Genomic DNA, 576,716 nt, shown 5'->3' on the forward strand with positions numbered 1-576,716 from the left:
TTGACTGTAGTGTCGACGTGGATTGACGGAGACAGATTGCTGGTGATCATCAGTCCTTGAAGCTTGAAGGAGTCAACCATCTTCACCTCAACATTATTGATACAGACAGAGGTGTGTCCTCCCCTTCGTTTCTTGAGGTTGATGACCAGTTCCTTTGTTTAACTGACATTGAGGGAGAGATTGTTGTCTTCAGACCATGCCACTAAACTATTGCTTTCATGTGCACTCTCTCGTCACTGCTTGAGTTCCAACCCACTATGGTGGTGTCACCAGCAAATTTGTAAATGGAGTTAGAACTGAATTTGACCACACAGTCTTGAGTGTATAAGGCATACAGTAAGGGGCTGAGTATGTAGCCATAACAGGGACCATGTATTCACATTCACAATGCTCATAATCTTCTAAATATCAATATTAATACAGAAGCTCACTTATTATCCTGTGCAACATGCCACACTTTTGAGGTAACTGAACGTTTCACTGGCCAACAAGTAATGACCAATAAGCTCTCCATGTTAACAAAGATCAACTCTAAATCAAAACCCCCATCATTGAAGATGATATAAAGTAAAGGCAAGAGACGTACAATTATAATTACACTAGACCAACAGCCATTTACAAATTATTACTTGAACATTCTCTAAGCAAGTACACTTGCCTTAACAGGGTAGCAAAGATGAACATTACAATCCACATATCTAGTTACTAAAGAAATTAGCAAATAATTTCCTACTTGCACACTCTTGGGAAAACTGAACTAAAACACTGAAAAATAATGGACAAATATTTTTCAATAATAACTTGCAATTCATTAGACAAACATGTTTGTGGCTTAACTAACTTTTGCAGTTTAGCTTATAGTTGGTTGAATGGAAAGTTATTGTATACAATAGCAATGTCAGACGTTTTGTTGCAATCAAAGAAAAATATATCTGGATGATTATGATTCACTCTTGGGGACCAATGTGAAGCATATGGCTCTGTTTAAAATTGCTGAAATGTTAATAAAGTAAATATTCTACAGCAGTATTACATCAACTGGGAAGTTGTAGCAATGTTCATAATGCCTTTAGAAAATAAAGTAGAAGTAACTAAAAATACCAAATTATGCTAAAAGTAACAGGTTTCAAGCAAACAAAAATACGAAGAGAGTTAGTAGGTATGTGCTGCAATTGCAAAAATATGATTAGTGCCAGGGAACTGCATAGGGGCCTCAGATTTTCAACATTTGTACCTACGACTCAAATGAAGGAGAAGAGATCTGTGTATTGAAGTTGCTGATAGCACTCATTTAGATCTTAGTAGGGTAGATGAGATCACAAATTTGCAAAGGGACATGGATTTATATAAATGAATGGACAAAGCTTTGGCAGATGGCATTCAATGGCAGAATTTAGTAGAACCCAATGGAAAATGAAACAGGGTGTGGTCGAGGGTGGGAAGAACATAGGTCATTCTGGAGGCATTTTCTCAGACTCCCGAATCCAGAAACTCTGGATTGTATGATATCTGTGGTGGGAAAGTAAATGAGGAATGTTAAAAAGCTCATTTGAATGCATTTTCATGGCTTTGAATGGATTTACAGTAAATGTTAGCTTACATATTAAGCACATGACAGACTGGGATCTCGGATGTGAGGTCCCTGACAATCCAAATGTAATGGCTTTCAGGAAAAGGCTCAGACTCTGAAGGGAAGATTAGCCAATGTAGAACTGTCTTCTATTGGAGTGGAAACCTTTACCGAAAGAGGAAAGGGGGCTAACAATTTTGCAAAGTTGCATGGAAAGTCAGGAACAGAACTGCAGAGCAAAAGGGCAACTCAAGGCACAGAGCAAAGGACCAGCTCAGATTGTCAGTGCACCAGGTGCATCAGCAAGACCTAGGATTCGCTATAAAACCATTTTATGATGGCAGGAAGTCATTCTTTCACTCCTCCTGGATCTCCAAACAGAGGAGGGACGGTGCAGAGGAATTACGGATCAAAAAACCAACTGGTACTGTAACCCGCCACGTGGACCCTGCACTTTGGCCATATGTGACATCTTCCTCGAGGACAAGTCATCAGCTGCCTTGATTTCCCCACCTCTGTCATCCATGCTAACCTGAGTCCCTGCGAATTTACCATGCTCCACGCCTTCAGGTCCAACCCTGACCTTGCTATCAAGCATGCTGGTAAGTGTGATGTTGTTGTTTGGCATGCCAACATCTACTTAGCAGAGACTGAGTGGCAAGCTCCAGGCAATTACTCCTATCTTTGCCATATCATGACCTCACCTGAACATCAAGCTGTAGTTTCCAGGATTTTTACTCCCCTCCACAGCTCCCTACCTGTTAGTGACCCAGAACCACAGGCTGCTTTCCAAAATCCACAAACACAACAGACAGATCCATCATTTTAGCCTTAGGAAAAACCACTGAATTTAATTCTTCCGATTTTCACTCTATTTTATAAGACCATAAGACCGTAAGACATAGGAATGGAAGTAAGGCCATTCGGCCCATCAAGTCCACTCCGCCATTTAAATCACGGCTGATGGGCATTTCAACTCCACTTCCCTGCACTCTCCCCGTAGCCCTTGATTCCTTGTGAGATCAAGAATTTGTCGATCTCTGCCTTGAAGGCATCCAACGTCCCAGACTCCACTGCACTCTGTGGCAATGAATTCCACAAGCCCACCACTCTCTGGCTGAAGAAATGTCATCTCATTTCCATTTTAAATTTATCCCCTCTAATTTTAGGGCTGTGCCCACGGGTCCCAGTCTCCCCGCCTAACGGAAACAACTTCCTAGCATCCACCCCTTCTAAACCATACATTATCTTGTCTGTTTCTATTAGATCTCCCCTCAACCTTCTAAACTCTAATGAGTACAATCCCAGGATCCTTAGCTGTTCATCATACGTTAAAGCTACCATTCCAGGGATCAACCGTGTGAATCTCTGCTGGACATGCTCCAGGGCTAGTATGTCCTTCCTGAGGTGTGGGGCCCAAAATTGGACACAGTATTCTAAATGGGTCCTAACTAGAACCTTATAAACCCTCAGAAGCACATCGCTGCTTTTATATTCCAACCCTCTTGAGATAAACGAAAGCATTACTTGCGCTTTCTTAATCACGGACTCTACCTGTAAGTTAACGTTTAGAGAATCCTGGACCAACACTCCCAGATCCCATTATACTTCTGCTTTACGAATTTTCTCACCATTTAGAAAATAGCCCATGCCTGTATTCTTTTTTCCAAAGTGCAAAACCTCACATTTACTCACATTGAATTTCATCAGCCATTTCCTGGACAACTTTCCTAAACTGTCTAAATCTTTCTGCAGCTTCCCCTCCTCCTCAGTACTACCTGCCTGTCCACCTATCTTTGTATCATCGGCAAACTTCGCTAGAATGCCCCCAGTCCCTTCATCCAGATCATTAATATACAAGGTGAGCAGCTGCAGTCCCAACACTGAACCCTGTGGGGACACCACTTGTCACCAGTTGCCATTCCAAAAAAGAACCTTTTATCCCAACTCTCTGCCTTCTGTCAGGCAGCCAATCCTCAATCCAAGCCACTGTCCTCCACTTCCAGACACTGTCCTCCCACTTGTATTTGTTATTCTTCTGATACTTTACGTTCATTCCATAATGTTCACTTTTCTGGTGCTAGCCACCTTGCCTTCACCATGGATGGCTAATCACTCTACACATCCATTTTCCAATCTGGATAGTCTAACAGATGTCACTTCAGCAGAAGCCTGAACAGTCTTCATCCACCATAACCCTCCTTGCCTGGCAAAGCTCATTCTGACTTTGAACAGCTTCTCCTTTAAATCATCACACTTTATCCAAGTCAAAGATGTGGCTATGGGTACCTGCAGGGGTATTTTGTGGGTTATGTGGGGCATTCCATTCCCATTTGGACCCCTTCACTCAAACATTTCTCTAGTATGGCAATAACATCATCAGCACTATTCAGTGTTTTTTTTCATCTAGAATTTCCTTCTCTCACCTTACATGGTCCACCTTTGACTCTACCTTTTGTGACTGTACTACAGTTTTAAGAGGTGCATTTTGTCCTTTTTTATTTGAGGTGAGGGTTTGAGCTATAGATGTGAGCTGTCTCATCCAAGACAATAAAGTAAACATCTTGTGAGGCCTTGAGTTTTTTTTAAAGTTGGAACAATAGAAGCAGCATGAATGGGTGGCATTAGGTTCCTACAGAACCAGGGTTTTAGTTTAGCTGTGAGTAGTTATTGGGTTGTTGGCAGTTGAAGCTGTTACATCTGTCTGAGCCATAGCTAAAAGCTGGATTCTCGCTCTCAACAAGAGATTTTCTCGGTGTTCTTTCCACCTGGACTGGAGGAACATCGCATGTGAGACAATCTATTTTACTGATTTTGCCTTTGCCAAGCATGTGTTTATTGGCTGTTACTTTTTGGAAGAGATGCTGTTTAGTTGTTTCCAATAGTTTTCCAATAGATTTAAAGTTATACCAATCCTTCTTTCTTTTGTTTGTATTTTAACTGTAGGGTAAGAATAAAGTGAGTTTTGCTTAAAGCCAAGTGGTATTACCAATTGAATTACATCTAGAATATTTTCCAAATATTGACTGGGAACACTAGAGTTAGAGTACTATAGATGGGTCAGTTTTTGTCCAGTGTGTGCTTCCTGACACAGTATGTAGATAGGCTAACGAGGGGCGAAGCCAAGTTAGATTTGGTACTGGGCAATGAGCCCGGCCAGGTGATAGATTTGGAAGTAGGTGAGCAGTTTGGTGATAGCGATCACAGATCTGTTACGTTTGCTTTAGTGATGGAAAGGGATAGGTGTATACCACTGGGCAAGAGTTATGGCTGGGGGAAAGGCAATTACGATGAGATTAGGCAAGATTTAGGGAGCATAGGATGGGGAAGGAAACTGCAGGGAATGGGCACATTAGAAATGTGGAGCTTATTCAAGGAAAAGCTCCTGTGAGTCCTAGATGAGTATGTACCTGTCAGGCAGGGAGGAAGCTGTAGAGCGCGGGAGCCGTGGCTTACGAAGGAGGTGGAATCTCTGGTCAAGAAGAAGAAGAAGGCTTACGTTAGGACAAGATGTGAAGGCTCAGTTAGTGCTTGAGGGCTACGAGGTAGCCCAGAAAGACCTAAAGAGAGAGATCAGAAGAGCCAGGAGGAGACATGAGAAGTTGTTGGCGGGATAGGATCAGGGTAAACCCTAAGGCTTTCTATAGGTATTTAAGGAATAAAAGAATGACGAAAGTAAGATTAGGGCCAATCAAGGATAGTAGTGGGAAGTTGTGTGTGGAGTCAGAGGAGACAGGGGAAGCGCTAAATGAATATTTTTCGACAGTATTCACTCGAGAAAACGACAATGTTGTTGAGGAGAATACTGAGATACAGGCTACTAGACTAGGTGGGATTGAGATTCACAAGGAAGAGGTATTAGAAATCCTACAGAATGTGAAGATAGATAGGTCCCCTGGGCTGGATGGGATTTATCCTAGGATCCTCAGGGAAGCCAGGGAGGAGATTGCCGAGCCTTTGGCATTGATCTTTAACTTGTCATTGTCTACAGAAATAGTGCCAGACGACTGGAGGATAGCAAATGTGGTTCCCCTGTTCAAGAATGGGAGTAGAGACAACGCTGGTAATTATAGACCAGTAAGCCTTACCTCAGTTGTTGGTAAAGTGTTGGAAAAGGTTATAAGGAATAGGATTTATAATCATCTAGAAAAGAATAAATTGATTAGGGATAGTCAGCACGGGTTTTGTGAAGGGTAGTTCGTGCCTCACAAACCTTATTGAGTTCTTTGAGAAGGTGACCAAACAGGTAGATGAGAGTAAACCGGTTGATGTGGTGTATATGGATTTCAGCAAGGCATTCGATAAGGTTCCCCACAGTAGGCTATTGTACAAAATGCAGAGGAATGGGATTGTGGGAGATATAGCAGTTTGGATCAGAAATTGGCTTGCTGAAAGAAGACAGAGGGTGGTAGTTGATGGGACATGTTCATCCTGGAGACCAGTTACTAGTGGTGTACCGCAAGGGTCGGTGTTGGGTCCACTGCTGTTTGTCATTTTTATAAATTACCTGGATGAGGGCGTAGAAGGATGGGTTAGTAAACTTGCAGACGACACTAAGGTCGGTGGAGTTGTGGATAGTGACGAAGGATGCTGTAGGTTACAGAGAGACGTAGATAAGCTGCAGAGCTGGGCTGAGAGGTGGCAAATGGAGTTTAATGCGGACAAGTGTGAGGTGATGCACTTTGGCAGGAGTAACCGGAAGGCAAAGTACTGAACTAATGGTGAGATCCTTGGTAGTGTAGATGAGCAGAGAGATCTCGGTGTCCATGTACACTGATCCTTGAAAGTTGCCACCCAGGTTGACAGGGCCGTTAAGAAGGCATACAGTGTTTTAGCTTTTATTAATAGAGGGATCGAGTTCCGGAACCAAGAGGTTATGCTGCAGCTGTAGAAAACTCTGGTGCAGCTGCACCTGGAGTATTGCGTACAGTTCTGGTCACCGCATTATAAGAAGGATGTGGAAGCTTTGGAAAGGGTGCAGAGGAGATTTACTAGGATGTTGCTTGGTATGGAGGGAAGGTCTTATGAGGAAAGGCTGAGGGACTTGAGGCTGTTTTCGTTAGAGAGAAGAAGGTTGAGAGGTGACTTGATTGAAACATATAAAATAATTAGAGGGTTAGATAGGGTGGATAGGGAGAGCCTTTTTCCTAGGATGGTGACGGCGAGCATGAGGGGGCATAGCTTTAAATTAAGGGGTGAAAGATATAGGACAGATGTTAGAGGTGGTTTCTTTACTCAGAGAGTAGTAAGGGAATGGAACGCTTTGCCTGCAACGGTAGTAGATTTGCCAACTTTAGGTACATTTAAGTCGTCATTGGATAAGCATATGGATGTACATGGAATAGTGTAGGTTAGATGGGCTTCAGATCGGTATGACAGGTCGGCACAACATCGAGGGCCGAAGGGCCTGTACTGTGCTGTAATGTTCTATGTTCTATGTAGAACACAGCACCTTACAATTGTCTTTAAATAAGATAAACATTAGGGTCAAGGCTGTCACCCTGGTATATTTGAAGTGGGGTTTGGTCTGGTCCATACACTTATTTGACTTCTTTGTTTCTGTTTCTAGGGATAGGGCGCCCATCAATATCCATTATGAACTGATTGACTCCCACAGTTTCTTTGACTACACTTATTCATATCCTGCTTCTTGCAAGGGTTCCATTCCATTTCCTCAGTTTCCCATCCCATAGATTCTGATGATGCCATAGGGATGCCTCTGAAATTTTTTAGCTTTTCCTCAACCAAGAATGACTGACCGCCAACCCACCACGGTTGGCAGGGCCCTCAAACATGTCCCATCTCTTGGACCTCTGCCCTCACTCCTTCCCCTCCTTCCCGGAACAACGATTCAGTTCCCCTTGTCATCGCTTTCCATTTCAGGAGTCCCTGTGTTCTAAGGACATTTTCCCACCATTTATGCAGCTTCCAGTACAAACCACACCATTCACATTTTTCCCTCACCTCTACAGGATCATTCCACAGAGGTCATTCCCTCTGCAATACTCAAGCCCATTCCTCTAACCTCTATCACTCTCAATGCCTGCCCATGCCCCCATGGCACCTTGCCTTGCAATCATTGAAGGTGTAACACTTGCCCACTTTCCTCTTCACTCTTCAATGTCCAAGGTCCCAAACACTCGTTCCAGATGAAGCAGCAGTTTATTTGTACTGTTTTCAATCTTATCTACTATATTTGCTGCTCATAATACAGACCCCTCTACACTGACAAAATCAAACACAGACTGGATGACTACATTGATAACTCCTCTGCTCTGTCTATTAAAATGACACTACCTTCCAGTCCCATTCCTTTCTATAAAGCATCTTGCTCCCATTCCAACAGTTCCATTCCAAGCCTGCTATTAACATTCCAACAAACCTTAAAACAAGCTAGAGGAACAGCACCTCATATTTTGGTTAGATGTTTTACAAATTTACAGAACTCAATATTGACTTCAGCAACTTCACAACATGAACACTATCTCCCATTCTGATTGCAGCCCCTTCCCTGCCCTACACCCATCTTCTTCCCCACCCCACCATTTGTTTCCATGGGTTTGCTGTCAGTCAATTTGGATTATCATTTACTATTCAAACCTACAATTAACACTGTTTTGCATTTCTCCTTTGCTAGCAACAGCATGCATCCTATATTTTGCTCACCAAACCAATTTGTTCCACTTGTTTCTCCTCCCAAGTTATCAACGGCATAAAAATCATTTCCCAGCTTCCTTCAGTTCTGAAGAAGAGTCATTGGACTCAAAACATGAACATTGTTTTTCTTTCTTCAGACACTGCCAGACCTCCTGTGTTTCTGCAGGACATTTTGATTTATTTCAGACATCCAGCACTTGCAGTATTTCATTTTATATCAGTCAGCTGACGATGCTATTCCATTGTCTGCTGTGTTCCAGAGGAGCACTGCAGTATGACTCAGCAAAGTTTCTCGGGTGATAATCATCTGCTGCATTCTCTTCAAATGAGCACAGCAGAGAGGGGGAGGCCTGGCAGGCAGAGGAAATGGAGAAGCCTCACTCTTATTCTGATAACTCCATCAAACCCCTCCACATCCAGTAATAGATGGCAATGGAAGGATTCATATTCCAAGAGAGGGGACAAAAACGAGTGAATAAAAGATGCAGAAATAAATGCAAACTATTTAGAAAGACACAAATGCTAATCAATAACATGTAAAGTATAACTGCCCATGTCATCATTGTGGGTCTTGGTGGTGTTTCTAATATGATTCTGAGTACTCTGGTGAGGTGTGGCCCTGACATCCAGGGCTGACCATAAGATGTGTGACAGGAATTAGGCTATTCAGCCCATCCAGTTTTCTCCAACATTCATTTCTGATCTGATTACCTTCAACTCCAGTTTCCTGCCTTTACCCCATAATCTTTGATACCCTTATTGATCAATAATCTGTTTAAGCCTTTACTGACCCAGTCTTGACAGCCCTCTGGAGTAAAGAATTCTATAGACACACTACCCTCTGGGAGAAGAAACTCCTTCTTGTCTCTGTCCTAATTGAGCAACCCCTTACTCTGAGATAATGCTTATTGGTCCTAGACTCTCCCACAAGGGGATGCAATCTTTTGGCATCTACTCTGTCACATTGACTAAGAATCTTGCATGTTTCAATAAGGTTGCTTCTAATTCATATAAACTCCAATGAGTTCAAGGGGAACTGACACAACCTGTCGTCATAAAACAGTCCCTCCATGCCCAAGACCTTCTCTTGACTGTCTCTAATATCAGTACATCTTCCCTGAGAGAAAGATTCCAAGACTGTTCCAAGTATGGTATAACTCGTGCTTTGTAAGACTTCTTTGTAAGCCTTCCCTAATTGAGAATCCAACATTCCATTTACTTTTTCCATTACCTGGGTAGGGTAGACAAACAGGAGGCTGGAAGAGCACAGCAGTCCAGGCAGCATCTGGAGGTAAGAAACAATGAATGTTTCAGGTATTACCCTCCTTCAGCCCTGAAGGAGGGTAATGCCCAGAATGTTGACTGCTCTACCTTGGATCTGCAAGCTTTTTTTGTTCCCTATTGCCTGCTGGTCCTGTATAATAGCTTTTTGTAATTCATGCATGAAGATTTCCAAATCCCTCTGTGCTGTAGCTTTCTACAGTCTTCCTTCATTTAACTAATATCTACCTCCTATAATCTTTCTGCCAAAGTGCATAACCTTTTATGTTTCCACAAAATACTTCATTTGCCCACACACTTAAGTTGTCTATATGCTTCTGCAGAGTCTTGCCTTCCCACCTGTCATCTACAAGTTTGACATAGTACATTCGCTTTCCTCATCCAAGTTAATATATATCGCAAATGAATGTGGCCCACCACTGATCCCTGTGGGATTCCACTAGTTACAGGATGCCATCCTAAAAATGACTCGAATATCCTTACTCCCTATCTTCTATTAGTTAGCCATTCATCTACCCATGGAGCTCCAACACATGGATTTTTATTAACTGGCCTAATGTATGGTACCTTAATAAATTCCTTCTAGAAATCTAAATCTAAATACATTCACAGCTTCCCCTTTGTCTGCCGTGTTTACTACATCATCAAAGAATTATTGAAAAAACCTGTCAAACATGATTTCCCCTTCATAAAGCCATGCTAACTCTGTTTGATTATATTGCACATTTCTACTGCTTTGTCACTACATTCCTTATAATAAACCCTAATATTTTCCCAATTACAGATATTTGTGTAACAGGCCTATAGTTACTTGTTTGTTGCCTCTTTTACCTTTTGAATAAGGGTATGATTCTTATCGGGCAATGAGGCAGTGTAAATGGCAGTTTTCCTCTGAGACTTCTCCAGTATCTAAGAATTCTTGGGAGATTACTACCAGAGCACTCACTATTCCTGTGGCTAGATAAATTTGACGTGCTGCTTTTTGGAAAGCCAAATCAGTTCAGGGCTTATTCACTTAGTAGTAAGGTCCTGGGGAGTATTGTTAAGCAAGGAGACATTGGGGTGCAGGCTCATAGTTCGTTGAAAGTGGAGTCGCAGATAGACAGTATTGTGAAAAAAAACACTTGGTACGCTTGCTTTTGTTGGTCAGTGCATTCAGTATAGGAGTTGGGAGGTTATATTGTGGCTGTGCAGGACATTGGTTTGGCCATTTTTGGAGTATTGTGCACAATTCTGGTCTCCCTCCAAAAGGAAGGATGTTGTGAAACTTGGAAGTTTCATAAGAGATTTACAAGAATGTTGCCAAGGTTGGGCGGTTTGAGCTATAGGGAGAGGCTGAATAAGCTGGGGCTATTTTCCTTGGAGCTTCAAAGGCTGAGGGGTAAGATTGTTGAGGTTTATGAAATTATGAGGGGCATAGATAGGGTAAATAGGCAATGTCTTTTCGCTGGAGTGGGGAGTCCAAAACTAGAAGGCGTAGGTTTAAGGTGAGAGGGGATAGACATAAAAGTGACCTAAGGCACAACTTTTTCATGTAGAGAGTGGAGCATGTATGGAATAAGCTGCCGGAGGAAGTGGTCAAGGCTGGTACAATTACAATGTTTAAAAGGCATCTCGATTGGTAAAAGAATAGGGAGGTTTTGGAAGGATATGGGCCAAATGCTGGCAAACGGGAGTAGATTTATACAGGATATCAGTCAGTCATTGACAAGTTAGACCAAAGTGTCTGTTGCTGTGCTGTATATCTCTGAATCTATGACTCTATAAATCTTTTAGAATCCTAATATGCATTCTATCAAGTCCAGGGGCAAAGTCAGAATTCACACAACACCAGATTATTGTCCAACAGGTTAACATGAAATCACAAGCTTTCTGAGCACTGCTCCTTGGTCAGGTGCAGACGCCAATAAATCCCCAGGGCCTGATAACCTACATTGCAGCGTACCTGAGGAAGTGGCCCTTGACATGGTGGCTGCATCGGTAGTGTTGTTTCAAGATTCTGTAGGCTCTGAAATAACTCCTATCATTGGAGTGTAGCTAACATAAACCCACTATTTAAAAAGGAGTTGGAGAGAATTCAGAGTATAATGTTCCAGTCAGGCTGACATTGGTGAAAATACTCAGACGTTGCTGAAAGACTTAATTTTCAACAGTCTGACAGAATTGGGCAGAGTCAGCATGAATTTGCAAAAGAGAAGTCATACGTGATAAGTCAAGATTTTGAGGATGTAATTGGTAGAGTTGATAAGAATGAGCCAGTAGACCTAGACTTTCAGAAGTTTTCAATAAGGTCCCAGATGAGAGTTTATAAGATGCTTCATTGTGATTTGAACAAGTTGAGCAATTGGGTAAATACATGACAAATATACAGTTAAATGTGAGGTTAACCACTCAGGTAGCAAAATCAGGAAAGAAATTAAATGAATAGCAATAGATTGAGAAAGAGAAAGGTGCAACTAGACTTGAGTGTCTTTGTACACTCATCATTGAAAGTATGAAGGCACAAGTTCTCGTCTCAGTCCTTTAAATGTGCAGTGGAGACATGAGAGGCAATTAGTCCTAGTCTGAAGTGAATGGCTCCTGCTATGGAAGTTGATTGCCCCTGCCCTGGTAAATGCTGGACCTGGTCTGAGAGTTGGTGGCTCCTGAGCTGGGACATGAATACTCCTGGTCCAGGGCAAAATAACTTTTACTGGAGGAGTCACAGAAACTTGAGTAAGGAAATAAAGGCACTTGGTTTGTTCAAGAACTGGATCCTCATAATGGCTGATGACTCATTGTGGAAAACTTTGAAACTTTGCAGTAAGATCTGGCTGACATTTAGAAATAGTGGTAGCACCTACATTCTCATTACTTGACACTGAGATAGATGTCTTCCTGCCTGCCCCAATATGATTTGCTGAACCTCACAACGAGAGCTTGTTTATTGGCCAGCAGCCTCATGGTTGCATTTGGCCAGCCACTTCTGTCCCAAAAGGCAATGTTGCATGCTTCCTAGTCTAACAGCTCCACCAAGCCTCTGACAATAAACTCCACCCAATATGGGGAATACAGTTTAGACCCAGGAACAAGGCATCAATGTATTTCTAAAATCCAGGACTGTGGAACAGTGCAGAGATTCAAGCATTGATAAGAATCAATGAAATCTTGTAAACAGTGTTGCAACGTTGGCAGGAGTACTGTAGATTGGGAGGCAGAAATTTCGCATTTGGTGCTAGTAAAATGCTAGGGTGGAAAGCATAGTTCATTTAAAAGATGATGTGCTTTTTCCATGCTTAGAGATATAAAATAGATGTCTGTGAACAGCAGCATGAGGGTTTGCAAGTACAAAGAACACCCAAATTGAAACATTTGTATCAAAAGACAGTTAGCAGGCCAAGTAGCAGTTTTATTTTGTTACTAGTTTTTGAATTTAGCCAATCAATTTGACCCAAGCACTTCAATAGCAAAAACCAACAAACTTCAAAAGTGATTGTTTTGACAACATAGGACCAACCCTATTGTAAGAACTTGATATGCCATACAGGGTATAAAAGGAGAGGGCAGTTGGACAAATACAGGAGAGCTAACTGCTATCTGCCAGGGTTGACAGCTCTCAGCTCTCAAAAAAGAATAATTGGCACTCACAATCTTCTCTAAGTCTTGAAGAAACACCACTTAAAGAACAAAGGTGCCTATGGCACACTAGTTAATATTCCTGACAGAAGAATTGACAGAGAAGGTTCTCATTTGGCAGAGAAAGCACAGCAAATTCCGGGAGACATGTAACCTGGTTATAATTTTGAGAAGCTAATTTTTAATATATATTTTATGTAAGTGGTACTTATATTTATTGGAACAGTATTCCATTAGAATCTTGTTTTATTTGAGAATAGTCACTAGTTAGAAGGGGTTTATTAGGTTTCCTCATTGTCTAGTTAATTTGTGCAATATAAGAGTCAGATAAATAGATTGTTACTAGATGATTGTAAAGTGAGTGTCAGGGATTTATTTTATTCAACCACTAGAAGTTACAGAAAAGCTGTTTGTACCACCTTTCTTACTCCTTTTACAGATTATAGGGCAAGGTGCTTCTCTCTGAGTGTTTTGGTTTTAGTTCTCAGAGGAGCACCAACGTTCGCTTTATAACACACAGGTACAAAAAAGGTTGGAAGGCCAATGAATATTAACCTTCAGGTTCTGATAAATTTGCAGTGGTCCCCGGCAATGCTAATATATTGCAGCTACAATGTGTGGCATTCAGAACTCTGAATCATGCCTCACGAAGAATATTTTTGCCTCCAAGGGTGAGCAGTGCCGATTCATTGCAATAATATTGGGGCTAAATGAGTTACATTATGAGGACAGGTTGGTAGCCCAATGTATTTCCTTGAGTGTAAAATCAATGACCTAATTGAAGCATTTCAGATGATTAATCAATTTGACAGGCTGGATAGGAACTACTTCCAAAACTTGGGATAAGTTTAAACTCTAAAGGCAGTTTAATTGGGAGTGATGTTGTCAGGGTGCACCTCTTCACGCAAAGGAACGAAGCAAAAGGAGTAAGCCTCTTCAACCTGTTCTGCCATTCGATGACATTATGGCTAATCTATAACCTAACTCCATATACTCACATTTGCCCTGTGTCCCTTAATACTTTTAGTTAACATAAATCATAATCATACTTTTAAAATTAACAATGAGCCATTTGTCAACTACTATTTGTGGAAAGAGCATCGAAATTCTACCACCATTTGTGTTAAGAAGTGTTCCCTCACTTTGCCTCCGAAATAGCTGTCTCTAATCTTTAGGCTTTGTCCCTTGTCCTAAATTCCCCAATTTGCAGCAACACTTTTTTTAGAGCCATGGAGCCATAGAGTCATATAGCATGGAAACAAACTCTTCAGCCCAACTCATCCGTGCCGACCAGATATCCCAAACTGAACAAGCCCCATTTGCTAGCGCTTGATCATATCACTCCAAACCTTTCCTCATCATGTATCTGTCCAAATGCCTTTTAAATGTTGTAGTTGTGCCCAACTCTACCTCTCCCTCTGGTAGCTCATTCTATATGTTCACCACCCTCTGTGTGAAAAAGATGCCCTTTGGGTCTCTTTTAAATCTTTCTCCTCTCACCTTAAACCTGTGCACTCTAATTTTGAACTCTCATAGCCTTGGAAAAAGACCTTGCATATTCACTCTGTCTATGCCCCTCATGATTTTATAAACCTTTATAAGGTCACCACTCAGTCTCCAATACTCCATTGAAAAAGTGCCAGCATATTCAGCCTCTCCTTATAACTCAAACTGTCCAGACTTGGCAACATGCTTGTAAATTCTTTCTGCACAATCAAATAACCCCTTAATCTTCTAAATTCCAGGGAATACATCCTTGGTTTATGTAATCTGGCATCATACTTGAACCCCTGAATTCCAGGCATCACTGTAGTAAGTCTGCGCTGCATATCCTCAAAGGCCAGCACAGTGGTGGATGGAAATGCAAGCAATTAATGCACAGGAGCGTTCCTCAATTATTGATTTAGTAAACAATATTGGCTAAGGTTTCCTGTTGCCTGAGACATTGGGAAATGTTCCCTTTCTTCTGTGAATAAGTCCATTTGACATCTCTTCAGCAAGATTGGATCTTTGAAAATACAACACTGATTCAATATTACACTCATCATTACACACTGTTACAAACGCTAAATAAGATTATTTACTTAAGTTTCTTGGATGGGACCTGATACAGGAGCAAGAATGCCATTTCTGAGCCAAGGTTTTTTTTCTAAAGTATATGCTTTACTCATACAAGTTGTAAACACAAACAAGATGCAAACATTTCATTGAATACTACAGAACTTGGAAAACAAATTAACTTGTGCAACTGTAACAGTTTTATACTCACCTGATATGTTCTACATCAGGTAATCAGCCCGAGGGGAAAACATGTGAAATGACAAAGTTACAGAAAGTCAAATCAAAATCAAGTTCTCCACACATGTTTCACTCTGATATGCCCCAATATATTTTTGACACTGTTTATTTACGCCATGCATTCTTTGTAAGGCACATAATGCAAGTGGTATTACAGTTGCCAGTGCTCTCTAGCTGAATGGCCTTAGTAAGTGACCATTCATCATTGTGCCTTCGCAGTGGCTGTTCCAATATGTAGTGCATCTCTGTGCAGGTAGTGCGAACTTTGATATGTGCCAGTCGGCTGCGTTTGGTGAGGGTCAACGGCACTCATTGGAAGACCAGCAAATTTCAGGCAGCTCAAGAGCACCTTTCACCAAGTTGATGGACCTCTAGCTCAGTTGATGGTTTATTTGTCTCAGAAACAGCCTTTAGAACACAGTGGCCTGTGTCACAGGGTGAACTTTGACAAAAACCACTGCATCGCTTTCCAACCTTCATCACAATGGTGCATTCCATCAGGTGTTGAACAACAGAACCATAGTCACTTCAATGGCAATGTACAGAGCAGGTAAACATCAAGAGGGTGAAGGAAAGTTCTGATGAAAAATGTCTTTCTCACCACAAGAACCCATCGCCAGCCCCAAAGTGCTTGTTGATAACTTCTGGCATTCTGTCTACCCCAGTCCGGCACCTCCACATCAAATTACTTTGACAGTCTGCTCAGAATCAACATACCTTGATACACAAACATCCTTCAACCGCATTTGCAGGAGAATATCAGCATTTTCATTTATTTACACTACAAAATCCTTTAGTACTTAGTACTCACAAAAAAATGCAATATCATGCGCAGTTGTGTCACTTCCAAGGACATTGACGTGTGTCACAGCTTGAGTTGGAATCAAATTGGTGTTTCAAAATCATGCTTCAAAATCAAAATAAGCCTTAACTCTATTCTCAAAGACCACGCTATATTACATTTCCAAGTTCACAGCAACTGTATCTGTTTTTGAACGAAAACTGAGACATTATCTTTAATACTTGCGTGGCTTCAGTATTGTGGGTTCATCTCAACAAACCGGTTTGGTTTCAGTGTCGCCCAACCCCAGGCATAAGCTGGTACATCAAAAGTTCAACTTAGATTACCAAAATATTTCTGATAAAATTCCTCATGAAAGATTGAATGTAACGGACAGGTAGGTAAAAGCAAGATGTAGACAAACTGCTGGCGTAAACAAAGAAAGCAACAGTTACCTGTTAGGGAGCTAGCAAGGAGAAGAATGAATGCAGTGCCCATGTTAATTTTGGTGACTCCCAAACTACACTGAATCTGAAGTAAAATCTTAGAATGTAATTAGATTTAGTTACATTTACAGTCAATACCAAGATAAGAGCCCAATTTGGTACAGAGAAAGCAACCAAAGGCCGACAAAAGTTGTCAATAAGAAACTTAATAGGAATGCAAGATCTATACTATGGTGAATGGTGTAAAACAGCTGAAGGGGAAAAGGATCTATGAGTGACAGCAAAACAAATGTTTAATGAGCAAATCACTGGACAACAGCAGGAAATAAAGCCAACTGCTTACTTATATTGATAGGCTATTTGAATGTGAAATCAAAACTGTTGTGCTAATATTCTGGAGGGCCTTGGTTAGATTAATCCTCCAATATAATATTCGCCAATGATGTGGAGGTGCTGGCGTTGGTCTGGGATGGATAAGGTCAGAAGTCAGACAACACCAAGTCATAGTCCAACAGATTTATTTGAAATCGCAAACTTTCGGGATGTTGCCCCTTCGTGAGGTGAAGTGATGAATGGGCAATGCTCTGAAGAGCTTGTGATTTTCAAATAAACCTGTTGGACGATAACCTGGTGGCATCTGATTTCTGTATTCACCATATTCACTAAGAATACAGTGAAAACTTGAATATAGGAAACTTGAGAGATGTGGAGGTGGGTGATTTGAGGAGCATGAGCCCGAATCTCTCACCCAAAGGCTTGCTACATGAAAAGGCACAAGAACCTGCCACTCCGTAGTGTTGAAAGGGAAAAACAGAGAAAGCCCAATAGTTTGTACAAAATATTTTTTCACACAGGTAACTTCAAAGTAGAGATAACACAGTGTGGAGCTGGAGGAACACAGCAGTCCAGGCAGCATCAGAGGAGCAAGAAAGATGATGTTTTGGGTCAGGACCCTTCTTCAGAAAAACTAAAATTCAAAGTATATAAGGATATTACAGTTGTGGGAAACAAAACTGGTAGAAGGACAATTTAAGTCAAATATCTGGGGTAATTTCTTTGTAGAGGGCCAAGATGTCAAATGGTCTTCTCAGGGGTGTATAGATGTAAAAATATTTAGCCCATTTAGACAGCTGGATAATGTGGTAGCTGGAATATAAGCTTTATTTTCAATGTGTGTTTTAAAATTATTTTTAAAGAATTTCCCTCACCTGCAACCCTTGTGATCTTGCATTTCACAGTTTCCCATTAAGGACCTAGCCATTTGATCGTGTATCACTTGTGTGAGACAATGAGTTTCCTTAAGATGTTGTTACTTTCCAATTCAAACCTACTGATATTTCAACAGAAAGTCATGTTTAAGTCTGCAGTTTAAAGAGTCTTGTGTCACCAAATAAGGACATCTTTGACACTATCATCATGGAAATGTGGCAAATGCAACGTAATGCTCTAAATTGTAACCTTCAAACAGTCTCAGCATTTTATTTAAAGGCACTATGATTTCAGTCTGTTCCCATTTAAAAATAAACTTTACTTCGGTTTCATTTCATCTCCCTTTCAATACAAATTCCTAAATGCTAAACAACCTTCAATTCGAGTCACACTTATTAAACTCTCTCATTTTGCATTTATTTTTTAACACTAACTACAGACTCTTGAGATAGTTATAGTGGGAATGTTCAGGAAAACTGACCAATTTGCCTTTTGTGGGTTGTTACAGGTAGAAAACTGTGGTGTAGCATGATGAACGTTAAGAACTGGTTCCTGCTCTCTAGCAATGAAGTGCTCCTTAAAGCTCTGGACTTCGTTAATGAGTTGAAAGTTGTCACAACAAATCTTACTGTTTAACATCAGAAAGTTGACAATGACAGTGATACACATTGTAAATGTAGTCACAATCATAGTTCATCAGACTTGTTGCTGTTCTGTCAGATTTTAACAAATGAACGACCAAATGTAACATTTTATTACTTTTAATTAAGTTTTTTTGACACATTTGATGCTGCCATCTAGTGTTTTGTTTATGTCTCTCCATGAAGATTTAATACTGCTGGCTGTTGCCACCCAGTGGTCATTTTGATAATACAGAATTGCCGACTTGGTATATGCTCATAACGCACTGAGATAGCTAGTTACAGATATATTACACAGTCACTAATTTCTCTTCTTTTCACATTTAAGATCATGTGCTCTCTGTGTTTCTTCCTGAGAGTTTGACTCTTGCTTTTTCCAGAGTGATCCGACTAATCTCTAAATTGCAAGTGTGTTCTGATTCTGCCCACATTGTTGTATTAATGCTCAGTGTTGTGTCTAACTTCATCACATCATCACAAAGTTTCCCCAGGGTGCTAATCCTCTTCCTAAACAAAGATTGTCTCATTCATCACAAAGAAGCACAATGAAAACAAAATTGAATGAAGTAACATCAAGATTCCAGGGAAGGGAATGAAATACGCTTTAGAAAAACAAGCAGGAGCATGGAACCATTCTGAAAAAGGGTCACTGGACTCAAAATGTTAAGCCTGTTTTCTCTCCCCAGGTATTAGACCTGCTGAGTTTCGTCAGCAATTTTTGTTTCCGTTTGTTTTCAAATGTCCAGTATTCACAGTTCTTTATTTTTAATTTTTGGACATGGAGCAGTTAGTGAAGGTATGAAGTTATTAAGATCAGGGGCTTAGGCTTTCTCCATCAACAGAAATGTCATGTGCCTTCCTCAGTAATGTCCTGGTGATCTGGCCATGGGGTAAACAACGTCCCAGAATTGAAGTGCCCTGAGAATTGCCAGGGAACAGCACTAACCGGAGGTCTATCAAAAGAGTCTCTATGAAGAGACAAACAGTGCAGCGCCTGGGCAAACTTTAAATGCAATATTTTGCTGCACACTCTAGAGTCTGAAAATGTTTGCATCGATGACTTTTCCACTTCTGATACTGATGTTTGAGTGTCAGGGTGTAACAGGTCTCTCTCTCCATTTTCCAGCTGTATTGATGACAGGAAGTACAGTGATAAAAGACTATGGAGTGCAACCAGCAAAGTGCATTGAATGCACAATGAGATAAAAGATTATCTTATTGAATAGAGAAGCCAACACAAAGGGCCAAGTGGCCTAATACTATTACTAAGTACTATGTTTATAGACTCATAAATGGTAACAGCACCAAAAGAGGCCATTTGACCCCTTGCGTCCACACTAGTCAAGATCTGACTATATTAATCCATTTTTCCAGTGTTTGGACCATAGCCCTGAAGGTTATGGCAACATTAGGGAATATCGAAATATGCTTAAATGTTACAAGTTTTTCTGATGCATCCACTCTTTTAATTCATGAGTTCCAAAACCATAAAACCGTAAGACATAGGAGCAGAATTGAGTCTCCTCCGCCATTCAATCATGGCTGATAAGTTCCTCAACCCCATTCTCCTGCTTTTCCCCATAACATTCCCTGTAAAACCCTATCACATTCTAAGTGAAAAAAATTCTCTTTAACTCTCCGCTTACCTTTTGACCTCTTACCTTAATTCAATCCTCCCTGGTTATTAACCCCTCTATAAATGTAAAAAGTGCCTTCCGATCCAGCCTAATTATGCTTCTCATAACCTTACACTCGATAAAATTGGCCTCTTGTTTATCGGGTCCATTCTTTCCTCCCTGTTTTTAATAAGGGGACAAGATTTGCAGCTCTCCAGTCCCCTAACACTTCACATGATATCAGACAGGATTTGTAAATTACTGCCAGGACCTCTGATATCTCGTATCCTACCTTCCTCAACAGCCTGTGTTATATCTTTTATATATAGGCCTGCTTAAGACTGCCAAATCTTTCAGGACATATTTTCTTTCTGTCTCTCTTTCTCTCTCTCTCTCTCTCTCTCCATATTAAGCTCTTCTAATACTTCACAATCCTCCATTCTGATGTCTATGTCTCTATTATCCTTTTTCATTGTGAAGACCAATACAAAGCATTCAATAACGACTGTGCTCACATCTTTCTGGGTCCACATAGAGATCACAGGTATAGTGGTTCTATCTTTTACTCTAATTATTTTGATGCTCTCTGCACATTTAAAACCACTTCAGAGTTTCCATTATCCTACTAACAGATGCTTTCTCATGCATTCCATTTTGTTTTCTAATTTCTTAAGATCCTACTGCAATTTTATACTTCTCTAGGGACTCAGCATACTGAACCCTCAGTATCTACTATAAGCCTCTCTTTTCCCCTTAATCCTAAACTTCTTGACCTTTGACTTCTGTAGTTCTCTGGCCTTGGTCCAATTCTTAGTCCTTCTGTTCTGATAGTTTTATGGGCAAGTAGCTGTTCCGAGTCCATTTGGGTCAAATCACACGATAACTTATTAAAATTAGCCTTTCCTAATTTGGAACTTTTATTCCTGGCCCATCATTATCCTTTTCCAATAAACATCCTAACTCATGAGTTATGGCCATGATCTCCAAAATTATCCCCTGCTGATAGACCTCCCACCTACCTAGGCTCATTTACAAACATTTGATCCAGGATCTTTAAATGTTTTCAAGGGGTTAGATATAGTTCTAAAGTTTAAAGGGATCAATGGGCATGGGGAGGAGGAGAGAACAGAGTATTGAGCTCAAAGATCAGCCATTATCATATTGAATCATGGAGCAGGTTTGAAGGGCTGAATAGCCTTCTTCTGCCCTTATTTTCGATGTTACTTTTCACCACTTTTTAGGCTTTCTAAGTACTGTCTAAAAAGGGTTTTGTTGAAGGCAATTTAAAAATCTGGTTTCCTCTCTACCTTCCAGACAAATGATATCACAGCTAATATTTGAGTAATTAAAATCCCCTACTATCAGTGCCTTATTATACTTACACTTTCCTGAAATTTGATTGCTTATTTGATTGTCTCTCTGACTGTTTGAGGTCGACAGCACAAACCCAACAATGTGTTGGCCCTTTTGTGTCTTTTACTTTTACTTATGTGGCTTCATTTGATGATCCTTCCAAGCTATCATCCATCTTAATTGCTTCAATTGATTTTTTTGATCAATATTGCAAAAGTCCTCCCCAATCATCTACTCCCCTCTCTGTTTCCTTGGAATATCCTATATTCAGGAATGTGAGCTGCCAGTCCTGCCTATCTTTCAGCCAAGTCTTGCTCATAGCTATGTGCCCCTCCTGCCCCCACCAACGCCCCCCCCCCATCCCCATTTCTGATGAAGGGTCTAGGCCCAAAACATCAGCTTTCCTGCTCTTAAGATGCTGCTTGGCCTGTTGTGTTCATCCAACTCTACAACTTGTTATCTCGGATTTTCCAGCATCTGCAGTTCCTATTATCTCTGGGTGAAATAATACCTTGTTTAGAGTTGAACGTCTGATCAAATTTAATACATTGTAGAACAGCAGCAAATTTAGCAGCCACTTAACCTATTTTCTAGAGACTAGTTCGTTTTTGCTGATTACTCTTCTGTATCAAATAAATTTTTCACAATTCTGTGCTAAATTTATTGCAATCCACCCCCCACCCCGCTCTTTCTCATCAACTAAAGAATTTGGCTGCTTAACTAATAACATTCAGAGGTTTGAGATAGATACTCAAAGGCTCCAGATGGAAATCACTGATGGGAATGGTGAAGCCCAACAAATATTTTTTAAACAGTTAACTGCGTCTTTTTTGAATTTAAAGTATTGCATGTCAAGTTCAAAAGACACTGTCATGGAGAGCCATGTCTAAACAAATCACAGATAGATCTGTGTTGAATTATGAGCTTGGTTGTTTCCTTAAGCATGCTGCCTGGAGACAACTGGCTAGTTGTCAAAATATATTGAGTTAAGCTGGGACATGATGTCTGTGCTTGAAACTGGTTTATAACTCTAATGTACTATGATTAAATTAAAGAAGCCAGTACCATACTAAATGTGGAAAAATGTTTCATTTTTTATCCTATTTATATTACCTTTTTATCTGTGCCGCCAGCTTGATTTTCATCCCCGGTTTTTTATTCCTTCTTGATGAAATCAAAACTTCAAAACCGTATCCCACTTTACGATAACTCAGTACGACTGCAAAACTCTGGAACAATCTCTTCTATTTCTCTACCAGCCAGAACGGCTTAAGAGCCCGACTTTGTTGCGGTAGTGACAGGTGCTCAATTGATAGCACTGTTGCCACCATTACAGCCTTTCTTCACACAAAATGAACAAAATACACATATTAAAAATAAATTTTGATTACATAGACTCAGGTAAACGAACAGTTCACTTACATGTTTAACCATTTAGATAAACAAACATTTTCCTTCAGGTTAGGATCTCCCTGTCTCTGGGTCAAAAGGTGTGTGTTCGAATCCCACCTCAGATGCCATAGTCACAGAGATGTGCCATAATACATCAAAATTAAAGGTAAATGGACAAAACATTCCTTTAGACTAGGAGCAATTGGAGCAGTCCAACAATAGGCACCCTATTGTGAAAACAATAGCTTGAGAAATCAATTTTTATCATGTTCTATTACAGTTTTACCTGAACGGGTGTTCTGAAATAGCTTTTTCTCAACTTCATATTTGTTTGGATAATTTCTTTATCCGAGAAATGTAAAGATAACGTCCTTAATTGCAATGAGCTAATGTCTTTTTAATTGCAAGCATGCCTCTTCACAAAACCAAATTATACCTTAACTATTGGAAAAGTGCCCCAGGAACAGATCCAAAGGTATACCTTACTTCTCATGAAGGTGAGAAATATAAAACATTCCTCCAGCCCACATAAATCACTCCTGTGAACTCTTGCAAATTAATGTCCTCTATCCAGCACCCCCATATCCCTTCATATCCACTCTGCCAATTCGGTGCCTACTCCTACCCACCAACCATCCCTCGTTACCTATTATGCCAACTTAGTGTACTCATCCAAAAAGAAGAAAAAATATTAAGACTTCATTTACTTTCCCATGTTGTAAATGACAAAAAATTGAGATTTGTACTCTCATTCATACACTTACATTTTGGTATTCCTTGACAGGCTGACACTTGTTGCTACTTTATTCACAGGGCATGGCTCTGGTTGACACTTGCAGACACTTGTTTTCAGGCCTTGGCAAGTTGAACAGATCGGAGGGCTGTATACCTCCACTGTTAACAGTTTCAAAGAGCACCCGACCCGACATCCCAACATCATAGGATTTATGATCCCCATCCCAAAGGATCCCAGATGCGTCTCACCCTGCCCAAAGGATAACTGATCAACACTCCATATTTATAAGGACATCTCAGCTTCCCAAAGTACTGTCTAAATGAAATGCACTAAGAGCAAACCTGCTCTTAGCTGGTCTAACCTCCACTCTCCAAGTCTCAAACTCCAGATACTTTAAAATCTGATTAGAATGGAGCCAGCAGGTCATTTAAATAGTCAGCTGAGTCTGGGAACCGTACATGGGCAAATTGTGGTCCTCCCCAATCCCAGCTCTGTGAAAATGGGAGGTAATGGGTGAAGGGGCCAGGACTTGCAATTCCCAAGACATATTGTCACTTTTGCCACGGCAGAGAGGCTCTTTATCAGGGTGAGAATTATGGCCTAAGCCTCCATTCAATGGATGTAAAAGGTTCCATTACGTTATTTTGCATCAAATCAAGAGCGTTCTTGCTGATGCCCTGTACAATACTTTGCCTTGAGTTAACATCACTCAAACAGATGAGCTGGACATTATTAAATTGTACTTTGTGGACCCTTACAATGAATAATTTGGCTACTCTATTGTGATAGTGATTATGCTTTGAAATATTTTGTTGGCTGCAAAATGGGAGGTCTGAGGCTCTGAGAATTTCTTCAGCTGCATTTATTATTTGGATGAATGCATTGTGGGCCATTTCTACTTAGTACGTAATTCTTGATGTTTCACTTTGTGTTTTGGTGCCACTTTAGGCTCAACGCCATTTTAAACAATAAACATCACCAAGGTTTAGAGCTTCAATTTAGATTTACACTTAGAATTAGTGAAGCATTTAAAATAGCAGCATACCATGGTCTGCCTAGAATGAGTAGCAGTATGGTTTTATGTTTCTCCATCAGTTTCTGGATTCCAGTCTCCATGGTTTGGTGCTGCACCATGACAGCTCTCATTTATGAGAATTCTGTTTCTTTGATTTTTTTTCCCATTGATTATGTTTAATTGATATAAGGGTTTCAAGAGAAAATTATTAGGTAGGGAATAGTACAGATGCATACAGATAGTTTTATTGCCTGAGTGACTGATAGCAAATACTGACAAGTTACTTTGTCTTCTTCTGACAAGCACATTTATGCAGTTTGTCATGTAGACACATTATCCAGCTACTACCAGGAGCAACAATGATAGCTGCCTTTCCTCCACCCTGTTTGTTGAAATTATTTCACAGGATGAGAATGTCACTGGCCAGGCCAGCAATTACTGCCTATCTCTAATTGCCCAGATGGCAGTTAAGAGTCAACTACAATGTTGTGGATCTGGAGTCACATGTAGACCAGACCAGGTAAGAATGGTGATTTCTTTCCCTAAAGGACATTAATGAACCAGATGGGTTTTTTCAACAATTGGTAATGGATTCACTGTCATCATCAGATTCTTAATTCCAGATTTTTATTGATTTCAAATTGTACTATCTGCTATGGTGGGATTCAAACCTGGGTCCCCAGAACATTACCTGGGTCTCTGGATCAATAGTCCAGTGATAGTACCGCGGGCCATCACCTCCCCTGGTCTGGTGGTCCTATTGTAGGATGTCTATTGCTACTCTAGCCCAACTTGGAGTCAGGCAACGTAGGTGTAGGTCATCTACCTAGCTTATCGACTGGAAAACCAAGAGAAATTTGTTCATTATTGCAGACAATTCCAATATTCATGAGACATTTGTAAGGTTTTTATTTACAGAATTCCATAAAAGTATCCTAACTGCTATTGAAAGGGTGATGGTGAGCCACCTTCTTGAACCAATGCAATTTGTAGTGAACTCATTGCCAGTAAAAATCTGAAATTAAAAAGAAAAGCCTAATGACAATTACATGTCCATTCTTTGTTGTTATGAAAACCACTCTGTGTCACTAATGTCCTTTAGGGAAGGAATTCTGCCATCTACACTTGATCTAGCCTACATGTGACTCCACAGCAAAGAGGTTGACTGACCATTGGGTAATAAACGCTACCCTAGCTAGCAACATCAACATTTTATGAATGAATGAATAAAAAATGGCATTGTTAGATCGGGAGTTCCAGGATTTTGATCTCCAATGTTGAACCAGTTTTAGGCTACTATCCTTTTTCATACACTGGGTTTTCTAATCTAATTACTCACTCAAAAATTGACTCACCAAATCATTAAATACATACAAACTGGATATATAACCAAGAGTTGGTTCCTTGATTGAATGAGTGAGGGATGATCCTTTGTGAATCAGCCAATTAAAAAAAAACACAAATCTGATTTTGATTTCTCATTTGCTAATTTCAGGGGATTTGGTTCATAAATTTACAAACCTTACCCTCAGCAAATACTGCACTAGTGGATTGGTCAGCCAGCTAATCAGCTCCCAAACATTCATGCCTACAACTTCTGAGATTAACTTTTAAGTTGTTCACTAATTTATTTTACATTCTAATAGTTCATTCAGAATGGGGCCGATTAGGTCAGTGGCTAATGGTTAGCCTGTGGTTCAAAGTAAAGGCAACAGTGTGGTTTCTATTCCTGTTTCAGCCCTGACCTATGGCTGGAAGCCAATGGAAAGCCACCAGTGGCCAAAATCTGCTGTGAAAACAGCTCAGGAGGTAGAATCAGCATATAATGAGCTAAGGAATTGCATTTGGATAGAGCATGAATGAAACACATCTGGAATAATCATTAAGTGATTCCTGGCAGCGATTGCGTTAATCAAAAAAAGCAAGAGGTGGTGGTTTGAACCTATCATTTGCTATTGTCATACATTCAATGTCAAACAAATCTTTTGCAATGTATCATTGTGAGCTAAACTAAGTTGTTTTCTTTCATTTTCAAGCCTTTGTCAGCAATGGGATAGCTGCAACTGTAATGGTAAAAGGACATTGCTTTTTCAGGACTGCTCTGTATCATGCATTCAGGTAAATGGCCCAGCAGTTTGCAACCATCTGGGGTTGGTTGGCTTAATACAGATGAGTTTTGTAACTCAATAGTGTGCAAGACTGGGAACCCCACTGGGTGCATTCATGAAGGTTTCATCACATGATCTCCTATCAAGGACAACTAAAGACAGATGGCAAGTGCTGGCCCAACCAACGAAGCCCATAGTCTTCGAATGAATAAAAATGAAACATTTCTAATACCTCACTCCTGTCGTTGGTTCATTTTTGAAGCACAATGCCTTGCCATGCCAAAGAAACTAAACACTTTACCTCCAATTTTAGTCTGTGAGGTGGACCTCCAAAGGCTGTTTCAAAACCAGAGTGCGGGGAGTTGGAATTGCAAATTTGAAACTCGAGAGCCAAGTTTGAAGATTGGAATTTGCCAACTCAACTGAATTGAAACCACAAATGGTAACCTTCTGATTCTGTGACACCAAGTTGTGCAACAGTTGTAATTCATGTCCACAGCATACAATTTCAGCTCTATCTAGTGAAACAATGTACAAATAGAAATTGGAAGGTTCAGGCAGTTTTATTTTAATGATGGATGTACACTGAACAAAATTTAAAGGGTCTTACTGGAGTTACTGCAGGGTGCAGTCAGATGTAGAAGGAATATACCTTCCACCAGAAAATGGGGTAGTAGTAATAAAGCAGTAGCCAAAGAGGCAAGGCTGATGCAGCTGAAGTGATAAGTAGCAGAAGCATTGTACCCTAGTTGGAGTTGGAAACAGTTAGGGATGCAGGTCAAAGCTCTAACCAGTGAGGGTACTCTTTGTACATTTATGACTACGTGCATCCTGTTGTTTAAACCTCTTTTCCAACATCCTTTCACTCTATTATATATGAGGAGCAGTTGAGGACTCTGGGTCTGTACTTGGTGGAGTTTAGAAGGATGAGGGGGGTGGAATCTCTTTAAAATTTACGGAATACTGAGGCGCCTGGATGTGGAGAAGAGGTTAGTAAGGGGATCAAATGTTTTCGGGAGAAGGCAGGAGAATAAAATTGAGAAGGTATCAGCTGTGATTGAATGGCAGAGCAGAATCAAAGGACTCGATATTCCGTTCCTATACTTTAGGGTCTTAAGCAGTTGTCAGTGACTGGAGGCAATGGTGGCAACAGAATTTTCAAGATGGCAGCGCTGGCAAGGTGACGTCTTGGAGCAGGGTGGCCAGAGCAGGACTTTTGGCAAGGCAGTGGCAGTGGACTGGTCTGGCAGCACAGCCAGGGAATCCTGGTTGCGATAGACCTGGCATGGGGTCTCCTAGTGTTGGTGACGCAGAGGCTGCAGCAGTGTCAGCGTGGTATGTCCAGAGTTGGGGCTCCTGACATCATCAAAGTGGCTGCAGAGTCAGGGACATGTGATCACTGAGTGAGTGTGGGCTCAGCACCAGACTCTAGCATTGGCATTGGCATCAGCAAGGTGGGCCTAGCACAAAAGAGCTGGTACCTGAAGGGTGTTGACACCTACGTTGGTGGGTCCACTGCAGGCAACAGACGGGTGGCAGGGCACGTCTCATTGGTGAGCCAGCTCGGGCCTCAGAACTCTCTTTCAGTTATACCTTTTAACCTTTTTATGCTTAAACTATTCCAAATGACATCAGAAAGTGGTGACTGTTGAAGATTTTTACTGTATTTTACTGTATTATTTACAGTAAATAAATAATTCATCAGTCAGACATCACTCAACCCACAAATTAAAGCTGTGGTGTGCCTTCCCTCTCTATGTATTTTATGTGACAAACACTGAAGAGTGCCACAGGCCTATCTGGGCTCCTGAAGCATAACTTGAGTTTTGCAATAGTTTGCTGAACATCAAACCTGGTGATCATATGTCTCTCAGTGTTGTGCTCATGGGCCTCACGGTGGGTTGCCAACAGCTGTCATGAAGCATTTGTCTCTCATTTCCATCAAGTATGCCCTTAGGTCTGCATCCAGAAATGAACTGCCTTACTGCAAACGTCTCCTGATAGCAGCCAAGGAATCTGGCAGAAACTTCCTGTGATTGGTCTCCATCTGTGTATAGATGGGGGAATTTTCCTTGTGGCTTAAAATCTCTGGGTGGCCGTGCTGGTACGTTGGTTTGTCAAGTGCGTGCCTTCAATGACACCCTATATTTGTGTGAATCAGGCGGAGAAGCTCATCCAGCATCATCGCAGGGAATTCGACGTATCCCATCCCTGGCAAAGAAGCCATCAGTTACCTGTCTTGTATGCTTGCCTGTCTCAGATTACAAAACCCATTACTCTTCCCATGCGGCATTTTGGTCATGGAGGGAAAAAACATTGAGAATGCGAGTCATGTTTACAGGCACAGGTGGCTATCAGATCCAGCATGTGGAGAGTCTTGCATGAGGCTGCAGATGTATGCTACAAGCTGATATGACAACCTTAGGCTAACAAAGCATTCCTTTACTCATTCATGGGATGAGGACGTCACTGGCTGGACCAGCATTTATTGCCCACCCCTAATTGCCCAGAGGACAGTTGTAACTCAATGACATTGCAGTGGGTCTGGAGTCACAAGTAGACCAGACCAGGTAATGAAGGCATCTTCCTTCCCTAAAGGACATTATTGAGCCAGGTGGGTTTTCCCTAACAATCGGCAATGGATTCATGATCATCATTAGAATCTTAATTCCAGAGATTTATTGAATTCAACTTCCACAATCTGCTGTGGTGGAATTTGAACCTAGGACCCGAGAACATTACCTGGGTCTCTGGATTGACAGTCCAACAATAAAACCAGGAACAAAAACAAAGTTGTTGGAAAAGCTCAGCAGGTCTGGCAGCATCTGTAGAAGAGAAAAGAAAGTTAACATTTCGGGTCTGGTGACCCTTCCTCAGAACCGATGGAGGCATGGAAAACATCAATTTATATGGAAGTAGGCCACTGCCTCCCCATTGATCTTACACTTGATCATGGAAGTTCAGCCTCAGTCTATAAACCTTTCAGTGTAGATCATGCCCTTGTGGACCGTAGTTCTCTCCTAGCGAGTTTTGAGAAGATTTGTAGCTCAGGTTGAGGTTCTGGATATAAGTTTGCTCGCTGAGCTGGAAGGTTCGTTTTCAAATGTTTCATCACCAGTCGAGGTAACATCATCAGTGAGCCTCCAGTGAAGCGCTGGTGTTATGTTCCGCTTTCTATTTATGTGTTTTGGTTTCCTTGGGTTGGTGATGTCATTTCCTGTGTTGATGTCATTTCCTGTGTTGGTGATGTCATTTCCTGTTCTTTGTATCAGAGGGTGGTAGATGGGCTCCAAATCAATGTGTTTGTTGATGGAGTTCTGGTTGGAATGCTATGCTTCTAAGAATTCTCTGTTTGGCTTGTCCTAGGATGGATGTGTTGTCCCAATCAAAGTGGCGTCCTTCCTCATCTGTATGTAAGGATACGAGTGATAGTGTTAGTTCTCTCCTTTGCACCATCTTACATCACTCTTTACTCCTCTTCACTACCCTCCCCAAAACATCTCTCTCTCTTGTCGTGTCTCTATGTGTAACTCCCTCTTGTGTGTCAGCTGATTCCACCAGAGTGTGTTGTTGGATTGTAATGAGGTAGGTGATAATGTAGTTGTATTATTGCTATACTATTGATCCAAAAACCCAGCTAATGTTCTATTGATCCAGGTTTGAATCAAACCATCTGCCGTGGTGGAATTTGAATTTAATTAAGAATATAAAGGAAGTAGTCAGGTATTAAAAATCTACTGATCACCATGAAATCATTACTGAATGTCAGGAAAAGCCCATCTGGTTCACTACTGTTCTTCAGGGAAGGAAATCTGCCACCCTCATCTGTCTAGCCTACTTGTGACTCCAGACCCAAAGTAATATGGTTGACTCTCAATTGCCCTCTGAAATGGCCTAGCATGCCATTCAGTTGTAAAAGTTACTACAAAGTCTCAAAGGAATGAAGCCTGACATCAGCTGGCATCAACTTAGGCACTGGAAAAGACAATGGCAGAAACAGAACTGTCAACCCTGCAATGTCCTCCTCAATAACATCTGGGGGCTAGTGCCAAAATTGGGAGAGCTGTCTCATAGACTGGTCGAGCAACAGCCTGACATAGTCATACACACAGCATTATACCTTACAGACAATGTCCCAGACACCACCATCACCATCCCTAGATACGACCTGTCCCACCACTAGGACAGACTCAGCAGAGGTGGCAGCACAGTGGTATACAGTTGGGAGGGACTTGCTCTGGGCATCCTCAAGGCTGATTCCAGACCCCATGAAGTCTCATGGCATCAGGTTAAACGGGGCAAGGAAACCTCCTGCTGATTACCACATACCGTCCTCTCTCAGCTGATGAATCGGTACTCCTCCATGTTGAGAAACACTTAGAGGAAGCACTGAGGATGGCAAGGACACAAAATGTACTCTGGGTGGGGGGTTTCAAAGTCCACCACCAAGAGTGGCTCAGCAGCAGTACTATTGATCAAGATGTTCGGGTCCGAAAAGAGATAGCTGCTAGATTGTGTCTGCAGCAGGTGGTGGGGGAACTAACAAGAGGGAAAATCATACTTGACCTCATCCTTACTAATCTGCCAGTTGCATTTGTATCTGCCCATGACAGTATCGGTAAGAGTGACCATCGCGCAGTCCTTGTGGAGACAAAGTCCTGCCTTCACACTGAGAATAACTTCCATCATGTTGTGTGGCACTAACACCGTGCTAAATGGGACAGACTTCACACAGATCTAGCAACTTAACACTGGCGCTGTGGGCCATCAACAGCAGCAGAATTGTACTCCAGCAGTATCTGTAACCTCATGGCCCAGCGTATCCCCCATTCAACCATTACCATCAAGGCGAGGGATCAACGTTGGTTCAATGGAGAGTGCAGGAGGGCATGCCAGGAACAGAACCAGGCATACATGAAGATTAGGTATCAATCTTATGAAGCCACCAAAATGGACTACTTGCTCACCAAACAGCAAAAGCAGCAAATGGTAGACAGAGCTAAGCAATCGCACAACCAACGGATCAGATTTAAGCTCTGCAGTCCTGCCACATCCAATCATGAATGGTGCTGGATAACTCACTGGAGGAGGGAGCTCCACAAATATCCCCATCCACGATAATGGAAGAGCCCAGAACACCAGTGCAAAAGATAAGGCTGAAACAGTTGCAGCAATCTTCAGCCAGAAGTGCTGAGTGAATGATCCATCTCGTTCTTCTCCAATGGTCCCCAGCATTACAGATACCAGTTTTCAGCCAAATCAATTCAACCCCACGCGACATCAAGAAATGATTAGAAACAATGAATACTACAAAGGCTCTTGGCCCTGATAACGTTACAGTCACAGTACTGAAGACTTGTGCTCCAGAACTTGCTGCTCCCCTAGTCAAGCTGTTCCAGTACTGTTACAACACTGATATCTACCTGAAATGTGGAAAATTGCCCAAGTATGTCCTGTGCACAAAAAATAGGACAAATCCAACCCGGCCAATTACTGTCCTATCAATCTACTCTCTATCATCAGTAAAGTGATGGAAGATGTCAGTAACAGTGCTATCAAGTCGCACTTGCTCAGCAATAACCTGCTCAGTGACACCCAGTTTGGGTTCTACCAGGGCCGCTCAGCTCCTGACCTCATTACAGCCTTGGTCCAAACATGGACAAAAGAGCCGAATTTGAGAGGAGTAGTGAAAGTGACAGCCCTTGACATCAAGGCTGTATTCGACTGAGTGTGGCATCAAGGATCTGTAACAAAACTGGACTCAATGGGTATCAGGGGGAAAACTCTCCGATGGTTGGAGTCATATCTGACATATAGGAAGATGGTTGTGGTTGTTGGAGGTCAATCATTTCACCCCCAGGACATCTCTGCAGAAGTTCCTCAGGGTAGTGTCCTCAGCCCAACCATCTTCAGCTGTTTCCTCAATGACCTACCCTCCATCATAAGGTAAGAAGTGGGGATATTTGCTGATGATTGTACAATATTAAACACCATTTGCGAATCCTCAGATACTGAAGCAGTCTGCATTCAACTGCAACAAGATCTGGACAATATCACGGCTTGGGCTGACAAGTGGAGTGACATTCTTGCCACACAAATGCCAGGCTATGACCATCACCAATAAGAGACAATCTAACCACCGCCCCATGACATTCAATGGTGTCACCATCACTGAATCACCTGCTATCAGCGCCCTGGGGGTTATTATTGAACAGAAACTCAACTGGACTCACCACATTAACAAAGTGGCTACAAGGGAAGGCCAAAAGCTAGGAATACAGTGCTGAGTAACTCATCTCCTGACTCCTCCAAGCCTGTCCACCATCTACAAGGCACAAGTCAGGAGTGTGATGGGAAATTCCCCACTTGCCTGGATGAATGCAGCCCCCAAAACTCCCAAGAAGCTTGATACCATCCAGGACAAAGCAGCCTGCTTGATTGGCACTACATCCACAAGTATCCATTCCCTCCACCACCGATGCTAAGTAGCAACAGTGTGTACTATCTATAAGACGCACTGCAGAAATTCACCAAAGATCAGGTTGTTGACTTGCTCACTGAGCTGGCTTGTTTCTGTTCAGACATTTCATCACCATGCGAGGTGACATCCATCAGTGGATCCTACGATGAAGCGATGCTATTCTACCCCGCTTGGAATTTATACTGTTTGGTCCGTTATGGCGAGTGCTGTCATTTCCAGTTTTGATCTGTATGGATTTGTGCATTAGGTCCAATTCTATGTGTTTGTTGATTGCATCACGGGTGGAGAACCATATACAAAAACAGTCAGAGCAGGTCATTCTATACTATAAGACCAGGTTAAATCTGATGTTCCCATTCTGCCCAATGTCCCATCTGCGCATTTCGATGCTCAAGTTTCACTCGTTCAGGTTTCTGGAAATGTTGGCATTTTAATATATATTTAATCTCTACAGTTATCACTTAAGTTTGTTTTTAAAGAAAAACACTTTGTGTTAATGTTTTGTCTCCTTCTCTAAGGCTTTCTTATTCTATTGCCTGCCTCTAAAAGTTTAAACTTCACGAGGCTCTTACCTACTTCTGTGAATCGTCTTCACACCGAAACCAGAGGTTCGACAAAGTGCAATCCCTGGAAAGGAGATGCAATTTCCAAATTTTTTTTTAATGTGAATCACTAATGCTATTTGTCAAAATGCTAATTCCCTTATAAAAGCTGCACCAGGCCCGACATTGCCTGCCCATTCAGTTTATCTCTCCTCAGTCCTGGCAGTTACTCCACTCACCTACATACGTATGATTGTGCCTCATGTGATCAGCATCACCAGTTCTCTGCACAATTTAAACCTAGACTTTTCTAAATTCCATACTGCTGTAATGATAGTCCAAGGCATAGTTGTTTACATAAAAAAAGCTATGAAAGTTAATACTATCAAATATTTTTGAAACTTCACCATCATAAGTAACTCTGTAGTTTCATCAACATTAAATTTCATCATTCAGTGATACAGGACTTGATGATTGCTGAAAAAGAGACCCAGTTTATCAAAGCTCGTCATCGTCTTGCACTCATCAAGCTATTTGAAGGAATGCCAATTCTGTTCCCTGTTATATTAAGCTAAAAGTCAAATGACGCCAGGTTATAGTTGAACAGGTTTCTTTGAAATCACAAGCCTTTGGAGCACTGCTGTACCCACACCTTCTCTTTGATCTTTCCCAAATCCCTTCTATTGCGTTTTTCCCTCCCCACGGGGTTCGGTGATTAAATGGTGCATGGATAGTCTGGATGGGGCAGATATGCCAGAATTAATGGTCTTTACTTTCATGTGTATTTTTGCACATTTTAAAATATCTGGTACATGAATCCCCCAACATTGGTGTGTTTGTGCATGACTAACACTTGAACACAGTACCGATATTATAGTTTACTTAATGAAAACAAATGAAATCTTCAAATACATAGCAAAGAAACAATTCAAAACAGTGACACCGCACTGATGATCCACATCCACTAAGCATCTGGTTTAATTATCAGAGTGACAGTCTAGAAATTGCCCATCCTACATTCTTCAGCAGTTGATGTATTAAATCCAATTTTTTTTTGCTACTAACTGAATAATTAAGTACATTAATTTACATTACAGTATTTACTTGACAAGCTGCTGCAATGTGCAAAGTATTAAACATTTGTTTTCATCATTGTGGGTTTGCCCCCCGCCCCCCCTTTCAGTAAAAGGAAAGATTTATGGTGAAATAACTCTCACAGCCAGACTCTGACACAAGGCCATCAGAGACATCCAGGGCATTGTAACCACCTGCAGTGCCAGCAGGAAAGCAATTCTTATTTGGAGGTTTATTTTAATTTAATTTGACTTTGCACTGAGAAGGCTACCCTCAGGTCAAGTCAGGTTTTCCATTATCCTGTTTGCATTACAATTGGGAATAAAAAGCAATGGCCTTTAACTAAATTCTTTGTCCTCTTGTCTAACTCCTGGTGCTTTTTTGGAGGTAATGTCAAGGGCGTAACTCCCCAGAAGGCCAGTAAGCCCCAAGACTACACGATTGCATGCATAAGCGAGGTCCATGCCTGATAAGGCCTGGCATGCAAAAGTATGACAATAAGAGGGCAGAGTTCATGAAATACTTATTATATTAGCTGAATATTTATTTGCCACAGCTGCCGTACATACATTAAAGTTAAAATGTTAACACTGATCAGAGAACCACTGTGCTACAAATGTGGCAACACAATTTTATTTATAGTAAGATGTGTCAACATCCAGCATGACAAAATTGTACAAAGTTCACAATTTAAAAATGAATCATCACAGCAACTTGTGATTTCACACGTTTATAGCAAAATTAAAATGTCAACAAATCCATGCTGTGTTGTACAAAAATAAATCAAACTTCAGTTCCACAGAGAGCACAATAAATAGTTTATACAAAATCCTGTCTTAATAAATGAATATCACTTAAATTAACTTAGAAATGAATATGAACAATAAGTTATTATAAATAAACTCTGACGAATCTGCAATAATCCTTATGAAATGTTAGCATTCTAATATGTGACACGTCTGTGTTCACTATGTCGGAGTCACAGGTACGTTTTGATTCGATATTATGTACCAACATTAGATGAGCAGCAGATTTGTGCTTAAAATCCCTTTTCCATTTACATAGGTGAGAACAGTAATAATCCAAAAGTCAAACTAGCTCTTACTCTATTAAAAGCACTACTATATTGGCATAGAAGCTGCAGACACAATGCAGTGGAAAAAAAGGCGTATGCAGTCAATGAAGAACAAAGCCCTAAAAGAGGCTAGGGCAAGTATATATGTATATATATGGCATAAGGTGAAAGACAAGCACCTTGCTTTAGCTCTCAAAAAGGCAATTCTGAACATGGCAGCTACAACTAATAGCACAACAGAAAGTGGGCACCGTGCAGGCTCAATGCCGCACAGACCCATAATAATTACAGAATCTTTTCCCAGCTAGTTAAGAATTTGTCCATTGGGAAAACTTTGCAAGTTTTGCACAACGACTATGAATAAAGTGCTGCTGGGACTACGTATTCACATTGAACATTATCATATTCCTGTTATGACAGCATTGTACCCAGTAGTTTCCATTATGGCTATTGCCGCAACGGTGGCCACGCAGGCTTCTGTGTTTCATTTGTTCAGACTCATGCGATTTGTGTCATGTGACTGATGACAATCAGTAATTGCACACCTTATTACACTGTGGATATAGGACAAGGTAAGTGCAAAGTAGAACTGGCAGGTTTCGAGGGACAGTGACCCTGTAAGTTCCAGTCAGATGAAATTATTAATAAGGTATAAAACCCATACTTCCTTCTACAGACACCCATAGTACAGATTAACTTGCACTGTAAACTTCAAGACAAATTAACTTCACAGAAAGTGTGCTGTGGCATTCAGTGGCCGTCCTATGTTCATTGAAGTGCATTGCTGTAAGCATCTTATGGCCTAGAAGGCTGCTGAAGCCACAGCACCAATCAGTGCAGTATGTAAGTAATCCTCCTGTTAAGTTATCTTGTCTTGGAGCTTAGCCCTGGGCCCTCACTGGGCTACTTTTTTTTAACATGAACCCCACTGTTTATCTTTTAACTAGAAGTAATGCAGGACAGTGAGGACATAGGGCTAATTCACCAAACCTTAAACTAAAACAATCTTAAAGCTACTCATTATTTCAATCATTGTTCTAAAATCCCCAAAACAATAATTTCATTTGAGTGTCCCTACCTAACTGTATTCCTTTTAAAACTAAAGCGCATAGTATTTTTAAAGCGTTGTTCAAAACTAGAGCATTTTCGCTACCAATCCTTGTCTATTAAACAATATGCACATAAATTCTTTTTTTTAAATTCTGTAAAACACAATCTTCCATATGAGACACAAAATCAGAGTATCCAAGTGATAGCGATACATAGTCAGATCACAGCTCACATGCTCCCAACCTTTCTGTTATCTGTCAAAGTCAATTTGTTACATTAAATTCTTCCCATTTTTGTAAAGCATTTGGAAGAATTTATATCCTATTCATTTTTTTGTTCCGTCAACCATTCAAGAGTATACACTCAAAAAAAAGTGCATACATTGGCAGCTATAAACATTACATGGCATATTACACTATGTCATCTCATATGAAAACGTACAAAATGTGAATGTTTTAAAAACTATATATTAAATGCAATTACTATTTTCAAAGCAGGACATAAAATCATTATGAAGTCTCCTACGCATAACACCTTTTGTAACAGAAATAAAGTTTTGATATTCAACACTGTCTGGTAAATTAGAGCAGCAAAAACGTGAGGCATCCTAGCAAGATCTCTTTTTAAACCAGAAAGCGGTCCTTAGACCTGAATTCCTTTCACAGCTTGCTTTATGTTTTCCAGAAGGGCCTTGTTTTCTGGGCTCTGGTAACGATCTTGATTTGTATACATGTCCGTTAAAGTCGTCACATAAGCATCAAAATTCTGTTCATTTATTGGATCCTACACAATGGAAGAAATAATGTCAGTTGTCTTATGAAAATAAAACCTTCATGCATCAAGTAAGAATAGTTTATATTGATGTATCCCACACCATTTCATGAATATAACATAAGTTGAGAAAAGGGATATCACCTTGTGTAGCCCATACATGCAAGGATGCATTGAGCCGTAAGGACAAATCCTACCATATACATTGCTCATCAGGTTAGCTCCTCTTTGCAAATCCAACAAATATCTCTGCAGCTTGCCTCCAAGTGTGGCAATGTGCTTATAAAGAGTGGTGCATCCTTTACGATACGTTTGATTTAATAACATGTACACAAACCAATCTCCGACAAACAGTGCAAAGCAATCTTTTGCATGTAAGAATTGTTTAATCCTTTGGCAATGAATTAATTTTTTGATGAATCTAATTAATTTCTCAACAGTAAAATATCATTCAAAGTTGCTTCATCCCTGTACATGCAATTTTAAGTCACCAGTTTATTTGTATATGTAATGCATTTGTGTATCATTTATGTTTGCTAATTCAAGCACATTACCAAATTGCAGCATACCTATTCAGGAAATACCAAGCAAGGATTTCATGGTCATAGATAATGAAGCTCTCTAATTTGTAAGAGATGAGGGAACAAGTTGCTTGCAACACTGATTACTTGGATCTATATTTTTGTAATGAACAAGATAAATATTGGGAGTGTTACCTCTCAAATTCCCTCGTTATGTTATTATTACATAAAATGGTCTTCAACCTGGTCTGGAATTGGGCCTTGACTCTTGACCCCAGGAAACAAATTATATGATTCCCACATGATGTTTTAATATTCCACATCCAAATTCTTCAGTGATTGCGCATATTTTTATAATAAGGTCAAACAGTCAACTTTTTTAGGGTGTTCGCCCAGTAGGAACAAGATATTTGCTGTTCAAACTATTTTCGTTGAGGACTGCCATCGCAAAGTGACTTTTATATTATTAGCAGGTACAAAGGTAATAAATCAACACAGGCCCTTGATGAGTATAGAAAGTGCTGGGGAAAGCCTCAGAAAGCAATTAGGAGAGCAAGTAAGGGGCCTGAAAAATACACTCGTGGATAAAACTAGGGAGAATCTAAAGATATTTTAACAGTATATCAGGGGAAGAGGATAACCAGGGAAAGCATAGGGCCAATTAGGGATCAAGAGTACAATTTGCACCTGATGCTGGAGAACATTGCTAGGGTGTTAAATGAAACTAAACATCTATTTTCAGCCATGGGGAGGTGAATTTGGTGTAGAATTCAGGAAAAGGGACTGTGAGGTTCCTGAGCCATTTAGCATAGAGTTTGAGGAGGTGTTGGAGTTTTGGCGGGCTTAAGACTGGACAAATCCTCATGTGAGGATGTGTGGTATCTTTGACTGCTGTTAGAGATGAATCTTGAAGTTATGTGAAGTTATAGGGCCTCTGATCATTTTTCTTTGAATCTTCACTGGCCACAGGAGAAGTAACAGAAGACTGGATGACAGATAATGTTGTTTTACTCTTCATATAAACCTGGGAATTACAGGCCATGAGTCTCACATCAGTGGTAGGGAAACTATTGGAGAAAGTTCTGAAAGAGAGAATTTATCTTCACTTGGAAAGGCATGGTTTGATGTCTGTCAAACAGACAGACAGGGATAGTCAACATGGCTTTGTAAGCAGAAGCTCATAGCTAAAAAAATTGGATTGAATTTATCAACAAGGTGACCAGGTGTGTAGGTATTGATACTGCAGTTGAAGTAGCTTCCATGGATATCAGCAAATCCTTTGATAAAGTCCACATGGGAGATGGATAAAGAAGGTTAAAGCACATGGTATGTATCCAGGGTAACTTGACAAGTTTGATCCAGATTGTAGGAGACAGAGGGTGGCGGCAGAAGGTTGTTGTGTGACTTGAGAATGCAGTCCAGTGGTGTACTACAGGAATCATTGCTGGATACCATATTGTTTGTGACATATATATAAATGAGATAAATGAGAATGTGGGTCGAATGATAAGTTAGTTGGCGGATGACTAACAGATTGTCTAAATAATTGACAGTGAGGAAGTCTTAAGTTCCTGAAGGACATTGGCTGATCGGTTAGTTGGACAGATGGAACTTAACCCTAGTAACTGTGAGGTGATGCACTTCAGCAGAAGTAACAGGACAAGGGAATACTCAGTGAATGGCAGGACACTGCGTAGATCAGAGAAACAAAGTGATCTTGGGATATTGTCTACAGATTCTTGGTGGTGGCAAAACAGGTTAACAGGGTGGTTAAGAAGGCATGTGGCACACTTCACTTCATCAGCTGTGGCATAGATTATAAGAGCTGTGACGTTCTGTTGGGGCTGTACAAAACATTGGTTTGGCCACAGCTGGAGTACAATGTGCAGTTCTGGTCACTGCAGTATAGGAAGAATGTGATTGCACTGGAGGGTGTGGAGAGGACATTCACCGGGATGTTGCCTGGGGTGCAACAGTTTAGCTATAACATAGCTTTAAGCCAGAAAGAAAACTTGGATTGTCATCTTTACAGCAGATAAGGTTGACAGGGGACCCGATTGAGGTGGATAAGAATATAAGGGGTATGGCCAGGGTGGATTGAAAGCAGTTAATCCCCTTAGTTGAAGGGTCAATAACAAGGCGGTTTAATTCAAAGTGAAAGTTTAGAGTGAATTTTAGAAAAAATTATTTCATCCAGAAGGTAGTGGTAATCTGCAATGCATTGCCTAGGAGGAGAGTTGAGGTGAGAAAACTCATAACCTTCAAAAAGTACTTCGATGAGCACTTGAAATGTCATAACATTCAAGGCTATGGGCCAGGCACTGGAAAATGGGACTGGTGCACATTTGGAGTAGATTTTTGTCAATGCAGTCTTGGTGGGCTGAAGTACCTCTTTTGTGGCAATCATTTCAAATATTCTATGATTCTAACTGGAGTTAGATTGAAACTTGTGTTCCAGAGACAAAAGGACAATGCACTGATCAAGAGTGCCCACCCCATGTGTAAAAATGTACACCTTTAACTAGGAATGCCCTCTGAGTTCACTCTTCTCAACGATTTAAGGGGGAGAATCAATACAATTGAGCTTCAAGAGTTGAGCACAGTGAAATCTATGCAAGATTGACTTTAAAGAGGGTTGCATCTCCTTGACGATCAAAAAAATTTGATAAACACAGCTGCTTTAATTTGGGCACTAATGTAGTAATCCTTATATATTCTATTTGGTTTTTGGTTTGGTTCATTAGAAAGTGCATAATATATCCATTCAGTTTGTGGACTTGGAATAATGAAACATGTTCAGGTACAAGTACTGCACAGCATAACTTATTGGCTTAATCCTATAACATCAATGTTTTCTATTTTAGAATATCGTCTATTTTAAGGCAATCAGGCTCTTAATGTGCAGCCATCCGAACAGTACTCAAGTGGTGATTTTAGTATTCAAAGAAAATGGGGAAAAAGCCATGGCAGATGTGAATCATCCCATCTGGATTCAGAAAGACGGCTCAGAATACTTTGCAGATAAGCACCTCAAGATCCCTCTATTCCTTTGAGCTTCCTTGTGTCCTGCCATTTATTGAGTGTTCCCCTATTTTGTCATTCAAGGTGAGAGGAGTTGTGGAGGACCACAAACACTTAGGTTTCTGTGTATGCAAATCACAGAAAATATATGTACAAAAAGTCACCAAAAAGTCTAAAATGTTGGAAAGTGAAGAAGTGATGTTCAGTTGGACAGAACTTTGGTCAAATACAATCTGCAGTATAGCATTCAGGTTTGAACCCCAAACCGCAGGATGGACATATTGACAAAGGAGGTAGAACACAGATTTACTGTATTAATGTATGGATTGAATGGTTAAATTATGAAGATTTCTAAATAAATTCGTGTTGTGTGAATGTGAGTTTATAAGATTGAGGGACTGATGTAACTGAGATGTCTAAAAATCAAATAGGGAGTCAATAACGTAGATTTGGCAGAGAAATTCAGAACATTCTGAAGAGGCCAAAATTTAGGTGTATATTTATGACTGAAAGCTGTAACAATTCACCACAGTAGTTGTCTCACAAAGCTGTGAACATTGTATTTTTAAGACATTGAGATTGATAGGCTTTTGTTCCAAAAGAGTTGCAATGTCTATACAACAAAGGTGGTTAAATGGAGTTGAGCTATAAAGTCAGCACAGTCCTACCAGGCTATAGAGTGGTCTCTCTTTAGAGGCAGACAACTGGTAGTGTTTTAATTTGAGGCCTCAGGTTGAGAAGGGCAGTCCTTCATGGTAATGTAAGCTAGTGCAGGAATCAAACACATGCTGTTGGCATTACTTTGCATTGCGGATTAGTCATTCTGCCTTTCTTTTATAGAATCCCCACAATGTGGAAACAGGCCATTTGGCCCAACAAGTCCAGACCAATAATGAAGAGCATCCCACTCCCCCTACCCTATCCCTTCAACCCTGCATTTCCCATGGCTAATGTATCTAACATGCATATCCCTGAACACAATGGGTAATTCAGCACAGCCAATCCACCGAACTTGCTCATCTTTGGTCTGTGGGAGGAAATTGGATTACTTGTCAGAAACCCACACAGATATGGGGAGAAAGATAGTCACCCAAGGCTGGAATTGAACCTGGGTTTCTAGCACTGTGAGGCAGCAGTGCTAACCCCTGAGCCACAGTGCTGCTTCCCTTCCAGTTGAAGTATAGGTCAAATGTGATGGCATGGCACTACAGGACTAGTTAAAGTGACTAATTTCCCTACTGATATTCTTATGCTCATAATTGTTATTAGGCCTTTGTAATCTTTGTAAAGTAAGGATATGATTTCATAGCTATTCACTGGTACCTTTGTAGCTATGAAGGGAGAGGATTTTGTGAAATACAGGATGTGCTCTACCCACTGCCTATTCCACTGGCTTATCACTATCTCCAAATTTATAGAGGAAAGACAGATGGGGGAGTCTTGGGGCAGGTGACTTGCCTGCCCTTGGGCATATTGAGACCCTTAAGTGGCAAATTAACAGCCATTTATATGTTTCAACTCACTGCTAGCTTACCTGTGATAGGAGGAACATGACACCATTCAGATTGTCAAATTGCTTTTATAGAGTGGGCTGGTGTTAGGAAAAGAGTGGAACTCCCATTGGGAGTCACATGTAGCCATCAGAGTTATCCACCATCCGAAACCCTCCACCCCATGTCATACACCCCTTTAACCGACCCCACTGCCAAGCTTTTAAACCTGAAACCCCCTCCAAGATTATTCCCACTGTGGGCTGCCAATCTTCCGCCTACTCCAATACCTCCTCTTCTTCAGTGACTGGCTGTAATTCCAACATTGTCCATCTCTCATACCCAGCTCTGCTCAGAATATAATCCTGTTGCCAAGTTGACTAGCTGTCAGCTCTCTAAGGCAGGACTTCCTCCAATGTGGGGGGCAGAAATCTGAGCGAATTAACTCCCTGCTCGTCATCAAAAAGGCTGGTGTTTTAACAAATGGGCTTCTGACTGACTATGAAGTTCTGGGAAGAAGGATGGTTGAGGCTGTGTGGAACATGAAGTCCTGTAAAATCCAGACCTCTATCTCTGATGTTACCTGGATCTTATTTTTATTGTAGTTATGAGTACACGAGGTTCACAATGAACTTCAGAATTGAACAGGAAACAGAATAGATGATTTTGAGTGTGGAAGTCACATTTGACCATTTTTCCAAGTCGGCACGTATTTCGTACTCTTATTATCTGTTAAGTAGGAAATATACCATAGACTTTGTATGTTAGGTCAACTTCAAAATGTAAAATTCTGTGATATTTTAAAAATATAGAATAAAGTATGTTCCTAACAGAAGTTTGTAGTGGACTATACCATTTTAATCTACAAGACAGTAAAATATAAAGAGCAGAAGAAGTCTAGTCAGCCTATTGAGTCTGCTCCCCCATTCAATGAAATCGAGGCTGATCTGATAATTCTCAATTACACTTTCCTGACGAATCCCTATAATCTTTGAATCCCTTACTGATCTGAAAATCTCTCACAGGGGAAATAATCTCTCAACATCTGTGAAGATAATATCTCATATTTTCCTAATCTCCACCCAATTACAGGCCCAACTGACTCAACCTCTCCTCATTAGAAAATTCGTCTACGCCCAGGGACAACACACTGAACTTTCTCTGGGCTGTCTCCAATGTCATTACACTATTCCTTAATTAAAGGAACCAAAACTTTTCACATTATTTCAGGTGTGATCAGCCTAGTTCCTTGCAGAGATTTAGCAAGATGTCAATAATTTCATACGCCAATCTCTTTGAAATAAAGACAAACATTTCATTTGCTTTTCCTGTTTCCCACTGAACTTGGGCGGTAAATTTTAGTGATTAATGCAATTCCCGTATTCCCCTGTTTTGTAGCTCTCTGCAGCTTCTCTCTATTTGACTAATGTCCAACTCTTCTTTCTGTGCCATTGCCCTCATCAAGTCTATTTGTTTCGTCTTAAACAGCAAGTAAACTGGATCTACCTAATCCATTTAACGTACTGAGAAAAAGGAGTTCTTCTGTGTTTTTTTTTCATTCTCTAAAGGCAAATGAGCTTGATTGTTGAAGAGTGTTTCTGTGACTAGAGGCCTGTATTCAGTGGTGTACTATAGCATTTGCTGCTGGATCGCTAGCTGTTTGTTGTGTATGTGAATTTAGGAAATATAGCATCAGAGTCATACAGCATGGGAACAGATTCTAAAGTCCAACCGGTCCATGCCAACCATAATACGAAACTAAAGCAGTTCAACTTGCCCGTGCTTGGCGCACATCCCTCCAGACATTTTATTATTCATGTAATTATCTAAATGTCTTTTAATTGTTATTATTGCACCCACATCCACCACTTCCTCTGGAAGTTCATTCCACACGAGAACCAAACAAAAATTGCTCCTCACGTCCATTTTAAATCTTTCTCCTCTCCCCTTAATAATATGGCCCCAGTCTTGAAATTCCTCACCCTCGGGAAAAGACACCTGCCATTTACCTTATCTATACCCTCATAAACCTTGGTAAAGTGACCCCTCAATCTCCTACGTTCCAGTGGAAAAAGGTCCTACCCATCCAATCTCTTCTGAAAACTCAAACCCTCCGTTCCTGGCAACATCTTGTTAAATCTCATCTGAACCCTCTCCAGCATAATGAAATCCTTCCAATAACAGAGTGACCAGAACGGGACACAGTACTCCAGGGAGGGCTCACCAACATCAAGTACAATCTCAACATAATTCCCAACTCCTATACTCAAAGGCCTGAGCAATGAAGGTGAGCTTGCTAAATGCCTTATATGATCAATAAGTCTGGAGATGCCACAAAAACTGGTGGTGTGGTAAACAATGAAGAGGATAGCCTGAGATTACAGATGGACTGGAAAAAAGCGAATGGAATTTAATCCTGAAACATGTGAGGTGATACATTCTGGGAGAACAAATAAGGCAGGGGATTAGACATTGAATGGCAAGGTCCTAGGAAGTGCAGAGGATCACAGAAATTTGATATGCATTTCCACATGTCCTTGAAAATAGTAGGACAGACAGCTTAGGTGGGTATGAAGGCATAAGGAATTAAATACAAGAACTAAAAGGTTTAGACTGGGGCTGAATAAGATACTAGTGAGGCAATAATGTGTGTAGTGCTGGTCACGACACTATAGGAAGAATTGGATTGCACTACAGAGGACTCACCAGGATGTTCCCTAGTCTGAACAGAGTCAGCTTTGGAGGGAGACTAAGTCGCTGGTGTTGTTTCTCTTGGAGAAGAGAAAATCAAGTCGGTGGGGGATGCATCTGATTGAGATTTACAGAGTTATGAGGAGCATAGAGAGGGAGAAACTTTTACTTTTGGTAGAGGGGTTGACAACCAGAGGGAACTGTTTTTAAGGTAAGCAGCAGGAGGCTTTGAGGGAATTTGAGGATATCATTTTTCACCTAGAGGATTGTGGGTATCTGGCATTCACTACTTCAAAGGGTGGAAGAAGTCGGAAAGGCACTTGAAGTGCCTTCCCAGACAAGGCGGCAGGCCAAGCTTTAGAGAATGGGATTAGAACTATTAGATGCTTGATGACCGCCGTGGGCATGATGGGTTCAGGGTGTTTTTCTGTCCTGTAGAAAAACCCTGTCTCCATATATGTTTGGAAGGTACAGTTCAAGGGGCAAGCGAGTTCCTGGAATTCTCTTATAGCTGGTACACAATGCTGTTGTTGTACTTCAGGACTAAAGGGAGTGCGTGTTGAAGGCATTAGATGGGATGCCAACCAATAAGGCTGCTTAGTTCTGAATGGTATTGACCTTCTTGAGGGTTTGAAGCTGCACCCTTTCAGCAGCTTCGGAATATTCTATCACACTCCTGACTTGTGCCTTGTAGATGGTGGACAGGCTTTGAGGAGTCATGAGGTGAGTTTTTTTTTAATCACAGAAATCCCAACCTCTGATCTAATCTTACAGTATTTAAAAGGCTGGTTCCTTTCAGTTTCTGATGAATGATAATTCCCAGGTTATTGATAGTGGGCAATTCAGCTACAGTAATGTCACTGAATGTCAAGGGTCGATGGTTGGGTTGAGTCTTGTTGGAAATGGTCACTTCCCGGAACTAGTGTGTGCAAATGTTATTAAATAAGTTGTTCCCCAAGGAAAGCAAGCTAGCAGTTGGAGCTGAGACCTCATTTGAGGTGGTCACAAGGTAATTCTGGGCTGACTGCAGGGCAATGAATTTCGTTCTGAGCTCAGGTAAAGTATTCCAGGATAGCAGCAACCAGAGTGCTACTGTAAGTGGGGCTGCAAGTGAGCTCAAACCACATCAGACCTTTACAACTTTGTTTATGCCTTGTCAGACAACACCCAGAATGAGCACTTTTCTTTGAAAATGATCAAATGACAAATTCTGTCAATCTATTAGTCTTTAATTAATACTTGATGGTTATTTTGGGAACCTGTGCTTCGTTAAGGAACAAGCACTCGATGCATATTCACTAACCAATGACACACTTCACATGAGTTGCTAAGGTTCTGATATTTGCTACTTGTTGAGACGGCACCTCCTCCCTGGACCACCATATGGTCATTATGGTTGGTAAAAATGTTGTGGTAGGCAACTGAAATTGCAACATGTACTCCAGGTGACCAAGGCTCACTACCGCTACTGACTCAATATATAAGAATTGAACACAGAATAAACAGGCCTACCAGGATTAACTGACTGATACCAGATTCTGTATCAACCTTTTCCTTATTTTGCCTATCTAACATATTTTGCAACAATATTTGGATGGACTTACAAATAGGAAAGTTGAAAATGGAATTGGAGAGTTTAGAAATATTTCTACATGAATAAACATTCCTATATGAATATTGTCAGCAGTAGCAACCAATCGGGGACCAGATCCTGCTACAACTATGAGTTCCAGGTGAATCTGATTGGTTGGCAGCTCTCTAATACTTCACCTTTACTCAAATGGGATCTAAAAGAATTAAAATTGTTCCCAACCTAATATAATTGAGGGTATTCAGGTTTTGTGTGGATGGATTGGCTTTCTGGCAGACTTTATTGATGGGCAGTGGAAGAGGAGCGAAAAGCCTCTGCATCAGAAAAAACCACAGCAATAACTGAAACGTTATCTCTAGCCATTGCAAGAAGTCAACACACAGGTGTGAATGGTACATTGCAAGGATTACAGTTCATTGCTTGTCTCCTTCCAGAAACATTTGGGTCGATCAGTTGAGAAACCAGATGTGCAGGCAGTTCCAAATATGCAGAGTACTTGCCTATGGGAAATTGATTCTTCTGTGCTATTTTCAATTTTAACCTGGAAAGGTTTGTGGGCAGGTGAATTACCCATCAAAACAGGAGAGGCAGTGTGGAGGATAACGAAGAATTAGGGATTGTGTTCCTAACACATTAACGTACTTCTCTGCTGCATTTCAACTGCAACCCAAGTATGGAAACCTGTTGGTTTTCCCTTCAGCTGAACAGATCTGCAGATAGCAAAAACAAAGTTGCTGGAAAAGCTCAGCAGGCCTGGCAGTATCTGTGAAGGAGAAAATAGAGTTAACGTTTCGAGTCTGGTGACCCTTCCTCAGAGTTAAATGTTCTGAGGAAGGGTCACTGGACCCGAAACGTTAACTGTTTCCTCCTTCACAGATACTGCCAGACCTGCTGAGCTTTTCCGGCAACTTTGCTTTTGTTCCCGACTTACAGCATCCACAGTTCTTTTGGTTTTTAGATCTGCAGATAGAATCCCTCCACGGCAGCATTGAAATTTCCCATTATAGCACAAGAACATAGAACATAGAACAATACAGCGCAGAACAGGCCCTTCAGCCCTCGATGTTGCACCGACCTGTGAACTAATCTAAGCCCCTCCCTCTACACTATCCCACCATTATCCATATGCTTATCCAAGGATTGTTTAAATGCCCTAATGTGACTGAGTTAACTACATTGGCAGGCAGGACGTTCCGCGCCCTTACCACTCTCTGAGTAAAGAACCTGCCTCTGACATCTGTCTTAAATCTATGATTCCTCAATTTGTAGCTATGCCCCCATGCACAAGCTGAAGTCATCATCCTCGGAAAAAGACTCTCACTGTCCACCCTATCTAATCTTCTGATCATCTTGTATGTCTCTATTAAGTCCCCTCTTAGCCTCCTTCTCTCCAATGAGAACAGAAGGCCTTCCTGTGAAACCGTTATGGAAAGTTGTTGCCTCCTCCACTTGGATAACCATCTCCAAACTTGGGAAACTTCCCCAAAATCCTGCTGCTCTCCATCTTGAGTAACAAATCTTTTCATGCCAGCAGCCAAATGTTGACCCTTATTGCTCAAAGGTATTTAATTGATTTGTATGAGTGAAAATACACCAGCCCAGCATTTTGGACTTGTTCTACCCAAATTGTCGTTGAGGCTTAAGTTGACCCGATTTTCTTGAAAAATGATCTTTCCTGTGGCAAGTGTGAACTCTTATGGTGATATTGCTTTGTAGAGTTTAAACAGATTGAACAAACTGTCATTGAAAGATACTTTTGAGTAATTTACAGGGCAGATGATTACAGTTCTGTTGTGTCAGTTTTGACAAAGGTATCATATAAATACTTTTATTTTTGTCCTTACCATGTGTGGTAATTGAATGTTGGCCAAGCTATGGATCAAAGACTGACTGAGATTGGCCAACTCATGTAGAAGGGACTCGTTCTGTTGTTCAATTGCTTTGTTTTCCTCTTCTATCGTTTTTAAGTTATTTTCCATTGTTGTGATCTGCAAAGCAAAACATGCAACACTAGTTCTTAACCTTGAAGTTAAATTGTACAACACCTATTCCTAATCGTAAAGGACACACACACACACACACACACACACACACACACACACACACACACACACACACACACACACACACACACACACACACAAAAATCAGGAATCTTTAAAGGTAAAGCATACAAAACCAGATACAAATAAAAAGAATACAACACCAATTACTAATTACTAATCCCTAGAAATACAATTAATAATCCAAAGTAAAATGTCCAATGCCAATTAGTAATCTGAAAAGTAACGTACAATACCAATTAAAATACATCAAGGTTAATTCTGAAGGACTGAAACTTGGGGAAAATTTCTGTACCAAATTCAGAACCAGAGGCCTTGAAATTCTGCTGTGTGAAGATTAATGTATTAAAGCCTTGCACCCTCCTGAACAATTCCTTTACTGTGAATGATTTATCACTTTTACGTGAATTATGAATAAAGGAATTGCATGTAATGTTTGTGACAAAAGCCAAAAATATTAAACATTCATATTTTAACCTTTATATAGTAGAATCCCAAGGCCAAGGCAAATTGAATTGGGTAATCTTGGGTTAATTCATAAATTGTTGACTAGATTTTTTGTGTTTGGGAGGCCTGTCATTTAAAACCTACTCCTCCATAGCCTGGAAATAAGTGTTGGCAATATTAACCCCTCTCTAGGACATTCCTCAGTCCACTATTCCATCAGCGGCATTAAACTACTTTGAATAAACAGATTAATGCCCCAGTAAGATCATAGACAAAGGAATATCATACATCCACATTAACATTGATCTGCTAATATCACCAACAGTAATTTCAAAGCTTGTGTCTATGCCAGCTTTGTGAAAATCAGGCCATCAGCTTCCCAACATAACAGTACTTAAAATGAAAAGTGCACGTCTGTACCTGGAACCTAATAATTGATTCATTGTCCAATGTAAGGGGTCCAATTTCAGACAGTTTAGCACTGGAATCTAATCAATGCAATTTGGCATTTGGAGTATCCCATTCATAGTTATATAATGTCATGATGTATCCACTTTGTCTGGCAATGCTGATGGGCTGATGTTGCTGCATCCAGTCCCAGGTTGTACAAAAATAATGATACATTTTTTTTCTAGAAAATATAATAAGGGATGGGGTAGTTGGAGAATTTTAAAAGTACATTCTTGTTTGTTGGTGGCCTAGGAAGCTGCATACACTGAAGATTATCCTAACCACTTATTAGAAGTTCTTTACTCCTTGCAAGTTCAAAAAACCCACCTTTCCTTCGTTTTAGCAGATTTTCTAAATATTGATAAGGATATGTATTTGGTGCTGGTTTAGTAATTCACTAAACTGCTGAGTGGTAGTAAGTGGGTTCACATCTGGTGATCTCAGCCAGGTAACTGTGAGAATTGCAGAGCAAAGGCCAGCAGATGCTTCCCCACCGGCTCAGACTTAAAACGCCATCATGCAAGTCAACCTGGGACACTCCGGAAGAGCTCTGAGTAGCCTGTTACAAAGTGGCAAAGACAGCAGATCACCTACCCCCCTCTCAGCCAGGGATTGATGCATGGTGTGGGGGACCTAAAGAAGGGAAAATATAAATGAATAAATGCTTTCTATTATAGAGAATTCAAGAAATTTACTAAAGAGAACTTCATCTGAAGAGCATGTTGAGATTCTTGTTTTGGCTACAACACTTCATACATTTGTTCGACATTAACATGATGGAACCATACATTGTGATTGTGAGTGAGTTCACAGTGGGTTGGAAACCAAATATGCTCAGAGACTATTTCTTGAGCTGATTTTCGTATTCATTTGTGTTTATCCACCCGGGCTTGTGTGGTTATGTTGTCACTTTTATGTCGCTGTGAAGCAGCTCCCCCTTTGCAGCGACACTAAAGCAACAATAATACTTATCAGGCCAGGTTCTGATCTGGATCAGATGTGATCATTTCAGCAATGTATAAACTTAATACTTGGGCTCTTAGCATGTTAGTTTTGCTCCAGCGTGGAGTCATTTTGGGTCGAAAAGAGCTCTGTGGCACTTTTTGAGCAGTTTAAAAAGGAAACATATGCAATATTTTAGGAAAACTAATGGCCCTAATCATGTGGGCCAATTCTAAGCAGTGAAAATTTACTAACCAGGAGCAGAACACCATTTTGAAGCTACGAGATGCATACATTGTAACTCAGGAGCTGCAAGTTGCAAATTACACTCTGCAGTGACCATTTCAGTCTACTAAATATTAACACAGGATAGTTCAGTGCCAGCTTTGACAGCTGGTCCATTTGTGATCGTTGAAGCACAGTACATTCTGTTTCATGTATAGGTTATTAAGAATAATGGGTTGCAGAAGATAGGAGCTGAGGCTGCATTTTTTTAACCAGATTCCTGGTTCTGCCTCCGGACTGTGCCTTTTTTTTTAAATGCCATATATTCTCTTTGACCAAGTGGCAGGGCATGGCTATCACTAGTTGGGTGCAATGATGGGCAATGGTTAGGAGTAAATCCAAGAATTTGCCTTCTTTTGGGCTGTGGCAGCAATGAATGTGTTAATGATGGAGTGACCCAAAAAGCTGGGTCCAATTTGATTCTTTTATCATGATAATAATACACACCACCTTTACCAGAAGGATTGTATGACTTTCTGTGCATGCACATACACTCAGACTTTAAAGACATTCTACCTGAGTTCTAAGTTTGATCATGTCTGCTTCCACTTGAGAATTAGATTCGCTTAATTCCTTAATTTCTTCATCCAGCTGCTTGATTTCTTCATCGTTCTCTATCCCTAGGGAATAAAAATAAAAGCTAAAAAAAATCACAGATAATTGTTGAATTATTTGAGCACAGTTCAGAATTTACATTATTATTCATTGAGGTATTAAGTACAAATATATGCCATCAAATCAAATGAAAACATCAAACTTCAGTTTTCTCGTTTAATCTTAACAGGGCACCGTTGGTCATCTGCGTTTGTGAGAATGCAAATATTGACTGAAACTTTTGAAACCCTAAGTTAATAGGTGGAAATCACTGATGAATCCTCTTAAAAACGATCATTTGGTTTGTGAATTTTTAGTCAGTACCAGTGTTAGGAACATAGGAATAAGGGCCCTGGGAGCAGTGGTAGGTCATTCAGTCCTTTGACGTTGCCATAATGTTCAATGAAATCTTGCTGACCTACCTGCAGTCTCAAATCAACTTTGTTGTTTTCTCCTACAACCCTTGACTTCCTTGTCTGTCAAAAATCTACCTAAAAGTGTCTTGAATTAATTCAATGACCAACCTCCAACACATTCTGGGAAAAATAATTCCACATATGAATGACCCTTTGAGGCAAAATCATTCTCATCATTCCCATATTAAGAGTGAGACTTCATTCTAAATCATGTCCCCTGATTCCAGTGACCTCCACAAAAGGATGCATCCTCTGTGTCCATCCTCTCAAGTTCCTTCATATTTGTATTTTTTGTGGATCATTCAATAAGGTCATCTCTCATTCTTCTACTCTGCAAAAATATTCTTGATTTTATATTCCATTCCCCTTGTATTAAACCCAGACACTCCATTTGGCTTCCTAATCATGTTCTGTACCAGCTATGAACTTTGCCCATCTGTGTCTATCTCTTTCGATTTGTATATTACACGACCTCTCTGTTCTTCCTGTCAAGGGGACATGTTCACATTTCCCCATGTTTTAACCAATCTGCCAAATCTTGGAAACTTACTTTACTAAATATCATGGTGTAATTGCAAATTTAGTAATTTGCTTGCCATACCTAAGTCATTGATACAGATTATAAATACTTCAGACCCCAACATTGAACCCTGTGGCACTCCACTACTTAGGGATTGTCAGCTTGAAAAGGATGAATTTATCCCTAGTCTCAGATTCTTGAAGACTAAACGATCCTTTATGCACACAATTATGTTCCCCTACACAGGGTACAAAATTTTCTTTTGTTTTTGAGAGCTGTCCTTGAGACTTTCTCAGAGACTGCTTTTTTGATTATCAGGGTTCCTTTTTTTCACCCTAACTTATGATAAACTCATGTGAAAATACCTTCTATATTTGTGTTATCATTTAAGGATTTAAGGGATTAGAAGAATTCATCAATATCCTCAATAATTATCAATAATCCATTAAAATTAAACCATGACACACAAGGAAAGCATGAATTTCTAAGATACCAGAGTATTTAAATTGGCACTAGACAACAAGTATGATTTAGTAACATAGCCTCTCTTCCTTCCACCATTGCTGCTTTAAAAGCGCATATAACAGGCTGTGCTTGCAAACCTAATTTTCCCAATAGTTTTGTTTTTTGTTCATGGTATGTAAATGTTGCTGTTTAGGCCAGCATTTACTGCCCAAGTTCACTTCCCTGGAGAAAGCGGTGATGAGTTGCATTCTTGAACAGCTGGGAAATGGGGTCACTTCTAGTGCTGTTGGGATGAGGGTTACAAGATTTTGACCTGGTCACTGTGAAGAAACAGTGAAGTTCCAATGTAGGATGCTGTGTGCCTTGGAGGGGAACTTTCAGCTGGTAATGTTGTTGTGCATCTGCTGCCCTTCTCCTTTTAGGTAGTAGAAGTTACAAGTTTGGAAGGTACTATCTAAAGAGCCTGGATGGGTTATTGAAGTGCATCTTGTAAATGATACACACTGCTGCCACAGTGTGGCGATAGTGAAGGCATTGAATGTGGAAGGTGGTGGATGGGAGTGCTGCTCAAGCCGGCAGTTTTGACTTGCACCGTATTAAGCTTTTTGAATCTTACAAGCTGCAGTTATTCAATCAAGTGGAGAGAATTCCGTCACACCCTTGGGCCCTATAGACAGTGGGCAGACAATGGGAAAACAGGAAGCATGTTATTTGCTACACAACACCTACTCTCTGACCTGCTCCTGGAGCTACGGTGTGTTGTGTGTATTTGGCTCAGTGCAGTTACTGGTCAATAGAATCACCAGGGTATAGATAGTGGATATTCAATAATAGTGATTCCATTGAACATCAAGGGGCAATGTTTAGATTCTGTGTTCATGGAGATTGTCATTGCCTGGCAGTTCTGTTTTGTGAACATTACCTATCACCTATCAGCCCAGACGGTTTCAATATCTGAGACATTGTAATGGTGCTGAATATTGTGCAATCATCACCAAACACCCCCACTTATGACTTTATGATGAAGACAAGGTCATTGATGAAGCAGCTGAAGATGGTTGGGCCAACAACACTACCCTGAGGGTGTCCTTCAGAGATGTCCTGGAGCTGGGATGCTTGACCTCCAACAGCCACAACTATCTTCCTTTGTGCCACAAACAACTCCAATCGTTGGAGAAGTCTTCCTCTGATTACCACCAAGTCCAGTTTTACTTGGGCTCCTTAATGTTACATTCAGTCAAATGTGGCTTCGATATTAAGAGCATTCATTCTCACCTCATCTCTGCAGTTCAGCCCTTTTTTTGTCCACATTTGGATCAAGACTGTAATGAGGTCAGAAGCTGAGTAGCCCTTGCGGAATCCAAACTGAGTGAGAGCGAGTAGGTTAATCCTTTGCAAGTGCCACTTTACAGAACTGCCATTAACTCAATCAATCAATATTGTTGATGATGTAGCATGGACAGATTGGCCAGGAATTGGCTGGTTCAGATTTGTCCTGCCTTTTCAACACAGGGCATACCTGGGCAATTTTCCACATTGGCAGGCAAATGCCACTGATGCAGTGGAGCAGCTTGGGGAGATGTGCAGCTAGTACTGGAGCACAAGTGTTCAGTACTATTGCCAGAATGTTGTCAGAACCCATAGGCTCTGCAGTATCCAGCGTCTTTGGCCACATCTTGGGTGTTCAAACATGGGTGGATCAAATCTACAATGTAGATTGAAGTAACCCTCGATTATTGTGCTACCTTTCTAACGTGCCCATTTATTATTTTCTGTCTGCTCTGACCCACAGTGTAGCTGCTATCAGGGGACTATAATTGTGCTCCCATGTGATCTCTTGCGTTTCCTATTACTAATTTATATTTTGCTTTTTTGAGACAATCTCATCATTCACCACTGCACTAATGACATCTTTAATTAACAAAGTTACCTCATAACATTTTCCTAGCTTCTTATCTTTACCAGGTGAATTCAAGTATAATCAAAACAAATAAAAAAACATAAGGATTGTAAATTAAAACATTTTTAACTGTGGATTTTACTTTATCTTTTGTTTTCGATCTTATTATCTCTAGCAGCAGCATCTACCTCAATCAAGTATATGCTTCAGCCCAAGTATTGTTAATGCCACTTATCTTTTCTTTAATTAAACTGCGAGCAAGATTTGAAAATACTTTTCAGTTCTCTTCTTCCTTCCCATGTCTCCCACAGCAGTAACAAGTGAACTTTTCAGAGCAGAACATTTTCCAATGCTCCTTCTATTCGGGCTATTAAAGTATGAAGGAATGGGGATTGTGGAGATATCAACAAATAATCAGCATATACTTTGAAGCAGACCAGATGGCTGCAACAGTAAGCACTCTTCTACTAACCAAATACACAGGCCTGGATTTTTGCCTGGGAAGTAATAACGAGGCAAACAACACTCACTGTTATCAGAGTAAATTGGCCAGAGATTTTGGGCATCTACACATGCACAGTTACCCAGAAATATGGAAGTTGCTGCCAAGGATGGCCAGCTACTCGATAATGCATAAAACTCAGCACTGAAATCAATACAATGGCATGATATTGGGTACTTGCCCACTGATGTCCCATTAAACTTGGCAGAGGTAAAATAGGGCTGATGCATTCTGTAGTAAGTGAACTTTTAACACTGTGATAAGGGATAATTACTGACCTTGAAAATTCAGTTTTAAAATTGGGAGTATCATTCCTTCAGCAGTTAAAGAGTGTTTGGGACTTCAAAAGTATTTTTAAAACATATCTTCTGATGTTCTTTTACTTCCATCTACTTTTCCAAACATCATTTGCTTTATGTGCATCACTTAAATTGAATTTATGCCTCCCTTATTCTAATTCCAGGTTTGGATTCTGTGGGTGAGATGGTGACTCCTGCAGAATGTGCTCTCTTGCACAGAATTCAGAATGGGCCCTTGGCATCCCATTGAGGATTCTTAAATCTGTCCAAGTGAGCAGCCCAGTTGTGTCTTGTCTGCTCAAAGATGCCCCATTGAAGCATACTGTGTTGAATCAGATACTGGATTTGAGGAAGTTCTGCTGTAAGCACAATTCTTTTACAAATGTTGGTAAACAGACAAGTAAGTGCCTTTCTTTTGCCCTGAATTAATTCAAAAACATCACGATCATTTAATAAACTTGGAAATTGCAAATGTTCCATTACAATGATAATGAATGGCGAGTCACCGAGATAATTCCTCCGGACTTGGACTTACTCAAATGGACTAGAAACTACCACATGTGCTTAATGCTTTCACCAAGAATTTATTCGCTAGCTTAATTTATTTCCATGAACCACGGGTAATTTGCACATCATTTGCATGCCACAAGGATAACTGTCAGCCTGGTCAGGTGCAAGCTGATGTAGTAAGCAGTGCTGAGGGTGGAAACAAGAAGGATTGAGTGATTTGGTTTCTCTGCGCTCCTCAATGACAGATATAAAATAAATACTTTGAGGAGGCAAAGTCCAGTGATACCTTCACGACCCCTGGCTTGGCCACTAATCGCCTGACAATTCTGAAGGCATCATGCATTGTTCATGCTGCAGCTTGTTGGTAATGAACTTTGGAGAGAGTATAACAAACAGGAGATAAACTTCAGAGATAATGGGAACTGCAGATGCTGAAGATTCCAAGATAATAAAATGTGAGGCTGGATGAACACAGCAGGCCAAGCAGCATCTCAGGAGCACTTTTGGATATGTAAATTGCCAAATGCTTCAGCCTCTACATATGAGCGTTTACCAATACGGTGTGTCCTGCGCCACTGTTCCAATGATTGCATCATATTATAGTACAAAATTTTCAGCAGATAGCACAGGTAGCAGTGCAGGAGCATGAGAGGAAGACAATGTAAGTCACACTCTGCCTACAGAGAGAGGAGAATAGAGGAGGTGCGTTGCACTGAACCTGATGACAATGGAGAGGAACTGGTGGAGGATCATGTGCCCAAGATCTTGAGAGATCAAGAACAAACTCAGTACTAAGACTGTTAAAATGCTTGACACATTAGCAGATGGAGTGGTGGAGGTAAATAATATTTAGAGGGAGGCTAATTAAACATGTGATGGAGAAAGGAATAAGAAGTTATGTATGAACATATGAATTAAGAACAGAATTAGGTCATTCAGGTCCTTGAATTCTCAACTATTCAATAAGATGGTAGCCAAACTAATTAATTCACATTCCTGGCAACCCAATGGAAACTTTTCAATTCCTTGCTTACCAAAAATCTAAATACCTCTGACTGAAAAACATTCAAAGTCTCTGCTTCCATTGCCTTTTTTAAGGAAGAGGCTCAGGACCTTTTGAGGAAAAAAAAATCTTTATCTCAGTCTTAAATGGATGACAACATATTTCTAAACTGTGTCCTCCAGTAATAGGTTGTCCTGCGAGAGAAAACACCTTTATCTGATTCACCATATCAAGAATCCACAGAATGCTATATGTTTTAAATCAAGTTCCCTCCTAGTCTTCCAAACTTCAGTGAAACAAGCCTATATCATCCAAACTCGACAACCAGCCCATTCCAGATAATTTTATTCTGAGCTGCTTTCAACATATTTACATCCCGCCTCAAATAAGGAGACTGTTACTATACACAGTGCTCACAAATGCCCCATATAGCTGCAGCATAACCTTCCTACCTGTGGTTTCAGTTGCAACAAATAATGACATATTAGTAGCTTTCCAAATTACTTGCTGTACATGGCATGCTAATCTTTTTCGGTTCATGTACTAGGACAGTCAGATCTAGTCTATCTAGCCTTTCCCCATTAGGCAATTCACTCACTCCAGGTATTAGTCTGGTAAATCTTCTCTGAACACATTAACATCCTTTGCTAAGTATGGTGACCAGTGCTTTAACACAGTACTCCACGTGTAATCTCACCAATGCCCTGTATAACTAAAGTATAGCCTCCCTATTCTTGCATTCAATTCTCCTTGCAATTAACATTTCCTTATCTTTCCTGAATATTTGCTGTACCTGCATACTAACCATCTGTGATTCATGCACAAGGACACCCAGGTCTCACTCCACTTCAGATCTGTGTAATTTCTCTCCATTTAGATAATATATTTCATTTTTTTTGCCAAAATAGACAATTCTGCATTTTCCCACATTATAGTCAATTTGTTAGATTTTACCCACTCACTTCACCTACCATAGCCCTTTGCAACCTCCTTACATCCTCTTCACAATTTACTCTCCTACCGATCTTTGTGTATTCAGCAAATTTAGCAATCATACTTGTGGTCCCTTCAGCCAAGCCTTTGCTATAAATTATAAATAGTTAAGGACACACACTGATCCCTGTGGTACACCATTCATTACATCTTGTTAACCAGAATTGATGATTGAGAATGAAATATGGTGACTGTTCTTGTAATGTGTGTTGTGCATAAACACCTAGATAGGCCTGTTGGTCTGAGTAGCTTATTTCTGCGTTGGAAATTTTGAGAGTTAATTTGTAGTTTCTTGCTATGCATTTACAGGTGAGGAAGTCCATTCGGTTACTATGGTGGCCTACTTGAATCATGGTGGGAAATTCACAATCTGTGGTATGAGGGCTGGGATCTGTGAGCTTATTCTCATCAGGTTCACTTGATAATAATCGGGAGAGAAACCTTGCTGATTTTCTCTTCCCTAACCAACTGTAGTGACCTTAACGCATTAAAATATCAATTTAGCTTGGATGATGTAAAAGTGTTCACTCAACAGCAGAAAATGCGATATTGATGTTGCAATGAAACAACCTTTTAGAACAAGATTGACAAGAGATGTTTGCAAGCTAAAATAAACTGCCGAATATGAAGTTCTTTAAAACTATCATAAATCAAATTGTTTGTCCATAATCAATCAACGTCAGATTATCAGATTATTTCCAGATCTGAATAAAAGCTAACACATAACGGATTTTCTTTACACTTGTCTATACTAGGATCATCACCACATTAGTCATTTGGTAAACCAATTTGAGGTCACAGCTTGGATTTTCATTCCTGAATTGGGAAACACGGATCAGAAAATTTCTCTGCTCTCAGTGCTTGCCTTAAAACAAATCCTCAAATGTCAAAAGCTGTGTCTCGGAATTGGAGTGGGAGTGTTGTATTTTGCAGTATTAAACACTAGTGTTTTGTGATTGAGGTAGTATATTGTCACCAATCCTCCTTTATGTGCTGCCCCTTTTTAATTAGCAGTGGCAGAGGTTAAAGCACTGTGGAGTCTTAACCAGAAGGCAAGAATATATAGTTTATTGCACGACCGCAATAGGTACAAGTTACTTTGACCAGTTAGACATAATTGCAAAGAATATCAGGAGCCAGAGATGCTGTCTGTCTCCATTGAGATCATATACTGATTCTTCTCCAGCCAAAGACTATATGACATCATAAAGTCGTAGAGTCATACAGCACGGAAACAGACCTCTTAGTCCAACTGGTCCATGCCGACCATAATCGCAAACTAAACTGGTCCCACCTGCTTGCGCTTGGCCTATATCCCTCCAAACATTTCTTATTCATGCATTTTAAATGTTGTAACTATACCTGCATCCACCCCCTTCTCACCCCTTCCTCATTCCACAAACGAAACACTCTCTGTATTAAAAATGTTGCCCCTCATGTCTTCTTTAAACCTTTCTCTTCTCACCTTAAAAACATGCTTCCTAGTCCTGAAATCCCCCACCATAGGGAGAAGACTCTTGCCATTTACCTTATCATAATTTTAAAAAACTCCACAAACTCCTTTGCTGCATCGTAGAAAGTCCCAGCCTATCCAGCCTCTCCCTGTAACCCAAACCTTCCATTCCCAGCAACATCCTGGTAAATCTGTTCTGAATCCTCTTTAGCTAAACAATATCCAACCTAAAATAGGGCAACCAGAACTGGACACAACATTCCAGGCGAGGCCTCATTAACATCCCATACAGCCTCAACATCATGTCATAACTCCGAAATCTCAAAGGTCTGAGCAATGACTGTGCTAAATGCCTTGTTAATCAACTGCATACATGTTATGCAGATTTCAAAGAAATATATACCTGAATCCTTAGATGTCTCTGTTCGACTACACTCTCCAAGGTCCTACTTTTAAATGTATAAGTCCTGCCTTTGTTTGTTTTACCAAAATGCAATACCTTGCACTTGTACAAATTAAATGCCATCTGCCAATCCTCAGTATATTGACCCAATTGATCATGACCTGTTTATAATCTTAGATAACATTCTTACCTGTCCATTATACCACCAATTTTGGTGTCATCCACAAACTTACTAACCATGCCTTCTATATTCTCATCTAAGTCTTTTACATAAATGACAAACAAAAGTGGACCCAGCACCAATCCATGATTACTGAATGGAGCTTAATGCAGCTTCAACATTAACTCTTTCAGAATGATTACCCTACATTACAGAGGGGGAGGGTGTGTAGGTGAGGAATGGACCCCACCCCGTATACAGATTGAAGAAGCCACATTGACCATTGACACTGAAGTTGACTGATTTAAAGGTTCACTTTGGTTCGATTTGTTTTTATCCTAATTGTAGTTGTTAAATTGTATGCCCTCTAGCACTCCCCCTTATACACCCTGACCAACTCCCTAACACGCTAACTTAGACTGTCACCAGCTCCAAAGAAACCTCACTTTCCATGCAAAATAATGCACCCACCCATCTTAAAATAAAATAAAGTTCTAAGTTCTAGTTATTATAGGCTACACTATATTTTTTAAAAACCTTTTATTAATGAAAGGTCCATTCAAAATGATAGCAAACACTCTCAAGTATTTAATTCCTCATAAAAAAGGTTTCTATTCATAAGCATACAAAGACAGAAAATCCTCTAAGAACAACTAAGCTGTCAATCAAACTCCGAGTTTCGATCCAGACATAATGAAGCTCATAGAAAATTGCTAAGCATTAATAATGCCACTATGATAGTCCTTAGGACAATGCCAACAAACAGCTCCACCAGACTTTTTCCAACTTTCACTAACAGAGGTAACTTCTTTAAATTGAAAAGGTCTGAGGATGTAAATAATTTCACAGATTGAGTCTCTTTTTTAAAAAAAAATCAATGATGCAAGCAGTTTATTTTAATTTTTCAGGGATATGTGATTTAAATAACTTCCTAGCCTGACATTTCCACAAACTATCCTTGCCCCTCTTGAACAATATATCTACTCTAAAATGTGCAGCTCCCTCATTGCAGTTTCAGGTCCTTATTGAAAATGGGATCAATAGCACTGAAGTCAAATGAGTTCAAGGTTTTCTTTACGTGCGAGTCATACTCTGCCCACTTTACCCTACTGGAAAAAAATGCAATCTCCTGTAAATGAGGTCAGGACTTTTGGATCCAGAAGTTGCCTGCCACTTTTAAAGAGAAGATATTGTAACTCTGCAAAAATATGGCCTCATAGTTAGTTGAACCTCGTAAGCTTTGCTTCCTGCTGCTCAAGATAAGCATCATGTTAAATTTAAGCAAACATACTTTGCCTATTTAGTTCCTTTCTGAAAAAAAACTTCCAATAAAAATGTAAATTTAACACTGTTTTATATGTCCTGGGATATTGTTCAGAGTGTGTGTGTGTGTGTGTGTGTGTGTGTGTGTGTGTGTGTGTGTGTGTGTGTGTGTGTGTGTGTGTATGTGTGTGTGTGTGTGTATGTGTGCGCGCGCGCTGCAATATTGTTCATATACATGTGCATGTGTACATGTACGCATGTGTGCGCGCACATCCAATGCCCCTAATTTCCAGGATTACCAGAACAACAGTGTGAATAGGAAGGCGATCTCAGGGTACCTCCATTATGAGACATGGGGACCTTCTGGCCTCCTGCAAGTATTGTGGTTTTGGGGTGTGAAGTTCATTTATGCCTCTCTGTGCCCCAGAGACGTAACAAACTAAAGCCTGGTTTCAAGAACCATAGTCTTACCCATGTGCCCCAGATGCCTACTCATGGCCCCAACAATTTCTAATGGACCTTGTACTCTCCATGTTAACTCCTGTCCTCCCAAATGTCACCAACGATAGCTCATATCCTCAATGTTAACTCATGACTTACCCCACTCGCAAATGTGTCTCATCTCCTCCATGCTAAATCATGACACTTTTGTGTCTATTCAACCAGTATACACTACACAGAATCATTGAACCCTACAGAATAATGGAATGTGTGGAGTGGCTTTAAAAATATTCATTCATTATTTACACAAGATAAAGAGATGTCATATGCTTCTACTTTTGTTACTGATATTTTAAAGGTCAGGGTGATTAACACTTCATTAAAAGAAAATCTGATTTTGTAAGCAGTTCTACAAATCACAGAAATGATGAAACTACAGATGAGTGATTCGTATATCTGTGGAAAGGAAAATTTTGGAAAAGATTCAGAGGGGCAGAATTAATTAAAAACAATCGACACAGCACTGAAAGGGGAACAACATGGCAAACAAATTTGATTGAATTCTGAGGAGAGTTGGTGAAGGTAGGTGCAGTACCTTGTGTAGACTGCAGTAAGACTTTTACAAGGTTTCACATGGCTGGTTAAGAAGCTGAAGCCCCAAGGGATCCAGGGCAATTTCATAAATTGGATTTGTGGTAAGAAGCAGAGGGTGATGTTTGAAGGGTGGTTTGTGACTCTTTATGTGTATGTGTGTTCAGCGGTGTATCACAGAATTTGATGCTGGATCATTTACTGTTTCTTAATGATCCAGACATGAATGTAGCAGATTGAATGAGTAATTTTGCAGATAACACAAAATCGTGGTGTGGAAGTCTTAGATTATTGTCTTATGGATATAGATGGCTTGTCAGATGGGCTGAACAGTGGCAAATGGAATTTAATCCTGAAACGTGCGAGGTGATGCATTTTTGGAGAACTAACAAGCCAAGGGAGTACACATTGAATGGTAGGATCCTAGGAAATACAGTGGATCAGGAGACCTTGATGTGTCTGTCCATAGACACTTGCAGGACAAGTAGAAAAGATAGCTAATAGGCATATGGGATAAGTCCCTTTATTAGTCAAAACTTTGAATATAAATGCAAGGAGGTTATGATGGAGCAGTATATAATGTTAGTTATATACCTGGGGATTATATATCAGGGAGGTGATGGCCTAGTGGTCTTATTGCTGGACTGTTAATCCAGAGACCCAGGTAACATTCTGGGTTCCACTCCTGCAATGGCAGATGGTGGATTTTGAATTCAATAAAACATATCTGGAATTAAGAACCTGGCGATGGCCATGAATCCACTGGTGATTGTTCGAAAAACCCATCTGGTTCACTAATGTCCTTTAGGGAAGGAAACTTCCATCCTTACCTGGTCTGGTCTACATGTGGCTCCAGACCCACAGCAATGTGGTTGACTCTGAACTGCTCTCTGGGCAATTAGGGATGGGCAATAAATGCTGCCTAGCCAGCAACGCCCTCTTCCCATTGAATAAAGAAAATAACAGCTAGGCCACAGCTGGAGTGCTGTGCACAATTCTATACAATAGGAAGGATGGGATTGTATGAGAGAAGGTGGCAAGGAGATTCACCATAATGTTAGCTGGGCTGGAGAATTCAGCTATGAAGGTGGCCAAGATAGGCTAGGATTGTTTCCCTGAGAGCAGAGATGGCTGAGGTGGATCTTTTGAGGGGCATAGAAAGAGTCGAGAGAGAGAAATGCTTCTCCTTAGTGGAGAGGTCAGTAAACACAGGCAAAATCTGAAGATAAGCAGCTGGAGATTTAAGGGGGATTTGAGGAAAAGCGATTTCAACCAGACAGTTCTGTGTATCTGGAGCTCTCTGCATAAAACAGAATCCTTAATACATTTAACAACTATTTAGGTGAACACTTGATATAAGGCTGTGAGCCAAATGTTGGAAAATGTTGAAAAATGGACGGATGTTTGATGACCAGCATGGAAACAAAGGACCAAAGTGCTGCCTTTCATGCTGTAAATATTCGATAACTCACTATGCTTTTTATGTTTTTTGCTGAAATATACAGCATCTTTCAACCAAATGATTTCAACAACGTATTGGGATCCTATGTACATCACAAAACTGTAATATTTTGCAAGTCAGCATCCATCTTAAACAATGGGGCACTATGGTTTCTTTTCACAAGGCACTAATAAATTGTTTGCAGGCAACTGGGAAAGTGAACATGATGACAGGTCCAGCACTACAGATTTAGGAGTTTGGTTGCTTAATTTTCCTCCAGTTGGAGTGGTGTAAGTTGATCTTCGGATATTGTGCATTGAATTATTTAGGTTACCGTATCCCAGGTAATGGTAAGTTTGGAGAAGTTTATAGTTTCCACCATCCTATTTAAAATAAATTTACATGAATTTGATTTTTATTCCATTGCAAAAGTTACTTAATACACAACAGTATACAGCACTTTGGGACTTAAACCAAGTGGCTTCAAGTTCTTGGTGATAATTTCTCCGCACAGAGAGTTCTTGATCTAAAGTCACATCAGCAGAAGCACGGGTCCAGGGAAGGTCACGAAGTCCTAAGAGTCAGAGATAATGGGAACTGCAGATGCTGGAGAATCCAAGATAACAAAGTGTGGAGCTGGATGAACACAGCAGGTCAAGCAGCATCTCAGGAGCACAAAAGCTGACGTTTCAGGCCTAGACCCTTCATCAGAGAGGGGGATGGGGTGAGGGTTCTGGAATAAATAGGGAGAGAGGGGGAGGCGGACTGAAGATGGAGAGAAAAGAAGATAGGTGGAGAGGAGAATATAGGTGGGGAGGGAGGGAGGGGGTAGATCAGTCCAGGGAAGACAGACAGGTCAAGGAGGTGGGATGAGGTTAGTAGGTCGGAAATGGAGGTGCGGCTTGGGGTGGGAGGAAGGGATGGGTGAGAGGAAGAACAGGTTAGGGAGGCAGAGACAGGCAAGGCTGGTTTTGGGATGCAGTGGGGGTAGGGGATGAGCTGGGCTGGTTGTGTGATGCAGTGGGGGGAGGGGAAGAACTGGACTGGTTTTGAGATGCAGTGGGGGAAGGGGAGATTTGGAAGCTGGTGAAGTCCACATTGATACCATTGGGCTGCAGGGTTCCCAAGCGGAATATGAGTTGCTGTTCCTGCAACCTTCGGGTGGCATCATTGTGGCACTGCAGGAGGCCCATGATGGACATGTCATGTAAAGAATGGGAGGGGGAGTTGAAATGGTTCGCGACTGGGAGGTGCAGTTGTTTATTGCGAACCGAGCGGAGGTGTTCTGCAAAGCGGTCCCCAAGCCTCCGCTTGGTTTCCCCAATGTAGAGGAAGCCACACTGGGTACAATGGATACAGTATACCACATTGGCAGATGTGCAAGCAAACCTCTGTGTAATATGGAAAGTCATCTTGGGGCCTGGGATGGGGGTGAGGGAGGAGGTGTGGGGGCAAGTGTAGCACTTCCTGCGATTGCAGGGGAAGGTGCCGGGTGTGGTGGCGTTGGAGGGCAGTGTGAAGCGAACAAGGGAGTCGTGGAGAGAGTGGTCTCTCCGGAAAGCAGACAAGGGTGGGGATGGAAAAATGTCTTGGGTGGTGGGGTCGGATTGTAGATGGCGGAAGTGTCGGAGGATGATGCATTGTATCCGGAGGTTGGTGGGGTGGTGTGTGAGGACGAGGAGGATCCTCTTTGGGCGGGGGCAGGGTGTGAGGGATGTGTTGTGGGAAATGCGGGAGACGCAGTCAAGGGCGTTCTCGACCACTGTGGGGGGAAAGTTGCGGTCCTTGAAGAGCTTGGACATCTGGGATGTGCGGGAGTGGAATGCCTCATCCTGGGAGCAGATGCGGCGGAGGCGCAGGAATTGGGAATAGGGGATGGAATTTTTGCAGAAGGGTGGGTCGGAGGAGGTGTCCTAAGAGTCACCTCTCTTTTGGTCTTCCTGGTCGCTGGGTTTTGGGCAGCACTCAAGAGACTAAGTCACACTTTCCTAAAGCACCATTCAAATGTGCTGTAACAATAGGAAGTGAAGATAACTTTAAGGTTCACCTGCTTAATTGTAATAGGATGTCATTAAAAAGAAGCAGAAATGGTTACCTAAAAATATGTGAAAATTGGGATTGGCTGCTCACATTATCAAAGCTAACTGAGGCCAATGGATTATGCATGCAGGGCTGCAGATGACTGAAACTGTCTTTGGTTTCCATTTGGATTACTCACTGACATTTTCTGAGAGTTAACACACCTTCCCACTACACTGCTGGGCCCTTAATGGAAATCAGCTCAAAATGCAGGCTTCTTCATGATTACAGCTGAAGAAAAGATTGACAGCAAGTAGCCAAATCTACCAAAATGCAAGGGCCACAGGTTTACCCAACTGACTTTACTTAAACTGAACAAACAGAAGCCGGCAGAACGTGAGCCAGATTGGAACTTCTGAAATCGTTCTTTTCCTCTCCTGGGTTTTCTCTCTTGCCTTCACTAAAAGTCATTGACTCAAATCCATCCCACGGGCTCTGATGAGAATGATTTGGCTCAGAGCACTTTATGAAGATGAGCAGTTGAAAACTGTTGAAAAAATTTAGTATGCTTTAAATCTCAAGATTTATACACCTAGTCTAATTACTGCAAGTGCAAAGAAAGCCAGGGTAATTAAGAAATTAAGCTCTCGTACAAATTACACAAATCTGACAATTTTAAACTTAGAGGTTGGTCAAATACATGAAGTCCAACAGTGACAAGGATATGTGAGCCAGCCTTTCAAAGTCAATGAAACAACATATCCAAGCTTTTAGCCCATTTAATTTACAGCAATTTCTCTCTCTCCGTAACACCATTACATCCTGGGCCATCACTTGACTAGTTAGGAGTAAAGCCACTGGACAGCAGAAAATTAACACAATTGTAGCTAAGCCATAGTTAAGGAAGGCCTGTGCCGGATGATTGCTAAAATCTTAGAGACTGAATTAAGACTGAAGTTATTAGCTTTCTATCAATTGCAGTTAGAATGGATAAATCACAGCTGGACAAAATTGGCTTTACATAGGATTGAGAGGGTGGTGGTGGAGGGTTGTTTGTCAGACTGAAGGCCTGTGACCAGTAGTGCTCCTCAGGGCTTGGGACAGGGTCCACTTTTGTTTGTCATGTATACAAATAATTTGGATGGGAATACAGGAGGAACGGTTAGTATGTTTGCAGATGACATCAAAATTGGTGGTATAGGGCACAGACAAGAAGGTTATCTACAATGACAAAGAGATCTTGATCAATTGGGCAAATGAACTGAGGTGAGGCATTTGGATATTTGGATAAATTGCATTTTGGTAATACAAACAAGGACAGGACGTACACAATTCATGGAAGGGCCCTGGGTAATGTTGTAGAACCGAGAGACCTAAGGATTCAGGTACATAATTATTTGAAGTTTGTGCCACAGGTAGACAGAGTGATTAATAAGGTGTTTAGCATGCTTGCCTTCAAAGCTCAGACCTTTGATTATAGGAGTTAGGACATCATGTTGAAGTTAAACAAGACATTGGTGAGACCTCTTTTGAAGTACTGTGTGCAGTTCTGGTTGCCCTGTTACAGGAAGGATATCATTAAATTGGAGAGGGTTCAGAAAAGGTTTACCAGGATTTCGCTGGGAATGGAGGGTTTGAATGAGAAAGATAAACTGGAATGACTGAGACTTTTTTTACTCCAGCATAGGAGGTTGAGGGGTGACCTTATTGAGATCTATAAAATCATGAGGGGCATAGATAAGATGAATACCAAGGGTCCTTTCCTTCGGGTTCAAAACTGGTGGGCACATTTCTAAGGTGAGAGGAGAAAGATTTAAAAAGGACATGGGGGCAACTTTTTATACACAGAGATTAACCGGTGTGTGAAATAAACTGCCAGAGAAAGTTATGGATGCAGGTGCAGTTACAATGTTTAAAAGACATTTCTATACGCTCATGAATAGGAAAGGATTGGAGGGATATGGGCTAAGCACAGGCAGGTGGTACCAGTTTAGCTTAGGGATGTGGTTGGCATGCACTGCTTGGGCTAAAGGGCCTGTTTCCATGTTGTCTGACTCTATGACTCTGTGGTCATCACCAGTGGTGCAAAGTGCGCTTATAGCATATTGAAGACCTCTTTAACACCAGTGCCCAGTTTCTCCTCTATGCCATAATAGTCACTCATCATCAAAAATAGATATTGGTGTGAACTTCATTGAGATACCTCAGTGTCATCAGGGACTTTAGATATAATGCATGGGTCGCAATGAGATTCAAACCAGAAATCAGTCATGGGTTACTCTCATAACCCATAGAGACAAATCATTACAAATTGATCTGATGGTCTTATAGTTTTTAAAGTGATCCTTATATTTTAAAAGATTCACAGGGTAATTTTGTTCAGGATTGTAATTATTTTCATGTGTACATTAACTATATGCTGCACATCACTGATACACAGTAGGTCCACAGAATTGAAAAATCACAGTGTGTGGGGAGCAGAGCAGGGAAACTTTGAGAAAATTAAGGTATTTACAGAACATACGAGTAACCATAACAATTGCACCATAATTTAAGAGAAGTAGGACAGCACTGGTGCATTTTTGTAATGTTATTACTATTAATAATAACACAACATAAGTACTAATTTCCTAAGTTCATGCCATGTTTCTATTAAAATGCTCTGTTCCACCCTTTCCTCTTTTCGATGCTCTAAACACAATTTTGATTTTCTCAGGCAAGCTTACAAGCCTGTGACAACCCATTCAGATGTGTATGAGAGAAGCCTGCAGCAAGTTATTTGACCTTTGATTCCCTGCCTCCATCATCTATTATAGGGAAAAATCAAATTGTCCTTCTAACCAGTACGGATGCTTATGCCAAGCTCAGAGCTTAACATAGACAGGGGAGAAGGTCTGGGAGAAAGAAGTGAAAATCTATACCTTTCTCATAGATCAAAGCTCATTAAAGTGGCAATGGTTTTACCAATGTTATTAGTGCTTGATTAACCAATTAGTTGTGCAGAGTTTCCAGACTTCAAAACTGCATGAGCCAGACATGAGGTTTAAAAAGGGGCAAGATCTGCTTTGCCTCTTTTGGCAAGCTATAGTCAGGTCTGGATTTTCATGTCCAAGCCAGAGGCACAGGCAGAGTTGGGACAATTGGTGGCTCTGCAACTCTGACCTGAGTAAAAGGGCCTTGGACACTTCAATCTTTGTTTTCGGGGTGATGGGGACAAGTTTGGGAGCAGCGTTCCATGTGATTTTGTATTGCACTGCACGGAACTCCAAATTTTGTGCACAGCAGAGGCTTCCATAAGTGTAAGCTAATGTGCCAGTACAGATCTTCTCAGTGGCACTGTGTTAAGAGCAAATGTTCATTGGCAGGGAGAGTGTTAGGGATTATGACCAGCTAATCCTGTAAAGATAAAACAAAGAACTGTGGATGCTGGAAATCTGAGACAAAACTAGAAATAGCTGAAGAAACTCAGCAGCACCTGAAGAAGTCTGAAGAAGGGTCACTGAACCCTAAACATTAACTCCACTTTCTCTCCACAGATGCTACGGGAGCTACAGAGTTTTTCCAGGAATTTCTGATCTTGTAACCTTATAAAAAGTTTGGAGGTAGCACACAGAGTTTGTCGGTTATTTGAAGAATTATGAGAAAGGGGTGCCTCAATGAGCCAAAACTTTGTCCTGGCTGTAAAATAAAGACATTAAAAACAAAACACAGCCTTTGGGCTCTCACACCACCCCTCACACACTCCCCATGCACCATCCTTGTCAACCTACGTCAGTTTCTGCCCCCACCCAGCCCCCATAGACCCTCATATCCTACATGTCAACCAATGCACCACTTACACACACCCAATGACCCTTCAGAGTCTCTATATCAAGTTAGTGTCAACTCATTTTCCCTTAATGTTCCATGCTAACTCATTGAGTACCCACCATGTGTACACTATAAGTCCCACACTGAGACAAAATACAATAAATGTATGTGTGTATTGCTTAAATCGCTGTGTTATAAACACTTCCATTGATTAAAACCATTCACCATATTTATTTTCTTTCAACTATTTAATCTATTTAGTAAAAATAATTTTCTTTATTATTTCCACTTCAAAAACTCAGACTTGAAGCTGTCAATCAAATTGTAAACTGACAGTTACAACACTGAGATAACGATAGGTTATGAAATGATTTGTAGAGCATCAGATCTGCAAGGTACAATCCACCCCCAACTCAAACTCTCATACCCTGCAAAAATGGTAGGGTAAGTCAGGGGCTGGCCCTTAGCATCATTCTGAGTTAGAGAACTTTTTTTGTCTTCACAAAATATTCAGGCTTTAGTAATTTCATATTTTGCAATTGGTTATTGATTTGTTTATCTTGTTGCATTTTTGAAAAAAACATTGTTCATGGGATGTGGAAGTCGTTGACAGCATTTATTGTCTATCCCTAACTCCCAGAGAGCAGTTAAAGTTGACCACATTACTGTGAATCTGGAGTCATGAATGGTCTTGGCAAATTTTCTTTCCTAAAGGATGCAGTGCACCAGATTGTATAACAATCAACAGTGATTATGGTCAACATTACATTGGAAATTTTCATTCTAGATCTTTACTGGATTCAAATTTCACTGTCTATCAAAGTGGGATTTGAACACACACCCCAGAAGAATAGCCTAGGATTCCGTATTTCTGGTCAAGTGACATTACCAATGCACTACCACGTCCCCGTGTTATAATTCAATTCACATTTAACTCAGCACAGCCAAAGATAAAGTTGTTAGAGTCTTACCAGATCACAGGGCTGCTCTCTCATTAGACAGTGATGACTGGTTTTAGTTTAACCTCAGGGACAGCATGCCTCGGGTGAGGGGGAGAGGTTGAGAAGGAGAGTCCTTCATGGTAACCTCAGCCAGGGTGGGAATTAAACCCATGCTGATGGCATGACTCTGCATTGCAAACAGCTGTCAGCCAACTGAGCTAATCGACCCCCACCACACGTAATAGGTAGCATTGTAAATCCTTTAACTTCCAATATTGCTTGATCTATGTACCTAGCTGCCCAAGTGATCTGACTGATGTTATACACCACCATGTCATTCATTTACCAAACGTGTTACATCTGTACAAAATATCAGCAAGGTCTTCCTGCAACTTTTCTCTTAACAAAATCTTTGGCACACACATGGCACAACATACTTTTTTCCAACCTATATTTATGGAAATTAATCCCTAGAGCATTCTGAGTCCAACACAATCCCTTTCTACAATATGAATTGTATTACTTTCCCATGACCCACTTTACAGCTTCTCACAGAAATATTTTTAGGCAAATTGTCACACTAATCGTAGCAGTTACACTTTCATGTCCAATGTATTTTTAAAGGACAGTCTATGTATTTTACCTAATAATTCTTGCATAGCATAAAACCATTGTCCAAGTGTTATTTTGAGTTTTGATAACCTTTACGTCTAATTCTACAAAGTAAACACTTTTTTCATGCATGTCCTACCTCCAACTATTTTCTTTTCAAAAACAAAACATGAATGACAGTTCAGCTAGTTAATTGAGGTATTTTAAGTGAGAAACCATTTAATTGAAGCATATTTCAAGTGGCCAGCTGTCAAGGGAGCGCAAGACTATCCTTTGTGCTTCTTTTGTAGTAAGTTCACTGATGAAAGTCCGCTTGACATCGTACATTGTATTTATATCATACATTACACTGTTCTGCAAGATAGGTGAAGTCTCTTTACCATTACTGGCTCGTTGCTTTATCGTCAACATGTCCTCTCCTGACAACCTTGCTTTCTTCATTGCAGAAGTAGCCCTTGGACATCCTGATAGGCTGCATCCAAGAAAATGTAGGAAAGTGAAACAAACTAAATTAACAAAATGACAGCAATGGATTCAGAACACTTAATACAAGTGACCATTTTCATTCAGACTTTTAAATTAGGTTGAGATATTCATGATTTATCAAGTCAGTGATATACAAAGCTCATCACAAGAGCAACATCAAAACATTTGATTACTGTATGCAGTATGATAAAAATAATTACGACAGATTGGCATCTGAATTGGAAATTCTGATCAGACAGGTGCCCCGCTGATGGAAATCAGCTTCTCAATAGCAGGACCAACCTTTGGTTACTGTGCCACATCCCTAGAGCCATAGTGCAGAGGGCCATAACAGGGACCTCGGGCTATGTTGTGGAGGGGTCTGCTCTCTATACTAATGGCCTGGCAGCCGTGCCCACAGTTAATTTTAAACTTTGTTTTCATTGTTTTCTCCATTTAAGGCACCCTCACAGCCTCCCTCTTACATTAACAGCAGCTGCCTCGCCCTATGGGACTGCCAAAGGCACCTATTGGCCTTTCCACCTGCAAGGCCTTCTGGCCATCTTAAATTCGACAGGGTTGTCTAAGCTGGCCTTTTGAATGGCGAATGCCAGCTGAATCATGCCAGCGTGCAGACCTCAAAGACCATCAGATTTGAGACATGAAAATGGTCCTGACTACTGATGAAACCTTAAGGTGATGTTTTTCCTTCCTTTGTGTTCAAATATCCAAAAGTACCTGTTAATTATTTTTGGGAAATGCAAATACTATATTTATAGGGCTGAAGTTCCAAATGGTGAAATCGTTTTACAGACTGAACGTTAACAAGCGAAGTTAGTCCTAAAAAATACAGCCTTTTAAAACTCTAATCATATATAATTGACGGCTATTTTACACAGGTAGAAATAACAACAATTGTGCATTTGTTTATTGATCTTTGCCACTTTGTAATCCCATCATTCAGATGTAGATTTGAACAAAATGCGGTCTCTAGGAGTGACAATGTGAAAGTACACTAACGGAATAAACATCAAACACTCATATACGTTAGCAATACGCATGGACTGATGTACAAATTGCACACTTCAAAAGTTTTCAGGCTAGCAAATAGCTGATCACCTTCGCTCATGATTATCCTGGCAATATCTTGTCATATTGTGCATTGTCAGCTCCCCAATTATACCTCATTCAAAATCATATTTCAAAATTGGTCAAACTGGTCACCTTAAAGAAATCCTTCCGATCAGGAATTTTGTGAAGAAACAGTGCTGTACGGGCCACATGACTTGTGGTGAGGAAGAGGTCTTGCCAACTTTACCAATTAATCTCTCTCGATTAAAATGTGAAAACTTAAAAGTATGCACTCTTATTCCTTCAGATAGTGAATTATTGCTGTAAACCTTTAAAAAGCCAAACTTTAAAGTATTATCTTTATCTTACTTTTCTGTCTCATTGAACAGTGCAGGACAGAAAGAGACCATTTGGCCAAGCGAATCTATTAGGGTTTTACAAAAAGCAATACAGTGTGACCGACTTGCCTGCTATTCCCCATAAAATTTAGCCGGACAGTCACATGTGTAAAGCATAAACTATTTCATCCCTATTATTTCTGGCTTACATTAGACTTCTGGCATCACACTTCAATTCTTCTCTTGGGCTCACCGGCAGTATGATTGTGTGCGGTCAAGAACTGAGCCCGATGTGATGTTGGCTATGCCCACAAGTAGAAGCCAGGGGGGAAAAGCTGTTTTCTTTTTTCAAATTGCACAAAAGAATTGCTGAAATATAGAGGCTAATTGCTTATGTAGTCATGTTATTATATGTAATTACTTCCAGTTCTTAAAAAAAAACATACTGTGCCAAAAAATTTGTTTTGTCAATACTTTATTCTGCTTATAATTATACTTTTGTACAATAAACCGCCAACAGTTGGAGGAGAAACACTCATAAAGACTTGTTGGAATCAGAGAGCTGTTTCCATGGTATAATTTTGATTAGATTCGAAGGAGAGTGTTGCACTTTCTATTTTTGTTGTCGTTTTCAAAAATCCATGCATGTGTTTGCTCAGCTTTTCCCTCTACCCATTAACCCAAACTTTATTCTCCTTCTTTTTATTTCTTTTCCTGCTCTTGATTCTCTAGGGCTTTAGACCTCCATTTAATATTTCTTTCAAAATACCACCTTAACTTATCACAAAAGCTTTTTAAAAGAAAACAAAAACAAAGCTGTGAGAAATTTCCATTTACAAATCTTAGTTCTGATTGTCAAGCATTCTGTTCTTGATTCCTATATGCAAATTTACAATAGAGGCTATACTTGCAGTCATATTCTCCTGCTAATAGTGGTGTTTTATGACCCTGGTTTCATGACTTCTAGATCCTTAGCTTATACTGCACAGAACCTCTTATGCTCCAACCCAAGTCTACTTCAGTCCTTTGCGGATTACCATCAGTTTTGTTGCTTCACTGAGAAAAGTGAAGTAAAACCATTACATTAAAATAAGGACGTTTGAAGCACGTTTAAAATGAGGACTGAATTAATGTTTTCCACCCTCTGATTAAACCAGAATTTCTAATGTTGCTTCACCCGAAGACAATTCACTGGTATAACAGATACTCTGAAAAATATTGTGCCCAGCGATATTACTGATGAGTGACAGTAAACATTGTTCAGATAGTGTGCATGATTATGACAATCAGCAGGGAAAACATTTTAAAGTGGGAGAGAAGTTGCATTTATTTCCATTCCAATTATATATGCCAACTCCAATCAAATGTATTTGTGAGAGTTTCATCCTGTAATTGGGGTGGCACAGTGATTCAGTGGTTAGTCCAGCTGCCTCACATTACCAGAGACACAGGTTTGACTCCAGCCTCAGGTGACTGTTTGCATGGAGATTGTACGTTTTCCCTGTGTTTGCCCAGCACCCAGAGAACCCAGAGAAAACCCACACAGACACAGGAAGAATGTGCAAACTCCACGCAGACAGTCACCCGAGGGTGGAATCAAACCCGGGTTTCCTGGCGCTGTGAGGCAGCTTTGCTAACCACTGAGCCACCGTGCCTTTCCTTCTAATCTAGTCAAAAAGACTTTTTTGACAGTTACCGGTGTTTTTAATACTAATAGACAAGGGAATTTTAAAAAAATTAATATTAAAAGACATAGGTTTTTAAGATGGCTTTTTGTCTTCTGCATTACCTGCTGCAGGGCTGAGAAAGTTGAGCTTTTAATTCCTGAAATCTCCCAGCACAATCCCAGGTACATGGAAACCAAAACGCCTTACATACCAAACATGAGAACAGATGGCTAGATACATGTGTTTGAGTTATAAAATGATTTTTTAAAATCCCAATTAATTCCAGAAATGCAAAATAGCTAGTGCAGCCTTAATCTTCCGACAATTGTTTTGACACACTGTTGAGTGACAAAACATAATTCAGGTTTCAGGCTGTCAAGCTTGCACAAGTAAGTTGCCGGGTCTGAAAAAAATAACTCTGCCTTTCTCTCTCCACGGATGCTGCCAGACCTGCTGAGTTTCTTTTAGCATTTTCTACTAGTTTCAGTTTCAGATGTCCAGCATCTGCAAAAGACGGCTTTTGGGTTCGAGAGACTGTTACCTGATTTCTCACCTGCGATGCGTTAGAAAGCTGCCGCTTACGTGTCCCGAACCATCACATCCTGGAGTTGGGCAGGACATGCCTTCCGTCTTGCCAGATTTCCATGAAAACTGCGAGCCATTCAGGTAGCCGTCCTTCTGTCGCTTAGCAGCGAGCGGGCACCCTGATGCACTCCGATGAGATGCATACTTCCCAGTCACATGGCCCTGACCATCACACCCAGGTACAGGACATCTGCAGTCAAAGTATAACAATCAGCATTCTTGTCTCATTTTGCATATCTAAAATGTGAACAAGGGAACAAACAACTCCCAATATAAGCACGCAAAAGATAATGTCTGAGTAACTGTTACTGTACATATTGCTGGCCAGCTATTTGTTACCTTTCATTGTGGTTCCCAGTTGGAAGGGACCTGTGTGAACTACCTTAATTCAGTTCCCAGTGGTTTGCCACTGCATAAATCAAAACTGCCCAAAGCTACAGGCACATTCAGCTGACTTAGTGTCATAGAGTCATACAGTACAGAAGTAAACTCTTCGGTCCAACCAGTCTGTTCCCAACATAATCCCAAACTAAAACAGTTCCACCTGCCTGCTCCTAGCCCATGGCCCTCCAAGATAACAAAGTGTGGAGCTGGATGAGCACTGCAGGCCAAGCAGCATCTTAGAAGCACAAAAACTGATGTTTCAGACCTAGATCCTTCTCTCGAACCCAAACCTTTCCTATTCATGTATTTATCCAAGTGTATTTTAAACGTTGTAAATGTGCTCTCATTCACCACTTCCTCAGAAGTTCATTCCACACATGAACCACCCACTGTGTAAAAAATTTGCTCCTCATGCCTTCTTTAAGCCTCTCTTCTATCATCGTAAAAATGCCCACTCATCTTGAAATCCCCCACCCTAGGGAAAAGACACCAACCATTACCCTGTCTACACCTCTCATTATTTTATAGATCTCTATTAGGTTGCCTCTCAACCTCCTACTTGTATGTGAAATGAGAGAGATCGTACTAAAGGGGAATAAGGTCATCAAGTGTGCTGAAGCACATCATTCAAAGTTATCTTTTAAACTTTTCTGGCATATCCTAACAGGCAGATTTACATTGCTGGTGTCAACTGGTCTGAAACTTTGCTGGTGTGTGAAAAATGAGGGGTGTCCTCAGAATACTTTAAAATTCTTTGCATCAAATGTAATTCCCAATGGTGTGGAGTCATAGTGATGTGAGATTTCCTGCTCCAGGTGCTCTTCCATTCCAGGTTTAGCTATGACTAGAGGAGAATTTGCTATCTGGGATCACAGATGCATAGAGACTCAGAGCAGGAGTGGGCCATTCAGTCCTTTGAGCCTGTTCTGTCACTCAATATGATCATGGCTGATCCTCTGTCTTAATGTCATACTCCCACTTTCTCCCTGTAGCCTTTGATGCATTTAAAATCTAAATAAATCACCTATCTCTTTCCTGAATATATCCAGTGACTTGGTCAGATTCCTTGGTACAGCCACACTTCCCAATATATCACCATTTATGTGATTGCCTTCCTTTCTACTTTTCACCGAAACATATAACCTCACATTTAGCCAGGTTGTACTGCGCCTAGCATATGTTTGTCCCACTCAGTTACCTTGACTAAACTGCCTTAAAACATCCTTGCATCCCCTCACGATTCATAATCCCATCCAGTCCTCAGCAAACTTGGAAATGTTGCAGTTCGTTCCCTCATCCAGGTTGTTAATATATTTTGTAAATAGCTGGGGCCCAGGCACTGATCCTTGCAATATTGCAAATGTCACTATTTGCTACTTGGAGAAAGGCCAATTTATTCCCTCTGTTTCCTATCTGTCAACCAATTCCTGATCCATGCCAATATTACCTCTTGTCCCATATGGTTTAGCTTTGCCCGTTAACTTCTTATGAGGGACCTCATCGAATTCCTTCTGAAAATCCAAATGCATCACATTCCTGGTTCGCCCTTATCTATTTCATTAGTTACATCTTCAAAAAAAACTTCAGCAGATTTTTAAAGTATGGTTTGCTTTTCATATTCCCATGCTGGCTTTGTCCAATTCTGACAAGGCTTTCCACTTTTTCCATCTTTTATAATAGGCTCTAGCATTTTCCCCATCACTGGCATTAGGCTAACTGGCCTGTAATTCACCGTGGTTTTCCTCTCCCTCCTTTTTTAAATTGTGGGGTTACATCTGCAACCATCCAAGATGTTGGAACTACTCCAGGGTCTGCAGAAGTTTAGAAAATGAAATTGAACAGTCATTGGTGCATTTGAGGGTTTGATGCTCATGATGATGTGTGGCAAGCCACTATCACAGAGGAAAGCTATACTCACTTGATGGGTTCCTGATCTTCTTTGTCATCTTTGCTTTGTGCAATTTTGATTCCACTTTTCTTTGCTCGGGGGCAGCCTGAAAGACTACAGAAGTATATGGATCATTAGCTACCTAATTCAAAATGCAATTTCTCTGTCAGCATTTTTCAATAATATTAACGCTTGTGTTACAAATATTGGTGGAAGCATGGCACCAATCGCGAGCTTTCTTTTACAATTTTGCATTTCTCTGGTCCTCTCCTGGACTTGATTTGTCACTGGAGCATAAAGCTGCCTTTACCCTCTCAACCACCGCCCAGATGTCCATTACTCATGTGTGAGTTTTTGTGAGTTTTGACAGTGTTTTCCAGCAGATTATCTGAGTGATACAGATACCACTAGATCCTGCTCTCACCTGCAATTCATAGTTGCACTTCTAGAATCAATTTGTCTCTCACCCAGATTACTGTCATGAGGTGTAGCATGCCAACCAGCAGAAAACTGTAAACCTTTTGGAGACTGGGAGTTCAACATGGGACATCTTGCAGAATGAAGTCTTAAAGTACACATAGAGGTTTCTCTCATTGACTCAGTTGCCGTGAGTTGCATTTTGCAAAGTGAGGGGATTTGCACAAATGAATTTATCGTTATTTATCATTTTTTTGAAATATAAAAAAATGTAATTATTATGCTTTGATTATCATGTCAACCAATTAATTTTGCCTGAGACAGCCCCGTCTCACAAACCTGAGGACTCCTTTCGGGCAAATCCATTGATTTTCTTTCAACAAATGTAACCATTTTCACTGCAACTCCAGTGAAAATTGTCTGTTGGGTGTTGATGGTGCAGGACAGTGAGATGACAAGACCAGCAGGTGGTGCTGTAGTAAAGCAAAACTGGAAAATGTGCTGCTAAATACAATTTACTTGGAAGCAAAGCAATGGGCTCTGTGAAATGAAACATTCTGAATTCGATTGTTGTTCCCAGATGTTTATCTGACCAAATGTGTACTGTTGCTTTGAGCAAACTTCAATTGTTTCAGAGCTTAAAAATAGCGTACTTAATTGTTTTGTACGATTGGCAAATCTAAAACCCAAAGTTACATCCTTCTTTCTCTGATCATTAAATATTTATCTCCTTTTCTCTCATCCGGACCGTTTCCTATCTTAAATGGTACTGGGCTGAGAACAAACTCTCAAATGTCTGCAGTGTCATTTATGATATGTCTGGGAACTGGTGCAGAAGAGCAGATCAGCTAATTTCCCTTTCTGATCTCTCCCTGGTGTGAGCAAATGACTGATTTCTGTTCAACGCCTATCCAGCATCACAAATGTGGTACTAGCACAACAATAGGTGCACATTGCTTCCTGCTACTTTACAACCGAGCATTTCACTGCATCGACAAGCTGCATAATCAGAGCTGTCGAGCTGGTCACAGTCATCAGTTCAGCATCAACGATTCACTGATTTTTTGTTTCATCTGCTTGGATGGATGTACAGGACGAGAAACCAGGTGCAATTTGACGAGTTTTCTCACGGGGCCTGAAACTTATAGGATATGGTCAGCAGTCTGCCAATGCGGGTGAGAAACTGGCACAACCCTCTCTCAGCTTCAGGCTAATGTGAGGGAGCACATTCTATGAAATGCCTTTCGAGGTCAAACTCCAATTTACCATGCAAATACTGTTGGGCTTGAGGTTTGAGGTGAAAGCCAAGGCTAGGGACTCCCTCTGTGTTGGGCTCCTATTCAGCTTGCTCGGTTTGGACCTGGTACAGCTTATTTCTGAGGAATGGGGCTGAGAGGAGTTAGCATTTATTTTGGACAGCATTGCACCTCTCCACTATCGGTGTGTGTGGAGTTGCAACAAGGGGATTTGGATTGAAAAAAAGTCAACACTGCAGATACACTCAGATAGCACTTTCACCCACCCACCTTTTCCAATGAAATGCTTTCATTGAAATGGTACAAACTTTGATTCAGTCACCAACAAATTCAAAAACAGCCATTTCAATTCGCATGTGAGTGAGGTGCAATTGAGATGAATCTATTGGCTTGTAAGACTATTATATTTTCCAAAACAAAAATAGAGATTGCTGGTAAAGCTCAGCAGGTCTGACAGCATATGTGGAGGGAAATCAGCATTAATGTTTCGGATTGTGTGACCCTTCCTTAGAACCATTTAATCACCAAATGTTGATGATTCTGAACTGTGCACAGGAACCTTCAATTAGAAATTTTCAAATGCGTCAGATAACTAAAATATTTAGAGGGGAGATGCCTCACAATTAGAGCAGCTTTTGTACTGTTTATCAAATATTGTCAATGTACGTAAGCAAGTTTTCAACAAGGAAAAGAAAACTAAAGTTAAATACATGATTGGATAATGAAATTATAGAAATTGGAAATTATTTCTGGTCCAACATCAAGAATAAAAATCAGCAATTTGGTATAGAGTGCAACTGAAAAGAAAATGACAGGATGAAACTGAAGACATTTGATTATGAGTCAAATTAAAATACTCTAAATTGGTATTACTCAGATTTAGGATGTGCATGGAGTTATATTTCATGAAGGCTTCTGTGCTGAGGGGCAGACTGACAGAGCGAAACTTACCTTCACGAAAATAGGACTGAAAGTGGACAGTGCAGTACTCTAAATGCTGCTTGACATAAATAATGTAAATATAAATAAGTTACTTGAATTGGATGGAAAATCTAAAATTAACAAGCTTTGAATGAGAAGTGAGATATGCTAAAAATATGTGGCCCTTTCAGAACACATTCTGATTATCTATGTCTCAGAGATGTACGTTGAGGAATACTTTTAAGTTCTTTGCAATGTTTGTGCAATAAGTAATTGCTTTTAAAAATATTTTCAAGGTTTTGTTTAGAGTTTTCATCAATTACAAAACTTTATTTGCATAACAATAAACACTGGTCCACATGTGTCCTTACTGACGTTTAACCTGGAAGCAGTACTAACAGGAAGGAAGTTTAAAAAGAAGCTGTGTGGTTGGCAGGCATACAGGAGAGTTTTGAATAACTGATATGGAGGGTGAAGGCTGTCAGTGCATTGAAGCAAGCAAGCAAGCATCAAACAGAAAGAAGAACACAGAATTTCCTTTCCCAGAGAGCAGTTCAGGCGGAATTACTGAAGATTTTTAAGTCAGAGTTAAGTATATTCTTGACTAACAAGGGAGTCAAAGTTTGGTTGATAGTGAAAAACACAGAATCATTCCAGTAGGGAAGGAGCCCATTCATTCCTCCCATTCTCAATCCATTGACAAATAGGAACAGTTTCTCTCCATCTCCTTTGTCCAGACTGCTCATGAGTTTGAAAACTTCGGTTACGTCTCCTCTTAGCCTTCTCTTCTCCAAGGTAAACAGTCCTAATTTTACTAACCTATCTTTATAAATGAGATTTTTCATCTTTGACACCTTCTCAATGTCCTCTTCCACACTCTCATAAATTATTGAATTACTGGAGAGCCTGGTCATATTTGTAATTTTACATGCATGTTTGTGAGGAGAGTTCTTGAGAGGAGAGTAAGCAAATTTTTATCAGGAAGAGGTCAGATTTGTAGTTTGACAGAGGAGCACACAGAGTTCCTGGAGGTTTTGTTGAAGATGGGTAAAGAAAGGGGCTTAAACCTGGAAAGATGTTTGTTCAGATTTGGAAGAGTTGGATATTTTCCAAGAAGTGGTAAAGCTGGGAGCCATGGTGTAATTGGCTAAAGGAACACTGGAAAGCCATACCATCAGGGATGTTGTGATTGCTTCTGGTTGCTGAACGCCTAACTTTATTGTATTAACATCTTAAAAGTGAAATTTAACTTTTTACTTGATGTATAATTTCTGTTAATTCATGTATGATTTGAGATAGTTCTGGTTCACGTTGAAATAAAACCTCCAGAAAGTGCAAAATAATTGGGAATTTCATTAACCTGGGCATCATTCAATAAATCTGGTATTTTGGATCACAGTTGCTCCACAGAGATCACAGCAATGCTTAGAGTATAAACATGGGGCTTATTTTTTAGTTCTCTCATGGGACCTGATGACCAGCATTTATTGCCCAGACCTGGTGGTGAACTTCCTCCTAAACCATTACAGTCCATGTGTCAAGACTAAATTGTCATCTTTGACATACTATACTATTGAAGAATCTGTGTTGGGCCTAAGCTTCAGATGGGGAGTTGTGACACTCGATCCTACAGCTACTGGATGAGTCGTGGGTCGTGGCTGGAAAAATGGGCATTGCTATGTGGGGTTGGGAGATTTATTTGTAACAAATCAACAAAAACATCTTACTAAATAATTTCAAGTTATATTTGCAAATGCAGTCTCTGATAATTGTGCCATTATATCTACCTAAAGGAGTAAACACTAAAACAAACTTTAACACAAATGCAGTGGTCTTTGCCTAACACCATCACCAGCTCCCAGGCAACTACTCTACAGCCAATAAACAGCCAACTGGTCATTATTTAAGTGGAGGTGAAATTTAGTTTTAGAAATTACGGTATCCACCGGATCAGGGTGTCGCAGGCAAGGCCACCATCTTTCATCACCTTGCGGAGTGGGGGAATGGGGAGTAATGACATAGTGGTATTATCACTGGACTGTTAATCCAGAGACCAAGATAATGTTATGGGCTCAACTCCTGCCATGGCAGATAGTGGAATTTGAATTCAATAAAACATACATAGAATTAATAATCTAGTGGTGACCATGTATCCATTGTCAGGCCAAGCAGCATCTCAGGAGCACAAAAGCTGACGTTTCGGGCCTAGACCCTTCATCAGAGAGGGGGATGGGGAGAGGGTTCTAGAATAAATAGGGAGAGAGGGGGAGGCGAACTGAAGATGGAGTGGTCACGGTTGGGGCCAAATTGGGAAGACTTGAATGTAGACTGTAGTCCAATTTTAACCTCACTGCGAAGACTCTTCCAAGGATGCCTAACCTGAAGAAGTTACCCTCCTCCCTCCGGACCAACCTCAGGGAATCTCTCTCCCACTGCAACTCTCTTGTAATCTCTTCGGCCTTGAAACTGCTCGACCATGTCCTGAAGCAAACCAGGTACCACAGTCACATCACCTTCCTCAGCACCTGCCTACGGAACTGGATCATCCCCAATGGATTACAGTCTACATTCAAGCCTTCCCAATTTGGCCCCAACCGTGACCACTCCATCTTCGGCCCGCCTCCCCCTCTCTCCCTATTTATTCCAGAACCCTCTCCCCGAACCCTTTTTGATGAAGGGTCTAGGCCCGAAACATCAGCTTTTGTGCTCCTGAGATGCTGCTTGGCCTGCTGTGTTCATCCAGCTCCACACTTTGTCATCTTGTATCCATTGTCGATTGTCGGAAAAACGCATCTGGTTCATTAATATACTGTCAGAAAGGAAGCTGTCATCCTCAACTGGTCTGACCTACATGTGACTCCAGGCCCACAACAATGTGGTTGATTCTCAACTGTCCTCTGGGTAACTGGGATGGGCAATAAATGTTGGCCTAGCCAGCAACACCCTCACGAATGAATAAAGAGAAAGAAGGTAGTGGTGAACTGCCTACTTTACACACTGACGTCCATGTGTGTGAGTGCACTTACTGCACTGCTACACAGGGAGGTCCAGAACTGTGAGGTCCAGAACAATAACAACTGCTCAACAAGAATAGAACATTGGGATGAATGGATAGATACTAAGATCCTAGGATCCTTCTTTCAAAATTTATCCACCTAAATATCTGTTTTTCCATATCCTCAGTGCATGGTGGGATCTAGCGGTGGTACCATTGTAAGACCAATTGTTTCAACTCACTGAGAAGCTTGCTGGCCGGCTTTTAGGTGGCTAATTGGAGCCTGGTCTATGAAGCTTTCTCCATGAAAGGGACATTTCATTATTAATGATGTCTTTCCCCACACCGTACATGGAGCAACAAGTCTCAGCTAGAAAAGGAATGGAAGTTAAAGGAATGGACTAAATGGCATACAGGACTGTTTCTAGTTGGTTCGGTCTCTCTTCCAGGATCTAGCTAGGTTCTGTTTAACGGCTTACTTAATTAAAGCTAACAGGTGGAACTTTGAAGGACACGTAAAACAAACAGTACTGATTCAGTTGCACACACACAGATTTTCTTTTGAATAAATTCATAGTTCCTCTGGTGAGTCAATGTGATTTTTCTCTCCTGAAGCAAGACAGTCCCAATTTTGATTTGGCAGCTGAGATTGAGTTTGTCGAAAAAGCCAGAGAAACAATAAAAGCAGTGCAACTAGCCATAGCCCCCAGAGTTATTGGAGAAAATGACGAGAGTGGGACATGGTTCTGCAGGAGTATCTGCAAAAAAATTGCCCACCTGTTGATATTGTTAGGAGAATGGATTGTGCTCAGCTGTGATACCTTCACGGCAAAATACTTTGAGACAACAGGCATTTGTTGGTCATACTCTGAGGGAAACAGGTGAAATGAATCAATATGCTCAGCAAGAGAAGAGAAAATTGACAATAAAGTTGAAGAAAGCTTTCTGTTTTGTAGAGTAAAGTCAGAGCAGAAAGTCCAATGAATATGTCCTCTTCTTAATGGGATACTTCTCTGTTCTCCTCATTACAGCATCACCTTTGTAAACAATGGCTCCTTGATTGCTAATCACCTCTTAGGCTGACTGTATCAATACAGGAAGATGGAGCACAGTGCTATTTTTACGTTCTGCCAATTTATTTGCAAATATATAGCAGCTAAGTATTATTGCTGAGTTTGAGAGAATACAGTAAATACAAGGCTGTATTTATTTGCAGAAGCTACAGCAACTGCTGATGGCCCGAGAAATGGGGAAGTGAACTCTCGGCCACGTTACTAGATAGAAGTGCTACATTTCACTTTCCATAATAGCTGCAGGGAGATCAATGCTTAACAGACTGCAAATCACGTTTCAAATAATTCAGCAATTCCTCCATTTCACCCCCTTACATCCATGACTTGTGTTATGGCTATTAATTAGCTTTTAAAGATTTGTCTTTTTTTTTGTTTTAAGAGACTGATATGTAATTAGGAGACACAAAGCCTGATAGAAGTGCTGATGGATGATTGGTGACAGTGGAAGAGACCTGATCAGCATTTAGAATATCCTTTTGAGAAAACATGCTGCACTCTGTGCTACTTGTGCTCTAAAGATCCTTGATAGGGTATAGTGACCTGCTCCAGATTCGTGACTGTAGGCATGAATATGCAACTGATGTGACCAAATGATTAGAATGGTAACCACCATTATTACCCAAGTAAATATTATAGGTATCTCCAAGGTTCACCAGAAAGAATAGATATTACTACCCAAACTGACAGCCAACTGTTAGCATTTTAAAGCTGTGCAACTCATTGGAAAAGCCGCAGTTATGCCATATGTACCTGCCTGCATTTGTGCCAACATTTTTACTCCCTACTTTCCTTGACTCTTGCAAGAGATTCGAAAGGCCCTAATGTGCATTTGCCTCCTCTGTCAAAACCTGCCGTTCCATCGAAATCTTGCCCTTTACTGTGGCTCCTGATAACCCTGTATTTTCACTTCAAGGAAGCAGACCTCCCTAGGTTTATGCAGAGGAGATGGACCTGGACAAATGCCCTGCACAATTGATAGAAGCTGTGAACAAGAACCAAGGAACCATCATGATATTTGTCGCTAGATTCAAGTGATACATAAAATTGAGGCAGCTTGTCCAAAGTAATAAATGAATTTCAAGGAATCAACTTCAGGTTCTGGCTAAAGGGCTAAAGACTGAACAGAAACCAAAAAAATGCTGGAAATCACAGCTGATGAAGTTGCGTCTGTTGAGAGAGAGCAAGCTACCATTCTGAGTTCAGAAGAGCCATCTAGACTCAATGTTGGCTTGCTCTGTCTCCACAGATGCTGTCTGACCTACTGTGCTTTCCTGCATTGTTTGTTTTCAGTATAGTTTTCAGCATCTGCAGTAATTTGCTCCTACATTGAGCTAAAGACTGAAAATGGACATCTTTTGAATTAATGCTCCTGTATTTGTTGAAATGAAAATGCCTACATTTTATACACTATAACAAAATATCCATAGACAAATTACACCTGTAGCCATTGAATGCATTCCTGAATGGCTGCTAATTGGCTTTTGATTTAAATCATTTGTGTAAAAACTGAGAAAAGTGTACTATAAACATGCTTAATAAAACTGATGTTTTCCCAGCCACGAGTAGTTCTGAGGAAGGATCACCAGACCCAAAACATTAACTCTGTTTTCTCCTTCGCAGATGCTGCCAGACCTGCTGAGCTTTTGTTTTTGTCCATGTTTAATATTGGGTTCACTCTACCCAATGAGAATATTAGATTGTAAAGATGAACTGTTAATAGTCAAAGGCCGATTTACTTAGTTAAACAGCATTCGCTGAGTTTTTCTGCCTGCCAGGCCAATTACAATTTCTGGTTAAACAAGGTGTGAGGATGCCTTGTGCAACAGAAATAATCCTTTCCACCTTATATCTGGTGCACCACTGAATTTTTTAGAGCATTAATTCTGGTCATTCTGTTCTCTTCTCATTGATTCAAAAGTTTATGTTCTACTTTTATGTCATTATTTGACCAGACCGTTTGAGCTTCTTATGACTTCGGATGGAATTATTTTCTGCGCCAAACTCCTCCTTTAAAAAGAAATTCTGCCCTTGTGATTAATCACAGTTGTGACAATCGAAAGGCTTCCTTTTTGATGTTTTGTACATATATTACAATGGAAATCTCATTTACTGACTGGAAATGAGGCAACTTAGAACGTTAATAAAATGTGAGGCTGGATGAACACAGCAGGCCAAGCAGCATCTCAGGAGCACAAAAGCTGACGTTTCGGGCCTAGACCCTTCATCAGAGAGGGGGATGGGGGGAGGGAACTGGAATAAATAGGGAGAGAGGGGGAGGCGGACCGAAGATGGAGAGTAAAGAAGATAGGTGGAGAGGGTGTAGGTGGGGAGGTAGGGAGGGGATAGGTCAGTCCAGGGAAGACGGACAGGTCAAGGAGGTGGGATGAGGTTAGTAGGTAGCTGGGGGTGCGGCTTGGGGTGGGAGGAAGGGATGGGTGAGAGGAAGAACCGGTTAGGGAGGCAGAGACAGGTTGGACTGGTTTTGGGATGCAGTGGGTAGAGGGGAAGAGCTGGGCTGGTTGTGTGGTGCAGTGGGGGGAGGGGATGAACTGGGCTGGTTGAGGGATGCAGTGGGGGAAGGGGAGATTTTGAAACGTTACTCTGATTTCGCAGATGTAAGAGATACTGCATTTGTAACAATGACCTGACAGCAGATAAAAAAAAACACAATTTGTCACAACCTATTCTTTAGACACCAGGACATAAAATAGAGACCAATGTTTACTGGAAGCATATTGCTCCGTAAGAAGTTTATACATATTCGTGCAGTTGTATCTCACTGACTTTTTTTGTGTAGGGAAAATTTCTCACATTTATGAAGGTTTGGATTGATATGTGAGTGGCTTTTGAATATTTCCAGATGTCAACACACTTACTGTGTGTGTAACAGCTTCCACTTGAGATAAGAACCATTTTAAAAGGCTGTAGGAATAATATAACATTTAGTGTCGAATTTCAAATGGACCAGCTTCAACTCGGCATTTAAAAGTGTATTTATCACTCTCTAGTATTAATATTCTCAGAATCTTAAATGTTTCCATCCAGACAATTCCATGCTTAACTTAAAATAACTAATGCTGCGTTCGCATTTTACTCCAAGGGCAGGTGGCTCTTGGAACGTTCTGGATCCAACCAAAATAAATCTGCAGACTATCAATTATTCTGGGGTTGGCAGAAGTAGGCAGTCTGTCGTTTACACTATTAATTGTAAAAATAAAGTGCTTAGAAATTGGAAGTAGTCTTGATCTGTCATTACAAACAATATGTATTTTTGGTATCAGTAGTCAAGTCAGACAGTACTGTTTGAACCGACAAGGAGCAGGAAATTGCATAGCATTTACATCAGACAATCAGTTGCTTAGCAACAAATAGGCTTCCGCTATGTTAATATTAATCAATCTATATGACTAAAATAGGCAGCAGGTGTTGCAAGGGTTTCGTTGGCAATTCAACATTCATCTCTGACTTAGGAAGTACCAGTATGAAGGTATGAAAGTCTTCGGAGATTTTTATTCACAACACATTTGCAGGGAAAAGAAAGTTCTACCTCGCAGATGTGGAAGTTTATTCATTGTCCTGAATCAACACCTCTGAAGTATAATCACATTACCATTCCAATAGTTAATCATAAAATCACACAGGAGTAAAGGAGCCATTCATCTCACTCCTGTCTATGTCGTCTTTGGGAAAGAGACAACCCAACTAGCCATACATTCTAAATTTTTTTTCTCCTCAGAGCTCCAAACATTGCTTTGCAAGTAGCGATCTAATTGCCTTTGCAAAGTGACCATTCAAATCTTTTTCTATCACTCTTTCAGGCAATGTATTTAAAGCTATAATTGTAGTGACTGTAATGAGGTCAGCCGGGTGGACCTCACAGACTGAGTTTCCTGATTGGATCAGATTATGAGCCCCAATCAGGGAGTCAGATATAAATAGGTTGTCAGAGGTTCTGTTCTCTTTGAGAGCTGGCTCTGAGGGAGCTGCATCAGTGTCAAGGACTCTCCATGTGTAAATAAAAGGTAATTTGATAATGGGATGCCAGCCTCTGTGGAGTTATTTCAATAACAACTCATTAATACTGCCAAAAACACATGAATTCTCAAGAACTTGAAGAGGTATTATGAAAAGCAGCTAACTGAAATAATGCATTTTTTACTGGAGATATTAATAAGAAAACTCAATGTTGACACGTGAAAGTGACTGTTACCCTCATTCCTGTCTGCTTAATCTATTTAGAAAAGTGTTCACTGATGGGAACATTATCAAAAAAACTACAAAACACCAGGTGTACAACATGAGAGGTGTGCTGTTGAGGTCTGCAGCACAGAGGACTGTGGGAGGAAACCTGAGCACCCAGAGGAAACCCATGCTGATGGGGGAGAATGTGTACACCCAGAGGAAACCCATGCAGAAGGGGGAGAATGTGTAGTCTCCACACAAGTGGATTGGCTATATTAAGTTACCCATTATGCCCAGGGATGTGCAGGCTAAGTGAATTAACTAAGGGAAATGTAGGGATAGGATAGAGGGATGGGTGGGATGCTTTTTGGACGGTCAGTAGTTCGAATGGTCTGCTTCCATACTGTAGGGGCTCAGTGATTCTGTGATTAGTGAACTGTACGTATTTATCACAATGTTGCAGCAACATTACTCCTACATCATTATCACAATGCTCCCACTACCTGCTATCAATCTGGCCTGGCCTGTATATGATTACACAGAAAAGTGTTTGACCTTAACTGTTCTCTGAAACAGACTAACAAGCAACCTAATTGTACAAAACTGCTGCAGAAAGTTGAGCAGACTGATTACTTAGCTGTGAGCTAGGCACTGGAAACAACATAGGTATATCCTGCCAAATCATTTCTGAAATGCCTTCCTTAGTAATACATGCAAGATTGTAATAAAACTGGGAGAACTCTCCCGCAGACTAATCAAGCAAAAGCTTGATATACTCACCAAATCAGAGCTTACAGATAATGTCACAGAATCCGCAATCACCATCACCACTAAGGGGGTGATAATGTAATGATAATGTATTCAGGACGAAGATTTAAATATTGACATGTGATCCCTTGAAGCCTCACATTATTGGGTCTAATGGACAACGGCATCCCTCCATTGATCACTTACTACTATCCTCCCTGAACTAATCAGTAACATCATTTTAAGAAAGCACTGAGGGTGGTCAGGGTGTAGAAAGTGTTCTGTTGGGATGTGAAACACCAATACTCAAAATCGACTCTAGCACTATTCCTGACCTATCTGGCCAAGTCCTGAATGACATATTTGTCTGGCTGGGCATGTGGCAGATGTTGAGGGAACCAACAAGTGGGAATAAACACACTTGACCTAATCCTCACCAATCTACCTGCCAAGAAACCATGCTTCCACAACAGTGCTGGTAGGAATGTCTATGTACAATTCCAGCAAAGACAAATAGAATAGATCTTAGTTAAATCTAGCAAATTAATACTTGGCATCAATGAGGCCCAGTGGGTTGTCTCCAGTAGCAGAACTGTGGTTTAACATTCTCAATTCACCTGATGGTTTAGCTGCTTAAAGTCTTAGTTAGATGATTCAGAAAGACTATTAAGATCCTGGTTTTGATTCTTGTCATAGCTCATTTATTTATTTGATCTTCATCCAGTGTAGTTGCAGTGTCTTTGTAGCTATCACAACACACATGGGCTAAGGAAGGAAAATCAGTCAGATCTTCTTCCCAATTGACACCTTGTTGGAAATGCAACTGTGAGGATGCTGTATCCAGACAGAAACTGGATTGGTTACATTGCCCTTGATGTAATTAGCCTGCCAACACTGAGTTCTCAAATTCACGCATGAAGAATGGAAAGTTAGGAATGTTATCTGCAGAGCTAACTTCAGCATGAAATTAACATCTTCAAACGAAGAAGAAGAAAGGAGGCTTGTAGGGATGAAAAGAGGATTTTAAAAATATTGTCACATAATTGGAAGGTATATCACTTACCTCCTATGAGAAGCATAGTTTCCAGTGATATGCCCAGATCCATCACATCCAGGGGTCGGACACCTAACAGTGAAAATGTAAAGACAACGTATTGATCAGATGGATATACCTAACATCAATCATAACATTCAGAGAATAAACACAGGACAAGAACTACAAGTTTGATGTCTGAATGATTTTTATAACCTCTAAAAGTTACATATATAAATTGATAAAAGCAATGAAATGCCTTTTTAAAAAAGAGTCAAATATAAAATAATAATAAATTGTACAAAAATTGTTAAAACTTGATGCATTACCTAAATGCATGACAAAATAAGTATTTTATCCTCCTTTGCATTTGTGGATGTTGAAAAATTTTGAAAAGAGTAATTGAAAATGCACGAATGCCTTTTATGAAAATTGCAAATAAAATGAAAAATCATAACAAGCATTTCTGAGCTTCCTGTGTACTTAATGTTCTTAATCATTAACAGTGTCACACTTAAATTGAGCGCATGGCTATAAAAATTAGAATGAAATAGGATTTCTAGTGTTCTCCATCCCCAGATGCCTCCCCACAACTCCACCTTGACCAGGATTTCCCTTCCTCACTTTGCCTGTCATTCCTAATATATATGTTGTATCTTCCAGAGTTGGTTGTGGAAATAAGTCAATTCTATTCACATTTACAACACAAACTTTGCAGGTGACTAAAATGGAAGCTTTGTTTGGAATTGTCAAATTTTGAGCCATAACATCACAAGAGAAAGACATGTTGTGGTTGAAATAATTATGTTGTTAGAGTATTATAAACCAGGATGAAGAAAATAAATCCAACAAATTGACACCCTTGTGAGAAATCCAATGAATTTACCAATGTTGAATTGTAGAATTCGTAAAGAGACAAAAAATAAACTGCAGTACATAAACATTTTTCCATACCTACTTAAAAGAAAACCAAAGTTACATAGGTCTAATATACAAAAGTCACTTTAAGACAAGCAATCAGACCAACACAAAATCAGCATAATCAGTATATTTGATGTGTTTATGAGTCCGTGCACACAAGAATTTGAAAATAGTTTATTTAATTGCAGAATTTACATGTGCTAGGCCAATTATTTTTTGCAGTTTATCAAAATAATAATGGGTAATGATTAAATGAGGACTTCATCCATGCATTAATGCAACTTAAGTCTTACTTGAGTTCTTGTGAGCTGGTGGCCATCATACTTCGAATACTTTTGTCAGCCAAAGGACAGCCGGATAGACTGTAAGATACGCAAGGTAGCAAAGTCAACTCATGTCAATTCCATCCAAAATTTTCATACACATATATGACACAACCTGACAAATGCAGAGAAGCAATGGTTTCACTGCTGAATTGCTGATTGATTCATGCCAATAGTTAACCCTCTGAATATTTAAATAATATTTTCTTTATCATGACCCATATACTTATGATATTTAATTGGTAAAGCACTGCACTTACACTTTTGTTTGGATACATTTCACAATAAATAACTTCTAAAAATATTTACATTCAATATCAAATCTCTATGACACAATGGCAGTAAATTGAAGTCAACTAATCAGCGTAGCTTACTATTTTGTGTTATATCTCAAAATATGAAGGGATATGTTTACAATTTATGTATGAAATACTGGCAATAAGAAATATAATTTCTGCATATAAAGAATATTTTTCCACCCAAAGAGCTTACTGATTAATGTACAGATTTGTGTGACAAACATGCTGCAAACTGTCAAGGAAATTCAACTGTCAAAGGGTTAACGTACAAGGTTTTTGTTTGCAATTCACTTGACAGCATTGTTCAGGTAAGCTGAAAACAATAAATTGAAAAGACAGTATCCACCATGAAAAAGGAAGTCACACCTTCTATGTGAGGCGTAATTACCCGTGACATGACCACTCCCATCACACCCTGGTGTTGGACATCTGTCACCAAACAAGAAAACAGCCAAAAATAGTAATTATGTTTTTAGAAAACTTTTGTTTTGATATTTCATTGTTTCCAGTTTAGCTTCACTGTCTGCAATGACTCGCTAAGCATCCTAAGGAAAAACTTGGAAAAATGAAGCAATTACATTAATGAAATTTTACTCGCTTTAATTAAATTGCGTTAAGATTAAGAAACATTATCTAGCAAGAGCATTTTGGGAAATGAACATTAAAAATAACATGTTGCAGATAGGATTGCATGCTACCAAAATACAGAGGTAAAGTGTTTATTCAGTTGAGAATTTTAGCAAACAAATTTGAAAAGAGCTGATGCTATTCTGCCTGCTTACGTTATGAGATCTTTTTTGCTGATGTCCTTGCATTGGCCGTATTTAGGTTTGGGACTTGGTATTGTAACCTCACCAGGATACCTTCGTTCTTCCAGGCTTTCCTGAAATGGATCCATGTCTTCTGGCTAGAGGAAAATGAATCATTATTATTTAACTTTTATGTTCGCTTTGTGGTTTATGAACACCTGAAAATGATGACCAGTTTGGCTCTATCAGGCTTGCCTTGCATTTTTGATAGCTGGAATATTATGAGTAGACTCTTTAATCTACTCTGCCCCTTCCCTGTCCTAAGACTGAAATATCCTGCAAGTCAGGTTTCTATTTAAATTATTAGACTGATCTTGCAGAAAATTAGTGGCATGTGATGATGCAAAGTATTGTTAATGTAAGAATCACACAGTGAATTTGGCAATTGAGAGCTGTGGCAGGATTTGCAAATTTTCAGAACTCATAAGCTGATTCATTTCATTTTGCTGTTGGCTTTGGACACTGTCAGCTCCTGAGATGCTGCTTGGCCTGCTGTGTTCATCCAGCTTCACACTTTATTATCACTGCCTCCCCCTTAGTCTGCCCATTATTTTTAAGCGCTTTTCTGGGTTTGTGCATGAATTAACCATTAATCTTGCCACAAACAGGAGTCTGTCTCCTCTCCACCTACCTTTACCTACATCCATCTTCAATCTGCCTTCCCCTCTCTCACTATTTATTTCAGAACTCTCTTCCCCATCCCCATTTCTGATGAAGGGTCTAGGCCGAAAACCTCAGCTTTTGTGCTCCTAAGGTGCTGCTTGGCCTGCTGTGTTCGTCCAGCTCTACGTCTTGTTATCTTGGATTCTCCAGCATCTGCAGTTCCTATTATCTCTGATACATCTTACAATTAAGTCCTGAGTACATTTTTTTTTAATGACATGATAATCACAAACATAGCGCCAATCTGTTTTTCTTGTCCAGAAAGGGAATAGTTTAAAGTATTCATTCCCAACCCTGCTGGTCCTCAATTGCTGCATCAACATTTTTACTCCCACCAGTGACATCAATAGCAGGCCTGTTAGATCTAATAGGAGAACACACTTACTCAATTGAGTCTGAACAAGTCTAACACGTCCACATTGATATGGAGACTGGCTGCGGAATGCCACATTATTGCAGCATGTAAATAAAATGACGAATGAACTCTAATGCACCGTCAGCAGAAAACACACCATCACCTACTGATAATTGATTACCAAGACACACATAAGATGATTAATCTCTTGGCTTCATTAAAAATAAAAGGCACAGTATTTCCTCAGAGTTTGTGCAGTCAATCTCAAAATGCTCTGCACGTATTTAACATATACAAATAGCATAGTTGTGGTGCCATTTTCTGCCAGGTTGACATAGGTGCAAAAACAAAATAGCAATACTGAAAGCTGTGTGCCCAGGTTAAATACCATACACTCAAGTGAGACGATTTCTACGCAAATCAGAACCCAATGCAGGACAATATCAAATAACCATTCTTAAATCCATTCATATGCCGTTTCTTAAAAATATTACACCTTTGTATGGATGTATTTGTCAATATAAGTGTTGGTATGTCAGATGTTCATATATTGGGGACCCTCTGTATCGCTGACATTTTGTATTACATAATAACAGTTATCCTTCAGAAATTGTGTCCCAGCATATTCTTTCTTACAACCCCTACGAATGCCAGCTGAAACTAAATGCCAAGAAATCACGACAACGTTTTTTTGACATGGTCATGAATATGCAAATCTCACTGAAACTCTGTGGTGATACGTTCATGCAGGGTCTCCACATCTAACTCTGTCAAAGTCCAGGCAGCTGGGAGAAGACCTTTAAATGCCAATGATGGACATTTCTTCCACTCAGAACATTTCTGAGGTCTCTATCATTGGTCGAGTGAGATAAGCAATGAGCAACATCCCACTGATCTGCCAAATCTCCATCCTATGCAGCTATTTCTCCTTCTCTGTAGAGTGTTAGCACATAGGAAAGAACAATATCTGGTACTGTAATGCTCTGACTGTGTGAAGAGCCTAGGAACAGTGTCTGACACTTGTCTTTTGGACTGGTCCTAGTGAAATTTGGTAAGTCTGAAGTTTCAGGTTTATTGTGGAGAAAAAAAACGAAAGGGAGAAAAAGCTACAGAAAGCACTTCCCAGATTCTTCAAGCTCAGAAATGCCTCTTGCATCCACCTGGATCGCTTAAAATTAGCTGCTGTGGCCCCTTGTCAATCTCAGTCTCCGGAAGCACAACTGTGCTGCGATCCCGGGAAACTCTGTGTCTATGCCAGTGGGCTTTCTCTCTGATATTTTCAAAAAAAGAGTCAATGGAAACAAGGTGAATGGAGTCTGGCGAGCCCCAAAAAGAGGAAGCAAACTCAGTAAAAATATTTCTGTAGTGCACAAACAGCAGAAATGAGTTACAACTTACCATCTTCGCTTAAAAACGTTGCCTGCAGCATTCAAATAGTGCGAAACTACAGAAAATATCATATAATACGTTTCATTTAATAGTACAACATGCTTGGAGGTAATGGACGATTGCACCATGAGCTTGATTTCCTTCGAACCCTTATCCATGCTTTTATTGCACGCAGACTAAAATAAACTAAATGCTTTGACAAGCCTCTTATGTTAACATTAAAGCGACATTTTGCAGATGCTGGAAATCTTGAAATAAATACACAAAGTGCTGGAGAATCTCAGCAGGTCAGGCAGCATCTGTGGAGAGGGAAATAAAGTTAACATTTCATGTCTGATAAGACTCCTCTTCAGAACCAGCAGGGCTTGAAAAAAGATGTTAGTTTTGTGCTCTGGAGAAAGACGGCAGAGGAGCAAATGAAACAGATGGGAAAAGTGTCCGGAACAAAAGGCAAAGGGAGTGCTCATGGTATCAGACCAAGGAGGTAGATGAAGAGTGTTCATGTTAGTGTTCCAGTGAAGCACAACAGAAACTAAGGAAACAGTAGTTTGTTTTTCATGTCAGCATTCTGCAGCTTTTGAACTCACCAACCAATTCAATGATTCACAGAGAGTTGTGAACGCAGCCCAGTCTTTCACAAAAGTCAGCCTTCCTTCCATTGACTCCATTTATATTTATATTTATATCCAGACCAGTGAGGAGTATTTAATCACATTCCTGACTTGTGCCTTGTAGCTGGTGGACAGGCTTTGAGGAGTCAGGAGGTGAGCTAAATACTGCAGAATTTTTAGCCTCTGATCTGCTGTTGTAGCAACAACATTTATATGTATTTGGTTCTGGGCTGTGGTAACAACCAGGATTTTGACAATGGGGGATTCAGTGATGATAATGGTTTTGAACATCGAGGGCCAGTAGTCTGCTACTCTTTTTTTTGGACCTGGTCATTGCCTGGCATTTCAATAACACATATATATGAGCCACATTGTCAGCGCATGCCAGCAGGTTGTTCATGTCTTGTTGTCATTGGACATGGACTGCTTCAATCTCATTTTGAGTGCCATGATCCTTCTTTAGAACAAAAGAACTGAGGAAGTGTCACTGGACTTGAAATGTTGACTCTGTTTTCTCTCTGCCAGACCTGCTGAGTTTCTCCAACACTTTCAGACTTTGTGTGTTTCAGGAAGTTATTATCCAGTTTGACATTTACAAAATTAGATTGCAGATTTAATCCCAAAACACATAATCTGCAGAAGAAGCAAAGGCTGCAATAAAATAAAAATATACTTGATACATTACAATATTTACTCCTGATATTTGCATAGCTTTATTACTGAAATATCAACATATTAAATGTTTAGTTTAAGGCCACATTTCAACCAGAATGTTCAAGTAGAAACCACAAAATTTAGGCTTTCTTTAAACAGAGAGTTTATTATCTAGGCCAGACTAGCAGTCCTCACCCACCTAGTCCTAGCTGGTTCCCCAATACATGCCTAGACATTAATCAATCAATGGTCATCACCTATTTCCATTCTAGCCTCAATGATTTGTTACATCAGCGGCATTATTGAAGCTGAAAACTCTGTAGTTGCATCTCCATCCAGAATTCCTTGGAGACAGAATACATGATGCCTGCTGGCACATGTTAAGGCTTTCACAAACGGTGGGCTTAATGGGGCTGAAATGGTGTCATCCTTCATCACCCCTCAAATTGTGTTGGGGTGCATTGTTATGGTAATGTAAAATTTTGTAAGCTTTTTCTCTGATTTGATTTTCTTACAGAGCTCTTTAAGGGGCTGTCAATTCTAATTTTGTTTGATGTAGCCAAGTTTTATTTATTTAATTTTAGAAACTGAGAACAAATACCAACCATACAAAAAGGATTTATGACAAAGATATAGTGTCCCTACCTCTTCAGCTCCCATGGAGGTATGGCACAACACATTTGACCTGGCTGACTGAAACATAAATACTGGCAAGTGCAGGGGGACACATATTCCTGGGACCAGCTCCATGGTTAAAATTAGTCAGTATCTATGGACTAATTTAGAATAGCTTTAGACAAATCAACTTAGTGTTGATCATCCATATTTAAAATGATTTGATTGCATTTTACTTCCTCATCGAAAATGCACCTTTGCAATTTCTGCATGAATTTCATGAGTTTAGTTTCCACAATATTTACTGCATATTCTGTTCTGTGTCCTTTATGCTCCACACAAGTTTTCTCCCACCCCTTTCCAGCTCATCCCATTAGCGTAACTTTTATTTATCCTTTATTACTTCTGCACTTAAAAACAACACCTTTCCTTGCATCGAGCACAAATACAGTTAGGTAAATGGAGGGACGAGAGAAGACCACAATTCCCATCTACTTTGCACTTATCATGCTCGGTATCTATTTTAAGATTTGACCATATATGTTCTCATAAAATTCAGAATTCTAACCTTTTAGAAAACATCTTGTTAGAAACGTAAACTTTGAATTCAGGTTTTGCAAACACTGAGCTCGGCAACAATTTTTATTATGGTCACATTTGAAAATACAGCATGCTAATATAACTGAGTTTAAAAACATACTTGGCCTCATGGATTATGAGGTACTTCCCACACAGACCCACAACCCCTTCCCCTTCATCCATGCACTTCTCAAGGCCAAAATACCTAATCTAAACATCTTTGGACTGTGGGAGGAAACCCATGCAGATACACAGAGAATATGCAAAATCCATACAGACAGTCGCCCAAGGGTGGAAATGAACCCAGGATCCTGGTCATGTGAGGTAACAGTGTTAACCACTGAATCATTGTGCTCCTTTGCAGTGTCATTGCTAGTAATTGTTAAACCAGGTAATTGAGTTAATAGAGATGATCCAAATTATGTACTTTCAGAGCACCTCTGATTCTATTACAGCTCAATTTTATTTTTGAAAACCTTATACAGCCTCGTACAAATTAATATATTTACTGACTTGTCATTGACAGAGCTCACAGAATATTAGTTCCTTCTTGCAGCAATTTCCTGGACCAGGAGTGAATAGTTGTAATGTTCAGACTAAGAAGGAAATTCTCCAGAGATAACAAGGTGTGGAGCTGGATGAACACAGCAGGCCAAGCAGCATCAGAGGAGCAGGAAGGCTGACGTTTTGGGCCTAGACCTTTCTGAAGAAGGGTCTAGGCCTGAGACGTCAGCCTTCCTGCTCCTCTGATGCTGCTTGGCCTGCTGTGTTCATCCAGCTCGACACCACGTTATCTCAGATTCTCCAGCAACTGCAGTTCCTATTATCTCTGAGGGAATTTTCCAGTAGCCTTGACATAGTAGTCACATTTAGACAATTCTTTATCTCTAGTTTTAAGCAAGCAAGACAACCAGGTAAATTTTCTTGCTGGAAACAAGCCACCTTCTCTCATCTACTAATCCTGACAAGACTCAAGAGACAAGGCAGAGCTGTAGGTTGCTCTTGTCTACTACAGGAGTTAGGATCCACAATGAGACCCCTTTTCAGGAGGGTGAAGAAGGGTCCCAACCTGAAACATCAACTTTCCTGCTCCTCTGTCACAGCCTGGCCTGCTCTGCTGTGTCCCTCTAGCTCCACACTGTGTCATCTCTGACTCCAGCATCGGCAGTTCTTACTATCTCTAAGGATCCATATGTTTCTCAGATGTTAAGTGTCCATATCTGTACCAAATCAGCTCAGATCACTGCTCAAAATTGATGAACAGCAAAGCTGCTTCCCTGTTTTACTGAACATTGAACAAAAGTTTATCTTTATTGGTTTGAAAGTAGATGCCCAAATTCATTACAATGTGGTCAGGGAGTTGAGGGGTGGTTGGCAGCTGGGCTGTGGTGGGTTCTGTGGCTGGGGAAAGGAGGTTATGGAAGGCCTGGCAGTACACGGAATGACAGATCATTCAACAAAACAAGTAAAATTAGTTAGATTGTTCTTTCCAAAAGCCAGCACAGATTAAATAGTATCAGAGATAATGGGAACTGCAGATGCTGGAGAATTCCAAGATAATAAAATGTGAGGCTGGATGAACACAGCAGGCCAAGCAGCATCTCTCTGATGAAGGGTCTAGGCCCGAAACGTCAGCTTTTGTGCTCCTGAGATGCTGCTTGGCCTGCTGTGTTCATCCAGCCTCACATTTTATTATCACAGATTAAATAGTGTTTGAATGGATTGAGTAGCACCTGTCTGCCTGTTCTACAGGCAAAGTTTTCCCTTTTCTCATAGTGGGCACAAAAAAATGTTGAGAGGATTGCAGGATGCACATTTTCTCACACAATGACTTTCTTTAAAGTTGAGTTCAAAGGCATGCATCAGTAAAATGCCAAACTATATTCATGAGTGGGCAGGAAGTTCTGGCCTGCCTCCCAAAGCTGGGATCCTTCAGACCCATCGTCTGAATCTCATCTTTGAAAGGTACAGAGGTGCCCTTTCTTGATCTGAACCACAGGACCATCAGTAGATCTCACATCCTAGTCCTTGATCGATTCAGCAGATAGTACAGCAAAGACAGATGACAGCCCCAAAATCTAGTAATCATTCCAAAAAGGTGTGGGGTTATCCTATTTCCAGGGGATTGAAGCAAGGAACCATCACACCTGTTGCGGGCAGCACGGGTGGAAGTATCTGAGGCAGTCAGTGCACAATCATTCTAGATTGCGTTGTCACAAGGGGCTGAATGCAGTCTGTTGCCAGAGTGAGTGCCCTGTATACTACGCTCATTTCTCTGTGACCATGTCCTACTGTACAAGACCATCATACACAGACATGATACGGATGACAGACATCTCCATCATATGCCACTTATCTAATCTGTCTCTCACTTCATTGCATCTACACAAATTGGGCCATGTACAATACAGTGGTACTGTATCTCACACATCTGACATGACTCACACGTTAAATAAGTAGAGATGTAAAACACTCAGCAGCTCACACAGCACCAACTCCTTCATCTTTCATCACAGATAGAGCAACCTATACATCATATACCTCCTCATTAAATGCTCGAGTGGACAAGGACATTGTCACCAAAGGTCACTTCAGGATCAAAAGCTTGGATAAATGTTATGCACACACATCATCTGAAGCCTCATTGAAATCCACTGATTCCATCTCTTCCACCACACACCGGCACATTTCATTCAGGACTCTCTCAACCGTAACATCCTTCAAACCACCTTCTCCTTACTTGGAGACCATGCAGACAAGCATCGCTCTGGGTGTTCACATCTGTATCTGTGCCTGTGCATATTGAGGCTGGCAAACTGTTTGTGGTAATGTCACTAAATGCCCTTAGCCTCCTGCAGAGCATGAAGTCACACAACCAGAAACAATCCGTCATGTTGGGGGTGGCATCCCTGAACTCTGGGTCATCACCACCTTTGTGGATCAGGCTGAGCAGAAGGAGACTTTGGTTATGTCCAGCCATATCATGAGAAGTCCTCCAAGCGGCTTCTCACACCTGTACACTAAGCATCAAAGGTTCAATACAACCTTTGGGCAGGGTGCACCTTGTGACGTTAACATATTTTTATACTTTTCTAGGCACCACCAGATCTCAATCAGAGTGCTATGGAGGATGGGGAAGATTTGCGATCCATGGGCCCCCTCTCGCAGGCCCGTCCAGCACACACCTGAGCAGGCACAGCCAGGACCCTCAGAGGAAACGCTATCTCAAGGCATTCCTCTCCATCCTTACATTCTAGTCAGCACACCCTGACATGGGCCTGCAGCTTGAGCTGGAAGAAATGGCCAAGGTCTTCCACATTTGAGGGGTCTGCTGGAGAACAGGCTTTTGGCCTTGAATGAGCTGGCACAGGTATGTGGACGAGCCATGAAATATCTGGCAGATATGCATAGACTGGAGCACAGGGAAGAGGGCTCTATCTGACTTTATGGCCCTGCATTCCAGAACATTGGAAAGGCGGTGATCACAAGTGCACCACCAGGCCAACCGTATCAGCCCATATCTGCTATCCATTCCTGAGGTTTGGTTTCACTTCAGGTGCTCCATTCCCTTAATGGGAGTTGACACAGCATTCAGGAGGTGTACCAGGCTGGCAGCCAAGAACTGTATCTCATGACATTCCAGAAAAAGCTGTCTAAGGCTCACGGCATCAGAAAACACCCACAAACGTCATCCATGGCAAAAACAATCAGCTGGCTTTCATCAGCTCAGCTGCAGCTACCAAGATAGCACCTAGATGTGGCAGCGAAAATAGAAAGAGTAAAGAATATTCTAGTCTCTTTGGGAGCAGGGGTATCAACTTTTTGTACAGCACTGAATGCACACAAATGCATCGTAATTTTCTCTACTTCTGTGGTACCTTGCAAGCTGTTGATAATTCTACCAATTCTGAATCCACTTCCTGAAGGCATAGCAATCACCCCAGATGATCACACGCATTTCAGGTGTCACATTGAGACATGAATTGATGATCTCAGGCATAGGTTTCAGCTGGAAGGGGGAAACCATTTGGGAAATGGGCATGTCAGCAACACGCTTGTTGTGAGTAAGTAGATCAGCGCGGTACGGCCCTCCTCATCCCTGTGATGAATGAATACCCCTTGCAAAGAAAGTCTTATACCATCCAGTCATAACTCCCATATCAACCCACACTCACTGGAATGGCTCTTGTGTAAATTTTCTGGACCTGTCCTGGAATTGTACTGATGGGATTGAAAATAATTTGAGGAAATCCCCACTGAATTTGTGCAGATTATTTTAGGCATGACTGTAAAATGAACAATGGGAGGCCTCCCATATGAACGACATTGCATGCTAGGGTGCTTATCTGATGAGAAAAGGGTGATTAGACCAGAGATTTTCCTTGGAAGAGAATGTATCCTGTTCTTCATTTTATTACGAATTTTATTTGATCCTCCTGTTTAGACTGAACCTGTAAGTTACACGTAGTCTTATCGACTAATATTCAGAGATAGAAATATCAATTGGATTTTACAGTGAGTTAGTAACTACCCTTTCACCTTTGAAACCTGAAGTTTAATGCAAAGTCATTTCTCTATCTCAGTCATTATGTCCAATATGAAATAAGTCAATTCAGTTTGTATGAGGTTCTGACCCAAAGAAGGGAAGGGGTCATTCAGCTGCCAATCTTACTCAAAGAGGCCACAGGGTTAATTTGTTGTATGAAAATATTCCTGTGCGGGAAATAATGGCTGCAGTAAAACTGCGACTTCAGCTTTTTATGCCTGTTGAAGATTTATTGGTATCTATGTTTATGCAAATTTGCGATAACTATAATTAAGTTAATGTCCCTCAACCTAATTAAACTAGACAATAAAATTGAAGTAAGTACTTACCTCACTGTGTTCTCAGAAAGTCCAATATCACTTACACAGATCACCTCAGATTAATTAAAATGAGTCAGATATCTACTGTGCAAAGATAGTAATATATACACTGCAAAACGTTTCACCTTCTCACTTTTTGGATGTGGGTCTCTAGATGTACATTTTAGTAAAGAACTAGTTGCAAGAGAATAAATATCTCAGAATGGGGAGGTCATTCTTCTTCCTACAAAGACATTTTAGGCTTTTGATGTTGCCTGGACATCTCAGAAGGATATTGCTTTATTTTGATCCTTCCCTCAATTCACCCATTTTTTCCCCGTCTACTTGCTCCTCAGATCAGACAGTAATGTTTGTGAGATTACAAATGGCTGAGAAATGAAACCAACTTTGTCAGGCATCCAGGACCTTGCACTTCATTAGATTTGCTCTTCACTCGAAGTTACATTTATTCCCTTGCTCAAAATATAACTCTACTTGGTAATGTAGAAACCCACAGAATGAGATGCTAAGTCCATACTCTTTTGTGTCTATTTTAACTCAAAATCAAATAATTCCACTCTCTGGGCCCTGAAGGCTCATTACTTTCCTCACAGGAGACTCAAATGCTTTAGCATATATGAAAAATTTCTTTCTCCAACTGGTCACTGGAGCATAAAGTGTTTCACCACATGACATAGCTGAGGCAGACAACATTGCAACTTCTTTAAAACCAAAAACAAAATAAATATTTCCAGGGAAATACATTAAAGAAAATGGCTCATCTATATTTTTTACTTACTCATGGAATGTGGGCGTTGCTGGCTGACCAACATTTATTGCCTTGGTGCCCTAGAGAAGGTGGTAGTGAGCCGCCTTCCTGAACTGCTGCAGTCAATTTAGTTAATGCTATGGGAAAAGACTAATCAATAACTTCTCTGTACAGAAGTCTTCAGGAAATAATGACCACAAAATGACAGTATTTCACACTAAGTTTGAGAATGATGCAGTTCATTTTGAACTGAGATTCTTAAATCTGAGCAGCGGGAACCATGAATTTCGGGGTAACAAGTTGGTTATGATTAATTGAGAAAATACATGGAAACATTAGATGGTCAACCAGCAATGACTCGTACTTAAATAAGTGCTTTTTACAGTACAACAGGCACAAGCATCCAATGGGAAAGGTAAATCAATAGGGACTAACAAAAGAAGTTAAAGATTGCATTCGATCAATGGAAGCCATTTATAAAAATTCCAGACAGAGTGGTAAACCTGGGGACTGGGAACAATTTAGAACCTAACAAAGTATGACCAATAAACAGAAAAAGGAAAGGAAATCATAATATGAACATAGCTAGTGAGAAAAATCAAGGCAGACTGTACACCATTCTTTAGGTATGAGAAAAGGGAAAGGTTAGTTAGGACAACTGTGGCCCATTATGGGTGGACACAGAAGGATTTAAGTGGAGGACAGGGAATTGATAGAATAACTAAACAATGACCTTTTGTCTGTCTTTATGAGGTAATTACGATCTCATTAGTAATGAGATAATATTTGAAACATTAACTGGCTTGAAGATTGATAATTCTTTAACCCAGATGAGCTACATCCTAGAGTTTTGAAGAAATTGGCTAGAGAGACAATGGATGAATCAATGGTTATCTTTCAAAAATCTACAGATTCTGCAGATTGCAAAGAAACAAATATAACTCCATTTAAGAAGATAAAGAGAGAAGGAGAATGGAGAACTACTGACCTGTTAGCTTGATGTTCACAGTCATAAAAATATTAGGATCAATTATAAAGACTGTAATCACTAGGTTCTTAGAAATAATGGTAATATCAGGCAGAGCTAACAAGGATTTATGACAGAAACGTTATGTTCAGATTAGTAACAAAATTAGAGCACATGGATTGGGAGTATTATATTAGTTTTCATTGAGAATTGGCTAATAGAAAGAAAACTAACAGTAGGAATAAGATTATTATCATGATTGCCAGCTATCACTACTGCAAGGGTTAATAATGGGTCTGTAGCTGTTCACAATCTATACAAGTGACTGATGTAGGGATCAATTGCAATATATTGAAAATTGCTGATGACAAAAAAAAACGAGATGGGAATGTATGTCGTGAACAAGATGCAAAGGGCTTCAAGTGGTCTTTGATGGGATAACTGAATGGATAAGGACATGGCCAATGCAATACAATATGAATTACTACAAAGTTATCTACTTCAGTAAAAAACAAAACAGAAGAAATATTTCTTAAAAGGTGAGGGTTTAGGGAAGAGTTGGTATTCAAAAGGTTTTGGATGGATTTGTCCATGAAGCACTGAAAGTTAGCGTGCAGATGTAACCTGTAAGGCAATAAAATGTGAGGCTGGATGAACACAGCAGGCCAAGCAGCATCTCAGGAGCACAAAAGCTGACATTTTGGGCCTAGACCCTTCATCAGAGCCAGCATCTGCAGTTTCCATTATCACTAACATGTAAGGCAGATAATCTGTTGGCCTTCATCAAAAGGAGATTCATGTGTAATTACCTTGCTGCAATTCCAGAGAGTTTTGGTAAGATCTCACTTTCAGCATTGTGTACAGTCATGACTCCTTGGTTAAGGGAGAATACAGCAGCCACATACAGAGTGCAACAGAGCTTCGCCAGATTAATCTTTGGGGTTGCAGAATTGTTTACAAGCAGGAGGCCTCTATTCTGTAAGGTACTGAAGAATGAGAGATGATCTAAGTGAAACCTAACATAATTCTTATAGGGCATGACAGGGTGGACACAGATGAGATGTCTCCATGGCTGGTGAGTCTAGAACCAGAGGGAATAGTCTCTGAATAAGGGGTTTAAGACTGGGACGAGGAGGGAGCAGGTGAATCCTTGGAATTCTCTGCCTAGAGGACCGTGGAAACTAATCATTGAGCAAGTTCATGACAGAAATGTATAAACTTCTGGAGACTAATGACAGGGAACCCTGCAGCCCAACGGTATCAATGTGGATTTCACAAGCTTCAAAATCTACCCCCGCCACTGCATCCCAAAACCAGCCCAGCTCTTCCCCGCCTCCCTAACTTATTCTTCCTCTCACCTATCCCCTCCTCCCACCTCAAGCTGCACCTCCATTTCCTACCTACTAACCTCATCCTGCTCCCTTGACCTGTCCGCCCTCCCTGGACTGACCTATCGCCTCCCTACCTCCCCACCTATACTCACCCACAGGCTCCGTCCCCGCCCCTTTAACTTGTCTGTCTTCTCTCCACCTATCTTCTCCTCTATCGATCTTCAATCCGCCTCCCCCTCTCTCCCTATGTATTTCAGAACCCTCTCCCCATCCCCTTCTTCTGATGAAGGGTCTAGGCTCGAAACATCAGCTTTTGTGCTCCTAAGATACTGCTTGGCCCTGCCGTGTTCATCCAGCTCCACACTGTGTTAGCATGGATTGAGGTAAGTGATAAAACATGATCTATTTGAAGGGGAAACAGGCTTGATGGACTGAACGACCTTCTCTTGTTCCAAATGATTATATGGTATGCAAAATAATTTTAATTCGTATTAGTGCAACCCAATACAAGTGTATTAATTATGCAGAACATTTAAAGTATCACTTTCAGAAAATGCAAGCATTTGGATCCTTTTAATTAAGCAATGTTTTATCTGGGAATCAGGTACTTCAACACTCTAACAGATGCCTGGACTCTAAGTCAAGGCATTTTCAGCTGGTAATCCTATATAGTATAAAATGGATAAGCGGGCATGGAACAACCAGTGATAATGGGAACTGCAGATGCTGGAGATTCCAAGATAATAAAATGTGAGGCTGGATGAACACAGCAGGCCAAGCAGCATCTCAGGAGCACAAAAGCTGACGTTTCGGGCCTAGACCCTTCATCAGAGAGGGGGATGGGGGGAGGGAACTGGAATAAATAGGGAGAGAGGGGGAGGCGGACCGAAGATGGAGAGTAAAGAAGATAGGTGGAGAGGGTGTAGGTGGGGAGGTAGGGAGGGGATAGGTCAGTCCAGGGAAGACGGACAGGTCAAAATCTCCCCTTCCCCCACTGCATCCCTCAACCAGCCCAGTTCATCCCCTCCCCCCACTGCACCACACAACCAGCCCAGCTCTTCCCCCCCACCCACTGCATCCCAAAACCAGTCCAACCTGGCTCTGCCTCCCTAACCGGTTCTTCCTCTCACCCATCCCTTCCTCCCACCCCAAGCCGCACCCCCAGCTACCTACTAACCTCATCCCACCTCCTTGACCTGTCCGTCTTCCCTGGACTGACCTATCCCCTCCCTACCTCCCCACCTACACCCTCTCCACCTATCTTCTTTACTCTCCATCTTCGGTCCGCCTCCCCCTCTCTCCCTATTTATTCCAGTTCCCTCCCCCCATCCCCCTCTCTGATGAAGGGTCTAGGCCCGAAACGTCAGCTTTTGTGCTCCTGAGATGCTGCTTGGCCTGCTGTGTTCATCCAGCCTCACATTTTATTATCATGGAACAACCAGTGTTTTGCTGTGGAGGTGTAAATATCTATGGGTAATAGTTGAAGCACCACATTTTTGTATAGGTGCATGAGTACCTCAGAAAGTGGGTAAAGTGTCATAGTTTGTTTGGGGATTGCATAAGGGATTTTGGAGACAGGGTGATGTGCTACCACTGTGCATGGGCCATGTGGATGGTTGGGGAGCATAAAGTAGTAAGAATGAGGAATTGGGAATGCATGTAGGCTGAGGAGATGTGGGGGTGTGTAACAGTGAGGGCTAGAGGGTCTTCCCTTCCTCATTAAAGGTGGGAGGAAATCCCACAGCACAATGCTGGGTCTTTTAACAACTTTGTTCAGTACCCTCTAGCCCCAGGGTTGCTTCAAGATCTTTCCTGGGTTAGCTGCAGCTCACATGCTGCTCTCCATTTTTACGAGCACCTTCTCTCATGGCAGGTAGGCAAAACCAAGAATTTTCCCAACTTATGCAACCCAATTGAGGATGAAAGTCCAGGCCATCAACGATTCAGAATGGATATGCTAAAAAGGTGTTTAACTAGATATATCAGAGACAATTAACTTGAATTTAGTTCATTGACTGAGAATGATGAGATCACACGAAGAAGCACGTGAATAAGAACTTCCATTGGATAAATCAAAACTAACATTAGAGGAAAGTGTAGGCCATCAAGTTAGTTCAAGAAGAAAAGCAATTTGGTTTATAAACAGAATGGTGTGTATTCAGACACAAGCTCTTTTTGCTGAAGACTTCAATTAGTAAATATATATTCAGAAAGCCAAAGTAGTTTACACTGACTGTTACAAAATATAACAAGTGACTAATTCATGACTCACAGGATATGGAAGACAGTATTCGTTCTGGCCTAGTATTTGTAAATGGCCCAGAAATTATGTAGGAAAGCCAAATTATACCACTCAGAAAACAGCAATCACAAAGTGACCTGGGACTCCTATTGTGCCAAGTATTGAATTGGATGAGATTTCTTGTCAATATTTCGATAGTTGGTGAAAAGAACCCTTGTGAAAGAAAACTGATGTGCATGCAGAACAAAAAGTTGGTTATTAACAGCAAACTAAACAAATGTGACCCTTCTAGACTGAAAAACATGTTCTATGGGATACAGTGGAACTTTTTTTTATGCTAACAATACTACAAAAATGCAATTTGCTGCTTTCAAGGTGAAATAAACACGGGGAGTTAATTAGCTGAGAGAAAGGAGATTTATATTTTGCCTAGATTGCTATCTGAATGGGTATATATGTGCTAAAACATTGATCAGAGGGCAGTGGGTAAAGGCAAAACATGATTGTATAAAAATATTTCAATACTACAATATCAAGAAGTCACTTGCATACATTTATAATATTAAAACATACAAATATATTAAAACATCAGATCAGCAAGAAATAGTAAATATTTTTTCTAAAATTACTTCTTCAAATAAAGGGTTGTACGGTGGCTCAGTAGTTAGCCGTGCTGCCCCACAGCACCAGGGACACTGGTTCGATTCGACACTCAGGCAATTGTCCGTGTAGAGCTTACATGTGCCCCCAACTGTGTTTGCCTTGTTTTCCTATGGGTGCTGTGGTTTCGTTGCACAGTCCGCATGGGAAATGCAGGGGCACGGGGATGGGATGGGATTGGTCTAGGTGGAATGCACTTCATAGGGTTGATGTGGACTCAAATTACCTGCTTTCACATTGTAGGGTATTCTATGAATGAATGGTACCCTTTCTCAACAAGCAAAGGCATGGTTCAGGAAAGTGCCAAAAGAGCAATCAAAGTCCTAGATAAGCTGAAAGGAGTTAAAATAAATAAATAAATACTCAGAGTTAGATGATATTTAACACAGAATGAGGAGCGGAACAAAGCAGCATAGTTATGAGGGACTGACAGTCATTATAAAGGGGAAACTGAATAGTGGGGAAAGTTAGTGGATTGGAAGATTAAAATATAGAACACATAATCAATCAGAGTGTTAAAACCAAAACAGATGACAACAGACCCATGACTTTTACTTACATTCAATGCAAAAGAAAGAAATTGATTTTCTGGAATAAACTTAAGGATTATCCATAAAACAATACCTTAAGAAACAACAGCGATGTAGATTTTGACAGAAACACTTCAACCTGACTAATATTCACGGTGACTTGAGGAATTTACAAGTCAGTTGACTGCAGAAGGCATTAAAATATTATGTACTTTGACATCCCAAAAGTCATTAGTGAAAGTATGTCTATTACTTTATTCAAAACTTTCACCTCAATGACCCAGAACATCAAAGCAGAACTTGGATATGGATAAGAAATTAGTGGAGGGATGGGAACAATGGGTATTATTTCAGCAATAACATCTGGGATGGGAGAAAAATTGAGTAGGATGATTCAAAGACCAGGATTGATGCCAGTACCATTTCTAATTTACATCAACGACTTGGATTCAGAAGCTCAATGCAAATTGGTTAAATTAGCAAATAATACTGAAAAGGAAAAGGGAAATTTAATTGGTAAATACGTTATGGTGGGATGTAAAAGCAGCTGCCATAACAAGATTGGTAGTTTGACATTATGACTTAATTAATTTCACTTCCACAGTCTTCCGTTTGAGTGCCTCACATGGAAGTATTTCTGCTAGATAAAGTCCAAAACTCCAGAATAATATCTAGGTGAAGAAAATGAGTGACAATGATCAACTGGATGAACTGGATAACTAGGGATGGACAATAAATAATCACAAGCCGATGAGAGAATAGATTTTAAAGAAATTCATGGCAACTAAAATCCCTGGGGCTGAAGGGGATAAGAGATAATCTTACCAAGGTTTTCAAAAAGTAAGGCAATTTACTGAATCGGCAATGAATATATTTTTCTCTATTAGGAATGACAAGAACTAGTGAAAAGAACGTTAATGAAAAGCTGATCGAGGAAAATCTTCTACACAAAATGTTGTGAGAACATGGAAAATGTGACTGTTGATGGCAATAAATGCCAAACTAGTTGAAGTGTTTAAAAGTGATTAATGGAAAAACCGATGTCATGTGACTGGCACCAATTGATGGACTAGTTCTTGGTGGAGAACTAGGCTTCTTACTGGGTACCTTTACACCTGTTGCAGTGAAATATCTTCCAGTTCATGTAAACTAATGAATACTGCACCAGGAAGGGATAGACCTCATTGCCTAAGTGTCATCAGGGAGGACCAGTTTCAGAGATGCATCATCATCATCGTCATCTGTGCTTGGCACAGCATGGCTGAGATCTCGCTTAACTGGTGCTGCCCACTGCTCATTGACAATATGTCGCCCAGCTTCAGAACAGCACATCACTGATTAATGGAATCTGCAATGCAACAGTCAGCAAGGAGTCAAGTGAATGTTGAACCCAATCCACTCAGGAAGTACTTTCCATTTAAAAGCTGCTCATGAGATTGGTTTTATGTCGGTGCTATAGGTGCACTTAGCAATAACTGACCCTCAGCTAGCACCTCTCTACCCTTTCACAAGTAGGACAAATGACTTACCCAATGTTTTCCCTTCTAAATCACTAAAAACACTGAAATACATGGTGTTTTCTCCTGTGGTGTTTAGTGGTAGTTGCATTCAGTACTCTGGTGAGGTTGGCTGCTGCAAGGGTCTGACTTGTTATCCAGATTGTGGCTTTACTACAACAAGGAAATGCAAATATTTAAATACATTGCTGTTGTTATCTAGAGGGCGCTTGATACATTTCACATGCATGACACCATTACAGCTTTACAACTGCATTTCTGTAGATAAGATGATTATAATAATAAAAGCCTGGAGCAGGCGTGTGGAAGTCAACCATGCAGTTTACAATTTTCCAGCCAATAATAACACCTTCAAAGGACTGGACTGTTTGACCGGATGAGTTCTTTAACCTGTTCTGGATACTGTCTATTGCATTAAGATGAACATTTTTTGAAGAAGGTAAATTTCACTGAATGAGTGAATACGTGGAGCTGTTTCTGTCAGACAACAGCAATACTTCATGAGCCATACACCTGAATATAAAATACCTTGCCTACAAGATATGTAAAAGAATGTCTGAGAGTGAGAGTGCATTTTAATTGATAGCTATTTGTGTCAATAATTATAATCAGCCATCAAGCTTTCTGCGGTTCATCACAGGAGGCTTAACTTGCCTGATCCTGCTGTGCCAGTTCTTAACTATGTTCATTACTTTCCTTTGTGTTGCATTTTCAGCAGAGTTCTGGATCAATTTTCTTTAAGTATACTATGGTATTAAAGGAAGCTTGTCTGACACTGGTAATTTACTTTGATTGGCATCAGTTGTTAACAACATGAATCACTGCCTTCATAAATGACAAGCTACCTTTGTTCACACTCCTTCTTCACCCCATGTGGAACAAACCTTTTCTGGACTACCTTCTAGATATCTGTGTTCATGACCTTGTGTTGATTCCTCTGCCTGCTCCATGCCCTGGGCTTCACTGACGTGCCGCTTTACTTTCAGAAAGTGCCACATTTCAGGACTTCTGCCTCACAGGCATTTTGGAATTTAATTTACTGCACAGCAATCCTTGCATTTGTCATTAGGTCTTCTTAGATCTAACTTCACAAACTGACCCCATCATATCAGTTCTCCATTTTTTACATTATCTTCCTCATATCGCATTGCACTTTCTCCCGCCCAAACTCCACAGCCCCACAAAGCTTTGTTTTGTTTGTGTCTTGTTTACTTTGCACATAGCAGAGAGGACCAATTCTCTCCCTTTCTTAATTTTCACCCATTCTACATCTCTCTTTTTGTCCCTCCACCATCAATAACCCTTCTGTCTTTTACATTAGACCTCTCCTCTGTCAAGTGCATAAAAATAAGCTAATTTTCCAACTCCTTTCAGTTCTTAAGACTGATATGGTCTCAAAACATTAATTCCGTTTCTCCACAGATGCTGCCAGGCCTGCTGAGTTTCTCCAGCATTCTCTGTGTTTGTTTCGTTTGATCTGGGTGTACTTTTAAATGCAGCCTAAACACTTGAGTATCCAAAATGTGCACTAAGTTAGGTGTTCCTGTGACATTAAAAAAAGGCAGCAGTCTTAATTCTCATTTCAGGTACCGACAATTCAATTACAATATTTATGCTATATTTGTCTACAGATTCAGTGTTGGGTTCAACTAATAGACTAACTAAATTGCAGAAGGCTACACTTTGCTACATTTAATTGAACAGTCAGATTGTAGAAACAGATTTCATCCTTGGTTTAAGTTGCAGGAATAACCAGACCATAGAACATCAAGGGGTAAAATAAAGTAAACTGCAATTATATCACATCTTCTATTCAGGGCACCCTAAAGTGTTTTCCGGTCACTTGAATATTGCTTTATTGTAATGCAGGGAAGGTGGCAGCAAATTTACAAAGCAAGTTCTGACGAACAGAAATGCAATTATGATGTTGATTCAGGGATCGCTATTGGTCAGTTGATCTTTCTTATTCTTCTTCATACCACACCATGGGATTTCTTACATTCCTCTGGGAGGTTATATGGGAACTTGGCTTTAACAGCTTATCCAAAAAATGGCACACTGGTCTCTGAGTAATGCAGTGAAGTGTCAGGTCAGATTATGTGCTCAGTTACTTCAAGTGATTTGTGAATGCACGTGCTTCAGATGCAGAGATGAGAGAGCTATGACTGAATAAAGGCTGATAAGATTTAATGGCTCTGAAAAATCTGGGGTCAAGAGCAGCAGCGAGATGACAGATCACCTGCTGGAGAGAAAAAAATATTGGAATGCGCACACAAGCTTGGGGCAGAACCTGGCACTGTCAGATTTCTGTTCTGTGCAAACATTGTGCCAATTAGCAGAGTGAAGTGAATTCATAAGCTACCCTGGCAGTTCTACTCATGGTGCCTTTGCTGACACTCAATAAAGCTCACGTTAGCTAAAAACTACACTTGCATTATGATGTGACTCCAGGAAACGGCTCAAAGATTTCCAGGAAGGTAACTGGCTCCAGAGCGCATCGGCAAAATTTTAACAAATGATTGTTTGTGCTCTTTAAATGCTTATTTTTCATAGATTTGTAGTTGCTTCTTCAGAAATGTCAATTGTAGCCACAAAAACTTTAAACAAATTTGTTCAATATGCTAGCTGTTATAATAAATTGCCTTTCAAATGTTAGCAAATGGCTAGATATCTCTCACATGTCAGTATTCTCTACTGACACATTACTTCAATGTATTTGCTGATAATAGTGGGCCAGATTTTCTATTGAAGGCAATCTGATGACTTGCCATTTTATGTAGCTTTTCTTTTCATTTTTAGACTCAAGATTTTTTGCCCACAAAGTTGCAAGGGGCACCTTTGAAAGTTTGAGTACCAAGCATAGAAAGAACTGAGATAAGTCCTTCTCTATCATCAACCCAAGAATCTCTTCCCCTTCCCCAGCCCCACCGTGGTTGATAGGGCCCAGATCAGTGTCTGACCCATCTCCCGCACTTCTGCCTCCATCCCTTCCGGAAAAACAACTGGGTTCCACTTGTTCTCACTTCTCAACCCACCAGTGTCTGCATTCAAAGGATCATCCTCTGCCATTTCTGCCACGACCAAACACATCTTCCCCTCCACTGAAAGCATTCCACAGGAATACCGTGATACCATGGTTTGCTCCTCCATCACTCCTAACAATTTCCCACTCCCCCTATATGCCTTCCTACACAGTTGTGTGGACCCTTTGGTTGGGTGCAAGGCCCCAGATGCCACTTCCAGGTGATGTAGCATTTTAATTGTACTTCATTCCAGCTATTTTACTGTATTTGGACGAGCTGCTCACAAAATGGTCTCCTTTATGTTGGCCAGAGTAAATGCTAGACTGGGTAACTTCTTAGCAGAATGTCTCTGTTGTTGTCCATAAGAATAATCCTGATCTTCTAATTGCTTATCTTTTAAATAAATCATTTCATTTCCATGCAACAATTTCCATCCATGGCCTGCTGAAGTATTCCATGAAATACAGTACAAGCTGCAGGAATAACACCTCACTTTACGCTTAGGCATTTTTCCTTCCTCTTGGACTTAATATTGAGTTCCACAACTTCAGAGTATGACAATTGTCATCCATTTTTCCTTACATCCTCTCGCACTTCCCTCGTCGCTGTGTCTTGTTGACATTAACCTCAGCCAAGCGGACTATTTTTCCCCCTTTCACGCTTTCATTTACATCCATTTTACATCTTTATCTCTCCTTCACCAAAAATAGCACTCCCTTTGCTCTGAGCACCCTCACAACCTGTTCCACTTGCTGATCCACCTCTCCCTCCATCAACAGCAGTAAACCCACCATTTTCCAAACCTTTTCCAGTTCTGAAGGAGAGTCATTACCAGAAATAACAAGGTCACATGGCCAGCATGGAAATTGTTCACTTTCTGGGCAAGAGATAATTATTTTAATGATAATCATTAATACTTCACATTATATTTTGAAAACTTGTTTCTATTAATTACTTGAATTTTTTAATGGACAACTAATGCACAAATGCAGTATCTAATTGAAACATACCGAGGTTAGAAAACGTAAAATGTCACTTTCATAAGACTATTGATGAATTTGTGTAAATTAGTCAGCAACATATAACAATTCACAATTCACTGCTTATCAGCTCCTGATTACAAATGCCTGGCCAGCTTGTGTACTATTGTCAGTGTGAATCGCTCAATCAATTTCTCAATAAAATCTGGCCGTCTATTTTCTGTCACCTTTTATTTGAGAAGTTCTTGATGTACGTACTGAGCAGCCTGATTGTGCAGGGATCAGCTGTTCAAAATGTTTGAGCAACTATTGGCCTGTGCTCTACGATATGTGCAGCTCGCACTAGTGTACAAATAGCAGATTAAAGAGAAAACACAGATGTGGGAAAACCAAAATAAATAAAAGAAACAGACAGCCAAGTAAATGCAATGCAGATTACAGTGGCAGCTGTGAGGTATGCAATTCTTTATCAGCAATGGTGTGTTAGGAATGGGAAAATGGGAAAAGCCAATCTGGAATTCTGGAAAGACAGGTGATGTGGATTTGGGCTTCAGATTTAGATTGAGGTCCATATTGAGCCAACAGGGATGGAGGGCTGGTCTTGGAGCTTGAAGGAAGTGAAGGAAGAAGGCCTAAGGGAGTAAGGTACAGGCAATGAGGACCAGGCTTCAATGGGGCAATGCGATTCTTACCCAGCTGAATTAACTTTCTGCTGCTGTTAGGATCATGACTAATATATCCAAGGCACTAAGATGAAGCTGTTTGAGCTGATGCCAAAGGGAGCAGCAGACACAGAAACTTTAAGCTAGGAAGGGGTAAGGAAGGCTGGTTGCAGATGTTGTATTTGAGGAAGCCAGTTTGCAGTTTCAAAGTCAAGACTGACAACAACATGATTCAATATTTCTGTACAGTTTTTAATTTCCTGCTGTGATTGATTAGTTTGTAGAATTCTCAAATAGTTGACCATTTTTAAGTTGTCATTGCCCTTTCTCTGGAGTTTCTGTGGCTCTCTTACCATACAACCCACACTGAGTTTTCAGTTACACATAATTCTACTACCACTCTGCTGAAAGTAGGTAGAAACAGTAAAGCTCAAGAATAAACAGGAGTGGAAAGGCCAAGCCTGGCAGAAAATAAACTAGCTTCAAAGTTACTGGCATGCAGATTGGTCCACATCATTGCTTGAAAATCAATGGTCCTCTGGTTATTACAGAACAACTGAACATCTACAAATGAACAGGTGTGTGCTATTTTCTTGTATCAGCAGATGGATAGATGGAAGCAAACAATATAGACACCCTGTCATAATGGGTAGAATTCATAGGCTATGGCTTTTCGCAGCAAAAAGAGCATAATTCCACTTTTCTGAAGATGTTAGGATGTTTTTCTGTCACGGAAGGAGCCAAAAGCAATTGAACTAGCATAAGCAATACCAATGCCAATAATAGCTGCAGTGCAAAGCTACATATTTTGAGTTAACATAATCTGTGCTGAACACTTTCATTTGAAGACATAATTCACAATTTATATGCTCCAACTGAACCTGGCACTGCCAGCACTTTTGTCCATGTGAAAGTAGCAGGACTCAATGCACAACTTACTGGCAGCTACATTACCATTCTCCGATTCAACCCCACCATTCTTTATGAAGCTGATGCAAGTCACATGAGTGGGAAAGATTTAGATGAATATGAGCCAAATGCAGGCAAATGGGACCAATTTAGTTTGCGGAAACAAGGTCACTGTGGACGAGTTGGACCAATGTGCCTGTTCCTGTGCTATATGACTCTATGACTCAAATTCCCAGATTATTCTATGCTTGAAAATGTCCAGCCGAAGGCTAATCAGTAAACAAATTACTTGTAGAAAAGGATCTTTAAGGCATCACAGCATGAAACAACTGGACTTTCCTTTTTGTATGTTTGTTCAGCTGTAATATGTCGTTGCATGTTGGAAAGCGTGAAATTTGCACTATGACAAAAGCTCTTAAAAACTTGGTTAAATGAGATAGATACCTAATGAGTTTTGAGAAGATTTGTAGCTCAGGTTGAGGTAGATACCTCCACACCTCCCCCCAGATCATTTAAGGACTCAATCAAGGATAATATGGAATGCAGCTGACATTACAACATTTGTCATATACATTTGTCTTTATTTGCTTTCCTGTGACTCACACTCACCCGTACCAATGAAGGTGGTGAAGAGCAACTGAATGAATTAAAGCTTTTACTATCAAACACAGTAGTTCATTTTTTGCTGCCTGCTCATCAGTGTTGCAATCTTAGGTACATAAAGGTGTACTCCATCAGAAGTAACAAACACATTAGTGTGCACATGAGCAATTGTATGTGCAGGTGAATTTTCTACAGTCACCTTGGCAACTTGCTTACTGAGAACAATGGAGGCTAAATTGCATAGTCCCTGAAAACAGGCTCAAGGCTCATAATGTGTGAAAAACCAGCATGCTCTGTTTGAATTGCAGGTATCTTACTGAAGAATACTCATTTCAATGATGTCTACATTAAGGCGGTGCTAACTGCACTAGTTGTTGGCTGGGCATAACTTGAGAGAACATAGAACACAGAACAGAACAGCACAAGAACGGGCCCTTCTGCCCACAATGTTGTGCCGAACGTAACTCTAAACTAAACTAATCCGTTCTGTCTGCCCTTAGCCCAGATCCTTCCATTATTTGCATATCCATGTGTTTATCTAAAATTCCCTTAAACACCCCATTGTATCTGCCTCCCCCACTACCCATGGCGGAGCTTTCCAGACTCCGACCACTCTGTGTAAAAAACTTGCACCTCACATCTCTTTAGCCTGTCCTCTTTTCATCTTAAAAGCATTCCCCCTGTTGTTAGACATTTCATCTATGGGAAGAAAATTCTGACTGTCAACCCTATCCATGCATCTTATAATTTTACAGACTTCTATCAAGTCTCCCCTCAGCTTCCGCTACTCCAGAGAAAACAACCCAAGTTTTCCTAGCTTCTCCTTATAGCTCATTCCGTCTAATCAAGGCAACATTTGCAGAGGCTAGCATTTTTTCAAGTGAATCTTCATTGCAGTGTGGCTGCAAGTTGCCAAGGCAACTGTAGAAAATTCACCTGCACATATAATTGCTCATATGCACAACAATGTGTTTGTTACTTCTGATGGAGTACACCTTTATGTAAGTAAGATCCCAACACTGATGAGCAGGCAGCAAAAAATTGAAATACTTTGTTTGGTAACATAAGCTTTAATTCATTCCAGTGCTGGAAGTTATGGTTGAAGAGAAAGTAACCTGACAATGAGTGAAGGACGTGGCCACTGAGAGAGAAGACTGGAAGGTGCTCAGATGTAGCCCTGGGAACTTTGGTGAAGTAAGTCAAAATATGTCCTGTATTGGTGTACGAGATTTCCTCCATGTCCACACTTGAAACATAATAGCAGCATGTAGCTCTGGAGATCGATGCCAGGAATTACAGCCATAGGGCCTGACTGCAGTGCTGCAACATGTACAATTACCTCACACAGTTGGTCAAGGTCAATTCATGCATATTCAAATACTACATCCTAGTAACCACTAACTCGCATATTTAGCAGTGATGCAAGTCTCACGCCCAGATCTATCAGTTTGCACATACTGCCACCTACACGACTCACAAGTCAGATTAAAGGGTCCATTTCTATGCTGTATGACTCTATGACACTAGTTTAGCCAAACAGATTGCATGACGGAGATAATGGGAACTGCAGATGCTGGAGAATCCAAGATATTAAAGTGTGAAGCTGGATGAACACAGCAGGCCAAGCAGCATCTCAGGAGCGCAAAAGCTGACGTTTCGGGCCTAGACCTTTCATCAGAGAGGGGGATGGGGTGAGGGTTCTGGAATAAATAGGGAGAGAGGGGGAGGTGGTCCGAAGATGGAGAGAAAAGAAGATAGGTGGAGAGGAACATGTAGATGGGGAGGTAGGGAGGGGATAGGTCAGTCCAGGGAAAATGGACAGGTCAGGGAGGCGGGATGAGGTTAGTAGGTAGGAAATGGAGGTGTGGCTTGGGGCGGGAGGAAGAGATAGGTGAGAGGAAGAACAGGTTAGGGAGGCAGAGACAGGCTGGGCTGGTTTTGGGATGCAGTGGGGGGGGGGGAACGAACTGTGCTGGATTTAGGATGCGGTGCGGGAAGGAGAGATTTTGAAGCTGGTGAAGTCCACATTGATACCATTGGGCTGCAGGGTTCCCAAGCGGAATATGAGTTGCTGTTACTGCAACCTTTGGGTGGCATCATTGTGGCGCTGCAGGAGGCCCAGGATGGGCACGTCATCTAAAGATTTCACCATTTCAACTCCCCCTCCCATTCTTTAGACGACAAGTCCATCCTGGGCCTCCTGCAGGGCCCAATGGTATCAATGTGAACTTCACCAGCTTCAAAATCTCCCCTTCCCCCACTGCATCCCAAAACCAGCCCAGCCTGTCTCTGCCTCCCTAACCTGTTCTTCCTCTCACCCATCCCTTCCTCCCACCTCCATCTCCTACCTACTAACCTCATCCCACCTCCTTGACCTGTCCGTCTTCCCTGGACTGACCTATCCCCTCCCTACCTCCCCACCTATACTCTCCTCTCCACCTATCTTCTTTTCTCTCCATCTTCGGTCCACCTCCCCCTCTCTCCCTATTTATTCCAGAGCCCTCACCCCATCCCCCTCTCTGATGAAGGGTCCAGGCCCAAAACGTCAGCTTTTGTGCTCCTGAGATGCTGCTTGGCCTGCTGTGTTCATCCAGCTTCACATTTTGTTAGATTGCATGATGGACCTCCCTCTCTCTCTCTTAGATTCTGATCATAGAATCATAGAATCCCCAGAGTGTGTAAACAGGCTACTCAGCTCAACAAGACCAGACAGACCTTTTGAAGACCATCTCACTCAGACCCTTAACTCTGTCCCTGTATTTCCCATAGCTAGCACACCTAAACTACACATCTTTGAACATTATGGACAATTTCCCATGGCCATTTCCACCTAATTTCCACATCACTGGACTGTGGGAGGAAACTGGAACACACACAGACATGTGGGCGGACACATGCAAACTCCACACATACAGATGCCTGAGAGTGGAATTGAACTGGGGTCCCTGGTGCTGTGAAGGAAACAGTACTCTCAAACTTAATCTTCCTTCTCACACCCCACTGACTGATAGTTCACAACCTTTTGCTCCCCAAATTGATCCCTGTGCCATTACCACAGTCTCATGTCATTGCTTTTTTAGAAAGTGAAGAATCATCTCAAGCAATAGATGGAAAACAAATAGAGAGTGATTAATGCTACACCTTAATGGGGTACCATACTGGAAATCAAGCCGTACTATTCCCAGAGTCATCACAAAAAATTAATGACATTATAAAAGAATGCAAAATTCCCCAATTTAACTGTCTTTTAGACCTGATAAGCATGAACCAGGTTTTTGTACTTAACAAGAATTACTATTTATGATGAATAGATTTTGGTTATGGGTAAACAATTGTGAACAGTCAATATACAACTCTACAAGTTAAAACCCTAATATCTTACAAAAATCCCATACAAACACATGCAACAAATGCATACAAACATAAAAAAAGGGGTGTTATGCGTAGAGGGAAAGATTGGGAACATAGTCAATTGTCCCTGTTCACAATATTTGCTGTAGTGATATTTTTGGCTTGCTAGGACTTGCTGTTTATTGGTCAGTCGTCTCCTGGTATTTTCACTTCTTGCCAATGCACAAAGCAACTGTTTTACAAGTTATAAAGTCTGTCATATTGATTAAAAGCAACAGCTTACAGCAACAGATGACAGGCAATTTTTTTAGACTTTACTGCAGAAACAAAGACAACTTTTCCCTTTCTGGAGGTCTCATAGTTCTGACTATTCATTCACACCTCCAAGCTATTCAGCTACCTGACAGCCAATCATATTGTTGTTGGCAGGCAGAAGGCCTTTGTCATTGACAACTAGTCACCATTCCACAGACCAATTAGCTACTCGTTACTGACTGAATCGTCTTTTATATACACTCTCTGGCTCCAGCTCATCAGCAGCAACCTTCTCCCATTGCTTGTACAAATAGCAGGGCAAACAGCATTTACTTGCAGCAATCTCTTCCATAATTCTCGTTATTTTTGAAACAAGTTTCTTTTCCAATTTCAGTGCATATTGCAAAGTAAAAACAAGTATGGTCTTTGCAGAATGAACAAAACAACACCACCACTGCACACTCATAGCATCCAGCTCCAACACTGACACCAAGCTCATTTTAGAAGCTAGCTTAGAGGTGGGATCAGCACATGGTGGGATACCAAGCAAAAGTGGGCTGCAGAGAGGTGGGAGTCCTACTGCTCAGTATTCAGATGAGCTCTTCACTGGCACAGTATACTGAGCAACACTGATGGTTAAGCACAATAAAACACTCAGTGTTTTGGGAAACCTGCCAAAGTTCTCGTGTTTAATTTCAAAAAGTATGGAGGATTCCAGAACTAAATTGATATAAGGACCTTTGAAGAACTTGCAGCCCATCTTTTCTAGTGTGATATCACTTTAAGGGAATATACAAATGATAAAGGAACCACAATGCAAAGCAACATATGATGAGCAGCCAGTTGGTAATGTAGGAGTTGCAGATGTTAATTTGGATATGTGTAATCAGATCCCTGGAGTAGATCTGTCTGTTCAGCCATCCTGTAACATGCATATATCAGTTGGAGACTTCAATAAAACAAACCTACTTATGGTTTATTAGAAGCAAAATACTGTGAGTGATGGAAATCTAAAACAAACACATCTGTTGAGGTAGAAATATAGTTAACATTTCAAATCTGATATAACTCTTCTTTAGAGCTACTTTTGGTTTAGCAGTCTTGGATGTGAGACTGGTGAATTTGGGTCATGGAATCAGAAATGCAAATATGGCCATTTCTGATGAAGGGTCTAGGCCCGAAACATCAGCTTTTCTGCTCCTAAGATGCTGCTCAGCCTGCTGTGTTCATCCAGCTCTACACCTTGTTATCTCGGATTCTCCAGCATCTGCAGTTCCTAATATCTCTGCAAATATAGCCAACTTGGTTCATGACTCGTGGGCACAACAGTGATACAATTTCACAGCTACAATAATCGAAGTTGCCCAAAAGGTCAGTGCTCATGGTGGAAATTCAGATTACTGCCATCATGGCTGTGGCTTTCAGTATGCAAATCGCTAGCTGAGTGTCACAACAATACAGCAAATTGTCTTTCAACAGATTGTTACAGTTACTGAGACACTGATCCAGGGAGCAGGGGCTCAGTGCAGACTCCTGCTGCTCACATGAAGATGGTGCATTTTGAAGCTGGGCATTCTGGGCCTAAAACTGAGGAGATACAATCTGAGAACTTCTGTAGCCTTGTCCACAGAAATTCAGGGACCTTCCATCATCTACAGAGTAGCATTATGTTGGAACACTAAGTCAGGCAAAGGTATAGGACAGGCACTAAACAAATGCAAAAGGATAATTTGAAATAAAAGCAACAAGATTTTTAAAAAATCATTCACAGGATGAGGGCTTAGCTGGCTAGGCAGCATTTATTGTCCTTCCCTTATTGCCCTGAGGGCAGTTAAGAGTCAGCCACATTGCTTTCGGTCTGGAGTCTGACACGGCCAGACCAGGTAGGGACAGAAGTTTCCTTTCCTAATTGGCATTAATGAACCAGATGGGTTTTCTCCTGACAATTAACAATGTTCATGGTTATCATTAGACCCTTAATTCCAGATACTCATTGAATTCAAACTCTACCATCTGCCATCGTAGGATTCAAACATAGGTCTCCAGAATATTTCCTGGATCTCTGGATTAACTGCCCAGCAACAATACCACTAGGCCCTTGCTTCCCCTGTGAGAGGTAGATTCAACAGATTTGGCAACATTCATGGAGAGAGAAACAAAGTTAACGTTTGAGTCTGACATGGCTCTTCATCATAACAGGTTCTGAAGAATTTCAAAGAAAATTTTGAAGAACAGTCATGTTAGATTCAAATTGTTAGCGCTGTTTTACTTTCCCTACAGATGCTGCCAGACCTGCTGAGTTTCTCTGGCACTTACTGTTTTTCTTTAACATCTTGAGTATCCACATTATTTTTGTTTTTACAAGAGGGCAATCCATTGATTGTTGTTTCAGCAAGGCACTATGTCGCTTAAAAATGAGGTCTGAAATGTATGTAGTCTGATGGCATCTACTTTTTCCTTGTGCAAAAATTGACACTGTGATGGCCAACAACAACAGGAACATAAGTGTGGTACTGTTGTGGCATGAGAGATGAAGTAACACAGTCAGAGGAATTTTTCAAGGGCAGGAGGTGGCTATCAAGGACACCAGCTCCCTTTCTGTCCTCTCCTCTTTTTGCTTTTCATTCCTTCTCACCTTCTATTTCCTCACCCACTTCCTTTTGCCTCCTCCAACCTGCTCTCACTGTCTCAGCCTACAGCTGGGTCTCATGGCAAAAATGATCCCTCAGGATGCTGAGATTGTGCAGCAAATACAGGACAATCTTGAGTCCCATTCTCCTGCGACTGCCCTTTTGCAATAGTGGACAGCAAATGGTGAGGTGTTGCAAAAATCTCTACTCCAACAAAGAAGGGGTCAAATGCATAAACGTTCAGCAGCCATGTGACAGTCACTGGTAATGCTGTCCTCAACCTGCACTGAGATTGCAGTTCTAGCTGTAGCAGGTGGGAGATATTAATGAGCAAATCCTCACTAACATCTTGCACACCTGAGGTGCAAGTGGAAGAATTGCTCCCTAAACAGATTAGACAGATATTTTCAACTTGCAAGGATTTCTTTATCTGTCCCTCCTTCTGCCAGCAACTGTTCATTTTCCAAAACTTGCAGTATAACACTTCTGGTGTACTCTTACCTGGAGCAACTAGTCTGTATAAAAGCCATGAATTTAGCAAAATTCCTTCAGCAAATGTCAAACAACTCCTTGTAGAGCTTCGCAACTTACAACAATTATAGAAAGCCAGAAACATTTGCAAAATATTTGCAGCTGTAAGAAATAAACCAGTTATTAACCTATAAGTAATAGATGATTCCTTTCAATGATGCTGGCTGGGGGTACCTTCCTGTTGCTGAAAGTTTGTTCAGTTTTATGAGATCAGGAAACAGTGCTGGCTGGAGCAATGAAGTCCAAAATGGCACTCTTAGTGTCATATCGCATTCGAATCATGATCAGCTCAACAATCATACTTTTGCTACACATTTACTCCTTCTGAACTAACACCTATATATACATACTATGCTGTACAATTCACCCACAAGTATGCTTGCATGGCCTTGCACACCACTTTGGAGCTCTAAAGGTACTAATAACATCCAAAAATCAATGGCACCAAGCATAACTTTTCACTCAACCCTTGATTGGAAATAAATTGAAAATCCACAAATGCTGGATACCTGAAATGTGTCGAGAACTTTTCGAAAATACATAAGTCACCAACAACTGAGACATAAAAAAGTTGGTTAATGACTTGCATTTCCAATTTTTTCCAGTTGAAGAGTTATACTCAAAATGTTGATGGTATTTTTATTCTCAGGTGCTGTTTGTTCCTCCTTTCTACTCTTTGGGGTGAAGTAGGGGTGCAGATGTTCATGGGCAATGTAAAAATGATTGGGCAGCATGAGAAATGACAGTTGCTCAACCACTGAAGGCAAATATAAATACACAGGCTTAAGCACAAATCCTTCTCAATTTTACATCTTTAGCTAAACAAAAAGAAATTAACATTCAAGGAAGGACATTCTGTCAAAATGTTCGTCAAGCTTCAAGAGGGAAACTAGCTTTTAGTGTGATTTTTTTGAGGGGAACACTATCACAAATGGTTGTTAAACATCCGTTACATTTCTTCTCTTATTTTTTTGACTATTTTTGTTCAAAACCCATCCCAATTACACCGTCAGAGCACTAACTTCTAACTATAAAGTTGGTAAATTATCATTGGTTGATATCACGATTAACATAGACAGTTTCACCATCACCTATGTGGACATGCTAATTTGTTCAGAAGGGTTCCTCAGAGGTGTTTCCCCAATGATGCTCCCTGGTGAATGTTTGAAAATGAAAATAAGGGGAAACACAACAGGATGTCAAAATGCATCCTAATTCTTTGAAAGTGATGGCAAAAACTCTTAATTCTATATATTATGACTGCGCACAATCAGTAAAACTTAGCTTTTACTTTCTTCTGTTGCTTAATTTTACACCCGCCTTTCACAAATACCTCTTTGGGATCCTCCTCGTCCATCGTCCTAGGTTTCATTTTGGTGTAGTCTACCGGAAAGTCCCAGCAATCAGCCTCGTTCATTGTATAGCACTTGTTGACCATCATGTTCTGTCGCTGTGGGGACATTGGCTCTAATGGAGTCAGCAGTCCAGTGCTGCTGCCAGAGCTGCCATCCCTGTGCCTCTGTTTGTTCATGCTCAGATCTAGGGTTCCATTCTCATCCACCTCGATATCAGGATTCTGTATAATAAAGATCATCCCTTTTAACTGACTTTGCACTGCATACCAGATACACTGCAATCGCTCTCATTTTAGTCTGTTCTGAATCTCTTCTGAGAATATTGATGAGTTTGTGTACTATTTAAAATCCTTTTAGCAATTTTAGAGTGATGTGAACAATGGACTGTACTCTCCCAAGTTGGTGAAAATGACTCTCAAGAAGAACGAGAGATGTGAAACTCTGAAATGCAATTACAGATTACTAAGAATCATGAAAGTTATCCGCATTCTGTTTGAAGATCATTTCTTTATTAGTTCTTTTTGGTATCAATATTTCTTCAGCTGATAAAGAATAAGATAAAATGTAAGAAAATTACACCTTGCAGAACATTCCCTTGCATTCTTTGAACTTAAAAACACTAAGCATACTTCCCATATTGAAAGAAGAAAATAATCAGGTTGTGAATTTTGGCATTTTGCCTTTTGTTTAGGGTATAATTCATTCATGAAAAAGAAAACTCCTGATGAAAACATTAGAGAAAAATTATTGCTGAAAAATTCATTTAATTTGGCTGTTTAAAATCTAGTCTTTGTAGGCAGCCACAAAAACTATAACACAACATTTCAAATGGTTAGTACCTACAGAATAGGCAATGTGTAACAGTCGGAAATGCAATTTTCAATGAACCATGAACCTGTTCCATCTGTACAGTACTTTCCCTCCAGAATCTGAATGATGTAACTCATAATGTCATGTTCATGCTGCATCAAAGACAAAATGACAAACAGGGATCAACAAATTAACCAAAGCCTACAAATCAGCCTTACTAACCTCAAGCAATTTAAGCCCATCAATGTCACACAGAATTGGACAACACAATCTTAATTCCATCCTCCTGGTCATACTGACTTCTGAGTTAACACAGGTCCCAGTTGGTGCAAATCCCTCTCGTGACAGATACTTTATGATTGGCCTCCAATTATTCTTCCTCCAACAAGTTTTCTAGAACTTTGAATATGACTGGCATATTCCTGAAGAGATGCTGCAGGCCCAGATACTGACTGCTCACCTCATGTAAAAGTTTGTCAATATGAATTGCATCTGACAATAAAAGTTAGGTATTCTCACTCCTTCCCTGATAGGTACTTTGTTGTTCACTCAGTGCTGGCTGCTCTGCCCAACATAAATACTAGAGGACCCACACTGAAGGAGTAAATTGACAGTCAGCTGCTAAAGAATGCCCCTTCCTTTACCCTTCTTGTTTATTATTTCTCAAAGGGGCCCTAATGGATGTTCCAGATATTATCGTTGGAAGGGCAACCTAACTTTGCATGCTTGGCATAACCCAGAGCTTCTATCATTAAAAACTTAATTATGTTTCTTTGAAAAATTGTGAAACCTGGAAAGCACTTCATTAATTCTCATAATATGATAAGAAACAACTATTCCTGTGATAATAAAGTTCATTCAGCACTTGGCAAGGAACATTTCAAATACAAAAACAGAAAACAACTTGTGCGATGAAGGGATTAAGTTGGGCAGAGGTTACAATTTCAGTTTTTGCACAGTATTATGATTGAGTTAAGGGATAATTAAGATTAAAAAAAGGGAACAATAAGGTCAAAGCTCAGAAGGTGAGGAAGATTATGGCAGACAAATGAGAAGGGGTTAGATTCCACTGTTGAAGCTGAATTGAAATGAGGTGAAGGCATGCAAATAAAATGAAAGATTTTTAATAGGAATAGCAAAATAAATGAGCCAATTTAGAGAGGGCTGACCAGAAAGAGACATTAGAAATGGAAAATATGTGTTTACTAAGAAGCTTTCATAAACTGAGCTAGCCATGCACATATTTAATTGAATGTAACTTATTTGATTGCTCTTCTTGATGACACTGATTAGACGAAATCAAAATAATCAAAACAAACTCCACTGTGATTCTCCCCCTTCCCCTTCCCCTTCCCATTCCTTCCTGCTAGTGATAAACCTTATTGCAGCAACTTCATGAGAACCAGTTGCTCTCCAACAATTTCACTTAATTATCTTCACACATTAAGATAGTCTGTGTTGGGAAGCAATTTGGTGAATCAGCCGTTACAGCCAAATCAAGTTAGCCACACATGTGTAAGTTCCAAAATTAGCAATGCAAACTGGAATGCTGGACTAATGTCTCTGTATTGGAATTAGTGAATACTCCTGTATGGATGCGACAGGGTGAATTTTTCAGCTTTCTGTCTGGGCATAATAACGGCATTGAGCAATTGGGTGCCTATTAAAAAAAATGCCTGATTAGTATTTCCATTAATTTATATAATGCCCAGTTTACGTAAAATTGCAGTTTTCTACATGCAAGGAAATTTTCTTTAAAATCCCATCGAAAGTACTTGTAACTTTGCGTCAAGCATATTGGTCAGACAGAATTGTTTTTGTGCGGAAGTATCATGGATAACACATTCCTCATAATTTTTGGTAGTACTGTAATGTTAGATGTGACCATAATTAAAAGCATGCTGAATTGAAGTTATCTGATGCTTACTTAAGGAGCGGGTCACCCGCTAAACATCTTTGTTATCCACAGTATTGTTAAAGAAAGCTGTTTGTTGGGCAGATCTCTGCTAGCATTGCCAGAAACATCAATCTAGAAACAATGCCCTGCATCGTGCACTTGGTTCATCACACACTTGATGCAGCATCACATTGGGCACTGAAGTATTCTATCAGCAGCATTCATTGAAGTAGCCTTAATTCACCGTTACTAACCAAAAATACAGCCACAGTATAAACTTAAGCAAAAGGAAATTTCTATGTTCAACTTCTGTAAGAGGAATTTCTGTACATTTTGAGTCGTGCTCTCTTATTCTCATTTCCTTTTCAAAAAAAATTATGTTCACTTTCATGCATGGCTCTCTAAAACTATTTCAAGTCTATCTCTTTCCCTGCATTCGTTCCCTTCCTGGACATGTCTTCCACCTTTCCATCCTTCTTTTTTGCTTTCAATTACATTTCTCTCCATCTTTGTGATCTCAACCTATTTATCCTTAACATATCATTGATCCTTTGACCTATACAGTTTTTAATCCTGTGCCTTACTGGATCCAGCTCACTCATACACAAGCTGCCATCAGGAAAGTAAAACCTATCAATTTATGATAATCATGGTCTTTATATTGTGACCCATTTCAAATGTCAACGGATGTAAAGAATTATAAACATCCTACTGTTTTGCTTTGATAATTTGTGAAATGTTTACATTTAAATATAGAACTGAGGTCATTATCGGGGCAGTGACTTGAAAAAAATTACTGAGCCTAGCAATGCAAATGACTTAAATTAATATCTACAATTTATGCTGATGTATACTGAGTATATAATACAAATTGTAATTGTATTATGATAGCAAACAAACATTTAACTGATTCATAGGACACTACTGAATTGGCCATTAAACAAAGTGTGTTGACTGTTTAAAAATTATAGCAGGCTGCAAATATTCCTGCAGAAACACTGGTTGAATGCCCTGTAGTATGTTAACTCCACATATATTTCCAAGATGAGCTTGCATAATCTCAATGATCTTCCAGCAGGGGACACATATCTGTGACTGGGAGATCACTCTAAACAAATTTGCAAATCACATGCTGCAGCAAGATTAAAAGTGTTGCAGCAGTTTTGGTGTGGGTGTGAGCTTGAGGGAGAGAATGGAGGGGGAGGCCTTATCCTTCTGTTTGTGAGACTGCCTGTAAACAGTCTGACATGACATGACTGGATTTCTGATGGAAGCATCGCAGTAGGTCTCTCTTTAAGACAGCGCTCACAGCACCTCAGTTAACTGTTCAAAAGGAAAGGCAGGAGGTGGCAGCATGTTGCAAGAAATTTCCTCAAGTTGTAGCCCTTTTCCACATGTCTTGCATGCATATTTCAACACAGGGAGCTAATGTGTTGTAGAATTACCCCTTTGATGACCTTGCTAGGTCATCCAATGCACCACATCGTTCTCTTTGGTCAGGATGTAGTAAAGACTACTATTTCAGTTCAAGTAGCCTCCTCCCATGCAGCCATCATTTATTGTCAAAGCTTGCAGTGAGTACCCATAAAAAGTGAGTTGAAACAGCTATCAGTGGTAGAGGAGGAGTTGGAACCCCTTGTATTGAGAGTCAGCTTGAGGTGATTATTCATTAGCTGTGAAATTCAGGGATGAGACACTTCAACAGAAAGAAGGTTTTGGCAAGGAAGTGTGGCAGTGACAGGGAAGGGAGGACTGCTTGCGACAAGCAATTAGTTGCAGATGATACTTGTGCAGGCAAATCCAGAAGCTATTTATAAGAACATGAGAATTAGGAGCAGGAGTAGGTAATACAGCCTCTTGGGCCTGCTCTGTCATTTGATACGATCATGTCTGATCTCATTTTGGCCTCAACTCCACTTCCTGCCCACTCTACATAACCCTTCAACATATTAATATTTAAAAATCTATCCCCTCCTTATATCTACTCAATGTCCCAGCATCAACCGCACTGTGAGGTAGTGAATTCCACGAATTCACCGCACTTGAGAGAAGAAACCTTTCCTCATGTTTGTTTTAAACCTGTTACCCCTTATATTAAAACACATCTTAGTTTGGATTATCTCACATGTGGAAATATCCTTTCTGCAATTAATTTGCCAATCCCCTATAGTATTTTATATATGTGAATTAGATCTCCTCTCATTCTTCTAAATTCCAGAGAGTATAGGCCTAAGCTTCTTGATGTCTCTTCATAAGACAAAACCTTTCAATACAACTACATCTCTCCTCAAATAAAGCAACCAAAATTGTATGCAATATCTCAGATGCAGTCTCACTAATGTCTTAGCTGCTGCAGCAACACTTCCCTACTTTTATACTATATTCCCTCAGCAGGAAGTGCCAACATTCCATTTGCCTTCTTTTTTTCAGCTGTACCTGAATACTAGTTTCTGCAATTCTTGCATGTGGACCCCTAGGTCCTTCTGCATCGAAGCATCCTGAAGTTCCTCAGATCATTCATTCAGATGGTAACATGTTTAATGGTCTGTGTTAGATTTACAAAGAATTTTGTTGCGCCAAAACTGACCAGTCAGTCCAAAGATTACTTTCAACATGATCCTTTTCCTCCCTCTTTTTACCTCACCCTTATAACATCTTCCGCTAGTCTGTTCTTCATCATGCACTTATCTAGCCTCCCATTAAATAGTGTTTGCCTCAACCACTCCATTTATCAGCATATTCCACATGTATTGTCTGCAAGATACACTTCAGCTACTCATTTAGGCTCATTTGACAACACCTTCAAAACCTACACCCTCTACCAGCTGGAAGGACATGGTCAACTATTGCATGCAAACACCACCACCTGAAAGTTTCCCTCCAAACTGTGCACCATCTTGACTCAAAAATATATCACTGTTTCTTCAGTGTTGCTCGTTCAGAATCCTGGAGCTCATTACCTAACAGGCATTGTGGGTGTCGCTACATCCCAAGGACTTACAGCAGTTCAAGAAGGCAGCTTGCTACCACCTTCTCCAGAGGAATTACAGATGGGAAATTATTGATAACCTAGCCAACAATGCCCACATTACATGAACAAATAAAAAATAATGCTCAGCATCATCTGGGTAAAGAAGTTTCTCCTGAACTCCTTATTCAAGTTACTTGTGAATTTTTAGATCTAAAAGCTCTGATGGAAGATCACTGACATGAAATATTAACCTTGTTTCTCTTCACAGATCTTTCTTGACTTGCTGAGTATTTCCAGCACTTTATGTATTTAATTTGGATTTGCAGCATCCACAGTGTTTTCTTTGCATATTTATGTTTCCCAGTGGAAATAAGTGGACATATCTCAACTCCTTTGACCTTGACAAATGTTTGTGGCACTTCAATTCACCAAGAGTGTTTAGATTTTTATTCTTAAGATTTCAACACCTAAAGTGGAATCAGTATCCATTTTGTTTACAGACGCTTGAAGATGAGCTAGGCAAGATGATTCGCTGACCCCACTGGTGCCATTAGTTCTGTAAGTATGGATAATAATGCTGACCCTCGGAACTTCAATACGTGTAACTATATCTCCACTCCAACAATTCTCTGCAACAACTGTTAATGCCACAGGACCTGAGCGCACATCACTGGTTTATCTCAGCATCACCTCAACTCCAAAGGTCCTTTTGCACACTTAAGGCAGCCATGTCACATACTCCAGTGACTAAGGTAGCAACTGAATAATGTGCAAGAGTAGATATAAAAGCACTCACGTCATGCACTGTCATTAAGGGGATGCGTGATGAAAGCAAACACTAGATACTCATCTGCAGATATTATGATATAATTAGTTGAATACTGATAAAGGGAATTCTTGATCAACATTTCAACTTTGTTTCATCAAGTGGCAGGAATGCAAAATTGGGGAAATGTTTGGAAGGAGTAAGGCATTGTTTCCAAATATTGGTAGACGACATAGGCAGCTGTAGTTAGGACAGTTAATGCAGTAGAAACATTTCAAAATGCCCATTGCATTGGTAGTTAGGATTGAGAACACATGAGTGTCTCTTTCAATAAGCACTGGGTTTCACAGCCTTTCAATTTGTCTGTACTTTTTTTTCTGCACTCGAGGTCTTCTTCTTCTTCTGAGACCTTCATGATGATATCTCTAGCAGGGTACATTATACAGAATACCGCAATTTACAGCTGTACAAAATACAGCTGGAAGCTTCAGGCTTTAACACTCAATTGAATAGATGCATCTCATTATGCTTAAACTCAACAACAGTCTTACTATACTTATGCAAAAATATCCCTGTTCCAGGGGATATATTCTCTGATCAAACTGTTCAGAGGTGCTGTGACACACCTCTAGAGCAAATGGGATATGAACTTTGGCTTCCTCGCTCAGGTCAGGGACACTACCACTATACCTCAGAACCCTCTGTTCCAGGGATAGTTTGATTATTCAGCAACTGCCTCAAGATCTGAGGAGGTGTAATTAAGAGTAGGACAACAGCTGTATCACAATGAAGGCATTAAGGCTGCTGTCTAAAAAATATTTATTAGCATTTGCTGATGCTTACAAATAAGCTAAAAAACATTTTTCCTTGTCAGAAGCTGAAGTGGAGTAATGTGTCATTCACGATAGTGCAATGAAACATTTAGGATATTATTGGTTCAATCTATAATTCTGTGTAAGCTCTGTAAAACTATTGCAAGTTGTTCTTGAGAGAAGAACCTGAATTCTAGGTGAAGCAAAAACAGCAATACATTAAAGATATCATGGATTATGCATTTACTAATGTAGGGGATGTATCCATGGCACATTGAATGACATGTCACAAAACAGGTCTATTTTGGTCTTCACAGTCAGTACAAAACTGTGCCTGTGGACAAGGTTAGTTGAAGATAATTTTGGGGAGCTTCAATCTAAGCCTGTGCTGTTGTGGTTATGTGCACTGGGTTCTGAAAATGAAGGTTAAGTTGATGACTTGGATGCAGTCTTGTATCTCTCAAGTGATTCTTGTCATCTTACTCAAAGAAGCCAAAGTAATGTGGGATTTCTATCATGACAATATTATTGAAATTTGGAGAAAATTGTCAGCTGCCAAGCAACTGGCAGAAAGGTACATAAATTTAAGCAAAAGTAGCAGAAACAAAACTAAAAGTAAATGATGGCATGTAAACCTTCCTGGCAGTCTTCAGGAAAGACTCTTGCACAATAATCTTTCTGCAGCCTCTAGATAATGTGGATAACCATTTGACATGAATGTGTTGATTAAATGTTATTTGAGTGGGAATGCAAAGTAATTGTATGAATGGTGTGACAAAATAATCACTGAAATCCTCATAACATGTGTAAAGTGGTAAACAGACAGACATTCCCACTCAAAAAGGAAACCAATGCGATAAAAGAAAGGAGTAGAGAAGCAGTAGGACAATATTCTGATTTGATTTGAATGCAGTGTACCAAGATTAACACCTTTTAGTTTGAGCAATCAGAAAATTGAGGATAATAATCATGCCAAAAATAGATACATCCAGCATTATTGAATTGTATTAAGATCAATTAAGTTTGGATTAAATTTATTTCTTAAAATTGTGGCACTGTGCACACTGGTTTAGTTTTATGAGAAACTATGTGGACTTGTTCAGTATCTTGCATAAATTTGCTTCATCATAATATTGTATCATAGACAAGATGGGTTAACAGGGAGTTCCCTGAAGATTCCGTGGTTAGGATTTGCCTCTCTCACTTCTGCAGTCTGGATTTAATTCAGAGGCTCATAAACATATACAGCACGGAAACAAACCCTTTGGTACAACTCGACCATGCTGACTAGATATTCTAAATTCATCTAGTCCCGTGTGCCAGCATTTGGTCCATATCCCTCTAAACGCTTCTTATTCATACACACATCCAGACGCCTCTTAAATGTTGCAATTGTACCAGGTTCCACCACTTCCTCTGACAGCTCATTCCACACACGGACCACTCTCTGTGTGAAAATGTTGCCCCTTAGATCCCTTTAAATCTTTCCCCTCTCACATTAAAACTTATGCCCTCTAGTTTTGGGCTCCCCCACCCCAGGGAAAACACCTTGACTATTCACCCTATCCGTGCCCATCATGATTTCATGAACCTCTATTACCCCTCAGCTTCCAATGCTCCAGGGAAAATAGCCCCAGCCTATCCAGACTCTCCCATAGCTCAAACCTTCCAACCCTGGGCAGCATCTTTGTAAATCTTTTCTGAACCCTTCCAAGTTTAATAGTATCCTTCCTATAGAGGGGAGGCCAGAGTTGCGCATAGTATTCCAAAAGTGGCCTAACCAATGTCCTGTATAGTCACAATATTACCTCCCAACTACCATGGTCAATGCGCATACCAATAAAGGCAAGCATACCAACTGTGGCTCTACTTTCAAGGAACAATGAACCTGCACTCCAAGGTGTCTTTGTTCAGCAACAATCCCCAGGGCCTTGCCGTTACATGTACTGCCCCAATTTGCCTTTCCAAAATGCAGCATCTCACATTTATCTAAATTAATGTCCATCTGTCACTCCTTAGCCCATTGGCCCATTTGATCAAGATCCCATTGTACTCTGAGGTAACCTTCTTTGCTGTCCACTACACATTCACAATTTTGGTGTCATATGTACCTCCTGTGTTCACATCTAAATCATTTATATAAATGAAGAAAGGCAATGGATCCAGCACTGATCCTCGAGGCACACCGCTGGTCACAGGCCTCCAGTCTGAAAAGCAACCCTCCACCACCATCCTCTGTCTTCTGACTTCCAGCCAATTTGGTACAAAAAGGTCAGTTCTCCCTGTATCCCTGTGTTCCCGTTTGCTTGCAAGCATTATTCCCACAGCACTATTCCCCAGTGCAGAAACTCGCTTTACTCAATGCTAAGAATGCCCTTTATTGATTAAACTAACTACACTTTGAGCTCGTGGGTTTCCTCTGGGTGCTCCAGTTTCCTCCCACAGTCCAAAGATGAAGGGTCTAGGCCTGAAACATCAGCTTTTGTACTCCTAAGATGCTGTTTGGCCTGCTGTGTTCATTCAGCTCCACACTCTATTATGAAGGCTCAGTGGGTTGGCCTTGCTATATTGCCCATAGTGTCCAGGGATGTTTAGGTTGGGTGGATTAGATACAGGAAATTAGTGAAATGGGTTGGGGTGGGATGCTCTGAGGGTCAGTGTGGGCTTGTTGGGCCGAAGGGCCTGTTTCCACACTGTAGGGGTTCTATGATTTCTGCTCAGCTGCATTGAACCTTTGGCCAGAATCTATATGGATTACTGTATTTAGTTTTGAGCAGCACACCTCAGAAAAGATGTCTGGGCCTTGGAGGTACAGATTCACCAGAAGGACTACATTAATTTAGAGGGCTAAATTATGAGATCAGGTTTCAGGAATTTCACCTTTATTCGCTTTCATATATGGGAGTGAGAAATGATTGCATTAACTGCAAAGAAAATAGATCCTCTAGCGGGAAAAACAATCATGATAAAATATAATCATAATTAAACCCAGGCCATTCCAGAGGGAAATCAGGAGGCAAACAGTCATAGAAATCTGGGATTATCTGACCCAAAAGGCTGTGGGTGCTGGAACAATTGGAGCTTTTCATGGCTGAGATTGCTAGATTATTGCTACATAATGCTATCAAGGGATATAGAGCTAAGGTGGATAACTGGTTCAGCTATTCTAATTGATCGGCAGAGCAGGCTCAAGGGGATAAGTGGCTGACTTCAGTTCATAGATGAGCTGTACTTTTTATTACAGCTTATTTTTTTCCTACCATCAACTCTGCCTCAATGTTCATTTGCCATGCTAGCAAAACAGTAGCACAAAACATATTTCTTTGGTAATGGGACTTGAAGAAACGAAAGGAAAAAAAACTTGTTTAAAGTAATTAGATACAGGAATGCTATTGAAGGATTATTTCAGCAGAAGGCTTCAGACAGCCTAGTTAGTGCTGTGCAGACTGTTCAATCTTTCCTGGAACCGGTAAAATAGAATGAAAGTCTTGCCTTGCTTTAATAAGGGCCGAGTGAAAATTATTTTGTTCAGTCTCAACACAAGACCTAATAGGTACGGGTCCATTGCACAAATTAGCTGTCAGGGAAGTCTTTAAAATGGTTTAGGAAAGAAAAAGAAAGAAAATTACACTGGTGTAATTGGAGACCTTCTTGAGGTTGGAGGTTACGGCATCTCAGGAAGATTAACACTGGCTCTCATAATAACAATGGAAAAATGTCAGGCTGTATTTGTAGCTACCAATCACAGAGCAGCAGCTACAATAATGAATTTTAGCTAGCTTTACACAGTTATATTGCATGTGAATCAGACTGTCGAGCTGGGAAAAGTCTCTGCTTATTGGCACACGGAGAGCTTCAATTCTGCTCACGTAAATTTTAATTTTAAACACAATTGGCCTTTAAATTAGCGAAGTAGCCAGAATTTCTGAACCATTTAGAAAGTAAACTTGCTAACACACAAGTTTTACTCCATGTGGCAGAGACAGCATGGAATAGTCTACAATGCAAAAATGATTGTGTAGTTGCACACTTAGATTCCCAAAAATGGCATCCTCTTCCTGATGAGGAAAAGAAAATGAATGTCCTCAATTGGAATCATCCAAAAATGGACAAATGAAAATGGTTGCTAATCAATTTTTATCCATAAAAATGCTTTGCTGAATCCCTGTTAGAGCTCTTGATTCACAGGATCAGACGCAATATTCAAACCGTTTGCCAGTCCTCTTTTAATGATGCCACATGCCAATCAGTATTATTTGGGTTTGCTTTGTGCTTAGGCCTGTATACACGCAAACGCATACTTGCATGGATGGTGGAGCCAGAGACTGTGGCGTACGCCGGGAAAGGTCTTGTCAAGTGGAATTCACTTACCCTCGCACACAGATCCTGAGGCTTGGTCGAGAGGTTCTGCGGCATTTCTCGGCACCTGGTGGACAAATTCAGAATGGCCGTGGCTGCCATGTGCGCTGCTTCCATGTCGTGTGTGTAGTCGAAGCTGCTCTTGCTTGAAGTGCTGCTGGCACTGCTGCCTCCACCACAGCTGACACTGCTACTGCTACTGCTGGGAGCATAGCTACTCGTCGTGCTGCTGGCTGAACTGGAGTTCTTACAAAATCGCTTTGCTGTAACAACAAGCAATAAAAGGAAACACAAGACGACTAATTACTCCATTAACCAAATATCAAATGCAAGAGTTTGTCCTATTTTCTCACATAAAGGAGCCAAAATTAAATTCTGCAATGCTGATATATGAACACTTGAAATGTTCATCTTGTAAAAAAAAATTTTCTCTCGGGCACCTCACTGAGGATTTTAACTCATTTATAAGTGAACGATTTCCTGTGAATCAGGAAACACAGACAAACACATTCGCATTCCATATTAGTATTCGGAGGCATTTCGGCACAGAGCATTGGGTGGATTACGCACAATGTTACAATGTGATGGCAAATTCCCCGAATGTTGTTAAAAATGTATAGATACGTGTATTTTTTTTCTCTCTGCATCTTAGTTTTAGCAATTTCATCAACATGCTTGAAAAGTATATGCTTGCTGATGAAATAAAAATAATGAATGGAAATATAAAGACTGCAAAACAGATTCACCTTCTGTAACTTACTGACAGAAACTTATGGATTAAGAAACGGGCAGGAGTGAATGGACTTGGTTATGGTCATAGATTGGGCATAAAATGGAGGTCAACAGATCAATCGTCTTTTGCCATCTTCCCGTCCCTTGGGCTTCTGAAAAATGTTTGTGCCACACAAAGATCAGTGATATTCCAGCAGCCCTACTGGCCACCAAACACAGACATATGTAAATAAGTGACTGCCTCACTTTAGGGCTTCTCTCAAGCATCTGACAGCATTGAGCATGTGCCAGCTACACTGCCCTCAGGGTTTTGTATTGTCCAATAACTTAAATCAGTTGCTATTAATGTGACATCAGAAGGCCATAATCAAAACAGTGTTTTCTTTTGAACTTACCACGATGTGGGGCACAGGGGAAGAAGATGAGCTCCTCAACGCACACGACTGCCAGCACATACCAGCCCTCTATTCACTCCCAACCACCTGAACATATCCAATGCTGCTACCAGCCTAATAAGCTGCCCCCAGGCTGGCATATGCAGTTCACCATAATTACCTGACGTGCTCCAAGGCCCAACTTTTGATACTGTTGTGCTCACACAGCAATCAACCATTTTCCATCCAAAAACATAGTCCATGCCAAATTCCTCACCTAAAGTAAACATTAGTGGCTCTACATAATACCAAACTGTGGGTAACTCAGTACATGCTGTATATCTTGTTGCCATGAAAAGGCAATGTTATTTTCTGAGTGTTCTCCAGCCTGCATTGTCATTTACTGATGCACTGCTCTCCTAGACAGTGGTCTGAGGCTGTGTCAGTCTGGTTGCAAGCTTAGCGGCACATCAACCTCAAAATGAATTTCTGTCATCATTAGGGATGCTTTTTATTCCAGCTTGAGAATCATTCAACTTTGCCCTTGCCTCAGCTCTTCTGCAGCCAAAAGCCTCATTCACGTTTTCATTACCTCTGCACTCCACTGCTCCTGGATAGTCTCCCACATCTCACTGCCCATTATCGTGCTGTCATCAAATGCTGCAGCCTGAATCTCCCACAGCAAGCACTGCCTCCTGGTCAAGCAACATCTTGATTTTAAAATTTTCTTTCTTGATTTGAAACCCCCTCATGACCTTACCTCTCCCTGTCCATGTAATCTCTTCTAGCCCCATGGCCCTCTGAGATATATGCACTCTCCTATTTCTGTGTCTGTGTGGAGCCTTCATTCTAATCACGCCACCACTGATGGCCACACTTTCAGGTGCCTTGGCCTCATGTTTTGGAATACCATCCCTTTCCACCTTTTTACCTAGCTTTCATGCTTTAAGAATTTCCTTAAAACCGACCACATTGATTGAACTTTCCATGGAGATGTTGGGTTTGGAAGATGTTTTCAAAGGAGCTGCAGTGAGTTGCTGTACCGTATCTCGTAAACGGTGCATACGCTTACTGGAAAGATTGAATGTTTAAGTTTCTAATCCAACAGACTGTGTACTGGATTGAAACAAGAATCTTGAGTGCTGTTGGAGCTGCACACAGCCAGGCAACTGCAGAATATTTTACCATACTCATGACATGTGCCTTGCAAATGATGGACAGGCTTTAGGGAGCCAGGGGGTGAATTACATGCCACACAATTCCCAGCATCGGATCTGCTCCTGTAGCTGCAGAATACACATGATAATTCAAGTTTAGCTTCTGATCAATGGTAACCGTCAGGGTGTTGACAGTGGGGAATTCAGCAATGGTAATACCACTAAACGTCAAAGGGCAATGATTAGATTCTCTCATGTCGAAGCTGGTTGTTGCCTGGCAAATGTGTAACATGAATGTTTCACTGTTATTTATCAGACAAAAACCTGATCCAGGTCTTTCCACATGCGGAGGTGACTGTTTCATTATCTGAAGAGTAGTGAATGGGGTCAATATTTGGCAGTTATCAGCAATATCACTGTAAACTCCAGCAAACTCCTACAAAGATCAATGCGATTAAGGACAGATAATCTATTTTTTGAGATGTTGCATCAAAGATACATTTGGCCAGGATGCCAGGGTTAATTCAAAGCTCTTGCACAAAGTAGGACCAAGGTACATTACATATCCACATATGCAGGCTGACGAGGCATTTGTTTACAATTTAGTTGGAAGATGGTACTTCAGCACTTCCTCATGTTGCATGCGAGTGTCAGCATTGGGTTTTGTGCTTGAGCCCCGGAGGGGGACTTGAACCTGGAAATTTGCTAAAGTTGAAAGGTGCAGGCTTCATTATGATCGGGATTTAGGGTGGCATAATGGCTAGCACTGCTGCCTCACAGTCCCAGGGGCCGGGTTCGATCCCACCCTCGGGTGACTGTCTGTGTGGAGCTTGCACATTCTCCCCACATCTGCATGGATATCTTCTGGGTGCTCCAGTTTCCTCCAACAGTCCAAGGATGTATAGGTGAGATGGGTTAGCCATAGGGAGTGCAGGGTTACAGGAATAGGGTGGATCCGGGTAGGATGCAATTTGGAGGGTCAGTGTGGACTCAGTGGGCCAATGGCCTGCTTCCACACTCTAGGGATTCTGTGATTCTAGCAGTAATATGCTTGCAGTAGTGCTGACTGGCCGCAAGATTCCTTTCTGACTGCAAGACTTTGGGAGAATTGCTACATTTTCACTCCTGTTTCAAAGATGAAATTCTGTTTGAAATGTAAGCTTCCTGAAGTACAAATAATGTAGGGAGCATGCAGAATAGTACATGGTTTGTGTAAACTGCGTTTACACAGTGCAATTAATAACTGATGTCACCATTACTATTTTTCTTTTGTCACTTAAATGATGGACGTTCCACTGTATGACTCATAACGTGACTGCATGATCCTACATTGCTTGGACTTTTCTCTGCAAATCATTTAAGGATCTTTGTTTGATCAACTGAGATCTTTGCACCTTAAGGAAAATATAAAACAAATGGTTTTAGTGATGGATTGAAGTTCGCCCAGATTTGACAAACTGTGCTGATGACTTTCTGATAATCGGGCATATTTAATACTAACAGATGGCACCATGCATTATTATGACCACTCTACTTCATACCTCTCATCTATTCAGTCTACAATAGTTTCCTATTTTATCTAGAGTCAAGGATGGAGCTATTCATCCAACAGAACTGTAAACCATTTAAGATGTCTGTGGTTATGCAGGATGTTTTAATCTCACTGCATAGGACAATGCAGTTAGAAAAAAATTAATCAAAAGAGTCTCCATTACAAGAGAACTGACTCTACACCAGCCATTGTTATATATATTAGATTTGCAATGCACTGAATGTCAGACTTGCATCTCTTGCTAATGCTCAGTAGAATAATTCACACTAATACTTTATGTACACTCAAACTGAGCCTTGAAGGTCAGTCAGTTAGCAGTTAAATTCAATCTTCCCCTCTGCATTTAATTTATGGACCTTTCAAACAAAAACTTGGGTTCATCTAATCACTCCTTGATTTATCTAGTTTTCTCTCCTACTCTTTCAATCCTGATGATGCCCTGTACAATGTCTCTCGCCTCTTCATTACTGCTTCTCAACAAAATGAAGGCATATATTATGTTAACAGTGTTGGACTGAGATTACATAAGACTTTTGTATGAGCAGGTGAGAAAGCTGTCAGGGCTGAAATAAATAAATCTTTTGCTCTTTCTTATCAGTGAAAATGCTTTTAAATATCTTGATAAATAGCCTGAATAAGTGAGCATAAAAGGCAGAAATTGAAATTAATAGCATATCTGCTTGCATATATTTAATTCATCTCCATGCATTCTCCAATAGACAAGGGCTGGCAGTCAAGAGCTATTATTTCTCGATTAGAATTCATACTTTTGGCAGCAACAGGATGGCTAGCAAGAAAATTGTCTTGGGCTCTAGAGGCTGTTAGATGGTTAATTTTCATGTCTGTTTTTTTTTGTTTTAGTATTGGCTTGAAGGGAACTCCTCCTAAAACTGTCAGAATGCTTTGCCCTAAGCTCAGTGACCAATGACATAGCTGCCAGTTCAGTTTAATCTCAGGCTCCCACTATTATTTCAAGCCACACCACTGTCATTAAGAGCATTGTTTTTGACAAGGTAAGACAGAAATGCTTCAGGTATGTTTGATCCCAAATTAGCTTCCTGCCTTTGTCTATTAATAGTAATTTCAAAATGATGGCTGGTTGCTTACAGTTCATTGTCAGGTTGAATTCATTTTGTTTTTTATTCAGTCCTAAGTGAGTAATAAAAGCATAACATGATTCACATTAAAGCATTTACATCAATAAGAAAATGTGCACTATGATATCAGTGACATACACTAAGTGGAGCTGTTAGCATTAAGTGAGAAAAAGGCACTGTCCTTCTGCAACATATTGTACAGTCCTTTCCAAATGAGAAGAAGCTAGTGCAGGAATCTGGAGCTGGAAAAGCAAAGGAGGTCACACAGCATCCGAGGAACAGGTAAGTCAATGTTTTGGGCTGAAACTCTTCGTCAGGAGACCGGTTGACCTGCCCGCTCCTCGGATGCTGTCTGACCTGCTGTGCTTTTCCAGCTCCATGTTTATTGGCTCTAGCTTCCAGCATCTGCAGCCCTCATGGTTTCCTGGTGCAGTTGTTGGGGAGTTGTTGGGGCTGCTTCCACTCTGTAGTTTGAGCATCACTTAACAGTCTCCAACCCAAGTTACTGTGAAAGCTGAACAGGTCAAATTCCCATTTATCCAATATGGAGTGTAAAGCTTGGTGACACACTTCATTTCCCTTCCCTTGAAATGTCCAGAAAGAAAATGGAGGCCATCCTTATACTGTGATGCAGCTACAAAATCAAGTAACAACAGGTAACTTACTAGCATGAAGGATATGCTTCCAATAGTCTGATAACTCATGGCAAACTAACTGAAGAGTGTAAATTACTTTATTGTCCTGTGTCCACTCATTCTATCAGCCTGGTATGTCCTCTTGAAGTCTACCACTGCTTTTCTTCAAATTCTGCATCATCTGGAAATCTTTTGATGTTGTGCCCTTTGCATTCAAACCTAAGTCTTTAGCGTGCAGACTGTAACCTCTCCAGTCCAAAACACTTGGGATCGAGGTACCTCTGGATTTTGGAATAACGTTAGAAAACCTAACCCATGTGTGTGAATGAGAAATAAATATGTGCTAGAGACATAAAATAGTGAGAAAACATGATAAGGCATTAATAAAAATGGTTTTATTTACCGATATATTGTAACTTGCAATTTTCCTGCCTAAAATAATGCCAAAGAAACAGGAAAATCCAGTTAGTAAAGAAATAGCATTAATAACTGGCCCCAGGGTCAGGAAACTCAGATAAAGATTATTTATTATGATTATAAAAAACTGAGAACAACTTATTTTCACAGAGGAATAGGCAGTGTACTGCAAGTATGAAAGGCTTTGATTTTTAGTTTTAATTTTCATATAATTAGCTAAATTTTCTTCCTGTCATCCATCTTCTCTCTTGCTCTTTCAATCCATCTTATTGCACTGAATTAGTCAAAAGTTATTCTCATCTTTTATTGAAGCAGGACCATTAGAATAGTCACGGAGGACATTGCATTCACCATTTCTGCATCAATATGTATGGTAAGTCTGAAAGTTCCGTGGATCTGCTCAAAACATTTTCAAGCAACTGGTGTTTCCAGATTTCAGATTGGAGCAGTTAGTGTATCATTGAAAATCACAGTTCAAGTATAGTCCATTGTTCTGGGAACCCCAATGTAAACCTTCCTCCAGGCTGAAAAATGACCATATGCCACTGTTCTCTGTACCCTCCCACACAGCCTACTTCAAATCCATGCTACCACAATCTATTCCATTGGCTTCAACTTTGCTTGTAAGATTGTTATGTCACACTTTATCAAATGCCTTTGGAAACCCATGTATGCATACTGACTGCACTGTTGTCATCAACCTTCTCTGTTATCCGAGCAAAAAAATCCAGATGAGTTAGTTAAACATGTTTGGCCTTGAATAAATCCATGCTGATTTTCCTTAGTTAATCTACACTGTTCAATTGACTATTATTTCTGTCCTGGATGCTCAGGTCTAAAAGTGCTCTCACTACCAGGATTAAACTGACTGCTTGTGGTTGATGGGTTTCTCCTGGATGCCCTTTTTGAACATGGATGACAATTCGCCAATCCTCTGTTATCACTGTTGCAACTCAGGAAAATTAATAAAATGTGCCCAGTAACTGCACAATTTCAATTACTACTTTTTTCAGTAGACACAGATAGATCCCATCTGATCCTGGTGACTTATTAGCTTTAAGTGGAGCCTGCATTTCAAATATCAATGATGAGTATAACCAGTATCTCAACTCACTCTTCTTTACAATGACAATTCAGCATCTTCTTCCATACTAAGACAGATGCAAAATATTAATTTAGCATATCAGTAACTGCCTCTGTTTTTAGTCCTTCGTCAGCCTCACCTCTTCTCTATCATATTTTTAAAATTATATGCATATCAATCTCTGCATTACAACATCTGATCCAGTCAGGCAGGTTCCAAAGTTCACAATGCTAACACTGCTGCTTTTAAGAGAGTAAAAAAGACTCACACGCCCAGCTGAGGAGAAGGATCACACCATTGAGCTCAGAGGGGCACAAAGCTCATATTTCCAACTTCACTGAATGAGCAACGTTCAGCCAAAATTCAACACTCTCGCTCCCAAGTTCGAAAAATGTTCATGGCTCATATAAAAGCCCATTTAGTTCATGAATGCCCCTTAGCGAAGGAAATCTGTTATTCCTACATTGTCTGGCCTACGTGTGACTCCAGTTAACCTGTACATGCCCTCCAAAATGGCTTAGAGAGTTACTTAGTTCAAGCACAATTAGGATGGGCAATAAATGCTGACTTTGCCAATGACAACAACATCTCATACAAGGATTAAAAAGCAACCCCTGACCTTAAACAATATTCAGCTTTCACGCTCCTGAGCTCAAAGAACATGTCGCACTGTTGATTCCAAGGACTGCAAGGTTAACATTCCTGGGTTTGGAGCACTCACATGTGCAAGTTTTGCTAACGTACAGGAATCAACTCCTGATCTCAGAGATCACACAGCATTTATATTACAGATTATTGAGAACATAGTATGTTCACAGTTTAGCATTTAGTGAGGCATACTTCATTCACGGAGAGAGGGGTGAGTGGAGTCACTCTACATGACATATCTAACATGCTCTGAGAATGGCATCACCAGTTGCCCAGCTCATGGGCAGGGCCACATGATGTGTTCATTGAGAAACAGACATTTCCTCATTTAAAGTAATCATGCTGTCAAACTCAGTGCTCTGGATGAACCAGTGGTGACCAATGGAGCACTCCGTCTGGGTCACGTATTGTTAACAAAGTTTATTGTTTAGTAAGTACATGGATGGCCTGTCATCTTTTGCAATAATAATTGAGTCAGGAAATAACTTGATATCTGGATTTTACAACCGTACTACCATACAAGCTAGAAACTAGAATAGAGGATTCTCCAGTCTACTTTGCCATTTGTTAAGATCATGCCTTTCCATCGCTAATACACTTTGGCTCTCTTCTCAGTCAGGATCTAACTAATGCAGCCTTTGAAAATATTCACTGAGCCAGCCATCACTGATCTCTGAAGAATAGTATTCTTTAAACTAAAAGCTCCATTGAAATTGTACACTGATTTTCTATTCTTCCTGCCAAAGAAAACAGGTTTGCATTTAGCCATGTTATAGTCTGTCTGCCAAGTTATTGTCCATTCACTTAAAATATTCAAATCCCTTTGCAGACTTCTTAGGCCCCCTTCCCAGTTTACTTTTCTACCTTTAATTGTATCATCAGCAGATTTAGCAATCATACATCTGGTCCCTTCAATCAAGTCAGATTATAAATTAATTGAGATGCCAGCATTGTTCCCTATGAGGCTCCACTGGTTATCAGAAGTACATTTGAGCTTTATTTGCTTGTTTTAAAATTAGGACTCCCTGCAAAAACAGAAAGTGGTGACTTGAATCGATACAGTGTGGAGCTGGAGGAACACAGCAGATCAGGCAGCATCAGAGAAGCAGGAAAGTCACATTTTGAGTCGGGTCCTTTCATCAGTCCTCCCAACCTGAAACGTCCACTTTCCTACTTCTCTGATGCTGCCTGACCTGCTGTGTTCCTCCAGGACCACACTGCATCCAGAATCTGCAGCTCTTGCTATTACCTAGTGGTGACCTGAACTTGGCTTTGTATGCGGTTTTCACTGCAGCTCCAGCAGTCACCATTTTCAAAGATGACTCACTACTCGACCTTGTTCCTAGATAGGAACCTAATTGCAACTAAAGGACTGAACTTTGCCTTTTCCGTCCAATTGCTCCGAGTCATCTCACCAAGATTACATCATTTACTTACTTTTGCAGCATTTGCTGTGTTCGCGTACTCTTTAAGGATGCATAAAAAAAATCACTTGTTTCTGCTGATTTTTTTCATCAGGACCTCACTGTCATCGGTTTTTTTTCTCAGCCAGACTGGCCTCTGGATTGCCAACTGTTGCACCATTAGGTTTCCAAAACAAACATTTTCTTATCCATTGTTTGGTGTAGATACAGTCTTGAGGAGCAATCCTTAAAATGGCTGGATTTACATTATCAGCTAGCTAGATGGCACACTAAACTCAGCGGTCAAGATCTAGTGTGTAGCTGCTCTTGTAAAAAGCTGAAATGCAACTACCAATTTGTGGTGAGTAAGATTCCCTCAGGAGTGTGATATCAGATAATTGGATTTTGATTTTGGGAAACTGGAAGAACTCCACTGCCTGTCCTTAACAAGTGCCGTGGGGTCATTTATAACTACTTATGAGAGCAGAGGAGTCTTGATTTAGTGACTCATATGGGAGACAGTAGCTCAGACAATGTAGCACAGCCACAGTACTGCAGTGAAGTGCCCACACAGATTACATACTCAAATTTTTAAACTGGCTTTCAGTTCAAGAACATAATCCTTGGGCATTTTCACTTTTATGTAGACCATCATACTTACAATAGGCATATGAATGGTATCAGAGTTACAGTGAAACAGACATATACCAAGGGAACATGAAAACATGTGTGACTTTCTCTGTTGTTAATGGCTTGGTCTGAAAGTAGCAGGTGGATCTGTTGCTGTATCAGATATGGCTCAGTTTGTAGCTCTCTCCCTGAGTCAGATGGTTATGACTTCCATCCCATAGCCTTGAGCCTCTTGCTCTTGCATATGACCCAACTGCATGATTCTATTAGGGCCATATGGTTATTTGGGGGCAAATAGCCTGCTGAGATCTCTACATTAAAATGACCACACTTCAATAAGTGTGAATGTAAAGCATTTTATGGCATCCTGAAATGTGCTATATGAATACAGGATTATTTTCCTTGGTAATGTAAAGTTCAAACTGGACTGGATAGGATTGGGAATCTTGTGAGAAATAGGTTCCTGAAACATACTTGGCATGTAAAAAGTAAACCGCGATCATCTTTTCCCCCAGAGCACTCTTATCATCCTGTCAGTCCAGGTGGCATTGGGCAATGATAGTGTGGTAAGTCTCAGATACTCTGCAATGACCTCATTCACGAGTGCTCGGCTGAACTAGTTTGCAGAGCTAAGATTTCTGTCTCTGGCCATTTGGTTCACGGTAAAACCCAACAACTGCAGTTGGCTGACAGTCACATAAAAATCACAAGATACTTCTAAACTATGTATTAAACTTCGGCAGGTGTTTCATGTCTGTTTTCCAGAGTCCAAAAGCTTACGTAAATTAGAGCAAAATTCAGAAGCTTTGGATGAAACCTGCACTGTTAACCTTCTTTCATATACATTTTGCAAAAGCAGCAAGTTCATTCATGAAATTGATTGATAAGACATGACCCTTGTAGTTCCTTTCTGCTCTTGAATCTTCTACCCTCCATTAGTGAGAGGGGAAGCACTTAAATATGTTGGACAGTGGTGAGTGGGAACTCTACCATCTCTTACCTCCATCCCAATTAAGCCCATTGTGGAGAGTCCCCTGAACAGCAATGCCCATTAAAGGCCCTTGTCCTACAATATGAGGGGGTGCTGATTGGTGGTGGTGTGTGGGGTAGGAGGGTGCGTTGCAAGCTCACAAGAATGGTCCCTCAATCAGAAGGCATTTAGTAACTGATGAAGTGGCTAACCTCTGAGGAATGAGGTCATACAGCATTCTTACTGACTGTCGAGCTAGCAGCTAAGGTCTCATTGCCCTTATAAGATTCCAGCTTACTTATCCTCTTACTCTGTTCCAAAATGTGCCTACGCTTAGTTCCCTGTCTGAGTGCACTAAAGGTTTCCCGGATATTTCTTATTGTACAATTAGTTTTCTCTTTTTTCGCCTTTTATTTGTATCTCCATTTTTTATGTTCTTTGATCTCTGTGAGATCCTCCGTATCTCTCTGTGCCTGCATTTTTTGATTTTCTCCCCGGCCCGTGAGTGTCTGTGAACTTCTCACTCCAGTTAACTATCTTTGTTTATGTGATAGTTCCCATGGTCTGTACTAGGATTGAAAGGAAAATCAAAAACAAAGGGGAATCCAAACAGGCTGAGGCCATTTTCTTTTGAAAAAGAAACTGCTGAGAGACAGCCTGTTGGGATGCTTCAATGAAAGGGAGATTTGATAGGGGTATTGCCAGAAAAGTTATTTTCACTCGTAGGGAATTCAGATCTCAGGACCATATATATATATACAATAATTTCTCTCTCTCTTTCTCGTCTCTCTCACTCTTCAGGTACAACGTTTTAAAATGACAATAGTGACCGTGGGCTGCTGGAGGATTGGCCCATGATTATGCTTGGCAATGTACTGCAGTGATGTTCTAGCTGTCTAGGAAATATTTAACCTTCCACCATCAAGCATGTGATGGTCAGCCAGCTGGCCACATTATGTGTGCACCTTTTACGGTTAAATCCTGAAGTGGGACTTGAACACAGAGCTTCTGGTCTGGAGATACCCATTGTCCTGCAAGAAATCTGCCCATAATAGACACAACAAAATCCAAATGGTAATTCAGGAGAATTATTAGCCACGGATTGGCAAGAATGTGGACTTGCTACCACAAGGAGTAGTTGAGGCAAATAACACGGATATATTTAAAGGGAGTTAAATAAACACAAGAAGGAGAAAGGAATAGGAGGATACACTTCTAGATTATCTGAAATTGGTGTAAGGAGGTTCCTGATATACATAAACACTGGCATAGACCAAATGACTTGTTTCCATTCCCCAGGTGCAATGAAACTCAATATGCCAGTCTATTATTAACTGCACCCAGGTTCATGCGATTTTCTTGACCATGTCCTTGTACGTAATTTTAGTTCCTCGAAAAAGGAAGAAGTAAAATGGTTCTTTTATTTTCCCTTTACCATACAATTACCACCAAATCATACACATTGTCCAAAACGTGCTAAGTACATTTAGGGACATCGTAGAGATGCATCACGTGATCCGCAACAATTACTATAATCATCACGTTGTATTGTTCTACCATGTCAAATGGCACACTGACAACTCGGCAATCTTTTGCTTACAAAATTATTTTCTGATAATTCAAAATGGTCTGTTCAATTCCAGTGAAAATCTTCAGCTAACAATTAGCCAGGACTCTGGGGAGAACCCTCTACTTCTTCAGCATCGTGTTGTGTGGTCCTCGAAGGTTGCTATGTAATTTGTACAGAACTTCAGTTTATCATTCTCATGAAAATGGCACCTACAAGCTTTTATATGCTAGACATTCCTTAGCAGCAATCTACGTTTGCTCATCTTGTTGTGATCTATATAGCCCCATAACAGTTTTGTTAAAAATTGAACTGGAAGGATGACCTGAGAAGATTTTACCTTTTAAAGACTTTACTCCAACAAACAGACTGAACTCTATATTTTTTGGAGGGCAACTAATGCTTTAGACTGCAGAGCAGAACATTCTCTTATTTTTAACACAACCAAACTCCCACTTAGGGAAGTCAAGGTGGGGTGGCATGATGGCTCAGTAGTTAACACTACTACCTCACAGCATCAGGAACCTGGGTTCAATCCCACCCTTGGGTGGCTATCAATGTGCAGCTTGTACATTCTATTCATGTCAGTGTGGGTTTCCTCCAACAGTCCAAAGATGTGCACGTCAGGGGGATTGGCCAAGATAAATTGCCCAGAGTGTCGAGAGGCATGTAAATTAGGTGGTTTTGCCATGGGAAATTTAGGTTTACAGGGACGATGGTGGGTTTGGGTGGGATGTGTTTTCAAGGCTCAGTGTGGACTCAGTGGGCCGTATGGCCTGTTCCATACTGTAGTAACTCTGAGTTCTCAGGTATATTTCACACTGTCTCTTAAATAGACATCCATTTTGCCTTGAAGCAGTCTGAAGTAATTCTTAGCTCCTCAGCAGTTACTTCCATTTATTAACTTTAATTTTTAACCTGTGAACTGACATTCATTGTGGGAGTTTTCCTGACAATTCGCCCTGCAGCATAAACTCGATAAATCTTGCAGCCTAGTTTCACAATCCTCTCGAAATTGGTCTTTCCAATTTGAGATCAAACTTCCACTCACGTTCCTGTAAGGTCAACCAATGAGACTTGCAGACTTTAGCTGCTCTCTCTTTCCTAAATCCTGACAGGCTGCCAGTGTCTGGCAGTTTCAGGGTTATCTTTGAAACCCAAACTCTTTTAAAACTCATCTCAAGGGCAATGTGAATCACCTGGGTTCTGTGTCCGGGTGGAGATGCTGATTACTTACCCTTTGGACCCTAACTCTCTATCATCTTGTAGGTAAATTAACGAATTAAAGCATGTGTTTACGGACCAACATTCTTAATATCTTCTTGGGAACTTGGAGACTCATAGTTTAATGACAGTAAACATGGATACTGTCTCCAAGTGTGAACACTTTCCACTTTATTTCCAGAAAACAATGATGGAAAAACATCATTCAAAGTTTGAACACACACACACACACACACACACACACACACACACACAAAATACATACACATATATATACATAAATTATATATTTTCAAAAATATATGATAATTTATAAACATATATGATTATCATATATATTTGCAACCAAATCATGCAAAGTTCCAGCAAAGAAAGTGGCTACTTGGTCCATTGCATCTCTGCTGGTTAATAAATAGCAATCGCCCACGGATCAGATAAGTAGTGATCATTCAGGGTCAAGATGAATGGAGATCACTTGTGTTCGAGATAAGGAATACTCACTTGGGGTGGAGACAATTACTGACCAATCAAGAGTCAAGGTAATTGGTTATAATTTAGCACCTAAGGATGCAACACAACAGTGTGTTCCCTGGCCTGCATCTCTGTCTAAGGCTTACTGCAGTGTTCCATCAAAGCTCAGCACAAACTGGAAGGACAGCACTTCATTTTCTGCTTAAGGACTCTGCAGCTTTCTGGACTTAATATCGAGTGCAACAAATCTCAGGCTTGAGCATCTCTCCCCATGTCTTTCCTCCACCCCCAAGCACCAGGCCTTGTCTTCACTTGGGCTGCTGCCACACACAGCTCATCGTCAGCGAGTGATCTCAGTATCCATAACGCATAAAATGAACATCAGGCAGGGAGTAATGATAAGACACCCTGTACCACTCTTGCACAACCCCTAGCTACTGTCATTGACAGAAAGCTGGAAATTGTCCATGTATTCATCCATGAATGGTACACGGGCCAGGAAAACCAATGAGGCCATGGAGGAGTTTTTCTTGCCGAGGCATAAAGGTTCGCCTTGGCAGACTGCAGAGAGGAAACATGGACGAACAGGATTGGGATTAGAAACCCACTCAATATTTTCTTGAATTAATTTGAACACAAGGAAAACTGAACAGGTTCTTTTTCAACTGCAAAATACCATTCTGCTCCATTTTCTTCCATGTGTACAACATCTTTTAAAACAGGCTGCAAATAAACAAACCCGTATTTCAATTTCTTCTTTCTCATTGGGTAAGAGTTTCAATACCTTTTCCATCTTTTAAGTCGTGAATCACTCCCCCAGAAGCCTTTTGCCTCATTGTCAAATGTTCCCCAATCAAGGTTATAGACATGATCGCCGAGCCGGTGTTTTTGATGGCAAACGTTTCATCACCCTGCTAGGTAACCCTGTCAGTGCACCTCCGGTGAAGCGTCAGTGTTCTGTCCTGCCTGTTATTTATAAGCCTCAGTTTGCTGGGGTGGTTTGGTATCACTTGCAGTCCTGTTTTTCAGTGGTTTGTATATTGGGCCCAGTCCAATGTGCATGCTGATGGAGTTCCGGTTGCAATGCAAGGCCCCCAGGAATTCCCTGGCATGTCTCTGTTTGGCTTATTCTATTATGGATGTGTTCATGTCCTTCTTTGCCTGTGTGTATTGGGACCAGTGAGAGTCGGTCGTGTCTCTTGGTGGCCAGTTGGTGTTCATATATCCTTACTGTCAGTTTTCTTCCAGTTGGGCCTATGTAATGTTTCTCACAGTCCTTGCATGGTATTTTGTGTATTATATTGGTTTTATTGGTTGGGGGTATGGGATCCGTTACGTTCGTAAGTAGCTGTCGTAGGGTGGTTGTTGGCTTGTGGGCCATACTGATACCTAGGGGTCTGAGTAGTCTTGTCGTCAACTCTGATATATCTCTGATGTAACGTGGGGTGACTAGTATGTCTGGCCATATTGTGTCTTCCTGTTATGGCCTGTTGCAGAGGTAACAGCGGATTGTGCTTCTTAGGTATCCATTCCTTTAAAAAACTCTGTTCTGATTTGCAAAATTCTGGATTGCTGCAGTATGTTGTGGCTTGTTTGAATGATGTCCTGATGCAGCTCTGTTTATGGGTGTTGGGGTAATTGCTGGTGTGATTAAGTATCTGGTCCAGATGTGTGGTCTTTTTGTATACTCTAGTCTGGAGTTCCCCGTTTGTCTTATGTTCCACCATTACATCCAGAAAGAGTAGTTGGTTATTGTTCTCTTCTTCTTTTGTGAATTTTATTCCAGTGAGGATGTTGTTTATGCTTTGATGGGTTTCTTCTAGTCTTGTGTGTTTGACAATCACGAAGGTGTCATCTACTGGTGGAGCCAGAGTTTGGCTTGGATATTTGGGAGTTCTGTCTGTTCTAATCTTTGCATTACCACTTCTGCTTTCGGTCCTGATATCAGGGATCCCCTTGGCGTTCCGTTGATTTGTTTGAATATATGGTAGTTGAAGGTGAAGTGGGTTATAAGGCACAAATCCAGCAGTTTCAGGGTGCTGTCCTTGTTGTTGCTGTTCGTGCTGTGGGGTGTCTGATCACCTGATTCATCCAGCAGCGTGGCAATTGTCTCTTTAACTTGAATGATGTAAACAGTGCTGTTACGTCAAAGGATATCATTATCTCATTCACTTCTATGATGCCAACCACCTCAGCAAACCGAGGCATATAAATAACAAGTGGGACAGAACACCAACGCTTCAATGAAGACTCACTGACAATGTTACCTAGCAGGGTAACAAAACGTCTGCGATCAAACACACCAGCTTGGCAAGCAAGTCTACAGCATCATCCTCAACCCAAGGTACAGATCTTCTCAAAAACTTTGTCTCTCAATCAAGTCTGTTGTGATATCAGTTTAAGAGGACATATGTGAGTAAACAAGTAACAATGAAGGAGGGCCTGTAACCAGCAGCCTTTGCACAGTTGTGTTTGCTGCACATGGAGGAAGAAGTTGTGATCCTGTAACGATAAAGTAGCTGAATCTTTATGTAAATCTCTTTTTCTATCTATCCACAGATTTCTGCCAGACATGCTGAGTTAATCCAGTATTCTCTGCATTTGATTCAGATTTCAAACACCTGTGTTTTGTTTTTATTTATATAAACCCATCTGCTGAGTAATCCTGTGATATATCTTTAAATGAACAAAGCATACATTAATTGGATCATTCCTGGTGTGAGATTAGCAGATATTGAACCAGAACAAAATCAGTGCAAAAGAATAGAATTTTCCGAGTGATCTACCAAAGCCAGGATGCAGGAAACTTTGGAAAGTTCTGTTCATCTAAAAGTTAATGTTGGCATTAGACAATTATTAAATTATTTCTAAATCACATTTTGATTGCAGTTTTTAAAATAAATTTGTGCACAAGATGTAGGTGTCACTGGTTAAATCAGCATTTATTGCTCATATATAATTGCCCGGGGACAGTTTACAGCTGACCACATTGGTCTGGAGTCATATGTAGGCCAGACCAGTTAAAGATGGCAGATTTCATTCTGCAAAGTGAAACAGGTGAGTTTTTACAGAAAATTATTACATTTTACATGGATACCATTTGAACTGCTTTTTGCTGATTTTGAATTTCAACATCAGCAAGAGTATTACAAAACAAAGAACTGCAAATGTTGGAGATCTGAAACCAAAACAGAATCATAGAATCTCTACAATGCGGAAACAGGTCAATTGGCCCAAGAAGTTCATGCCACCCCTCCAAAGAGCATCCCACCAACGTCCATCTCCCTACTCCTGCATTTCCCATGGCTAATCCACCTAACTTACACAACCCTGGACATTACAGACAATTTAGCATGGCCAAACTACCTAACCTGCACATTTTCGGACTGTGGGAGGAAATCCACACAGACGCAGGGAGAATATGGAAGCTCCACATAGACAGACACGGAGGGCGAAATCGAACCCAGGTCCCTGGAGCTGTGAGGTAGCAGTGCCTACCACTGAGCCACCATGCTGCCTCAGAAATTACTGCAGAAACTCAGCAAATCAGGCAGCATGTCGCAGATGTTGAAATTTGAATTCAGTAAAAAGCTGGTAACCGTGTCAAATGTTGTAATTTTCTATAAAAACTTACTTTACAGAATGAAATCTGCTATCTTTAACTGGTCTGGCAGGTCAGGCAGCATCTGTGGGAAGGCAGCAGAGTGAACAGTTCAAATCTGGTAACTTTTCAGAATATTAGTCTGGGATGCTCTAGATCTAATGCTCTGTAATTTACATTTCTCTAATCTGAAACTGACATTCAGACATCAGCAGCTCCAAAAAAAAGCATATTTAAGATTTAGACCACTAAAAACAAATGAAGCCTTTGTAGAATATAAAAAAAATTAGGAAGGGAGCTAAGAGGGCTAAAAGGGGATATGAAATGTCCTTGGCCAGCAGGGTTAAGGAGAATCCCATTTAGAACAACAGGGTAGATGGGAAAGAGTAGGACCACTCAAGGATAAAGGAGGAAGATTATCTGAAGATTATGAAGCCAGAGGAAATGGCTGAGAACTTTCATGAGAATTTTACATCGGTATGCACCAAAGAAAGGGATGCGAGAGATGTTGAGGTTAGAGAAAGGTGTGTGGATACTCTCAAGCAGGTCAACATACAGAAGCAGGAAGCAATGGGTATCTTGAAATACCTGAATGCAGACAAGTCTATAGGCCAGATGGGATCTATCCTTGGATACTGTGGCTCACACTTTCAGAGCCACGCTTATAAATGGAGGTCGGTAAAAATAGGTCCGATATTGGGCCTCAGAGAAGCAATGTTAACATTTCATGTCTATAAAGTTAACTTTTTACTCCTCTCCAATGAGTACTGTCAATGCGTTCTCTATTCAATTAAAAATTTGCAGCAATATTTAATGAACAATAGCACCACAGTGGCTCGGTGGTTCGATTCCACCCTCAAGCAACAATTTGTGTGGAGTTTTCTCATTCTCTCCGTGTCTGTGTGGGTTTCCTCTGGGTGCTACGGTTTCCTCCCACAGTACAAAGATGTACAGGCTAGGTGGATTAGCCACAGGAAATACGGGATTCCAGGAATAGGGTGGGTTAGAGTGGGATGCTCTTTGGAAGGTCAGTATGGACTCAATGGGTCAAATGGCCTGCTTTCACACTTAAGGGATTCTATGGCTCTACCAATTTAACTATCGCTGTATCACAGGATGAAATGGAGGGCCAATATTTCGAAGTGATTGTTGCCATGTTTATTTCCAATTCCTTCAGCTGAATCTTTCCCTCCTAAATCCACTCCAAATGTCAACAATTGGCTGATGTGCCTAGCAGACAAAAACATATTAAATGCTCCATCACAACTCCGGTTTGAAGGAAACTAACAATTAACTTTGCAGCCTTATTATACACCTCCATGCAACTGCAAACATCTACGCTAAAATTAATGGGAAGGAGAGATGTAAAATGCATTTAACAAAAAGTCAGCTTCACTACCTCAGCAAAACTAACATTCAAAGCACAGTCCCAGTTCTTTCTACTGTAGCATTCTTCTCAAGAATCATGTTGATCAATTCAAGCATACCTGATGACGTGCAAGGTGTATGCATACGGAGCAGTAGTAGGCCATTCAGCCCCTCGAGTTTGCTCTGCCATTCACTAAGACTATGGCTAATCTGATTGTAAACTCAGATCTGCATTTCCACATACGCCAATGCTTCTATGCTTAATGAGAATCTACCTACTTCCGTTGTAAAAATATTCAAGAATTGCTCTTCCGTCACTTTTTCACAAAGGCTTCCAAGGGCTTAACTTGATAGAATAAAAATTGCATCATCTTTATTTTAATTGGGAAACCCCTGATTTTTGACCAATGACCTCTAGTTCTAGATTCCACTATAGGAGATTCTTCCATTCCCTCTCTCTACATCTACCTGGTTAGGAATGCCCAGGAGTTTATATTTGTCAATCAAGTTGCTTCTTACTCTTCTGAAATTTAATAGATATCTGCATACTGTTTCCTCATAACACAACCCACTGCCTCCCATTCCACTCTCAGAACATAATCGACATTGAAGACACATGTTAGATAATGGGGTTATGCCAGAGGTATACAGATACTGTGTTGTTATGTACTAAAATCACGTTTCCATTCTCACTTGGTATCTACAATTACTTGGCCCTCTTGTCCCTTAACTTACCCTGAAATAGTCAACAGAGGGGCTAATTCCCCTTCACTGGGATTGGCTGATTTGACATGGTTTGAATATGTGCCAGTTCATACTTTACCAAATTTGTCTGATATTGATGTTGTACCTCACTGCCTGGTTGCTCAAATTAACTTGGGCAATCTCTCCAGGACAATCAAGTTAATACAGAAAAGCGCTGGTCCAGGATGCTGGCAAACCCAAAAAAAGCTCACATTTGTTAATCATAGATTTCCACTGTTGCATCAACAAACATAAGATAAAACACTTGTTTGGCATTTTCCTTAAAAATACAGAACAATACAAGAATTGCTGACTTTTGACTCAAAACGTAAATTAACCTATTACTTTAATCTGAATGAAAAAAATGCTGAAGTTTTGCTAATGAGGATATTTCTATCTGATCAGTTTGCTTACTTTGTAATTATCCAATTGCTCACTAACCAAAGAAGAAAATTCAATATTTCCACACACCCAATTTGTATTTGCATATTTCAATTTCCCTTGCATACAAATATATATCGCTTTCTCTCAGGGCTAAATACCACCTGCATTGGCTTCTACATTCTACACCCTTCATGCAACTGTTGTAACTTAATTTCTGATTTAAACTCCCCCACAAATTTAACAGTAAGGCTTAATTACATTATTGATGATCACTAAAGTTATGCTGTTTTTCCTTGTGCACAGAGTTTCTGTGTAGTCTTACAAAACGCCTCTTAAATTGGCTGCTCTGTGCCTTATAACTTCCCACTTTGTTGTGAACAGGTTCTTGATGATCTTGTTCAACGCCATGGACAGTTCATCTAACAGCTGTCGAACTAGTCCTGGGGTATTCAAACCATGTCATTCAGGAAATGTTTCAACTCTTCCACTAAAACAGTAACAGGAATTTATTGGTAAAGAAAGTCTAAGATCCACAATTCTAGACTTTTTTCCATAAGGCTTATTCTGGCACAGAATGGGTTGCTAATATAGGATTGTGAAAGTATTGCTCCAACTTATAAATTTTAGCTGTGTACAAATGCAGAGGAATAAAATCGAAACTAATGACTGCTTACTAATTTTTGTCTATCGTCACTAAACATTGCTGATAAATAAGCTGCAATCTTGAGGAATTTGCAGATATAATTTCTGGAATTTTGCAGATATCATTCCCACATCAGTAAGCACTTTTCCAAAAAAGAAATTTCTTCTCTTAATGCTCACGCAACAGTATTGAAAAATATCGGCAAGATCCCCTCTCAGCCTCCTTTCAGATCTGTTGGTGTTTAGTCTCATGATATTCTAGGATTGGAGAGACGCCCAAGTCATCAGGAGGTATAGTTTTACTAAGCATGTCATGCAGGGAAACTCAGTCAGTTAGCCATCCATGTCACACTGCATGTCTTAGGTGACAGATGCTCTCAGGCGAGCGCATCTCAGTATCTGGATTCCTGGGTCACAGCAGGAGTAACAGCAAGCCAACTATGATTTCAATTAAATGGCAGGCTTTACAACTGTCTAGAGTCCCATTGATTGTACATATGTGACTCTCAGATCACCATCTATAATGAGGACATGTGTCAGAAAATGGTGTTATGCCAGACATATACAGATGCTGTGTGTTGTTGTGCATTAAAATCACTCTTCTTGTCTCGCTTCGTAGCTGAGAGTACATGACCCTCTTGTCCCTCAACTTGTCATGAATAAAAGTGCCAAGCAGATGATTCTTTTCCACTGGGCTTGGCTGATTTGACATGGTTTGTATTTGTGCCAATTCAGGTCTCCTCAACTCTGCTAGATATCTATATTGGGTCTCATTTCCTAGCTGCTCATACTGATTGGACGATCTGTCTTGGACAATCAAAAAGATACTGCCAAAGCATTGATTAAAGATGATGGCAAACTCAAAACCATATTTGATAACTGTAAGCTTCCACTGTTAAATTGCTAAACATAACACAGATAAAACATTGGGTAGGTGTCTACTTTTAAAATGCAGAACAGCGTGAGATTTGCTAATTTTTGACTAAAAATACAACGATGTTAACATGTTACCTTACATTGAATGGAAAAGAAGTGCACTAATGTTTTGTTCCTAAGGAATTTGGTTATTTTGTAAACTGCATCCCCGAACGAATTTAACTCAGCCTTTTGATTTTAGTATTGTTACCCTATCCCCTTTCACAGAAGGATCAATTCCAAAATGAGGGTTAAACCTGACAAAAACCTGGAAACGTCAATGTTGGCATACTGCGGTATTGGTGTGTGACACAGGCAGCAGCTTTCTCCATTTGGCACAGGGTATGCTTCATCTTCTCTCCATACAGGCAGGCAGCATCAATGCAGAGAGCACCTTCAGTCGCCTAGATCACACAGAGATGGCTGAATGAAGATTCGTCAGGGAGGAGGCACTGAGATTGGAGCTAGTGATGTATGACAACTGCTTTTGGCGTGGAACTGTTTACAGACAGTCATGTTTACTATTACAAATATTTAATTTTTTCAGCTTCCACTTTGCTGATTTGACTCCAAGTTTTTAACTTTGGAAATTTACTCCAATTCTACACTGAAACAAGCAGATTGCTTTCAGCAACTGTTTCAGCCAGATACAGAATACCTGACAAAGAAATATTCCTAAATGTTACTCTTAAAGAAATGAGAATCCACTGTTTCTTATTTGAGGTACCCAGTTAGTTCTCACTAGAAGCTGTCCTGTGAATTAATCAGGATAAATTGAGGAGAACGAGGCAATATTCACAGATATGTGGCATTGTCGAGCCAACCAACAAACAATGTAGCAAAAAAATGCGCTGTCCACTTTTAACAAGTCCCTACTGAGAAATGTCTACAATGGACCTGGATGCACTGCTGCCCCCGACAATGATCTTCTAAGTTTATGCTCCCTATTTCTAATGTAGTCTTGCAAATGCCCTTCTCAGAACTTTCCTTACCGTAACAGCTCCTGTCCTTGGCTCCCTTTGCAAGCATCCTTTGTTTCATTACAGAAGTGACTATTTATTCAAGAATCAGAGTCATTCCTATGCAATTCTCTTATCAGAATGAATCGAATATAATCCACACATGCAGCCAGCAGCCACAATGACCACTACCTGACTGCTATGCCAATTTTATCTCAGCCACATGGCAGAAAAGATTCTACACTATGTCTGACTCAAGCTTCAGTGATAAGAAATTCATATTTTGGCACTATGTATGATGAAGAAGTGTTGTTCCTCCGGGGCTAAACTAAAGCTGCCAAGAAATCCATTTTGCTGTTCACCTTCTTGCAATTTTTTTTTGCTGTCAAATTTCAGTAGGATTCCTTGGAATAATACAATTCTTCAGAAAGAAAACCATTAAATGTCACACTTTGATGCTGCCATCTCAATGTTTATAATAATGGGATACATACGAATACAAACATAAAGAAGACACATTCTCTAAATATGCAATACAAATAATATTTCACATTTTAAATTTTTTTTTACTTTTCTACATGATGTTTTTGCTTTCTTTCAATATTCTAACTTAGAAAGTATGAAGTCTGATTTTACTCAATCAGGGTACAATAAGTGAGCAATGATCAAAGCAGCTGCTGGCAGGACTAGAACAAAGTGTTCCTAGTTCTTACTTGGGTATTCCTTATTTGTTACTTCTTAATAGTGATGTAGGTCACATACCCAGAAGTAGCTCAAAGGCCACAAGGGCAGGTCTGGGAGGAAGAAAGCAATGGCTGGCAACAGCTCATCATTTTTAACGTGGAAATTTCCTACTGGGTTGAGATTCAGCTGAGCACTTTGCTAGAAGTCCTAAATTTCTGGTGGCAGGATCCTAAGAATCACTTTTTGTTCTACCCGTAGATCTGGTGATCCTAAACACATCGCACTCAGTGTCACCAGTTTGTGTTGAGGTCCTAAAACATGGGGGTTAGGCCCCCTTTGTTAGCAAGGTCAAGTTGACTGCACCTGATCCCATATGGCAGCAGGTGTATTTCTGTAGTGACTGTCTGCAAGACCTTTAAACCTTTGACCTTCCTCCTCGGTCCTGTTTCTCATCCAGATACAGGGCGTGTTGAAGTTCAATGTAGTTCTGTTTAATTTTGAAAGGTATACGCAATTTTGATTGTTATTGTGCAACTAAGCTTTTAAAGCTGTTGGTACATTCACAAGTACTTTGTGCCAGACATATCCATCAATGCAGAGGATGAAGAGGCCATCTCCACTGTCTGAAGAGTCAGGGGTAACCTCTTCCCCAGTAACCATGGAAACCATGGCTGGTTTTTGAGTAGGCAGTTAATTGTCTGCCACCCTGTTGGGGGAAAATCTAGCCCCCTAAAGGCTGGTGGCTAAACAGAAGGCCAGCAATACAACAGCAAATAGTAACCACAACTGGGACTGCTGCAGACTTCATGGTAAGTGGCCAAAATTAAGGGTAAAGACTTGGGGATTGCTTGAGGCCAAACTGGGAAGCTCCAATGAGGTGTAGGAGTGGTCTATTGTGAAGGCAAGTGGAGGGTCCTCTGTGAGAGATCTGTAATGTTTTGCCAAGCAATTTCTTCACTTAACTCATTGCTAACAGATTATGCCAGTGGTGGGAGGAGGTCAGCCATTAACTGACCAATTAAGGGCCTCAACTAGCCTCAGCAAATGCACCCCAATGCCATTAGTAGAGAAAAGAAGAGACAGGCTCACCATCCCAGCCAATTTCATACTCCCAGCCAGGTCTCTTGTCCTACTCCCTGACGTCTCATCTGAAAGCACTGTCAGCAATAGTTACACACAGAGTACAACATAAATTGAAAAAGCAAGGATTGCTTTGCTTTAGTTCCTGAGAACAATTTTCCTTTTAGCACATATTATTGCTCTTCCAATAATAATAAAAAAAATTACTTTTCTTACCGTCATACCCTTTGGGTGATGCATCCCTAGCCTGAACTTTGGGAGCAATAGCTCGTTTTCCAAAAGCTTGGTTGTCATAATTGTTATATTCAAAAGTAGTCTTAGAATATTTCTCCAGTTCTTTTGCCAGGTTGGACCGAGGTGTGGTGGTGGAAACATTGTGTCTGTAGCCGTACTGTGGTATCTCGAGCTGCTTAACAAAACACATAGGCCTAAAATGAAAGAGATATGTAAATTATGCTTCTTATATAGTTGCTAAAGTGTTTACACTTTGTTCACAAGACATTTGTAGAGTAAAGCCTAAGGGAACATTTTCCACTTCGGGGCTGCCCGCGTGGATCTGACCCCAGTGGGAGCATATATTGCAAAATGAAACATTTGCAGCCTGAGCCTCTCAGCAAGAAGATGTTCTTCTTGCTGGTCAGGCTTCTGCAATGGGAACCCTGGTGCAGAAAATTCACTCTATAGTCTTCACACTTCCTTGGTATCTAAACAATTTATAATTAGCAAAAGAACTGAGCCTGTAATTCTGATTATGCATGTTCTTTGATGGCACAACATTATTCCAACAGAAATGATTTTAATAATGGAAGCGAATTCAAACTTGCAATACGACTTCGAGTCATTAATAATTTTCTTTTAACGGTGAAAAATCTCATCAGTAATCTATCCATTAATGGCTCAGCAGAAATCAGTGCTGCTCAGCCAAGCTTTAAATTATGTAAGCCAGGAAAGAGCCATGCTTCAGATTCTGATCTTTTAGACATTAACAGAGCTCACTGCGGTGGCTTTTAGGCACAAGATTTAAACATACTACTCTAGAATTAGGGACGCTTAAAGCCTTCCACGTTGTCACCTGACCCTCCCATATTCCCCACCAAATATGCTGCTCACACTTCTGGAAGTTTCTTATGTGTTGAGCTCAGCTGAGATCATCACCAGCTAACAGTGTGTCAATGTTTGCTAACATAGACCACATGTGAGGATTTCAACACACACAGAAACATGCTCCAACAGTGTCCAATGAGTTGAGAAGTAACAGGGAAGAAGTTATTTTGCTTTTAAAGAAGGTTCAAATTCCTATCACAAATGCTTGAAAAACCAAACTTCAGGGGTATTACTCTCTAGATTAATGGTTGTGCCATATTGCAATTGAAAGTTAAAAAATTAGGATACTGATACGAATATGTGAATCAAAATCTGATGTGGGAGAAAGTGGGCTTAGCTTTGAGAGGCACTCACAAAGGCAATGGAGCAAGTTGGGATGGTCTGTATTTGAACTGTGCTAGGTTCACTATTCTAATGAAGCATCTGACTATAGAGAGTTTCAAACTGAACAATGGTGGTGAATGATCAAGTGCAGGTAGATATAGAAAATCAAGGGGTAGAGTCAAGGTGGGAGAGAAAGTAGTAATATAGGGAATGAAGGTCAGACAGTGGCAAGAAGGGACAGAATGGTTACACCAATAGCCAAGATGAGATGTTACAAAGATAACAAAATGGCAAAACTAAAGACTTTGTATCTGAATGCATGCAGGATTCGTAACAAAATAAAGAAATTGATAGTATACAGTGAAGTTTAAATATTTGATCTGATAGCCATTATGGAGATCACTGCATGATAACAAGGATTGTAGAGGTTTATGACAGTCAAGAAAATTAGGAAGCTAGGTAAAGATGTAGGGATAGCACTGTTAATCAAGAATGATTTCGAAGATCAGACTGTAGAATTGGTATGGCTGGAGATATGGAATGGCAAGTGAAATAAGTCACTTGGAGAGATGGTCTACAGTTTGTCTTGAAGTAACCACAGTGTAGAACAAAGTGCACAGAAAGAAATATTGGGTACTTGTTGACAATTTGCGAATGAGCTGGAGAATTTAGATTGGCAATTGCAATCTGGATCCTGAGTTCACAGAATGGTTTTGAGATATTTTTAAAAGCAGCACTTTTTGGGGCCACCAGGAGATCAGATAACACATGGCTTTGTGTATTGTGACAGGATTAATTAGTGACCTCAAATAAAGGCACCATAGGTAACAGCCACAGCGTATGATTATATTTTATCTTCAATTTGAAAGAGAAAAGAGTAGGTCTAATATAGTATTTCCAAATTAATTAAGGATAACTATGAAAGTTGAGCTCACTGAAGTGAACTGGGATATTAGGCTACAGGATAGATCGATACAAAAGCAGTGAGAGACATTTGAGAGGTTATTTCATAATACCCAGAATATGTATATTCATACACAAAGAAACATTCTAACCAGAGGATCCGCCATCTGCTGTTAACTGAAAAGTTAAGAAAATCATCAAACCTAAGGAAAAAGCATACAACTGCACAAAAGTTTGCAGCCATTCAGATGACCAGATAGAATATAAAGAACAGAACAAAATGCCTAAAACATTAATCAGAAGAAAGAACTTAGAGTATGAGAGGAAGCTAGGGTGAAATGCAAAAGTGGATAGGAAGAGTTTCTACATGAAGTGCTGATCTGCCACAGAGTGAATATACGGAATTAATAGAAGATAATAAAAAGAATGGCAGTTGAAACGTAGAAATAACTTGCATTTATCTTCATTACAGAGGATCTGAAAACATTCCAGCTGTAAACCAGGAGATGGAAAGGAGAGAAGGACTAGGTGAAATTAATATCAGTAATGTTTTGGAAAATAGCAAACTGATATAGTTACAACCTGACATAGAATCTCTATAGTGTGGAAACAGGCCTTTGGCCCGACACTGGCCATCCCCCTATAACCCACCTAATCTATACATCCATGAACACAATGGACAATTTAGCATGGCCAATCCACATAGCCCGCACATCCTTGGATTGTGGGTGGAAACCAGAGCACCCGGAGGAAAGAGAGTCCTGAAGGAAACCCATGCAGACACGGGGAGAATGTGCAAACTCCACACAGACAGTCACCCGAGGGTGGAATTGAACCCTGGGCCCTTGGTGCTGTGAGGCAGCAGTGCTAACCACTGAGCCACCGTGCCACCCCCTGGCGTATTGATAGAATTTATTCTAAGGTCTTAAAAGAGGTGGCTAAGTTGGCAGTATAAGCATTGGTGCTAATTTTCTCAACTTTGCTGAATGCTGCAAAGATTTCATCAGATTGGAATGTCGCAATTATAACATATCTGTTCAAGGAGGGAGGAAGGCAGAATACAGAAAACTAGAGGTTAGTCAGTTTTATATCTATCACAGAGGACGTGTCAGATTTGATCATTAAGTGGGTTATTGCTAGAAAATGCAGTTTGAAAGATGCAAGGTAAACAGAAGCAATCAGGATGTGTTTAACCAAGTTATTAGAGTATTTGGAAGAGTAGCATACACCATGCATAAAGGGAGCCTGTAGATGTAATGTATTTGGATTTCCATCTGACAGGGTGCTACGTCAAAGGTTATGACATCTCCATTAGCAGCTTATGGTTCAGGGAATAATATATTAGAATAGATCAAAGATGTAGGCAGACTGGCGAAAATCAGAGAGTAAGAAAATATAGATCGTTTTCTGATTGATTGGATATGATATGTAGAGTTCATCAGGGATCTGTGCTGGGGCCTCAGCTTTCAACAATTCTCATCAATAACTGCAAGGAGGGGAATGAAGGCATGGTGGATAAATGTGCAGATACCACAAAGATAGAGAGAAAATAATGCTATGTAGAAGATATAAGAAGGATGCTGACAGATAGAGTTAAATTGAGGAAGTGAGCAAAAATGTGGCGGATGGGGTTTAATGTGGGCGGCTCCAAAACTGTGAGCTCCATAAAAATGAGTATTCATCATTTTGGGACGGAGGTGAGAACTTCGTTTTTCTCATATGTTTAAGTAACTTTGGAAACTCTCTGCCTCAGATAGCAGTAGAAATGGGGTAACTGAATATGCTTAAGGCAGAGGTGGATTGGGTCTTGATAAGCAAGGAATAAGAGGTTACTAGAAGTAGACAGGAATGCAGAACTCAAATACAAACAGATCAGCCACGATCATGTTAAATAGTAGATGGGCTGAGTAGCTAGTTTCTGCCCCTGATTTGACTATAGGTAGGCTCAGTTAAAAAGTATCCATTTTCAAACATACATAATAAGTAAAAACAGAAAACCGAGATTAACAAAGTGTGGAGCTGGATGAACACAGCAGGCCAAGCAGCGTATTAGGAGCACAAAAGCTGACTTTTCGGGCCTAGACCCTTCTTTTTCAGGTCACCAAAGTAATGCAATTTTAAGAGAATATATCAACCTGGGTGCCCAAAATCAGCATCAGCACCAGGATCAGGCAATGGGCATGGTATGGTTGCTGGTGCTTTCCCTCTGTTGCACTTCAGCCCTAATTTTAGATGAGCAACCCTTCCTGCAACATTGTAACATTTTCTGATGTTACAAATCCTTAGTCAGTTCCAATTTAATACCAACTAATGCCATTCTTTTGCAATGGCCTCATATCCATTAGGCACTAGAGATTGATTTAACATTGGGTAGTGAAATGCTAGTGCATAGAGAAAGTCTCATTACTGTTGTTCTGAACTTGATCACTAGTCCCAAAAGCCAAAGACCAATGTGTAGGTCACTGAATTACCCAGCACCCCCTGCTCTTGCAATATAGCTATTATATTTTGGGCACCAGAACAAAGGTCTTACAACTGAATTTTGAAGTTACCTCGCAGGCCAAAAGGAACCAAGCTTGAAAAGATGCTGATAAAATTAACATTGATATCCTTGAGTTATCAGTTTCGTCAAGGGGAGTTACACCTGTCAGATTTGTTAGAATTCTTTTGAGAAGGTAACAAGCAGCTTAGTCAAAGGAGAGCCAGTCAATGTGATCTATTTGGATTCCCAGACGGCCTTTCAAACAGTGCCACATAGGCAGCTACAAAATAATAAAACAGCCCAAGGTGTTAGGGGCAAGTTGCTGATGTGGGTAGAAGATTGGCAGATTGGCTGATTGGCAAAAGGTGGAGAGTGGAGATAAAGAGATTTTTTTCAGATGGCAGCCTGTGACTAGTAGAGTTCTGCAGGGATAAGTTTTGGGGCCACAACTATTTACGCCATACATTAATGATCTGGATGAAGGAACTAAGGGCATTTTCGCTAAGATGGCAGATGGCACAAAGGTAGGTTGAGGAACAGGAGGCAGAGAGGCTGCAGAAGGACTTGGGCAGAGAAGTGACAGATGCAATACAACATGGGAAAATGTCAGGTTTTGCAATTTGATAGGAAAAATAGAAGCATGGATGACATTCTAAATGGGGAAAGGCTTCAGAAATCTAAAGGACAGAAGTGCTTAGGAGTCCTGCTTCAGGATTCTCTCAACATACAGGTTTAGTTGCAGTTAGGAAGGCAAATTCAATGTTAGCAATTATTTCAAGAGGGCTAGGATACAACAGCAGGAATGTACTGCTGAGGTTGTAAAAAAGTTCTGGTCAGACTACATTTGGAAGATTGTGAGCATTTCTGGGATCCATGTCGAAGAAAGGGTGTGCTGATCTTGGAGGGGTGCAGTGAAGGTTGGCAAGAATGATCCCAGTGATGAAGGACTTGTCATATGTGGAGCAGTCGAGCATTCTGTGCTCGTACAGGATGGACTTCGGAAGTTTGAGGCAGGATCTAACTGAAACTTGTAGAATATGGAGAGACCTGGATCGAGTGGACGTGGACAAGATGTTTCCACAACTAGGAGACACTAGGGTCCAAGGGTTAAGGAACAATTCTTTACAACTGAGATGAAGAGGAATTTCTTCAGCCAGAAGGTGCTGAATCTGTGGAATTCATTGCCACAGAAGGTTGTGGAGGCCTAGTCACCAAATGTAATTAAGACAGAAATAAATAGCTTCTTGATCTTTCAGTGAATCAAAGATTGCAGGGAGAAGGCAGGAGAATGGAGTTGAGAAACATATCAGCCATGATTGATTGGTGGAACAGGCTTGATGAGCTGAATGGCCTAATTCTGCTCCCATGTCTTGTGGCCCTACGGTCTTATAGGAAATGCATGTTATTAATGATGAGACAACATGTAATTACAAAATCCATGGATTATAAACCTGCAACAGTGCCACACTTTACACTATTAAAATATGTTTTGGTCATTAACTTGAAAGATGAAATTTCTAATCATATTACAAGTTCAAGCATGGAATTTAGAGGGATATTAAAACTAGGGGCCATTATTTAAGAGGGGGTTTCTCTTTCAGGACTGAGGAGGAACATTATTATCCCCACAAAGGGTGGCAATTCTATGGATTCCTCTTTCCCATCAGGTAATGGAGGATAGCCATTTCAATTTATTGATTTAAGATTTTTGATTGACAGGGGAGTAAAATTTTATACAATGCAGACAGGAAAATGGGATGACATTCACATAATCATAACTATGATCATACTGAAGGGTGGGGCAGAGTCAAAGGGTCAACCAGCCTACTCCTATCTCAAGTCCTACGTTCATGTGGTCCAGATCCACATTGACCCTCCAAAGAGCATCCCACCCAGGCCCACCCTTAGCCTTGTAACCCTGCATTTCTCATGGCTCATCCAACTAGGCTGCATATCCTTGGACACTATGGGCAATTCAGCATTGCTAATTCACCTAAGCTGCATATCGCTGGATTGTGGGATTAAACCATAGTACTCAGAGGAAACCTACGCAGAGTTGGGAAGAATGTGCAAACTCCACACAGTCATCCAAGGTAGAATTGAAGCTGGGTTCCTGATGCTGTGGCACAGCAATGCTAGCCATGGAACCACCTTGCCACACCAAACTTTTCTATAACCTCTGAAATGCTGAAATCAACTTCAGTTCAGAGGCGACCAGTCCTCCCAAATATTGCTTCCTCTCCATTGAAAAGGATAGAAAGATACAGAGAAATAACTTGTATCAGATCCTCATTCACAGAGACCTTCAAGATCCCCCAACTCGTCGTATGGTTCTTTGTATGCAGAGGAATTTTATATAAGGCATCTCCAACTTCAGAACACTGATGAAATCTGGAGCATCGTCCCAGCTAAATATGCCTTCCAAAATAAACATATTGACACTGACTTAACATTTCAGCATGCAGGCTTCAATCTTCCCGACACATGTGGCCAACCCTCAATAGAATACAGAACAGATATGATTGGCAGAGCCATCAGGTATACAAGATAGACTTTAAAACCTCTCCCAGTCACAACTGCAGGAATCCTGAATAAACTACGCAGCATATAATATGACTCAAGTTTGAGGGTCAGATCCTGAAATTATATTTTCTCTCCAGTACTTTATGTTGCTGGTTCGTAGCTTGATATTAAAATCGCAATGAGAGCTTTTGCTCTTAAAGCCATATAAAAGGAAAAATAATGATTGTAACAGCTTTACATAATAAAATTCAGTTGGATCAACACCAAAGATGTTTCTGCTATTTGATGGCCTCATCTTCACATGACAAGCCATGAACTTGTAATGCAGCTAGTTGGTGTTTAAACTCAGGGGTGCAGGCATTTGCAGATGGATAAAGCAGGTAGAAAGAAATGAGGCTCTCTGATGAAGGGTCTAGGCCTGAAACGACAGCTTTTGTGCCCCTGAGATGCTGCTGGGCCTGCTGTGTTCATCTAGCCTCACATTTTATTATCTTGGATTCTCCAGCATCTGCAGTTCCCATTATCACAGAAAGAAATGAGGTTTTATTTTGGAGCCATGAACACTCCTCTGATTCCACAAAAGACAATTTATCCAATTAATTCTTTCTGTGCATTTTTTGGTTGGAACACCAGCACACAGAGGTAAAGCACAGTTGGCACACGGATGTGTCCCATTAAAATGGCTGTCAAGAAAAGAGGCTTACCATGTCTGTATATTACTAAAAGTTCTCTGGTAGAGACTCCTTCAAAATAGGTCACTCCTGGCATTGGTGTCACCTGAGACCAAGTTAACTCTAGCTCTCCAAGTAAATTTCAGCATCTTTACATTTCTGTCAATGCTGAAGTTGGGAAAATTAAACCAAGAAATAGAGAGTCCTAAAACTTTACTGTTGCTGTTAACTTTATTAAATGATATAGTGGATGCAATCAAACTTTCAGTGTTAAAATCTGAACAGTTACTTGTCTAATTATAGAGAAAACTGTGAGTTGCCAAACATATTCAGTTATTTAGATGATGTTATGCTTTTTTCCCCTTCATTGGCTATGTGCATGGCTGAGCAATCTTTATTCTCCATCTATCATTGCCCTTGAATTGAATGGCCCAGTCGGCCATTTCAGAGCATGGTTCAGAGCCAACCACATTGCCTTGGGCCTGGAGTCACATGTAGAATAGACCAGCTTTTCTTCTCTACATAACATCAGTGAACCAGAAAGGTCTTTGTGATAGTCAATGACAGATTCATTGTCACTAGTACTGAGACTAGCTTAATATTCCAGATTTAATAATTGAGTTCAAATTCTCCCAGTTGCCATGGAGAGATTTGAACTCACATCCCGAGGGCACTTGCCTGGGCATCGAGATTACCAGTCCAGTGGCATTACCACGTTAACACTGTCTCAGTAAAGATTCATTCACCCTTTGATCCAGAACAAATCTTCAGATTAGAAAAACATGGCAGACTGTGATAAACATTCATGCTCGCGTAATACATTTTTTTCCTCAATACTGCACAGTTGTCAGAAAAGTCACAGAGTAGAACCTCTGATAAGCAAAGTTCAATACTTAAATAATCCACAGTACTAATTTACTTTATCCCTTTAAAGTCAGCAATCTTTATTTTAAGTGTATTAACATTCAGTAGAATCCAAGACTGTTCAGGGTTTGCATTCAAACTTTGGCAATTTCGAGTTCTCTCACGTTAAATCCTTAATATGTTAATATATATTTGTCAAACCTATAGATGCAGACATTTGGAATTTTTGTCAGTCATGAACTATCTCTGCTAGCAGGCAAGGTGCAAAGAACATTTGGCGGGGGGGGCGCGGTTTACATTATGCAATTAACATAAATTAATCCAACTTTCATTATTGTCTTTAAATTCAAAATTTCTCTGGGATTTAGTTATAATCATGTAGAAATAAATTTTTAATAAATAGATTCAAACTTCCAGATTATCGCAGAAAGGATGACATATCATCAAACATTTAATACAACAAATTATTAAAAGCACCATTATTTTCTTTTTGCAGGCAACTCTATTTTATAATTCAGAGAGCAACAGTCCCCTTTTATTGTTAGCCCACATCACACTCTCCATGGATTTACACACTTCCGAGCAAACAGCCCAAGGTGCTTCCAACGTCCAAGAGATTCTTGCATTTCTGATTTGCCAAGTTGTAGCTTGAATTAATCACCCACATGCAATTTGTTCATTTTCAGGAAAATTACTTAAATGCAGTAACAGCAGTACAATCTGTTCCAACAATTCTTACCCCACTGCCACACTAGGAAGAATCTTCCAGAATCCTGAGATGTCAACAGCATGTGGCTCTTCAACTAGAATCCAGCTCACTCTCAGTCTGGCTGTGGTAGGTTACAAAGCCAAGCAGCCTTTCTAATGAATGATGAAACAGAACTCTCATGTATTCGTCTGTCATATTCCTTGCTTTGTAGGGAAGACCGTAACCTGATCTTGCAAGTGACTTCCTCTGCCTCCCTCTCCATGGAAAAATGAAATATATTTGACATCACATCTGGCTGAAAGTGCTAATGGACTACCCCTGATCCCAACTCTCCCTCATACTACAAATAAATTAACAGTTTTAGGCACAATTTTTTACAACCCAGTGCCTTCAGCACCTTTCTGAGGCTTTGGTTGATATCTCTGAATTTATAATAAGTAAACTCTGAGTGTAAAAACCTGGCCCAGCAAAACCATTTAAGTTTTTCTTTGATCTCTAACAGTCAAATCAGCAGGGTATTGTCAAACTGACACCAGAACATTTCACACAATCCCTTTCAGTCACCTTATATTTGATGTTATAATCCAGTATATAATAATATGCATTTTTCAATTGTGAAAATATAACTAATTATTATGCACAACTGAACCACTAAATCTGACACCATGTACTTTTACTTGTTAAGAAGAAACAAATGTGGTTTGGGTAAATGAAAAATCGCAAGACCGGCCTGCAGTTTGTTTGTTGAACCAACTAAATGGTCCCATTCAAGGTTGCCAGCAGAGACTAAACACTGTAAAATGACAAGTTCAACAATTCCCCACTGCAAGGCTTGAGCCTTACTGCAGTTTGGAGATAGGGGCCTCAAAATCCCAGGAGCTGATAGGAATAAATGTACCTGTTATGGGAGGAATTTGGCGCAGACTCTGGTACAACAAATCTTCACGTCTTTTACTGACATGCTGAATAGTCTAACTAATGTGGGGACCACGTACCCACAGCATTTTCTGATGCGCTGCTGTCTCACAGGTACCCTACCAGTTTGGCATTTGTACCCCAAAACCTCCACCCTCATACAGCACTACTTGCGCCTACAGTAAGTACATCAGGACCTAAATCTGTAGGATATGCACCCTGTGTGGCTTTTGGTGACAACTTTGAATTATAAACTTGATAAAGAGCTCTAACAGCACAGTGGGTGTGTGCCTACACAACACGGGCTGCAGTGGTTGAAAAAGATGGCTTATTACCACTTTCGCAAGGGCAATGAAAATAAATGCTGTCCTAGCCAGTGGAACACACATCCTGAAAATGAATTTTTAAAAATCAAGTGCGCGAATGTCTACTGTCAATGATTTGCACTAAAGTTAGATGAAGAACTTCGAAAACAAAACAGAAACTGTTGGGAAATCTCAGCAAAGAGTGGCTGAACCATAACTTTAACTCTACTTTCTCTCCATAGTTCCTGCCAGCCCTGCTGAGGTTTTCCAGCAATTTCTGTTTTAGTTTCCGATTGACAGCATCCGCAGTTCTTTCATTTTATTTTTGGAGAATGTCTAAATCAGGGTTAGTCTGACTTTCTGACTCACATTTTCTTGGATTATAGTTCTCAACCTGGGGCATGGTATCTATTTTATAACATAAAGGTCATAACACATTTCAGTACATGGCAGCGGTAAGATTTATTTTGTAGTAGTTACAAAAGGCCAAAGAGAAAGGAGGAGTCCTGGGTCGATCAACAGCCATAACACAAGGACCATCAATCAGATTGCCTCTTGAAAATATATGAATTCTGTCAAATTGCATGAAGAAGCTACACTTCACGAGGGATGAAGTTTATGAATTATATAAATTCCTGGAATTTGACAGTAACCATTACAGAGTATCAATATTGCTCAGCTGCATTGGGTAAAAGTAAAGCCAGCACAGTCTGAGTGGACTATGGGCTGCTGTCTCATGAGAGAGATAACTAGTGGTGGTCATTATGCCTCAGGTGAGGGGGAAGGTTGAAAAGGAGGGACCTTCATGGTAACCTCAGCCAGCACAGGAATTGAACCCATGTTGTTGGCATCAACATGCACAAACCAGCTATCCAGCACTTAATTGGCTAGTGTTAGGTTCTCCTATGATTTAGGACCCTTCAGGGTCAAATCTTCCCATTAGAGATCAGAGGCTCTGCTTCGCCACGAGAGTGGTGGTTATTTCTAGTAAAGCATCCATGGAGAGACTTTGGATTACCTACATGCCCAGGCCACTGCGTGAGGGCTGCTGTGAGTTGCCTGGGGATGGTTTTCAGCACAAAATCCCCCCCCATTCCCATTTCTAGGACCTTCAACTGGACATGGACTTTGAATGAAGAACACCCCTACCTGGGGAGAGCGATGGGGGTGTGGGCGGGGTCATCAGTCTCCTTGCATTGGTGAGTCCCATATCAAATGCTGGTTGAAAAGCAGTGATGAGACAATATGGCCATTAAATGGGTACCACCTGCCCTCTTAAGGGCCTCAATCAGCATTGAGGGAGAAGGCTATACACATATCATTCTGCCACCAACTTGATAAGGTGGAGAGGCAAGAAGATAACAGTCAGACATTCTCCCATCTGTTCAAATGCCCCAGCTATGCCTTTAAACCTACCTCTGAAGTGAGCATTAAATTCTTGCTGAAAGGTTTTCATCTATCACTCTTCTCCCTCCACCTATAAATCAAGAATCTTTTACAAGAAGGGAAAGGTCTCAAATCCTGTGAAGAAGACAAGTGATCAACTTTGCAAGAACATGGAGGGCACAAGGAAAGATGAAGCCACAAGCATACACATAGCGATATAAATAGCACAGTGAAATGGTGATGTTGTTGGTTGTTACGTTCCTGTTGTCTTTAAGGGCTGTGGTTTCAGGTCTACAACATTGACAGGCCAAGAGAAGGCAAGATGGCACAGTCTCCTGAAGCACCAACACATCCTTGTCTGGAAGAAGATTGTAAACTTGGATAGAAGAAAGTTGAACAAAGCCAAAGGGAAAGGTGAGGAGGAGCAAATGAGTGTAGCATAGAAGGAACAAGAACCAACTGGTCATTAATTGGGAATACCCATGTACTTTGAGAAGCACAACAGTTCAGTGACATTGAGCAATGACTGCTGACCAGAAGGAAAGGAGATTAGAAGCTGATTATGCTGACCTATGCATTGCATTGTAGTTTCACAGATCTAAGAGCAAAACATTGGTGAACTTATTAGATGTAATGTCAAAAAAGGGAAGTACATGGGTAATATATAATATTGTTGCAGACAGTACTCATCCCATGCTGCAGGTTGGATGCTGGCATCCTTATAACAGATGGCATAGCTCACCAACTGGCTTCCTGGTATCCTAAAGCCTGTTTGGCCTCTTCCCATGGTCATTGCCATTGTAGGTGGGCTGGAGTCTGTAAGAATGTCTAATAATATCACGGCAGACGCAACTGATCCAGGAGTTGTGTCTTCTCTCTTTCATATTTCTTTTATACCCTCAAAGCATAAAACAATGAATTCAAAATGATTTCAAACTAGCCTTCAGTAAGTAGTAAGCTAATAGTGAATTAACAAAGGGCATGGCCTTGGCGTAGCTTCCAGTTGAATATAGTTATGCATGCATTAGGGATACAAACACAGGTATTAATCAGGGACATCTTAGAAGATGCTTTGATTCCGCAGTCAAAATTTCTGCAGTTTTCTTAATATATTGGGAGCAATGCTTCAGCTACTTCTTCTATGAAAGAAATTCCTCTGCGTTTCGACTCAGAAAATATGGTACTATTATTTATGACAGTTTTAATTAAAAGATTGAGTGTAAATTCTTAATGAATGAACGGAGCACCCGGAGGATATTCCTGTGTTTGTGTGAGTTTTCTCCAGGTGCTCTGGTTTCTTCCCACAGTCCTAAAATGTGCAGATTATGTGGATTGGCCATGCTAAATTGCCCTGTAGAGTTCAGGGACGTGTAGATTAGGTGACTGATAGGAGGATTGGTCTGGGTGGGATGCTCTGAGGGTTGGTGTGGACATGTTGGGCTGAAGGGCCTGTTTCTACACTGTAGGGATTCTATGACTCAATGAAAATTCCAAAAGCGACATTGAAAAGATTTGCTTCCTTGTCTTTGATTGGGATTTTGTGTAACTTTATTGTTACACAACAGTCAGAAGATCTGATTGATGGGAATTCCACCCAGTCACTGGTGAAAGAAGCATTCTAAAGGCCTTCATTAACAAGCGTATATGCATTTAATAAGGCTCCTGATCAAAAGCCGTGGTAGTGATTAACACTTCCAGTTGGTGTACTTATGCATGCACTACGAGTACAAGCACAGATCCTGATCAGAGACATTTCAAAGGGCATTCTGATTGTGCAGCCAAAATTTCTGCAGTTTTCTTAATATATTGATAGTAATGCTTCAGCTATTTGTCTATGAATAAAATTCCTCTGAACTCCTACTGAGATAATTGTTGGGGTAGAACAATCAAGTCAGCTTGGTCACTTTCTAATATTTTGAGGCTGTTATGCTGGCAGAATGTATCAGATTAGAGTCTTGGCAAAACATGTGAATTTTACACAGTTTTTTCAATATGCTGAATAGATTTTTTTGTATCTGCTAGTGTACAGCTCCACTAGGTGTAGATATTTTAACTGCATTTTCAGCAGGATTTGGACTGATCACCATGCAATTTCCTGGTCACCAAGCATCCGAATCCTGCCAGCAGTAGCAATAACACCTATTGGAAAGCACACCTACATAATTGCATCAGAGATATCCTAAAGCCTTGGCTCATTTACAGATTGATTTTTCACTCTGAAAAGAATATGTGTGCAGGACCTCAAACCATCTGCAGATGGATGTTTTTGCAGAAAGCTTGGTGCCAGTTATATTGATTCATTGCATTGTTCCAAGGTCAATCAAAGTAATGACATTTCATACACTGGATTGTCTCACTCAGCATGAGTTATATCAGTTAAGTAACTATTTTGTTAATTGTGGAGTGACTTAGTATCATCATTTCACATGAGCTGTGCTTGACTACTGGGATGTATGCCAGCTGTAACATACTTTTATCATATAAATCAATGCAAAATTGTGCTTTCCAGATTGGACTCGAAAGAAGAACAAAAATTTCTGTTCCCTCAAATATTTACAATGTATTATGAATAATTATTCCTCCTTGTTGATAAGTGCTTTTGATGAAGGTTTACTGATGGTTCAAACTGAATAGCAACTGAGCCAACAATTGGGGTAGAATGATCAAGTTAGCTCGGTCACTTTCTCATATTTTGAAGCTATTATGTTGGCAGGATGTATCAGATTGGAGTAATAGTAAAACATGAGAATTTTACACATTTCTCAACATCATGAATAGATTTTTGTATGTGTTTTTTAAAATGCACAGATGGCTTATGTTATATCATTAGTTTTAATAACATTGATGAGCATTGCTGAAATATATTACTGCTGTTAAGTTATTTGCATGACTTTCCATTACATTCAGTGAATACTGTGATTAACAGCAGAACAACATTGTTGCCTATTCAAATTTTACAAATGCTTATATTCAGATTATTTTCTCTGTCAACAAACTGACATGTGGATAAAAGATTTTAGAAATTGGTATGGAATAAGGTTTTTAAAAATTAAGAATGAGGTGAATGAAAATACACTATGATAGAAGTTTTCAAATCCCATATGAAATGGGAAACTATTATTTCTCTTTTCCTTATTTCTAAGGCTTAGACCACAGACATCCATCGAATTGGTTCCTGCTTACAGACAAAGTACTGCAGTGGTTTGCCATTACTGTCCACAGGCTAGCTGACCCAGAAACTCTACACTTACTGCCTGTCATCAGGTGTATTGAAAACATTTGCAGGTTGACAATCAACTAGCTTGGCTGAGCTCTGGATGCAGTACCTGTGACCAACAAATCATGGCATGGGTTTCGAACCCAGAGCTTTGGCCCAGTGCTCAGATCACTACCACTGCAGCATCAGATTTCTCAAATGAGAAACTACATTATTGTAATTAATTAGACCTTAAGTACAGATGACATATTCATCACTGGTGACTTTTTATTCATTTGTGGCAGATAAGCAACATTGGCAAGACCAACATTTATTGCCCATCCCTAATTATCCTTGAAAAGGTAATGGTGAGCAAACATCTTGAACAGCTGCAGCCCATTTTTAAAATTAATTCATGAGGTGTGGGCACCGCTGGCTATGTCAACATTTATTGCCCATCTCTAGTGGCTCTTGAGAAAGTGGTGGTGAGCTGTCATCTTAAACTAATGCAGTACATTTGCTACAAGTAAACCTACAATGTTTACGTGATATGTTGGTGGAGTTGCAATCACCCAAGCAAATGAGGAATATTCCTTTACACTCCTGGCTTGCACCTTGTAGATAGCTGATAGGCTTTGGGGAATTGATGGTGAGCTACTCACTGCAGAATTCCCAGTTTATGAGTGGCTTTTACAGCCATGGTATTTATATGACCAGCTCCATTTCTGGTCAATGGTAACCACAGAATGTTGATTGTGGGCGATCTACCCATTGATTGACGTCAACAGGCAATGGTTAGATTCTCACTTGTCGGACAGTCATTGCCTGACATGAATATTACTTTCCATTTGTAAGCGGAAGTCTGAATATTGTCTAAGCCCTGCTACATTCAGGACTGTATCAGACTGCTTCAGTGTCTGAGGAGTCATGAAGGGTGCTGAACATTATGCAATTATTAAACATCCCACTTCTGACCATATGATGAAGGGAAGATCATTGATAAAGCAGCTGAAGACAGTTGGGCATAGGACACTCCCTTGAGGAACTCCTGCAGAGATGTGCTGGAGCTGAGATGACTGACCTCCGACACCACAACCATTTTCCTATGTGTCAGGTATGACTCCAGTCAGTGGGGTGTCCCCTGCTGATTCCCACTGACTCCAGTTTTGTAAATTCTCTTTGATACTACAGTCATTCAAATGCAGCTTTGATGTCATGGATTGTCACTCTCACCTCACCTTTTGAATTTAGGTCTTTTGACCATGTAATGGGCCCGCGCGGCTGACCATGAATGATTCCCTATACTTTAGAGGTACAGACCACCTGACCGTAGCTGTCTTGACCGGATGGCTGCCAATGTGTGTCCAAGGCCTTGGGCTGATAACATGGAATTCCAATAACTTACTGGATCATGAACCCCCTAGCTGAAGGGCATCACCTGGACTTGAGGGGGAACTATTGCCCTTATGCTTGGAAACACAGTAGTATGCTTGCAGCACACTCAGGGTGTTTATTGTTTAAGCTTCTGGCACTTGCTATAGGGGTGAGATTGACATTGCAATGTGCCATACAACAACATGTCCACTCTGTTGATTGATGACAGCTGGCCAGCATGACAAGCTGCTGGCTTTGTCTTAGTGCTAAACTGCAGCACAATGCAGTAGTACTGGGAGCGCTGAAGCTCTGCTCGAGAGGACAAGGTGCAAACAGGATACTGTGAGCATCCAATTAGGCACTAACAATTAAGAGAGAAACTGAGTAAACAGAAGATGCTGCATCCCATGAGATAGGTGCTAGTCCCTGCCTGCAAATCATCCTTGTAGCTGCATTCTAATGAGAAGTGCTAGTGCACACTAAAGTGTAGCAGTGCAATGCAGAAGTGTACTGTAATTGGATCAGAAACCTTGTGGATTGAATGCCAGCATCCATGGGTGTGAGGTGTGTGCGGTACTGGCTCTGGAATGTGCACTGAGACACTGGTGACTGGTAATAAAATGTGAGGCTGGATGAACACAGCAGGCCCAGCAGCATCTCAGGAGCACAAAAGCTGACGTTTCGGACCTAGACCCTTCATCAGAGAGGGGGATGGGGTGAGGGTTCTGGAATAAATAGGGAGAGAGGGGGAGGCGGACCAAAGATGGAGATAAAAGATAGGTGGAGAGAGTATAGGTAGGGAGGGGATAGGTCAGTCCAGGGAAGACTGACAGGTCAAGGAGGTGGGATGAGGTTATAGGTAGGAGATGGAGGTGTGGCTTGGGGTGGGAGGAAGGGATGGATGAGAGGAAGAACAGGTTAGGGAGGCAGAGACAGGCTGGACTGTTTTTGGGATGCAGTGGGTGGAGGGGAAGAGCTGGGCTGGTTGTGTGGTGCAGTGGGGGAAGGGGACGAACTGAGCTGGTTTTGGGATGCGGTGGGGGAAGGGGAGATTTTGAAGCTGGTGAAGTCCATGTTGATACCGTTGGGCTGCAGGGTTCCCAAGCGGAATATGAGTTGCTGTTCCTGCAACCTTCGGGTGGCATCATTGTGGCACTGCAGGAGGCCCATGATGGACATGTCATGTAAAGAATGGGAGGGGGAGTGGAAATGGTTTGCGACTGGGAGGTGCAGTTGTTTATTGCGAACTGAGCGGAGGTGTTCTGCAAAGCGGTCCCCAAGCCTCCGCTTGGTTTCCCCAATGTAGAGGAAGCTACACTGGGTACAATGGATACAGTATACCACATTGGCAGATGTGCAGGTGAACCTCTGCTTAATATGGAAAGTCATCTTGGGTCCTGGGATAGGGGTGAGGAAGGAGGTGTGGGGGCAAGTGTAGCATTTCCTGCGGTTGCAGGGGAAGGTGCCAGGTGTGGTGGGGTTGGAGGGCAGTGTGGAGCGAACAAGGGAGTCACGGAGAGAGTGGTCTCTCCGGAAAGCAGACAAGGGTGGGGATGGAAAAATGTCTTGGGTGGTGAGGTCGGATTGTAGATGGCAGAAGTGTCGGAGGATGATGCGTTGTATCTTGAGGTTGGTGGGGTGGTGTGTGAGAACGAGGGGGATCCTCTTTGGGCGGTTGTGGCGGGGGGGCGGGGTGTGAGGGATGTGTTGCGGGAAATGCGGGAGACGCGGTCAAGGGCGTTCTCGACCACTGTGGGGGGCAAGTTGCGGTCCTTGAAGAACTTGGACATCTGGGATGTGCGGGAGTGGAATGCCTCATCGTCGGAGCAGATGCGGCGGAGGTGGGAATTGGGAATAGGGGATGGCATTTTTGCAGGAGGGTGGGTGGGAGGAGGTGTATTCCAGGTAGCTGTGGGAGTCGGTGGGCTTGAAATGGACATCAGTTACAAGCTGGTTGCCTGAGATGGAGACTGAGAGGTCCAGGAAGGTGAGAGATGTGCTGTAGATGGCCCAGTTGAACTGAAGGTTGGGGTGAAAGGTGTTGGTGAAGTGGATGAACTGTTCGAGCTCTTCTGGGGAGCAAGAGGCGGCGGCGATACAGTCATCAATGTAACGGAGGAAGAGGTGGGGTTTGGGGCCTGTGTAGGTGCGGAAGAGGGACTGTTCTACGTAACCTACAAAGAGGTAGGCATTGCTGGGTCCATGCGGGTGCCCATGGCCACTCCCTTTGTCTGTAGGAAGTGGGAGGAATTGAAAGAGGAATTGAGGGTGAGGACGAGTTCGGCTAGGCAGATGAGGGTGTCGGTGGAGGAGGATTGGTCGGGCCTGCGGAACAGGAAGAAGTGGAGGGCCTTGAGGCCCCATCTGCATGCGGAATACGGGTTTATAGGGACTGGACGTCCATGGTGAAAATGAGGTGTTGGGGGCCAGGGAATTGGAAGTTTCCACTCCCCCTCCCATTCTTTAGATGACATGTCCATCATGGGCCTCCTGCAGTGCAACAATGATGCCACCCGAAGGTTGCAGGAACAGCAACTCATATTCCGCCTGGGAACCCTGCAGCCCAATGGTTTCAATGTGGACTTCACCTGCTTCAAAATCTCCTCTTCCCCCACCGCAGCCCAAAACCAGCCCAGTTCGTTCCCTCCCCCCACTGCACCACACAACCAGCCCAGCTCTTCCCCTCCACCCACTGCATCCCAAAAACAGTCCAGCCTGTCTCTGCCTCCCTAACCTGTTCTTCCTCTCACCCATCCCTTCCTCCCACCCAAGCCACACCTCCATCTCCTACCTACTAACCTCATCCCACCTCCTTGACCTGTCCGTCTTCCCTGGACTGACCTATCCCCTCCCTACCTCCCCACCTATACTCTCCTCTCCACCTATCTTCTTTTCTCTCCATCTTTGGTCCGCCTCCCCCTCTCTCCCTATTTATTCCAGAGCCCTCACCCCATCCCCCTCTCTGATTAAAGGTCTAGGCCCGAAACGTCAGCTTTTGTGCTCCTGAGATGCTGCTGGGCCTGCTGTGTTCATCCAGCCTCACATTTTATTATCTTGGATTCTCCAGCATCTGCAGTTCGCATTATCACCGGTGACTGGTGTCTGACATGACAATGAGAGCAGCAGTCAGTGAGCCTGACACCCACTCTGACTTTCAAGTAGGTAATTCTCAGAGACTAGCTTCTATCCAGTGGCTGATAGAATAGGGGCCTGCATACTAATGAGGTGCAATTACAGTTGTAATGAGAACGATAGCAAGGTCCCGTTTGACCAATAGCCCACATCATTCAGGGCATGGAAAGATTTCACCCAAGATCTATCCCAGCCTCAGACTTATCAGCACACAATCAGATTCACAACATGATAACAGCTATCTTGCTGTGCTCAACAACTGACAACAGCATATTCTTATTTTGTCAAACCACGCTTCCCACACACACACCTACCCAATCCCTGGAGTATTTCAATGACCCAAATCCAAACTCCAGCAAGAGCAGAACCTTAAGGCTTAGGAGTGATGTAGGAAATGGCCATGTTAGAGTTATTTATTATGCTTCACAGCCAGAGTCCAATATACCTCAGAGACATGCTCAGGATATCATCACCATATCATAGCGTGTGATTAACTATATAAAAGTCTCAGTCTGTGAGGCCATTGCAGCACAACACACCGAGGGAAGCTCGCTACAATTTATAACTGAATTGCTTAGCATGATCTCAGACACAAAAATGCCTGCGATTGTAATTTATATTGATACCAGAAGCTGTAATAAAAGTCGATTGAATCTTTCAGTGCTACCTTGCCAAGTCTAGTTTTTGTTACAGGAACTAAGATAAGTCTTGCCTCATCAGGTGGAAATACCCAATTGAAGGTAAAAAGCACTGAACTGTATCTACAGCAGATCACGAGGGCAGAACAGATCAAGGGTAATTTGACCTGTTCAGAAAATCTCAAGAGTTAACGAGTTTAGAGATTGGAGTTTGTGTTGTAGTGAAAGAAAATAGGCACAGCATGTGTCTAAAACATTTTTTCGCAGATGAGCGAAGTAAGACAGCTGGTGTGAAAGTAATGAACTGTATTCCTATAGACAATAGACTCCTACATGATTTTACAGAATACGGGTTTAGAATAGTTAAGCAGTGTTACCACAGATGCAGAAGTAGAGTGGCATAGTGAGAGGAGATGGGTTCTACTGTCTGGCAGAGTTATGCTACACTGGCTAATTTTCCACCAGTTTTCGCACAAAGAGAACACCGCATATTTCTAAGGTTTCATCTTACTCTGTGACCACAAGTATGTGGGATAGCAAAAGTTTAAAGGATATTGAATGCCAGCAGCACATAGCCACTGGAACTAAAAACACAAGCTGAAGGCATCTTAGTTTCCATCCAATGGCTTGTCTTTGTTTGAATAATGCGGAAAAATTATCACTGACCTCTTTCCTACAGTTTATTGATACAAGTCAAGACAGAGACTCAATCGAAAAAAAGCATGAGCTGCTGCAACTAGATGTTCAGACCTACTCCATAATAAAAGGCAGAATCTAAAATCACTGAGAGTCAGTCAAAAGGAAATTGGAGGGATACTGAGATACAGATAAAGGAAAGATTTATGGAGGTGTTGAGAGACATATAAGGAGGAACTTCTGGAATCATGGGTGAATAATAAAATTTATCAGGAACAGTGACAGATACCACAATAAAAATCCGACAGCTAGATATAAAGTTCTTAATAGCAGGACCTCAGAAACATTTTGTACATTCTTCTCCTGCTCATTTGTTAGCCAAATGGACAGTCTCGCCCTTAGGTAATATGGTGCGCCAAGGGTAGAAAGCTGCAGTTCTTGGCCTGCAACATACAGAACATGATGTCCATGATTAATAAATCAGGAGAAGATGGCAAATAGCATGAGGAAGGAGTCTGGGAGAACACCCCTGGTCCACAGGGACTGCTACAAGGGGAATTCACCTTGTGGAGCCAGCAGTTCCTCTTCTGCCAAGGAAATTTCACATGGGTTCCCAAGAGTGTGATTTAAATATGTTAATTAAATGCCCAGTCTATCCATGGCAGGACATGCAGATGTCCTGATAACCACAATGGTGGGAATTGGCATTTTGGGTCTGGACACATATACAACTTATTGGTACTTTCTAAGCTCCTCTAGATCAAATTTGATAAGCTTTTACACACGTAATTCCTACACCAGACAAGTGTCACTTACTAACTTGGTAAAGACTACAGATGCCCAGTGTCCTCATTTAAAATAGACATCAGTCCCATTTCAAGTACAAATGACAAGTCTCGCACCTTGAAGCCTTCTTGTAGAAATTGGTTGGCCCGAATATAGTTTGCACAGGTCCAGCCGAGTTCAGTTTAATCATGTCTATGTGGAACCCGAACAATTGTCTATAATGGAATTTTGAAAGCCACCACAAAGAACATATCTTTTAATATATGTGAGTGCTGACTTGACGGGGAAGCTGGGAAATTGCTTCCAGAGTCTACATGGCTGAATCCCAATTGTACACATGTTGCATTTCACTTCCCTGAATTTTAGTCTTGTACTTGGATAGCGCCATACTTCCAAAATTCTAATCCAGATCCACTAAAACAACCACTTCATTTGTATTTGAAGTAAGTTAACATTGCTTCCTTAAACTGGTTCTTTGTGTCGACCAAGATGGCATTTTCTGATAATTCTGGTATAGCAGGGAATAAGGTGGGTCTCAAAGCACTTACTTTACATGAAATAAACAAAGATGACAGTAGTGAACTAGACCTTTCAAATTTGCAGTAACCCACTGGCATCCACATTCCTTTAATTTTTATGCTAAAAATGCATTGCCTAGATTTTAAAAATAAAGTCAGGCAACTGAAAGGAAGCATTTATTCATGAAAATAATGAAGTAATAATCGGGTAACTATGGACGAATTAGGCAGAGGTCAGTTGAGGGCAAATGTTTAGTAGCCACAATCCACGATCAAATTAATGAGCATGTAGAAATAAATGGGTTAATCAAGGTCAGCTAGCAAGGATTTGTTATAGTCAAATCACATTTGACATGTTGAATACAGCCTCCTTTTTCCAACAAGAAGTAAGTAATTCAAATGATAAACACAGTGTTAGCTTTGTGATTTTTCAGAAAGCAATTTATAAACTGTGTGTGAGAGGTTTATACAGAAATTCATTCTTGTATTCTGCAAAACTCTCAAAAAGTAACGGTATAGAGAGGAGATACCAGGATGGGAGCAGGAACGAAAATCTTATGCTAACAGCAGCGACTTGAGTCATTAGGAATTGAGATGATTAATGAAGGTTTCTATTTGTGAAGGATTCTAACAGAAATGCCAAGAAAACATGTTTGCCCTGGTTGAGAAGTTAGTCATGAGGATTCATAAATCTAAAACCATCACAAAGATACTAAGGGAAGCATGGCTAAGGCCAATGTATCCTTGAAGTGAAGAATAGACAAACATTTGAAATGGAGCTAGAGGGAAGAAAACAGGGCAAAGTGTTTAGTTTTAGATCGCTGTAGTAAAGAGATACTTTTTTACATTGCAGAAACATATATGGCTGTCTGCATTCTGAATCTGGTTTGATAAAATCACAGAAACCAATATCACCATTGGATTAGATGCTAAGTGAGGTAGGCCATTAGTACGAGATGAGGAAACATTTCTTCACTCGGACGGTATTCACTACCACAGAAGGCTGTGGAAGGTGGATAATTGAATGTACTCAAGAAAAAGATTGTTTTTTTTTAGATATAGGGGTTTGAGATAAAGCAAGAATATGGCATTCATTAAGAGGATCAATAATGACCAAGCACATTCAAACAGTTAAATAGCCTACTCCTGCTCCTAGACTCTATGTTCCTTCAATACTGATATTTTTTTGAATGCTAAGGAGTAAAGCAAGAGGATCCGACTGAAGATAATGTATGCCAGAACAGTTCCTTAATTGAACATCTCAGACCTGAATTTTTGTCAGAATACAAAGGCATTTAGACAGCATGAATATTCCCAGATATATTATTTTAATATTGGAAGAAAATTAATTCTTCAAATGCATTTTATCAAAAAAAAAGAATTCTATTGTGACTAAGTGGGGGCAGTACTGCATTGTAGTAGGATATAAGCTGCGATCACACTGGCCGTCAACTTGAATTATGGAACATTAACAATCATGACCAAACATCATGTTAAATGACCTCAGAGATAATGGGAACTGCAGATGCTGGAGAATTCCAAGATAATAAAATGTGAGGCTGGATGAACACAGCAGGTCAAGCAGCATCTCAGGAGCACAAAAGCTGACGTTTCGGACCTAGACACTTCATCAGAGAGGGGGATGGGGTGAGGGAACTGGAATAAATAGGGAGAGAGGGGGAGGCAGACCGAAGATGGAGAGTAAAGAACATAGGTGGAGAGAGTATAGGTGGGGAGGTAGGGAGGGGATAGGTCAGTCCAGGGAAGACGGACAGGTCAAGGAGATGGGATGAGGTTAGTAGGTAGATGGGGGTGCGGCTTGGGGTGGGAGGAAGGGATGGGTGAGAGGAAAAACAGGTTAGGGAGGCAGAGACAGGTTGGACTGGGTTTGGGATGCAGTGGGTGGGGGGGAAGAGCTGGGCTGGTTGTGTGGTGCAGTGGGGGGAGGGGACGAACTGGGCTGGTTTAGGGATGCAGTTGGGGAAGGGGAGATTTTGAAACTGGTGAAGTCCACATTGATACCATTGGGCTTCAGGGTTCCCAGGCGGAATATGAGTTGCTGTTCCTGCAACCTTCGGGTGGCATCATTGTGGCACTGCAGGAGGCCCATGATGGACATGTCATCTAAAGATGGGAGGGGGAGTAGAAATGGTTTGCAACTGGGAGGTGCAGTTGTTTGTTGCGAACTGAGCGGAGGTGCTCTGCAAAGCGGTCTCCAAGCCTCCGCTTGGTTTCCCCAATGTAGAGGAAGCCACACCGGGTACAGTGGATGCAGTATACCACATTGGCAGATGTGCAGGTGAACCTCTGCTTAATGTGGAATGTCATCTTGGGGCCTGCTCTCCGTGACTCCCTTGTTCGCTCCACACTGCCCTCCAACCCCACCACACCCGGCACCTTCCCCTGCAACCGCAGGAAATGCTAAACTTGCCTCCACACCTCCTCCCTCAACCCTATCCCAGGCCCCAAGATGACATTCCACATTCAGCAGAGGTTCACCTGCACATCTGCCAATGTGGTATACTGCATCCACTGTACTCGGTGTGGCTTCCTCTACATTGGGGAAACCAAGCGGAGGCTTGGAGACCGCTTTGCAGAACACCTCCGCTCAATTCGCAACAAACAACTGCACCTCCCAGTCGCAAACCATTTCCACTCCCCCTCCCATTCTTTAGATGACATGTCCATCATGGGCCTCCTGCAATGCCACAATGATGCCACCCGAAGGTTGCAGGAACAGCAACTCATATTCCGCCTGGGAACCCTGAAGCCTAATGGTATCAATGTGGACTTCACCAGTTTCAAAATCTCCTCTTCCCCCACCGCATCCCAAAACCAGCCCAGTTCGTCCCCTCCCCCCACTGCACCACACAACCAGCCCAGCTCTTCCCCCCCACCCACTGCATCCCAAAACCAGTCCAACCTGTCTCTGCCTCCCTAACCTGTTCTTCCTCTCACCCATCCCTTCCTCCCACCCCAAGCCGCACCCCCATCTACCTACTAACCTCATCCCACCTCCTTGACCTGTCCTTCTTCCCTGGACTGACCTATCCCCTCCCTACCTCCCCACCTATACTCTCTCCACCTATGTTCTTTACTCTCCATCTTCGGTCCGCCTCCCCCTCTCTCCCTATTTATTCCAGAACCCTCTCCCCATCCCCCTCTCTGATGAAGTGTCTAGGCCCGAAACGTCAGCTTTTGTGCTCCTGAGATGCTGCTTGGCCTGCTGTGTTCATCCAGCCTCACATTTTATTATGTTAAATGACTGGTTACTTTGTGGGTTCATATTTGTACAAGTGTGGTTTAATAATCCAATGGAGATTTTTCTAACTCAATTTTGAGGTGGGCTGCAGTGCTGACTGGGTGAAGAGCCTTTCAAGTGAGAGTTGCAAGTTTCTTGACAAAAATTTAAAGAATACACAATGACTCCATTAGAGTCTGGAGGGAATTGTTGGAGATTTTCAGAAACAGAATACAATTTTCAATACTTTTAAACATGTTTAATATACTTAATGATACACTTTTAAAATAGGTGATCCTTTTTCATTGAAGAATGCATAGACTTGATTCTATGATAAAGCACTGAGACTTTACGTGACAACCGTGCTGCACAGCAAATTAGTTAAACTGTCCTTCCTTTTGGCTACATATTCATCTGTTATGGATTACCATCGTTTCTATGACTGAAATCCATATAGGCTCCTGAGTTGCTCCCTTAATCTTTTTCAGACTGGAGTTCAATTTGAGGTTGGATGAAGTTGAAGACAGATATTTTGCTTGTTAAAGTCCTTTAATGGCTTTAAAGGGATGGTTTTAAATCACTCAAAAACTAATCACTGACACAGAATTAAAATCAGGCCCACTAACTCTCTTTTTTCTCTCGGTAATTCTGCCGAACCTGCTGAGTGTTTCCCATATTTTCTGTTTTAGTTTTAATGTGTACCATTTCACTGAAATCATTTGAGGCTCAATTTTCACTTGTTCTACTTTGTGGGTGGACAGTTTTCGTGTTCCGCATGATTCCCTGGCGATTTCCTTTCTTGGGCATTGCTTAAATGTGCTCCCATTATCTCTGAGCTGACACTGGGAAAAGATATGACAACTAACACAAGGAAACAAAGACAATGGCTCCTGGGATGAGATTAGAAATATTACAAAACAGTGATGATGAACTCACAGCAGTCACTTGATTTGACATAGCATCAGTTTGTGTCACACAAGATGGATTAGGTCAAAAATCACAGAACACAAGGTAACTTTGCCTTACTCTGAAAGCTTGTGTTTTCAAATAAACCTATTGGACTATAACCTGGTGTCATGTAATTTCTGACCTTGTCCACCCCAGTCGGACACTGGCACCTTCACCTCAAAGATAGATTAGAATGAATTACGCCCATGATAAGAAATGAGTGGCTCAGAACTAAAGAAAAGAGCAAAGAGATCACAGATGATAGCTCATCTAAAGGGGCAAGAGAAGGCCACACACTGGTTGCACTGTCTAAGCCCCAAAGGAACACTTCAATGATTTGACTGAAGCATGCTGAAGGATGTGCACATTGACTTGCTGAGTGCCAGAAATCCTGCAGTCAATGTCAAGGAGTTTGAAGGAGTCAAGCACCAATTTGGTACAGGACTGTGGGCAGGGTTCATCCTTTCTAGCATGAAAAAGTCGTTAACTTTACATAATTTTGGACCCAGCCATGTCTTGTTTGGTGATCTACATTGAATCTGTTATTGTATTGCAAGTTGTAATTGTTTAACATCTGACTGTTGTAAAGTAAATGTAAGACAGCTGTGACACTGCTGTCACCATGGCTCGGGATTATGGATCACTGAGACTTGCTTGGTGTCAAGATAATCTGTCGTCTTCCAACAAATTACTAGGATTGTTGGAGAACAATCTCAAGGGAACACTAGTGGGACATGGAGTGCAAGCAACTGCCACTCTACTAATACCACGCTGCATCCCACTTGTCAGACAGTCCAGTGTTGCTGCTACTCACATAGACGGTGCAGTCCACTGTCAAGGCACTGATGTGCTGGAAGGACATTCTCCAGGATTTTCCACAGCCTCTGCCATTGAAAATCCACAGCCTTCCACCAACCATGCTGTTGTCACTGGGATAGCGCTGTGTAGAAACGACAGGAAAGGAAAAGGTACATGGAATTGGGGCAACAAGAATGATACATTTATCTTTGTCATCATATGGCATGATTTAGTTGATGAATTCAGTCTGCAAAGTTTATTTTGGAGTTGTTTCTAATTTCTGCAGACATGTGTTAGCTTTTCTCCTCTCCCTTTTCTCTAGCAGCTTGTCCTGCCCTTTTTAATGTCTGTTCACTTTCCCCAGTCATGGTCATTTCAAAGACAAATGCCTCCCTGTGAACACTTGGGCTGGATTTTACAAGCTGCCCTAAAACTCCACGACGTGTCTTTCTCATGTATCCATGGTTCCCTCATTCTTCTTCTGCAGCCCTGACAGTGCCCACTATGGCTATCTGGCATTGACAGGGCCATTGGAGATGGTGGCCAATCAGATTGGCCAGTAGCTCCCAAATTTCAGAGTTCTCCCACTGAGGGGTGCAAGTCCTACTGTTGATCAATTCAGCCCATCCACAGTGTGTCACTGCCGCGGGGCAAGATGTATCCTCGGAGTGAGTCAGCTCTTTTGGTTGACTTTCCCTCTGAAAGGGTGGGGAGAGTGGGTTTTGCAGGGAAGCAGTCTACACTCCCTACCACTCCCCACCCAAATACCAAATTTTGAAGTCAGCTAAATAGCCTTCAGCTCCCTGCAGAGTCTTGTAACGTGAAAACAAATGCCGTAAGCACAAAACATTTGTGGAAATGCAGCCAGAAGAAATCGTCTTGCAACTAATTTGTATTAAAAAAACCTCTACAAACAATGCAGGTAATGGAGGGGATTTTCTCAAAGAGTCATAGAGTGGTACAGTATGGAAACAGACCCTTTGGTCCAACTCATCCTTGCCGACCAGATGTCCTAAATTAATCTAATCCCATTTGCCAGCATTTAGTCCATATCCCTCTAAACCTTCCCTATTCATACACCCATCCAAATGCCTTTTAAATATTCTTATTGCACCAGCCTCTGTCAGCTCATTCCATACCCGCTCCTCACTCTGCATGAAAAAGTAGTCTCTTCAGTCCCTTTTAAATCTTTCCACTCTTACCTTAAACCAATGCCCTCTAGTTTTGGACTCCCCCAACCCAGGATAAAGAACTTGGCTATTCATCCTATCCTTGCCTCTCATGATTTTCTAAACTTCTACAAGATAACCCCTCAGCCTCCAACGCTCCAGAGAAAATAGCTCAAGCCCTCCAATCCTGCCAGCATCCTTGTAACTCTTTTCTGAACCCTTTCAAGTTTCACAGCATCCTTCCCATAGCAGGGAGACTAGAATTGCACGCAATATTCCAAAGTGGCCTAATCAATGCTGAAACATGACATCCCAGCTCCTACACTCAATGCACTGACCAATAAAGGCAAGCATACCAAATGCCTTCTTCACTATCCTGTCTACCTGCAACTTCATTTTCAGGGAACTATGAACTGTATTCCAAGGTCGCTTTGTTTAGAAACACTCCCCAGGACCTTACCGTTAAGTATATAAATCCTGCCCTGATTTGCACCTGACATTTATTTAAATTAAACTCCATCTGCCACTCCTCGGCCCATTGGCCCATCTGACCAAGGTCCCATTGTACTCTGAGGTAACCTTCGCTGTCCACTGCACCACCAATTTTGGCATCATCTATAAGCTTACTAACCATACCTCCTATACTCACATCTAAGTCACTTATATAGATGACAAAAAGCAGTGGACCCAGCATCGAGCCTTGTGGCACACCGCTGGTCACAGGCCTCCAGTCTGAAAAGCAACCCTGCACCACCACCCTCTGTCTTCTACGTTCAAGCTAGTTCTGTATCCAAATAGCTAATTCTTGCAGTATTCCAAATGATCTAACCTTGCTAACCAGTCTTTCGTGGGGAACCTTGTCACACATCTTACTGAAGTCCATGAAGATCACATCCACCACTCAGCCCTCATCCATCCCCTTTGCTAATTCTTCAAAAAACTCAGTCAAGTTAGTGAGACATGATTTCCCACACACCAAGCCATGCTGACTATGGCTAATCAGTCCTTGCCTTTCCAAATTTTATGTAAATCTTTTCCCTCAGGATTCTCTCCAAGAACTTGCCCACCAGTAATATCAGGCTCACTGGTCTATAGTTCCCTGGCTTTTCCTTACCACCTTTCTGAAATAGTGGCACCATGTTTCAGTGTGTGGACGTACCTCGGACAGAATGTGCAAAACGTGACCTAATCTTGGGAAATAAGGCAGGGCAGGTGACTGTAGCACCATGTTAACCAACCTCCAGTCGTCTGGCACCTCACCTGATAAAAAATATCTCAGCAAGGGGCCCAGCAATCACTTCCCGAGCTTCCCACAGAGTTCTAGGGTACACCTGATCAGATCCTGGGGACTTATCCACCGTTACACATTTTAAGATGCTCAGCACCTCCTCCTCCACAATAGGGACGTTTTACAAGACGTTGCTATTTTTCCCCCATATTCTCTATCTTCCGTATACTTCTCCACAGTAAAGCACTGATGCAAAATACTCATTTGGTACCTCCCCTACCTCCTGGAGTTCCACACATAGTCAGCCTTGTTGATCATTAAGGGGCCCTATTCTCTCCCTTGTTACTCTTTTGCCCTTAAAGTACTTGTCGAATCCCTTTGGATTCTGCTTAGCCTTATTTGCCAAAGCTATTTCGTGTCCCCGTTTTGCCTTCCTGATTTCCGTCTTAAGCTGTGTTTATACTCTCCTAGGGATTCACTCGATCCTGCTGTCTATACTTGACATACACTTCCTTCTTATTCTTGACCAAAACCTTGATTTCTTTAGTCATCTAGCATTCCCTACATCTACCAGACTTACCCTTCACCCTAACAGGAAAATACTGTCTCTGGACTTTCATTATCTCATTGTTGAAGGCTTCCCATTTTCCAGCTGTCCTTTACCTGCGAACATCCATCCCCCAATCAACTTTTGAAGGTTCTTGCCTAATACTGTCAAAATTGGTCTTCCTCCAATTTAGAACTTTAACTTTTAGATCCAGTCTATCCTTTTCCAAGACTACTTTAACACTAGTATATTATTGTCACTGGCCTCAAAGTACTCCCCCCACCAAACACTTCAGTCACCTGCCCTGCCTTATTTCCCAAGATTAGGTCAAGTTTTGCACATTCTGTCCCAGGTACATTCATACACTGAAACAGAAAATTCCCTGGTACACACTTAGCAAATTTCTCTGCTTAAGAAATCACTGTCTAAACAGCAAATACAGGAGTCTGTAGCAATCTCAGAGGATTAGAGGGTGTTGAATCTTATCCTAGTCTTTAAATGAGTTAAGAAGTTATCCCTGGAAATTGTCAAGTTATTAGCCTGATTCCCTAAGCGTGATAAACTTAAATATCTATTATTGAAATAATTTCTGCTTTCAACCAATCCTTCCAAAGCAAACCATAGAATGATACCATGCAGAAAACGAACCTATATGTATCGATACAGGAATAATTTATTGACAAGGGAGCCTGTGTGTTTCTGCTTCTCCAATAAATTAGACATTAGATTGTTTGAACTTAGCTTTTCTTCCGTTTTATATATGCTGATTGCAAAGTTAATGAAAGGCGACACATGCAGCAAGATTATATGAATTGATCTCAACCTAATGAAGAGGAATTTGAAGAAACATGAGCTATTTGAAAAAAGATAAGCAGGTTGCACACAGCGGTAGTGAGAATCATCACAAGAGCCACCAGAAAGCTACAGCAGCTTTAAAATCGAATGAGCTACAAAGAAGTTTTTGTTAGAAAAACTGAATTTTCGTGCTTGAAAGAAGGCTGTGATTAATGTACGGCATTGTGCAGTAAATGTGAACTCAGTTCACACAGGAATAGACGAAATTGTGTTGGTATCATAAACAGGACAGAAATTAAAGGAGACTGTGAAGTTCTTGAATAATAACCTGGGAATATAAAGGTGTTTGGCATGGCGAGAAAATGTAGGCGAATCAAAGGTGATTATCTAACTTAGTGAGCTTCATCGACTTTGTCTTGTAGTTACCATAAAGCAGTATTATTATAAATGCAGCTTCAATTTAAGGTTGTTGTCAAGCAAATGATAGTTTAATTCTTGAAAAGGGACAAAGTGAAACCATGCCACAAGCTCTTGTGAAGTTGGATGGCCCTAGTGAGAACTCTTCAAAATTCTACACAAGGTTTTATGGCACTTCCTTCCCATCTTGATCATTCAGTTATTTTCAGAAGCAATGTTACCTAGCTTATTGCTCCCCAGAGCGAAAAGCTCCAGTGCTCTTTATCTGCTGCAATAATACATTTCCTTGATCTGGAATTATTAAAGTGAGGCACGCAATGCATTGCCCCGTTGATAATTTGATTCAAACCTAAACAAGGTATATTGGAGAATTATTTTCTTTATTAAATACATTGGCAAGGAGCAGCAACCAGAGTACAATTTGATCACGTTCCCATGATAGTAAGTGTACTTTCCAAATAAGCCCTACTGGCACAGGTATTAATGATAGAAGAATTGCTTTCTCAGTCAGCTGTCTATACTCTTCTTGTGTGTGTGCAGAAGAGAGATGTAAAAGTAATATCAGAGAGAATAAGAGAGAAAGCAAGAGAGAAAAATTCTGAAGAGGTTGAAGTGCTGTCAGAATGTTGTTTAGGCTAATTAGTTGATTTAGAAGGTAACTCATTATCTCTATCTGCTTTTTTGCTGATAGTGAGTAAAGTTCAGTGCTAAGAGGTTCTATCTGAGAAACAGCGGTTCCAATTTCTAGCTCATTTAAGACAAACACATAATGAGAGATAGACAGGTACAAATGGAAAGCAGGCAGAAAGCTTGTGTGTGTAATTGGACACTGTCTACGTGCATACTGGAAATGGTGTTAAATTAACTTGGTTTAATGTATTTTGAGTTCTGGGCACCACCTCCTCAGGTTGGTTTTGGGGGCAATGGTGGAAAGAGGCAATCAGTAGAAAGGGTAGGCAATCACGAGAGGGGTACGATCAGCATGGTCACAAAGTGCTTCCTAATAGTATTTGTGATTGTTATGGAGCCTGGAGAGCATTCTTTCCCCTCCTGGCTCCACGTGCATCCATTATCCCTGAGAAGGTAGTGGGGCAGAGTATTGGAATATCTTTAAGGCAGAAGTAGATGGATTCTTGGAAAGCATAGGGGTGAAAGGTAATTGCAGAGCAGGTAGGTGGCAATGTAGAATTGAGGTTACAATCTGATCAGCATGATCTTATGAAATGGCAGAGCTTCTTAAGGGACCAAATGGCTTACTCCTGTTCATAAACCATCGGTGCATAAGGGTTAGGCCTTTTCAATTTCCTTTCACATTTTTACTGGCAGACTCTAAGTTCCCTCACTGGATTGCTTTCTGAAATACGTGCAGATCTGGTTGTAGCAGGCCTGTGACTGACATATTTGTACAAAGTAGTTTAATTTCTGGAAGGGGAAAAGGAGGGCCTTTATTTGTATATGCCAAGAATCTGATATATGGTGTAGGCATAGGCCCTATACTTTAAGCTTTATCATCATGGCTTAGGCTACATTTCCCAATGGCTGGAATGGGTGAGTTGTCTTATGTGGGATAGAATCGGAAAACATCCATTGGAGTTTAGCTGAGTAAAGGTAACTTGATTGAATGATATAAGATCCTGAAGCATCTTCACAGGATGTATGTGGAAAGGCTATTCTCTCTGATATCAGAGAATCTAGAACTAAGGCATCACTATTTAAAAATTAAAGGCTTGACAATTCTTCAGGGCCTGATAATCTACATCCCAGGATACTTGGGGAAGTGATCTTAAAAATAATGGATGCATTGGCCGTTATCTTCCAAGATTCTATAGCCTTGGGAACAGTTCTTATGGATTGGCGAGTAGCTTATGTTTAAAAAAGATGGGAAGAGAAAACAGGAATTTATAGAGTGATTAGCCTGACATCAGTAGTAGAGAAAAAGCTGGGATCCACTATAAAAGATTTAATAGCAAAGCACTGGGGAAACAGTGACAGGATTGGACAGAGTCAGCATGGAGTAATGGAACTAAATGTAAGATCTCCAAGTTTGCAGATGATACAGAGCTGGGTAGGAAGGTGAACTTTGAACATAGTGCTTCAGTGTGATTTGGACAAGTTCAGTGAGAGGGCAAATGCGTGGCAGATAAAGTATAATGGGGATTAAATATCAGATTAACCACTTTGGTAGCAAAAACAGGAGGGCAGATGATTATGTGAACGGCAATGGATTGGAAAAAAGGTGATGTGCAATGAGATTTGGGTATACCACTCACTGAAAGCATGCATGTAGGCATATCAGGAGGTGAAGAAAGAAAATGGTACTTTGGTCTTCTTAGTGAGAGGATTTGAGAACAGCAGCATCGATTGCTGCAATTGTGCTGTGCCTTGGTGAGACAATACTTGGAGTATTATGAAGAACTTTGGTCTCCTTATCTGAAGAACAATGTTCTAGCTATGGAGGGAGTGCCACAAAGTTTTACCAGGCTTACTCCTGGGATGACAGCATTCATGTATGAAGAGATCGGTTAGGACTATAATCACTGGAGTTTACAAAAGGGGGGAATTTAATAGTAACCGTCAAGCCTAAACAAGTGCTAATTTATTTCAAATATATAACCAAAGTGGTTAATCTGATATTTAATCCCCATTATACTTTATCTGCCAAGCATTTGCCTTCTCACTGAACTTGTCCAAATCACACTGAAGCACTATCTTCAAAGTTCACCTTCCTACCTAGCTCTGTGTCATCTGCAAACTTGGAGATCTTACATTTAGTTCCATTACTCCAAGCTGACTGTCCAATCCTGTCACCATTTCACTAGTACTTTATTAAATCTTTTATAGTGGATCCCAGCATTTTCCCTACTACTGATGTCAGGCTAATCAGTCTATAAATTCCTGTTTTTTCTCTCCCTTCTCATAGACAGGGTAAATGCAACAAGCATATTCCCAATGACTGGGGAGTCCAAAAAGAGATTCCCCATGTCTGTGTGGGTTTCTGTCAGGGGCTCTGGTTTCCTCCTACAACCCAAAGATTTGCAGTTTAGGTGGTTTAGCCATGCTAAATTGCCCTACGGTGTCCAGGCTTGAGCAGGCTAGGTGCGTTAGCCATAGTAAATTGGGAGGGAGGCTGGGTCTGGTTGGGATGCTCTTTGGAGAGTCAGTGCAGTCTCAATGGGCTGAATGGCCCTTTCCTGTAGGGATTCTATGATACAAGGATTGGGCATTAAGAACCAGGAGACAGAGAAATATCTTCACCTAGAGGATGATGAGTCTTTGGAATTCTCTTCCACTGAAAACAGTTGAGGCCAAGACGTTGAATATTTTCAAGGAGTTGGATATAATTCATAGGGTTGTTGGGAATCAAAAGGTTTGGGGAGAAAATGGAAAAGATTTATTTAGTTAGATGATTAGCCATGATCATATTGAATGGCACAGGAGGCTGAATGGCCTGCTCCTGCTCCTACTTGCTCCGCTTTTAATTAAGGTTTTCTCTTTCGGGCAGGTATGAGGTAAATTTCTTTCTCTCGTAGAGAGTTGTTAGTCTCTGAAATGGTGATGTGTCTAACTTTTACTCCGAAGTGGCTGTCGGAACGAGAACTACACCACTTTTTCACCAAAAAAAACTTGGAATATTAGGCATTTTGTTATAAGAGGTCACTGACAAGCCTAGAGAAGTACAACAAAAACAAAGTCACCGGGCCCAAAACATTAACTCTGTTTTTTCCTTCACCGATGCTGCCAGACCTGCTGAGCTTTTCCAGCAACTTTGTTTTTGTTGCTGATTTACAGTGACCGCAGTTCTTTCTGTTTTTTCTAAACAAGCGCTAATTTATTTCAAGATGTAGACACTCTCATTTTACCTTATGCCAATTGCCTGTTACACTAAGACCAGATTTTGCAAAATGGAGATATTTATGGGGTGTTTTAGGCTTTATTCATTGTTAGTAAATTAATAGTAAAAGTATATTCAAGATTAGTCCACTGATGCCTCAGTCTCCTTTGTCTAACATCATGAATCAAAAATGCTCTTCCTTTTTGAAAGCTTCACTCCTTAAAAAATAAAAGCTTAGAACAGGAAATCCCTGATCACTTGAAGGATCTCTCTTTCTGATGTAGGAAATGTTAAGAGCCACTTGAAAACTCCACAATTGAAACAATCCAGCATTGAGTCTCTTCAGTCAAGTATGGTCTTAGGCCTAAATGCTTTATACAGTAATAGAATAAAGACAATCTCCAAAATATGCTCCATTTTTTCAGGAAAATTTTCTTTGCCCATTGTTGTTATTAAACAGGTACGCTTTGCAATGTTAGGCCTTCAATGTTAACCCTTTTTTTGCCCACTGTACTATAAATGTCATTTCCACTGAGATTTGTAAAGTATGCAGATATGTTCTCTTCACTGAATTATACATGAGATCGTTAGTGGACTCTAAGTTATTGAAATACTTCCAAGTTCCACAAGGAGCTGTTTCCTGCCAGGAATATGCTGTTTGCTCATCTCATTAATATAAAATGGACAATGTCAGAAAGCCTCATTTTGATCTTCAATTGGCTGAGATCTTAAAAATATGCTGCGTTGTTTTTTTGTTTGCTTCCTTTTTCTGAGAGATGAACTTTTGGCATTTGCTACCAAAAATTAGGACTTGCGCATTTCACTCTCTCTGATTGTTTGATGGAGACACAGAAGAATGTTAGTAGGACAGCAGCTAGATCTGATGAGACTAGAGAGGGACGTATCAGTACAGTGCAGGAATGCGCCCTTCGGCCCACAAAGTTGTGCTGAACATGATGCCGAAAGAAACTAACTCCTTCTGCCTGGCCTTGATCCATTACCCTCCATTCTTTGCATATTAATGAGCTTACCTAAATCCCCTTAAATGTCCTTACCATATCTGCCTCCACCACCACTCTGGGCAGTGCGTTCCAGACTCCTACCACTCTCTGCATATCAAACTTGGCCCTCCTGCCTCCTTTGAACTCCCCTCCAACCCTCACCTTAAATGCATGCCCCCTATTATTAGACACCTCAACTCTGGGAAAACGATTCTGACCACCAACCCTTTCTATGGACCTCATTATGTAATAGACTTCTATCTAGTCTCGCCTCAGCTTCTGTCACTCAAGAGAAAGCAACCCGAGTTTTTCTAGCCTCTCCTTAGAGCAAATATGCTCCAGTCCAGGCAGCATCTTGGTAAACCTCTTCTGCACCCTCTCTAAAGCCTCCACATCCTTTCTGTAATGTTGCAACCAGAATTGAACGCAATACTCTAAGTGTGATCTAACCTAAGTCTTACAAAGCTCCAAAATGACATCCCGATTCTTGTACTCAATTCCCTGACCAATAAATGCAAGCATGCTAATGGGTCTTTGTATCACTCTACCTACTTGCATGACCAGTTTCAGAGAACAATGGACTTGAACCCCAAGGTCATTCTGTATGTCAAGTCAGGGTCCTGCCATTAGCTGTATACTTTTCCTTAACACTTGATCTCCCAAACTGCAGCATGTCACACTTACCTGGATTAAACTCCATGCCATTTCTCCATCCATATCTACAACTGATCTATATCACACTGTATACATTGACAGCCTTCTGTACTATCCACACCTCACCAATCTTTGCCTCATTTGCAAACCTACTAAACCATCCATCTACATTTTCTTCCAAGTCATCTTTTTATATTTTTATATATCACAAACAGCAGAGGTCCCGGTATGTATCCTTGTGGAACACCACTAGGCACTGACCTCCAGCCTGAAAAAACACCCTTCCACCCTAGCCTTTGTCCTTTATAGGCAACCCAATTCGGAATCCAAACTGCCAAGTCACCACAGATCCCATTCTTTTGGATGAGCCTACATGAGGGACCTTGTTGAAAGCCCTTCTAAAATCTGGGTAAACAACATCCACAGCTCTACCCTCATCGATCACCTTCATCAACACATCAAAAAATTCAATCAAGTTAGTAAGAAATGACCTGCCTTGCACAAATACCCAACCATGTTCATGCCCATAGACCCTTTCAAGCCGAATCCAAGGATGTAAGTCAAGTCAGTTAAAAAATGGTGTACCCATGCAGACGAGCAGCATGTTGGTCATTCATTTTTTCTTCCCCCTTCTGTACATCGCAATCAACATAAGATGACAAAGTACTTTTCAACAAGTCAATTTTCCCAAAGTGTAGCATAAAACTGAGTTTTTCTGCTAGTGGAGCCCAGCACTTCAGCACAAGAGTCAAAGCTAGAGTGTTTTTAACCATCTATAGAAAAAGTAATTTCTCAAGCTGTTATTAATAGCAGGATGCTGCAATATGAGGTTTTTTTTTAAGCCAGCATTTCAGCGCTGAGCAACCTTGCTGTGGCATGTTTTCTTTTCTGAGGGCTAAAATATCTTTCCCACTTAATTTGTGGTCATCTGTACAGACTGAATATGCAATCGAGACTCTGCCATACTATGTTGCTAAATCACCTCTTTAGCTTCAAAAAGAACAAGTTTCTTTTCTTCTATTTACTGTTGGGTCATCTTCAGTGTTTAATTCATTCATTAAGGTTAGTGTTCAGCAGTGGTATTCCCTAACACATCAAAGCTTCTGTCCCTATAATTTACTGCTGGATCAACAAAAATATTGGGTTAAGTAGCAACTGAATGACTTTAAGAGCTGCTACTGCCTAGTCAGTTCTACATTAACAAATTCCCACCACCAGGTTTCGTTTAGCATAAGATTTCTCAATGAATGATTAATAAATCTAAGCAATAGTTAGGTTAGCCTTTTCCAAAAAAAATGCTTCTTCAGAGCTTTCAATGGTCTGGTATAAAATGAGTAATCCAAGATTGAAAAATAAGGCCCACCAATCTTGCTGGAAAATCACTCTGTGGCGATGTGCTGCACCATTTTCTGATTTACATCTTCTGTAAATCCAACCTTTGAAAGTAGCCACTAAAAATATCAACAGTGTTATTGGGAGCAGACAGCAAAACTCTTAAAAAGGCCTAACCTTCCCTTTAATTTTAGATTTGATTTCAAAGTTCCTTCAGTACAGGTTTTCATGCTAGAAGTCAAAGATCAAACATGGGATGTTAGAGAGATTAACTGACACCAGAGCAAGACTGACCATACACTGACTTCCCGTCAATGGCATCTACTCTGAGGTTGAGACGTTTGATCTGTTGTTACCCACTTCCTACCTTTACTCAACGCCTTTGCTTGTATGCTGCCATTTTCAGTAAGAAGGAAAAGTTACGAGCAGATATTTTGAATGAGAAACCTTGCTCTGCAACACAGCTTTTGTAAGTTATGCACAGGACAACTAGTTACAAAGGACTGGATCTTTTTGAAGTTAGAGTGATTCCTGGCTGTATTGTTGATGCTCCCAAATTTTGTTAGCCTCACATATAGATGGTGGCTATTGTAGGTCATAAGACCACACCCTGCACTTCTAACTTGGCCAATTCCATTATAGAGATAGGCACCCCCCAGCTCTTGAAATGATTCGGGAACTGGCCAGGTTCTCAAAGGCTCAGAGTACATTTCCTCTCCAAGGAGCCGTAAACCGGAGTTTAAATGAGGGAACGTTTTTGAAAAGTAAGTTCAAAGGTCTTAGCCATGCTCTGTTGTACCAATATTTATGCTTCCACACACACTCCCATGACCCTTCATACATTCTCCATACCAGTCTATGACCTTCACCCCATCTCCAATGCCTTCGACACTACTTCCAATAGCCTCTCAAAAGTGAATGATGAGATTTTACTGAAACCCCACATGTCCATTAATCTGTTAAAACAACCATGCCCAGAGGAAAACCATGCTTTATTGACTCTATTTCTCTTGTTTCATCAATTACACACGATAAATTAGCGTCAAATACTTGTAATTTCTGCTATTGATAACTTAAAGAACTGGATAATTAACATTTTCACAGAGTTAAGGGAGAAGCAGTTTCTTAAAAGTTTGAATGCATTGCCTTCTTGTTTAAAACTTTTCTGCGTTCACCATTATTACTCCAGGGTTCATTGTTACTGTACAGAGCGCTCATTGGGTAAGGAGGCAGGGAAGTGTCATAGACTGGCGCGGAGGGTGTAAGATGGCTTGGGTTAAGTCCGTGGGCAGAGATGCATGATTGGCAAGGTGGAGAGTAGTTGTGAAGGTAGACAGTGCGAGGAGAGAGTTCTAGAGTGCTTAATATTGACTAAAACTGAGAGCACCGAGGGTGGCCTTTTAACCAGATCCCTCAGTGCTTCACAGCTTCATGGCTGTCTCTGAATGCTAGCCAGTGGGCTGCTGGCCTGACTTCAGTTCTCTAACCAATACGTAACTCCCTCCCACCCTGGAATGAAAATCTTGCCTTTGCAGGCAGCTTGTTCTGTGTTGGGTACATCGAACCTAGAAATTTCCTGACTCCTGCTCCCTACTTCAAGAATGAAGATCCAATCAAAGTCTCTAAATTTTTCACAGAATGTTTGCATTGACTGAGTTTGTCAGATTTATTAATGGTAGGTCATTAATAATGGGATGCTGGCAGTTGACTTCATTCACAGATTTATTCGATATTTCAACCTTTGTATTGAAATTATAACAAGTTACTGGATCAATTGGACTTAAGTACCCAAAAGTACTATATATCTTAGTTGAAACTGAATTTTGATTATTAGAAAATGTCTTTATATATATATTTAGTACTACATATGAGTAATTGTGGCGAGACTCATTTCTCATCTTGAATCTCTTCTTCAAATCCGAGGAATTCTTGGGGGTATTTCTTCCAGTTTTACTAAGTAGAGGAAGCTTACCTCAAACTTCCATCTCTTGCTTGAGCCCCACACAGTGAAGTGGCCTATATTGTCATGTCATCTATTATCATGTAGACATTGTTAATCCTGAACTAAAACAGGAGTTGCTGGTAAAGCTCAGAAGGTCTTCAGTTCTAAGGAAGGGTCACCGTATCTGAAACGTTAACTCTGATTTTTCCTTCACAGATGCTGCCAAACCTGCTGAGCTTTTCCAGCAATTTCTGTTTTAGTTCAGGATTAACAATGTCTAGGTGATAATAAATGACATGAAGACATGGAGCACTTCACTGTGCCGTTTGCAAGCTAGAGACGGAAGCCCATCAATTTGAGAAAAAGCTCAGCAAGTCTTCAGTTCTGAGGAAGAGTCACTGGATCTGAAATGTTAAATCTGATTTTTTCTTCACAGATGCTGCCAGACCTGCTGAACTTTTCCAGCAATTTCTGTTTCTGTCCCTGATTTACAGCACCTGCAGTTCTTTTGGTTTTTATTGTTATTCCTGATCCTAATTTTCACCTACTGCATTCTTAAACATAGAACATAAAACATAGAACAGTACAGCACAGTACAGGCCCTTCAGCCCATGATGTTGTGCCAACCTATTATCCTGCTAAGATCAATCTACCCTGCATACCCTACATTTTACTATCCTCCATTTGCCTACCCAACAGTCGCTTAACAGTCCCTAAAGTATCTGACTCCGCTACCACTGCCGGCAGCACATTCCAGGCATCCACCACTCTCTGTGTGAAAAACCTATCTCTGACATCTCTCCTTTCCTTTCTCCAATCACCTTAAAATTATGGACCTCATAATAGTCATTTTCACCCTGGGAAAAAGTCTCTGACTATCCACTTTATCTATGCCTCTCATCATCTTGTACACCTCTATCAAGTCACCTCTTATCCTTCTTTGCTCCAATGAAAAAAGCCCTAGCTCCCTCAACCTTTCCTCAGAAGACCTGTCCTCCAGTCCAGGCAGCATCCTGGTAAATCTCCTCTGCACTCTCTCTAAAGCTTCCACATCTTTCCTATAATGAGGTGACCAGAACTGAACACAATATTCCAGGTGTGAACTAACTAGAGTTTTATAGAGTCGCGGCATAACCTCACTTACACTCAATTCGCCTGCCAATGAAAGCTAATACACCACACGCCTTCTTTACAACCCTATCAACTTGGGTAGCAACTTTGAGGGATCTATGGGCATGGACCCTAAGATCCCTCTGTGTCTCCGTGCTGCCGAGAATCCTGTCATTAACCCTGTATTCTGCATTCAAATTCAACCTTTCAAAATGAATCACTTCACACTTTTCTGAGTTGAATTACATCTGCCACTTCTTTGCCCAGCTCTGCATCCTGTCAATGTCTCGTTGGAACCTACAACAGCCCTCCTTGCTATCCACAACTCTACCAACTTTTGTGTCATCGACAACTTACTAAGCCAACCGTCCAATTTCTCATCCAAGTCATTTACAAAGATCAAAAAGAGCAGCGGTCTCAGAACAGATCCTTGCAGAACACCACTGGTCACCGAGCTCCAGGCTGAATACTTTCCATCTACTACCACCTTCTGTCTTCTATTAGACAGCCAGTCTTGTATCCAGACAGCCAAATTTCGCTCAATCCCATGCCTCCTTACTTTCTGAATGAGCCTACCATGTAGAACCTTATCAAATGCCTTGCTAAAATCCAGATAAACCATATCCACTGCTCTACCTTCATGGATGTGTTTTATCACATCCTCAAAGAGCTCAACAAGGCTTGTGAGGCATGACCTGCCCCACACAAAGCCATGCTGACTATGTCTAATCAAACTGTGCTTTTCCAAATAATCATGTATACTATCTCTCAGAATCCTCGCTAATAATTTACTCACCACAGAAGTAAGACTGACCGGTCTGTAATTTCTAGGATTATTCCTATTCCCTTTCTTGAACAAGGGAATGACATTTGCCACCCTCCAACCTCCTGGCACTGCTCCAGTGGACAGTGGGGGCACAAAGATCATTGACAAAGGGGCAGCAATCTCTTCCCTTGCATCCTGTAGCAAACTTGGGCATTTCCAATCTGGCCCAGGGGACTTATCTATCCTCATGTTTTCCAAAATTTCTAGCACATTCTCCTTCCTAACATCAATCTGCTTGAGCATATCTGTTCCATGCTGTCCTCACAAACATCAATGTCCCTCTCGCTGATGAATACTGAAGCAAAGTATTCATTAAGGACCTCCCCTACCTCGTCGTGTTCCGCGCACAAGTTCCCTCCACTATCCTTGATTAGCCCTACTCTCACTCTGGCCATCCTCCTGTTCCTCACATAAGCACAAAATCCCTTGGGGTTTTCCTCGATCCTACCTGCCAAAGCTTTCTCACACCCCCTTCTAGCTCTCCTAAGTCCATTCTTCTGTTCCTTCATGACTACCTTGTATACCTCAAGAGCCCTGTCTGATCCTTGCTTCCTCAATCTTACGTAAGCTTCCTACTTCCTCCTGACTAGGTGTTCCACATGTCTTGTCATCCAAGGTTCCTTCACCTTACCATCCTTTCCTTGCCTCAGTGGGACAAACTAATCCAGTACTTGTAGCAACTGCTCCGTAACAACCTCCACATTCTATCGTGTATTTCCCCAAGAACATCTGATCCCAATTGGTGCTCTGTAGTTCTTGCCTAACAGTACTGTGTTTCCCCCTACCCCAATTAAATACTTTCCCATATTGTCTTCTCTTATCCCGCTCCATGATTATAATAAATAAAGGTCAGGGAGTTGTGATCACTCTCACTGAAATGCTCTCCCACCAAGAGATCTGACATCTGGCCTTGTTTGTTGCCAAGCACCAAGTTCAATATGGCCTCCCCTAAGTTGGCTTATCTACATATCTACAGAAATCCTTCCAGAACAGACCTGACAAAATTTGCTCCATCCATTTGCACTTCGGAGGTTCCAGTCTATATTTGGGAAGTTGAAGTCACCCATGACAACAACCCTATTACTTCTGCACCTTTCCAAAATCTGTCTTCCAATCTGTTCCTCAGTGTCTCTGTTGCTATTGGGGGGGTCTATAGAAAACTCACAAAAATGTGACTGCTCCTTTCCTGTTTCTGACTTCCACCCATACTGACTCAGTAGACAAACCCTCCTTGACAACCTCCCTTTCTACAGCTTCTTTGTTGCTCATAGATTGTGTGCTCCACATCTGGATTACTGTGCAGTCAGCCACTTTTATGGTTCAATGCTTGGTCAGTTAACAGAGCAGCATGACCGCATGTATATTTAGATTTGCCACTCAGTTGTGCATCAGTTTGAAAGCATTCAAGCTTGAAGAATACATAAAATAAAACTTCATGTTCCTAACAGAGCAGTAAAAAGGGAAAAATATTAAATCTTTTAATTCCTATTTCTGCTATGTTTTACTTTTAACAATGAACAGGGATTATTAAAGCATATAAACAAAAGCTTTGCAGGTGCAAGCATATATTTAATACAAGCCTCAAAGACATTGCACCTCACATTTTTACACATCATCCTAGCAAAACTCTGAGTGTCACATCTCACGTCAAAGCACAGTACACAACAGTAATTAATGAAATTGGAACCTATGCGTCGACAACCAAATGTCCAACCAACTAAATGTCGATGAATTAAACTGAAACTTTTTCTTGTATTTCACTGCCCCTTACCAGGTGAATCAGACTTCACCTTACTCGGGCACACGTCCTACTTCCAAGAGATAATACAGCCGTTTTTAAACATGCAGGGAAACCCATCCGCCAGTCACACAATAGAAATTTTCATACGCTTTTTCCATAATCTTCCTACCATTAAAACAAAATACGCACAATTTCCTGTTACTCCAAGGTAACCTTTTTGTGGGGTGTATAAAATTACCCCTGTAACGTAGGTTAGTAATGAAATTTGTGTGTAAACCGTGTTGAAGATATATGGGAGAGAGGACCCTGAGCGGGACAGTGTCACAGAATGAATGAGAATAAGTGTGCACATAGTAATAAACACTGCAATGAGAAATTGCATAACATCCAGCCAAAGAATATCGGACACTGAACCAGGAAATAGACTGTAGGCACAAAAGAAAACATTTCATTTTGGAAAGAGATTATATGAAGAATATTTCAGGAATCTGTGCAAGAATTTTTATTTTCTTTTATCATCAGAAAGGTTTAACAGATCAGAGAAATAGAAAGATCTGCTAACAGAATGCCATCCTTTATTCTTGGAAGAGTTAACATAAAAGTAATAATGCTTTAGTTAAACCGAGCATTGGTGAGTCCACATTTCAAATATTGCACATACTTTTGGTCTCCTTATTTAAGGGAAGATGTAAATGTACTGTAAAGAGTTCAGCAGAGGCTTACCTGATTGATACCTGGAATTAATGGGTAATCTTATGAAGATGCCTTGGACAGGCTGAACTAGTTTCCACTTAGAAGAACTATCAGGGAATCTTCTTTTTTCAGAGGATTGGAACTCTCTGCCTCAGAGAGCAGTGAAAGTTGTCACTGAATATCTTTTAGCCAGAGTGGGATAGATTCTTGTTAAGTAGAACAATCAAGGGTTATTGGAGATGGGTAGGAATGTAGAATTCAAAACACAAACAGATCAACCACAAACCTCTTGAATTGTGAAGAAGGTTCAAGAGGCCGGCTCAAGGACACCAAATGGTGTGCTTCTGCTCCTATTTTGTCCCTGCGTACCATTGGTGAATCTCCATCCTGTCGATTACCATTAGCCAGAAACTAAACTGCAGCAGCCGCAATAACGCTATCATTAAAAAAAAACAGAAACTGCTGGAGAAACTCAGCTCATCTGGCAGCATCTGTGGAGAAAGATACAAAGGTAACATTTGAGTCCATGTCTCTTCTTTTGAACTGTTTTGAACTGAGTGACTCAGAGTATTACGTCCTTCTCTCTCTCTACAGACGCTGCCAGACCCACTGATTTTCTCTAGTACTTGCTGGTTTTTTTTGGCAGATCTCCAGCATCATGCTTTTATTTGAGATACTAATACTGTGGCTACAAGAGCAAGTAAGTCCAGCCTTACCTCTCCATCATCTACAAGATACAAATCAGGAGTGTGATGGTAGACGTCACGTGCCTGGATAATTGCAGCTCCAGCAACACTCAAAAAGTTCCACACCATTCAGGACAGAACAGGCACCCCATCTACTAACTTCAGCAATCCACACCCTTCACCACCAATGCACAATGCAGAGCCATGAGCCATCTACAAGATGTAGTGCAGCAATTCAGCCAAGCTTTTTAACACACAACCTCTCACCCCTGGATGAACAAGGGCAGCAATCAGTGCCACCATCTGCAAGTTGTTCTCCAAGCCATGCAACAACCTAACTTGTAATTACATCTCCGCTCCTTCACTGTCACTGGGTCAAAATCCTGGAATTCTCTTCCTAACGGCCCTGGTGGGTGTACCAACATCCTAACGGCTACAATAATTCAACAAGTCAACTCATGCCCACCTTGTCCAGGGCAAATAGGGTTGCAGAATAAATGATGACCCAGCCAGTGGCATTGTATCGCATGAGCAAAACAAAGGCATTTTATCACTCCTTTTCGAAAACATGAGGTGGTTGTCTATTACCTGATTTCTGATCGATCTAATCAGTCATATTGATCGCTTTAGCATTACAGACATGTAATTCCAATCAAACGAACAAACCACATCAAGCAGAAACACGTTAAGCAGGGGTTTCTGAATGACAGGGTTTCCACAAAAGTTGGCAGAACGATCACCACAGTACCACAGATATTTGATGTTCCCAGGAGCGTTAGTTGGTTGAAGAAAAGACTTCTGCCACTTACTCAAGAGGAAGTCTCCCTCAGAGAGCTGTCAGCCTATTCATTTGGCTGGCAGCTCTGTAGTCTCAGAGATAATGGGAACTGCAGATGCTGGAGAATCCAAGACAACAAAATGTGAGGCTGGATGAACACAGCAGGCCAAGCAGCATCTCAGGAGCACAAAAGCTGACGTTTCGGGCCTAGACCCTTCATCAGAGAGGGGGATGGGGTGAGGGAACTGGAATAAATAGGGAGAGAGGGGGAGGCAGACCGAAGATGGAGAGAAAAGAAGATAGGTGGAGAGAGTATAGGTGGGGAGGTAGGGAGGGGATAGGTCAGTCCAGGGAAGACGGACAGGTCAAGGAGGTGGGATGAGGTTAGTAGGTAGATGGGGGAGCGGCTTGGGGTGGGAGGAAGGGATGGGTGAGAGGAAGAACCGGTTAGGGAGGCAGAAAACAAGCGGAGACTTGGAGACCGCTTTGCAGAACACCTCCGCTCAATTCGCAACAAACAACTGCACCTCCCAGTCGCAAACCATTTCCATTCCCCCTCCCATTCTCTAGATGACATGTCCATCATGGGCCTCCTGCACTGCCACAATGATGCCACCCGAAGGTTGCAGGAACAGCAACTCATATTCCGCCTGGGAACCCTGCAGCCTAATGGTATCAATGTGGACTTCACCAGTTTCAAAATCTCCCCTTCCCCAAATGCATCCCTAAACCAGCCCAGTTCGTCCCCTCCCCCCACTGCACCACACAACCAGCCCAGCTCTTCCCCCCCACCCACTGCATCCCAAAACCAGTCCAACCTGTCTCTGCCTCCCTAACCGGTTCTTCCTCTCACCCATCCCTTCCTCTCACCCCAAGCCGCACCCCCATCTACCTACTAACCTCATCCCACCTCCTTGACCTGTCCGCCTTCCCTGGACTGACCTATCCCCTCCCTACCTCCCCACCTATACTCTCTCCACCTATCTTCTTTACTCTCCATCTTCGGTCCGCCTCCCCCTCTCTCCCTATTTATTCCAGTTCCCTCTCCCCATCCCCCTCTCTGATGAAGGGTCTAGGCCCGAAACGTCAGCTTTTGTGCTCCTGAGATGCTGCTTGGCCTGCGGTGTTCATCCAGCCTCACATTTTATTATCTTGGAATTCTCCAGCATCTGCAGTTCCCATTATCTCAGAGACATGTTGGACTGGTTTTGGGATGCAGTGGGTGGAGGGGAAGAGTGGGCTGGTTGTGTGGTGCAGTGGGGGGAGGGGACGAACTGGGCTGGTTTAGGGATGCAGTTGGGGAAGGGGAGATTTTGAAACTGGTGAAGTCCACATTGATACCATTAGGCTGCAGGGTTCCCAGGCGGAATATGAGGTGCTGTTCCTGCAACCTTCTGTAGTCTCAGTAGGGGCCAGGAGTTGGACTACAAGCAGTCCCCAGGATCTCGGCCAAACAAGTGTGGATGGGGTAGCTGATGGAGATCATTGACCAGGAGGGAGGAGAGGAAGCATGGGTGCTGACCAGAGGAGGATGGAGGACTGAAAGGAGAGACTGGGTGTGGAGGAGTGTGCACACTTTAGGGTAGTGATTACCCGTGGTTACCTGGTGTGGAAAGAGGAACCTTAAGAACTGAGCAGGGTTAGCTGGCCGGCTTCCTTCTTTGAAGTGCTCCTGCCAGCCTTAGGACTTAAGCTTTTAAGGACAAATTAAAGGTATAGTGGGCTTTCTCCAAATAAAACTACAAACAAGTGGATATAGACAGGCAATGGGACGGCCAGACAGGAAATGTTATGGCTCCCTCCCTAGGTTACTTGCACAGCAGCATAAAATTTTGTCAGTTGTAAAGAAAGGTAATTGATTAAAACAATTTATCCAATAAAAGTTACCTGTTATTAAGACAGCACTGATCTAGGCCTGTGTTTTTACTGGGAATCACGAGGAATATCCACGCTGACTTGGAATAAGCACTTAATGCAGTCAGCTGCCTGGGGCATTACTGTTAGTAACACCACTGGCTCTGACACAAAGTCTGCATGTGAGCAAGAAATAAATGCAGAGAATTAAGTGAGTAACAATTCTTTTTGAAGAATCTTTTGTTGCTTTCTCTCGATCAGAGAAAGATGCAATAACATTCATGGGAGAAGCTAAAGAGAGTAGGCAAGAACTGGATCAACCATTGAGCTAGAATTATTTGAACAACGGAGCTGCAAATCATACGCAGTGCTTACATTCAGCATGAAGATTGCTACAATTGTTGCAAGCACTAATAAGGACTAAAGGTTACACTGGGAATTTAGGACCCACCTCAGCATGGATCATCAAGAGCTTACACAGCTTACCACACTGTGTTTGCTGTCAGTGTGTGCAACTATCCCACATGTAGCTTAAGCACATTACAAACAGATGAGCAATAAATTGTTGAAAAGCGCAGACGCATTGCTCAGCTGTATTTTGCATGACTTATTCTCAGGAGATCAACAGCATCAACATTTGAATATATAAGTAAATCATTACAGATGCAAACCAAGCCAGAATTAACAAAAAAAAGCAACACAATCAGACAATGCATTTAATTTTTGAAGTTGAACTGTGATTTATTCTGAATTTGTGATTTCAAATATCAGAAATTGATTACAGACATTATGGGCAATTATTTTTAAACCCTGGCCATCACAATGTTTGTGAACACAAAGTGCATGTTGTACTTAATTCTGAAATCAATGTTCTAGTCTCCAAAGTGGACTGTGCATTTGGACACTATTTGACTTGCTCACTGGTCGTTAAGCCACAAGAGGAATCAAACAGGCAGTGTTGGCAGTGGGCCCTGACTTGGCCAGCCTTTTGCAGGTGAATATCATGAAATCCATTACAACAAACTTATCTGCATGAAAATTTATATAACTAACAATTTGACTCACTTTGCTAAAATTTAAGAAAAACACAGCAAAATTGGCAGCCTGGTTTTTAAAAGTAGAAAATATGCATGATTGAGTACTTCGTTTCAGGTGTTCACTGTGGGGAGATTACAGTCAAAAGCAATTATTGCTGCTTTGATTAAGTATTCTTCAAAAAGTACCTAGATGAGTGTCTGGTTGGGTATAGGAATTGCATGCACTTTTCATGCATTGACATAGATTGAAAGGTCAAATGCTCCAAAAAATATCTTTCCACTGCTGAGGTTGTCTGCTTATTAAGAACGTTTGGTCAAGTTTTATGGAAAAAATATTTTCTCATTCTTTTTCTGAAATGAAGTAAAATTCCCTTCCCCACACCTGCCCAACCCCAAACACCCAAGTTATGAAATTAATGCTCTTCACAGGTTGAGGGATACAATTTGCTATCAGATTTTGAACTGCATGAATTGGAATAAAATAGCTTTTCAAATGACCTGGATACAAGGCCTATCACGCCTACAGAGAACCCTTTGAATCTATGATCTTCTGATCTTTTGATATCACACTGATCCAATGTGAAATAGCAGTTCTAAGCACCTTTCTTCTTTGCATATTAAAATATAAAGCATACAACCAACAAAGAACTTAAATCATCTTAAATTCTGTGGCATGATCAGCAGTCAGTAATGTGAAATAACCACAGACTCTTTACTTCCAGTTAAGCTATTAGTTTGCAGAAAGCTCACTGAGATAGTTTGCTGTCACTATCTCAGGTCTTTTGTGGCTAACAATAAACATAGTGCTTTATCAGCTCTTCTTTTCCTGATAGATTGTGACCATACACTACAGCAAAACATTCAATAGCAATACCATCCAATCCACCTTAATGGTTGGTTGGTAAGATTCGAATTCGTTAATGTCTTTAGAAAATTTAAAATAGTAAAGAACACTGCAAGCAATGGTCGAAAAGCAGTTCTACACTGCAATGATTGAAATAACTGATAATTTTGAAATTGAATCACATGGTGGGAAGAAATGCTGTATACTCGAAATGTAGCAACATCACAAATGTGGCTGTTAAGATTTTGTTTGGTTCTCATCCATAGAGAAATCAGAAACACCTTTATCAACATATTTCTAGTTGCTCTCGAAATGATAATCAGAAGAAATCTTCAAGGCTATATTAACAATAGCAATACTCATAATGACTCACGCGATTCCTTCCTGATGCAGATATTACAGAACCAAATTTGAATCAGTTCAACACAAAACATTTGGGATGAACTGGCTAGTTAATAACATGAATTAAGGTAATATCTATCAGTGTCAAGATGATTTTCTGTAAAAGTCAGAAAGTCCCAAAACAGGAAGGTAAATTTACTTTGTTACGTTACACTATATAGCTTGAATGAAAACATGACACAAAAAACACTGTCAGAATTCAGCACATAAATCTCTCTTACCTCAGTACTCGATCTGAACCCTGGTTGGATTTTGTTGCTTCGTTGTTATGATGCTTTTCTTGAGCTTTAGCCAGCTTTTCTGCAGCAGCAATGGGACATCCAGAGAGACTGATGGAACAGAGTAACATTTAAAAACTCTCCCATCAACTGGAATGATAGAACAAGACTAAGCAGTAGGAAAGTGGAAACATATGGTTAATTGCTTAACTCTAACAAATATCAGGAAACATGCAAGACAGGTGATTAGACATGCAACACAATGGTAAGTTTACACTTTAGTTTGTATAAATACAAAAACTGCAAGTGAAAGGAACCTTGCAGATTTACTTCTAACCTTTTCTCTATAACTCACCAATTTGCTTCTTGCCAAAATGCTTCATATTTTAATACAGCGCAGTCTTTTCCACTGCGCTATAAAGAGCTTCTTGTGGTCTGTGGTGAAGTTCTTAACTTTATGTTGTGAAATGTCAGCCTGATATTACTTTGCATGTAAATATAGTTTTCCATCACTCAAAATTTTAAAATAATGTTTATAGAAGACCACGGTCAAGATAGAAACTAATCAATTTAGAAAGAGAGGTGAAAATGAAATGGTAAGATTTGATAAAGTATGCTTGCACGACTGAGCTAGTGGTGATTTTAGTTATTTGCTAAATAAATTGCTGCAGATACTATTCAGAAAAGTAGTGCTCATTATGTTAATGGAAAATATAACTTGCTACTTTTCATTCCATGTCCATGCATTAAATGCTGTGCTTGTTGAAATAGTTTTCAGCTGTAGGTTGGCCTGATGGATGGGCCGAAGGACGAAGGAAAAGAATATGTTGGACCTGATAGACTAGGCTTCAGTGTTAGAAAGGTGAGAATGAATCAACATTGTGGAATTTTTATTAGATTCCATGACAGCATGAACTGTAAAACATGGAATGCAGCGATCCAAGAAGGCAGATCATAACCACCTTCTTCAGGGCATCTAGAGATGGACAATAAAAGCTGACTCAGCCAGTGACACCTGCATCCCATGAATGAATGAAAAAAGTGAACTTCTTCAGGGAAACTAATCCATTCTCATTCTATTTTTAAAACAATCGTGGTGATTAGTTGCAAACCTTGGCAAAAATTCTGGGCTTGTTTGAAATTTCTCAATTAATCTCCCTCTGGTGAAGGATGGAATATTTATTTCCACTCAGAATAAGCAATGTAGTCTGTATTGCTGTTCAGATAATGTATAGAAACAGCTGATTTAAGTACTAATTTCAAGGGGGTGAAAATATAGCTCGGTTAGAAAATATTAAAAGTGACAAGGTACTACCCTGAGATTCCTGGAAATGTCCATTGTCTAACTAAAACAAACTAAACATGGCGAGACTCATCGGAGATAATGGGAACTGCAGATGCTGGACAATCCAAGATAAGAAAGTGTGGAGCTGGATGAACACAGCAGGCCGAGCAGCATCTCAGGAGCACAAAAGCTGACGTTTCGGGCCTAGACCCTTCATCAGAAAATCTCGGCCCGAAACGTCAGCTTTTGTGCTCCTGAGATGCTGCTTGGCCTGCTGTGTTCATCCAGCTCCACACTTTGTTATCATGGCTAAGCACATGTTTGTACTATTTAGATAAATGATTATTGGTGCTCCACGTATTGAGAGGGGCAAAAAATGTCAAGAAGCTAATTTTTGAATCTAAGAATATCGCCCACCCAGGATATTCCAACTGATAATGACAGTACAGTGGAATCTTGACTTACCTTCGATGAGAATTCCTGTTGCTATTTACATGGCCTCGCCCAGTGCAGCCTGGTGTAGGACACTTAAGCACATTTTCATGCATGGCAAGAACTTGACGGAAAAAAGAGTGGAAGCTATTAGTAGAGAATGAATAGAGAAGGACAAACAGGCAAGAAAGGGAATAAGTTCAGATCACCAACTCAATTTGATTATATATGATCACAATAGAGGAAAGACCATATTTACATTTCCAATAAATATTTCATTTAAAATAACAGCATCAAGCTGAGACATTCAGGATGACAGTTATCTGAAATTATTTATCATCAAAGATAGTTTTCCAGATTAAGTTAGTTTGAACTGAAGCAATTTTCTTGATGTCACACTGCAGATAATTCATAATGGAGCGATAATGCACATATAAGAAACAAAATGTAAAGTTCAAATTGTTACTTAAGAAAAGGTGAAGTAAAGTAATTACATCAAAATAAAATAAAACTACATTAAAATAAAAGTGGGGTCAAATTAGAAGGAATTGTGGTCAATATCATCATTAATGTGGCTACAAATAAGCATCTTATAGACAGGCAATGCCTTAAAGCTATGTATGATTACCTTTTTTATTCTTTAAATTCATACACAAGTTTTGGATAAACCCAGCTTATCAACAGGGAATATAAAAAGAAGCAATGCACTTAAAGATATTCCAAACGTTTCTGATGTCACTGTCATAGCAGAGTGACACTCCCTCATCATGTTAATTGAATGCCTCTATTGGGAACCATTAGCTCTATTGCAGGGCAAACAAGTATTTGCACTACACAGCAAAAATAAAATGACTCCAAAAATTTTTGAATGATGGTAAGAGATTGCTGAACATTCAGTTGGCTAGACACATGGAGGGTGCCTTTTTATTTGAATGATAAAGAAGATCAGATAAAATAAAGTCTCTGGTATTTATGAATGAATTTTCCTAAAACTTTCACCATTGCCTCAGCAGAAATCCCTGGAGAAACGATATAACAGGTTCATCAAAGTTCCAGGAGATGATTAGGCAACTGAAGAGCAAATTCTATCTATTCTTTTGCATGCTCTTTTCCTCATCTCTTCTGACTTTGCTATTGATGCCAGATACAGTTCAATGAGGATGGATGCCTTGCAGCAGCACACATAAGTTTCATTTTCTCATTACTGATTGCAGACACTGAATGTCATGCCAACTGTTAGTGAACACTGTAGTATTCCAACTGTAATCCGTCAATTCTTATGCAGATCACAAACCAATCCTAGGACCTCTTGGGTCAACTTTCAAGCTTAGGACAACATTCATAACTAAATCGCCACAAAAGCATGATCTCTCTACATTATTCATGCCTGGCGCCATGGTTCAGGACATCTGCTCTAGGCGAGAGAAGAACTTGCAGTGGCTGGAGGAGAAGCCAACAGATGTGATCCAAGATAATAAAGTGTGAAGCTGGATGAACACAGCAGGCCAAGCAGCGTCTCAGGAGCACAAAAGCTGATGTTTCCGTCAGTGATCTAGTTAGATTTTGATGTGGAGGATGTTCTTCTCTCAAAGGGTAGTCAATCTGTGGAATTCTTCACTACAATGAACTTTCAAAGTTGGGTGAATAAGTACATTCAAGGCTGAATTACATTTGTAATCATTAAGGAAATCAAGGACTGTGTTGAAAAGGCTGAAAAGTGGAATGGAGGATCAGCCATGTTTTCATTGAATGGGTGAGCTTACTCGATGGTCTGAATAGCCTACTTCTGCTCCTATGTTTTATGGTTTTCTGATCTTATAGCTATAGATATAACTAGGAAAGAGTTTCTGTAGGGAGACAATGTGTTGCAAATGTTATAAACAATAGCCTCTTTAAGAATGAACCAGCACATAATCCAATGATAACACGTAGTAGCTGATGCTCATTAGAGCATCATTTGAGGGCTCATCTTTATCCCATTATTCCTTTTCCATTTTGATTGAGCCCCCAGCCCCTCTTCTTATCTTTCCCTCACCTTTGATGGTTTACGTTACATTCAATGGACTTTGCGTGGAAGTTATTTAATTGGAACATGGGTGCTTAACTGGAGGTGGTTAATAGATGGAGAAAAGATATTATGGGTGATTTGTTAAATCGGAGAAAGAAATGCTCAGTTGCATGTAACTGCACTTCTGGATATGAACAAAGGGCTCTTATTTATCCTCTTCCAAATCTATTTTGAGTTAACCCCCTCCCTTTCTCCCTACCTCTCCTGTCCTTTGAGAGTTTCAGTTGCCATTGCAGGAGCTTTGCATTTGAATTACTCAATTGAAAACTACACGTGATTTATATTCAGTTTTGTGTAAGAGTACTTCTGGATTTTAAAAAAATTAAGGTTTCTATTTACCCAATTTAAATTTATTTCCCTCCCTCATTCCCCCCTCCCGTATTTTTGTTATTGTTGCCGAGCTCCTGATGCATAATGCTTGTTAATTGTTCTTTTAATTTGAAACATAGGTGATTTGATTGTTGTAAGAGGTCCAGAGTCATGTAATCGCGCCTGAGAACTGAAAAAGAAATGTATTTAGTGGTCACTGGATAGCGATATGGACACAATAGCCTTCCTCTCTACTGTAATAATTCAGATTTCTGGCTGGTTTTCCCCAAAAGTGGGTTGGTTTAGAATGGGAGAGAACAGACTGGAGCTTATATTTAACTATCAAATGCAAATTGGGGAACATAGACTGCTGCTTCCTGCTTCAGTAAATAGGTGACTAGTAATGTTACATGAATAGATATGACTAAATTTTAAAAAAGCAGAACTTCAAGAGTCATAATCTCCGCATTATTACCTAAGCCACAAGTAAAATAAAAATAAGATTGGAGAGATGAATGCATGGCACAAAGATTGGTGAGCATCATCAAGTCATTGAAAAGTACAGCAGTGGAAGACCCTTCAGTCCAATTTATCCATGCCAACCAATTAATCTAGTCCTAGTTGCCAGCATTTGGCCCATATCCCTGTAAACCTTTCCCATTCATATACCCATCCAGATACCTTTTAAATATTGTAACTGTACCAGCCTCCACCCCGACTCTGTTAGTTCATTCCATACCACCACCCTCTGTGTGAAAACGTTGCCCTCCAAGCCCCTTTTAAATTGTTCCCCTCTCACCTTAAACCTATGCCCACTGGCTCTGGACTCACCTACCCTGGGGAAAAGATCTTAGCAATTCACCCGATCTATGCCCCTCATGATGTTATAAAGCTTTATAAGGTCACCCCTCAGCTCCATGGAAAATTACCCACCTATTTAAACCTCCAACCTTGGCAACATCCTTGTAAATCTTTTCTGTACTTTATCAAGTTTCACAACTTCTTTCCAATAGCAGGGAGACCAGAACTGCACACAGTATTCCAATAGTGGCCTCGCCAATGTCTTGTACAGCCACAATATGACCTCCCTATTCCTACACTCAATGACCAGTAAAGGCAAGCATACCAAGCACCTTTTGTGAGTGAAATAGGGCACTGGGTCAAGCATTGAGGAAGACCTATCATTTGGAGGTTATCATCTAAATCATGTGAGATTAGTATTCTGGTTAGTCATAGAACTGGGGTGGTAGAGATGATGCCAAACTAAATAGTGGGGGCAAGGAATTGCATTGGTAAAGTGTGGTAAATCAAAGAATTGAGAAAAGGCAAGAGAGAAAGCTATTAGCATGGAAAATGATCACCAGACCATGACAAGAAGGATTAGAGAGTACAAATCTGAGACTAAATCAACAAATAAAGCTAAAGGTTATATAAATAATCAAAGGCTCTGTATCTGAACTCATACAGCATTTGAAATAAAACAAATGAACATAGAACATAGAAAAGTACAGCACAGTACAGGCCCTTCGACCCACGATGTTGTGCTGTGGAATAATCCTAATCCAAACATAAAATAACCTAACCTACATTCCCCACAATTCATTGCTGTCCAAGTGCATGTCCAACTGATAGCAAAAATTGAAATACATCAGGATGATCTGATAGCCACTATCATTTCTTAGACTTGATTCCAAGGTAACAGATGAAGCGCATTGAAGAACACATGATACTTCAGAAGTACAGGATGTACTGGAAGTACAGGAAAAGGTGTAGGTGCACCTTGAGTAATAATAACTGTGTTAGCTCAATAAAACGGAATACCCTGAGTTCAGTGAACCAGGTTGCAGAAACATTTTGGATCGAAGTGAAAAATGATGAAAACAAAAAGTTGATGTGGGAGGGGAAGACAGAACAGGAAGGTCATGGTAGGATGTAAGGGAAAGGAAGAAATAAAAGTAACTTGTCAGAAATGGACGGCAATAATTATGGGAGAGTTTAACCTCAGTACGGACCAGAAAAATCAGATGAACATAGATAGCTTACATGAGGGAAAACTTATTAGTTTAGAAAATAGTGAATGTAACTCCTTTATTCAAAATGTTGTGTAACTGAAAGCTGGAAATTAGACCCTGGTTAACTTAACATCTCACATGGAAGATTTTAGGAGCTATTATTAAAGACTTTAAAACAAGACGTAAGTTACAACTAGATATAACACAGTGTAGAGCTGGTGGAACACAGCAGGCCAGGCAATATGAGAGGAGCAGGAAAGTTGACGTTCAACTTTTTTGCTCTTCTGATTCTGCTTGGCCTGCTATGTTCCCCCAACTCCAAATTGTGTTATCTCTGACTCCAGCATCTGCAGTTCTTGCTATCTCTGCATAAGTTACAAGTGCTGACGATAAAGGGGAACTGATAGAATAACTGAACTTAGATTTCCAGAGGCATATAGAAGATGTCATATGATAGAAACATGGAAAGTAGGCCATTTTGCTCTTTCAACCTACTGTGTCATTGTGAATGATCATCCAACACAATGTCCTGTTTCTATTTTCTTTCCATTCTCTATGATCCCTTTAGTCCTAAGAACTATGTCTAACTCTATCTTGAAACACTCAAAAGTTTTTACCTCAACAGCTGTCTGTGGCAGAAGTAATCAAAGGTAATTTCAGAAAATAGAACTTCACAGCAGAGGAGTAACATACTGACATAGCTAGAAAATTGACTGGCTAACTGGAAACATAGAGTAAGTATGACAAATTGTGGCGTGCAGTGTACCATAGGGAGTAGCATTTCACAATTTGTAACATGGATGAGGGAACCAAAAGTATGTTTGCTAAATTTGCAGATGATGTAGAGGTGGTAAGAAAAATAAGTTTTGAAGAGGAAATAAGAAAACGAAGAGGAACAATTTTTATTCATTTGTGGGACATGGGCGTCACTCCCTGGGCCAGAACTTATTGCTCATCCCTAGTTGCTCTTGAGAAGATGGTAGTACACTACATACTTGAAATATTAGAGCACATTAAATTAACCAAATAAAAAACTTACAGAATTCAGTAAATGACTGATAATTTTATCCAAAAGGTTTTATTTTATTTTGTTGCCAATGTATTAGCCATTCTTTTCAATGTTAATTTAAAGATTGCCCAAATGCAATTCAAGACATAGACCCTTCTTATGATTTACAAGAGATGGTGGCTAACTGAAATATTATCATCAATCAATGAAAATACTAAATTACTTTAAAAGAATAAGAATAATTTATCTATAACTAGAATTGGAACATTGTTTTGAGAGCAGTTAAGGCCATAGGTTTCCTCTAATGGCACATAATATGATGCATGGTTAATCAGCCAGAAGGCAGGGTTTGCAAGTCCTTTTTTGGGATATCAAGTTGACAATTTTACACAGACTTGACTAGCAATGGAAGTTTACTGTGTGCGTAAATCCAAACAAAACACACAATCAAATATAGGCGCATTGCAAATCATAAAGGTCTGCAGTTATCAAAGTTACAATGCTCAGCTATTGGGTAATGCCATCTATAATATATTTGAATTGTATTAAAAATTGATGAGCAAAATAATCCAAAGCGTGAATTTCTTTCCTGAGATGGTTTTTGAGCCGGCCAGTTCTAATTGGCTACATTGTGACTCATCTCAAATACTTATCAAACCGATCAGTCAAAATCATTTGAATGTTGGTATTCACTGATGCTGATCTGTGACAGAAAGCAGCACCAAAACATGTCTTGTGATTTAGGTGCAAAGAAGACGTCTTTAAAGTGGTGTCATCTTCAGGATTGAAATGTCCCCTGCTAACATAGAAAAATAACTTCACTTTCTCCTCACATTGGTTATCACTGAAATTATCACTGAAAGGAATTTTTTTGCCTGGCTTAGTTTAAAACCTATGGTCCAACCTAATCTGATGTCACCTCTTTGGGTCTCCATTATATTTAGAAAATAAATGAATGGACAACCACATCTATCCATCTAAAGCAGAATAAATTCAATCAGCCATATTAGCCTACTCTTGACTTCGGCAAAACAATGGAAAGTGTCAATGAAAGCATTATCTGGTATTTAACCAGTAGTAACCACCTTACGGATACACAGTTTAGGCTTTGCTATGGGCACTCAGCACCTCACTGCAACCTTCGTCCCAACGTGAAAACAAGGAGAGAATGACCATCCTTTACATCCAGGCACCATATGATCAAGCCTGATATAATGGAACACACGATCAAATGGAGACAATGGGAAATAGGAAGATACCTCTGCAGTGGTTGGAGTCCTAGCACATTGGAAGATGGTTATGGTGTTGTTGGCCAATCATCTCAGCCCAAAGCCACTTACCAAAGCACCCAGAGGAAACCCACGCAGACACGGGGAAAATGTGCAAACTCCACACAGTCGCCGAGGAGTGGAATTGAACCCAGGTCCCTGGCGCTGTGCAGCGACAGTGCTAACCACTGAGCCACCATGCCGAGCCACTTCGATAGGAATTTCTCAGGGGACAATCATGAGACCATCGTCTTGACCTCCATCAACATGAGTTCAGAAACAGAGTTACTTGTTCATGATTGGACAATGTTTAGTAGCCTTTGCGTCTCCTCAGAGACTGAAGTAGACTGTGTCTGTATGTATGCAGCAAAATCTGAATGAGATTCAGGCTTGGATTGATAGTGGCAAGTAACAGTCTTGCCACAGAAATATCAGGCAATGATTAGCTCAGTTCCTGACATCCCAAAGCTACTCACCAACTCTAAGGCACTAGCCAGGGACAATGGCATACCTTCTGCTTGCTTGGAGGAATGCAGCATCAAAAGACTTGACAGATTCGAGAACAAAGCAGCCTATTTGAATGGTATCTCACTTGGTACCTTAAACATTCACTGTGTCCACCAGAAATGCACACTACGTACCATCTGCCAGATGCACTGTAATATCTTGCAAAGGCTCCTACAAAAGCATTTTCCACGTTCACAACCACTACCACAGAGAAGAACAAGGACAGCAGATGGGTGGTAACACCACCATCTCCAAGTTCCATATACCATCCTGACTTGGAACTGTATTGCCATTCCTTCAATATAACTTAGTCAAAGTCCGAGGACTTCCTTCCTCACAGCTCAGTGGTTGTACCTACACCATATGCACTGCAGGGGTTCAAGGAGGTGGCTCACTGCTACCTTCTTAAAGGCAATTATTGATGGGCAATAATTGTTGATCTTGTCAGTGATGCTCACATCTGTGAATGAGTACATAAACAAGGTAGAAAACAAAATTGCTGCTTACTACAAGTCTCAAAGTACGGCATATGAAAAATGTTCCTGATCTCCTCCTTATAGAGTTCCATTCCCATTGCATGAGCTTCAGAAGTGGAGAAAGTGGCTCGCAGTTGAGATCAAAGGAGTATTTGAAGTTTTGAGGAGGGTCACTGGACCCAAAATGTTAACTCTGATTTCTCTCCACAGATGCTGCTAGACCTGCTAAGCTTTTCCAGCAATTTCTGTTTTTTTTTTGTTTCTGATTTACAATTCTTTTGCTTTTTATTTTTACTACCTGAAGTTTTCTTGTATTTGACATATGCATTACCATCAGAAGATCTCCTGCATCACCAGGTGTCATTTAACTTTGATAGATTCAGGAAAAAAACAGACACCGTCACAGTACCATCATAGTTCAATAGTAACCAGAGCAGACATTGGAAACATTATTTAAAAGCAGAGAATGCTTGTTGCTTCCTAGTGCAATTTCCAAAACTGGAAGAAGCAAAGGATGAAGATGAATGCTCAGAGAAGCTGAATGAACGTGTCCGGAATTTTAGCATTAGGACAAAAAATAGACAGATGACTGGTTTTCATCAGGAAATTAAGAGGATATAGGCGACAAATGGACAAATGAAGTTGAAGTCGAAGATTAATCACAATCATAGTACACAATATTGAATGTGTGGGCAGACTTAAGGGACCATTTGGTTTACTCCTGCACCTGTTTCTTCTGTGTTTGTGCCATGGTTTCCACTCAGTCTACCATAAAGAAGGTATCACTTCTGTAATTCTCTTTAGTGGGATGTGGCTGACCAAACAGGATAGGTGAATAGTAGTGATCAGCCAAAGAGAAATGTCATTTCAGTCACCATCGCTCTGGAAGGTGTGAATTGTCGATGCGCTCTCTAGTTCGGCTACAATAGGTAGCAGGTTCTTTGAAGCTGAGTGTATTGCTGCAGTGGAGGTCTGATGAACATTGTAGTGTCCTATATATCTTTATGCTTAATTGAATTTCCAGTTTCTTGTGATTTGAATTGTCTCCAACACTACATGTTACTGAATCTCAGAGAAGTGTTTATTTGGTTGACTGGCCAAGGTTAAAGTAATTATTGACCCTGGAATCTTCCATTAACGTTTTAAGCTTAAGTCATTTGTACCTATAGATGGGTAACAAAGCTCGACATGACTTACATTATTAGTGCTGTATTCAATGTAATATCCAATGAATAATGATTACAGAAAAATATCTAACGTAATATCCAATGAATAATGATTACAGATGCAAACAAATCAGTAAAATATTTTGCTAAAAATGTAAGTAATAGTACAAGTTTTAATAAGTACTAGTCACGTTGTCAAAATGCTTCTAGAGGAGTCAGAGATTTAAGCTAAGCAAGGCAATTGTTATCTCAGGGATTTGATATTTGTTAAGGCAAAAACACGCTGCACTTAGGTTGTGGTGATCCATGCAGGGGAAAAAATATTCTTTGTGTGAGGTCCAGTCAGACTTTACAAAGCCTGTTTATCACATAGATGCAAATCAGGCGCAAAGGAACTCTTCACCACAGAGAAGAATATTTCATGAACTTTATTCAGCGCATTTTCTGCATATATCCTTCTATCATAAGGTCAAAAGTGGGGGTGTTCATTGATGATTTCTTAGTGGTCAGAATGTTTATAAGCTTTCAAATGTTGAAGCTAGTTCTATCAAGTTACAGCAAGACCTGATCATGGTTCAGACATGAGGTGGTCAATGACAATGATAAGGTCAGATGCGCAGAATTCTGCAGTGAATAACTCACTACCCGATCCCCACCTACAAAGGTATTCACTACCTACAAGGTACAAGTTGGGAGTCTGATTTTTTACTATTCATTCACGCATTGCTGGTAACACTGCCTAGGCCAGCATTTAGTGCCCAGCCATAATTGCCCAGAAGGGAGTTAAGAGTCAACCATATTGCTATGGGTCTGGAGTCACATGGATGCCAGACCAGGTAAAAGTAGCAGTACCTGAGGGACACAATTAAATATTTTCCACTTGCCTAGATGAATACTGCAACATCCACGCTCCACCTTAAATATTCACTCCATTCATCCCAATGCACAATGGTGGCATTGTCCACCATACACAAGGTGTACTGCATCAATGAACCAAATCATTTTTGAGAACACCTTCAAAACCTGTGAGCTCTAACACCTAGAAGAACACACAAGAGCATAAGAATTTCAGAATTAGGAGAAGGAGCAGGCAATTCAGCCCCCCAAGACTGCTCTGCCATTTAATATGATCCTGGCTGATGCAATCTCAGTTTCAACTCCTCTTTCCTGCCCACTCTCCATAATCCTTTAACGTTTTACTAATTCAAGATCTGTCTGTCTCCTCCTTATATGTACTCAATGGTCCAGCATCCACCATTATATGGGGCATTGAATTCCACAGATTCACAACTCTTTCAGAAAAGTATTTTCTCCTCATCTCTGTCATCCCTTGTCCTAAAGCTCTGATATTTTGTTCCAGGTTTCCTCACATGAGGAAACATCCTTTCTATGTCTATTTTGTCAATCCTATTTAAGAATCATATATGCCTCAATTAGACCTCCTCTCATTCATTTAAATTCAGTCAGTATGTGCCTAAACTGCTCAAGTTCCACATAAGAAAAGCCCCTCATCTCTGGAGTAAATCTATAGAACCTGCTTTAAACTATCACGAATACCACATCCTTCCTTAAGCAAGGTATTGCACCAAAATTGTACGCAATACTCCAGATAGTCTCACTGACACCTTGTAAAGTTGCAGCAACACTTTATTCTCTATTCCTTTAGCAAAATTCCGTTTGAGTTCCTTGTTAGCTGCTGTACCTGAATACTAATTTTCCATGTTCCATATGCAAAGACACCCAGATTTCTCCGCACCTATGCTCTCTGAAATTTCTTTCCATTGAGGTAAAAAGTTGCCTTTCCATTCCTTTGACTAAAATGGATAACTCACACTTATCCACATTAAACCTCATCTGCCAAATTTGGCTCATTCGCCTAACCTATTCATACCACGGGTAAATTTCTTATTTCTTCGTTGCAACTTAATTTCCCATCCATCGTAGTGTTTTTTTGTAAATTTGGACAACATCATTAATAGTGTTTGTAAATAGTTGGGACCCAAGGACTGAACACTGCGGCACCCCAAGAGTTACATCTTGCCAATCAGAAAAAGAGAGCAAATGCATGGGAATTCTGTCACTTGGCAATTTTCAAGCCATAAGCCATACTGACTTAGAACTACATCACCTTTATTTCACTGTGGCTGGGTCAAATTCCCTCCCCAACAGCATTGCAGATGTATGTGTGTTCCAAGGACTGCTGTGGCTCAAGAAAGCAGCTCACTACCTCCCTCTCAAGAGCAATTAAGAATGAAAACAAATGCTGGCTTTTGCAACAATGCTCAGGACCCAAGAAAATATTTAAAAATTATTTTATTAAAATAACATAGTTACAAAGAACGACAATCAGCTTAAACATCTAGATTTATTTCTGTTGATATGTAAAATGCCTTGGTCCTGACATTAAGAAGACAAGAATGAGTGGCATGGGATGAGGGAAGAGTGTCTGCAATTTCGCAAACAATCGAGACAAATGTGTTTCCTTCAGCTCCTGCTGAGTTTAAAGGGACCGTCCACTTACCATTTTTGATTTCAGTTTCCCTTGGCAGCCAGTCAGATCAGCAGGCTGGCTATTTGACAGGCAAGCCTTCACCGTAGGTCTCAAGAAGAGAGGGGAAGCAAGAGAGAGATTGGGAGATAGGGAAAGACTTTGATTGACAGGGTAGTGGAGGGGCAGCGTAATCACTCTGAGATCTGGGGATGCATCAATTGACATGCAATGGGAAGTTCCGATGCCAGGGGCAAGTGTAAAATTGGAAAAGATTTGGTGGGGACAGGAAGGGAAAGGAATAGCGAAAAGTAAAGATCCTGAGAGTCAGAGAGATTAGGGAGGAGTTTGCATAGGCACAGTTGAGGATGGGAGTGGGTAGGATAAGACCACAGACATCGGAGTTGGGCAAATATAATTGGAATGCAATTTAATAACTGGAAAGTGAAGAGATTTCCTGGGTAAAAGCTCAATTTACTCTGTCTAGCTCACAAGTAGGGGATGCAAAGCAGCTGTCTCTTCCATATAGCAGTCCTCACCTCACTTTAGCTGCCAGATTAACACTGAAACAAAGAGAAAATCCTTGAGCACAAAGCCTCATTAAAATACTTTAACAAGCAAACCATCTCCTGGGTGCCGGCTGGATATCAAGCTTCACTTCCAGTAAAACCAGAGGTGTAGGACAAGGTTTTGAAACATTTTACATTTTTATTTCCCAGCCAGCACAAACCTATCATTTTCTGGGGTTTTAAAGACCTCCTGTGGATTGAGCAGATCTCAACACTGAAGACACCATGAGATAAAATACCTCAAAGGAAAGACTGGAGTTAATTCCATCTGTTGACTTAAATACTGAAGAACCGATGCAAGTCTCAACAAAGTGTGAGGTAATGTGCGAGTAGCTGTTCGCCAGGGTCAGCTGTTGGCATAATTATTAGCCACTTTAGATAGAGATTAGTGCCAGTGCATTAACAGACACTAATGGCAGGAGTTAAAAAAACATGTTGATGAATTTCATAAGAATCAAAGACGTATGGACAATAAAAGAAAGTGGCAGAAAATTGGAGCAAAAATTGATATAGCCATTGGGAAAGCACTGGAAAGCATTTTGTTCCTTTGCTAAGGCTGAATGAAGAGAGAAAGAGAAAAAATATGACAGGCTAGCCTCGAGGAAAGGGAAGCACCAAGTGATAGGCACAATTCTGCAGGTAAGAGATTGTGGGGAGTTCATGGCATAGTGGCAATATCACTGAACTATTAATCCACAGCCCAAAGCTATTGTTCTCCTGCTCTGCTGAACAGAATCGTATGAAGACAAATACTATAAGTGAATGTGTATGGAATGTGAGCATAGCTGGCTGGCTGAAAATTATTGCCCATCCCTAAATGCCGTTCAGTCCATTGCTATGAACTGCCTTCCTGGCGTGTAGGGACAGCCACATTGTTGTTAGGAAGGAAATTCCAGGATTTTAACACAGCAAAGGAATGGTGATATATTCCTCAGTTTGGATGATGTGTGGCTTGGAGTGGAACTTGTATCTGCTACCCTTATCCTTCTACATAACAGAGATTGATGGTTTGGAAGGAATCTCGGTGAATTTCTGCAGTGTAACTTGTTGATGACACACACTACTGCTACTGCACATTGGTAGTGGAGAGAGAAAATGTTAAAAGTGGTGGCGGCGTGCTAATCAAACAAGCTGCTTTTTCCTGGATAGTGTCAAGTGTTGGATCTACATTCAACCAGGCACCTAGTAAGTATACCAGTATTGTCCTGACTTGTGCCCTGTAAATGGTGGACAAGCTTTGAGGACTTAGGAAGTGAGTTATTCATTACAGAATTCCCAGCCTCTGGCATGCTCCTGCTAGCTAGTCTTAACATGATTGAGTTCTGAAGAAGCATCACTGGATTCATTTTTCTAACTCTGCTTTCTCTCCACTGATGATGCCAGGCCTGCTGAGTTTCTCCAAAAATTTCTGTTTTTGTTCCTAATAGGGCTGGTTCAGTTCAGTTTCTGATCAATGGTAACCCATTGATAATGGGAGATTCAGTTATGGCAATGCCATTGAGAGTCAAAGATAGATTCTGTATAGTTGGAGATGGACATTGCCTGGCAATTGTATGATGCAAATGTCATTTACCACTTATCAACCTAAGCCAGGATATTGTCCATGTCTTGATGTAAAAAGCACACAATTTGCTTTAATATTTGAAGAGTCACGAATGGTGTTAAACATCATGCAACCATCAGTGTACATACATCAGGGTGGCACAGTGGCTCAGTGGTTAGCATTGTTACTTCAGAGCACCAGTGACCTGGGTTCAATTCCACCCTTGGGTGATTGTCTGTGTGGAGTTTGCACATTCTCACCATGTCTTTGTGGGTTTCTGCTACATGCTCTGCTTTCCTCCCCCAGTCCAATGATGTGCAGGCTAAGTGGATTGGCCATTCTAAATTGCCTATGGTATTCAGGGATGTGTAGATTAGGTCAGTTATAGGCAGATGGGATGCTCTGACAGTTGGTGTGGTCTTGTTGGGCTGAAGGGCCTGCTTGCACACTGTAGGGATTCTATGACCATACTCACTTTTGACTTTATTATGGAGGGAAGGTATCGACAAATCAGCTGAAGGTTAAGCCTTTAAAACTCTACCCCGGGGAACTCATGCAGAGATTGGCATCCAATCCATTTTCTTTTATGTTAAGTGTGACTAACGAAAGGTGAGGTTCCCCCTTCTTCTCATCAACTGTGATGTTATTAAGGTTCCTTCATTGCACACCAAGTCACCTCTGATGTCAAAAGCAGCCACTCTCATTTCATCTCTGGAGTTCAGCTCTTTTGTCCATATATGATTCTATGATTGTAAACCAACATTGTAAACAAGTCAGGAGCTGAGCGGCTGCGGTAAAGTAAATACTACTTGGTAGCAAAGTTGATGACCTCTTCCATCGGTTTACTGATGGTCAAGAATAGACTGATATGGCAGTAACTGGCCAGATTAAATTTGTCTGCCTTGTGAAATACCTGGACAATTTTCCATATTACTGGGTGGGTGCTACTGGGGCAGCCGACATGGAATAGCTTGGTTAAAGTGCACGGCTAATTTTGGGACACAGTCTTCATCACTATTCTTAGAATGTTGTCAGGACCTGTAGCCAGTGCATCACACAATACTTTTAGCCATTTCATTACATCATGTTAAGTGAATTAAATTTGTTGAAGACTTGTATCTGGAGGGTCTCAGGAAGGGGCCAAAATGAATCTTCTGCTCAGTACTTTACTGAGGGTGGAGATCCATGTGGAACTTCTTCCTGTGGGTTGTTTAGTTGTCTACCACCATTTATGTTAGGACTGAAAAGCTTATATTTAATCCATTGGTTGTGAGATTGCTTCAGACTGTCTATTGAATGTTACTTATTCTGCTTGTCTTACAAAAAGTCCTGTGTTATAGCTTGACCAATTTGATCTCTCTTTTTTATTAGCTATGCGTAATGCTGTTCCTGGCATGCCCTCCTACATTACAAATTAAATGATCGTTGCTCCTTTGGGTTAATGGTAACATGGAGATGGGGTGGAATATAATGGCTCATGGTGTTACAGATTGCTGATTTGCACTGTGCCTCATGGATTCTCAGTCTGAGCTACTAGACTGTTTCAAAGTCTATCCCAGTGGGTACTGTGGTGGTGCCACATAATTCAATGGAGGGTATTTTCAATGTGAAGATGGGACTTCATCTCCATAAAGAATGTGTGGTGGTCAGTCCTGCCAATACCGTCACGGACAGATGCATCTGCGACAGGTAAATTAGTAAGGTCAAGATCAAGTATGTTTTTCCCTTCTGTTGGTTCCCTAAGTACCAGCCAGCGACCCAAATATTCCATCCTTCAGGACTTGGCCAGCTCAGCCACTGATGGTGCTGCAGAGCAACTTTAGGTCACTGATTTAGAAGTTTCCCACACAAAATATATTATATGCTGCTGGCATCCTGTTTACATTTTCCAATTATTGGTCAGCAAAGAGGAGAACTGATTCATCAGCTGAGGGTGCAGGCAAGGGCAGGTAGTAATCAGCAGGAAGGTCCCTTGTTCATGTTTGACTTGATCTCATGTGAGTTCACAGGGTCCAGATTCGTTAGTGATGTCTCCCAGAGCAATTTTCTCTTGACTGTAATTGTCCTGCCAATGGGGCAGAGATAGTGATGGTGATGGTAGTTTCTGAGGTGTCATGTGCAAGCTATGATTATATGAATTTAATGTTTGACAATTCTACAGCACAGCTCTCCCAACTTTGATTTCATGGCCACTACATTAATCCCAGATTTATGACTTGATTTTAAATTCCACCAGGAGTCATGGTGTATTTAATCCTGTTCCCCAGAATTTTATTAATCCTGTGGCATTACCACTATGCCACTGCCTCCCCCAGGCAGGTATGGTTTGACAGATACATTCCCCTCCAGCCATGATATACATGCATATTGTGAAGAAATTCTTATCTCGGTCAAGTGGCTTCTAATCATTTCACCATTCTGCGCAAGTCAATTAATAAAGGCTCCACTTATAACACGTTAATCATGCAGACTATTTTGGACAATTCAATAGACTTTTTCCCACCTCATCATCAGACTGTACTTATATTTAACTCCCTCTGTTGAACATGCAATGTCTGTTTCTCAGGTCTCAGCCAATTTTATTAAAGGTAGATTTTGTCATTGTTATGGTTGTTGAGCTCATCGATTAATGGCAATGTAGAAAACTGTGCATCACAGAAGAAGGCCAATCAGTCCATTATGTCTGTACCTGCAAAATAATACACTCACTGGCCTAATCCCATTTTTCAGCTCTTAGTCCAGAACTCCTCAGGTCACAGAATTACAGAATGGTTGCAGCACAGAAAGAAACCATTCAGCCAATCATGTCCTAACTGTCTTTCTCACTGAGCAGTTCAGGTAGTACCATTTTCTTGCCTTTTTCCCAATGGCCCTGGCAATTTTTCCTTTTTGTAGTGTAGTGGGGGTGGGGTCAATTAATACTTCCAAAAAGATCTCTCAAACACTCTCTTCTGCAAGAAGTACCGTTCGAACTTCTGAGTTTTCTAGATCACCAAATTCCTCATCACTGCAACTGTTCTCATGAACCTTTTCTGATCCTTTCTAATACCTTCACATTCTTCCAAAAGTATAGCATCCAAGATATGGATCCAGTGCTCCAGTTGAGGCTGAATCAATATTTATGTGATTTTAATATAGCCTCGCACATCAGAATTTGGCTCCAAACAAAATCGGATCTGAAGTGCTATGGACAGGCCACTGGGAGAGAATGTATTTAAAATTATGATGAGCAAATGTTGTACCCCTACAGGCACATTTCTGATGGCTGAAAGAACTTCAAATTGACTCCTTAATGTTCTGATTTAGAATGGACCCAGCAAAGATCCAAAATTTCTTTGGGCATCTCTTTTCAAAGTGCACAGAATTGCAAGACAAATGATAAAACAGAACCTATAAGTGCAAACAGGACTGTCTAAACTTCACGAGACCACTAACCAGAGCCTTGCATCTCCTACTGATCGAAGTAGGTAACTCTGATCTTAAAAAGAGCAGTAATTAATATCACTTCAATACCTCAATTAAAGGACGTTTTCATTGATGATGCAGCAAAATTCCATTATTGTACAAAAATATCAGTCCAGATTATGATTTCAAGTACTGGTACTGGATTTGAACTTGTTGTCTCCTTATCCAGAGAAGGAAATACAATCCACTAAGGTTCTTCCGAACAGTCAACGTTAAATAATTCATCCAAGTGAGTTCCTCCACTATGTTGATTGGTAGTTGTGTTTTTCTTTGAATTCAATACTGAACAAGGCTAAGAAAAATTATTTTGTTTTGTCATGATATCTAAATGGGTCCGAAGAGCAAGCAATCCACTATCATAAATGTCAGTTGGACAATGTGTACAAAATCACACATGTCACAAGGCGATCAAACTCAAACAAGTGTTTCAACTTGATTTTACATTCATTAGGCTCCATTTTTCTGAAATTATGTTGAGCATGAGAATGCATTTCCACTACTAATCACAATGACAGCACTATGTAAACGACAAAGATAAACTTGCCCGAACTTTACAGCATTCTGGCAGACATTTCTTTTGTTAGCAGACATTGTGTTCCACATGTACTACTGAATATTGTACAATAATGAATTCCATTTGTTGAATGAGAAGTCTGACCGTCTTGGATAAATGGCTGAGCTGCATTTGCAGATATTTAGTAAGTAGCATGCTGTTTTGGTGCCACTTCGGTGGAATGGATGCTATAGCGATAGTCTCACACCTTATGTTATGAACCAAGACAACTGACTTGTGATCTCATCAAACTGAGGCTATATAATTCTGAAAACTTTTATCATTGAGTAAGTTGAGATCCATCTCTTACAGATATCTTCCTGCTTACAGCTCATTATTTTTTCTTCTCTAATTATATCTACATTTTTCTTGCCTAACACATTGTCACTTGAGCTTGTCTACTGTCATAACTAATTTTTTTAACAACATTTTGCAGTTCCTCACTCCACTTCCTGAAATCAATGCTTTTTATATTTTTCAATTCTATTAGATTTTCTAGTTTATAAAGTAAGTTCTTGTTTCAAAATTCGACCATTAACATCTTTTCTTGTTAAATTTTAACCCATTTTTCTCACTCTCCGGTAGGTTTTTAACAGTGCTGCGATTTTGTTATTTTCTTGCTTTGCGGCTGGTAAGCTTCCTTTTTGTCCTGAAATCACACTTTTCCATAGATGAATTATAGAATCATAGAGACCCTACTATGTGGAAGCAGGTCATTTGGTCCATTGTGTCCACATTAACCCTGCGAACAACATCCCACCTAAAATTACCTCCCTACCTTACCCTGTAATTCTGCATTTCCCCTGGCTAATCCACCTAGCCTGCACATCACTGGACACGATGAGCAATTTAGCACTACCAATCCACCTAACCTGCACATCTTTGGATTGTGGGAGAAAACCCACACAGACAGGGGGAGAATCTGCAAACTCCACACAGTCACCCAAGCATGGAATCGAGCCCGAGCCCCTGGCACTGTGAGGCAGCACTGCTAACTACTGAGCCACTGTGCCACAAATTAACCAATGTTAGCAGATAGAGTGCAATGTGGGAAAATGTGAAACAGTTCCCTCTCACAGGAAGAATTTCCAGTGTAGCAGTGTAGTACTTAAACAGAGAACGACGGCGGAAGGGGCACAGACAGATCCACATGTTCTACTGCTAGGGTCCTAACAGGTGGGTACAACAAAATATAAAAAGGCTAATGAAATGATCTCCTTCATAACAAAAGGAACTGAACATAAAAATAAGGATGTCATGCTCAATTTTACACAGTGCTAGTGAGGCCACATCTCAAACACCGTGTACAATTTTGATCTCCTTAAAAAAGGATGTAAATGCATTGGAGGCAGTTCAGACTTGAGTCACCTTGACAAGGTGGAAAAGGGAAGGACTCTTCTTGTTTGGGTGAGCGTGCAGTACTTGAGGGCACTGTTTTCAAATTAGGTGCTGCCTTTTCAGGACACAGAGGAGGAGATTTTTTTTCTTTCAGAAGGTTGAGTGCCTGTGGAAAACACTCTCAGAAGGTGGTGGAGGTGGGGTTATTGAAGGCGGAGGATTCAAAAAGTTCAACAAAGCATTCAAAAAGTTACTGGGAGTTGATGGGAATGTGGAGTTCAAAGCACAAATAGTTCAGACGATCTTATTGAATGGTGGATTCGGCTCAAAAGGTTGAATGGCCTACTTCTGTCTCCAATTCTATGTTTGCATGTAATGAAATATACATACTCAAAGAGGTCTAGAGGTACAGTCCCTCACTTTCTGTGTATCCATCGTATAAACGGAGCACTTTATATATAGCTCAATTTGTTTCATTCTGTATTCCAGAGAACGGTCGGGCATAATTCCATGCAGTTGTTCAATATGAATAAATGCTTGTTTAAAATGTAGCAGCAGTTAATTGAGAATAGCAAAATAAAACTTTCTAAAACATAAGACGAACTGAGGTCACTGTCAGAAGGGCAATTTTCTGAATTCAAACGCCTTTTAATGAGGCCCTTGCCAACATCTTGTCTCTTCCCATTATTCTCTGACAGGTGAAACCACTGTTAAGTAGCTATAACTACTTTAAGAGTGGAAACCTGACCGATTATTGCTATGCTATCACAAAGGCACTTGGCCAACAGCTTCCACTTGCTGCAATTACTGTGACCATGGCACCATAGTTACTGAGGGAACTTTCAGATCTGGAGCCAGCATTTGACGTAATGATTATTATCTCTCTTTTTAGCCTCAAGTCCTCATCACTGTTCCTCCAATAATAACCATTCATTCTTGGCTTGTATAGACTGTTATCTAAAAATAAGATTCGAGTTGTTTTCCTCCTCCTATATTCTTGCACCTCCAATTGTTTCTGCCTTTTCTCAAAAATTAATGCACACTTCTCCTGTAGGAATAAATAATATTGCCCAACAGCTTCAAAAACATACTGTTGCTACAAGAGAAACTAGACAAAGCAAGAAAATATCTTCAGTGTTGCAAATTCTTGTTTATATGCGGAAATCACACCAAGCTAATATGGAAAACTTCCCCCAAAATTCAAAAGGTAGACTTCAGTGACCTTGTTGCTATTCGCAGCTGTTTCTTGAGAGCTGTTTCCATCCCACCAGCAAAATTCCCCGGAAAACACAGCAGGATCCCTGCTTTTACTCACAACTATGGTCTCAGATGCAATGAAAACAATAGAACAGGGGCAGCTCTGAGGAAATTTTCAGCCAATGTTAAAAACATTTTTCAATCAAAAGCTCTATTAAACAGCTAAAGCTATTGTGAGTTATAATGCTACTTGGCGATAACATCACTGACTCCATAATCACAGGGTGTTGGATTTTATCACCTTATCCTCTGCTTTCCACTTTTAGTCTTTGTTCCATTTTATTTGTAGCTCTTATTAATTTTATAAAGCTCTGTTATTTTCTTTTTTATTCATTCATAAATGTGGGTGTCACTAGCTACAATATGATTTATTGCCCATCCCTAATGACTTAGAGGGTAGTTAAGAGTCAACCACATTGCTGTGGGTCTGGCCAGACCAAATAAGGATGGAAGATTTCCTTCCCTAAAGAATTTTACTGACTCAAATGGGTTTTTCCTGACAATCGGCAATGGTTTCATGGTCATCAACAGACCTTTATTTCCAGATTATTATTGATTTCAAATTCCATCATCTTCCAAAGTGTGATTCAAACCTAGGCCCCCAGAACATTAGCTGGGTCTCTGGATTAAAAGTGTAGTGATGATACCACTAGACCATTGTTAATTTTTAGTATTTTGTTCATTTGTCAACTTTGAGCAGTAACACCGCTACATTAGTGTTCATGTTAATGCTTCTGCTATCTTTATCCCCTTGCAAAGACAACCTATCCAGCCAACTTAGAGACAGATTAAAACTTCAATATTTCAGATAATTAAAGGGGCTTATCCAGAATTACTAGCTATAACAGATCCTACAGTGAAATGTCCCCTTTTCTAAGATTTTCCAGACAGTAACATTATCTCAGGATGGGATATATAATCTACAGATATATTATAGCAGAAATAACTTAGAGTCATAGAATCCCTAGTGTGGAAGCAGGCCTTTCAGCCCATGGAGTCCACACTGACCCTCATCCAGACCAACCCCCTTATCCTGTCCCTGTAACCGTGCATTTCCCATGACTAACTCGCCTAACCTGCATATCCATGAAAACAATGGGCAATTTAGCATGGCCAATCCACCTGACCTGAACATCTTTGGACTGTGGGAGGAAAATGGACCACTGAGCAGAAACTGACGTAAATATAGGGAGAATATGCAAACTCCACACAGACAGTAAACCAAGGGCAGATTCGAACCCAGGGTTCCACTCTTAAGAAAGCTCACCAATGAGCCATTGTGCCACAAGTTAGCCAATATCAGCAGACAGAATCCTAACTTAAGAATTCAAGGACGTTAATATCTGTGTGTTATTGAGGAATTAAGTGTGAGACTACAATCTTTTAATGATTACTTCATCATGTTTATTATAAGAATCAATTCTAGATTACATCATAGTAATGATTACAATATCATACAGCAATGGTTATTCATGATTGTCAATGTACTTACATACAATAACTAATCTGATAGAAGTTAATATTCAATACTATATCCCTGAATGAAATTTGCTTTTTCTTCAATCAAAGGTAGTTAAACATGGCAATTCCACTTTAAATTTACACACAATCTTCAAACCCACCTCATGAAAAATTGGATATTCAACCAATATTTCAAGAAAGTCATACTCACAGTCCAGTACAATTTCTTAGCAGGACGAAGGGCATTTGTCTCAATACTTCTTCAAGATAGGTAAGCCTTTGCAGATTTCAACTTGTGTGCAATTACAGAAAATAATTGGCCTGTACTGGCCTATGAAGCCATTGTTTTAAAGAAGTTTCGTTGTTCAGAAAAGAAAAGGTGCTTTTGAGCATTGTTCAATCTTAGAAAAGGCAAAATTATTGATGGATCATTACAATCCCCTTTGAAAAGTCTCCTTCACATTAAACACCCTATCAAGAGCAAGGCCGTTCATACTTTTCTAACTGTGTGCAATGCCACCTACAAGTTTTTTCTTGACAAGATTTCAGATCCTCATACTGCCTCATTCAACTTTAAGCTTAACATTTCATTGCTGCATTAATGTCGTGATTGTCTTTACATTCTGGTATGCTACATCATGGAGTATAGGTTGTCTCTTTGTGTCTGTGCTTATCTACAAAATGCTGTCAGGAAGAAATGTTGAGTCAGTGAGATAGTTGATCATACTTCTGAGTCTCCAAATTTTGTCATCAGAATTAGACAGTGGAGTGGATTTAAACATTTGTGATAGCCTACAAGAAAGCAACATCGGCCATCTGCCTACTCCTACCTCTAGGAGATCCAAGTCATTTGGAAGCATGTTCTGATTGCCAAACTGCTAGTGGGAGTGCCCTTAATTGAAACCCTACAATAGTTCTTGAGCCCCAGGGGAACAAAATAGTTCCTACACCACACTCCTACACTGGAATGCAGGGTGAGGGTATGATATGTCGTGAATGCCAGAGTGTTAAGTGAGATAGCAATTACAGGCTAGCAGAGAAATAATCCACAAAATGTCATCCCTAAAGTTCTTGTGAAATTTTCCATGTGAACCAGCTCCATCTACAATTTATTGAAATAATTGTTGGGGCCCATTCGCATTACAGAAACCGAAGACAAGAGATCAACCATCTGAAACAGAAGGGACCAAACTGTTCACAACAGGTTCCTGATTGAAAAATGGAATTAAGGTTATCCTACTTGGAGGAGACACAAACATGACTTTGAAGGCAGAGCTTTGAAATTTGGCACAGGCATAAAACCAATAGTAACTGGACAGCTGGCTAAGCAATATTTATGAATTTGATAATGGCAAGTCATAATACATTGAAAGTGAAAATAGGGAAGCAGCACCCCGTTTTACAATGATTGTCTAAGTCACTTAATAGAGCATAAAGCGAGTTCACTGGAAAAGGATTACCATTCAGAGTTTAAAATTCCTGTTGAGTAAATTTCCTCTATTTTGGTTTCTGTAATTTGCCAGCAAATAAAAATCTAAAACTATATGCTCCATTTGGGTGATAGTTAGAGACATTGGGAAAGCACCAAAACTGATACAAAGTGATATTCTTTCAGGGGCTATGGCAGATTAATATGATAGTAATTATAAATATGTTTACCTTTCACTTTGAACTTCTTTTTCACTTACTTTCTGGGGGAACCCTGTCTTTGTGTGGGCAGCCTGACAAGCTGCGATGATGAGGGTAAAGGCCTGTGACATGTCCAGTTCCATCACATCCTGGCGTGGGACACTTGCTTTCCTTCTTTTCAGGCCTTGACGACTCTGTGAAAATGAGAGAACTTTTTTTTCAGAATCAGAAATCAGTTAACAAGCTCGGCAAATGCATAACCACAATACCAGTCCATTTCCAGCAGTTAATTGCTGAAATTTCACTGTAGGTGGGGCAGTAAGGATGGCACTTGACAGGCAGCTCTCCTCTTTAAGTCAATGCTAAGGCTAGTAAGGATGGATACAGAGCTGGTCACTATCCACTTCCACCAGTCTATGACAGTGAGCGCAAAGGTGATTGGGCCCTCTCAGCTTGCTTCCTGCAAGTTATGCGCTTTGAGCTTTGAATGGGTTTCCATGTTAGCTTGTCTGTCAAGGAAGATGAGTAATGGGACGCACGGGGTGAAGTGATTCCTTGAATGGAGGAACCAGACAGAGGAACTGGCAATGCTGCTCCTCTTCACTTCAGAAATAGTGTAAGAAAAACACTTGGCACTTCTTGAAGTAGCGTGTGATAGCCCCTTTTACAGCTGCTGCTTAAGCCATTGCATTATTAATGACCAATGGTGTAGATTTTAAAATCTACGGTGGCTCAGTGGTTAGCACTGCTGCCTCAAAGCACCAGGTACCCAGGTTTGATTCAACCCTCAGGCGACTGTCTGTGAGCAGCTTGCACATTCTCCCTGTGCCTGCGTGGGTTTTCTCCAGGTGCTCTGGTTTCCTCCTTCAGCGATGTTTAGGTTAGGTGGATTGGCCATGCTAAATTGCCTGTCATGTCCAGGGATATGTAGGTTAGATGGATGGGTCTGGGTGGGATGCTTTGAGGGTTGGCGTGGACTTGTTGGGCTGAAGGGCCTGTTTCCACACTGTAGGGATTTTATGATTTTGAAATTATTTTTATTTTGGGTACAAATATGAGAAAAGGGAATCACAACTGCTGACAAAAACATAATTGACCAAAGAGATTAAGTCAGATTCTGTAAAAGAATAATGCTACCAGTCTATTTTCCATGAATGACGTCTTCAGGTTTGTGCAGAAAAACTGAAACAAAATCAAAGCAAAAATTATAATTCCCAACACTTTACCAAAATGGCACCTTTCCTTGCCTGAATCCAAAACATTTTCCAGTGTTTTTAAGTTATGTAACCTAAACAAAGTAAACTTGGAGGTAAACAAATTAGTGAGAGATCTATAAGCAGAAAGAAAGAGGAAGATATTCAACTGCCTGTCTCTCAGTTAGGAAATGGGTGACCTGTATTTGAAAGACTTTGGGAGTCTTGTCCAGCAAGCTGGCAAACTGCATGAACTTTTAGATAGACATTTAAATTGACAACCAGCCAAAAAACATCATAAGTCATTTAGAGAAACAAGCCAAGGATTTCAAGCCTATTGTAGGACACAAGATTACAACTGACAGGTATAAATGAGTGAAACATGCACAGATCAGACCAGTCTCACATCTTCTCGTTTGCAGTGTTACATTGCGTCCCGTGCACAGAGTCTCTGTAAACAAGACAGTCATTGAAGCTGTACAGAATAATGAAAGGTTAAATTACAAAAGCAGGTTGTACAAATATAGCATGCATTCCTGCAATTACTGAGGCATTTCAGTTGACCAGATTAAGGGTTTAAAGTGTTAAAGGGATTCTGTAAGGTGGGAAGTCAGAAGCCACAGCAACAACTTGCATCTGTGTAGCATTGTAAAACATCTTACAGTGATTCACAGCAGTGTTAGCAAGTACATTTTGACACTGAGCCACATGAGAAGATATTAATAGAGGTGACCAAATATTAGGTCAAAGGAATAGGTTTTAAGAAGCATTTCAAAGGAAGGTAGGTGGAGAGTTTTATAAAGAAATTTCCAAAGCCTAGAGTCCAAGCAGGTGAGGGTATGACCAACAATGGTGGAACAAATAGTCCTCCATAATTGGCGCAGCACAGATGTTTGGGGGCAGGTGGGGAGCTAAGAGGGCTGAAAGAGGTTAAGAAGTAATGAGGCAATGGAGTAACTTAAGAACAAAGATGAGAATTTTAAAATGGAAGTGTTAAATTGGAGGCATGGCTGCACTGGGAGCCGGCATGGGTACAGGGGTGATAAGCGAATGGAACTTGGTATGAGTTAGAATTTAACCCGCAGAATTTTGGATAAGTTCAATGTTCTGGAGGGCAAACAATGCAAGATCAGCCAGGAGAGCACTATTGCATCAATATGTGATGAATGCAAAATCACGGATGATCATTTCAGCAGCAGATGAGATGTTTTGGGAGGCAACATTATACATATGTGGAAGTCAGCAGTTTTGGTAAAACTAGTTCCTCTCCTGGAGGAACTCAGGGCATGGTGCAGCAATCTTGGAATTAGAGCTGAGCCATTTATTGGCAGCATCAGTGGAAGAATATTTTAAACATGTGGTAATATGGTATTTCCTCAGTAATGTGATGGAAGATGTCAACCAAACTACTGAGCAACAACCTGCTGACTTACACTCAGTTTGGGTTTCACCGGGTCCATTTAGCTTCTGAACTCAGTACAGCCTTAGATCAAACATGGGAAAAAAAACAGCTAAATTCCAGATGTGAGGTGAGAATGACTGTCTTTGATATCAAGGCCACATTTGATTGAGTGTGGAATCAAGATGCCAAGCAAAACTGAGCTCAATGGGAATCAGTGGGAAAAGTCTCCACTGGTTGGAGTCATACCTGGCACAAAGGAAGATGGTTGTGGTTGCTGGAGGTTAGTCATCTCAGTTCCAGAACATCTCTGCAGGAGTTCCTCAGAGGAGTGTCAATGAACTTCCCTCCATCATAAAGTCAGAAGTAGGGATGTTTGCTGATGATTGCACAATGTTTAGCACCATTTACGACTCATCGAATACTGAAACAGTACATGTCAATTGCAGTAAGACCTGATAATATACAGCTTTTGGCTGACAGTAGCAAATAACATTTGTGCCACACAAGTACCAGGCAATGATCATCTCCAGCAAGAAAGAAACTAGCAATTATCCCTTAATATTCAATGGCATCACCATCTCTGAAACACCTAATATCAATATTCTGGGCATTACCATTGACCAGAAATTGAATGGGACCAGCCATATTAGTTCTATGTCTACAAGGGCAGTTCAGAGGCTAGGTGTCCGATAGTGATTAATCCAACTCCTGACACCCCACATTCTGTCCACCATCTACAAGACAGAAATCAGGGGTGTGATGGAATACACTGTATTTTCCTGAATGAGTGCAACTCCAGCAACATTCAAGACACTTGACATTCTCAAGGACACAGCAGCCCACTTGACTGGGACTACGTCCACAAATACCCTTTCCCTCCGTCACCAATGCACAGAGTGTATCACATTGCTAAGACACAGGGATTGAGAGGCCTGAATACAGAGAACATGGTCTACTGATTGTTTCCTTTTAAAGTTTCTGTAGGAGTGAGAGCCTGCTGCTGGCTTGTTCTTATCCCAAACCTACAACAACAACTGACAGGGTTTGCTGGTCAAAAGAATGGCATCAGCTACGTTGGCAAGGGGCAGTGAGTCTCTTATTTGGAGACAAGAGCTCATCAGTAAAATGTCAAAGAGGTCTAAACCTAAGTTTAAATGGGCACATTAGGAATATTGTGCCCATTCAGCATGTATCCCCCAGAAAAAGACTTCCTGATGTCTTACGGAAAGGCAGCGTTTATAATGCCTTATCGCATCTATCGCAGGATGGAAGGGATGGTTCCTCTTAAGGGATAATCTGGAACTAGGAACTGCTGTTTAAAAAGCCCATTTAAAATGGAAATGAGGTAATTTTCTTTTACTCTTAGAGGATTGTGATCTTTGGAACTCTTTTCCTGAAAAGGTGGTGGAAATGGCTTCGTTGGATGTTTTTAAGGAAGAGTTGCATCGATCCTTGTTAAGCATAAAGATTGTAGGTTTGGGTGGGGTTGGGGTGAAATGTTATAAGAGTAGGTGGACATGTGGATTTGTGATTACGATCAGCTTGGTCATGATCTTACTGAATAGTTGAGCAGGCTCAATGAGCAAATGGATTACTTCTGTTTCTGGTTTGTATGAATCTATATGGATTTCAGTAAGGCATTTGACAAGGTTCCACATAGTAGACTGGTTAGCGTGGTTAGATCACGTGGAATAAAAGGAGAACCAGCCATCTGGATATAGAACTGGCTCAAAGGTAGAAGACAGAGGGTGATGTGGAGGGTTATTTTTCAGACTGGAGAGCAGATGGGCATTAATTTAGATGAACGGCATTTTAGAAAGGCAAATCAGGACGGAACTTATACACTTAATAGTAAAGTCCTGTGGATTACTGTTGAACAAAGAGATCTTGGAGTGCAGGTTCATAGCTCCTTGAAAGTGGAGTCACAGATAGACAGGATAGTGAAGAAGATGTTTAGTATGCTTGTTTTTAATCGGTCAGGTCATTGAGTTGGGAGGTCATGTCGTGGCTGTACAGGACATTGGTTAGGCCACTTTGGGAATACTCCGTGCAATTCTGGTCTCCCTGCTATAGGAAGGGTGTTGTGAAACTTGAAAAGGTTCAGAAAAGATTTACAAGGATGTTGCCAGGATTGAAGGGTTTAAGCTATAGGGAGAAGCTGATAGGCTGGGCTTTTATCCCTGGGCTTTAGAGGCTGAAGGGTGATCTTATAGAGGTTTAAAAAATCAGGAGGGGCATGAAAGGAAGAATAGCCAATATCTTTTTTCGAGGTTATGGGACACCAAAACTATAGGGTATAATTTTAAGGTGATATGGGAAAGATTTGATAGGACCTGATGGGCAACTTTTTTCATGCGTAGAATATGTAGGATGAGCTGCCAGAAGAAGTGGTCGCGGCTGGAACAATTACAACATTTAAAAAGCATCTGGATGGGTGTATGAATAGGAAGGCTATGAGCCAAATGGCAGAAAATGGGACTAGATTGATTTAGGATATCTTGTCAGCATGAACGAGTTGGAATGAAGGGTCTGCTTCCATGCTGCACAGTTCTATGACTGTGAATGTTTGCGAACATCTTAATATGGATAGATCATATGGGAATGCGGGGCTACTCTTACAAGTCACAAAAGGACACAATTAGGTTAGGGTGTATCACGGTTGGCTTACTGCTCTTTTCTTGTTGAATTGTGGAGCTGTGAAATTGGCTGTCAGCTTGGATAGTGAAAGTTGGCCACTGTATACTTTCAGGATAAAGCCAGATCTGTTTCTATCTCAGAAGAGATAGGCAGGCTGTAATGAAAGACAGGGTCATTTTAGTCTCCTGAACTAGCTTCAATCAACTGAGGTTGTTGCAGAGATTTTTTAATGACTTCTCCCCCTCTCACAGAGATTTTCAGTCAGATGTTACACCTCTCCCACAGATTGCTTGCCTGGGGTTGCGGTAGGGGGAGAGGCATAGTACAAAGTCTTCACTTTCTGATATATAAGACGTCTTTGGAATTTTCAGCCCAAGAAGACAGGGCATGCTTAGTTGCTGAGAATATTCAAAGACTAGGGTAAACTGATCATTGTATGCCATGGAAATCAAGACTTGGACACAAAAATGGAATAGAAGTAAATTTTCTACATTCATTGTTGTACAAGGGAATGGAACAATTATTTTAAATTCAGATTGATGCAAAAAGCAGCAATGAAATTAATGGTCAGTTCATTTCTTCTGCTCTTACTGGCTGAGGCTTAAATGACGTATTACAGGATACTTCAAATACTGTTGTCTCATTAAAGCCCCCAAGTAAATGTCACTCATCCAATCCCTTCAAAAAGGAGTTGATTGATCCTGAATCAACCCAGCACACCTAAAATGTTCACTGGCTTGGGGTGCAATGGGCAGATGCTTATCAAGTCTTGTGAATTTTGAGATTGTGTCCTCTCATGTTGCATTCATTTCATACAATCCATACATTGCAAAAGCAGGCCATTCGGCCCAAGTCCGCATAGACCCTTCAAAGTGCGTCCTACCCAGATGACCACATCCCTGTAACCCTGCATTTCCCATGATGAATCCACCTATCCTACATATCCCTGGACACTATGGGCAATTTAACAATGCCGAACCATCTAACTTGCACATCTTTGTGCTGTGGGAGGAAACCGGAGCATCAGGAGGAAACACATGCCAACACAGGGAGAATGCACAAACTCTACATAGACAGTTGCCCAAGGGTGGAATCAAACATAGGTTCCTGGTTTACTTAAGTTACCTATTTCAAAGTACTATATCATGCTTATCCTTGATCTGTTCTATCGATGTAAGTGTCATTAAAATTGCTTAATTAATTGGCCCGACTTAAAATGACCAGGATTGAACAGGTTCAGATTTTCATCTACTCTGGTAGCACCTTTGAGATATGACTGCAACTTTAACTGGGATGCCTGAGGGAGTCACAAAATTGTGTTCTGAGACAAAGCAACCAAGTGCTGAAGTTCTCCTTTTCCTTATCTACTACCCCATCAGCATTCACATCAGAAGATCTTCAGTTGCCATTTCCACCACCTCCAGCAAGATGCTACCACCAGACACGTATTCCCCTCCCTTGTGCACCTACTGCAGGGACCACTCTCTTCGGGACACACTGGTCCACTCTTGCTTCAATCCCAACACACTCCCACAGCTCCACGGCACCTACCCCGCAAGTTATAACACCTGCTCATTTACTTTCTCCCTCCTCAGTATCCAAGAGCCTAAACATACCTTCCAGGTGAAGTGCTACTTCACCTGCACTTTTCAGAATCTAGTCTACTGCATTTGTTGTTCACAATGTGGTCTCCTCTACATTGAGGAAACGAAGAGAAGACTGGATTACAAAATATTGATGTTCTGCCCACAAAAATGATCCTGAACTTTCAGTTTCCTGCTAATTTAATACACCACCCACTACCCTGACAAATATCTCTGTCTAAACTCTGCTGCTGTGTTCCAGAGAAGCTGGACACAAGCTGGAAGAACAGCACCTCATTTTTCACTGGGGATCCTGTAGCCCTCCGGACTCAATATTGAGCTCAATAATTTTGAAAAGTCTCCATATCCTAGCCATATCCTCAACACACCAGGCCTTGTTATCACATAGTCTGCCATCATACACTACCTATTGTTAGGCATGAACAGTCTCCACTAACACTCTATTCACTCTCCTAGCCAGATCGTTATCTACTCTTTTATGTGTCTAATTGTTCTTCGCTCTCTTTGGGCTCTATCCACATGAATCATTTCCCCCTCCACCCCACCCCTATTTTCTGAATTTAAACTGACATTTTCCTAGCCGCCATCAGCTTTGAGGAAGGGTCACCAGGTGCTGCCAGACCTGCTGAGCTTTTCGAGCAAGTTCTGTATTTCTTTCCTTACTTACAGCATCCACAGTTCTTTTGGTTTTTGTTAAGTGCTGACAAGGATCAGGGTCAGAAGACAACCAAGAAGGTAAGGCTTTGTTAACAGCTTTCATTGTGGATCTTGAAGGACAAGCATATTTTGAACTCTCCTTCTGCAAGTTGCCTTCTTTCTAATCATTCACCTCATTACAGGAGCAACAGGTGAGCTGCTGAAGGTTGACACACAGTTAAAATATCAGGCCCTTGGATTCTTCAGCCCTTATTTATAATTTAGTGTCAGAATAATCCTGTTTATAATTAACGCATCTCATAAAAGCTGTATGTTGCAGGCCATGTACTAGCCTCATGACTGACTGAAACAATATAATTTTAAGTTCATCTAACTTGTAGCTGTGCACCCCATTTGGCAAAGATCTAGAAAAGTAAGTACAGAAATTCAGCAGCAATGTTCCTTCAAGCTCCAAGATCACTGTGGACTTCCCATAATCTCCGATACAACGATACTCATTCCCAGGCCAACCTGTGTGCAGGAGATTTCAGGCCACCGGGTATTGGGATCGGGGTCAGGGGTCAGAATGAAGTTCACCCATCCAACGTCTGGCATCAAACTCTACGTGCTGTTTGAGATCATTCTCAAGTAATGCGAGCAATAGAATTCCAGAGGAGAACTCAGCAGAACTTTCCTTGGGCAAAACATTTCCATTTGTCACCACCCTATTTTCAATGCTAACATAGTTTTTAAAGCATCAAGCACTTAACTATCCCACAAGCCGTGGCCGTGCACGTATGCCATGCTTACACTTTTGTTAAGTACCTTTTGAAAACCTAAACCAAACAGAGACTTAATAACTGGCTTAATTTCCCAAAATAATTTCAATCTGTCTGACATAACCAAGGACAAGGACAGAACCAGGAAATTCCCTGAGAAGGATCCACACTTGGGTATTGCTGACCCTGCTGTTTAGGCCCCTCGTTAATTTTGACTGACAGTTTCCACTCCCCACCACGACACCCTACATGCCTGTCCCTTCTCACTTCAATCCTCCGTAGCCAAAATCCCATCCCACACCATTGCATCCCGCTCACAACCCATTGGCTCCCTCTTCCACTCCTCATGCACTTGAATTAGAATCTCTTAAACCTCAATCACGCTCGTCATCAACCCTGACTCAGCCTTTCCAGTCCCGAGTCCCCTGGCAAGCTTCTATTCTCCTGCTCCCCGTGCTCTCATGCCACAGAGCTCAATAGGAAAACCATTGACCTCAACATAATGGTGCATGCCACCTTCAAACAAACATGAAGCAACTGCCACAAGATTCTCATTTACTGCAAACTTTATCATGAAGGTAATTTTAAAATATTTTGCACTAATGTGAATTCTTAGCGTGCAAATGGATTAGTTGTACAAAGCCACCACAAAGCCACCACATGACAGCACGAGGCTTGACAGACCAGAAATACACAACTGACTTAATGATTGCATCTCATCCTGTGGTCAGGAAAGAAAAATTTCACAGTAATCATCACAAGACGCATTTCCCACACTTGTGGGGTCCACAAAATCCTTCCAATGCTCTTTATATACATTGAAAGCATCTTGCAACTGTGTCCAAACAAGGGTGCTTGATTAAATGGCCTAAATTACTGGAGACATGCTACAATTATTGAAACTACAGTGTTATTGTTCAAGCATCAGGCACTATGCCAATGGGCACTGTTGTCGAAAAATTAACTGACCAGCATTAAATTTTCAAAGCTAAATGTGGAAGGTGGCAGCACAAATGAGGCAGACACTCATAGCAACATAACTTCAGCCATTTTTATGCTTAGCTCATTTCCAACCTTATTTCTGACAATTACTGCCGCTTATTATTCCATGCAAATGAAGCAATATCATATTGTTTTTTTCAGTTATGCGGTTTAGATACATCATAAACTCCAAGTTCATGCACTGATAGATATTCCAACTGGCTTTGTGTAAATGTTAAATGTTCTTCGGTGTCGTTAAATATTTGAAAGAGAATTTAAGAGCTTTGTTTTCTCTTGCTTCTAACTACTTTGTCCATCTCTCTCTTCCGTTTGATGACAGATTGTCCGTTATTCACACCACGATATCACACAGTACACAATAGGTTACATTTTCATTGGGTGGATACAATTTGGTGAGTATCGGTTACATGGAGAAAAAAGGAGATTCAGATTGAGAAAGACATCAGCCATGATGGGCTATGGGGAGAGTGCAGGGAAGTGGAGTTGAAATGCCCATCAGCCATGATTTAAATGGCGGAGTGGGCTTGATGGGCCGAATGGCCTTACTTCCACTCCTATGTCTTATGGTCTTATGATCAAATGGTGGGGGATAATCAAAGGGCCCAATGGCTGAATTCCACTCCTATATTTTATGGTCTGATGAAATTTAAAAGATTTAAAAATCAAGTGGGTTCTGATGATTTGCTTTACAGGTTTATTTGCCATAGGCCAGGAGAATAAAAATCTGCTGTGACGGCTTCTTTTAATGGGGAGTTCCTTTCCATCTTTACGTCTTGAAAAGAGAAAACAATAGCACCTAAGGGATGTAAGGTTGTCGAGTTTGCACCAGAGGCACAAACCACAGACACCACTGGTATGCCAAGGGGGTCATGACCATGCTTGTAGAAGCTTCATTTTCTAAAAGCCGTGGCCACTATACTATGCCAAATGCTGTCAGCAGACCCAGTAGCAAGACTACTACAAGCCTTATTCTGCCAATGGCTAAGGCTTGATTGATTTTTAAACTTTAGGGTCACTCCAGACTACGAGTGAGGATGTCTCTAACGTTTGCCATCACATTGTGCGCACTTATTTTGAGGAAGTCACATAATCTTTTCTCGTACTAACAATTAATCTACTGACTCGTTTGACAGTAACATAAAAGCGTACTACAATTTTACAGAGACGTAGAATTCATCATGGTCCCAGGACCAGCAACAATGCAAGTGAATCTGATTTCCCTGCAATTCCCTTTGATTCTTTTAGTTTAAGGAGCTCTGTTATGCTAATGCCTCTTGACCCAGTGAAACAGGATGGATCTTGGGATCTATGTCTTCTAGTCTGCTGATCCCTGTACAGGACAGTAGGTAGCACCACTACCTAAACAAAAGTAATCAGTGAGCCAAGGATTGTAGTGCTGTATTGCAAGGTGTACAACTTTGTTTTATGAAGAGGACACCTATTTAGACACCATTGGAGGTTTCCAGAAAGCAAAGGCAACAAGGAGAGGGAGCAGAAACAGTAACTGATCGAACAGAATGTTGATGAACACTGAAGGACCTCCCTCATAACTATGTAGCACAAGGGGGTGTCACAATAGTTTGTACCATTGCCTCACAGTGCCAGGGACCTGGGTTCAATTGTAACCTCAGATGACTATCCATGTGGAGTTTACAAATTCTCCCAGTGTCAGCGTGGTGTTCGTCCAGGTGGTCTGATTTTCCTCCAGAGATATGTAGGTTAGCCAAATTGGTCATGCTAAATTGCCCATAGTGTCCAGGGATGTGAAGGCTAAGTGGATCGGCCATGGGAAATGCAGGGTAACATGGATAGGGTGAGACACTCTTTGGACGGTTGATGTGGACTCAATGGGCCTGCTTCCACACTGAAGGGGATTCTATCATCTTCCCTTATCAGTAGTCACCCATTTTTGCCTTAACAGCACTGCTTCCCACAACTAACATAGTGCTATCAACACCCCATTACAATACCATGGATCTACATAATGAATGCAATTTCCAAATGTTTCCCCCCCCAAAAAAGTCGTTCTACTCAAAGATCCTGAGATCATTGTACGGTTGATGGACACAAGTGTGTAGAATCTGGGTTCTCTGGATTCTTGTCCAATGTTATTCCAAGAATTCCACCCACTGCAATCTTACATATCTGACAGAAGCCATCCCTGTGAAGAGCACCAAACAACTATTTCAAGAGTGGCCAGAATTTTAAGGTTTTGCTAGAAAGGCATTTTTTTATTTTGAAAGTTACTTTGCTGGACAGTTAGGGGCCTCTGGTTTCCCTAATCAAAATGGCAGAGTAAGATTCTAATATAAAAATGCCTATTCTTGTGTTTCTCCTCAGTCGTCCATGAGTGAGTTCCCAAGAAGAGGCAAGGCTGCCATTTTCACTGGGGCTTGAGACATCCTCATTTCCTCAGTGATCTACTGACTTATTGCATCTCTAGGTAATGAAAGAGGCTGACTTAGGGATTCATTTGTATGCAAACACCGAGAGGATCCAGACTGCATGCTTTTTCCTGCCATGCCACTGATTCTTGGCACTGTCTTTGTGTTCTCATTAATCTGAGGGAAAATGGATTCAATGGTCCCAGCGAGATCAGCGAAACCACATATGATGCTCATCGGCAACCCAACTATAATTATTTCAACATCATAACAGTACCTCTCCAATCTGGCAATATGTCTTTCTTAAGGCAGTATTTTGACCATCACCAGATAAAACACATTTGGTGGCCTGTGCTTCAGAAGGTCTTGGAGATGTGGCAATCCAGTCCAGAATTGAAGGTAATGTTTCACAGTTATGCAGCATTATGCTGTTCGTGCAGTTTTGTGCACTTCATTGCACAATCTATCAGCACTATACTGTTTGGCCTGGCCATCAGGACCTACAGATATGTTTGACAGTTTGATGCAAATGTAATTTTTTTCTTACAAATAGGACTCCAGCCCGTCTCACCGCGTGGTAACGTAGGCCAAATATTCAATCATTAACAGGTTCCTCCTCATGTTCAACCACAAGCTATTTTTGTTCTGTGTATCATCCAGTGGCACCCCACCTTCATTATTTCTAAATTTTCCTAAGGGAGTATGTATGCAAGTGAGAATGTGACAAATTACGGCAGACCTGAATTTACAGGAATCTGGTTCTGCTCTTTCTGGCATATCTGGGGATGGAAAAGAGGAATGGGAATGAATGCTTCAGAGCAGACTTTACATGTTACATTTCATATAACGAGCAACATGTGGATTTCGCAATGACATTTTTTGATAAGGAGAGAGCAGGAAGATGAAAAGGAAAGGAGCGAGAGATCAAGACCCTGCATCTGGCACTTGTCAATCTACTTCCCACTTCTGCTACCACTGTCTCATCACACAACACCTTTAAAGATTTTTCATAATTAGGGCTGAGTGCGAGGAGATTTATGCATTATCACCTTTTGCAACTCGCTGTGAGGCACTGTGGACTGTGTTCTCCTTTTAAAATAAAGGTTGCACAAAATAGATTACTGTGACGTGTAGTAAAATCTAAATGTTAGAGTGCAGTCCACTGTGCGTGCAATGGCAGAATTGAATTATTTAATGCAAGCGTCTGTGTGAGGCTTTTGGCATGATGTTTACGTATAATGCTGAATGTAAAAGAGAACTTGCAGCTGAAAGCAGGGATGTAAAATGTTCCATGCTGTCTTATGGCCACTGATGAAAAATTCAAGCACATTTGCACAGTACGTGACAAGGTTCTATCGATGAAACATATGCTTAATCTTAGTGTTATCTTAGTGTGATAATTGTCTGACCTTTCTTGGCCTGTTGTTAAACTTTTTCCTGTACATAGAGCATTTACTCTCTTCCAATTCATCTGAACTGCAAAAGAGGCCTATATCACTGTTCCAAACAGTGTCTCCTTCCTCTGCATGATTTCGTCTGGCATTTCCAGATGTCTCAGTGAACCCAGATGTGTTCTGCTCTCCTGCAGGCTTGACTTTGCCAGTCACCTTGCTGCTGTATTAGCCAGCTTGTTTTCTTCAGATCCCTCTGAGCTGCTGCTGGCTCCTCAGCAAGCTAGCTATTATTCTACCTTAATGCCTGCAACTTATTATTACTTTTTGAATAAGCTCTTAAACTGTGGTGGTTTTGACCCATTGCTGGAATGGACTTTAACCACTCCGACCTCCAACCATCAAGGAGATTAGGGACCATTTGACAGGGCACACAGATGTGGGGACTCACTGTCTTTTGGGCTCCCTCTCTACCTCGTCTCCAAGCTAGCTCCAGGTAGGCAATTCTAATACAAGTCTTTAAGGGCCCAGTATTCTACCAGCAATAGATGGGGGTTATCATCAGTGGAGACCACTTTACTAGCCACATCTCAGGGGAAGTTCCTCATTGATGGGCACTCTGTGCCAGATCCTGGGGCCTAACATCAGGAATGAGTCAGGATGGGGAAACAGCCAATAATGGTCACATGTACCACCCCACCCTACCCTCTGCATTCTGAAGCCCCCAATCCGTGCAATCCCTATCCTGGCTTCTCATTTGTGTATCTATGACCAATCCATATGGCAGGCACAAATGTCATGCTGGCAGTAGTCACTGCTTCCAATGACACTGCTAAGTTGCTGACCTCTGACTGGCTAACAAACCCCAGGGCAAAATTTCTGTCCTACCAGGGGCTTAATTGCAAGTGTTTCCCCAAAACTGTTCAAGTAAGCGCCTGATTACTCAGTAATTGCATCAGGCCTCCCATATAAAAAACTTTCAGGGTTCCCATCAGTTCTCTAAACAATGGATAAGACTAAACCCGGACTCATTAAACTCAGACCCACGAGTCACACTTTGACAGACAATAACATTTTCACTTTTACTTCCTTCAGAAAATCTTGCCTCAAATCACATGGAACTCTTCTTGTAATTCTTGGTGGATTCCAGGATATGTTCTGTCTTATTCAGTAGTCTTCTGGATATTTTATCTTTACAGTTTCCACACAACACACCCTTCACTAACTTCCACATAGTTAAGCATCACTTACCTACTCATTCCATAATTACTCATGTCTGCAGATTTCTCCTGAAAAATGGTTTTACAATACTCAGAGTAGCAGGAACTGCCGATGCTGGAGAATCTGAGACAACAAGGTGTAGAGCTGGATGAACACAGCAGGCCAAGCAGCATCAGAGCAGCAAGAAAGCTGATGTTTCGGGTCTAGACCCTTCTTCAGCCCCTTTTAATAATACTCATGGGTTTTTATACATTTGCTAGAGTTTTCCAAATTACAAATATTAATATAAAGAGAAAGCTAGAAGTTGGACATGTTTCATATTTCACTCATTTGCAAGTGTTGTCACATATTTTAACCATTTAAACTTATTATTTTCATCTATCTGACTTAGCATATCACACAATGTTGTTTTATCATTTCCATGAGACAAATTCTTTCTGTGCTTTTATACTGTCCAGGTGCAATTAATGGACCATAAATGTTAGAGGTTACCTGATAATATACACATGCAAAACTTTTTGTTCTTTTAAATTGTAATGCCCCAGCCCTGGAGAACATAAATTATCCTCCCAGAAAAGCTGTTGATTCAATGCTCTGGGTTGGTTGAAGATTATTCTCTGAAGCTGATTTTCAGCCATTTGAGGGAAAACTGCCCAATGCTGCAAGTGTCTCCGAAAAGGAAAGTAGGATCTCTAGAGGCACAGGATACAATATAAATATTTTTAAAAAGTAATAAGCAAGACATAGTGGAAAAAAAACAGTAACAAACAGTAAGAAAGGAAAGGTAAAAATACAAAATATAGAGGAAAAAAGTCATGGGGAGACAAAAGAATTTTAATTCTATAGAGTGTCTATAGTCATAACGTTACTCATTGTATTTGAATAACTTAATACTTGTTTCAGCATCACCATAAAAATTGAAGGACATTAAATACTGACTGGCCCAAGGAAGCTGAAACTTGCTCAAACCTATTGACAGGCTAAGGCCTGAAGCACCAAAACCAAACTAAATTCATCATTTTGGTTTAAATTCTAATGATCCATAAACCCACTGATTCTGATTTTATGTGACATTACATATTAAATAATCAAGTAATCAAGTCCAACCAGCATCATACAATCTATTACACATTCACACTTAATACATCATAGGTAAATTACATTGTACTTATGACATTTTAAAAAAGTTATTTTCTGACTGTATGGCAAGATACCAGTCAATTTGTTAGCAAATACTGGGGTAGGAATGAAAGTAACAATGTACAAAAATCACAAAACAATATTAATGTATGATTATCATAAGACCACTGTAAGAAAATAGTTACATTGCTAAAATGATATTTGTAATCAGAGAAACTAAAAATGGAATTTCTATGAGGCTCTCCCACAGATTAACTAGATGTTCAGGCAAAAGTACCACTGAACAAATGTGCATGCATTGCTGGTGCCATTTTTCTGAGGTCTGTGTTCTGCCAAACCTCTGACTGATAAAGAGGAGAACTCCTGTGGAAATTCACCATGTAAATATATTGTTTTCACTTTTTGTCTAGCATGTCTTCATAGTACCTATAACCTGGCCAGAATTTGCAAAAGGAGGATTTCGTATAGAGTGTGACTCAAAAGAAACTGATTGTGAATTTAAAAATAGATCAGTTCTTACGTTACATGAAAATGCATTCCATTAACTCACAATGTTAACGCAATTAACATGTAATCAAAGCTCCACTCTTTTGATATTGATCATTCTGATACCATTCAATAGTTTTCTGGGAGCTTTCATTGTAAAATCCCCAGGAGCTGAATCAATAGCACTGAACAGAATATTATTATACTTTCTAGAAACAGACAGAAGTTGTACCTTTCGGGTAGTATGGCTTTTTAACATGGCCATCAGAGGATTTAGACTTCTTCTCATCTCCGACATGATGCCTTGGAATTTGATCTGACGCATCTCTCTTTGCAGTTTCCATTGCCATTTTTTCTCTCATCGCCTTTGCCCTCTCTGTCTCCAGTGCAATGGCTTTTTCTAACAGAGTCAAGTTGCCCTTAGTCATATCAAACACTTCCTCAGACCGGTCAGATTTGACTGAGCCAGTGTCATCATCTCTGTCATGTGATTCTTCTTCCTTTACACCAGAAGAGAAAGCTCGAGAGCGAGGACTAAGCTGTTCCTCGAGCTTCATCAGATTAACCATGTCTGAATAGTTCCGATCTGACATCCTTCTTGTGATGTCATCATCAGGTCTGTTTTGTTGACAGTCACTAAAATGATGTTGCTGGTTTCTTTCCTCATGCTGACTCTCACTTAGCTTCCTAGCCAAGTCAAAACATTGGTTCCTTAGGCACTCAAGACTGCTCAAGCAAACAGCCTCATCACTTTCATCAACAGTCTTTTCCATACCATCATTGGTGGACTTGCATGATCCTAAGTTCACATTTCTAATTTCATTTTGTATTAAACCTTCTACACGACCCCTAACACTCGCATTTTCTGAAAGTACCACACCATGTCCTTGTGCCAGCAGTTTAAGGGAATCCACTGTTTCCCTAACAACATCACTGTCAACATCCAAACTCAACTGGCAGGAGTCATTTTTATTTGTTTTTCTACCCCTGCTCCCGTTAGTGTCACTATCATCCTCCAGGCCACGCGCCGTGCTGTCACTCATTTCAGATTCTGTCATAGCCCTAAATGCTGCATCTTCAGCTATTTTTCCCAGGTTTAATAATGATTTTGCAACAAGCTCATCATAATTGTCATATTCATCATTGTTGTTATCATCTTTCTCAATGTCCTGGTTCCTCCTGATATTATCAGATTCTTCTTGAAGGTCTTCTAATGGAAAACAAGAAGGCAAAGCTTAATTATTGTTTTTCACCTCTAAATGAAATTATTCAATGGATATAGTTTATTACCATTAAATCTTTTCATCACAATTCTTTCCCCCTATTCTGATACAGGCAGTGACTCAAATGGCAGTATGTTCCGTCAGTTACTGCACAGCTCTGGCATCTTGCTCATGTGATCATTTTCCATGCATGAACAGGAAGGTCCTGGAAGTCCATCCAACCTCCCATAATGACTTTGGCAGGAGGGTAGATGGTTACCTAAAAGTTACATAAATTTTACGATGATTGGATGGGGAGGGGAAGGAATCGGTTAATTTTGTTTTGAATGAACCTTCAAACTTTGCACATGTTTCAGCAGCAGCCAGCAAATGTGGAAACCTTATTTGTGTCCCTGGGAAAACTCTCATATCTTCTCTCACAAATAAGAAACAGAGACCAACTAACGTGGCCCATTGGTGGCCAGGCTACGAACAACAAAGGCCAGGGTTAAAATTTAATAAACTTCAGGTATGGCTCAATACAATATCATTTGGTGCATTTATCCACTCAGCCTTCAAAAATGGTTGGTTTATATTTTAAAAGCATATATCTCTTATCAAATGACAGTGAGCACGATGATTGACAAATGCACACACAGTATAGACCATTTCTTCTCAGTAATTGGATATTATTAATAGAATAATTAATACCGTCAACAATTTACATCAGGCTTATTGGTCTGTAATGTAGCAATGATAAAAAGGCCATGCCACAATGATCGACACCAGAATAAAAGGCGACTTTACAAGGTGTCCATGATTAAATCATGCAAATTCATCATACTTTTGAGAAATAAATTTATTCTGATGCAATTTATTCTGAAACCTAATTCATGGAATAATGTAACTTTGGATTGAAAGTTAAAATAGTATATACTGGTTTCATGGCTCTAATCAGGAATACATTTCTATCATCCTTTCTATAAAAGCAAATCATACCCTTAACAATCACCTGGGTACAGAAAATCAAAACACACCTAATGATTATTCTTTAATTTAAATAAAAGCATCTTCGAGCTCAGGTTGCTGTCAGAGTTACAATATTAATACAGGCATGATAATGGATAATAAAAATACAGTAAGTAATAATATTTCCAAGTGAATATTGACTTTAAAAGAAATCACTTGACAGACACGTTTTGAACTCAATGGCTTGTATTGAAATAAGGTTTAAAAATTGTCCCACCATGATAGGCACATGATCAGGTAATGAAATTGAAGATGGGTTAAAAATAAATTTATGCTGATTCCGAATAACATAGAACAACAGGATTATTTCATCAATTGTGAGAATAATGAATCCTTATTATCAAGCTGTGGCTCTTGTAAACACAGTTCATCACAAGGAATCTGGGATCAGCAGATGAATACTAATGCTGAAAATAAACTAAAGCTTCAATATTTAGTCTCAACTAATCTTCAAATAATGTAAACTAAAAATGAATCTTGGAAAATCACTGCTTTGACATTCATTCATACCTTGTTCATTACTCTGATCTTCATACTCTTCATCCTCCTCATCTTCTTCTTCTAATTCATCCTCGTCTTCCTCTTCGGCTTCCACATCTTCCTCCTCCTCCTCATCTTCCTCTTGATCATCGTTTTCATCAGAATACTCCTCATCTTTCTCATCCAGTTCCTCCGTACCATCAGTCTCATAGCACTCATCTACAGAAGAGTTGTCTGTTCTCACTAAGAATGGTTTTCTCTTCGGAGTTGGTTCACTTGGTTGCTTGTCCTGAATTTTTCGTTTTTTTGCCAAGGGACATCCATAAACACTAGAACAAGAAAACACAACTCATTTAACACAGTAGGGAGTATTTCCATAGTAGCAAACTACAAAAAGAACAATTCAGTTATTTGTTGAAGATAAATAGTTACAACATCAAGACAGCCAGTACTATAGGCTAATTAAGTCAGATGTTTTCTCTTTGATGATTTAGTACAAAAGTTTAAGAAGCTCTTGAGAAGATCACTGGGTTACCTGGGAACATTTTAAACACTGTTTGATCTGCTCAATATTAACTGAGAGCCTCAGCTTTATGAACAATAAAATATATCCTGCGCAGGGAGTGGCATTCTGTCTGTCACGACAATCAAGCTGGACCTGTGTGTTACGTTCTCCTTAAATTTTACAGAATTGTCTTTTGTCATCTTGCTTTGGCAGTCAGTTCTGTGTAGGCAAATCTTATAGAGACCCGGACAACATGAGCTATGACACAATTTGTGGCAGAATCCAGATTTGTGGTGAGTGGTCCAGTGAGGCCTATGTCAATGTCAGGAGCAGCTTGCTGCTTCACTTATGCAATTGTGAGACTTCAAGGTGAGATTCTCACTGGTCAGCAGCAGGTTGCCTATTAAGGAGGAAGATTGCTCATTAACAACCTTATTAACTGCACAGCTCTCCTCATTAATAGTCAGCTTCTTACAAAACCCATCGAACAAATGAGACCCCAAGAAATCTCAACGTGGAGGTTAGTGTGCATACTTGGTGGCGCAGTTCACCACTGGCTATGAGGAACTGCGACACTGATTACCACACAACAGCATCTCAGGGCATAATCCATGGGCACATGAAACCTTTGCCTGCAGACACTGACATCTAATATTTGCCAACCCTCAGGATCTTCACAGCACCTCTCCAATCAACTTCAAGATGCTCCCGAAGCACAAAACTATGGTGTAGGACGTACTGATAACCAGTATGAAAAGGCTCACAAGGACACTTTACTTGCTAGGACAGGCCCCCACACCAGATAGCAGACCAGGCTGCACCATAAGGCTGTATAGTATGCCAATACCTTTAGTCTAATACCCGCAGCAGGTGCCACCTGCCTGGGAACATACTGTATGTATATTCAACCAAATGGCCATTTTGGGAACTGGGTAGAGGCTAGCCCTCAAGCAGCCGGAAGAGCTACATTCCCTGTCTTCACATGCTATTCTCTAGATAAAAATTGCAACTTGAAAGTCCTGGGACAACACCCAGGATGACCAGAGTCCATGTCAGTGTGACAGGTGAAAGCACAGGATCTATGCTTGTCCAACACTAAGGCAATGAAGGGGCAAATACATGAAGCATGCATTTGCAAACTTCAGCTACATATTAATTTCCAATCATTTTTTCATCTGTTTGCAATGCAATGTGGATTGCACATGCTCAGAGTTCAAATGATGGTCAGAGGCAATTTTCACCCTGTCATTTAAAATGAATATTGGCATCTCAATAATGCAGGAATCATTGGCACTGATTTAAAAAGAGGCTAATGCTGGCCAAATTGTCTCATCAATTGCGAAACTTGGAAAGGGGCTGTGCAAGTTGGAGAACAGCACTTCATCATTTGCATGTAAGTATGAAGATGGATTTTGCTGTATGCAATATAAAGTTGAATGATTGATGCGCATCTGGGATAGGGAGGGGGTCAGATTGCCACAGGAGCATTCTTTTTGATGTAATATGTTTCTCACACAGCTGAAGCAGTACCTACACAGAGTTGGTGCATGTGCTTCAACCAAGGCTGTGATAGAGTAGGTGATGGGCTTGCTGAAGACGGTGATTCCACTGCTTGGTCTAGTCTGTGGTGAGTGCATGCTGTACAAACGAGACCAAGTGTAGTACATTGCCATGACACGCTATGATCTGCACAGTTGGAGCACACAAGAGACCATGTAATAGAGGAACTGGGAGAATGGGAGTGGAAAAATTCCCTAGCCTGAATAAAATTAAAACAACAAACTGATTTACAATGAATATGCTATAGTGGTTGATTGCAGCTTATTGTTCAAAATGTATCTATAGGAGTTAACAGATTAAATATAAGGACACAAATATAATTCATGTTTTAGAATGTAACTTACACTTTCAGGAATTCAAGGAACAAAAGATAGATGAATGGAATTGCCTAAATAAGAAACTCATAAATTCCCCTCAAACAAGCATAAATCCAACATGCCTAGGTTTAATTAATCTGCATTTTATCAGACACCATCAGGGTTGATAATGATAAGAAAAAACAATAGGTGATCCATTTCTGGAGCTCTTGGTTGAGCCAGGGTATGATTGTCTCGAAAAGCTAACAATTCTGGGAAAGAGATGGTAAAATTACAGGAGAGACAGAAATTATTCATCTGAAATTATTTAATACGATCATGGAGTTGCATTGAAGGCAAAGTAACTTGTTCACATTTCTGTTTGAGAACATCTCGAAGCATGACATTTTGTAATTGTGATGGGATGTGGCATAGAAGGGTATTCGGCTTAATGTGTCAGTGTGTGTGTATGTGTGTGAGTCAGTGAGAGAGAGAGAGAGTGTGTGTGAGAGAGAGTGTGTGTGTGTGTGTTTGCGTGTGTGTGTGTTTGCTGTTATAAGCAAGTAGTTCAGTTTGCAACTCACAGAGGCATTTGCAGTTTTGGCCCAGGTATGCACTGCAGCGTGCTGAGTTGCGAGAGCCAAAGGAAGTAAATGTTAGTCAATTCTGCACGACAGACAGAAAGAAAACATCTGCTAGGAGCTGGGAATTAACTGTGGGGCCAGCAACTGTACAGAAGTGAAAATGCAAAAGGAACCAAAGGAGAGATGTCCCTGATATTTAAATCTGGAAGTCAGCAGCTAAGCATTTGAACTGGAGATCCACAACTGTGAGATCATCAAGGAAAATTGAAGGATCACTTGGTGAAAAGTTAAAAGAAGGTTTACCTTAAATTTCATACCCCAGGGAAAAGCTGGAACACTTATAAGAAATCAGAGTGACTGCTGGTGGGATGTGGCATACCTTAGGACTTGCCCCAGGAAAATTGAAATAACCTTTAAAATTTCATGAGGTAAGGGAGCTCTTGAGATGGAGGGAGATTGGATTCACAGCCGATGTAATTATAAATAATAGTCTTAAATTAATAATTCTTCAGGTATATGATAAAGTCTGTGTTTGTTTAAAAATGTGAAATCTTGTGGCATAATTTTAACAGTTAATTGTTGGGTGTTCATATTGGCTCTTCAAATGTTAACACTCCCATCAGGATCATCAGAAAATATGTTTTTCGCCTCTTACCACCTATAAAAGTCCGCTCAAGAACATAACGGGCCAGAGTGTCCAAGGAGTGACAATCACAGTCAGATTGCCACGTTGCTCCTTCACCTTTTGCATTAAGAAAGTGCTCCCCATGTCTTCACCTTAAATCTAACTATCTCTGTGGTACTGGTCAATCAGCAAAATGAGAGCTGTGACCCCTTTTTCATGGCATTGGTTGCTGTAATGGGTGAGTTTAGTGTCCGGTAGCACAGTTTTGGAGGGCCAAGGATGCATGTTGAGTTCGGGTTCCAGAGGGTAGTGGGGTCTCAGGTTTTGGAGGGAGAGAAGTGGCATTCAGTTGGCAGGGGAGAGCGGAGAGATTTTTGCGACCAACAGCATGGGCTGGGGAATTGTTGTTTCAGAGACTGGTGGCGTAAAGGGTCGGGAGCAGTGTCATTGAGAGTGTGTCCATTAAATTAGTAGGGTCAGTTTAATACTTATTCAGGAGATGGATTCATTTTTAAGTTATTTCACTATTCCTGGCTAACTATTTCATTGCAGTGATACTGTCTGAACTCTCTGATTTTAAAATGCTGTGGATGTCTTTGCATGACTAGACAAACCAATATCTCCAACCATCACCTTCTGCAGGGAAATCTGAAACCACACAGTTGACTAGGGAGATTAGCCAGGATTACATGAGGTCTGCACTTCTGCGACTCAAACCTTGATTTTGCAAGGAAGTCACTCATTACAGAAATATGCAGGGCTAAACTACGCTGATTGCCTCCTGAAATATGAACATATAGCTTAGAGCTGCACTTTCCAGAGGTTATGCTCCTCCCAGAGAGAACAGTAGTGTCAGTGCTCTTGGCACTGCAGCACATTACCACTTGCGAGCATGTACGGTCATCAGTGCCCCTCAAGGCAATCCATAAAGCAAACGTAAACAGTTAGAAACCTCAACAGAATGAAAGAGACTACAACACTGTCATACATAGAACATAGAACGTTACAGCACAGTACAGGCCCTTCGGCCTTCAATGTTGTGCCGACCTGTCATACCAATCTGAAGCCCGTCTAAACTACACTATTCCATGTACGTCCATATGCTTGTCCAATGATGACTTAAATGTACCTAAAGTTGGCAAATCTACTACCGTTGCAGGCAAAGCGTTCCATTCCCTTACTACTCTCTGAGTAAAGAAACTACCTCTGACATCTGTCCTATATCTTTCACCCCTCAATTTAAAGCTATGCCCCCTCGTGCTCGCCATCACCATCCTAGGAAATAGGCCCTCCCTATCCACCCTATCTAACCCTCTGATTATTTTATATGTTTCAATTAAGTCACCTCTCAACCTTCTTCTCTCTAATGAAAACAGCCTCACGTCCCTCAGCCTTTCCTCATAAGACCTTCCCTCCATACCAGGCAACATCCTAGTAAATCTCCTCTGCACCCTTTTCAAAGCTTCCACATCCTTCTTATAATGTGATGACCAGAACTGTACACAATACCCCAAGTGCGGCCGCACCAGAGTTTTGTACAGCTGCAGCATAACCTCTTGGTTCCGAAACTCGATCCCTCTATTAATAAAAGCTAAAACACTGTATGCCTTCTTAACAGCCCTGTCAACCTGGGTGGCAACTTTCAAGGATCTGCGTACATGGACACCGAGATCTCTCTGCTCATCTACACTACTAAGAATCTTACCAGTGTACAAAGTGCTGCTTTTGTTTCCAGTGTAATGCCACGCCCATGCACCCTGAATGTTTTCCTATCTTTCTTTTTCTGCCTCTACCTACAGGGGCTGCGTTGACAATTAGAGCTGGGGTTGAAGAAGCCTGCTCATTGCTATGCCTTAAATGATTTTGCCAGACATCCTCTGAGCTCAGGCGTGCATGGGTATCCTGCATGGGTACAATTACAACCTACTCGGGCATTAGGGCCCTAGCAAAGAGTGGCTGGGCAAACAGGCTGCTTCTAGGTTGCTCTGAGATGATAATCCCTGGGGGCTTTCTGTCACCCCTCCTCCCTGACAGTGTGTAATAGCACCTCCCTCAATAGCTGAGGGGCTGGGAACGTGGAGGAAGGACAAACTGCCTCAGCCTCCTTCTCTTGTATGCTCATGAATGAATGTATTTAAGGTTGAGCAACAGAAAGAAGGTCATCACACATTTCTGGCTGATACTGATTATTTTTCTGGGCCTGGCTGCTGATACTCAATCCAGGCAAGTCAGCCGTGCTCTTAGATCCACAGCGTCAGGCATAGTGGCCAGGCTCCTCTATCCTTTGCTCCTGTTTGCACAAGATCATTGTACAAGCTCTGCCAGGCCTTTCCCACCTTGACCACGCATCTCCATCAGCTCTTTCATGGCAGACTTCAGAGGTTCATCATCCTTCCCGCACTCAGCAGGGATCTGTCCTTAAACACTCCTCTGAGAGTAGGGACGGCTTCTTCCTCCACCACCCGTGGTCATAAGAATATGATCCTGAGCCTGCTTTCAATGGGCATCCTACTGAAAGACTCTGTAGTTGGGAGGAAGAATGTGGTGGTGCATTATTTGGGGCTGCTAAATGTTGCTCCTCAGTGTTTAAGGAACAGGTTGAGATGGGCCTAGGGTCTTCTTGCTTCACCTTCTGGATTGGGAGAGTTCACTACCACCTTTCTACACAGTTAAGACATCAATATTTGGCGCAGTTAGCAGGAGCTACTTGAAGACTTGCCCACAAGATGGCTGTAGATGTACAATTTTGCCTTTATCCTTGCCCTACTACCAGCTCAACAGCTTGTCCCTCAAATTGGGTGAGAAGTCTAATGTTAGACAGCCACCTTCTTCTGTCTGGCATGATTTGCATTGCTGGAGCGCAGACTTCCACTGCAGGCACACAGCATTAAAAAACATTGACACGTGTCCATAAGTACTTTGCTTGCACTAATAGATACAGAGAGAGCAGTTAACCACAGAGTAGTTATTGTCGTGTGCATTAATTGTAAGGAGAGTGGCATGGCAAATATTAGGTGTTAAAGGATTCTGATTAAAAGTTTGTTCAATGTCATCAAAGGGCTATAATTGATGAAAACCTATGAAGCATTATGTCATGAGTGTGCCTGACATAGCTGTGAGATGCTTATCCTGACACAATTTTTTGTGATAGTGGTCTCATGCTATATCAGCTGTTGGTTAAAAACAGTTAGATATATAAATTCTCCTCATAGTGAAGGCTAAAGGAGGAATGTTAGGAACTGGAAAGCATACAAGAAAGATTTACAAAGATGTTACTGAGGCTGGAGGATATGAGTTATAAAGAGAGGGTGGATAGGCTGGTACTATCATTCCTTGAGCAGAGGAGGCGGAGGACTGACCTTACAAAGGCTTATAAAATCATAAGGGGGTTAGATAGAGTGAATAGCCAAAGTCTTTTCTCCAGGCTAGGGGAGTCTAAAACAAGAGAACATAGGTTTAAGGTGAGAGGGGAAAGACTTAAAAGGGACCTGAGGGGCAATCTTTTCAGAGAGAGGATGATACATAAATGGAACGTGCTGCCAGACAAAGTGGTAGAGGCTGGTACAATCACAACAGTTAGAAGGCATTTAGAGGCACATGAATAAAACAGGCTTAGAACGATATGGGAAAAACAAAGGCAAATGGGAACAAGAGATAATGGGAACTGCAGATGCTGGAGAATTCCAAGATAATAAAATGTGAGGCTGGATGAACATAGCAGGCCAAGCAGCATCTCAGGAGCACAAAAGCTGACGTTTCGGGCCTAGACCCTTCATCAGAGAGGGGGATGGGGAGAGGGAACTGGAATAAATAGGGAGAGAGGGGGAGGCGGACCGAAGAGGGAGAGTAAAGAAGATAGGTGGAGAGAGTACAGGTGGGGAGGTAGGGAGGGGATAGGTCAGTCCAGGGAAGACGGACAGGTCAAGGAGGTGGGATGAGGTTAGTAGGTAGATGGGGGTGCGGCTTGGGGTGGGAGGAAGGGGTGGGTGAGAGGAAGAACCAGTTAGGGAGGCAGAGACAGTTTGGACTGGTTTTGGGATGCAGTGGGTGGGGGGAAGAGCTGGGCTGGTTGTGTGGTGCAGTGGGGGGAGGGGGCGAACTGGGCTGGTTTAGGGATGCAGTAGGGGAAGGGGAGATTTTGAAACTGGTGAAGTCCACATTGATACCATTAGGCTGCAGGGTTCCCAGGCGGAATATGAGTTGCTGTTCCTGCAACCTTCGGGTGGCATCATTGTGGCAGTGCAGGAGGCCCATGATGGACATGTCATCTAGAGAATGGGAGGGGGAGTGGAAATGGTTTGCGACTGGGAGGTGCAGTTGTTTGTTGCGAACTGAGCGGAGGTGTTCTGCAAAGCGGTCTCCAAGCCTCCGCTTGGTTTCCCCAATGTAGAGGAAGCCGCACTGGGTACAATGGATGCAGTATACCACATTGGCAGATGTGCAGGTGAACCTCTGCTTAATGTGGAATGTCATCTTGGGGCCTGGGATAGGGGTGAGGGAGGAGGTGTGGGGGCAAGTGTAGCACTTCCTTCTAGCTACCTAGAATACGCCTCCTCTCACCCACCCTCCTGCAAAAATTCCATCCCCTATTCCCAATTCCTCCGCCTCCGCCGCATCTGCTCCCACGATAAGATATTCCACTCCCGCACATCCCCGATGTCCAAGTTCTTTAAGGACCGCAACTTTCCCCCCACAGTGATCGAGAACGCCCTTGACCGCGTCTCCCGTATTTCCCGCAACACATCCTTCACACCCCGCCCCCGCCACAACCGCCCTAAGAGGATCCCCCTCGTTCTCACACACCACCCTACCAACCTCCGGATACAACGCATCATCCTCCGACACTTTCGCCATTTACAATCCGACCCCACCACCCAAGACATTTTTCCATCCCCACCTCTGTCTGCTTTCCGGAGAGACCACTCTCTCCGTGACTCCCTTGTTCGCTCCACACTGCCCTCCAACCCCACCACACCCGGCACCTTCCCCTGCAACCGCAGGAAGTGCTACACTTGCCCCCACACCTACTCCCTCACCCCTATCCCAGGCCCCAAGATGACATTCCACATTAAGCAGAGGTTCACCTGCACATCTGCCAATGTGGTATACTGCATCCATTGTACCCGGTGCGGCTTCCTCTACATTGGGGAAACCAAGCGGAGGCTTGGAGACCGCTTTGCAGAACACCTCCGCTCAGTTCGCAACAAACAACTGCACCTCCCAGTCGCAAACCATTTCCACTCCCCCTCCCATTCTCTAGATGACATGTCCATCATGGGCCTCCTGCACTGCCACAATGATGCCACCCGAAGGTTGCAGGAACAGCAACTCATATTCCGCCTGGGAACCCTGCAGCCTAATGGTATCAATGTGGACTTCACCAGCTTCAAAATCTCCCCTTCCCCTACTGCATCCCTAAACCAGCCCAGTTCGTCCCCTCCCCCCACTGCACCACACAACCAGCCCAGCTCTTCCCCCCCACCCACTGCATCCCAAAACCAGTCCAACCTGTCTCTGCCTCCCTAACCGGTTCTTCCTCTCACCCATCCCTTCCTCCCACCCCAAGCCGCACCCCCATCTACCTACTAACCTCATCCCACCTCCTTGACCTGTCCGTCTTCCCTGGACTGACCTATCCCCTCCTTACCTCCCCACCTATACTCCCTCCACCTATCTTCTTTACTCTCCATCTTCGGTCCGCCTCCCCCTCTCTCCCTATTTATTCCAGTTCCCTCTCCCCATCCCCCTCTCTCATGAAGGGTCTGGGCCCGAAACGTCAGCTTTTGTGCTCCTGAGATGCTGCTTGGCCTGCTGTGTTCATCCAGCCTCACATTTTATTATCTTGCAAATGAGAACAATTCAGTTTAGGAAACCTGGTCAACAAGGGAGAGCTAGGCCAAAGCATCTGTTCCCGTGCTGTACGAATATGACTTCATGACTTAACAATGTGCAAGCTTCTGTATATCAATTTACCTTTTAACTGGGAACCCTGGTAGGTATGTCAGACAGAACCACTGCAATGCCAGCTGCGTTGCCTTGACAGATGTCATGAAGTGAGAGGCATTGGCTACGCACAGAGTATCTGATTGAAAAGCCTGGCACTCACCCTTCATTGTGACAGTGCTCTGCAGTGGCAAACTTCAAATGTTGTATGCCCCTGATTGTGAATTAGCATTGACTAGACAGTGGTATGTACCCTGATGTGACAAAGCAAATCCTCATGTGGCATTGGAGCCGAGACTTTTTGAGCCGTCCAGAGGCGCTGACCTCCATGGTCACCTTTCTCGAGGCTGCCTATGTCAGTCAGGAATGCTTCCTGTTGTCATCCCTAGGGAAAATAACTTCGCTTTTCTCCTAGAGGACCTTCAGAGGTTGAATGATCCTCCTGGATTGTAGACCGGCATGGGCAGTCAGGGAGCCACTTTAAGATGGTACCTGGAAATTGGAGCCAGAAGGTTCCCCATGGTGGTGGGGAGCGTGGGGGACAGGTGGGGTGAGGGTACTTACTGCCCCATCTGCTGGAAAGATTTGACATTTACTCAGGTAAGCTCATAGGTAATGAGCTTAAAGAAGGGTAACTGTGCACCAAAATCCAACCTGCACCTACCCCTGAGCCCCCTACCCCCAACCGAATGAAGTACCTGTGTTATAAAGTTAGGTTGAGTTTTTGTGGATTGGAAGGTAGGAAGTTAGAATTTGGTGTTTGTACAATGTTTATGGGGAGCAATGTGTGGTCCCTTTAAAAGATAGTGTGCTTTTTCTACGCTTAGAGATTCAAAAAGGGTGTTTGTGGGCAGCACCATGTGGGTTTGCAGGTGCACAGACAGCCTGCGAATTGAAACATTTGTATCAAACAGCTGTACAGTTAGCAGGCCAAACAACAGTTTGTTTTGTTACCAAGAGAACAAGTTTTGATATTTGCCAATCAAATTGAGTCAGGTACTTGGATACTAAAATCCAATTAAATTTAAATCTGATGATTTTGGCAACATAGGACCAATCCTATTGTAAGGAATGGATGTATCATCAAGGGTATAAAAGGAGAGAGAGCAGTTGGAAAAATCAGGACGATTAACTCAATCTGCTAGAGTTAATAGCTCTCAAGACAGCAGCACTGGCTCTCAGAGTCTGCTTTACGTCTTACAGAAAGCACCATCGAAATCAAAGGTACTAATGGCACAACTAATTAATATTCCTAATAAAACCAAAAGAACTGCAGATGCTGTAAATCAAGAACAAAAGCAAAGTTGCTGGAAAAGCTCAGCAAATCTGGCAGTATCTGTGGGGTGGGGGTGGGAGGGAACTGAGTTAATGTTTCGGGTGCGGTGACCCTTCCTCAGAACTGATGGTGGCTTGGAAAATGTCAGTTCATCTGCATAAAATAGAGAGGTGGGTGGGGTCGGGAGTAAATGATAGGACAGGACCTAAAGCGAGAGGAAGATAGTTGGAGAGACAAAAGAGTTACTAACGATTAGGCTGTGAGGGTGAATAGTTGTTAATGGGGACTGTTAGACAACTCTCCTATGTCCCAGCCCCCTACCCCATACCACCCCACACACCTGGCCTTGTTACCACACAGCCTGCCATTACAACACCCCCTGTTATTAGTCACTAACAGTCCCCATTAACAACTATTCACCCTCACAGTCTAATCGTTATCAACTCCTTTATTTGTCCAACTGTCTTTCTCTCTCTTTGGGCCGTATCCTATCGCTTATTCCCTACCCCACCCATCTCCCTGCTTTCTGCATATAAACTGACATTTTTCTAGTCACCATCAGTTCTGAGTCAGAGTCACTGGACCCGAAATGTTAATTCTGTTTTTTTTTGATGCCGCCAGGCTTACTGAGCTTTTCCAGCAACTTTGTTTTTGTTCCTGTAGTTAATATTCCTGACAGAACATTCAATGGAAATGTCACAGAACATTCCAGAAGGTATGGAACCTGCTGTAATTTCAAGAGATTAAATTTTAATTGTTTAAAAATAATTATTTTGTATAATAGGCTGCAGGAACAGCAATTCATATTCTGCTTGGGAATCCTGCAGCCTCATGGTGTCAATGTGGATTTCACCAGCTTCGAAATCTACCCCCCCACCCACCCACCACCGCATCCCAAAACCAGCCCAGCTTATCCCCTAACCTGTTCTTCCTCTCACCTATCCACTCCTCCCACCTCAAGCCACACCTCTATTTTCTACCTATTACCTCATCCCGCCCCCTTGACCTGACCGTCCTCCCCGGACTGACCTATCCCCTCCCTACGTCCTCACCCATACTCTCCTCTCCACCTATCTTCTCCTCTATCCATCTTCAGTCCACCTCCCCCTCTCTCCCTATTTATTTCAGAATCCTCCCCCCATCCCCCTTTTCTGATGAAGGGTCTAGGCTCGAAACGTCAGCTTTTATGCTCCTAAGATGCTGCTTGGCCTGCTGTGTTCATCCAGCCTCACACTTTGTTATCTTGGATTCTCCAGCATCTGCAGGTCTCATTATCTCTACTTTATATAATTGTTACTTGCATTTGTTTGAATAGCATACCACTTGAATTTTTTTTACTCAGGAGTAGTTAGTAGTTAGAAGATGTTTATTTGCTTTGTTAATAGTTTAGTTAGTTTATTCACTACTAGAATTAGATAAAGCTACTTGTTGATTGTAAAGTGAGTGTCATGGGTTTATTTTATTTAGCCACTGGAAGTTGCAGAAAAGACAGGATACACCACTTTTCACACTTTTTTTCAGATTATAGGGTGAGGTGCTCCTCTCTGGGTGTTTCAGTTTTAGTTATTATGGGTGGAGAGTTCACCCTCCACTTTATAACACCTGCCATGCTAAAGCTTTACTCCACATTTTGTCTGATAATGTGCAGATTCTACCCAAACTTTCAGGACGGTGACATTTCAGCAGAATTAGTCATCTAACCAGCAACCTAATCTGTTTCATGTACATATTATAGATTTGGACTTTATTCTATGTTGTATTGTTCAGATGGAAGGTCACAAACCTTAAAATGTTAGTATGGATTTTCCCAATAGTGGTAATGGAGTCGGGGGAAGGGGGGTTGGGGGGGGGGGGGTGCGTAGTATTAGAAAACATAAGTGAGGATTGTTTTGGGTCTGAAATCTACCCCAGCGGTAACTGTCACTTATTAGGATGCACACTGTCTCTGCACAGTTAATGGTAGGGAGCAACCTCTTCGAATTAAAGGGCCAAGCGGAGGGCTTACATCTTCAGAGGAATTGCAAACTCTGATGGTGGGAACGTATAACAGAGGATTCCAACATGGAGACTACCGCCAAGATTTTTCACATTCAGACTAAAAATTGGGCCTTAAAGCCGGACCACTATTTGGGAGGGAATGGAGACCTCCATGGGAAGCATGTGATTGTATCCCCATTCAGTCAGGTCTGTGTGGCCTTGAGGCCTGCCTGGAGAACTGAGCCCTGGTAGGCCTCAGCGTGCCCATCTGAATTTAAGCCAATCAAGGACCTGCAATGTAAAGTTAGTTTGTCCAACCTACCAGGTCCTGGCTCTGTCAAAGCAGCTAGCACCAGTCATAGCAGCAGTAGGCCTGAAGACCGACTAGCACTGTAATTTTGATCTCATTCCCCATTCCTCATCCCTTTGGCTGGGCCCATTCAATTAGCAGGATCATTCTGTCTCCCTCTCTGCAGGTGCTATCCTATATTGTTTTTGTTGTTATTTTAAATTTCTGAATATTAGTGTCCCCTTTCCTCAAGGTAGAAGGTCGCAGGTAGAAGGCAAGAGAATGGGGTGGAGAAACATATCAGCCATGATCGAATGACAGATCAGACTAGATGGGCCAAATGCTCTAGTTCTGTTCCAATATCCTATGCTCTTTGTGACAAAATCTATATACTATTTGTTTGGGACATTTGCACTAATCTACTAGCCTCAATGAAATTTATGCATTGAATATTGTTTAATTTTCTTTGCAGGAAGCCACCTTAGCGGTCACTAATATTTGTCAGAAAACTGGGCAAGTCATTTCTTGGTTTGTCTGAAAATGCTGTTTTTCTTTCTACATAGATCAGGAGTTGAATTAGAAATTAAGCTCTTATGAAAACAGTCCATCTGACCAGATGGCAAGCTGTCAGAAATAAACCAAATATGAAAGATAAAATGGGTCAAAAACCTGATCGTATGGCACCCATTTTTCTCGCATTAAGCAGCAGGAAACTTAAATTCTTTACAAGCCAGAGAACACAGTCTAAGATTGGCTCTACAGTCTTACTCAGTGGCACAACATTGAATATTGATGAAAAGAGAAAAACGTTGCTGAAACTTACTCTTTCTCTCAGCAGGACAAATGTAAGATTATAAAATTTCTAACAATCACGAAAATTATACTCTAGGAGAAAAGAGTGTTAATTATTTGGCAAGTCAACTATGATTGGCCAATATGTCATCATGGAGAATTAATGATCCTCAAGCTGCCAACTAATTCAATAGAAGTCCAACCTTGGATATATTCCTTTTGTATTCAGAGAACAGTTTTCTCTTTATGAATGCTTGTCACACCTATCAAGTCACATTACAAACTCAACTGATTATCTTAAAACTGGCTGTTGGTGTCACTACTGATGCGCTCAGAGTTGTTAATGACGTGCTGCCCAATCACAGAATCAAATTTAACGTTCAATGCTTTGTTTTTGGTTTCGTTAGTTGAACATAGTCTGTACTCGGCCTATTACAAACATCTGAAGGACTATATGGTTTGATTTCATCTGCCAATCATTGGGAGGCGAGGCCTACATACCTGGCATTCACCGGCCCTGAAATTCATGCACGACGTCGCTCAATTGTATGGCAGGTAGAATGTCTTTTTGGACTGGCGACAACATCCTGTTAGTGGAAAATACCCCGTTGCTTTCTCCATGGCAAGGCCTTGTTCAATCAGAGTCGACTTGCCAACCAATCAGCACCCTTTTCTCCTGTAGCATAAATTGTTGTGATCGTTTGAAATTTAGCATTCTAGCATTTGTCCTGATGAGTACAAGATGAAAAGCTTCGGCAACGTGTTTCTCTTTTTTTTTCAGCAATTATAGGTCATCCTTACAGAAACCACAGCAGGATGCTCTTCCTGGCCCTTTATTAGCCACTGCTGGCCACCACTTCTTACCTCTTTGCAATCTTATCCCTTATTGAGATGGAAGGGCTATTTAAGTAAATGCAAAATGGTGCTGTTGTCATTTTGGATCAGTATTGCTCAGTAGATGGACTTATTCGTAAATAAAATCTGCCAGTTGCTTTAGTCTTTTGCTTTTTAGCCTGCTTTTTACTTCAAGAAGATGGTAGCTGAGTGACCCACTCAGTGGGAAGCGCATTGGCTAGAAAATTACCCAGCAAATCCGAAACATGATGGTTGATATGAAGATGATCAACCCATCATTGCAGTAACCCAACATACATGAGAAATGCCAAAACATAAAGCGGAAAGACTTCAAGTACAATATGATACGAGAGACATTAAAAACAGTAACTACTGTATACAGTTCTAGTCCAAGTATTTAGAAATAAAAGGATATACTGTACTGGAGGCAGTACAAAAGATTCACTAGGTTGACTCATGGGACTAAGAATTTGATTTATTGAGAACAGCTAGACACATTCAGCCCTTATTGTTTAGGGTTTAATGGAAGAAGGGGGATCAACTGACAAAGGCAAGATTTTGAGGGAGCTTGACAGGATACATTTTCGGGAGATGGTTTCACCGGTGGGAAAATCAAGGAACGGGTCCAAAAGAGGATTGGGTTCTGGGACAGAACTCAGAGCATAATTTGCAGGCACAAGGGACCAAATGTCCTGCTCCTGTCCCCATTTCGTATGAGCATTGGTTATCAGCATAATTAATTGCAAATTTCTCTTTAGCCAACCACTTTAGGATTGTCAGTCAGGCGTGCGGTGTGGTGCAATCGCATGTGCTAGATACTACATTTGTTAATGAGCAAAGTAATGTAATATTAGCCCCTTGGGCATACCTCTGCAATGGAGGAGTGCAGCTAACCATTCATGAGGCATAACTATGCTTTCAGGAACAGCTTATTAGTTCCATCCTCAAAAACCTCAAACTGATTTGTCAAATACAATTCGCTTTAACTGATTTGTTCTCAGGCAAATGGTCATCAGTGGCTAGGCCAACATTTATTAACTATCTCTGACTGCCCTTGAGAAGGTGGTTTTAAATTATTGCTGTCCATGTAGGTTGTACGGTCTCCCACCATGCTTTTGGGAAGGGAGTTCCAGGATTTTTACTCAACAACAGCCAGGAAACAGTGACGTGGTTGCAAGTCATTGTGGTTTGTGACTTGGAGGTAAACCTGCTGATTTGGTGCTCCCATTTTCATTGCATCTGCCCCTTTTCCTTCTGAGTGATAGAGTTTGTATTTTTGGCAGGTTGTGCATTTGGAAGGTACCATCAAAGTAGCCTTGGTGAGTTGCAGAAGTGTATCCTTTAGATGATTCATAATGCTGCCACTGTGCATCAAAATTAAAGGGAGTAAATTTTAAAAGTTTTGTTTTAATAAACGCATGTTGACACTGTTTAATCATATTGTGGTTTTCTAAATTCACTGTTACTTGGCCCTAATAATAGATTTGAGCATTTTGCCTCCTATTTATATTGGGATAGTTGGCTTAAAGTTCCCTGTTGTCTCTCTATCTCTTTTTATAAATAGTTTTGTTATGTTTCCACCTTGCCAATTTTTGGGACCATATAACCAATTCTGAAAAATCAAAACCAACAAATCTACTATATTTGTAGCTTTCTATTTCGAAGATATGAGGACACCAGTTGTTTAGAACTCATTAATTTCTCCAAAACTATTTCTTTCCTTCTGCTGGTTTCTTTAAAATTTATTATTCTTGTTAAGCCCCTGATGCTCCAATATTTCAGGATATTCATCTGTCTTCTCCTGTGAAGATTGGTACAAAGCATTTGTTTGACATCTCTGCCATTCTTTTCTTTCCCCTTATAATTTTTATTGTTTCCCTGCCTCTAATGGGCCCACAGTTGCGTTGTAAGACAGACACAGTTGAAATTATAGTGGGAATAAGGTACTGCAGGTTTAGCTGGTCAGTGCAAAGATCAGTTCAATTTTCAAAGGCTGACAAATAGAGTGAAAGTCAGAGGTTGGTATAAAATATCTAAGACTATTAATGACTCATGTAGTCTTGGTTTCAGCCCTAAAAGTATTTAATGATTCAACCTTTCCTTAAAAATGCAATGAGTTTTTCCTAGCATGAGGCAGTATAGGTTTTAACTTTCTTTACAGAGACCAGCCAATCTATTTCCTTCAGCGCAGGAAATTAGGGCTGACTTAATTGAGGTATTTATTGGATACAATGAGAGAAACTATTTCCTTTGGAGGGCAAGTCTGAAAGGAGGGGTCTAACCTTAAATCACAGAGCCAGACTGTTCAAGGTCAATGATAAGAAGCACAAATAGGATGTTGGAAATCTGGAACTGTCTCCCAAAAAGAAGATGTAGTTCAGTCAAATGAAAATTTGAAAACTAAGATTGATAGATTTTTGTTCAGAAAGACGATTAAGTTAATAAGGGCTGCAGGACCAAGGCATTTAAATGGATTGATGATACAAATTAGTCATGATTTACTTGAATGATGGAAAAAGTTCCAGGGGATGAATGCCAACTTCAATTCATATCCTCTCTCCCTTTTTGGAACACTTGCTAATTATAATCATTGGGTAGCACAGAACGTAATCAGAACTAAAAACAGATGCACTGTTGAAGCTTTTCAACTAGATACACTTTTTAAGCTTTTCACCGAGCCTACTCTAGACAGATAAAACAATACTAAATGTCAAAGGGAGCAACAATTTATTCTGTAAAGGGTGCAGATTGGTCTAGGGATTGTCATGGCGAATGTTCCAAGGAACAATTGCCCTATACTTATTATTTATTCAGAAGAGGAATAATGCCAAATATGATTGAACTTTTTTTTGAAAAGGACTGGTCCTTATGTGTGAATATATGTGGTATCCAGCAAGCTTAAGTGAGCCGCATTGCAGACCTGACTGAAAATATCAAATTGCTCTTTAGTGTAATTCTTAGCATTATTGGAATTGTTCAGAAAATGCTGTCCAAATGCAGAAACATATCTAACTCATACTTAATAAAATACGTGCACTGATCTGGGTGATAGGCATATCTTCAGTTACCACTGAATTCAACCGTCAAGTACCAAAGAGGAAAAACAGGATGGTTCATTACTATATTTTCCCCCAACAGCCCCCTCAAAAAGCTGAGTGATAAGTTTGCATGTTAAACTAGGTTTGGTAGTGAACTAACCTGTAAATAGCAGCTAAAGTTCAAACAGACAACTTCCTGTCAGCGCACAGTTATTGAGGTATCAAGTCATTACATGTCACTGTGGCTTTTTAAAATAATTTTTTAAAAATTGTATTCTATCAAAGCTCTTGGGAAAGTCTTATTGGAATTTTTGAGCCCAAAATCGTACCAAAAAATTTATGCTCAATACAAAGAATGAGAAATTATGCTCAGCTCTAAATGAAGGTTCTGTCATATACTCAGCAGAGACAAAGCAAGAGTAAATGCATGACATTCCTAAGTAAAAGATTAAATAAAAAGCTTGTTTAGAATCTGGAAAACTTTAAGCAATATGTCTAAAACAAAATGGTTAAATTCTGCTTTTGTTCTCGGCTTGAATGAACAAATGACAGAGCAACACTGACATTGGGACTTAAGCCAGCATTCTGCAAACAACAAAGGAATTAAGATTGAGTTTTAGAAGTTCATCAAGTACCCAGTAATCTTCTGAAATAATGTTTTGTATCAAATGTTGTGTTGCAGCTTGAAGAAGCTAGAGGCATGGCAATCTGATCCCTACTGCTAAAATTCAATTTGCAAAGTACTATTCCAGAATGTCTTCATTGATGCAAAGCTGAAAATGTCCCACGATAACAAAATATGGCTGGTTTATAAAAAAATAATAGTTACCTCCCAGCACACTGCATATAAACATTGCTGTTAATTTTGATTCCTTGTTTCCCTCAGTGAGGGTGAAATATTATCACTGGATTAAATATTATACAAAAAATGATCAGCAAGTTGACCTTCACGTGTCCTACTTAACTTAATTATTTTATTTCTAATTAAAAGTGTGCATGGGTGCACATTTGACATCTGCCTCTGAGGTTAACATAATTGGCTTTGATTGAAAATTTGAGAGTTTTATGTATCATTCTCCCTCCCCTGAGAGTCCAATTCAGTTGTCTCCAATTGAAATCTACATCAATGTAGATGTGCTAGGCCTAAAAATCAGCATTTCAATAATTTAAATTGTCATGCTTAACCTCCAGTTTTCCTGCCACCAAGGTGATCCAACCCCTAGATTTTAAACAGTAAGAACTTAAAAAAAGACTTAATCACATTAACAGACTGCATGAATATAACGTCAACTACGTTACATAATCTTATTTGAACAAAATGATCCAGACATTTCTGCCAAAATGGAGGTGCATTCACCGTTGCTGTAAATGTGTAAAAAGCCAAGCAGTTTGATGAGATATGTCGTGAGATGCAAATTTCTGAAAATCGTTGTGTGCTTTGCACAGCTTTCACAAAAATGGAATCTAGTCATCAACCTCAAGAGTTTCAAGGAATTGTCACATGCACACTTTATACAGGAATTAAGTTGTCACAAAAAGTTAACACCAAAAGTACACTTTTAAAGATAAGACTTAGGTTCCTCGATGAAACTCAACCATCCAGAAGCAAAGCTACTTTTTAAAAAAATACATTCATGGAACATTAGTGTTGTCAGTTAGGATGACACTTCTTGCCAACACTTTAATTGCAGTGGACAAGGTGGTGATGAACTGCCTTCCTGAACTGTTTTTCTTTGGAGTATTGGTGCAGCTACAGTGCTGTTAGGGAGGGGGTTCCAGGATTTTGACCTAGTGATAAGAAAGGAATGACAATGTAGTCCTTTGTCAGGAAAGTGTGTGACTTGGAGCTGACCGTGCAGGAGGATGGTGCACCCTTGAGTCTGCTGTTGTCTTTGTAGGTGGTAGAATTTGCCTGTTTAAAGGTACTGTTGAAGGAGGCTTGGTAAGTCACTGCATGCATCTTGTAAATGGTACACACTACTGCCTCTCAGTGCCAATGATAAACAAAGTGACTGATGAAGATGGCAGACGGGGTGAAAATGAAGCAGAATACTTTATCTTGCATAGTGTCCAGTTTCTTGAGTGAAATTTGAGCTGCACTCATCCAGGCAAGTGGAGTTAGAGGACAAACATTACAGTCCAAGGTTATCAGTGCTGGAGTTCCTCAAGGGAGCATCTTTGGCCCAACCATCTTCAACTGCTTCACCATTCAATTTCCCTCCATCATAAGATAAGAGGTGAGGATGTCGACTGCTGTTTAATGTTTGGCACCATACATTACTCCTCAGTTACTGAAGGAATCCATGTCCATATGCAGCACACTCCTGATTAGTGTCTTGTAGATGGTGGACAGGCTTGTGAGAGAAGAGGTGAGTTACTTGCCATGGTATTCATAGCCTCTGACCTACTCTTGCAGCCACATTATTTTTATGGCCAGTCCAGTTCAGTTTTTGGTCAATGATAACCACCAGAATACTGCTCGTGGTGGTTCCAATGATAGCAAGCTATTCAACATTGATGGACAGTGGTCAGATTCTCTCTTGTTGGAGATTGTCATTTGTTGCACTTGCGCGGGCTACCTTTCAGCCCAAGCCTGGATATTGTCTTCCTACGTATGCTCATGAACTCCTTCAGTATCTGAGGAGTGGTAAATGGTGTTGAACGTATGCAATCATCAGTTAACATCCCCACTTCTGATGTTATGATGGAGCGAAGGTCAATGATGAAGTAGCTGAAAATGACTGAGCCTTAGGGCCCACCCCGAGAAACTCCCAGCACTCCTTGGACTGTAAAGTTTTCATCCAACAACCACAGCAATTACCCTTTGCTGTAGGTATGATTTCAATCAATAGAAATTTTCCCCCTCACTCTGACTGCAGTTTTGCTAGGGTTCCATTTTGCCATAATTGGTAAAATCCTACTTTGGTATCAAAGGCAGTCACTCTTCACGTCTGGACTTTAGTTCCTTTGTCTACATTCACAGGTTCATATAGTATCAAAGCAGCCCTTTGGCCCATCAAGTCTGTACCATCAAAATACATGACTACCGACACTAGTTCTATTTTCCCCACACTAGGTCCATAGCCTTGAATGTTATGCCATTTCAATTGCTCATCCAAGTATTTTTTTAAAGGTTAATAATATAAATAAAATGAAGAGCTGCAGATGTTGGAAATATGAACTAAAAACAGAAATTGCTGGAGAAACTCAGCAGGTTGAGCGGCCGCTGTGGAGAGAAAGCAGAGTCAACATTTGGGTCCAGTCACTTTTCATAAAAACAGATGAAAGCATCACTGCACCCAAACATTAATGTTTATGAGGTTTCATGTTTGGACCAAAGCAGTAACAAAGTCAGGGGCTATGTGGCCTGGCAGAGCCCAAACCTGGTCACACTGCCAATGACCGTTACTGCTGATTGACAATAGACAGAAAAAGAGTGGTTCTTGGTCAGGTTGACCTGCTTTTTTGTGTAATTTTCTACATTGGTGAGTTGTTGCTAGTATTACAACTAAACTGGAACTCGGCTAGGACAGCAGCTAATTCTGGTGCACAAGTCTTCAAACCTATTGCCAGAATGTTGCCAGCGCCCATGTCTTCGGCCATTATTGATATCACGTGGAGTGAACTGAATTTGTTAAAGACTGATATCTTTAGTTTTATGGACCTCAGGATGAGGCTGCAATAGATCATCCACACAGCACTACTGGCTGAAGATGGTGCAAATATCTCAGCCTTACCTTCCACACTAATATGTGGGGCTCACTCATCATTGATGGGGATACTTGTGGAGTCTCCTCATGATGTTTTGATTATCCAACTGACACTCCATGGTTTCACAGGCTGAAACTATGGAGTCTCATTCCTGTAATTATTCTAAGACTTGAAATTTCAAATTTTATGCTTTGAATTTAATTTCTTTTCCTTTCTGACGGTTTATTCTCTGAATCGAATCTTTTTTCTCAGCTCATATTTCACTTCTTGTATCTAAATCGAATTCAGCTTATTTCTTTCCGAGCCATTTCTGCTTCTTGACTGTTCTTAGATTTCTTCATTGATGGAAATAAATTGATGATCCTTTTATTTATTAAAGTTTAAATGCTCCATTGGCCTCATTGTGGTGTTTTCAACTTGCACGTCCAGCAACTTACAACACAAATTCAAACTGAAAGTTCAGCAAAAACATTCAACTCACTCCACAAGGTGCCATGCTCCAGCAAATTCAATGTCATCAGATTCATTTTTCCAAAATATGAATTCAGTCTCTATATTTTTTTCATAAACAAATCTAAGTGCTTGTCACTTAGATTTAATACTTGAGTTTGAAAACAATGCTTACATATATGGTTAAGACTTATTCAACTGAAGACTGTTCTAACTTCCAACAGCGACAAGACGGTTTCTTCTGTAACCTTCTTTTGATAAAACAGGTGGATGGTCTCCGCAAGACATATTTTTAAAGGGGTAAAGATATTCTCAGAGTAACACCTATAAATTTACCAGGCAACATGCTGGCTAATCAATATGTGTAGTTCCAAGCTCATCAAGTATAAGCATATGCGTTCAAACGTTCTGCTCTTTGTCTCAGTAGTACCTGACTTCTATGAAAAGTTGTTTTCTTTCCCCCCAAACTCTCAAGAACAATCTATCACCGAAGCAATTAATTCTTATTTTTTCCTTGCAAGCTTCAAACAAATTAAGAAATATGCATCATGGGTAAGGTTATTTAATGATACTTCAATTTTGAGAATTGTAATGTCACTGGGCATTAAACTGCCATTCAGCTATCTAGATTATTTTAGTGTGATCTAGCTGAGCACATTATTCTCCACTGTCCTGCCGAACACCAGTTTATTGTTGCATGAAAATGCCTTGGAGGTGATACTGTTGCCCTTCAAAGTAGATACCAACATATTATTCTTAAATCCACATCACCATCATGATATCTCAAATTCTAATAAGCAACATTAGTGCATGCCAAACTCACAGCAAGACAGCAATAGGTAGAAATTCCCCTTTCGTAACAATAAAACAAAATAAAACATAATTGTAAATGCATTAGTCATTGCATCAAGAGTCAAGATGTTGCCGAAACTTTGCTCCTGGCACCTTCTAAGCCTGAGGGTGTAACATGGCATTGCAATCAATCTGTATTTCCATCTATTTCTATTCAATTCATTTGGGGATACAGATCATTGAATACAATTTTGTTATTCAATGGTCTTTCATTTGCATAACTTAACCAAGCATAGGGACTGGTATCAGTCATTGACTATCCCTAATGCTTGCAATTGCATCAGCTAATGGTCCAAAAGTAGCATGTTTGAATCATTGCCACTATTTTATTGCAAATTTCCATCCATGACACTTTAGAACCATTATTATAAATTTATGTTTAAATTGGCAATTTGGTAAGGAATCAGACATAGCGGCATTCCTTTTGTAACCCAAAATTATTTATTCACATTTGTACTCTAAATGATGTACTAGTAACTGGAAACAAGCTGAGTGATAATTTATCTTAATTTTTACTAGCAGTGTAAACTACTAGAAATCCTAGTTACAACTAGATATATATTAGAGCTCAGAGCATAGAAACAGGCTATCTAGCCCAAATGAACTATCATGATCTTTCCCTTACATGTGAGCCTTCTTCCATGTTATTTTTCCTAACTGAATTAGTACATTTTTCCATTCTTTCATTTCTCATGTCATACATCGAACTTGCCCTGAAATGCAGTAATGCTTTATACCTCACTTTGGAATTTGTTAATTTCTGTCTAATGTCTTTTACCTTTGTTTTGGATTCTCTTACAAGTACAATCATCTTTTAAAGAACCCATTAGGTCACTCTCATCTTTGTCTGTCCTAAATAAAAGGACCCCAAATATTCAGTCTTTCCCGATAGATATAAGAACTCAGTTACGAGTAGACTTTTTATTTGTACCTTTACCAGTGCCTCTACATTCTTTAGAGGATGTGGTGACCAAAGTATTGTTTATTCTGAATCAAATCACAGAATAAGTCATTCTAACTTTATCTCTGTGATACAAATGGTATAAACAGAGCATATAATTTGTAGCTCACAGAAGTAGAATTTATCTTAAAACAATTTGAAAGGCTAGAACTCAATTAATGCCAAGGTTGAAAAGAGTAAAATTGATGAGGTTGTTCAAGTAGGGATTTAGTGATGTTAAGTTTTAATTTTAAAGAAAAACCTGAAGATTGTGGCAGAAAACATAGAAAGAAAGAGAGAGAGAATAAGGAGCTGAATCTTTCTCCTGGGGTCGGGACCCAGGTGTCCGAATGATTTCCTGGTCCTGACCCCCACTCCCTGTTCGCAAACGACTACCAACGTAACTTTTAATGAGGTGGCGAATTCGTCAGCAGATGGTGCAATCACTGACCAGTTAAAGAGATGGAAGCTGGATGTGGTTGTTTCAATGTAAAGAGTGAACAGCAGCCATTATTGTGGGAGTAGAGTTCCTGAAGGACGTAAGAGAGAGATAGGAAGACAGCAGGCCGGTAGCAGGTCAGACGGTCACAATTTTCAAGCAGCTCCCTTGGAGGTGTCTGGAAGTGGTGGCTGAAGGGAGGAGCAAGTAGCAGAAGAAAACCAGCCAATCAGGTGAAGCTACTATGGAGGTGGGGGTCTTGTGAAATAAACAGCCATGGGAAGTGATAGAAGTCAAGGCAGGTGCAGGCAGTCCACCTTTTAGAAAATGCAGGTCAGACACAACCGTGTAGCCTGTGAAAGGTGTCTAACCTCTCTGGTGCTAGGTACAAAGTGAAGCTTCATAGAGCAACAGTGACAGACTGTGCGATGAAATATCAAGGCAGTCCAGGGCCATGGGCTGAGAATACAGGGGTTTGGGCATGTGAGCTCACTCTTTAAGTAGTAGCTGTCAGCATACATTCAGGAGGAGTGCAGCAACATACACAAAACAAAAGCCATACACTCTGTTCCACTGACCAGTCATTGAAACATTTAAAAACAAAATGGAAAATAGGAACATGATTAGGCCATACAGTCTTGAAGCGTGCTCTGTCATTAAATATTCAACATCCAACCCCGCTCCTGCTTTGTCCAGATACCTTTGACCTCTTTAGCCCTAAAAACTATATTAATCAAACTTCTTCATGTTTTTGGCTCAACTGCTTCTGTGTCAGTAGCATTGGCCACAATGATATCAAGAGTGACTGCTGTAGGTGCTCAGCTGTAGTTCCTTTGGATATTGTTGTGCACCAGGTAAAAGCTGTGACTGACAGCGATGAGGTTGACTGGTAAACACTTATCACCTGCTGCCTCATTGAGATCTCTGACTGAGGCAGCATCAGCAGGAAGGACCTTTGGTTCCAGCTGCCCCTGCACAAACACAGCTAGTGGCAACTGTTGTAGCATGGAAACTGCTGTGACTATACAACTGGCAGAGGAATCTCAGCCACGTCAGAAACCTGTCTTCATCTCACTCTTTCAGCGTGGCTGAGAGCAGACCTGCCTACTGTCCCACTTTGTATCTCACTTGGGGGACTTTTGTTAAGGGTGTGATCAGTTTAAAAGATTTAATGTAATGGGAAGTTTAATGACTGGGCCCAGACTGGCGTGTTTATAGTTTATGATGGTTTAGTGGCAGGACAGCAACAAGATCAGGAAAGGATACAAGGCTTTGCTAAATGCTGTCTCTCATGTTGAGATGCCAGTGACTGTGAGGCCTCTGTCACTCCACTGAAGGATTGTGTACATGTGATAGCCGTCACTTCTTCAATGGATGGGCCTTAACCCGAGCAGCCATCCACAAGGTCTTAGCTGAGGCCAGATCAGCCTGTAATTGTCTAAGGATCAAGAAGGCCTGGTAGGTGGGGAGGTGATGGCCTAGCAGTATTATTGCTAGACTACTAATCCAGAAACCCTGGCAATGTTATGGAGACCTGGGTTCAAATCCTGTCATGGCTGATGGTGGAATTTGAATTCAATAAATATCTGGAATTGGGAGTTTAATGATGACCATGAAAGCATCGCCAATTGTCAGTAAAAATCCATCTGGTTCACTAATGCCTTTTTAGAGAAGGAAATTTGATTTCCTCGCTTGATCTGGCCTACATGTGACTCCACACCTACAGCAATTGGGTCGACACTTAATTCAATTAGGGATGGGCAATAAATGCTGGCCTGGCCAGTGGCACTCACATCTCATGAATGAATGTTTAAAACAAAATGACCAGATCATTTGTACAGACCTGGAGAAAATGCTGCTGGTAGTCACATGCCAAGTGAACACTGAGAATAGCATCCAATTCCAGGGGCTGCTCTGCCAGTGCATTGGTGGCAGCATGGGCACCATCAGCAATTCCCTGGGCTGAGGGAGCCCAGCCATGCAGGCAAATCCTGGGTGTCTCCATCAATGATGAATGCAATGCGCTCTCAGGCAGTCCGTCCATCATCTCTGTCTGTCGTGTTGGGCTGCTGACTGAGAGATGCCAGAGAGCTGCATTGCCACCGTTTGAAAAGAACCAAGGGCAAAAATGTTCAGTACCACTTTGATTGCTGGCAGGGTGTGCCAACGCAACTGACAAGACTGAAGTGGTCCTTCACCAGTTCACACAAATTCTGCTACCATCTCCCTTTGTGTGCTTTGGCGAAGCTCATGATAACAAATTTGGAAGGCTCATTAGTTAATCAGGCACACTACATGAAGAGTGTCACCATCTGTCCCTCTCTGCTCATCATCTCTACTGTACTTCAGGACCAAAGCATCTGTTTTCGTTGCTGCTGCTCTTTATTGCTCCTCACCTCCACCTCTGGTGAGTTCAATTTCACGCGGGCAGGTGGCAGTCCAGAAGCGCTCATCACAGCTGCTTCGGACTCAGTTGCCACAACTTACCAGTTCCTGGGCATCACTTTCTCCACAACTGATGTACTACCCACCAAGCCACCTGTATCCAAACTCTGAACTATCCACCAGTCACTATCTAAGCCATTCAATGAGGCTGTCCTCTTTTACGCAGCAGTATTAATTAGAAATACCACCATGACTGCTTCCCTGATGCGATTGAACCTCCTACACAGGGATATGTTTGCAACTGTTTGTGGACAACATGTCAAAGTCATTTCCTTCACTTTCGGAAGTTCCTCAGTGGAGCATTTATACGACCAATTGCTGAACTGCCAACCATGTTGTGCTTGTTATACAAAATCACGAACAGGCTGGATAGAAAGCTGCCATGCTGCTTGAAGGATCCAAAATTTTGGCCTCACCTGGTCCCATCTCCTCAGGCAAATGAAAAATCTGTCCCAAAGAGCTTGGAAAAAATATTGACTCAGAGGCACTGCTTTGAAACTGTCTTCTGGTTTCAAGTAATAGGTACACCGGATACAGGGATAAAAAAAAGAAAGGTAGATCTCTTCAACATACAAGAAACTAAAGGATGGCAGTGATAGAATCAGATAGTGTCAATAAAATTGAAAGACCAGCAAAGGATTGAGAGAAATTGAAAGGTAGAACTCAGAGTAATCAACAATAAGCAATAAATATATTCTTGTACCCGAGCCAAACATAAAAAAAGTTTGAAAAGAACTCCCCCGAGAAAGGATAAATAGTTTTCAAATACATACAATTTTCCTGTATGTCGCTTGTTAGTGATGTGATTCACTTTGCAGTGAGAGGAAAAGACCACTAAATCCAACAAGCATTTCTCCTTTTCATAGATCAGTCCAGTTTATCCAGTTCTCTCCATTATGCTGTATCCTTTCTCATTGGAAATGCCAAATGAGACTATTGCAACATTTCATTCTATCGTCTTCTTTAGTAACCAGATTCACAGTTCCTTTATCCTTTCACCAAACTCCATTTCACTTCTTTCTTGCTTATGCTTTACTATTTAGAAACATGCATCCCTTGTAGTTCAAATCTCTGCTACAGTGAACATTATCAATCACATGCAAAATCTTAAACTTCAGTTAGAGCCCTTCAAGGTCATCTATTTTCCAAAGGAAACAATCTAATGATCATAACCTTTCCTTACAGCTTAAATGTTAATGCGTCTACATGTCAACTTTGTAGTTCACTACTGTACTTTTCCAGAGGTAATGATATTCTTTCTTCATGCAGGATATGAATTCCATATTCAATGCTTTGTGACCAAGTATCTCTGCATACTGTGCGTCCTGACCTAATGAACATACTGGTTGTTCTCACAAACAGTGTTTTTGAGAAGCCACGTATTTCTTCCTCGACATAATTTTTAGCTTACCAAGAGTTTCATGAGTATAATCTGCTTCTGTCATGAGCTCTGAAGTGGGGATGTTCACCATTGGCTGCACAACATTCAGAGCTATTTTCTATTCCTCAGATACTGAAAATACACACATACATGCAAATACAGATACATGCTCAAATTCAGCAAGGTCTGAACACTACCCTGGTTTGGGCTGACAAACAACAAGTAACATTCCTGTAACAAAATTTCCAGGCAATGACCACCTCCAAAAAGAGACAATCTAACCACCACCTCTTGATTTTCAGTGGTATTACCATCATTGAATCCCCCACAATTAGCATCCTGGGGGGTTACCATCGACCAGAAACTGAACAGGATTAGTCATGCAAATACAATGGCTACAACAGCAGGTCAGAGGCTAGGAATTCTGCAGTGAATAACTCATCTCCTGGCTCTCCAAAGCCTGTCAACAATCTGAAAGGTACAAGTCAAGGCGATAAAGGAACACTGTCTACTTGCCTACATGACTACAGCCCCAACTACATTGAAGAAGCTCAACATCATCCGGGACAAAGCAGTTTGCTCAATTGCCACCACATCAGCAAACATTCAGTCTCGTCACCACCAATGTTCAGCAACAGTGTGTCCCATCCACAAGATCCACTACAGAAATTCACCAAGTCTTCTGAAATAGCACCTTCCAAACTTGCAATTACATTCATCTAGAAAGATAAGGGAAGCAGATTCGTGGGAATGTCAGTACTCGTAAATTCCCCTCTGAGCCAATGACCATCCTGATTTGTAACTAGTTTGTCATTCCTTAAGTGTCACTAGGTTAAAAATCCTGGAATTCATTCACTAACAGCATTGTGAATCTACCTGCAGCATGTGGACTGCAGAAGCTCAAGAAGACAGCTCAACGCTAATTTCTCGAGGGCAACTAGGGACCAGCAAATAATGCTCACCCATTGAAATCCATGACCCATGAGTGAATAGTACTTCAGCAGTTCTCAGAAGTTGATTGTATGTTATTCGTCTATCAAATCTTTTTGCTTATAAACTATTTCGTTCATTAAAATCATGGTTGAAACGATATCATTTTGGCCCTAAGTCTCCAGAGTTAAGTCATTGTCAACATGTTGTGCATAGCCAATATAAATCTCAATTATTGGGAATTTCTTCTGTGTGTTTTGCAAAAGCCAATGTACATATTCAATCAGTCAACAACAAGCAAAGCTGAAATGCTCTTCGATGAGCAGTTCCTCTTAATAAACAATGGCTTTAGCTACATTTTAATTTTAATATGCAAAGTACACTTTATGACTATTAAGTAGTCCAGTATCTGTAGTACTACATGACTGAAGGTGGAAAATATAGTCTGTTTCAGAAATAACCAGTTTCTTAATACATTCCTATAAATTCACAAATTATTGTGCTTTTCATTCCCCTCTACACTACTCTTGCTTCACATTCATTTTAGTGTTGAGTGCTAATTGTGTTGGTGCAAGATTTACTTATGTGAACCATTTTTTCTGGCCTGCCATGCAAGTAAAATACTTCAAATGAGGACAAATTTTGCGTAATGAAAAATCATAAACTTACATTTATATCACATTTCACAGGAGTGTTAAAAATCAGAATTTGACATAAATTTACGTATGGAGATATTATGGCAAACCAATGCATGATCAAAAAGCTTGGAGAGAGGGAACATCTTAAAGGAGTAGAGAGTGAGGAGACAAAGAGGTCTGAGGCACGGAATTCCAGACCCCAGCAGTCAGCTGGCTGAAACGGAGGAGCATCTAAATTCAGGGATTACACACAAAAAGAGACCAAAACTTGATAATGAGAGATCTTAGTTCATTGTAAGGCTGGAAGAGGTTACAGAAATAGGAGAAACAAGGTCATGATGGGATTTGAACATATGGATGAGCATTTAAAATTGAAATGTTATTTATGTTGGGCCTAGTTTAGGTCAGCAAACACAAGAGCATTCTGCTTCAGACAATCTTTATACCTATTGGCAAATAGACAACTTTCTTTTGCAATTTCCTTCATTTTCTAACCTCTTCTGATGCTCATGATTTGATGGTGCATTGATCAATATATATGGTACCACTAGGTGGTGGACTAGAGCGGCACATGTTAACACTGATTCTTCCTCCCTCTGTGTTACCAAGCTTCTCAACTCTATTTCAGCATTTCACTCAGATGACCTGCATAACATTGGAAACTTACCACACCGTGAAAACCATGATGGCAAGCCTAAATTTTACAACTCTTCAACACTAAAATCTTACATTGCGATCTGAATGTTATTTTCATTTTAAAAATTAATCATTTGTAAGTGCTTCGTACATGTTTTCATGGCCATCCTAGATTGTGCATGTGTGGGCAAGAAATTGGGGTTGGAACAGTTGGGGAGGGAGCAGGATGGTCTGTGTTTAATGAGCAGGACATATGCGCCGGATTCAATTTAGGAATCCTTGAATGCGAAGTCAGAATTTATCTGAATGATCATCTTTTAATCGCCCAAAATTGCTGGCAAGCATTTTAAACCTCATTTAAAACTAATTTTCCTGTGGGACAATGTTTATTTCAATGAGCCAAACATTCGTTCATTTGCTACAGTTGAACACCCTTATATCTGTAGGCTACAAATGCAAAAAGAAGCTCCATTTCTTTTTATTTGCTGATCTGCTCATAATCCTGACTTCTGTTGTCTTGAAGAATCTGTGTCAATTCCTGAAATGCTTTGAGGAGATACACTACAAAACATATATGTAAAAATGCAAATTTATCACTTTTGTATTTTTTTAAACCCTTTCCCTATCCTGTGAGTACTAACACTTTTTCCCATATTTTAACGCAAGTTAAAAAGAATAAAATGGCTTTGCACTAATACTTTAAGTATGGTATTGCAGAGCATAATTTATAATCATATTTCACTTAATGTATTGCTAAACTTGTAGAACCTTTGTTACTGACCATTTTTCAGTAGCCACTTATAAGTGGAATTATTGTAAAGAAAACAGGCAGAGGAATATTTATATTTTGTTTAATTTAAATTTTCACTACTTCATTTAAAGAGGTGCCCCAAACACAGTTAATTTTAGAGTTAGAGCTGAAGAACTAAACACTGTGCAGCAAAATAATTTATCCTATCTTTTGGTTCCATTCCCAGCCCCTCATTAGCAGACATTTCCCTTAGCAGTGGAACAGTCTGGGCTGCAGTCGGAGCTGAGGGTGCTGTTTACAATCAGTGATGACAGGCAAGATTTAAACGATGCAAACCTGAATGCGTTACGTTTTCCTCTTCTTCTTTTTTCCTTCACTGAGGTTGAAGGCTTTGAGTCTCCAGCTACCAAAGCCTGTTCAGCCCCATCAGGCAAATATCTGACAAGACTCAACCTACTGTTGTGCACAGTGCTGAGTGACAGAGACTCAGGGTGTTGAGCAAATGACCTTGTGGTTGAGAATCAAAGCTCTCAAGCTGAATGAGCAGCTATTTATTGCTTCATTTTATGCAAAACTTCACTGGTTGATATTACTTAATAAGCAAACTGAGCTCTAATTATTAATAAGATTTGAATTAAATTACCGTAAAGTCTCACTAAATATTCCACCCAAAATGTTAACTTGTCTTTCTACACTCACAGATTTATGGATTTCAATATATCGATGGAAAATTTCCTAGCATCACGCTGCAAAAAGGCTATACCATTTTTGGGATTTCTATTCTGATGTTGACTGCATTCTGCGCTTCCTCCTGATTAAGGGCACATACAACATTCCCAATTCATGTTGGAAAGCTATGATTGAGCATTATCCTGAGGCGACACAGTCCAACCAGTTGATCTGATGCCAGGATCCCATTTTTCAATATTGATTATCCAGGCAATATTTGTGTTATTTACTCAGTGCAAGACACCAATGAAGCAGAAAATGGTTCTCATGCTGTTATTTGAAGGGCCACACACCTTCCTTGAGGTTAAATTGAACGTTTGGATTTTTTTTTCAACTGCAAAGCTTCAGGATACACCCTGGAGATTTCTTTGGAGTTGCGGTGAGATCCTGGATTTGCCAACGAGTTTTTTTTTAATTCATTCACAGGCTGAGGGTGTTGCTGGCTAGGCCAGAATTTATTGCCCATCCCTAATAGCCCACAGGGCAGTTAAGAATTACCCACATTACCGTTGGTCTGGAGTCAAATGTAGGCAAAACCAGGTAAGGATGGGAGTTTCCTTCCCTAAAGGACATTAGTGAACCAGATGGGTTCTTTTGACAATCAAAAATGGATTCACAGTAATCATGAGATTCTTAATCCAAGATTTTTATTGAATTCAAATTGCACCATTTGCCATGGCAGGATGTGAACCTGGGATCTGAGAACATATTGGTCTCTGTGCAGCTAAAAAACATTAGGCTGTCATCTTCCCTGAAGTTACTGTGTCTTTACTGAGTTTGTGTGCGTGCGTGTGTGTGTGTGCGTGTGTGTGTGTGTGCATGCGTGTGTGTGCGTGCATGCGTGTGTGTGTGTGCATGCATGCGCGTGTGTGTGTGTGTATGTGTGTGCATGCGTGCTTGCGTGTGTGTGTGTGTGTGGGTGTGCATGCGCATGTGCGTGTGTGCGTGTGCGTGCGTGCATGTGTGTGGGTGTGTGTGTGTGCGTGTGTGTGCGTATGTGTGTGTGTGCATGTGTGTGTGTGTGTGTGTGTGTGTGCATGTGTGTGGGTGTGCATGCGTGCATGTGTGTGTGTGTGTGTGTGTGTGTGGGTGTGTGTGTGTGCATGCGTGCGTGTATGTGCATGCGTGCGTGTGTGTGTGGGTGTGTGTGTGTGCGTGTGTGTGGGTGTGCATGCGTGCATGTGTGTGGGTGTGCATGCGTGCATGTGTGTGTGTGTGTGTGCATGCGTGCGTGTATGTGCATGCGTGCGTGTGTGTGTGGGTGTGTGTGTGTGCGTGTGTGTGTGTGTGTGTGTGGGTGTGTGTGTGTGTGTGCATGTGTGTGGGTGTGTGTGTGTGCATGCGTGCGTGTGTGTGTGTGTGTGTGCATGCGTGCGTGCGTGTGTGTGTGTGTGTATGCGTGTGTGCGTGTACTGGCGCCATCAACACTGCAACAGTTGCAGGGAATGCAGCTGCTGTAGCTTTGGGTCTGACAGGAGGATGGAACAGGATGGAAAATGGAGCTTCCCCTTTCTTCTCTCCAAGTTCCTTCACATGACAGCAGGCAGTGTGACAGAACAGTCAAAGCACTGAGCATCTTGGTCTGTAAGTGCATCAGCACTCTCCTGTTAAAGTCCTCACCTAATCTCTCTGCAGTAAAACATGTCCTCAACCTTGCACTCCTGGAAATCAAGCCATCCTGACCCATCTGGCCTAGGTGCAACACAACCAGTGTCCAGCGACATATCACAACCTGAGCTCAATTACATGCTGGCTTTGAGATAAGTAAAGAGCTTATTAGTTTAGGGTTGCAATTTTCAGAACAAATTGCATTGTTTGCTTTCATGCTTTTTCTTCCTGCTGAGGCTCTCAATGCAGGAGCTCATGTGGAGTCTGAAAGCAGAGGGTGAAGGTAGGCTGAGTGGACCAGAATGAAAGATGTCTGTATAGTCACATGTCAGCAGTAATGTCAATTGCTCTGAGTCCTTTGCTGCCGGAACCATGTTACAGAGAGCTCAAAAGGCATCCTGGATACCCTTCCAAATTCTGCTATTTAAGGCCAAGGTGAAATATCTGCAAGATAGGCCTGAGTGCCAGAGTCTATTATTGATGAATGATGGATATGGAGTGCATTGTGCAGCAAGGCAGACTTGGGTAGAGTACCTCATGTGATGATGCATTCTATGGTTTTGAGCATTCACACAAATAATAATCCATTTTAAACTGTGTGCAGTCCATTTGTTTAAGTGTGTGCTTAGTTCATTGTTATGTTGCACATCTAGCCACAGCATTATTATCCCAAAACAAGTACTTGTACAGCTTTGCTGGAGCATTGTTCACAAGGCAACTGGATTCCTTGTGATTCTGCTGCAAGGTCCCTGAGTCCAGACTCAGGAAATTGACCCTCCTGGCCATTTGCTCCCATTCCCCTCGGAGGGTGCTCCTTGAGGGATAGCTGGCCTTATTGCAGATGCATATTTTTTCACCCATCCCCCTGCACCAGTGACGTCTCCATCCCTACAGATTCCTCAGCCTGCCCCAATGTTCCCCTCGTAATAACTTGCATTGCAGCAACATTTTTGTGTGCCTTCAATTGAAACTACAGCCTGCCTTTAATTATCGCGAACCAACAGCACCACATGGTGCACTAACAACATTCCTGTTGTATACAGAGTTCACCAGTAGCTTTCAGGGGCAAACAGCAGCAGCTTACATCCACCTCAGTCTAAATGTGCACAGGCATTTTTTACTCACCCATAGATGAAAAAAAGGGTAAATCAATTTCTGGTCCTTTGAGTTTTGTTTCTGAAATAACTGTACAGAAGCTGGTATCCCATACACCAAGTCATGTGCACAGTACATCGTCTCTAACCAGCCAGCTCAGAGCTAGTTCCTAGAATGAGAAGACTCTCTGGTAACATCTGTCAGCCAAGGCTCCTTGATTGGCCCAGGTTAACAGCCCCAATCAAGGGTTTCAGTCAACAAGAGCCATCTAGCCCTCATTCCAATAATGACACCTTCCTTGTTTTATTGTTCATTATTTTTGTTTATATTTATATCTTACATGAAATGAAATGACAATTTAAGGAAAAAGTAAAATTATTTTGAGGGAAAAGGTGATAGTTCTTCATGTTGCTTGCTTGATTGGCTGACTTTTAGATCACCAACTCTGCTTGGAGCTTTCATCCTATGATATCCCACTTCTAAGGGAGCTGCTGCCTTGCACTCATGTCTGGAAGTTCATACTCCAATTATCACAGGGCTCACGATGTGAAATGGAAAATGAAGACAGTCTGTGGAGCTGGAGGAACACAGCAGGCCAGACAGCGTCAGAGGAGTGGGAAAGCTGACATTTAGGGTCAGGAATAGTAGGAACTGCAGATGCTGGAGAATCTGAGATATACAAGGTGTAGAGCTGGATGAACACAGCAGGCCAAGCAGGATCAGAGGAGCAGGAAGGCTGATGTTTTGGACCTAGACCTTTCTTCAGAAGTCCCAACCCAAAATGTCAACTTTCCCGCTCTTCTGATGCTCCCTGGCCTGCTGTGTTCCTCCAGCTCTACACTTTGTTATGCCTAACACCACCATCCGCACTTCTTGCTATCTCTGAATGAAGACAGTCTGTTTCATCTAACTGAAACAATCCTTCACTCTGTCAAGAACAGTTTTTCCACTTACCCGTATTGCCAATTATTGTCAGTAAACTACAGTTTTTCAGCAAAGCACAAGTACACTATTATTACAATTCACATCACATTTTTTCCTGGGTTGCTCATGAAAATATCTCAGAGATTCATCCCCAGTTCCTGGAGAGATGTGACTCCTTTCCTTGTATACTAAGTTCTAGCATGTGGTGAAGCATTGAACTGCTCGCCTGGCCATCCCTATACATCAACTATTAATTTTGTCTGTGAACATGAGAAATTTTAAATGCTTTTAAAATCTCTAAGAGGTCAATATATTTCAAACTTCGAGTTAGAAGAATCCAGGACATATTGCCTGACATTCCTTTCTCCAGTAACAAGGTATAACTCCAAGGTTTTTTAGAAGAAGGGTCCAGACCCGAAACATCAGCTTTCCTGCTCCCTGATGCTGCCTGGCCTGCTGTGTTCATCCAGCTCTACACCTTGTTATCTATAACTCCTAGGAGTAGGTTTTTAAATTTTAACACCGCGTGGTAGTTTAACAATGGCTTTATATTTCATATTTTTGTGGACTTGAGTTTGAAGAGCTGTGCGGCACTCGAAATGAAGGAATTCCTTTTCTTAGAAAAGACATTTCTTGACTTCACATGTCTTTTGCTAACTAATTGTTTAGTAGAGCTCCTGTCTAGGCTTATGACTGTCAGGTAGCAGCTTTTTGCTTTGGAGGTTGCTTGAAACTTGCAGTGGCACTAGGGGAGAGGGGAACAGTACTTACTAGCCCAGCTCTTCTGTTTCTGGAAACCTTCTTGATGTGGGGTCAGTGTGGTACCTGGAGACCTGGTCCAGCCTGAACCCTGATTGACCTCCTGAAGTATATCTGAAAGAATCCACAATCCAATGCTTCCTGAGCAAACCACATTTGGCAAAGATCCCATAGACTTCGACTTGTTTTCAGTGATATCTGGCTGTTTGCAGAAGAATATCAGATTGACAGCCATCTGAAAATGCAATCCTCATTCTCTTTCTTTGAAGAACTAAAACTTGTTGATGTTGTCAAATTTGAAAGGATTCAGAAAAGATTTACAAGGGTGTTGCCAGCGTTGCAGAGTATGAGCTATAGGGAGAGGCTCATAGAATCCCTAGTGTGGAAACAGATCTTTCAGCCCAACAAGTCCACACTGACCCTTGGAGCATCCCATCCAGACCCATCGCCCTATAACCCACCTAATCTACAGACCCCTGAACATTACGGGCAATTTAGCCTGGCCAATCCACCTAACCTGCACATCTTTGGACTGTGGGAGGAAACTGGAGTACCCAGAGGAAATTCACACAGACATGGGGAGAATGTGCAATCTCCACACAGACAGTTGCCCAAGGGTGGAATTGAACCTGGGTCCCTGGCGCTGTGCGCCACCGTGCCACCCTAGTCTAGGGGCTATTTTTCCTGGAGTGGAGGCTGAGGAATGACCTTATTGAGGTTTATAAAATCATGAGGGGCAAGCATAGGGTAAGCAGACAAGATCATTTCCCCAGGGTGGGGGAATTCAAAACTGGAGGGCATAGGTTTAAGGTGAGAGGGTAAGATTTAAAAGGGATTGAATGGGGCACCTTTTTCTTTCAGAGGGAGGTGTGTGTATGGAATGAGCTGATGGAGGAAGTGTTGGAGCCTGACACAATTACAACATTTGAAAGGCATCCAGATTGGTAAGTGAAGAGTAAGGGCTTAGAGGGATATCGGCCAGATGCTGGCAAATGGCACAAGATTTATATAAGATATCTGGTCAGCGTAGATGAGTTGGGCTGAAGGGGCTGTTTCGATGCTGTATATCTCTATGACTCCATGACAATATAAAAATGATTTCTTTTCCCCCCGTAAAAGTGAATCACAACTGAGAGATAGTTATTCTTTTCCCTTTCACTGGTTTGTATGAGTGTTTGTTTGCATGTACAGTTTGAGTTAGTCAAAAAGATAAACATCAATATTTTAATATAAGAACTTGTGAGTTAACCAGATTTACATCATCATTGAGTAATCTTTGTTTCTAATAAATCAACAATTATGTTTATTAAAGAAACCTGTGAAATATAAGGTATGTAGTATACTTTAACAATCATTTATTATACATTGTGGATTTTGAACTAGTGGGCTTTGATCTCTATTATGGTGTGGGGAGGGGTTCCAAAGATTCCTTTGTTGGTATTTCTGGAGCTATAAATTTGAAAACGAAACAGAATTAGAAACGTGGGTCCTGGAGTGATAATGGGAATTTGTTTGCACTGGATCAATTTTATGAGTGGTTAAATATTTAAAAGCATTCGTTAGTTAGCTTCAGTTAGAAGTATCAGAAATTATTTGCTTGTTTTTCCTCAAATGGAAATGCCCATTGCTTGGAAAGCTTTTGATTTCAATTTATAGACATCCTGGTTAAAGTTAAATGTATCAAACCTCTCTGGTAGAGAAAGGAGTCAGTTTAGATAAGTAAGAAAATAGGTTACGTCAGGGTAAGGGATTTGGTTTCAAAGTTGCAGACCAAGAGTGTTTGGTTAGAACTCTAAAGGGGCTATATGAAGCTGGAGAAGTCTGAGCTCACTCGTGTGAATAATAAGGAAGAGGCCAGCAAGCTCTCAAAACTGGGAATTGAAAAAAATCAATCAAGTTAACCCTAAAAATATGATAAAGGAGCAAAGCCTCTCTCAAGTTTAAGTCCTATAGAGTGTTGATGTCGGGTTAAATTGGATTGTATTTCATCATTTATTTCAAAATCTGTAAAATTGTGTTATATGTAAGTAACATTGTTCATTTTAGCTTACTTTCTCTTTTGAGTGGTAAACATGTTAAATTATTAAAACTTGATCTGCGGCATTGCATCTCTGTGTTTCAGTGAAGAAAACCTTGTTAAATTAAAACAAGAAAAAATTAAAATGTGCTCTCTCAAGCCAGATTTCAGGCTGGGATTTGACTTGTCCAATAGTAACTCCAGCTGGGATGTCTAGAATGTCTACAATTGGCCATATCAAGAATCAAATAAAAAAAATCTCTGAAGTAACCTGTGGAGTAGTGCAACTTTAAAGGCAATGCACTCCTCCTGACTCAGTCGAAACAACAGTCACCCATGGACAGCAGATCAATAAAAGCCGAAAGAACTGAGGATGTTGTAAATCAGAAACAAAAACAGAGGTTGCTGGAAAAGCTGAGCAGGTCTGGCAGCGTTTGTGAAGAAAAAAATCAGAGTCACCAGTTTGGATCCGGTGACTCTTCCTTACCTGTTACGTGGCCCTGTGGAACTTTTATCCTAAATGTTGCAATGAGGGGGAAAATTGTATGTGAAGGCAGCCGATCGCCCACTGCTCAGTTTATTGGCCAATGTCAAATCTACCCACTGCTGTGTGACAGATACATGCTAGAGGCAAGACACCCAAGTAGTAGCAAATCTTCAGTGGAAATACTCACATTGCGCCTGCAGGCATTCTGTCTGATGGTAAGGTGAGATGAGGAGAGGTGGGGATTTGGGAATTTGTGGTGGGAGCAAGGGGAGGTGGGTATTGATGTGGAAGTGCAAATTGTTGAACAATCCACACCTTGTTATCAAGGGATTAAAGCAGACATTTTACCACCAATGAGAATAAAGGACATGAAGGGAGACTAAATAGAAATGCGTAAAATTGTGAGGGCAGATAGAATGTCTGGGAGAGCCTAATTTCCCTCAGTTCAGGGGAACTAAGACCAGGCGACATGGATTTGTAATACAGCGAGGAAATTTAATGGCGTTATAAAAGGAATTTCCCCTTTTACTCAGAAGGTGGCGAGGAATTGGAACTCAAGAACTGAAAGGATGGGAGAGGCAGGAACCCTCATGTACTTGCAATGTCACAATTCTCAAGGAAATGGAGCACGTGCAAATAAGTGGAATTAGACTGGAGTGCTACTTGATAGTTGCTGCCGACGTGATGTGGCAAATGTTCTTGTTTGGTGCAATTGGCTTCCTTGATTTTAATGATTCCAAAGTCAACAAGAAAAACAGAGAACCCTTCTGGTGGATTTTAATCTTCAAAGTGGGTGTGAATTGATCAGCTGGCTGGAAGCTATCAGATTTAAAATAAGGTTGGATGCAACACAAATACTCTGAGGGAGGGTTACTCGATCCGAAACATTGACTCTGATTTCTCTCCACAGATCTTGCCAGACCTGTTGAGCTTTCCCAGCAATTTCTGTTTTTGTTTCTGACTTACATCATCCGCAGTTTTCTCAGTTTTTATAAACAGTTTCTTGCATGATTTATGTAGGCAAAGACTTTGATAGCTAAGGTTTGATAGCTAATGATGTCAAAGCCAAAAATGTATAATCTGAGGGCAGCAAATATAATCATTTACATGTGGAGCAGTTTTATAAATATAAAAATAGTCAAATCAACCAGACATAACTTTTATATATTGATTGCAGGTGAGATTATAGAGAAGCAACCATTCTTTTTAAATGAAAAAATATTCTGTATGTACACAGGATCAGTGGGTAGTATTGAAATTATCATGTATTAATTGGGAAACCATGACAAAGGGCCACGATCCGTCATGAAGATGTCAATATGGTCACAAAGATTTAAAAGTAAACAAGATAAACATGGAAGATTTGCTGATCCCAAGTCTGGGTTTTAAAAATGCCGAGATCACAGAAGGAAAAGAAAACAGAGAGGTAGAGAGATCAACACGCTCTTCTTGTAACTACAACTTACATTTTATCATAGATACTTTGATAAAATATACTTAAACTTTACATCAGTTTTTAATTGACACTGTGAACTAGAAATAAAATATGACAAGCATCTATCTAACAGGAGGCCAAGGAAGGTGGATTCGTAACCAAGCCAAACAAGTTGAGTGTCAGCCCGTAACTCCTTCCTACACACACCAATAGCAATTAGTAAGAATGGGAGTGATCACTAGTCAACAATATGATCGCACAAGCATTGGATCCTCTGCCACTATTATAAGCTCTTGATCATGACGAGTGCATAAAAATGCACGTTGCCACAGCAACTTGTAAGAAATCACAAACAGTATATAAACAGGAGCTTGTAACCAATTAGATTTCACTTTTCTCACGCACCAGCTGTCTACATGACACGTCATTGTGGCCTTCATAGCCATAAATATTATGTAGCATCATAATAAAATATTGTGGATTTTAAATGTTTACCACCATAAAACAATGCCTTTTCCTTTGAAGCTTATTAACACAGCACCTAAATATTTAAACTCCAAATTATAACACGTTAAATGCCACCACCATCCAATGATCACTGAACCTCAAGGGTTACATTGTGAGGTACTAGCCTTGATCTCACTGGAGCAAGGCTAACAATAGGGGACCAGAAGCTGTCAATGTTCCTGCTACTGATCATCATTTAAGTGACCCTACTGGAAGTGTGTGGGCAGAAGATGGAGACTGTGACACTCTGGCTTGTTTCTCCCTCTGGGTAGCAGATTGCACATGAAGCTGAGCCTCTTGGGTGAGGACTAGCAAGGAAGCTTATGGGACTGTACACAGAAGTAAGCCATTGCTTCAGGAAAGGGGAGGAGAAACAAGTGACGAAGTGAGGGAGAATATTTTAAGATACTGTTTGAGGCTAGGTTAAAAGGCAGCATTTGAACTGCATGCAGCAGCTGCAGATTTTAACCAATATTTGGTGGCAAAAAGACAGCATTAGTGGAGTCATACATTGAAGAACATGCGAAAACATGCATACTGAGTTTGCCGTATGTTCACAATTTTCTTCACATCTATTCAACTATAAACTTTCGTCCTCATTAGATTATTTTTAAAACGCAGTTGTTAGAAGCTGTCAAACATTTAGAAAATCTTCAGTCCATGTCTAAAAGATAAATCTAATATTTATTTCATATATTTCTTTCCCAAGGATAATGATAACAGATGTAAAATCACATTTATGTGGTATAGAAATAACGAGGGGGAGAAAAAAAATACTTAAGACTGGCCTTCATACAAACATTGCATTTCTAACAAATATCCCACAGTGCATTCTGTTGTACAGCAGCCATACATTAATTAGTGAATTCAGTGTCACTGCATTGTGTTATAGGCATTCATGTGAATCTTCATTTTTCACTAGTGGTGACTTACTAATTAAACGAAAGCCTTGCAATTAAATATAGAAAATTACATTAATAATCTTAATGCATGCTGCAATTCTCTGCATGCTGCAATTTGCTGTATATTAATTGGGTTTCTATACTTTTATGGTGCTAACATAGCTATGGAAATGAAGCAGCTCTCCTTTTGTAGATGATACTCTGAGTAGTAAGGTGCAATGTTCCAGAATCTCCCTGCCAGTACCTGGCCCTAGTCCAATGCTTTTAGTGAGTGCTATCTGTCAAGGCATGAATAATACAGCCCCTAGGCTGTCGGCTGAATCCAAATGAGGCATACATCACGAAGAAAGCACTCGACTTTAGCTCCAGAACATGCTCCTACTAAGACAGGCAATTATTCACCCACTGCAGCAGCCATGGCAATCAAACTGGTGGGTGAAAAGGTACACGAAATGGAAAAAAAAATTAAATAAAATACAGCAAAATAGGGCAGAGAAGATTCAATAATTTGTTATCAAGAGACAGCACGGACCAATTTTCTGTAGACTCTGCCTCGTAGCTTTATAAGAACTATTTGCAAAATATGATTTTCACGTATTGCTAAAAATGCATAGACAATATTAGGAAGCAATAAATTATTCTTGAATAAAACAAGAAAGAGTTTAGAAGAGCAAAAAAACATTCAAAATGACCATTTTGGAAAAGCTTAAGATTTTGGCCACTTAAACTACATGCTAAGTCACCTTTTAGCAGGTTTTTTTCTTAAATGCTCGCTACAAATATCACAGTGGCATAAACATAAAAAGAATCGCCAGTGCTAACACTTATAAAATGTGAAACAAAGAACTTGAAATCTTATTTTTATTGACATGACTATAGTACATGAAGTCACCCAAAACTCCAGTGCTTATTTATAATAGAAACCTTTGACAAAAACTCAAAAAACATAAAGAATAAGCTGTCAGCATGAACAAACTCTACAAAGGCTAGCAGAGCAACATACACATTTAAAACAAAACAACATGAGGATAGATTAGCTACCGGCATATATTAATTTATAAAGGTTTCCTCAGTATCAGTAAGACTGACATTATTTATAGCAGAGACAAAAAGGAATCGAGTGGGATTGCTGCAAATCTGACCTGAAACAGAAATGGCGATATGAAGCCAAAGCACTGGTGATGAGTCATCAAACCAGGAACCTACTTCTTCCTTCGCAGATGCTGCCACACCTGCTGAGTATTTCCAACATTGTGTTTTTGCCTTCAGAAAATGTTGAAGTTCGCTGATAAACATCTTGAGAGAAAGCCCCAGCGAAGATTCTGGGTACTCCTTCAAGATAGCCAAACAAAGTCAGAGGCAACATACTAATGAAAGGATAATATGCTTTCTTGTTGCTTGCAGCTCAAAACTACACATGATAAAATATAGGATAACAAAGTGTGAAGCTGGATGAACACAGCAGGCCAAGCAGCATCTCAGGAGCACAAAAGCTGACGTCTCAGGCCAAGACCCTTCATCAGAGAGCTCTGATCTCTCTGATCCTCTCTGATGAAGGGTTTTGGCCCGAAATGTCAGCTTTTGTGCTCCTGAGATGCTGCTTGGCCTGTGGTGTTCATCTAGCTTCACACTTTGTTATCTTGGATTCTCCAGCATCTGCAGTTCTCATTATCACATGATAAAATATATCCTGGTCGATGCATAATACAACCAGATTCCCAACAAATATGTACATATTAAAATACAATTCTCCTATGGGAATCTATATTTAACAAAGCCTCCAAGTAGACAAGTACGTTTTTTTCCAAATAGGCAAGTAAATATTAAGTTTAGAATCGTTATCTAGAGCTCTGTCATCTCTTTAGCCGTTATGCCAAGAACAACTGATTTTCTGGATTATATGGAGGAATAAAGTCTGTTGTGTTCAGTGATGGATGGCAATTGTACATACAATAAATAGAAAAGAGTTTCATTTGAGTCCAATTTTGCTAATGTTAATTCTTATTTGCAAACACATTACCTTAGTTGCCAAAGATTAGTAATAGTGCAATGACTGAGGCCAGAAGGTACAGTGATCTAAAATTGTTATCTTTGTCATCACTTTACACCCTATGGAGACCGGGTTTATAATTCTAAACAACGAACAGAGAGCCACAACTGCCCAAAGAGGATCCCCCTCGTTCTCACACACCACCCCACCAACCTCTGGATACAACGCACAATCCTCCGACACTTCCGCCATCTACAATCCGACCCCACCACCCAAGACATTTTTCCATCCCCCCCCTTGTCTGCTTTCCGGAGAGACCACTCTGTCCGTGACTCCCTTGTTCGCTCCACACTGCCCTCCAACCCCACCACACCCGGCACCTTCCCCTGCAACCGCAGGAAATGCTACACTTGCCCCCACACCTCCTCCCTCACTACTATCCCAGGCCCCAAGATGACTTTCCATATTAAGCAGAGGTTCACCTGCACATCTGCCAATGTGGTATACTGCATCCATTGTACCCGGTGTGGCTTCCTCTACATTGGGGAAACCAAGCGGAGACTTGGGGACTGCTTTGCAGAATACCTCCGCTTGGTTCGCAATAAACAACTGCACCTCCCAGTCGCAAACCATTTCCACTCCCCCTCCCATTCTTTACATGACATGTCCATCATGGGCCTCCTGCAGTGCCACAATGATGCCACCCGAAGGTTGCAGGAACAGCAACTCATACTCCGCTTGGGAACCCTGCAGCCCAATGGCATCAACGTGCGCTTCACCAGCTTCAAAATCTCCCCTTCCCCCACCGCATCTCAAAACCAGCCCAGTTCGCCCCCTCCCCCCACTGCACCACACAACCAGCCCAGCTCTTCCCCTCCACCCACTGCATCCCAAAACCAGTCCAGCCTGTCTCTGCCTCCCTAACCTGTTCTTCCTCTCACCCATCCCTTCCTCCCACCCCAAGCCGCACCTCTATCTCCTACCTACTAACCTCATCCCACCTCCTTGACCTGTCCGTCTTCCCTGGACTGACCTATCCCCTCCCTACCTCTCCGCCTATACTCTCCTCTCCACCTATCTTCTTTCCTCTCCATCTTCGGTCCACCTCCCCCTCTCTCCCTATTTATTCCAGAACCCTCTCCCCATCCCCCTCTCTGATGAAGGGTCTAGGCCCGAAACGTCAGCTTTTGTGCTCCTGAGATGCTGCTTGGCCTGTTGTGTTCATCCAGCCTCACACTTTGTTATCTTGGATTCTCCAGCATCTGCAGTTCCCATTATCACAGAGAATGGAAATAGTACTTTCAGAAGGATCTCGGAAACACAGAAAACCAGACCTCTGACTAAAAGAATAAAATGTATCACAAGTGAGGGTTGAAGAACTAGTAAGTGCTACTGGCCAAGCCTACCTGAGTTAAGAATGCTCATTATTGAGACAGGGAACGAAAACAAAAGAAATGGCCTTCAGAACTGTCAACTTTCAAACACCAAGAGGGCTGGAATTACTTACATTTTACCTCTTATACTGGGTATCTTGTATCGGGTAAAAACTCAAAGAATGCCAGAGACTGAGCTAAGCTGCTCATATAAAAATAAAACCGAATACAGAATGAGATAACGTCAACTGCTTCATTAAGCTGGCTACTTGCAAAGAGCATGTACAATTTACTTTATCATGTACTGTACCCAGCCAATTAAACTCCTAAGAGAAGGAAAATACTCTCTGATCTCTGCTGATTATGAAACAAAACTTCAGAATATTCAACGATATGCACATCTCTGTTATACAATACCATCTGGCTAACCCTAATACACAACAACCCTTCGCTGCATTCCAGCTTCCAGCAAAGGAAACAGCATTCCATTTAAAGAGAATAACAAAACAATAACAAACATGGGAAGTCAAGTACTCTAATGTAACAAAAAGATATAATCCGCTTTCATAGTTAATGTAAACCAAACAGCATAATTAGAAATGCGTACAATCCCAGAATATGATCCCGAAACACTGTTACATATCCTAAATCACATGCAATAAAACCAGGGTTGAATTCTTCAGTCATCAAATGTGAATTTTAATTCCCTTGTTCGTTGAGGGTAGCACATTTATTCAGATGGGAGGATGGCAGGTGAGGATCCTGCTTCCTTCTCTCCTGCTCCATGATTAAGTCCATAACGAGTAAGTGCATGGACAAGCTTCCTGTTGTACCTCTAACTGAGGCACTTCTGTGGGGAACTGATCCCCACGTTGGACCTCATCCCTTTTGCTGTTAGTATTTTCTAGCAACAGGTAGGGAGGGGCAGTCCCTAAACAAGAAGCACAAAGAGTTTTTGGAGTTGGCTTGAGGAGTTATTCGTTGAGAGTCACCTAGTGCTCAAGGAACTCGGCATCAGGAAGTGATAGTGGATGTTGTTTGCCACACCTCAGACCTTGCTGCTGATCCAGTTCACCCATTCTGCCATCAGTTATCTTTGGCCTGTGCCCATGATGATCTTGAGTCTCAGATGGGCGTCATACAAGAAGCAGACACTGCCTTCATTGGGGCACTGCCAGTAAATGGAGCTGCCAGCCTCTTATTAACCAACACCTCTTGGCATACAAGATTTCTGCCACCAAGGTCCTCACTCCCAGTGGCGTCCCACCATTGCGCCAGTAGAGTCGCTGAGTGGCACGTAACAAAAAGAGGCAATGTATGGCATAGGGTGGGGCTCATGCTGTCTCACCAGTTTGGGATTGGACAAGCTGTTCCTTTCACCTCTATCAAGTCCATGTGCATAAAACAGCAACCCTGACTATGATAATATTATCTGAATGCATGGTTGAGAAGCTCAAGATAGAGAAGGAGTAGTAAAACATGAAGATGGTGGTGAAATCCAACTTGAACGCTGTCATTGAATGAGTATTGTTAGATTAGTTGCCTGTGACGAACTCCACTCAATTTCCCTTTCCACTGAAATCAATGGAATAGTATGTTAGAAAGAGATATTAAGGAGTGGTCAATCTGTTACCATTTACTTAGTGCCTCTACCAATGTTGCCAAAAATGTCAGCTACGGCTTAATTAATAGTATTCTTACTATGTAGTCAGAAGTTGAGTTCCACCCCAGAGACTTGACTGCAACAATCTAAGTTGATACTCCAGTGCATACAGGCACTGAGAGAATGGTAGATTCTTAGAGGTGTGCTGTCTTGCAGATGAGACTTTAAACCGTATGCAGTTTGCTTTCTCCAGTGTACATGAAAAGTCCCTTGACACCATTCCACTGAAGACACAGAGATTTCTCCCCAGTGACCTGGTGAATATTCATCCCCTAACGAACGCTGTAAAGATTGTTCATGTGATCTTTATCACATTTCCATTTGTTGGGATTTTGCTGGAAACATACAGGCTTCTATGTTTCCCTATAATGAAACACTGACAATGATTCAAAAAACTCAGAATTCATGAGTTGTTCTACTTGTTCTTATTAAATGTTGCGACCAACTTAAGGTCCTACTGTTTATGGATGTCGTTTATTTATTTCTTGCCTGGACTATCCAGTTTTTGAGTAAACTGTTCAGTTTTCATTCCTAACTTAAACTGGGCAAAATACCCAGGGGCTCTTTTTGTTTTAGTTAGTTTTTGTCCACTTTCAAGTGAACTATGACAATGGATTTGCGGCACTGGAAAGACAACCAAAACCTGGAACAGATTTGAATGTAAAACAAATTCTAAGCAAAGACAACATGAACCTAAATAAGTGCCCTAATATTTAACTGATCAGCCAACAGCACTGTAACAACATCACAAGGGCTGTGGTAGTTCTAGAAGGCAGCTCAATACCACCTTCTCAATGAGGACAACAAATGCTGGCTTTGCCCACAATATTCACAAGCAATGAAGCAAAACAAAAGGAAAAATAATGAAAGCATCCCTATGAATGAAGCATCCATTAAACAATAATAAAAATACACAGACTATATACATATAACACACAATTATTAATACAAAATACATTACAACATTATAACCAGCCAGAAAGGTTGAACTTAAGTGTGCAGGTAGTGAATGAACAGCTGACTAGGATTTCTGACAAAACAAAGAAAGATCATCTGTGCTGAAATAAATATACCTCTGCAGCAAATGAGCACCAATACGACTTAACTTGTTTAAAAGAATTAAGGCTGTGTCCCATATCCTTCTCTTAAACATATTCTAGTTTTGTATACAGCAGGATTGGGATCCCCAGCAAGGGAAGTCTTAAAATGCAGAAAGGGGCATTTTAATTGATGCAGGTTTCAGGCATGTGGCATGCACATTAAACCTCACCCTGTCCCACGTCATCAATTTCAGGCTCAGGCCTCAAACACTGAGCTATGTGGGACATTATTTACATACTTGCTGGCAATCATCCAGCTGCATACACAGAAAGAACAAAAGAAGGAAGCTAGCAACACCCTAGGGGTTATCACTGACCAGAAACTGAACTGAACTGGACTAGCCTACAGCTCTATGTGAGCAGGTCAGGAGCCAGAAGTACTAGAGGGAATGACTTATCTCCTGACTCTCCAAAGCCTGTTCACCATCTACAAGGCACAGGTCAGGAATGTGTGAAGCTGGATGAACACAGCAGGCCAAGCAGCATCTTAGGAGCACAAAAGCTGACATCATATAAAACAATTTCTAAGCAAAGACAACATGAACCTAAATAAGTACCCTAATATTTAACTGATCAGCCAACAGCACCGTAACAACATCACAAGGGCTGTGGTAGTTCTGGAAGGCAGCTCACTACCACCTTCTCGGATTCTCCGGATTCTCCAGCATCTGCAGTTCCTATTACCTCTGATCACAGGTCAGGAATGCGGTGGAATACTCCTCAATCGCCTGGATGGGTGCAGCTCCCAATAGCACTCAAGGAGCCTGACACCATCCAGGACAAAATAGCCTGATTGATTGGTAATAAAATGTTTGTGATGCACATGTGATGAATGAATATTAAGAAATTGGCTGCCAGAAGGCAAAGATCAGCAGCCTGCAATGCTTATCGGTGTTTGGATAAGTCCTGGACATGATTTTTGAATGATCTTGTGGCTGTGGTGGTGGTGGAGGAGGGGAGCACACAGATGAGCCTTGATGGTATTCAAATCATTTAGCAGGTAGTGTAATATCAGGATCCAAATAATGCTACAGCAGTCCTGCTTCAGTGAGACTCCCTACTCCATAGCCAAGAATGTCTCAGCCTTCTGAAGAAAAAGACCGAGTCAAAGCCATAGCAAGGAGGAATTGACTGGAATAGGATTGTAAGTCCTTCGAAATAATCTTAACTGCAAGAAGATCCTCTTTGTCAAGATTTAGTAGTGAAACTGGCACTCTTGGGGCTGTTTTAACCATTGCTAATGATATAAGATACTGTGCCCGAGGGATGCTCTCCTTTGGCAGCCCACAGGCACACTTTCTGGGTAAGTAATGGACTGTGTCAAGATTTTGGTCTCGAATTCATGCACAAAGATCTTTCTATTATACTGAGAAGTTGACCTTGATCAAGCAATCAGCTGGCAGTGAATTGTTAATTGTTAAAGCAAGACAACACAAGGCTAAATGTACCAGGGTTAGAAAGAGTCGAAGAAATGAGGTAATCATCGTTTGGACTGCACCAAGCCTGAATTTGAAAAGGAATGGAGGCTTATCATTGTACTGAGCGAAGAAGGTTAAAATTAAGTAATTCAGACAGATCACTCTGCAGAGAAAGCAAAATTGTTAAGATATTGGGAATAAAAGTATTTACAAAAATGTAATTAAATTTTACTCATTGCCTACCAATCTTTCCAATGTTTAGGTTCCAAACTAATCTGCAACAGCATTTTCTTCTTTAAACCAATTGCTTTTATGACTCATGTCCCGTCATTCCAGATGCCCCCATTGTTCCTTTTCCTCACCCTTACACCTTCTTTGTTTCAAGCGCAATATAATACTGGAACTTCTAATCAATCATGGTAAGTGGCTGTTCGTTCTTTGGTGAAGACCACAAACCAATTTGCCACTATTTCTGAGAGAATTTTGCAGGGCTGTTAGAAAGATCATGAATTTTCAGCTTACAGATTTTAAAGCCTGCGGTCAGCATACAGCTTCTCTCCTCCATTTTGGAAAGAGTGCCAATTCCCATCAGGTTGGCTCTGCTGGCACTTGACCCACCCCATTTAAACAGGCAAACATAGGAATACAGCTAGATTCAGTTCAGACCAAGTTTAACTCCATGGGAACAGCACACCATTGAATTTATATGTGACTAGGAGGCTAGTAGTGTATGTAAACCAGTACACGAAACTCATTCTTCCCAGTTATTTTTCAGTTTATATCAGACGTTCAGTGGTGCTCTTTTTGTAGAAGGTAGCCTTCAAACTGTCAGGAGCAAGATATTTTCAATAGGAGTTACCTATTGTTATGCAAGTAAAACAAACCTTATGAAAGTTAGAACATTCACAGTCCTGAGCTCAGGCATCATACATATAATTGCCCTTGGACCAATCCAACATGCAGTAAGAAAATAGTTAAATACAAGCACACAAATTACCTTCGGTGCCTTGCGTATTTTCCACTAACATGGCCTGTGCCATCACAACCAGGGGTTGGACAACTGGAAAAAAAAAACAGAAATGCCTGATCGTGATAATCATTACAGATGCTGGTTTCTGTGTGCAGGCACGCACCTATGTGCACACCAGTGGGTGTATGGGTGAAAATGATAAAATAAGAAAGGGATGGAAGATAGCAAATACTGAATTTTTTATTAGTAAGTCCCAGGAGAACTAATTTCTTCAGTACAGTCGTGCATTAGCCAGCCACCAATGCAATTGACAATGTGCTTTATCCAGTTAGAGACATGAAATTTCAAATTGCTAATGTGGTGAAATTTTAATTTGAACAATGAGCACTCACCTGAAGAGTTCTTGGATTACTGGTTCTATGGGGACTGGGGAGAAATGAAAACAATACAGATTTATCATGCCTTGTAATTACCTGGTTCTTCATATATAACAGCCAGTAAGTTTCCATGAAAGTACAGTCAGGATGAGACAAGCTAAGAGGCTCTGGTGGATGAAGGTCACCCTGAGCACGGGTTTGACTGATTTACTGAGCCATTAGCCTTACCTCGGATACCTTTTGAGCGTGTGCGGTGGCGCTTCTGGTCTGCATCCGCCTCCATCTGAAAACAGATTAGTAGGCACTTAGTGTCCTTACGCAGCACACACAGACCTTCAATACACAACATGCCAATGTGTGGTACAGGATTTATTAACACACCTCTCCCTGTTTCCACGTACATTTTGATACATGAAATTGGCAAAATTAATGATTTCATTGTCTTTTGTTTTGTTTTGAGCAATGAGTAAAACTTTATTGTAGGTTTGATAGAAAACAACAACTGAACATTTTGACAATATCAACTAAATTTTCTTTTTTCCTGCATTGCAGTATTTTTTAGGGCTTTTTGTAATAGTCAAGTCAACCAGAATGTTGATTGCAATAGATTTATTAAGGTAGGTGTCAACAATCTCTTTGTTATGGATGGGTTGTTATTGTTACTTAAAGGGCAAAGCTCGAGCTGAAAGGTTAACTTCTTTAATCAGAGAGGCTAAAATTCTGCAAAGTGTTCATGTACCATACCTACTATATTGTATATTAATCTGACAACAACTTTGTATTAAAAGAGAGGCTACCCTTGTATTAAGGGTAGCCTCTCACTTCTTAATTCTAGGTAGTATCGCTAATGGTGCAATACATCAATATAACTGTTGATTTTCTAATTATCTATTGGTTTATGAAGACGTTAGAAAATATAAAATGGGCAAAATCAAGAAATATAGTTCATGGTCACTCTATCGGGAGTAAATGTCACACGTAAATATCAAATGTCTCACCACTAAAGCATTTTTTCAACCATTGCATTTGAATTTCTAAATGGCAATCCTTAAGAAACATTCTTGTTCTGAGAAATATTCAAAGTACTTACATTGCCAAATCCTTCTGCGCAATGGGATAATGGGACAGAATTTTGCTGCTAATCAGGTAATCTGGCTAATAGATTACAATTAGAACCTGGCCTGTATGCATAGCCACCATGGGAATAACCTTCCCTTAAAACATTAACTAGTCAATGAGCATCTGCAAGGCCAGGAGACAGAAAATCACTGGGGAACATCTGCTTGCCCAAACTTTGGCATGAACCCAAGGTTAGCGTGGAACATGAGTGCAAAGTGTTCGCTAGATGCACTTGAAAGCATTATGCACAATCAATTTCACTCGCACATCTCCCATAATATTTTTATAATTTGGCTCTAATTTAAAGTCACCAGCTTTGTACAGATAGCCCCAACAGGAAAGTGCTCAAAACAAAATGGCCTGGCATCTAGTCTTGCTAATAAGAAGCTCAGATTCTAAAATAGTTCTAATTTATTGAAAAAGAAAAGCATGCAAATCATCGAGGCATCACGTGACTCGTATTTAGGGAAAAAGGAACTAAAAAGTGAAGGAAATATATAGACTGTGATAAGTGAGAAAAAGCAACAAAAAAGTGGTCATGCAAATTTCAACAATGATTGGTAATTTTAGGCTTCTAAGATGTTCAGCAATTTCACGTCTCTCATGTTCAGTGCCCTCTATCTTTGTTCAAAAATGTCAATTTCTTGGCTGCTGCCTGGATACTAACATTGCCTTCTCAGATCTATCTTTGAATCCTGTCCAGGCTCTAATGTGATTGAAATCTGCCCTTTCCGTTGGCTGAGAGGGTCAAATTAATTTGCCCGTGCTAAATCCAGTTCCTTTGGCATCATTCAGCAACACAAAACTATTCATAACCCAGCACCAATTTAGTAAAAAGACTGGCAATTACACACATACAAAAAAATTCAAGGGTAGTCGGTGTGAAGAATGAAAATGTCACATTGCTGCAGTAGGGGCGCTGCTCTAATTTGTATTTAACGCCCATTGTTACAGCAGGGTGCAGAGGACTCGGCATCAAACCAATGCCATGTCTGAGCTCAACATTAACACTGGATGCTAGAAGTGGCAGAAGCCTTTCCATTCCTGCACTGAAAGCCCTCACCTTGACAAGGGCAAATCAGAAAAAAAGGACAGAAAAAAAATCATTACAGCAAAGTGTTAAGTGTCGATGGGAATCATGAACTTGCCCAGAATACTCCGAACGAAGGCCAAGGAATGATAGACCTCTGTGCAATTATTGTAATCTGTATTCCTTCATGGCCCAGAAGCATTTAGATCCATCCATGATGACGGAAAGGAGCTAGCTTGTAAACATATAGATTTTGCCTCTTTCCGACTAAGTTCCCAGTGAAAAATTAGGATGAATGACCAATTCTTTCAAAAATGCGAAGAAAAGGGTGGGGGTAGTGAAAGTGGGGAGTGGTATTTTAATCTGAATGGAAGCTTCTTTTGTGTTGTTAAATTGAAACAAACAAAAGGAGTTGTGAGATTCCAGCATCCTTCGCACAGCAGAAAACTGAAATTACAGCAGGTCACTAGGGAGGAAATTCTCAACTATCAAACTGTAAGAATAATGAGGTCATTTCCTCCCACGGTTGGAGAAGCCAGAACAGCTTTTTAAAAACAACTTGACAGACACAATGCCTGTTGAGAACCCTTGACTGATGAGTCAGGGATGGGTTGAAGTAAGTAAGTAAATATGCCTTTGCAGCTCAGCATCTAGCAGAGGGGTAATACTGAGACACTTGGTGCTGCATTAAAATGATTCTCTGTTCTTCCCAGTGCGGTAATACAAGTTTTAGATGTCACAGAAGAAGAATCTGATGCATTATTTGTGTTCAACAAAATACTGTTTGGTCAGGGCATTACTGTAAAGTGTCACCACAACAATTCAGTCCTATTTCTTATTTGAATGCACTTTTAAGGAACCTTTCTTGATTATATATTCTTGCACAAAATATTATTGGTTTTTCTTTGCAAGCAAAACAAAATACCTATGAATTTCAAATGTGAATTTAAAACAAAACAATGTCTAAATGTTTGCTGTAATTAGCCAAATTGTAATAAATTTTCATCTTCTTTAATTGCATTTTCACCAATCGGATTTCGCTGATGAGCGAATGTCCCCTGTGACACATCACTGAGAAAGCAGATCAGAAAGCCCAGTATGAGGAATTCGTCTGTTGCTTATCTCAGCTGAGCTAATGGCCTGATGAACTTTGTACCAGAGGAGCATAAAGCAGTCAATGGTCTCAGGCACCAGTGAACATGTGGGGTTGTTCGATAAGGAAAACAACAAATTTTATCACGATATCTTGTATGGTCGAAAAGCTAGCCAATATTCACTATCAGGATTCACACCAGGGGAATGGCCATTTTTGACAGATACAGGAGGGCACCAAAGCAAGAGTGTATCAGCTTCATTGGGAGATAGAACAAGTGGAGTAACACCAATTCCAATCTGGGAAGCCAAGTTTCCTGATTATGTTCCAAATGCCCTTGGGGAACACACAACTATAAAATTAAAACAAGGACAGGCCTTTCAGTCTACCTGCCAGGAACTATCATTCAGATCAAAGTGCAATCCATTTTCAGACACTTTCAGCTTCACATCACAATCAGAATCAAACACATGGCTTCTAACTTTTAAATCCAGCATCACATTCAAATGCAAATATTATATGCTATTATTCTGTAAAACAGTACATTTACTGACCGAAGACTTTTTTGGATAGTAACCATGAAGGAAAACAATCAGTCAAAATATGGAACACTCCACCATACCAAAGTCTGCAGCAAAATTTAAACTATTCGGAAGCAAAAGCAAATTGCAATTTTTTTAAGTTGATAAATACATTCATGGATAACTAGAAGGGATATAATTTTGAATACTGTAATCTGAGTCAATATATCTGAATTTCCTGCAAATTGCACTGTAAGGAAAACACTGGATTTTGTTATTTGAATCTGATTTGCAAATACACTATATATTCTGCCTCTTCAGGGCAGTCAAGCTTAACCTTTCTTACAAACGCAACTTCTGTACCAAACCACTATAACCAACAGACATGTGGATATCTTTAAAGTGTACTGACAAGGCCCTTCTAATCACCTACTTAAATAAAAGATTCACAGTTCAAAGAACCAGCCATTTGCTCAATGTCATCAATCGTGTCAATAATATTGCTATGAAAACGGTGACTGAGACAAATGAAAGATGAGCATTCAACAGGAAATGCTCAGAAACAAAATACATGCAGGCTGAACCTATCTACCCATAAAGGTAAGATTCCCAATTTAGGGAAGTATACTGTGCACATAAATGTTGCAGCAAAACTTGGCATTTGTTCCCCGATTTAAATACTACAGATGAACAAGGTCAAGGGTTTGACATTGATCATTGCCTTGGTTTAGAGATACACTGCTTGTTGAAACAAATATAGACACCAACAATATTTTCCTCAGAAGAAGGGCCTTCTCAAATATAAACCAGCCTTTCTTTTTCAATGCTGATGAGCTTGCTGTCTACTTCAAGCACTTTCAACATTTCCAGTTTATGTATGCTGATACTTCCAGCAAACAAAACAGCTTGAAAATTAATGCCACTGTTAGCATGCCTTTACCAAAACAATTAGGAACAATAATCATTTTTTCACTTGTCTACATATTTTCTGTTGATATTAAGACGATATATTTTGCTTTAAGTTAGTCACTGAGATTACTGGAGAAACTAGCTTGACAGAGTTATTGATCCCAATAGAGCTGTGGAACCACATGAATACATGTAACAATAACTTGCATTTATGTAGTGCCTTGAATTTTAAAAACAATTTCTCAATGTGCTTTAATGAGGTATTAGGGTAAGAAAAATGCTGTTTCATGTAACATGCATTAAGAATGGTAATGGATGGATAAGATAGTGGTCACAAAGGGATGCCGAAGGTTTAGGAAGGGAATTTCAAAGCATAGAACCAAGTGTTAGTGTGTGGGAAGGGAAAGATGCATGAAAAGCCACAGTCAGAGGATTGGATAATTGTGGTTGGGATTGGGACTTGTTTGGGTGGTGTTGGTAGGTGGCTGTAGTCCTGGGGGAGAAATGCAGACAGGGAGTAGTGAGGCCATGGAAGGATTCAAACAGATGCAGCTTTAATGGCATGGTCACTATCCAGCTCCGGGTCAATAACAATCTGCTGCGGTTAATTCTGATGTTGGGAGGTTGCTCAATGTCCTCTTATATTGACAGTGTGCCACTGGGAGCAATTCTAATGCGGATATCAGTACCAAAGGAGGCATTCACCGATGCCTTCAAATAAGGCCAAGGACTTACATTTATTGGATGGCCAATGAAGGCATGTTGGGGGTCCTTCGTTTTTTGAACTCTATCTGGATCAAAGAGGCACTCTCAAGATCCTGGTGAATAAAAAAAGTGAAAGAAACACTAATCCACTGCCCAATATCAACATAAATAGTCAGTTCCTCAAATGAGTTCTTCAACCACATCATTTAATTTATTACTTAGGGAAAAAAAATTATGGGATAAAAAAGCTAGTGAAATGGTGAAAATTATTCACATTTGAATTTCGTTCATTTGGGACACTCAAATGTAACTGCAATGACAATTAAACTAAGTACCAGGAAAAATTTTAAAAGGTGAATTGTTTAATGATCTTAATCAGTGATACAACTGTGCATTACCTGGTGAGTGGGAGTGGATAAAGAACAAAATGTCCACAAAAATGACTCAGCTTCCAGTTGCCTGCCACTTCTACACACCACCATGTTCATGGCCAACATCTGTTTCAGGCTCGCTGCAGCGGTCCAGCAAAGCTCAGCGCAAGCTGGAAGAACAGCATCTCATCTTCCCCTTGGGAACCCAGCAGCCTTCAGGACTCAATATCGAGTTCAAAAATTGTAGGGCCCGATAAACATCCTTCTATGTCAATTACTCACCCTCACATCCCATGGCCTGTCACTTACATTGGCTGCTTTCAGCAGAGCCAACCTGTTTTCACCTACTCACTGTCCCCATTACCAGTTTTATTCCTTGTCTAACTTACTATTAACCATCCTTTTGGCTGCCTAAATTGCTTTCTCTCTCTCTCCGGAATCTGCCTCCACCTTTCTGCTCATTCCTTTTACATCCCACCCCTTGCCATCACCATAAACACCTCCTACCTCCCATCAGTCGTCAAGAAGGATCACTGGACTTGAAAGGTTTACTTGGCTTTCTGTCCACAGATGCTGCCAGATATGCTGAGTTTCTCCAGCAATTTCCGTTTTTGTTTCAATCATTCAGCACCTGCAATTCTCTCTAATATTACTGAGGCATTTATATAGTGCCTTTAACATAAAAAAGTGTCCCAAGACTTTTCATTGGAACATAATCACACAAAATTGGACAACATGTCACAAGAATATGCAACAAGACACTGTTCTGTCAAAGAAACAGAAATTTGGAAGCCAGGCACGAACAGCATTAGCAGAAATTTTCAGGATTTGGGGCCTAGACACTTGAAGACATGACAACCAATGGTACATAAAAGAAAATTTAGATCAAGAAGGCGGCCAGAATTGGATAAGTGCAGAGATCTTGGAGACCTTTGAAAGCAAGGGTGAGAATTTCAAATCAACATGTCAACAGATCAGGAGAAAAGTAGGCTGGAAAGCACAGGAATAATGGCCAAATGGGGTGTTATGTAGGTCGCATCTTCCCATTCTCATTTGACTATCATGTGTGAGGTAACATCATGGGGATATTTGACTAAATAAAAAAAAACCATGGCCAACTTGTATGTAAAGTTTCACAGAACAGCCACTGGGAAGCAAGCAAAGCAGGGGCAGCCAATTTTGCCTCCTGGTGGAAATTTGGAGGAAGCGACAGAACACTGTGAGAAGGTTTAATTGGCAGCTTGGCTGATTTTAACTGGGACGTAACTTTGGAATACCGAGAGCCACATCGGTGCTTCTCCTCATTACCCTGGCACAAACCAGCCAGTTGAACATGGTGAGGGCTTCTTAGTCTACATCCTCCTTATCACTACATGAAATATTTTTATATGCTGAGTCAGTAAGAGACCTTCCAAAAGCAGTATTTTTAAGATGGAAGGCTCCTTTGAATGACTTTAATTCAACATAACGTGAGTGAACAGGTATGTTTTATAAACAATATCTAAATTTTGCAGCGTATTTCAATTTCCTGCATCCAAACTGGGCAAGTGGAATTCCAGGCAGTAGATGCTTTGTTAAGTTTTAAATGTGAAACACCATTTGGTATAAGAAATGAGCTGTCTATGATAAATTGGGGAACATTGAAATACATACTTTGGTTCAGCCTTCACCAAGAAGGACACAAATAATGTCCAAGAGTGTTGGGGAACACAGGTTCTAGTGAAAGGGAGGAAGTTATGGAAATCACTATTAGTATGGGAATGGTGTTGTGGTAATTGACAGGGAAAGGGCTGATAAATCCCTACGGCCTGATAATCAACAATCCAGAGTGGATATATTGATGACCATCTTTCAAGATTCAAAAGTTCCAATGGATTGGAGCATAGCTAACGTAACACCACTATTCAAAATAAAAGGAGGAAGAGAGAAACAATGAATTATGGACCCATTATCCTGACATCGACATTAGGGAAAATGGTAGCATCGTTACAAAAAGTTAAGAGAGCACTGGGTGAACAGTGACAGGATCCAGCAGGGTTTTTGAAAGGGAATTCATGTTTGATACATTTACTCGAATGCTTCAAGGATGTAACTGGTGAAGTTAACAAGGGGTAGTCAGTGAATGTGGTTCACAAGGCTTTTGATAAGGTCTCAATTAAGGGATTAGCATGTCAGTTAAAGTGCTTGGAATTGGGACTAAACTACTGACGTGGATGGAAAACCAGCTTGCATACAGAATACATTTTTTAAGTTCTTTATTCATTCACAAGATAGGGACATCACTGCCTAGGCCAGCATTTATTGCTCATCCCTAATTGCCCAGAGGGAAGTTAACAGTCACCCATACTGCAGTGGCTCTGGAGTCACATGTTGGCCAAAACGGGTAAGAATGGCAGTTTCCCTCCCTAGAGGACATTGGTGAACCAGATGGACTTTTCCCACAAATAACAATGGTTGTCATTAGAGTCTTCAACTGCTGTGGCAGGATTTGAACTTTGGTCCCAGAACATTGCTTGGGCCTTTGGATTAATAGTCTAGCAATAATACCACTAGGCCGTTGCCTCCCCAATATGCAAAGTATACGAATACATAGATCTCTTTTCTGAGTGGCAGGCAGAAACTAGTGAGGTACCATAATGATCAGTATTTAGGCCCCAACTATTCTCAATATATTTTAATGATTTAGATGAAGGAACGACATGTAATACCTCCTGGTTTGCCAAGCTGAGTGGGAGGGTGAGTTTTCAGGAGGATGCAGAGATGCTCTAGTGATATTTGTACAAGTTAAGTGAGTGGGCAAACGCATGGCTGATGAAGTATAATGTGAATAATTGCTAAAAATTGGCAATTCTTTTGCTAAAAATTTAGCAAATTTTGACAGCAAAAACAGGATTGCTGATTATCTGAATCAGCACAGATTGAGAAACGGGGAGGTGCAATGAGACTTGGGTGCCCTTATACATCAATCACTGAAAGAAAGCAGGCAGTGAAGAAAGCAAATGGTATATTAGCCTTCATAGGATTCAAATATAGGAGCAGTGACATCTTGCCGCAATTGCACATGACATTGTGAGACCACACCTGGAGTATTTTGCAGTTTTGGTGTCCTTACCTGAGGAAAGATCTCTGGTTTGTAGCAAGTGAAACAAAGGTTTATCAGACTGAGTCTTGAGATGGTAGGATTGACTTATGAAGAGACACTCGATTGGTTTGGATCAAATTCACTGGAGTTTAAAAGAATAAGGGGAGATCGCGGAGATACCTATAAAATTATACAGGACTTGAGAAGGTAAACACAGGAAATATGTTCACGATGAATGGGAAGTTCAGATCAGGAGCCACAGTTTGAGGACTTGGGTAAGGACATTTAGGAGTTAGATAAGTCGCAATTTCTTCACCCAGGGAGAAATGAGCCTGTGGAACTCTTTGCCGAGAAATCAAATGAAGACAAAACAATGGAAGCTTTCAGAATGAAGTTAAATATGACTCTTAGGGCTATAAGACGTAGGAGTGGAGGTAAGACCATTCGGCCCATCAAGTCCACTCCACCATTTAAATTATGGCTGATGGGCATTTCAACTCCACTTCCCTGCACTCTCCCTGTAGCCTTGTGAGATCATAGAACATAGAACATTACTGCACAGTACAGGCCCTTCGGCCCTCGATGTTGTGCCGACCTGTCATACCAATCTCAAGCCCATCTAACCTACACTATTCCATGTACGTCCATATGCTTATCCAATGACGACTTAAATGTACCTAAAGTTGGCGAATCTACTACCGGCGCAGGCAAAGCGTTCCATTCCCTTACTACTCTCTGAGTAAAGAAACTACCTCTGACATCTGTCCTATATCTTTCACCCCTCAATTTAAAGCTATGCCCCCTCGTGCTCGCCATCGCCATCTTAGGAAAAAGGCTCTCCCTATCCACCCTATCTAACCCTCTGATTATTTTATATGTTTCAATTAAGTCACCTCTCAACTTTCTTCTCTCTAATGAAAACAGCCTCAAGTTCCTCAGCCTTTCCTCATAAGACCTTCCCTCCATACCAGGCAACATCCTAGTAAATCTCCTCTGCACCCTTTCCAAAACTTCCACATCCTTCTTATAGTGCGGTGACCAGAAGTGTACACAATACTCCAAGTGCAGCCGCACCAGAGTTTTGTACAGCTTCACCATAACCTTTTGGTTCCGGAACCCGATCCCTCTGTTAATAAAAGCTAAAACACTATATGCCTTCTTAACAGCCCTGTCAACCTGGGTGGCAACTTTCAAGGATCTGTGTACATGGACACTGAGATCTCTCTGCTCATCTACACTACTAAGAATCTTACTATTAGCCCTGTACTTTGCCTTCTGGTTACTCCTACCAAAGTGCATCACCTCACACTTGTCTGCATTAAACTCCATTTGCCACCTCTCAGTCCAGCTCTGCAGCTTATCAATGTCTCTCTGCAACCTACAGCATCCTTCGTCACTATCCACAACTCCACCGACCTTAGTGTCGTCTGCAAATTTACTAACCCATCCTTCTATGCCCTCATCCAGGTCATTTATAAAAATGACAAACAGCAGTGGACCCAACACTGACCCTTGCAGTACACCACTAGTAACTGGTCTCCAGGATGAACATTTCCCATCAACTACCACCCTCTGTCTTCTTTCAGCAAGCCAATTTCTGATCCAAACTGCTATATCTCCCACAATTCCATTCCTCCGCATTTTGTACAATAGCCTACTATGGGGAACCTTATCGAATGCCTTGCTGAAATCCATATACACCATATCAACCGGTTTACTCTCATCTATTTGTTTGGTCGCTTTCTCAAAGAACTCAATAAGGTTTGTGGGGCACGACCGTCCCTTCACAAAACCGTACTGACTATCCCTAATCAAGAATTTATCAATCTCTGCCATGAAGGTGTTTAATGTCTCAGCCTCCCCTGCACTCCATGGTAATGAATTCCACAGGCCCACCACTCTCTGACTGAAGAAATGTCTCCTCATTTCCGTTTTAAATTTACCCCCTCTAATTCTAAGGCTGTGCCCATGGGTCCTAGTCTCCCCGCTTAATGGTAACAACTTTCCAGCATACTCCCTTTTTAAGCCATACATTATCTTGTAAGTTTCTATTAGATCTCCCCTCAACCTTCTAAACTCCAATGAATACAGCCTCAGGATCCTTAGCCATTCCTCGTACGTTAAACCTACCATTCCAGGGATCACCTGTGTGAATCTCTGCTGGACATGCTCCATTGCCAGTATGTCCTTCGCAGTACTCTAAATGGGGCCTAACTAGAGCTTTATAAAGTCTCAGAAGCACATTACGGCTTTTATAATCTAACCCTCTTGAGATAAACCACAACATTACATTTGCTTTCTTAATCACGGACTCTACCTGCAAGTTAACCTTTAGAGAATCCTGGACCAACACTCCCAGATCCCTTTGTACTGCTGCTTTACGAATTTTAGAATATAATCCATGCCTGTATTTTTTTTTCCAAAGTGCAAAACCTCGCATTTGCTCACATTGAATTTCATCAGCCATTTCTTGGACCACTCTCCTAAACTGTCTAAATCTTTCTGGAGCCCTCCCACCTCTTCAGTACTACCTGCCTGTCCACCTATCTTTGTATCATCGGCAAACTTCGCCAGAATGCCCCCAGTCCCTTCATCCAGGCTAAAGGGATTGAAAGCTATGGGAGAAAGTGGGAGAAGGGTGCAGAGTTGAATGATCAGCCAGATAAAGCCTATGCAAGGAAGCTCCCAGTTTTCTCAGTGGTGGCCACGGAGCAGGTCTAAGGAGTCCAGGCCATAGCCCGAAACTGAAAATCTGAAGATTGAAGGGGAATTTCATTTAGCTGCAACCCTATTGTTGGGGGCTGATTCAGAATTCTCTAGACGTTTCATGTAATTCCTGGCATCTGATAGGCTGAATGTCAACAGCAGAGGTCATCTGCAGGTTCAATCCCAGTATCATTGTGAGGAGCATATCTGCAATCAGTTTCTGGGGCCTCTGTCTATTCAGTATCATGAGGGTACGATTATGATGCCTCCTGATTGAATCAGTGTGATCATAATTACCACCTGGGCACTCAAGTGAAGAATGGTCATTCTTTTGTCTGGGATATCATTGCAGATCCGGGGAAGCCTCCTGTTTGTCACAGAAGTAACATTGTTGTCTGCATAAGGGTGAGTAGTGAAAATCAGTGGCCAATTTGACAAGCAAGACCAACAACGCAGAGATTTGATGCATTCTCCAGGAGCAACTTATCATGTGGCTATGATTGCGGTTGCTTAGTACTGCAACAGGGAACACTGATTTGTTTATCCAGGAGTCAAGGTTCAGCTTAAAGCATTATCAATTAATTTATTTACATACTAAAACAAAAGTTTGACTAGGAGCTATTAAACCCTTATGTACAACTATAAAATCTCATATTATCAGAATGAGGGTATTTAGCTCATCATGATTGTACTAGCTCTTTGTAGGAGCTCTCATTCACTTCACAACAACCCCACTTTCTTTTCCCATAGCTTTTATAACGTTACCCCTCCAAATATTTGTCAAGTTGCCCTTTGAAAGTTACAACTGAGTTTGCACACCACCCTTTCAGGCCTCAGACTATAACAAGGTGCGGAATAATCTTGTTTTCCTCATGTCATATTTGGTTCTTCTGCCAGTCTATTTGCTTCAGTTACTAGCCCTTCTGCCACTGGCGACAATTTGTTGTTATTTACCTTAACAAACCCCTCATTATTAGGATGTGGAGAAATGGGTTTATGTTTATGTTAATCAGATTTGGAGGAAATGATAATGTAAATACAAGGGCTGGACTGAAGAGCAGTCAGGGGATGGACTTGCTGCAGACATGGACAAATGAATTCCAGAGGTGAGGTGAAAGTGACTGTTCTTGGCATCAAAGGTGCATTTGATTGAGAATGGAAGAAAGGAGTGCGTAAAGCTTGGGGGAGACAGAGGGAAACAGGACAAAACCTCTTTGCTGCTTGGTATCATACCTGGCACAAAGGGAGGTCAGGTCGTCTCAGGTGCAGGGTATCTTTGCAGGAGTTCCTCAGGGTAGTTTCCTAGGCCCAACCGTCTTCAGCTGCTTCATCAATAACCTTCCCTCCATCATAAGGTCAGAAGTCAGGAGTCTGTTGATGATTGCACAATGTTCAGCACCATTTGTGACTCTTCAGATACTGAAGCAGCCCATGTCCAAATTTAGCAAGACCTGGACAATATTCAGGTTTGGCCTGACAAGTGGTAAGTAACATTCACACCACATAAATACCAGGCAATGTCCATTTCCAACAAGAAAATCTAACCATTGCCCCCTTGACATTCAATGGCATTGCTGTTATTGAATCCCTTTGATATACTGATCATGTATCAATATCCTGGGCTTTACCATTGACCAGAAAGTGAAGTGAGCAAGCCAAATAAACATTGTGGCTCAAAGAGTAGGTTATGGGCTGGGAAACCTGCAATAGGTAACTCACCTTCTGACTCCCGAAAACTTGTCCACCTTCCATAAGGTACAAGTCCCGAGTGTGATGGAATACTCCCTCACTTGCCAGAATGAGTTCCACTCCAAGAAGCTTGACAGCATCTGGGAAAAACAGCTCCCTTATTTGACACCATATCCACAAATGTTCACTCCCTCTACCACCAATGCTTAGCAGCAGCAATCTACACCATGTACAAGTTGCACTGTGAAAATTCACCGAAGTCTCCTTAGGCAAAGGATCCAAATCCATAATCATTACCGTCAAGAAGGACAAGGGCAGCAGACACATGAGAACACCACCACATGCATGCTCCCCTCATCATCCTGACTCAGAAATATATTGCTGCTCCTCCACTGTTCTAGGGCCAAAATCCTGAAATTCCTTCCCTAACAGTATTGAGTCTACCTAAATCAAATGGATCACAGTGGTTCACAAAGGCAGCTTATCACCACCTTCACAATGTTATCTCAGGATCAGCAATAATTGCTGGCCCAGCCAGCAACACCCACATCCCATGAATGAATTTTTAAAAGTTGTTTACCATGAAGTCTATACATAAAGTGTTCACAAAAGAAGAACACAGCCTATGGCCCAGTTACTCAGAATCACCGATTGCGAATGTGCACAAGGAGATCATTTAGCCACTGTTTCTGAACTGGATTTCTCAGCATTTCAACTTAGTGCCAATCACCTGCCTCTACCCACCATACCCCACAGCCCTTCCACCTGCTTCTATTTATATAATCATCCAATGCTGTCCAGAATTGCTCAACAGAACCTGTCTCCACCACATATCCACAGGTCTACGCCCGCTGGTCTCTCTTTTCTTGCACTCCTTTTAAAAGTGTATCATTTTATTCATATTTTCTCTCCCTCATTCTTCCAAAAACATATGTCTTGCCATTAAATTTATTCTCTCCATTATCCCATTTCACCAGTCCGCCTATTTCTTTGACTGAACTGCCTTCATTGTTTGTGTTATTTCAAAGTTCCCTCTCAGCTGCAAATTTTGAAAATGTCGCTTGTACACCCAAGTCCATGTCAGTAATATATACCAAAAAGAACAGTGATCATAGCACCGACCTCTGGAGGGAGTGCCACTTAATATCACACTGTAAAACAACCACTTAGTGCCACCTTCCGTCCCTTCCCGAATTTCCTGCACCAAAGCTGTATGCACTTTCGTTCTGCGGACTTCAATTCTGCTAGCAAGTCTGTCATGTTGTGCTTTAGCAAATACATTTTAAGGGTACACATACACTACATCAACAGCAACATTCCCATCAATTCTTTCACTTAGCTCAGAAAGGATGCAAGTAGGCAATCATAGTTTACCTTTAACAATTTTTTGTTGGCTTTAAGTCATTCTCATAATTTTTCCAAGCGGTAATTAATATTTTCTTGGATGAAATCCTTGAGTGTTCCCTCACCAGGGTGTTAGATTGATTGGTTTCCCATTAGTGTGCTTGTTGTTCTGCTCCTTTTTGTTTCACCCTGAGAAGGAGTGCAATTTTGCAGTGCTCTGGTATCAATTCCACATCTGATGAGGATTAGAAAGTTGTGGCCAGGCCCACTGCAATTTCTATCATTCCTTCGTCTAGTTACCTAGCATTCATTCCATTCTGACAAGTTGACATTTCTACATTGAGTGCATTGCAACATAGGCAAGACTAGGAAAAACGACCTGTTCAGGGATTATCAGGGGGTAGGAATGAAATTGAAGAGCAGGTCCTCAAAGGTTACAATCTCTGGATTATTGCCCGAGCCACGTGCAAATTGGCATAGGACACAAGAATAAGGGAAGTAAACACGTGGCTAAAAGCGTGATGCAGGAAACATAGAACATAGAACATAGAACAGTACAGCACAGAACAGGCCCTTCAGCCCACAATGTTGTGCCGACCATTGATCCTCATGGATGCACCCTCAAATTTCTGTGACCATATGCATGTCCAGCAGTCTCTTAAATGACCCCAATGACCTTGCTTCCACAACTGCTGCTGGCAACGCATTCCATGCTCTCACAACTCTCTGCGTAAAGAACCTGCCTCTGACATCCCCTCTATACTTTCCACCAACCAGCTTAAAACTATGACCCCTCGTGCTAGCCATTTCTGCCCTGGGAAATAGTCTCTGGCTATCGACTCTATCTATGCCTCTCATTATCTTGTATACCTCAATTAGGTCCCCTCTCCTCCTCCTTTTCTCCAATGAAAAGAGACCGAGCTCAGTCAACCTCTCTTCATAAGATAAGCCCTCCAGTCCAGGCAGCATCCTGGTAAACCTCCTCTGAACCCTCTCCAAAGCATCCACATCTTTCCTATAATAGGGCGCCCAGAACTGGACGCAGTATTCCAAGTGCGGCCTAACCAAAGTTTTATAGAGCTGCAACAAGATCTCACGACTCTTAAACTCAATCCCCCTGTTAATGAAAGCCAAAACACCATATGCTTTCTTAACAACCCTGTCCACTTGGGTGGCCATTTTAAGGGATCTATGTATCTGCACACCAAGATCCCTCTGTTCCTCCACGCTGCCAAGAATCCTATCCTTAATCCTGTACTCAGCTTTCAAATTCGACCTTCCAAAATGCATCACCTCGCATTTATCCAGGTTGAACTCCATCTGCCACCTCTCAGCCCATCTCTGCATCCTGTCAATGTCCCGCTGCAGCCTACAACAGCCCTCTACACTGTCAACGACACCTCCGACCTTTGTGTCGTCTGCAAACTTGCTGACCCATCCTTCAATTCCCTCGTCCAAGTCATTAATAAAAATTACAAACAGTAGAGGCCCAAGGACAGAGCCCTGTGGAACCCCACTCACCACTGACTTCCAGGCAGAATATTTTCCTTCTACTACCACTCGCTGTCTTCTGTTGGCCAGCCAATTCTGTATCCAAGCAGCTAAGTTCCCCTGTATCCCATTCCTCCTGACCTTCTGAATGAGCCTTCCATGGGGAACCTTATCAAATGCCTTACTGAAGTCCATATACACCACATCCACAGCTTGACCCTCATCAACCTTACTAGTCACATCCTCAAAAAACTCGATAAGGTTTGTAAGGCATGACCTACCCCTCACAAAGCCGTGTTGACTGTATTTGATCAAGCCATGCTCTTCCAGATGGTCATAAATCTTATCCCTCAGAATCCTTTCTAACACCTTGCAGACGACAGACGTGAGACTTACCGGTCTATAATTGCCGGGGATTTCCCTATTTCCTTTCTTGAAGAGAGGAATTACATTTGCCTCTCTCCAGTCCTCAGGTACGACTCCAGTGGAGAGCGAGGATGCAAAGATCTTCGCAAGTGGCGAAGCAATTGCATTTCTCGCTTCCCAAAGCAGCCGAGGACAAATCTGATCCGGGCCTGGCGACTTGTCAATCTTAATGTTTGACAAAATTTTCAGTACATCAGCTTCCTCTATCTCTATCCATTCCAGCATGCACACCTGCTCTTCAAAGGTTTCATTCACTACACAGGTCGTTTCTTTCGTAAAGACAGAAGCAAAAAACTCATTTAGGGCTTCCCCTACCTCCTCAGGCTCCACATACAAGTTCCCTATGCTATCCCTGATCGGCCCTACTCTTTCTTTGACCATTCTCTTATTCCTCACGTAAGTGTAAAATGCCTTTGTGTTTTCCCGGATTCCTTCTGCCAAGCCTTTCTCGTGCCCCCTCCTGGCTCTCCTCAGACCATTTTTGAGCTCCTTCCTTGCCTGCATGTAATCCCCTCTAGCTGAACTTGACCCTAGCTTCCTCCACCTTATGTAAGCTACCTTCTTCCTTTTCACTAGAAGCTCCACCGCTCTCGTCATCCAAGGTTCCTTTATCTTACCCCGTCTTGCCTGTCTCAGAGGGACATATTTACTCTTACCCTGAGGGAAAGAGGGGTTTCTTTTCATGGGGCACTAGCATCAGTATTAGAACAGGAGGGATCTGTACCGCTAGGATGGTCACCACCTGAACCAAGCTAGGACCAACATTCCAGCGAAAAAGGGTAAATAGGTAGTCAACAGGACTATAAATGAGAAAGTTTGGGTTGGGGCGTTGTGGGGAGGGAAGCTTAAAACCTACCCCAGTGGCAAGCAAAGAAACAGGCTAACATCTGTAGGGGCAGATTCCACTGTGTGGAAAAATATGAAAAAATGACAGGAAAAGAGAACTCAGAAGAGATTATTAAAGTCTCCAGCACAGACACAAATAGGATACTATTTGGACAGGGTTAGGTATCAAACTTCAGGCACACTGGATAAATGAATGACAATGAGAGACGGTTAATATAGGACTGAAGGTGTTAGATCTGAATGCACGCATTTTATGGAATGAGGTAAATGAGCTTGTGGCACAGATCGCAACTAGAAGGTATGATGTGGTAGGCATCATGGAGAGGTGGCTGCAAGGGGATCAGAATTGGGAGCTGAATATCCAGGGATGTACATCCTATCGAAAAGACAGGCAGGTGGGCAGAAGGGATGGGATTGCCTTGTTAGTAATAAATGAAATTAAATCAATAGTAAGAAATGAAGTAGGGCCAGATGGTGAAGAACCTGTGTGGGTAGAGTTCAGGAACCTCAGAGGTTAAAAAAGAAACACCATAGTTGGAATTATGTACAGGCCTCCAAACAATGGTCAGGAGCTGGGGAGCAAGATACACCAGGAGATAGAACAGGTGTGCAAGAAAGGCAAAGTTACAGTGATCATGGGTGACCTCAATATGCAGGTGGACTGGGAAAATTAGGTTAGCAGTGAATTGCAAGAAAAGGAATTTGTGAAATGTCAACAAGATGGCTTTTTGGAACAGCTTATGGATGAGCCCACGAGGGAACAGGCAATACTGGATTTAGTATTGTGCAATGAGGCAGACTTGATAATGGAGCTTAAGGTGAGGAACCCTTAGAAGTCAGTGACCAGAATATGATTGAATTTACTCTGAAGTTTGAGAGAGACAAGATAGGATCAGAGGTAACGGTATTACAGCTGAATAAAGACAACTACAAAGGCATGAGGAAAGAACTGGGGCAGAATTGACTGGGAGAGGAGCCTGGAAGGAAAAATAGTGGAACAGCAATGGCAGCAGTTTCTGGGAGTAATTCAGGGAACACAGCAAAAATTCACCTCTCGTAAAAAGAAGCAGAATACAGGGAGGATGTGGCAACTGTGGCTGCCAAGGGAAGTCAAGGATAGCATAAAAGCAAAAGAGAAAGCATATAATGTGGCAAAGGGTAGTGGGACACCAGTGGATTGGAAAGCTTACAAAGACCAACAAAAAAGAAATAAGAAGTGATGAGATTAAATATGAGGGCAAGCTAACCAGTTATATAAAGGAGGATGATAAGAATTTCTTTAGATTTAAAAAGGGCAAAAGAGAGGCAAAAGTGGACATTGGACCATGGGAAAATGATGCTGGATGGATAGTAATGGGGAACAAGGAAATGGCTGAGGTACTGAATAATTGCTTTGTGTCAGTTTTCACAGTGGAAGACATTAGTAATATCCCAAAAATTCAAGAGGGTTAGGGTGCAGAGTTGAGTATGGTGGCCATCACCAGGGTGAAGGTACTAGTGAAACTGAATGGTCTGAAGATGGATAAATAACCTGGACCTGATGGACTACACCGCAGAGTTCATAAGGAGATAGCTGAAGAGATAGTGGAGGCGTTAGTGATGATTTTTCAGGAATCGTCAGAGTCAGGGAGGGTCCCAGAGGACTAGAAAATAGCTAACATGACATCCCTGTTTAAAAATGGAGTAAGGCAAAAGATTTAAAATTACAGGTCAATTAGCCTAACCTTGGTTGTGGGTAAGACTCTAGAGTCCATTGTGAAGGATGAGATTTCTGAATACTTGAAAAATGCATGGCAAAATAGGGCAAAGTCAGCATGGCTTCATCAAGGGGAGGTCATGCCTGACAAATCTGTTAGAATTCTTTGAGGATATAACAAGCAGGTTAGACCAAGGAGAGCCAATGGATGTTACCCACTTCGACTTCAAGAAGGCTTTTGACAAGGTGCCGCACAGGAGGCTACTGAGTAAGACAAGGGCCCATGGTGTTAGAAGCAAGGTGCATGGATAGAAGATTGGCTGTCTGGCAGAAAGCACAAAGTGGGGTTAAAGGGATCCTTTTCAGATGGCAGCTTATGACAAGTGGTGTTTCACAAGGGCCAGTATTGGGACTGCAAATTTTGACGTTATACATTAATAATCGAGATGTAGGAACTGAGGGCATTTTGGCAACATTTGCAGACAATACAAATTTAAACAGAGGGACAGGTAGTGTTTAGGATGCTGGGAGACTGCAGAAGGATTTGGACAGGTTAGGAGTGTGGACAAAGAAGTGGCAGATGGAGTACAACAAGGGAAAGTGTGGAGCTGTGTACTTTGGAAAAAAGAATAGAGGAATGGACTATTTTCTAAATGGGGAGAAAACTCAGAAATCTGAAGCGCAAAGGAACTTGGGAGTTCTGGTCCAGGATTCTCTCAAGGTAAACTTGCAGGTTGAGTCAGTAGTTAGGAAAGCAAATACAACGTTGGCATTTATTTTGAGAAGACTTGAATATAAAGGTAGGGATGCACTACTGAGGCTTTATAAGGCTCTGGTCAGGCCACATTTGGAGTATTGTGGGCAGTTTTGGTGCGCATAGCTCAGGAAAGATGCACTGGCCCTGGAGCAGGTTCATAGGACTTTCATGAGAATGGTCCCAGGAATGAAAGGCTTAACATATGAAGAATATTTGAGGACTCTGGGCCTATACTCAATTGAGTTTCGAAGGATGAGAGGGGATATAATTGAAACTTACAGAATACTGAACGGCCTGGACAGAGTAGATGCTGGGAAGATGGTTCCATTGGTAGGAGAGACAAGGACCTGAGGATAATAAAGTGTGAAGCTGGATGAACACAGCAGGCCAAGCAGCATCTCAGGAGCACAAAAACTGATGTTTCGGGCCTACGTCAGCTTTTGTGCTCCTGAGATGCTGCTTGGCCTGCTGTGTTCATCCAGCTTCACACTTTATTATCTTGGATTGTCTAGCATCTGCAGTTCCCATTATCTCTGATACAAGAACCCGAGGACACTGCTTTACAGTAAAGGGAAGACCTTTTAGAACGGAGATAAGGAGAAACTTCTTCAGCCAAGGAGTGGTGAATCTATGGAATTCACTGCCACAGACAGCGTGGAGGCCAGTTCATTGAGTATATTTACGACTAAGATAGATAGGTTCTTGATTGTCAAGGCGATCAACAGTTACGGGGAGAAAGCAGGAAAATGTGGTTGAGAAACTTATCAGCCATGATTCAATAGCGGAGCAGACTCGATGAACTGAATGGCCTAATTGCTATACCTGTGTCTTATGGTCTTATGAGGGTGATGATTCTGAAAGGGTTAATGTTGGAGATTGCATTAGGCTCCACCTAATCTGATGTTATACATTCCTGGTGGAGAGTGAGGAGTGCAGCTTGTGATCCTGATGGAATCAGATGTGTCATGTCTAGGACCTCAGAAAAGTTGTCATTATGTCCAACTGTTCAGGTAACTTTTATACATGGCTATCGTGCAATAAACTCCATCTTGTTTTTAAGTCAAGTGTCTCTGGTTTATCCTCTACACTGATTAACTGAAAAAGGCCTTTAGTCCCAGTATATGGGTGAGGTTTAGTAGCAGTTCTCTATTGTAACGACAAGTTGTTCATGGTTTGATATAAAAGCATTGGATAGGCACTGCCAGCAGTGTTAATGCAGTTATTTAATCCATTGTTATCCTATAAGATTACTCTGGTAGCACCTCCTTGTTGTGAAATTGACAGCATATTCTCACAACATGATGATGGATACAAAGTTCTAATTTTGTACAGTTAGCTTTGTCCTCTTTTTCTCTTCTTGGCAACATATCTAGCCGGTTCCCAAACTAATATTCTCTGATGGCCTCCCGCCACACATGAACAGTTGTATGTGCCACCTTTGACTCCAATCTAGCTAGATCTAACTCCGTTATAACTCAATGAAATTAGATGTACACCAGTGGCATATTTTCACAATAATCCGTCCTGGTCATTTTTCCACAACTATTCTAATCCCAATGATATTAAGGTATTAAAATTAATGATACATTTCCTCAATGTTTTTTTCACTGAACAATACTCCACTTCCCTGAAGAAGAATTGCTGGAGCCAAAATGTTGACTCTGCCTTCTCTCCACAGATACTGCAAGACTTGCTGAGTTTCTCCAGCAATTTTTATTTTTGTCTACTCTACTTGCGCCATTTCAGACCCAGAACTCAATCTAGTATTGCTCTCTTCCTCACGAGCATGAAAACTACAAATCAAGAAAATTATCTTGCAAACATTTCAAGAATTCTTTTTCCTTGTGGCTACTTATGCTGTCATTGTCCCAGGATAAATGAAGACCCTTTCATTTCTCAACAAAATTTTTTTATGATCTCCTTTGGAGGGCTATTTGGAGGCCTATTACATAAGCCAAGTAATACAATAGTTCCTTTATTGTTAATTATAAACAAATAGATTCTGCCTTTGAACTGTAAAGTATATTGTTCCATCCTAACCCCTTTCTTTCCTCTTTGCCTTTTCTTCTTTAATACATTGTAACTAGGAATTTGAAATGTCCAATTCTCCCCTTGCCTAAGCATGTCTCCATAATTTCCACAATACCAAAATCCCACGAGGCTGCATATGGTTGACCAATGTCATTTACCATGTTTAAACATAGATGGAAAAAGTTTAGCAATGTGCATTGCTTTCAGTAGAATGGCATACACTCAACCAACTACCCAGAAGCAAACAATGTGATAAGCTGCTACTTGCATGGTTTCCCTCGTGTCCTTTAATGTTATTAGTCATGATGTAGAGGTGCCGGTGTTCGACTAGGGTGGACAAAGTCAGAAGTCACATGACATCAGGTTAGAGTCCAACACGTTTATTTGAAATCACAAGCTTTTAGAGCGCTACTCCTTCGTCAACTAAATATCCATTTATTAAACAATTAATGCAATGTAGCTAAATTAGGTGCTATTGACTGGATACACTGCAGACTATAACCCAGTGTTATTAGTGAGGGAACCAATGCACTTAAAATTGCAGTCTACAGAGGGGGTCAATATTCAATTTCTGTCTAGTGTTGCACGTGAATAAATTTTTTCCCCATGCACCCCAATTGAATCTAGGGCTGTCTCGCATTCATTCCCACCAGTGTCCAAATCTCCCCTATTCCAAACAGTCTTTAATGCTTTCTTTGTCAGTCTCAAGCCTTGTACCTTGTCTCTACATGCTTCATTGTGGTACCAGTCCCCTCATTAATTTAAGCCTTTACCTCCAACACTAGCCAACTTCCTTAAGGCACTAACCCTGTTGCAGTGAAACACTGCCAACTTTTACAGGTGCCTTCTGCCTCAGGCTCAGGTCTAAATGCACCAGCAACCTGAAGCCCCCTCTCTTGTCATGCATTAAACTCTCTTATCTGACCATTCCTCAACTCATATGCTCATGAAACAAAAACAGAAAATGCTTGAAAAACTCAGCAGGTCTGGCAGCATCTGTGGACAGAAATCAGAGTTAACGGTCAAGAGATGCTTCTTCATATGCTCATGTGTGTGTGTGGCGCTGCAGGGGTGCTGCTTTCTAGCTTTGCCCTCAGCTTCTGAAACTGTATTTTTCCTTTTCACATCATTGATTTCAAAATGAGGCATAGTTTCAGCTATCCCTCTTCCCTGCATGCTCATAAAAAAAACTTGGTTCAGTGACATCCTCTACTCTCACAGAGGGAACTGAAATACTGTCCGAGACTCAGTTCAGCAGTTACAGAAATAATTGCCTATCCCGCCATTCAATCCCTTACAACCATCTTTATAGAAATTGCTGGTTGTGTGATAGGTTAGGGTTCTCACATCTGAATTTCAATCTTTCATTGTTACAATATCCTTCTGTTATCTACTCCAATGCATAGGCATGGCCATTGTTTCACTGGCCTTGCTTCTTTCCCACTTTTTGAGTCACACTGTTGTAAATTTGATGTCCTGACTCTATTCAAAGCTAAGCCTGCTTTGCCATTTCTTAATATAGTACATTATTTTCCAAAGTCTTCAAACAGCAGAGCTCCTACACCTCTCGGGCTTGTCACTCTCCTGACAGCACCTAAGTTGGACTGGGTATGATGAAAGACTGAAGCAGGATCTCAGTGGAACCCTTGTTTGGCCTGTTATTGAATTACATTAGTAGCAGGCAATGGCCATTTTAACAAAGATAAAGCTCGTGTACTTCCTCATGACATTCAAATGCACCAGAATCGTGCAGCTTTACACCAATTAGGTCACCAATGGCCAAACATTAACGTATACCAACCACACCAACATTATGGTATTCAGCAACAAATGGCTCAATGCCTAACTATGCAAAACCTCACCTGCAGTGCATTGCTAAAGTCAGAAGTGTGCAGAATATACTCATTTTACCTGAATGAGTATTGTTACTACAACAAACAGAGTAGTTCACTTGCACATTCTTTTGTTATTTAGCTAAATATTCATTTATTAAACAATCAATGCAATGTAGCTAAATTAGGGGCTATCCACTGGCTACACTGCAGAAACTCACACCAAGTTTCCAACAAGAGTACCTTCCAGCCCTGAGACCAAGAAAGAAAGCAGTAGCAATACCGCAGAAACAGCAACAACTCTAAATATGGCTCTTGACTGGGGCAGGAATCAATTCCAATTCAATGACTGTGCCTTTATCAGTAACACTTGGTCCCTGTGATCTCCTAGAATAGCTTTGATCACTTGCAAGGATCAGCAAGGAATTATTTTACAAATTTTTAATGCACCTTATGTGCATAGTTCCACATCTATGCAAAGCAGATACAGCAAGCAGGTAGGGGGGAAATCTGCACATTACATGCAGCCTTACATTTGCTGTGTGTCAAAGGTCACCAGCTGATCTACACCACCTCACACTGGTTGTCTGAATATTAATCACTGGAAGGTAAGTATTTTTCTGGTAGCAAAGTACAAAACAATGCTTGTTTTCTTGTGTGAAGTTATGTACTGAAATAAAACATTGATAAATAGAATTCATTTTCAAAATTAAGCAACGAATAATTAACTACAACTGTGTAACTGTGTGATGCATGACAATCATTCCGTTTGATTTAATCATTTTGCACATTAAAACATCTGCATTTCTAGGATAAATCTTTGTTTCACAATTGCACTAGCTTCCATTATACTGAGCAATTTTACATTGCCATCCAGAAGAAATGTTATGGATACGGTCTCCTTAAGCTATTTGTTAGTCTGATGATGTTGGGTGACACCTTTCTCTCCACCCACACTGCACAAAAGTAATTCCCTGGTTTATTTCTAATTCCAGAACCAGAAACACAATCATTCAGGCTGAATTATACAACTGTCTTGTGCTTATAGTTCTTCAGCCTGTGCAATGACTAAATGGTTACATAAGGTAAGCAGCATTTAATTCCATTAGCGTTGCATTAGCCGACTGTTTGAACAAAATTAATTTCACCCCTTAGAAAAGGTTGCTCATTGACCATTCCCCTAACACATTTGGGTTACTGGTACCTTTGTTACTGAAGCTAAAAGATCCACTTCCAGAAATCTCCACATTTTGTCTTCTACTTTACTGTGCTGTTTCAAATTGATCTAGTCTTCGAGGGCTTTGTCTGAATCCTTTGCGTATGAGCCTAAACCTAAACACTAGCTTTTGGCACACGGTCTTGTCCTAAACTAAGAACCAGAGGGTCACTGGATAGCAATCAAAAATATGATTTTTGCTGTGATTTTTGTCCTTACTTGACTGGGGCAGCAATATTAACTCCTGTTCCACCATCTCTGCTGCAGCTGTGAACTGCACATTCGGTAGAGATCACAGACTGCATCTAGGGTCTACATGGCACAATGCCACACCACATAAGCAGTTACTTGCTAAGCCATCAGGGAAGGAGTCCCTGCGATTAATTTGATATCTTACATTACAATGAAAGTGATAGATCAAGGATAGATTCTCTTCCACCTACATTCTCCCTGAAGGAAATCTATTACTTATTTTTTACAGCACTAGCGGCAGTCGGGAATTCTGCATTGCCAAGACGCTAGCATTTAGATGAACCAAGATCCTACCAAATTCCAAGACATAAAAGAACATGTAGCTCTTTGGAAGTCCCAGGCAAGATTCCTCCCTTGACAACTCAGGTTGTAATCTGCCTTTATATTTCATTTGTTTTTGTGGATCTTACTGTGTGAAATTTGTTCCTGGAGACAACCAGAAGACTTGTGAATATAGACTAAAGAAGAACAGTAGTCCCAATACTGACACCTGAAGATGCCACTCTGCAACACCGTTCAATCTGCATATTAACTCTTCACAATAATCTGATTTCTATCCTTTAGCTAATTTCATTTCCACACCATTATTGCCTCTAATTCAATGAATGCTTGACAAAGTCATTGATGTGAAAAATTAACTCATGCAACCATAACTTGAAACCAAGTTTCCCAAACTAAACTAGTCCCATTTGCCTGCACTTGACCCATATCCCACTAAACCTTTCTATTCATGTCCATGTCCAAATATCTTTTAAATGTTATAACTATACCTGCATCTACCACTTCCTCTGGAAATTCATTGCACATACAAACCACCTTCTGTGTGAAAACATTGTCCCCTCAGGTCCCTTTTAAATCTTTCTCCTCTCATCTTAAAATTACACTGTCTGGCTTTGAACTCCCCAAACCTAAAGAAAAGATTTTTGCTGTCTTCCCGTCTGGATATTACAATATCCTTTATCTTCATAAATTCTCTCATATTAGGAAGACCTTCCTGGCCCATCTCCTTTATATTTACATATCAGTATTCACTCTTTACGTATGTCCTTTTCCTCCACCCACTTCTCTATCTCTATTTATACTTGACGATGGAACAATTACAGTTCTGACAGAACAGAGGCTGAGAGTGCACAGTACTAAATTCATGTTCATTGCCATTATATATATAGAATTGCAGAATCCATACAGTGCGGAAACAGGCCATCTTGGCGATCAAGTCAACACCAACCCTCCGAGGAGATCCCCAGACCTAACCACCAAACCTATCCATTTAACCCAACATTTCCCATAGCTAACCCACCAAGCCTACACATCCCTGGACACTATGGGCAATTTAGCATGGCCAATCCACCTAATCTGCCCAGTTTTGGATTGTGGGAGGAACCCCCCAGATCACTCAGTGGAAATGCACACAGACATGGGGAGAACGTGCAAACTCCACATAGATAGACAGTCGTGCAAGGCAGGAATTGGACCGAGGTCCCCAACACTGTGAGGCAGCAGTGATAATCACTTTGCCATCATGCCACTCAGTTATGAAAGTTATTTCCACTCTTTCATAAAGTCCTGTCTTATTCCTCTTCCTTTAAACTGTTTTAATTCATAAGAAGCACCACAGTCAGTACTTTTGCATATACTGAAATTGTTCACTTTTAAGCTATTTAATGATTGACCTTTGAATGTTCCCTCTCCTACCTTCAATCTTCTTCAAGCTTCAGTGTATCCCAGTTATTCTATTTACCATCTCCACGAAGAGATTGATGCCAGTGCAGTTTAGCCCTATTTTTGTTAAGCTTCTCTTGTCCCAAAATTTACCTCATGTTCCAAAGATCAAAATACTTTTCCTTCTGTGTCACAATTTTATCCAAACATTTTCCTGAATAATCCTACACTGCCTATATTGTCCAGAATATGTAATTAAGTCATCCAAAGATTTGTCCTTTCCAGTATTCAATACAAATATTTAATGATTTTCACACGTTAAGCAACCAACGTTGTTTGTTCCAAAGCTGACTATTCTGTCCTAACCTGCTACAGTACTCTAGTGAAGCTCATTGTCAGGTAAGTTCCTTTAATTTCTCTCGTTCCCCTGACTTTGATGAAAAGTACTTTGCCATTCACACCTCCTCTAGACATCTCTTAGTTTTATTAATTTTACCATTGTCAAAAACCTTTTGTCAATTAATTGACCCTACCCTCTGCACAATCTTTTTCTTCTTCCTATCAGTCTTCTCCCTGACATTTGCTCAAAACTTGTTACTTTTCTAACTTTCCTCTGTTCTGATGAAGGTTCTAGACCTGAAATCATACAATCCTTGCAGTGTGCAAGGAGACCTTTCAGCACATCAAATCCACACCGACCCGCCAAAGGGCATCGCACCCAGACCCACATCACCGCTCCCCCTCCCCAACCCTATCCCTGTAACCCTGCATATCCCATGCCTAATCCACCTAGTCTGCACATTCCTGGACACTATGGGCAAGTTAGCATGGCCAACCCTGAACTGAATCCACTTAACCTGAACATCTTTGGACTGTGGGAGTGTCTAGTGTCTGGAGGTCTAGGAGGAAACCCACACAGACATGGGGAGAATGTGCAAACTCCACACAGTCACCCAAGGGTGAAACTAAATCTGGGTCCCTGTCATTCTGTGGCAGCAGTGCTAACCACTGAACCACTGTGACACAGATATTAGCTTTTTTTTCTCTGCATTATTGCAGACTGACAGCTCAGTTTTTCCATCATTTTCTGTTTAAATACCAATAGTAATTGTGAATAACAATCACGAAGCGGCACTTCAAATAACGCTTAAAATCTTGGAGATGATTAAACTATTTTTTAATGGAGTATCTATATTATTTAAATCAGTATTTGAATTTGGATAATGCATAAATCGAATGAACTTTTCATTTACAGGAAAAGCAAAGGAGTGTTGACTACTGGAAGCAGGAAGAAAGCTGTAAAAAAGGTGAAATGGTGCAGCACTAAAGGATCAAAAATAAAATGCCACAATGTGAATAACATCAACAACACTAGGCCAGATCTTCAAGTCTCTGGTTGATTTGGAGACCAGTAATACCCCAGAGATGAAAAATAATCCACTCTGCAGTGCCAATGCAAGGATTCTGCTGTTATTGCCCAGAAGGTTTTAACGTCTATGGGGCACTGCCAACATTTTATAGGACCTTCTGAACAAGTATCTACATCTGAGTTAGAGTAGTAGACTTCAAATAGTTCAAACTTTGTTCACAGCGGGAGAATTGTACCAAGTCATAATGCTTATTTGGAGTAATGGGGCAGACAGGATGGGCCAACTGGCCTCCCTCTGTTGACAAGAAAGACAATGGGAGGTCCACACTGCCTCTTCCAAGAAAATCTCCTGGATCTACTCCTAATCAAGCAAGTCCAAGAGCAATACAGGGGCTACCTCTGGAGTTGGGTCCCCAGGAGTGGTAATCCTAGCTGCCATGAGCTGCTAGCCAATCAGAGGTCAGCAGCTCCTGCACTAGGCAACACTGGGTTGGAGGCCAAGGCCAGAAGACCAAGCCTGGAGCCCCAGAACCCAGGAGTAGATAAGTGATGTATGTGTGGCATGGGGGGGCATAGAGTGGAAGTGTTCACATGGTCAAGCTTAACGAAGCGTGTTTCACGGACAGAAATAACAGAGGGGGTTGCTGCCAGTAGACACCTGCCTGCTCGCTGTCCATGCCCTCCATCAGGCACTTAAGTGCCTTTGATTCAATGCCCTCATCAACTGGCAACCCACACTCTTTTTCTGCTTCTATTCCTCCATATGCAGGCAGGCCCAACATGAACAATGAGTTATTCATAGCAACAGCATGAAAAAATCCTTAAGTAGTCTTTAATGTTTCAGCTCATGGTATCAATTGACAGTGGAGCAGGAAGGCCATGGATCTTCCTGTCCTGAACATTGCTCTGATTGACATTGGAAGACGGCCAAGATTAGTTGTGCCATCCTTCCTTCCTTCTTCACCACTTCCAGGAGGGAAGGATTCTGCCCACAGATTCCGATACTGATTGGAAGATCTGGGCCATTATGTTGGGAATGCACTTGTAACAATTCTTCTCATTGACAACGAGGCAGACCACTGAGTAAAGAAGAAATGTACTCACTTCTCACAGAATAACATCATTGAGTATATATAGCAACCAGGAAGTGTAAGTATGCTAATGAGTATTCATTTTAAATTACAATCGTTCACAATGAATCTTTTATACTTCAGATAAAACTCAGAGGAGTATTCCATGAAGTAGACTGTGAAAATGAACAGCTTTAACAAAGGTCTCAATATTCTCTTCCAAATGGAAACAACTCCAAAAGCAAACTCTTTTTGTGATTTTCTTTCAAAGAATAGCATTCAAGATGAGCACACCAACAACAAATTAATTACAGAGTTCCTGATTTCAGGACACTCTGGCAAACATTATTGAACAGCAATGACCTTTGTCAATGAACCAATCACACTGGCAGAGATCACAAGTCCGCCCTACTTTGTGATACTTTTTAATGTTAGTTCATAGGGAGGACTTATTACTTAAAAAGTAATACTTTTTAATGGGACTAAAGTATCCAACATCTCAGCAGTAATTAATTTATTCACCAAATTTTGTTTTGTAAATTAGAAGCTATAGAATAAATAAAAGAATAGTCTTTATTTTCCAAATATGTATTCACAAATTGACACCGACCTAACAACGGTTTCATTAGAACAGGAAGATACTGCTGTGCAGATCACAATTTGAGAATGAACAAAAAGCAAAACCACAAATAAGGAGGCAGAAATCATAATTCCAATTTAAAAATATAAATAATATTTTTTTTTAATTTTAAAGATGAATTAGGACCCCAAAAGATGGAGATACATGTAGATTGAAAAGTCCCTGCTATAAATCGGACGGATCTGAATATCAATGCACCTAAGATATAATTGATGGTTAGTGTGGGAAAATTCCTATGATGTCTGAACTTCTTTTCCAAAGTTTCATCTACCCCTAAATTATTTTGAGATATCAGGAGAACTCCCAGGAAAATTCCAGATAAACACATACATCCGCAGGAATCCAGATTGTTCTTCTGGCTGCTCTTTCCTCAAACATTTGCATTTGACCTTATGTCTCGATTCTTGAGTAAACATATTATTACAATAATGCTGAATGATTTGAAGAATCTCTTGGGTAGGACTTCATTGAGAACACCTAAAAGGAGGAGATTTTTTGTGATCACCAGTCAGCAGCCTGATGTGCCTCTCTCTTGGATTTGATTTCCATTGAAGTCAAGAATGCTATAAAACAGGCTGCTAATTTGCTCTTATCGATCTTCTACTGTGGCCCAAATTCAAAAACACTCCCAGAGGATTACAGTTGACATGTCTGTAAAAACTGAGATCTGAGACCAGATCTTTAGACAAAAACAGGGGGTTTGGCTTTTATTCGAGAGATACTTTCACAGGACTGAAATCCACACCAGGTCTTTGGAACAGCCAAGCTGCCAATAATGACACTGATGCTGGTTGCTGGCATGGTGCATGGCAGGGAACAGATGTCCCAGGCTATCTACCGGTATTTCTGATGTTTAAATGAGAAAAGAGCAATTGTGACAAATTCTCATTAGATTCTTCCTCCTCCCAAAACTAGCACAAGGGATATGATAAATGAAGGATTTATTGGAGCCAAAAGCTGGGGGGTGTAACATGCAACACATGAAACATTAAGGATTTGAGCGTTAAAGATTGGGGCTCAACTCTCTGACAAAATTGACTATTATTTGACTATATACAATACTCAAAAAATATGAATCAATTGTGCATATGGTACCTGGGAAATAGCCAAACTTTCCCATTCCCAAAGTGTGTTACAATTTTCTTTGTTTCAATCTCTTTGTGTCCATTCGTGGTTAGCACTAGAGCAGCTAAAGCTGTGCTTCAAAGTCCATGACCTTGAGTTCAGCTTCTATCATTTCTCTTTCAGTATGGAATTGTCAGGAAAGGCAGAAGATTCTCCTGAACTAGGGAACTCGGATGAGAAAATTGATATTCTTTCACTGTAATGAACACCAATGAAATGAACCACTAACCTTTCAAATGAACCTTTAGAGTCAGCATTTTTAATTACCTTAACTTGTAGATGTTTACTGTCTTTCTCAACCAGTCAGAACACATCTCCCTCAATCCATCATGTCGCTGCTAATTAATGCAAATGAGATAGAAGCACAAAAGTGAGAGGTTCTGCTCTACTGATCATATCAGCGATTCCTCCAATTGAAGTTTGGATATCCAAACAAGGAATAACAAGTGCCTGAAGACTCAAATATTTCTATGACTTCCTTTTTCAAAGGAGATTTCTTATTTTTGAGCAACATTCTAAAATTTCAGTTTCTCAAATGTTATCTTGTAATAGCATCTCGTTTTAGTATTAATAATGCAATGCATGTTTAATTTACTTTACAGAACTGGGGAAAATCTAGTTTAAAATGAAGAGTTATCCTTTCAGGACAAAGATGAGGAGATTTTTTTTATCTGTTTCTAGGGTTGTGCAACTTTGGAACTCCCTGTTTCAGAAGAAGCTGGAGATGGGGCCAATGAATATTTTGAAGGCAGTGGTAGATAGATTCTTAACAGGTAAAGGAATCAGAAGTTATCTGAAGTAGGTGTGAAAGTGGAATGAAACTAAACACAGATCAGCCATGAACTTGTTGAATGATTTGAGGGATGAATGGCCTACTTTTGCTCCTATTTCAAATGTCCATGTTTTAATGCCATAGTAGAACTGAATATTGCAGTACCAATGCAGCATACGTTATATTAGTCTGTAGCAGACGTATTTCAGAGTGGTCAATGTCACTTTTTCTTACTGCTTCCCCCTCTGCATTTATGTCCTTGACACCAGTAGCTTGACACCTTCCAGGACAAAGCATACCAAATCCATAAACATTCAATCACTCTACCACCAATGCTCAGTAGTGGCAGAGTGAACTATCAACAAGGTGCACTACAGAAATCCACCAAAGCTCCTAAAACAGCACATTCAAAGCTACTCCATCTCATAGCACAAGGGTAACAATAGAATGAACTTCCAGAGAAAGTGCTGATGTGGGTACAGTTACAATATTTAAAAGCTTTTTGGATAAGTACATGAATAAGAAATGTTTGGAGAGTTATGAACCATGGCAGATGGGACTAGTTTGTCTGGGATTATGGTTGACACGGTCTGGTTGGACCGAAGGGTCTGTTTCCATGCTGTATACCTCTATGAGGTCTGTGGAACACCATAGCCTGCAGTTCACCTTCAAGGCACTCACCTGGCTTGGAAATATATCACCACTTCTTCAGTGTCACTAGGTAAAAATGCAGGAATTTCCTCTCCAATGGTATTGTGGCTCAACTTGTAGCAAATGGACTGCGATAGTTCAAGAAGACAGCTCACCATCACCTTCTCAAAGGCAGTTAGGGATTGACAATAAATACTGACAATGCCAGAGATGCCCATATCCCACAAGAGGATATGTTAAAAACATTCTAATGTTAGGCCTATTGGAGTTAATTTTGGTATGGCCCCTGTACACTGGTGAGAGCAGCCCACCAATCAGGTGGAGGGGAGGTACAGAAGGGCCAGCACCTCAGCAGTTCAAGAAGGCAGCTCATCACCACCTTCTCAACGACAATTAGGAACTGCCAATAAATGCAGCACAGCCAGTGATACCCACATCCCACAAATGAATGAAAAAAAAATCCAGTTACACCTCAGTTTGAGTTTGCGCAAAATGTTTATTGCCCATTGGAATGCTGAAATTACAACAGCTCATGGACAATTGATGTTCCCGCCTAGTTACAGTGAGATCACTGGGTTCTTGTTTCCCCAGCCTGCTTCAAAATCAGACTGCAGCAGACAGCAGTGGGAATGGAATGGGGATCTCAGCACTGCAGAGTGATTTTGGTCTTGCTACCTCTCTATGCCTGCCAACAGGATTATGACAACAAAGTTGGCTCTTTTAAGTCAGTACTGCAAAGTTAGAGCCAGAAACTGGGAAAAAAATTGAAGGCTGACCAATGGCTGGCTCATTCTTACACATTACCTGGCACTAGAACAAAATGTGACATCAGCAAAGGCTTGGGAGCAAGAACTTTGATTGTTCCAGTTGTTACAGATGGTACATGACCCCAAGTACCCAAATAATATTGGCACATTAGGAACAGAAGTAGGCCATTCAGCCCCTTGGGTCTGCTCTTAGATTCAATTACGTTCTGGCTGACCTGCACTTCAACTCCATATCTCTCGGTAGTCTTACTGAACACAAATCTATCACTTGAATGCTCCAGTTGTCTAAGCAAAGAGACACATTTTAAAAAGTCTGTGCTAATATATTTGCATTTCACATGATCTTATTTTTTAAAAAAGAGATTAGTCAATGACATTGCACACTCTGTGATGTAGCATTTGGCTATCAAGTACAGCAGAGTCCCAGTTTGATTATGTGTTGAAGTGACTGATCAAACCTGGGACAAGAGTCAAAACAGGAAGAAATAAAATAGAATGACACATTAGCCACAAGAAACAGTGCAGTATAATAAAATGTTTGGACACAGGAACAATAAAATGTGAATTCCTGACCAATAAGGGATGTTAAGTTGAAGGCACATATTTCTCCATAGTGTGGGAGTGAGGGAAGTGGCGAGGGAGCCATGAAGGCGCTGATGGAATTCAATTTATTTCCTTAAGGGAGGAGGTGGGCAGTATAGCACAGAAAACCCAAAGGTCAGCTTAGTGTGAAGTCTGTGGAAACTTAACTGTGGAACATGTAACATCACTGACAAATTCCCTGTCTGAAAACAACCTTTCATGACAGGGAACAGTTGTGCTGGAATCAGATCGAACAAGGTCATTGGACTGGTTAGGCCTATAGGCCAACTGGAACTGAATCAATTCTGTTGGGGTCATTACTGTTGGCAATGGGAGGTGTTCAGAGGCCAATTGTGGAGAGGTGACAGAATGGAAAGCTCCTGGGGAGTTGACAAATGGAAAGCACAGGCCTAGGAAGAGGGTGAATTGAGAGACCTTGAATGGTGTGGAGTGGACAGAAACAGTAAAAAGGGTCTAGGCCCAAAACGTCAGCTTTTGTGCTCCTGAGATGCTGCTTGGCCTGCTGTGTTCATCCAGCTTCACACTTTATTATCCCCAGTAAAAAGGGTGAAGTGGGATTCTCATTTGACACTGCAAGAGCACCAATAAATTAATGACTGACTCTCAGATAGGTTTGGATTGAGTGAAAGTTAATAATATTCCGGATCCTGATTCAAATATACCTTAACCCACCCATTCCAGTTTTATCAGACATGGAACTGGGTTGGCAGACAGCCAGGCTGCTCACAGAAGGCAGGTAGTCACTTCAGGTTTTAGTGAGTGTCAGCTCAATTCATCTGTTGAAAATGAATGCTGGATAACTTGGCTGCCTGAGACTCTGGAACCTGCTTGTTAAACCTAACTGAGGAACTGCTGAAATGGGAAGCAAGTGGCTTTTGACTCAGCTTTTGATCCAGGAATGCCCACCTGGCCAACCTCGTATGAGGATCCCACATGACTTTTTTTTACTGAGATTGCAAGAACGGCAGATGCTGAAGTCAGAGATAACAAAGTGTGGAGATGGAATAACACAGCTTCTGACGAAGGGTCCTGACCTGAAACGTCAGCTTTCCTGTTCTGCTGATGCTGCCTGGCCTGCTGTGTTCCTTCAGCTCCGCACTTTGATGTTTTTTGCTGTTTCTGTCTATTCTACTCCTCACCTATCCAAAATTTCTTGGTTCAACCTCTTGTTGTAGGCCAGTATCTTCCATCCCCTCACCTCACCAGAAGCACTGCTCTCCCCATTTGGCTTCTTATCACCTCCCATTGCAAAGACCATGACTCCCAACAGAACTGATTCACCTCCAGTTGACCTAACTAGTCCTATGGCCTTATTTGATCTGATCTGTGCCTAACTGCTCCCTGTCAGTCAAAGTTGTTTCCAGACATGGAAATCTGTTAATGAAGTGACATTTCACACAGTTATGACTCTAGAATGGAATTGGCAACGGCCTGGGGGTCAGCCACGCACCTTTGGAAGGAAATTAAGGTAAAGACATACAGCAGGAGGAGTTTAAAAAAGTGAAATTAATTTTTCAAGACAGTAAAATAAACCAATACTTACCAGAACATCATTCTTCAGTAAGGTATTAGCATCCACACTGATGCACTGAGCTTTGCTTTGCCTTGGGGCATTCTATTCAATGATGAAAAATGCAAGTATGTGCTGCCATAGAAATATTCATTGTCCATTTCAATCCATTTCTGTTATGCATTCACATTGGTGCACCAGAACTTCTCTTGCATTCCTGCCAAGGCATGTCACAAATGCAATTCAAGTTCTAAGATCATTTCTTCTTCCCCAAGATATATAAGCAATGGGCTGTATTTGATACTGAGAAACTTATCAGTTAGCAGACCCATCAATCTCAGACATGATTTTTTTAAACTCTAAACTGCTCTTTACGTTTCTTTGTGCTAATTTTCTGTTTGCCTTTAATACTACAGGGCATACTGAAATACAGTTCGATGGGCAATTCTGTTCCCGTCAAGCCTCTTGTATGTATCCACCTATAGAGATTGAGTCTTATGTGACTACTTTATCCAATTGTACAGCATTGCTGTGCCCTTTTTATTGCACAGTTGGCATTAGCACACACTTTCAGCAGGCGTTGTTGGACGGCCGACAAAAACAGCTTTCCCAGTTTTCCTCTCCTGCACGCAGAGTTGTTGCAATGCTTTCTCGGTGATCATGAACCCTGGGTTTTCTCTGACTACATGACTAAATACCTCATCAGGATGGTGTATTTACTAAATTTCCCATCTAAGGATGTGGTAACTACGATTCAAATTATAAGCTAAACAAACGTTTAAGAGACCGGGGCACATCACCTGAAAATTAGAACAATCAGCTGCTGTTCTTGATACACCAGACATTTCATAATGACACCTCCTTCCTTAGCAGCTTACTTCAAAATAACCAGACTACAGCAGACAAGGAAAAGGGAGAGGCCAATGAAAATGAACAAACTTCTCAGCAAAAAAATGTTTTGGTTATGTTGCACATTAAATACTAAGCCCCTGCTCGAAGCAGGGATGTATGATGAAGTTATTGATGTTCCCAGATATAACAGTTAATTTATTCATGGCACACAATCTTTTTTCTCTACCCTCTTTTCAATAGAATTTGGTAATGTTTTAATATTGCAGACATTATTTACATTGCAAGGAAGTCTTTGCAACTGCCCTGCTAAGCAGCGTTGCTTGGGATTTTCCTGTCTACCAACAGAAATGCTACATTGCTTTCTCAAGCCTGATTGTGTGATTGTTGTTAACCACTTGGTTGCTGATTTCACTGAAACATCACTGTTTTGGGATTTTTTGTTTTCATTTTTATAACGTTTCACAATCACTATCCATTTAAATATATGTTGCATTCAATACTACATTTTTGGAAAGTATAATTTTCACATTTCCATAAAATTGCAACCAAAAGAAATAACAGAACCTACAACCAAAAAACTGTCCCTCTAAAATAATGGTTAAAATATTAAATTGAAAGCTACTGTATTTGAAAACATCACTGCACAATCACTGCTGATTTAAAAAAAGAAGCAAACCAGATGGAGAGGCGTGTGATTTCCTTTTTCCCTCTTCCCATCTTGCTCTGGTTTTACAATTTATCTAGCTTCCTTTCTTGTCAAGGTACTGCTGCCTGATTCTTTAATGCCTCATTCTACTTCAGATTGCAATTCTTCAGCAATAGATCTCTATATGCATGATCTAACTGAATGGCAAATGGGCCTTTTACCCACAAATGGAGATAGAGTGAAGGCAAAAATAATCCTGATTCTTTACTTCTGTGAATACTCATGAAAGAGCAAAGCAGATAATACCAAAACAGTTAGTTATCATTTTAAAAAATTGGAAGAAAAGACTGAAGAAGATGAGGAAATCTCAAATGTTCAAAGTCTCCAATAGAGCTTTCATTTGCTGGTTCTGTACCTGAAGTCGTTTGGTGGCGTGATTTTTCTTTGGTCCACACTTTGCTCTTCTGAACCTGTTACAACAGCTGTGATTCCACGCCTGCCGATTCACCAGTTTTCTTCTGAATTCATTTTCTATGGAAAATGAGAGAAGATAAAATCCAAACCAGGAAAATAGTGTGTAAAAACCAAACAGATAGGAGTTATTAAAAAAAACAGTGCATTTACTTCTTTTGTTTCCAGTAAAAAGGAATGGTCATAGAAGAAGTCGCATCTTTTTTGTAACAAAAAAATATATACTGCATTATTTTCACGTCAAGCTCCAAATTCAATGATACTAATTAAAATTGGTATATTGCAATAACAGACGAAGTGTTAATGGGGCAGCAGTCAAGTGTGTCAGGAAAATGAAGGGACCCTTGGGGGCCTGGCACGGTGTTTATAATCAGCTAAAATCAGCATCCACAGGAGAGCTGCTCTACCATAAATCTCCTAATAGCTTGAAAAGAACTACTGCAGATTTGAAAGAAACAAAATTACTTCCAAGTATTATTTAACCCGGCTTGCTACAATACAAAAATGTAACAACATAACCAATGTATTGCAGTAATCTTCCAGAAATATGTTTGTTTTTAGATTGCATAGATAAATAATCAAGGCTAGAAGGGCGATATTTTCAAGGCTTCTACTTTGAACTTCACACTTTGTTACTTACATGTTTAGTCAATGTCTGCTGTAAAATTATTATTTTCATTCTTATTCTTTTGTTCAAACAGGAAACCATTTTTCTGAGGACTAAACGCAAATCTTGGAAAAGTCAACCCCCTAAAAGTAGGCTGTTTATGTCACAACATAAGCAATTTTTGGGGGAACTATCATTCAATTCTCCATTAAAATGAAACAGTATTCAGATTAAACCTAATTTATTTTTGTCGGCTGCAGCTGTTACAAATACTGATCCTTCTGCTGTTTTCCATGAGTAGGAGCCTGCATTTGTATTTCAGCACCTGGGACAGCAGCCACAACCAGGCTGAACCTGCATCAATGATTTTGACAGTCATTGTTTATTTCAGCACTATCTCAAACAAATCAAAGCTGAACAAAAGTTAGGACAGGGTTGCAGTTTTGCTGTTTCCTTTTTCAAATTTCCTGACTCAACAATTGCTTTAATAATCCAAACTGTTAATTATCCATGAACAGTCAATGCATTTTGGTGCTATTTCCATTTGGACTCAAGGGTGTTCTGTAAAATATGGAGCATCTAGCTGGTAGAAACGTTTTAGGAACATCTCTTAGATACGATATCACTGATGTTTCTTTCGGGGTGGGGCGGGGAGGAGAATAAAATGTCCACCAAGAGACTAACGTTTTCAAGTACAGGTTAAGGAGAAAATTTTAGTATTTGTGATTTGCCTACACCCCTATTTTTAAAGAGGCATTTTTAAATACATGTTTGATGAGCTTCACAGACAAATATTCTGCAAACTCCCTTTGGAATAGTGAGGAGTATGCTTTGTGAAAATGTCATCTGCCTGTGCTGCAATTACTCACACTTCAGCAATCATGTTCACAATGCAGAATGGGTCGAATTCAGGTGAGTACCAGAACCAGCAATCATTCTCTGGAATGAGAACAAGGCCATTTTCTTTCATTTCCCATCAACACAACTATCAAGGCCTTAATTACAAGGCAAGTGTCAGGCCTGGCTGGTGAAAGGCTTATTATTATACAGCTCAGCATCAAATCAGTTTTGTATTGATGAGCAGCAGAAATGAGAAAACAAGGCTTGGGTCCACAAGAAGGAACAAAAAGCCTCTGGCCAGACAAAAATGTATGAATGTCTCAGTTATAATAGGTTATTTTCAACTGCAGTGGTCATGATGCTTTTCTGGTACCAGTCACAAAAATAAGGTTAGACTGCCTCAAAATAGAGGAAGAAAAGTTATTTTTAACCAATTCATTACTTTCACTAATTATATATCAAGACAATGGAATATTTTAAATTTGCCTGAAAAAAATCTCATCTGCTCAAAGGAATTAAACTTGAGCATGCTTCTGTTTGTCTATAAATGAAAACAAAATATCCATTTTCTGTTTTATTCTGTAGTTAACAGTTAAAGACACACCCATCAAAAGCAAAATGAATGTCACTCAGGACAATTATCCATCGGCTGCTGACTGATGCAGTAGGATTACAGACTGCCCAAAAGCACTGCCAGCTTTAGCAGACACAGAAATATAGCTTTTCTCTGAACATATATGTCACCTTACTATTAAGAAGGATAGGTTTTATCCATCAGTTGTTTATATTATAGAGTCTAGTCATCAGGCTCATCTTCCACAAATAGTTTTCACTAATTGCGTCTCCTATACAGACAGGTATTCTCCTTTGTATCCGGTTTTACTTTTATTATGCTGCTTCCCGCAGCTATACTTAAAGAAAGGGAATGACAGAAAGTCACGCATCCATTGAGTCAGCCCTTCCCAAAAAATGCAGAGTGATGTTGACAGATAGATAATTAGCCAGGTTACCAGGAGAACTCACTTTCTCTTCTTTGACTAGCATCATTGAATTTCTAACATCAGAGGGAGCAAATGACATTGGAATCAATTAAAAAAAAGTCTCTCTATGGCCACACTGGTGGTAAGCAGATGTCAGCTGATGGTAGAGAAGATGCTGGGGTGTAGGTGGATCCTGGGCTCCTAAAAGATGAAAGAGACAAATCTGCAGTGGAAAGGAACATTAGCATCCAAAGATCCCAAAGAAACCTTTGGCAATATAAGATAGGCCTTGGTAATATATGCGTGTAACATGACAAAAGGATAAATATTATAAGGCCAGAAGACCATAAGACATAGGAGTGGAAGTAAGGCCATTAGGCCCATCGAGTCCACTCCACCATTTAAATCATGGCTGATGGGCATTTCAACGCCACTTCCCTGCACTCTCCCCTTAGCCCTTGATTCCTTGTGAGATCAAGAATTTATCGATCTCTGCCTTGAAGGCATTTAACGTCCCGGCCTCCACAGCAGTCTGTGGTAATGACTTCCACAGGTCCACCACTCTCTGGCTGAAGAAATGTCTCCTCATTTCCGTTTTAAATTTACCCCCTCTAATTTTAAGGCTGTGCCCATGGGTCCTAGTCTCCCCGCCTAACGGAAACTACTTCCCAGCGTCCACCCTTTATAAGCCATACATTATCTTGTAAGTTTCTATTAGATCTCCCCTCAACCTTCTAAACTCTAATGAATACAATCCCAGGATCCTTAGCCATTCATCATACGTTAAACCTACCATTCCAGGGATCATCCGTGTGAACCTCCAGTGGACACGCTCCATCGCCAGTGTGTCCTTCCTGAGGTGTGGGGCCCAAAATTGGACACAGTATTCTAAATGGGGCCTAGCTAGAGCTTTATAAAGTCTCAGAAACACATCACTGCTTTTATATTCTAACCCTCTTGAGATAAACCACAACATTACATTCGCTTTCTTAATCATGCACTCTACCTGAAAGTTAACTTTTAGAGAATCCTGGACCAACACCCCCAGATCCCTTTGTACTTCTGCTTTATGAATTTCCCCACCGTTTAGAAAATAGTCCATACCTGTATTCTTTTTTCCAAAGTGCAAAACCTCGCATTTGCTCACATTGAATTTCATCAGCCATTTCCTGGACCACTCTCCTAAACTGTCTTAATCTTTCTGCAGCCTCCCCACCTCCTCAGTACTACCTGCCTGTCCACCTAACTTTGTATCATCGGCAAACTTCACCGGGGTGCCTGCAGTCCCTTCATCCAGGTCATTATTTCCCTTTGTAAAAAGAAAACATGGCGATGCCTAGAAATTACTGACCAATTAATTTGAATTCAATTATCGGCAAACTGAAGTACTCTAAAACATAAGTTGAACATTTGGAAATACATGTATTAATGGGGGCTAATCAGCATGGAGAATCAGCAGAACATGTTTGGCAAAACACATAGCTTTAGAAATAAAATATAAAAGAAATGAGTAGATGAGATTTAAATGAATTTTCAAAATGCATAATAAAAGTTTCCAAACTAGAGAATGTATAGAAAAGAACAATAGCAGATGGAATTTTTTCTTATATGTGAAATTTGTTGGTAACATTGATGTTTGTTCCACAGCTCTTATTACCCTTAGAACTGAATGGCTTCCTAGGACATTTGAGAGGGCAACAAAGAGCCAACCATATTGCTATGGGTCTAGATTTATACGTACACCAGGCCAGGCCTTTCCTTCTGTGAAGGGCATTACTTAACTATCTGGCTTTATCAAACAATAGTTACATGGCTGTCATTAGACCAGTCTTTAATTTAATTCCAGATTATATGTTTCACAGAGATCTGCATTGGGCATCACTTCAAATGTCAATAGCACCAATGATGCAGAGTATACAAAGGAGGCTGGGATTTTCTACTCTCGTCAGTGATTAGCTTCAAGGCCAGAGGGGTAGGTAGATAGACTTTTGGCCAGCAGCTCTCACCAGGCAGGATTTCCATTCCCCCATTTCAGGGGAATTACCCCCAGTTGCCTTGCCACAGCCTAGTACGCATGGGTTCAATTCATCAGGTCTTCCCCAAAATGCTTTGCACCAGTTCTCCTTCCAGTGGACGAGACCAATGCCTTCACAAGAATCCATCCAATGGAAAAATATGAACAATGCTCGCAAGGCTGAATGATGACAAACTGTGATAAGAATGACAGAAAACCTGAAGAGATCACCAAACAGGCTGCAGCTGCAATTCAATATCAAAAATGGAGAAGTCCTACATTCCAAAGTAGGAAGTGGAAATGGAAATATAACTTAAATAGTAAGATTTTCAAGCTTCAGAATGATGTCAGCACACTAGTGACAAAGTAAAGGCTTTGTCTAATTCATTGTTGGATTACTCGTAAGCCCAAATTGATTACCAAGACATAATTGCTCTTGAGAAGCTGATGGAAAGCCAAATTCTTGAACTGTTGCAAGCAGCTTTGGTGTTGGTATGCACACCGTGTTGTTAGAGAAGGATGACAGAATTCTTACAGTGCAGAAGGGGACCATTTGGCAGTGTCTGCATGGTCTCCCTGACTGAGCATCATGATATGTGCTACTTGCCTATCACTTTCCCACAACCCGATATATCTAATGGCCTCTTGATGCCTCAATTAAACCTGCCTTCACTACATTTCTAGGCAGTGCATTTCAGACCCTAACAACTAACTGTGTGAAAACAGTTTTCCTCACATTGCATTTTCTCCTTCTCCCCATCTGCACTTTGTATCCCCCACATGATGTTTAAAGTTTCTATCAAATAGTTTCTTTCCCTTTACCTCTCCAAGGAAATCAGTCCCAGTTTACTCCCATTTTTGAAATTTCTCTTCCCTGTGTTCAGTGTTCAGTATAACTTCATTGCCCTTGTGCTGTATGCTCCCATCAATAATGGCAAGGGTGTATGCATTTTAGTACTGCTCTCTCCAACTGTTCTACCATGCTTAATGACTTATGCATTCTCAGGTCTCTTTTCTCCTTTAGAATAGTAGGCCATATTATAGACTGTCTCTCCATTTTCTTTCTAATAAAACACGTCACCTCACACATCCCTACATAGAACCCCATCTACCATTTGTCTGCCTTCTTCATCAACTAGTGAATGTCCTTGTTAGGTCCTACACTGTCCATTTCACAGCTTACAGGCTCCAAGTTTTGGTAACTGTGGAACTATTCCAATTCGATATCATTTAGATATAGGGGAAACAAGGGCACCAATACCACCATCTGGAGAATTCTATCCCAAATCTACCACTCCAAAAATATCTATTAATCATCACTCTATATTTCCTATCACTTGGTCTATTTAATTTCCACATTGCTGCTGTCCTTCTTGCTTCATGAGATCTAATTTTTGCACAAGTTTGTATGCGGCACTTTATCAAAAGCCTTTTGTATGTCCATGTACGCCACATCAACAGAGTCACTCTCATCAATACTCTCTGTTATCTCTTCAATAAACTCCAGCAAGTTAGTTAAACATGATTTTCCCTTAATACAGCCATGCTGGCTCTCCTTAATTGTGCCACATTTGTCTATGTGGACAAATTCCATCCTAATGTTTGTTCTTAGATGCTTCCCTACCACCAAAGTTAAACTGTTTGGTCTCTAATTGCTGGGCTTATCCTTCAACCCCTTTTTAAACAGGGTGTAATGTTTGCAATTCTCCAATCACCAACTCTGACTCTAAGGAAAACTAAACAATTATCAGGGCTTCTGCAATTTCTACTCTCACTTCCTTCAATGCCCTTGGCTGAGGGATAAGATAGATCAGCCAGTTGGATGGCTGGTTGCAATACAAAACAATACCACCACCATGGGCTCAATTTCTTCACCAGCTGAAGTAATTCCACCTCTTATCTTGCCTGAGGTGTGCTGACCTTCAGGTTAAACCACCACCAGTCATCTGTAATGAGAATCTGGTAGGATTTAGGCAAATTTAATTTCATCTGATCATGGGGTTGTGGTAAAATTTAATTGCAGTCTATACGTTATGTCTCCCTTATAGATTTTTAAACACTTCTAGTGAATAAATTGTCACCATGACCTGAGCAGCATCTGCTCCCATGTTAAAGACAGATTCAAAGTATTAATTTAAGACCTCAGCCATGCCCCTGCTTCCATGTGTAAAACTATTTTACTGGCCCCCAGTTAGCCTCCCCCTTCTTCATTTAACCCTTTACTATTTATTTTCCTAAAGGAGAATTTGAGATTCCTTTTTATGCAACCTGCCAGTTCATTATCATAATCTTTTCTTTGATTTTTCACCTCCATTCTGAACCTTTCACATTCAGCTTGTTTCTCAGTTATGTATTCTACCTGATAAGTGCTTTTTTTACTTTATCTTAATTTCTAATGCCTTTTTGTCCATGGAACTTGGGATTTGTTTTTCCTTAAATTTCCCTTTTGAGTGAAAAATACCTTGACCATGCTCAAATCATCTCTTATTTGAAGGTGGCCCATTGTTCAGCTATATATGTTTTCATTAAACTTTGGCTCCAGTCTATCTGGCCCAGCTCTGTTCTGAGCCCATTAAAGTGTATTCTACTGCATTTAATCATTATTATTGTGGATTTTTGACCTTTTCCACTATCATGATCACCATTTTCTTGTTAGAGGTCAGTCACTTCAGCTCCAGGATATCTCCAAGGGGTCCCTCAGGATAGCGTCCTAGGCCCAACCATTTTCAGCTATTTCATCAGTGACCTGTCTCCAAAAATGGAGATGTCTGCTGCTTACAATTACCAACTCACCATCTCACACAGCTACTTAGGCAGTCTGTATCCATATGCAGCAAGACCCAGGCAATATCCACGCTGAAGAGTGGCAAGAAACATTTGTGCCACACACATGCCAGGTAATGACCATCTCCACAAGACAGGATCCAATTATCACCCTTTGACGTTCAATTGTATCTCCATTTTTGAGGAAAGTAGGGTAGATTATCACCATCTTCCCAAGGGCAGCTAGGGATGAGTAAGAAAATGTGGCCCTGCCAATGATGCCTACATCCCAAGGCTGAATTTAGTAAAGGTTCTCCCCAATGAAACTTGATCAACGTGGGTTACATCATTCCCCAGGATCACATCCAGTAAAAACTTCTTTCTCAGGGGACTGAATACGCACTGCTTCAGAAATTCTCATGAACAACAATCAACAAATGCTTGTTCAGCTGCCCTTTACATGATGAATATTTCAATCTGCATTCAGATAATTAAAGTTCCCTCTCATAACTTGCACCTCTCTGTAATTTCCCTGCAATTTGTTCCTCTACATCCTTAACATTCGTTAGTGGAATGTCGACTCTGCTGAGCATTGTAACTACATGTTTATTTTTCTCTCTTAGCCTGAGCCAGATCATTTCAGTCATTGACCTCTCTGAGATATTCTTATTCTCCAGCAGTGCAATTCTCTCCTTAACCAACATTCTCAGTCATTTTCCTCTCCTTCTTTTCCTGTCTTTCCTGATGTGCTTGTGACCAAAAATATTTACCCTCAAGCTAGGTCACTGTTACCACCACAACATCATAATTCAACATTGCAGTTTGTGCTTGTAACTCACCAGTCTTATTTGCCACACTCTGTGCATTCACGGGCATGCTCTGCAATCCTGTTTTAGAATGCTCTCATTATTTTCTTATTCTGACACCACCTGCTAACTTACTGTCTCACTTAATATTTTGTGTGCCTTAGGGTTCCCCTCTGGCATTTGGTCCTGGCTCCTTCCCACTCTCTGATTTAGTTTAAACCTTCCTCCTCAGCCATTGCATAAGGAACTCAGGCCTGGTTCTGATTAGATGCACCTGACTGACTTCGACATGTGCCATTTTCCTCAGAACCAATCCCAGTGTCCCAGGAAGCTAAAGCCCTTCCTTGTGCGCCATCTTTTCAGCTACATAGTCACATACCTTATCCTCTTAAATTGTTGCTCACTTGCATGTAGCATCGGGAGTAATCCTGGGATTTTTGCTTTTGAGATCCTGCATTTTAATTTTCTACCTATCTCCCTAAATTCTGACCGAATGACCACATCACCCCCTTCTCTACTTAATTGCTTGCAATATGAGCCACGGATGCTCAATGTTCTTGCTCCTTCAGAAAAACATCTTTCAGTCACTCTGTGCCATCCTTGACCCTGGCACCACACAGGCAATATGCCATGTTTACAGCTGCAGAATTGCCTGTCTGTTCCTCTAACAGACGACTCCCATATCACAGCAGGAGTTCAAAGTTTTGATCCAGTGAACACACAGAAGTGGCAAAACATTGCCAAATTAGGGGTATGTGTGACTTTGAGGGGAACTTGTAGGCTGTGGTCTTCCCATTTGCCCGCTGTTCTTGTTCTTCTCGTTGATTAAGTTCATGGTTTTGAAAGGCGCTGACAAAGATGTCTTGATGAGTTGCTTACCGCACTTTGAAATTGATACAACTACTATTGTCTGTGAGGAGTGGAGGAAAGGAATGCTTTGAATGGTGCACAGAGTGTCATTCAAGTGGGTTGCATTGTCTTTGATGGTGAAGAGCTTCCTGAATGTTGCTGGAGCTGCACTGATCCACAAAATAAAGAGTCTCCTATTTTAATTCCATTTCATGCCTTGCAGATTACAGAGAGGCTTTGAGGCATCAGGAGATGAGATATTAACACAGAAATCCCAATGTCTGACCAGGTGACAAAAACAAACAGAATCCATTGGCTGAATTTTACAGTATTTTACTTAAGTGCAACTTGCGATGAGTTTGATGAAGTGATTCTCGCTTCTAGGCTGAATGAATTTTTTCTTCATACTTTAAAAAACTCACTACATTAAATGCTGTTCTACTGTTGAGAATGATATCTGGTTTCCACACCATTACACCATGTGCTGTTACTGGAATTACATGCCACACGTCAGAGATCCACCCTAAGATTAGCCTCCCTTGCATCAGTGCCATCTTTGAAAGCCCTGGAGGAGTGGCTGGATCTGGCAGCTGCCCTGCTCTTTGCTGGGAACTGAGGTGAGATGGTATCATGGTTCTCTAGTGGTCCTGGTCGATGGAGTGCTACTAATGAGGACAATCCTCTTCCCAAAGGAGTGGCAGAGAAGACCTTGACACCACACCATACCAGACTTGACAAAACACAGTACCCAGTTCAGTGTCATCTTCAGGGTACAGAGACCCATACTGCAAGAAGGTGAATGGCCTTTTCTTGTCCACCAGTGTATGTGTAATAGAGGTGTCCTTGTCACCATGAGGCCCATACTTTGATATTCCCTCTGTTGCATGCTCATCTTGCCTCACTCACCTTTTTACATCCTCCCATTCTTCACCAGGCTGAGCCCAGCATTCCATCTGTGCTACCTCCTCACTCTCTCAGAACATCTCAATACCTTTCCCTTGCATGCACCAACACTAACAGCCATGTCATCCACTTGGGTCTTAGCCATTCACCCTTTTAAATCATTGCAGGAGAGTACACCCCATATCAGAGCAATACAAGCCCCATTAGAGAGAGATCTATGAGCCAGCAATCAAGTAAAGACCTCTTAACATTGCACTGAATCACAAACATTAACCAGGCAGTCAGCATCGGGCACACTTGTAACCAGTAGCCATGACACCTTTTGCCTCTTGTACAGATGCAGCCAGTACCATGGGTACATCAACAGATGACTGTTTGTCTCCCCTAGAGTGTACATCCTTGATCTCATGGACAACACTGACCAGAGCTGGAAGCATATTTGACAAGGCTGGAGGAATTATCAACAGGAATAAGTAACAAGATGAAAGAATAATTAACAAGGTTGCTTCTTGGACTCCCCGCTATACCAACCAAATCTGATGCCGGAATGTTGACAGGCTTGACAGGCAAAATGAGTGTGGAATGGGAGGCAGCAAAAGATCTCACATTGACTGTTGCATAATTGGGTAAGGCAGAAACAGTCCAGGCTACGAGCTTAAGTGGAGAGCCAGTGACAATGTGCTTTTTCAGCCCCCTGCAGAAGAAAACCACATGGTCTCAGCAATTAAGGATTTCATGTAACTGCAAAGGGAGCAGCAGCAGTGGTAGACAGGCATTCAGGACAACTGGCCCTCATCACTGAAAGGCTCAGGCAATACAGCCAGTCCTGTGATGCACTAGCTGTCATTGATCAAAAAGTGGAGCAATGCATTCAGACAAGTAACTGCCTGTCTGCCTCAATGGATGGGTTGGTGGCTACGAAAGAAGATAGGCCCAGTACCCTTAAGGTGTCCCTGGAGAGTTGTGCTCACGTGCACTTCATAGCCCCAGGGCTTGAATCTGAAGACCAAAGGCAGAGTGAGAGTGGAGAGGGTCCCCATGCTCACCTGGAGACAAGACAGTGTCAGGAAGCACTCAAGCCACACACAACCCAGTCAGAAGTCTCCACTCAGGGCACTGTGGAGTTGGCTGGATCCTCCTCCTCCTCCACCTTGCCTGCCTCCCTCCAAACTTTGGAAAATCAAGCTGTGTGGCGTCAACTTGCCTATGGGTTCCACTACAGAACAGGCTCCCTCTACCCCATCTGCGAACATGGTAACATTGTGAGGCTCAGTGGTAGGGAGGGAAGGCAGACCAAGGGCCATGGTGGATGGTAATGCAATTAGTTTGTTTTGCTAATAAATATTGGTTTTTCATCATTTATCTCGCTGTTCACATCTCAGTCTCAGGCCGAGAGATACCGGGCGTGTTCTGTGGCATCACTCCTTAGGCGGTAACAAGACACGATGGTAGTGGGTCTATGATAAGCACCAAGTACATTGTGTGGGACCAGGGGTAATAATGCATGTACATTATTCTCTCTGACAGCTTAACACCCTACCCCCTTCGATACTGTAACTGTTAGGCTAGCTATGTGCATGAAAAGCCTATCTCAGTTCCTCATCAGTGATGGTGCAATGGAGGTACAAGATTGCAGGATGGTCAGAGATTGACTAGCACATGAAGCGTTCGTGGCCAACAGCTTTCCCATGTGAACACATAGTCACCAACTACAACAAACCCCTCTTCCTCACATACCAGTTCATTTACCCTGCCCATGCTGAGTGCATTTGCAGCTGTTCTACTGAACATTTCGCACTGTCCATGTGCTTTGGCAGTGAACCATCCTCAGTCACAGGCTTCCAGCCTCAGCGTTGACATGTTGCTGAGACTCCCAACATTGCCCTCTCCCCACTAAGTGCTGATTCTGTAAAACCTACACCTGCATATGTGATCCATTTGCCCAATATCCACCTTCCCTTTCCCCCTTAATTTCTATGAATGGATGTGATGATGCCATCATAACCACCCCCTCCCTTTGGTTGCCTGCACTGGCCCAGATTTGCTCACACTCGAGCTGATGGATATGCATATCCCTGACTGCAGCAGGTCTTACCTCCACCCCACCCATGTCTGGCCCCGATGGTGATAAAGGCCTCAGCATCACCTGCACACCTCACCGCCCCCACACCACCACCCCAGAACACAGAGGGACAAGGCTCTGCGCAAAGCCACCTGGGCCTGATCAGACATAGCCAAATCCTGGGATGCTATGGGGGGCTGACTAACTGCTCTGGACCCCATTGCCTGATAGGTGTCCAAAATGGGCTTCACTGTGAATCACTTCCCTAAAACATCAGATATGGTCCACTGCTTGCTGCAGATATATATGTTTGGCACAAACACTGAGGCTACCTAGTATAGGTGATTGACTTGGCACACGAATGTATCACAAAATATTTTTCTAGATTTCGCATAGTGTCCAGAGATGTGCGGACTTTCAGGGGTGGGGTAGGGGTTGGGTCTGGGTTGGGTGTTCTTCAAAGGGGTCAGTGTGGACTTGAAGGGCTGAATGGCCTGCTTCCACACTGTCGGTATTCTATGATACTACAATTTATGCCCTTGACTGACTGCTACACATCATGGCCACCTACCTACTTATGGAATTGTACCGTTTGTCACTGGAAAGTACAGCAGGGTAAGACAAGGCATTCACACAATAGACATGCCAATAGATTCCAGATGAATGCGTGCAGATAGAGCAAGGAACAGCCCTGGCAGACATCCTGGTTCTCTATGTGCCTATCCTTTTGCAGTAACTGCAACCAATGCAGCCTTACCAGTATGCCAGTGAGACAGATCTGGGCTGAGTTGAGTTGAGATCTGAGGTGAGTTGGGTTGTCAACAAGGACCTTAACAAGCAATAATCATGGTCAATTGGCAACTTACTGTTGCATAGTGAGAATCTCACCACGCTGTTTGTGAAGAGTAAACGATGGGGTCAATATGTTCTCAATGTCAAGCTGTTCCTCATTGAACTTCCCTCCTGAATCTGCCGCACATCTCACTGTAGCCCACGTTACTCACTCAGCTACAAAATTCCATTCCATGATTTTGTGTGTATGGGCAGAGAAGACAAATGTAATAGGGTAATGTTGTACTTAAACAATATCTTAATTATGCTCTGAGCAATTTAAGACTTCATACTATGTGAAAGATATAGAACATAACAGCACAGAAGGGAGACAGGCAGCCATTCATGCCAACGTCAGCTTTTTGAAAGGTTTACCAGTGAGTCCTGCTTCCCTGCCAATTGTTTAGATAAAATCAATATCATTGTAGATTCATTAGGTAGTGCAAGGGAGTTAAGCAAGAGTTGAGTTCCTCTGTAGAAATTATTGTTTGAAGTGGAGAACAAAGTACATCATTACATTTGTAAGGGAAACAGATTGTTGCTTGAAGAAGGGGAACATTAAAGAATATGGAGGTGGGGAGTGCAGCCAGAGTCAGTGGCTCATGTGGGGAAAACTCTGCCCAAATTTGATGAGTCAAATAGTCTGCTGTGCTGTAACATTTTATGATTATGCAATCTGTACTTTCCCGGAGTCATTCTTATCAAATGGTCTGCTTCTCAAAAACCAGTGCAGTCGATTATTAGTCTCTTTCTGCAGCGTACAATTTGCTGTCTCCTGAACTGTCCAGAAAGTTGAAATGTACCATAAGAAATCATATTCTCCTTCTAGCTCCTACCTGCTGACTTCCTTTTACACATGTCTCACTCTCAGCAGTGCTTTGAAGTGCACTGGCACGCTTAATTCACTAATTGCCACTTGCTGGCTGTGACATTACAGACTTTTCAGATTCTACAAGGCAACACTGAAAATCCACTTAGAAAAATGGTCACAACTATGAAAGTGCTCCACACAAAAAACAATCAGCAAATTTTATCAAGATCACCTCCCTTCCAGGAGTTTGCATCTTTATAACATGCAGCATTAACCATCTCTTACAAGAATTCATATAAAATTATTCCGGTTGCACTGTCTATCGGCAAAATCATACATAACATTCAGACAAGCACCCGATACACGCTGGTAAAAAGGTAAAGGCCTCGGAAACATGCAGAAAAGTAAGTGAAGCATACAGATGTCACCGACATAAATAGGCACACCAGTATGCACACACGCGTGACAGCTATACATACAACTGTACACGTGTTACATACTTCCTTGCAAATAAAAAGAAACAGATTGCTCTTTATTAAGTATTCTTCCACTACATGTATTTTATTGTTTTCCTAATGAAATTTATATTTATTATTGCTCTATCTTACTCTTAATTGCTTTCACTTGCATTCTGCATAATATCTTTAACAATCACTTTTACACATTTTATATGTAGCCATTTTACTGATTTTGTTGCAATATTCCATTTCAGTCTTTTTCCACTTTTTTGTTTCCAATTATCTTTTTGCACTCCATTTGAATTTACTGTTTAATGGTACTTCTCCCATATGTATTCTGTTTGTGCACTTGTACAGAGGAGGAAGTATGAGGAGAATGGGGATTAAATGGATGGCAGTAGGAAATGAAAAAGCCATATAAAGTGGGGCAGTAAAAAAAGTGAAATATAGAGAAAACTGAGGAATGTGCATAGTAGGTAATAAAATTAAATGAGGGCACAAGGTGGGTAATACTAGAAACAAAATCAAACAAGAGGAGATAAGACATAATGAAAATCACCAGGAAATGTTACAGAAAAAAAGTGTTAGAAAAATGATCAGAGGCAATAAGAGAACAATGAATTCAGAAAAGTACAAAGACTGGCTGGATTAAGAAGTCTGTTGTCCAACTACATTCAGCAACGAAAAATGCAAATATAAATTAGCTTCAAAAATCCATCAAGGCCAAGCAAAAACGCTGGATCCATAAATGTACATGCACATTTTTACTGCTATCTTCCTATGTATTTTAAGTGACAAATTAAGCCATTAAACTGGAATAACTTTCAAAGTACTGATGGATTTCATGGCACAACATGTTCATCCACTGTGCTTCTAGTAGTAGAACCTGCTTCTAAATCCAGCAAGCCCAGACCTATGCAATGAAATCTGCCTTTCTCACAAAGACGTAACTGATACAATTTTGACCTGTCTTAGTCTAGTTTCCAGAAAGGGGTAGTTCACAGCATTAAACAGTGCATTACGGGACTGTCACTAAATTACCAGTGGCTATAACGCTGTGACTGCTATGGGAAAGAAAGTCATTTTGTTGAGAAACAGTGAATACACTTGTGACATAGAAAGCACATATCTTCATTTAATGTGTCCAACTGACAGTTCTTGATACTGATGCAGGCTTCAAAATGAGGCTTTTTATATTATTCTGTGCTGCTATTTTCAGCCCTAAAAACAACTCAGGAAATATAATTTAATCAGATTTTCTCTCTAACCATAGAATTCTATTTTTCTGCTCCTCTTACTGTGTTAGCACAACTAAGTCGACCTGAGCACAAAAACAGCCAACAAATCTATAAACTAATCTCTTTTCCAGAAAACTGATAAGTGGATGCCTATTAAATGGGGTTTTATGCAATAATTGCCATCACCTTTCATATTTGTCATTAGACTGTGTGGCTCTTGAACCAGTATTATGTACTGAATAAGTGATAACTTGCTTTCATTCAGTATTAGTAACAGCAAATCCATCTGTTTAGTTTTCACTAAAAATACTCCAGCTTAATGCCTGACTCCACCCTCTCCCCTGCATTTACACTCAGGCTGAATTTGATTGTGTGGAACCTCAATAGCCTATTTGAACCTGAGCTGATCTTTAAACCTTACGTCGTTTCTATCTTATCAAAATTGCAAAATCACTGCCAAAGCCTCCAACTCACCTACAGCTGATGAAATGCTCTGCTCTCTGCCACCTTACTTGACTTCAATGCGCTCCTCATAAATCCCCTTTACAGCATTCACAATTTGTAACTGATCCAAAACTCAGCTACTTGTACCTTGTGCGACAGCATATCCGCTCCCTTATCATTACATGAGTGCTGTAGTGCAGTGGTTATGTTACCAGACTGTTAACTAGATGACTGGCTCAAACCTCACCATAGCGGCTTGAGATGCTGAATTCAGTTCTGAACATTCAAAACTGAGGCCGATAGATTTTCAGACTCTGAGGGAATCAAGAGATGTGTGAATTGGGCAGGAAGGTGGAGTTAAAGGTCAGACATGGTCTTATTGAACTGTGAACAGAAGCAGAATGACTGATCCTGTTTTTATTTCTCATGTCCTTATCACACTGTCCTTGCCAACTTTCAGTGAATTTTAATTCCTAATGTATTTGTTCAAAATCAGTGCCTTTATTTATAAGTTCTCTGTTGGCTTACTCAATCCCTGCTTCTGAAACCTCCTGCAGGCCTTTGTTCAATCCCAGTGCACCACTCTTCTATGACCTAATTTGCAACACCACCCAACTCTCTCTCGGTGCCCCTCTCAGCAACACAGCTTCAAGCATGTTGGCTCCACACTGGAACCCTCATGTTTGAACTTGTTAATTTACTACTTCATTGCCCTCCTTTAATAGTCTGCTCCTTTGAACTAGCCTTTGGTCCTACTTTCTAACCCCTCTCGTTTCAGTGTTCTGTCATAATTTATTACATTTTTTTGCCACTAGAAGATGAAGCATCTTGAGATAGCTCATTCCTCTAGACATATTGTTGCGATGGTGTACTCTAGGGACCATACCATTTCCACATGTGAAAGAGTTGAAGTAAAGCTCATAAATACTGGAAATCCAAAACAGGAAATGCCCACAAGATCAATATATGTTTAGAGTATAATCTTCACCAGAATGAGCACGCCAATGATGAGCAATGCTATCTTCAACGTTGCTGTTTTGCAACAAACAGACAGTTTACACTAAGAGGCCAGTTTGCACAAAATCTTTTGATTTTAAAAGGCTTGCTGCCTGAAACTTTAAAACTGGCATTAAATCAAAATGTAATAAAGTGTAACAGTTACAAAATTCAATTACAGGGACAGGTATATGGTAAAAGATACAACACTGTTGTACTTGTAACTACAAAGACAAAAAGGACAGCAAAAAGCATCCAATTACAGTCCAGCATTTCAACCACATTTACTATTTTCAAACTTGTCACTTTCAGAATACAGTTGATGAAACAGCTAACAGCTTATGTCTGTGCTGATTGAGAATCCTTACAGCATGTCCAAAATCTGTGTAGTGTTTACTTGAGAAAGAAGTAATGATTTGAAAATAATTCAGATTGATATTAAAAGTTAAAATGAGACAACATAATATTAACAAGTCATTCAAAACAACTTCTGAAACAGTCATTATTTTTCTTCTTCTGGGAACAACTTCATTAAACATTGTAACACTCAGCATAGTGAGCTTTTAATCTGTCAACTGCCTAACATACAGCTGGTAATGCAATAGAAGATCATTCCGGGTGAAACTGGACAAGGACATAGACACAAAACAGGAGGCTTTAATCGCACTGTATACATTGCAGTCGTCGGTAAATTCAATTATGTCAGATCTACATCCCTACCTCCAACCGATTCTATTGCCATATAGCTTCATGGTTCAGAACAAAGCCTTGCAGTCCATCATATTTCTGACAGTTCTTTGAAAGAGCTATTCAATTAGTCCCATTTCCCTGCTCTTTCCCATATCCCTGTATCTTTTATTCCTTTCCAAGTAAGTATCCAATTACCTTTTGAAAGCTACTATTCAATCTTTCTTCGCCGGCCCTTCAGGCACTGCATTCCAAAACACTGCAATAAGAAAACAAAATCTCCTCATTTCCTCTCTTGCTCTTCCGTTAATTTTCCAAAGGCTGTGTCCTCTAATTATCGGTCCTCTTATTTTTCATTCTACCAAAAGTCCCCACAATTCTCCAAAGCTCTATTGGATCTTTCTTTAATCTTCTCTGTGTGATGGAGCATGCCAACTTCTCTAGATGTTCCATATGACAGAGATGCCTCCACTCATTCTTGGTTTTATTTTAAGCAAACTCCTGCACACTATCTCTGAGGCTTTGACATTATTCCTAAAGTGTGGTGCCTAGAACTGGGTCCGAGAATCCAACCAGGAACTGAGCAGAGATTTATAATGGCTTAGAACACAACGTTTTCTTTTGTACTGTCCAAGTCAGAATGCACTTAGTCCTTCCTGGAAGAGTAGGACCCATTTTCAGGTCAACTGACTTGCATGCCTTCCCATTGTTCTTTCCCAAAGCAAAGCGATTATCAGCCTCTTTCCAGTTTACCCAGCCAATCAGCGGTGGTGGGTGGTGTGACAGGTCCATTTTGTCAGAGAAAGCATTTCTTATTAAAGAGACCATGACATGGGTGGCAGGACGCATCAATAGTTAGACTTTTGAGATGGCAGCAACCGATGGTGACTTGGGCCTGTCATTTGTACAGAAGGACCTGCTGTAGGATCTAAGGGTGTACATTGAAGTAAGCTCTACCAAGGTCAGGAGGAAGAGGACAATCTCTCTAACCAAACGTGGATGGAAGTAGCCAAGGAAGTCCACAGCACAGAGTGTTCACTTCAACCTGAGTGCTGTGCAGCAGGTCGATCCTGGATTTTATGAGGGTGCAACAGGAGAATAGTATAAAAATTCAGTTGCCAAGACCCCGGTCTCACCTGCCTAACAATTTCCTGCACGGTTTTCCTTGAAGCGACAAGTCATGAAGCTTCACTTATTCGTCTCTTTCCAGGCACCTCACATACACAGGCAAACTGCAGCACTGGCTCGCAAACGATTGTCTTGTCACACCTATTGCCTCGGTTAACCTAAACATATGGTGTCCCCTCCAATCTCTACCTAAGCCACCACCAGAACTCTCAGCTCTCTGCTTTCTCTCCATAAAGAGAAAGAGAATTTAGCCAACCACAGATGATCCAGGAAAAGCTGGTGCCAATATATGTATTGTATGGAAGGTATCTTTAGCTGCAAACCAGCACTTGAGGCAGGACAATCGTTTTTCTCAATTTAACTGTTGCTTGGCCAAAATAATTGTGAGACTGCTGAGTTTTATATTTCTTTTCCAGGCGTGGAGTATGGATGTGTGTATTTATTTATCAAGAGGGGTAATTGCATACATTTACACAGTTCACAGCTTTGTTTATAGTCTTTATTTTTCATTTGAGTAAGTTTTGCTTGCAATGAAATTGCTTATTTGTTACTTAAGGAGCTTGATTGACTTGTTTCTGACATTGAGTGATTTATGTCTCATATATAATAGTCTGCCCTCCACATATTTGTCTATCTCTGTCTTTGTCCTCCTGACAAACGCCACTGTCGTCTTTATGGTTTACTACATTTCCAAGTTTCAGATCACCCACAAACTTAGAAGTTATGCACTGAATACATATCCAAGTCCAGATCAGTCAAGTAGAATAGCAGTCCTACTGCCAACGTGAGTGGAAAACATTATATTTCCCTTCATTCTAAAACGTGGCCCCATTTACCACTAGTCTGCTTTTTCAGCCAATTTCTTAACTGTATAAACAATAACCCTTTAATCCCGTGGGCTTCAATTTTAATGGCAGGCTTTATATGTTTTACTTTATCAAATAGCTTTTGAAAGTCCACACAAGCAAGCCCAAGTGCACAGCTATTTTTCTCTTGTATTTAATCTTTGAACCTAAGAAGGTTTGTCAGATACGATTTGCCTGAACAAACCTGTGCTAGCTGCCATTTATTTATTCAATTTGTTCAAGTATCTTTCTATTTTTGACCTGGATTATCATGTCTTAAATTATCCCTGCCACCAACTATCCACTCATTATCAGGTCTTTCTTTCTCTATTTTTTTAACAGAGTTTACTTACAATTCTCTCATCTTCCGGCAGTCTGTTACCCAGTTGAAAGATTGAGGCTAAAATTGCAATTATTTTCACCTTTCACATCCCTCAGAAATCCAAGATGGATCACATTTGGCATGGGCAATTTTCTATTTGGATTGCTGCCAACTTTTTCATTACCATGTCTTTAGTTTTAATCTATCTAATTTCCCTATCCCGTGCATGAAATGACTGCATCACCTTCTCTGAATACATAAATGCACAAATTCCAAGTCAAAAATCCAAAGTGCAGCTTAGGGAATTCTATACTGTAGGTGATAAATGTCATTTCACAGATGTCTAGACTGGAAATTTGCAGAATCCTCTGATAAAGAATCATGGAGAACTTACATACTTATTTCACAATAATCATTTACATACTCAATTCTGGGTGCTTCTATAGTTGAAACTTAAAAATGTGTACATTCAGCCAGAAATAGATTTGTACATCAACCGGGAGAGAGGTATAACAAAACCCTTAGGAATAGCGACCTGTAATGATGCTTACTAGTCAAATGGAAAGGGGGAAATGTTAGTACATTATCAGGATGCCTGATTGAAATGAAATATCTTTTGTAAGTTGAGGAGTGAGCTAGCCGGAAGTAGATGCAAGCACACAGCATGAAGAACAGAATATAAAGAAAATAGTGACTGCAAAGTGTTAAATCATGGGGAGAGATTAAACAAGCCAAGCATTCTCTGGAGTTTAGAAGGTTAAGGGTGATTTGATTAAAGTTTTCAAGGTATTGTTAACTGTGGAGTTGAGGACATGAGGGGTTTTCATTTAGTAATTAAAGCTTCACCTTTCAGGAGTGAAGTTAGAAAATATTTCAACATGTAATGGCTGGTAGAAGTTTGGAATTCTCTTCTACCAATGGCAATTGATGATAGATCAATTGTTCATTATAAATATGTGGTTGATAGATTTTTTTTCTACCCAAAGACTGAACACAGGAGGAATGGAAAACACTGCATAATGGCAACCAATGCCTCTTAAAGTGGAGGAACACTTACTGTATGTGGAGCTGAAGACAGGGATCATGATTTAAAATTTTGGAACAATAGCAGAAGATGGCTGGCAGAGTGTGCCAAGATTCTCCTGTCACAGCAATCCATGTTTTGCTGCAGAATGTCAAAAGGAAGAGAGACACCCATCATCAAACGAGGGATGGGGAGTCAGGGACGGAAGCCATTCTGTCACTTGATGAGACAGTGGAGGAGATTACAATATAAGTGAATGCCAGAAATATGCCATTAAGAAAACCGAATGAACTGCAGATCCTGTAAATCAGGAACATAAACAGAAGTTGCTGAAAAAGCTCAGCTTCTGAGAAAGGGCCAGTGGACCTGAAATGTTAACTCTGATGTTTTCTTCACAGATGCTACCAGACCTGCTGAGCTTCCAGCAACTTCTGTTTTTGTACATGCCATTAAGACCTTGGATGACATATCAAAAAAGGTTCAATGATCTAATCAGAGGTATCAAGGTAGGATCAATCTTCAAGTGGCTTTTCCTAACTATTGCAGCATTATCATCATTGACTGTTCAAGTCACGCTACCCCTATCCTTCACTCACTAACAATATTGAGCAATTAGTATTCAGGACCTCAATTCATTTCCATAACCTCCCCCTCACAAACTAACTGCTATAGAAGATATAACAGCCACAACTCACACCTCTGACACTCACAAGCACACTAATAGCTCTTCAAACATTATTTAGACATATCACAGCACACGCCTAAATAAACTTCCCTCTTTCTTGTGGAAGAACGTGGTGCACTGGAGGCACCAGCATCAAGAGATGCCAACACACTTCAAAAAAATATTATCAAGCAAAGCTTAGCATTAACCCTTGTTGGAAATATCATAATCGGTGACCAAAGGTTTGGTCAAAGAGAGGGATTATGAGGACATTTTGAAAGGACATTGAGGTAAAGTGATAGAGTGCTTTAGAGATAGATCTTTAAAGCTCAGAGGTGGACAGCTGAAATCATGAGAATGATAAAGGAGCTTGAGAGAGATGCTGGTGAGTGATGGCTGAACGTCAACCACATACATGTGGATCTCATTATTGGGCTTTTTGATGATGTTACTAAAGGACAGCATGTTGCTAAGAAATAGTCAGTCAATCCAATTAAAATCTAGACAGTGGTGAACCTCAGGAATCCTATACCTCAGAATCTGTAGTTGCTCAGTATTTGAGTAAATCGAACAGTGATCAATAGAGCTTTGGAGTCTACTCTAGGTAGGCAAGTGGTCTACTCCTGAACGTCTTCTTGTTTTGAGGATGTAATACAGGGCCTGAGGGAATACACAAGGTGAATTCTTTTGTTTTGATAGAATGCTGCCACAGTTATTCGAATAAATTATGATTTAAATGTTGATTTAGTAGGATTTTCCCCAAGTCCAGTCAAGTGAAGGAGTTATGGAAGAGTGGAAAGGCAAAGACAACAAGTGGAAGAAGAATGGCAATGCTTGTGAATGGATAGGTGGAGTTGAGTTCAGTGGAATGCTGTGCTTTCTTCCTCCTTTATTCCACTTCTGAAGCATGTCTTGTTTGTGGCGTCTCTTCCTTCATGATCCCAGCCATGTTCTAATCTAGGCCAACCAGGCCCAAAGAAAATAATTGGTGAAGTAGCAGCTCTGCAAGAGTAGCCTGCTCTCTGTCTGTCTGTCTGCCTCTCTCTCTGCTGTGAACTCAGCATTAGATAGAACCTTTCAAATACTCAGTAATAATGAAGCAACTAACTCCTGTAACACTGCATAAACTTTAGTGGGGGATTCCACCATACAGGTATTTCCCCTATAACATGATAGTTGTGTTCTTGTGCAACCTTGTGCTATAGAAAATCGCTATACTGTACAGTAGAAAGTTTGCAGTAGAAACCGCATCCACTCTTCATCAATCGCATTACAGCCAATTTGTGTGACTGAATCATGCATTATAGCAGAAATATCTACCTGACATCAGTTTCTACTAAGTGAAATAAGAACAAGGATTTGGTTAAGTAGGAACTTGGAAAATGGGAATGATGACTTCCCATGATAATTTCAGTCACCATGTCTCTGCCTGTGACCAGTAGATATCCACATACCAATTATCTTACCAAGGTAGGTCACTTTCTGAGGGTGGTTGACTCCATTTCAATATTAAATGACCAGTTAGCTCCATAAGAGAATATCCAAGCAGAATGTCCATACATGGCCAGGAATACTGCTCACATGAGGACACATACCAACTTGAATTAATTGGTCTGAATAATTTTATTTCACCTTAACAACCTGGTCATATGTTATAACTTCTATCTAATTACAACATTCGAAAGAAACTTATTATCAAGTCAGGCAGAATATTTGTGCTTGGTCGGACCACTACACTTTATTTTAAGGAAGAATGTCAAAATCCATATTTCAACAAAACTCTAACAGATTTCAATTCAGTTCTCATGGATACAAAGCAAAGAACCCTTTCAGTTGCTTCATAATACAATTCTTTACATCTCTAATTATTTGCTCTTTCCTTGCTTGAAAGCTGCAGCTTAACCCCTTCTTGGACAAAGGGCAATGGTCAAATTGATTCCTTTATTGGGTGAAATTGTTGAGATTAAAGTTCAAATGACATTACCAATCAGGCAAAAGACCAGTCACCAGAAGTTAGGACACTTTATAAGTATTTTAGTCTCCTTGAAGAAGATCATAGATCCTATAATCCCTATAGTATAGAAACACAGCCCAACCAGTCCACACCGTCCACTTCTGAATAGCATCCCACCCAGACCCATCCCCCAACCCTTTCCCTGTAACCCTGCACCTCCCATGTCTAATCCATCTAATTTACACACCCCTGGACACGACAGGCAATTTAGCATGGCCAGTCGACCTAACCTGCACGTCTTTGGACTATGGGAGGAAACTGGAGCACCTGCAGGGAACACATGCAGATCGGAAAGAATGTGCAAACGCCACACAGTCGCCCGAGGCTGGAATTGAACCTGGGTCCCTGGCGCTGTGAGGTAGCAGTGCTAACCGCTGAGTCACTGTGTTGCCCCTTACAAGAAGTTGACATTCAATTTCAATGGGGAACAAAAATCAACAGTAGCAGTTCCAATTGTCCGTTGTACACCATGTCTTCACTATAAAGTAATATACCGCATGGTGTTTAACTGGCAATTATCCACCACTATCACCTAAAAGTCTCTGCCAACGCTGTGCTAACAGATAACACTTATAAGAGGTAATGTGAACTGCAGATGCTGGAGAATCCAAGATAACAAAGTGTGGAGCTGGATGAACACAGCAGGCCAAGCAGCGTCTCAGGAGCACAAAAGCTGACGTTTCGGGCCTAGACCCTTCATCAGAGAGAGGGATGGGGAGAGGGTTCTGGAATAAATAGGGAGAGAGGGGGAGGCAGACCGAAGATGGATAGAGGAGAAGATAGGTGGAGAGGAGAGTATAGGTGGGGAATTGGGAAGGGGATAGGTCAGTCCAGGGAGGACGGACAGGTCAAGGAGGCGGGATGAGGTTAGTAAGTGGGAAATGGAGGTGCGGCTTGAAGTGGGAGGAGGGGATAGGTGAGAGTAGGAACAGGTTAGGGAGGCGTGGGTGAGCTGGGCTGGTTTTGGGATGCAGTGGGGGAAGGGGAGATTTTGAAGCTTGTGAAGTCCACATTGATACCATTGGGCTGCAGGGTTCCCAAGCGGAATATGAGTTGCTGTTCCTGCAACCTTCGGGTGGCATCACTGTGCCACTGCAGGAGGCCCATGATGGACATGTCGTCTAAGGAATGGGAGGGGGAGTTAAAATGGTTCGCGACTGGGAGGTGCAGTTGTTTGTTGCGAACCGAACGGAGGTGTTCTGCAAAGCGGTCCCCAAGCCTCCATTTGGTTTCTCCAATGTAGAGGAAGCCACACCGGGTACAGTGGATACAGTATACTACATTGGCAGATGTGCAGGTGAACATCTGCTTCATATGGAAAGTCATCTTGGGGCCTGGGATGGGGATGAGAGAGGAGGTGTGGGGGCAAGTGTAGCACTTCCTGCGGTTGCAGGGGAAGGTGCCGGGTGTGACGGGGTTTGAGGGGAGTGTGGAGCGAACAAGGGAGTCACGGAGAGAGTGGTCTCTCCAGAAGGCAGACAGGGGTGGGGATGGAAAAATGTCTTGGGTGGTGGGGTCAGATTGTAGATGGCAGAAATGTCAGAGGATGATGCGTTGTATCCGGAGGTTGGTGGGGTGGTATTTGAGGATGAGGGGCATTCTCTTGGGGCGGTTATGGCGGGTGCGGGGTGTGAGGGATGTGTTGCGGGAAATGCGGGAGACACGGTCAAGGACGTTCTCAACCACAGCCGGGGGGAAGTTGCGGTCCTTAAAGAACGCGGCCACCTGGGATGTGCGGGAGTGAAATGCCTCATCCCGAGAGCAGATGCAGTGGAGGCGAAGGAATAGGGAATAGGGGATGGAATTTTTGTAGGAGGGTGGGTGGGAGGAGGTGTATTCTAGGTAGCTGTGGGAGTCGGTGGCCTTGAAGTGGACATCAGTTTCTAGCTGGTTGCCTGAGATGGAGACAGAAAGGTCCAGGAAGGTGAGGGATGTGTTGGAGATGGTCCAAGTGAACTTGAGTTTGGGGTGGAACGTGTTGGTGAAGTGGATGAGCTGTTCGAGCTCCTTTTGGGAGTAAGAGTCGGCGCCAATACAGTCATCAATGTAACAGAGGAAGAGGTGGGGTTTGGGCCCGGTGTAGGTGCGGAAGAGGGACTGCTCCACGTAACCTACAAAGAGGCGGGCATAGCTTGGGCCCATGCGGGTACCCATGACCACCACCTTTGTCTGTAGGAAGTGGGAGGAGGTGAAAGAGAAGTTGTTGAGGGTGAGGACAGGTATGGCTAGGCGGATGAGGGTGTCTGTGGATGGGGACTGATCGGGCCGCCGGGACAGGAAGAAGCGGAGAGCTTTAAGGCCATCTTCATGAGGAATGCAGGTGTATAGGGACTGGATGTCCATGGTGAAAATGAAGTGTTGGGGGTCAGGGAATTGGAAGTTCTGGAGGAGGTGGAGGGTGTGGTTAGCGTCACGGACATTTATATGTTGTTTGAATCGCATGGACAGACTACTTATCTTGTTTGATACAAAGCTAAGTCATATTTTGAATGTATTTTGTTCCATTTTGAAGGAATAGGATGCAATACCTTGCAATTACTTGTCCTCCAGTGCAGTAAACCATTAGTTTATTGGATATGATTAAGCAAACGAGAGAAGGAGCCAGCTGTGGAAATAACAAACAGATGACCAAAAGCTTGGTGCTACAAGAACCTGAAGGGGAGGTGATGGCCTTGCAGTGCATTTCTAGATGATTAATCCTGAGGCCCAGGTAATTTTCTGACGGCCCTAGTTAGAATCTCACCATGATGGAAGGTGGAGTTTGAATTTGACCAAAAAAAAATCTGGCCTTAGAGTCTAATGATGACCATAAAGCCACTGCTGATTGTTTGAGAAACACAACTGATTTACTAACATTCTTAAGAGAAGGAAGCTATTGTCCTTACCCGGTCTGACCTACATGTGAGTCCAGACCCACAGCAATGTGGTTGACTCTTAACTGCCCTCTGGGCAATTCCGGATGGGCAATAAATGTTGGCCTAGCAATTGATGTTCACATTCTGTGAATGAATAGAAACCACATAGCTCGCAGGCAGTGGCCTGATGGAGAAGAGAGAGGTAGGCAGGTTTGTAAGTTTGGGAAATGGCCCATGTCATTGTCATAGTAATGTAGTTTAGTGTAATTTTGCAGTCACGTTTGCAGTTCTTGTTAATCATTTCATTCAGTGGCAAGGTCAACATTTATTATTCATCCCAGGCTTCCATAAGAAGGTAACTGCTGTGCTGTGCTTTGCTTTAACAGTTGTATATGCTCATGTGCCAAGGACCAGGATGACATCTCATGACCAGCAGCCATAATGAGTTCAGGCAGCAATGTAACAGACAAAAGATGGAAACCTCAATTGTGCTGTAAGTGCATATTATCAGTTTGTCTGTTCCATAAACAAGCTTGAGATATTTAACACATTGAACTTAAGCTGGCTACCAATCAAGAATGAAAATGATGATTCTCTGTTGAAGAGCACAACACAAGAATTTTAAAAAATGGCAGTCAGGGATTTTTTTTAAAAGAACAAAGGCAGCAAAGTGAACTTGAAAACCACAGGGAAAGGCCTCAGACAACATTTGAAACTGTGCAGAGGTTACATTTGCACTGGGACCTCAAGAGAGAAAGAACATCCCTTCACAAACAGCAGCGCCTTTCTAGTGAGTACAGTCGTTGATTTGTGAGGTGGCCAGATCAGTGTTGCATGCAGGCAGTAACTGCATTGAAAGTGGGGCTTTAGAATCTGCAGGCTTGTCAAGATAACCTTTAATGCCATACCCACACAAGAAGGAAAAAGCTCTTGAAGCAAAGTGCTTAAAGATGCACAGAGAACAGAGCAGGTAAATGTTTTAAAATTCAAAAGAAGCACTACAGGCTAAAACTGCACACAGAATATCCTTTTAGTCTTGCTACTATATATATTAATGAGATTTACAAAAGACAGGGAATATTTGGAAGGTAACTAGCAAATACCTCAGCATGAAGTGGATGCGCATTCTGAATTTAGTTCTTTTTAAACCAAGGATGGAACAATGTGTTTTTATTTTAATTTAGACATTGCAGATTCACATAAGCAAGTGGATGAAGTTAAAGAATTTGAAAGCCAGGGACTGCAGACTGTCAGAACTTTGGGCCTGTCTAAAGAGGACTAGAGAGATCCTGGGATGTTATGGGAAATAATAGATGATCATTTTTGAGCACAGTGAACTTATCATTGCATAGAGTTGATGTCTCACAGGCAACAGTTATGAAAATCAATGAATCAGTTCATCAGTAAGTGTCAGGACAAGAGCAAGGGCTGTGATTTCTCAGAGGCCGAGGTGTCTGAACAGATAATGGAGCTCGTTATAGCTTCAATGGCCATCGAAGATTTCCAAAAAAAAACTTCTTGGAGGAGAAGGAAGGTCACAACATCAACTCACTGCTTTGATGGCAGAAAATAGGAAGCCATCAGACCCAGGCAACAACAGCTGCAAACATTAAGTGCGATTCCCCATCCTGGTGCAGTAGCCAGGAAGCAGAAAGCAAGCAAGCCATGTGGGGAGTGCAGTCTGTTGTAACCACTGTGAAATCAACCTGCTCTCTAAGATCTATGCACACTATGCATTGTAAAGGTGCATCGACAAGGCTGACCTGGGTGAACATTCAGAGTGGAAGGCCAGGCTTTCCACATTATGAATGTGACACATCTGTGGGCCTTGTCCTATGGTTGGAAGCTTTTGCCTGTATTAACATCACATGATAGAGGAAATTAACAAACACAAGCTCAATACCAAAGACAACATAGGGGCTAATGCAAACATCCTACAGCCAGAACACTGAAGGATTTGAACCCAAATCACAGAAAAGAAAAAGTGATTGCAGATGATGAGTCAGCCTTTCCTTGCAGTGGTACATTGATGATTAAGTGCAGCTTCAACAACTCGGCTTGCAAGCCAGAATTATTTTACCTAGTGGACATGAAAGGACCAGTATTAGCAGGACTAGCAGCATGTATAGAACTCAATAGTGTAACCATTCACAAATCACCTACTATGAACACTCAAAGTGACTCACCCCAGGACTTAACAAATACATTCAGACAAATTCAACACCTTCGGAAGCTTTAAAGGTGATAAGTACTGCACCTCAAAGAAGACCAGAGAAGCAGTACTGTAGCATAAAATGTCACTAGGCTAATAATCATAGACCTGGCAAATGTTCAGTGTACATGAGTTCTGATCTCAGATTGGTCGATTGTGACATTTGAATTCCATAAAATCTGGAATTAAAAAGAAATCTAATGGTGGCTGTACAACTATTGTTGATTCTCTTTAAACTCCTTTGGTTCATTAATTGGACAAGAAATCAGTCATCCTTACCTGGCCTGTCTTATAGTTACAGAATATACATACACAAGAGCAACTTAAAAACAAGCTGAGTGATATTGAATCTCTATCATGTACATCAGCACACAGAATGATGCAGATCTATTTTTTGTGTGTGCTAAAAAAAATGGCTTAATCAGCGTAGTTTGGACACAGCTATTTAAATATTTCTCTCAATGGATGCTTACACAAAATTCCAACATCAAAAGAATTGAATCCCACAGTCACAGGAGCTAGATTCATTTCCAAGCTTGACTTCAAACATGGATATTTATTGAATAAAAAAGAACTGCGGATGCTGTAAATCAGGAACAACAACAAAGTTGCTGAAAAGCTCAGCAGGTCGGGCAGCATCGGTGGATGAGAAAACAGAGTTAACGTTTCACGTCCCGTAACCCTTCCTAAGAACTGATATTGGCTGGGAAAATGTCAGTTTATATGCAGAAATTAGGGAGGCGGGTGGGGTAGGGAGTAAATGATAGGATAGAGCCCAAAGAGAGAGGAAGGCAATTGGACAGACAAAGGGATAATAGGAAGTGCAGATGCTGGAGAATCCCTTAAAACAAAGTGTGGAGCTGGATGAACACAGCAGGCTAAGCATTATCTTAGGAGCAGGAAAGTTGACGTTTTGGGCCTAGGCCCTTCATCAGAAAAGGGTCTTCATCAGAAAAGGATCTGATGGTGGGTCTAGGCCCGAATCATCAGCTTTCCTGCTCCTAAGATGCTGCTTGGACAGCTATGTTCATCCAGCTCTACACCTGGACAGACAAAGGAGTTGCTAACAATCTGGTTGGGAGGGTGAATAGTTGTTAATGGGGACTGTTAGTGACTAACAACAGGGGGTGTGCAATGGCAGCCTATGTGTTAACAAGGCCAGGTGTATGGGGTGGTGTGTGGTAGGGAGCTGGGACATGGGAGAATTTAGGCCCTAAAATGATTGAACTCAATATTGAGTCCAGAGGGCTGTAGGTCCCCAAGCAGAAAATGAGGCGTTGTTCCTCCAGCTTGCACTGGGCTTCACTAGAACACTGTAGCAAGCCGGACAGAGATGTTGGCTAGGGAGCAGGGTGGTGCATTGAAGAGGCAGGCAGCGGGTTGTTCAGGGTCTTTTTTGCGAGCAGAATGTAGATGTTCTGCAAAGCAGTCGCCAAGTCTATGCTTCGTTTCCCCAGTGTAGAGGAGAGCACATTGTGAGCAGCAAATGCAGTAGACTAGATTCTTGGAAGTGCAGGTGAAGTGTTGCTTCACCTGGAAACTATGTTTGGGCCCTTGGATACTGGGGAGGGAGGAGGTAAATGCGCAGGTGTTACATCTTCTCTGGTTACAGGGGAAGGTACCATAAGGCTGTGGGGAGGTGTTGGAGATGAAGGAAGCATGGATCAGGGTGTCCCGGAGGGAATGGTCCCTGTGGAAGGCGAACAAAAGAGGGGAGGAGAATATGTGCCTGGTGGTAGCATCTTGCTGTAGGTGGCGGAAATGGCGTATGATGGTATTTATTGGTTCACTTAGTGAAGGAGTCTCAAAAAAACTTATCACTTTCAGAACATCAATTGGAAATATTCGAATGAAATACTCCAGAGACTAGCTTTAAGTCTACCTGTCAGTCAGGATCTGTTCCAACTGCACAGACACAGAATCACACAAAACATTCCTGGATGTGTTGCTGGTGATATTGCAGTGATGGAGAAACCAAAACCAAATATGACTAAAATCTACACTTCCTGATGGCAGCAGTTCATCATGAAAGGCTCGTCTTCAACAGCAAGAAGTGCTTGGTGAATGGAGGTCAGATAGCACTAAATAAAATCTCTCTATTCAGGTTATGGCATCCATCCTAAGACCAAGTCAAAGACAGAAAATGTGCCTACACCCCAAGACAAAGACAACCTGCAAAGATGTCTTGGATGTTTTTAACTTCCTACAGATCAAACTTTTCTGTTAAAGCATTGTCTTTAAGAGATCTCTCAAGGAGAGACCTCCTAGTTGTATAGCAGGAGAACCATCAACACAAGCTCAAATGGGAAATGTGAGAAGCAATTTGTACCTTAAAGTTCTGTAATCCAAGGGAGAGGCCACTCTGAGGAGTTGATGCATCTCAGAAAGTGTTGGAAATCATGCATCATGCAAGATGGCAAATCAGTTATGTTTGAATCCAAAAGTCAATCACAAGCATAATTCAATTATTCCAACAAGAGAGAAGAAACACTTGCTCTAGAATTCAGTATCATGGCATTCTACACACACCTGTTTGGTGAGAAATTTACTATGCCCATTTGAAATAATTTGGTACAAACCTCTGATGAATGCACCATCTAGACTACAACCATCTCTGGTAAAAGTGTAGGGGTATAACATTGACGTTTGCTACAAACCAGGTACCAAAATTGTCACCTCAGGCACAATAAGGAGATTACCGAGCCTGGATGAGAATGTGGAAATTTTTCACTCAATTTACTAGTAGACAACATGGTCATTGATTTAGCGGGTGTGCTTAAGGACAATTTGATGAATTTTGGTCAGCCCAAATGCAACTTTAAGGAAAACAACTAATCATTCACAACTAAAAGCATTACAGAAAGTTAGAATAGAAAGATGACCGAAAATGATGCAAGGTGCTTGTGGCTCTACAGAATTAAATTAACCAGGCCACATTGTTTATCTAGCCCCAGTATATGACTTCTAAACATTCCCACAAGATCACTGCCACTGTCTTTAGTGCCCACTGGAGGCCTGCAACCAGTCAAAGAGATTGTGACTGGCCCCCACAATGCAAACCAAATGCTGGCATCATGACCAACAATCGTTTTACGGTCTGCTGAGCTGACTACATCGAGTGTCGATCAGGTCCTATCTGTCTTGTAACACCTGACACAACTAATCACTGTCCTGCACAAGGAGATTCTCCCCAGCTCATTATCCTCTTCCACAGCTTGACTGCTCCCATTCCCTAGTTCCTCAGCATATAGCACATCACCTTGTTGCCTGCCCCAGCCATGCAGGACATAGCTCACCAGGATAATATAGCACACTCCATCCACTCTATACTAGCGGGCCCCCACTAGACCAGTCCAGGAAGTTGAACTACATCTTTAGTAGCGCCATTACTGCATCCTGCTAGCCCTTACAAACCCAATCCCATCAAGCCATGACTCAAGTATGGGCAGCATAGTACCTGTGTTCCACATGAGTTAAGGGATTGTACGATGGTGTCATGGTCACAACAGGTAGTCTTGCCCTCAGCAGCCAGCCTTGTAAGGCACTTGGACCCTCAAACAAATCAGGTATGCGAGGGTGTTCCAAGATATAGGAGTCATGGCAGCTGTAAGTGTAGGGTGATGATGATCCCTGATCACCTGGACATTAATTGAATGGAATCCCTTTCTATTGATAAATTCTGTAGCATTGCAGCCTCTTAGTGCCATGTGCATACAGTCAATGCATCCTGTGCCTAGTGGTACCCAGCTTTGTTCCTGAAACCTACTGCTCAGGCTGCAGCACTGACCTCATCATGGAAGAACAAAATGAAGTGTGACCTTGCAAAGGTAGCACCGCGAACTGTCCTGATGCATTGTGTGTATGCATTTGAAAGATTCCCCCCCACGGCACCCCTCGCACCCTGTCTGCGGGACAGCTCTTCCAACTTTAGCACAAGTTCCCAGGTACCATTAAGGAGGATTTTGCAAGATAGGCTGGGCATAGGTTACCAAGCGGAAGTTCAGTGTCTACATCACTGATGATTGGTCCAGTTGGCTCTAACTTAATTTTAATGTCAGTGGCTTGTTAGGCTTGATGAAGTGGTTGTTTAGTTTTTGACCATGTTACTGAGGGCTAGAAGTCATATTTAGGCCAGATTAGGTAAGAAAGGCAGATTTCTTTTCCAACGCCATTCCAATGAAGCACCTGTTTTTTTTATTAAATGAAATCCTTCTTCTCTGATGCCAGTTCTTTTTTTATTACAAATCTTTATGAATCAATTAACTAAATTAAAAGTCACAAATGGCCAGGATGGGACTTGACGTCAGGTCCTCAAATTATTAGACCGTGTCTCTGGTTTATGTGGCCATATAACTTCTATACTACAATATCCATGGTTGCTTACCTCCATTGTCATGGTCAACAAGCAAATCATCCAAATATTTAAGAAAGTACACCTTTAAGGCAAAAAAAATTAAAAAAGGTTTACAGAATAAAATTTTGTCATAATTCATCTCTATCCAGAACAATAATCAAGAAATTCAGCTAATAAAATTAAACACAATGTGGACCAGACAGAAAACTCAGATAGTCAAAGGTTCATTTTTTCCCTCAGGTTTTTATCTTTTTTTTTGCCCCAGATGCCACCCTCACTTCAAAGTCTGTCACAAATGCAAAATGAAAATTAAACAACATAGAATACAAAAGTCATTCCCTTTACTTTGGGTTCTTCTGATCTACAGTTAGAAATTTACAAGCAGGTGCCAGTGCATTTGACGTCACAAATAAATTACAATTATCTAGATTTGCCAATTAGGTCACCTTGCTGCTTAAACGGTGACCATTAAATATAGGTCAGGTAAACTGTTGAGCTATTTAAGCAATTGGACTTCGCGGCCACATTTGTCGTCACTGTTGTTGAGATGTTAAGCTGCAGAGTTCAATGCCCCTTAGAGTATGCCTGATTTTCATTCCAGTTAAAATCAAAGGTATCAAAACTGGCCTGTTTCAATCTTGGACAGGAGCTTCGGCCACCAGATTTCCAGCCTGGACTATAAACAAGTGAACTTGAAACCGGGAGTGTCTCAGTTTTCATTTCTATCGAAGAGATGTAAAACTGACTACTTGTATCAATTTTACGTTATTACCCTTTCCATAATCACTCTTCGGGAGATATGGTAGTTTTCAATGAACTTATGGTGTTTAATTTCCCAGACAACAACTACTCAGAACTGTGTATGTACATCTACATGCTCAACACATTTATACTTAAATCTGAAAGCTAAAGGTTTCAGAAGTGTCACAAATGAAAAATTCTCAAAAACATAACCGCACAGATAACAATGTTGTTTAAACTAAATTTACATGTTGTGCAAATCATCTGTGATTATTATTAAAGCAGAGCACACAAAGATTTTTTTTAAGGATAAAGGAAAACAGAAATCCAGAAAACACTATAATGTGTTTGATAATTCCCTAAATTATTTCATGCTATGTGTTACATATTACTGAAGAAAGGGTTACAGAGTACAACATTTGGCCTCTCAGATTTGCTCTGTTATTCAATAAGACCATGATAGATCTGATTGTTTCCTTAATTCCACCGAATGGAGTGTTTGAGTTGTAACGGGAGGATTGATAGACTGGAAATTTTTTCACTGGAGCATAGCAGGCCGAGGGGTGACCTTATAGAGGTTTTATAAAGTCATGAGGGGCACAGATTAGGTGAATGCCATTTATCTTTTCCCTAGGGTGGGGGATTTCAAGACTAGGGGGCACATTTTTAAGGCAAGAGGGGAAAGATTTTAACAAGACATGAGGGGCAACATTTTTACACAGAGAGTGATTTATTTGTGGAATGAACTTCCAGAGGAAGTGATAGTTGCAGATGCAGTTACAACATTTAAAAGACATTGGATAGGTGCATGAATAAGAAATGATTGGAAAGATATGGGCAAGCGCAGGCAGGTGGGATTAGTTTAGTTTGGGATTGTGTCCGGCGGGGACTGGTTGACCGAAGGGTCTGTTTCCATGCCGTATGACTCTATGACTCACTTTCCTGTCTGCTCACCAGCTCCCCCCTCTAAACCTTTACTCCTTTATTGATCAAAGTTTGCCTAACTCCATTTCGAATATATTCAATAACTCAGTCTCTTTGCTCTCTGTGGAAGAGCATTTTGAAGACAAACAAGAATCAGAATTTATTTTTTTCTGACCATGTTCTTAAATATCAGACCTTTTGCTTTTGGGGGTGACATGGTGGTTCGGTGGCTCAGTGCTAGCACTGCTGCCTCACAATACCAGGAGCCTGGGTTTGATTCCAGCCTCAGAGGAGTGTCTGTGTGGAGTTTGCATGTTCTCCCCATGTCTGTGTGGCTTTCGTCTGGATGCTCTGGTTTCCTCCCACAGTCCAAAGAGGTGCAGGTTAGGTGGATTGGCCATGCTAAATTTCGCTCGGTGTTCAGGGATGTGTAGATTAGGTGTGTTATGGGGGATGGGTCTGGGTGGGATGCTCTGAGGGTTGATATGGACTTATTGGGCTGAAGGGCCTGTTTCCACACTGTTAGGATTCCATAGGGAAATTGTGGTCTCACCGAGTTCCAGATTTTTCCCTTGCAAGGAACATTCTTTCAAAATCTACCCTGTTAACATGCTCAAAATCAATGAAACCATCACTCATTCTTCTGAGATAACAAAGTGTGGAGCTGGATGAGCACAGCAGGCCAAGCAGCATCTTAGGAGCACAAAAGCTGACGTTTCGGGCCGAGACCCTTTATCAATTCTAACAGGTCCAACCTTTTCCACATAAGACCACCCTGTCATCCCAGGATTCAGTCCCATTTACCTTCTCGGGATTCTTTCAAAAGCAATATATCGATTATTATTTGTTGGAGACCAAAACCATATTTGGTACTCTAGGTGTGGTCTTCTCAATGTCCGGTACAGTTACAGAATGGCTTCCCTACTTTTATAAACTACTTTCCTCGCAATAAAGGCCAAAATTATATTTACCTTCCTAATCACTTGTACCTTCTGGCTAATATTTCAAGGTTCATAAACAAGAACACTCAAAACTTTCCATGCCTTCAGTTTCTGACCACTTATATAATAACCACTTATATAATATTCTGCTTTTCTATTCTTCTGACATTATAAGTGATCTATCAAAGATTTGTATACGCACTTAAACTATCACAACCCTATTTGCAGACTGTTTGGGGAAAATTTTTCCAACCCTCAGGAAAGAAGATCATGGCAGGAGTAGATGGTTAAACTGGAGGGTTGAGGATCGAATTGGCTCCTTGGCTATGTCCCACCAGAAAATTCTGCCTGCACCACATTCTGTCCCTACATCCAAGTTATTAGTATAATTTAAATAGCCAAGATTTTCCCCCACCACAGCTGCACAATGCAGCTCCTACGCCTTATTGAATCCTCCAAATTTATTTAGCTTTTTCATAGTTCTCAGACTAGATTATGTATTATTTTGCAGTTCACAATCCCTGTTTGGACCAAAAACAATGAGTTTGTTTATTTTTAATTAAATATCACTCACACAAACAATTTATTGGATTACTGCAGTACTCCTTGTGAGTTACACCATTTGCACATTTCTGAGTCTTACACTGCTAATTGCACTTGAATGCTTATTACCTAAAGAACATAGCTCCTCTACTGGGTCTGCAGCGGGTGGCAAAGGAACCGACTGGAGGGAAACTCATCAATGTGTTGGCCGCAAATGCATCAGTCCATGTCAGTATTGGTAAACTGCGCAGTTTTCATGGGGAAAATGTCCTGCTGTGTAACACTATCACAGTGCAAAATGGGACAGATATCACATCCACGAGGTGCTGCGGGCCATCAGCAACAACCCATACTCCAATGCAGTCTGCAACCTCACGGCCCAACATATCCTCCAATGCAGTCTGCAACCTCACGGCCCAACATATCCTCCATGAAATCTGCAACCTCACGGCCCATCATATCCTCCAATGCAGTCTGCAACCTCACGGCCCATCATATCCTCCATGAAATCTGCAACCTCACGGCCCAACATATCCTCCAATGCAGTCTGCAACCTCACGGCCCATCATATCCTCCATGAAATCTGCAACCTCACGGCCCATCATATCCTCCAATGCAGTCTGCAACCTCACGGCCCATCATATCCTCCAATGCAGTCTGCAACCTCACGGCCCATCATATCCTCCATGAAATCTGCAACCTCACGGCCCAACATATCCTCCAATGCAGTCTGCAACCTCACGGCCCATCATATCCTCCATGAAATCTGCAACCTCACGGCCCATCATATCCTCCAATGCAGTCTGCAACCTCACGGCCCATCATATTCTCCAATGCAGTCTGCAACCTCACGGCCCATCATATCCTCCATGAAATCTGCAACCTCACGGCCCATCATATCCTCCAATGCAGTCTGCAACCTCACGGCCCATCATATCCTCCATGAAATCTGCAACCTCACGGCCCATCATATCCTCCATGAAATCTGCAACCTCACGGCCCATCATATCCTCCATGAAATCTGCAACCTCACGGCCCATCATATCCTCCATGAAATCTGCAACCTCACGGCCCATCATATCCTCCATGAAATCTGCAACCTCACGGCCCAACATATCCTCCATGAAATCTGCAACCTCACGGCCCAACATATCCTCCATGAAATCTGCAACCTCACGGCCCATCATATCCTCCATGAAATCTGCAACCTCACGGCCCATCATATCCTCCATGAAATCTGCAACCTCACGGCCCATCATATCCTCCATGAAATCTGCAACCTCACGGCCCATCATATCCTCCATGAAATCTGCAACCTCACGGCCCAACATATCCTCCATGAAATCTGCAACCTCATGGCCCATCATATCCTCCATGAAATCTGCAACCTCACGGCCCATCATATCCTCCATGAAATCTGCAACCTCACGGCCCTACATATCCTCCATGAAATCTGCAACCTCACGGCCCAACATATCCTCCATGAAATCTGCAACCTCACGGCCCAACATATCCTCCATGAAATCTGCAACCTCACGGCCCAACATATCCTCCATGAAATCTGCAACCTCACGGCCCAACATATCCTCCATGAAATCTGCAACCTCACGGCCCAACATATCCTCCATGAAATCTGCAACCTCATGGCCCATCATATCCTCCATGAAATCTGCAACCTCATGGCCCATCATATCCTCCATGAAATCTGCAACCTCACGGCCCATCATATCCTCCATGAAATCTGCAACCTCACGGCCCAACATATCCTCCATGAAATCTGCAACCTCACGGCCCAACATATCCTCCATGAAATCTGCAACCTCATGGCCCATCATATCCTCCATGAAATCTGCAACCTCATGGCCCATCATATCCTCCATGAAATCTGCAACCTCACGGCCCATCATATCCTCCATGAAATCTGCAACCTCACGGCCCATCATATCCTCCATGAAATCTGCAACCTCACGGCCCATCATATCCTCCATGAAATCTGCAACCTCACGGCCCAACATATCCTCCATGAAATCTGCAACCTCATGGCCCATCATATCCTCCATGAAATCTGCAACCTCACGGCCCATCATATCCTCCATGAAATCTGCAACCTCACGGCCCTACATATCCTCCATGAAATCTGCAACCTCACGGCCCAACATATCCTCCATGAAATCTGCAACCTCACGGCCCAACATATCCTCCATGAAATCTGCAACCTCACGGCCCAACATATCCTCCATGAAATCTGCAACCTCACGGCCCAACATATCCTCCATGAAATCTGCAACCTCACGGCCCAACATATCCTCCATGAAATCTGCAACCTCATGGCCCATCATATCCTCCATGAAATCTGCAACCTCATGGCCCATCATATCCTCCATGAAATCTGCAACCTCACGGCCCAACATATCCTCCATGAAATCTGCAACCTCATGGCCCATCATATCCTCCATGAAATCTGCAACCTCACGGCCCAACATATCCTCCATGAAATCTGCAACCTCACGGCCCAACATATCCTCCATGAAATCTGCAACCTCACGGCCCAACATATCCTCCATGAAATCTGCAACCTCACGGCCCATCATATCCTCCATGAAATCGACTCTCATTATTCCCACCATAGCCTTTGGCTGTTCACCCTTGGCCAAAAGAATGTCATTCCATTCTGTGACACCTAGATCTTGGCACAAGACAGGCAACATACTATCCTAGACACGCCAGCCACACTGTCCTCTGCGTTGTGAATGGTGACTTCAATTACTGTTCAAGTTTTAAAACCCAGAGCTCCACTTGTGTAGATGGTGATACTTCCTGTATATGTTTTATCTTGGGGATATGGTGCATTTATGACTTACCACATTCCACATGGCTGAGGTGACTTGCCACTTTTTAACTGCACTTTTTAAAAGTTCATCCTTGGGAAGTTGAAGTGACTGGTTAGGCCAGTATTCATTGTGCATCCTTAATTATGCAGAGGACAGTCAGGAGTAAACTATGTTGCTCTGGGTCTGGAGTTACATGTGGGCCATATCAGGTTAGAATGGCAGATTTCTTTCTCTAAGGGGCAATGGTGAACTAGATCCACTTTTATGGTAATAACTGCAAGTTTTTTATTAAATGGTAGGTTTTTTTTACTGAATTTCACTTTGGCTATCTGCTATGTTAGGATTTGAGCCTAGGTTCACCAGAACTTCATACGTACAGTGCTAGTGTAGTGAAATTACCACTGTATCATTACATTCCCCAATTCTTCGAAGCATGTAGAATAATTTACCAATAGTTCCTTCACCTGCATTGCAATAGGAGTCAAATTCTGGAAGGTGAAGAAAGTAAATTATTAAAAGTACCTTCTCCCACTTCACTGAACTCAGCATTAACTGAACTCCCTCTACTTGGAATCTACTGTTTTCTGTTTTATTGATTTTAATGAAGTGAAATCAAGGGAATTCTATTGTTATCAGACATTCCATAAAACTGAAAATTAACTTTACTGTATCATGATCATTAATGGTAAATATTTGCAAAAATATACAACTTTGAAAGACGAAAGAAATACAGCATAATTTAAATCGGTAAATACAGTTTTTAAAAATTCCAACAAAAGCAGCAACTAGAATTGACATTCCTCATTGTTAACTATAATTTTTGTTTCCACATTGGAAATGATGGAACAAATAGTAAGTGACAAAGTTATGAGTTAAGTGCGGTGAGCATTTGGCAGAGAATCAGTTACACAAGTCCAAATCTTCTCTTCCTTTCACAAAGGTGAAGCAGAGAGCTTCATTTATCCTCCTTTCGCAAATACATCATTTCAATGGCACAGTCCGCCAGGCAAGGCTAGTCCCAGGTGCAGATTACTGATCTGTGCTGAACCAGTTGAGTACCATTCGGGGTGGCAGTGACATTAATCTCAATGCTCTTCAGTGTACAATAATCAGAATGGCTAAGGTTCATGCTCAAGATTTCTATCCATAATGTGTTACAAATATGCGGACATTGCCTGAGGATAAGACTGTATTCACTGTAATTCTCACCCCACCCCCATGTTCCGTTACCTTGATTGTACTCACTGCTAAGAGTGAAATATGATTACTTGGGATGTGCTGTCATAAAGCATGCGCCATACGTGGAAGAAGAACTTAACATGGACCAATGTCATTAAAAGTAAGAAGCTGCTTGGCGAGGGATGCTAACCTTGCATTTACAGATTTCATTCAATGCAACAACCTGGGAATACAATTCTATCAGAAGCTTCAAAAATAATATCAGCCAATTATGATCCACTTCCTCATGCAATTCAATTGCCCGCATAAAACTTCAACTGTACAGTTTCTATTCTTTACCTTCACCACCATTCATCTCCACTCCACTACTGTCTCAAGGTTGTCACATTGCTTTCCCAATATTCAGTACTGGAGGGTCAGAAATTTTCTCTGAATAATATGAAAATAAGATCAAAGTCACTGTTTTCCGTCACAATCTCAAAACTCTGTTCCCTAGTCATGACTCCATTCATTATGGGATTTTTCCAGGATGGAAAGACGTAACTAAAAGTGTGTCACAAATATCAATCCTTGAGTCTCAATTATTTACTGTCTGTGTTAATGACATGGCAGAGAGAGCAAAAAGCAATGTATCCAAATTTGCTGATGACATGAAAATAGGTGGGAGGGCATGTTGCGATGAAGACATAAGGAATCTGCTAGGAAGTGCAGTCAGGTTGAGTGGGCAAAAATGTCAGAGATTAATGTAGGAAAGTGCATTTTGGAAAGAAGAATCAAAAGGCAGACTATTATGTAAAAGGAGACAGGCTCTAAATAGTACTGCACTGCAGGATCTGGGTCTTCTTGTGCATGAAATACAAAGATTTTGCATGTAGATTAGGAAGTAAGTGACAAGGTAAATTGAATTTTATCCTTTGGAGTTGGAGTTTTAAAATGGGGAAATTTTGTTACAATGAGGCCTCATCTGGAGTACTGAGTGCAGTTTTAGTCCCTGTTTTTCAGAAAATATACACTGGCATTGGAGGCTGTTCAAAAGAGATTGACAAGGCTGATTCCTGAGACAAAGAGGTTGGCGTATCAAGGATAGGTAAATAGGTTAGACCTTGATCATTGCAATATACAAGATTATGAGGGGGTTTGACAGGGCACTTAGCAAGAAGATATTTCTGTTACTGAAGGTTTTCTAAGTTAGGGTATGAGGGTGGTGCAGTGGTTAGCACTGCTAACTCACAACATCAGGTGCCTGAGTTCAATCCCAGCCTTGGTTACTGTGTGGAGTTTGCATGTTTTCCCTGTGTGGGCCAGGATACAGGGAAAGGGTTGGGGGGGGCGAATCTGGATGCGATGCTCTTCAGAGGGTCAGTGCAGACTTGGTAGGCCAAAAGACCTCTATCTGCACTGCAAGGATTCTATGTACCTTTTCAAGGAACAGTTTGAGGAAGAAACAGTCTGTTCATAACTTTTGTGTTATACTTAATCCCAAGAATACCCTCTGATGATATATCATACTACTTTCACCTCCTCAATATCATTCAGCTCTTCAGTTGCAAGAAGTCTCCTCCATGTCTTTCTGAATTCCATCCAAAATTTTCTTTGCTGGGTCAGATCTTCCGTTTTCTGTAAATTTGACTGTGATCAACATCTCAATGTTTCATTCATCTGTCACCAATATATTCACTGACTAACTTACCTTCCAGTTCAGCACTGCTCAGTTTTAACACACTTATCTTTGTTTTCATACTGTTCCATGGTCACAACCAGCCATATTTCTGTAACTTCCACTGGTTGTGCAACTTTCCAAGACCTCAGTTCTCATCCAATTTTAACCGATCCGCCACCAATGTCAAAATTGGTTTGATGATGCTTCTATGAAATGCCTTGGGGTGTTTAGCTACCCTGCAGGTGCTATATACATGCAAACTGTTTTTTTTTTCTGCATTGCAGCCATTTCTCCTTGAAACCACAGAAAAATTTATTTCCTGCTGTTGGACTCCTGGTTTAGTGTTTCTCAATCCTACTTTCATCTCTGTCATTTTGTCAGCCATTCATGTCAGGTTTCTAAAAGATCAACAAGTAAAACTGTCCAGTTTAAAAAAAGTATCAATGCTGTGTATAAGAATGGACATCAGGCTGAATATAGAAGGTACAGAGGGAATGTGAAAAAGCAAATAAAAGCTGAAACTATGTATGAAAAGAGACTGGCATCAGACATAAAAGGGAGTCCCAAAGTCATCTCTGGGCATATAATTAGTAGAAGGGTGATAAAAGGAAGAATGGGACTCATTAGGTATTAAAAAGAGATTTACACATGGAGACAGAGGTCATAGCTGAGGTATTAGGTGAATACTTTGCGTCGATCTTTACCAAAGATGAAAATGCTACATAGGTCTTGGGAAAAGAATAGGGTATTTCAGATAATTAAAGGATTTAAACTGATAAGGAAGAGGTACTAAATAAGCTGTCAGTAATTCAGGTCAATACAGCATCAGGACTGGATAAGATGTATCCAAGGATACTGAGACAATGAGAGTGGAAATTACAGTAGCCCTGGCCAGAATATTGGAGTTGTTCTTAGCCAGAGGATGGAGAATTGCAAATGCTATGCCTTTGTTGAATGTAGCATAAAGACAAGCTTAACAACTATAAATTAATCAGTTTAACTTCCGTGACAGGGTTGCTTCTGGAAATAATAATTCAAGTTAATATTAATAATTGTTTAAGCAAATGTGGGTTAACTAACAAAAGCCAGAACAGGGAAGGTGGTAGCGCAGAGGTAATGTTCCTGGATAAGTAATCTGGGGATGCAGGCTAACACTCTGAGCACTTGAACTTGAATTCACCCTGGTAATGGTTACCATACCGAATAGCATAGGCTTTGAATAGATCTAGCACCTCAAAGCTGTGCATCAATGAGTTGCTTGAGACATTGACAGCAGCAGAATTGTATTCAACCACTATCTGCAGTCTTTAGGCCTGGCAATATCCCCCATACTCTACCATTACCATCAAACTGGACGGCTGAACCTGGATCAAAGAAAAGTAAGCCAAAAACAGCACAAGTGCCAGGCACAACTGAAATTGAGATGCCAATCTGGTGAAGTCACAAAACACAATGAGTTGCATGCCAAACAGTGGAAGCAACTTGGAATAGACAAGGCTAAGCAATCCCAAGCAGATACAGGGAGAATGTGCAAACTCCACACAGACAGTCAAACTAGGCTGGAATTGAACCCAGGTCCCTGATGCAGTGAGGAGCAGTGCTAGCCACTGTGTCACCCCTAAATTTGGCAATAATACTGAAGACTCATGCTCCTGAATTTGTCACACCCCTAGCCAAGCTATTGCAACACTACAGCACTGCAATCTACCAGTATTTTAGAAAACTGTCCAGGTCTGACCTGGACACAGAAATGTAGGACAAATCCAATCCAGCTAATTATTGCCTCATCAGTCGATTCTCAGTTATCAAGTGACAGAAGAGGCCGTCAACATTGCAAATAAGCAGCACTTACTCCACTATAATCTGCTCACTGAGGCTAACTTGGATTCTGTTGAGTTTGTCAGCTTCTGAGCCAATTATGCCCTAGGTCCAAACAAGACTGGAACAGCTGAATTCCAGAGGTGAGGTGAGAGTGACAGTCCTTGACATCAAGGTTGCATTTGACCAAGTACGGCATAAAAGCACCCAAAAAGCTGGAATCCATAAGAATCAGGGGAAAACTCTCCACTGGTTAGAGTTGTACCTGGCACACAGGAACATGGCTGTGGTTGTTGGAAGTCAATCATTTCAGCTCCAGCTGGAGTTCTTCAGGGTAGAGTCCTTGGCCCAACCATCTTCAGTTGCTTCATCAAAGACCTTCACTCCATTATAAAGTCATGAGTGGAGATGTTTGTTGATAACTACACAAAGTTCAGCACCATTCATGACTCCTCAGATAACGAAATAGTCTATGCCCATATGCAGCAAGACCCAAGCAATTTTCAGGCTTGGGCTGATGAATACAAGTAACAATCTCAGCACACAAGTGCTAGGCAATGAATATCTCCAACAAAACAGAACCTAAGCACCTCTTCTTGATGTTCTATTGAATGATTCTGTTATTCCAGGGTTGAGGCCAGATCTGCAACTGAATTCAATCAGCTGTGTGAAAAATGTAGTTACAAGAGCAGATCAGAGTTCATAACCTGTTCAGCCTCTTACCTCCCCAATGCGTCTCCACCATCTACAAGGCACAAGCCAGGATGATGCAGCTCCAACAACAATAAGGAAGTTTGCCACCATCCAAAACAAATGAGCTCACTTGATTGGCACCTCATTCTCTAGCTTCAACTTTAATTTCCTCCTCCACTGATACACAAAGCAGCCTTGCCACAAGATGCATTGCAACAACTCAAAAAGCCTCCTCAGGCAGCATTTTCCAAAAGTGTGACCTCGACCATCAAGAAGACCATGGACAGCAGATGTATTGGAACACCACCACCTGCAAGATCCAATCCAAGTCATGCACCATCCTAATCTGGAACTATAACATACATCAGATGGCCTTTTTCTGTGCTGCAACAATTTTGTAATTCTGTAAAAACATCCATGAATGAACCAAATTACCCCACGTTTTAATGGTAACCATTTAGTTAATTAACACAGATCTCATTGATCCCTCGGTTCTCAAACTACTTTTTAAACATTTAAACATTTCATTATCCTAGCACCTACATGCTTCAGCTGAATGGACATGTTCAAAGACAGAAATCTCTTTCTCCAGAAAACTGTGAATATTATTTTAAAAATTCAAAAATTACATACTAATCAAAAACATGATTATACTTATCCACGAAATTGACCACAATGCTTACATTAAAGTTTTAATTGGAGGTCTTACTCTCTCCTTAAAGCCTGGATTTGGGATTGATATGTTTTCCCAGATTTGTGACGATGTGAAGTGTAATCTGAGCATATGCATTTGTACCATTTAATCAGCAGCACTCATCAAATAAATATGTTTCCCCTTCAATAAGCTTCAGTTCAGAAATTTTTCATATTATGTTAAGGAACATGAGAGCCAAATTTAAAATAGAGCTTTTAGATAACATTTATTTCCTTTCTCTTTTTCACAAGATACGGATGCTGCTGGCTGGATTATCATTTTTTACCTGCCCCTAATTACTGTTGAAAATGTGTTGGTGAACCAACATTTAGAGTTCAGTTTAGTTCCCCAGTAACCACCCATCAAGGGGAACTATACCTAAAGTCCTTTCAGAAGGGAGTTTCAGGATTTTAACGCAGAGACACTGTGGAAGAAGTGATATGTTTGCAATTCATGATGGTGTTTGACTTGGTGAGGGGGTGGGAGTGCAGGTGATGGTGTTGCCATGTATCACCTGGGCCTCAAGGTGGTGAAGGCTATGGGTTTCAAATCTGCTGTCAAAGAATCCTTGTTGAATGATGAAGTGCATTTTGTAGATAGTCCATACTGATGTCAATGTGCATTAGTGGTGAGCGAAATGAATTTTGAAGATGACAAAGATGGGACACCAATTAGGTGGATGCTTAATACTGGATGTTGTCAAGCGACTTGAGTGTTGTTGAAATTGCACTGATCCAGGCAAGTGGAGAGCACTCCATTGAACTTGTGACATGTGCCTTGGTGATGATGCTGGGGCTCTGGGGAATCAGATGGTGAGCTACTTGCTGTAGAATTTCTCACTTCTGTCCTGCACTCAAAGTCTCTGAATTTATATGGCTGGTCCAGTTCAGAATCCGGTCAATGGTAACGCCCAGGATGTTGACAGTGGGTAGATACCTCACTGATGGCCATTGAAAGTTAAAGAGAGATGGTTCAATTCTTTCTAGTTGGAATTGGCATAGCCTGGTATTTATAAAGTGTGAATGTCTCTCAAGTGTCTTTTTTAAACAGAGTGGTGGTGTATGTGTCCATGTAAAAAGAAGCACAACAATGAATTACACACTCATAGTAACTTTTGATTTATGTTTCATAAATTTTTAATTCCAAAGGGATATGGATGGGGGAAATGTTAATTTTCTGCTCATTGGGTACAATGATTTAGATGATCACTTGATACCACCAGTGAGAAGATTTTGATACTTGATCTGATTTCCCATTTCCAGTGCTGACGTGGGTGTTCCACTGTTTACAATACAGGGTTGCTACGATCCTGACTTGGAGCCACCTACCATCTCTTAAATCTGTTCATGGAACACTTCACCAGAGCCATTTTTTTTGCAACAATGTACGACAGTCAACAGTTTTCACACTGCAGTTGTGCAGAGTCCGAGTACATCAGGCAATGGCCTGGAAGGAGCTCTTCCCTCCTTCAGAGGGAGGCATGGGCCCAAAGCAGCTGACAGGTTCAGAAGGAGATGACAGAGAATGTATGTAGGAATGTCGAAAGCCGTTCATTATTCTTACTGTGTAAGAAAAGCAAGAATACTTTCTTCATCTGGCTGAAAATTACGCTAAACAACATTCCTATACTCATGTGTATTTGGGGTGTGGGGTGTGGGGTGTGGGGTGTGGGGTGTGGGGATATGCTGGGGAGGAGTAGAGCTAACACATTGATTGATTAACTGTTGCCAGAGAACTGTGGCTACAGGCTGGAGTTGTTCCACTTTTGCTTTGTCTTTATTGTCACTTGAGTCTCCTTCCTCAGGAGACAAAAGGCTTTTCTGCTGTTCCAGCTCCAACTGCTGTCCCTAGTGCATTGTAATATCATACAAATGACAATGATCAGGGACACTCATTCCCAGGCAGCACAGCAGAAAGCCCGCAAAGCTATCCAGACATTATTTGAGCTCTCCAATAATCAGCTCTTTTAATCACATGATCTGGTTGAATCTTATTTCAGCAGGTTTGCATTGTTATTGAAGAGGTAAAATAAGGCAGATTTAAAGAGACAACTTTCGTTGTTAAGCGTCCATGCTGTTGCATAATGTGCATATATATCATGGGGCAGAGATAAAAAGTGATTTGTCCCCGTACAAAGGCATAACATTGGAAAAGTAAACATGAATTGTGGGCACTGGGCATAGACCAACCTAATTTGAAAGGAATGAAATGCTTATGGCTGTTGCCTCTTTGACAGGATTCTTGCAGCAATTACATCCTGAACTTTGTGAAGCCTAGAATATTTATAGTCTCACAGAATTTTCTTCTGGTTCCTGGTGCGCATGGAAAAAACAATCTGCCTGTTATCCTTGGCAAAGAAAGCATCAGTCATCTGCTTGATGTGGCATGGAGTTCAGGCCATCAAGTCTATAATGGCTCTCCACAGGGCAATTCTCTCAAATTCACTCCACCATTGCAAGTATATTTCCGTCAAGAGCCTACACAATTTTGAAATCATTGATTGTTTACACTTTCACCATCCTCGTGAACAGCGAACTCCAGATCATTGCGACTCATGATGTGAACAAGACTTCCATCATATTCCCTGTGCATTTCTTGCCCATAATCTTAAAACTACATCCCCAAGTCCTTGTACTAACAGTTAATTACAACAGTTTTCCCTGACTTTATATCTAAACCCGTGGTAATCTTGTAAACCTCTAACAAATGTCCTCTCAATCTTCTTTGCTCCAAACTTAAGCTAAACTTGTGACTGAAATGACACATCGTTAGATCCATTCTGTTGGGTCTTCTCTGCATCCTCTGAAAGATGCTCACATACTTCCTTAAGTAAATCACGTCTTAATTTGGTTATTTTATTGGGATTCCATCAGAGCCAAAGCTTTATAGAGGTTCCAAACAACTTCCCTGCTTTTGTATTCAAATTCAAGTTATGAAGCTGAAGACCTAATATCCCTCGATAAACACTCACAGTATGACCTGCCAACTTTAAAGACTGATGCAAAAAAAACCCCAGATCATTGCCTTGCTGATATTCTTTAGAAATGTATCACTGAATCTCTGTTGCTCCCCTTTATCCCTTCTGCAAAGTGCATCACCTCACACTTCTTTGCATTCTGTTCCATCTGCTGCTGATCTTTTCCCTCTGCTAACATATTTATATGCTGTTGCAGCCAATTCACACTATCCTGACTGGTGGTTGCTCTTCCAAGTTTGATATAATTGGCAAATTTTGAAATTTTACTCTGTATCCCCAAGTTCACGTCATTTATAGTGGCTGTAGCAACAACCTTGAAAAGCACCACTTCAGTTCGAAAAGTAACTGTTTATTGCAATCTGTTGTTTCCAGTCCCTAAGCCTGTTGTTTTTCTACAATTAAACACTGATTCTCTGCCCATCCCACCCCATTCCAGGAAATTCAATTTTGTTCAGCAGTCTTTTATTTGGTACTTGCTAAACACTCCCTTGAATTCCATGTAGACCACGTTTTTGCATTCCCTTAATCAACCGTTTCTTCTATTTCATCCAAACATTGAATTAGATTGGTTAAACGTGATCAATGTTTCAAAAATCCCTGCTGGCTCTCTTCAGTTAAGGCATAGTTCTTGAAGTGCCTATTCATTCCTTCCATGATTGTTGTTTCTAAAACCTAATTACTACTGATGATAAAATAACTGGGTGGAGTTGCTGGGGCTATTTTTACACTTTCTCCTAAATAAGACGACAGATATGCCTCGCTCCAATCTTTTGGATATCTAGAGAAGATTGAAAGTTAAAGGCAAGCCCTTAACATATTTCCAACTCCACTTTCCCTCAATGACCTGGTACGCAAGCCATCCAAGCCCAAAGACTTACCTGCTCTGTACATAGCACAAAGCCTAGAACCTGAGGTAAAAAAAATTGAAAAATATGGAGTAGCTTTCATGTGGTTAATTCTGTAATGGGTCCTGCTCAAGGGACTACATGGATTGCTAAAAGAGTCTCTGGAAAAGCACTGTCTCCTTTTTCACCCATCCTCAATGAGCTGGGAAAAGGTTATTCTGCGTTGATAGATTTTATGGGCACCATTATGACAGGTGTAAGCAGCCATCCTCCTTTATTACCACCTTGGAGCCCTAAACATAGTGACAGTATGGTCTCCCATCTAATGATGTTCCCTTTCTCTTCTTCTTCCAATCAGAATGAACTGGCCAAATTAACTCCCTTTTCTGCAGTAACCAGATCCTTACTAAACTTAAAGCAAATCAAAAAATGCAGCAATTTACAACTCCGAACAGCACCTATGTAAATCAAGCCAGATGTCTTCCAATAGATCCCAATGACTTGAGCACTTGCACATGAATATCCCAAAGAGCAAACTATGTTACATAGGAGCTATAGGATGGCTTCAGCGTTCAGAGGGGACCTTGTTAATTCAAATAAAAATGCCACTGGAATCCAAATAACATCATTAGACTCCAATTGGCATGTAAGAATGAGGCTTCCGAGAGCACTAGCCAAATCATTTGAGTAAATCTAGAATCATGTTCAGCAGGAAGGCAGAAGGAAGTCTCTTGTTGCAGTATTGCATCCAGTCACATGCAGAAAACAGGGCAGTGGTGAGATGAAAATCAGCTCAAAGATGTCTTCCTCATAACCAAGTCTAAATTTCACAAAAATCACTCAACAATAAAATGGCCAGCCATGAACAATTTTACCTGAACATTCCCTGTTGACAGTTAAAAACGGTAAACAATCAAAGCGTCAACAGCAACTAACAAGAGAAGACAAGTGATGTTTGCTGTCAACCACAATAATATCAGAACCCACCTGAAACTGGCAAGGGGCAGTGGTGATGGCTTTCTGACAGGTCCTTGGATTTTCCCACTTTCCTTGTGAGGAAAATGTCACCGGGATACTGGGATTCCTCACGCAGGAAGCTCCTGTGTAAATGACTGAATGATGACTTGACAAGTAAGATCAGAAGTCCACAAAGATTATGTTAAGTCTCACCACCAAGCATGCAGCCTAGTGAGAGAAACCTTGATCAAACTATCCCAGACCATTCAAAAACCGGTCGGTTTCTCAGCACATCTTCTACACTTCCTACAGGCCACTTTTAAAATCTTCCTGGTGAGTATGTGGGCACCTATTTCACTTCCATGTAATGTTGGTGACAAGCCTCTGACTTATTAATAGCAAAAGCAAAAGTACTACAAAGTTCATAGATAATAAACAGAAAGAAAAGTAAAATAATGTGGTGGGGCTTGCAAAATGTGAAAAAATTGACTACATTTCCCTATGTTTCTTCAGCAGCCACATAAGTCACCCAAAAGCAGCAACTGAGGCCAATTATGTGCACAACAATTTGGTATGGTGCCTGCTCTTCTCATTAGTATGAATCCAAATGATGCTATTTTCCTTTCTTCTCTAAGTTTGGGGGCAAGCACATGAAGTGGTGATGAACACACCACTCCCCACCAACAGGTTCATTGACTGGATCACCATGCCCTCCCCCATTCTGCTCATGAAGGGCCTACACATGAGGAAAGGCAAATATTTCAGCCTAGCACAGGCCTCGTCCACATGCAGCGCCGATCACCAGATGCTGATGGCCAATCAGACGCCAGCAGCTCTGGGTCCTAATATACATTAATTGGCGCCCTGCTCCACAGGGGGTCCAGTGATGAGACAATAAGTCCTTTTTGTCTTCTTCTCACCAAGTAGGGCGGGGTGGATGTCACTGGAGGGGGTGGGATGTGGTAGAAAGAGGTCAAAGGTGTGCCTCTTCACTGCCACAACCTAATCCTCTGGTGGTCCCCAAATAGGAACAACTGGCATCACCAGCCTACCCCCGCGAACTCAGCAGGCATATTATCACAGTTGTCCAGTTGGGAGGCTTCTCATTATGCAAGTGGCAAGTTTAAGCCTTCACTTGGCACCTGCAGCCATTCTGACCCAACACAATTGAGGAGGTAGTGAACGGACAGATGAGTTTGTCTCCAGGGAAAACTCACTCAATTAATTGTTTCCCTTTCTCACCACCTCGCTCAGCCTCCTGGAAGGGGAAAGTCACATCTGGCAGCTGAACGCCTATATTTTATGTCTCAATTCAAGATCCCACAAAGATGAGTTTGACAAGTATCAGGTATAATTTAAAATGAGTCGGATCCACAAAAATGCCCACAGCTTTGTAATAAGTTTGTAATCTCTATCAGACCGCTGCCGAGGTGGTTGATGAAAACATGCACATTGATACCAGTGAGATATTACTCCGAGACTGGTATTTAAAAACATTGCTTTGGCAGATAACAGCAGTTTCAACCTGAGGATCTTCAACGCTGACACTGACTGGCAAAAGTGACATGTTGTATTCCCTAGCAGCACTATCCTATACCTTAATTATAAGTTTCACTAAGAGAAATGCTTCATAGCAACAACAGTTAAGTGTTTACCAACGTAAATCAAAGTGAATGATGAGATGTTTACTGTCTATCACCACTTATTCATCACATGCTACTTCACATGATGGGAGATTTTAAGTGTAATATTTAGGCCATTAATTGTGTGAATGGCTGCAGCATCCACACCATGAGGTTGCTTTTCTGTAGTCGCCTTGCGAGATTCTCCATATCTACCATATTACTTAGAAATTTGCACCCAGTGAAAAAAGGAAAGCACAGGAGTTTAAATCTGTAATGCTTCACATGTTGCGTTTCCAAAGTTAGCCATGCTGTTGTGATGAGTATGTAAATGAAGGGCAAAGTAAAGGAAATTTCTGGATGACCTCCTCGAGAATTGTACGAAGTGCTAATTTGACAGCAGGAAAAGTTTCCCGATGTCCAAATGAAACAGGTGCCAAACCCCTTAAATGTGCTTATTGCAGTCCCTTGCATTTTAAAATGAGCAACATCAGAAGTCAGTAACAAATTCTTCCTTTTGTATAATTGTTCATGGCAATGATAATTAATTGCTGAAGAAGAGGCCAGCATTAATTCAGAATTGTTCTTGAGAAGGTCCTAGGGAGCTGCCTTCTCGAACTACTGCAGAGTATGTAGCCTGTGCTGTTTAGGTACAGCGGCAGTGCTGCTCTATAGGAGGTTCCAGCATTTTGACCAGTGAGAGTCAAGGTGTGGTGGAAACTTGATGCTGGTGTAGTTTCCAGGCATCTGCTGCCCTTGTCTCTCCTAGAGGGGTGGAGGTCATAGGTTTTGAGGATGTTTTCAATAAATCACAAGTGAGTTATCGCAATTCATCTTAAGCTTACCGTAGCCAATGTGTGACAATGACATACGGTGCGTATGTTTAGGGGTATAAAGGAAAAGAGCAAGGAGGTGATGTTGAGCTTGTGTAAGATGCTTTTTAGAGCTCAGGCGGAGTATTGTGTACAGGTCTGGGCACCAATATTTAGAAAGAATGTGAACACCATGGAGAGGCTGCAGAAGTAATTTACGAAAAAAGTTTGCAGGGATGAGGAACTTCAGTTACGAAGATTGATTGAAGAATTTGGGAATGGTCTCTGGAAGAAAAGTCTGGTTTTCAGATAATACCAGTGTGCTGGATAGTGCGGATAAGGAGAAACTGTTCCCATTCATTAACAAAGCAAGGATGAGAGGGCAGAGATAATTGTGACTTCCAAAGGTAGAAAATGTGATATGAGGAAAGAATTTGTCACACAGTAAGTAGTTACAGTCTAGAATGTACTACCTGAAAGTGTGGTGGAGGCTACTTATACCTTTTCTGCACATAGTTACAGTTGACTAAAGATGTCAACCATTCAGTGCCATTCTAAGAGAAGAGCTGAATGATTATTGTAGATTCAGACTAAAATTAAATGACTTTTTTTTATTTTTGTCAAACATTTTTTTGAATTTGATCGCTTGTTTGTGATAACCTGGTTCCTGAAGCTAATGCTTGTCACTGGGTCAAGATTCTGGTCCACCCTACCTAACATGACTATGGGTGTAGCGACATCATATGCAATGCAAAGGTTCCATAAAGTGACCCATCACCATCTTCCAAAGGTTATTGAGATATGGTGAACTTTGGCCTGGATTTGACAATCAAAAGTGACGTTTCATCACCATTCTAGATAACATCATCAGTGAGCCTCCGACGAAGCGCTGGTGTTATGTCCCGCTTTCTATTTATAAATAAATAGAAAGCGGGACATAACACCAGCGCTTCGTCGGAGGCTCACTGATGATGTTACCTAGAATGGTGATGAAATGTCTGAAAACTAACCTTCCAGCTCAGCGAGCAAACTCACTCCAGAACTTCAACCTGAGCTACAAATCTTCTCAAAACTCGCAATCAAAAGTGAAGCAATAGCCCTTATCTTGACCTTGAGAGGAACCTTACATGAAGACCTAGCAGTCTGTGGTATATTTTCCAATGTCAGTGTGTTTGTGAGGGTACATCATGATTCCAGCAATGCTGATGTCTTCAAGGAGCCAATCAAGCTGAAATATTGTCAGAGACAGCAAACCAGACATCATTACATCACTTCATTTTTAATTTTTAACTTTTTCTGTGTGTAAAATAAATGATTTGGGAATAAACACGGATTCCAAAAGAAGCACAAATATCATCAACAAACCTTTAAAAACAAAATTATCTGGAGAATACATGGAATTCCTTATTCTGATTAAGAAGTGTAACATTCAGCAAATATTAAATTAGCTTTTCTTGGCCAATAAGCCTTCTGAACAATATGAAAGGATATAAAACACCACAGTAAGCTCAGTGACATTCATTCTACAAGGTGAAACATTTTCAAGGATTTTTCCAGCAAAACTAAGAGCAGAAGTTCGTGTCAGCTCACTGATTTTTAATTGATTACAATCTAGATGCACCTCAACAGTGCGCCCTGTAGGGAAGGGTAGAATCACTGACAGCGACATCTGGATTTTCCGTTTTTAACTGTGCAGGTGCAGACTCCAGAAGTCGCTGTCAGTTTTAAGGGAGTAATGATGGGCAAAGCTCAATAGTTTTGATATAACTGTGATTGCAAACTGCAGACCATCACTGCTCTTAGCACCCAATGTCCATGTTCCTTGGCAGAGGTACAATGTGCTTTGAAGCTGTTTGTATGCGACCACTGGCTTTCAGCTACTGGCTTTCCCTATGTCTAAGTGTGCTGGTCCTGCCTCACAATGTGAAATAAGCTCATTTGCATATTTCTAAGTCATTCCAGACGCACTGCGCATGATGTACTGGGTGTTTGCCAAGTTCAGGGGACAGAGTTTCCTTTCCACCTGCTCCTGAGAGGCTGTTGACTATGCTCAAGATTGAACAGTGTTTGTGTTCTACAGTTCAGGACATTCAGTGGAGCAGGTGCCAGAGGACCAGGTTGCAAGAAGACGTGCACCAAATGGTGGCAGTATCAGTGAAAAGGACAAACCTGTAATAATAAAACCAGAAAGAACTGTGGTTGCTGTAAATCAGGAACAAAAACAACGTTGCTGGGAAAGCTCAGCAGGTCTGCCAGCATCTGTGAAGAAAAAACTCAGAGTTAATGGTTTGGGTCCAGTGACCGTCCCTCAGAACTCCTGCTGACCTTTTCCAGCAACTTTGTTTTAACCCTGTACTGATACCACAGAGCAATGTCACTGGAGGTAATAGAGTATATAAATACAGGCAGAAGAGGATGGCCATCCCTAATACCTTTAACTCCTCCCAAGTGAAGTACCTATGAGATTATGGCCATGGATGCAATCAATGATTAAGAAAATCATTGCAATCAGAACCTTCTGCCAGTTTCACTATTCTTTAAGTTTCTCTCAATTATTCAATTCTTCAAGACTGATCAAAATCTAACCTGCCTGTATTATCTTTCATCAAATTGCAGTCATTCACCATATTTCAAGGGGTGCTTTAAAGACAAAAGTGTCAGTGTTTTAGGATCTATAACTTCAACGAAGTCCCATTGTCTTGGAGCAAACTGGAGTGTGTGTATTTTGTGCATGTGAGAGAGATTGGAAGAGGAGGGTTGAATTGTGTCAGTGGAGCCTACTTAGTAAACCACACGAAGAGGACGAAAACAGCTGGAATTTATACAGAGGATAATCTCCATGCCTTCAACAACTTGAACATTTAAACCTAACTAACTGTCTATGCATATCCTTCGTTAATGCTACATATTGACACCTCATGGAGTATTTTGAGTGTCTGGCAAACAATACTTACAGTTAGGTGAGTTGGTGAATCCCTGGCCAAGTTCAGAAGCCATAATCTAATGATGGAAAACATAGCAAGTTTGGTGCCCTCAGTGATGAAACACAACAGCGCTCACTCCACACCCCACAGCAAACTAAGATCCTAACCCTCGGCTTTGCTTCTCTCAGGAATGGATTGACTGTTGCATTGGAGACCATTAGCTCTAATGAAACCAATTACTTCACTGGCCTCACTATGTTAGAGAATGAGATCAGCATGATGTCAATTTCAACAACTTCACAGCTGCTTAGAAGTCACTTCCCACACAGATCACCAATGGAGACTTCAACATCAATGGAACAGCAGAATGGCAGGATTGGGAAGTGGTGATGGAAATGCCTCTTAAACAAATGCTTTTGTCAAGTTCCATGCCACTTCACTCAACTGACTACAGTAGCGCTGTTGTTTGTCAATTCTTCAACTGCTGTGCAATTTTCACTTACAAGGTCTACATATAGCCCAATAAAAAGAGGCAATGAACCAATTCCATTTATGGAGGTACATACAAAACTAACAGCCACTAACTTAACTGCCTACTCTTATTGAGTGTGCACTGAGAAGGAGAATAGAGATAGGTTAAAACTTGCATCCATTCATTTTGATTCAGGAAAAGCACAGAGCCATATAGTTTCATGTGCATTAAAATTACCGTCAGATGTAAAAATATTTTCACCACACACAGTAAGGACTTATCCAGTTGCATCGATTGAAGCATGAACATATGTGAAAGATCTGGATTATGTAGGAGAAATGATGTACCATTTAGATTGCTGACAATGCCTGATGTCCAACAGCACCATGAGCATGGGCCGTCATCATACTAGTATCAGAGTCTAACAGACTAGCTCCAATACAGGAAACTAGCCGATACAGGGCAATGCAAGAATCAACAGCATTACTGTTGCATGCAAAACAAGTGGGTGGGTGAATCAGTTTATGTGCCTCCAAGTAGCTTCTTCTACATTACTGAGGACAATTAAAGATTATCAACAACCAAGAAAATAAATTGAAGGAGAAAAAGAACAGGATGTTAATTAGCTGAATAGACTCTGTGGATGAGATGATTGTGGAAATTAAAAGCACGTGTGTGTGTGTGTGTGTGTGTGTGTGTGTGTGTGTGTGTGTGTGTGTGTGTGTGCATGTGTGTGTGCTTGTGTGTGTGTGTGTGTACGTGTGTGTGTGTGTATGTGTGTGTGTATGTGTGTGTGCATGTGAGTGTGCTTGTGTGTGTGTGTGTGTGTGTGTGTGTGTGTGTGTGTGTGTGTGTGTGTGTAAAGTCAAATGACATATCCTATTGCCAGAAGCATTCTCACCCTGGTAGCATGAATAGGTCATCATGTTGTCTGTTCACTACTAACAGCTAAGGATCATTTGAAGAGCGACAATGCAAAAGTCGGATACTACAGCTTGCAGTGAGAAGGATTAGTTTATTTTCCATTGAATTTGCACCTACTTTGCAAAACTCCTTTATTGCTAGAGTCAATCTCGTCTGCCATAAATGATTGATCATATGTTACTATGTATGGTAAGGAACAGGCAATAGCATTACAGTACATATCAATTGGATAATTATTCAGAAAACAAAGATTAAAAACATTCTGTTATGAATCATGTGTTAATGTTAATTTGATATTGGGCTGTTAAGACCAGCTCTGATACTCTCAGCACTGTCACAACACCTCCAATTGACATGAATGTCTCACCCCAACATCCACACACTACCACAGCACTTGGTCTATTCATTAGTGCAATTAGAATGGATGAGACCAGAGATAATGGGAACTGCAGATGCTGGAGGATCCAAGATAACAAAGCGTGAAGCTGGATGAACACAACAGGCCAAGCAGCATCTCAGGAGCACAAAAGCTGACACTTCGGGCCTAGACCCTTCATCAGAGAGGGGAATGGGGAGTGGGTTCTGAAATAAATAGGGAGAGAGGGGGAGGTGGACCGAAGATGGATAGAGGAGAAGATAGGTGGAGAGGAGAGTATAGGCGGGGAGGTGGGGAGGGGATAGGTCAGTCCGGGGAGGACGGACAGGTCAAGGAGGTGGGATGAGGTTAGTAGGTGGTAAATGGAGGTGTGGCTTGAGGTGGGAGGAGGGGATAGGTGAGAGGAACAACAGGTGAGGGAGGCGGGGACGAGCTGGGCTGGTTTTGGGATGCAGTGGGGGGAGGGTACCATCTGGGCTGGTTTTGGGATGTAGTGGGGGAGGGGGAGATTTTAAAGCTTGTGAAGTCCACATTGATACTACTGGGCTGCAGGGTTCCCAAGCGGAATACGAGTAGCTGTTCCTGCAACCTTCGGGTGGCATCATGGTGGCACTGCAGGAGGCCCATGATGGACATGTCGTCTGAGGAATGGGAGGGGGAGTTAAAATGGTTTGCGACTGAGAGGCGCTCTCCCCATCCCCCTCTCTGATGAAGGGTCTAGGCCCGAAACGTCAGCTTTTGTGCTCCTGAGATGCTGCTTGGCCTGCTGTGTTCATCCAGCTTCACACTGTGTTATCTAGAATGGATGAGACACTGGGTTTAGTTTACCGAGTTCAAATGAAAAATTAGTATGGCAGAAAATTCTGCTGATAAAAAGAGCAAAAGAATCAATCTCAAGATAATGCCAACATCCATAAATTGTTTGATTGGAGTTTCTGTCATGGTCATTATGAGCCTAGATTTGAGTTCAAACCTATAATTCCAAATTGTGCCCATCTGACCCCATACTGCCAGCCAATAACATCTATGGTTAGGAATTGATTATTAGTGAAAAGAGATTGCTGAGTTTCAGATTTGGGACAAAACTGAGTGCCGCATGAATATTTACAGAAAGGGAAGAATGTAGTCTGTGTGGGACATGTTAGATCATCAGCAGCAGAAACTAGGGAAATGCCATGCAAGGAAGGTATCTGGTCAAGGATGAATTATAAACAATGTTTAGTTAGATACTCATTTTTGAGTTTTGCTTCATTTCTTTTCAAAGAAAGGAAAAAATATGCAGAACAATCCCTGAAGAAATTAAATAGCTTGGATCTGGAGGATTGTACGTGATTTGAGGAAGCTGTAGGCTTGATCACTCAAAATGTTTGTTCTCATTTCAAGTTTTGTAGCATTCTTATATTCGCAGTATTATCCCAAATACATAACACCATCATAGCAGGGTTAGCAGATAAATACACTCTAGACCAGTGTAAATCCTTTTTTTTCCACAGGATTGCTTGCAACTATAACAGGTAGCATGCCACATGACGTACCATGCAATCAGGCGTCATATTGTGCTATCGTTTCTCCTTACAGTTAAATGTGGGTTGAGAAAAGGGAGAAAAAAAAATCAGTTGAACTGAAAAATGCCACCATTTGAAGACTGGAACATTTTGACCATTTGAACCTTGAAAGTACATGTAAAAATAATTTTGAAACAAAACAAATCACTATTGAAGGAAATGGCACAGCCACAAATCTGTGTGTCGGTCACTTTACAGCACTCACAATGTAACCAAACGTCCCAGAAAGCTTCACAGGAACATTAACAATCAAAATTTGATGCACAGCCACATCAAGGAGATATTAGGGCAGATAACCAGAAGTTTGGTCAAAGAAGTTGTTTTTTGAGGAATGTCTTAATGGGGTAAAAAGGAGGTAGAGAGCTTCCGAGATAAATGCATAGAACAACAAGCCTCACCACAATTACACTAATTGAGGCACTGCATTCAGACACAGCACATTATTCCCCTCTTATGCATGTAAATATTTGATAGGTCTCTCGTTTGTTTCATTTGTAATAATGTCCTCCAAATGTTACCAACTCAAACAATTAATGTAAACCATAGCTGCACATGGGCTTTGATGCAATACAATTATCCAACAAGCAATTAGTAATTGTGAAAGTAAATCTACAGAAGTCACTTGTTATACTCCTCCAAGGAAGAACTTTTCACAGTCTGAAACACTTTGGATGACATCACAAAGTTTAGGCCAACTAATATCTGCCGAATATTATTTCATTAGCAGGAAATAAATCCTTCGCTCACCTGAACTGGCTTGATAATTCAGATGCACTGGTCAAAAGACTATAAATTAAAACTCAAAAAAAAAACACGGGAGTTGTGTTGCACAGAAAACTGTAAGTGTTCCTCATTGTCTGAAATTAGTGAGATCCAACGCACTTCATCATTCCTTCAGGAAGGAAGCCTGCCTGAGAGCATGTAACAAACTCGTTAACGCAGTCCGTGGACTGCTGGAGTTGAGGGACCTGCTCCATAAGATGAATGACAGCACCACTAACAAGGATGTCCTCAGTCACTGAGTCTGTGAGAAACACTGCTGAATAGCAAAAGCAAAAAACACAGTTCTAACAAACCCAGGGAAAGATGAGGCACATCTTTTTGATCCTCTAAACAAAGAGGTCCTTTCCTTTACATGGTGTGCATGTGGTGAATACGCTGAAGCTATATTAAAGTTTAATGATAATACTTGAAAGTAACATGACATTGCCCCTTATTGTGAGCTTATAATGCCACATATGTCTTCTTCCTGCATGCAAAAATATTTCTGATATGACCTCCATGGTCTCCCAATAACACCTTCTTTCTCCCTTTCCCACAGGCCATTTGGCATTGGGGCTGAAAACTACAATACGCACAACTCCTCAGAAACCAACGTCACTGATCGAAGATGCATTGGAGGAACCAAAGAGGTAAATGGTATCCACAGGAAATGAGATAAATGGAGCTCTTCAGATGGAAAGCTAACAAGAAATGCAGTGGCAAAAGGGGGTTGTGGTGATAGATAGTGCTAAAAATGGTGTTGGGTCCTCCGATTTCACACGCAGTAAGACAAACATCTGATCCGGGAATGTACCGGGTTGCCAATTGAGCAGTCTTATCAAATGTGGCAGACGCCAGGTTCTTGTGCAGGTTAAGCACACGCAAACTGCTGGAAATGTTGAATCTTCTCGAAACCCCTTCATACCTGACTATTGCAATCGTGATTGTAGGTCGTGGAAAATTATTACAAAACAAAAGTTGACTATTGGAATTGAAGGCAAATGAATTTTATTACAAAGCTATGACATACTAATTAGCCTTTTTGGATGCCAGACTTCTCTTAAATCCCATGCATTTGTTCATCACACCAAGACCCATTTCACAAAATGATTTTACTTCAGTTATGTATCTAAATTATATCCAATCAAAATGTGTCATGGAAATTCCTTCACACATGACAGACCTGCATAACACAAGTGCTGCAGAAATGAGTTATGATGGGTTTACATGCCTGACAGAATATCCATACCATGCTGCCAGTGGTGTGATATTTTATTTATCACGTAGATTTACTTCTAAATACTTTTGGAATAAGTTTTATGGGGAGAAGCATTAAGTGATAATTAACTCCAATAAGTCTGATTCTTTATTTTCATTGCAGTTAATTATCACATTCCTGAATTATGACATTGTCATTAATGACCACAATTCTTTTTTTTCCCAAAGCACCCACTCCACACTAGCCTACAGAATTCAAATAGAAAATTTTGTCCAATTTTTTTTTTCAGTAATTTTACTACTTTAATGCAAAACAGGAATCCACAGTAAGATGCATGCAATTAATGTGTGTAATATATTTCTACTATTCTACTAGATCATGGATGACCTGAACTTCAACACCATTTACCCATCTCTGATGCCCCAACTCAAACAAAAATCTATCAGTCAGTTTTGACCATTTTAGTTGGACTTAGCCTTTTGGAGAAAAAAGAACCAGATTATTACAATGGAGACAAACAACAGGCTGGAAGAACACAGCAAATCAGACAGCATCTGAGGGAAGGAGAAGTCAACATTTTGGATATTATCCTCCAGCCCTGAAGAAGGCTAATTTCCAAAACATTGACATCTCCTTTCCTCCAGATGCTGCCAGGCTTGCTGTGCTCTTCCCGCTTCCTGTTTGTCTCCCTTGGATTGCAGCATCTGTAGTTTGTTTGTCTCTAACCAAAATTATTCCAACACTGTGTAAAAAATGCTTCCTAATTTTACACAAAATGATTTAATTTACATTGTTAAGATTATGTCTCCTTGATCTCATTTCCAGAAGAAATGATTCCCATATCTGCACTACAAAATCTCTATTTATTTTAAAATAGCCTCTTGCAAATGATCATAGATCTTCAAAATTTAAGAGAATACAAACATTATTAATGTGAAAGTTTTCATCACCTTTTAAACTCCAGTATGATTCTGGTGAAGTTATGCTGGATCCCCAAATCCCTTTATAACTGAAGGTGCAACTCCTCCTTGTTGGAGGAAACAGCAGGTCAGGCATCAGAGGAAATGGAAAGTCGATGTTTTGTGTCAGGGCCCTTCATCAGAACATCAGAGTTCTTGCTATCTCTCCTCTCTGTTACATTGCAAACCCACTGAGATTAAAGCAAATATTTCACCTTCCTATCTGATTAGTTTATGTAACCATATACTAATGTTGCTGATTTCTGGACATGAATAACTAGATCATTTTGCTCCAATGCAGACTCTCAACATTAACCAAGTCCTGCTTTATCCCATAATCTCCCAAATTACCTGTTTTTGGTCCATGTAATTTTGCATGTCAAGGTAAGAGAATGACTTTTTTAAAAAAGAAGCCTTAAAGATACAAAAGATTAACATGTCAGTTAATTGATATTAACTCTCTATAGGATAACCTGTAAATGTTTACATCTTGTCCCGAGGTTCAAAAGAATGACACAGAGCAATAATAATTTGTACTTACTTACTACCCTCATTACTGTATAATGTCTCAAGGTGCTTCATGGGAGCATTATCATGACATCAGTCACACAAAGATATAAATTTTAAGCTCCTGAGATGCTGCTTGGCCTGCTGTGTTCATCCAGCTTCACAATTTGTTATCATAAATTTTAAGCCACAGGTTTGAAGAGAGGGAAAGAATAAGAATGGTACGCAGGTTTAGGAAGAAAATTCCAGAACTTAAAGCTTAAGCAACTGGAGGTATTCATGCCAAAGTACAAGCAAAGGAAATCAGCAGAGTCCAATTCATCAACATTAGAACAGTACAGAGATCTCAGGCAATTGTCAGGCTACAGGGGTAACAGTGATAAAAACAGGTGAGGGCACTGAGGGATTCAAAATCAATAATGAGAGCTTTAAAATTGAGATATTGTCAGACCAGTGTGGATCACTGAGAACAGGGTGATGCTAAATTGGACTTGATGTAATACGAGGGAAAAAACTTTGGACGAGGTTAAATTTATCTAAGAAGTTAGTGAGTGGAAGGTTGGACAGGAAACCACTGAAGTGTACAACAGTGCCTACAATGTGACGGTCAGCAACAATCAGGGGTACTTCTACCTTGAACAGCCAAATGAAACATGAAGTGGCTGACCAGTAAATGACGATCACAATGACCCCTACGGCAGAACTTCTAAAAGGGTTGCAATTCACTGCTGAAGGAGAACTTACAAACACATATATTTAAACTTCAACGACGAACATTGTACAGTGTGAGATGTATTAAAGGCCAATTTATAACTGATGGCTACCCTCAATAAGAGTCAAAAGGCCAGGTAAATAGTGGGAAGTTGCCATTCGGTCAATGCGGTTGCCTATTTCACTCAGATGAGGTTACAAATGAGGAAAATCTTGCTGTTATCTGGACCAAAGTGAAGATTAATGTGCTTAGCACTTCTGCACACATTTCATTTCAGGTCCATCGACCACTGTACAAACCTAATTTGGGAGCTGCAGCAGCCTTGGGAAGATGCCATCTCAAGCATTTCATAAGCCTATTGCCCTTTGCACATAATCTTTCACTGGAGCTAAGATGGAGATATGAGCTGAAGAACAGAAAATGGATGCCAAGATATCCAGGCCATGGTGCTCCACTGCTGTTTACAGGTTATTTCCACAATCAAGTGCAATCTGAAAAGCAGTTGAATTCAAATCCGTCCCATTCAAAGTCAAATACTATGTTTAAGGCTCTGTAGCTGACGACATTCAGTTATCCAGTAAAATATGTGCTCCCTGTCTAAGTCACTTTTCCCCAAACAACTGATGAAATCTGTTGCCTCTTGCAAATTTGGCAGGTGTTGTTTGCTTAATACATGATTATTCAGTTGACTCCCTGAGGTGACAGATGTTTCTGTGTTTGGAAGGATCCCACAACTCAAAAGTTTCATGTTGTTTTAGCCCTCACATTAACTTGCACTTACATAGCACCTTTCATTTAATAAAACATCCCAACATGCTTCATGGGTGCGTATACCCTGCAAAACTTGATAGTAAGCCACATGAGGCAATATCAAGGCAGACAACCAGATAGATAGATGTTGAGGAACATTTCAGAGGAAGGAGTGATAGAGAGGCAGGGATTTTCAGTAGATGAGTTCATAGAATTCCTACAGTGCAGAAAGAGGCTACTCAGCCCTGAATTGATTCTGCACCAACTCTCCAAACAGCATCTTACCCAGACCCTATTCTACCCCTGCCGGCCCCAAATTTACCATGGTTAATTCACCTAAACTGCACATTTCTGGATACAACAGGGCAATTTCGCATTGCCAATCCATCTTTGAGCTGTTGGAGGAAACTGGAGCACCTGGAGCAAATCCATGTACTGTTCCTGGTTCTGGAAATTAGTGACAAGACAGCTGAGAGCACAGCCATCTCTGGCTGAGAAAAAAAAGTAGAGAGAATTCTTGCCACTGATCCCCTCTCCAGCTTTCACCAGTGAGTCACCTCCTGCCATTGTGAGCCCCAAGAACACACATTATGGATTCTAGGCCTTGAGTGGCTGTTGTATTGGAAGGACCCACCACATCCGCAGTGACACCATTGTTCAAAACAGAGCTGGTCTCCAACTGGCTACGAGCTCTTCAAAGGCAGGAATTTGCCCCGCACCCCACCTCATGATCTAGGATTCCATGAGAAGACATAAGATGTGGCAAGTCTTCGTAGAAGGGGCAGAGCGGAGATCTCACCAGCTCTCCAACCAGCAACAAAAGTTCCAATAGTCACCACGTAATTCTGCCCCAAGGATGCTGATAAAGCCAGTATTAGAGTAGTGCTGATACGTCAGAGCTTTGGGAATGGAGGAGATTGCAGAAAGAGGGAAAGGAGACACCACACAGGGGTTTGAAACTGATGATGAAAATTCTCCAATTAAGGTGTTGCTTGACTGGTAGCAAGTATGATTTCAAGGTTGCAAACAGAATCACAGAATTGGTACGGTGCTGAAGGAAGCTATTTGGTTCAGAGTCTGCACTGACACTCTGGCCACTTGACTTTGAGTCAAACTTCTGCCTTTTCCCTGTGACCCTGCATGTTGTTTCCTCTTCAATGCCTCACCACAATTCCACTCGCAATGTAGAAAAAAATTCTCATCTCATATTTGCTTCTTTGCAAACACTTTAAAACCATGCTCTCTGGTTCTCAATCCTTTTAGAGTGGGAACAGTTTCTCCTTATCTACTCTGTCCAGATGTCTGACTATTTTGAAATCATCTCAGACTTCTCCTCTCAGGCACAACATCTCCATCGACCTTCATTACTGGAGTGTCTCATGCCTGAAACCTTTCTTGTAAACCTCTTCTGCACTCTTCCCAATGCATTCACATTCTATCTAACATGTGGTACACAGAACTGCACAAAATGTTCCTGAGAGTCAGCTAGCTCAGTTGGTTGAACAGCTGGTTTGTACTATAGAGTGATGTTAACAGCATAGGTATAATTCCTATGCTGCCTGTGATTACCATAAAAGTTAAACCACTACCAGTCATATTTCTCTGTAATGAGAGAAAATGGACTGGCAAAAATATTATGACATCTTTACACACTGCTCCAAATGACATCTATTCAGTGTATCACATGTTTAGGGTAATCTTCCAGCTCTTCTACACTATGCCTCTGTTAATAAACCCTAGAATGTTATATTGTTCTATTTATTAACTGATTTCTCTACATGTCCTGCCTATTTGAATGACTTAGGAGCATATAAACCCAAGTCTCTTGCTTCTCCACACGTTTTTGAATAGTATCCTTTATTCTATACAATCTGTACAGTACAGTAAGGGGCCATTTGGCCCACTGAGTCTGCACTAAGCCTCCAAAGAGCATCCCACACAGACCCCATCCCTGTAACCCCACAAGGATTTTTTCACCATAACTAATTCATTTAACCTGCACTGCCCAGCACACGATGACACAATTTTTAGCATGTCCAATCCACCTAATCTGCTCATTTTTGGACTGCGGGAGGAGCACTCAGAGGAAACTCATGCAAACACAGAGAGAATATGCAAACTCCACATCGTCACCCAAGGCTGGAATCAAACCAAAGTCCCTGGCACTGAGAGGCGGCAGTGTTAGCCACTGAGCTGTGCACTATACTTCTCTTCATGTTCTTTGTATCAAAACGTATAACCTCACACCTTGCACTGAAGTTCGTCTGCCACCTATCTGCCCACTCCACCCAGGGGAACACCACCTTCCTCCAGCCCAAAAGTGATAAATCATTACATTCTGTTTCCTAACCTCACTCACCTGCTGCTGCACTTGTTGTTTCATTGTCAACAACCACTGTCTCAAGCCTGTTGTGTGTCACTGTGTCAAACCGTCTACATCACTCCAACAACCTTGTCCTCATCAACCTTCTCTGTTACCACTTCAAAAAGATTCCAAGTTCATAAGACAATATTCAAACCCATGCCTCTGGATTAACCTCTATTCCTCCACTCTCCAGCACAGATGCAGCATTTACAATTGCAACAGCAGCAGAGGCCTGTAACTGAGCATCCAGAACCCATTACAGAGACTCTGGCTGATTTCAGCCAGCGACTGGAGGAGCAATGGAAGAGGAACAAGAAGGAGAGCAAAGGATGAACTCCATTGCATTGAAATCTTGTGTTATGTTCAGCATATCAAGATGGCGCCAGAGTGTGGTGACAGTTTGCTTCGGATGCACGAGAAAACACTTTTCACTGTTTTTCTTTGTATATGTGTGACAATAAGTCTAAATCTAAATTTACTGACTGTTTCACGACTACTTGTTTTGAGAAATTTTCCTACCACAGTTAAACTGACTGGTCTGCACTTGCTAAACCTATCTCCAAACCATTTTTGAATAAGGATCTAATTCGGTAGTCCTCCAGCAATCAGTGTCATTCAACCTCAGATGATTGACCAATAGAGGTATGGAGTCAATGACTCAGGAATGCAGCTTGTGGCAGTAGCTGTAATCTTCCTTAGATTAAATCAGAGCACAATCCTGCTGGGTAGGGGATGGGTAACGTGACAATCAGATACAGTGGAGAATTAGAGCAGTGATATGAGATAAAACTGTGTGGGATCAAATATAAACTTGTGAAAACTAACACTGTGATTTTGGATTATGTCACCGAGGGACCGCATGCAGTTGCGAACTAGGAGGAGGCCAAGGGCAACATTCCCTGTAAACTGTATTCCAAGATTCCACACATGCTAATTGGTGTAACAATTAACTTACTTGCAATTTGAGAAGTCAGGGCCACAGAGGCCTGCACACCATCAAGGAAGAAGGTTAGATTCTTGGGTCACACTAGAAGAAATGATGGATGGAGTGAAAAGGCAAATGATTGTAGACGATATTCAGGCCACAATTAGATACATAAGAAGGAAACAGGCAAGTGCCATCCCATCAGTTGGATTACTACAGAGAGGCATTGGAGATGGATGGTATGGTCAACCCAATCAAAGTACAATGAGGGGTAGTTTACTTCACTAAGTTCATTGGAATGATGTTTGTGACTTTGACAGCAGCTGTTTTAGTACTCTGAGCAGAGCAGAAACCAAACTGGAGTGATTTAAACACGGAGATCCGAGAATAACAAACATGAATTTGGATGGTATGGACACACTTAAGGACTTCAGAAGGGAAACAGAACTGGGCAATGGGACAATGAAAGTGCAGTGAAAAATTTATGGAAGGGGTGATAGTGACTGATGTAAAGGTTAGATGAACAATATTTGAAGAAAGAGAAACTTGAATAACACCAACAAACACTTGGAACAGAAAAGGGAAGTTAGGTGGTCAGCAATTTAATGGCAGAATGGTGAAATAAGCAAAGGCATATGACTGTAAAATTGGAACACTGCTCAGCAAAATCACCCAACACATGAAACAGAATTAAGTGCACATGGAAAGATCTTTCTTCAAAAAGTTACTTTTATCAAAAAAAAAGCATCAAATCTTTTTCAGAAACAGATGCAGACAAGATTCCAAGGCTCTGGTGCCATTAGTTTTTCAGTTTGTTTCCTGATTTGTCACAAAGCCTTGCTCACAAACATTTTGAGACATGTAAATGATTTGGACTGCAGCAGTTCAAGAAGGCTGCTCACTACCACATTCTCAAGGGCATCTAAAGTTGAAATGAGGCTAATAGACTAATACTATGCCATCTTCGAATATTATACACTACAAAATGCAGACCACATTGATCAGGGGTTCATAGTCATATGCTGAATTTATCCACAAAATTCAGTGAAACCAGTCTTCAAGTCACAAAGCAAAGGAGGCTTACTGATGATGTTACCTAGAATGGTGACAAAACATCTGAAAAAAAACTAACCTTCCAGCTCAGCGAGCAAACTCACATCCGCAAAGAAAGAGTTGGTTAAAGGTTGATAAAATGTTACTGCAACAACAGATCAAATAACCCAACATTTTTCAATATACTGTACATCAATGGATTTGTAAATACATGACAAAAATATATTTTTATTAGATATCAGCAAGTTAAAAGAGAAGCAAGAGCGGACATTGGACTGCTGGAAAATGAGGCTGCAGATGTAGGAATGGGGAATAAGGAAATGATGGAGGAGCTATATGGGTACTTTGCATCAGTTTTCACAATGGAAGATGCCAGCAACATACCTGAACTTCCAAGAGACTTCGGGGTCAGAAGTAAATGTAGCAGCCATCATTAGGAAAAAAGGTACTAGGGAAGCTGAAATGTCTAAAGGTGGATAACTCACCTAGACCAGATGAACTATATCCAGAGTTCTGAAGGAGTTAACTGAAGAGCTTGTAGAGGCATTGGTGGAGATCTTTTAGGAATCACTGTAGTTAGGGAGGGTCCCAGGGGACTGGAAAAAGACGAATGTAACACCGCTGTTAAAGAAGGAGAAAGGCAGAAGACAGGAAACTATAGGCCAGTTAGCTTGACCTTGATTGTTGGTAAGATTTTAGAGTCTATTATTAAGAATGAGATTATGAAATACATGGAAGCACATGGCAAAATAAGGCTGAGTTAGAACAGTCTTATCAAAGGGGAGATTATGCCTGACAAATCTATGGGAATTCTATGAAGACATGACCTTCTTTTGACAAAACCATACTGACTCAGTCCTATTTTACAATACACTTTCAATTATTCTGTAGTGAGGGGATGAAGGACTTGTCATACGAGAAGTGGTTGAGGACCCTGGGTCTGTACTCAATGGAGTTAAGAAGGATGAGGGGGATTTCATGGAAACTTAGAGCACGCTGACAGGCCTGAATAGACTGCTTGTGCAGAAGATGTTTCTACTAGAAGGAAAGCCTAGGATCTGAGGGCATCATCTCAGAGAAGAGACAACCCTTTATAACTAAGACGAGGAGGAATTTCTTCTGCTAGAGGATGGTTATCTGTGTAGCCCATTTTTGCAATGGGCTGTGGAGACCAAGTCACTGAATATATTTAAGAGAGTTGGATAGGTTCTTGATTAATAAGGGAATCAAGGGTTACTGGGAGAACGGAGAATTGGGTTGAGAAACTTATCCATCATGATTAAATGGCAGAGCAATCTTGATGGACTAACTGGCCTAATTATGCTTCTATAGCTTATAATCATTTTTACAGATGGACTCAGTTTAAAACTGAGCAATAAGTTATTTAAGTCTGTTTTTTTATCAATCCTGAAACACACTCATGAAATGCGCAGGCGAGAAGTGGGTAAAATTGTACATAGAAGTAAGAAGAGTTTCACTTTGCTACGAAGTTAGAAGACCAAGGCAATTTGAAGGAAATATTATAATACTAAAAGTTTTCAAGGAACAGAGATCTGGGGTGCATGTACACAAATCTTTGAAAGGAGCAGGTCAAGCTAAGAACTGCTTAAAAAGGCATATCCGGATCTGTGATACACAAATAGAAATACAGAGTTCAAACACAAAGATGTTATGCCAAATCTCAACAAACTAATGCTAAACACCTGCCAGCCCAAAGTAACAGTATGAATGTCAAACTTCAAAAGAAGGACTTCACATGCAGAAATATCTACTTATGAGGTACCATGGATGAAAGAATGCAACATGGCAATGGACAGGAGAGAGTGGGCTTGGTCTCTTAAGAACAGAAAAGGTTAAAGGTAGGTCTGATAGAAATGTTCAAAGGTGCTGATGGGACAAATAAGGATAATTTGTTTCCAGTAGCAAAGCGTTGGCAACCAGGGGGACATATTTAAAATAATTTGTAAAAGAACTAAATGTCAGGTGACGGAATAAAAATTGAACAGCATGCTTTTATGATTGGGAATGAAAGTTAAATAGAACCAAATAAAAAATAGCATTGAAAGAGGCCAAACAGCCTCTGTGCTGGCTGAACAAACCAGCAAATTTGATGACACGGTCAAGAGAACCTAAATGAACAGCTGAAATATTCTGCACCATGGACACTAGCTTGCTCAAGGGGTTGGCACAGCCTCCTTCTGTGTTGTAACATTCTATGATTCAAGATGCACTGACTTGCAGCATAACTGAGAAATTCTAACATCAAACTTTAAAGCTGGCTTATACTTTCTTCAGGCTACTGTGAGGACTAGACACAAGGGAAAGGGAGAGATCCAGATTGTATCTGGGGTAGGTGAGTGAGGGAAGACCTACCTTGGGTATTCACAGTGATAAGTAATGGTACGTGTTCAATAAATTTTCTTAAACAGCTTAATTGGTGATAGAAATGTCAGTCAGTGGGGGTCAGCGTTGCACTTGTGAGATGTGGGAGATCTGCAATGCTTCCAGCGTCTCGGACAACTACATCTACAGGAAGTGCACCCAATTACAGCTCCTCACAGACTGCATGGATAGGTTGGAGCTGCAAATGGATGCACTTCAGAGCATGAGGGTGGCAGAAAGTGTCATAAACAATAGTTTTAGAGATGTGGTGACACCCAAGGTGCAGACAGGTCGATGGGAATGGCAACCAATGTAGGAATCCCCTGCGGTTGTCTCCCTCGAACAATATTGGACACTGTTGGAGGGGGGGTTGACCTGTTAGGGAATAACAGCAGCAGCAGCCAGACTGGTGGCACCACGGCTGGCTTTGTTCTTAAGAAGGGAAGGACAAAGAGCTCTAGAGCATTAGTTATAGAGGACTGTATAGGGGTACAGATTGGTGCCTCTGTGGACACAAAAGAGACACGAGGATGGTATGTTGCCTCCCTAGTGCTAGATTCCAGGATGTCTCTGAAAAGGCAGAAAGCATTGTGAAGGGAGAGGGTGAACAGACTGAGGTTGTTGTACATATTGGTACTGACGACACAGGTAGGATGAGAGACAAGGTCCTGTAACAGCAGTTCAGGGAGTTAGGTAGAAAGTTAAAGAACAGGCATCCAAGGTTGTAATCTCCGGATTACTCTCTGTGCCATGTGCAGTGAGGCTAGAAATAGGAGGATAGTACAGCTCAACACGTGGCTAAACAGGTAGTGTAGGAGGGAGGGTTTCAGATATCAGGACCATTGGGATTCTGTACAAGAAGGATGGGTTGCATCTAAACTGGATGGGCACAAATATTCTGGCTGGGAGGTTTGCTGGTGTCATTCGGGAGGAATTAAACTAGCTTGGCAGGGGGATGGGAATCATAGCAAAGGTGAATAGACTGAGAGGGAACTGGAGAAGAAGGCCAATAAGATTCAGAGGAAGAGCAGGCAGGGTGTGGTTGCTGATCAAAGCCGATCTGGGGGACTGAAGTGCATCTGCTTCAATGCGAGCAGTGCAACAGGGTAATGCAGACGAATTTAGAGCTCAGATTAGTACTTGGAACTATGATGTTGTTGCTATTACAGAGGCATGGTTAAGGGAGGGACAGGATTGGCAGCTTAACGTTCCAGGATAAAGATGTTTCAGGCTGGATAGAGGGGGATGTAAAAGGGGTGGGGGAGCTGCACTACTTGTTAAGGATGATTTCACAGCTGTACTGCGGGAGGACACCTCAGGTGGCTCATACGGTGAGGCAATATGGGTAGCTCTCAGGAACAGGAAGGGTGCAATCACAATGTTTGGGGTTTATTATAGGTTTCCCAACAATCAGTGGGAGATCAAAGAAAATATATGTAGGCAGGTTTTAGCAAGATGTAAAAGTAACAGGGTTGTTGTCGTGAGTAATTTTAACTTCCCATATATTGACTGGGACTCACTTCATGCTTGGGGCGCAGATAGGGCAGAGTTTGTAAGGAGCATCCAAGAGAGCTTCTAGAAACAGTATGTAGATAGTCCAACTAGGAAAGGGGCCATACTGGATCTAGTATTGGGGAATGAGCCTAGCCAGGTGGTCAACGTCTCAGTAGGGGAGCCGCTTGGGAACAAGCAAGCACAATTCAGTAAGCTTGAAGGCACTGATGGATAAAGATAGGTGTAGTTTTCAGGTGAAGGTGCTAAATTGGGGGAAGGCTAATTACAACAACATTAGGCAGGAACTGAAGAATGTAGATAGGAGGCAGATGTTTGAGGGCAAATGAACATCTCATATGTGGGAGGCTTTCAAGTGTAAGTTTCTGGAAGGATGAAGGATAAGTGTGGGAAGTTTAGGGAACCTTGGATAATGAGAGATATTTTGAGCCTAATGAAGAAGAAAAAGGAAGCATTTATCAAGGTTATGACACTGGGAACACACGGAGCAAGGTTAGAATACAAGGAAAGTCGAAAGAAACTTAAGCAAGGAGTCAGGACGGCTAAAACAGATCTTGAAAAGTAATTGGTCAACAGGATTAAGGAAAATCCCAAGGTTTTTTATACAGATATAATGTGCAAAAGGGTAGCCAGGGAGAGGGTTGGCCCACTCAAGGACAGGGAAGGAATTTATGGGTGGAGCCAGAGGAAATCAGTGAGGTATTAAATGAGTACTTAGCATCAGTATTCACTGTAGAGAAGAAATTGGTGGATGATGAGAGTGGGGAAGGGTTTGTAGATAGTTTAGGTCATGCTGAGATCAAAAGAGAGGAGATATTGGGCGTCTTGAAAAACATTAAGGTAGCCAAGTCCCCAGGGCCTGATGGGATATACCCCAGGATACTAAGAGAGGCAAGGGAGGAAATTGTTGGGTGATTGAGGCAAATTTTTCTATCCTCACTGGCTACAGGGGAGATCCCAGAAGATTGGAGAATAGCCAATATTGCTCTTTTGTTTAAGAAGAGTGGCAAGGATAATACATAAAAATTACAGGCCAGTGAGCCTTACGTCAGTGACAGCGAAATTATTGGAGAGAGATTCTTCGAGACAGGATTTACTTCTACTTGGAAATAAGTGGGCATATTACTGAGAGGCAACATGGTTTTGTGAAGGGCCGGTCATGTCTCACTAACTTGGTCGAGTTTTTTGAGGAAGTGACAAAAATGATAGATGAGGTTAAGGCATTGGGTGTTGTCTACATGGACTTCAGTAAGACCTTTGACAAGGTCCCTCATGGCAGGCTGATACAGAAGGTAAAGTCGCACGGGGTCAGAGGTGAGCTTGCAAGGTGGGTAAAAAACTGGCTTGGTCATAGAAGACAGAGGGTAGCAGTGGAAGGGTGCATTTCTGTTTGGAGGGCTGTGACTAGGGTTGGGATCTTTGCTATTTGTAATGTAAATAAATGATTTGAAGGAAAATGTAACTGATCTGTTTAGTAAGTTTGCCGATGACACAAAGATTGGTAGAATTGTGGATAACATTGAGGACCGTCAAAAGGTATAGCTAGATACAGATCGGTTGGTGACTTGGGCAGAGAAAGAGCAGATGGAGTTTAATCCAGAAAAATGTGAGGTAATGCATTTTGGGAGGTCTAATCCAGATGGAAAATAGACAGTAAATGGCAAACTCCTTAAGAGGACTGATAGGCAGAGGGGTCTGAGTGTACAGGTACACAGGGCACTGAAAGTGGCAACGCAGGAGGAGAAGGTAATCAACAAGGCATATGGCACGCTTGCCTTCATCAGCCAGGGCACTGAGTTTAAAAATCGGTAGGTAATGTTGCAGCCTTATAGAACCTTATTTAGGCTGCATTTGGAATATTGTGTTCAATTCTGGTTGCCACAGTACCAGAAGGGTCTGGTGGCTTTGGAGACGGTACAGAAAAGATTTACCAGGTTGTTGCCTGGTATGGAGGGCATTAGCTTTGAGGAGAGGTTGGAGAAACATGGGTTGTTTCATTAGAATGACGGAGTTTGAGTGGCGACCTGATAGAGATTTACAAGATTATGAAGGGAATGGACAGACTGGACAGTCAGAAGCTTTTTTCCTGGGTGGAAGAGTAAGTTACTAGGGCACATGAGTTTAAGTTGCAAGCGGCAAAGTTTAAAGGTGTTGTACGAGGCAAATTTTTTTACACAGAGGGTGGTGGGTGCTTGGAACTTGCTGCCGTGGGAGGTAGTGAGGGCAGATACTATAGTGACTTTTAATGGGTGTCTTGGCAAATATATGAATAGGATGGGAAAAGGGGGACACAGTCCCTGGAAGAGTAGGGGGTTTCAGCTGTGATGGGCAGCAAGTCGGTGCCAAAGGGCCTGTTCCTGTGCTGTAATTTTCATTGTTTTGTTTTGTTCTGTATGCTGAACCATGATAAATAACTGACATCTAGTACATAAGGCATTCTCATAAATGACTCTGTGAGCCATACACAAAATCATTTCTGACAAGTCACTTTCATCATACATTTTGCATCCTTACTGAGCAGCTCTGCATTGATGTAAGCCACATAACATGCATGAGGTGTGAAAGCACCTGAACTGAATTTAGGTCCAGGGTATGCTGTCATACCATTTCAACTTCACACCACTTTTAACTGTGAAGTTTTAAAGTCAACAATTCTGCGGGCATTTTGCTAATATTAGCACTTTGACATAAATTGGAGCGCCTTTAAGCAGGGTTTTGTACTGTCAGTTTGTGCAAACGTACAGGTCTTGACTTGGTCCAATCAGAGGGTGATGTGGAGGTGATAGCGTAACTAAAGTCAATCATTGTTTTATACAGGCGTGTTTCACGTATGTCTGGAAGTGTGCGATATGAGTAGGTAAAAAGTAGATTACAAGGCTGTATTCAGAATTCACCGCAAAAAAAATCGGTTTTGCCACTCAAACCTGAGACTGAATTACTCCATCCATCAATATTTTTCATAGCACGTGATTTTTTTTTCAAACATCTGCTAGTGTCATCAGTTCTTAATTGCAGTTTTCTTAAGGTGAAACCCCAACAAGCCACAACAAATTGATAGTGCAAAAATGATGCAATCTTTCATAGACCGTCAAGCCACTGACCCAAATTGGCACTGGATCTCAAAGACGACCACGTTTTTAAAATGATGAATTACAAAGGAATTCACCACATTTCACGTAATTTGAGACTGTAACACATTTGCAGAGGTCAAATGTTTTGATAAACAGTGAGGGAAGCTTGAGTAGTTTCTGAGCATCGTCCCCAGGAGTACACTGATCTGAGGGAAAAAAACGGTTTTTGGCAATGTGGAATGAGAACAAAAAAGGTTTAAAACACAAAGCAGATCAGTCAGTATCTGGTAGAGAAATGTATGTTAATGCTTCATATAGAGTCATAGAGTTATGCAGCACTCTATGGTCCAACTCAGCTATGCTGAGCAGATACCCTAAATTAACCTAGTCCCATATGTCAGCATTTGGCCCATATACTTTTAAACCCTTCCCCTTCATATACCCATCCAGATGCCTTTTTAAATGGTGTAATTGTACCAGCCTCTACCACTTCCTCTGGCAGCTCATTCCATCCACACACCACCGTCCACGTAAAAAAGTTGGTGTTTAGATTCCTTTTAAATCTTTTCCCTCTCACCTTAAACCTACGCGCTTCTAGTTTTGGACTCCCCTACCCTGGGAAGAAAAAACCTTGCCTATTTATGCTATCCATGTCCCTCATGGTTTTATAAACCTCTGCAAGGTCACCCTTCAGCTTCCGATGTTCCAGGGGAAATAGTTCCAAGCTATTTGGGCAAACGTACCAAACTACTTCACCATCCTATCTACCTGCGACTCCACCTTCAGGGAACTATGAAACTGTACTCCAAGGTGTCTTTGTTCGGCAATGATAACCATCAGTTTTGATGGAGGTTGTGCCAACCACATCGACTGAATTAGCCAGAAAACAGAGAATTATTGATGTACACTCTCATCAATGTATATTGAATCCTACAAACAAACGAATTTCATGTTGTAATCTTTAAAATAAGTGTTATCCAGAAGTGTGTATGATGAAGGCTTGGGCTGCGTTTAAAGTTTCATTTCATGTTCCTCTCATTCAGAACAGGTTTTAATTTAACATTTATTTACCAATGAAACAATTGTGCTAAATGCAGTTTCTTCCAATCTTCTAATCCTACAGAACTTTAAATCTCAGGGTGAAACAAAAAAATAAAAGAAATTAAGCACAAAAAATAAGAGGTTGGTTGAGTTTTTATGCTCATACTGCTATGTTGAAGGAATTAATGATCAGTTTGGATACCCATTATTTTGTAATATAATCAGCTGATCAGAAAAAAATTCCTTTCACAAATAATATCATAGTCCCATAAATAAATATAAAATCAGTGTGTAGAGGCTTCCAATGTGAAACTTCATTAAGTAAATGGGCCTCAGGCTACCTCAGGCCTAAACTGTTGTCCAATGAGAATTTCCATTGGGAGTCAAATTTACTTTTTAGTATAAAATTAATGCCGGTATCTTTAACTTTGAAAACATTTAAACATGCTTCATAACCATTTAGCACAGGTTATTCTAGGAAAGGCTGCTCATAAAAAATGATCTTACTTTTCCTTCTCCAACTTCATGTTCTCATTCTAAAAGAATACACGCAAATGTGCTACATGCAAAAATCGTTTGACCTGGAATTGACTCTCAGTAATCTAAAATAACCTTGTCATGGTTTGTCCTGTACCCTGTCCTCCTAAGAAATTAGGATCCCTGAGGAGAATCAAGGGAATCTGTTAGAGTGAGAGATTATAAAATTTTGCAATGGGATAAAGCAGTACAAAATGAAGTTTAAATAAGCATTTAGGGATTGCAAGGATTATAAAAGCATTGCTCGACTTGACTATGGATTCTGCAACCAGAGCCAGTTGTTAAGCTCAGGTAAAGGAGAGAGAATAGATAGTTTGGAAATTACTTCCTCACAGAGAAGGAGCAACCATGCAAACAAGCTGCCAAAGAAGCATCAAGCAAAAACAATGTAAAACACATTGGAGATAATGGGAACTGCAGATGCTGGAGAAACCAAGACAACAAAGTGTGAAGCTGGATGAACACAGCAGGCCAAGCAGCATCTTAGAAGCACAAAAGCTGACAGTTCGGGCCTAAGATGAAGGGTCGAGTCCCGAAACGTCAGCTTTTGTGCTCCTAAGATGCTGCTTGGCCTTCTGTGTTCATCTAGCTCCACACTTTGTTTTCTAAAACAAATTGGACTCTTAATGTGATAAAATCTTCCAATACACTTCAGCGGTGTAACATAAAAATTGTTTGACATGAAGTCAAGAAAAGAAATATTAGATCAGAATAAAAAGCTTGGTCAAAGAAGTAGGTTTAAAGAATATCTAAAGGGAGAAAGTAAGGAACAGAGAGAGAGAGTTATTGTGAAGGAATTGCCAACTTTCATATTGAATGCAATAGAAGGAATCGCCATCAATAGGGGAATGATTAAAATCAATCATACACAAAGGTCAGAATTCGATGAGCACAAATGTCTTGGAGTGTTCTGGGACAGGAGAAAATTATAGAGATGGGCAGGGGTTAGAGAAACTCAAGGTCATAGAGAGATTTTAAAACAAGAATGAGAATTTTAAAATAAAGTTGTTGCTTTTCTAGCAGTTAATCTAAGTTGGTGAGCACAGGGGTGATAGGCAAATAGGACTTGATGCGAGTTAGGGTACAGGCCTAGTCATATTAATGAAATTATGGGAGTGGAAGTTTACAAATCTCCAGAAGCCAATGATGTTCACCCTGGAGTGGGAAAGAAGTTGCAACAGAAATAGTGCGCGTGTTAGTGACCATCTTTCAAAATTCTATTAATTGTGCAACAGTCCCTACAAATTAAAAGGTTGAAAATGTAACTTTGTTGTTTCAGAACGAAGGGAAAGAGACAACTGAGGCCTGTTAATGTGACATCAGTAGTCAGGGAAAATACTCGAATCTATGACAAAGAAGGCAATTACTAGGTATTTATAAAATAATTTCTGTTTGGTCGAGTCAATATGGATATATGAAGGAGAAATCATATCTGACAAACCTGCTAGAGATCTCTGAGGATGCTATGAGCAGAGGTGATAAGAGAAAATGTGGATGTGATATATTTGGATGTTCGAAAAGTTTTGTTAAAGTCCCACAGGAGGTTAATAAAAAAAAATTAATGTATGTGGGCTTTAGTATATTAGCCTGAATTAAGGATTGGTTAACAGTAAGAATAAATTTTTTTGAAGAAGTGTCTTGACCCGAAACGTCAGCTTTCCTGCTGCTTTGATGCTGCTTGGCCTGCTGTGTTCATCCAGCTCAACACCTTGTTATCTATAGTAGGAATAAATAGGTCATTTTCAGATTGACAGCCATGACCAATGGCATTTTGAAAGGATCAGCACTTAGCCCCAAGATGTTCACAACCTACATCAAAGGTTTCGACATGGAAGCCAACTCTAATATTTCCAAGCTGGCAGATGGCACAAATCTAAGACTAGAACAGATTGGCATCCCTACAATGCAGAAAGAGGCCATTTGGCCTATCAACTCTGCACATCAACCCTCCAGGGAATGGGAATATGAATCATGAGGGACATACATTGAGGCTCAAGGGAATTTACACAAGCTAAGTGACTGGGCAAGAGCATGGCAGATGGCAATATAGTGTGAATAAGAATGAAATTATCCACTTCGGCTGGAGGAATGGAGACTTGAAGTATTTCTTAAATGATTAAAAAGCATTGATGGACACCAAGAAGTTTGTTTTGCGCATATCACTAAACACTAATCTACAGGTGCAGCAAAGGTACTGGAGGCAAACAATGAGTTGAGGAATTGACTTTCGTTGCAGTCATGTGGGATAATATTTGTAGATTTATTAAGAGCACTTCAGTAGTGGGAATGGAAGCCCGATTAAAGGGATTCAAATGTGGAGTTCTGAGAAAGATAGATATTGATTGAGAAGACAACAGCACATTCAGGGGAGGTTGAGGATGGTAGGACAATTTTCAAGGAAAGTGGCATCAAAGTTTTCTTTGAGGGAAAGGGGGATAGTAATAGATTTAAAGGAGAGAGGGATAATATATTAAGAGAGAGAACTGTTTACAATACTGGCTACTATGGGAATCACCAAGGCAAACCGGACTGTCAGCAGTTTAATGGGTATGAGACTTAGGGCGCAGGATATGACAAGAAGGGCAATAAATATGAATTCAGAGAAGACAAACGAAGTGTCATGACAACAGATCAGAGCCCCAAAGTGCTAAGTAATTTTGTTTGATTTTTAATTTCAAACTGTACTTTTTGAAATAGGAAAGACAATTTAAAAAATTACAGATGGAAATTCAGTGCTGTCCAGCAAAGTGAAATCCATGGAAGGTCTAAACTTGCAGTATATTAGGGACACTTCAAACAGACAGAAAGGTGTAGCAGGAAGCAATTTCCTCCCCTCCCCTTGCAACAAAATGACAGTTCTTGCAGACACTTCTACAATTCCAGAAATATAAAAGAAAATGGGATTTAGAACTGATTATAACCCTGTTCCGTGTGCATCAGTTGACAGAACGGGCACTAAGGAAAGGAATTGTGCTAGAGGACTCAGGTTTATGTACACTAGGCTGGATACAAGTACTGGTGAATTGTGAAGATCAATCTTGAAGAACCACCTGCTAGTCACACCCATGATGGAGGTGAATGGACTCTCTCGCTCAGTGTGCCAGAAGCCAGCTAGTTGACAAGCCAGTCAAAGGAAACAGAAAACAGGACTCTTTTTCTCCAAGGGCTGCCAACCAACCACCTTCAAAAAGAAACAGGACAAAATGATTTTATTGGAGTAATCCAGTACAGACATTTGATCGGATGGTCTCAATCCTAGTAACAAAGCAATCTACGAGCTCCTTGCACTTTATTTTGGAGTGAAGGTGGAGGAGACAATTCGGGGTGATCCTGAAATAGTGAGCAGTTCTAATAGATGAAGGCAAGATCTGATAATCCTTTATGTGGCCCAGTCAGATCTAAAGGGGAATGTCTCAAGCAAATAAAACAAAGAACTGCAGATACTGGAGGCCTGAAACAAAATCAAAAAATGCTGGAGAAATTCAGCAAGTGTGGCGGCATCTATGGGAAGAAAACACAACTAACATCTTGGGTCTGGTGGCTCTTTGTCAGAAATGTCTAAAGCAGTTGTATGCTGTCACTTTCCAAGTCTGCGTCCCTTGCTCTTGAAGAGTTGAGGTGAATGGACAAGATGAAATTGGGTATTTAATGTGAAGATGAAGGTACAGTTGAGTAAATGAATAGTTGCAGGAATGTGGTGGCAAACAGAAGGTCAGATGGTTGTATTTTGACAGTGCCATTGTGAGTGAACTGGGGGCTTTTTTCCCTCAGGCAGATACAGAAGCATGTGGGTGGAGAGTGATATAACAAAGTGATTAGAGATAGCTTTAAGGCCCGTAAGCAGAGAGGGAGACAGCAAGAGAGAAATAGATCAAAAGGAAGCTCAACATTTTTGACATTAAAAAATTGAGCAGAATGAGGGATGGAATGTTATTTTTGAATTTTGAAATATACTCTTCTATGTTCCTATGTGATGGATGAATCATCCCTTAATGAACATCAGGTAATACGCATCTCAGACTGAGTTAATGGTTCATTCATACAAAAAATGTGTTATCTAATTTCAATGTCAGTAAAATCTCTCCGGTATACAACAAGATAGAATTCCTGGAGGCTATGCATAAATAGTTAGCCGTGGTAGTGTAAGCTGCCATGGGCTGACTTTTCAGGCCAAGTGTGGGCCATTTGGAGATTTGCCATGTTGCACAGAATACACCTATCCCTGGCATTTTGGAGACACATTATGATGTGAAAGCAGGATGAGTTCAAAGACCTGGAAGTCAATCTGAATTTAAGAAGCAGTTCCACAATTTGACAAGATAATTCCAAAAACTATGAGATGATCCTAATGCTCACATCAATTTCTTAATCATTTCATCTTCAATACTGTTTTGTTCCTTCTCCATTTTCTGTCTGCTTTTGTTTCCTTCCGAAAGGAAACCATTGCATCTAAGTGGTGTGATAGTCTGGGTCACAGACTATCACGGAATGTTTCTCGAAATGTGACAGGAGAGGCAGTCTGTGAGATGGAATCACTTGGCGCTGATTCTTGCTTCCTTGTAAAACAATCTCTAGATTAGTCAAAAACCAAGGTTACTCATAAAATCAAAAGGTTGAGAGCTCACAGAATCATTAAGGTTAGTGTTTCAATCCCAAATATTTCGGGTGTGTGTTCAGTAATCTGTTGCTAAAGATTTAAATATGCAAAAAGGTTGAATGCTTAGATATCAGAAAAGCAACTGGATCTATTGATTGAGTAATTGAGCGCACTGTTTTGGGAGTTCCACTATCCACTGATAGAGCCAAATCCTCCACAAAGTGCAACAAACCACAAAGAGCAAATTGAGGATTGATTTCTGTGAGAATCATACATCCTATCCATTGTAACTTCAGCAGAGGATACATGGAAACCCTGAAGGAACAGGTTAAAGGGCACTAATATTGTTTCTCTACAGTATCCACAAATCATTTGTTGAAGTTATAGTAGTGGGTCTGGAAAACCCCTGTGAATATTTAGCTCTTGGAATGCTGCTCAGAGCCTTATTCTATTGTTGAATGACCAGGAACAGATTCATAGCCCTCCAGCATTCTCATGGTCTCATTATACTCTGAATGTGAATGTGTTGTCACTCTACTAGAGCTATCAACTCCTGTCTGAAAGTCTCTATTGGCCGACCACCAGAATTATGGGATTTCTAATCTTGAACCCAAGTATACTAGTATACTATCTAGGAACACAGGAAAGGAATAACCATTCAGCCAGTCCCTTGAGCATGCTCTGCCATTAAATAAGATAATGGCTGATGTGCTCCTTAGCCCTCTTTTTGTGCCTTTGCTGCATGTCCCTTGATACCCACGTCTAGCAAAAATCAATCTCTGTCGTGAAAGACAGGATAGCATGGTGGCTCAGTGACACAGTGCCAGGAACCCAGGTTCAATTCCTGCCTTGGGCAACCATCTGTGTGGAGTTTGCATATTCTCCCTGTGCCTGTGTGGGTTTCTGCTGTGTGTTCTGGTTTCCTCCCACAGCCCAAAGATGTGCAGGTTAGGCAGATGGGCTGTGCTAAATCACCCATTGTGTTCAGGGGTGTGTAGATTAGATAGGCTACAGGGAAAGGGGATGGGTCTGGGTGGGATGATCTTCAGAGAGCTGGCATGGACTTGTTGGGCTGAAGGGCCTGTTTCCACACTGTAGGGATTCTATGATGAAAGCTTCCAAACATCCAATGTGTTTTGGGGGATAGAGTTCCAAAATTTTGTTATCCATTGCGTGAAAAAGTGCTGCTTGATTTTGCAGCTGAATGGCCCAGTTCTATTGTTTATGTTTCCTTGTTCCTTATTCCACCATTAGAGGTAACAGTTTCTGTGCTCAAACCTTAATGAATCTAGTTAATATTTTAAGCACCTCAGTCTTTGTACATCTTGCACACTGGTACTCACTGAACTACTGATTTTTCTAAAAGTGGAGGTGGGATACAATACCTTTTAGCTACCTTACTTGGTTTCTTTACATTTCAGCTGTAATCTACAGCTGGCTACAGCTAAATACTTTGTACTAAAGAAGCATTGACTATCAGCTACCACATTTTGAATTAATTCACAACAATAAATACATAAAAACAGTTTTGGCCAAGCCATTCACTTCGGGTATCCCATTATATGCTAAATTTCATGCTCATTGTTCATGACAATTTAACTTTGAGCAGTAAAGCTAAAATAAGTACTTCATTTTGATTTTGAAGTTATCACTTGATGCTTTAGTTCGGTTGGCTGGAAATTGGCAACCCCCCAGTAGCTTGCTTAGGTAATCATTCTCCACATGTGCAGATAGATAGTGGATTACAAGGGGCCATTGGGGTGTGTCACAGATGGACCTGATCCTATCTTTATCTCAAATGTCCACGCACAAGCATGTGAGAAATCAACAGCAATCTGGCTCCATCCTTGTAGCAGGGAAACTCGGACTAACTGTTGAATTGCATGATTGCATTATTGGCTGAACTTGCTATATTCTGTACAGAGACCAAACCCCAGAGCTTCCCTGTACTGCATGGCTCAATGCCACGTGAAGTATTGCAAATTTCACTGAAACTGGTACTGCAGTGCAGCACTGAAAGAGTGCTTCACGTTGGGTGTTCTAACATTCTGGTGAGTCATTCTTCCCTTTCCTGCCGATATTAAAAAAAGGAACTATTCTTAAGAGTAGGGGAGATCTCCCAAGACTCAGGCCAACTTCTATCCCTCAATCAATGCAAAAATAGTTATGTGGTTATTGCCATACTGCAGTTTGTAGGACCTCGCTCTCTCTTGAACGTTGCATTTCTCACAACGGAAAGGTGTCTACAGGTTAAAAGCACCTCATTAGCTGTAAAATGCTTTGGTGCATCATCACGACGTGAAAGGCACTTTACTAAAGAAATGTTATTCATCCTCATTATCATTTGTAAATAACCGATGCAGTGCTATTTGGAGTATGTAAGGCAATGAGATTAATTTTGGATGGACAAATGGCCTTATTTGTGCAGTAATGCTCCATCAGTGTATAAAATTTACACATGACTTTGATAACTTTACCACATCAGTTTTCCTGTTCTGTTGGGTATGAGGATACCCCACATTTGGTATACCACATTTTCCAGTTCACAAGTCTGCAAAAACATCACACTTCTAATGAGTAAGTCATACATTTGATTCCTGACACACAAGTCAGTGTTTTACACTAATGTGTACAAAAATAAAATGAATTCAACAATGTTGAAAGAGCATTAGACTGTCATAAAATATGTAGAATCATCCATTGGGCTGAATTTAGCTGGGCACTACCTCCAAAAAATGGAAGGGTGATATTTCATCAGAGTTTATTGAAAATGCAAAGATCTGAAACAGGAACCTAACCAGCATCAAGCTCCCGGTGCCACAGGAAGCAGGTTAGCCATTTAGATATTATATTGATGTTGCATGTCCATACTTTTGATTACCTTTTTTAAATTTTAACCACAGCTTCAGGAAGCTCAGCGGCTTACAGGACGTGATAAGGGTTAATTCAAGGAGAAGATGTCCCACACAGCAGTGATTTTGGGCCTAGAGGAGAGGGGAGTCTTTCGTGTAGACATTAACCCATTAGCTTCTTTAGTTCAACAGCACTCTCCCATTCCACTGTCATGATCCCTCAGACCACCAGAGAACTCCCTTCAGGAGTAAGACCCTTTGGCCCAGCAGCAAATCTCATCCGCATCCCTCTTCCTCTCTCACTCCCCAAAACTCTCATAAGCTTTAGCCTTATGAAGGAGATTTCATGTCTGAAAGGCATCCTGTTTGTCAGTCAGGATGTCTGAAGGTGGGAATCCCACAGAGAAAAAAATATACAAACATGCATTTAATTTTAGCGGGACAAGTGGATTTCCATGATAAGGATTTTCCAACCTCAAACAGCACCCCCTTACAGAGAATGTGTCTCCAATCTGAAATCTAGGCCATTAGTTCTGAAGTGACAGATTGCAAATGATATGTAATAGAAGCCAAACAAAAGGTTTTCATACTGTTTGATGAAAGGACAATAGAAAATCCTTCATTTGTTTCTTTCCATGTGAAGGTGAGATAAATTATGACTGATTCAGCCCTCAGGTACTGAGGCATCCTTGTCATAAATTGAGATAACGAGGTGTAGGGCTGGATGAGCACAGCAGGCCAGGCAGCATCAGAGGAGCAGGAAAGCTGATGTTTCGGGTCTGGGCCCTCCAGACCAAAATGTCAGCTTTCTTGCTCTTTTGATGCAGCTTGGCCTGCTGTGTTCATCCAGCTCTACACCTAGTTATCTTAGATTCTCCAGCATCGGCAGTTCCTACTGTCTCTCTCATCATAAATCGGTAGTTTTTAACTAGTGTTGTACTTGTCACGTTCCTTCCACTCTGGTTCAATTCCAGTCTGAATTTGAAATGATCTGTTGCCCTCAACCTACCTACCATTCAACATATGGCCAAACTGCAATGTAAGCTTCTGCAGTAAAACGCAAATTGTAAACTGGACACTTGAAGTTATTTGATTGTAACACTTTCCTGAATCACAAACTGCTTTTCTCTCATTGGATGGTGATAGCAAGCTTAGTCAAACAACAATGGTATTGCTCTGCATGAAGAGCAGCAAATTGATACTCACTAAATAAAAACCAAAAGAACTGTGGATGCTGTAAATCAGGAACAAGACCAAAGTTGCCGGAAAAGCTCAGCAGGCCTGGCAGCATCTGTGGAGGAGAAAACAGAGTTATCGTTTCGGGTCCGGTGGCTCTTCCTCAGAACTCAGTTCTGAGGAAGGGTCACCGGACATGAAATGTTAACTCTGTTTTCTCGTCCAATTGATACTCACTGTTCAGTGCTAATTCAGAACCACCATTAGTCTGCCAAGGAGATCTGAAGGAAAATCTAGAACAATGGTCCAGTATATGTCAATGCTTCATTGCAAAAAATAAACACCAGACTGAAGAAGTTACACCATAATTATTCTTGATATGAAATTCCTGCACCAACAATGCTTCTTCTCCAGAAAATCACAAGGAACTCCACTTACATGTGTTAATGCAGTTTCCAATTCCAGCAGAATAATGTTGTCACAGTGGTGTGGGTGACATTCTGAGGAATTCCACAGCCAATGCCTCAATTCCTGATGGACAACAGTTTGACTGAGAAATTGGGTCTTTAGTGGAGAATGATTTTGCCTGTTGCAGAACTTAAGTCTGCCTGAAACATTCACAATGAGCACCATGATGTTGCTTTTGAAATGCACTAAAGGCAATAATGGACACCTTTGGGATTGACAACAAGTTGACATTAGAGGCTGCCTGCCTCTTAATGTTGAGTTCAATTCTCAATCATTGAGAAGAATGATTGAGAATGGGTATGTCATTACATGTTCACTTTAGATAGTTGGTTTTAGCATTTTTGTGAGGCTGTATTACATTGTGGAAGGTAAACAATATGTAGCTTTGATTCTCTCCTCCCTATAAGTGTTGAAATCCATGGGCATAGTTCCATAGGGGCAGGTGACCATTTGATATCCTACCTGAGAGACCACTGTTCGAATCAAAGGCCTCAACTACTCAGCTACCACAGAGATTGCATCAAAACTCAGTGCTGTCCTGACCTGCCATTGCAAAGGGCAACAGTATCAGATAATAATCAGCTGCGTCAATCTTGATCACTTCTTTTGCCCTTAAGCAATGGACACCAAGGTCAATTTCATCGTCTGTATTGTCACCTTGCCTGACATTAATTGCTCTACATGGTGCATGGATTGAATATAGGACCTCCCCCTGTCTCTCACCACATCACCTCAAAGAGTCATGGCGGGGGTGGGGGGGGGGTGGTTACTAAAGTTGCCATTTTGTAAGCTGTCCCCTGGTGTCCTGGCATAAATTTATACAATGTTCAGGCTTCACTGCTTATAACATGGGACAGTTCAAAATAAAGTTCCAAACACAAAACTATCAAAAATATAAAGTTAACAAAAGTGTTGGAAAAATGATATTGCAGGGATCAGTTACTTGCAAAACGTCTAGGCAGTTGCATATTGCTAGACTTGTTTAAGGCAAGGGCTAAGAAATTCTAAATGTTTAACATCCTGGGAAGCATGAGTTAAACTGAGGAATGGATCCTGGTTTCAGCAATGCAGAGGAGAATGAAGAATGGTGTCATAGCATATGGCACATCATGCAATACTCCCTGTAAAAACGACAGTGAGTTTCTGCCATGGTGCACAAGTCACGTTTTTTTAGATTAAACCAAAGTAAAACAGCAGAAAACAAAAATCTATATTGAGAAGTTAAAGAATTTACAAATCAAAAGTGGGGAAAGCAGTCTGAAAGTCTGTGACTCAAAAAAGGCTCTAATTACACTTTGTGCTTTGCATGGTATAATAGAGCATTAATGTAAAACAGCATCTCTGTGAACAATTACTAAAGTAATCGGCTGGAGATAGTTATATTGATAATGCACTGTCGATAATGAGGCAAGTTCTAAGAAAGAGAGAGGTCAGTGATTAAGGGTAAGAAAGGGATATTTCATAAGGCAAGTTTTATCTTACATTCTATATCCAATTCCTCTTCCATCTTTCTTTCATCTGCACCCATTCTTCTTCAATGATAATGCCTCCTCTACTTCAGTCCTTAATATGCAGCTATGCTATACAGAATAAAGTAAGTTACTATGGAGCAACACAGCATGTCTTAGCCATTTTGCAAGGAATCTAGAGTGAGCTAAGTACCAAGATGCTAAAGAGATTTCGGGTGGTCCTGTAGCTTTATGTCATATGAATCATGTTCCAGTGTGTTGACGGTTGGGAAGCGGTTTGATCAGTTGGATGTGGAGATGGGTGATTCCCTTGACCTCTAGCCTCCATCCTTTGACCTTTCTAAGGTTGAGACAGGAAGGATCTCACAACAAAGCATTTTGTTGAAGCTGCCAGTAAATCTGGGGTGAACGTGCAGAATTTGTTAGTGGTGATCACATAAGTTAAACAATGCTGACTCTACCTACTGAAAATGGTCTCCGGTGCTCTCTCTGTCATTCAATAACATTCTGAACACAAGGGAAGTCTGCCTCAGTCACAAGTCCTTCACTCTAGATGTTGGCATTCATTGTCATACAGGAGGCTGCTAAGTAAGATAAGGGTCCACGGTGTTAGAGGCAAGGTGCTAGCATGAATAGAAGATTGGCTGCCTGGCAGAAAGCAGAGAGTAGGCATGAAGGGGTCTTTCTCGGAATGGCAGTCGGGGACAAGTGGTGTTCCAGAGGGATTGGTGCTGGGACCACAAATCTTCACTTTGCACATTAATGATCTCGATGAAGAAACTGTGGGCACTATGGCTAAGTTTACAGATGATACAAAAATAAGTGAAGGGACAGGTAGTATTGAGGAGATGAGGAGGCTGCAGCAGGATTTGGACAGGTTAGGATGGTGGGCAAAGAAGTGGCAGATGGAGTACAACGTGGGAAAGTGTGAGGTCATGCACTTTGGTAAGAAGAACAAAGGCACGGACTATTTTCTAAATGGTGAGAAAATTCAGAAGTCTAAAGTGCAAAGAGACTTGAGAGTTCTAGTACAGGATTCTTTCAAGGTAAACTTGCAGGTTGAGTCAGTAATCAGGAAGGCTAATGCTATGTTGGCATTTATTTTGAAAGAACTTAAATATTAAAGCAGGGCTGTACTACTGAGGCTTTATAAGGTATTGGTCAGGCCACATTTGGGCCTCATATCTCAGGAAAGAGGTACTGGCCCTGGAGCGGGGTCAGAGGAGGTTCACGAGAATAGTCCCAGGAATGGAAAGTTTAACATATGAGAAACATTTGAGGAATCTGGGACTATACTCATTGGAGTTTAGAAGGATGAGGGGGGATCTAATTGCAACTTTCAAAATACCGAATGGCCTGGACAAAGTGGATATTGGAAAGATGTTTCCATTGGTAGGAGAGACTAGGACCCAAGGACACAGCCTTAGAGTAAAGGGAAGACCTTTTAGAATGGAGTTAAGGAGAAACCTCTTCAGCCAGAGGGTAGTGAGTCTATGGTATTCACTGCCACAGTAAGTTGTGGAGGCCAGGTTATTGAGTACATTTAAGACTGAGATAGGTCTTTGATTATCAAGGGGATCAAGGATTATGGGGTGAAAGCAGGAGAATGGGGTTGAGGAACTTATCAGCCATGATTGAATAGCAGAGCAGACTTGATGGGCCGAATGGACTAATTTTTGCTCCTATGTCTTATGCCTTATGTCTTACTGGCTGGTACTGATTAAGAGGTCTTTGGTGACCGGCTGCACACTGCAAGTCTAAATGATGTCCCCTGAGGCAGTCTGAATGAGGCATGAGGTGAAAGTTCAGGCTAGTGGCCAACTGTTGAGATTCCAGTGAAGGATGGTTCTCTGTTCCCGCAAGGCCAGGGTGCTCCTTAAAAGGTTAGTAGCCTCCTGACACACTGCTTTCCTAGTTTGCCCAGGGAAGAGATTCTACAAATGTATTTGGTCAGAGAAGTTTATCAAGATAGCCAGAGCTGAGGACATTGAGACATTAAAACCAAGAATGAGAATTTTCAAGCAAAAACATTGCTTGGCCTGGAGCCAACATAGATCGATAAACACAGGGGTGATAGGGGATAGAGACTTACCATGAATTAAAAAAAACAAAAGTTTTCGGATTATGTCATGTTTGCAGAAAGCAAAATGTGGAGATCAACCAGAAATGCACTAGCATTGTCAATTCTAGAGGCAATAAAGATGAGAATTAAAGTTTCAACATCAGATGAGCTAAGACAAGGGCACAGTTGAGCAACAGTATAGTGTTAGAAACAGGCAGTCCTAGTTATAATGTGGCCATTAGAAGTTCACCACAAGATCAGATGTTACACCAAGGTTGTCAACAAATTGTCTTAAGCTCACATTGTTCCCAGGGAGAAGGATGGAATCACTGAGCAGAAAACTGATAACAAAGGCTTCAGTTTTCCCAATTTTAAATTAGATACACTGATCACAAAAGCATAGAAATCCTATTGATCGGTATTAATGGGGCCTGTGTCCCTTTAAATTCTCCAACAGGTCATCAGTCAATTTCTAAAGGCAAATTCATGACACTATACTGATTGTTTGCAAGGAATGCCTTGCATTTGACAAAATTAATATTGCATCAGGATGAAAGTAAGGTCATGGAACTCCTATTTAAAAACATGCTTTAGCATTCACCAGTTTCTAAAATGAGTCAGTTTCTTCCCCCGAAATCAGGATTGACTTTAAAATGGCAATGGGCTGTGAGTAGATTCCAACCCTTCCCAAATTTTAAAGCTTTATTTGTTCCTTTAAAGACTGGCAGGAAAGGTTAAAATTAACGTTCTGATATTTCAAAATACAATTTGATATCCCAATACATCCTTCTGCTCAGTGAGATCAAATGACTGAGAAAGATTGAGACAGCCACAGATTTAAAATTGCTTTACTAATTTATTTGTTAAAAATCTTATGTTTGGAAATCACTCATTTCGAGATTCCTACAGCAGCAGTTTGAGTAACTCAGCCATCCTCCATGTTGCATCAGTTCAGGATTGGAAAAGGCAATTTGGATCTAAACATTATCGTTTGTTCAACTCATTCATACTTTGGAAACAACAATAGAAATGTTGATCATTTGGCATCAACATTCAAACACAACATTATACAGAACATTTCACAGTGGAAAACATGGCCAAGGAAGTACGGATTAACTTGTGAAAACTGCTGAGGTTGAAATTGGAATAGTCTGTTGTTCGATTTCATCAAATAGATGGAATTTAAGCAAATAAAGTAAATATATACCAACCGCCTACAGTTTACCTTTAATCAATAACAAAGCAACGAATTGTATTCTTTATATGTAAACAATGAAAAATCAACTAGCGATCTTGTGGGTTAACATGCAATACACATATTTACCTCAAGTATTTTATGTATTTTTATTCAATACAGTATAGTCTTGGTTATTATTTTAGTTCCTTGGAAATATTCTAATTTTTCAAAATTTGAAATGCTCAAGGCACATCAAAATAATATTCCATATCTCTTCAGGGCATGGTAGTAAAATTAAAGTTAATCGCCAATCAAACAAAAAGTTCAGCACATACTAATAACCAAAAAATGTGCATGAAAAGTTTCAGTCACTGGTGACTATACCGAACCCATTCAAGTATCTACAATACTGTAATAATTTCAAAGTGTGACTTCTCCTCTGCAAAAAGAAAAAACTTCGAGATTTATTTGTTGACAGGTTGACGATAATACTGTTAAAATTATCTCTTTTAATTTCCTTAATTTAGAGTATATTCACAAGGTGAATGAAGTTACGATCATCTGTACAAGTGTCAAGGATTTTTAAAAACTTTTTAAAGATACTCTGTATCACTCAAGTACAATGGAAAACATTGAAGGGAATAACTGCAGTGGGTACTTGCTCAGATGGGAATAAAACTAAGGATAAATTTTGAATGAATTACATTATGCAGTTTTGATCTTCTTTTCTCACTGTTTAAATAAAGGTCAGATACACTGTGACAAAAGAAGGTGCGCTCTCTGTCAAAATGTGCAAAGGCCTTTCGATTCATTTCACTGTGAAGAAAAACACATTGTCGTGGTATGTAAAATTTCAATTCAGTTTTGGTACATTGCATCTGCAAGTTCAAGTACTAGCACAAAAGCCGCACATTATCTCTTACCATCATATACTGGTTGCACACACAATGTTGACTTGTTATTTACATTCCTCAGATCTCCTAGCGATCATATTTCTTCAAATTTGTTTCAAAACTGTTGCTAGGTAACATTATATGTAAGCAATGGTCATGATGAGAAGATGTTTAAATAACTAACCATGGATTTGTTACTGTTTTGATATTCTTGCTTTTTCTTTTGCTTTGTATGGCTCGTGTTCCTGATCTATTTATAGCCAACGAGGAAGCTGTACTAAATACTAGGATGTGTAATTCTATGAATATTTAATTTGACATTTGGTGTAATTCTTCTATATGCAATAAGTTAAGATAGTGGAAGACAAAATTCTACATTAACCATACGTGAATAGTAAAGGACCAGCTATTTCATTTCTATATAAGGGAAAGGAAAACTGTCATTCGGAAATGGTTTCTGTCATTTTCCATTTTATTTGAAATAATTTATCAATACATGGACTCCAAACTATGTTTTCTTTTTAAATACCTATTAAACACTGAAGCATACTTTCCACATTTTATAGGCAATGCTCCAACTGCAGTATTTTTGAATTAATTCTGCGGTACCAAAGGAAGAGACTTGAATTTTATGCGACTGGTTTAATAAAATTAAAACATGCTGCCTATGCTGGTAAACCTTTATCGCTTTGCTACTCAGCATTTCAGCTACTATCAAAAGTTTGTAACCTGCTGCCTTACAAACATCCTATTTCTGCATTTTGTTATCTCAGTTAGTGACCCTATTTTTGTTTGGATTTATTCTGTTCATTTTTGGAAGAACTAAATGTACACATTCTTTCGTGACTGAAAATAAAAATCACTGGCTGAAGTATACAGCTACTTATAAATAATAAGTACATAATTATTAATAACAACTGCATTCAGAAAATCAGTTTATGATAGATAATCTCATGTATTCAGTAATATTGATTTATTTCCTCTTTATCCGTCATGAAACCAAACTTGTCCGAACACTAACACATTACATATTTCCACAAATGTAGCTGACACAATCTAAAAATTATTCGGTTGACATGCATCAAGAAATTACGTTTCAAAAATGACTGCCATTATAATTTTGAAACTTTCAACATCATTTTCCCTTTACAATTAACAACAGTTTTCAAATCCAATACACATTTTACAAGAACTGAACTAAGCTTTGTAACAAAGAAATACACAGAATAAATAATAATTACCTTACTGGATGTTTAGTGACTTCCCAGACATAAAGAAGTCGGAGAGATCAGGGACTCCCTATCCACTGCAGTCAGAGTCTGCACTCTTAACTAGGCCTGAGACTATCAAGGAAACATTTCAAAAGCAAAATCAAAACCAGGCTTGCATATTGCAGTGCATCATCCATCAAATTATTTAATCTGCTCTAAAACAGTGAACTTCAGCAATAAACTTGATTCTCAACGCTCCCACCCATCTCAGTACTTTTTTTTCCCCATTTGTCTAATTGCACATTTCACCTGTATGTGTCCAGCCTTTTTCAAAACTCCCGGAGACCACTGCTGTTCATCTGTATGCTAATAAGTTCTGCCACATGGACAAAAGTGATAATAGTCCTAGTGGAAATATCAACAGGCCGAGAAAGAAGCTGAAAATTCATAGTTTGAAACAACAATAAAAGGGAGCAAAAGAGTAAGTGCACATACTCCGTGATGGCTGCTGAATCAAACACAACCTCAGCTTAAGGGCATCAGACAGACAAGAGACTGCAGAAAGCCAAGCTATGTAGCATGCATCGAATATGAGCTCCCTTAAGAGACAATCCTTCTGCAGCAGTTTAAAATCACCAGCATCTTGCTGACTTACCTCTTCCTTAGCTAGAGTCTCACATCAGGAAAAGTTGTATTCCATCCAAATCAAAATGTGTGGCCAAAATTTCATGGATATCAGAACAATAGAAGCATACGTGACAAGTGTTTCCTAACACTGTCAATAATTCTGTGGTCGATTCTACTAGACCATGGTTTGGGGTTGTATACCTTGTGTTACTAATACAGTACCCATGGGTCTTTGACTCTGTGGAGCTGTATGTGCCTGGTATTATGTGCAGTACTGTATATAATGTAATATAGGGAAAAGCTGAAAATATGAACAAAAAAAGCCTCGTGATGTAAAGTTAAAAACTCAAAAATTTGCAAAAGGCCATACATTAAATTCATATTTATGGCATGTCAATCAAGTCAACAAAAATAAAAACTACCAACTTACTAGAAGAAAATTAGAGTTTTGAGCTTTAGAGATAGTACAGATTAGGGTAACAATCTGAGTGATCTGCATCACATCATTACTTCTTTTAAAATTGGCTGAAGTATATGAATTATCAGGTTAAACATCTGAGCACTAATTTCCTTTGCACCTTGGAAAACACATTTGACAATTCCTTTTGTCAACCAAATTAGGAACATAAACTTCCAAAGCTATCCCACCTCAAAGTGAACTAATACATTGTATCTCCAATTATAAAAATCATAAAAAATATTTGTGACACAACAGTACAACAACAGTATGCTGACCGCAAAATATTTAATATTTAAATATTCTCTTAAGTTTGTTATTCGTCATAAGAGATTTTTAAAATATTTTAAGCACTGCACATGCATTGATTCTAAATCATAAATGAGATATAATTAGGAAATTATGATTCACTGAGCTGTATCCTAAGTTAATTCCTATATTAATCTTTCTGTGCTAGTATCTTCATCAATACTGTCAGATATCCAATGTAATACTTCTTACTTTGATCTTAAAAAGTTTTATAGTAAAGTTACACAAACGATTTAATTGGTTTTACAATTAAGACTTCAGACAAGCAGCATTCTAAAATAGCACTAAAATGTTCAAAATATATTCTGCACCTGTCACAGGAAGGAGCACGCTAGATGCATTATTAAGCCCCCCAACACAACGAAACATCCTGAGCTAACAAATCGGCATGACGCATTACGAAGGTAAAGCAAAGAGTAATTCTCAGTCTGCCTGTTAGCCGGTAGGGGGTCAGTCAGAGCTCAGGACGTCAGCCATGGACAGCTCCTAGTGCTGACGGGCCATTCAGACACATTTTCCAACTGAAGCTATGTTTTAAAATAACCGGCAAATAGACTGATGTATAAACCCAAAGAGCAATGCTCGCAGATTAATAGTAGATAAGCGTACGTCCTTACATTATCACATTAGTTAAATTAATGTTGGAATTAGAACAAATCAAAAGTTACTTTCCAAAAAAAATGACAGACAAAAGAAAACGGCGAACTGTAGCACCATACTTTATTTAACCCGAAGCTGTCACTAGTGATTCCCAAGCTTAGAAGCAATCGAATATTTTTTTTGCTTCTGCAGTACACAGATGCTTGAAAATATTAAGCAGCTCCAGAGTAAAGCAATAAAAGATTTGCAAAGTAATAATATCTGTGTAAAAGGGGCACTGAGAATTATGGTGCTCGATGTCAATGTGATGTGGCAATATTTAAAGGTAAACTTTTATGAAGACCAACTAATTATATTTTGTATAGTTTTAAGAGAACTTCTAAACTATTTTAAAGTTTACCCTTTATATATTAACTGTGATTTAGAATTGTTTAGAACTTTGCAGTATTAAAGCTAATTTTGTGAAGTTAGAATTGAGGCAAATTGAAAACAGCATTTTGAAAGTTCCATCATATAGCTCAAGTTTGATAGTTTCAGCTTAAGGCCTAAATCTGCTGCCTCTAATTCTAAGCCCTCTGTCTTTTCTATTTTACATGTCTGAAAATTTATGGAAACCCAGAATATGTTTTGATATTTGTTTAATAACATAGTCGGCTTTCTTTACTTACGATAAGTTGAGCTAGGTATTTGAAAATATGGCAGCAAATACTTATAGGCACATGCAAATACAACAACTTCTAAACACTTTTAAGTGTGTGTCCTGACTTCATACCAAATATATTGCTTCAACAAATAACAATCAATGACTAAGTTTTACCACAAGATTGGAAGGCAGATGTCTAAGTATTGTATCAAAAAGGATAGGGTGCACAGCTATCATTAAGTAACCAACAAACACAACTGAGGATAGGACCACTGGATTCAGTAAATAAACTCAAAGGGCATTATGCAGCATTTTCACAGAAAAGACCATTTTTCATTACATTTTTTTAAACCATTGCCCAAATATAACTGGATCACAGCCGACGCTGCCTGTGTTATTCCTACATTCTCATTCAACGCAGTTACTAGAGCACAGCACAGATACAAATAAAAAAGCAAGGAATCTCATCAAACCCACATCAGCAATATCTGATTGTGAGAAGACTCTCCAGAAAAATTGGGAAGCAAAAAACAAGAGAGAACTGAACTACACCCACCACGATAAGCAAAATACTGTGACTTGAACCAGACTGCAGGGAACAACACTCTTCGCTGTGTAGAAGCCTAGGTAAAAATGTCGCCTTGGCAAGGATGACAAATGCAGCACGATAGGCTACCAGGCCTAAGGGATCTGTTATACTTCCACATACATCCACTAATGCACACACTCCCACTCATCCTCTCGATAGGCTTTTTTCACATCTTTTTACCAGCTTCAAATCCCCGGCATATGACCTTCTGTTAAATAGATAAAAAAAATGCTTATCAGTCATGCAAATGAGACTGAATTCATTTTCCACAACAGATGGCCTCATAGATAATGATGATGGAACACAGAAAATTGAATGTCTCTTGCTATGTGGCCATGGCAACCGGGAGCAGAATAATATCAATAAGAGGTGCTGCATAATAAGGCTGTCAGTTCTGAAATTCACGCACTCTGAAACAGGTAGAGCGGGCAAGTTAATCTATATTTTTGAATTTTCTAGGTTTTTTTGTGAATGAATGATTATGGATTTTCTTACAAAATATCGCCCTGTTCATCGAAGCAGTTATTTCCTAAGCTTTCTTTGTTGCAAATTGCATTTTGTTTTTTTTTGGCTTTTTGACTGGGGGTTGGGCATGGTTTACTGTATCGGGGTGGGTTTTGATTTAAATACTAGGTATTAATCCGTGCTTGCTGCAGTCTCGCTGATATAGAATGCTGCAATGATGCAACAGTGGCTCGCGTCAGGCTTCCACCCCGGTCCTCAAGGGGCTGTCCTGCAAAATGAATCAGCAGACATCCTGATCAAACTGATTAAAATAAAAATGGCAAAGGCACACGTCTGGGCGGAACTACTGCGCCTCACTGCCTGACTGGCGTGCACGCTTGCAGCAAGGCACCTCGACTGATTGACACAGGCAGACCAAATTGAGAGGTGTCTGGGGTCTTCCAAATAAACAAAAATACGAGCAAATTTTGAACCGAAGGCAAAGTCCTTGTGACACAGAATGGGGGCGGGGGGGAGAAGAGGGTGAAAAAAAGGCGTGTGACTTTTCTCCTCAGCTGTGCCTGCCGTTTTCTGGGCTTGTGCTTCTGCGGCGAGCTCTTGTGCATTTTAATTCAGAAATCAATAGAGACGCTGTAATGGAGGCTCCACTTTCCGAGCAGCTGCAGACACCAGTGTTCAAAACAGCCACTGACGTCTGTGAAGGTTTTTCAGCTGATTGGGCACCGCATCGGATGTTCTGTGAACCAAGGAATAGGAATCATTTACAGTCTGTTTTTTTTAAGTATATGGCAGCTTGGATTTTTCAGTCCAGAGAAGATTGAAGCTGCACCCCTACGCACTCGGCTGCATTGGGAGGCACACAGTGCAATATTCTCCCTGAAACTGACGTGAATACCATATCCTGCAAGCTGTTGCTCCCGTACTGTCAGCGAGCAGCCTAATCTCACACAATAAATGAAGGGAGGAGCACGGCAACCCTTCCAGAAACACAAACTGGAACCAACTCACTCGCTGTGAAATCCAATGGTGCGGCTGGAGAAATTTGTTCGTGCCCCAAAAAACTCGCGTTTATATATTTTCGACCACTGTAACAATACTTTCACACCTTATATAAATGCATAATAAATATTTCTCAAGCAGATATTGAAAAATCCCATTCTTTCCATTCAATAAAATCACTTCCTACGTTATGAGTAAAATTTAAAGGCTGCTCAGTGGAAGTGTTATGTAGGTACAACCCTAATAAATTTCACTGCGGCGAGGAGGCTCAATGCACTTCTGTCCACTGGATGGGTTTCAGTGGGGAATCCATTAACACAGCGAAAAAATGTCATAGAGTCATGGAGACGTACATGACTGAAAAAAGGTCCTTCAGCCCATCAAGTCTGTGCCAATCAAAAACGACCACTTAACATTTCTCGTCAAATTTTCCAGCACTTGGTCCAAAGTTTTCATTGTCTTCGCATTGCAAGTGGAGGTCTAAATAATTCTTAGATGTTTTAAGTTTTTCTGCCTCTCCCATCCTTACAAGCAGTGAGTTCCACATTCCCAACCCTTTGGGTGAAGGGGATTTTCCGCACATCCCTTTGAGACCTTTCGCCCCTTACCTTAAAGGTATTTCACATAGTCATTAATCCTGCCACCATGTGGAATAGTCTCTTTCTGCCATATTGAATGTTGACATTGAAATTATGCACCCTTGTCATTTCTATGATCTAATGTGTTCAGAACACTATAACAAGGGAATGCTGCACTGTCTGCAATGCTGTGTTACAGATGAGACATTAAATCAAGTCCCTGACTGTTTTCACAAGTTCTATGTCCTGGGAACAGAGAAATAAGCAACAGTAATTCACCCTGTTCCCCAAACAATGATGCCATGGCTGTTCCATAATCTAACTTCAGGTCCCTGCCTTAGCTCCATATACAACTCTCAATACTCATGGCTGGCAAAACTCTATCAATCCCAGGTTTAAAATACAAGCTTAGTTTATGTAATTTCTCGTTAGAACCCTGATAACTAGGGATGGGCAATAAATGCTGGTCAGTCAGCAACGCCCACGTGCCATGACCGAAGAAATGAAAACAAAGACATTCTGACAAATCTAGACTGTACTCGTTCCAATGTATCCCATAACTTCAGAAATCACATTACACCAGGTTATAGTCCAACAGGTTTTATTTGAAATCACAAGCTATTGAAGCGCTGCTCCTTCACCAGGTGAAGTCACTTCATCTGATGGAGGAACAGCATGCCAAACACTTGTGATTTCAAACAAAACCTGTTGGACTATAACCTGGTGTCGTGTGACTTCTTGGATAAGCATATGGATGATGATGGGATAGTGTAGGGGAAGGGGCTTAGATTAGTTCATGGGTTGGAGCAACATCGAGGGCCAAAGGGCCTGTTCTACGCTGTATTGTTCTATGTTCTATGTTCTGGCTTTGTCCACCTGGCATTTCCACATCATGGCTCCCATAATGACATACAGTACTTCACATGTGGCATAACTAGGGCTTTGGACATTTGCGGAAAAACTTACTTCCTTCTAGCTTCTGGCTTCTACCTTCTAGATCTCCTAGCCATATCTTTTCCCTCAACAAACATCACTAAAAAAATTATCTCATTATATTTCCATTACACATTTGTGTACAAATTGACTGCACATTTCTTACACTATAATAGTGACCATTCAAAGAATAGTGCTGACTTTCAATGTAGCACTTTGAGATCCCGAGGTTGTGAGAAGTGCTGAATAATTTGTGCATTTTTCTTTCTTTTTTGTTTCTTTTTTGCACAACTTTATTATACGAGACCAATTGTTCATAATTGAGGCTAATAGTCATTTAAATACTTGAACAAAGTAAGAATATATTCAAATTAGTAATGGTTTATGCTGCAACAGTAATATAGCTCTGAGTTCATACATAGGATACCTTTGGAGATAACATTGCAACTAGTACCATTAGAGGCATAGAGGGCCATTTGAAAAAGTGGGTTTCTTCAGGTGGCATACGGCAATGTTAGTGCCATCTGCTCTTTTAGCACTGAGGCTGTATTTTCAGCCTAACAATGCAAGATTATGGAAAAGCAATTTTCGGAAAACTGTTTTTTTGGGGGGCCGTAACATTGGGTAATGTCCAAAGTCAAAGATACAAGCAATAGTTGTGGACAATATGCCATACACAAGTTTAGGCACCCAGGTGATTGAATAAATGCATAGCCCATTGTATTAAGGAGTACATTTACAGAACATTAGAAATAGGATCTTAATGGCCAATCCTTTCTGTGAACAGCTTAAAACATAATGCAGAGATTTGAAGACTTGCTCAATTAATGGATCTGATTTCAAAGTTTGACATTGTGCAGCCTTAAAAGAAAATTCAAAATATTAAATATCTGAAAATAAAACAACTTGTATACTTCCATCTACAATCCGACCCCACCACCCAAGACATTTTTCCATCCCCACCCTTGTCTGCTTTCCGGAGAGACCACTCTCTCCGTGACTCCCTTGTTCACTCCACACTGCCCTTCAACTCCACCACACCCGGCACCTTCCCCTGCAACCGCAGGAAATGCTACACTTGCCTCCACACCTCCTCCCTCACCCCTATCCCAGGCCCCAAGATGACTTTCCATATTAAGCAGAGGTTCACCTGCACATCTGCCAATGTGGTATACTGCATCCAGTGTAGCCGGTGTGGCTTCCTCTACATTGGGGTAACCAAGCGGAGGCTTGGGGACCACTTTGCAGAACCCCTCCGCTCGGTTCGCAATAAGCAACTGCACCTCCCAGACGCAAACCATTTCCACTCCTCCTCCCATTCTTTAGATGACATGCCCATCATGGGCCTCCTGCAGTGCCACAATGATGCCACCCAAAGGTTGCAGGAACAGCAACTCATATTCCGCTTGGGAACCCTGCAGCCCAATGGTATCAATGTGGACTTCACCAGCTTCAAAATCTCCCCTTCCCCAAATGCATCCCTAAACCAGCCCAGTTCGTCGCCTCCCCCCACTGCGCCACACAACCAGCCCAGCTCTTCCCCTCCACCCACTGCATCCCAAAACCAGTCCAACCTGTCTCTGCCTCCCTAACCTGTTGTTCCTCTCACCCATCCCTTCCTCCCACCCCAAGCCGCATCTCCATCTCCTACCTACTAACCTCATCCCACTTCCTTGACCTGTCCGTCTTCCCTGGACTGACCTATCCCCTCCCTACCTCCCCACCTATACTCTCCTCTCCACCTATATTCTTTTCTCTCCATCTTCGGTCCGCCTCCCCCTCTCTCCCTATTTATTCCAGAACCCTTGCCCCATCCCCCTCTCTGATGAAGGGTCCAGGCCCGAAACATCAGCTTTTGTGCTCCTGAGATGCTGCTGGGCCTGCTGTGTTCATCCAGCCTCACATTTTATTATCTTGTATACTTGCAATATTGTTTATTACATGTTTTTGTCTTATATGGCATCTTCTCAACAACAGTATCCACAGAGCAAGAGCACAGTTTTCTAAATGATCACATTAATAGGATTAATCTTGAAATTAGAAGCAGCCAAATATTAGCTTGCAGCGAGGAGAACAGCATCAAAAAATATGGAGAAGATTGTAAACAATTGTGTCACATTTCTATGTTTTATTCTGATGCTTTCAAGACTCTCAATTTATGCTCACAAACAACTTAATCACCATTTCACCTCCCTTGAAAAGCCATGAATGATTTGAAGACCTGTAATAGTGAGATTTAGGCAATCTTAAGTATTCATTGAACAAATACTGACTGAAAATGAATGTGCTGTTCCAAATTATAAACCACTGCAGCAGGTTTTAGCATCTAACAATATCGGTCAAAGCGACTGTTGTTTAGTAACTACTGCTACTTTTCCTGGTCAGAGTTACACTGACTGCATCGGATTCCTTCATTCAACTTCATCTTGAATTAACGCAAGTGGGATATTTAGTGATTATCATCCTTTTGTAGATGTAAAGCAGTAAGAAAACATTGGTTCACACATTTAACAATCTATCATTATGCAACCAGTTGCGCATGTTAAACAGAAAATTTGTTTCTGAGATCATTTCTTGTTGTGGTTTGTCACTAAATCAAACACCTCCAAATCAAAATTGCTGCCCCTACCCTGTGCATCTAAAGTTTATAAAGGTTCTTATTGGAACCTTGAGTTCTGCTACCATCCCTTTTAATACCTGCAGACATTTTAGTCTCCTAGTCTTTCAGCACCAGCACAGGAAATGTACAAAAAGGAGGGGAAGCCTTTTTTTGTCCTTTTCTACACATTACTCACAAAAAGTCTTCACATTTGTGATTCATATATAGAATAAACAATGGGGAGTGGCCATACACATAATTTAAGACAGGGAATTCATTGGACCACGTCATTCCTGCGTCTAAAGGATGAGCAGGTCATGCAGGCTGTCATCTTGAATTGATTTTTGAATAAATCTCCCATCCCTGTTATTTATTCTACTTTTGACGAACACCACACTAGCATTTGTAATTTACAAGTGACGACGTTTCAAAGCACATTTTTTGTTCCATTCATTGTAACTTACTGCAGATTTAAAGGTCCATCCTTACAATCAAAAGCAAATATTTTAATTTCTGCTTTATTCTCTACAGATGGAATGTAAAGAGAGCAATGAAAATGCAATATATTTGAAATTTTGAAAAATTAATACTCGCAAGGTTTCTGATGAACTTCCACTGCCGGTCTGGTAGGAGATTACAGAACCTGCTGGAAAGGGAGAGGAAAGACAAATCCATGATGTCCTGGCCACTTCTAGGATAGTATTGTCGAAAATGTATTTTTTTCCCATTCCCTAGTTCAGTGAGGGCCCATAACAGTATCGAAAGATGGCATGCCGGGAGAGTAGGGGCCAGAATGGGTGGACCAAGACCGGAAACAAGTGTCCTGGATGCTCAAATCAAAGGCATAATTAATAAAACATTGTGAGTGATTCCTTTGCAGAGAATTTGACGAGGAAATGGATGAAGTCTGAAGGTGACCGAACACTCACCTCGCTGCGTCATTTTTTGGTGTTATTCATTCTCAGGATTAGGACACCGATGCCAAAACTGACAATTTATTGTCTTTTATTGCCATTTGTCTGATTGACATCTCACTAACAGGGCAGTGCATCCAGACAATTTTAAGAGGGCAAGATGCCTTGAAAGTTTTTCTCATCACAATGGCTTTATTTGCAACTTCCACGATGTTCCATTTCAGCTTAGTTTAAATCTGGGTGTTTATTAACACACAAGACAAGACAGCACACAAAATTCTCCAAAATGAATACATCACCTTAATGTCACCTGGGAAGGAAGCTATGGAATAATGTGGCAAGAAAATAAAAAGAACAAAGAATAATACAGTACAGGAACAGGCCTCTTGGCCCTCCAAGCTTGTGCTGACACATTTTGCCCTTTCAGTTAAATTGCACACGTTTGTTCAGCTATAACATTTATTGTTACATCAGGGGAAATTACATTATGCGATCTGTATGCGAAATATGTGCTTAACTGGAACCAACCCGTGAACAACAATTCTCTGTGGCAAAAATGGGCCGAAGGAAAATAAATAAAGGCAACATAAAAACACTAAAACTGGCATCGAGTGAAAAAACTGCAAGGATTAAGTTAGGAAAAATGGGCACTTTTGCAGGCTGCATGAGACCCTCAACTCTCCTCCCATCCAGCAATCTCCCCATATTCATGACAGCCAAGTGAGGATTTGAACAGGGTTAAAAAATGTAATATGCATACATGAACCTAAACTACCTTAGGTGCATGAGTGCTCCTCTGGCCCATTTGTTTACCTGTCCCCCATCTTCCCAATGGCAGTGTTTCACTCCCCTCCCAATAGTTGGGAATATCCCCAGTGGTCCCAGCTGTTCCTTTCCAACCACCAACTCGGACACCCATCTTGCTGCAGGACTGATGGCGCTGGACATACAAATCATACTGAGGCCCATAATCATCCTAATCATAATCAGGAGCAATTCTGCATCCATAATATTAGCATTTTTGGCCATAACCACAAATATTGGCAGCACTAAACGCAAACACAACAAAGTTGACAGGGAGAAATAGTGTAGAACACACAACAGACTAAAGAGGAAAAATATTCCACAACTGCACAATCACAAATGTGTTTCTTATACCCCATCAGCTTCAATGAGCAGAAATCCTCAAAACCATGATGGGATTCAGAATGAAAGAAAACACCCTTAACGATCATATTAATATTACAAATGGTAAAAGCTTCAGGGTGGACACAAAGGTAGCCATTAAACAAGGGCAGGAGCATGGCCATAGATAGTTCTAAAAAGTGAATGACTCGCTTCCTCCACACAAATATATTCACACCCCACATACACACAGATGTTTAAGAAATTAGCAAAGAAAATGAAACTAAAGAAGCTAAAATAAGAAAGTAAAGGGAAACATATATTGGAAATGGAGTTATGGTATTCAGAGCACTCTCAAAGATTAGCAATTGTTGACTATCAATTGCTCCATGTACATTTAACCCTATCAATCAGTATCAGCTTCTCATATCATATAAATTAGTGTTCCTTTTCCAAGCCCGGTTTCTTGCATTCTTTACCTGATAAGTGCATGCTGAAAAACTTTGACTTTGTGTCTTCTTAAGTTCTGTACTACCAGGCAATTTGATTTCAGTTAATAAAAATATTAATATGTTGAATAAAACATTGCTATCTGTAACTGTGGCCATGAAATTACCAGATTGCAGGAAGAAATCCGTCGGGTTCACACATCCTGTAGGGAAGGAAAGCATGCATCGTTGCCCAATGATGGAAGGTGTTCCTGACAATGTTACCAAAAGGAATTGCTCAACAACACACAAATCCGGTTTTCTCAAGGTCAATCACCCTGACCCCATAGCTGGCTTGGTCCAAATATTGATAAAATATCTGAATTCCAGGATAGTGTTTCTTCTTTCTACCTCACGGTCACAATTGATCAAACATCCATCAAGAGCACCAGTAAAACAGAAGAGATGTGAGTCTGGGGAAACCTCTCCCTGGCGGGACGTAGACTAAGATCAAAGCAAGGTGCCTGCAGTTACTTGAGACCAATCATCCTTGGTCCAATCATCTTTAGCTTTCCCTCCATCACAAGTTTAGACGTGGGGTTGTTCTCTCATGAGAGCTCGGCATGCAGTTCCATTTACAGCTCCTCAAACCATGAAGGATTCCATATCCACATGCAGCAAGACTTGGATAACATTCAGGTTTGGCTTAATGAATGGTGTTACAATAGCTTGGTATTGAAGCGTTTTATTGAACTTGAACTTGAAGGGTTTTGGATACTTAATTTTATTTTAAATTCTCAGTGAAAGGACAGTGGAACTTTATTTTAGTAAGGCATTTCTGAAGAGTTACATGCCTTGCAATAACTGAGATAATGGGAACTGCAGATGCTAGAGAATTCCAAGATAATAAAATGTGAGGCTGGATGAACACAGCAGGCCAAGCAGCATCTCAGGAGCACAAAAGCTGACGTTTCGGGCCTAGACCCTTCATCAGAGAGGGGGATGGGGAGAGGGAGCTGGAATAAATAGGGAGAGAGGGGGAGGCGGACCGAAGATGGAGAGTAAAGAAGATAGGTGGAGAGAGTATAGGTGGGGAGGTAGGGAGGGGATAGGTCAGTCCAGGGAAGACGGACAGGTCAAGGAGGTGGGATGAGGTTAGTAGGTAGATGGGGGTGCGGCTTGGGGTGGGAGGAAGGGATGGGTGAGAGGAAGAACCGGTTAGGGAGGCAGAGACAGGTTGGACTGGTTTTGGGATGCAGTGGGTGGGGGGGAAGAGCTGGGCTGGTTGTGTGGTGCAGTAGGGAGAGGGGACGAACTGGGCTGGTTTAGGCAGTTTCAAAATCTCCCCTTCCCCTACTGCATCCCTAAACCAGCCCAGTTCGTCCCCTCCCCCTACTGCACCACACAACCAGCCCAGCTCTTCCCCCCCACCCACTGCATCCCAAAACCAGTCCAACCTGCCTCTGCATCCCTAACCGGTTCTTCCTCTCACCCATCCCTTCCTCCCATCCCAAGCCGCACCCCCATCTACCTACTAGCCTCATCCCACCTCCTTGATCTGTCCGTCTTCCCTGGACTGACCTATCCCCTCCCTACCTCCCCACCTATACTCTCTCCACCTATCTTCTTTACTCTCCATCTTCGGTCCGCCTCCCCCACTCTTCCTATTTATTCCAGTTCCCTCTCCCCATCCCCCTCTCTGATGAAGGGTCTAGGCCCGAAACGTCAGCTTTTGTGCTCCTGAGATGCTGCTTGGCCTGCTGTGTTCATCCAGCCTCACATTTTATTGCCTTGCAATAACTGCCTGTTTACTGCAGACTCCACTGCCTAGATTTACAGCTGTCAGTTTGCAACATCTGCTTTGGAGATTGTTTGGATTTTCAATTTGGTGGCAGCCTGAAGAAAGTGAAGGGCATCCCAGCCCAGCTTTCTTGCTCTTTGAAGGCCTCTTGTCATCCAATGTGGTACTGAGAGCTGTGGTCCAGTCTGTGCCCTGATTATTCTCCTGAAGGGTGTCACAAAGAATTATTGAAACCATGTGTCCTAAGTAAACCTTGGCAAAAATCCCAGCAATTCCTGCTTGCATTTGGTGACATCAGTCTTGAAGCAACAGAATGGCTGGCTGGTATTCCATACCTTTTTTTTCCCTTCAAGAACTAAGAGTTATTGGCTAAATGTTTTTTATCCCTTCCAATAAATCTCTTCAAATAAAAACATTTTTCCCTTTATCCAGAATGCGTGTGTTTCTGTTTTTTGTGTGTGATTTGGATTGTTTAGTGGGGTACACATTTATATTTCCATCTGCAAACTGCATCTGTGAACCAGTTTTTGAATTAACATTGAATAAATTTTGTTTATAATAAATGAATAATTGTATGTTTATTAAAGGAATCTGGTTGATTGATCTTTCTATTTTAAGTCTAATATAAAGAAGCATATGATTGGCCACATTGAGGGCTTAGTGAAACAACTAATTTCTGTACGACACATGGAATAGTGGCACTACAGAGAGACAGTGCACTCCTAGCACCTCAGTTTTAACAATGGCAAGTGAAATTAATGCCACGCGAATGACAGAAAATGATCATCTCTAACGAGAGAGGACATAATTATCTCCTTTTGATATTTGTCATATTATCATCAAATTCCCATTATCAGCTTCCTGGGGTTATCATTAACCAGAAACTCAACTAGACCAACCTCATAAATACTATCAATCCAAAAGCAGGTCAGAGCTAGTCAATCTAAAACATGTGATTTATTTCCTGACTCCCTAAAGCCTTTCCAGCATCTCCAAGGCACAAGCCAGAGCTGTGATAAGACCAATAGAAATAGAAGCTGGAGTAGACCCATTTGGAATTTTGAGGCTTCTCTACAATTCAAGAAGTTTGTGGTTGACCTTCCACCTTAATTATGCATTGCTGGGCTAGATTCACATTCCCTAATTTCCGCAGTACCCAAAAATCTATCAACATCAGTTTTTAATATTGCCATTGACCAAGCATCCTGTAACTCACTGGGATTAAAAAAAACAACAAATACTTTTAAATATTTAAGTGAAGAAATTTCTCCTTGCCACAGTCATTAATACTCATAAATGAAGAATAAGAGAATGATCAGGGAGGAGGTAGGGCCGATCAGGGATAGCGTAGGGAACTTGTGCGTGGAGTCTGAGCAGATAGGTGAAGCCCTAAATGTGTATTTTGCTTCGGTTTTCACTAAGGACAGAGACTTTTTGTGAATGAGAACTTTGAGGAGCAGGAAAACAGGCTTGAACAGATCGAGATTGAGGAAGTTGATGTGCTGGAAATTTTGGCAAACATTAAGATTGATAAGTCCCTAGGGCTAGACCAGATTTATCCTAGGTTGCTCCGGGAAGCGAGAAAGGAGGTTGCCAAGCCACTGGTGAAGATCTTTGCTTTCTCACTCTCCACGGGAGTCGTACCAGATGATTGGAGGGAGGCAAATGTTGTTCCTCTTTTCAAGAAAGGGAATAGGGAAATCCCTGGAAATTACAGACCAGTCACTCTTACGTCTGTGGTCAGCAAGGTTTTGGAAAGAATTCTGAGGGATAGGATTTATGATTATTTGAAAAAGCATAGTATGATTAAAGGGAGTCAGCATGGCTTTGTGAGGGGCAGGTCATGCTTACAAATCTTATTGAGTTCTTTGAGGAAGTCACGAGACAGATTGACGATGGTCGAGCAGTGGATGTGGTGTACATGGACTTCAGCAAGGCATTTGATAAGGTTCCCCACGGCAGGATCATTCATAAAGTCAGGAGGTATGGGATACAGGGTGATTTGGCTGTCTGGATTCAGAATTGGTTGGCTGACAGGAGGCAGAGAGTGGTTGTAGATGGTAAGTATTCTGCCTGGAGGTCAGTGCTGAGTGGTGTCCTGCAGGGCTCTGTTCTTGGGCCTCTGCTCTTTGTAGTTTTTATAAATGACTTAGATGAGGAGGTTGAGGGGTGGGTTAGTATGTTTGCTGATGACACAAAGGTTGGAGGCGCCGTTGATAGTATCGAGGGCTATTGCAGGCTTCAGCGAGACATTGACAGAATGTAGAGCTGTGCTGAGAAATGGCAGATGGAGTTCAACCTGGATAAATGCGAAGTGATGCATTTTGGAAGGTCAAACCTAAATGCTGAATATAGGATTAAAGGCAGGATTTTCAGCAGTGTGGAGGAACAGCGGGATCTTGGTGTTCAAGTGCATAGCTCCCTCAAAGTTGCCACCCAGGTGGATAAGGTTGTTAAGAAAGCATATGGTATTTTGGCTTTCATTAACAGGGGGATCGAGTTTAAGAGCCGCGAGGTTATGCTGCAGCTCTACAAAACCCTGGTGAGACCACACTTGGAATATGGTGTCCAGCTCTGGTCGCCCTATTATAGGAAAAATGTGGAGGCTTTGGAGAGGGTGCAAAGGAGGTTTACCAAGATGCTGCCTGGACTGGAAGGCTTGTCTTTCGAGGAGAGGTTGACTGAGCTCGGACTTTTCTCTCTGGAGAGAAGGAGGAAGAGAGGTGACCTGATCGAGGTGTACAAGGTAATGAGAGACATGGATAGAGTCGATAGCCAGAGACTTTTCCCCAGGGCAGGATTGACTGCCACGAGGGGTCATAGTTTTAAGTTGTTAGGAGGAAGGTATAAAGGATACGTCAGAGGGAGGTTCTTCACCCAGAGAGTTGTGAGCGCATGGAATAATTTACCAGTGGTAGTCATGGAAGCGGAGTCATTAGTGACATTTAAGCGACTGCTGGACATGCACATGGACAGCAGTGAATTGAGGGGAATGTAGGTTAGGTTATTTTATTTTGGATTAGGAATATTCCATGGCGCAACATCGTGGGCTGAAGGGCCTGTACTGTGCTGTACTTTTCTATCTATCTATCTATCTATCTATCTATCTAAATGACTGACCTTTTATTTTAAGAACATGACCCTATGTTTTAGGTTTCCAGCTCCAGGATATATTTTCTTAGCATCTTCCCTGTCAAAGAGCCTTTAAAATTTTACATTTTAATTAGATGACTTGTCATTTTTCTAAACTCCAGATCATATACCTGGCCTATCCAATCTCTTCATGCATGAAAATACTCATATCACAGACCTTTATCTGGTGAAGGTAAGTATGTCTTCATTTAGATAACGAGGTACTAAATGCACACAGTACTTGAATGTGGCCTTATCAATGCTTTGTACAAATGTACACTAATCTCTTTGGAGCAGCCACCAACATACCATTTCTCTTCCTAATAGTTTGCAATTATTCCAAGTTAGTTTTCAATAATTTGGAAACTAAATGGTGTAATGGTAATGTTGTTTAACTGATAATCCAGAGACAGCAACAGAGGTTTCTAGAAAAACTCAGCAAGCCTGGCAGCAGTATGAAGAGTTAACGCTTCAACTTTGGTGACCCCAGGGTGCTGCCAGTCCTGCTGAACTTTTCCAGCAACTTCTGTTTTTGTTCCTGATTTACAGCACCTACAGTTCTTTCCGTTTTTGTTTAGTAGTACAGAGATCCAGGTGGTTTCTTTGGGAACTGAGTTCAAATCTGGCCATGTTAGATGATGGAATTTGGGTTCCATTACAACTACAAAATTGGCATCTACCTAACAATGTGAAAAATTGCACAGATACACAACTTTGTACAAAAAAAGCATAAAAATTGAACTGATCCAATTTCCACTATTATTTGACTGTTGATCATCAGTAAAGCTCAGTTTGGATTCCACCAAAGTTATTAAACTTTGACCTCATTACAGCCCTTATTTGAATATAGACAAAAGGGCTCAATCCCAGAGGTGGTGAGAATGACTGCTCTTGACATCGAGACCACATTTTACCAAGTGTGGGGCATCAAGGTGCCCTGGCAAAACTGGGGTCCATGGGAATCAGGGAAAAAAGTCACCCCTGATTAGAGTCATACCTGCCATAAGGGCAGATGGTTGTGGTTGTTGGAAGTGAGTCATTTCAGCTCTAGGATATTTTTGCATTTCCTCAGTCCTGGGCCCATCCATCTTGAGCTGCTTCATCGATGACCTGCCTTCCATCCGAAGGTCAGAAGAGGGGATTTTCCATGAAGATTATGGAATTTTCAGCACCTTTTACAACTCTTTAGATGCCGGAGCAATCCATATCCATCAGGCAGAAGATATAGAAGCGTGAACACACACAACAACAGATTCAAGAACAGCTTCCTCTCTACCCATATTGGACTGATGGATGGACCTCTTTGATTTCAAATAATGTTGCTCTTGCTTTGCGCACCTCCTGGGCACTTGTAATCTTGTGTGCCTTACTCTGTCGAAACACCCTATGATATGTATGTCATCATTTGCTATGATCTCCCTGTACAGCTTGAAAAACCAAGCTTTTCACTCTACTTAAGTACATGTGACTCCAGCAAATCAAATCAAATCAAATCCAATTTGGACAATATCCAAGTTTGAACTGACTAGTGACAGATCACAATCATGCCACTCAAATGCCAAGCCATGACTATTTCCAACAAGTGGGAATCTTACATTGCCCTTTGATATTCAGTGCCATTACCAACGCTGAATCCTTCACCATCAACATCCTGGGAATCACCATTAACCATAATTCAACTAGACTAAAAATATACGGTGGCTATCAGAGGCTAAGCATCCTGCAGGGGGCAACTCACCTCGTGAATCCCCTAAGTCTGCCCATCACCTATAAACCGCAAGGCAAGAATATGATGGAATACTCCCCATTTGTCTATGTCACAACAGGTCCAAAAACGTTCAAGAAGCTTGACACCATCCAGGATAAAGCAGTCCACTTGATTTCACCACATTCACAAGCAGTGACCATTTTCATCACCAACGCTCAATAGCAGCAGTGTTGACCATCGAGAAGATGAATTACAGTAATTCACCATCTGCCTTGGGTAGAACCTTCCAAACCTATAATCACTAGCATCTAGAAGGCCAAGGCATCAAATACATGGAAACATCACTACCTGCAAGTTCCTCTTGGAACCATTCATCATATTGAATTTGAAATAAATAGCTGATCCTTCAGTATTGCTGGGTGAAAATGCTAGAACTTTCTATCAGCATTATGGGTGCTCACCAAATAAATTACAGAGGTTCGTGAAGGCAGTTTCCCATTATTTTCTCAATGGAAACAAGTGATGGGCAATAAAGCTGGCCGAACTGGTGTTGTTTGGATCTCTCGAATGAAGAAAATAAATAGTGCATGAGGATGCTTAGGTTCCTTTTAACATGATATTTTCCCAGTTTCTCCATGTGCAAAATAAATTCTGCTTTCTTTCAAGCTTCCTACTGAAATAGTTAATTTCAAATTTCATCATGTTGTCCTCATCTCGCATGTCTTACCCCTCACCCAACCTGCCTATATCCCTTTGCAGCCTCTTTATATCCTCATCAGTGCTTCCAACTCCATCTAACTTTATACCATCAACAAACCTAAATACATTAGACTCTATCACCTCATCTGAGAGATTAGTGTAGAGTATAAATAGTTGAAGCTCAAGTGATAGATGTCAGGATGAGCACAATTCCAACATACTCAAAAAATGGACATTATCTGAGATAAAGCAACCACTTGATTGGCTCCCCATCCATTATGTTAAGCATTCGCTCATTCCAGCTACAGTGCGCTGTGGCTGCAGAGGGGACCTAATTGAGGTATACAAGGTAATGAGAGGCATAGATAGAGTTGATAGCCAGAGACTATTTCCCAGGGCAGAAAAGGCTAACACGAGGGGTCATAGTTTTAAGCTGGTTGGAGGAAAGTATAGAGGGGATGTCAGAGGCGGGTTCTTTACACAGAGAGTTGTGAGAGCATGGAATGCGTTGTCAGCAGCAGTTGTGGAAGCAAGGTCATTGGGGACATTTAAGAGACTGCTGGACATGCATATGGTCACAGATATTTGAGGGTGCATACATGAAGATCAATGGTCGGCACAACATCGTGGGCTGAAGGGCCTGTTCTGTGCTGTACTGTTCTATCTATCTATAATTTGTAAAATGCACTCAGTGCATCTTGCCCACATTTATTGCAGCATCTCCCAAACTTACAACCTCCACAAACTCAAAGAACAAGAGCAGGGGATCAACAACATGATCTTGGGACCATTACCATTTGGGCTTCCCCTCCAAGATGCACATAATCCTGTATTGGGAATCAATCATCGTTCCTTCATTGCCACTGCACTCCAATCAGGCAGTTTTCCTAAGCCTTGTTTAATGTGGCTGGCCAGAGATAAATTTAGATTGCTGCAAAAGGTTTCGAGACAGAGCTCTTCAATACAATATAATCATAGATGTGCATCTATGGAGTGGGTTACTCTCAACATCCTCAAACTTTCAGAGATTAAACTGGGAAGTTAGATGCACCTGTATTTGAGTGGTGTTTCATATATTTACAAATTTAATCATCTTCTACCATTTGCTTCTGGTTAAGTGTTAACAATGCGGTCCTTCTGTTAACTCTCTTCCCTTCACAGGTCCTGCCTTACTGCTGAATACTTCCTAGAATTTTCTGTTCCTATTTTAGAAAACCAGTTCCATATTTTCCTCTGAAATTTGTAACAGTAAAAGAAAAATGTAAAATACAACTTCATTTTGTATTTCTCTTTGTCTTGTTGGTTGTCGTGCTTGTTGCAAGAAACATTCCCTTGCGCGACTGGATTTTAAATTCAGTCAAGTTTTGACCCTGCAGATTACAAATTTTTCCAAAACAAACAAAATAAAAAGGAACAGTGTTTCAGACTTGACAAAAAAAATTACCTACAGGCTCCCCAAAGGCTCAGCAAATGTGTCCAGTGAGAAGCTAAGCAACACTAGAAAGCAAAGTTCCAGTTTAATCCTTAGTCTGAGATGAATCAGCCGATCCCAGTTTGGGAAGGTGCCAGCGTGAAATCCATGGGTTGGATAAGGGCAAGTCTTCCATTAAACAGGACAATTTCTTCTCGACATTGCTTGTTGCAAAAACCCTATCATGATCCAGGTTATAAAAAAATGGAATGAGTTAAACAGCAGAAAAAAAGACAAGCAGATCATTCTTAATGACATGAGGGCAATAACAACCAATTGTACAGGCCCTCTGGGGAAGCCCACTTAGTGCTGACTGCAGCCTTTTTGCACAGAAATACTCTGAAAGCATCTCAACATCTAACATTACTTCTTTCTTGGATGGCCTCCTCTCTGCAATATACTACTTTAAGGTAAAAAAAATTGCATTCGAACATGACCTTAGGACATCTAAGGCACCAGTAGTTTACAGCCACTGAGATAATTTTGCATTTGGTCACTGTTGTTGGAAATGCAGCAGCTAAAGTTGGCATAGCAAGTTTCCACATGCAACAGTGCAATTTGAGTAATGTTTGAGTGATATATCTAGATGATAGGGGGGTAAATGTTAACCAGGCCAGCACGATGAACAAACCTGCTTTTCTTAGAAATAGTGCCAGAGGATCTTCAATATTTAACTGAGAGGGTAAAGGGATTTCATGTTTGATCTGAAAGATGCCATGTACCCAACCTGTTTGCTTCCCATTCTCACCCCACTTTCATGAGTCAATTTTGTGTAGAGCCATAGTGTCATACAATTTTGTAACAGACCCTTCGGTCCAACCAGTGCATGCCGATCATAATCCCAAACTAAACTAGTTCCAACTATCTGCTCCTGACCCATATTCCTCCAAACCTTTTCAATCCTTGTACTTAGCTAAGCGTCTTTTGAATGTTGTAACTGTGCCTGCATCCACCACTTCCTCAGGACATTCATTCTACACTGGACTACCCTCTGTGTCTTTTTTTTAAACTCTTTCTCCTGAAAAAATATATCCCTAGTCTTGAAATCCCCCATCCTAGGGGAAAGACACCTACCATCAACCCTAACTATATCCCTCATAATTTTATAAACCTCTATAATGTCACCTCTCAACCTCCTAGAATGACTTTTCTTCAGAAATGAATGCCTTATAATGTTCTGTTGTGATTAGTTGAGAATAGGGAACATCACCACACATTTCAGCAAATACAGAATAAATGGCAAGGAAATATATTTTTGGCTTTGTGTGCTTGCACAGCAGAATAAAGTGACCAGCTATATTTATTGTTAGTAAATATCTAACCCCTATCAATGAAATAACATCACAAAATAGCATCAGAGATAATGGGAACTGCAGATGCTGGAGATTCCAAGCTAATAAAATGTGAGGCTGGACGAACACAGCAGGCCAAGCAGCATCTCAGGAGCACAAAAGCTGACGTTTCGGGCCTAGACCCTTCATCAGAGAGGGGGATGGGGGGAGGGAACTGGAATAAATAGGGAGAGAGGGGGAGGCGGACCGAAGATGGAGAGTAAAGAAGATAGGTGGAGAGAGTGTAGGTGGGGAGGTAGGGAGGGGATAGGTCAGTCCAGGGAAGACGGACAGGTCAAGGAGGTAGGATGAGGTTAGTAGGTAGCGGGGGGTGCGGCTTGGGGTGGGAGGAAGGGATGGGTGAGAGGAAGAACCGGTTAGGGAGGCAGAGACAGGTTGGACTGGTTTTGGGATGCAGTGGGTGGGGGGGAAGAGCTGGGCTGGTTGTGTGGTGCAGTGGGGGGAGGGGACGAACTGGGCTGGTTGAGGGATGCAGTAGGGGAAGGGGAGATTTTGAAACTGGTGAAGTCCACATTGATACCATATGGCTGCAGGGTTCCCTACTAACCTCATCCCACCTCCTTGACCTGTCCGTCTTCCGTGGACTGACCTATCCCCTCCCTACCTCCCCACCTACACTCTCTCCACCTATCTTCTTTACTCTCCATCTTCGGTCCGCCTCCCCCTCTCTCCCTATTTATTCCAGTTCCCTCCCCCCATCCCCCTCTCTGATGAAGGGTCTAGGCCCGAAACGTCAGCTTTTGTGCTCCTGAGATGCTGCTTGGCCTGCTGTGTTCGTCCAGCCTCACATTTTATTAGCTCACAAAATAGCATGTTGTCCACTGCACATAAAGGTAACCCCACTCACTTCTGATTCACACTGTGGAACCAATTTCCAGTAAAATAACCTAAGTAACTAAAATTACCGGTGCCCTATTACCAATTACAAAATGGAAAACAGAAGCCTGTCGCCAATCCAAAGAACATGCTGTGCCCATCAGCAACTGAGGGCCAAGTGATGGATTTGGATAACTTATTGCTGTTTGGCAGGGTACTGAGGCTAATGATTCAACAGTTACGAACTTAGCACCCATCAGGAACAACATGCTTTTGATAGCATGGCAGCAACATTGTAAAATGTTTAAATAGAAGTGTATTCAAAGAGTGTGATTGCTATTGTTAGTTAATTAGAGGCCTTGGCAAGCTAGCCCAAGCAATAACAAAGAGAACCAGCACTGCGTAAATGTGGCACCATGACCAAAAGTGCTGCCACCACACAGCACAAGGAAGTGAATCTGTGCGAACAGCTTTCTTTCTGAAAAGGCAGATATTGAGTTTTGATACTGGGCAAGAAGACAACTTTGCATTTAATAGTTTAGGGTACTGAACCTTTTCACCTTTACCCAGCTGTACCTTCGCACATCTGTATTTTAGAGCAAGACTTAGTGCTGCTGAAACATAACTTATCCTGCTTTGAAACCCAGCCGCTTGAGATAAATGCCAACGTTCCACTACCCTCAGAAGAGTATCTAAGGTGCTATTCTGATAATTCTACATCGCACCTAAATCCTGTTTATCTTTGCTTACAATTGCACCCATTCTTTACAAAATCGATAGGTATTTATTCAACAATCAAAGCTGGACTGTTGCCTGTGCCATTGTATATATATATTGAACCTTGCACTGTTAAGCAACAGAGAAAATGTTGCTTTAGTGAAACAGGAAACATCACTATTGATGGTTTAATCCTTTTTTAAGGTGAAGAACAAGACCACAAAATTCTCTAGAGTATCAGATTGCCTATTTAATATCAAAATGGAGGATCAGCTACTGCCAAAGGCACATGCTAAAAGGATGATCCAAAAGGTCCTATACTTCAGCCCAACTTTTGGCATGTGCCACGTGAGGCATGTCAATGGAATTGGTTGGGAATGGATTTAAGTTGGTAAATAAATATTTCCTTCAATGTTTCAAAATAGTGCACTGCGATATAGAATGGAAATGTATGCCAGAGTGCTGACAGACATAAGCCACATTGCATTATAGTGTGGTTGATTGTGTATGATTGACAATAAAATTAAGCTCTGCAATGCCCAACATTGCAGCAGAAAATGGAATTGCTGACAGTTTCAATATTTAATTGCCAAAATCCTGAAGCGAATGGTCAGCAACATGTACATGATTGAAAGGATAAGCATCTCAAACTCTGGGGAAGTCCAGGGAAAAGTATTAGTAATAACTGGTTCAGGATTTAAACAATCCAACCACCTTAAAAATCTTTCAGGATTTTTACTGGACCTAGGTGTTGAAAACCTGATGGGCAGGAACACCCAGGATAATCACTGAATGAAAGCAAAATGAACCAGAAGGGCACTCATTACACAGTGAACAGAGACTGGGCTGTCCAATCCTCTACGAGCAGACAGGTCGCCATGGGCCTATAGTTGTGTGGGACAGTGGCTCAATGGTTAGCACCACAGCCTCACAGCACCAGGGATTTGGGTTCGATCCCAACCTCAGGCAACTGTCTGTGTGGAGTTTGCATGTGCTCACTGTGTTTGTGAGGGTTCCACTCGGTTCTCTATTTTGTGCCCACAGTCCAACGATGTACATCCTAAATTGCCAATAGTGTCCAACATTGTGCAGGCTAGATGGATTAGCCATGGTAAAAACAGAGTTACAGGTGTTGGGTAGGGGATTGGGTGGGATGGTCTTTGGAGGGTCAGTGCAGACTCAATGGGTAGAATGGCCTGCATCCACATAGTAGGGATTCTGTGATTCAATAAATCAGCTTAAAGGATAGTTACCACCTGCCACTCAGGGGCCTGCTCTGGGCTTCCAAACTGGCTCCCATTGCCTGAAGGAACCTGAATAGAAACTCTCATTAACCCCTTTAAATTCACCTTAATAGGCTCTAAATTGTCTGTGTCATCCACCTACCTTGTATCCCTGCAACAATACTTGCCCATACTCCCTCACACCAAATGAACCTACCTCTGTGAAAATAGGACAGAGTAGAGATGCTGGGGAACCAACATGCCACTGTGTGAAACTATTTGCAGTTCTCACCTGCCTCTATCCCCAGCCCCAGCAGAGACTCAAAACCCTGCTTGTTGGTGAACTAAGCCATTATCACCAGAACGCACCAAAATCTCCATAGTGTCACCACCAACCAAATGGAACCACCTTCAGAATTCTCTTCCACATCAAACTGAGCTTTCAAATTTTCTCTATTGCAGCCAGGTCCTGTACCTTTGCACCCCACATAATGTGTTCAGATGTCCCACTGTCACATTCAGATGCTATCCTGCCAGTGCACTCCTGCCCAGCCTATCATCACTAATTGATCCAAAACTGTCACTTTGTTTTCTCCCACAATCACACTCATTGACCTCCACACATTCCCCATCGCCCATCACTTTGAATTAAAAATTCTCATTCTTATTTGTAAAAGTTTTCATGCGCTTGGGAATTGTGTTATCCATCATTTCCTCCAGGTGCACAAGCTCTCCCTGCTGGTATTTACTCCAGCTTGCTTAAGTCATTGTCATTCTGGCAAAGAAAGAGTCCATTTGTAGCATTAAAGTAAAACAGGTTCCCTATAGCACAGAGATAGTAGGAACTGCCAATGCTGGAGAATCTGAGATAACACAGTGCAGAGCTGGATGAACACGGGAGGCCAAACAGCATCAGAGGAGCAGGAAGGCTGAACTTTTGGCTGATGTTTAGACCCAAAATTTCCTGCTCCTCTGATGCTGCTTGACCTGCCGTGTTCATCCAGCTCTACACCTTGTTATCACTATAACACAATCCAATCCATCCTCCATTCTAACCTTGCAAGTTAAATTTCTCGAGTGCCTGCTACTCTCCTTTTGTAAATTATTGATCATCTTTGCTTCCACTACGCTCCTTAGAAGCAAGTTCCCAAGTCACTGTCACTCAGTAGAGCAATACGTTTTTCCTTACCATTCCCTACAGCTCTGTCTAGGTTCTTGTGTTCCCTAGTTTTTGTGCCATCATCTAACAGACAAAGCCAAAGACTATCTTATCTAAAACCGTCATAATCTCTACACATCGAGCAAATTTCTACCCGATCGCCTTTGCTCAAAGATAAACACCAGCCTATGCAACCTAACTTCAGGCTAAAATGCACATATCTGTAAGCATTCTGTTAAATCTCCTCTGCACCTTCTCAAGGATTCTAAAATGCAGTGTCATAGAGTCATACAGTTATACAGCATGGAAACAGACCCTTCGCTCCAACTCGTCCATGCTACCCAGATATCCTAAATTAATCTAGTCCCATTTTCCAGCATTTGGCCCATATCCCTCTAAACGGGTGGCACGGTGGTTCAGTAGTTAGCACTGCAGCCTCACAGTGCCAGGGACCCAGGTTCGATACCAGCCTCGGGTAACTGTCTGTGTGGAGTTTGCACACTCTCCCCGTGTCTGCATGGGTTTCCTCCAGGTGCTCCAGTTTCCTCCCACAGTCCAAAGATGTGCAGGCTAGGTGGATCGGCCATGCTAAATTGCCCATAGTGTTCAGGGGTGTGTGGGTTATAAGGGGATTGGTCTGGGTGGGATGCTTCAAGGGGCAGTGTAGGTTTGTCGGGCCGAAGGGCCTGTTTCCACACTGTAGGGAATCTAATCTAATCTAAACCCTCCCTATTCATACACCCATTCAGATGTCTCCTAAATGTTGTAATTGTACCAGCCTCCACCACTTCCTCTGGCAGCTCACACCATACATGCACCTCACTCTGCATGAAAAAAATCCCCCTTAGGTTTCTTTTGTATCTTACCTCTCCCATTCTTTAGATGACATGTCCATCATGGGCCTCCTGCAGTGCCACAATGATGCCACCCAAAGGTTGCAGGAACAGCAACTCATATTCCGCCTGGGAACCCTGCAGCCTAATGGTATCAATGTGGACTTCACCAGTTTCAAAATCTCCCCTTCCCCCACCGCATCCCTAAACCAGCCCAGTTCGTCCCCTCCCCCCACAGCACCACACAACCAGCTCAGCTCTTCCCCTCCACCCACTGCATCCCAAAACCAGTCCAACCTATCTCTGCCTCCCTAACCTGTTCTTCCTCTCACCCATCCCTTCCTCCCACCCCAAGCCGCACCCCCATCTACCTACTAACCTCATCCCACCTCCTTGACCTGTCCGTCTTCCCTGGACTGACCGATCCCCTCCCAACCTCCCCACCTATACTCTCTCCACCTATCGTCTTTTCTCTCCATCTTCGGTCCGCCTCCCCCTCTCTCCCTATTTATTCCAGAACCCTCACCCCATCCCCCTCTCTGATGAAGGGTCTAGGCCCGAAACGTCAGCTTTTGTGCTCCTGAGATGCTGCTTGGCCTGCTGTGTTCATCCAGCCTCACATTTTGTTATCACTTTAAACATGTGTCCTCTAGTTTTGGACTCCCTTACCCTGGGGGAAACGACCTTGGCTCTTCACCCTATCCATGCACCTCATGATTTTGTAAAATGTCCATAAGGCCACCCCTTAATCTCTGACACACCAGGGAAAATAACCCCAGCCTATTCAGCCTCTCCCTATCGCTCAAATGCTCCAAATACCTCTGTTCATGATGCCTAAGATCCTCTATGCTTTGCTAACTACTTTCTCAATATGTTCTACCACCTTCAAACATCTTGTCTGCCTCTTCCACTCTGCTTTTTCTCTAATACTGACAGGAATACCTTCGACTGTCTTTGCCCCAATCTCTGGAATTCATTCCTCTGAGCTCCTTGCTGCTTTTTTCCTTCCATATACTCCACACTGTTCACTGCATAAACAGGTTTTGATTACTGTTCCTAAAGTCCTTTTATCTGATTGATTAGATTAGATTCCCTACAGTGTGGAAACTGGCCCTTCGGCCCAACAAGTCCACACTGCCCCTTGAAGCATCCCACCCAGATCCATCCCCCTATAACCCACTCACCCCTAAATACTACAGGCAATTTAGCATGGCCAATCCACCTAGCCTGCACATCTTTGGACTGTGGGAGGAAACCGGAGCACCTGTTGGTGCTGGATTACCTTACATCTATGTGGAAATGGATCTGTCTGCATTGCTCGTATGTATGTGTGCGATTTGTAGCCATTTGTGCCATTTGTATTCATATTAATTAGCATTGCTGAACCATCATTTTGGTCATTTTTTTGGAAAATTGTGTTCTACTTTATAATGACCCTACACAAGCCTTCACACAGAATTGTTTAAACTATTATTTCTACCAGACGGAGTTCAATGGTTTCTGTTTTCATTGTTTTCTTGCTCTGAATATGAAAAGTGCATAATTATCTTTGAACCTTCACTGGGCTTCATAATGACCTTTGTGATTTTAGAACTCTCGACCTATTCCATTATGAAACAGGAGCCATTGCTGCAGTTCACAAACAGTTGTCAGGATTATCCATTAACAAACAGTTGTCAGGATTATCCATTAACACAATTCATAAGTATAATTGTTTTTGCCCTCATATTTCAAAATATCCCATTGTAAGCTTAGACATTCTCTATCAATAAGAAAACATTAGAAAGAATCTCTCCTCCACATTCCAAGGTCATGTGCATTAGTGTCTAAAGGAAACAGCCTCAGATCCAGAAATTATAATGCCCAAACAGAATAAAAGCAGTGTGGTGTGGAAGTTGTTCTCTCTAATAGCTTACAAATGTACAAATCTCACAGGCAGGAAAAGTCCACCGAGCTGATCCATCAAGCATCCCCTATTCATGACAAGGCACTACATACTCCACTCACTCCCACCCCTCAAAGAGAAACCTTTTGTCAGGTCAGTCAGCTAACACAGAGAATGAGATTTCAAACACAGAAAGGTAACAATATGAATAAGTTCACTCTTTTTTTTACGCATTATATAACCATTGTGAGTATTATACTACAAAGTGTGTTCTTAACCTTGTACTTGGATTACTGAAGAGAGCAAATTTTTTTTTCTAATTTTTCATGTATTTCATAGAAGCCTACTGGAAAGATTATTCAGCCCATAGTTCTTTCCCAGTTAGCCCTATTTCCCTGCTCCTAAATCTTTCCTTTTCAACAACATCAATTGCTCTTCCCAAGACCACAAAAAAACTATAGAGTAGTGAACACAGCTTGGTCCATCACCTGAATCAATCCCCTATCTGTTGACTCTGTCTAAATTCTCACAGCCTCGGAAAAGTAACCAACACAACCAGAGACCCCTTCCACACTGGTTATACTCTCTTCCACCCTCTTCTGCTGGGCAGAGGCATAAAGGTTTGAATAAAAATATGGACAGATTCAAGAAAAGACTCTCCCTTGCTGTTATCAGAGTCTTGAACGGGGTCTCAAATGTTAATTCTGATCTTTCTCTCTGCATCTTCTCTGCAGCTGTAATGCTGTATCCTGCACCCTGTTCTGCTACCCTGATGCACTTTGAATGGTACAATCTGCCTGTTTAGCATGCAAAACAACATTTTTCACTGTCGATCCATACATGGGACGACAATCAATCAATCATGTGTGTACATAACCCCTTTTACAAGGTTACTATTGAATCTGCTTCCATTAGATTTTCACATAGTCCATTCTACATCAGAATAACATGCTCTTTATTTTTCTGATTGTTCACGAGAAGTGGGCATTGCAGGCTGAGGAGCATTTAGTACCATGGAGAAACTGGTGTTAGCTTCCTTCTTGAATTGCTGTAGTATTTAGGATGTAGGCACATCTGTGGTATTGTTAGGAAGGCAGTTTCAGGATTTTGACACAATAATATCAATTGAATGATGAAATAGTTCAACGTCCGGATGGTGTATGGCTTGGAGGAGAACTTGAATCCCCTGTCTTCTTTCTTCTCTGTGTGTGCAAGATGCTGTCAAAGAAGTCTTGATGAGGGGTTGATGCAGTGCATATTTTCAATAGTGCATGCTGCTGCCATGGTGTGCTTGTGGTAGACAGAGTGAACTCTGAAGATATAAATAGGGTACCAGTAAAATGAGCTGCTTTCTCCAGGATGGTGTCAAGTTTCACAATTATTATTGGATTTGCACTCATCTGGACAAATGGAAAGTATCACACTCCTAGTTTGAGCCTTGTAGATGATGGGCAGACTCTGGGGAGTCATGAGGTCAGTTACTGCAGAGCTCCCTGTCTCCTACCTACAGTTGTGCCGCTGTAATATGTGGCTATTCCAGTTCAGTTTTTGATCAATGGTAAACCCCAGAATCATGATAAATAGGGGTCAACAATGGCAATGCTGTTGAATATGAAAGAGAGATGATTAGGTTCTCCATTGTCTGGCACTTCTGTCACATGAATATTGCTTGCCACTAATCAACCCAAGCCTGAATGTTGTCTAGGTCTTGTTGCAATTGCTAACTGCTTCAGTATTTGAGCAGTTGTAAATGATGTTAAAAAGAAATCATCAATGAATATACCTATTTCTGATGTTATGATGGAGGGAAGGTCATTGAGGAAGCAGCCGCAGGTTTTTGGGCTGAGGGCACTTCATGTAGGGACTGCTGCAGAGATTTTCCAAGAATGCTGCTTTTGTGAATTATCCTAAATCTTGTTGCCAGTTCTCCTCTCAGTGAAAAGTAATCCCATATAATTCATAACCATTCTACTTTTTGCTTGCTTTTGGCTAATAGCTCTTAGTATACTTTTGATGTTCAATGGAAAGTTTTGGTATTTGTTGATTGTTACTCTTTAGCTATTTAACTATGCTTTAAGAAATTTATATTTGAGTATATCAAAAGAAAGCAGTGTATGTAAGTAATCTACAGCAGAGTGTAAGAACAGGGTTGTGGGGGCAATGAGAGAGAGAGAAAGAGAGAGAGAATGAGAGTGAACACATGCATACTCAGATATTAATTAGAGGGAAGGATGGAGAACGCCGAATCAGTTAAAAATATTCATTCTCAATTCGTTTTCCTGCAACAACAGATCACAAGTCAGGCAGTGGGCATCTGAAATACCTGTCTCCTGTCTATACCCATCTGGATTAATCAGTTTGGGTTATGTGCAGAGACCCAGCGATAATTAATTTCGGGTTCAATTCCTAGCCAGAGCCTGCACTCAAAAATCAGAGTAAATTCTCAACTGCTGCTGTGGGCTTACAGCTTTCACCAGTCATAATGGTTATTGGCTTCAAGATTTTCTGCCTGCCATAAAAAAAATTCAGACAGTCGTGATATCCAAACGTCTCAGAAGGAGTTGAAAAAATAAGTTACTGTTATGATCCTGCACTTTAAGAGGATACAAGGTGCAAGATATAAGGACCATTGCCAATATCTGCTGAGTAAGGGCCTGCAAGCCGTCCATGGTTGAAACTGAGCAGAAATCCCAGTAAGGGTGCATCTTGATGGTCTGCAGTTGTTCCACATGCCACTACCCAGGGCTTCTGTTCTAATAGCTCTCTGCATCTTTTATGCTGTTTTAACATTTTTGTGCATCAAAGGAGAAGAATATGGGAGCCTGCAGGCATTGAAGAGATTTTTTTTGTGAAATAATTCATCTTAACTGAGTAAAAAATGAACATGTCAGAGAACTGTGTCATTAACAAGCAGGGGGAGCAAACTATATGGGTAGCTCTTTCAAAGCACAGTATCAGCCCAGGCATGATGGGCTGAATTGTCTTGCTCTGTGCTGTATCATTCTATGAACAATTTGCAGCAAACTAAGACTGATTCCACATTAAGAATTGTGTTCTTCTCAATGTGTGGTTAACTGGAGAATTCATTCTCTCGGGCGACATACACCACCTCAAAAATGTGAACGTTAAAACATTTCAACAGTTATGTCTTGCCACCTGAAACATCTTTGAGAATAAGAGACTGGATCTGACAGAGACAAGAGATTTGTCGTAAATGGTCAATGTAAATTCTGGGTACCCAAAATTGAAATGGTGAACAAACTCTCCTGCACTGATGTCCCTGAACTATTTAAACATCAAGTAACAACAATAATAACAATTACTAAATAGATTTTAAGGAAGATTCAAGCTCCTACAGTACTGGGATGCGGGCCAGACATTATAAATGCTCATTGTGGTTGACTGGCTCGCCGAGCTGATTTGTTGTTCCGCAAATGTTTCATTATCCTGCTCGGTAAATCATCAGTGCAGCCTCCGATGAAGCATCGGTGTGTTTTCCCACCTTTTTTTTAAACTCTGGACTCCATTGAGCTGGATTGCCTCACTTCTGGTTTTCCTTCATAGTAGAGTGTATATAGGGTCAGGTTCTATCTGTTTATTGATGGCTTTCTTCGTGGAGTATTAGGCTTCTAGGAATTCCAGTGCCTATCTCTGCTTAGCTTGTCCAGGATTTTGGTCTTGTCCCAGTCAAGTTGGTGGTTCTCCTTGTCCTTGTGGATGGTGATGAGTGAATATTGGTCGTGTCTTTTTGTAGCCAATTGAGGTTCGTGTACCCTTGTTGTTAGTTTCTGTCCTGTAAGTTAATGGGAATCAAGGGGGAGTCTCTGCATTGTTTAAAGTCATAACTTGCAAAGAAAGATGCTGCTGAAATGTCAATCAACTTAGTCCCAGGTCTTTGCTGCAGGAATCCTCGGAATTTTGTGCTAGGCCCACCAATCTTTAACTGACGTTCACCACAACATAAAGTCAGGTTGATCAACTGATTGTGCTCAATGCCATCCACAACTCCTCAAATACTCAGGCAGTCCATGTCCATATGTTGGTCTTGAGGTGATTTGTGGCAAGCAAAGTCAGGCAACTACCACCTCCATCCAGAGAAAATCTAACCGATGTCCACTGCAAGCCCACCGACTCCCACAGCCACCTGGAATACACCTCCTCCCACCCACACTCCTGCAAAAATTCCATCCCCTATTCCCAATTCCTCCGCCTCCGCCGCATCTGCTCCCACGATGAGGCATTCCACTCCCACACATCCCAGATGTCCTCGTTCTTCAAGGACCGCAACTTCCCCCCCCGCAGTGGTCGAGAACGCCCTCGACCGCGTCTCCCGCATTTCCCGCACCTCATCCCTCACACCCCGCCCCCGCAATAACCGCCCCAAGAGGATCCCCCCTAGTCCTCACACACCACCCAACCAACCTCTGGATGCAACTCATCATCCTCCAACACTTCCGCCATCTACAATCCGACCCCACCACCAAAGACATTTTTCCGACCCCACCCTTGTCTGCCTTCCGGAGGGACCACTCTCTCTGTGACTCCCTTGTCCGCTCCACACTCCCTCAAACCCCACCACACCCAGCACCTTCCCCTGCAACCGCAGGAAGTGCTACACCTGCCCCCACACATCCCTCACCCCCATCCCAGGCCTCAAGATGACTTTCCACATCAAGCAGATGTTCACCTGCACATCCGCCAATGTGGTATACTGCATCCGCTATACACAGTGTGGCTTCCGCTACATTGCAAAACCCATCGGAGGCTTGGGGGCTGCTTTGCAGAACACCTATGCTCGGTTCACAATAAACAACTGCACCTCCCAATCGTGAACCATTTCAACTCCCCCTCCCATTCCTTGGATGACATGTCCATCCTGGGCCTCCTGCAGTGCCATAATGATGCTACCCATAGGTTGCAGGAACAGCAACTCATATTCCGCTTGGGAACCCTGCAGCTCAATGGTATCGATGTGGATTTCACCGGCTTCAAAATCTCCCCTCCCCGCACTGCATCCGAAAACCAGCTCAGCTCGTCCCATTCTGCCTAACCTGTTCTTCCTCTCATCTACCGCCTCCTCCCACCTCAAGCCGCACCTCCATTTCCTACCTACTAACCTCATCCCGCCCCCTTGTCCTGTCCGTCCTCCCCGGACTGACCTACCCCTCCCTACCTCCCCACCCATACTCTCCTCCCCACCTATCTTCTCCTCTATCCATCTTCATTCTACCTCCCCCTCTCTCCGTATTTATTTCAGAATCCTCTCCCCATCCCCCTTTTCTGATGAAGAGTCTAGGCCCGAAATGCCAGCTGTTGTGCTCCTAAGATGCTGCTTGGCCTGCTGTGTTCATCCAGCCCCACACTTTGTTATCAAGATGGTGAATGCTAGTTATGGTGTGGTTTGAGGGTTACTCACAGTTGATGCTGTTTTTATGCCATCTGCTGCCCATGTCCTTCTAAGTGGTGGAGATGGTGGATTGATTAGGTGTCATCAAAAGGTTCCTTCGTGAGTCGTTGCTTTGATAAAGCAGGAGGTGAGTTATTTTCCACACAATCCCCAGTCTTGAACTTGCTACTGCAAGCGCAGCGTTTATCTAGAGGTGGTGGGAACTGCCGATGCTGGAGAATCTGAGAATACAAGGTGCAGAGCTGGATGAACACATCAGACCAAGGAGCAGGAGAGCTGACATTTCGGGTGTAGACCCTTTCTTCAGAAAACAGTTATCTTGGATTCTCCAGCATCTTCAGTTCCCATTTTATCTCTTTTCACCATCTTGAATTGTGTTACAGCCAAATGAGGAGGTTTGATTGAGGCCTCTTATTTTAAACCTCTCTCATCCAGTTGCACAAATACTTGTATTTCTTTTTTGCAGATGGCTATAAAATATCAATTAAAACTTAATTAACTAGACCCAAATAAAAAAGCCAATTCCAATGTTTTCTTCGCAACAGAGAGAAATTTTATTGCCTATTACCCCAAAAACAGTGAAATAAAACATGCAAACTACAGGGATACTGTTTGCAATCAGTAATCTACTTATTTTTAGGTGGTTCGAATCACCCCCAGCTCCCTTGTTCTGACACTGGGCTTAATTTAGGAATGTGAAGTGAAGAAGGTAATGGACAGGTGCTTCAGGACAAAGAACCTGCGTGTTTATTAAATGCAAATAAAAAGGCAAAAGTAATAAACAGGGAAATAATATAAAGATGAATATAATACAAGAGTTAAAAACGCAAATTCAAAACAGTGAAACTGACACTATCAGCAATTAACTTAATACAGCCTAATTGCTATTAGAAACTAATCAGTAGTTTCAAACAGACACTTTAATCAGAATTCCTGACCTTGGGGTTTCCTGCACTGTCGCCAACCCACCTTCCATTCCCTTCTAGCTAGGTTGGGTGCTTTGGGTCTTGAGGAAATAGGATCACCACTGGGGATAAACACAATTTTGAAATACAGCTGGCTGTTCCCATTTGCTGTAGCTGATGCTTCACTGAAGACTTTGGACGGTGTTCAGTCTGGTTCGAGAACTTAGGTTTTCTTACTTTGAGGTGGCTTTATACAACATAGAGAACACAGAACAGCACAGCACAGTACAAGCCCTTCAGCCCACGATGTTGTGCCGCCTTATTATCCTACTCTAAGATCAAACTACCCCGCATACCTTACATTTTACAATCATCCATGCACGTATCCAATAGTCACTTAGTTGTCCCTAATGTATCTGACTCCACTACCACCGCAGGCAGCACAATCCACCTACCCATCACTCTCTGTATTAAAGAGCCCACCTCTGACACCTCCCCTATACCTTCCTCCAATAACCTTAAAATTATGCCCCCTCATAATAGTCATTTCCACCCTGGGAAGTATTCTCTGGCTGTCCGTGCTATCTTGTATACCTCTATCAAGTCACCTCTCATCCTTCTTTGCTCCAATGAGAAAAACCCTAGCTGCCTCAACCTTTCCTCATAAGACCTGCCTTCCATCCTGGTAAATCTCCTCTGCACCCTCTCTAAAGCTTCCATATCCTTCCTACACAATATTCCAAGTGGGGTCGAACCACGGTTTTATAGAGCTGCAGCATAACCTCGTGACTCTTAAACTCAATTCCCCTGCCAATGAAAACCAACACACCATACGCCTTCTTAACAACCCAATCAACATGGGTAGCAACTTTGCTGGATCTAGGGACGTGGGCCCCAAGATCCCTCTGCTTCCCCACACTGCCCAGAATCCTGCCATTAACCCTGTATTCTGCATTCAAATTCGACCTTCCAAATTGCATCACTGAACACTTTTTCAGGTTAAATTCCATCTGCTACTTCTTTGCCCAGATCTGTATCTTGTCAAAGTCCTGTTGCAACCTACAACAGCTGTCCTCACTATTCACAACTCCACCACCCTTGTGTGCTCAGCAAGGTTCCTAACCCACCCTTCCTCTTCCTCATCCAAGTCCTTTATAAAGATCACAAAGAGCAGAGGTCCCAGAATAGGTCCCTGCGGAACACCACTGGCCACCGAGCTCCAGGCTGATTACTTTCCATCCACTCCCACCCTCTGTCTTCTATTGGACAGCCAATTCTGTATCCAGACAGCCAAATTTCCCTGAATCGCATGCATCCTTACGTTCTGAATGAGCCTACCATGTAGAACCTTATCAAATACCTTGCTAAAATCCATGTACACCACATTTACTGCTCTACCTTCATCAATATGTTATGTCACATCCTCGAAGAATTCAATAAGGCTTCTGAGGCATGACCTGCCCCTCACAAATCCATGATGACTATTTCTAACCAAACTGTGTTTTTCTAAATAATCATAAATTCTATCTCTCAGAATCCTCTGCAATAATTTGCTCACCATAGAAGTAAGGCTGACTGGTCTATAATTCATAGGATTACCTCTATTTCCTTTCTTGAATAAGGGAATAACATTTGCCACCCTCCAATCATCTGGTACTATGCCAGTGGGCAGCGAGGACGCAAAGATCATTGACAAAGGGGCAGCAATCTCTTCCCTCGCTTCCTGCAGGAATCTTGGGTATATACCATCTGGTCCAGGGGGTTTTTTTTGAGCTGGCTTTCACCTCAGAATGTGCCTGCAGCCTTGTTAGTCGTGTTGGTGGTTTTTGGAGGTTGTCGGTCATCAGGTCTGCTGGTCATGGTCAGTTGCCGTTGGTTGCCCTGGTACGGAACAGCTGTGTGTTGGTAGGTTTCAGGGAGATAGCTGTGCAGATAGTTCTCGGGGAGAGAAGCTGTCTGGGATCCCTCACTCAGGGATAGCAGGAACTGCCGATGCTGGAGTCTGAGGTAACAAGGTGTAGAGCTCGAGGAACACAGTAGGCCAGGCAGCATCAGAGGAGCAGGAAAACTGACGTTTCAGGCCTGGACCCTTCTTCAGAAAACCTCTTTTGGAAGAAGGGCCCAGACCCAAAACACCAGCTTGCCTGCTCCTCTGATGCTGCCTGGCCTACTGTGTTCATCCAGCTCCACGCCTTGTCTGGGATCCCTCTTCTGTTGATAGCTGTGGGGATGGCTCCACCTCTCTCTCTCCCCCAGATCAGGGCCAGCAGTTATACAGACTGTGTGCTCCAGTATCACCTCCCACATCTGTTGAGCTATTATTCCTGCTCTCAGGGCTGAATGGGCTTTCTGAACCCTGGCGCAGGTGTGAATGGGTTTGATTAAGTGAAATGTTCAGTATTCCTGAGATTGATTACTAATTGAAGTTGAATGCCTTGGTACCTCTGAAGAGTCCAAGATGTCTTAGGTCTGGTTCATTCTGCCTTTTGGCCTAGGGCATGAATAGGATTTCTAACTGAACCATGGTTCCAGACAGCTAGCCCTGTGATTACATATTTCTTCTTTTTGTTTTAAAAGTTCTGTTAAAAATCTAGAGTTTTGGTCCAACATTCTAAATGGCAGAAGTTTTTGCTCACTCCTACATAACACAGCTAACAAACTTCTGATGGGTAGAGGATTGTCTAGTTCAGACATTAAGGTAAATCAGTAGTTTAAAGTTTTTAAAAACAAGTGACTAAAGTCTAGGCCCATCATCTTTTCCAAACTGAGCATTTCACAGATACAATTTTCTGAAGAAGGGTCCTGACCGGAAACATCAAACTTTCCTGCTCCTCTGATGCTGCTTGGCTTGCTGTGTTCATCCAGCATCACACTGTGTTATTATACAGATTCCCTTTATTTTGTCAATATGTAGATTTATCATACAAGAATGCGTAAAACAAGAAATGAAAATTTCTTGATGTCTCACAGATATAAACTGATCATTCTGATGTTGCTAGCTTGCATATTCCACATAGACTGCCTGCGTTTGAGGTGATAATGGCAACCATTTTAGATTAGTGGTATCATTTCTAAAACCGTCTGTGAGACCCTCAGATATTATAATCAAATGGTGAACGCTGCATATCAATAGTACATTTTTATTACTATCATAATATTTGGAAATTGATCACATTTCTTAACTTTTATTGGGTCAAATCCTTAAACACCCTCCTGAACCGAACTGTGGTTCTAATTACACCACATGGAAAGTAACGATTTAAGAACGCAATTTAACACAAACATCTCAAGGGAGTTCTTGATGGAAAACAAATTCTGGCTTTCTAGGTGAAGCTTCCATTATACGAATGAGAATTATTTATACATCAAAAAGATTGAAGCTCTGAAGTAGAGAAGGCAAACCAAACATAAATTATTCCTATGGAAAAGGAGTCTGTATTTTCAAAGAGGCTTGTCCAAGACAAGATTACGGGAGTGCAAAGCAAGGGATGAAAAAGACTCAAGGCTTCTACTGAATGGAATTCTTAAATTGAGTCCCACCCCTAACTGAAACTGTCATCTGAATTTGACATTTCAGGCCCATACTTTCCAATGGCCAGGCAGTCACTTCTAACATATTGAATGAAGTTGTACACTGGGAACTTGTGAAATCCTTCACTTATCAGCATCCAAGAGAATTGCCCAGGATATTTAAGATTCAGATTGGCAATTTGCATATCTCCAGAAACCTCTGGAAACAGCTGTTTAAATTGGAGAATCCTGAGGGTTTCACTGCAGTGAAGTAAACAATTACTCAGATAAGTTATTCTTGAAAATCATATCTCATTTCTGGACAACTATTAAACTAATTCTCCAGTTGACTACATACATACAAAACTCCAATTCATCCAGCTTCCTTACTGCTCCCAGATCCAAACTTAATGCATACCCTCTCCCTAGGATCTGGGACCCCTCTCTGCTCCCAAAACTTGACAACCGTTTCTCTCTATGGGACTTTATACACTGTCTATCCCTGGGACCTGACATGTCCCCGCAACCCTGCAGCCTGAAATCCACCGCTATCCAGGACCTGAAACAGCCCTCTCCCACCAAGATTGGACTCCAGCTCTCCCTCTTGCGCCGCTGACACAACCCTTCATCTGACCAGGATCCCCAACACCTTCCCCTCCCCTCAGAACCCAACACTCCACCTTGAGGTTAGACAAACCCTCATGAACTGGATCATGACACCCACCTCTCTCTTCACCCCAGGACATTCTCCCACGCCACCCACATCCTACAGCCTTCCCCACTCAGGCAAGACCTACAACTCAAGGACCAGACTTCCACCTGGTACCCAATGTCCCCCGTTTTCTGTTGGGATCCAACACCCATTGACATCCCCTCTCTCTTCCCAACATACAATGTTCCTGATCACCCCGGGAACACATGCCATCACACTACTCTCTGACAAAGACTTCCCACTGCCCACCAGACTCTCACTCTTTCCAGGATCTGATTTTCCACTCACTCCCCAAATCTCCAACCCCGGGGACCTCACCACGAAGCCTTCCTTCCTCATTGGATCCAACTGACCCTTCCTCACCCTAGGACCCAATCGCACTCTCCTCCACTAGACCCGATATCTCTCACCCACTACACTTACCCTCAATACTCAATTACCTAACGCCTTTCCACCTTGCACCTTGACACCCGAGCACTGTCATCTCACAGTTACATATCTCACCTTTAACCAGTGTTGTCAAATTACAGAACATGGCAAATGACCACTGTGAAAAATGGGAGCAAAGTTTATCTCCCTCTGATATTGATGCACTAAAAAGGTCCTGCCCAACATGTGGAACTCTCTCATTATGTACACAAGGAGAAAGAAGGCAATCTGAATGTAATCATCACTCCTCAGAAAATCCAGCTCATTCAGTCCATGCAGAATGTCGTTGGACCATTTGGGAAGTCAAGGGTTAGTGGCTCCCTGTGAATAATTGTATTTCGTTGATTCTTAGTGCAAACTATAACCAATCTAGAGCATCATACATATGCTAATGATTAGGAGAGAAAGCTGTTTGAGGCCTCAATAACATTGCGGTTGGTCTGAAATGGCTGCAGTGAGAAAATGTTTGTCTGCTTTAGTTACCATTTATATCAAATATAATGATTCCACGTCTTCTGAAATAATTCAACAATATTGAAATGCACCATAATAAAGACGTATCTAGTGATTAATAATTAAAGGAATATTGCAGTGGAAAAAGTAACCAGAATGTAATTGGTGAAAATTCTCCCATTCCAAGTGCAAACATAAAGAAAACAGAATCAATATTTCAAATGGAAAAGTTTTTTGTGTGTGTGTGTGTGTGTGTGTATGTGCGTGCGTGCGTGCGTGAGTGCGTGTGTGTGTGTGTGTGTGTGTGTGTGTACATGTGTTTGGAGGAAGTGGGAAATCGTATAAATCACAATGTTGGTTCCTGAGCAGCAATTAATCAGTGAGAGAAAATGAATGCCAACATCTACATGCCAACAAATAATTGTCAGACAAAGAAATTGGCCATCATTGTAGGGCACTTTTGATTGCTAAAAGCATAGATACAATGTGCCCAAAATACTCTTGTCAGAACTGCACAAATTATTCAACAGTTCTGAAATGTGACTACGCAAAACCCTTTATATAACTTCTTTCCTTAGTCTTACCAACCCCACATCGATGCCATATTTAAGTTTTGACTCCATGTCTATTTGCATCACTTTCCATATACCACTGTCAATAAAATAATTGCAAAACAACCCAAAGATATGCGTGCTACTCTGTAAATGTTACATTCTGTTCACACTTGAAACATGATTGCCCTCTGAAGTGGTCTCGCAAGCCACTCAGATGTTTCAGAAGGTGTGCAGGATAAATACTGAACTTGACAGTGATGGCCACAGTCTGGAAGTGAATTTTAGAAAGGAATCCACGTGCCATTATAAATCTAAGGTTCATTATATCTCCTATTTATGCATTTTAATTATTTGTGTAGGTTTTAAATTAATATACAATGTACTTTTAACACTAGTTGATGATACATCTTTGACCAAATAGCATTTTCTTTCCCGTGAATTTCATGCCAAAACATATGAGGAAAAACATTGTGGGGCAAAGGGATTGAGAGGGTAGATTTTGGCTTTGAAGTTGGGAGGAAGGAAGCGCGGCTTCTGCAATTTCGGAAGCGTCAGTAATGTGGCATACTGTTTTAGTCCTAAGGACTCTATCAAACTCCTTCCTGAAAGCATTCAATGTTTTGTTTCATATATTTATTTATCACTAAGTTATTTTTCGAAAGAATGCTTAATATGATAGGAAATCAATACAATAAATAGTTAACAGTTGAAAGCAAGGAAATGCGAAATTACACATATAATCCATTTATTAACTTGGTTGCTCTGTTGAACTGAAAATCTGTTTTAAATCATTGTAACACCTAATGTTGACAGAAACCAATTATGCAATTTTTGATATGTACAACTGTCAATTGATATTTCAGCCCTCATTTATAGTCTAGAGTGATAACCTCTAAGCTGTTAAGGGCTAAATCCAAATTAAGTTCAAAAGTCAACTTGATAACTGTAGTTGTATTAATCCACAAAAATTAAGAAAAGATATGAAAAGAAAAGGAACTTTAGTCTATTACAAGAATAATGGTAATTTCTAAATTTGTGTGCATGAATAATTTCATTTCACCTAAGCCAAATTTAAAATTTATACAAAAAGATTCTCAGGTGAAATTGGTCTTTGCCCATGGCACAAAAATGGTGGGAGAAAATTGCCATTGGGCAGAACTTTCCTACCTGCAGTTAAAGTGCCGTTGCAAGTGAGTTAATGGCTTCCACTCCACCAAGACAAGAGGTGAGCTTTCTTGTGCAACCTTCACATCATTAAAGAAGCACCTCAGCTCTTAGATGCATTTAGATTAGAATGCCTACAGTGTGGAAACAGGCCCTTTGGCCCAACAAGTCCACACCGCCTCTTGGAGCATCCCACCCAAACCCATCCCCCTATAACCCACACTCCCCTGAACACTATGGGCAATTTAGCATGGCCAATCTACCTAGCCTGCACATCTTTGGACTGTGGGAGGAAACCGGAACACCCAGAGAAAACCCATGCAGACACGGGGAGAATGTGCAAACTCCACACAGACAGTTACCCGAGGCTGGAATCGAAGCCGGGTCCCTGGCACTGTGAGGCTGCAGTGCTAACCACTGAGCCACCGTGCTGCATTTCTTGAGGAAATTTGTAGCATGTGAGAAGTGCTTACCTCTACCAGGAACTTTGACACCCACTACTCTGATGGCATGTGCAAAACGCAGCTGGGCAGCACTTCAGACACCGCTAGCCAGGAATGACTCTCATGCTGTGATGCTTCAATCCAATCACCGAGGAGATGCCCCAGCAGAAAGTGAAATTCTTTCCCTGCTCAGTGGGCAGTGTGGTGAGAGGAGATCAGTCCTCTTCCAAGTGGGATCCACAGAAGGCCACACCACCAGACCCAGCCAGCTTGTAGCAGGGCGCAGCACCGTGGTGCACATGAAAAAGATTATTTAACAGTGCAAAAAGCAGCCTAATGATCTTCTGCTCTCCACAAGGATATATGTCATCATCTTATCACTGGTACCACACACTCAAATGATCATCACTCACTCTAAATTTGCCACTGCACTCAGATATCATGAAGGCTGATGCAGCATAACCCTCCATATTGCATGAATTGTTGGATTCCTCCACACTGCACTACCCACGGGCTCTCACCCACTTAATCCTCTATAACAACTAATTCTTCCTGCCCTTTGCATTTCCTAAACACTTACCTATCACTTAACTACTAATGCAGTGGACCAGGTTAATATTCTCAGGACACAGTTTCAAATTCCGCCATGGCAGATGGTGAAATTTTGACTCAATAAACAACTGGAATAAAATAACTGGATTCTCATAAAAAAAACTTTTCAGTTAACTAACATGGGTTTAGGGAAGGAGATCTGTTGTCCTTACAGTGAGTACAGACCCGCAGTAATGTATCGTGACTCTGGCCTGGTCAGCAATGCCCATGTCCCTTGAATGAATAAAATAAAAACTCACAGGGGAAACCTCGCCAGACATGGTCAGAAACACTTCTTTAACCCAGTTCATCATGCTAAATGCATCCCTTGTTTCAAGAGATTACCTGCGCCCTTCAACAGCACTGACTCATTTACCTGGAGTTGCAACCTGGAGCAAACCCACGCAGACATTGGAAGAATGTGCAAACTCCACAGTCACCCGTGGGTGGAATCAAACCTGGGTCCCTGGCACTGTGAGGCAGCAGTGCTAACCACTGAGCCACCGTGCCACCTTTATACACAGCCATAAGTGATATGGGCAGCCTGCAGAGGTAAACTTGAGAAAGTCAGATAGGTTTGTCAGAAGCATTCTGTAAGCTGTACCAAAAGATGGAAGTGCCCACCAACATTCTCAGTACCATGGTGTCTGCAGCATGCATGCACCTGGCTCTGTCTATGGAAAGGTTGGTGATTGCCTTGTGGATCCAGGTCCAGCACACACAGCATCTGCTGTATATCTGTATGGTTCTGTGTTCCTGCGCACATTATTCCACACATTTACCACTTTATGTGTAAGATTTTTGAATAAATGATAATTCCCCACATCTTGGGGTGGTGGTGGGAGGTGGGGGGACAGGGTAGCGGAGGTGGTAAGGTTCATTCTATCTATCAATCTTTTAACGGAGCGCGTTGACATTCAAGTCTGGGAGATACATTGTTTTCACGTCATGTGCCCACCGTCTCTCACAGCAAACTACTCTGCATGAAAAACCATGCCACATCACAGGTTCATTGCTAACAAAGAGGATGTGCAAGTATTTTAAGGCAACTTCGCACTCCGCACATACTCTGAAGCACTGGACTGTGCAGATGATGGAGGTGTTATAGGAGCTTTCTCAGGATTCATGTCAATCTGGTAGTTGTCATGTGGAACTGCACTATAAAGCGCTCAGATATCAAATCCTTATTTACGCCTTGAGAGATCTACACCATCAGTGCCCTGTGATATAAGTGGATTGTCTCACTGCTGCTTCATCCCTAAGGATCTTGTATGGCATAGAAACTTTAAAGTTTAGTTTGGGAACATGGTCAGTGTGGGCTAGTTGGACCAAAGGGTTAGTTTCCATGCTATAGGACTCTATAACATACTTTATGTGCTTCAAGTGTATGGTCATGTGTCAAAGTCAAGCAGGAGTCTTTAATTAGGTAAAGCAGTTCTACAGTTAGTCAGGGAGAAACTGCATATAGGTGTTGGGACATTTGTGTAGAAACTTTAAAGTGGTATAATACAAAGATATCATGCATACAATCACATCATTAACGTAACATCAATTCATTGATGCAAAAGATGAGGGACTGCAAAAATAATAAGGTGCTGTTTGCCCTTTACAATAAACCAGAGTTTCTGGCTGGAAGGTCAAACATTGAATGAAGTCTGAAATCTAAGAACTTCCCTTTTGTGTTTTTGTATCTGTGGCTACCATGACCTTGCAGATCCCCCATTTTAGTTAAGCATCTTTGCATCACTGTCACGTGCCCACTTTATCCCAGAGTCTATGATAGTGACTAATCATATCCCTGTTGATTTTATACCTTCCCCATGTAGAGGCTACAGTTACTGTGACTTGTTTGCATCCTTATTCAAGACTCCTTGTCTTCTCCAATTCACTTTGAGCTGCCTACTATTTGCAATTATCCCCTGCTTTGAGACTATTGTCTCAGTAAACCAATACAAAACAGTCCATCTCCTGAACTGCCTACACCAGGGCTCCATGCACTGCCCCTGATTAATCTGGTCATTATCAAGCAAACCTCTGGATTGTGTAGCACAACACCTACACCATGTCTCCATGGTACCCAGGCTGACCAGCTATAATCCCTGGACTGCTTGTGCCTAATTTGCAGGGCTGAACTTTGCTTAGTCCCTGGACGGCAAGGTCAGGCTATTGTTAGATCAAGTGCCTGGATGACCATGGCCAAACCCCTGCACAGATTACATTAAGCCCGTTGACTGACTGTGGTGGTATCATGGGGAGGTGATGGCCTACTGGTATTATAGCTAGACTATTAATCCAAAGATTCTGGGTACCTAGTTTCAAATGCTACCAAGGCAAATGGTGAAATTTGAATGCAATAAAAATCTGGAATTAACAGTCTAATGATGACTGTAAAACCATTATTGATTACCAGGAAAAAGCCATCTGGTTCACTTATGTCCTTTAGGGAAGGAAACCATCATCCTTACCTGTTCTGGCCTACATGAGACTGCAGATCCACAGCAATATGGTTGACATTTAATGCAATTAGGGGTGGGTAATAAATGCTGACCTGGCCAGGGACACCCAAATCCTATGAATAAGTAAAAAAAATCTCCCTGACTAACTGTAGAACTGCTTTACCTAATTAAAGACTCCTGCTTGACTTTGACACATGACCATATACTTGAAGCACATAAAGTATGTTATAGAGTCATATAGCATGGAAACTAACCCTTTGGTCCAACTAGCCCACACTGACCATGTTCCCAAACTAAACTGGTCCATTTACTTGCATTTGGCTCAAATCCTTCCAAATCTTTCCTATATATGAGCTTTTCCAAATGTCTTTTAACTGTTGTAACTGAACCTGCATCCACCACTTCCTCTGGCAGTTTATTCCATACTTGGGCCATTCTCTGTGCAAAGAGGTTGCCCCCTTCATGCTCTTTTCAAAACTTTCTCCTCTCGCCTTAAAAATGTGCCCCCTAGTTTTTAATTCTATGAACAATCTCTAATTCAATAATATCCTATCTATAGCAGAGCTATACTGAACACAGAACTCTGGAAGGGGCCTTGCCAACAATTTTAACAAAATGTCCCAACACCTATATGCAGAGGTCTGAGTAATAAAGGCAAGTGAGCTAACCGCCTTATTTATCACACTGTCTACCTATGGTGTAAATTTCAAAGAATTATGTACCTAAGCCCCTACGTTTTTCTGTTCCACATCACTGCCCAGGGTGCCACCATTAATTATATAAGTCCTGCCCTTGTTTGTTTTACCCAAATGTAATACCTGGCATTTATCCAAATTAAAATCAATCTGTCACTTCTCAGCCCACTGACCAAGCTGATCAAGATCTCTTTGTAATTTTAGATTACCTCCTTCACTGTCCACAATACCACCGATAATGATGTTATCCGCAAACTTACTAACCATGCTTCTTATATTCTCACCCAACTCATTCACATAAATGATAAACAATTGTGGGCCCAGTACCAATCCCTGTGGAACACCGTTGGTCACAGGCCTCCAGTCTGAAAAACAACCCTCCATCACAACTCACTGTGTCCTACCATAAACCCAATTTTGTATCCATTTAGCAAGCTCATCTAAATCCCATGTGATCTAAAGCTTTAACAAAGTCCATGTAAACCACATCTACCACACTGCCCTCATCAATCTTTTTTGGTTACTTCCTCAAAAGACTCAATCAAGTTTGAGAGACATGATTTCTCTTGCACAAAACCATGCTGACTATCCCTAATCAGTCACTACTTCTCCAAATAGTAAACCCTGTCTTTCAGAATCACCCCCTACAACATACCCACTACCAATGTCAGACTCACAAGTCTATAGTTCTCAGACTTCTCCTTAACGTCTTTCTTAAATAAAGGCTCAATGTTAGCCACCCTCCAGCACCTCACCTATGGTTATCGATCATACAAATATAGCTGCTAGGGGCAATTTCTTCACTAACTTCCTACATACTGGCACATGTTGCTAGTGTGGTTCTCCAATAGCTGAGTGTAAGCCATGTTTGTTAGAACCCTCAGTGATTTTTCATTATTTTTGTTTTTTATTCTTTTTATCAATTTTGGTTTGTAGTTGTAAACTGGGAATTGTGAGCTGATGATGGGAAACAGCTTGCAGTGAAAGGAAAAGAACAGACAAAACAAACTTCTATTGGAGAGGTTGAGCCAGGATAAATTCAGGCCGATTGTTGATTAAAAGAGCTCCGACACACACAATGAGCGTGAAGTGACTATTGTGTTTAACATAGGTTTGATGTTTGCTATTAACATTGTCAGTACCTGGGAATTGGTTCAGGCAAGTCTGGAACAGACCGTTTATTCAAGCAGATGGCAGATGTTGAATAGTGAATAAGGCTTTTTAAAAGATGATCAGTCTATCAGGGCAGGACGAGAGCTGAAGTTGCTTTTTTTGAACTGTGTTTTCGTCAAAGAAAAGTTTGACTGCTAATGACACAGTATTAATACCTGAAACCTCCCTCTCTAACCTCTCTTTGCTGCTTTTGGAATCTCAAAGAGTAGAAGGCTGAGTGAGAAGTATTACTGCCTTCACCTGAGTGAACTGAAAAGGTGACCTTCATCGACGTCTCCAGAAAAGCAACCAAGGAGTCCACATCTGTACCTGTGAAACAAATCACCATGAAACCATTGAACTAACCCAGCCAGGTTTGTTATTTTCTTTAATTTATCCTTTAACTGTATTTGTTTATCTGTCTGCATTTTGTGTGTAAACAAATGTTTAAAGCCTAGGCACTAGTTAGATTGTGGTTTGCTTATTTTTTTCTGTTAAAGTTATTGTATGCTTAAAAAAGTTGCTAAATCTTTTAGTTAAGCTACAAGACCAGTGTCTAAAATGAATTATTCACAAAATCTGGGATTGGTTATTCAAACATCTGGTTAGGAACCATTGGAGTAACTATCAGGGGTTTTCTAAGGTAACCATTTTACTATGTTGCAAATATTTATGCAGAATGGCTGATGTGGTTCAGTGTCTGTCTCTGTGTCATAACATGCCTGATAGTTACATTTACTAATCAGTGCTCCTCATCATCACAACCTGCCTGCCTCACCCCCTGCACTCAACCAGAGTGGTTGGCAGCCCACAACCCATGCTAATGTCTCTGGGCATTTATAGGGAATGTAAGCACACTGAGGCTGGATACATTCATGTAAGCACTAAAGTCGGTGAGAGTTAACAAAGCAAGCTAAGAGTCATTGGGTGCCTATGTTCAAGTCAGCGCAAAAAAAAATCCTGTGCAGGCCCAAGAGATGGATAGCTGTGTGTATGTGTGTGTGGGGAGCAGGAGTACTATGCAGAACAACATCAGAGAACACAATAGACAACCAGAGGGGTGAGGTGTTGGTAGTGATGATAACCATGAACGTAGCCTCCACAGGGACAGCATAGAGGAGCAAGGTACACTTTGTTAAGGTGTAATGTTGGGGCTGAGATGGAGCTAGATACAGGGGACAATTATAGAACGTCATGGCCAGTGCTGCCAGCACTTGGTTTGCACTGTGGGGGCAAACTGCAGCCTGTATTCATTGCAATTTGGTGACTGTGTATATAAGCTCATGTTTGGAATTGTCAGAATGCTTTACTGTACGTTTTGATCTCCTCCTATGCAATAACAAGATGCAAGTGTCCAGTGGGTACTAGGACATGATAACGGTGACCAGGAGACAGAGCTTAGAGGAGATGTAGCTAAGGACGGATAAATAGTGTAGCCTGATGGTTAAATAGTGACTAGGTTGAGAGAATGGGTTCACACTTCTGCAGGAGTGCCAATCATGCTGGTTCTGTGTTACGGGCAGTACGGCTTTGTGGCAGCTCTGCTGTGACCCAGCCAGTGCGAGGCAATTGTGGATTACCAAGTGCCAACACTTGCCTGGGTTTCCAGTGTCTTTCAAAGATGTTGCGGGTGCAAGGGATATTTACACAGTTGTTCTGGGAACAACATGTGGAAAGATGGGGCTGGAATCAAATGTGAAGGACACTATCAAGCAGGGTAGGAAATCGTGTTTGCTGATAAAATGCATTTATCAAGAGATCTGGCTTTGCTTAGTAGCAAAAATTAAACAAAAAAGAGACTCACACAACTCAAATTTAGCCAAAAAAAGGTGAAATTCCACCCAGACGTTGTACTAAATGGATTGCAGAGCACAGAAGGAAGTTATCAAGTCTGTCAAACACATGCTGGCATTCTACAGTAACAATTCAGCTCATTCTACTCATCCATCCTTAACCTGCAAACCTGCAATGTTTTCCCCTTTAGGTCCTTATCCAGTGCTTTTTTGAGATCCATGATTTTATAAACCTCGACGAGGTCACCTTCCAATATCCTATATGAAAAACTGAATGCAGTATTCCAGTTTTGGCTCAGTGAGTGCTTTCTAATAATTCATCATAATTTTGTTACTTTTGTACTTTATGATTCACTAGTGCATCATTGCTAGAATTGTATTCTTTAGTTTAGATCGACTCCCCATCCTAATGAATGGTAGTTTACTACCCCAAATCCAGCTATTTAAAAACTAGAATCGTCCATTTTTCTCCCCTGCTCAATCTTTACAACATTGATCTAATTTACCCTATGTTAGGAATGCATATTTACATTGAATGATGATCTGAGAAATACTGGAACATTTTGGATTTTGTTGACATTGTCTGGATTTAGAAGGATTACCATGTGGTTTCTTGGAAATGAAGCTAACAGTTTAATGGTTGCTGTGATTCACCAGCTGTTACACTGGAAATCAAGTGGCTTTGGAAAAGCAGTTAAACAAAGATTTTGTGATAAGAAAAAAATGGGCTTCATTGCTTTTATTTTAGTGAAAATCCAGTATTGATGAAGCTAGGGTCCCTATGCTAATAGCTATGTAGTAGCCCACTCTGGACTGATGTTTTACTCTGTAGATCCAGAGGTCAGAGTGAAGGTGATACCCCAGAAACTGCACACTTTCTCCTGAAATCCTCTTCTCAGTTCAAGTTTCCGGGAATGTGACAGAGTTTCCAAATACTAGTATTTGGAAAACCTGAAAGGGTTAGCAACAACTGTGACAAATTGTCAAAAACATAAATCCAAGTCACTTCGAATCCAAACAGAACATTCATAAACAATGTACAGCTTTCAGTGCTTTAGTTTCATTGACAGGAAATTCAATGCACCTGAGAATTGATTACATTTTATCCTTTGTTTTCAAATCCTTGGCCCAGAGAAATTGCATTTGTACCCTTTCTCCATTTTTTAGTAAACTACCATCTCTTCAGTGACTTGTCTTTTTGTGTTACATGAGTGCCTCTGTGTGGATATGTGTGGAGGGGGTGGGGGCAGGTTTAAAGCAATTTTGTCTAATTCCAAAATCATAGTTTAGGTCTGATTTTGTCACTTGCTTTAATAAAAGTTTGTTTATAGTGCAATGATTAATTCTATTTCACTTCCAAAGCCTGGTGAATATTTCATTTATTTTTGATGATAGTTAAAAAGAGAAGCAAGCAGCAACTTGAGTAATTGAATCAACATATTTACACCAATGATGTGACTGGTGGAGTTGTGGGGCTTAATTATCAGTGCATTCTTTCCCTCACACTCGTAACTTCTCCACTTGTATTCATTGTTTTCATTCTTAACCTGTCCTTAACTGTATCTTTCTTCAGCAAACGCATTCATGGAGCAGCGAGTAATGAATAATATAAAATAAGAGAAAATCTCCAATCCAAAACAGCCCAAGGGTGTCAGGCATTGAACCTTCATACTGCATTCAATAGAGATAGATGCATTTTCTGCTTAGTAAGGAGAGAAAAAGGCAAATTGTTGTTCTTCTTGGTCCATGGCTTTCTCATTTGCAGGGGCAGAAACTGCTACAATGATGGGTACTTGCTTTGGCTGGCTGTTAGATCAAGATCTTATTCAGCTATTTGGGAGGGGAATGCAGATGTTCAGAGAAAAATTGATTTTTTCCATATGGAGTTTCACCGGTGTTGCAGATAATGACCTTCAACAGTATCCATGTGAAGACCATGTTGTTTTGTCAAGTGATTTCATGTTCGTGAGTAACCATTATTGAAAGGAAGTAAAAACTGCAGTAAGACAGAATTTCCAACCCTGCCTCCCCGCAAACCATTGGAGAGCTTCTATGAACTGAGGCTTGAGAGGTATACGACTGCCAATGCAAGACTGAGCTTCTTACCAACAACAGGCCTTTGATGCTGAAAATGCCAATCATTGCATCACTTACAGACAGAACTGATATGGAACGATATCCTGTTCTTCCTCTCACCTATCCCTTCCTCCCACCTCAAGCCGCACCTCCATTTCCTACCTACTAACCTCATCCCGCCTCCTTGAACTGCCCGTCTTCCCTGGACTGACCTATTCCTCCCTACCTCTCCACCTATACTCTTCTCTCAACCTATCTTCTTTTCTCTCCATCTTCGGTCCGCCTCCCCCTCTCTCCCTATTTATTTCAGAATCGTCTCCCCATCCGCCTCTCTGATGAAGGGTCTAGGCCCGAAACGTCAGCTTTTGTGCTCCTGAGATGCTGCTTGGCCTGTTCTGTTCATCTAGCTCCACACTTTGTTATCTTGGATTCACCAGCTTCTGCAGTTCCCATTATCTCTGGAAAGTAGACGTTAACATTTTTGAATTGACATTGACATTGGAGTAACTTTTCGATGCATTTTAAAATTCAATATAGCAAGTAGTTATGCAATTTTTAATAGATGTGGCCTGCCTTCAAAAATAAATTATTGTAAGGTGTCATGAGAGATACAAGGATTGTATCTGATTCATGGAGGATAATTGCAATGGAGGAATAATCAGTTTGTCAGCAACCGCTAATAATGAAGTTTGAAGCTCACTATTCAATGAGGCATTATTTTTTGGTTACAGTTTAACATAGGGTTTTAGAATTAATGGACTTTAACAAATGAAGGGACTTTTTCCTAATTACCCAAGAGTAAACCATGCAGAATAACTATCATGTTTATCATGACACTATCATAAATTTGATAGTCACTCCCCCTATTAGACTGAAACACCATGGGTGTTTATACACATTATGACAGAGCTTAATAGAAGGAAAAAACACTGTTTACTCAAAATACAGAGTACAGCCTCTAGCAGGATCTTCTGCCCTACTTCTGAACATTACTGTGTGGAGCCCAGGGTAGGTATGGACAGAGAATTAAATGGTGTTATAAACAGGGAAAGATGTGGGATAATTGGATCCCACATCCTTTTCTCATCTCTCAACTGACTGCAACCGGATGTATTTTTGAGAAAGAATGTTTTAACATTTTCAGTGTTGTGACTTTAAAGATAGCATCAGGCTGCCTTGTAAATTTAAACCAAAGCACTTGAATGAAACAGAGCAAACACCCAAACATGGATACACACACACACACACACACTCAGATTATCAGGCCATTTGTTCATACAGCCTTTCAGATGGTGGCTGAAAAGTCCAAGGTCTGAACAGTTGTCTCTTGATTCACTCAAGGCAATTACAATTAGAACTTTGTTGGTGTTTCAGATGGTATTTGGCTAAGCTTCTGTAGTGAAGAAACAACCTTGCAGCAAAAATGAATTAGCTCCTCTCCACTGCATGAGATGACTTGTTTTCAAAGCAGGATTCTTTCCTTTTCCCGGATGAGATCTCGCTTTCTAAGGTGTTTATCGCAGATTAACTTGGGCTGCCCTTGAGAGGGAATGAACTTCCTCTCCAGCCAGTTTCAGTTATATCAACATCCTGGGGGTTACAAATGACCAAAAATTGATCTGAACTAACCATATAAATACAACTGCTCCAAAAACAGATCCTGCAACAACTTACTCACACTCTGGCTCGCCAAGATTGTAGGTCAACCAGCTATTGTCATTTTTAGATCTCTTCTATTGAAATGTCAAGTTCTAGTGAATTAGATAATTTGCATTTCAAGTAACTTTCCAGCAATGCATTCAGCCATGTCTGTACAGAATCCACAAAAGAAATCACCAGACTTTCTGGAATCTATTTTGTGAAAGTATGGTTCAAAGTTGCTGTTCGTTGAAAAGGTAAAGTATAAGTGTGCCAGTAAGGTGTACAACACATGATGTGACCTTATGATACTGGTGTGACTCACTATATCTCCAGCTATGAGAGACTCATTATTGTTCCTTCACATTATGTGTCCAAAGATATATGGCTCAAGATGGCAAAAGATGGGTCGTTGAGTGACCAAGGGATTAAGTTCTGGTACCAAACCAAAAACAAACCAAGATTTCTTTTCTGAATTTATATCATCAACAGTGAAGTTTGCGGTAACAATTGCCCTCTGAGATTTGTAACAATAATTCTCTGCCTGTGTTCCAGGTATATTCTGAGAATGGAAAATTGTTAAGACTCAGGGCACATCTTTGTGGCCAGCACTGAGCAGATGTTCATCACGCTTAAAATAACTTCAAATATATTTCAGTGGAAAATTCACTGAACTCCTCAGATAAGGACTTTGAGTAGAAAGGAAAAGATTGTTATGCCCTCATGCTATCCCATGAGGTATTGGTTATTGGTGTAATTCACTCAAACCTAGCATAAGCAAGAGTCTGAAGAGTCCAAAAAAATCATATTAATGATAGCTATAGGCTTAAATCGAAGATATGTATCAGCTTATACAAGTCTCAGGTGGGAATAAATCTTGCAGTGGACCTCCCTAATCCCTTTTGTTAAATTGGGCCTAAGAGAGGTGACAGCCTGAAGTGCAAATGGCATAAATTATGTCAGAATTGTTTTTTAGCTTGATACTGCAGTAAAAAGCAACAATCACACAGACAGGAGATGTGTTCACCCCTCTCCAAGAATCATACATCAGTATTGTTTTGCTTCATCACAGTTCAGGGTGGAAGGGGGTTGGGATGGTGCGCGTGTTGACTTTGGGAGATAACGTAACATGGACAATATTGATTCAGCTGCCCATTATGCATCTCTCCTGATTTTTTATTGACTCCAATGGTAATGAAAAGCAGCAGAGATTTATAACGGGAGGCTGAATCGATAGCAGACATTTCACACTTGTCCAAGGTAAAAATTAACCCACTGTTGCCTAATAAACATTATAGCTCAAACATGATACACCAGTTGTGAATTTCCTTCTGTTTACCTACTTTATCTACTGTGCCAAAATTATTTGAAGGGCAGCTTATTTCTTTAGGACTCCAATATAGGTGTGAAAACTACAGTTTCGTCTGATGGTTTAGTATTACAATATTCACTGACCCATTCTTTCATCACCATGGCAATTAGCTTAGCGATCAATGTGAAAGAAGGAAGATTTTGAGAAACTTTGAATACAAAGCTGTGTTCTGCCGAATTCCTAACAAAGCCACTATTTATGTTGGCTCCTTCTGCACACAAAGCATGCGAAGGAAGTCAGAGTCAACATCTCAACAGCTGCCACTCGCAAAATCTAGCCAGCTAACATCATTTAAAGGGAAGGTGGATTTTACACACCAGTTGTTCAGTGGTAGAACAGTTGAATCCTTGCAATATACTCAGAACTGTCTGTTTCAGTGGCAACACAAAGTGTCTTTGCAAAAACAGAGAATAAATCCTCTAAAAGGCAGAGGATTGTGTTCTTCAAAGGCAGTGACAATAAGACTCTGACACAATACAAAGGAGCATAGAACATTCGTAGCATAATGCAACACTGTATCAAAGTCCTTCTAAGCTCCTAGTACTGGCCCTGCAAAGACTGTATATCCCACATATGAAGTGTTAATCCTAGAATACAGGTGTTGAAATTGCAGCCTATTAGTTGACATGTGGCACACGTTCACAGATACTTCTTCATTCTACTCTTCAAAGCCACCCACTACCAGCATCAATTGCGAATCAGAAGGCTGCACTTTGTGGAAAACAGTCACCCAGCAGAGATTTTTCATGGATTGGCCAATTAGTGTACAGAGGATGAGCTTCACCATGCAATTAATGGTGTGTAGGTTCTCAAAGATGGATGGTCAAAAGAATGCCATCAAACATTGTGTGTCTTTGAACAAGGAACAGCCCTCGCAAGCAATAACATGGTTGGGGGTGGCAATTACACTCTTCATGTGGCCAGACTCCAACCAACTTCCAGATTAATGCTTGCAGCACTGGGATGAAGTGCTTAAGTGGGCATTAACCGCCCATTCAAGTGGCTCAATTAGGGACGGGAAGGCATGTGTCCTTCCATCATAGAATTAACCAAGTTGGAGGTGAGAAGGTGGCAGAGATCCCATTCATCATGTTCCCATGTGATTAAATGCCACACCCCCAATGCTACCAAAACCATAATGAGGAGGGGTACAGGATTTCAAACTATGATTTAGCCTGCTATATAGTGCTTGCAATATGGAGATAAAGGTAGTGGTCTTATTTGGGAAAAGGCTAATTAAAATTAGTTGTTAAAGGTGAATTAATGGAATGTAAAACAAAAATTAGCTTATGACACTCAGTTCTTGTAATCTGTGAGGGACAGGGGCATGGACTTCCTGCAGATAATAATAAACACATTACCACTCCTATGAAATTCAAAGGACCACAATCAGTTTACCAAGACAGACCAGACTAGACAATGGGAAAAAAGGGATCTGGGGTTGACTTCATGACTACGCAGACACTGAGGTAGCAAATAAGTGGATAACAAGAAGTAAATTTATCAGCAGTCTCTATGGTAGACCTAAAATTAGCTTTAAATTTGTGAAAGTGTTTTTTAATTATTAGTACTGTTTTGTGCCAGCACAATATGTCATAAACTGGGTATCTATATGTTACCCAAAATAGCAAAAAGTTTCCTGGAAATAATAATATTCCTCAAGTAACTGTACAACTGCAATTCTTGGAGTATAAGCTAATCAAAAAGCAGAAAATTACAGTAAAATTGAGCATCATTACTTTCAAATTATAAATATTCCTCTTTACTACAGGAATGAATCAATGATATTATCACTAGTTAATCAACTAAAAAACAATCAGATGGAGCTAATCCATGAGAAATTTTCCTTTGTAGTGATCACTGGGTACATCCCTGCCTCGAAACATCTTTTTCATTAAAAGCTATGCATTTTTTCAGTATTTTCTAAATCCAAACTTCGAGAAGCTTTTAATTCATACAGACTACAATTCTTGCTGCAAGTCGTGTACAGATGGATGTTTCACCTGCTTTCAATATGCAATCCAATAACACTCTTTAAATATAAACTAATCCTTACAGTTGATGGACAGTGGTGCATTATTAAACAAACAGCTGATCTATCACACACAGGCACACCTCTGCTGAGGCTATGCAAAGGGACTGGTATGTCAAGCAGCTTTGCATTCACCATACACACCTATCTTCTTCTCAATAGTACAGAATTCTACTTGTCTTTGAAATCCACTCTCCACAAAATATCTCAAAAATGCAAGACATAATACACGTCTGAAAAACCTGCAAAATGCAATGTTATTCTCACCCCATTTAAAAAAAGAAGCTTTCATAGTAGTAGCAAATTGGCTAAAGAAAGGAGGGGTGAATTTAAAGTTATGTTCCAGTCAGAATGTTATGTGAGATTCTTTCTAAATAACTGGTTGAGGATGAATTTCTCCACATGTGTGATCTGTCCCAGTCAAGAATATATGAAATGCAGTCCTAGATATAGGCTGTACAACTTACTGGAGAGGGAGATGTCAACTCATGGCAAACATTTGATTGCGTAATTCTAATTCTAATCTGTTGTAGCTGGTTTTAGGTTATTTCACAGGGTGTGTTATTAAATTTGGATTTCTGAAGAAATTTAGTCAAACTGGCTTTGCAGTCATTTTTGTCACGTGGAATTCCAACCCTCTATTTGTTCCAATTCTTATAATTTATTCTTTTCCTCTGACCTAACTCAGACCTTTCCAGACCATACATAAATTGTCAACAATGATCCAAGCAGGAGACTAGTTGTGCAACAATATCACGATTGAACTAACCACAATGAAATTTGGTCAAAACTCCCTGACCAACCCTAACAACATCACACACCACTTTGCTGTCCCTTGTGGGAAGTGCTTAGTCTTCACTCAGCCCTGATCGATACCAGAATGGATACCCACAATTTTACAGAATGCCAACTGTAAGCTGGTTCAGTGTTCCAAGATTCTTTTGCCAAGAAAATGTTTCTTCTGACTTTCTTCACTCCCAATTTTTTTATTTCTAATGACTTAAGGTGTTGTCAGAAAGCAATTAATCTGTATTTATTTTTTAATTCCAGTCACATCAACCCATAAAGTCCCAAAGTACTGAAAGAGATATCTTTTAATTTATTTACTTCATTATTCCCTCTTCTGAAGCTATATCAGTTCTGAAAAAACACTCTTGGCAAAACATTCATCTGTCTTTTATCAAGTGACAGACCTGTTGTGTATCACCCAGAATTTCTACTTTAATTTATATTTCCGGCATTTGCAATGTTTTCCTTTAATTTGTTTCTCAGCCACCTAGTGGGCAGACAATGCTGTCCAATAATTTGGTGGGAGATGCATCACTGTTCCCTAGTGGTTTAGCAGTGAATATGCATCTGATTCTCAAGCAGTGGTGACTATTGATGTTTTTTAGATTTGTTCAAGGGATGTGGGTGTCATTGGCTCAACCAGCTTTTAATGCCCATTTCTAATTACCTCAAGAAAATGGCGATGAGCTGCCTTCTTAAACTCCGCTGCAGTCCATGTATGTACATCTACAGTGCTTTTCGGAAGTGATTTCTAAGATTTTAACACAGAAGGAACTATAATATAGTTCCAAAAAGATTGTGCTCATTTGTGAAATTGTTTTATTCTTAATTTTTATCTTGAAAGATCTAGTACATTAATAAACATCTGGAGGTTTATAATGTTGACCCTAACATCAATCTGCATAGTTGGCAGGGTAAAATTTCCTTTTTGGATACAAGGGGAATTTTAATACAAATTGAACCTGAAATCGTACCCACTTCGCAATGCATTTTCCCTGAAGTCTCACAAAAGTTGATTTGCCAAAGAAGTTGTCTATTTAAAAGACATCATAGCATATTCTTTGTTAGATTTAGTAGTAAATTAGTGAAGATTGACTAGGATTATCCTATAGGGTTTTCTATTTCACAGTGTTAATGTAAATAACCTGATTTTAAATTAACAAAAATTACATTAAGATAAGTACAAAACCAGTTTTCTAGCGAAGTCATGACACAATTGCGAGCTCGCTTCAAAAATGTAACGGAAAATCTTTCAAAATGTGCCTATGGTTCTGGCACCCGGAGGTTCCAGTCTGATTTGAGGAATTTTTCCCAAGCTCTATGGAGGTTGGTAGTGGTGCTGGTGGTGATTTGAAGTAGGGTGGAGTCAAGGTTTTTCAGCAGAGCCAGCATTGTACACTATGGATTTACAGCTCACAACAGATGACAGAAACATATGTTGCACTGGTCATTACTGGCACAAAAATTTCTTTGAATGTTTTACAGCAGCTGCACCAATGTCAGGAAAATTACACTGAAATAAAAACAAAATTGAGTGGAAGCTGCTGTCTGGTCAAATCAGAATTTTGGCAAGATCGCAGAGCATTCATGTGCAGGTACATTTTATATATGTGTGGACAAGACAGAATACATATTACATCGATTTAAATCACCCTCTCCAGTCTTGGCTACTATTTATCTCTCAATCAACATTGCAAATGCAAATTACTTTGATCACTTTTATATTGCTGTCTATAAGAACTTGCTACATCCAAGACTGTAGTAATGCAAGGAATGTTGCATTGTCTACACTTCAGTACTACATTATCAGCTGTAAAGCATTTTGCATCCTCCAGTGGTCATGGGAAGCACTATATAAATGCAAGCTTTTTCAATATAAAAGATCTTTCAATATAAAAATTAAGAATAAAACAACTTCATAAATGAACAATATCATTTTGGAATTATATTATCGTTCATTCTGTTAAAATCTCAGAAATCACTTCTGAGAAGCACTGTAGACGTATGATTAGATTCCCTACAGTGTGGAAACAGGCCCTTTGGCCCAACAAATCCACACTGCCCCTTGGAGCTTCCCACCCAGACCCATCCCCCATAACCCACACACCCCTGAACACTATGGGCAATTTAGCAAGGCCAATCCACCTAGCCTGCACATCTTTGGACTGTGGGAGGAAACCGGAGCACCCGGAGGAAGCCCATGCAGACACGGGGAGAATATGCAAACTCCACACAGACAGTTGCCCGAGATGGGAATCGAACCCAGGTCCCGGGTGCTGTGAGGCTGCAGTGCTAACCACTGAGCCACCGTGCCGCCCACGTATATACATGGTCTGCAGCAAAGTTCGAGAAAGTAGCTCATCTCCATCTTCTTGAGGCAATTTTCTGCCTTAGTGAAAAATGATGTAAAGGATCATCCCATAGCATATATATATACCTTTAAAGTGCACATATCCACTTAATTTTGAATTGTTGGCCACACATTACACTTCATTTCTCAGGCATAGGCCTTGGACAAGGTAGAACTGAATTGGTTTCTTCCAGTAATACCAATGAATATCAAACCAGTAGATGCTTGGTTTCAATTAGGTCATGCCAAATGGTGACAAGCTGGGAGATGAGGTTTTTAACTGGTGGCAGGAATCTAACCTGTAAACAAGTTATCTAACTGAACAAACTGAAAGCCTGGTTAAAGCTGTTGTAGAAGGTAATGGCTCTAGAAGGGTTAGAGATTTCATACAGGCTCCATCTGACCCAATATAGTCTTTAGGTAGAGAAGAAGCAGTCTAGCATGAGGTCCCATTGAGGACTGATATGTCATCTCTGGTTCCCAGCAATCTCAGTAATCATGTTAAACTAGTACTTTCTGCTATCATGCATAAACGATTTCTTGTCATTAAGGCCAGTGCCTCTTTTGTTAAGACTCACTGGTGACTCATTCCCTGTCACTGTTAACCATACAGGGCCTTAGACTCAGGACAGAAGAAGAGGGTGAGAGAATTGTTGTGGCACTGTGGTAGTGTCCCTACCTCTCAGCAGGAGGCCCAGGCTCAGGTCCAACCTGCTCCAGAGATGTGTACTAACATCTCTGAATCTGTTGACTGGAAAATATCTGGAGGGTGAACGCATCATCACCTGGGGTAATATTATTATGACTTAATAAATTCCTGCTTTCCTTAAATAAATTTCCATTAAATCATTAACTTGCATTTTCATTACAGTGCCCTATCAGGAGCTGATCATTGATAATTTACATTTAAAAGGGTAGAAAGGAGTAGAATTGAGTAGGATAGAGGGCAACAGTGGTAGCATTCTTACCTCTGGGCCTGGAGGACCACCTGCTCCAAAGGTGTATATGAACATCTCTGAATAGTTTGGTGAGAAAGTATCTAGAAGGGATACAGTAACAGTGGTGACATCACCACACAAGTAACCTAGGACCCAGGTCAATGGCTTGTGGTGCAGTAATACCGTCTCTATTTCTGGGCCAGCCAGGTGGCCTCAGTTCAAATCCCACCAGTCCTGGAGGTGTACCATAACATGTCTAAATTTAAAAAAAAGATTGGAAAGGAAGATTAGTGGCAGCACCACACCTCAACCAGTAGTTGCTAGTGTTTGGTTTTGCGACTGTGTAACAAACACCACACCTCATAGTGTGCAGTTGCATCTATGTGTGTAGACCATGAAACTTTGTTCTGGAGAAGTGTCACAGGGGAGAGAGTGAGCATTACATTTTGCAAAACGCTTACAAGCATGTCAACCTCTGACTAATTAGTTTCATAGAATCCCGACAGTGTGGAAACAAGTCATTTGGTCCATTCAGTTGTTATACCAATCTTCCAAACATATTCCCAGCCCATAATTCACCTGGCCTGCACATCTCTGGATACTGCAGGGCAACACACCATGGCCAATCCATCTAATCTGCACATCTTTAGACTGTGGACGGAAACCAGTGCACCCAGAGGAAACCCATGCAAACACAGAGAATGTGCAACCTCCACACAGACAGTCACCCAAGGGTGGAATTGAACCCAGGTCCCTGGCACTGTGAGGCAGCAGCCCTAACCACTGAGCCATCATGCCACACACTTCAACACAGTAACTATCACCAAAATGAATATGAATAAAGAGGTAAGACACTGAGAAAGCCACCACTGAAAGATCATTATGCACTCATGGAACAGAGATTCACACAATGCAGAAAAGCCTTTCAGCCTATCAAGACTGCGCTGACGCAGCTATCCCAAAAATACGTTAATCCCAGTTTCCTGTACTTGCCCCATATCCTTGAATGTTATGACATTTGAAGCACTCATCCAAATATTTTTTAAAGGTTGTAAGGTTTTCAGTCTCCACTACCTTACAGTCAGTGCATTCAAGCTTCCCACCACCTTCTGCGTGAAATTGTTTTCCCAAATCCCCTCTGAATTTCCTAACCCCTACCCTTAAAATATGTCCTCTCATGATTAATCCCTCAACCAAGGAGAACAGCTGTTCTCTATTAATCCTGTCCATACCCCTCATAATCTTATACACCTCAATCGTGTAACCCTCAGTCTTCTCTGCTCGAAAGAAAACAATCCAAGCCTATCTAGTCTCTCTCCTTGTAGCTCCACTAAAGGTTGCACATGCTGATAAAATATCTAACAGGATCTTAAAAAGCTTTGCACACCAGAGCACCGTTCCATATTGCTAATACTGTTGTAAGAAAGAAAAGAACCAGATCGACTATACATTGACCACAGGTCAATCTACACAGGCAGACTGTGAAACACCTGCTGGTTACAGCAAAGGGAAAGACATCAGAAACATTCAAATGCAAATATTTTTAGCTCCAAAGAGATTTTCAGGTTAAATTATTTTCAGTTTGCCACTAGCTTGGCTCTTGTGTCATTGACAGCTGAGTTCAATGCAAACAAGACTTGAATTTTTTTTTAAATTATGGGTTTGTGACCTAGTCAAAAGATGATATCATGTCGAGGCAAATTACAACAGCAGTGTCTAAATGCATCCCGGCAATAACTGCTGTACAGTAACCGTATTAGGGAGGCTGCTTTGTGCCTCTCAGGTACGCGCACTGCATGTAAAACAGCAATGCTGAGAGATGTGCTTCTGTTATTCAGGTCACAAATAAGGCACTTTCTGGTGGTTTTTCAGAGAGCTAGCTGCTAGGACCCCTGCAGGCCATTATGCTCATACACAGAAAACATCTTAAAAAGAAGTCATTAGAACTGACAGGTAGCTTTGAACTTGAGGCCAGTGTTCCATCCTTCTAACTCCTGCAGTGCTCAGGCAGTGTACCAGCAATCATACCCACACCCTGCAGGAAACATAGGAGCTCAGCATCATTCACATACATTGCTAACAACAAAAAGAGGAACTCCCTATCTGCCTCAATCCCTGTTCAATTATGGTACTACCTCAAGATGGAAAGATGACAACTATAAACTTTATATTTTACAAGTTATATTCAATGCTCACCTTTAGAGCAAATGGTCATTTTTCCAGAATTTATTAATTATTACCTCCAAACCATATTTCTTCAAAAATTAATTTTGTGTCATTATGCATGTTTGCTTTATAGTATCTAGTTGAAGAATAATTTTCTCAGTTAAATGCAAAAGCAGACATTTTACTGTAATTATCTAAAGAACACACCTGATAATGTCAAGATATCACTGACGTCTCAGCTCCAAGTGCATCTGTAATTTCATCTTGCGGTAGACAATTGAACAAACTGCCACAAACTATATACAATCTATTCCATCATTGGTTCTGCCCTACCCACTTAATCTCCTGAGAGAAAGTTTCATATGAAACTCCTTAATCGCTGACAGTAATGAAGGAAAAGAAAGGAGTATAAATCCGTCTCTCCAGTTTTCAACCAAAGCCAACTCATGCCAACAACAATTATATCTACTGCAGCCCAAAAGCAATACATCAGCAGAGAGACATATTTATTTTAAATCATAAATCAAAAAACATTACACTAACCATATGGTGACTGAACTCCTAATCAGCATGGAAACTATCTATTTGTGGCTAAGTGGGAAAGAAGACTGTGGAATATTTCTCTTGTCAATATTGTCACAGGATTGAGCAGCTATGGAGTCAGGACATTTTTAATGTATATTAGCGATTCCAATGTCTCTTGAATCGGATGCCAGAAGAATCCAGACCAAATATTGCACACACCAGAACAAAAGAAAGGGTAAACTAGTAACATCAGGATCCCAATGCCAGTTTCTAGCCTTCATCAAACATCACCAACCCCATACCCCCGCCCCCACTACACATACTTTATTTTCCCATCCAACTGGTCCAGTGATGACTTTCTTCAAATGTTAAGGATCAGTTTGATTTTAAAATTCTACATAGGCTTCCAACAGTATTGTTGCTCCTAGTCAGGTCATTATCTGAAGGGCACCTAAAGATCTGATGTCGAGGGATGTCAATTGGTGCAGGAACTAATAAGGCCAAGATTTTTCTGAAGATATATAGGTTTTTGGTCAAGAAAAACTGTCAATCCTGTCTGTCAAATATCACAGTGCCACAGATTTTTCCATCTTTGGTGGAAGTACTGATTGGTCAAACAAAGTTGAGGTGAGATTTGTTTTTGCAAATGGAAGGGAGAAGGTCAATTGATGGATGCACTTGGACACGGTAGAAAGTATAGTCGAAGCAGCAAGTGCCCCACTAAACATCTTTGCCTTCCCACCACTGATTTTAAGGACTTCAAATGCTCAGCGTTAACGCTCAGGTACTGCAGGAACTTTCAGACAATGAGATTCCAGCATTGGAGTCTCACTGAGCCCAATATTGACCTCACATTGTATTCAACTTACATTTGGATCGGAGCTCATTATATGAAAGGTGCGGCTTCCAGAATTTTGGATTCACCATAGAGACTGGTCATGTGATGGAAGACCAACCTTCGTGATCTTTGGCACTTCAAGAAATAACAGCGACGAAGAGAAGGAGAAAACAAATGACCCTGAAAATAGCCAAGTCCTGGAGCAGAAGGAATTCTATCATATTTTGTTCTCCTGCTTCTTCTTGTTCTCATGCTTTTCGACCATACACAATCTGACAACAAATTTGATCACAAAATCATCACACCAGTCCTTCTATGAAAGGCTCTGCAGATGTGTGTAGATTCTGTTCAACAGAAACTCTTTCTAACATTTCTATTTTTTCCTTATCCCCACAAACATGGCATGATGAAAAGAAGCACAGAAATGAGAGTGTCCACTTCATATCTGTTGATGATTGGCCCAGACTTCCACTTTAGAAGTGTTGAGTAATTAGCCATTCAGCTAAAAACCAAAAGAAACTGAAAGCTAGACATGAGTGGTCATGAGCTATCTTGTTACAACAAAGAGCACACAGGCAAGAACCAACAGCAGACATGCACACGCAGCAGTCAATAAAAGTGAAAATAGCTCTCATTGTAAATTTTAGGCTCAGAGCAAAGACCAGGTCATAAATATTGTTAAAGGCAAATAAATGCTTCATGTTCATAAAACAATATAGTAAAACTAATAAAATAACTCATAAAATACAACTGTAGTGAAAAGAATGGTATAAATTAAAATGTGTGGGTAAAATGACATCAGAGAAAAATGTTATGAAAGTTGTTGGGCAGATAACGTCTATACATAAATGTTCAAATCCACCTTAAAGAGTATGACATACCACTCAAAAATAACTCTACGTTTGGTCTGACTGGACAAAGAGCATTTCATGTTATAAATCCTTAGAAAGGAAAGTGGAATTGGAAAAGGAGAAAAAGGAGGAACAACAATGTCAATCAAACTTTTAACGCTTTAGAAAGAGGAGATCTCTGTCCGTATGGGTAGAGATTAGAAACATCATAATATATATAAAATGGAAAAATACAGAAATAACTCCACAGAGGTTGGTACTCTGTCACCAAGTCACCCCTAATTTGCACGTGCGAAGACCTTAACACTGATCCAGCTGCTCAGAGGCAGCTCCCAGATTGTCTGGTACTCCTGTTTATATCTGTCAGCCAGGGCTCCCTAACTGGACCAGATTAACAGCCCCAATCAGGGAATTAATATTCTACAAGGTCCACCTGGGTGTCCCCATTACAATCACTACAAAGAAATACAAAACTTTGGTGGGGTTCGTCTCTGCAGACCCCTAACTGCAGTGACAAAACAATGAAATATGTAAATACAGAGATCAGAGAAATTTGATGTACAGAGTGTTTAAGATTGAAGATTGAAATGCTCACCTGGGCTGGAAGAAGCAGAGCAGTTCAAGTCCCAAAGGCAACAGCCTTTTTGGATGTACTTGAGATAGCTTGTGGAACAATATTGTCCTTGAACCAAATGAAACAGCGGGCATACAAAATGTATTGATTAGTATTGCATTCCAGTTAGTCAATAGCCTAACAGTAGGTGGACCAATACCTAACACCGCTTAGTAGGACCTGCAGATGCTGAAGAATCTGAGTTAATAAGGTATAGAGCTGGGAGAACACAGCAGGCCAAGCAGCATCAGAGGAGCAGGAAGACTGATGTTTCGGGCCGAGACCCTTCTTCAGAAAATGAAGATGGTTCTAGGCCCGAAATGTCAGCCTGCCTGCTCCTCTGATGCTGCTTGGCCTGCTGTGTTCTCCCGGCTCTACACCTTGTTACATAACACAGCATACTGATTTGAAAGAGCACTGCTGTTCATTCACCATCACCATATAAAATTGTGGAGCCTCTTACAATACAGTGACCCCAGCCCTGAATTCCTCGTAGCTAATGCCCCTAACTGCACATCCCTGAACAGTATGGGAAATTTAGCAAGGCCTTTCAACTTACCTTGCACATCTTTGGACCATGGGAGGAAACCCGAGCACCCGGCAGAAACTCATACAGACACAGGGAGAGCAAGCAAACTCCACACAGACAGTCACCGAGGTTGGAACCGAATCCACATCCCTGGCATTGTGAGGCAGCAGTGTTAACCACTGAGCTGCTGTGCTGCCCTTCATGTTAATGGTCTGCCAAGCCTCATGACATTGTTTCCTTGTCATTCATGAGGAAAAGGAGAGTAAAAGTCAACATTTTATTATCAAAAACCAACAGAACTGCGGATGTTGTTCTGAGGGAGGATCACCGGACCTGAAACTTTAACTTTGATGTTTTCTTCACAGATGCTGCCAGACCTGCTGAGCTTTTCCAGCAACTTCTGTTTTTGTTCAACATTTTATTATTAATGGGTTGTGGCAAATGATCTGTAATTGCGCCTCGGTTTTCTACTATATACATTAATGACTTGAATGAAGTGGTGAAGGCCATTGAGAATACAGATAAAGCAGAATTAAAGTACATGAAACTTGTTTACAAAACATAGTTTGAAATGGGATTTTCATTGATTAACTGTGAATTTATAAAATATCTGAATTTTGTTTCCTTAGCTTCAGCGGAACGAGTAGGGTACCAGACTGTATATAGCCCAATTTGCACTAATGCACTTACTGCCAGTAAGTTGTCTAGGTAAGACCAACAAGTAATAAATGCAGACAAAGTGAGAGGGCACAGCTAGCACAGACAGTGTTCAATATGGCGAAGTGTGAGGCTGTCCACTTTGGATCCAAGAAAGATTCACATGGAAGGTTCCTTCATGGGCAGAAACTTGGGCCTGTGGAGAAGCAAAGATTTGGATGGCGAAGGAAACAGTGACAATAAAATGCCAAAATGCAGAAAATGAAGGTGAGTCTAGGCCCGAACTGTCAGCCTGCCTGCTCCTCTGATGCTGCTTGGCCTGCTGTGTTCTCCCAGCTCTACACCTTGTTACTTAACACAGCATACTGATTTGAAAAAAGCGCTGCTGTTCATTCACCATCACCATATTAAGTCATGGAGCCTCTTATTTAATAGAGCTGTTGGACAAACGTTATCACATAGACTGTAGTGGTTTAATAGGCAGCACCCTATCACCCATTCAAGGGTCACCAGGAAGGATAATAAATGCTGGACAGTGATGCCCATTGCTTAAATACAAGTATTTTTTTTTCTTTTTACTGGCTTATTGTCATCAATGTGTTGATTTTCCTTTTAATTTGCACTACACTGGTTGAAATTAGTGAGTTTTGACCCTGATATTCTCAAAGAAGCAATTTCAGTTGTAATCAAACTCGATTTATTTTACTGAAAACGTAGTAAATATGAATACTTAATGGAGGAGACTGCTGATGAGTTATGATTTGTGGGGAGAAGCAATGCCTTCTTAGTGATTTTATTTTGTTGACACTCATAGTGTGGCTATGATTCTCATCAAGAATATCATTATTTTTCATGCTTCCTCCAGTGTAACTGTAGAATTTTTTTTAACATTAGTGTATATCTCTGTCCACAGATTCAAGTTCAGGAACAAATGTACAACTTGTTTCACTGTCCTGTCTCATATACTACAAGAATCAAAGGTAATCTATGGTCAAGATTTTAGTGACACTGTCACCCAAGTCCAATTAACCCTTTCCTCATCTGGAGGTGCAAGTTCTTACTGAGATATGGTTGAAGTCTAAGTCATCCAAAGGCATCTTGACCACTTGAATATTCTTATGTTGGGACATACAGCATGAACATTCGTAAGCTAATTTACCACTTTGAGCAATATTACTGGTACAAAACCCATCCTTAGGTGTCAGTTGTACCGGTAGATGTAATGGTGGAGATTTCCAGTTCAGTTAGGGAGTCCTGGCTGTTGTGGTAACACTCACTTCTGGCATGCACGACGTAGTCTGGAGCTTTGAATGGTAATGGCAAATATTCCAACATTCTCTCCGACACATGGCTGACCAGGAAAGTCTCCCACTCTTAAAAACTTTCACTGGTGTAGTTTGGAAGGATTTACACAGTGTTTAAGATTGATGAGTTCAAATACATTATAAATACACTTCCCTTGGACATCGAATCTTGGAAGGGGGCTCAAGCCTTGATGTTCTAGCTCAGAGGCAACGACAGTGCCTATGGCACTGAAAGGCCTCCCAGTAAGAGGTTAAGATGTAGACTATAAATAGTGTCTAGGAGCAGAAATCTTATGACATTTTCTTCCCTTTGGCCCAGTTGCTGGATTCACACAAGGTTAAATCATTGAAAAAAAGAAATCAAATCGGAAATCTCATCCATTTATTGCATATCCTATCACGTGGTGTAATTACCAATTAAGCAATCAGATAATTGAGAGACTTCTTAAACTAAACAAGGGACAAAGTATTTTTTACAGCAAATATTTTAAGGGTTTAACAATCACACTCTCAGAGTATTTCCTCTTACAAAGTCTCAAGTGCTAAACCTGCAGATTTTGGCAAAATGCACCTGCGAGCAAGAAATAAAATGAGATTCATGGAGCTGCAGGAAGTGTAATAGAATAGGACACGTGCACATTCTGAAGCTTTACTACAGGTGCCTGAGCAAATCTTGTGTAGCCCACTCAGCTTCCCCAGAATTATTGATTCTGCCTTACGTTGTTGCTTTAGTAATTCCTGAAGGTGAAAAGGATGGTGATGGAGGTCAGCAAGTGGCCAACTGTTCTCCCATCAAGAGAGAACAGGACAAAGAGGAAGAAGTGTGGGAGAAAAAGGGCTAACAACATTAGCTGCACCAAGAATGCAGCAATTGATTGTCTTAAAGAAATAAAAAAATGTATAGTTTGCAATTAAAAGAAATTAAAATCATACTTTCATAGCTAATCGCTTCCCATCCCACTTCAACAAACGCAGTAACAGTTGAATTTCCAAAGATTTTGCCTTAGAAAAACAGAAGGCTTCACATTTTCATATTTCAGGGTTAAAGTGATCAAAGGGTATAGGAAGAAAACAGGAACAACACTGGATGATCAGCCATGATCAAGTTGAACAGTACAACAGGCTTGAAGGCCTGAATGGCCTCCTGCTACTTATATTTTCTATGTTTTAGTGTTGGTGAACAAACTAACATGCTACTGAAAGCTTTCCATCTGGTATTCAACAGCACTGAAACAAGAACACCAAATTTCAAAGAAAACAGTGATTTAAACTGCTTGACAAACAAAAAATCCTTGTGAACCAAAAGTTTGTTTTTCTTCAGCTGCTCATAACAGACAGAGTACTGACTGTACTCAAGAAGCCTGTGATTGGAAAACTCGGGGCTATACTGTGTCTCACTGACTGGTCAGTAGCTACTCAACAACTCTGAGCTTGGCAGGAATTACACTAACAGCAAATTTCAAATCAGTCAGATAGGCTTATATTGTGGCTGATGAAGCAAACATAGCTACGGCATATTCTGATCAGGCAGTATTATTGTTGAAGTTGATCATTAATGTTGGTAACATTTCCTCCACATGTTCCAAGAAACATTTTGTGGAGGTTTTCTCACACAGGAACTGAGTAGTCAGTATCTTCCGGGCTCAATTTCATCATGCAGATGAATTAATTGAAGTCACATTCCCTTTGGATATACAGCTATACTTTTCTCTAGCTACCTGAGCAGACATTATCCCAAAGTGGTGCAATAATTTTGATAGGGCATGTCATTAAGTGCTTTACATTGCAATGTGAATTAATCGCATGTGGTCATTTCTGCTGCTGCAGCTTTCACTCAATTTTTCGAATGCTTTTTGCTATGCTTGCCAATTCATTACTCCCAATTTATAGAGAATTTAAGTCAATGATTCCTCCAAAGTATTGTTTTTAATTCATTCACAGGATGTGGATGTCTCTGGCCAAGCTACTTTTCATTGCTCTTCCCTAATTACTCAGAGGGCAGTTGAGAGTCAATCACATTGCTGTGGGTCTGGAGTCACATGTAGCCCAGATCAGGTAAAGATGACAGATTTCCTTCCTTAATGGACATTGGTGAACCAGATGAGTGTTTCTAACAATCATCAACAGTTTCATGGTCACCATTAGACTCTCAATCCCATATTTTTATTGAATTCAAACTCTACCATCTGCCATGGTGAGATTTGAACCTGGGTCCACAAAACATTATTTCTGTAAATAATCTGAACTATGATGTTCTGGCATAAACACTTCATGGAATCCCCGCATGTGGAAACAGGCCAGTCAGCTCAATAATGGTGTACCGACTCTATGAAGAGCATCCCATCCAGACCCATACGCGACCTTAGCCCTGAATTTCTCGTAGCTAATGGCCCTAACCACACATTCCTGAACAGTATGGGCAATTTAGCAAGTCCACTCCACCTACCTTGCACATCTTTGGACCATGGGAGGAAACCGGAGCAGCCGGCAGAAACTCATACAGACCCGGGGGGAGCATGCAAACTCCACACAGACAGTCACCCAAGGTTGGTACCAAATCCACGTCCCTGGCATTGTGAGGCAGCAGTGTTAACCACTGAGCTGCTGTGCTGCCCTTCACGTTAATGGTCTGCCAAGCCTTGTGACATTGTTTCCTGGTCATTCATGAGGAAAAGGAGAGTAAAAGTCAACATTTTATTATTAACAACCAAAAGAACTGTGGATATTGTTCTGAGGGAGGGTCACCAGACCTGAAACTTTAACTTTGATGTTTTCTTCACAGCCACTGCCAGACCTGCTGAGCATTTCCAGCAACTTCTGTTTTTGTTCAACATTTTATTATAAATGGGTTGTGGCAAATGATCTGTAATTGCGCCTTGGTTTTCTACTATATACATTAATGACTTGAATGAAGTGGCGAAGGCCATTGAGAATACAGATAAAACAGAATTAGGAGGCACAGCGTGTATGAAATTTGTTTACAAAATGTAGTTCATTGATTAACTGAGAATTTATACAATATCTGAATTTTGTTTCCTTAGCTTCAGTGGAACAAGCAAGGTACAAGACTGTATCTAGCCCAATTTGCACTAATTCAGTTTCACTGCCAGTAAGTTGTCTAGGTAAGACCAACAAGTAATAAATGCAGACAAAGTGAGAGGGCACAGCTAGCACAGACAGTGTTCAATATGGCGAAGTGTGAGGCTGTCCACTTTGGATCCAAGAAAGGTTCACATGGAACGTTGCTTCATGGGCAGAAATTTGGACCTGTGGAGAAGCAAAGATTTAGATAGCGAAGCAAACAATGACAATAAAATGCAAAAATAAACGAAAAGGTCCCTTTTCATTCAGGGATTTTGAATATAAAATACGAAAGGATACACTTGTACAGTCTTGATCAGACCTCATCTGAAATGTTCTATTCAAACTGGGAGACTACACCATTTAGGCTCCTTTGTTTTATTTTCTCATGGAATCTGAGTGTTGCTGCTGACTAGCCACCATTTATTGTCCATTCCTAGTTGCCCTTGAGAAAGTGGTGATGAACTGTCTTCTCAAACCATTGCAGTCTACATGACAAGTATGACAAAAAGATGATTATCTTTGACATACTACTGAAGAACCTGTGCTGGGCCTAAGTTTCAGTTGGAGAGTAGCGGCACTAGATCCTACAGCGACTGTGTGAGTAGGGGGAGCGGGTTGGAAACAGCAGCATTGCTATGTCCAGGAGTTAGGATATTTTTAGTGAATCATCAAAAACATTTTAATTTGTTAATTTCAAGTTTGCAGATGACACTAACATTGGTGGTATAATAGATAATGAAGAAGGTTGATCAGACGGGCCAATGGGCTAGGCAATGGCAAATGGAATTTAATGCAGGCAAATGCAAGATGTTGCATTTTGATAAGGCAAACCAGGGCAGGACCTACACCGTTAACGGTAGGGCACATGGGAGTGTTGTTGAGCAGACAGGCCAAGGGGTGCAGGTACGCAGTTCCTTGAAAGTGACGTTACAGGTAGACAGGGTGGTGAAGAAGGGGTTCAGCTTACTTTCCTTCATCATTGAGTAGGGGAGTTGGGTCGTCATGTTATGGCTATATAAGATATTTGTAAGGCTACATTTGGAGAACTGCATAAATTCCGGTCACCCTGCTACAAGAGGGATGTCATTAAACTGGAAAGGATGCAAAGAGATTTACAAGGATGTTAATGAGACTGAAAGGTTTGAGTTATAGGGACAGGCAGGACAGGCTGGAACCTCTTATCCCTGGAGAGTAGGAAACTGCGAGGTGGCTTTATAGAGGTTTATAAAACCAAGAAGGGCATAGATAAGGTGAATAGACAAGGTCCTTTCCACAGGGTAGGGGAGTACAAAACTAAACAGCTTAGGTTCAAGGTGAAAGGGGAAAGAATTAAAAGGGACCTGAGAGGTAACATTTTCATACGGAGGGTGGTATGTATACAGAACAAGCTGCAAGAGGAAGCAGGAGAAGAAGATACAATTACAACATTTAAAAGACATTTGGACAGGTACATAGTAGGAAAATAAGGTAATAAAGTGTGAAGCTGGATGAACACAGCGGGCCAAGCAGCATCTCAGGAGCACAATAAGCTTTTGTGCTCCTGAGATGCTGCTTGGCCTGCTGTGTTCATCCAGCTTCACACGTTATTATCTTGGATTCTCCAGCATCTGCAGTTCCCATTATCTCTGATACATAGTAGAAAAAGTTAGGAAGGATATAGCCCAAATGCAGGCAAATGGGACTAATTTAGTTTAGGAAACCTGGTCAGCATGGACAAGTTGGACCAAAGGGGCTATTTCCATGCTGTATGACTCATTGACTGTATGACACCAGTTAAATCTCAGTGGTAGTGGAATGAGGCCTTAAGTGGATATCAATTGCCTGTTTTGGGAGCAGGAATGGGCCATTCAGCCCATCAAGCCTGCTTCACTACTTAATTCAATCACAGCTGATCTCACCTCATTCTCAACTCCACTTTCCTGCCCATTCTCCATAATTGTTAATGGTTAATAATTAAACATCTGTCAGTCTCCTCCTTAAATTTCTTCAGAGTCCTGTGGTCCACTGCACTCTGGTGTTGTGAATCTCAGAGGTGTACAACTTTTTGAGAGAATTGATCAGCCTCATCTCTGCTTTAAATTTTCTCCCTCTTCTGCTAAATCTAAGTGCCTCAATTCATCCTGGGTGAGCAGTTTGTCTGAAAGTACCTGCAGTATGTAAAACTGAGCCATGTTCAGGGAGGTGGCAGGCTCAGTGTCTGCTGGGTTTGACGTTTGCCTCACCTTGAAATCCACTGGCAGGGTAGCATTAACTCCAATTTTTTTTTGTGATGGAAGCACTGGGAGAGAAATAAAAAAGCCTTTCATTTGTCGAAAGTCAATGTATCTCGTAAATGATCAAGTATGCTCCTGTCAGTTTTCAGTGCTATTGGATTAAAATACTGTAGAATAAAGTACACAGCATTTGGCGTCTTGCTGTTCAGTTGATAAAAACCACTTTATAGTTATCTATTAATTCCAAGTACAAGCCCTTGCAAAAATAGTACAAACCCATTGGGTAACTGTATAAGCAGGAACAATTGAATCACTGAGAAGCTCTTAAGAATATGACCCAGTTCAGAATTTACTACCTGGAACACATTTTATGTCCAGATTATTTTTGTTACAGTTGTATTGGACACAATAAATTGGCTCTATTAAAAATAGATATTTCTAGTAGATTCATTCTTGCATTCTTGTCAGTCGCGATTTGTGCATTTGGGTAGGTTCTGCCACAAAAGGAAATCTTTGAATTTTGTTTGTTTGAATTTGTAAGATGTGCGCTGAAACAGCATTTCAGTGAGTGAACAAGCCTTCTTGCCAGTGTTAATTAATTCCTTTATCCAATACTATCTGTTGACCTTATCTTTCTCCTCAGCAGGTGAGAAGTCTAATTTTTATTCGTATAAAATCGGATTTTGACTTGGCAAGTTAAAGTGCGTTGTGAGCATTTGGAATTCTCCACCCTAGAGTGCTGTAGAAATTCAAGCAATGAGTGTGTTTAAAGATTGATAAATTTCTGACTACCAATGGTGTCTAGGGTTCTGAGAATAGCAAGTATAAAAGGCATTGAAGTGTTTGATCAATTGCAATATTACGAAATGTCGAGCAGTGCAGAAGGTACAACTACTCCTGTCCCTTTGTTTCAATGCATGAGCATCAGGACTGAAATGACTGCTATGTACAGTGTGGGAGGTAGCACTAGTGAAAACAGTCTGTGGATTATCCACACAATGACCAAGATCTGGTTGCTCAAACTGAAAGCTGACTAGAAGCTAAATCTAATGGTTGAATTAATCTGTGAATGACATTGAGAGAAATTATCTGGAGCCTTAGCACTACTGATGCTTTCTCCCTGACTACATAAGCAAAATGAATACTGTTTAGATTGTATGTTTTTCCAGGAATGTTGTGATAAGGTACAAGACTTCAAAATCAATTTACGCTTGAATCTGAGCCTCAAGATCACCGAGCGTCAAGAGTCACTAAACCTGAACATTGCATTTCCTCTAGTAATCAAAGAATTCATTGGACACAGCAGGCATTAGTGCTTTGTCTGAAAAGTGGCAAAGGCAAGCTGCTATGGAAGCTGCTTTCTGGGAAGAATCCATGACACAAAGCAACAATTAAAATGGTTAGTTTCTACAATAGAAATACGGGAAACTAACAAGCTAAGATTGCAGCAGGCCAACAATCAGAATGATATCACTGAAAGAACAGTGTGAGAATATTGCACAAATTAACGCAAGAGGTAAGTTTCACTGCTGCAAATGCAGGGAGAGTCAGAGGAATTTGAACTATTCGTAGTAGATGGACAATTAATGCACGTTGATTCAAACTTTCTCACATGGCCAACAACAGAACAAACATCGTGTGCTGACAAAGAGGAACAAAATAATTAAAGACATGCCCCAGAAAGAGACATGAAATCCAGCAAGGCGCAGATGTCTTGAACGACCTTTGTACAATGTAGTGTTCTCCTTCTGCTCACCATTGCCCCCACCCCCATCCCACCACACACACACACACACACACACACACACACACACACACACATAAACACACACATAAACACACACACACACACACACACACACACACACACACACACACACACACACACACACACACAGAGGAAGGTTTACGTTTTCTTACTGTTTCAGTGGGAGAATGTAAGAGTATGCATATTTGTACAGGAAACATTAAATGTATACACATAATGAATATCATTAGCAAAAGGAAGAAAAGGAAAAGTGCTTTTGCTGTGAAAATCACTCATTGACATTATTTAATCAATGTGGTGCTGATATTAGCAATGCTAATCATGAACTATGATCCATTTCAAATGTATTCGATTCTAACTTAAGACAGAGATTTTTAATCCTATGCAACTCACTGACAATGCAATATTTGGCACATCGTGTGCAGCTTGATACATCTACCATCAAGGGCATATTGATGCAGCGAAGAGTACTGAGAGATGAGTGATGGGATAATTCTGGGCTTCATTCAGGGCATCTCACAGAACTGAACTTCTTTGAAGATAAGGAAACCAAACAGAATCAAAGCCATGGGAAGTGCAGAAGCAACTTACAAGTGACAAAAATCTCAAACTACTCTACAAAAGGGCAGATCACATCAAGCAAGAATAAGGAACAGACTTAGGGAACCATCAAAGACGTGGCTGAAATGCTAAGTGTTGAGAATACTACTGAAGCTTGGGAATATCTCGCATGGCAGAATCATTTAGGAGGATTGAACAGGCGAGGTAACTTATAGAATCGAAGGAAGTTATAGCAAACAAAACCATTTAATTCACTATGTCTGTGCCAGTTCTTAGCTGGAGATTTCCAATTAATGCCCTGGCTTGCTCTTTATTCAAGACTCTGCATTCTTTTCCCTTCATGTATATATTGAATTCTCTTTCAAATATTACTATCAAAGTTGTTTTCACCACCTTTCAGACAGAATGTATCAGATCACAACAATTAGCATTGTAAAAAAAAGTCCTCTCACAGCTTCTGACTACTAATCCTACTCTCAGTGAGAAAACTCTTTATTCATGCTATCAAAAACCATTCGTGATTTGTTCACTTCCATCAAATGCCTTCTCAACTTTCCCTGTCCTAAGAACAACTAGCCCAGCTTTTCCAGTCTCACTTCTCCGATAAAATGCCAGTAAATATTTTCTACTGCCTCTTCAATGCCTTGACATCCTTCTGTAAGTGAGGTGCCCAGAACTGACCATAATTCTCCAGCTGAGGCCAAACCAGAATTTTTCAAAGGTTCAGTCTTACTTTTAGGCTCTATTGATAAACCCAAGGTCATATTTGCATCGTTTAGCAAGCCTTTTCATTTTATCAACTCTGATTCCTGCACCCCCTTTAAAACTACACCATTTCATTCCCATTGTGTCTTTTCAGTCTTCTGACCAAAAAGTATCACATTGCACTGTGCACTTTAAGAATTTCATCTGGCTGGTTTCTGCCCATTTCACCATACCATGTCTCCCTGAAGTCTGTTGCTATTTTCTACATTGCAAGCTATATTTGTGAGTTTCATGTCAACTGCAAACTTTGAAACAATGACTCATTTGCCCAAGTACATGTCATTAAAAGGAACGGGAGTCCTAAAAAAATCTATTTTTATGGGAGAGGAATGAAAGAGAGAGAGGGGTGGGGGATTGGCGGGGAGAAAGAGAGAAAGTGAGGGAGAGAAGAGAGAGAGAGCGAGAGAGAGAGAGAGAGAGAGAGAGGAAGACAAACACGCAAAATTGTATATTTTCCTGCTATCTGAAAAAAGCCCATATCCACTACCTCCTGTTCCTTGACCGAATTTGTTTCCAAACTATCACAGTCCCTTTAAATCATGGTCTTTCATTTTGCACGCATGTCTGCATATTCTCTAGTCAACCACTTCAGAGATGTTCTTAGATGCCTCTGAAGTAGGTGGACTTGAACTCAGGCATCCCAATTCAGAGGTAAGGACTCTAAGCATTATGCCATAAGAGCCCTACATAGTAAGGATGTCTTTTATGTGTTACTGGATCAAATGCCCTTTCAAAGACCATTTACTACACGCCCCTCATAACTTCATCAAAGGACTCGACCAAATTAGTGCTTTGCCCTCACCAATTCAGTGCTGATGCCCTTTCCTTTAAAATTAGTAGGAACTTCAAAAAGCTAGTACCAATTGATTTTATGCCAGATTTTTTGGTTCTGATAGTTTCCTGGTCATTGGCAGTTTGATGACTTAACTCTGGTCACTGGGTCTACCTTGCTCTCCCTACTCAAATGGTGGGGTTATCATTTGCAATCCACCTGTCCTCTGGTACCATCAACATATCCAAGGAAGATTAAAAGATTGGGGTCAAAACATCCATAATTTCCACCTTTATTCTTCCTTAATCCACAAAATACCCATCCAGACTAAGTGACTTATTCTATTCCGAGGCAACCAAGTGTAATTTCTATCTCAGTTTCAATACTGCATCCTCTTTCACAGCTACATTGGCAACATCCTTTTCTCCAGGAAAGACAGTTGGCAACTAATCACTGAGAACTTCAACCATAGGTGCTGTCTCTGATTCATGGTTGTCCAATGTTGTCATATGGGAAAGTGAGCCCATATTACCACCATTTTGGCACTCTGGAGTGCAAATTTCAGACAAATGAGATGCGTCACACAGTAAACCTGAAGTTCAGCAAGATGAAACAACTCTAAAACATTAAATCAATAATATGAATAAATGAGTAGTTGACAAAAGTGACTGGTAATGTAGCGGCAAGCAGCAGCAGACACATTAAGCCTCTTCCTTTCTGTTTTTTCCATTAATCAGAACAGCTGGAGTTGGAAAAAGACTAAAGGTCCATGTCCTGATCATAGAGGGTAGAGGGGAGGGGGTGGGTTTGGGATCAAGGCTGAGCGAATCTGGGCTTAACTAATATTAACCTTGTGATAACATCAGATACTCATCAGCTGGCCTCGGAAGATATTGGAAATGGTCTTCTTTCAGTGATAGTAGGAACTGCAGATGCTGGAGAACCTGAGGTAACAAGGTATAGAGCTGGATGAACACAGCAGGCCAAGCAGAATCAGAGGAGCAGCAAGGCTGACATTTCAGGCCTAGACCCTTCTTCAGAACCTGCTGTACCTCCACAAGATTATCTATTCTTTCAGTGTTGATTTTCCTCCTTTTTTTAATTCATTCATAGGATGAGGATGCCACTGGCTGAGTGCCAGAGGGCAGTTAAGGGTCAAACACATTGATATTGGTCAGGAGTCACATGTAGGCCAGACCAGGTAAGGATGGCAGTTTCCTTCTCTAAAGGGCATTAGTGAACCAGATGGGACTTTTCAATAATTGACACATGGTCATCGTTACATTCTTAATTTCAGATTTTTATTGATCTCAAATTCCACCATTTGCCATGATGCAATTCGAATCAGGATCCAACAAAAAATTATCTGGGTCTCTGGATTAACAGTCCAGTCTCTGAGTTAACAGTCCAGTGATAATACCACTGGGCCACTAATGCCCCACTGTCCCCTCTTTCAATCTGCTTTGTGGATAGGATTTTGGAGTAAGGCGGAGCGTGGAGAGTAAGGTTAGGTGTTTTGACCTCATTACTCTCAACCCAGCTCATATTTGATCAATCATTATCTGTCCCTCCATCCCTCATATACTCTTCTTCACTCGCTGGTCCAATACCCCACTGCACCAGTTAGCCCATTCTGCCATCCCTTACTGCCTCTTTCAAGGGGCAGCATTGCACAGGAAGGATAAAACCATGTCTTCTTCCTATTGGAGAAGCCTGCTCTACCTCCACAAGATTATCTATTCTTTAACCCTCAATCCGTGCCTCTCTTCCTCTCGATACCATTTTTGTTCTTATGGGCTTACAAATAAATGTTTGGTATTGCAGAACTTAAACATTGATAGAAGGAGGCTACATGTGGAAGCCTTTCATCTTACACTCACCAGAGCTACGACATAAGAAATCGACTTGAAATAGAGATGCCATTTAACACAGAGTGAGAACAGGCTGCTAATTGGGCCATAATTGGCATATAGATACACCAAAAACAGTTAACTGTCAATCTTAATTCTCAGAGCAGGCCAGTAGATTCTGATTGGTCAGGCTATTGCCACTGGGAATGCAGCAGAACTAGGCTGTCTCCCTGAGCGCTTTTTTAAAAAAGAATCAACGTATGTACCAATTCTTCTCCCTACATTAAACAGGATCTTGGCTATTAATGTGTGCAGTTTCTAGCACATGCAAACATCCATCAGGCTGTAGGCCCAACAAATGATCTTAAGTTGATTTCTGGTGTAACCTTTAGCACAGCCCAAATAGTTTCATAAATAGTTTCCAATGACAGAATCACAATTAATGCTGGATATGCTTTTCTGCAGTTTTCAAGTTGGGCTGTTTGGACATGAATGTCTGACTGCAAATGCTCAATAAGTCATGTTATCTGATACAGTCTATCAATAAATGGGATGTACTTGGCATCACACCAGCACTGAAGTATCATCTTTTTATTTGACTTGGTGCCAACATCCTGATAGTGGAGAAAACCACTCGTGGATTTACTGCATAGTAAAAGTCACTATATTCCCAGAGGGCTATAGTATTGCTCTCTCATGAGAGAGAGAGAGAGTGAGATAGAGACATGACTGGTGGTGGCTCAACCTCGGGGTCAACTGATGGTCAAGGTTGAGAAGACTGGACCTCTATAGTGACATCAGTAGATTGAACCTGCGCTGTTGGCATCACTCTGTTTCACAAACCAGCCATCCAGCAAACTGTGAATGGAATGCACAGTATTGTAGGAAGGTCAATGACCTTTCCCACTTCACCGGCATAAGTGGCACCATCTTCTCTTTGATATCTCACACTCACACTATCTCAGCCACTGCCCTTATCTCCTACCAAGTCTCATGCTCTACTTTGCTCACTATTGCTTGCAGCATCTTCCCCGACTCATTCACAGCCACTCCAACACCCCACTCCGCTCATCCTGAATGCTCTCTCAGCTGCCTCCTCACTCGTTCAAGATGCCTCCACCAAAATTAACACTTGTGCTGCCCACTTTCACCTGCTTGTCTCTCCACATTAAGTTTTAAACACTGAAGGTGAAAGATTTTGTCTACAATTAGACACAATTGGACACTGGAATTCAACGCTAAAATATACAGGCCAGCTGTGCACGGAGCTGCTTCTAGCAGATCAGAAAAAATGGAATTGTGACTTGAAGAATTGGACAAATATCCCTCACAGACTTCCAAGAGTCAAAGCATTTAGGGAGAATATTAATGTAAAACAAACATCAGAATGTCATGAGCTCAAACAACAATTCAAGAATATGCTGTACTGAGGATATAAGACGTCACTCAAACAATTATACTCTCAGGTTAAAACTTTCCACTAAAAGGACACTTTATGGGCTTTAAACTGCATATTCTTTGACTTTTTTTATGAATTAGGTCCTATTGCTCGTTAACTTTATATTTTTGCACATGTACTGTTCACATCACATCTTTATTACTTTCCTTGTTAACAAATAACAAAATTTTTTTTTACATTAAAAAAAACCTTGCAGTTGGCTCCTTACTGATACAAGAGGCACATGAAACTACAGTTTAAAATCACCTTGCATGAAAAGGAAAATAAATTTTGTTGCAGCTAACCAAGGAGGTTGAAAAAAGTGGAGTCAATTCACCCCCCATCACCTGTACTTGGTCTATCTCATTTTAACAACTTCAGTCACTCTGAGAAATTAAATTTGAATGTCCTTCCCTCTCTCTCTCAGAAATCTATCTAATCTGTATGTGAAATATCATCTCTTTGAAGGTCTCCCCCATTCAATCACTGTTTTGCCTTGCCACCTTTGATTCAAATCCACCTTGGACAATCTTCTATCAACAGACTGAAGTTAGTCCTCTTCCAGTCAAAAATATTTTATTGTTGATTGTACAAGGAATCTTCCAACACTAGCCTCAATTTTATGATATTAAAAGAACTGTTCTGCAAGCACTCATCCATTTAAATATGCTCCAGTTTATTCCCAAAACTAAGCACTACTTCCCTTCTCATTTGGGGTAAATCAGAAGTCCCAGGACACCAGATTATAGTCCAACTCATTTATTTGAAATCACGAGCTTTCAGAGTCCTACTCCTTCATCACCTGACAAAGGAGCAGCGCTGCCTAAGCTTGTGACTTCAAATAAACCTGGTCAAAGATCACAGAACACTAGGTTATAGACCAACAGGTTTATTTAAAGACACAAGCTTTTGGAGTCTTGCTCCTTCTTCAGGTGTCAGTAAGAATTCACACACACACACACACACACACACACACACACACACACACACACACACACACACACACACACACACACACACACACACACACGTACACATTTTCTCTCTCTCTCTGGAATTCTTCGAAGATGTCAGCAACAAACCCAGTGAGACAACCTACAAAAGATCTGTGGTGGAACAGCCAAAGAAGGAGTTGAATTGGACCCCTCTGGAGGGCCGTAGCCGTGGACTTGACATGTATGCTCAAGCTGTCAGGGAATACATAAATGGCAGGCTCATCAACTGCACTCACAAAGGAGCATAAGACGTCACCTAAGCACAATGCAATGCCATTCATGCTCTCAAGACCAGTTGCAACATTGTCATCAAAGCAGCAGACAAAGGAGGAGCCATTGCCACACAGAATAGAGCAGATTACTGCAAGGAAGTATACTGGCAACTGAACAACTAGGAATACTGCAGACAACGTTCTATCTATTTGACCAATAAACACACCCGTGAACTCAACACACTGATCAAGACTTTTGATCCAGAGCTTCCGAGTACCCTGTGCACTCTCATCCAGTGTACTTCTCACGTATGGAACTTCTACTACCTTCCGAAGGTACACAAAGCCAACACACCTGGACCTGGATATCCTGTTGCATTAAGCAATGGGACCCTGTGTGACACCCTCTCTGGCTATGTTGAGGGCATCTTGAAACCTATCATACAGGGAACCTAAGCTTAAGACCATAAGACCATAACACATAGGAGTAGAAATAAAGCCATTCGGCCCATCAAGTCCACTCTGCCATTTAAATCATGGCTGATGGGCATTTCAACTCCACTTCCTGCACTCTCCTCGTAGCCCTTGATTCCTTGTGAGATCAAGAATTTGTCGATCTCTGCCTTGAAGGCATCTAACGTCCCGGCCTCCACTGTACTCCATGGCAATGAATTCCACAAGCCCACCACTCTCTGACTGAAGAAATATCGTCTCATTTCCATTTTAAATTTACCCCCTCTAATTTTAAGGCTGTGCCCACGGGTCCTAGTCTCCCCGCCTAATGGAAACAACTTCCCAGCGTCCACCCCTTCTAAGCCATACATTATCTTGTAAGTTTCTATTAGATCTTCCCTCAACCTTCTAAGCTCTAATGAATACAATCCCAGGATCCTTAGCCGTTCATCGCACATTAAACCTACCATTCCAGGGATCAACCGTGTGAATCTCCGCTGGACACGCTCCAGAGCTTGTATGTCCTTCCTGAGGTGCGGCGCCCAAAATTGGACACAGTATTCTAAATGGGGCCAAACTAGAACTTTATAAAGCCTCAGAAGCACATCGTTGCTTTTATATTCCAACCCTCTTGAGATAAACAACAACATTACATTCACTTTCTTAATCACAGACTCAACCTGCAAGTTAACCTTTAGAGAATCCTGGGCTAGCACTCCCAGATCCCTTTGTACTTCTGCTTTACGAATTTTCTCACCATTTAGAAAATAGTCCATGTCTGTATTCTTTTTTCCAAAGTGCAAAACCTCACATTTACTCACATTGAATTTCATCAGCCATTTCTGCACCACTCTCCTAAACTGTCTAAATCTTTCTGCAGCTTCCCCACCTCCTCAGTCCTACCTGCCTGTCCACCCATCTTTGTATGATCAGCAAACTTCGCCAGAATGCCCCCAGTACCTTCATCCAGATCATTAATATATCAGGTGAGCCCTGCGGGACTCCACTCGTCACCGGTTGCCATTCTGGAAAAGAGCCTTTTATCCCAACTCTCTGCCCTCTGTCAGACAGCCAATCCTCAATCCAAGCCAGTAACTCATCTCAAACACCATGGGCCCTCACCTTGCTCAGCAGCCTCCCGTGAGGCACTGTATCGAAGGCCTTTTGGAAGTCTAGATAGATAACATCTACTGAGTTTCCCTGGTCTAACATACTTCCCCTACTAAATCCATGCTGACTTGTTCTAATCTGACCCTGCACTTCCAGGAATTTAGAAATCTCATCCTTGATGATGGATTCTAAAATTTTACCAACTACCGAGGTTAGGCTAATCGGCGTATAATTTTCCATCTTTTGCCTTGATCCTTTCTTAAACAAGGGGGTTACAACAGCAATTTTCCAATCATCTGGGACTTTCCCTGACTCCAGCGACTTTTGAAAGATCACAACCAAAGCCTCTGCTATTTCCTCAGCCACCTCCCTCAGAACTCTAGGATGTAGTCCATTGGGACCAGGAGATTTATCAATTTTTACACCTTTTAGCTTTTCTAGCACTTTCTCTTTTGTAATGCCTACTATACTCAACTCTGCCCCCTGACTGTCTCTAATTGTTGGCATACTACTCATATCTTCCACTGTGAATACTGACACAAAGTACTTCTTAAGTTCTTCAGATATTTCCTTATCTCCCATCGCTAGCCTTCCAGCATCAATTTGGAACAGCCCAATGTCTACTTTTGCCTCTCGTTTGTTTCTTATGTATTGAAAGAAGCTTTTACTATCATTTCTAATATTACTAGCTGGCCTACCTTCATATTTGATCCTCTCCTTCCTTGTTTCTCTCTTTCTTATCCTCTGTTTGTTTTTGTAGCCTTCCCAATCTTCTGATTTCCCAGTGCTCTTGGCCACTTTATAGGCTGTCTCTTTTTCTTTGATATATTTCCTGACTTCCTTTGTCAGCCATGGCTGTCTAATCCCACCCCAGATAATCTTTCTTTTCTTTGGGATGAACCTCTGTACTGTGTCCTCAATTACACCCAGAAAATCCTGCCATTGTTGCTCTACTGTCTTCCCCGCTAGGCTTTGCTTCCAGTCGATTTTCGTCAATTCCTCTCTCATGCCCCTGTAATTACCTTTATTTCACTGTAACACCATTACATCCGATTTTGCATTCTCTCTTTCAAACTGCAGACTATGATCGCTGCCTCCTAAATGTTCCCTTACTTTAAGGTTTTTTATAAAGTCTGGCTCATTACATAGCACTAAGTCCAGAATAGCCTGCTCCCTTGTGGGCTACATCACAAGCTGTTCCAAAAAGCCATCCTGCAAATATTCCATGAATTTCCTTTCTTTAGATCCACCGGCAACATTCACCCAGTCCACCTGCATATTGAAGCCCCCATGATCACTGTGACCTTGCCTTTCTGACATGTCCTATCTATTTCTCGGTGCATCTTGCGCCCCTGGTCCTGATCACTGTTAGGAGATCTGTACATAACTCCCATTATAGTTTTTTTGCCTTTGTGGTTTCTCAACTCCACCCACACAGACTCCACATCCTTTGACCCTATGTCATTCAGTGCTGTAGATTTTATTACATCCTTAACTAACAAGGCAACCCCACCACCTCTGCCCACCTCCCTGTCTTTTCGATATGTTGTGAATCCTTGGATGTTTAACTGCCAGTCCTGAACTCCCTGAAACCATGTCTCTGTGATGCCTACCACATCATAATCATTTAAGCGGATTTGTGCTGTTAATTCATCTACTTTGCTGTGAATACTACGAGCATTTAGATAAAGTGCCTTAATGCTAACTTTCTTATCATTATTGGAGAAATTGGAAATCCTACGACAGCTTAAGCTATCCTTCCTTTTTGCAGATTTCCTAGTCTGCCTCGAGCTTAAATCCACCTGTACACATGCTATCCTGTTGATTATCTTTCCATTTAACTCCATACTCCCTGTCTCTTTCACTTTCCCTCCTCCCCAACTCAGAAGTTTAAAGTCCTACTAACCACCCTATTTATCCTTTTCACTAGAACACTGGTTCCAGATCGGTTCAGGTGGAGACCGTCCCAACGGTACAGATCCCCCCGGTTCCAAAACTGATGCCAATGCCCCATGAAATGGAATCCCTCTTTCCCACACCAATCCCTTAGCCACGTGTTTACTTCCCTAACTTTCTTTTCCTTATGCCAATTAGCACGTGGCTCATGCAGTAATCCAGAGATTATGACCCTTGAGGACCTGTACTTCAATTTCTTTCCTAGTGCTTCATAATCCCTGAACAGGTCCTCTACCCGAGCTTTGCCTATGTTGTTAGTCCCAACATGGACCACAACAACTGGATCCTCCCCCTCCCGCTCCAATATCCTTTCAACTCGTTCGGAGATGTCCCGCAGCCTGGCGCCGGGCAGGCAACACACCATGCGGGAGTCCCAATCCGGCTTGCATAGGATACTATCTGTCCCCCTAATTATAGAATCCCCTGTAACAACTACCTGTCTTTTTGCTCCCCACTCTTGAGTCCTTTCCCTCATCCATACAGGGAGCAAGAATCTCAGACCTGTTGGTCAAGGTTAAGGGCTGTTCCTGCACTCCTGAACTCTGAATCCTCCTGCCTGCCTCACTTACAGTCACACCTTGTCCCTGAACACTTTCTGAATTAGAGTTATTTAATCTACCGGGTGTGACTGCCTCCTGAAACAAAGTGTCCAGGTAACTCTCCCCGTCCCGGATGTGTCACAGAGTTTGAAGCTCAGATTCCAGATCCTTTACTCTGATCCGGAGTTCTTCCAGCAACCAACACTTGCTGCAGATGTGGTCACTGCCGTGTACAATGAGATCAGCCAGCTCCCACATCATACAGCCACAGCACATCACCTGTCCAGCCATTACTACTTATTTAGTTAACTTTCACAATTTATGTATTACATGTTTCTAGTACTTCTCTGCTACACTCTTTTTCAATTAAGCAATTAAACTTTTAATCAATTACACAATACACAAGGATATAAATTGAAAAGCCTTACCTTAACAACATACGAGAGTCCTTCTCGGTTAGAGCTCCCGCTCTTTCTGCTGCTGGAACAGGAATGGAGGGCTCCACCGGTCAGGGTAGGTAGATTCTAATCTTTAAACCAGAGACTCACCCACCTGTAGGCCTTTGATCAACGCTCCCGCTTGTGTTGTGGACCACAGATTGCTTACTCAAACTCAGCACCCACGGACCAATCGAATCAGGAACATTCCTCGTCACAATGAACATTTTGGCCCTTTACAACGGCATCCCCCAACGGCATCACTGCAGCAGCCTCAGTACTCAATACCAACTTGTCAATTTCCAGACACCATTCTACAACTCATCTGCTTCATCCTCGATCACAATGTCTTCACCCTCAACAAGCAGTTCTTCATCCAGGCACATGGAACAGCCATGGGAACCACATTTACACTCCAGTATGTCAACATTTTCATGCACAAATTCAAACAAGAGTTCTCTGCTGCACAGGGCCTCTGACCAATGCTATGCACCAGATAAATTAAAGACACTTTCTTCCTTTGGACTCATGGCGAGGAATCACTGAAACGACTGCATAATGGTATCAACAAGTTTTATCCCTCCATCGGAATAACCAGGGACTGTTCTTTAGAATCAATCAGACACACATATCTCCATCAAGGACAGAGACCTCAGTACCTCACTCTAATGCAAGCCCATGGATACCCTCATGATGCTGCACTTCTCTAGCTTCCACCCCAACCACATTAAAATAAACCTGTTGGACTATAATCTGGTGTCATGTGACTTCCAACTTTGTTCACCCGAGCCCAACGCTGAAACCTCCACACCATCTCATTGGGCTGGCAGAATACTGTACAAACACATTCTGTTGTAAATATTTCAAGTATTCTTCCCACCTTTGCCAATTACAGCTTTGTAACTGTTGTCTATGTTTGGATATTTGAAGTCCCGATTATCAATATCCTTCAGTTCTTGCACATTTCTGTAAACTGCCAAGAAATGTGTTCCTCTGTCACCTTCCAACTATTTGCTAGCATATTGCTCTTTAATTCTAGCCAGTCTTTATGTTTGACCTCAAAGGCATCATCCCACTGCTGTTATAACTATTCCATTGTTTATTTCTTCTGTAATAATTGAAGGGTCTGCCATTGCAGGTGCAACACAGACAAAGGTCAAGCACAGCAATTTGAACAAAACAGAGCACAATATAAAAGCAAATTATGGGACAAGACTTGATTGCAGAAATGTCAAAACCTGACACACTAAATGAAACTTTAGATGGGGGCAAACGAGTGAAATCATTGTGCAGGAGGGTAATTAATGATGTAGGCCAGTGAGGACTGGGGTGTTATACCATTGTGCTTTCTAAGCATGGAGCCAGGGCATCAGAGATCTGTGTCACTTAGAGTTTTATCAGGAAGAGCTCAAGAAGTTTCGAAAACGGTGCAGGAAAATGCCAAGACTGGAGGCCACCAAAATATAAAATAAAATTTCAGCAGCATTTTGGGATAAGTCAAGGATGGGAGTGGGAAATATATCAGGGGTTGGGATAGGTAGTCTTCATAGTGAATTAGAAGTAATATTTCTAGCTCACCTTTCGGAATCAAAATTATCCATTTTACAGTCAATTTTGCCAGCGGCTTTGTAGTTTGAAAAGGATGAGAGTGTACTTTCTGGTTCAAAGAGAAAAGGATAGTTTTGGTCTTGTTGGAGTCAACCACACTGTCTGACAGTATATCTATTGTCCTGGGGGGGGATGCCAACATGTTGGCCTAACACCTATTTTCTAGGACAGGCAGTCCTGCGTCAGGTAATTGCGGGGTCTTCCATGCTCCTTACACCTATTTTCGAGGAAAGGCAGCCCTGTGTCAAGTAGGTATGAGGTCTTCCATGCTCCTTGATTTTGAACGTAGACTTTTTGACAGGCTTTGCATAGCCCAAGTATTTCTGTGCATACACCCATCAATCTTGTCCTGTAATATGGCCCATCATCATCTGAATCCTCTCCAGCACTTAGTATGTGACCATGACATTTGAAAAGATGGCACCAGTACTATCGCTTCCATTTTCTTTGGCTACTGCAGGCTTGTGCTATAACTACGTAACATTATAGAAGCAGCCCATTCAGCCCAGCGAGTGTAATCTGCCATTCGATACTGGCTGATATGCTTCTCAACCCAATGCTCCCAGCTTCTCCCTGTAATCTTTGATCCTCTTATTAATCAAGAACCTAATATTCTTTGTCTTAATTAAATTCAATGACTCGCGCAGTGTGCAACCAACACAATGGTATCATCTCATTCAGTAACCCTTTACAAATCAGTGAGGACTATTGCCCCCATGGAACTAAGCATGTATAAGTTAATGGCTCAGACAAGCCCCACGAAAGCCAACAATGTTACACTCACTCATTTGGTGGTGGCAAAAATTTCTGTTCTAGCCTTCTTAGGAAGCATATGCATTCTGTATAACTCCCAAGAGACCTAAGAGTCTGATCAGTAATCTCATTGAATGTATTGCGATCATGAAAAATCTTATTAACTAGCGAGTTTTGAGAAGATTTGTAGCTCAGTTTGAGGTTCTGGATGTGGGTTTTTTCACTGAGCTGGAAGGTTCGTTTTCATACGTTTTGTCACCATTCTAGGTAACATCATCAGTGAGCCTCCGGTGAAGCGCTGGTGTTATGCCCCGCTTTCTATTTATCTGTTTAGGTTTCCTTGGGTTGGTGATGTCATTTCCTGCACTGGTGATGTAATTTCCTGTTCTTTTTCTCAGAGGGTGGTAGATGGGCTCCAAATCAATGTGTTTGTTGATGGAGTTCTGGTTGGAATGCTATGCTTCTAGGAATTCTTGTGCGTGTCTCTGTTTGGTTTGTCCTAGGATGGATGTGTTGTCCCAATCAAAGTGGTGTCCTTCCTCATCTGTATGTAAGGATATGAGTGATAGTGGGTCATGTTGTTTTGTGGCTAGTTGATGTTCATGTATTCTGGTGGCTAGCTTTCTGCCAGTTTGGCCAATGTAGTGTTTGTCACAGTTCTTGCAAGGTATTTTGTAAATGACGTTTGTTTTGCTTGTTGTCTGTATAGGGTCTTTTAAGTTCATTAGCTGCTGTTTTAGTGTGTTGGTGGGTTTGTGGGCTACCATGATGCCAAGAGGTCTGAGTAGTCTGGCAGTCATTTCCGAAATCTTACTAACTAAGGTAAGTGCCTCTTCTATAAAACCCCTACACTGGTGTATCCTCTCCCAATGATCATCAAATAAACCCGAGACACACAATAGATAAAATAAGATTGGTTCCAGCCAGCTACCTCAAAGAACCCTAACCTTGTGTTAAATACTGGCAATGGTGGCGGAGGTAAATGAATGACAACAATGCGATCTGGCCTCACACCACAATCCAGTCATCCTTTTCCTTCTCCAATTAGTTCCTGTTGCCTCCAATTCCATGCCATCACCTTTCCTACAAGAGAGAAGTGTGTCAGCAAATGTTGTGCCATCTGTTTAGGTGACATAGTTGTCATGGTTGAATAACTGGCAGAGCTAAATGAGCTTCAAAGTATAGGATTGAAACTTTGACAGTGCTTAAGTATAGGAAGGTGAGCTGAAGCTATGAATATTAGGTATTAGTCCTTTCTGATAGAGATTGTTGCTAGGTGAGTGATGCATAAATAGTGGATTGAGCAGTGGGTAAATTCAGTGATGTAGCTGGTACAATTTGTTATTTAAGATGAGTTTTCTAGCCTAGGCTACTTGAGTGAGACAATTGACCTCCTTCTAGAAACACACCTAGCATTTTTAGGTTAATTCCTATAATGACATCTGCACATATATACCTCCTTATCTACATTCTCTTCATGTGTTTGGAAGGCCTGATGTATCAATTACCCACCATCTGTCCGCCTTCCTATGTTCCACACCAAGACATTCTGCACAGTATCTAAAACCCTGGGATCCTGTCCTGTCACATAGCCAGCCATTCTTCACTTTTTCCCAGACCAAACTTACTTGTAGAATAGCTTCCAGCACCTGCTCTAGCCACAATACCCTTCCCTTTTACGAATCTTTATCTTTAAGGTAGTACATGTTATGAATATTATCACTAACCCTCATATTGCTGATGTGTGCAAGGAGTGGAGCAATACACAGAAATCATTGTCATGAGAATGCAGCACTGCATTTACCATAATGGTGCCTGAAAAAAACACATTGTGATCCCCAAACCCATTAAAACCCTCAAATAGAAGATGGGATTGCGGAGGTAAAACTAGGCATTGTCTGCATATTTTGGAGATAATTATACTGCGACAATCAATTAGTAATATATCAATTGAGATACTCAACATTAAAAAAAGACACTAAAAGTGAAGTATAATTTTAGAGGAATTTTGTTTCCTGCACAGAACAATAGAAAAAGCTTATAGCAAAAGCAGTTAAGTCTGTCAATTAAGCTAGTTGGATAACTGAACACGCTAAAAAAAAATCTCTAGACAATGGCTTTTGTCCTGTTATAATCCAAAACTTCAACTGTGGAAATATAATGGGCCCAAGTTGTGCAAAGTTAATTTCATGTTTGCTTTATTTTCTAGAATTTCACAACACGATCAATCAATAGTCAAGGGGAAATTCCACTGAGTCTTAGAAATTTTTCCTGGAGTTAGGCAGGATCAGGTTAATTCCAAGACTAATCTCCATGACTAAAGCTGTGCAACTGGATTTGCCTGATTACTATGAAATTACAAATGAACCAGAATTTCACTCAGCTAAAGGCTGCAATGCCAAATTCATTTTGGTCATTTCTTACCAAACATTTATGCCATCCATTCTGCCAGCTGCTGACTCAGGAAGAATCTGGCAGTGCACAAACCTACAACCCTTCTGAAATATTGTCTGCCTCAATCTCACCTGAGCATTTTCTGAAACTTTGAGCTTATTACACTCTAAACCTTTTCTTTCTCCATGCCTTGCTCTGTTCTCTTACTGTCCGTATTACCACCCTGCAAATACAATGTTTTCTTTTTATACAGGACCCCAGGCAAAACTGTGACATTTATAAACCGGATGACTTGGTGAAGGGATACCAGCCTCTGCGCAGTTATTTCAGAAGAAATGTTCACGTACATATGAAAGTAAGTTGATGGGTTCCAACATTGTTTAAGATAAGTTGAAGAATACTGTGTTTTACAGGATATGGATGTGTGATGAGGTTTGTATTGGGCCCACAAAACAGGCTCCATTGTTGGATATCCATATGCAATATCAATCCTGATGAAGGTCGGGATGAGGGGGCGGCGGTCGGGATGGGAATCCTGCAGTTGTCTATCAGTTGTGTCTTAGTTGGCAGCACTATAGGCTTTAAATCAAAAGATTTTTTTCCATTTTAGCCTCATGTAAGGAACCAGAGTACATAATCCCGGCCGACACTGACATTCAGGTACAACAATGAGAGACTGAGAAGTATCACTTTTCAGACTTCAATGTTATGTTGAGGCCGGTCTGCCCCCTCTGATAGAAGCAAAAGATTTCATCATACTATTTCAAAGAAAAGTAAAGGAATTCCCCTGGGTATCTTGCTCAATATTTAGCCATCAACCAGCATTTTTAAAATGGTGAAGCAATTAGATTCTGGGATTCTGTAGTTCTACTAGATTCCACTCATTATATTAAACTCCCTGTTGATCCTTGCAAGCAGTAACCAGCGCAGGTTGTGCTCACTGTATGCAGAAATCATTTAAAAGAGTGTAGTACAAATATAATTTCTACAAGCAATGCAATAAGGAAATGAGAGTTAACTTGGCATCAAAATCCTTGCACCCACTGACAGGCCTTCCTGTGTGCAAATTGACAATCCCCTACACCATAATAATGACTGCATTCCAAAAATAGTTAACTGGCTGCAAAGTCTGAAGCAGTGAAAGATATGATACAAATTCAAGTCTCTCTCACCTTAACAGGATCCAAGTCAGCAAAAAGTCAGTTGCACAACGGTGCCAAATGGTGTAAGGACACCTGGTGGTAACATATGCCATGCGGCTGACAGAACTGGTGGCTTAACTGACTAGGGCTGCGACTGTCTCCTTCTCCTTCAATGAAATGTGACTGGGTAGTGATGATGCTATGAATTTAGATTAGATTAGATTCCCTACAGTGTGGAAACAGGCCCTTCGGCCCAACAAGTCCACACTGCCCTTGGAGCATCCCACCCAGACCCAGCTCCTATAACCCACACACCCCTGAACACTACGGGCAACTTAGCATGGCCAATCCACCTGACCTGCACATCTTTGGACTGGGGAAGGAATCCGGAGCACCCGGAGGAAATCCACGCAGACACGGGGAGAATGTGCAAACTCCGCACAGACAGTTACCCAAGACGGGAATCGAACCTGGGCCCCTGGTGCTGTGAGGCTGCAGTGCTAACCACTGAGCCACCGTGCCGCCCCATGTAGCACTACCTCAACTACAGCAGCAGCAAAAGCTGAAGAACTCTCGACCTTACTGACAGTTTTAGGGCTGCACATGCAGTTTTCATTTCTTTCATTCTTGTCATCAGGTTATATTCCTGCTTCTTCAGACCAGGCTGTGGTAGCTAAAGAGTTGCAATATCTTTCAAGGTTCTTCAGAATTTTAAATAATCCTTCTTTCATTGGGGCCTTTAATTATGCCCATTTCTTGCGAATTACATTTGCACCTAATTTCTACCCGCACCATTCATGTTTTTTTTTCAGACTAGCATTAATGACCTAGACATGTGTATATAGGATATGATTATAAAGTGAATAAATTACTTTGAAAAACATTGAGAATTTGTAATTTGGAAAAGAACTAAACAACATGGAAGATGGTGCCAGACCTCAGGAGGTCAAAAGCCAAGTTAAATTTGAGGGGAGAAGTGTGAAGTCTTGCAATTTGGGGAAGGATAATAGGTCTTAATACTTGAATTTAAAGGAGTTTAGAAGAGCCCAGGAGGTGTATGTACACAAATATTTGACAGTAATGGAACAGGATGAGAAGACAATTTTTTTAAAAAATGAGTCATAGAAACAATAGAGCAGAATGATCATGGCTAATCATCTACCTCATTGTCACTTATTCATAATCCTCATATTCTTTGATGTCATTGGTATCCTAAACTCTATCGATCTCTGCCTTGAACATATTCAATAACTAAACTTCCAGAGCCCTGCAGGTTGTAAAATTCCAAATATTCCTTACCCTCTAACTGAATAAATTTCTCCACAAGCCAGACCCTGTTCTAAAACTGTGGAATTAGTTCTGATCCCAACCAGACGTGACACATCATTTCTGCATTCACCCTGTCTGTCGCTGTAAGAAGTTTGAATGAGATTGCTTCTCTCTCTTAAACAGTCTATATAATACAGCCCCTGTCTCATCAAAGTGTCCTACAGTACAGTCCCATCATCCCAGAAACTAGTCTGGTGAGCCTCCACTGTATTTCCACTATGACAAGTATATCCTTCGTTAGGTAAGAAACAGAACTGCACACACTACTCCAGGGTCCTTAGTTTTATGAATTGAGGACAGAAGACGAGAGGAAGTAAGTTGTACAAAACAATGGCTCAGCCTCCACTCAAACAGTGTGCTCAATTCGGAGCACAACACTCTAAGATGGATGTCAAAGCTTTGGAAAGGGTATAGAAGATATTTACTAGAATGCTACTAGGCCTAAGGGACCAGTTATGTGGATACAGTTCAGAAGCTGGAGTAGTTCTTCTTGGAAGCAAAGCACACATTAAAGATACAGGAAAAAGCTCCAGTTGTGAAACAAAGGGAATTTTATTTTTATTATTATTGTTATTTACACAGCTAGTTATTATGAGTTCTATTGTGGAAGCAAGGGAAGTAGATCCATAGGAACTTTTTAACTGAATATATTATAGAATCATAGAGTCGTCCAGCATGGAAACAGACCCTTCGATCCAATTGATCCATGCAGAGCATAATCCCAATCTAAACCAGTCCCACCTACCTGCTCCTGGCCCATATCCCTCCAACCCTTCCCTATTCATGTACCTATTTAAATATCTTTTAAACGTAGTAATTGTACCCACAACCACCACTTACTCAGCAAGTTCATTCCACACAAAAAAATTGCCCTTCAGGTCTTTTTTTAAATGCCTCACCTCTCACCTTAAGCAGGGATATGGATAAAGCACAGGGGAATGGAACTAATTGTATGGTTGTTTCAAAGAACCAGTATTTTCATTATTATAGATAATAAAGTGCGGAGCTGGATGAACACAGCAGGCCAAGCAGCATCTCAGGAGCACAAAAGCTGACGTTTCGGGCCTAGACCCTTCATCAGAGAGGGGGATGGGGAGAGGGAACTGGAATAAATAGGAAGAGAAGGGGAGGCGGACCGAAGATGGAGAGAAAAGAAGATAGGTAGAGAGGAGAGTATAGGTGAGGAGGTAGGGAGGGGATAGGTCAGTCCAGGGAAGACGGACAGGTCAAGGATACGGGATGAGGTGGTAGGTAGGAAATGGAGGTGCATCTTGCGGTGGGAGGAAGGGATGGGTGAGAGGAAGAACAGGTTAGGGAAGCGGAGACAGGCTGGGCTGGTTTTGGGATGCAGTTGGAGGGAGGGGGTGTAGGTAGCCAGCTTCCCTAACCTGTTCTTCCTCTCACCCATCCCTTCCTCCCGCCCCAAGCCGCACCTCCATTTCCTACCTACTAACCTCATCCCACTTCCTTGACCTGTCCGTCTTCCCTGGACTGACCTATCCCCTCCCTACCTCCCCACCTATACTCTCCTCTCCACCTATCTTCTTTTCTCTCCATCTTTGGTCCGCCTCCCCCTCTCTCCCTATTTATTCCAGTTCCCTCTCCCCATCCCCCTCTCTGATGAAGGGTCTAGGCCCGAAACGTCAGCTTTTGTGCTCCTGAGATGCTGCTTGGCCTGCTGTGTTCATCCAGCTCCACATTTTGTTATCTTGGATTCTCCAGCATCTGTAGTTCCCATTATCACTTTTCATTATAATGTCCTGCATGCTTCAGTGACTGACTGATAGAAGCAAAATGTTGTACCAAAATCTCAGATCACAGCTAACTGTAATTGTCTCACTTGAACCAAACATTTGCTACAATCCAGCTACAAGTTTTTATTTTATTTCAGAAACATATTCTAACCATTAAAAATATCTTTGTATATACAGTCAGTAAAGCAGTTCAGTTTTGTCCAAAAGCATATGAAGAAACAAACAAACATTGGAGTTTTGGCAAACAAAACCAAGGAAATTTCTGAATTGAGGAATACTATATTTACATTTATGGACCCCCATTTTATTTTGGCAGCAAGACCTCAGACAGTGCACATTAGTGGCAGCAGTGTCTTTGCAGAAGATCCCGCCACTCTACACCAATCTCTCTGCTAATCCATATCCTTAGAGAAGCAGGAGGCATGAACATATATGGATAGATGTGACAGCTGTTGCAAAAATCTTAAGTTGCATCTTAGCAGCTACAGCCAATCAGAAATGTTAGCTCTTAACCATTCCAATTATGCATTATTGTCTACAATGCTAAAGTGAATAAGAGGATGCATTGATTGATTCGCGGAAGCAGTGCCATCACAGAAGAAGCTAGTTGGCAATCAAATAACATATCTTTCCTTTGGGAGGAAAGGCTTCAATCAGCATTACGTCAGTCACTGATTCTCCTTTCTCTGTAATGGAGCATTGCAGGGAACACAAAATTTCCGTTAGACATAATAACAACTTCCGAGATAACACCAGTAAAGGCTGGCTTACAAGAAATCAAGAACAATTTTTTTTAAAAAGTGATAAGAGCTGTATAATTGCAGCAATGTGTGTAGCTGTAATGTGTTTGTGGATGAGAACATGAAAAAGAAAAAAGTCACTCACTGTCCTTATCAAGCTGGACAGTTTTCATACTATTTTGGATTCTCTCCATTTAACATCATGGGAACTGTGAATACCAACGCTTTAAACGTTCAGCAATTTTTTTTTTAGAAAGGCTTCTCCATGGTACAAGTTAAAGAAAAAAAAATCCATTATAAAATATATCATTCAACTTTGATTAATGCATCTTTCAGAAACGAGCATAAACTTTCTCAGGGTTTTGCCAGATCTGCTGACCTTTTCCAGCAACTTTGTTTTTGTTCCTGATTTTCAGCATCCACAGTTCTTTCAGTTTTTGTCAACTTTCTGATTTGGTGAATTTAAAATGGACAGTAGTGATTGGTTATCTGTTCAACACCCCACACAACCCTCTATGAAATGAAGTTCATGTAGGGTTTAAAACGGGTGTACAACTGCTAATGACTTGTACCCTTCATGTACCTCAGAGATAAGCATATTCAGCTTTCTCGACAAATTGAGGCTGAGTTATAAAGCCTGTCATCTGCCTCTCAGTGCCAGCCTTTATTCCCTTTGTTCAAGGTCCTTCTCAAAAGAAGCAACTGTACAAGGATGTGCCTCTGAGGAGAACTATCCCACTGAGGAGACACTGCAATGCACTCCATTTCTCCCAAATACAAGCAGATAGATTGAAGACATGAGCTGAATATTAATCAAGTGACAGCCCTTACTGTTACGAAAAGTTGCTGCCTCATCTTATGGTACCTTGAAGGCTTCTTCAGAGTTTTGTAATCATACTCAGGAAGCTCACTTTTTTCACTTCCCCTGTAGACTTGGTAAGACTGTCTGTAATCACCCTTTCCTCTCACTTGCTACTTTTGACGAGGCCAGTAAATTAAGAGGGCTTAATCAAATTGATTACTGCAAAGATGAGCCTCACAGGCAATTCAGACAAGTAAGATTTCCTCCCATGTTTCAACCCAACACTTCCGGCTCTTCCTTGGAGCCTCTTGCAGAATTTACATCATGCAATGTTTCCATCAAATGGCATATTCCAACTTGAACTGGCCTTTTCATTGAACACAAATGTGGATTTGACATACGCAACTATTTTTACAGTTTCAGGCAAAACTAGTTGATTTAATTCCAAAGCAAACTCATCCACACGAATCCACAATCCCTGTAAATCCAGCACTCTCTCTCTCTTTCTTTCATGATAGGAGCAGTGTGAATTTAAGCTGCTGTTGATGATGAAATCTTGAATGCAGATGGCTTGTGCATGCTACAGGGAATGAGAAATTTGGAAGATCAATTGCCTCAACATAACATAAAGTGGCCTTCAGAGGTCAACATTCTGAAAGCCTTCCCAGTGTATCACAGCTCACTGCAATGCAAGGACAATAAAATAAATTATTTTAGATGGCAAATTTGGATGAAGTCTGAAAATTCTCATTACTAAACTGCATATATGCTTGAGTATAAGTGTAATTGAGACTGATAACAGCTTTAATATCTCACCTATATGAAAGAAGTTCAATGACGCATTAAATTAATATAAGCAAAAATAGGTTTAAATAGCTGACAACTTCATGGTAGTAAGCAAAATAAATTCAGGCTTTACTTTTGACTCATTGGTTTCCAACATGAGAGATGAAATAGCAAAGCAAATTTACAAAGAAAAGTTATGAAATCATTTGATTAGCCAGATTTAATATTAAACAATACGCTATTGGGTTTATGGTACTTTTAAAACCCACCAACAGATTTTGGAGTCATTTGAAATTGGAATGAAATTGGGCGAAAGAAGTTGAAATCTATTGTATAACTTATAACTCATTGTGTTGAACTTCTTGATTACAGAGAGGAGAGGTAGAAAGTAGTTTCTATGGTGTCACCTCCCTCCCCTATCAGTGACTCCGTGAACTTAAGCTTCTCACCTGATAGGTGATTGCAGAGACTCCTCTTATACTGGAAATGTTGTGTATCATTCAGCACACCAACACAAACCTTGAAACCTGCTCAGCTGTGTGCTTCTGGGTCCCCATGGCACAGACCAAGTGAATTGCTTCTATCATGTCCCATGTGACAGCAAGGCATGCCTGCTACATGCACTGCCTCTGGTCACCTAACAACTTCACACTGAGGGAAGGGAAATGATATTCAAACTTCTCCAATCTAACCACCAAATGTAGAGTCCATGAGCTCAGCACATTATCTAGGCTGGCATCTCCACAGTAATGAGTGTTGTACTATCAAAACAGTCAAGCTCTGCGTAAAATATTAAACTGATGCACTGTCTCCCAGTAAATGAGTAAGAAGGAAGCCATGACATTAATGAAGGAACAGTTCTGGATTTATCTGAGTGGCCTCGTCAACATTTATTCTTCACTTTTCAAATCAAAGATGGGCAAAGGAAGCCTGTCGTCGATTATCAGTTACAACAGTGGCTCAGTTGATGATTCACATTTAACGCGAAATGGAGAGCAAGGTCACAGACTGAGCAATAAACTATTTTTAGGATGGTTGTACAAAGTATCATTCCTAACTTTGATAAAGTAAAAACTTGCATTTACTTTGCATTTTGCATGGCCATTGGATGTCTCAAAGCACTATGGAGCTAATTAAGTACTTTTCAAATGTAGTCATTCCAAGTTGCACTGACATAAGTCATGAGGTAAGTTGCACAAGACACACTTGCTCAAAGGTCAACACATTAATGACCAGATAAAACTTTTTTGTGATGTTGACCAAGAGACCAATATTGGCCAGAACAGAAAACTTCCCAGCTCCTCTTCAATATTATACCATGGAATCTTTTATATTGGCTCAATGCAAGCAGAAGGACCACAGCTTAACACCTCATTCCACATTCTGAAAATGCTGGGGCCTGGCTACCAGTACTGGATGGAATGGTCTTGAGCCCTGGTGTGGGACTTGAACACCAAACGTTATGACTCAGAATCAATGGTATTATCAAATTACCTGTGGTGTGACAGGGATGGAATGAATTTAGCATTGATGAACCAAGACTCTGAGAACTATTTCAGTACTGCTTCACAGTATAAGTTAGACTGGGCAGATCAAATTTGAAGTCCTCAGAAGGGTAGGCCCACCCTCTTACAAGTTCAGCTTTCTTCAAATGTCTGTTTCTGTTGTGACAATGCTGTGGCTTTGAGAGGTATCTTTTGTCCTAGCTTCTTTTAAGAGAGAGATTGAATGAGAACTGCCAAGCAGTCTGTGATAACATAAACAGTTTGTGAGGCCTTTGGTTTTTTTTCAAAGGTTACATCAATAGGAGCAACCTGGATGGGTATGGCCAGCTCACATAAAGCAGAGTTTCTGGTTTTTGTTTAGCTTTTAAGTTCAGCAGAAGCTTTCTGGAGTCTTGAAGAAGTAGAAAATATTTTTCCCTTGTCTCAGTTGTGGCTAGAAGCTGGGGTTTCTCTTCCTACTGTGGTCATTTCAGGTGAGAAAATCTGTTTTCTGAATTAGCCTTTTTAACAAGGAATGTATTTTCAGGATTTAGTCCCCCTTTATTCATTCATGGGTTAAGGGCGTCACTGGCTAGGCAGCATTTATTGCCCATCCCTAATTGCCCAGAGGGCAGTTCAGAGTCAACCACATTGCTGTGGGTCTGGAGTCATATGTAGGCCAGACCAGGTGAGGATGGCAGTTTCCTTCCCTAAAGGACATTAGTGAACCAGATGGATATTTCCCAGCAATCGACAGTAGATTCATGGTCATCATTAGACTCTTAATTCCAGATATCTTACTGAATTCAGATTCCACCATCTGCCATGGCAGAATTTGAATCTTGGCTCACAGAATTTTATCTGGGTCTCTGGATTAACAGTCCAGTGATAATACCATTAAGTCCTCACCTCCCCTTGTTACTATATTAGAACAGTTTATTAGTAAAAGTTACCATATCGATTACTCTGTTAAGTTCTCCAACAAAATTAATTTAGTGCAAGTTCTTTCTTTCTTTGTTGCATTTTAATCAAAGTGTTTGGAAAAATTGTGTTTTGTTCAATGTCGAGTAGTTTGACCAGTTGAATTGTATCTGGAACACAGCACTTTACATTTACCTTTAAAATATGAAAAAGTTAGGGTCCGGGCTACCTTCTTAAAGTATTTTGAGGGCCTCTGGTCCAGTTCATAACACTGCCTTGTTTGTGTAGGAATTGTAATGCGGTCAGCCTGGTCGATCTCATAGAATATGAGTTCCCTGATTGGGGCAGTTTATCTGGTCCAATCAGGGAGCCCTGGCTAACAGATAAGAATAGGAATGTCAAAGGTTCTGTTCACTCTGAGAGTTGGCTCTGAAGGAGCTCGGTCAGTGTCAAGGGTTCTCCAATTATAATTAAAAGGCAATTTGGTGACAGGATACCAGCCTCTGTGAAGTTATTTCAGGTGGCGTTAATTGTTCTTCCCTTCACTGGGACTGATTCTCAGTGGAAGTGGCAGGCTAAATTGCTTTCTATCTCTGGTTACCTCACTTGTTAAGACTTTATGAACTCACATAACCTCTAACATGGTCTCAAAACTTTTCTATTCCTAGTCAGTACATGATTCCTGGAGGTGAAGTCATGTGTCAGTCATTAGGTTTATATGGAACAAGGTTGATAGACCAAATATTCTTTTCTTTCAATCATTTTCTTTCACTTTAATCATAATTTCCCTCACTTCTCAGCTTGACTTTTGTTTTCATCCTGTGTGTCAAATTCTGGAAAATATATTGGATAAGTTTTGAAATAGGAGTAGCATTTATCAAGAGTCATTAATTTGCACCGATTCATTTTGATAAAGGTGGTGCATTAGACTGTGCTGCCAGCTAACACTGAAACCATTGCTTCCTACACTGTTTAGTGTCTGCAATTATTAGCTAGGGCCAAATTTCAAGAGTGCTTCAAGCTACCTTAAGCTATCTGATCCACTTAAAGCGAAGGTGCATTTTGGCTGCTGTGGCAGAAGTGTCTTCAAAAGTGTGGGAGATTCAGCTACTGTTGAGTATGTTCAACAGCACATATCAAAGTTTCAGACATCACACTGGAGGTGAAAAAGGCGTACCAAAGAATGGTGATGACACAGTGTAGAGCTGGAGGAAGACAGCAAGTCAGGCAGAATCAGAGGAGCAGGAAAGCCAGCATTTCGGTCGGGACCCTTCTTCAGAAATGGGGGAGGGGAAAGGGGGCTCCGAGATAAATAGAGAGAGGAGGGGTGGGCTGGGGAAGGTAGGTGGAACGGTGATAGAAGAGTGCATGTAGGCAGCTGTGGGGATTGGTCAGTAAGGTGGGAGGAGCAGATTAGTGGGAGAGAAGATGGGCAGGTCAAGGAGGTGGATATGAGAGGGGGGCTCCTCTCACTATGTATTTCAGAGCCCCCTTCCCCCTCCCCCATTCTGAAGAATGGTCCCAACCCAAAACGTCAGCTTTCCTGTTCCTCTGGTTCTGCTTGGCCTGCTGTGTTCATCCAGCTCCACACTGTGTTATCTTTGACTCCAGTATCAGCAGTTCTTACTATCGCTAACAAAGAATGGTGCCCTGTGTACTCAAGAAAGCAAAACAGCTACCAGGTAAATACTCAAGAGCATTTACTATTAGCTCCACCATTGGCCCATTGGACAACAATCCCAACCAAACAAGACCCAAACAGACCATTTATTTGTTTTACCTCATCTTCACACAATGTGTGCTGTGGCAAACCATATCCTGAACACTCTCTGATGAAGGGTCTAGGCCCGAAACGTCAGCTTTTGTGCTCCTGAGATGCTGCTTGGCCTGCTGTGTTCATCCAGCCTCACATTTTATTATCCTGAACACTCAGCTTGCAAATACCCTCAACTATTCAGCCATGATAGTCATACCAACCAAACATCCTGAATAGCAATGTATTCAATCCACTTTCTTCCAGGAAGCAGGCAGCAGGGAAAAAACAGGAGGGATAAACCCCTGCACAGCTTAATCCTAAGGACTGAATGGTGCTGGCCATCATAGGAAGAGCTATCACTGAGACTGTAGTGCTCAGGGACAATCATGATGGTATTCCGATATGTTATGCTTCTCTCACCCCAAGTTAAGGATGAAAACATGCACTTTTCTTACATCTTCTCATTGCAACAGCATGGTAGCTCAGCAGTTAGCATTGCTACCTTCCAGCACCAGGGGCCTGGGTTCAATTCCAATCTTAATTGTCTGTCTGTGTGGAGTTTCCACACTCTACCTATATCTGAGCGGGTTGCCAGGTGCTCTGGTTTCCTCCCACAGTCCAAAGATATGTAGGATGGGTGGAATAGCCATGGCTAATGTAGGAGTTACAGGAAAAGGGCAAAGTGCTCTTCAGAGGATTGGTATAGAATTGATGGACTGAATGGTCTCTTTCTGCATTGTAGGGATTCTATGATTCAATAAGCCAAACCTTGCTCATTTTTCTTTGTCTCAGACACCCCAGCACTGGTAGTGCAGGGAGAGGAAGAAACAAGTTCCCTTCCCCCCATCCCCCTCTCTGATGAAGGGTCTAGGCCCGAAACGTCAGCTTTTGTGCTCCTGAGATGCTGCTTGGCCTGCTGTGTTCATCCAGCCTCACATTTTATTATCTTGGAATTCTCCAGCATCTGCAGTTCCCATTATCTCTAAAGGTGAAGCAGTCTAGCTGTGAGCTCAAATACTGAAACTGCAAGTTTTAGGACAAAGGAGGTATCTACATGTGGTGAAACATCATGCTTTATTCATTCTAATAAATTTCTTGCAAATGTCTTTTCATTTTTTTTCCTTCCATAACTCTTGATATCTTTTATCGCCCTTAGCCTTTCTGTATACTTCTGGCTTCGTCAGGGTCTTTGTGACTTTTGGCTAATTTTGTTCAATTTCATTTGTTAACTTTTATGTAGTCCCTTGCCTTCTCTATTGTAAGCTCTGTCAAAGACCTCGCCGATTTTAACTATGTTTATTTTATTCTTTTATATATCATTATTTGGATGTGTGAACAAGGAACTGTGTTTCTAGGTGACTAGAAATGTCTACATGACTTTAGGACAGTGAGTAGCAGTTTGTGTTAAAAGAAAAACAAAGCAAATAAGCTTTTGTTTATTCATGAGGTCAGGCCTGGATGTTAATTGCAGATTGGTTCCTGATCAACAGATAACAGACCTTGGCGACTAACAAGGTCAATATTTGGGAATTTGTTCCAGAAAGCCTGTAAAAGACATTATGTCCAAGCAGCCAGCAGATGCTGAATGGTAATTGGAACCTTGTGGAGGAGATGGTCAGAATGTCAGGGAGTGGTTAAAGCCTGAATTGGGTTTTAGACTGTGTTTTCTGTGAAATATTAATCTGGCTGCTGATACAATAGCATGAAGATTTGAAAGCTCCCTGCCTAACCTCCCATAATCAGCTCTCAGCAATTCAGTGAATTGAAAACTAAGTTTTAACTGTACTGCCATTATCTAAGCGAACTGTAATGGTGATCCTGATCAGCATCTTCAGGAAATTAACCAAGAAACAATCCTGAAAGCCACTTAAATGCCCTGGACAGTTTTGTTATCTTATTTATCCCTTAACCATGTCTGTTCCTCTGTCTTTTGTATGAATGGGGCTGAAAACAAAGGTCTTTGGGTTTACAACACAGCCCAATTAGGTTATTTTGTTGTTTAATTTTGTTCTACTGAGGTTAGTACATTGTTAGTAAATTGCAAAATCTTTTGTTTAAGCTACAAACTGCAGTAAAGAATTGATTATTCGCACAGACTGGGACTGGTTATTCAAAAAAGTCTGGTCAGGAACCAATGGGATCAATGTTGAGAGACTTTAAAGATTTTATTTTTACTGTGTTGCAAAAAAAGAGGGAGAAAGGCTGATCAGGTTCTGCTGTCTGGTTCTGTGTCTTTACAGTGTTTTTTTGGCAAACGGACTTCTTTCTCCTTGGGAGATAAAACTAGTTATGCATCATGTTAATTCCTTTACAGTGGCTTTCACTGATTTTCTGTCATTTCACTCATTAACACAAACAGTCACATACTGTAGATGCCACTTCACTCCCTCATTTACTTTTGTACGGTTCTTGTGATCGCCCTATTCATCCTTTCTGCTGGAGGCCTGCTCAATTCGGTTATAGCATGTTCCAGTGCTTTCCTGTTCCAGTACTGATGCTAGTGTGTCATCAAAGAGGATCCTTCTTTATTGCACATTAGACCCAATTAAATCCAAATCTCCGTAGCTGTTTTACATTTCTCTCTTTCAAAGACAAAGTTAAATCAATCATTTCATGACTGCTATGAGATAAACAGTCACGTATCATTAGACTTTTAACTAAATCTCGCTCATGACTAAATCTAATATGCCTGGCCCTCTTGACACCACCAGAGCACACTGTTGCAAAAATATCTTAAACACAGTTAAAACATTCACTACCAGTCTGTCATTCACTCATCTTCTTATTCACATCTACATGAAAGTTAAAATTCCCCATCAAAACTATGTTGCCTTCACTATATGTTAATTTAAAGTTACTACTGTCAGGGCTTCTATACACAACTTACACTATAGACCATGAATATTTTTTCCTTTTCAATTCTATGCATAAATTCTCATTGCCCGCTTGCTCTTGTTATATCCTTTCATCATTGAAGTGATTTTGCTGAAACACTGAGGCCACTCCCCTCCTACTGCTAATTTCTTCACCTTTCCGAGGGATTTTTTAACCTCAAATATTTGATTTCCATTCCTCGCTGTCTTGCTGTCATATCTCAGTAATAGCTGTCACATCATACTTTATAAGTTGTATTTGAGCCTGTAATTCAATTTGTTTCTTACACTCTATACATTCATGCAAAAACAATTCAGTCACGTTAATTATTTTACCTTAAATTTTCCCTTCATCTGCAGTGCTGAAAGTACAAATTTTAACTGGTATTCTAATTTCCATGCTTGTATTTTCTATTCAAACTTTTCAAATGCATGAGCCTCCCTCTCTCTCTCATTCATTCTTTTCGAGTCCTTGTGATCACCACTTAAACATTCTGCAACAGCCATACAACCTAGTAAGAGCTAAAGTACAGTTTGTTCTTGTTGTAATGTGGACACTCAAGCCGTCTCAACTGGAAACCCACTTTAGCACACCACTTCAGCAGCCACATGTATACATCTCTTATCTGATTATCCCTGCACCCACAATTTGCACATGATTTGTGTAACAGTTCAGATACCATAAAACCAATTTTTTGATTTGGTACCTTGCTCCTGGTATTCTCTGTTATGTTGTTGATGATCTTCTTTATGTTTGGTTTCATTGTATTGCAATGACTCAATCTGACTCTTCCCCTTCCTCAATAAAATGCATCCAAGCTGGCTTGAGATGTCCCTCACCTTGACACCAAATCATGTGGGATTTTTGATCCAGCTTACAAAGGGTGTTAATTGCCCCACACCAAGGTCCTGAATTCCCTACTAATACCACTTTACACTTCCCTTCCCTCTCCCGTTTGGACAATCTCCTACTCCAGGATGCATGGCCAGCAGTCTTTTTGTCCTTTGATAATCCCATACCCTAATTCTCTCAGGGAACAAGTACATTACAGTTATCGTATAGGCCAGTCTCTGAGGATCTTCCTCTCTTTCACAGGAGCTTCCCTTACTCTGTAGAGTATCAATCACATAAATCCCATTCTGAACCTGCAGCTCTATAGAAAAACAGTAAAATAGGTACTCAAATTTACCTAAAATCAAATGAAAATCAACATTCTGAGAAATAATCTAGTATTTTTTAAAAATGTATGGTGAGACATATATAGCAATTCTCCTGATTTTAGTCCTCGTCATTGTGTGAGTCTGAATTGCAGTGAACAGCTCCTTGATATTGCCAACATTCTTTTCTATTTTTAAAAGTTTCATACTGACCAATTCTTAATTACAGAGATTGATGTTTCAATCCAAACAAAATTGGTTCCATCATAATTTAGGCTGTCACACTTTTGTAACGTTGTGTTTAAGTCACAAGCGATTTAAAACAATTGCATATTATTCTATAAATGTGAATTACTCCCATCTCCAGTGTTCAAAATTTGCAAACCAAGCTTGGCACAAGAATGTGAACAGCAGATAGCGGGCGTATTTTTCATCTTGACTGTATGTCTGGCAATCACACCACCTGTCCAACATTTACAGGTTTGGACCTCACTCAGATATACTCAGTGAGCTGCCAGCACTACATAATTCTGACAGTTTATTGATTCCAAGGAGTTGGGGAGTGGGGAGGGGGATTAGGTGTTGTAAATCTGGCAGTCCTTTACAAAGCCATGCCAACAGAATCATGTTCCTCCTGTTCTCACCAATATGGTTTTAAAAACCTACCTTCAAAGTTTCCAGAGTAGTCTTGAGGATTGTCTTTAAGGGCCACTGCATAGCTACCAAAATCTCAAATTCCACTAGTTTGAGGGCATGGAGTACATGTTGTGGTTGTTGCAGGACCAGAGTTGTATCTTTCTTTATTCACTCATGGGACAAGGGCGGCGTTGTCTCGGCCAGAATTTATTGCCCATCCCAACTTTCCCAGAGGGTAGTTAAAAGTCAACCACATTGCTGTGGGTCTGGACTCACATGTAGGCCAGACTAGGTAAGGACTGCAGCTTCCTTCCCTAAAGGACATTAGTGAACCAGATGGGCTCTTCCGACAATTGATAATGGATTCATGGTCATCATTAAACTGTAAATTTTGTACCAAAGTCCTAAATCTGTCTTAGGAAAATCTAAAAATCTAATTTAGAGTTCACCCTGCTTTGTGTGGAAGCTTTGGGTTTTTAAGTTAAGGCTTGCTTGAAAATGACATTAGATGCTCTATGACACAATTGAACAGAAAATCTATTTTTCAGGTCTTCATTTCATAAAGAATTCAGATTTATACATAATAAATAATGGAGTCATTGTGAAATATGACAACAATAACTTGGTTGGTACTGTCTTTAATACATACTTTCTTTGTGAAGCAGCAGCGCGAGCGGGAGCTTGGACCAGGGGCCTGTCGGGAAGCCGGTGAGTCAGAGATTTTAAATCTTTAAAAAGCTTACCTCGAGCGTCGGTGCCTTCCATTTCTTTGTAAAGCAGCAGCGCAAGCAGGAGCAGAGGCTTCTGGGAAGGGAGGGACCTTTCTTTTTCGTCCCTCAGCTATATAAGTGATCGCTGTGTAAACCCGAGACCCTCCCCTTGTAGGGCCTCCCACCCATCCACCTCCTCTAACCTTATACACCAGGGACAAATCAAGGTAAGCTTCTCTTTTTTTGACTTTCTGTTTAGGAGATTAGCAGGGATGGCAGTGTAGGTAGAGGAATGTTCTTCCTGCATGATGTATGAGGTGAGGGACGCTGTTACTGTCCCATCCATATACGTCTGCAGGAAGTGCACCCAACTCTTGCTCCTCTAAGACCAAGTTAGGGAACTGGAGCGGGAGCTGGATGAACTATATATTAAAGACAGTAGCAACCAAGTTATTGTTGTCATATTTCACAATGGCTCCATTATTTAGTATGTATAAATCTGAATTCTTTATGAAATGAAGACCTGAAAAATAGATTTTCTGTTCATTCGGGAGGCAGAGTCAGCGATAGACAAGAGTTTCAGGGACGTAGTTACTCCTAAGCGTGAAGAAAGCTGGGTAACTGTTAGAAGGGGGAGAAAACAGTCAGTGCAGGGATCCCCTGTGGTCGTTCCCCTGAAAAACAAGTATACTGTTTTGGATATTGTTGGGGGGGATGACTTACCAGGGGCATGCAGTAGCGTGCAGGTCTCTGGCATAGAGCCTGTCCCTCTTTCACAGAACGGCAGGGGGGATAGGAAGAGAGTGATAGTCATTGGGGACTCAATAGTTAGAGGGACAGATAGAAGGTTTGCCAGGAACGAAAGAGACTCACGTTTGGTGTGTTGCCTCCCTGGTGCCAGGGTCTGTGATGTCTCGGATCGTGTCTTTGGGGTCCTGAAGGGAGAGGGTGACGAGCCCCAAGTTGTGGTTCACATAGGCACCAATGACATAGGTAGAAAGAGGGATAGGGATTTCAGGCAGGATTTCAGGGAGCTAGGGTCGAAGCTGAGAGCTAGAACAAACAGAGCGGTTATCTCTGGTTTGTTACCCGTGCCACGTGATAGCGAGGCAAAGAACTGGGAGAGATTTCAGCTGAGCACGTGGCTGCAGGGATGGGGCAGGAGGGAGGGCTTCAGGTACATGGACAATTGGGGCTCATTCTGGGGAAGGTGGGACCTCTACAAACAGGACGGTCTCCACTTGAACCAGAGGGGCACTACTATCCTGGGTGGGAAATTTGCGAGTGCTATTCGGGTGGATTTAAACTAGCTCAGAAGGGGGATGGTAAACTGAGGTGTAGTCCTAGTACACAGGAGGATGAGAGTAGGGAGGACATGGACAGGACCTCACTGTCACAGGAGTGTGCTGACAGATAGCAAGCTGGGTTGAAGCGTGTCTACTTTAACCCAAGGAGTATCCGGAATAAGGCAGGTGAGCTTGCAGCTTGGGCTTCGATGATGTGGCCATTTCAGAGACATGGATAGAGCAGCGTCAGGAATGGATATTGCATGTTCCAGGGTTTAGATCTTTCAGTAAGGTCAGGGAAGGTGGTAAAATAGGGGGAGGTGCGGCTTTGTTAGTCAAGGACAGTATAACGGTGGCTGAAAGAACTTTTGATGAGGACTCATCTACTGAGGTTGCCAAGGAAGGTTCGTCGACTGAGTCAGTATGGGTGGAAGTTAGGAACAGCAAGGGAGCAGTCACCTCATTGGGGGTTTTCTACAGACCCCCAAATAGCAGTAGAGAGATCGAAGAACTCATAGGCCAGCAAGTTGTTGAAAAGTGCAAACGTAACAGGGTTGTTGTTATGGGTGACTTCAACTTTCCCAATATTGATTGGAACCTCCTTAGTGCAGATGGTTTGGATGGAGCCGTTCTTGTCAGGTGTGTTCAGGAGGGTTTCCTTACTCAGTATGTGGACAGGCCAACGAGGGGGGAGGCCATTTTGGATTTGGTGCTTGGCAATGAGCTAGGACAGGTGTCAGATGTCGCGGTGGGAGAACACTTTGGCGACAGTGACCACAACAGCCTCACATTTACCATAGCCATGGAAAGGGTAAGGAGCAGTTACCAGGGGAAGATATTTAACTTGGGAAAAGGAAACTATGACGCTATCAGGCAGGAGTTGGGCAGTACAGACTGGGAGCAGTTGTTCCACAGAAGGGGCACAACAGACATGTGGAGACTGTTTAAGGAGCAGTTGTTGCGAGTGCTGCATAGATTTGTTCCTCTGAGACAGGTAAGAAGGGGTAAGATTAAGCAGCCTTGGATGACTGGAACAGAGGTGCTTCTCGTCAAAAAGAAAAAGGCAGCTTACGTAAGGTGGAGGAAGCAAGGGTTTAGCACAGCTTTAGAGGATTACAGGCTTGCTCGGAAGGAGCTCAAAAGTGGACCGAGGAGGGCCAGGAGGGGGCATGAAAAAGGCTTGGCAGGAAGGATTAGGGAGAACCCAAAGGCATCTTACTCATACGTGAGGAATAAGAGAATGATCAGGGAGAAGGTAGGGCCAACCAGGGATAGCGTAGGGAACTTGTGCGTGGAGTCTGAGCAAATAGGGGAAGCCCTAAATGAGTTTTTGCTTTGGTTTTCATTAAGGAAAAGGACTTTGTTGTGAATGAGAACTTTGAGGAGCAGGAAAACAGGCTTGAACAGATTGAGATTGAGGAAGTTGATGTGCTGGAAATTTTAGCAAACATTAAGATTGATAAGTCCCCAGGGCCAGACCAGATTTATCCGAGGTTGCTCCGGGAAGTGAGAAAGGAGGTTGCTAAGCTGCTGGTGAAGATCTTTGCTTTCTCACTCTCCACGGGAGTCATACCGGAAGATTGGATGGAGGCAAATGTTGTTCCTCTTTTCAAGAAAGGGAATAGGGAAATCCCTGGAAATTGCAGACCAGTCAGTCTTACGTCTGTGGTCAGCAAGGTTTTGGAAAGAATTCTGAGGGATAGGATTTATGACTATTTGGAAAAGCATAGTATGATTAAAGGGAGTCAGCATGGCTTTGTGAGGGGCAGGTCATGTTTACAAATCTTATTGAGTTCTTTGAGGAAGTCACGAGACAGATTGACGATGGTCGAGCAGTGGATGTGGTGTACATGGACTTCAGCAAGGCATTTGATAAGGTTCCCCACGGCAGGCTCATTCATAAAGTCAGGAGGTATGGGATACAGGGTGATTTGGCTGTCTGGATTCAGAATTGGTTTGCTGACAGGAGGCAGAGAGTGGTTGTAGATGGTAAGTATTCTGCCTGGAGGTCAGTGCTGAGTGGTGTCCCGCAGGGCTCTGTTCTTGGGCCTCTGCTCTTTGTAGTTTTTATAAATGACTTGGATGAGGAGGTTGAGGGGTGGGTTAGTATGTTTGCTGATGACACAAAGGTTGGAGGTGCTGTTGATGGTATGAAGGGCTATTGCAGGTTTCAGCGAGACATTGACAGAATGCAGAGCTGTGCTGAGAAATGGCAGATGGAGTTCAACCTGGATAAATGCGAAGTGATGCATTTTGGAAGGTCAAAACTAAATGCTGAATATTGGATTAAAGGCAGGATTCTCGGCAGTGTGGAGGAACAGCGGGATCTTGGTGTTCAAGTGCATAGCTCCCTCAAAGTTGCCACCCAAGTAGATAAGGTTGTTAAGAAAGCATATGGTGTTTTGGCTTTCATTAACAGGGAGATTGAGTTTACGAGCCGCGAGATTATGTTGCAGCTCTACAAAACCCTAGTGAGACCACACTTGGAATATTGTGTCCAGTTCTGGTCGCCCTATTATAGGAAACATGTGGAGGCTTTGGAGAGGGTGCAAAGGAGGTTTACCAGGATGCTGCCTAGACTGGAGGGCTTGTCTTACGAGGAGAGGTTGACTGAGCTCAGGCTTTTCTCTCTGGAGAGAAGGAGGAAGAGAGCTGACCTGATTGAGGTGTACAAGGTAATGAGAGGTATGGATAGAGTCGATAGCCAGAGACTTTTCCCCAGGGCAGGATTGACTGCCACGAGGGGTCATAGTTTTTAGGTGTTAGGAGGAAGGTATAGAGAAGACGTCAGAGGGAGGTTCTTCACCCATGAGCACATGGATTAGTTTGCCAGTGGTAGTCGTGGAAGCGGAGTCATTAGTCGCATTTAAGTGACTGCTGGACATGCACATGGACAGCAGTGAATTGAGGGGAATGTAGGTTAGGTTATTTTATTTTTGGATTAAGATTATTCCACGGCACAACATCGTGGGCCGCAGGGCCTGTACTGTGCTGTAGTTTTCTATGTTCTATGTTCTATGAGTCATACATGTGGTATGTACAATAACATATTCACAGACACACAGAATAATGCAGCATAGAAACAATCCCTTTAGACCATTGTTGTGAAGTTGGGGAGAGTACTTGTGAATTGGAAGGCAGGATGTCAGAGTATGTTTGTAACAATGAAAGGAGGGAAGAGTGTGTGGTCCCATTAAGACGTGATGCGCTTTTCTGACTTGCAAATTAAGAAATTGTCTGCGAGCAGCTGTGGATCCACGGACAGTTCTGAAATCGGAACATATCAATTGGCTGTGTGGTTGCCAACCTAAGCTTGTTTTATTGTTAAGGCAACCAGCTTGAATATCAGCCAATTAGTTCAAACCAGGCACATAGACACTGAAAACCTACTGAATTTAAGCCTGATGATGTTGACAACCTCGGGTCAATCCTCTTATAAGAAAGTTGACAGGTCATCAATGGTATATAAGAAGAGGGGTTTTAATATAAAAATCAGAGTGAGAGGAACCTGCCATTAGAAGAGTAAAACTCTGGCTCTCAGCGAAATCTTTAAGGTCTCTGATTAAGCACCATCTAAAAGGTATCATGGCACTCTTAGCTAACATCCCTGACACAAGGAAGAAAGAATTCCTGACTGAAGAATAGTGGAAAAAGCATGGAACATTCCAGACAATGTGCCTCTTCATCTCCAACTGCCGTCGAGACATTAACCGCCTCAACCTCTCCACCCCTCTCACCCACCCCAACCTCACCCCCGCTGAACGGGCAGCCCTCCGCTCCCTCCGCTCCAACCGCAACCTCACCAAAAACCCGCAGACAAGGGTGGCGCAGTGGTAGTATGGCGCACTGACCTCTACATCGCCGAGGCCAGACGCCAACTCTCCGACACCACCTCCTACCGCCCCCTCGATCATGACCCCACCCCCGAGCACCAAACCATCATCTCCAACACCATTCACGACCTCATCAAATCAGGGGACCTCCCACCCACAGCCTCCAACCTCATTGTTCCCCAACCCCGCACGGCCCGCTTCTATCTCCTTCCCAAAATCCACAAACCTGCCTGCCCTGGTCGACCTATCGTCTCAGCCTGCTCCTGCCCCACCGAACTCATCTCCACCTATCTGGACTCCATTTTCTCCCCTTTGGCCCAGGAGCTCCCCACCTACGTCCGTGACACCACCCACGCCCTCCACCTCCTCCAGGACTTCCAATTCCCTGGCCCCCAACACCTCATATTCACCATGGACGTCCAGGCCCTATACACCTGCATTCCGCATGCAGATGGCCTCAAGGCCCTCCGCTTCTACCTGTCCCGCAGGCCCGACCAGTCCCCCTCCACCGACACTCTCATCCGCCTAGCTGAACTCATCCTCACCCTCAACAACTTCTCTTTTGACTCCTCCCACTTCCTACAGACTAAGGGGGTGGCCATGGGCACCCGCATGGGCCCCAGCAATGCCTGCCTCTTTGTAGGTTACGTGGAAATGTCCCTCTTCCGCACCTACACAGGCCCCAAACCCCACCTCTTCCTCCGGTACATTGATGACTGTATCGGCGCCGCCTCTTGCTCCCCAGAGGAGCTCGAACAGTTCATCCACTTCACCAACACCTTCCACCCCAACCTTCAGTTCACCTGGGCCATCTCCAGCACATCCCTCACCTTCCTGGACCTCTCAGTCTCCATCTCAGGCAACCAGCTTGTAACTGATGTCCATTTCAAGCCCACCGACTCCCACAGCTACCTAGAATACACCTCCTCCCACCCACCCTCCTGCAAAAATTCCATCCCCTATTCCCAATTCCTCCGCCTCCGCTGCATCTGCTCCCACGATAAGACATTCCACTCCCGCACATCCCAGATGTCCAAGTTCTTTAAGGACCGCAACTTTCCCCCCACAGTGATCGAGAACGCCCTTGACCGTGTCTCCCGTATTTCCCGCAACACATCCCTCACACCCCACCCCCGCCACAACCGCCCTAAGAGGATCCCCCTCGTTCTCACACACCACCCTACCAACCTCCGGATACAACGCATCATCCTCCGACACTTTCGCCATTTGCAATCCGACCCCACCACCCAAGACATTTTTCCATCCCCACCCCTGTCTGCTTTCCGGAGAGACCACTCTCTCCGTGACTCCCTTGTTCGCTCCACACTGCCCTCCAACCCGAACACACCCTGCACCTTCCCCTGCAACCGCAGGAAGTGCTACACTTGCCCCCACACCTCCTCCCTCACCCCTATCCCAGGCCCCAAGATGACATTCCACATTAAGCAGAGGTTCACCTGCACATCTGCCAATGTGGTATAATGCATCCACTGTACCCGGTGCGGCTTCCTCTACATTGGGGAAACCAAGCAGAGGCTTGGAGACCGCTTTGCAGAACACCTCCGCTCAGCTCGCAACAAACAACTGCACCTTCCAGTCGCAAACCATTTCCACTCCCCCACCCATTCTCTAGATGACATGTCCATCATGGGCCTCCTGCACTGCCACAATGATGCCACCCGAAGGTTGCAGGAACAGCAACTCATATTCCGCCTGGGAACCCTGCAGCCATATGGTATCAATGTGGACTTCACCAGTTTCAAAATCTCCCCTTCCCCTACTGCATCCCAAAACCAGCCCAGTTCGTCCCCTCCCCCCACTGCACCACACAACCAGCCCAGCTCTTCCCCCCCCACCCACTGCATCCCAAAACCAGTCCAACCTGTCTCTGCCTCCCTAACCGGTTCTTCCTCTCACCCATCCCTTCCTCCCACCCCAAGCCGCACCCCCAGCTACCTACTAACCTCATCCCACCTCCTTGACCTGTCCGTCTTCCCTGGACTGACCTATCCCCTCCCTACCTCCCCACCTATACTCTCTCCACCTATCTTCTTTACTCTCCATCTTCGGTCCGCCTCCCCCTCTCTCCCTATTTATTCCAGTTCCTTCTCCCCATCCCCCTCTCTGATGAAGGGTCTAGGCCCGAAACGTCAGCTTTTGTGCTCCTGAGATGCTGCTTGGCCTGCTGTGTTCATCCAGCCTCACATTTTATTATCTTGGAATTCTCCAGCATCTGCAGTTCCCATTATCTCCAATGTACCTTTACTGTAGTTTTGAAAGACTAATTTTAGTTTATTTTTCTTGCTACTTTGGTTTATACAAGTGGGAATTAAATTTATCAGAATAGCATGCCATTAGAATTTGTTCTGTTTGGGAATAGTTAGTAGTTCAAGTGGAATTGCTCGGTTTATTAGTAGGTCTATTAATTTTTTCACTGTTAGCATTCTATAAATGAGTTGTTACTTGTTGCTTATAAAGTGAGTATCAGGGACTTCTTTCATTTAACCTCTTCTCTATAACAGATTGGGAGGTGAATGGCAGGTTATACCAATTTTCTCATTTCCTTTAGCAGATTACGAGGTGAGGCGAGCTTCTCCGCGTGTTTTGGTTTTAAACATCACAGGGGTTCGAACCCCTCACTATAACAACATCATGTATGTGCCAACCCTGACGCCATTCTAAACTACTCCTATTTGACTTCACATGTCCTTATCCTTTCACTCCCTGACTTTTCATGTGCCTGTCTAAATGACTCTTATACTCTGCTAACGTATCTGTTTCTACCACCTCCCCTAATCAGCATGTTCCAAGAACCAACCACCTTCAGTGTAAAAAACCTTCCGTGCACATCTGCTTTCAACTCTCCCCCTTTCACCTTAAACATATACCCCTAGTATCTGGCTATCCATCCTCTCCATGCCTCTTAAAATTAATATACTTCTATCTAGTCATCCCTCAGCTTCCAATGCTCCAGTGAAAACATTCAATGTTTGTCCAATCTCTCCTTACAGCTAATATACTACCAATTACTCCTGGTAAATGCTGTTTGCCATGGAGCATTCTGGTAAACCTCTTTTGTACCCTCTTCAAAGGCTCCACATGGTGACCAGAACTGCACACAATTCTCCAAATATGGCCTAACTAAAGCCTTTAAGCTGCAACATAGCTTTTATATTCAGTGCCTCAACCGAAAAAGGCAAGCATGCCAAATGCCTTTTACCACTTTATCCACTACTGTTGTCACTTTCAGGGAGCTATGAACTTGGACACCAACATCCTTCTGTACATCAATGCTCCTAAGGATCCTACCTTTTCTTGTATACCCTCCTCTTGCATTCGAACCTCCAAAATGCATCATCTCACATTGTCCAGATTAAACTCCATTCACCATTTCTCCACCCAATGTTCCCACTGATCAATGTCTTGCTGTATCCTTTAATAGCCTTACTCACTATCTACAATTCAAATAATTTTCATATTGTCTGCAAACTCACTAATCATAGCACCAACATTTTCATCCACTCAGTACAAACTAGGCTGCATTGCTGCTATTGCAATTGTAGGGGCCACACTCACTGGGCATGCATTTGCAGTGCCTATGACATTATAGATGACAAAGCCACAGGTCGATTTTTGTAGCAAAGAACAATGTTTCAGATCGCTGGTCCATTCCCATCCTTTTGCCACCTCACTTGCTATCCCAAACACCATCCACTCGCTGCTCCTCTTGTTAACTCTTTCCCCATCCTTCACCACACCCTTGAGCCTTTGCTGCCTCTCCTGCAACCACATTCAAGTGAAATGATGAGCTGAGATGGTGAGCAGGGCAGCAAATGTGTGGGGGATGAGGCAAGAAGCAAGTGAGGCAGTGAATGGGACAGCATGTGAGAGGCAACAAGCTCAGGTAACCCATCACGTCAGCAGCACCAATTCTCTGTTCAAGTAGCGACAGGAGAAACACAGTAAAAATTAACACAATACCAGTAGAGGAAATGTTAGGACAAGTGATCAAAAACGTGAAATCAAAGAGACACTCTTTTGGGGTAACGAAAGGAGGGTAGAGGTGCAGAAACTAAATAAAGGAAATTAGGTTAAGAAATCAAGCTCACCTATGCATGACATCAACAAAACGCTACACAATAGACAGTAGTAACATCTTATACTTGTAGTATTATCCAAAAATGTGCTGTTGTTCCAAGTGCTTGGTGTTTTCAACACTTCAATCCAGCAATGTACAGCAAATGTTGTTAATGAATATTAATAATGAGCTTCCTCAGACTAACAGCTGCTTGGAATGAGGATGTTGTGAGCTAATGGAGAACAACAAAGCTGCTAATGGTGCGTAACTTGTAGATGCTGGTATCCCATTTAATAAATTTAATAGATAAGATTTCAGCAACTTATGATGTATTTTGCTGTGAAATCAAACTTCTAACAATACACAATTAAGTAGAAAGTAAAATCTAGCCTCTCTGACATAGAAATAAATTGAGCTAACATGTCTTCCCCATCTCTCAGTTTTTCACATTTTTACTCCCAGGCCTTTTTAAGTTATGCAAACATCTCTCTCTCTCTTTCTCTCTCTCTCTATCTCACAGAAATATCAGATGTTTCGGCCTCAAAATCAAAACATTACATTCTGACTGAGCTCACAGCTGGGATGGATACAATAATGAGGATACAATAAAACTCATCTGTTTATTTCCTGTCTCCAGATTCCTTCTCTTTAGATGGTATATATGCCAGAATAGCATGCAATAGGCCCCACAGTGTCGCAAATCTTATGTGTGTGTATTTGTGGGTCTAGATTGGGAATGTTGTCATGTTGTTTAACTACAAGGACATCATAGCGGAGTTTAATCCGATTCTCAACCAACATTCATGAACAAATATTCATGTACTGTTCTATGTTCTAAATATTGTTTAACTGCAGTCACTGGATTGCTGTTGGGAAAAGGGAAATTGATATCTGTCTGTCACTTGAGAAGACAAAGAAATATAGAAATTCTTATGGCACACTGCACCCCATGACATAGATTAAATATGTGAAATCCATGTTCAAATTGCAAGACAACCCATTGGCTGTGGATTGCTTAGCTCTGTTTATTGCATGCTGCTTCCACTATTTAGCATGCATGCAGATCCATGCTGTAAATTCGCCAGGTGGGCGCCTCAATTTTGGGTAGGCTTGTTACTGCTCCCAGCATGCTCTCTTGCACATTTCCTTGAACCAGAGTTTATCCACTGGCTTGATGGTAGTGTGGGGTCCATGCCAAGCCATTAGACTACAGTTTTTGGTTAAAAACAAATCTACTTCTACTAATGGCTAATAGGTCCTCATGGATGATCAATCTGAGTTGGTAGATCTGTTCAAAATCTCCCTCAGTTAGCACAGTGGTAATACCTCACAACACAATTGAAGGAGCTATCAATGTAAAGATGGAGATATGTCTCCACAAGGGCTCTGCAGTGGTAACTCACACTATAGGATTACAAAAGGGGAAAGCAAAATTCGATCATATGTAGTAAAATTAGGTTGTATGTGCCTGCTATGTGCAGAAAAGAACTGTCCTACAAATAGGATGCCACATGGCTTAAGGAGTCTTGAAATTGCAAAACAACATAAAGGGAAATGGACTTGAATGCTACAAACGTAACTGCACATAGTGGGGAACAGAGTGGGGCTCCCTCACTGACAAAGCCTGCTTCCTTCCATTTAAGCTGAAATAAACATCTTTGCTTACGTGAACTCCGCATATTTGAGAACAGCCTTTTCACTAGAACAACTGGCAGAGCAAACAGATTTCTGGGATCCATAAGCAATCCTGGGTCAAATGCTGAGCTCAAAAAAAGGGTGATTATATTCACTTCCCCATCCATTACAAAGTGTGGTCAACATTCAGGACAAGAAGCCACCAGGTCAAATCAGGAATCCAAACCAAGGAATGGATCTATGTCTGTAAGTGAGTAGCCAAAGACAGTGCAGTACATGGATTGTGCTTCCTTAGGTAAACAAGTATTGTTCCTTGGGCAAACCAGGGAAGTGGAAAGGATGACTGTAGGGTAAAACAGGAGACAGCACTTCTTTCTGGAGTGAATGAGTGGTCACACTCAGATATACAGGGTATTATCCTGACATTTACAAAGATGTTACATATTTAATATTTCTTGGAGGGCTCCGTTGAAGGGATTTGTTTCAAGTTTTATTGAAATACCTGGAGTGATTTCTTTAAAAGAAACATCATTGAAGGATACTTGGGTCTTTTTAAGCATAGCTCCCAAGAAATTATATGACTGCTGACAACTCTTGGTTCTGCCAGACCCCTGTTGTGGAATTAAAGAACAGCCATAGGTTCCCCGGATAACAAGGTGCTTTTCTTTGGGTATATCAGACAAATTAAAGAACAACCATAGAGAGATACAGGAGGGTCCATTTCTCATGGTAGATAAAATTATCATAGAGTAAAATAGGATGATCCATTTCCCATAAAAGTGTGACAATGGGTGGACTGGAATCTTCACTCCAGAACACAAGCCAAGGTGGAGGCTAAAAGGGTCGCTCCCTGAATCTTTGATGGTCAAGAGCAAAATGGTTTTGAGCAAAATGATGAAGGCACACTGGGACACTACATAGTTCCTGGAATGAAATAAAGCAGAGAGGATGAGAGCAAAAGAAGAGAATAATTTCAGTGTTATCTTAAATGTATCAGTTGTAAAAAATCTGAGATGGGTAATCTAATCGACGAAATGGAAGATGTTATTAAAAAAACAAGAAATACTTTTGGATCAGGCTCAGCCATATGCAGTGGAACAGTGAGGTGAGGCAGCTTGATTTGAAAAGCAGAAAGGCAGAGTATTATTTAAATGTTGGGAAATGTGCACAAAGAGAACTTGGCGTCCTTGTACTCCAGTGAATGAAATGCATCCTCCTCACAACTCATAATCCCACTTAGTTTAGAGTCATGTACCACCTAAACCTAAGAAAAATGTCTGGTACATATGTTGAAAGGAAATAGATGGCATATGTGGAATCCGCTGCAGCACATAACCCCACCTGGAAAAATCAATGTATCTTAAAATTCTTGAAGATTATTTATTACAGAAATTTCATCTGACCTTCATGTCATCGAGACAGTCCATGCAGCAAAGGGAGGTCTAAGCCCCTGAGGATGGATATGGTAGTGAGAAGATCGGGAAAAGACGTGCACAGGGATTTAGCAGGCAATGATCATGGCACCAGTCTTGAGGCTTCCCGATGTGGAAACACTATTCCACTTGTGCTATAACAACAATGGAGATTATTGCAATGAAGTCCTAATGCAGTGGCATTGTGACTAGAGACATTTACTGGCCTATAACTCGACCAAGAGGCCCATGGGAGCACACTGCGTTGTGCTGCCTGGGCAATGCAGATTAGTGAACCAGTGATAACAACCAGACGAGTCACCGTAACAAACTTTCTTTCTTTGTTGGGGCTGCTAAATGCAGGCAAGACAGTTCCATGCAGATTGTGTGGGATGGGAGGGTCTATCTTGCAAGGGAACTGTTGTCAGAGGAAGACGTTGTAACTGCAAACAAAAGGTTGAGGAAGAAGGTTGCAGACTTATGGATATTGTCTAAGCAAGAGAAATAGTGGAATCTTTTACACATGGAGACCCCAAGGCCAACAAGGCTGTAGTTAAACGGAAAATTCGTAAAACAAGGAGACCCCAGAGAACAAAGAGCACCACAACACAAGAACAGGCATACATCCCACCCACCCTCCTGCAAAAATTCCATCCCCTATTCCCAATTCCTCCGCCTACGCTGCATCTGCTCCCACGATGAGGCATTCCACTCCCGCGCATCCCAGATGTCCAAGTTCTTTAAGGACCGCAACTTTGCCCCCACAGTGATCGAGAATGCCCTTGACCGCGTCTCCCGTATTTCCCGCAACACATCCCTCACACCCCGCCCCCGCCACAACTGCCCGAAGAGGACCCCCCTCGTTCTCACACACCACCCTGCCAACCTCCGGATACAACGCATCATCCTCCGACACTTCTGCCATCTACAATCCGACCCCACCACCCAAGACATTTTTCCATCCCCACCCTTGTATGCCCCCGGAGAGACCACTCTCTCCGTGACTCCCTTGTTCGCTCCACAGTCCCCTCCAACCCCACCACACCCGGCACCTTCCCCTGCAACCACAGGAAGTGCTACACTTGCCCCCCAAACCTCCTCCCTCACCCCCATCTCAGGCCCCAAGATGGTTTTCCATATTGAGCAGAGGTTCACTGCCCATCTGCCAATGTGGTATACTGTATCTATTGTACCCGGTGTGGCTTCCTCTACATTGGGGAAACCAAGCGGAGGCTTGGGGACCGCTTTGCAGAACACCTCCGCTCGGTTCGCAATAAACAACTGCACCTCCCAGTCGCAAACCATTTTAACTCCCCCTCCCATTCTTCAGATGACATGTCCATCATGGGCCTCCTGCAGTGCCACAATGATGCCACCCGAAGGTTGCAGGAACAGCAACTCATAGTCCGCTTGGGAACTCTGCAGCCCAATGGTATCAATGTGGACTTCACCAGCTTCAAATTCTCCCCTTCCGCCACCGCATCCCAAAACCAGCCCAGTTCGTCCCCTCCCCCCACTGCATCCCAAAACCAGTCCATCCTGTCTCTGCCTCCCTAACCTGTTTTTCTTCTCACCCATCCCTTCCTCCCACCTCAAGCTGCACCTCCATTTCGTACCTACTAACATCATCCCACCTCCTTGACCTGTCCGTCTTGCCTGGACTGACCTATCCCCTCCCTACCTCCCCACCTATACTCTCCTCTCCACCTACCTTCTTTTCCCTCCATCTTCAGTCCGCCTCCCCCCTCTCTCCCTATTTATTCCAGAACCCTCACCCCATCCCCCTCTCTGATGAAGGGTCTAGGCCCGAAACGTCAGCTTTTGTGCTCCTGAGATGCTGCTTGGCCTGCTGTGTTCATCCAGCTTCACACTTTAGTGTCTTGGATTTTCCAGCATCTGCAGTTCCCATTATCTCTGATACAAGAACAGGCCCTTTGACCCACCAGGGCAGAACCAACACATGATTCCTTTCAAAACTAAAAACTTTTTGCCGATACGCAGTTCATACCCCTCTATTCTCTGCCTCTTCGTGTATGATGTCTCAAACTTGCCTCTCACATCTCCTTTAAATTTATGACGCTGGAGAATCTGAGATAACGAGGTGTAGAGCTGTATGAAAACAGCAGGCCTAGGCCCGAAACGTCAGTCTTCCTGCTCCTCTGATGCTGCTTGGCCTGCTGTGTTTATCCAGCTCTACAACCTGTTATCTCCTTTAAACTTGCCCTCTTTACATGGCACCTATGTCCCCTAGTAATTAACATTTCTACCATGGGGTTAAGATTCCAACAATCTATTCTATCTATTTGTCTCTTAATTCTGTAAACTTGTCTCAGCTTGCTCCTTATCCTCTAATATTCAAGTGAAAGGAAACCTAGTATTTCTAATCTTTCCTCCTAGTAAAAACCCTCCAAGCCAGTCAACATCCAGGTAAACCATTTCTGTGCCGTCTCGAAAGCCTCCACATCAAGCTGTTAGTGTGGTGACCAGGACAGTACACAATATTCCAAATTTGACCTAACTGAAGTTCTACAAGCTGCAACATGACTTGCCAATCTCTATATTCAATGCCCCAACAAATGAAGGCAAACATGCCATATGCCTTATTGACCAACTTATCCACTTGTGTTGCGAGAAAAATGTGGACCTGTGCTCCTAGATCCCTCTGTATGTTGATGCTGCTGCAGATTGTATCAATTGCAGTATACTTCCCTCCTGCATTAGATCTTCCAAATTCATCATCTCACATTTGTCTGGACTAAAATCCATCTGACATTTCTCTGCCCAAGCCTCTAGCCTATCTTTATCATGCTGTATCCTCTGGCAATCCTCCTCATTATCTGCAGCTCCCCTAATCCTTATATCATCTGCAAATTTACCAATTAAACTACCTACATTTTCATCCAAGATAATAAAATGTGAGGCTGGATGAACACAGCAGGCCAAGCAGCATCTCAGGAGCACAAAAGCTGACGTTTCGGGCCTAGACCCTTCATCAGAGAGGGGGATGGGGAGAGGGAACTGGAATAAATAGGGAGAGAGGGGGAGGCGGACCGAAGATGGAGAGTAAAGAAGATAGGTGGAGAGAGTGTAGGTGGGGAGGTAAGGAGGGGATAGGTCAGTCCAGGGAAGACGGACAGGTCAAGGAGGTGGGATGAGGTTAGTAGGTAGCTGGGGGTGCGGCTTGGGGTGGGAGGAAGGGATGGGTGAGAGGAAGAACCGGTTAGGGAGGCAGAGACAGGTTGGACTGGTTTTGGGATGCAGTGGGTGGGGGGGAAGAGCTGGGCTGGTTGTGTGGTGCAGTGGGAGGAGGGGACAAACTGGGCTGGTTTAGGGATGCAGTAGGGGAAGGGGAGATTTTGAAACTGGTGAAGTCCACATTGATACCATATGGCTGCAGGGTTCTCAGGCGGAATATGAGTTGCTGTTCCTGTAACCTTCGGGTGGAATCATTGTGGCACTGCAGGAGGCCCATGATGGACATGTCATCTAGAGAATGGGAGGGGGAGTGGAAATGGTTTGTGACTGGGAGGTGCAGTTGTTTGTTGCGAACTGAGAGGAGGTGTTCTGCAAAGCGGTCCCCAAGCCTCCGCTTGGTTTCCCCAATGTAGAGGAAGCCGCACCGGGTACAGTGGATGCAGTATACCACATTGGCAGATGTGCAGGTGAACCTCTGCTAAATGTGGAACGTCATCTTGGGGCCTGGGATGGGGGTGAGGGAGGAGGTGTGGGGACAAGTGTAACATTTCCTGCGGTTGCAGGGGAAGGTGCCGGGTGTGGTGGGGTTGGTGGGCAGTGTGGAGCGAACAAGGGAGTCACGGAGAGAGTGGTCTCTCCGGAAAGCAGACAGGGGTGGGGATGGAAAAATGTCTTGGGTGGTGGGGTCGGATTGTAAATGGCGGAAGTGTCGGAGGATAATGCATTGTATCCGGAGGTTGGTAGGGTGGTGTGTGAAAACGAGGGGGATCCTCTTGGGGCGGTTGTGGCGGGGGCGGGGTGTGAGGGATGTGTTGCGGGAAATACGGGAGACGCGGTCAAGGGCGTTCTCGATCACTGTGGGGGGAAAGTTGCGGTCCTTAAAGAACTTGGACATCTGGGATGTGCGGGAGTGGAATGTCTTATCGTGGGAGCAGATGCGGCGGAGGCAGAGGAATTGGGAATAGGGGATGGAATTTTTGCAGGAAGGTGGGTGGGAGGAGGTGTATTCTAGGTAGCTGTGGGAGTCGGTGGGCTTGAAATGGACATCAGTTACAAGCTGGTTGCCTGAGATGGAGACTGAGAGGTCCAGGAAGGTGAGGGATGTGCTGGAGATGACCCAGGTGAACTGAAGGTTGGGGTGGAAGGTGTTGGTGAAGTGGATGAACTGTTCGAGCTCCTCTGGGGAGCAAGAGGCGGCGCCGATACAGTCATCAATGTACCGAAGGGAGAGGTGAGGTTTGGGGCCTGTGTAGGTGCGGAAGAGGGACTGTTCCACGTAACCTACAAAGAGGCTGGCATAGCTGGGGCCCATGCAGGTGCCCATGGCCACCCCCTTAGTCTGTAGGAAGTGGGAGGAGTCAAAAGAGAAGTTGTTGAGTGTGAGGACGAGTTCAGCTAGGCGGATGAGAGTGTCGGTGGAGGGGGACTGGTCGGGCCTGCGGGACAGGAAGAAGCGGAGGGCCTTGAGGCCATCTCCATGCGGAATGCAGGTGTACAGGGACTGGACGTCCATGGTGAATATGAGGTGTTGGGGGCCAGGGAATTGGAAGTCCTGGAGGAGGTGGGGGTCGTGGGTGGTGTCACGGACGTAGGTGGGGAGTTTTCATCCAAATCACTTATATGTTTATTACAAATGACAGGGGTTCCACCACTGATCCGTGTGGAATATTGCTGGTCACAGATCTCCAGTCAGATAAACATTCATCACTACTCTCTGTCTTGTGTATCCATTTTACATGTTACTGCAGATCACAAGTGACTTCTCCTTTTTTATCAACTTGCCATGAGGTACCTTGCTAAGGGCCTTATTAAAGTCCACATAGACATCTACCATCTCATCCTTCCCCATCAACCATCTTTGTCACTTCCTCAAAACCTCAATAAACTTTGTGAGACATAACCTTCCCTGCACAAAACAATGCTATTAAGTCCACATTTTCTCAAATATGAGTAAATCTTATCCCTACGAATCATTTCCAATAATTTCTTTACCACTAACATAAGTCTCATTGGCCCGTAATTTCCCTTTTTATCCCTGTTATACTTCTTAAACAAAGGAACAATGTTGGCTAATAAAATGTGAGGCTGGATGAACACAGCAGGCCAAGCAGCATCTCAGGAGCACAAAAGCTGACGTTTCGGGCCTAGACCCTTCATCAGAGAGGGGGATGGGGAGAGGGAACTGGAATAAATAGGGAGAGAGGGGGAGGCGGACCGAAGATGGAGAGTAAAGAAGATAGGTGGAGAAGGTGTGGGTGGGGAGGTAGGGAGGGGATAGGTCAGTCCAGGGAAGACGGACAGGTCAAGGAGGTGGGATGAGGTTAGTAGGTAGCTGGGGGTGCGGCTTGGGGTGGGAGGAAGGGATGGGTGAGAGGAAGAACCGGTTAGGGAGGCAGAGACAGGTTGGACTGGTTTTGGGATGCAGTGGGTGGGGGGGAAGAGCTGGGCTGGTTGTGTGGTGCAGTGGGGGGAGGGGATGAACTGGGCTGGTTTAGGGATGCAGTGGGGGAAGGGGAGATTTTGAAACTGGTGAAGTCCACATTGATACCATATGGCTGCAGGGTTCCCAGGCTGTTCTCCAGTCATCTGGGGTCTCTCCTGTGGCTAATAAGAACACAAAGATTTCATACAAGACCCCAGCAATTTCCTTACCTACATCTGTGTTCTGGGATGGATCTCATCAGGACCTGGGGACTTGTCTACCACAATCTTTTCAAAATACCCAACACCCTCCTTTTTTGTATCGATATTTCCTGGAATGTCAACATACCCCTCCCAAGTCTCACCATCATTTCCTACTGCTTTGTGAATACTGATGCAAAGTATTTATTCAGGACCTCATCAACTTCCTCTGGCTCCACACATAAATGCCCTACATTGTCAAAGAGTTGACCTATCCTTTCTTTAGTTACTCTTTTGTTTCTTGTATATGTACAAAACATCTTTGGATTTTTCATTTGCCAAAGACATTTCATGGACCCATGTAGCCTTCCTAAATGCTTGTTTGAGTTCATTCCTGCTATCTTCCTATCCTTTGAGGGGTCTGTCTGTCTCCAGTTTCCTAAGCATGAGGTATGCCTCCTTTTTCTTTTTGACTGAGATAACATGGGAATCAGTGGATGGATCAGGCAGTGAAACATGCCATAAAACCCTTGTCCTGACTAAGGCATTATTGTTAAAAATTAGGAAGATAATGCACACCAGAAAAAAAATGGGAAGACTGCGAAGACAAAGGGCCATGTACGATGGGGGAATGGGGGGTCCTGGCAAAATGGAGTTCTGATATAGAGGTCCCCGGATAGGGCTAGGTTTGAGCTGAACTGAGAGGGTAACAGGTGATATTGACCAGACACACCTGCATGCGTGAATATGACAGGAAAAGGAAGATCGCCGAGGGCAAATGCCAACAGTCCGACACCTCCTCTTACCGCCCCCTTGATCATGACCCCACCCCCGAGCACCAAACCATCATCTCCAATACCATCCATGACCTCATCACCTCAGGGGACCTCCCACCCACTGCCTCCAACCTCATTGTTCCCCGACCCCGCACGGCCCGTTTCTATCTCCTTCCCAAAATCCACAAACCTGCCTGCCCTGGCCGACCTATTGTCTCAGCCTGTTCCTGCACCACCGAACTCATCTCCACCTATCTGGACTCCATTTTCTCCCCTTTGGTCCAGGAACTCCCTACCTATGTCCGTGACACCACCCATGCCCTCCACCTCCTCCAGGACTTCCAATTCCCTGGCCCCCAACACCTCATTTTCACCATGGACGTCCAGTCCCTATACACCTGCATTCCGCATGCAGATGGCCTCAAGGCCCTCCGCTTCTTCCTGTCCCGCAGGCCCGACCCATCCCCCTCCACCGACACCCTCATCCGCCGGGACAAAATCGTCCTCACCCTCAACAACTTCTCTTTCGATTCCTCCCACTTCCTACAGACAAGGGGGCTTCTTATTAGCCACAGGAGAGACCCCAGATGACTGGAGAACAGCCAACATTGTTCCTTTGTTTAAGAAGTATAACAGGGATAAAAAGGGAAATTACGGGCCAATGAGACTTATGTTAGTGGTAAAGAAATTATTGGAAATGATTCGTAGGGATAAGATTTACTCATATTTGAGAAAATGTGGACTTAATAGCATTGTTTTGTGCAGGGAAGGTTATGTCTCACAAAGTTTATTGAGGTTTTGAGGAAGTGACAAAGATGGTTGATGGGGAAGGATGAGATGGTAGATGTCTATGTGGACTTTAATAAGGCCCTTAGCAAGGTACCTCATGGCAAGTTGATAAAAAAGGAGAAGTCACTTGTGATCTGCAGTAACATGTAAAATGGATACACAAGACAGAGAGTAGTGATGAATGTTTATCTGACTGGAGATCTGTGACCAGCAATATTCCACACGGATCAGTGGTGGAACCCCTGTCATTTGTAATAAACATATAAGTGATTTGGATGAAAACTCCCCACATACGTCCGTGACACCACCCACGCCCCCCACCTCCTCCAGGACTTCCAATTCCCTGGCCCCCAACACCTCATATTCACCATGGACGTCCAGTCCCTGTACACCTGCATTCCGCATGGAGATGGCCTCAAGGCCCTCCGCTTCTTCCTGTCCCGCAGGCCCGACCAGTCCCCCTCCACCGACACTCTCATCCGACTAGCTGAACTCGTCCTCACACTCAACAACTTCTCTTTTGACTCCTCCCACTTCCTACAGACTAAGGGGGTGGCCATGGGCACCCGTATGGGCCCCAGCTATGCCTGCCTCTTTGTAGGTTACGTGGAACAGTCCCTCTTCCGCACCTACACAGGCCCCAAACCCCACCTCTTCCTCTGTTACATTGATGACCGTATCGGCGCCGCCTCTTGCTCCCCAGAGGAGCTCGAACAGTTCATTCACTTCACCAACACCTTCCACCCCAACCTCAAGTTCACCTGGGCCGTCTCCAACACATCCCTCACCTTCCTGGACCTCTCAGTCTCCATTTCAGGTAACCAGCTAGAAACTGATGTCCATTTCAAGCCCACTGACACCCACATCTACCTACAACACACGTTCTCCCACCCACCCTCCTGCAAACATTCCATCCCCTATTCCAAATTCCTCCGCCTCCGCCACATCTGCTCCCAGGATGAGACATTCCACTCCCACACATCCCAGATGTCCACATTCTTCAAGGACCACAATTTTCCCCCCGCAGTGGTCGAGTACGCCCTTGACCGCGTCTCCCATATTTCCCGCAACACATCACTCACACCCCGTCCCCCGCCACAACCGCCCCAAGAGGATCCCCCTCATTCTCACATACCACCCCACCAACCTTCAGATACAACACATCATCCTCCCACACTTCCGCCATTTACAATCCGACCCCACCACCCAAGACATTTTTCCATCCCCACCCTTGTCTGCTTTCCGGAGAGACCACTCTCTCTGTGACTCCCTTGTCCACTTCACACTCCCCTCCAACCCCACCACACCCGGCACCTTCCCCTGCAACCGCAGGAAGTGCTACACTTTCCCCCACACCTCCTCTCTCATCCCCATCCCAGGCCCAGGATGACTTTTCATATTAAGCAGAAGTTAACCTGCCCATCTGCCAATGTGGTATACTGTATCCATTGTACCCGGTGTGGCTTCCACTACATTGGGGAAACCAAGCGGAGGCTTGGGTCCCGCTTTGCAGAACACCTCTGCTCGGTTCGCAATAAACAACTGCACCTCCCAGTCGCAAACCATTTTAACTCCCCCTCCCATTCTTTAGACGACATGTCCGTCATGGGCCTCCTGCAGTGCCACAATGATGTCACCCAAAGGTTGCAAGAACAGCAACTCATATTCCGCTTGGGAACCCTGCAGCCCAATGGTATCAATGTGGACTTCACCAGCTTCAAAATCTCCCCTTCCCCCACTGCAGCCCAGTGTCCCCACCCCCCACCGCATCACAAAACCAGCCCAGCTCATCCCCTTCCTCCAACTGCATCCCAAAACCAGCCCAGCCTGTCTCCGCTTCCCTAACCTGTTCTTCCTCTCACCCATCCCTTCCTCCCACCTCAAGCCGCACCTCCATTTCCTACCTACTACCTCATCCCGCCTCCTTGACCTGTCCGTGTTCCCTGGACTGACCTATCCCCTCCCTACCTCCCCACCTATACTCTCCTCTCTACCTATCTTCTTTTCTATCCATCTTTGGTCTGCCTCCTCCTCTCTCCCTATTTATTCCAGTACCCTCTTCCCATCCCCCTCTCTGATGAAGGGTCTAGTCCCGAAACGTCAGCTTTTGTGCTCCTCAGATGCTGCTTGGCCTGCTGTGTTCATCCAGCTTCACACTTTGTTATCAAGGAAGATGAAATCATTGGTTACAAGTGAAATCTTATATCTCACAATCTGTTTCTGTCAACAGCAAAACAACCAGTTGTTCTTTTAACTATTTAGTTACAAACAGGCATCCAGGGTGTTGGGTGTCTGAAAGGTTATCAGTCACCACCATCCTATGGTGAAGAGTCACAGCCTGGGAGTCCCTAATGGTCTACATGCCTACCTACAACCCCACAAACATATGTAGTCCAGTACAGGGAACCGACCACCAATGCAGCATGCCATCTAGTTACTGGAATTACTCGTGCAATATATATATATATATTAAATGAAGAGCAGGGCAGTTATCCTCAGAATACTCCTCAATATTTATGCCTCAAAAATCATTACAAAAAGGTCTTTTCACATGGTTGTTTGTTGTGTGCATATCAGATGTCACCTTACCTACATATTGGTGTAATTACACCTTTTTTTAAAAGTCCTCCATTGTGCATATAATGATAAAATAATTATTACTGTTGTGAAATGCAAATCTTTCTTTTAATCCATGTGCCAAATTTTGAATTTCTCTCCTTTCTTTTGCTAAAGTGTCTTGTCCACAGTGAGCACTTGTCCACATCCACTCCAGGAATGACAAACTGTAGGCTGAAGAAATGAGAATGGGAAATTTAGATATTTGTGGGGCTGATGCAATGGATGTAATTGAGTAGGTATTGTCTCTAATCTGCATGTGTGTATGATCACAGTGGATATGTGCTGTCATCAAAGACACTCAAGCTACAGCAACAAGAGACCTAGAGTGTGGAGTAAAAATGTCAATTGTATCAATAACCGAACAGTTACTTATGCACACATTTAGCACCTGTGTCATGATGATATCAGATTACATGGGACTGAGACCTGCAAGAAGACAGTAGGAAAATGCTCCTCTACCATATTCAGGTATATTGTTTATCAGCAATGAACGTCAACAATTTTAACTCACCTTGTGTTCAGCCTTTGTATGCCTCAAGTTCTTGAAAGTTCCCAAAAGTGACTCAGTTATTGCCAGAGGAATCCAGGACAACTGACTACCCAGAGAACCAATACCTGAGCATGTGATGGAAAGCCAATTTACAGGACTTAAAAATCTACCTTCAATAAATAATGACAGTAAATGAGGTTGTGAAGGAATGGACTGGTACTAAGTCCCATCGTATGGTCTAAAGCTCAACTTTAACGTGCTCCAATGCTATGCTTCTCCTCCAGCCTCAATTGTCAGAGCCTATTTAGAGTGTAATTGACTCCATTGGCAATGTGTAACAGAAGAACAATTTGATATTGCCCATGTTACAGTATCTCCTAAAGCTAAAACAGGTCCCTTTGAATTTATAATCACCTGGCTATAAAGCACCAGATCATTAAAAGAAACAGTATATTATTCACCAGCAATTCGTAGTGCTTTTCTTGAGTTCTATCTCACAACTATTCACTTGAAATGATGTGTGACTTTTTAGCTCATGAATATTAAAGGACAGCTTGTATTTCTTTAATAAATTCTAGACCTATACAGATTTAAGGAACCAGCAAACAGAAATTATGAAGTAATGAAACATCAGACTGGAACTTTGAATAAATTACTGTTCGGGGTACAGAACTATTTCAGATTTCAGTTTATAAATTTATACAATTCAGTTAAATAAATTTGGAAATTCAATTTATTACTCAGCTTCCAAATTTGAATATATTAGATGGAAAGCACTCAAAAGTTATGATATAATTTTTTAAACATAGATTCAACCAGCATAAAAGTTAGATTAATCTAGCAATTGGAATTAAGCCACCATTTCCTAGTTGAATGATGTGTTTCAATAGTTACTTCCACTTAGTGTTATACAAGTTAATAGTCCTGAAAGAGTTGATGTTGAAATTGTGTTACCTCTACCAGCCTGATGGTGTCACATAGTCTTTGAGTGGACAGGCTGTTATTCTGTCCCAATGTCCTGAAGGTGTCAGATGTGACATACCTGGCTCCTGATAGATGTAATTAGGATATCTTGCCAGAGATTTATCCCTCCTGCTTCCACGCTCTGGCCCACCAATATTGACTGGCTGACTTATGGATTTTTAGTTCATCTCTCTGTGTGTCCCTAGATGTCTGTTGCTAGGCAACAGCAGTTTTTCTTTCAATTTTTTGTTAATGCTCAAAACCAGCAAGTCCAATCTCTTCAGTTCAACATTTGTGAAAAAAAAATGTTCTGAACATTATCCATAGCTTTGGATTTATAACATGCCTGTAAAATGTTTGTTGCTATAGCAACTCAGACTTCTCGAGTTTAGCAGGGGTGAGGGTTGGAGGTTGCAAGTGATGGGTGCTGTGGGCTAGATGACCAGTGTGGATTGATATTGACAGTACGGAGTTGGGTTTGTATTGCTCATGTGCTGAATATGAGATTTGTCTTTTTACCCTGACTATGGTGAAGGTTATAGAGTTGTGGATTGGACTTGCCTTTAGGCACAGAGTTCAAGAAAGAATTTATGACCACTACTTGTAAAATAGGTGAACTGAGTGTCATATCAAGCTCTGGGTATCAACCACTGGCAGCTGACGGTTGCATTTTGCCACCAATCCTGCTTTCTATTCATCCAAAATAAAAATAACATTTTAGAAAGCCCCTCATAAGCCAATGTAATTAAAGATCAAATAGGTAATGGAAACTTACACAGAAGATTATCAATCCTTTTTTCTATGCTGAGCGAAAAGGTCTATACAATTATCAGTGGTAGGATAAACTACTAGAGGATCTCAGCAATAAGTGAAACTTGTCTGACATAACAAGTATAGCTCTTTGCAGGATAACAATAGGTACAGTTAATATTACCTAGTTAGACATAATAAGACTATCAGGAGCCAGGGGAGTCCCTAAATGCCATTGGTGTATGTTGCAAGGATCAGTAAGTTGGTAATCTGTTTGGCCGTGTTTTGAGTGCATATCACTTACCCATTGCATCTTAGAGCATAACTTGTAGCAAAGCAAGATCTAGACTCTTACAAGTGAGCAGCAACAGACTTTATTCAATATAGCAATGTATAAAGGGTGAATGAAATAAAGCATCTTACTTGGACACCTATAGACATCGACACAAGTTCCAAATGATCCAACATCACCACAACATAGCTCCTTTCAAAAATGCTCAGCTGCAATTCCCTTTACAGGACTTGGACCCGGAATGTTTTTTCTTTATTCATTCATAGAATGTGGGAGGTGTTGACTAGGCCAGCATTCATTGCCCATTCTTAATGGCCTAGACGTAGTTGAGAGCCAATTACATTGTTGTGGGTCTGGAGTTGTATATAGACCCAGATCAGCTAAGGATGTTCTAAAGGACATTAGTGAACCAGATGGTCTTTTCTTGAAAATTAACTTTATGGTCATCATTGGGCTTTTAACTCCAGACATTTTTTAAATGAACTCAAATCCACACCAGAATTTGAATTCCCAGTGCCCAAAATATTACCTGGTGCATCAGATTAATAGGCTAGCATTATTACTACTAGGCCATTACCTCCCCCAAATTTCTTGCTCAGGGACACTATTCACTTTGTGAAAAGTCCTCTAAGAAATCAACATTTCCTATCTTCTTTTACATATAACATTTCAATTATTTAATGTCCCCTCAAAACACATTTAAATTTTATAAGTTGGTGTGAGAATTTTTAGAGGCGGAGTCCAGTTATGTCAAGTTATTACCCATTGAAAATAAAATGCAACAAAAAAGGCAGACAGTCCTGCTTTGACACTTATAAATAAATACTCCATGAACACTTTGAAACTTTAAAGGAAACAATACACATTAATGCAGATAGCCACGCCATCAAAAGTTAATCAACACATACACATGAATGTGATGGCCAATTTGCAATACAATGCAGCCAGTATTGCGCAGACTTGATTTTATATACTAATATTGGAATTTGGCATTGGCACAACTTCAATTTAGATATATTGCTCCTTTAGCAAAGGCAAAGAAAGAGATGCAGGCAGAGAGACTGTTCATCTGTTCATAAATGATGTTGTTGCTGCCTCAGCATCAGATCAGCCTTATGCAGTGCAATTAAAATGTCCCTATTCTTGCTAAAAATCACAATTTTTCCTGTTTTTAATTCTCAGTTCAGTAGCATGTCACATATTTAATCATCAAAATCCTTTTTGAGAAATATAAAATTGGGAACATTTCTGCATTGAAGAGTCAAAATGCACACAAGTTCTGAGCATTTTTCTCATGTTTACAATCAGATCCTGGTCCTGCTGCCATGCAAAACTAAACGTGGAGCCTTCTAAAATTGACCAGTAAAACCAAGGATTTGTTAGAGTACTGGATAATAATTAAAAAGAAACAATGTTCAGGTCTATTGGGAAAAGGCAGAAGATTAATACCAAGTTAAAATTCTCAGAAAGCTGATACAGACACAATGAGCTAAATTCCAGAACAATTCTGTGAAATTTCTTTTCCTATCAGAGGATAATATCCAGCTCTATCGCAAACATAGAAAGCACATTTTTTGTTCAGTAATGCTGATGATCTAAACCATCTGTCAGCTATAACTGTTCATCATTAGCAATTGGTGATACTCACCCAGGGATCACTAAGCACAAAGAATAAGATGCAAATCTATTACTACATTATAAGTTTGTTCTGTTGAGCATAAGGGCAATGCTGTTATTCCTGAACAATCTGCATTAATACTGTTTTGTCAAAGTAGCATAATGTCTCAGGGTGTTTTGCATCAAGCAATTCTGGCATCAACCTAAATATTAGGCTAGATAACTAAAACCTTAGTGTGATGCAAGGTGTGTGAGGTACATATTTTAGTATCAGTTATTTTAAAGTTTGGAATTTGAAATAGTGGCATTTGGGTTTAGTCTGAGTCTATGAAGCCTTTTAATTATTACCTTTTAAGTAGCCCTGTAGCATGGTGATTTCATCTAAAACATAACATGAGAGCAAGATGTTGGATGGATTTCAAAAAAGTTTGAGGCAGAAAGGACTGCAAAAGCTAGACTCAAAAAATGTGGAGCTGGGAAAGCACAGTAGGTCAGATAGCATCCGAGGAGCAGGAAAGTCAACATTTTGGGTTGCTCTGATGAAGGGTCTAGGCCCGAAACATCAGCTTTTGTGCTCCTGAGATGCTGCGTGGCCTGCTGTGTTCATCCAGCTTCACATTTTGTTATCTTGGATTCTCCAGCATCTGCAGTTCCCATTATTTCTGATCCAATTTTGCGTTGGAACCCTTCTTCAAGACTGGCCAGTTCTGGCCTGAAACATTGACTTTCGTGCTCCTCAGATGCTGTCTAACTTGCTGTGCTTTGTCAGCTCCACATTTTTTGAATAGAAAGTTATACCTTCGGCTTCAGGTAGAAGTTTCCTGAATTTTTCTTTCAATCTTAGGGAAAACACGTGAAGCTGTTAAAAAGCCTTCATTGTTTCAGTTTTGCACAAGGTTTGGTTGGAACACGATGTGTACAAAAGTTGCTCCTGAAGGCAGGAGATTGTCTTAAGTTGTTAGAAATAGGATACCACAGCATTGTGAGTTTAGTTTGAAAGTTTCAGACCAGAAGTATTTGGTTAAATCCTGAAAAGGTTACCTGAAGCTGAGAAAGTCAAAGCCCACTTGTATGACAACTTAAGGAAGGAGCTATCGAATTCTCAAGGTTGGAAATAGATGCCAGATATGATGAGAAAGAAATTCTCTCAGGTGATGTACTATAAAGCAGTAATGTTGGGATTAATGGCATTGTATATTTTAGTACATTTCAAAATCCTCAAAAATGTATTATATGTATAGAGTTTGATTTAATTTATTTTATCTTAATTCCGTTCACATAATAAACCTCTATGTTATGGCTGAAACCAAATCTCCAACATTGCATGTTTGTGGTTCAGAGACAAACCACCTTAGACTTCAGGATACACAATAACACAGAGTCTCTGAGCAAAGGCTGAAAGACGACTTCAGTACCCGTGAAGGCAGCCTCAACTGTGATCTTGGGTTCATGCTGCAATACAGGTAATCTCACCACACTGTACACTCTCTCACACACACACACACACACACACACACACACACACACACACACGCACACGTGCAAACACATAAATCTATGGAGTGAATTTACATTTGCAGATACATTCTATTTTGTTCAAAAAGCACACTATTTGTAGACAGTTAGTTGATGTGGCATTTTTATAAATTCCTGCTTTGGAAACAAACCAGTCTGACTCCAAGTTGATACACAGCCAGATTCTAAACAAGGTCTCAGACCTAAACTGCATTGTCTGACCTGAGATATCACCTCTGGTATGCTGATAAAACCTTTAGTTATCCCAAAGCAATGACCTGAAATAAATTCTGGGATTTGCACATTAATCAATCAAAATCTACATCTCCTTTCTAACTGATTAATGGTTTACCAACCATCTTAGGTTTGATCAGCACATTCACATCAGTTCCATGACTCTTTTAGCTTTTACTTAACAATTCTGTGTCTGACGCCACCTTTCTCACTGACACCTGAAGAGGAGCGAGGTTCCGAATACTTGTCTTTTCAAATAAACTGATTAGTAAGGAGATCAACGGTTACAGGGAGTAGGCAGGAGAGTGGGGTTGAGCAACAATCAGTCATGATCAAATGGTGTAGCAGGATCCATGGGCTAAGTAGCCAAATTCTATCCTATCTCTTACAATCTCACCATCTATTATCAAATAAAAAGGGCAGAGTTTCTTGAGAGTGCAACTCACTATTTAGTGCAGTTAATAAATATTAAAACTTTATTGTTCTAATTTGTAACCCACCAAATAGTGGGAAGATGCAGATTTTCAGGGAACTTGCTGAAGGACGCATCAACGGTACAACAGTGATAGCGGGATATTTTTAACTGTCAAATATTGAATGAGTCAGTAATTTTGTTAAGATAAGAGAGATCTGAACTGATCTTTTCCATGGCTAACCAAAACCTTTTGATATTATGTTTAAGGTCACCTAAATAAACCTCTACAGACAATGGACTTAGTTCATTCCCCCAAACCAGATCCACCAATGTTGCCTTCCATGATGCACTGGAAACATACTGATTCAGAAGCATCTCCCAAACACATGTCAAAATGTCTTATTCATCACTTCCCTTTAAATTGTTACTATTTCAGTTTTATTTTTAATTTAAGCCACATTATAACCATTCTCTGTTTGTCACTAAAATCTACTTATAAATCTATTCTTCCATACCCTTCCAACTTGGTACACTACAGAATATTCTCTGTATAGCCAAACTTCTATTTTTGTATCATTAACAAATTTTGAGAATGTGCCTTCTATGCCAGGTAATGTCCAATTATCCACTCAAGTCTGCACCCTTTCATCAGAATCCAGATCACAAAGCAGAAACATTAACTCTGGAGGGAGAAGCAATGCAGCAACACAACAGCATAGTTTTAAAACTAGCAAGTGTTTTGGATAATGAACACAACATTTCAAAAATGCTTATAACTAACATAATATACAAAACTTCTTTTATTTTAAGAAACATGATTAAATTTGTTAAATCAACAGTTTAGGGGAATTACAGTTGCCTTTTTTTGACAAAGAAATCAAAGACCATGTAAAATGAACATTTGTAGCAATCCACAGTAGAAATCTTTTTACAATGTTATTTTCAAGGAAAACAAAGTTAAAAACTTGCCAACATTTAGGATAAATTTATAATGAGATGAGACCAACATTCAGGTCAAGATTAAATGGATTTATACTCTGAATTTCCTGATGTTTATGTCCTTAAATCCAAGGCACTCTTTTATTGATGAATAGTATAGAGGGAGAGGGAGAGAGGGGGACAGAGAGAGTGTGTATGTGAGGGAGAGAGTGCGTTTGGAAGAGGCCAAAGATGGACGTATCGTCAGGGGATTGGGAGGGGGAATTCAAATGGATGGCAATCAGAAAGTCAGGTTGGTTGTTGCATGCACAACTCAGATGCTCCATGAACCAGTCCCTGAGACAGCATATGGTCTCTCCAATATAGAGAAGACCACATCAGGAGCAACAAATGCAGTAGATAACGTCGGACAAAGTGCAGGTAAATCTCTGCTGGAAGGATTGTTTTGGGCCTCGGATAGAGGTGAGAGGGAAGGTGTGGTGGAGAAATTGGTGGGGAGCATAGAGCTGATGAGGGAGTCACAGAATGAATGTTCCCGCAGAAAGTGGGCAGGGGTGGGGAGGGAAGTATCTCTTCGGTGGTTGGGTCTGATTGTCGGTGGCAGAAATGTCAGAGGATGATGTGTTGGATCCAGAGGCTGGTGGGGTGGTATGTGAGGGTTAAGGGGGCTCTATCCTCATTTCGGTCAGGGGAAGGGGATTTGAGGGCAGAATTGCAGGAAATGGACAAGATGCGATTAAGGGCATCCTCAGTTACAGAGGAGGGGAAAGTTTTGTTCCAAAGGTAGGAGGATATCTGGGGCATTGTGGGGTGGAGCACCTCATCCTGGGAGCCGATGCAGCGGAGGTGGAGGAATTTGGAGTATGGGATAGCATTTTTTCAGGAGGGTGGGTGAGAGGCGGTGAAGTCGAGGTAGTTTTGGCGGTAAATGGGTTTGAAATGGATGTCAGCTGAATCTTGCTGGTGCATGCATTTTAATGAGGATTCACAGCCTTAGAGTGGAATGTGGAGCGAACAGTTCAATGCATTAGAATGGGGATGTTTGCTGATGACTGCACAATGTTCTGCACAATTCATGACTGTTCAGATGTTAAATTAGTTCATGTCCAAATGCAGTTTGACCTGGGCAATATCCAGGTTTCACTGACAAGTAGCAAGTAACATTCGCACCACACAAATGCCAGGCAATGACCATCTCCAACAAGCAAGAATCAAACATCACCCATGGCAATCAATGGCACAATCATCATCTCAGGGGTTACCACTGACCAGAATCCAAACTGGACTAGTCACCTAAATACTGTGGCTACAAGAGGAGATTAAAGGCTAAGAGTATGCAGTGAGTAACTCACCTTCTCACTTTCCAAAGCCTTTTAACTACTAATGTGGCAAATGTCAAAAATTTGATTAAACACTCCCCACTTGCATGGATGATGGTTGCTCCAAAAATACTCAAGAAACTAGAAACCATCTAGGATGAGGCAGCACACGTGATTGGTTCCATATCTACTCCCTCCACCACCAACACTCAGTAACTGTAGTATACATCATTTACAAAATGCACTGCAGGAATTCACCAAAGTTACTCAGCGAGCATCTTCCTAAGCCACGGCTGCTTCCATCTAAATGGACAGGGCAGCAGATACACAAGAACAACGTCCCTTGCAAGTTCCCCTCCAAGTCTTACACCATCCAGGCTAGAAAATACACTGACGTGGCCACTGGGTCAAAATCCTGGAATTCCCTCTGTAAATGGCACTGTGGGTAAGGCAATAAATGCTTGCTGGCCAGTGACACCTACATTCCATCCATTAATTCAAATGAAAAACTGGAAGAAATAAACATACTGATATTGCCTTGACAGGAATCCAGCATCACAGAAGGTCAGCCCTTGCCAGCAGCTTCAGTCAGAATGATAAGGTGCTGTTCATTTAACCATCTCCAAAACAGCCACAGCTGAGGAGAAACAAAAGCTGACGTTTTGTGCCTAGACCCTTCATCAGGGAGTGGGATGGGGAGAGGGAACTAGAATAAATAGGGATCGAGGGGGAGGCAGACCGAAGATGGAGAGAAAAGATAGGTGGAGAGGAGAGTATAGGTGAGTAGGTAGGGAGGGGATAGGTCAGGGAGGATGGACAGGTCAAGGAGGTGGGATGAGGTGGTAGGTAGGAAGTGGAGGTGCGGGTTGAGGAGGGAGAAAGGGATGGGTGAGAGGAAGAACAGGTTAGGGAAGCAGAGAAAGTCTGGGCTGGTTTTGGGATGCACTGGGGGAGGGGACAAGCTGGGCTGGTTTCGGGATGCAGTGGGGGTAGGGGAGATTTTGAAGCTTCTGAAGTCCACATTGATATCATTGGGCTGCAGGGTTCACAAGCGGAATATGAGATGCTGTTCTCGCAACCTTCGGGTGGCATCATTGTGGCACTGCAAGAGGCCCATGATGGACATGTCGTCTGAGGAATGGGAGGGAGAGTTAAAATGGTTCGTGACTGGGAGGTGCTGTTGTTTATTGTGAACTGAGCGGAGGTGTTCTGCAAAGCGGCCCCCAAGCCTCTGCTTGGTTTCCCCAATGTAGAGGAAGCCACGCCAGGTACAATGGATACAATATACCACATTGGCAGATGTGCAGGTGAACATCTGCTTGATATGGAAGGTCATTTTGGAGCCTGGGATAGGGGTGAGGGAGGAGGTGTGGGGCAAGTGTGGCACTTCCTGCGGTTGTAGGGGAATGTGTCGGGTGTGGTTGGGTTGGAGGGGAGTGTGGAGCGGACAAGGGAGTCTCGGAGAGAGTGGTCTCTCCTCCATTTCCTACCTACCACCTCATCCCGCCTCCTTGACCTGTCCGTCTTCCCTGGACTGACCTATCCCCTCCCTACCTCCTCATCTATTCTCTCCTCTCTACCTATCTTCTTGTTCTCTCCATCTTCGGTCCACCTCCCCCTCTCTCCCTATTTATTCCAGTTCCCTCTCCGATGAAGGGTCTAGGCCCAGAACATCAGCTTTTGTGCTCCTGAGATGCTGCTTGGTTTGCTGTGTTCATCCAGCCCCACACTTTGTTATCTTGGATTCTCCAGCATCTGCAGCTCCCATTATTACAGCTGAGGAGAAAAGTGACTCAAGAGGAAAACATCTAATACAAAAAAAAACTGCCAGATGCTTAGAGTTTAAAAAATCTATGTGATTGCTGTGAAAGTGTCTACAAAACAGCAAAAAGAGAGCTCCAGAAACCAATAACAGCTGTGTCAAATAAACAACAAACATTAAAGTGGAGAGACAGTCCCTGAGGTTTGGGTATTTGTTGTTGAGGGTAAATTGGTTGAATCGTTGTTTCTGACATTTGTAACAAGACTATTTCAACTAATTCTTGTATAATGTCATTTGGTACGCTGTCTTCTGTCTGTTTGTAATGAAATTTTATTGTAATCACATTCATTAAAAGCACATTGGTAGCGTGTTATGAATATGTACAGTGACTGACACAATCGTAGACCAATAGCAAATGTGAAATCTATCTTCCCAGGTTCCTATGATCTGACTTGGCCAGTATTAACATCAGCTGAGATAATATCATGACAGCAAGGCAGAAAACACATAGGTTGAGTATTGTATTTTTATTCCAATCGTACCCCATTTCATACGAGAAAACATGCATGCATTTTTATTTGCACTGAGTTCCCCTAGTTACCCACTCCATACACAACAGCTCGCATACATTATCTTTTTTTTTCTGAGCAGTCTCTGCAAATGCATAGCACACAGTCTTTAAATCATTCCAATATTCAAGTGGTATGTGTGCACAGTTCATCTCATTGATGTTCCTCCTCTGAGGAGTGTCATTTGTTGTTGTTCTGGTACCTGTAATTGTAGTATTTCCATTACTAGGGTGCTGTGGACCTGTGGGTTGAATGGTTGATCTGTCATATGTGTAGTCAATAAACTGACATCTTCCTGATTTGGCTTCATGTGTTTTGAGGAACAGCTTTGAGTTGTGTGATTATGCCCTTGTCCATTATGGTATCTCTGCTCTTTCACTTCTACAACACTTAATTGAGGTAACAATGTCTCTACTAAAGTCTGAAGTTGCTACTTGGGCTGACCCCTTTGAGAGCATTGAAAGTTTGTACTGTGACTGGGCAATGGTTTGGCAGTCTTGTCAAAATGTAATTTGGCTTCCTGCCAGTTCACTTGGTTTTGTCACTCACAGCTATTAAACTTTTGGCTTCAGTAACTTTATTGTCATTGAAAGAGTAGTTTGGCTGTGGAATGACATGTCTTCAGTCAACATTTTTCTCCACTCAAGGATTACCATGTGTTCAACTGTGCTGTACTTGACCAATTTCTTAATGATTCCTTTGACCAAAATCACTGCCACCTCAGCTTTTCCACTCAACTGCAGATGATTTAGAGATGATCCATGATGTTGAACTTCCTCATTGAAGTTGTTGAATTATTCACAGGTGTGGTGTCACTCATCACAATCCTGGAAATGCCAAAACTGCTCAAGTGTGCTTTCAGGTATTCAATAATCTTCCCATTAATCCTTCATGTCAGCTGATCCTCTCCCAGTCATCAGAACAGCAGTTGACAGTGATATGGTAATCAGTGCCTGCGAGAGCGAGGAGGTCTACTGCCAACTTAATTGTTTCTCTGGGATGTTATGTTAGACCATAAGACCACAAGACATAGAAGTGGAAGGCCATTCGGCCCATCGGTCCACTCCGCCATTTAATCTTGGCTGATGGGCATTTCAACTCCACTTACCCGCACTCTCCCTACAGCCCTCAATTCCTTGCGAGATCAAGAATTTATCAATCTCTGCCTTGAAGACATTTAATGTCCTGGCCTTGACTGCACTTCATGGCAATGAATTCCACAGGCCCACCACTCTCTGCCTGAAGAAATATCTCCTCATTTCCATTCTTAATTGACCCCCTCTAATTCAAAGGCTGCGCCCACAGGTCCTAGTCTCCCAGCCTAATGGAAACAACTTCCCAGCGTCCACCCTTTCTAAGCCATGCATTATCTTGTATGTTTCTATTAGATCTCCCCTCAACCTTCTAAAATCTAATAAATACAATCCCAGGATCATCAGCTGTTCATCATATGTTAGGCCTACCATTCCAGGATCATCCATGTGAATCTCCACTCCGCTGGACATGCTTCAGTGCCAGTATGTCCTTCCTGAGGTGTGGGGACCAAAATTGGACACAGTATTCTAAATGGGGTCTAACTAGTGCTTTATAAAGTCTCAAAAGCACATCGGTGCTTTTATATTCCAACCCTCTTGAGATAAGTGACAACATTACATTTGCTTTCTTAATCACAGACTCAACCTGCAAGTTAACCTTTCGAGAATCCTGGACCAACGCTCCCAGATTCTTTTGTACTTCAGCTTTATGAATTTTCTAACCATTTCGAAAATAGTCCATTCCTGTATTCTTTTTTCCAAAGTGCAAAACCTCACACTTACTCACATTGAATTTCAACAGCCATTTCCTGAACCACTCTCCTAAATTGTCTAAATCTTTCTGCAGCCTCCCCACCTCCTCAGTACTACTTGCCTGTCCACCTAACTTCGTATCACTGGCAAACTTCAGTAGAATGCCCCCAGTATCTTCATCCAGATCATTATTATATAAAGTGAACAGCTGCAGTCCCAATACTGAACCCTGCGGGACACCACTTGTTACTGGTTGCCATTCCGAAAAAGAGCCTTTTATCCCAACTCTCTGCCTTCAGTCAGACAGCCAATCCTCAATCCAAGCCAGTAGATCTCCTCGAACACCATGGGCCCTCACCTTGCTCAGCAGCCTCCCGTGAGGTACCTTATCAAAGGCCTTTTGGAAGTCTAGACAGATAACATCTACTGGGTTTCCCTGGTCTAACCAACTTGTTACTTCTTTAAAGAATTCTAACAGGTTTGTCAGGCATGACCTCCCCTTATTAAATCCATGCTGACTTGTTCTAATCTGACCCCGCACTTCCAAGAGTTTAGAAATCTCATCCTTAACGATGGATTCTAGAATTTTACCAACAACCAAGGTTAGGCTAATCAGCCTATAATTTTCCATCTTTTTTCTTGATCCTTTCTCAAATAAGGGGGTTACAACAGCGATTTTCCAATCGTCTGGGACTTTCCCTGACTCCAGTGACTTATGAAAGATGTTGCACCAGAGCCTCTCTAGTTTAGCTTGGTACTCATTGCAAACACTACACTCGCTGGTATTCTGCTTGATTTTGGTACATATTTAACCAGTATAGCGCATCTCTTGCCTTTCTCTGACTCAATTCCTTGGCGACTTGAATGAATGTGTTTTTGGGACTCTCAGCTCCCAAGTGATAATGATGCTACTTCTCTTATACAATATATTACCTGAGTTGTCTGTGTTTGAACTGCTCTAGAGATTTGGAGATTTGAAGCAGCATGCACAACCATCTGTACCCCCCAAATGGCACCTAGAATGCAATTGGAAAAATATTGCTTTCATTCAGCTTCACTTTCCAGTTAACCATCCTTCACACCCAGGGTAGTGAAAGTGTTTGCCTTTGCAAGTTGTGTCAAAATTCCCTCGATGCTTAGCATGGGATTGTGAGATCTCTTTAGAGCTTTATTTGGATTCTCTAGGTTGATGCATACTGTCAACTTTCCAAGTTGTTTCTCTGCTACCATGCTGTTAATCCATTCTGTCAGAGTTGTTGCTCTTTTGATTAATTCCTTCTTTTTCTATTTTGTTTTTCAGGTTGGCCTCAAGGGCAATTTTCCTCGGCAGATGCTAAATTTGTCTTACACTCTCATTGACTTCAAAATGACATCCACAGTGTGTTTACAGGTTTATGGTAACACCATCTTGTACTCTTCCAGGAGAGAGTTCCTTGGTCAACAGATTAATGTGCTATGACATATTGCGGATCTTTTTGACACAGTGAGGTTTTCAGTTCAACCTTCAGT

General features: G+C 41.3%; 1 protein-coding gene across 23 annotated transcripts; it reads right to left on the reverse strand.

The window, feature by feature from the left end:
• Nucleotides 1-35,355: 35,355 nt before the first annotated feature.
• Nucleotides 35,356-437,727, reverse strand: LOC125452749 (myelin transcription factor 1-like protein). 23 transcript variants are annotated; one of them, XM_059645599.1, is made up of 29 exons: nt 434,617-434,793; nt 434,338-434,439; nt 410,345-410,455; nt 342,347-342,462; nt 340,467-340,650; nt 317,918-318,055; nt 310,556-310,638; nt 305,377-305,431; nt 305,164-305,197; nt 304,799-304,861; nt 254,912-255,210; nt 252,403-253,380; nt 236,355-236,489; nt 213,211-213,301; nt 211,464-211,571; nt 161,118-161,329; nt 136,576-136,826; nt 124,927-125,169; nt 92,896-93,020; nt 92,480-92,542; nt 91,785-91,853; nt 90,601-90,663; nt 77,977-78,060; nt 75,643-75,864; nt 71,929-72,020; nt 51,729-51,832; nt 50,580-50,618; nt 48,870-49,013; nt 35,356-37,723 (listed from the first exon to the last, which is right to left on the reverse strand). In XM_059645599.1, the coding sequence occupies exons 8-29, from the start codon at nt 305,429-305,431 to the stop codon at nt 37,583-37,585; spliced, it is 3,615 nt and encodes a 1,204-aa protein (XP_059501582.1). In that variant the 5' UTR covers nt 310,556-310,638; nt 317,918-318,055; nt 340,467-340,650; nt 342,347-342,462; nt 410,345-410,455; nt 434,338-434,439; nt 434,617-434,793; the 3' UTR covers nt 35,356-37,582. The 23 variants fall into 23 exon arrangements, with proteins under 23 accessions (XP_059501582.1, XP_048387485.1, XP_048387484.1 ...); XM_048531528.2 differs by lacking the exons at nt 410,345-410,455; nt 434,617-434,793 and adding an exon at nt 437,500-437,700; XM_048531527.2 differs by lacking the exons at nt 410,345-410,455; nt 434,617-434,793 and adding an exon at nt 436,012-436,040.
• Nucleotides 437,728-576,716: the final 138,989 nt, after the last annotated feature.

The sequence above is a fragment of the Stegostoma tigrinum genome, chromosome 4 (assembly GCF_030684315.1).
Source record: "Stegostoma tigrinum isolate sSteTig4 chromosome 4, sSteTig4.hap1, whole genome shotgun sequence".
Lineage (NCBI taxonomy): Eukaryota > Metazoa > Chordata > Chondrichthyes > Orectolobiformes > Stegostomatidae > Stegostoma > Stegostoma tigrinum.

Bases quoted from the DNA above. Each gene is read 5' to 3' on its own strand.
- LOC125452749 (XM_059645600.1), bottom strand. From the start codon at position 305,431: ATGGAGGCGGATGCAGACCAGAAGCGCCACCGCACACGCTCAAAAGGT. The intron at 93,021-124,926 runs GTATTTGTGAAA...ATTTTCCTCTAG, and splicing joins ACGAGGAGGATCCCAAAGAG to CCAGAAGACATGGATCCATT. The intron at 51,833-71,928 runs GTAAAGAGACTT...TTTATTCCCTAG, and splicing joins AAAGCAACGAGCCAGTAATG to GGATAGAGAACGATGAAGAA.